The sequence below is a fragment of the Leptidea sinapis genome, chromosome 3 (genome assembly GCF_905404315.1).
Source record: "Leptidea sinapis chromosome 3, ilLepSina1.1, whole genome shotgun sequence".
Lineage (NCBI taxonomy): Eukaryota > Metazoa > Arthropoda > Insecta > Lepidoptera > Pieridae > Leptidea > Leptidea sinapis.
In genome coordinates, this window is record NC_066267.1 from 5,893,774 (window position 1) to 6,406,221 (window position 512,448).

General features: G+C 36.2%; 11 protein-coding genes, 2 long non-coding RNA genes and 1 pseudogene across 18 annotated transcripts; 8 read left to right on the forward strand and 6 right to left on the reverse strand.

The window, feature by feature from the left end:
• Nucleotides 1-21,855: 21,855 nt before the first annotated feature.
• Nucleotides 21,856-131,222, forward strand: LOC126979377 (adenylyl cyclase 78C-like). The gene is made up of 27 exons (XM_050828631.1): nt 21,856-21,885; nt 86,014-86,121; nt 90,153-90,231; nt 92,369-92,445; nt 93,972-94,064; nt 94,935-94,977; nt 99,972-100,124; nt 101,726-101,922; nt 103,220-103,412; nt 103,995-104,138; nt 106,835-106,914; nt 110,013-110,162; nt 111,050-111,186; nt 112,080-112,247; nt 113,448-113,553; nt 114,874-114,975; nt 115,708-115,916; nt 117,011-117,199; nt 118,432-118,704; nt 119,371-119,605; nt 119,807-119,927; nt 121,466-121,576; nt 122,081-122,191; nt 123,592-123,737; nt 125,102-125,312; nt 126,053-126,176; nt 127,269-131,222. The coding sequence occupies exons 2-27, from the start codon at nt 86,029-86,031 to the stop codon at nt 127,645-127,647; spliced, it is 3,924 nt and encodes a 1,307-aa protein (XP_050684588.1). The 5' UTR covers nt 21,856-21,885; nt 86,014-86,028; the 3' UTR covers nt 127,648-131,222.
• On the reverse strand, nt 45,568-60,762 carry LOC126979320 (uncharacterized; annotated as a pseudogene).
• Nucleotides 131,223-133,084: 1,862 nt separating the features above from the next.
• Nucleotides 133,085-253,733, reverse strand: LOC126979378 (FERM, ARHGEF and pleckstrin domain-containing protein 1). Of its 2 annotated transcripts, XM_050828632.1 has the most exons (29): nt 253,447-253,733; nt 252,564-252,727; nt 250,763-250,914; nt 229,448-229,552; nt 228,539-228,761; nt 216,215-216,338; nt 215,645-215,709; nt 214,275-214,453; nt 212,123-212,283; nt 211,259-211,333; nt 208,527-208,666; nt 206,989-207,182; nt 200,825-200,851; nt 198,575-198,661; nt 198,250-198,325; nt 179,539-179,769; nt 177,259-177,346; nt 176,644-176,770; nt 173,835-173,997; nt 172,033-172,100; nt 170,768-170,948; nt 165,278-165,415; nt 152,659-152,756; nt 152,428-152,551; nt 151,180-151,317; nt 142,072-142,190; nt 140,370-140,512; nt 139,222-139,338; nt 133,085-138,896 (listed from the first exon to the last, which is right to left on the reverse strand). In XM_050828632.1, exons 2-29 carry the CDS (start codon nt 252,637-252,639, stop codon nt 138,848-138,850), a joined length of 3,468 nt encoding a protein of 1,155 aa, XP_050684589.1. In that variant the 5' UTR covers nt 252,640-252,727; nt 253,447-253,733; the 3' UTR covers nt 133,085-138,847. The 2 variants fall into 2 exon arrangements, with proteins under 2 accessions (XP_050684589.1, XP_050684590.1); XM_050828633.1 differs by lacking the exon at nt 200,825-200,851.
• LOC126979498 (uncharacterized) lies at nt 143,241-144,131 on the forward strand. Its single transcript, XR_007732825.1, has 2 exons — nt 143,241-143,588; nt 143,873-144,131. It is a non-coding gene; the product is annotated as an uncharacterized LOC126979498 (long non-coding RNA).
• Nucleotides 253,734-259,352: 5,619 nt separating the features above from the next.
• Nucleotides 259,353-295,615, forward strand: LOC126979379 (probable phospholipid-transporting ATPase IIB). 2 transcript variants are annotated; one of them, XM_050828634.1, is made up of 19 exons: nt 259,353-259,631; nt 259,710-259,812; nt 262,582-262,784; nt 263,260-263,502; nt 263,948-264,168; nt 267,090-267,297; nt 267,850-268,072; nt 270,924-271,113; nt 271,496-271,611; nt 274,890-275,027; nt 275,939-276,112; nt 277,603-277,773; nt 278,100-278,285; nt 282,294-282,480; nt 286,463-286,638; nt 290,150-290,254; nt 290,850-290,976; nt 292,328-292,531; nt 293,223-295,615. In XM_050828634.1, exons 1-19 carry the CDS (start codon nt 259,579-259,581, stop codon nt 293,357-293,359), a joined length of 3,165 nt encoding a protein of 1,054 aa, XP_050684591.1. In that variant the 5' UTR covers nt 259,353-259,578; the 3' UTR covers nt 293,360-295,615. The 2 variants fall into 2 exon arrangements, with proteins under 2 accessions (XP_050684591.1, XP_050684592.1); XM_050828635.1 differs by lacking the exons at nt 277,603-277,773; nt 278,100-278,285.
• Nucleotides 295,616-299,679: 4,064 nt separating this feature from the next.
• Nucleotides 299,680-301,761, reverse strand: LOC126979412 (uncharacterized). Its single transcript, XM_050828704.1, has one exon. It carries the CDS (start codon nt 301,677-301,679, stop codon nt 299,979-299,981), a length of 1,701 nt encoding a protein of 566 aa, XP_050684661.1. The 5' UTR covers nt 301,680-301,761; the 3' UTR covers nt 299,680-299,978.
• Nucleotides 301,762-303,390: 1,629 nt separating this feature from the next.
• LOC126979380 (replication factor C subunit 1) lies at nt 303,391-326,735 on the forward strand. The gene is made up of 18 exons (XM_050828636.1): nt 303,391-303,570; nt 303,795-303,896; nt 304,456-305,128; nt 305,992-306,101; nt 309,157-309,285; nt 310,376-310,805; nt 311,609-311,732; nt 313,307-313,434; nt 315,121-315,267; nt 315,976-316,059; nt 317,682-317,830; nt 318,552-318,746; nt 320,115-320,266; nt 321,255-321,363; nt 322,141-322,286; nt 322,557-322,770; nt 325,457-325,636; nt 326,569-326,735. The coding sequence occupies exons 1-18, from the start codon at nt 303,562-303,564 to the stop codon at nt 326,647-326,649; spliced, it is 3,162 nt and encodes a 1,053-aa protein (XP_050684593.1). The 5' UTR covers nt 303,391-303,561; the 3' UTR covers nt 326,650-326,735.
• Nucleotides 326,736-327,751: 1,016 nt separating this feature from the next.
• Nucleotides 327,752-328,149, reverse strand: LOC126979488 (uncharacterized). Its single transcript, XM_050828812.1, has one exon. It carries the CDS (start codon nt 328,045-328,047, stop codon nt 327,820-327,822), a length of 228 nt encoding a protein of 75 aa, XP_050684769.1. The 5' UTR covers nt 328,048-328,149; the 3' UTR covers nt 327,752-327,819.
• An 8,672-nt stretch (nt 328,150-336,821) lies between these two features.
• LOC126979439 (aspartate aminotransferase, cytoplasmic) lies at nt 336,822-358,163 on the forward strand. Its single transcript, XM_050828745.1, has 10 exons — nt 336,822-337,122; nt 337,700-337,807; nt 342,689-342,762; nt 349,058-349,166; nt 350,364-350,581; nt 351,999-352,149; nt 354,263-354,428; nt 354,880-354,951; nt 355,779-355,994; nt 357,904-358,163. The coding sequence occupies exons 1-10, from the start codon at nt 337,011-337,013 to the stop codon at nt 357,923-357,925; spliced, it is 1,248 nt and encodes a 415-aa protein (XP_050684702.1). The 5' UTR covers nt 336,822-337,010; the 3' UTR covers nt 357,926-358,163.
• A 336-nt stretch (nt 358,164-358,499) lies between these two features.
• Nucleotides 358,500-372,632, reverse strand: LOC126979429 (periodic tryptophan protein 1 homolog). Its single transcript, XM_050828733.1, has 13 exons — nt 372,419-372,632; nt 371,732-371,790; nt 370,731-370,843; nt 370,323-370,396; nt 369,947-370,052; nt 368,587-368,694; nt 367,737-367,911; nt 364,259-364,355; nt 363,195-363,368; nt 361,789-361,879; nt 360,085-360,163; nt 359,225-359,376; nt 358,500-358,618 (listed from the first exon to the last, which is right to left on the reverse strand). The coding sequence occupies exons 1-13, from the start codon at nt 372,500-372,502 to the stop codon at nt 358,548-358,550; spliced, it is 1,383 nt and encodes a 460-aa protein (XP_050684690.1). The 5' UTR covers nt 372,503-372,632; the 3' UTR covers nt 358,500-358,547.
• A 2,583-nt stretch (nt 372,633-375,215) lies between these two features.
• On the forward strand, nt 375,216-376,794 carry LOC126979495 (uncharacterized). Its single transcript, XR_007732821.1, has 3 exons — nt 375,216-375,422; nt 375,971-376,238; nt 376,322-376,794. It is a non-coding gene; the product is annotated as an uncharacterized LOC126979495 (long non-coding RNA).
• A 4,078-nt stretch (nt 376,795-380,872) lies between these two features.
• On the forward strand, nt 380,873-390,432 carry LOC126979423 (oocyte zinc finger protein XlCOF29-like). 2 transcript variants are annotated; one of them, XM_050828725.1, is made up of 9 exons: nt 380,873-381,048; nt 382,151-382,339; nt 383,358-383,550; nt 384,160-384,496; nt 385,276-385,379; nt 386,174-386,302; nt 387,170-387,278; nt 388,035-388,209; nt 389,460-390,432. In XM_050828725.1, the coding sequence occupies exons 1-9, from the start codon at nt 380,981-380,983 to the stop codon at nt 389,650-389,652; spliced, it is 1,497 nt and encodes a 498-aa protein (XP_050684682.1). In that variant the 5' UTR covers nt 380,873-380,980; the 3' UTR covers nt 389,653-390,432. The 2 variants fall into 2 exon arrangements, with proteins under 2 accessions (XP_050684682.1, XP_050684683.1); XM_050828726.1 differs by lacking the exons at nt 380,873-381,048; nt 382,151-382,339 and adding an exon at nt 382,878-382,896.
• Nucleotides 390,433-392,002: 1,570 nt separating this feature from the next.
• LOC126979471 (protein lifeguard 4-like) lies at nt 392,003-401,835 on the reverse strand. The gene is made up of 5 exons (XM_050828796.1): nt 401,647-401,835; nt 397,707-397,870; nt 396,410-396,515; nt 394,527-394,678; nt 392,003-392,517 (listed from the first exon to the last, which is right to left on the reverse strand). The coding sequence occupies exons 1-5, from the start codon at nt 401,710-401,712 to the stop codon at nt 392,265-392,267; spliced, it is 741 nt and encodes a 246-aa protein (XP_050684753.1). The 5' UTR covers nt 401,713-401,835; the 3' UTR covers nt 392,003-392,264.
• Nucleotides 401,836-431,260: 29,425 nt separating this feature from the next.
• Nucleotides 431,261-508,534, forward strand: LOC126979397 (acetylcholinesterase-like). Of its 3 annotated transcripts, XM_050828676.1 has the most exons (5): nt 431,261-431,343; nt 466,941-467,014; nt 497,782-499,590; nt 500,754-500,929; nt 502,374-508,534. In XM_050828676.1, exons 3-5 carry the CDS (start codon nt 497,819-497,821, stop codon nt 502,478-502,480), a joined length of 2,055 nt encoding a protein of 684 aa, XP_050684633.1. In that variant the 5' UTR covers nt 431,261-431,343; nt 466,941-467,014; nt 497,782-497,818; the 3' UTR covers nt 502,481-508,534. The 3 variants fall into 3 exon arrangements, with proteins under 3 accessions (XP_050684633.1, XP_050684634.1, XP_050684635.1); XM_050828677.1 differs by lacking the exon at nt 466,941-467,014 and having other exon boundaries at nt 431,274-431,343; XM_050828678.1 differs by lacking the exons at nt 431,261-431,343; nt 466,941-467,014 and adding an exon at nt 467,163-467,268.
• Nucleotides 508,535-512,448: the final 3,914 nt, after the last annotated feature.

Below are 512,448 nucleotides of genomic sequence, written 5' to 3' on the forward strand. Positions count from 1 at the left end.
TGTGCTAGAGTACGGAATTACTGTGATAATATTTTTTATGCATTTTTGAAGTAAATCTTTTTTATCGACGTATGAGAGAAATGTTATATTACGCGCAAAATTATGAGTTCAACATTATGGATATCGTATCCGAGATTCTCGAAGGTGCAGAGAACTAATTTGGGATCATTTTTGAAATCCAAGATGGCCGCCGCGCAAAATTATGATTTCAACAATATGGGTATCGTATCCAAGGTTCTCGAGGGTGCAGAGAACGATTCTGTGATCATTTTTGAATTCAAAGATGGCCGCCGCTCATAATTATGATTTCAGCAATTTCGATATCGTGTCCGAGGTTCTCGAGGGTGCAGAGAACGATTGTGGGATCATTTTTGGAATCCAAGATGGCCACCGCTCAAAATTCGTCCTCGACACCCTCGAGAACCTCGGATACGATATCCATATTGTTGTTATTATAATTTTGCGCGGCGGCCATCTTGAATTTCAAAAATGATCCCACAATCGTTCTCTGCACCCTCGAGAACCTCGGACACGATATCGAAATAGGGACGGAGGGACGAGCGGGTCGTCACTAGTAATTTATAAAATGACTAGCTGACCCAGCAAACGTTGTGTTGCCGATATAAAAAACGCGATACAAAAGTAACTGTTTATTGTGATGGGTGAAAATTATAAGTTGTATGTATTTTTTAATGCTGACTTATAATCAAACAAATTAAAAAAAAATAAAAAAAAAATTGCCGTGGACCACCCCTAACATTTAGGGGGATGAAAAATTGATGTTATCCGATTCTCAGACCTACCCAATATGCACTCAGAGGAGGTTTTCAATTTGATCAATATTTTTTTTATGTATGTACACCGATTGCTTTGAGATTTATGATCCGATTTACGTAATTTTATTAAGCCATATGTAATAGTAAGTACCTACACTCGCCACGCATGACTTTGAGCGGGATAGCTTTGTCTAGAACAAAACAACCCAAGCGGACAGACACGCGTGGCCAGACAACCTTAAGAATTACAGTAAGTAAGCTGTTTATAATAATAAGTTTTATTTTGTTTAGGGCTTGGCACCGACTTAAAACCTATCAATAGGTAGCACATATTATAAATAATAGCATTTTATTAATATTAAAGGCAATGGTGTATTAAATTAAATTTTCAGTTATTTGATCATTTTCAGTTTTTGAAGTCGGTTCTTTTAAACATGTTATGTCTCTTCAGTAATTATACTAGATGCCCTACAAATTGAAAAACAGCAAACTTGCACACCTGCCTTAGAATAGAAATGTTCTGCTATGGTGCCCACATGTACCTACGATATGTAATGTGGCCAAAAAATACTTTTGAAGAATTTTTTGTAAGGTTTTTCGGTTTTTCTGTTTTATTGTTTTTATATTATTATATTTTTCCCTTACCTTAATAAGTACTTAGTGGTTGTGACATATGTATTGGATGTATTATTTGTATGAAGTAGTAACTTGTACATGATTTTGTCGTAAAAACGTTTTTTGAGACAAAATAATCAATTTGTATTTATTTTTATCGTGTATGATTCCAATTAAATCAGATTAGATCCTCAGATTAGTAATATGTTAGCTAGAGTTAGGGGCTAGTTAGTTAATAGATCTTGGTATTAAATTTTACAATAAAATACTAGACAGTGTACCAGAACTAACTGAGCAGAAATTCAAGAAATATATATATTTTTTTAAGAAAATAAGGGACGAGGCGTGCAGGTCATTCAGATGAAGGTAATTTATACGCTCTGCCCATTACAATGCAGTGCCGCTCAGGATTCTTGAAAAACCCAAAAATTCTGAGCGGCACTACAATTGCGCTCGTCACCTTGAGACGTAAGATGTTAAGTCTCATTTGCCCAGTAATTGCACTAGCTACGCACCGAAATACAGTAATGTTTACACATTACTGCGTAACGGCATAATCTAGCACGCTATAATCTAGCCGGCATCCTGTGCAAAGGAGCCTCCCACTAGTAAAGCTTCTTTGACAAAGAAGGCTTAAAGTATAGTAGATTATATAGAGGATAATGTTGCATGATTTTTGTCTGGCTCTGTGCAGTCTGTTTAAAATTGTATAATGTTATATTAAATAGGCTAAGTTGTTTTATGATTTAAAAGATGGGCTGGGAGTTTCTTATCAGTTCTTCTCCCCATGTCAAAGCCCCATGGTGTTTTAATTAGTGGTGGGTTACCAGTGGTTTTAATAAGTGATGTTATTGTCATTCCCTATATGAAATAAATTTATTGCCTTTGTCAAAGTAAGCTTGTTGTACACAAAATTTACGATGATAAAGTCGAGAGCGAGAGTTTTAAACAATAACATGAGGTGAGAGAGTATATACGACTTTCGACAAGGTCTACAAATAACTCGATATTGATCCATTTTCAATCAATGCTTTCAAGGTAAGTCTGTTTTACTAACATCTTATTTCCATTCCGTTTAGTAAAAACAAAATTAGGTATAGAAAAGCGGTCAAGTGCTTGTGGGACGAAGGGTTCCATTCTATCACACATGATATTTCACTTTGATCTAATTTGATTTTATTTTACACAGACGCCATTTTGTTTGTCGCTATCGTTTTTCTAACTATCATTGATATAATAAGTCTAAAAATGAACCTTATAAATCTTTAAAAAAATTAATCTTTCTTTTGAAAACAAGCATTCATTACATTCACGCATTGTACTATGTTTACACAAGATGAGAAACATATGGAGAAACAGAAATATAACGAAAGTCACAAAGACCAGGAAACCTTATTACCTACGAATACGAAAATTCGGCTGATGGATCGTACATTTTCCTAGTTGGAAAGTATTTCGGATCCGAATATCGATACAAAGTTCGCGATTAAACATTTTGTCTTTCGCTTACCTTATTTCCAAATTGACTTGACATTATTATGATCGTAACTACAACTTCGCTTTATATGGTTATGGTTCCGATACGAAATCCGTACGCACTATTCGGATCCGAAGTACTTTAGTAATAGGATTTAATTCGAAGTTCGTCGTTCTTTCGTTTCGGACCAAACTTCGGCTTTCGATTTTGGTAATTGACCCCCAGGCTCTTGCAACCGCTAACTTTACCCATATTTTTGTATACCTCTGAAACGTGGACATTGCGAGAGGTTAAACAGAAGAAGATGTACGCGCTGGAAATGTGATGCTGGAGGGGGAGACTTCGGGTATTGTGGACCGAATTTCGTGCGTTTCGATACTTCAAAAACTAATTATTAAACAGCGTTTATCTGTCATAGTGCAAATTCGCTTTCGTTGCACACGTATCGAGACAAGACAGTCAGACCATAGAACGCCTTTTTATCTAGATTAAAGTGGAAGGCATTAGAACGTGCTGTGCATCACTTATGCGATGGAATGACCAGATCAAACTGCTATAATGGGCGTGCATGAGTGTAATTAATAATTAAAGAATAGACTAAAAATAAGATTCAATAACTTTTATTTGTTTACTTGAATTTGGAGAACCAACAGTTTTGCAATCATAATAAATCTTAAGTCTGAGTTAGTGTAGTGTTAGTGAATTAGTGTAACACAATATAAAAATAGTGATATTATAAAAGGCACATGAACAAAGGACTTCCCCTTAATAGAGACATTATGAAATGTTAGTGGACACATTCTTAGTTTAATCGATCTAGCAGTTTAAGTTAAAGTAGAATTACTTATTTGTCTAAGTTAAGGCTAGATTGTAATGCAAGTGGGGCAACATTATAATAACTATATTATTATGTTCCCTAATAGAAAGGAAAAAAAAAAAATCTTAAGTGTAGGTAACATCAAACCAAATATTATTCCTCGTGCTATTCTACGTTTGCAGAAAAAACAATATTGTAAAAATCTTGCAAAGATGGCTTTGACAATTAATAATTAAATAACGAATACGGCTGTACGGGCTTGAACCCTTTGCCTGTCCTAATAATGGACGAAGAAACCCAAAAAAAATACTTCTCGCTTATAAAAACAGTATCTTTATAAATATAATTCTTCTGTAAGTGTTGACACGGAACTCCTCATAAACGGCTGGACCGATTGGAATGAAATTTTCTGTGTGAGTTCAAGTGGATTCGAGGATGGTTTAGATTCACAGTTGAACTACCCCCTAAATGGCTGGACCGATTTTGAGGATTTTTTTAAAGTGTTCCAGTGAACTTGAGATTGGTTTAGATTCTAGATTCTAGAGTACTTAACAGTGAGTATACACTATACAGAACAGGAGGATTATTGTTTTAAAATAATGATCTTCTTAATGATACCACAGACTGGGAATGAAGCGAACACCCTCAGGCTCATTAATTATAATTGTTTATTGTACGATATAACATTGTAATCCATTTTTTTTAAGCCAGCTGAGTTCCTTGCGCCCGTTCTCAGGTCTGAGGCACAATATCTCGAATGGAAGGTAGTTTGTAACGTTCAAAAAGTGATTTTAAATCCTATATTGAATGAAAATAATTAAATTTGAATCACATTAATTTGCCAGACTAATTAATTACTTAAATGTCTGTGTTACTAATTGCTAAGGTATCAAACATTTTAAACTTGCAAAAATACAATTGTGCAAACGATAAAAAATTTAAAAAGCGGCCAAGTGCGAGTCGGTCTCGCCCATGAAGTGTTCCGTAGTGGCAAGTAACATAACATAAAAGTTATATAGAAAGGAAAATGATATTAAATTATTTAAATGGAAAAGACAAAAAAATCTTTGCTCAAAATCATGCAGCGCAAATGAGCTCTCATCATTTATACGTCTTAAAAAAAATAAGTACATCTACATCTCGTTCAAATAATTTGTGGTGGAAGTTTGCATCGTAATGTACATCATAATATATAGTATAGAGGTTACAGGGGGGGGGGGGGATGTCTCCACACATTTTACCACTTTGGAAGTGTATCTCGCGCAAACTATTCAGTTTAGAAAAAAAATATTACAAACCTCAAGATCATTGACACGTATGGGTTTGATGAAGAAAGGCTAAGCTAAACTAACTTAGCTAAGCACACACCTTACGTGAGTAACATTTGTGGAATAATATGGTAAGGCCAAATAAACTTGGTATAAAATTATACCTGAGAACAAACCCAGAATATAAAATATTAACAAACAGATGTATTGCTTATGATTGGTTTATTCGGACGTATAATGTTTCCCGCGCATATTTGCAAGGCTGCTTGACATTCGGAAAACTTCAGAATTATCATTGTATTGACAGTTTTATCAGCGATACAATTAACATTTTGAAATGAAATGAAATGAAATGAAATGAAATGAAATGAAATGAAATGAAATGATTTATTTGTATGAATCGTGGTAACATAGTTGTTAACAATTAATTGGTGTACAGGACAATTCGCCAATATATCGGCATACAAATATTTGATTGTCAATATTGGAATATCATATTTAATTTATACTTATACGTTCTTAATACACATTACATAGCTTTAATTCAATGATATAATATAAAATAAACATTAGTTTGTAGGTACCTCTCAAAAATTACATTTGAATACTATTATTTTTGGCTAAAGAATTCTTTTAAACTATAAAAGCATTTATCTATTAGCCATAATTTTAATTTTTTATGCATTAATGTTTTAGGCATCTCTCTAATATTCTTTGGAAGGTGGTTAAGTACCCTAATACACATAACATTTGCGTTATTTTGATGAAGCGCTGTTCTACAGTATGGCATCAGAAGGCGAGTTGGATCTCTTAATCCTAATATGGAATAGTCCTTTGCTGGTTTAAAAAGTTCACCATGTTTTTTAATGAACATACAAATTTCTAATATATATAGACCAGTAAGCGTTAACAGACGGTGCATTTTGAATAATGGTCTACACGATTCTAGAGGACTGACATTGAATAAAGCTCTTATACATTTTTTTTGTGCCAGAAAAACATTTGAAATATTAGTGGAGTTTCCCCATAGTATTAACCCGTACCGTAAAACTGACGCAATATAACCGTGGTATGCAGTAAGTGCAGCATTAAAGGATACAGTTTGTCTGAGCCTTCTTAAAGCGAAAACGAACTTATTTATTTTGCCTGCCACTGTATCACATTGAGCTTTCCAGTTACAATTGCAATCTAATATAATGCCTAAAAATTTTATTGTGTTTGTTTCTTTAATCGTTTGGTCACTGTGTGTTATATTTAGAGATTTATGTATTGTTCTATAATTAGAAAATTGTATATATTTAGTTTTCGTCATATTAGCGAATAAATGATTTGAATACTAGCTGACCCGGCAAACGTTGTTTTGCCATATAAATTGTATTGATCTTGTGCTTGCTAGTTGATAAGAGATGGCGCTAGTTGTATTTATTAGTAACAATAACACTTCTTTTATATTTTGTATAATTCACACTATAGTTTTATAAATTATAGCCTATTTGTTATTCGGGTGTGTAAGCTATATTATTGTAAAGTTTCATCAAAATCTATTCAGTAGATTTTGCGTTAAAGAAGATCAAACATACATCCAGACATACAAACTTTCACATTTATAATATTAGTAGGATTCTTGATTTATTCTCAGGTATTAATTTATACCGAGTTTATTTGTAACGCCGAAAGGAAGGGTTTTACTTTTAATAATAGATATTTAACTGGCAAGAATGCATAGTATTTACCTAATATTTTGTCAAACGTTGAAAAGAGATTTTCAAAAGAGTTTTGTTTGGTCTCTCAGTTCATTGGAGCGGAGTTAAAGATAATGTAATTCTTGGGTCAGTGGAGAGAGACAGGGGACACTTCTAAAGGGTATTTGGTATATTGTTTTTAACTAGTTGTTACCCTCGTCTTAATATTATTATATTCAATAAATAATGTGTTAACAAGCGCTACCAACGTCATGGAGACAAAAGATATCCCAATTAATAATTACATGTATTTAACTATTGTTATTCACTACTGTCTTAGTAATGTTATATTTTATATCATTACCACTATTTTTTTTTATGGAATAGGAGGACAAATGAGCGTACGGGTCACCTGGTGTTAAGTGATCACCGCCGCCCACATTCTCTTGCAACACCAGAGGAATCACAAGAGCGTTGCCGGCCTTTAAGGAAGGTGTACGCGCTTTTTTTGAAGGTACCCATGTCGTATTGTCCCGGAAACACCGCACAAGGAAGCTCATTCCATAGCTTTGTAGTACGAGGTATTACACTATGATTAGAAATAACTTTAATCTTATATATAAAATTCTCGTGTCACAATGTTAGTCACCTTACTCCTCCGAAACGGCTTTAGCTTTATTTTTACCAAATTTTATATGCATATTCAGTAGGTCTGAGAATTGGCTATTATCTTTATATTTTTATTATTATATTTTCATCCCCCTAAATGTTAAGGGTAGTCCACCCCAATTTAAATTTTTGACAATTTTTTGAATTTTTATTTTATTATGATTGCATTCAGCATTGAAAAATACATACAAATTTAAATTTTTCGCCCTTCTACGATCTACAACTATTTTTGTATCACGATTTTTATATTATTCTGTTCCATCCACTAAACCGATATAGGGTAGCAAGAAGGCAATCGAATACAATAATTGTAGTACGATATATTTGGTAGGTCTGAGAATCGGTTGCATCAAAGTTTTAATAATTGTTTTTTTTTTTAATATGTTATACGGCAATACGACGTTTGCTATATATATATATATAGAATGTCACGCCGACAGTGTAAAGAGCAGTTTGTATGTGTATTATTTGCAAAGTATCCTATCAAACAAAAAATGATGCACATAGTAACTATCCCACGTGGACGAAGTCGCGGATAAAAGCTAGTATTATATAATATTTGATGATACCAATGACTTCGTTCGCCAACACACATGACTGAGCATGTAATGTTGTTTCCTAAAATATTAATAACTCTAGATTAAATGAATATTATGCAAACAAAATTGCGATGATATTTTTTTTTACATAAGGGCCAAATGTCTATGAGATAAAACTAAGAACACATTTTTTTATGAAAATAAGGGACGAGACGAACAGGACGTTCAGCTGATGGTAATTGATACTACCCATTACAATGCAGTGCCGCTCAGGATTCTTGAAAAACCCAAAAATCTAAGCGGCACTACAATTGCGCTCGTCACCTTGAGACATAAGATATTAAGTCTCATTTGCCCAGTAATTTTACTAGCTACGCGCCCTTCAGACCGAAACACAGTAATGTTTACACATTACTGCTACACGACAGAAATAGGCACCGTTGTGGTTCCCGTAATCTAGCCGGCATCCTGTGCAAAGGAGCCTCCCACTGTTAAAAGCTACTTAAAGTATAGGTAGTATAGGGTACCTTCAAAAAAAGCGCGTACACCTTCCTTAAAGGCCGGCAACGCTCCTGTTATTCCTCTGGGGTAGCAACAGAATGTGGGCAGCGGTGATCGCTTAACACCAGGTGACTCTCACTGGTAAATTGTAAAAATTGAAATATATCCAGTACTTATTCTGTTATGCGCGCACAAAGGAAAACTCTATCGTTTTATTTATATAGATTATACCCGGATATTTTAGTTTAGTGATCCGATCAGTTGTTCAACTTTACCTTGCGAAGGTTATTACGGTGTAATTTGATATCGTACACACGACACATAAAGTGCTCGTCGTTGTATGTACCTACATACAAACAAATTTTACCTGAAAGCAAATTGCTAAATCAACATACGAATACGATTTGATAATCTGTGCATAATGTGGTATTGATCGGTGGGGACTGTTCAGTAATGATGTGTTTACCTTACCAACTTGTCACCACATTCAATCATATATTTTTAGATTAAGGATTCTTCTCCGCTGCCCTCCAACTAGATACAGCACTACCGTACTACTTTTATAACGGCAACTATTAGATGCTTGTGTGCGTGGCATCTTGACACTAAATGGCATCTGCCAAATTAATCTTCTATATACATAAAAATTAATTCCTGTTCGTTAGTCTCGCTAAAACTCGAGATTTGGATAATTTTGGTCTTGAATTATTTGTGGAAGTCCAGGGAAGGTTTAAAAGGTGAATAAATATGAAAGTGTTCGGAATTAAATAAAAACAACAATTTTGTTTTTCCCCTGTCGTCGAAATATTTGTTTTGTATGGACATATTTGTATATACATTTTCTATGAGAGAATTCATTGACGCACGGTTTGACAGTCCTGCTGTGAAACAATTTCATTACAACAACAGGATGCATATTTTACGAAATAATTCTTGATGTATATTACTAGTTGACCCGACAGACGTTGTTCTCTATATAATATAATAAAATAATGTTTTTTATTAATTTGTCAATAATACATAATATATCATAACATCAAGAATTATTTCGTAAAATATGCTCCCTGTTGTTGTAATGAAATTGTTTCACAGCAGAACTGTCAAACCGTGCGTCAATAAATTCTCTCATAGAATATATGTCCATACAAAACAAATATCGGACGACGGGGGACACATCAAAGGAAAAACAAAATTGTTGTTTTTATTTAATTCCGAACACATTTATATTTATTCACCTTTTAAACCTTCCCTGGACATCCACAAATAATTCAAGACCAAAATTAGCCAAATCGGTCCAGCCGTTCTCGAGTTTTAGCGAGGCTCACGAACAGCAATTAATTTTTATATATATAGATATACAGAACAACGTCTGTCGGGTCAACTAGTTAAATATAAAATACTTACTGATGTGTGATCCCAGTGTCTTTCTTATTTCTTGTAGTATTATTTTTACAAAGTTTTACTACGCAGCCCGGCATTTTGTAGCAGGCTAGACATTGTTCGACACTGGTTCGAGTACGACCTCGAGGCCTGGTTGAAGTATAGGTTGCCGCACTGTACGACTACGCCTGCGGTATCTAGTTGGAGCGCAGCGGAGACCAATCCTTAATCTATGCATATATTATTAGTCTAGTAGTAATCTTTACCTTTACATAAAATTTCGTGTTTGTTTGTCCGGGATGAATTCCTAAACTAATGAACCGATTTTAATTAAATATTTCACACTGTGATCAGTTTTTATTTCGGCTCGTCACATTTAATATTCTTTAATTTAAATTATTAATTCGTAACATTATTTCATTACTAGAACAGTAAAAACGAAATAATCGCTGTAATGATTGAAGTTCTACAATTTTCATAATTAACAAAAAAAAAAAAAATAAATTTTTGGTATGTTTTGTATACAAGCATTTATTTACAGTGGAGGAGTCCAAAAAACTGCAAAAATGTCTGGAGAAAAGGCCAAAAGGTTGTTCTATGTCATTTTAATAAAATAATGTCACACTAGAACTGTGAAACGGTACGTCAAAATTTATCCCATACATTCATCGTTCATATAAAATTGACGATATTTCTTCCCTATTCCATCTGATACCGATCAGATTGTAGTGAAGCGCTCAGTGCAGGAATTTCATAAGAATCGCTTCATTAATTGAAGGCATAAAAGGCATTTATCTTTCTCAAGATTCCATTAGAATTATTTTTGAAAGAAAGAAAGAAAACATTTATTTCACAAAACAATCACAGGATACACTTAATATAAATGGATAAAAGTACAAAACAAACCAAAAAAGAACGTATTTTAGTAATAGATTTAATATTGGAGAATTCCTGTTAAGGAAATGGGTCGACGACTCAGGATTAGCTGTGACACGGCCGTGGCAATGAAACAGCACCGATTTTCAGCGGTTTTTTGATGCCATTTTTAATATAGTACCACTAACGCTTCGGAAACAAATAACACACTGAAAGAGAAGAAGAAGAAACTGTGCCAGCATTCTTTTTTTGCGCTTATAAATTAAAAAAAATATCAATATTTATACCGAAAACGCAACTTGTTACGAGATTTTTATGTTAATAAGAATATAAAGGTATATTAACACAATTACAAACGAATTATTGGAACGAAGTTCCTTACGGCAGGCTTGGGAGGAGATAGGGATTTTGCTGCGGGACCGAACTGAAAAAAATGTGATAGTAACACCGTAAGAAAAGGTCCGTGGAATAAAACCGTTAAATGAGACGTGCGCAGGCGCGACAGTCGTTTCTATTTCTATGTAATTTTATGTTGTCAAACAAAAATAAAGAGACATATTTTGTTATTTTAATTGCTAATTTGGATTACGTGTTTTTTTTTATTTTACGTAATTTATTATTTTATAAAATACTGAATTTCCTAAATACTTTCGTGTAGTTAAATTAAATCTAATCTGCAAAATTTAAGAGGAAAATCAAGAAAACCTACATAAAATTGAACACGATTGTTTTTTTACAAATTGTGTCGATTCTACATTAGCCGAAGGAACTTCGTTCCTACCTGGTGTCCCACGACACCACATCTTTTTTTATAAATTAGTTGAAATACCAATTGAAGTTATAAAAGAACAATAAAACACCGCACACACTAAACGCGCCAGGGGTCACAAACCTTTTTAGGTTAATAAGCACAAGTTTAAGTACCGAATTGGCTTAACGTGTCATTACTTACCACGTCCTCGAACAGACTGTTTAATATTTTTCCTGAGTAAAGACTTTGTTTACTCGCATTCAGACTTGGTAACAAGACTCGTTTATTTAACTTAGACCCAACTTGGACTAAGCACATATTTGTACGGGCTAACTCTCGTAACGAATATGTTACAGCTGGAATTGTACGTTATTAAGAGAAGAATTGTTCTATCTTTGTCCATACGATTAATTTAATATTTTCTTTATACATTACATTAGATACAAATGTCTGTCTATATATATATAAACCAAGACCACCAGTTTTAGCATTTTTTTTATATTTTAAAGTGATATCTCTAACTTCAAGGATTAACTATACCAATAAAATTTGTAACCGAAGTTTATGAACGACGCGGGGCTCGAACCCGCGACCTCTCAGGTTCCGTCCGAGCGCTTTCTCTTTGACGCTGATTTATGAATTAAAAAAAGCAATAAATTAAAGACGTCTCAATAGTAAACTGAATTAATAAAAAACTTATTCTTAGGTAAGTTAGTAACCTTCTTTACGAGCCGCATTTCCCACCTCTTTAAAAAAAACAAGTTAAAATATATTTTTACTTTGTAACAACAATTGCCGGGTCAGCGCTTGTATAAAATCAAAAAAAAAAAAACATTAGGTAGGTAAAATAGGTCGAACTGCTCCTTGTGTTAATTACTCTCATAAAAATAAACCCAACAAAAAATAACAATATATCTCCACTCTGAAAATATTGATATAATATGACTTTAAATAACAAGAAACTGCATTTATGTTCGTGAGAATCGCTTCACAATTCAATTTATCGGAACACGCAAAAAGCGACTCATTAATTTTATACAGAGATAAAAGTTGATTATTTTCCAAAGTAAATAAATTAAATTATCATTGTTCTCGTTTCTGTTTGATTTTTTTTATTAACACTAGCCAGCCCGGCAAACGTTGTTTTGCCACATAAATTAGGTACCCCGCGTCCGCTTATTGTATGAATTGTCATATGTAATAGAATGCCACAAACGGGCGTACCTGGTGTTAAGTAATTACCGCAGCCCACATTCTCTTGCAACACTAAGGAAACACAGGAGCTTTGACGGCCTTTAAGGAGCGTATGCGCTTTTTTTGAAGATACCCATGTCGTATCGTCCCGGAAACACCCACAGCTTTGTAGTACGTAGGAGAAAGCATCTTCAAACACCACACATCCAGATGGTAGGATGATATCCTAAATTGTGGCGTGTCGTGCGAAGATGGGATTTGGCGGCAGGAATCAGGTGAAACAGCTCTTCAGAACACTCCCCGTGATAAATGCGATTGAAGACACACAATGAAGCGACGTCTTTACGTAACGCCAAGTGGTTCAAGCGTTCACAGAGGACTGGATCCGCGACATTTCAAGCTGCTCTGCGTTGCACGCGGTCAGACAGTTCGAGCTGATACTGAGGTGCGCCTGGCCAGAGATGATGATAGCAATGCTCTATATGTGGCCACACCTGCGCTTTGTAGAGCGCTAGAATGTGGGCCGGCTTAAAGTACTGTATTATTGGTTATATAGATTCCGGATAAGTATTCACCAACATATCATATACTAAAACCCTCTCCGAAACACGCTGCATCTAGTATAAGTATTATTCTGATCGGCTCAGTAGAGTACGCAGAGTAAAACCGAACAAAAAAAAGCAGGTCTATTAATATAGATACTGCGATATAGATATAGAAGTTGTTCTGAAACCCTGTTATTTTTAGGGTTTATATTAAGAAAAATAAATAAATTATACGTGTCGTGTTAGGTAGCTAGGGTTAAGAACTCCTTCATAGGTCCATGGTATTCAATTTTACTATAAAATATATAGTGTTCTAAGACTCATTGAGCACAAATTTAAGAAATATATGAAAGCTACATTATAGCAGATTAAAAGGTTTATTCCTTCTGAGTTTTATTCCATAGACACTTACCCCCTTATTCATAATGGTCCGCTGACTTTAAACAGCCGCTTAGGAGTGTTTTTTCTCATTCTGGCTTAGGTCAATAGAAGAAGACAGAGTGAGAATTAGCAATGCTTTAAGTTAGCAGACTATTATGAATAAGGGGGTAACCTTTTATCTAAAAATTTGCGATATCTTCATTCAATTTAAAGTTGTTAAAGTTTTAAGAAACACAGATTTTTAAAAACACTACGTGCTCAGTCATGCGTATACGCGGATAAGTAGCGGGTACCAACTTGTTTTTCATTGATTTTAATAGTTTTATAGATTATTTAAGTTATTTTTAGGTTCAAAGTTAACTTTTTATATTCAAAGCTATCACACGAATTATGCAAAAGATACATTTCTAGACGCTCATGTGTCATTTATAGGTAATTAAATTTTAATAAATATTGACATATTCTCACTAAGTATTAGTTTATATAAAAGAAAATTAATGAAGTGATGTTTGTTTAAATGTTCTTCCTTTTTTTTATTTTTATTGGATGTTTAATGTAGGTAACAATGTTAATGCTAGTTTGTAAGTGAAAATTAGTGAAATATATTTAACTACCGTCCTTTTGCTTTGGAACTTTAAGTTTGTTTACTATATTTTGTTAAAAACCGTTTGATTTCCTAAATAAAAAAGTAAAAATAATAATTGTTAATACAAATATGTATTACCATAAAAACATATAACTAATAAAAATAATTGCTAACAAACTAATAACGTATTTCCGCAGTGTTACTTGATATAATTTGAAACAGTAGGTAATGAGGAAAACAATTTGCTAAACAATAAATAAGCTATTGTTCGACTCTGATAGCTCTTGGGAAATAGTGCATAATTAATATTATGTTCATGTCGTTGCCTTAAATGTTTAACACATTTAAGGCAAACAGTTCCAATATAATACATGAATGGATTTTCATAATACTTGCTTATTCTATGAACGCTCTTCGCCATACATCGCTTCAAATTTTTTCGCCCATCTATCGCATCATCATCATCAGCCGGAAGACGTCCAGTGCTGGACAAAGGCCTCCCCCAAAGATTTCCACGACGACCGGTCCTGTGCTACCCTCATCCAACGTATTTCGGCGATCTTGACCAGATCGTGGGTCCATCTTGTGGCGGCCCTACTAACACTGCGTCTTCAGGTACGTGGTCGCCATTTGAGGACTTTACTGCCCCAACTGTCCGTCGAACTACGTGCCCTGCCCACTGCCACTTCAGTGTCGCAATCGTTCGGACTATGTCGGTTGCTCTGGTTCTCCTACGGATCTCCTTATTTTTCTGATTTGTTCTCGCAGGGAAACTCCGAGCATAGCCCTCTCCATTGCCCTCTGAGTGACCATGACCTTTCTCATAAGGCCCATAGTTAGCGACCATGTCTGCGTACCGTAGGTCATCACAGGCAACACACACTGGTTGAAAACCTTCGTCTTCAGACATTGTGGTATTTCTTTCTGTTACGCTTATTTGAACAGACACGAAAGTATTCTGCAAAAGCAATTTTATCTCCTCGAAGGTCATATGAAGGATAACAATATGTATAGCAAGTTAGTCAGTATTCATCACGTTCTACCTATGAAACGTGCAGTCATTGATAGATTGACAGACGACAGCCGAAATCCACTACGTTTTAAGCAACCGTTCGCTTTCAAACTTAGCCGGATAATACTTCGTCGCCATCATCAAAGAGTTTTAAACACTATGTTCATCCATCATATTGTAATTACTATTTCAAACTTATGTAAAATCACTGCACGTTTCATACTAACTAAATTTAAATTTTTACTTAGGCAGTCGCGCCTTTTATTACATAATATTTACATTCTCTTTGCTCAACTATTACTAAAATGTAATGTCAACTCACCGCGGCCCCTCAATTCGGCACAAAACTTAACTTTATAATATTCAGTGTTGTTGTTTATTTTTTTAAAGAAAAACTTCTTTAGGCGTGACTTGGGGGTAACTCAGAATATTTTTAGCAGAAAAAGTAATATGAAACAATTTTTAACCATTATAATGTAATGGTATAAAAATATTGTTTCAAATTGTTCAATAATATTTTCGGAATATCTCCAAGTGTTTTTGTTTATTTAAGACTACTTTTGTAATAAATAATAAATAAAAGTTCTCAGTCTGACGTTTGCGACATTAGTTAACTTCTCTTCGTCCATTGGACAGGCAAAAGGTACGTGATCATACAGCCATATTCGTTAATATTCAATAACAACATTATACTAATATGTGTTTTAGTAATAATTTAATCTTCAATTTATTATTATTTTTATTCAATTATTTATTAATAACACGGCTTTATTTAAAGTAAGTAAATTAAATCTTCTTGTTTTTCAACTTTTTAAGAATATTTGTTATATACTGGATGTCCTAGAATAGGTGGGACAAACAAGGGCAAACGAAAATAACAAATTTTGTCTATGAGCTTTCAGATACGCAAAAAAAGTATATATATGTATCTGTTAATTATTCCTTAAGTAAATTATAACTAAGTTACACTTACTTACAAGATTACACGGACACACTTTTTTTTATGAAAAGGAAGGCCAAAGGAGCGTACGGGTAACCTGATGTTAAGTGATCACCGTCGCCCACATTCTCTTGCATACCGCTGCAGGATTGCAACAGGAAAGCAGAAGTATGCGACGAATGCCAAAAAATTGTGAAACGTGCAACAGCAAACTATGACCAATGTCAAGAGTATAGATATAGAAATTTATTTATTTACCAAAGGGAGTCATCATTTCTTAATGGGGCTTTGACATGGGGAGAAGAACTGATAAGAAACTCCCAGCTCATTTTTTCATCTCATAACAACTAAGCCCACTTAATATAATTATACAATTTTAGGTGGCTTGCGCAAAATCAGACAAGAACCGTGCATCATTATCCTCTAGATAATCTACTATACTATTGTAAGCCTACATAAGTACAGAAAGCCGGCTGGATTATGTGTACCACAACGGCGCCTATTTCTGCCGTGAAGCAGTAATGTAAGTAAGCATTACTGTGTTTACAGGTGTTTATTTCTTCTTGTATTGAATAAATTCAAATCAGAATTTTTCTTGAATAGCAACTATAATGATGACTGCCTCCAATATGAGTGGTCGTGGACGGCCCGTAAGAACCATTGGATAAAACAGAAGCGCCAAACCCAACTTGCAGTATTATCTATTGATCGCTTCGTGTAACACTCCGCACGCAACCATACTGATAACATGAGCAATGCCTATAAATAATTATTCGTAGTATGTAATCAACGATTGCTGTAGTTGTGGGCATGAGGGCCTAACTCCACATTTTTTTTATGGAAAAGGAGGACAAACGAGTGCACGGGTCACATGGTGCTAAGTGATCACCAGAGGAATCACAGGAGCGTTGCCTTTAAGGAAGGTGTATGCGCTTTTTTTTACTGGTGCCTATGTAGTATCGTCCCGGAAACACCGCACAAGCTCATTCCACAGCTTTGTAGTACTTTGTAGCCTCACAGTCAGATGGTGGGGATGATATCCTGACTTGAGGCGTGTCGTGCGGAAGGTGGATTTCGGCGGCAGGAATCAGGTGAAACGGCAGCTCTTTGGAACACTCCACGTGATAGATACATTCCACATTTCGCGATTTAAGCTCAACTTTCTTTATAAGCGCTTTAACGACATGATAAAGATAAAAGTACATTTAAGAAACCAACGGAAAACTAAAACTTCGATTCGGGATTACTTATAGCAGAGAGATGTAGACAATTCTGAAAACATTTCAAAACTGTATGAAACAAAAATTGAATTATAAAATTGTACTCTCAATATTTACGTTAGATTTTTCACCAAAATAAAGATCAGACGGCGGCATTTTAATTTATAAAATAAATTATGCGATAAAATGTAAAACTCCATTAAAAGTATTATTAGTATTGATTACAAAAGTTTAATTATTTAGTTAATCGTCTAAGCCCTCCGTACACAAGAAGATTGTTACTTATTTGCGTGGCTTGCAAACAAACTTGAGATTTATTTAATGTTTGATGATTAATTTAGGTACCTTCTAAATATGTTTTTATCTTTTATGTTAATTCACAACAAAATAATAGTTATAACAACATATATTTAAAATACTCATATTAAGATTCTAGAAATTGTAATAATCATAATATTAAGATCAAAGATAAATTTGTCACACCTACTACTCGGTTAAATCGAGTTAGTAAGTCTTTTGTTGATGTTGCGATGCTCATGCTTTTACAAGATGATCCAAGCAAGTTTACATATCACATGTGTTAGTGAACTCATAAGAATTGTTAACAAACTTTTTTGTAGTAAAAACATAAATAACTGTCTTAATGATACGATACCTCAGAAGTACCGAAATTGTATTAAAAAAAAGATCCCGCTGAGTTTCCTGTGCCCCCTCAGGTATGACCAAGGGTGGTAATTTTTGACGTTCAAAAGATATTTAAAAATAACATACTATGAAATTGAATGAATTTGTATCGACACGAATGTCACCAAACCCTGGGGCAAGTTGCCTCTTATAACCGGGTAACTCTGCAATGGATCAAGGAACATAGCGGTTCGTTAGGAAATGATGCAGCGGATGAGCTTGCAAGGCGGGTATCGGTGAATATAGTGACTGGTCCATTGCCACTTCTGCCACTGCCCTTCAGCCAAATGCGCTCATGGATACGCTCTCTCACCAACGACCTACACAACACCCGATTGATGAATGTCTCAAGCTGTAGACAGGCGAAGGAGGCGATACCTGCACTGTCGCCCAAACTGACACGTAGACTTATCAGGCTCAACAGACATGAAATCTGTATAATGGTGGGCACCCTAACGGGTCACACATCACTAAACAAACACCTTTTCACAATCGGCGTAACGGACAGTCCTAAGTGCAGAGGCTGTCTGACCGAAGACGAAACGGTCGCTCACGTAATTCTGGAATGTGCGGGGGTGGCCAACCGACGGGCAAAAACCTTAACCAATACGAGGTCACTCCAGGAAGTCTGCGAACACCCCAGGAATGTTCTGAACTTCTGGAAGGAGCTGGGCTGGTTGGAGTAACTGGCCATTACTGCACACTGCAAAATGGACCCATAGGTCTAGTGGTTTAATTGCGGAAACAGGAGCCCCTACCATACCATACCATGAATTTGTATTCATATATTATAATGACAACTCTGTCGGCCACACAGTTACTTGACATAAGTTTGGTAAGTATCATTTATGTGAATAGCATTTCATTTAAAACATTTTAAACGGTATTCCAACGTCTGGGTATCGAATATGTAAATATTTATTAATTTTCTGGCATACAATGGTCACACAAAACTTTACCTGCAATACAAGTTTACATTATTACATTTGTAAAAAAAGTTAATAAGGCAAGTGATCACTTAGCACCAGGTGACCGTACGCTCGTTTGTCCTCCTTTTCCAAAAAGAAATAGTTTATTTTGTAATTGTTGCCGTAGATAGCTACTTATAATACAATTTTATCAATTTCTACAAGACGTTTTGTAAGTCAAATTAAAAAGAAAAGTACATTCGTGCTGTGACTAATTCTTGCAAATGAATGGTGGGGGGGGGGGGGGGGTCAATGTATAACTAACATAAAAATAACAAGTGAATTTATTATAATATTTTAAAGATATGATGATAGCTATTGTTAGGCATCGTAGTCGATTCCACTTAGAGCAATAGATACGAAGAACGAACTATAGCGAATGCTCGTCTTAAAGATCGTAGTTCTGTTCTGTTATAGTAGTCTCGTGTAAGAAAGGTTTTAGAGTCAACATGACTGTAAGGTGACAAGGCAAAGTTCTCTCTAAGCTTATGTAAATCCTTTCGTTTAGAGTTTGAACTCCAACGACCCTTATGACGAGATTTAGTATAATTAGCTGAAGTCTGATGTTCAACTAAACTAGTATTAATGTTCTTTACTCAAACGACCGATTATAATTGGTCACCCATTTGTCTCAGAGTGCGGTCGATTTTATACCAATTAAGATAGCGAGACGATATATAACATGGTTGGACAGCGTAATCTGAGAAAAATAGGTCGGAACAAATGTTTCCCTGTTTATTTATAATTAACATTTAACGGGCACCCGCTACTAAAGTTTTGAATCGGTTATTACCGTTTCAAATCCGTTAGAAGTGTAAACGTAATGGTAGTCAAATTTAAAATCTTATGTGCGAACTGTGGTCGCTGATGGGCTAAAAATTTAAAAGCGACCCCAAATACATCATTTAAAAAAAAGCTGTAACGCTCATACGAAATACGTACTTCATCGCCTTATTACATTTGTAAAACAATTCCCCATTGCGTTTATGTATCAAAAGTTTTAAGTATGCAAAAAATAATAAAATAACATTACAAAAAAGAGGCGCAGAGTTTGCCTATAAACAATCCTTTTTCCAGGCAGGTTTCTCTTGATACCCAAGAGAAGGCAAACGGCTTAGAGGATGGCCCTTAAAAAGACTGGAGGACGAAATACACCAGACGGCAGACACTAGACCTCTATTGGACCTTGGATGCTCTGGACTGAAAGTACTGTTGTATTTGTAGGAGGCCTTTACGCCTTTCGAAGACAGGGTCATCATATAAATTGTAGTTGTTCTTAGTATTTTCTTTGCTTAACGCGAGTGTTACACATTTAAATAAAATTTTCATCTGCAGTCCCCCTGAAAACGAGATCTGGAAAAGTCTTGAAACGTCGCGTCGGGTAAACTAAAATAAAAATGTAACTTTTACACAAAAATCTAATGTAAAATAAGTTACAATTACACGCGTTTTAATCCTTTAAAAGTGTTTTATTTAAATGTAGTTGTTTTATTATGTAGGCTTTTTTAAATGTACTAGACTTCGAGAAAACCTACAAACAATTTTTCGATTTATTCATTTATTTTAATTAATATATTAAAAAAAACTTACACGCTGCCTGCCTATCTACCTATACAAATTAATATAATTGAAATGTGTTTGTCACAACAAAATAGCAACTGTAACACACATGAATGTTTACACGACACATCCCAAAATACCAAGTTTGATGATTCAGTTGAAGTTAATTCGATACCCGGACGTTAGCTGGTCAACTAGACCATACTTCAGCTACAATAGGCTTCTTATGTGTACTGAGTAATATAAGTTGTTAAATAAAATTAAAACTTTTATGGGTTAAAAACGCTTCATCTCGATTTCCGGCGAAATTTGGTGAAAAGTTACCTTTTTATATCCATAATACTTTAAACGATCAAAAAGTAGAGATTTCAATGGACAAAAACCCCACCGACTCTTATGAAAAAGCTGATATTTTGACGCGAGAATTTTCGAGTGAATATAAGGGTTCTTTTTCGATATTAAGTCAAAATAAGGTGAAAAAATAAATATTTCAATTAAAAGTAAGTACTAAAGATATTAAAAGGTTACTTTTCATTATATTTCGTGGAATAAAAAACCATAAACTTGGTTTTTTTAATTTTTCACATAAATTTTGAAGTTATGTGAAAAGATTCCTGCCGCCGAATTCCACCATCGCACGACACGCCACAAAATAGGATATCGTCTCCACCATCTGGATGTGTGGCGGTCCTCCACAGTGCAGATTTCAAGGAGCTTTGCTCCTCGTACTACTAAGCTGTGGAATGAGCTTCCTTGTGCGGTGTTTCCGGGACGATACGACATGTGTACCTTCAAAAAAAGCGCGTACACCTTCCTTAAAGGCCCGAAACGCTCTTGTGATTCCTCTGGTGTTGCAAGAGAATGTGGGCGGCGGTGATCACTTAACACCAGGTGACCCGTACGCTCGTTTTTCCTCCTATTCCATAAAAAAAGAGTGTCAAAACAAAAGTTGTTCATCATAATATAATTTTATTTTTCCATAAAGGACTTATAATTTCGCTGGAAATCGAGATAAACCGTTTTTAACATTATGAGCGTCGTTCACTCTGTGATTAAACCCTCTATTTTTGCATAAAACCCTATGTGATAGTCACGTATGTGAAATATATGCTAGAAAAGCTGCGGTTGTTAATATAAATAGTCGGCTACATTTACAATGTCCAAACTGTTGGGCGAACAAACAAAACATTACAAATTTCCCGAACAAGTGAACATTTCTGATAAGAGCGACTTAGTTTCAAACAGGCAACTGAGATGGGCGCACGTATATACAGAACCTGTTTACTGCGGATCACTTAGAATTTACTGAATTGAATAAAAGTTAATTAATTCGGTTAAGTTACAGTGCTGTGGTAATTCTCTTAGTACTTATTGGACATCTGATTGAGGAAAATTTATTGACTGATTAGTGTTTTTCTTTTTTGTGTTTACAATGGATTAACAGGTAAAATGTTTGTAATATTGGCTGTCGCCTATATCTGTATTAATGGGGTTAAATAATTAGAAACAAATATTTGCCTATAATAATAGCCTTGAAATTATTTATTAGACATTCATTTTTTTACCAGAGGGAGGCTCTTTTGCACCGGATGCCGGCTAGATTATGGGAACCACTACGGCGCCTATTTCTGCCGTGAAGCAATAATTTGTAAGCATTACTGTGTTTCAGTAATGCAATTACTGTGCAACTGCGATTTGACATTTTATGTCTCAAGGTGACGAGCGCAGTTGTAGTGCCGCTTCAGAGTTTTTGGATTTTTCAATAATCCTAAGCGGCACTGCATTGTAATGGACAGGGCGTATCAATTACCAACAACTGAACGCCCTGCTCGTCTCGTCCCTTATTTTAATTTAAAAAAGGTCAGTTATTGTTTTGTTAATTGACTTATTAATCTATTTTAGAACATTATATTATTTATTTTTTTTTACGTCAAATTTTAGTCAAATGTGTCTTGGTCTGTTAGTTGTTTGTTTTATTTTTTAGAGCCATGGTAACAACACCATAAGCTCAAACCAAAATAAAATAAAATAAGAATAGTAAAATCATTCTTCAATAAACTCGATTACAAGAAAAACCCCCACCGTTGTTTTCTGTTTGTCACTCAATTGTTTACATTTTAAATTGGTTTATCAGAAAGTTATTGTATCATGTCTTTATGAATTAAAAGGCATAAAAGGCATTTATTTTCTTAAAATTGATTCCTTTAGAATTCTTTTTATATCATTTCTAATATACTAGACACTACTACCGCTTCGGAAACAAATGGCGCTCTGAGAGAGAAGAAGCGGCGCAAGAAAATTTAAAGAAATTACTTAAAATAAATTAATTTTAAAGTTTTAGTAAGTATTCTTTTAATATTATTATTAGTATCAGGTACATCAGTCTTAGTTCAATTCAATTAATAAAAATTGAATTACAGCAAAGGTTCCTTTTAAGCAAATATAATTTTGATCGAAAGATTCAGTTTCAATATTGAAAGTATTCAAATATGATTCATCTGATCATATCTATACAAAATATATTATAATGAGGAATTGTTTGTTTGTTTGCATATTAAATAGGCTCCAAAACTACTGAACCGATTTGAAAAAATCTTGAAGCTACACTATCTCGGACTGATAAATAAAATTTGTAAAAAAAAATGAATGATTTGGGACTCGAACCCATGACCTCTCGCGAGCGATTTTCCAACTGAGCCATCCGTTTAAGTACCTGAGAGATGAGCAAACATACAAGATTTAACAATTATAATTAGTAATCTAGTGTAATTAATCCCAGAAGTTAGGATTATCACTTTAAAAAAAATAACAATACTCTATATAAAATTTTCAAAAAATTAGGGAACCTTACTAAAAGTCCAATAATGTTACCGAAGGTGTGAAAAATGTACGCGGACGACGCCACGGGGCATCAACTAGTACATAATAAAATCGTAAGAAGAATACTGTGCTTTCTACAAACAATACTGAAGCCATAACTGTGGTTGATAAAAAAATTGTCTGTTTGTCTGTATAAGTGTCCGAATAAAACGTAGTAAGTAATTACGGTAGTTTTTATATGTACTTAATTATTCATCTTTTGCATTAATATCACGCTAGAGTTATGTATACTATACAGAGTGTCAAACGGAACCCTATTACTAAGACTCCGCTGTCCGTCTGTCTGTCTGTCACCAGACTGTATCTCATAAACCGTGATAGTTGAGTGGAAATTTTTATATGTATGCATAACATAAAAAATACTGACTAATAGAATAAAATAAAGGAGCTCCTATGCAACAAACTTTATTTTTATAGATGTTTTAATGGTAGTGAATACTTCGTGCGTGTGTCAAAGTCAAAGTCAAATAAACTTTATGTAGTTAGGTTTAATTAAAGCGCTTTTGAATCGTGACTATACATATTTTTTTTAAATTACTGAATCTACGTTAAGTTCGGAAAAAGTATAGCTCGCGAGAAGAACATACAAGAAACTCAACGGCCACTCTTTTTTCAATCGCATAGAGAGTATTTTACAATGGCTGTAATATACAAAACAAATTAGTTTAGTAATGTTCTGCAATATATGCATCGTGTTAAAAGTTAAAAGTGTTTAAATTTAAACTTTAAACTAGTGTTATAAATATATTATAATAATATATTTATAACACTAGTTTAAAGTTAATGTAATACACACACACATACTCACGCCTTGTTCCCGTCGGTGTAGGCAGAGACAATAGAATGCCATTTGCTTCTATCCTTACAAACCTCACGCGCTTCCTCTGCATTCATTACTATTTTCATACATGCTCGCCGGTTGCGGGTGCTTCGGACCTCTCCTTTTCTCAAAACGTCCCCAATTTTATCGACGAATGTTCTACGAGGTCTCCCGCGACCGGCTTGCCCACACGCACTTGCATTATATATTTGATGCGTCATTCTTTCTTCACTCATTCGCTCCACGTGTCCAAACCACTTAAGTTAATGTAATATATATTATATATATTATCGTATATTGCATGTATCAACCTTTAATTTAATTCATTGTCTGTGGCAGGACAACTGTTATAATCAGTGACTGCAAAAAATGTGGTTCTCTCAATTGGACATCTGTTTTAAATAAAAAAAAAAAACTTATTTTTGGAGAACATCATGATCTATCGATCAAATATAATGTATTTGTATAAATATTTCAATAGCTTACATTTTTCGCCGTCAGAACACAGTTTTTTGGAGTTATACTTCTTTAGGTGCGTTATGAAAAAATTATGAGAGTGAAATTTTAAGATACTCGCGCATCACTGTAACACAAAAGTAACAGGGTGAAGTTGGTTCCTTAAATTTTCTGACGTTTGCGACATACCTTTTTTTTTAGTTTCTTCGTCCATTATTAGGATAAGCAAAGGGTTCAAGCACGTATGCCGTATTCGTTATTTAATAATTAATTGTCAAAGCCACTGTTGCAAGATTTTTACAATATTGTTCTCTCTACAAACGTAGAATAGCACGAGGAATAAATAATTTTAAGGATTTTTGCTTTGTTTGGCCAAAATTTCCGAAGCCGTAGTAGTATCTAGTATATTAGAAATGACATCAAAAAGAATTCTAAAGGAATCAATTGTGAGAAAATAAATGCTTCTTAAAGAAGTATAACATCTTGCTTGCATACATAAGTACACACACACTTTTGTATGGAAAAGGAGGACAAACCAGCAAACGGATTACCTGGTGTTAAGTGATCACCACCGCCCACATTGCGTAACCCTAAACATATCAGACTGTAAGTAAACCCAAAAAAAAGGCACAGCGCAGCGGAGACCAATCCTTATTCCGCATTTTATGCGTTGATTTGAAGGGCACCAGCCTATACCATTTTTCAGAACAAGTTAGCGCAAAAAATCTTAGGCTTGTTCAAGTAAATAATTTAAGCGCTTAATAGGGTTGATTTTCATTTTATCCCGACATTCTCAAATATTTTCCAGCGAGTGTCGAGCGTAATAAATGAACGAAACGAATAATGGGATAGATAGAGAAGTTTAAAACTTCTTAAATCAAGTTAACAAAGTTTTCCGATGAAGTTATTCCCGAGTCTAAATTTGATTTAAATTATGTATTCCGAATTATCCATTCAACTTTGGCTCTTGGATTTATTTTAGTTATATGTTTTTCTCCTCACTAAATACAAATACAGTTTTAGGCGTGAAGTGGCCTTTATCAGAATTAGGCGGAGTCGGTGTTGGTTGAACTGCATGCTTTAAGTATCAAAGTCAAAGATCTTTATTCACTTTAAAACTTTATAAGTTATGTCAGTTAAGTCAGGATGAAGTACAAAAGTTACAATAGCATTCAAATGAGTATAACAATATTCATTAACAAAATTTAGAACATTAATTCCAACTATCTTTATTATTCAAATAATCTTTCACATTATAATAGGCCTTAGATGTTAATTTATTTTTTACGATACATTTAATTTTTTTAATAGGTAATATTTTAATTTCATTTGGGAGCTTAAAATATAACACAATTCACTTTAAAAGATTTAGCAATTTTACGGAGCCTATTAGATGGAATTGCGAGTTTATTAGTATTGACACTGTGTACATCACTGTTCTTTTTAAATTGGCTAATATTTTTATGGGCGAATAGGAGGTTCTCGTATATGTACTGGCAGTGTACTGTCATAATATTTATTTCACTAAACTTTTCTCTCAATGAATCCCTTGAACGCATTTTATAGACTCCTGAATTGAATTGCTATCTGTGCTTAACACCACAAGAAATAATTTTATTAAAAAGCATGAGGTTAATCTAAACTTAATATTATAAAGAGTTAACATTTGTACATATTTTCGTATGTATATTTGTAATATTTTCACACAAGAACTACTGGAGCGATTTCAAAAATTATTTCACCATTAGAAAGCTGCATCTTCACTGAGTGACACAGTTTATATTACATTTTCAATAAAATAGGGTTCCCTAATAAAAATGCAATAATGTAACCTAAGGGATGAAAAAATTAGACATAAAAATAAAAATAAATCAAAAATAAACTCTATTAAATACGTTCCCGGTATTCTTTGATTTTGCGTTAAAGAAGTTCAAACATACATCCAGACATACAAACTTTCACGTTTATAATAGTAGTAGGATATTTATTGATATACAAAGACTGTTGTCAGCTCAATAAATTTGTAAAGTAATTGTAAATAAACAGTTGTTATTGGATGGAACAGTTAGAGCCATCTAACGGCACCCCTAGTGCGTTAATCATGAAGTGTCCCTCTGGAAGGCCGTCCGCGAGCCCCCGTGGCGGTTAACTCCTAATTGTTTGTTTCTTAGGGTTGTCACTACTTACTTTTTTCATTATAATTTTAATTTTTAAACCACTACGCAAATTCAATTGTAGAAAAACTGAATAATGAAAGATGTAGAGTTAGGTATCTATCTATATTCAAATAAAATACTTCTTAAATAATTAAAACGCGTGTAATTGTAACTGTATTGGATTTTTAAAGATTAAGCTCCGGGGGATATTTTTAACGTGCCCTGCAAAGGTCACAAAACATTACATGAAATAATAATAAATATGTAATTTTAACGTAAAAACCTAATGTTAAAATACAGTTACCATTGCATTTAAATAAAATACTTTTAAAAGTATTTAAAATATTTAAATATATCATAGAAGATACTATATCTATCTATACTTTGTGGTTCAATTAACTAGGGGAGATGGTTTGACGGTTTGAAAAGCTTCTTTGAGAACTACTACTACAATCGATTTATCAACTTATCTTTTAGCTTTAAGGTTAAAAAAAATTGTTATCTCAATCGAATTAAAAAAAACTAACTTTATCACAGCTACGTTTAATAATTACATTCTATTATTTTTACTTTTAGTGTTTTTTTTTTATTTCAAGCATAATAGATATTTCTTTTACATACTGCTGCTGTGAATTCGTGTTTTTCTTTGGTTATATTTAAATTGACGACTAAGGACTACTATTTGGATGCCGATTTCTGCTTTATATGACGACTCGGTTACATCTATTGAATTTTGGTTTCTGCTGTACGACTCATTGCTTCCTACTTAGATAAGTACTAGAATTGTGTAGATAACTAGAATCTAGGTAGACAAACAAAATAAGCAAAGAAGAAATCGGAATGAATTTATGAAACAACAGAGCACGAGGTAGAATATTACTATAAACATATCACATAATAAAACGATCCTTGGAACAATAAAGGAGCAAAAAAATAACATTATTCATAATTCTAGATGAAAATATCTGACATTTGACTACTTGTTTTTGCATGTTTCGTCCATTCGGAAGAAATTAGTGAACAATACAAACATTAATGCAACACAGAGGCATGTGCCAGCCCTAACTACAGTAATAACGATTACTTTGTTTGAGTTAGCCATTATAAGTAATTTCATTCGATCTAATGTTGACTGTACGCAAAATCAATAAAGATTAATGATCACTCATTTTATGCCATTATAGAGCAGGACATTGATGCAAAATATATCAAGTAATTCTATCTTAGACCAGCTTAACCGATCAGTTAAACTTGGGTGTTCGTAATATTGTACAAAATGTACTTTTGAAGTAAGTAATACTTCTTTTGGTGCGTTACAGAAAAAATATCAGTGTGAATTTTTACAATTATCATACACCTAAACCCAAATTCGTCATTTTAAACTGTACCACAGTAACTTTATGAAAATAAGAGACGAGCGGGAAGTTCAGCTGATGGTAATTGATACGCCCTGCCCATTACAATGCAGTGCCGCTCAGATTGTTGAAAAACCCAAAAATTCTGAACGGCACTACAACTGCGCTCCTGACCTTGAGACATAAGATGTCAAGTCTCAATTGCCCAGTAATTTCACTAGCAACGGCGCTGTTCAGACCGAAACACAGTAATGCTTACACATTACTGATTCACGGCGGAAGTAGGCACCGTTAATGTAACCCCCAACTAAACGACATATGCCTTAGCGAGCGCTACACACCTTATAGATATGTCTCATTTGTTTTCATTTATCTCAAGTCGATCCAGAGTTTAAGGTTTAAGTAAATAATTCTTCTAGAGTAAAGAAGAAATTAACTTGAGTTTAATTTAATAAAATAATATTATATTTATACAAAATATAAAGTAATTGTACCCTTCTAATGAACTTACCATCACTTGTGTAAATCCTTTCGCACTCCATGACACCCACGCCTGAAATAATAAAGTGAGCTACTAATTAATTGGGTGTGTTAGTTATTTAATTAGCTCTACTCTTGTTCTGTTCAAATATACTTTATGTTTTTATTATTTAAATTATTCGAGAGATTGGTATTTTTGGAAGGTTTTTGATATTATAATATAATGGATAATTTTATATTTGTATTCAAGTATTATAATTATCGGAGCCGGTCGTTACCGCGAGCACACGTGCCATAAGAAGAAGACAAAGGCCTCCCCCAAAGATCTCCACGACGATTAGCCCTGCGATACCCTCATGCAATGTACTCCGGCAATCCTGACCAGATCGTCGGTACGTCTTTCGATACGTGGTCGCCATTTGAAGACTTTACTGCCCCACCGTTGTTTACTGTCCGAACTATGTACCCTGCCCACTGCCACTTCAGTTTCGCAATCATTTTTGGTTCTGCTGCGGATCTCCTCATTTCTGACTCGATCTTAAGTATAAGTAGGTTCAAAAGATGTTATATCTGGAAAAAAAGAGGAATTGGTATTAAAACTAAGATGAGACTGATACGCGCACTTCTTTTCCCCATGTTCCTGTATGGAGTAGAAACGTACACAGTCTTGGGCCAAGAAAGGCAATGGATTGATGCATTCGAAATGTAGTGTTTGGAGGGGAATGTTAAGAATACCTTGGTTGGCGAAACGCTCCAATGAAATGCATCGATCATAAACTAGCTCCGAATAAAAACTCGATTTCTTTATGCAGACAATATATTCTTTCATATTTTGGCCACACAATGCCTTGAGGCGATGAAAGTTTGTAAAAACTAATTGTGTTCGAAATACTGAAGGCAAAAGATCACGCGGTCGTTCGTCAACAAGATGGACCAATGAAATTGAAGACTCTTCATCCGAACTATTCACGGGTGTAAGAGACGCGCTGGACAGAAACCGGTGGAGGCAGATCTTCCACTCCAGGTGAAATCCTTATGCTCAACACAATCCTGAGAAATGAGGACCCAAGAGAGAGATAAGTATGTTCATGCAAATAAACCTATTACACAAATTTCGAAAGTATATGCCTCAGACCTAAGAAGAAGGTGTGCACGAAACTCAGTGAGCTTCTTTTTGATTAAAATTTCGATGCAATAAAATTTATTATTAAAAAAGCCTGAGCGCGGTCGCTCCATTCCTAATCTGTGATATTAATGAGAAAGTCATGAATATACAACAAAAATAATGTGTATCTCGTGTTATCAGACCTTCCGCTGATGATATTTTTACTTCTGTAAAGTTCTTCTTTTGTCCTGTGATTTTTAGGAAACACATTTTTTTAAAGTTACTTATGGTGTGTCAGACCAATCCATGGCTTGGTTTAAGAACTAATGTAGCCATACCTAACATGAAGCCAACGATCGGCATAAGTGCGGACAATACCGATGTTCAGCGTGACAGATAGTCTTCTTCTCAATCGTTCACTCAGTGGTCGTGGTTGCCAAGATGACGCAACATTAGTCGCCGTTGGTCTCCACAGCTATGGGTCGCACTGCCTCCCTCGCGATGCTCCTCCACTTTTGACGGTTTGCAGCATTACGGGAGCACTCCACAATACTACCACCACTAGATAGTATAGTCATCGAAAATTCGAAAATACAAGTTTACTTTATTAATTAATAAGTATACTAAATTTTGTTATAATTATGTGTCAGCATTTTTATCCGATTGAAAAAGGCTCTTCCCCAACACATGCTCTGCGAATTTAAATGGGAAGTCCTTAGAAATAAATGAAAATTAAGCAACTCTCCATGTTTCACAACTAAAAATGAGAGAGAGAGGTATATAAACTGAGGATTGTTTTTCCTTGCACATTGTTACCAGATCGATAGGTACCAAGATGCTCTCTCGTTTAGTCCTATTTGTAAATTAAAAGTACTTTTAAAATCTTTTTTTAAAGCTAAATTTGAGTCAAATTAATGATATTAAAATAAAAGGACCAGAACATTCTGCGGCAAATGGAGGAAGGACAACATTTAATTCCCTTAGAGCACTTTAGGAGTATTCCCTCATCAAACGTATTAATCCCTAGGGTTATGTTAACTATATCGTGCCACATGTTTTTTTTACGTCAATAAGTGTACAAAATGGGAACAAATATTTATATAATAGGAAGGATGACGTGAATAAATAAAAACAAATTAAAAACTATTGGTCTACACTGTATACACTAGTACGTAAGTGTTTCTACGAAAGGCATTACTATAGGACGAGGTTCTGCACTGTAGCCTAACACGCTTATACTGTTTAGCAACCTTATTTACCTACGCTAAGGTGTCACGGAGCATAGAATAAGCTCTACAATCTAATACCGCGTAGCAATAAAAATTACATACAATATTTACCTTTGATTAGGTACCATCGAGCGTAAAAATACGCTTTACAATCTAATACCGCATAGTAACAAGCTAACAATATTTATTTACCTATTTTAAGGTGCCGCGGAGCGTAATTATAAGTCCTACAATCATATACCGCGTAGTATTAAAGCATTCATACAATATTTCTCTATGCTTAGGTGTCGTGCTTTATGCCGTTAGAAATATTAGAGAGTACACGAATGTTGCGACCGCTAGATTAGTGTACTTCAGTTATTTTCACACAGCATCATGACCTACGGTATTTTACGTTGGGGTCATGCTGCTGACGTTGATATAGTGTTTGCATTGCAAAAGAGAGCTGTTCGTGCTATATATCAGGTTGGTAATTGACAGTCTCTCAAAGAAAATATTTAAAGAAATAAATATTATGACTGATCATTGTCAGTACATTTATGAAAAATAATACTAATTCTAGTAGGCTTCATAAGATACATAATAGCTTTAAATGTAAACACTTTTATAATAAAGTCCCAGCCACTGTTCAGGCATTATCTATAAATAAATTTAAATGTTTTATAAAAAAAAATGGCTCTGTCGTAATAGTTATTTATGCAACTGTTGTTTAATAAGGGGTATTAAAACACGAATGTGGATTTATCTCACGAGGCGAAGCCGAGTGTAATAATAGTATCACATGAGTGTTTTAATACCTAATTATCAACAGTTGCATACAATACTTTATCTACACCCAAAACATTCCTAGTAGTAACCTAATATCATCCATTACTGATTCTATACAAATAATCTAAGTATTAATGAAAGTATTATTTATTTTATTAGTAGGTAATTTACATTTTGTATAGTGCAATAATTAAAATACACTTGAATATTATGTATGTTCTTTTGGAAATTAATCGCTCATTTTTTGTACAAACAGTAAAAATTTCGAAGAAAAATGGTGGGGATTCGAATAACCTACTTTTTTTACGGCGCGCGACGTTCTGGTGCTGTGGAACGCGATAAACCAAAATGTTCTTTTTTTGAAATTCATACAGATGCCACGCATCGAGCAATAAGAATGTGGCTGTCTGTTAAAACTCTTTGAGCATGAAGGGAATGAAAAAAAAAATAGGAGTGTTGTTATGAAATTCAGTACAACATTACAACACTCTTTTGGATGATGTAATGGTTATTAGAACATTGGGTGTTTTAATGTTGGCAATAAGCTAACTGTTTCAGAATCTTTAATAGAGGATTTAAAGCATGGGTGTAGATAAATCCTATTACTCCACAGCTGAATATCTAAATGATCAGACAGCCTGGGGCAAGATTATGATTATTGTATAGTGATAGAAATGACTAAACAATAATGTATATTTTTATTGAAAAGAGCGCAAAAACAGAATGCTGGGAGAGTTTCTTGCGCCGCTTCTTCTCTCTCAGAGCACCATTTGTTTCATGCCATGACATCACAAAGAATTCTACAGGAATCAATTTTGAGAAACTAAATGCCTTTTATGCCTTTTTATGCCTTCATGTCTACAATACAATCTTACACAGCGTAGCAACGAATCTCACATACAATACTTACCTACGTTTAGGTATCACGGAGCGTAGACATAAGCCCTACAATTTTGTACCGCGTAGCACCTTCGCTTACATACAATACTTACGTAAGTAAATTAAAAACCTGACAAGTGACTGACTTCAGCGTCACAAACTTTCCTAGACGTAGTATTTGCACTATGTTAAGAAAATTAGTTTTTGTGGAAAATAATATAATAATGTAACAATATTAACGGTAATATTTCAATAATAATGTAGGCTGTATTTACCTCTAATATCACGGAGCGTAGACATAAGCCCTACAACCTTCGCTTACATACAATACTTACCTACGCGTAGGTGCCTCGGATTGTAGAAGTAGTGCTCGTGATTATATATTTATTAATGAAGAAGATATAAATAGAAAATAGAAGTGATTATAGTACAATATTGCATCTTAATTCATTCTAACCATATCTGTATAACATCCGCAGTTCTTCGCACTCATTGAATTTCCGAATATAGTTATCATCAAACTGTTTACATTGGTGAAGGTACACTTGGTGAAAACATAATAAAAATATTTTTAATTGTAGAATACACTTCTAGGATTGCTAACGTTTCGAAACTACCTAACGTTGATAAGCACCGGCAAGGAAATCATACTGAATTATATCCGAATATATATATATATCAATTATCCGCTGATAAGTTCGAGGTTCCTAGAATCAATAACTACTACGGAGATATAACTCTGAAAAAACCCCTACCTTATCTATTAAACAGCTTGCCTGAGGGCATCCGACTAGAAACCAGGCAAAGAAAATTTAAAACTAAACTTAAGAAATATTTATTCACAACACTGCCTTAAAATTCAAATTCGATTTTTTATTATATTTTTATCAATATTTGTTAATTACATATGTATAAAATCAATGTTCTAATATGCATTAATGATTACAAGAGACTTGATCCTGCAGACAAACTGTCCAAACAGTTTTGCGGGACTATGTTAGCTTTTAAGATTCTTTCTGTAAATGATTAATAGAATAAATAAATAATAATAAAAATAAAAATATGTATTTGAAGAAAAATAAAAGACAAAATATAATATAAATAATAATTTATACAAAACATTCAAAACCGGTCAACAGATCTGGGCTTGGTTTTTAAGATTATGACTATATTTTTTATTTTTATGCAATGACTCTGTTACATAAAAATATAAATATAGATTATTATGGATAGGCTAGATTATGGATACCACAACGGCGCCTATTTCTGCTGTGAAGCAGTAATGTGTAAGCATTATTGTGTTTCGGTCTGAAGGACGCCATGGCTAGTGAAATTACTGGGCAAACGAGACTTAACATTTTATGTATCAAGGTGACGCAATTGTAGCGCCGCTCAGAGTTTTTAGGTTATTCAAGAATCCTGGGTGGCACTCCGTTATAATGGGCAGGGCGTATCAATTACAATCAGCTGAACATCCTGCTCGTCTCGTCCCTTATTGACATAAAAAAACAATAATTACACAAGAGATAAGATTAAACCTGCCTTAATACGAAGAAATCAAGTTAATTAAGTAAGCTGTTGCCACAAACAGGGTATGTTTCGGCGTAAATTATAGAGCAACTTACAATTACTATAAACCTTTCAAAGCCTGTAATTAAATCCCTTTGAGTATTACCAATTACCATTATATGTGAGATTCTATGACTAACGATGTCTCACAACAAGTTCGTAAAATTGGCCAGTGATAAATACTACCGATAGTAATCTATCTACATAACTATTTAAATTTTTGAATAGATAAATCCAGAATATTTGTACAAATTAAAATGAAAGTATATAAAAAAAGGATTGTGTGGTTTAATGAAACCACGGTAAAAGTGAAATTTTTTTTCGCATTATAAACATTTAACTAAAATTTTTTGGAATAATATTCTATTAAGGGTATATAAATGGCTTTATCAATCTTAATTTTGTACTTGGAAAATTGGAATGATAATGGGAAATAATAAAAGTAGAGTAAGTCTCCAACTAATATTTTTATTGAACTCTGTGTCTTAGGTTAAAAATATTGAATAAAAGTTTCACTTTAATAAATAACATCATTTACATTAAACACTGACAAAAACAAACAAAATAGCGTGGAGCACTGGCACAAATGAGTAATAGTCTATAAATTACACGGTCAGCTGCTTCGAAATATAGGCGCCGCCCGACCGTCACGCGACATGCAACACACAGACGAAAAAGTTAGAGACGATGTAATAAAAATTTACATAAAATGCTTGTAAATACTTTAAACTAATTCTGTCTGTCTGTTTGTGGACCATGGACTTTTTGAAGTCGGTTAAAAATATTGTGACGAAACACGGGATCTTGATTTTTAGGCGGGAGTAGAGTCCACACTTAAGGCATGCAATAATCCGCAACACATACAATAGTGCCAATAAATTCAGAATCAAGGTCCAACTTTAGGATGTAGTTGTTTTGCATCCTGTATAATAATTGCGAATGATATTTAAGTAAGAAAATGAAAAACCTGACAAGTGACTGACTTCAGCGTCACAAACTTTCCTAGATATAGTATCTGTACTATGTTTAGGAAAGTTTGTTTTTGTGGAAAAAAATATAATAATGTAACAATATTAACGGTAACATTTCAATAATAATGTAGGCTGTATTTACCTCTAATATTATTGACAAACACGCTTGGTTACAATTCAAATAGAAATTGGAAGTGACGATATAAAATATAATCTATGCGGCAACTGGAGAAAACCTCTCGAATCAACGGTTTCGAATCCTCTTCGAAATCTTAAGAGGGTTGGGACTCTTTTGCTTCTTTGATGGGACCCTCTCTAATCCCTGTCCCAAATACTTGGCACGCTAAACTGAGGATAATGTATTTTGTTTGCTCATTCGAGTGATACTTAATATGGAGTATATACAGAGTATACATATCGGCAGAGATTATAAATATGTCTGCTTAAAAGTTTAGTTATTTGTTACTGCTTAGCCAATCAACCATAGATTTATTAGATAGAGCCTCTTTCTGATAGACATCCGATGAAAACAGGCCAGGTTTATTACTTTCTATTCTATGTAAAAACGCCACTTATTTAACAAGAGCCTCGCAATATGGACAGTAAAAGTTAAACTCCTCCGAAACGGCTTGACCGATTCTCATGAAATTTTGTGTGCATATTGGGTAGGTCTGAGAATCGAACAACATCTATTTTTCATCCCCCTATATGTTAAGGGTAGTCCACCCCCAATTATTTTATTTTTATTTTTAGATATTTTTTTATGATACAACATAAAAAAATACATACAACCCTAAATTTTCAACCCTCTACGATCAACAGCTATTATTCTATTCCATCCACAGATAGATCCACAATAGAGTCGCAAGAGGGCAATCTAATATTATAATTACTGTAGTACGATAAATTTTATGTATCTACTATGTATTCAATAGGTCTGAGATTCGGTCGTCATAAATTTTTTATACCCCAAGTATTTTTTTAATTACTTTATATGGCAATACAACGTTTGCTGGGTCAGCTAGTTTTAATATATTTACACAAAATATCTACAAAAGGAGTGAAAACTAGCAAGAGGAGACATTTAAAGGAAGTTGGGCGGAAAAGGAGGTATAAAATTGTACAAAGAAGGTTGCATTAAAGGGAAATTGAAGAATAAATAATCCACATTTCCCTCATCTATAGTGTGCGTGACAATCTACGTCTTACACTCGCGATTTGTATGACACTATGTTAGTGTGCGAGCATTTGTCAAATAGAGATTAAATGTCAACCACAGATAGTCAATGTCAAGATAGATAGTACCAACTGTAAACACGTCGAAAATAATAACGGCAAACTTTTTGCCTGTATTTTCAGTAGGGCACGCACACTAAACAGACGTGAACTATACAGTTTTACCAGTGGGAGGTTTCTTTGCACAGAATAATAGCTAGGTTCTAGGTTTTATGGAAAAGGAAGACAAACGGGCGTACGGTTCACCTGGTTTTAAGTGATCACCGCTGCCCACATTCTCTTGCAACATCAGAGGAATCAAAGGAGCGTTGCCGGTTTAAAGATCGAAAACCGGAAGGTGCATGTGCTTTTTTTGAAGGTAACCATGTCGTATCATCCCGGAAACACCACATGGAAGTTCATTCCACAGCTTTGTAGTACGTGGATCAAATCTCCTTAAAACCGCTCTGTAGAGGACCGCCACACATACAGATGGTGGGGTTGATATCCTAACTTGTGGCGTGTCGTGTGAAGCTGGGATACGGTGGCGGGAATCAGGTGAAACAGTTCTTCGGAACACTGCCCATGATAAATGCGGTAGAACACACACAATGAAGTGACATCTCTGCGCAACGCTAAGTGAGCCAGACGTTTATGACAATAAGGGACAAGAAGAGCAGGACTTTCAGCAGATTGAATTTATATGTCCTGCCCATTACAATGCAGTGCCGCTAGGATTCTTGAAAAGCTTAATAATTGTGAGTGGCACTAAAATTGCGCTCATCACCTAGAGACATAACATTTAAGTTTCATTTGCCTAGTAATTTTTTTATGACAGTAAGGACGAGAGCAGGTCGTTCAGCTGATGGTAATTGATACGCTCTGCCTATTACAATGCAGTGCCGCTCAGGTTACTTGAAAAACCTAAAAATTCTGAGCGGCACTATAATTGCGCTCGCCACCTTGAGACATAAGATGTTAAGTCTCATTTGCCCAGTAATTTCACTAGCTACGGCCGCAGCGCCCTTCAGACTGAAACACAATAATGTTTACACATTACTGCTTCACGGTAGAAAAAGGCACTGTTGTGTTGGAGTAGTCGGCATCAAGTGTAAAGACGCCTTCCATTAGTAAAAGTATTTTAAGTCCATATTTTGAAAATGAAAATTTTTTCTCACTTTATACGTTATGTATATATGTATAATTTTTTTTTAAATTTGTTTCAGAGCAAACTGAACGAACAAAATGCCTCTGAATAGACAAGGTAAGTTATGATTAAATAATAATAATTATTGTAAAACAACACGAATGATTTTAACTTAAAACTATAAATCGATCATATTCATATGCTCCGGCTAATCTCCAATACGGCTTCAATTATTTCGGGGGACATTGATCCTATAGCAATAAACACAATATGAAATTTCTAAAACAATCGAATTCATTAGTCAATTCTTCGTAGAAGGTCGCTAGTTGGAAATAAATAATATTAAATTATTAAAACTTTAGTGAGACTTTATTAACTTTATTTAACAATGCTTTACCCACTGTTTATCAGTGTAGGTACCGACTAGTTTCGGACCATTTGGAGTTCCTTCATTAGGGTGAGTGTAGTGGGTTCCCGAAACTAGTCCGTACCTACATTACGAAGACCCTCACTCAAAAAACTTTTTAAAGCAGGGTATTCACTGTCTGACTACTCCAACGACTACTTGGACGCTACTCGTGTAGTGTAAAAACGATATCCGCGCGCACTCTGACGACGTGATTCGACCAAAGTGGATTCGGCCGCGAAATCAAAATGGCGTCATCTAAGAAAAAGTGGGATAAACTTTAATCTGCTTTCAGTATTTATGAGGTACTTTCAAGATCGCACGCTTGAGTTAGAAACAATTAAAACTTTTGCACATTTACTTTTATTCGGCGTAAACATCCGTATCCGCTAGACTAGTCTAGTCTTCTTAAATATTTGTAGCTGTATATTGCCAACGATCCGTTAAGCGTGATTCTTGTTTACGTTTTGTTTGTTTTTTATTAGTAACATCCAAGTGAATATACTTATAAAATGTTAATGCGAGTCCGAAATGTTTCTATTGCTTTCTTTGTTTGCCTTTACAAATAAATGTTAGGACTTAGTTGTTGGATTCAGATGTTAGTCTGATCCAGAGTCCTATTGTACTCCTATAATGATGTCTAGATGGTACAAGTGCACCTTTTTTATGACAATAAGGGACGAAAAGAACAGGAAGTTTAGCTGATAGTACACGCCCTGCCCATAACAATGCAGTGCCGCTCAGGATTCTTGGGAAACCCAATAATTCTGAGCGGTACTACAACTGCGCTCGTCACCTTGAGACATAAGATGTTGTCTTATTTGCCCTGTAATTTTACTAGCTACGGCGCCCTTCAGACCGGAACACAAAAATGCTTACACATTATTGCCTCACGGCAGAAAAAGGCGCCGTTGCGGTATGCATAATCCAGCCGGTATCCTGTGCAAACGAACCTCCCACTGGTAGATTCCGTTAGTCGCCTCTTATGATACCGTTGGGCCTGAAATTTCCCCATTCTTTTTATACCCTGGGGAAGTACCTAGCCCGAATGTACTCTAGTGAAAGTTAACACTCGGCTTAAATAAAACAACACGTTGGTATAAATCTGTCACTAGTTTAACACACTAAATTTGAAACAAAATTGATTTCATATTCACAAACGATGCTGATTTGAAAGGAAACATTTAGAACGAGGAAAATGAAATAATTAATTTACTCGAATTGAGAGATTTTTGAAGTTATACTTTAGGCGCGTATTGAAAAAATTATGAGAGTGAAATTTTAAGATACGCGCGCATCACTGTAATATAAAAGTAGCAAGGTGAAGTTGGTTCCTAAAATTTTCTGTCATTTGCGACATTCGTTATTTTTTTTTTGTTTTCTTCGTCCATTATTAGGATAGGCAAATGCCCGTACGTGTTCAAACCCGTACAGCTGTATTCGTTATTTAATAATTAATTGTCAAAACCATCGTTGCAAGATTTTTACAATATTGTTCTTTCTGCAAACGTTGAATAGCACGAGGAATAAATAATTTTTAAGGATTTTTGCTTTGTTAGGCCAAAAAAGTTGTGCTGACTCAAGATAAATAGTTTGAAGACCGTAAATCAAATACAAATTTAATAGATTTGAGTTTATAACACATAATTAACTTAAAATTGTTGTAATAAAAGCCTTCAAAATAAGTTACAGATAGTTAATTAGTAAGTATGTAAGAGCACATAAAAACCTTACCTTTTTTTATGGAATAGGAGGACAAACGAGCGTACGGGTCACCTAGTGTTAAGTGATCACCGCCGCCCACATTCTCTTGCTACACCAGAGGAATCACAGGAGCGTTGCCGGCCTTTAAGGTAGGTGTACGCGCTTTTTTTGAAGGTACCCTATACTTAGTAGCTTTTATCAGTGGGAGGCTCCTTTGCACAGGATGCCAGTTAGATTATGGGTACCACAACGGTGCCTATTTCTGCCGAGAAGCAGTAATGTGTAAACATTACTGTGTTTTATGTCTGGCTGCCGTAGCTAGTTAAATTACTGGGCAATTGAGATTTAACATCTGACTTAACGTCTGAAGGTGACTAGCGCAATTGTAGTGCCACTCAGAGTTTTTGGGTTTTTTAAGAATCCTGAGCGGCACTACATTGTAATGAGCAGGGCGTATCAATTACCATCAGCTGAACGTCCTGCTCATCTCGTCCCTTATTTTCATAAAAAAAAAAAAAACAATTTCTTGGCTTTTTTCTCTTTCATGTTTTAAGAAGAGTTCAATTTGGCTTGGAACATTACTCGTATATAAGCATAGCATAAATAAATTGTATGAGCATATTTTTCATTACTAGCATCCTTTTCTTGTCATGCACAGCCACTTTGTAGGGTACTCTATTTACGAACCAATACTAGTAAGGGATATTCAGCTTAGAGCGTACTCTCTCTTCAAAAGGCAGCAAGGTATTTCTAAGATTGCCTTACAACGTCGATTTCTACACTTCATCAAGTAAGCGAATGGCGAATTTACCTCCTCTAATATAAAATGATGGCTAGTCCCTACGCCAACTCGTGAACGAGTAATGTTTGTGGTGCCTGGTCGACATGTTGTAGTTAATAAATCATTGTGTTTATTTACTGCGATTACTAATTATGACAGTACTCACCACAAGCATCCGCTAACAATGAATTCAAGTTGGTACTAAATTTTCATGCATCCAATATGCGATAATTTATATGTCGTAGTCAAGAACGTAGAGCATAAGAAGCTAGTGCGAAGATGATTCGGTATTCATCGTACGTACTGATTACACCCATCCGCGTGCGGTGCGAGTGCGGTCAAGAGCGAGTACCGGGCGAGCGCCGAGCGTTAGTCAGAGAAGCACTACCGAGCGAGGCGGTTGTGTCGCACGCGCATGCCGCTAACACCACATTCTTATTATGTAATCTATTATAGCTGTTATCTGAAGTGAAATGTTTATTGTTGATTATTGTACCGTGTATGGGTAAGACTGTGTTTTACTTGCTGTCGTGTTCAACACCCACAATAACGGACAACCACGAAGATCCTGACCATGTGACCGGCATTGTATAAACACATATACATACTCACGCCTTGTTCCCGTCGGGGTAGGCAGAGACAATAGAATGCCACTCGCTTCTATCCTTACAAACCTCACGCGCTTCCTCTACATTAATTACTCTTTTCATATATGTCCTGTTGCGGGTGCTTCGGACCTTTCCTTTACTCAAAACGTCCCCAATTTGGTCGACGAATGTTCTCTGAGGTCTCCCGCGACCAACTTGCCCACACACACTTGACTTATATACTTGAGGCGTCATTCTTTCTTCACTCATTCGATCCATTAAGGCCGTGGGGTATTCGGGCCAGTAGAATAGACCTCCCTCACTCTTCCTGAGGCGTCGTAAAAGGCGACCAAGGTATTTCGATGTCCGTAATATCATCAAGCATTTGACGTCTCCAATCTTAGAGAAGGAAAAACTTGAAATAAACCCGGTATTCTGTCCCACCGTTTAGGATCTGGCTGTCAAACCCCAAAGACATCATACAGCCTAACAAACAATTAGGAAAAAATACTGTAACTGTACCGGCCTTGTCCCGTCATATATTTACTTATATAACAGCTTATTTTTATTACTTTTAATGAAATATTTAATATTTAAAAACGCTTTTTAGCTTTGAACATGATTTATATATTGAATGCAGCACCTTACAAAATAATTTGTAAGTATAATACGGCTAGCTGTTGCTTAGCTGCAGCATGGCCGTTGAGTTTCTTGTATGTTCTTCTTACGAGTATTTCTACGTTTTCCAAATATAAATGGTATATTCAGTAATTTAAATGAAATTATAATGATGATGATTCAAAAGGACTTAGTTTAAGCCTATTTGAGTAAAGCTTATTTGAGTTTGACTTAAAGAAAGCTTCTAAGAATGTTTCACCAGTGAGAGGCTTTGTTGCACAGATGCCGGCTAGATTTTTTTTTTATATGAGAGGGGGCAAACGGGCAAGAGGCTCACGGGATGGGGAGAGGTGAGGAAATGCGTTGCCGGCCTTTAAGGTGGGAGTATGCTTTTTTCTTGAAGGTCCCTAAGTCGTATCTGTTCAGGAAGACCGCTGCCGGTAGTTGATTCTACAAAGAGGCTGTGCGAGGCAAGAAATTTCGAACAAAACGTGCGGTTGTGGAATGCCAGACGTCTACGTGATGCGGATGGTACTTTGCACGTAATGTCCGATGGTGAAATTCAGCCGCTGGAATCAACCCGAACAGCTCCTCTGAGTACTTCCCGTGATAAATTATTATTATTACCACAACGGTGTCTATTTCTGCCGTGAAGCAGTAATGTGTAAAGCATTATTAGGTTTCGGTCTGAAGGGCGCCGTAGCTAGTGAAATTACTGGGCAAATGAGACTTAACTTATGTCTCAAGGTGACGAGGGCGTAGTGCCGCTCAGAATTTTTGGGGATTCTCAATAATCCTGAGCGGCACTGCATAGTAATGGGCAGAGCGTATGAGTTACCATCAGCTGATATATTATCGAAGTCATCTATACGTAAATCATAGAAAATAAATCCGTTATAAGTGAGCATAGGCTTAGAAGTTATCATCATATCATAAATATGCTAACGAGGGAGTCGGCGTGGTGATAAGTGGGACGAGATTGCGATATTTGGAACCAGCTGGGAATTATGATCTACTTGAAATTCCATTCAACTTATTTATCAAACTTGTTCTATTCAGCAGGACGTTCAAAGGCTATATATAATTTTTATCGGATATTTGAATTTGATTCCTTATGGTTGGGTTTGCAATGTATATTTGGAAAATTTTAGATTAATAAATTATTCTACCGCCTGGTAGATATGAAACAATTATTTTTTATGAACAGTACAATGTTTTACCTACATATGTTTGAGCCCTTTTAGCTGGGTGCGGCGGTCAGACTGCTGATGGCTGAAATTTGAAGGATTTTTTTTAAAGTTCTAGTTCTAGTAGAGCCAAACACTATCTCAGTCCAGCAATCCTATTCTCGTAACAAAATGAGAGAGATCGAAACGACCTGTTATGTCACGAAGTTGAGTTTCGTAATCTTGTAATACAATTTGATGGTTCAGTTCCGATTGTAATGAAGATACTTGCCGACTTAGGGAAATCGTATGATGCGTATTCTCGTTACAAGATTGAATTTTAATTATTTTGAGATGCGTATTTTGCAAAATTTTGACGTTTGGTTTAGTTGATAACTCAAAAAAATTTTATTATAGAGCAAAGATAACCCTTTTTTATAGCAGTAGATATATTTTAGGTTTATTAACAATACGGTTACTTCGTGCGAGGTTTTCGTTCCAATGTCGTTGATGTTCGGCTCTGATTCAATTAACGTTTTAGAGAAATGATAGGAGAATACGAATCTAGAGCAAAACATGAATATTATCAAAACTTAACTTCAACGATTGTGTGGTATTTTATGTGTACCACAAATGTATGCGCATGTTTAGAGGTGTGGCAATTACCACAATGATGGCAGAGGGGTTTTCTGCTAAGAAGGGAATTGAAGGACAGCCAAATTTAAGGTACGGTAACTACCTGGTATTCCTCTTTATTTATGAAAATTAGGGACGAGACGAGCAGGACGTTCAGCCGATGGTAATTGATACGCCTTACAATGGGTAAGGCGTATCATTAGTGTATTGCATTGGCTCCCACAATCATCCGCTAGACTTGTAGTCTTCTTAAATATTTGTAGCTGTATATTGCCAACGATCCGTTAAGCGTGATTCTTGTTTACGTTTTGTTTGTTTTTTATTAGTAACATCCAAGTGAATATACTTATAAAATGTTAATGCGAGTCCGAAATGTTTCTATTGCTTTCTTTGTTTGCCTTTACAAATAAATGTTAGGACTTAGTTGTTGGATTCAGATGTTAGTCTGATCCAGAGTCCTATTGTACTCCTATAATGATGTCTAGATGGTACAAGTGCACCTTTTTTATGACAATAAGGGACGAAAGGAACAGGAAGTTTAGCTGATAGTACACGCCCTGCCCATAAGAATGCAGTGCCACACAGGATTCTTGGAAAATCCAAAAATTCAGAGTGGCACTACAATTGCGCTCGTCACCTTGAGACATAAGACGTTAAGTCTCATTTGCCCAGTAATTGCACTAGCTACGGCGCCCTTCAGACCGAACCACAGTTACGCTTACACATTACTGTTTCACGGAAGAAATAGGCGCCGTTATGGTACCCATAATCTAGCTGGCTTCCTGTGCAAAGGAGCCCCCCACTGGTATTCTCCAAAATATCCTCTGTTCTCCTCTTGCAAACGGTGTTGATGTGGACTGTATTTTGGACGGTAGACACTGTATTGTTAGTAGGTATGTTCACTCGCGTGGCGAACAACAAATTTTTCGGTGTCTTCTCCGTGTGTCAACGCAGACAGACTGGCGGTGTGTTCACTCGCATGGTACCACGCACGAACTGTTCGTCCACTCGAGGCTATTTTCTGGCCACCTTCCACTAGATGAACTACGTCGTGTAGGGTAAGGATGGTGAGAGAAGGATAGATATATTAGGAATAAGGTATTATGCCGTAGACAACGATTTTGAAATAACTTGACTAGCAGCTGTGATGTTACAACTCCCCTATCATGGTAAAAATAAGGCTTGGCGTTGCGTGACAGGGCATCACTTTTGGATTTTACGTGCCTTTACACAGAATGTGCATATCATTCTATAATCTATCACATATGGCAACTTATTTTCTTTTGTTATAATATCTCTAAAATCTATATTATAATACACTTGTGCTCACCTGGCAAACCTTCTTCTACCATTATTAATTAAGTACCCTGCGTCCGCTTATTACATGAATTGTCATAGTATGTAATGAAATGTCTTTATATTGACACACAATATGTGCCCAACATTGTTCATTTACATTGCCATTAATTGTCTTTGACTGAATACTTTGTCTTGCGAACCAATATTTATTTCTAAGTCTGTTTTTAAGTTATATATTCAAGGTGGTTTTTCAGTACTTTCCTTAAATTAACCACGTGGTATCGTCCCGGAAACACATCGACAGGAATTTCATTGCATAGTTTAGTTCTACGTCAAAGAAATTTTCTTGAAAAGTGCACTTTACAAGAACATCGTACCTTCAGGTGATGATGATGATAAAATTATATGTTTAAATATTAAGATTTTTGTGTTATCTAGTTGTTATTTTAATTAAAACACCAATTAATTGTTTGTTTTACGAAATGTATTAAATAAAGACTTTTTCAGTTGATAAGGTTTTGCAGACTTTTAAACTACTTTTGTATTATTTTTTGTTTTTCTCTGGTTTCGGTTGATATCTGTTTTAAACTCAATTTTATATCTACAAAGTAATGATAAGCGAAGTGAGCATGTAATATAAATTGTAAATAGTATAAGAAATATTAATTATAGAGAAATGCTGGTAGACCCTATAAATATAAAATAACCTATAATAAATAAATTTATGGCAAGTAGTGTGAAGGTGAAATTAGTAGCAAGAGTACTCCCGGTGATAAATGCAGTAGAAGGCACACAATGAAGTGACTCACTACACAGTGCCGATCAAAAGCGGTCGATTTGTTAATAAACTACTTCTAATAAATAAATAATCGTCTAAGGGCTATGTTACATGCGGTTAACTATACGGGGATAATATTAGTTCTTGAATTTATCCTGGACCTGGAGTGAAGTAGTTGCAGCTCAAGACCGTCCAGTATACCGGAGCACTGCAGATGCTCTGTCCCACCTGGGAAATACAGTGCCATAAATGTCAAGTTAAAGAATTAATTGAAAATGGCATCAAAATACCCAACTTTTAAGAGTTAGGATGAATAGAAAGAAGAAAAATGTTTAGCTTACCTGTCTGGGGGACGGGGATGCCTGATGGCATAATAAAAACGAAGTTTTCTGAGATCCTATTGGGCCAGTTACACAGGTTATAACAAAAGAGAAATAGTTTGCGTGCAGTGCCAAGGAAAATATAAAAGATATTTTAATAAAAGATATTTTCATTCCGTTTTTTCCAACGTACTTGCGGAGCATGCTATCTCGGTAATGTTATCCTATATTTTAAAAGTGAATGATGAACGAAGAGTGAACGAATGTATAAATCAACAAAAATCCATGTTCTATTGTATCTTCTAAAGTGATATGAAATGCCATAACAATAATTCATTTTTGTACGGTATTAGGTTGAAATGTCAAATGTTGACAGCTTGTTTATTTTTATTCGTCTTCTAGATGACAAGTGACATCTCTGCTCTGACAAGTGTTATTCTCAGTTTAACATTTTATACCGCCAAAATCGTACGTGTAAATACTTACGCGCATTATTATTCTTAGGTTGGTAACATGCAAAAATAGCTTTAATGTAGAATAGCAGTACTACTGGAATAATCTTTTAAGTCTTAGATTATCAGCTTTTGTAATCGAAATTAAACATCCAAATAGAATTTATACACCATATTCTGCCATGAACATTGTTGGCTACATAGATGCAGTTAGCCTGAGAGATACGGTGTATTAGTTGGAGTCTCCGGAAGGACTTGTGTCCTCTTTTGATTTCCTCATGGTTACCCTTTATGTGCGAAACCCTAAAAAGTATGTACAACTCCCTCATAGGCGGATAAAGTTCTTGAAATTCTGGTGAGCGGATGTAGTTATCTACAGGTGACCCGATACTTAGTTTATCCATCGTTTTAATATTAAGAATACGATGTTGTTGTTCTAAAAATTAAACTACATCTACCAACGAATTCAATTGCGGTATTAAACATAAAATTAAATAAAAAAATTCAACATAAAAGTCCTCGAATGGCGACCACGTACCGGAAGACGCAGTGTTGATAGGCTCTCCATAAGATGGTCGGAAGATCTGTTCAAGGTCGCTGGAATACGTTGAATGAAGGCAGCGCAGGACCGATCGTCATCGAGATCTTTGGAGTAGGCCTATGTCTAGCAGTGGATGTCTTCCAGCTGATGATAATAATAATAACAAAAAATCTTCACGTGGAGTAGAAAAAATTATCACTTGGTAACATTAAGTGAAACCAAACAAAAGGCCTCGAGCGGAGGTCTTCATAATACGCTGGCTTGGATCCAATAGAGATTAGACTGTAAGCATATTTTACGATAATAATGCTCATTTGGTGGCTTATTTGTTTATGAATATTTATTAACTGATACTTTGATCGGTTTTCTATAATCGTTATAATTTTATCACAAAAAGTCTACTAGAATATTATATAGGCCAAAATTAGGTCGTTATTACATTAAATTATTTTCTGTGACAATGCCATAAACAGTATTAGAATGTCCGTGGTTGTACTTCATTAGCATCTATGATCTCCATTCCACGCGAGCCCGCTTCTGCTCCGCTGTCAGTTCATGAGGGCTCCAACGACAACAAAGTTTCCGAACTTTCATTTCTTCGTGTAAAATTTTCTGAATTTGGCGCATACCAATCCCCAAATATTCCTCAAATTGACTCATAGCTAATCCGGCGTGGCGTACGTAGAATTTGATGTATAATAATGAACAATTGACAAATGATTTGCCGCCAATTTTTTTTATTACTAAGAAGGTTGCAACGTTTCAAAAAAAAAATAACATTCCAAATTCAAATAGTTTCGATTAGCGAGAAGTGCAAAACTTTTAGTGTGCCCCATGTATAAAGTCAAAAACAACCCAACATAGATAATATCACCACACCAAATACTAAATCTTCATTCTTACCTCCTTCATACAAATTTATGGTTTGAAAATAGAACACGACGATGAAACAATATCGAAATGGACAGTAAAGTTGTCGTCATGTTTGCATTCAATTTCATCGCTACGACCGAGTGGTTCGCATTATATCATGTAAAAATAGCTATGTGACGTAAAATAAGGTAAGGTTTTATTATACTGTTCTACCCGGTTACATTATCTGTGGACCTTTGACGCTTTGCAACAAGATCCCAGAAAATGTTTAAAACAAAAGAATTACTTTACTCAAAAGAATTGTTAAAAAACGTTTCAAGCGTTTCAAACGTGTTAAAAAAGGTCCCTAAGTCGTATCTGTTCGGGAAAATCGCAGCCGGTAATTGATTCCACAAAGCGGCTGTCCGAGGCGAGAAATTTATATCAAAACGCGAGGTTGTGGAATGCCAGACGTGGTGCGGGTGGTACTTTGCACGTAATCTCCGGTGGTGGAATTTGGCCGCTGGAATCAACCCGAACAGCTCCTCTGAGTACTCCCCGTGATAAATGCGGTAGAAGATGCAGATAGAACCCACGTTTCTACGCAATGCCAAATCGATCGATTGATCGACTTGATCGTCGATGATTTGAATTCGTCGATATGAACGAAATGGTTGTTGGTAAGAGACCGTTCATGAGCGCATTTGGCTGAAGGGCAGTGGCAGAAGTGGCAATGGATGGCCGCTTGGTTTGCCGATGCCCGCCTTGCAAGTTCATCTGCTGCATCAGCTTTATAGTATAAATCGATTCGTTTTTTACAATTTCGTTTTTCGTATGCTACCGAGGAAGGTATTGAACGATTATTATTTTAACGGAACCCACCTAATAACGACATTATGATAAGTATATCAACAAATCGAAGATATTCAAAATACTCGATGGCACGAGTTCCCAATCGGCCTTCAAGACATGAACAGCCCTTTACCATTCTATTGTGTTATAACGTGTCCTTCCACGACCCTATTTATAGAATTTGTCGTCAATAGTGAAGTACCTGACATCCACAGTTCATCTGTTTGTAAATGGATATCTAGTTTGTATAAATTCCTTAATTAGATTAATTATTAAAAAAATCTCTCTTTCGTCTTTTGCTTTTATAATATTACATTTTTATGGAATAGGAAGACAAACGAGCGTACGGGTCCTAGCTGAGTGTACCTGTTGTTGAGTGACCACCACCACCCACAATCTCTTTCAACACCAGAGGAATCACAGGAGCGTTGCCAGCCTTTAAGGAAGGTGTACGCGCTTTTTTTGATCGCGGTCAAATGGATCGAGCTGATACTGGGGTGCGCCAGACCAGAGATGACAGTAATACTCCATGTGTGGCCGGACCTACGCTTTACATTACCTGAAGCTAGTTTTAAAAACGCTATTAGCATTGTATTTTAATAGTTATTCATTTCTGCTTAATATGCTGTGTACACACCCACGTGGAGTTGCAGCCTATCTTGTATTTAGCTGATATTTTTTTTTTGTTTATCATATATTGGTTGTAATTATATTATTTGTAGATACGAAATTAGAAAATTTAATTAACTCTTACACCATAGTGCTATATATGTCTGATTTTTATGTTATTCTGGTATTGTGTAATCTTAGGGTGACAGGCGCAGTGTGATGTTATCTGGCCATATCATGATGTATGTACCTTAGGCCGTTTTGTATTCTTACCACACTGTCATGGGTAGGCTTTGACGTTTGACATTATTGGATCATCTACTCGTACCTACTCATTCATTTAAAATATTTATAAAAAACTACTAACTAACCGACAGACGTTGTTCTGTACATAATAAATAAAAAACTGTTTTTTTTTATGAATTTGTCAATAATATTTCATAATATCAAGAATTATTTCGTAAAACATGCAGCCTGTAGTTATAATAAAATTGTTTCACAGCAGAACTGTCAAACCGCGCGTTAATAAATTCTCTCACAGAAAATATGTCCATACAAAACAAATATTGGAAATAAAAATAATTATGGGTCCCAAATCGAAATAAAAATATCCTATCCTATCTCTCAAGTTGGACTAAACTGCACTCCATGAAGTAATCCCCATTTAAATCCGTTCATTAGTTTAGGAGTCCATCGCGGACAAACAACGTGTCACGTAATTTATATATATTAAGATTAACTTACCAATATTTCAGGTGATACAAAAGTTAAACTAATAAATTCCGTCGCGGCAACGAACCACCGTTCGCATACAATATGTCTCGGTAGGAATGTTTAAATAGTTAATATTGTCGCGGCAACAAAATATAATTTTCATGAGTACCAATTTTGAACTTAATAATAATGATTAATAATTTTCACAGCTAACGCTATAACACAAAAATTCGTGGTAAAGAACTGTTACGTAACGAAATAAGAAAGATAAATACTCTGAAAACTATCTAAGTTTTGGTAATTGTGCGGCAGCTGCCACTCTGTATACCTAAATACGTCGTGTAACGGTCCTAAATCTGACGCTATAGTGTAACGCTTAAAATCTGACGCTAAAAACGAATAGAGCCCGCGCCTGAATGTCCGTATCAAAGCTTCGCTTCAAAAGACGTATAGACGTATAAATTATCTATGGACATAGTAATAAAAATATTGACATATTATTCAGTCCTGGTTACATTTTACCAGTGCCTCCTTTGCACAGGATGCCGGCTAGATTATGGGTACCACAACGGCGCCTATTTCTGCCATGAAGCAGTAATGTGTAATAAGCATTACTGTGTTTTGGTCTGAAGAACGCCGTAGCTAGTGAAATTACTGGGCAAATGAGACTTAACATCTTATGTCTCAAGGTGACGGGCGCAGTTGTAATGCCGCTAAGAATTTTTGGGTCTTTTAAGAATCCTGATCGGCACTGCATTGTAATGAGCACGGCGTATCAATTACCATCAGCTGAACTACCTGCTCGTCTGATCCCTTATTTTCATTAAAAAAAACATACAATTATCTACATATTTTTGAGCATAGGTTCATTGAAGCTTATCTAAAGCGTGTAATTTACAAAGGTATTCATTCTCATTGAAATTAATATCTATATTTAGAAGAGCGAAGTGGAAATGACAGTTCATTTTCATTTCCTCACCGCACGTCAATATTGCGTTCAGTTTTCAGTGTCACCTTGTAACCGGCGGTTACGATTCTCCAAGCCTATGCCAGATGATTTTAATTAAACTGTTGGGTTTGTTCTGTTGAGGTTTGAACTTAATTAATTTCAATACATAAATTGCTGAAACTCTAAATTGTAGTGTAAATCTTCAACAACTTCTACCTATTTGAACATTACATTAATTTTGTAGTACGAAATAAAATATTTGTAATAACGAATAGAAAACTTAAAAATTCAAATACTTTTACTCAAAATAGGATATATTACACTTATTGAAATTTAGAAAACTATCACCAATCCGAAAATGTATGCCTCAGACCTGAGAAGAACGGGCGCAAGAAACTCAGCGAGCTCCTTTGTTTTTTTTTCATAAAAATATAGTTACAATGTAATATCGTACAATCCAATTTATTGTTTAATAGCCTGAAGGCGGTTGCTCCATTCCCAATCTGTGGTATCATTAAGAAAGTCGTTAAAGTATGTTGTAGTAATCTTTACAACACAAACGTTTTTTAACAATTCTTTTGAATTTCGTAATACATTTTTTTTGCACATTTTGTGGAATCTAGTTGTAAAAACATATACATGGCACCACAGAAGACTTGCTCACTCGACATAGCCGAGTAGTAGGCATAATAAGTTTATGTTTGTTCCTGGTGTTAATATTATGGTTATGACACTTTCTAGAAAATTCACTTATGTGCCTCGTGGGACTCGAACCCGCGACCGTGTGGCCTAAACTAGTGACTTTCAAATTATAAGGGTACTTTCAAAGTATTAAAAGTTAAAAATCGACATAAAATCATCCTGTGCACAAGAAAATAGTTCGTTGTTTGATGTTCCAAAATAAAAAAGACAAGTCAAAAACAAGATCATCAGTTCAAAGTATAATCTGACCGTGCATCATATCTCATGTGTGTTGTTGAAATAAATTAAGAACAAAAGGGGTCCCAAGATAGAGCCTTGAGCCTTAAAGGCTTATTTTGATGGTTGTTTATCTTGTAAATTTTATGTCGTTGACTCAAACAAGATACAAAAATTAACAGATCTATTCTCGTGTTCACATCCAGGCAGATTTATTATAGAAACTAGCAAATCTACTAGTTGCTGTCAATGTAAAATGCATTTTTTAAATCGATAAAATACCTAGAGCTATATTTTTAGTCAATGGTTGTTTTTATTTTTGTTACTATGTAAATGTATTGAAGCAGAAATTGTACTAATTTGTGATATAATCCCATATTGATAAATTGAGTATAAATAGTTTTGTAATCGTTTATCTATTCTTCCTAATATTTTAGAAATATATAATACGTGCAAAACAGAGAGCGATGGATAATTTCATGGTTCCGATTTTGAGCCAAATTAGATTTATTAAAACAGTACATAGGACATACGGAATTCTTAAACTATTCGGGAAGATGTCAACAAGCACAATTAAAACATTTGACTTATGGCTGTACTGGGAGTGATTTAATGCAGTTAAGCATTTTTGTAGTAAGTCCATCCACAGCAGTACTACTGATTATACTTTATGCAGATGATACTTGTCTTTTTTATTTTGGAACATCAAGCAACGAACTATTTTCTAGTACTACTTTTTGGATCAAGTTGATCAATTATTTAGTTGAGTCCATACATAGTACATGGCTCTAAGGAGAAAAGTAATGGGTTTGTCGTGTTCGCACTTCAGCAAGATGTTTAGTTAAATGTAATGACAGTGAGAAGGAATTGATTTGCCGGAATGGTGCCAATAGTTTAGAAAGGAATTTGTTAAATTCTTCAATAATTTCCATGAATCCATTATTAATCTAAAGTTACTGATAACCTTTGCGGGAGTATTCACATTTAAATTCCACATTTTTTTGTGGCAATAACTGAACTTTTTATTCCTTATTTCAATGGCTGTTATAATTTTTTATTTCTTATATTGAGTCAGTAACACTTCATTTTAGGATCAACTTGTTATCAGTTCAAAGTTGACTTCTCACGTGAATTAACATTTCACACATAGCATTTTGTGATTGCTAACTTACCAGAGGTCGGTCCTTTATCAAGTTAAGAGATCTAATTTTATATACCCTACTAACTGCACTCATAAGTTTATTTCATTCAATACATCTCTAAATTATTGGTATTTATTCAAATTAGCTTCTTCCACCACCTGGCCGATATGTGTCCACACTCGGACACTCTAGAATGATGTGTGCGGCTGTCTCTTCTGCCTCAATGCAGGCCTTGCACAGTAGGCTGTAGGTGGCATTTATATTAAACAGATGCTTGTTAGGGCCATGACCTGTTAAAACATGAGTTATTTTACGTAATCTTGGGCTTGGGAGTTTTACTAGCTTGCGAGAGAGGCTCTCTCGAAGTCTTTTTTAAGAAGGGCTCTTTTGCTTGTCTGTAATTAGTAGTATCATTTGAATGTTCGTGTGTTTTTGCTTGCAGGTCGTAATTGTTTGGAGACAATGGTCGAGCTGCCGTCAGTAGTTGGTGAGGAATCAGCGGCTCCAGATATTGTAAGTATTACCCCCGCGCGTTAGAAGGAGATGAAATATCATGGACATAATGTTAATGGAAATAGACATACATTAATTTACAATAGGGAGTGACAATAACATGACATATTGCAACAACTCTTGGTAAGCGTTATGAAGCTACATCAGTTCGATGACATTGGAGAGAAGAACTGATAAGAAAGTCCTAAAATAATGTCTGCGTTAAGTCAATTAGAATATAATAGCGTATAGACGACCTGGCAGCTCGATAAGGCTTGATAAATTTTTATTTGTCAATTTGTGCGTTAGCTTGTGGTTTTATATTCAAAATACTAAGGAGCTTATGCCAAGCATGGCTGACTGCTTACGACATTTGAATCGAAATCAGTTACAGAAACAATAGATTCGCTTTTCTCTCCTATCTACGTTATAAATGTTAGATGACGTCACTAAGATGGCCGTCATTTTCTTTGCCAACTCGCGGTCAGTACCACAATACTAGCTTAATAGACGAACCCTGCGTAGGTGTAAGAAAGAGACGGAATAGATGAACGGTGACACAAATTTGAAACAATTTAGTGTCCAATAGTCTCCTGTCACATTGTATCGCATTTTAATTTTATTGTGTCTTTATAAAAATTTTACTGTGTTTTAAAGGATATTAATAAAAAAATAAAACGGTGTCGTCTTCTGTGTTAGATTGTGTTGTTATCTACAGCAACAATCCAGTTAAAAAAACATTTCACAGAAAACACTGATTCTTCTTTACTGCTTTCGTGGTGCTTATTTTCGTAGAACTCACAAAAATATTTTTATCACGTTTTATATACGTAATAAACATACTGTAGAAAATAAAATATTGTGTACGTGAATATTATGTTTATCATTATTTGTCATAGGGATTGATCAAAAGCAAAATACTACACACTTCACTAACACATCTGTAAAACTATTACACATGAACATTTTAAATTTAGTCTCGCTGCCAGTTTGTCTATTACGCTAGTGTACTATGATTATGTCGCGGTCACTATTAAAATATAAATAAAGTTAGATTATTAAATGCGTTATTAATTAAATAATTAAGACGCTAAAATAGCTAGGGTTTATTTGAACTACAAATGATTTACCCCTGTATCACGAAAAAACGTGTGCGCGTGTGTGTGCGCGTGTGTGCGTGTTTGTGCGCGTGTGTGTGCGTGTGTGCGCGTGTGTGCGCGTGTGTGGTGTAAAGGCATAAAAGGTATTTATTTTCTCAAAATTGATTCGTTTAGAATTCTTTTTGATGTCGTTTCTAATATACTAGATGCTACTACCGCTTTGTAAACAAATGGCGCTCTGAGAGAGAAGAAGCGGCGCAAGAAACTCTCCCAGCATGATTTTATACAATATTGTACTTTCATTACTATTGCTATAAAATAATCTTCATCTAGTCCCAGCTGTCCGATCACTTAGATATTCATTTATGAAAGAGCCATTTATTTAAAAAACATTTAAATTTATTTATAGATAATGCCTGAATAGTGGCTGAGACTTTATTATAAAATTGTATAGATTTACCCTTAAAGTTATTATGTATCTTATGAAGCCTACTAGAATAAGTTACAAGCAATCCCTTATTTCTAGTATTATAATAATGAAAATCACTATTAAGAGCAAAAAGGTTGCTATGAGGTTGCTGATAAGCCCCTAACAATAATAATAATAAGCCTTTAATTAATTACAACAACGTTCAAATACATAATAATATAATCTTAACACTACGCGTATAATATAAAATATAAAAGTTATGTTATTGGAACCCCACTGCGGGTATAGGCCTCCTCCAGCTAACTCCATGTATCCCTCCTCTGTGCTTTTCCTCTCCATTCTTTTCCTGCTATTTTTATTATGTCACCTACCCATCTGTTTCTTTGGCGGCCTCATTTTCTTTTGCCAGATGGTCCTTCCCAAATTGTCATTTCAACTGTCCAATTTTTGTCCATGCATCTCGCCACATGACCTGCCCAGCGCCACTTTTGTGTTGCAGCGTACTCAAGAGCATCTATCTTTGTCCTTTTCCTAATGCTGTCACTTCTTGTGCATGTGTGTTTGCGTGTGTGTGCGTGTGTTTGCGTGTGTGTGCGTGTGCATGCGTGTGTGTGCGTGATAGCGCGTATATGCGCGTGTGTGTGCGTGTGTGTGTCTGTGTTTGCGTGTGTGCGCGTGTGTGTGCGTGTGTATGCTTGTGTGCGCGTGTGTGTGCGTGTGTGCGCGACTGTGCTCGTGTGTTTGCGTGTATTTGTGTGAGTGCATGTGAGTGCGTGTGTGCGCGTATAATTTTGCTGTACAAAAAAGGATATCCACAAGATATATTTATTTATTTATTTATTTATTTACAAGGAAACATAACAAACACATCACAAGAATTTAACAATATAGGAAGAGATACGAGATATAAAATATAGATGCTTCCTAACACATGTTTCACAGATACAATTATAACAAAGAGAAAAATCAAAGTATACAGTTACAAACGCAAACATTCACAGAAATAATTAATTTGATTATGCGCATAAATACAAAACTAAATAGATTAAAGTTGGGGCAACGATAACAAAGATTTCAATTTTAATTCTAAAACGTGTCTGAACATAGCAGGGGAGCACGAAAATATGTCGATGTCAAGAAAACAATTATTATAAGATTTACACATTCTGTGTAATGGCGCGCGAAACCCAATGTTTGTTCTTTGGGGACGGTAGCTCAAAAGTAATGCATGAGCGGAGAGACCTGGCTGGGACGTGAAAGCATAAGAAACTGAGGAGCACCTCAGACTGACTTCTTCTGAGCTCAGAAGAAGTCAGCTCTCCAGTACATATCTTCTTTAAAGTTACACAGTCTATTATAGTGCGGCGCTGGCATAGCTGAAGAAAGTTATATTCAAGCAACAAATCATTATAGTGGGCTCGGTTTCCTTTTACACGATAATTTAATGTGCGTAAGAACTTCTTTTGAACAGTCCCGACTCTTTTTTCGTGGACCAAGTAAAAAGGATTCCATATTGGGCTTGCATATTCTAGTTGGTGTCGCACGAGGGACTTATATAGATATGTGTAAGTACTCTCGTCCTTAAATTGCTTGGATACTCGTGTTATGAAGCCTAGCATGCGAAGAGAGTTATTTAAAATTTGATCAATATGGGTGCCGAGAGTTAGTGTGCGGTCTAAATGAACACCCAGATCTTTGATGGTAGAAACTGACGTCAGCTGTTGATTGCCGAGCTTAAAATGAGTCGTGATAATATTTTCATTTCTGGTGAACACTATATGTTTACACTTTCTATAAGCTAGATATAATTTATTACATGTGCAGTATGCATCAAGTCTGTAAAGGTCCTCCTGAATACGGACAGCGTCTGATGGACAAGTAACTTTTTTGTACAGCTTTAAATCGTCGGCGTAAAGTAAATAATGACTATGTGTAAAGCACTGAGATATGTCATTGATAAAAATGGTGAAGAGCAAGGGCCCAAGAATAGAGCCCTGCGGTACACCGGATGTCACAAGAACTGGAGAGGAACGATATCCATTGACAATTACCGTCTGAATGCGGTCCCGTAGATAGGCCGCAAACCACCTCAGGAGGTTACCTTTAATTCCGTTGAAAGATAACTTCTGTAAGAGTAATACATGGTAAACCTTGTCGAAAGCCTTCTGGAAGTCTGTGTATATAGTGTCTATTTGTGTTTTACAATCTAAACCGGTTAAAATGTAGTTGGTAAATACAAGAAGATTGGTGAGAGTTGATTTGCCGGCAACAAAACCGTGTTGTTGATCAATAATAACATTTTTTAAGCTGGACGGTGCAATAGTCTTTCCAGTACTTCGGGAATTGTAGAGAGGATAGACATAGGACGATAGTTTTATGTCATTTCTTGCTCCAGATTTAAAGATGGGTGTAATGTAGGCCGATTCCCAGAGTCTAGGGAAACAGCCTGTTGACAGGCACTTGTTAAAAATAATTTCTAGTGGCACACAAATTGATTCGTGAGTGTTTTTAAGAAATATTGGGCTACTATTATCTGGTCCAGGGCCTTTATTGCGGTCGAGTGTACGCAGTTCTCTGCTTATTTCCGCCTGGGAAATGCATACGTGACTAATTAGAACATGCGAGTCATTGACGATACTTTCACCAACTGCACTGGAATCAGAGAGAACCTCGTTTGCTGAAGGCTTGAAAACTGATTGAAAATACTGAGAAAACATTTAAACAATGGCGTTTGGGTTGCTAGACAAAGTATTTCCGTGCTTCATGATATGTGGATATCCTGAGTTAGATTGCTTTAGCGATGAAGTATATTTCCAAAAGTGTTTAATGTTGCTTTTTAGGGAATCTTCAACACAATCAATATACAATTTTAATATTATATGAATTCAACTTAGATAATCAAAACAAATCTTATAACTATATTTACAATACTACGACTACATAAAATTAAAACTATCATTACGTGGAAGCGTACCAAGAATACTGGCAGCATTACCGCGTTGGATAGCAAGGCTGATCCGTTGACCGAAATAGCTGCCAGCGCTTGGGTTTCCAGTAGCCTTATTGAGGCGCGAAGATAGTATTTTGAACATTCTCCGCGCCTCTGGGCCCCACGGGCCAAGTGTCTCGACACCAAACGGCACAAAGATGTATGACTCACTGAGACCAACATATTTGCGACGCTTGCTGTCTTCGGCAGTCGAAGCAGCAGCCCCAGCACCAACTGACGTAACTTGGACATGAGAAGGAGCCAGAGTGTCGACGCAAGTAGCGTCCCACACCAGCGCCCTTCCCCGTGCCCAAGCCACCAGCGTCATTCCATCAGGACGCTTGCCATCGCGGCGGGTAATACCATTTGGCTCTAAAACAGCTGGTATATTAAGAGCGGCAAATGCCCTGCGGATGACTTCATTAATGCTGGCGTGACGACTGATACGGCCTGCCGATTTTAGGCAGGATAACCCGTGGCGTCCAAGAGCATCTACCTGAACGCCACATCTACATTGATGTGGTTCATTCAATATACCAATTATGACATATCTTAAGAAGCATTTTCACTCGTGCTCTTAACCGAGAAAACTCTTGATAATCACGAGGATTTTTAGGTAACCATAGGCCTATAAGCCTTCTACCGTGTATATAAATATTCACATCAATTCTACAAAGCAGAATGACTCCATAAGCAGGATTCCGTTCTGATTCTTCCACAACAGATAATATACATGTTTTGCAACAAGTCATAGAAATACAAGGAGTTCAACAGACCACTATACTACACAGGCCCCCGGCCCGACCGACCGCTCCGCCTGGCTCTCTGTTTGCGAAGCTGCTGGTTCCACAGTTACTAATACTGGTTCCACTAAAGTAGGAATTGGCTCTTTAGAAACCGATGGATATACAAGGGAACTTCTTGACCTACTTCTTAGCTGATCTACATGCCTATGTACTTTAGTGAGCGAAATGTACTTCGGTTGACGGACGCTATTATTAATTTATTAAATTATTATTATTAAAAAGAAGAGATTATTCTTCCGTTTTGTGTTGAAGTACTGTATCGATTTTCATGAAGAGTAATTTATTTGTTTAACTTGTGGTCCGAGGGAAACTTGGATTAACATTACTTACTGATACTTGATACGCATTCCCTTATACTAAATAGTTTTTCTATAATAAGATTTTTCTGTACAGACATAACTATGAAAATCTATCAAGTAATTTAGGAAATAGATAAGTCGAAAACCACAGATTAAACCATATCATAGCAAACTGACTTATCGTAGAACCCCCGCATATTTATTTTCTATACATATTATGAAACAATGTCCTCCGCCGCGTCTGTCTGTCTGATTGTTCACGATAAACTCTAAAACTACTGCACCCATTTTCATGTTGTTTGTCACCAATGGATACTGTGGTTTTGGAGGAAGAGTTTAGTATATAATTTGCTAAGGTTTTGTATATGAAGAATATCGGGTAGTAGTAAATAAGACACGTCCTTCCGTAACGAGGCTTTAATTGTGACTGGCCAAGAGAATACAATCACTACGTTCTGTGAGTAGCGTCAAGTGTGATCTACAATTCTATGCATTATGATATACTACCTTTAAGTACATACATCACACCTCTCTTCTAAATCAACACTAGGCTAAGTGATCCATCTAAGATTACAGTTAACAGATTGCTTACTTAACTATGCCACCACCAAATCTTTATTACTACGATTAACAATTTAAATAGGTTACTATTAAGACACTGTAGCCGTATAATGGCTATCTACTTATAATTTATATTATATACTAACTTATTCCTAGTTGTCGTACCCCAGTCGCTGTACTGGTTTCCTATCCCTTAACGGCCGGCGGCGAATAATTTACTAGGTTTCATTTCTAAATCGCTTAACTGATTTTTATATAGTTCATAACTTATACACGACACGGCACTGCCTGTGTCGCATTCCATTTCAACGTCTTTTCCGTGCACATTAATTGTTATTAAAATAGGTTTACACTGCGTTGCTGATAAGGTATAAATATCTACACACGTTACCTCCTCGCTGCCGTCGCTGTCTGACCGTATTGACGAAGGACTGCCGCCGTAGTTCGCGTCCTGTGGCCCCGCCCATCGTGGTGTGATGTACCGCTGCCATGGTACACATCTTCTTCAAGTGCCCCTGTTGGTTACACACCCTACATACGTATCTAGCGAATTTACACGTGGTCCTGCTGTGAAGACGTCCACACGCTTTGCACTGCTCCTGTCGATGCTGATGGTTTTGGGGCGGTTTGCCCCAGGCCTGCGTGCCCTTACTGGCCCCTCGCGATGCCCCTGCTCCGCCGGCGCCCGTGTATGCGGCCGCCTGCCGACCCGCACTCCACTTGCCACGCCACTCCTTGCCCACTGCTATGGCATGACACTGCGCCGATGCCGTCACTTCCCCGTGTATATCTTGTACCTCTACTACCGCTGCATTTCTTTCCGCTGCTTCCAAGCTAATGGATAAGGTGTATGCTTTTGCGAAGCCCAACTTTTCCTCAGCGAACAAACGCTGTCGAATAGCTTCACTCCTGACCCCACACACTAACTGGTCCCTCAAACTTTCTTCTAAACCCTGTCCAAACTCGCATCCGATCGACATTTTTTTACCGCTACGTAGTCTGCGATGCTATCACCGTCCTTTTGTTTCCGGTTACGTAACTTGTATCGTTCCGTTAATGGGCTTCGTTGGGGTTGTAAATGTTTTTGCATTATTTCCGCTATTTGAGCAAACGCTTTTGATTTTGGTTTATCTGGGGTACATAAATTAACTAGTAATTCTTACCCTTCTGCCCCTGTACTTGCATATCCGCCGGAATCTTATTCACCACAAAGTACTGTTCTAATCTTTCTACATATTAGTTCCAATCATCACTATGCACTTTGAACTCGTTCATTTTACCAATTGACATCATGAAGACTGTTTTATGTGTAAATTGCACACGTAAATTTAGTTTATCTAGTCGCCTTTTAATATATATGTTGGAGGTGTCGGAAAAAAAGCCGTCTGGGAGCTTTCAAAAAAACCCTTTGAGATATAACAAATTAATGTATTTTGGTATTGTGTATCTTATATAGATCTACAGAAAACTCCGCGGGTATATGACTATCTATTAAGGATTACACACTATACCCATTTTTGTACTTTAAGAAAATTGGTAATTATTTAGCGGTAATGTAATAGTTATTCATGCAACTGTTATGTAATAAGGGGTATTAAAACACGAATGTGGATTTATCACACGAGGCAAAGCCGAGTGTGATAATAGTATCACATGAGTGTTTTAATAACTAATTATCAACAGTTGCATACAAGACTTTATCTACACCCAGAATATGAATCCTCTAAAAGATTCTGGAACAGTTAGCTTACTTACCTAATATCATTCATTACTGATTATATACAAATAAACTAAGTATTAATGAAACAATTATTTATTTTAGTAGTAATTTACATTTTGTATAGTGCAATAATTAAAATTCACTCGAATATAATGTTCTTTTGCAGCGTTTAAAATGAATCGCTCATTTTTTGTAAACAAAACAATAAAAATATCGAAGAAAAATGGCGGGGATTCGAATAACCTACTTTTTTTTACGGCGTGCGACGTTCTGGGAGTGTGGAGCGCGCGTAAACGAAAATGTTCTTTTTTTGAAATTCATACAGATACCACGCATCGAGCAATAAGAATTTGGCTGTATGTTGAAACTCTTTGCGCATGAAGGGATAAAAAAAACATAGGAGTGTTGTTATGAAATTCAGTACAACATTACAACACTCTTTTGGATGATGTAATGGTTATTCGAACATTGGGTGTTTTAATGTTGGCAATAAGCTAATAACTGTTTCAGAATCTTTAATAGATGATTAAAGCATGGGTGTAGATAAAAGTTATTTACATAAATACGATATTAATCCTTATCATTTTAAATAAGTACGATATATTTTTACTCTTTTACACCATATAATTTAAATGAGCATTATAATATCTTAGGAGTAATCGCTTTGCTTAATTCAACATGACCCTCTCCCCGCACCGTCTTGCCTACTACAAACAGGGTAGTTGATGGAAATGATAAATCAAAAAATACATTTTAGCCTTTAGACTACATTATTCCCGAATACTTAAATCATATTTTCTACACGCTTTATATTAGCTTCACCTGTTTGTATGTTTGTTTGTAACCTGAGTGGGTTTGGGCGCGATTCCGACCCACTTTAAGCAGCCAGATTTCGTTCAAACTTCGTAGATTTATCGAGGACCGATGACAATACATTTATTCGATAAAATTATTCCATTTTTCAATTTGCAAAATAATATTTTTGTTAATTGATGGCAGGAATTGATGTTAATTTTAAATTTCAAAATAAATTTTCTATTTTTAGTTCGGTTTTTTATAAAAGCGTGTTTTTTTAGTTTTTTTTAACTACAATTTTTTCCATTGACAGAACAGCGTCTGTCAGGCCAACTAGTAAATTATAAAAGACCTTTGCCTCTGTTTAATTTACAAATCAGAAGAGCACACATTTCAGGGTAAATATAACTCATCCCAGGGGAACTTACTTGTAAAATACGACTATATTTACTTGTTTATTCAAAAACGTATTTTGTTTACAAATTGAACGTTTATATTGTGAGGTACACATTCATAATAACAGAATAAATGGGGAAAAATGTAAAATTTATTGCCAATTTAGATATAACGGAGCCTGTGTCAATTTTAGTTTGCCCACGTAGACAACTAACTTAACTTTTTAGTTGTGAACTCTCCTAGCTTTTTTTCCGAGATTACCGGGCACGAACTAGAGACAAACAGTATAAAACTATTTTCATACTTTGGTTACATGTGTACAACGTAAATAAATTGTTCTTTCAAAATACTAAAATATGTATACACACGCTTAAACTTTTATGGTATATTACATACAAATACACTGGAACAAACAAACTAAAATATTTCTATTTAGTAGGTATTGCATTACACTTGAAATATGTAATTTTTTTGTAATATTCTGTTATTATTGTAATAATGAATAATTTAAAATACATACAGCCTGGAGCTATAATTCATTTAGTGGCAAAATTAAAAAATGCGCGGATTAGATAACTGTAATTATAAAGAAATAAATTTCCATAAAAAATTCTTGCACAAAAATCAATTTTATACAATACTAGCTGACCCGACAGACGTTGTTCTGTATATAATAAATAAAATAATGTTTTTATATGAATTTGTCAATAATATATCATAACATCAAAAATTACTTCGTAAAATATGCACCCTGCTGTCGTAATGAAATTGTTTCACAGCAGAACTGTCAAACCGTGCGTCAATAAATTTTCCAATAGAAATTATGTATGGACACATCAAAGGAAAAACAAATTTGTTGTTTTTATTTAATTTAGCAGCATTTTCCTATTTATTCACCTTTTAAACCTTCTCTGGACTTCCACAAATAACTCAAGACCAAAATTAGCCAAATCGGTCCAGCCGTTCTCGAGTTTTAGCGAGACTAACGAACAGCAATTAATTTTTATATATATAGATGATTTCGCAACATACTGTAAGTAATCTAGTACCCGCTCGCTAGCGTACCCACTGACACCTACTTGTCCCACGTCCCGCCGTACCCGTTCAGAACTCATAGGTGAGTAGTAAATCTTAGAATTTCAATTTAATTTTTAGATTTGTGTCCCACCAAAAACCCCGGTGGAATGACGACCCGTGTGTATGTCTTTTTTTAAGGTGTGTAAACGTATAAACGTGTTCTCATACAAAATGGCGACCAGTCAATGATCAGGTCTTGCATGTTTTAAAAATGGGCCACAAAACAAGAGTTAAAGAACATGTATGTTAGGATCATGGCAAAACGTGAATATTGCCAATTCTGAAATTTAGTTCAGTAAATATATTGTATGAATTTCTAAAAATTGCTTATAGTATAGCTGGCAGTGTATTCTAATTATACGCGTTTTGAAGCGTATCGGGCGGTCAGCACTTAAAGATACACAGCAAAATAAACCCTTTTTGTAGTTCAGTGTGTAGTGTGCATTCAAAGATTTAATGTAGACTACCGTATGTAAAGACGGCACAATGAATACTATTCTAATACTTTTTATATTGTAATTTTGGCATTTATGAATTCCTAGTAATGTTGTTCGTATAATTATGCACAGTTATTAGGAAAATTTGGGAAGTAAAGTGGTCGAAATCAATATTATTACTAAGGTAATCGAAGCGCAGACAGCGATTTTCGGTTCTCTATTTTGAGTCTTACGGTCAAATTGGTGTTGGTAGTAGCACATTTATATTTTGTGTAAGTTAAGTACTTAATAGACCAACGTAATATTGTAAAATATATATTGTTGCTTTTTTAAATTAGTGTCAGGATTTTTTTAGTGTGACGTGCATAACAATGCACACTCCCAAGAATAGGGTAAAAAAGGGGTTACAAATTAGGAGTAAAGGAACATGTATGTTAGGATCATGGCAAATGCGGGTAATTTCAGCCTCCTCCCTGGGTAGGGGCGTGATTGTATGTATATAAAAATACATTTCTGAAAAGAGCGTTTTGACAGATGTGCCGAAAAAAAAAACAGACTATCCAAATGATTCTCCTAAAGTTTTCTTTACGACATTTCGCATGCGAAAGAATAACAAACTTTAATAGTATTTTAACAATTACCAGAACTCAGGTTGGCTTAAAAGCTTTTGGTAATCTCCTAGCCGCAGGCGAACCGCAGCTTTTATCTGTACAACAATACTAATATAAATAATTTATAGTTGTACTAAAACAAGCAGTAAACGCGTGTCTAAAGAAACTTTATGTTCCTCTGGCTTGCAATAAAGTGGATTTATGTAATTCGTAATCGTTGCCCGAGGCGAGAACTCTACATGACCTGATTCGTTCTATTTCATGCGAATTCGTCACCTTTTTACGGCGAAAGATCCTTGATAACATCAAAGACTTGACAGCTCTGCGCAATTTACACTGTCTGTCTTCTACCGCATTTATCGCGCGGAGTGATCCGAAGAGCTATCTGATTCCTGCCGCCGAATTCCACCTTCGAACGACACGCCACGCATTAGGATGTCATCCCCACCAGTTTTTAAGCTATTGCATAGCTTCTATCGCGGGCCTTGAGCGTGGAGACCGAATCCAGAAATTCCGTAACGAAAATAACCTAACACTTACTTACTAGATCTATATAGATATTTCGCCACGGTCAATACAGTTGCCGTGGAACGGCGGTTATCACGTATGCTTTTTGTGCAGAAGGTTAGAGCCTGGGGTACGTCTTGTTTTTTTATAAATTTCATTATTTTTTTTTATCCGTTTTATTAATTTTTTATTATAATGACAAGCATTTTTATTTAGTTTCACCTGTCCCGTTGTCTGTCTGTAATCAAATCTTGCAAGTAAAATATTACTCACTACCCGTTTGCCTTTTTTTAAATTAATTTTATCAAAAAAAAAATACTGCATAAATAAAATAAATAAATAATTATAATTGCATAAGTTGATAAAAAATGCTATGCAATAGCTTTACCGCGGCAGTCCCCGAGTGCCACAAGTCTTTTTTTTTAATGAACATAAGGGACGAGACTATCCGGACGTTCAGCTGATGTTAATAATACGCCATGCCCATTTTAATGCAGTGCCGCTCAGGATTCTTGAAAGGCCCAAAAATTCTGAGCGGCACTACAACTTGAGACATAAGATATTAAGCCTCATTTGCCAAGTAATTTCACAAGCTATGGCGCCCGTCAGACCGAGACACAGTAGTGCTTACATATTACTGAATCACGGAAGAAATAGGCGCCGTTGTGGTACTCATAATCAAGCCGGCATCCGGTGCAAAGAAGCCTCTCACTGGTGCATCTGATGTGTGGCGTTCCTCGATAGTTTTGTTTTTAAACAGCCAAACTGTAGAATGAGTTTTATTGTGTTTCCAGGGCGAAACCTTCTAAAAATGGCGTATACCTTACTAAAGGGCCGGCCGCTTCAGTGATTACTTAACATCCGGTTACCCAAACACTCGTTTGTCTTGCTATTTCATAAAAAAAGAAACGAAACATATATATAAAGGTAGTGATTAATTATTTTAAATCTTTTTTTATTGTTTTACAATTTGTATATTGATAGTTGTAGAATTTTTCGTTCATCTTCGCTTAAGTTATGCCATGCTTTAGTCCCGAAAATTCCCTTATATTATCCTCAATCTAAACAGTTTATTATTTTTAATCTATATCTCTCACTTCTGGATTTAAATATAAAGATAATTATTTACGAATATTCATGGACGGTTGGCCCAGTCGGTAAGAGCGCTCGGATGGAACCCGAGAGTCCCGTATTTGTACATTTACTAGCTTGTTAATATCATAATTCATATAAATTATACTCACAACGTCAATGCTACAAATATATCGTAAACGTTGGCGTTGGGTAGTGACATCACTTCATTGTGTGTCCTCTACCGCATTTATCTGAAGAGCTGTTTAACCTGATTCCTGCCGCTGAATTCTACCATGTTAGGATATCATCCCCACCATCTGGATGTGTCGCGGTCCTCCACAGTGCGGTTTTCAAGGGGATTTCGCCCAAGTACTACAAAGCTGTGGTATGAGCTTCCTGGTGCAGTATTTCTGCGGACGATATGACATGGGTAAAAAAAAAGAGCGCGTACACCTTCCTTCAAGGTTGAAAGCGCTGCTATGATTCCTCTGGTGTTGCAAGAGACTGTGGGCGACGGTGATCACTTAACACCAGGTGATCCGCTCGTTTGTCCCCCTTTTCCATAAAAACAAAAGTCACATTGCAATTATACTTTGCATTGATATGTTAACAATATGCAGAAAACAAATTCAATTGAGTTCACTTTATTTTGAAGTTGACTTAATTACTTTCCCAGCTGCCTGCATACTGTGTAGCGGGCAATCAACTTTTAATAACGTGCTTTGTAATCAAACTGTCGTAACAATGATTGTGAAATAAAACAATATTGAGCTTTGTACACGTTTAATTAAAACACTTATTTACTTAATTGGTTTTGGTTGAAAACATTTTTGGCATAAAAGGCATTCATTTTCTCAAAATTGATTCCTTTAGAATTCTTTTTGATGTCATTTCTAATATACTAGACACTACTACCGGTTCAGAAACAAATGGTGCTCAGAGCGCCGCAAGAAACTCTTCCAGCATTATTTTTTGCGCTCTTTTAAATAAAATATAAAACGTTGTACAGGCATTGCTATTGCTATAAAATTATCTTAATCTAGTCCCAGGCTGTCGCATCACTTAGATATCCAGCTGTGGAGTAGTAGGATTTATGACTGAGCTATATTTTGATAAAACACTTAAATTTATTTGTAGATAATGCCTGAACAGTTGCTGGGACTTTATTAAAAAAGTGTATACATTTACCCTTAAAGCTATTATGTATTTTATGAAGCCTACTAGAATTAGTTACAAGCAATCCCTTATTTCTAGTGTTATAATAATAAAAATCACTATTAAGAGCAAAATTTGGTTAAAGTTTCCTGCTTTTACTTCATTGAACCTTTAAATTTATGTGGGAACTTAAAAGAACGGAGTTGACTTGTATTTTATAACTATAATCCCTTTCAATATTATAAATATGATACTAAGTTTGTCTGTTACGATTTCACGCCTAAACCTGCGGACCGATTTTGATAAAAAAGTTCAGAGATCCTTAAAAAGGCTATAGGCTACCTTTTATTGCAAAAAACTAATTGGAGCGGTTGAAATAGGGAATGGCAGTTTGTATGGAAATTCGTCATTATCGAATATAAAACCATGTAACTTTCTATTTAGGCCCTTGTAAAGAGATGATTTATAAGCATTTGTTAGAGCATTTTTGACACTTTGACCTTCATGGGGATGAAATAGGAGATTAAAGTTCACAGGGAAATACTATTAAAAAGACTGTCCACAATGACAAGGGATATGCCCTGTATCATAGAAGAGGGCTGCCAGCAGAGGAAAGAGCAGTTTGTGTGTGTATTATTTGAAAAGTATCCTAACAAAAAATTGCCCGAAGTAACTATTTAACGCGGACGAAGTCGCCGGTAAAAGCTAGTAGTCTTATTAAAGACTAACTGACCCCACAAACATCGTTCTGTACAAAATATAAAAAAAAAACCGGGTTGCACTCCGGGAGTGCTGACAGAAGTGAAAACTTAATTTGGTGCTGTTATATTTAAATATTGTCGAAATTGTTAAGGATGATTCACAAAAGAATATTAAAAGTATTTTAAAGTTTCTAATAATTAATAAAATATAATTCATCACACAATAACCCTAGTTCCCATTTAAAAAAAAATATAAATTAAAATTATTTATTTATCTAGCGTTCTCGGTCTGCTATATTATGTACATGCATATATGCACGCTATAGCTGCGTCTCGTAACGGTGTCGCGAGTCCAGAGATTTTATCTCATCTAAAAATATGCGTACCGTGCTAAAAGAAGATTTCACTTCAAAAAATGAATGAATATACTATCTAAACCTGTGCGGTCTGTATCTTACTTCCAAACAACTGAAATATATTTCTATTGAAGCTGGGGCTAAGGTTACTAAAAGTTTATAATAAAGGGAGAAATTTTGTTAGGGAAAAATATAATGGGTTCGCATCACTGACATGCTCATGACTGGCGCACGCGATAAATAAATAATTAAAAAAATAAGTATAGATATATTTAGTAAGACTCGTTTTGGATCGGCGAAATCTCGTGAGTTCGCCTCACCGAAATGCTTGTAGGTAATGTTGTAGCAGGTAGTATATCTGTTATACAGCTGACAGCAGTATACAGCTGACGTAATGTGCAACATTAGTGCTGTGTGTATATTATAAAAGAATTGTTAAAAAAGTGTTTATGTTTGATTAATATAATATTGAAAATTAATTGCAATTAAAAAATTAATTGTTTTTATATTTTAAATTTTAATTCAAATTTTAATACTTCTATCGGCAGTCTCTACAACTGGCAATTTCTTTTAGGGTTCTGCCCCATTTACTTATTTTTTTTAAATCTAAGTACTTCAGAATCTTCTACGAAGTATAAGAAAACATTAAAGCTGTTCTCAAGATTCAGCGTGACCAGGAGAAATAGGGGTAGCAAAATAGAGACATCGGAAATAAATTTCTAATTCAGACTAAACTCTAGTAAACAACTTTTCCCTTAACATTTTTTACTACCTGAGAAAGTTCGCAACGTTCCGTGCGTTAACGAAATTTAAATTCAGATAATTCTAGTTTCAGATTATATTTATATTTTTGGTAAATAATAAAAGAATGGATACTTGGTATTACAATAAATAATTTATTGAAAAACTAGACTGAAAAAAATGTCAATTTTATTTGAAAAATTATTTGGGGCCAGGGTGCCTCCACTCCTTTTTTGCCTCTACGCCACTTAATTCAGCATTGATACAACGGCGCCTTTTGTACTGTAAAGAAGTAATAATATTATACAAATATTATAGTGTTTCGATTTGAAGGTTACCGTAGCGAGTGGAAATTACTGGGATAGTAACATTTAACATTGAATAGGCGCGTGCGTTGGAAAACATTTATATTAGAAATGCAAATCAGTTTTAGCGAAATATAGACAGATATATCTGAGATTCCGTGGAGAGATGGTCTGCAGCTGGGGGCCCCCGCTAATCCTCTAGGAACTCCTGGTGGTAAAGTGGGTGTTAATGTCTTCTCGGCGTTTGTAGAAATGATTTATGAGTTACCTTACACAGAGAACTTGATGCGATGCGATTGATGCGAATGCGAACGTTGACCATTGATGAAGTATTGTTGCGATAGTTTTGGTTACGGGGCGAGAGCCAATTAGCCTTACATTAGCCACTTAGATACCAATGCGTCTGTTGTCTGTGGGTATCTCTCTATGTTCTTCTACAAGAAACGTCTGCACTATGGTCTGCCATAACAAAATTGCAACGAAGAGCATAAACATTAGCGGGGCAACCAAATATCTTGTCTCATAATGACGAGCATAATTGCAATGCCAATTGGACATCAAGTGGCAATGAATTAACTTAATCTTATTTATTAACTCACTCATAATAAAAATTCTGGTTAATACCGGTTTTAGAGAACAATGGACACACCCTAAACGGAATCTTTCAAGAGTTGTTGTCGAGAGTGGATACCAGTGGGAGGCTCCACTTCGAGGTACCACAACGTCGCCTATTTCTGCCGTGAAGCAGTTATGTGTAAGCATTACTGTGTTTCGGTCTGAAGGGCGTCGTCTCTAGTAAAATTACTGGGCAAATGACACTACAATGACACACATCTTATGTCTCAAGGTGACGAACGCAGTTGTAGTGCCACTCAAAATTCAATAATCCTGAGAGGCACTGCATTGTAATGGGCAGGGCGTATCAATAACCATCAGCTGAACGTCCTGCTCGTCTCGTCACTTATTTTCATAAAACTTTATATTATCTCTGTTTTGAACTCCCAGCTTGTCTTCCCCGCCGCCGAAATAATTACTTGTGTGTAACGACTGTAAACAACTTACTGGATCCCATACGAGTTTCCGGTCACTTACTCCCAACGATGCTAACATTAAATAAAACATGCACGCCAAATCAGATCTTGTTACTGTGGCGTATGTTACAGTTTCGTATAGCGTAGGATGGTTTCAGGTTGGCTAGACGGCGCAATATAACCTTTGGAAGTGACACGTTAATAGACAACCCAATATTAATTTACATTCTGTGTATTTTATACACTTTTTATTTTACAATTTAATAGATTCTATCTATATATTACATAGAGCTATGGTTAAAGCTTATATCTTATTATATATACATACTGTCCCTCTCTATAGTTTTTTTTTGAGAAATATGACAACAACCTGACGCCGAATTCCACCTTCGCACAACACGCCACAAATTAGGATATCATTCCCACCGTCTGGATGTGTGGCGGTCCTCCACAATGCGGCTTTTAAGGAAGAATCTTCCATGTACTACAAAGCTCTGAAATGAGGTTTCTTGTGCGGTGTTTCCGAGTTGGTACGACATGGGTAACTTCAAAGTGCGTACACCTTCCTTAAAGGCTCGCAACGCTCCTGTGATTCCTCTGGTGTTGTAAGAGAACTTAACACCAGGTGATCCGACCCCTACGCTCAGAAAACATATATAATATAATTTTCCTTATAAACTAATGAAACTTATGACGTAAGTAAGGGACGACCAAACTTACTAACCACCTACGGCAATACAATATTTTTATAATTTTGTCTTATATTCTTATTGGGATCATCGGGATAGTAAGAAATATAGACATATATACCATACAAGAAGAAGTTGAATCATTTAATTACTTTTTCTCAAACATGCATGGAAATATTCTCATTATTTTCGAAAAAATAACACGCGAAGTATCGAATTTTCGGACATGGAAAATCAAATCCATTGCAGGAGCGTTTTTTGAATTTGGAACATTACAACGCTCCTGCAATATTGTATGAATGTTATTAAATACTCTTTGATCGGATCTCTTTTGTCATTCTTGGCATGCCATACTTTGGCCTTGATACCGTTGGTTGGTAAACATTATATCGAGGAATCTATCTACGGACTAAATACTTCGTCAAGTCATAATTAATGTTTTCTTTGTTTTATTTATTTAGAGGATTTGCCTCTCAATATATTCTTGATAATGTTTATGTATGAAAATAGGCACGCAAGTGAATTTGCTAGTAACTGTTTTAACCATAATGTTAACACCAGGAACAAACATAAGCTTATAATGCCTACTATTCGGCCTAATTGAGTTAGTAAGGCTTTTGTGGGGCGATGTATATGATTTTACAAAAATTGTTAAAAAAATGTACTACGATATTCAAAAGAATTGTTAAAAAAACGTTTCAGTGGTAAAAGTTACTATAACATAAAATACATTATTAATGATACCACCGATTGGGAATGGAGCAACCGCCCTCAGGCTATTAAATAGTTAATATTATTTTGGATACATTGTATTACATTACATGTTATAGTGTGACGATATTTTAAATGACAAAAAAAGTCCGCCCATTTTCTTGCACCCGTTCTTCTCAGTTCTGAGGCATACTTATTCGAAGGGGTGGTTTTGACTTTCAATAAGTGAATTCATATCCTAATTTGAACAAAAATATTTGAAATTGAATTGAAGAAGGTAAGCTCAAACAAAGACGCAATAAATACTATTTTCTAAATATAATATTAATTAAAAAATATGTGTTTTGAGGAGAGTGTTTGTCTATTACGGTAGTGTACTAAGTTTATGATACAAAATTAGATTAAGGATTGATCTCCGCTTCGCTCCAACTCGATACCGCACCTAAGAAAAATAGCTTGTTTGGCTAATTGGTAAGATGTTAGTGTGCGTGGCATCTTGACACTTCATGTTATATTCCCAGTGTTTTTCTTAAGTTTACAAAGTTACATTGTCAATTTGTTACACATTGTTCGAGACTGGCTTGAGTACTCCCACTTGGCCGTAGTATTTGTTGCCGCATTTTGCGACTACGCCTGCGGTATCTAGTTGAAGCACAGCGGAGACCAATCCTTAATCTAACCAATGACAGACTTATCACGTCGTAGAAAAGCAAAGCCGATATATGGAACATGCCACAAATAACACCATAATAAGGTTTGACTGCTTTATCTATACATTGACGCATTTACTCCAGTTGTTTAAAATATTCTTGGTCAATGAGCAGCAATCTAAAACATTTATTTAGTTCAGATTTGATTCAGACAGTGACGGTTGACACACGACTAATGAGAAAAGTGTGTTTACATGGTCTTTAAGCACATTTTTGCCGTTCCGCTATCAGACTGCGAATGATATGTCCTTATCTATACTAATAATAATATAATATTATAAAGCTGCAGTGTTTGTTTGTTTGTTTGTTTGTTTGTTTGTTTGAACGCGCTAAACTCTGGTACTACTGGTCCGAATTGAATGATTCTTTCAGTGTTGGGTAGTCCATTTATCGAGGAAGGCTATAGGCTATGCTTTTTATTTCTTTTTCAAAACTTCAATTTTTTTTTTCAAAATTAGGGATCCGTAATAAAATTGCTATTTTGTAACACAAGGTGTAAAATCGAAAACCTATTTCGCTGCAAAAACTAGTGACAATAGAACAAAATGATGTACAGGTAATATTTTATTACTTATAAAACTATCGCGTGAATTATACTTTATATGGCAAAACAACGTTTGCCGGGTCAGCTAGTATGTGTATATAACGTCACAGGGTACATAGAACGTCATTGGGTACAACGAAAGATTCTCTGTTTGTGACAGAAATAAATTCTGCGTCTGCGAAAAAGGCGATCAAAATAATGCTACATTTGATATTTTTTCAATAGATATTTAACAAAAACAATGAAATTTATGAATATATTACTTAATTTACGCGCCAGATCGCAATGTTCTGACCGACTAGACCGACTCGGTATCTCCAAGCTGACACTATTTACACGTACAGTGCGACGTTGCCAACTTTACCAGTGGGAGGCTCCTTTGCACAGGATGCCGGCTAGATTATGGGAACAACAACGGCGCCTATTTCTGCCGTGAAGCAGTAATATTTCGGTCTGAAGGGCGCCGTAGCTAGTGAAATTATTGGGCAAATGAGACTTAACATCTTATGTCTCAAGGTGACGAACGCAGTTGTAGTGCCGTTCAGAATTTATGCGGTTCTTCAAGAAGCCTGAGCGGCACTGCATTGTACTGGGCAGGGCGTATCAATTACCATCAGCTGAACGTCCTGCTCGTCTCGTCCCTTATTTTCATAAAAATAAATTTCATAAGAAAATAATGATATAAAGCTAAGTCGAACAAATACTCGTAAGGATTTTATTTTATAAAATATAGCACCTTGAATTATTTCGCGTAATTCTTTAAACATGATGTACAACGTAGAGCTTATTAATAATAATAATATTGACACACTTTTATACAATTTATCGTGCTCCAAAGTAGGCATAGCTTGTACCTTCTATGGGTACGATACAACAATATATTTAATACAATATACTTACTGAAATACTTATAAACATCATATAAATGTTTGCATCTATCGAGATGCGAACCCGGAACCTCTAGCTCAGTACGCAGGGTATTTCACTATCTACTGGGCTATAAGGGTCGTCGTATTAAGTGATGCACTGGTCCTTATTTAACCCATATTTTTAATAAGATAGGGATGGTACAGTACAATACAGTCGTGTGCCGGGTCGTGTCCATGCATAGTTAATAAATATTTTATGCAATTAAAACAAAAATATATTGGCAAGACTGGGTACTTAATGTGTGTCGTTTAGAGTACGCCACATCCTCTTAAACTGAGCGTAATTTGTAACCCACGGTCAGGCTAGCGAAACGAAAAAGGTATTCACTCGATTGTATGAAACGTTCAGTCATTGACAGAATGACAGATGACGGCTATAATCTTGTAAAAAAAAGGAGATGTTCGCTTTCAAACTTAGCTGGATCATACTTCGTGGCCAATCGCGATACTGTAATTACTACTATTTCAAACTTATGTCGAATGACTGCACGTTTCATACTAAACTAAATTAAAAATTTTACTTTGGAAGTCTCGCCTCTTATTACGTAGTATTTACTCTTTGCCCACGGTATTAGTAAAACAGTTATGCTTTTAAAACTGAAACCTTACGAGGAAAAGTTTAATCGTATTAACTTCAATTTATCAACAGATACAAAATTAAATACAGCACATTATTTACACCTCGTGCCAGGAGCAATAAGTTATGTCGGGAAGACGGTCACACTTTTATTTACGGCAACCTTTAAACTTTTCTATCTCTTTAGAACTTGGCTTGATTTAAAAATCACTCGATTAAAATGTTTATAATACCCGTAGCCATTTGAAAATAATTACTTTAATTAAACTTTGGTACCTACTTGTTTTCGCTTCGACCTTTAATGTTTTTTATGTCAATCATTAACAAAATTAATGAACGGTGACTGAATCTGAATGTGAAATTAAAAAGACATTTATTCATTTGGGTCATAAAATGACGCTTATGATTGTCGAAGTTTTACATTTTCCTGTTTTGACATTCCAATTAGTACCAACATTCAGTTATGAAAATATTAATAGAATAATTGTTAATATTATATTGTTTTAGTTATTATATTTAGTATATTTTTAGTAATTGTAATATTATATAATCACATGCAAAATCTTAGAGATGTCATTTTATTATTAAGTTGATCGTTTCGTATAATTAAGTTGGTAGTAGGGTTTCTCTGGTTTCTCTCAGCTATCTTGTTGGGGCGGTCGAAAGCATCGGACTTCTGCTGGTCGCCCGACTGCCCTAATGTTATAAATCATTTAGTGTTACTTGTATATAGCTATAATTATAGTGAAATTATTCAATATATTCTCCTATTCAAGTGGTTCGTAAAAGTGTTTTATTATATTCCGATCGGCTTGATTATTTGGCGTTGGATGTGTGTGTGTGGGACTCCTCAAGGGAGTTGTTCGTGTTGATACCAGCAGCCGAATCCCACCTTCGGACATTACTTCAAAATACGGTATTCCATCCTCGTCATGCTAACAGCAAGCATTCTAATAGTAGATACCCATGTCGTGTCATCCTAGAAACATCGTACGAGGAAGGTCATTCCACAGCTTTGTTCTTCGTAAAAGCAAGTACCTTGAACCACACTGTGGAGGACCGCCACACATCCAGATGGTGGGGATGTAATCCTAATGTGTGGCGTGTCGTGCGAAGGTGGCATTCGGCGGCAGGAATCAGGTGAAACAGCTCTTCGGAATATTCCCCGTGATAAATGCGGTAGAAGACACACAATGAAGCGATGTTTCTACGCAACGCCAAGTGTTCTAACCGTTCACGGAGCACTTTCCGATTTGTCTTAATTGTTACTGCAGTACTGTGTGTTTTTAGAACATGAAAGATTTCGTACCATTTGACTTTTTGTCAGAAAAAGTGAACCTTTAGGCGCGCCCAATACTTTATTTTGTGCTATCTAAAAATCGATTGGGCTTAGTCGGCTCAAATTGACAGGAGACACGAGAGGCCCTCTGGCCCATTATTTCGTTTATTATCAGTAAATAAGCCGCGTTACCGATACCGGGTTATGTCATAAACATGCTAACATTAATCTATAGCTAAGAACATCAAACATTCCCGAGACTACCAATGACAGAACATTATTGAAGTTTATGTTTTACCACTACACATAATTTAAATATTAAAATAGCAGGTTGGACGTCTTAGTATCCAGTAGCACGCCGTTCAGTCTGGCCCAGACTATTTTTTACGTTTTATTTTACTGTTTATCATTTACAATTGACAGTTACTAGCAAGATTTTAGCCTCCCGGCGCCAGCGTCCGTACGGTAGCGCGGCGTGTGAAATAGCCTATGCGTATGTTTAAATATATACAGGATTTACCCTTTTTAGGTTCGAATTATTTTCGTTATTTTCTTGAAAACGGTGCATTACGTTGTAATAAAAATGGTATCATTTAAATCGTGGACTAAAACTCTATCAACAACAATATTATTTACCACAAGATTCGTGCTACAGGATACTAAGTTTTAACCAAATAAGCCCTTGTTATTTTATAGATTTCAGTTTTCTAGGAGTGATTTATTTCTTCACAAACACATTCAGATTTACTAACAGATTTACATCATAAATACAATAATTGAAAATGAAAATATTTTAAATTATCATAATTGTTAGAATGTAGGTCCAATTATAAGCAAACACAACTTTAAGGTTCAATCGAAATACAAAGGCTTATAAACAAAAAAGAAAATGAATAAACGATATTTGTGATATTTTAATGTTAGTGCTAAGCGATATCAATGTGCGTTTTGTGTTGTAAGATAGTTTTTTATAGTTACTCCCATTTCAGCTGGAAGACGTCCACTTCTGGACGAAGGTCTTCCCCAAAGATCGCCATGACAATCGGTCCTACGCTGCCCTCATCCAACCTATTCCGGCGATCTTTACCAGATCATCGGTCCATCTTGTGGGGGGCCTACCAACACTGCGTCTTCCGGTACGTGGTCGCCGTTCTAGTACTTTACTGCCCCAACGACCATCTGTCCGTCGAACTATATGCCCTGCCCACTGCTACTTCAGTTTCGCAACCATCTAGGCTATGTCGGTACATTTGGTTCTCGTACGGATTTCTGATTCGATCCCGTAGGGAAACTCAGAGGCGGTTTTCTTGCAAGGTAGGCACTGTGGGTCTAACTGGTAGTAGCTGAGCTTTGGAATGTGCAGAGTGCTTACCGTAGGTAACTAATAGCGTGAGGAAAAGTTTTATGAGTGCGTGCTTAATAGAAATTTGGTTTTCAAATAACGAAATCAAATTAAACTAAATCAACTTTAGCACTAGTGCTATATTTATTTAGGTTAATAACGAGATAGGAACTGCATACATGCGAATGGCGTGCATATCATATGCACGCCTGCCCACTTCATTGCCCACTGAGCGACAATGAGCTTCCTCATATAGTTACTTATACTGCTATAAAATATGTTTGTTTTAGTTTTTTGGTAAAAAATATTATTATCCAAATAGCTATTGAAGCCTTAATTGGTTCTGTACCCTTTTACCAAAGTTTACAATTCTAACATTACATCTTGGATCAACAAAGCCAATACAAGCCAGCAGAAGTGATAACCCTCACTTCTGAGATTAATTACACAAATTAAATTTGAGAATTTATACTGAGCCAAATCGAACGGTTGCTAAAATTTAAGGTATCCAACTATTACGGATTATCTCTATAAACTTGAAATATTAGAGAAAAATTTAAACAATAAAACATATTATGAACTGTTGGATCCCAATATATACTTGATAATGTTATGTATGTATATAGGCAAATAAGTGAATTTTCTAGAAACTTTTACTGCAATAATGTTAACTCCAGGAGCAAAAATAAACTTATAATGCCTACGACTTGGCTAAGACGAGTTAGTAATTATTTCTTGGGGCGATGTATATGCTTTTACAACAATATCCCAGAAAATGTTAAAAAAAATTAGTGCGAAATTAAAAAAAAATGTTTATAAACGTTAGTGAGTTAAGTTAGTATTACAACAAAGTAGGGATGGATACTTAAGTATAAACTATAACATAAATTACTTTCTTAATGATACCACTGATTGGAAATAGGAGACCGCCCTCAGACTATTTAAATTATATATTTAATTGTATCGAACTTATATTTAAAAATAAAATAAAAAGCCCGCAGGTTTCCTGCGCCCGTTCTTCTCAGGAGCCTATAGGTAATTTCATATCCTATTTTGAATAAAAATATTTGAATCAGCCCCATGACAGACAGACAGACCTGCGGACAACAGAGTCAAAGTTCCATCTCTTAATCTATGATTATGATTTCGACGTGGCAATATTACGATGAATGAAAATTTATATATTCGTTGATGAAGAATTTAATTAGCGACTCTGATGTTGGCTGAATACATCAATAGTCGTGGGCTTAGTTTAATTAGCTTTGATTTAATGACGAAATGTAATAATTGCCTGTGGCTAGTCACACACACTTATAACCTTACATAATTTATATGTAGACTGTGATAGCTGTGAATACGACGAAAAATTGGTGCCTACTGTTAACCTCTAAAGATACATATGTACCGCAAGTCAGGAAGACGTAGCTTGTCACTAAAGTAATAAACCTGGTCTGTTGTCATGCTTTGCCTCGCAGCAAGAGGCTCTATCTAGATGTATAAATTATACAAATAAAATTTGAAAACAAAATTTATGAACGATGCGGGACTAGAACCCGCGACCTCTCGCGTTCCGTGCGAGGGCACTTCCAACTGTGCCAACCGTTCGAATGACGAGTCGATGATAAAATCTTGTATGCTTTGTTCAACTCAGGTTGTGGCTTCATCTACATTCTACAGGATCTACTTTATAGTTCATACCCTGCTCAACCCCGATAATTGCATACTAAGTAATGGGCAGGGCGTATCAGTTACCATCAGCTGAACGTCCTGCTCATCTCGTGCCTTATTTTCATAAAAAAAAACATAACATGAATTAATATCCTGTCCATTTATGAGACATACTTAACTATTCAATTAATTTTCATGTTAACGACTAAAATATAAATAGTTTAGAGCCACCGTTCAATGATCCATTAATCAAATAAAGGGTGATGACACGGCTAGAGATTTATCCAACATGCGAGGTGATTGATGGCCGCTTTTTGGTAGCGCTGCCCGAAATGGAATCTTTGCTCAACATTCCACCCTCATTTTATACGAGAATGAGTAGAAATTATGAATCAAGGTTACATTTTTTGTACATTGTATGTCACATATTTTAGGCCATTATTGCCCATTAGAGTTTTGGTTAGGTGCTGCTATTTTACGAAACGTGTAGAAGCATTTCAAATGTGGGCATAATATAAACGCGTGGGCAGACCATCAAACGAAAAAAGGCTGTCTATGTTGGTCAAGTACTTAGGCACTCCAGAAAGCAGCTTCTTCAGTTGATAATGATAGTTAAATTATTAAAACTTTCGTGAGACATTATAACTTTGTTTATTAACATAGCTTTCCTCACATTTTATCGGTGTGGGTATCGGACGTATCAGACGGCATTATGAGACTGGCCGTTATCGCGAACCCACTCCAATCACACTGATGTAGGACCTTCGAATGGTTATTCAAAAAAAAAACAAATGTTATATAACTATATTTACAATAATATATGATTAAATTTAATTAAGACTTTCGTTACGGGTTACGTTGCTGAAACAAGAATACTGACAGCATTTCCACGTTGGATAGCTAGGCTGATCCGTTGACCGAAAGAGCTTGGGTTTCCAGTGGCCCTATTGAGATGCGTAGGTAGTAGGTATTTTATACAACCTCCGCGCCTCTGAGCCCCACGGGCCAAGTGTCTCGACTCCAAACGGCACAAAGATGTAAGACTCACTGAGACCAACATATTTGCGACACTAAAAATTATTTTATAGATTTATTTAAAAAAAAATCAAATATAAAAACTGGTTTCTATAAACCTAAATCTTAAAAATGTGAGGGTACTAAACAGCGTCATACATGTAAGTTATGATTTTTGTTTTATTTCATTTATTTATTGGAAAACAGCTTAACTTATGTACACATTGTAACACATAATTTATATTACACAAGCATATAAAGTTTCTACTTAAATATAAACAAAGTGGAAGTGAATATAATACAAAACATAAGGAAAAAAGTACACAAAAATACAAATGAAACATAATTTATCAAGTTTATCTGTTGAACATATTTTAAGGATGTTTAAGATATTTTTTAAATTTTTTTTTTTTGCAAATGTTTGATATTACAAATTTTATTCATTTTAACATAATAACATGAAAATGAATTACCACTTTACTTATTTTGAAATCTATAACTTTTATTTTTTGTCGCCATATTTACTTTTAACTTATAATTTTTTATTTGATACTAGCTGACCCGACAGACGTTGTTCTATATATAATAAATAAAATAATGTTATTATGAATTTGTCAATAATATATCATAACATCAAAAATTACTTCGTAAAATATGCACCCTGCTGTCGTAATGAAATTGTTTTACAGCAGAACTGTCAAACCGTGCGTCAATAAATTCTCTCATAGAAATTATGTATGGACACATCAAAGGAAAAACAAATATGTTGTTTTTATTTAATTTAGCAGCATATTCCTATTTATTCACCTTTTAAACCTTCTCTGGACTTCCACAAATAATTCAAGAACAAAATAAGATTTCTCGAGTTTTAGCGAGACTAACGAACAGCAATTCATTTTTATATATATAGATACAGAAGCCCAAGATACAGAAGAGTAGAAAAATTAATGTTGAAGCTAATTAAATCGTAAATCACCATCGCATTATGTAATATCATTTATTTTGTGCTCCATCCGCGTAAAATCGGGAACATGAAACTTTGAATACCACGTTATCTGTGTATTGATAAATGATAAAGGCACAGGGTGTTAATGTGTTTGTACACAGATAACGCCCGCCCAAACACAATGGGGAAATTTTGATAAAATCACTTGGTACGGCGTTTAGCTTTTTGTAAACTTTTATGTAAATGATAACGTTCAATGTCGGCACAGATCAGAAATAAACCGATTGGTATTCCAACTTCATTCGTGCGTTAAGGTTGGTAAGAGTGACGAAATTTTTTTTTTTACGAGAATAAGGGACGAGACGTGCAGGACGTACAGCTGATGGTAATTGATACGCCCTGCTATTACAATGCGATGCCGCTCAGGATTCTTGAAAAACCCCAAAAATTCTGAGCGGCACTACAATTGCGCTCGTCACCTTGAGACATAAGATGTTAAGTCTCATTTGCCCAGTAATTTCACTAGCTACGGCGCCCTTCAGACCGAAACACAGTAATGCTTACACATTACTGCTTCACGGTAGAAATAGGCGCCGTTGTGGTACCCATAATCTAGCCGGCATCTTGTGCAAAGGAGCCTCCCACTGGTAAATTATATTAAACTGAAGGTCATCCGGTTTATAACGATTTAAAAATCTCAATGGATATTTGTACATATTTAAAAAACCGTGTGTTTAGTTATTTATCTACGCACGCAAGAAGTTACACTTCTTTAATGTAACAAAAGAAAAAACCTGAAAAAAGTATTCCCCGTGCTATTTTGTTAATGTCGAAAGAACAATATAGTTATCCAAATGATTTGAGTTTTCTTTAGTGTTAATTCCGCTTTCGTCCGAGACTTTGGCGAGACAACATGTCCTGAGGATGCCTCGTGTAGAGGCGAAACACGTGTCGAATTGTTAAGAGACAAATATTGGCGGAATTAACACTAAAGAAAACTCAAATTATTTGGATAATTATGGATTTCCGCAAAGTAACGCCTACTTCAATAAATATAACAATATAGTGATTAAAATATAACCAATACAGATATTATTAGACATCATTTTATATAGTTAGAGAAACTGTTTTTTTTTTTCTATTTTACAATTTATACGCATTGAAATTTATTTAATTCTCGTCCATTAATTGTGGTTTAGTAGACACATGAGTTAAAAAAAGGCTTATGGTGGCTGTATATATTATACAAATGGTCTAGTTGACCAGCTACGTCAGGGAGTCGAATTTGCGTGACGGTGTGCGCGCGCATCCTAAATTCACTCAGATAATTTTTCCCTAACGCGCCAAAAGACGTGTAACTTCAAATATATTTTCTACATTTCTAAATCGAAAATTTTATATTTTCCAGTTCGGGACTAGATTACGGTTGTCTTCATCACCGTAATCATAAAAAAAAAATCAAAAATTAAAAATATAAAATTCACCTAAATAAATAAATTTTCCACTAAATCATTTTGGAAGAGCCAGTAAGTCTAGTAGCCGCGCGTTGTAGCCGTTCTGAAGTGAAGTGAGTAACATCCACATAAGGGTTATTAAAATTTTCGTTTTCAAATGTACAATTTAATGCGTTGAAACTTTCAATTATTTACTGTAAGTTTAAGATTTATTGTTTATGATCACGGTAAAGTAGTTCTATTATATTAACATAATATATAATGTTATTACTGTATTCTACACCGAAATTTGTTGCACCGTTTCTTCTCTCTCAGAGCGCCATTTGTTTCTGAAATGGTGGTAGTGATTTGATTAAAATGAAAAGGAATCTTGGAAGGAAAAAAAGTTTGGTGGAAATAAATGACTTTTAATGTTTCTTTCGTTCGCTTAAATTTTTTATCTTTGGTATTCGATCATTGTATTACTGAAGGTTTTCATTTTATGCTGAAATTCTATTCATTTTCCACAATAAAATTATTCATATTATTCTTGTGACTATCTATAATAATATTATTTGTGAGGTTGTAGGGGGTAATGTCTGGATCTACTGAACCGATTTTGAAAATTCTGTTATTAATAGAAAGCCAAATAGGATATAATAAATAGTAGTTAAAAAAAATTAAAAATACGCTATTTACAGAATTTTTAGTTTGGTTTATTTATAAAAGCATGTTTTTTTTTTAATTTTTCTTTTTAATTGCACTTAATTGTATTTGTTGAATTTCCTAATATTAGATAAACCTATTAAAGATAATGGTTAAAATTTAAAATTAACATCAATTCAACACGATAGACGAAAATTATATAAATTAAAAATCTTAGGAAAATGGTATAATTTGTATTGTCATCGGTCCTCGATAAATCTACGAATTTTGAACAAAATCTGGCCATTTAAGTGGGTCAAAATCGCGCCCAAATGAGTCGGTTACAAATAAACAGTCAGCTCCGACGCACGACTGGAGTTTACTCCTCAAGAACGATAAAAAGGCATAAAAAGGCATTTATTTTCTCAAAATTTATTCCTTTAGAATTATTTTTGATGTCATTTCTAATAACTACTAGATACTACTACCGCTTCGGACACAAATTGCGTTCAAGAAACTCTCCCAGCATTCTTTTTTTGCGCTCTTTTCAATAAAATATACAATATTGTACAATCATTTCTATCGCTATAAAATAATCACAATCTAGTCCCAGTCCGATCATTTAAATATTCAGCAGTGGAGTAATAGGATTTACGACAGAGCCATTTTTTTTTATAAATCATTTAAATTTATTTATAGATAATGCCTGAACAGTATCTGGGACTTAATTATAGCAGTGTATACATTTACCCTTAAAGCTATTATGTATCTTATGAAGCCTACTAGAATTAGTTACAAGCAATCCCTTCTTTCTAGTGTTATAATAATGATAATCACTCTTAAGAGCAAAAAGGTGACGATTTTTGTGAACGTATATAAATGTTCATAAATGTACTGACAATGAACAGTCATAATATCTATTTCTTTAAATTTTTCTTTGAGGGACTGTCTATAACCAAGCTGATATATAGCACGAACAGCTCTCTTTTGCAGAGCAAACACTATATCAATGTCAGCAGCATGACCCCATAGTAAAATACCGATTGTCGTTGAACAGGTACTAAACAAAATCAAGTCCAATGGAGTCGGTTACAAACAGACATTCAGCAGAAGCTAGAACAGAAAGATTGACATATTAAAGAATATATATATATTTATTTTACACACAAGTATATAATATATACACACACACACACACACACACACACACAACTGAAAATTGAAAGGTGAAATGATGCGCACCAAAAACGTTTGATGAGTAGGTTTTACTCTTCATATTTTTCTCATACCGGACGCCTTAATGAAAATCGTTTCTTAAGGGGTAAATTCCAAAAAGCGTGTAAAAGTGAAGACTTTTTCGTAGTAGTTAAAGTAGGTAGGAGTAAGTGGGAGTAAAACGGTCGAACGAAAGCATTACTTACGAACGCTCACGTAAAAATGAAAGATATATATGATTGTTTAGTATATATACCAACTAAATGCTTACAAAATCGACGGTATGATTTAGTTATTAATAAGTACATAGCCGTTTCATTGTAATAAAAGCGTTGCGAATATAAACAGCTTATAAATACTTTTTATTTTGATGTTATGTTTTGGTTTGTTTATTTTTCTACTTAATAGAACATGCAGATAATTTTATGGCTTAATATGTGGCATCTACGTATTAGCGATTTCCTAAAATGTTTGTGATGCAAATGTTGCCACAGCATAAACAACTTTTATAAATAATAACACGCCTTATAAATGAATCGATTTTAAAACGAACCCGAGTTGTTGCACCCGTTGTTCTCATCTCAATAAGTGATTTAAATATCCTATTTTCAGAATTTATTTGAATTCTGATTTACAGAATAAGACACCTGAATGGTGGACTTCACTTTTTTTTATTTTTATGGAATAGGAGGACAAACGAGCGTACGGGTCACCTGTTGTTAAGTGATCACCGCCGCCCACAATCTCTTGCAACACCAGAGGAATCACAGGAGCGTTGCCGGCCTTTAAGGAAGGTGTACGCGCTTTTTTTGAAGGTACCCATGTCGTATCGTCCCGGAATCACCGCACAAGGAAGCTCATTCCACAGCTTTGTAGTACGTGGAAGAAAGCTCCTTGAAAACCGCACTGTGGAGGACCGCCACACATCCAGATGGTGAGGATGATATCCTAACTTGTGGCGTGTCGTGCGAAGGTGGAATTCGGCGGCAGGAATCAGGTTAAACAGCTCTTCGGAACACTCCCCGTGATAAATGCGGTAGAAGACACACAATGAAGTGACGTCTCTACGCAACGCCAAGTGATCCAGCCGTTCACAGAGCACTGGCTCCCCGACAATTCGAACTGCTCTGCGTTGCACGCGGTCAAATGGATCGAGCTGAAACTGGGGTGCGCTAGACCAGTGATGACAGCAATACTCCATGTGTGGCCGGACCTGCGCTTTGTAGAGCGCTAGTATGTGGGCCGGCTTGAAGTATTGCCGTGCTCTATTAATGACGCTATGAATTGTGAACTGTATTACAATGTATATATATTCTTTGATTAACGTGTTACATTTAAATAAAACACTTTTTAATGGATTATAATGGGTGTAATTGTAACTGTGTATTTACATTAGTTTTGCGTAAAAGTTACATTTTTATTATCAGTGCCCCTGAACGCGACCTTGAAAGGTCATGAAACCTGGGGTTGTTTTATTTAAACTGTATTACATCGCTATTTGATTTTTAATTTTCATACTTTCATACAGCAATCCGTTGTAAATTGACGACTTGTTAATGGTAATTAAATAAATAAATAAGCCTTTTATTCAGACTATTAATAAGCTAATATCATACAAACTAAAAAATAAAATTTGACCACCAGCTTTCTACTGGTATATATTTTTTTAGTCTGTGTGCCCTTAAGAATAGGCCTCCTTTGACTTCTTCAATAGTTCTCTGTCTTTTGCTGTCCTAGTCCATAGCTTTCCACCTGTCTTTTCAATGTCATCTCACCATCTTTTATTGTGCCATTCTCTAATTATTTTTCCGATTCTTGGATTGGTTGTTACCTTTTTGTTCCACTTATCAATTCATCTTAATATGGTATGTCCAGCCCATCTCCACTTCAATAGTAATCTCACAAAAAATGTACATAATTACTTACTTTTTAGGAAAATATTCGTGAAATGAAAACAACAACATCGGGGAGGGTAGGACAGAATGCGATGGATGAGAGGCAGCCGGGTGATGGAGCCAGCTCTCATGTGCCGGAAGACCAGGTAGAGATATATGTAGAGCATGTTAATAACATGATTAAAACCTACTTTATTTAATAGAAAGATTGTATTGCACCCAATCCTAATCATTCAAATAAGCTTTTAAAAAATAATTGTAAAATTTATACAATTCAGTCAATTCGAGCCGACTTTCCCGAACGAGCGTTATACAACCGTACGTACACTCCCATAATTAAATAAACCATGATAGTTAAATAATATCAACTAAGTATTAATATTTATATAAAAAAAATTAACAATTTCTTATTGAACCAACGGCCTTTCGCGTTTCGTGAGAGTGCTCTTCCAACTGAACCAACCGTTCAAGTGACGTATCATCATAAAATATTTATTCCTTTTATTTGTGTATTAATCCCAGAAGTGAGGGTTATCACTTAAAAACATAACAAATTGTTTAGATTTGCAAGAGCGACATTTCAAGTAAATTTACTAATATGCAAATATTGGGGTTGAGCAGGTTATCAACTGTAAAGTAGATCCTGTAGATGAATCCACAACCTGTATACGTAATACGTCACTCGAACGGTTAGCTTAGTTGGAAGAGCACTGGGACGGAACGAGAGGTCGTGGGTTCAAGTCCCGCAACGTTCATAAAATTTTGTGTTCATATTTTATTTGTGTGAAATAAAATTGTAAAATATCGGTAAGCCTAATATTATTATTGACAATCTTGTAATTTTTACATAGAATAGCGAGGTTTTACATAATCGATGTCGCCGTCAAAAACTATGTAATATATGTTCAATATACAACAGAATAATTCAACCGGTAACATAATATTAGTGAATAGATTTAGCAAATTGAATCAGAGCTCTGCGCTTGAATACAAACTTTAATCAAATCCCTTAAACTCGATTACCGCATTACTAACTCACACGAACTATTTGATAACCCTGAATTAGTGCGAGTAGCTGCCACTTGTGAAGTTGACGGAGCGTAAGGGTTTCCGCATACCATATTATTAAATTCAGCACTGGGTGTACATACCCTTTATATTTGAATTGAACCCTATGTCATGTACATTGATCTGTGTATAAATTCATTTCATGCGTAACCCAACACAGGATATCACATTCAAAATGTCCCAAATTATATTATACTTTGCAGTCTGACCATAAGTACATACTTACTACATACGAATACATTTATACATTTTTTATGACTCAATGTAATCTTGATAAAACTTATATTATCTATTAAATATCTCGTCAACTGAGCCTTTCTCTGATTTTTAAGAATGTACAAAACTTGAACAAAAAACATCTTATAGGACATCTTCGAACCGGGGTCTTCTGCTTTCCGGATCACCCAATGTCCCATCTGAGCTATTATAGTCTTGTATATAGTAGCGAAATTTACCTTTGTATTCTAATGTTATTGTAGCTGTTACTCATTAAAGCACGGATAAAATTATTAATTTTTAAAATTGAAACCTAGTTAGATCGATTTCTCACCTCCGAAACTACCTGTATACTAAATTTTAATAAAAATCGTTGGAGCGGTTTCCGAGATTCAGATAATATATATACAAGAAATGCTCGCTTAAAGATATAAGACTGATTAAAGTCACATCAATAAATAATAGCAATTCTATTCGAAATTACTACGTTGTAACAATATTTTTGGCCAGACTTATAATTTAAAGCCTGAGATAATTTATATGTATACACTACGACAGCTGTAAAAACATTTAAAAAAATTGACTGTTAGGTTTAAAGATATTTATTTCTCATTAAGAACATAATATTGTCACTTACATGAGAAAATATAAATATAAATTTATCCGCCGTTCTTTACATGTTCAGTACATACATTATAGTACCTATTCTTCTTTAATTTTTTTTGACTGTTGTATCTATTTATACCAATGCTCGCACAGTTACACTAAAGTGACATACAAATCGCGAGTGTAAGACGTAGCTTGTCATACATACTAAACTCGTGTTCCTGGCATGTTTTCATCGGTCATCTAGCAGCAAAAGGCTCTATCTAGACATTTAAATTATCTAAGTTCGACGCATAAACTAATTCCTCAAGATCTATGTAGGATGTTACAGAATCTATATTTTCTATTATTAAAAAAGCGGAAAACTGTAAGTCAGGCTTGAACACAGTGTTTCACACACCAGTGAGAAAAAAAAAACAAACTATAAATTAAAGGCAAGTAAATGAAGGTTATTATAACGTATATTACTTTCTTAATGATACCACAGAGTGGACCACCCTCAAGCTATTTAATAATAATTTTTATTGTACGATATTATATTGTGTCAAAATTGTACTAAAAAAATGGAGCCCGCTGAGTTTCTTGCGCCAGTTCTTCTCAGGTCTGAGGCATACTTTTCGAAGGGGTGGGTACAAAAGGTTTTACGGTCAAGAATTGATTTTAAATCCTATTTCGAATTTGTATTTCAATCATTTTTTGGGTAAAGAGCGACAAACGGGATCACCTGATATTCAAAATCACCGCCACCTATACTCTGTTACAATACTTGAGGAATAATGGGAGCGTTTCAGGCCTTTTAGGCAGTTGTAATTACGTGCTCTTTAAAGTTTTGTACCCGAAGGGTTAACAACAGAAAACTTTTAACTTGGAGCATCAGTTTGCATGTTTTTCTTTAGATTTTTTGGTAACTGAACTTAGGAGGATCAGTTCACATCCAGGTAGTGGGGATACTATATCTTCGAACAAGTAGTTTAATGAAAATTTATAACTATTATATTAATATACAGGGTGTCTCAAAGTTATGGGACATGAAGGGAAAGTACCTTAAATATCGTAGATAGCTATCTATGGAATGATTATATCTCTATTTTTCGGACGTCATCGTCGGCAATAAACAACTTTCTTGAAATTTGACTCAAACATTTTACGTTGTTCCCTTCTTCTAAAATACTATGTTACTTAAGAAGAGTTATTAGTTTTTGGCCATTCTTTCGATTGGCATCATAAAAGTAGGGATTTTTTTTTTTTTACTATTAAGTCGGTTCGAGTCCCAGACGAGGCAAGTAATTTTTAAGAAAATCTTTGAATGCAGAATTACTAACTTTTAAAAATAGCATAAAGTCTTCTTTTAGTAAAATACCGTATCAACGATATTTAAGGTACTTTCCCTTCATGTCCCATAACTTTGGGACAGCCTGTATAAACTTAGTTTTAATATGTTTAAAGTTCTTAAGTCATATTTTTATCCTCTTTTGTACGTATATCGAATAGTTGAAATGTATAAAGATATAAAATGCATTTATTTTCTCAAAATTGATTCCTTAAGAATTATTTTTGATATCAGTTCTCACCTACCACCGCTTCGGAAACAAATGGCGCTCTGAGAGAGTAGAAGCGGCGCAAGAAACTCCCCCAGCATTCTTTTGCACTATTTCAAATAAAATATTGTACTGTCATTGTTATTGCTATAAAATAATCATAATCTAGTCCCAGGCTGTCCGATCACTTATATATTCAACTGTGGAGAATTAATGATTATATATTATTCTATATATTATATTACTTATTTATAGATAATGTCTGAACAATCGACAAAAATTGAGTTAAGAACTAAGCTCTATTTTGAGCAATTCACGCACACTAACACAAAGTGTCATACAAATCGCGAGTGTAAGACGTAGCTTGTCACGCACACTAAACTAATATTCTCGGCCTGCTTTTATCGGTTGTCTATCAGCGAGAGACTCTATTTAGACGTCATTTACCCTTAAAGCAATTATCTATCGAAATCGACTACACCTTTAAGTTATTTGGATGGGATCGCTGTGGTTAACAGTATGTTGCCAAATTGTGTAGTAGCCCCTATATTATGTAAAAATTTAAACTTATTTTATGTGCAATTAACAATTTTCATTCATTCAAATCATTTGCTTGTGGAGAAAATTTGAACATAAGATAAAATATATAACGGTTCTCCTAAGGTTTTTTTAACTCGACCATTGGATTGTTAGTTATCGAACTAAAGTTTTTTTTTTCATAATATACTAACTATGACATATATCCACAGCTACGAGTTAGCGATGATGATGGCTCAACCAACAGCACGAGGAACAGCGTCGATCCATTCCGAGCAGAAAATGATCCAGGTATGAAGTCTGAACGTCTATATGTCTATTTTGAAGAACTTTCTAGAACTAGTCATCTCTGGTCGGCTTGATTCTTTGCCGTTTTATTGATTGTAGTGCCGCTCAGAGCTTTTGGATTCAAGAATATATTGTTACTAACTGTGTTTAATCGTTCTTATAAATCAGAAGTTAAAATGATATTTAAACTGATCCTTTTTTTTTAAAGCTCACATTTTCGAATGGTTCACATTTTCATTATGCATTTATAATGGGGGTTAAAATTATCGCAATTACCTATCACCTCTTAAAGAGAATACTTTAGATAACCAAAAACCCTGTCTTTATAATAAAAGTAGAAATTAATGGAATTTTAGATCTATATATATTATTATTGAAAAGTCCCAAGAACACACGACATGTGAAAACTTAAAAATGCCAATAATACGAAATACAACAATTATTTTTTGTATTCCTGAAGCTATAAGATCTACAATATAATAATTATAATTTTGTATAAATTACTCCAATAAATTTTGCACAAATAAATCATGGAATTTGCGGACTTGAAGTCTACGAAGAGCACGTTTTTTATTCCAGGTTTTCTATTTTGCAGGTAGACGTAAATTCTATTTAGCTTCTAGCGTTGCCGACTTGGCTAATCCTGAAGAAGCTCCGAGTAGTCTGCGAACTTCCCAGGAGTGTTCTGAACTTCTAGAAGGAGCTGGGTTGGTTGGAGTACTTAACTGGCCAAAATTTCACGCAAAATGGAGCCAACTAAGTTGTTTACTTGCGGAAACAAAAGCGCCTATACAATACCATACCGTTGCCGAGTTTTGATTTTAAGCTTAACTTTAATAGAGGTTCTACAGGGCTCTTTTCGTTTTAGTAATTCGTATAAACTCTATTCTATTCGTATCTACTCAGCGAGCAATAGCAAAACGTGACACGAACATATGAAAGCCCTCAAATCTTTCTTTTGTTCATCAAGAACATGCGTCATAGCACAGGCGGTGCACGTGAGGTGTGGATTGATGCATCTACTCAATAACTCTTATGTTTATTATTTTTTTTTTTATATTTTTTTTACTTACTCGTGTAAGGCATTAATTATCTCACGTGAGTATTTTTGTTGCATCACTTTACATATTTTTATTTATAATTAATTATAATTAAATACATTGTTGTTCATTTTTTTTTTTTCATTTTCATTCCTCTGGATGGCTCACTAAGAAACCCTGTGCGGAGCCAACCAGTGATTACCGTCTGCTATGTAATTTTATTTAATGTTAATAATTAATTAAATAGAACTAAGACTGACACTTAAACAATATTTATCTAACATTAAAGCATACCTATCTTATAACTAGCTGAACCGGCAAACGTTGTTTTGCCATATAAAGTATAATTCACGCGATAGTTTTATAAGTAATAAAATATTGCCTATATTATAGCCTGTACATCACTTTGTTCTATTGTCAATAGTTTTTGCAGCGCACGCAAAAATAGGTTTTCGATTTTACACCTTGTGTTACAAAATAGCAATTTTATTATGGATCCCTATTGAAAAAAAAAAACATAGCCTATAGCCTTCCTCGATAAATGGACTACCCAACACTGAAAGAATCTTTCAAGCTGCAGTGTTTGTTTATTTGTTTGTTTGAACGCGCTAATCTCTGGTACTACTGGTCCGATTTGAATGATTCTTTCAGTGTTGGGTAGTCCATTTATCGAGGAAGGCTATGTTTTTTGTTTTCAAAATTAGGGATCCGTAATAAAATTGCTATTTTGTAACACAAGGTGTAAAATCCAAAAACCTATTTTTGCGTGCGCTGCAAAAACTATTGACAATAGAACAAAATGATGTACAGGCTATAATATAGGCAATATTTTATCACTTTTAAAACTATCGCGTGAATTATACTTTATATGGCAAAACAACGTTTGCCGGGTCAGCTAGTATCAAATAACTGCACGTTTCATACTAAACTAAATTTCAAGCCTCTTAATACGTGGTATTTACATCCTCTTTGTAGTTGACTTATTGTCGCATTTAAGCTGTCGTGAGCGCGATTTTTTACAATCTCTAGAGCCTAAGGATTAACCTACAACCAATGCGACCATGTTCAAATAATTATAGGTGATAATTATTATGTTACAGTGACTACAGAGAGTATGCTCAGAACCGGGCGGTATTACAAGGGGATATACTGGCCTTCTATCACAAATAGTTTTAAGGTATGAGTTTGTACTGTACTAAATAGGTTTATTTATTTATAAGTACAAGAAAACATAACAAACACATCACAAGAACTGAACAATATAGGAAAGAGATACAAAATATAAATGTAGATGCGTCCTAACACATGTTTCACAAATACAATAATAACAAAAAGAAAAATCAAAGGTATACAGTCACAAAACGCAAACATTCACAGAAGTAACTAATTTGATTAAGCGTATTGATATAAAAAATCAAATAAATTAAATTCAATTCAACTTGGGGCATCGACAACAACGATTTTACTTTTAATTCTAAACCGTGTCTGAACGCAGCAGGGGAGCACGAAAATATGACGATGTCAAGAAAACAATTGTTATAAGATTTACACATCCTGTGTAATGGCGCGCGAACCCCAATGTTTGTTCTTGGGGACGATAGTTCTAAAGCTGAGAGACCTAGGAGACCTAGACCTACCTACCTACCTAGCCTACGAGACTCAGGAGCTCAGAAGAAGTCAGCTCACCAGTACCAGGTTACCTGTTCACCATATCTACGAATGTGAAGTTATATATTATTACTGAACAGCTATATAAATATTACTATAATACACACTGCAGCGACCAGCAAATGAGGGTTTGATGGACAAACGTGTAATGTCCATCAATGCCTATAGTCCGGTCAATTTAGACATGCAAAGTGCAATTTCCAACAAGCTGAAAATCAGGAAAATTGTTCAAAACATTATTATAAATAATATTTTTAAGTTTTGCATCTTTCCCGTGTATAGAAAAAATTTTACTCAAGGTCAAAAAAATGGGGTTTTCGCGATTTTCAGTAAAACGGTAAATTTTGTCATAAAAGTACCCCAGACAAAGTTTGTAGATCATAAAATTATCTATATAAAATTTATCAATACTTTTTTGCTACAAGCCACCGTTTCTGAGATATAACTATTCAAAAAGTTGCAAAAACGTATTTCGTACTTTTCTTAAATAATGCGTGGAAATTAAAACTAAACGGCTTTTGTCGCCTTTTGAATTTGGTGACGCTAAAGTTAGTTCATCACACTCTTTGTCATCACTTGAATTCGTTTTGTCAAACACAATATTTACTTTTTAAAATCAATGACGAACAACGAACAATAATTTACCTTCCAATTTCTCGCGTAAAATGTAATATTTTTTTCAATAAGCTCTCTATTTGCAAGCCAGTTCCAAATTTAAATAAAACATTGGATCCTAGCTTGCCATGGCTTGGAGTAATAGTTCGTTCCATTTTTAAATTACTCGACACATAATCTAGAGTCTTCTTCTTCTTCTTTTTGGTTTATTGGCTCCGCGCGTTCAGCGATTGAGCCATTGTCAAGTTTGTAATCTGGAGTCTGTGTGTTAAAAAAATATTATGTAGTATTTACATCCTCTTTGATCATAATACTCGTAGATATTCTATATAGCTACGCACCTAAACATAATTTTATGATCTCACAAAATTATAATTTAGGTATTTAATTGAATATAGTTGAATTTGTTTTTTTTTTCAGGATGAAACTGTAGAGCTCTCATATCAAAGATATTCAAGACGACAACGACAGAAATCTCTCATCATGGTTAATGTCGTTGACTTAGCACTTAAGGTACGCTAGAACCTTAAATTTATGAACCTTAACATTTTGTTTTTAATGTTGCTTATTGCATGGAATCCATAATGCGATAAGATATTTTTCTGTGAGATGATTACAAATTCAGATGCAGGAATCACTTCGAACAGCATTTTTGCAAAGTTTCGATCATCTTAATATATATTTTAAAAACATTCATTATTTTTAGTATTTGCTTTGATTAAATAAAACTTTTTTAAGGATTAAAACGCCTGAAATTGTATCTGTGTTTTTACTTTGCTTAAAAGTCCCCCTGAAAATGTGATCTGGGAAGGTCACCAAACGTCCGGTTAACCAGTGGGAGGCTCCTTTGCATAGGATACCAGCTAGGTTATGGGTACCTCAACGACCTATTTCTGCCTTGAAGCAGAAATGTGTAAGCATTACTATGATTCGGTCTAAGGAGCGCCATAGGTAGTGAAATTACCGGGCAAATGAGACATCTTATATCTCAAAGTGACGAGCACATTTGTAGTACCGCTCAGAATTTTTGGGCTTATCGAGAACGGCATTGCACTGTAAAGGGCAGGGCGTATCTATTATCATCAGCTGAACGTCCAGTTCGTCTAGTCCTTTATGGTCATTAAAAAATAACTAAAATCATAATAAAAATGTAATGTTTTGCGCAAACTTAATGTAAAAACACGTTTACAATTACACGCGTTTTAATTAATTGATTTAAACATTAAATTATAATTATTCATGAATATTTATCTCATCTCCTCAACTATTTATATATCAACTATTATTATTTTCATTTTGATTATTATATACATATATCTAATATATTTGAGATTAATCATGTAACTAACTTACAAAACATAAATATTTTTTGTTTATTTTCAGATATGTTTAGCAATAGTTTACACCTTATCAAATCGGAGTAATAGTAAGTAGTTTATATTATAAATATAATATTATACATAACAAATCTATTATTAAAAAAAACTGTAGTAAATGGGGGTAGGTATTTAGGAGAAATCAATGGCATTAAGAGTAGACCTCTTAACAATATTTTGCACTGATTAATATATTTGTACTAAACTTGTGGTTAACATATTTCAAAGTTTGTTTCATAGATAATTTATGCGTCAAGATAGACAGTGACAGCTGTGAACACACTGTTAAAAATAGCGGCAAACTGTTAGCCTCTATTATATTCGAAACGCACGCACCTTAAAACGAATTAGGAGTACCTGGAGTCCTAAGATAAAGGCCCTAGCTAAGTTTAGGCTCCAGCCTCTCGTATTTACCGGTGTAGTGTGTACGTCATTATACATTCACGGCCTTACAAATCAACTTGGTATAGAATTATATCTGAGAATAAACCAAGAATATAAATAATAATAATAATATAAGCCTTTATTCAGATAGTATTATTTACATATGTACTTACAAACTATCCTTAACTAAGTATCTATCACTATCTGGTTGTCTATTGACAAAGGCCTCTTCCAACTTCTTCCACTCTTTTCTATCTTTAGCTAACCTATACCAAGTCTTGCCTGCTATCGTGCTAAGTTCATCTGACCATCTCCTGTATTGTCCCCCGGTTTCCTTTTTAAATTTCTGGGATACCAGTCTGTGATACATTTGCTCCATTTGTCTATACCCCGAAGGGTGTGTTCCGTCCAGCGCCATTTAAATTTTCTTATAGCATTAGTGACATTAGTGATTTTTGTTTTCTGTCTTAAGTCTGTGTTAACTTAACTTTGTGTTTTATTAATATTCAGCATACTCCTCTCCATGGCTCTTTGGCAAGTCTCTAGTTTTTTAATCTGTCTTTGCGTAGGCGACCAAGTCTGACAACCGTATGTACCAATACAGGAAGTACACAAGTATTATAGAGTTTTCTTTTTATGTTTATTTTGATATCTTTGCTTTTCATTACTTCTTTGAGTCCCCAGTATTTTTTCCAAGCATGTCCTATTCTTGTATCAATTTCGTATCTTTTTGTGATATAACTTGTCCTAGGTAAGTGTATTGATGTACATATTCGATATTGTTATTGCTTACTACAATTGGTTGTTCTGACCTGTTTATCATTGCTTTTGTTTTGGCAATATTCATAGTCAGACCCACTAGGCGACTTTGTCTTTCGAGGTCATCTATCATTTCCACTAGTTCCAAATGAGAGGAGGCAAAAACTATTAAGTCATCCGCGAATCTTAGATTGCCTTATTTTATACCTTTAATATTAAGGCCCTTTTCCATCCAATTAAGATTTCAGACGATATCTTCTAGAACTGCGGCAAAAAGTTTTGGTGATAAGGGGTCACCTTGGCGTAAACCACGCTCTATATTTATTTCTTTTCCTTCTCTATCTAGCTTAACTTTAGCTTTACTGTTTTTGTAAATATTTCTTATAACTTTGATATATTTGTTGTGAACTACCTGGTTTTTGAGCGCCTGCCATATACTGTCATGTTCAATTGTATCAAAGGCCTTTCTGTAATCTATAAAACAACAGTAGAACGGGATATCATATTCTTTGTTTTTTTCCATTATTTGTCTCACCACATGTATGTGATCTACTGTTGAATAACCACTTCTAAATCCAGCTTGTTCGCGGGGTTGGTTTTCATTGAGTACTCTCGTTATTCTACTGAGGATTATTTTTGCGAAAATTTTATATATATTCGACGTTTGGCTTATGGGTCTATAGTTGCTGATATCACTTTTATTGCCTTTTTTATGGACCAGTGTTATTGTAGACGTTTTCCATTGATGTGGAATGTTTTCTGTGAATATAATTTTATTAAATAGCTTTTGTAAAATAGGAGCGACTAATTCTTTACAAGATAGGAGCATTTCATTAGTTATGCTATCGGGTCCAGGGACTTTGTCTCTTTTTTGAGTCTCAATGGCAACTTCGACCTCTCTCAGTAGTATTTCTGGTACTCCGTAACTTTCTGTCGAGTCCACTAATTCTGTCTGTTTTCTACTACTTGCATACAGGTTGTGATAAAAGTCTCTAGCTATGGCTATTAGATCTCGTCGTTTCGTTTTAATATATCCTTTCTTATCAGTTAATTTTGGTATCCATTCTTTTTTATCTGCCAACTTCCGCACAGCTTTTTTAATGCCTCCTGTTTGAACTATGTATTTTTCGAATGATCTTAATCTTTGCACTTGTTTGTCTTTTCTAATATTTTGTCTTATTTGTTTGCTAAGACAAGCAATTTCTGTTCGGTCCGATTTTGTCTTGTTTTCTTTTCTAATTAACACGGCTCTCTTATCCAAAAGATTCATCGATAGAGTTGATATATCTCGTGTGTTTGTTTTCCTCTCTTTTATAATAGATGATTCGATGGCATTGCAAAGTGTGTCATAAGCATTCTGTTTACTTATTTATCTTTTCAAGGTGTACTTTCAATATTTCGCAATCAATGTTGTTATGTTTGGTATTGTTTTTCACTTTAAATGGTCTTCTATTATTTTGTGAATTTACTAGGTTTGCTCGAATCATTCTATGGTTACTGTTAAAATTAATGTTGTTCACGACTCTACAATCTTTGAATAAACTACTCATATTAGTTAGAATGTAGTCGATTTCATTGTGATAATTGCCTCCTGGAGAGACCCATGTCCATCTATTTGTTTTCCCGTTTTATACATTGTGTAAAATACTTTTAAGTTATTCTCGTAAGCTAATTCAATTAGTTTTTCACCATTTCTTGTGCGCATTCCATAGCAGTAGGGTCCTAGAATAATTTCCTCACCGAGCCTGCTCTCTCCTATTCCTTTAGGGTTTTATTTAGTATTGCATAAAAGGAACCAATTTCCTCTCTACTTGATTGCTCTGTCGGTGAATAAATTTGAACTATTGACCACATTTATCTATTTATTGATATATTTAGTACTGCAATCCGTTCCGATATGCCAATTATTTGTTCAATATTTTTTTTTCAACTTTTTGTGTATCAAAAATCCAACGCCATATAGGCCTGGTGTTTCACCTTTATAATAAAATATGAAATCGCCATATTCCTCGATAGATTCCCCATATCGTCGAACCTCGCTAAGCCCAATGATTGTCCAGTTGATACGCGTCAGGGCCTGACTTAGTTCTTTAAGGCTTTCGTCAGCTTTCAAAGTTAATGCGTTATAAGTAGCAATATAATGAAGGTTTTTATCAGTTGGAAGGTAGTGGTCATCTTTACCCACGGGGACTAGCCGGCTTGGGTTGCTTACATTTTTATAAATTACGTCCTTTATTTTTTCATTTGTTTGTGTCCGGTTACTGTTATTTCTTAGTTTTTTGACTCGGAGAGAAATCCTTCTATTCCTTGACACATAATTAAACATGCTTTTTTATTAGTTTTGAGACAGGGTTACTTGGGAGTTTTGGCTTGATTTTCAGTGAATCACTTATGTCTCTTGTCCTCTTCACTTTAAAATCTGCCTTTGATTCCTTACAATGAGTTTGTCTAGCTTAATATATGCTGTTTTCCCCATTTCTCTTTCTTTTAGTAGTTGTGGTATTAGTTTTTGTCTTCTATTGAGTATTTCTTTTGAAAAATCCTCTTTTATGCATATCTTTGAACCTAATTCCCGTTTGCTTCTTAGTATTAAATTTATTTTCCACTCCATTGTAAAGCATACCAATAATGGGCGAGTATGGTTCCCTCTTTTCTTTCTCACAGATTAGTCTGTAGACGTTATTTATGTCATATTTGTGAATGTCTATTTTGTTGTCTATAGTTTTGTTTTCTATAATAGTTTTTATATTTTCAGTTTCCGACATATCTGGTCCAATCTCACTCACTCCAAAGAATATTAAATTATTTTTCCTTTTGAGGTTTTCCAAATACTCAATTTTCTTTTCCATATTTTCCATTTTATCTTTAAGGTTTTGTTTTCTTCCAAAATTACTGTAAACTTTTCTTCTGGGCTTTTTAAAACAAGTTCTGTTACTGACATTGTAATATCCTCAGTCTGTTGATCCATTTGCTCTTTCATTTTACAAAGTAGCAATGCCATTTGGGTTTCCATGATTAAGGGGAGATTTGTTGTAAATTAACGTGGTAATATTGGTAGCTACTTATGGCAACACTGATCGTATCAGTTATCAATGTTCGGTTAATACGTATTGACACTGACAGCTAACTGCCGCTGACAAATGTGAAACGTCTATTGATAAGTTAAGTTGACAGTGGGCGCATATTTTTCTTCATAATACCCTCTAAATTGTTATTTTAAAAATTGTTATTTTATAAAGAACTTACTTTTTTCCTAATAATTCTTGATTATTATATATTGAATGCTTGCGTAAGTATTTGAACTTGATGTAACAGTAACTTCACAGTGTATTTCTTAAGTAAAACAGTTTTTGAAAATTATTTATGACAGAGTGATAACACGCAATGTTTACGATGTTACACCGGACACTATATTATTATTAAACCAAGAATATGCAAGGTGTTAACTATATCGCTGACAACACTGTCAATACAGTGATAATTTTAAAGTTTTCCGTATGTCAAGCAGCCTTGCAAACAAACGCGGGAAACATATAAACCAATCATAGAGAAAATTTCTATTTGTAAACATTTTGCATATTCTTAGTTTATTATCATGTATAGCTTTATACCAAGATTATTTGTAAGGCCTTAATACTTGCATTGTAAACAACTATATCGATTGGCGATCACGTACTGGAAGACGAAATGTTGGTAGGCGCCCCACAAGATGGACCGACGATCTGGTCAAGATCGCCGGAATACGTTGGATTAGGGTAGCACAGGACCGATCATCGTGGAAATCTTTGGGGGAGGCCTTTGTCCAGCAGTGGACGTCTTTCGGCTGATGATGACGAATTAACTATTATGTAATAGTTAAGAAAATAAAGTCTTATTGTTATTATTATTATTACTTTAACAGTAGCAGAAGCTACTGACGTATACAAGATAGCGTGGACGGCCGCTTTCTCCCTCCTCAACTGTATGATCTGTCTGCTGGGGGCGTGGCGGTGCTTTGCCAACAACTACTTGCACTGGGCTGCAGCAGCCACTTGGATACTTCTCATTGCTCAAGGTAACCATTACACCGTCTATAGTTTTTTTCTTACTCCACTTACCCCGATACTCCTGGTGCGGGTCCACAGAATAAATAAATCTTTCTGTGTACTGTGGTGCGGGTCGTTGAATTTGATAGTCATTCTTCTTTCTAGCATTCATCTCAAAATATAACTACAATTTTCGTTATTTATGGATTTAAAATATGGTTTAGCTTATGTTTTACTAATAGCTATTAGTTACGGTGGGTTGGTTGTTCTTACATTTGCAGTATTCACTTACCGATGAGTAATTTATTTTCAATTGACTAGCTGGGTGTGCCACCGTCTATAGTAAATTATGACAAGGCCGAAGGTAAGATACCACGCTGATAGAAGCTACGACCCTCATTGGTCTTTAACAGTTGCCCTGGGTAAAACAGAACACCCAAAGAGATGAAAACAATAACCACAGTGATTCAAATCGAACACGACAACTACGCTCCACCGACGACGATCATCTGACGTCGGTCAAGAGTAGCTATAACAATGAAAACATAATATGATCGCGTTCAGCCTAGCGGTGATGAATTGCGGGTGAAATTGAAATGGGGATAAATTAGTGCGTTCAGTTATCAGTACTTCAGTGGCAGTGCGACGCTGACCGAGCGACTGAAAATACGCGCGTAACAATAATATGTATTCTAGCCTGTTCGAATATAATGTAGAAATTTATCCTTCAACTTGATGCTCTATAATAATTGAATCAACATGATATCTTCTCCGTCTTTTATTCCGTAATCGTGTGCTTAAGTAGTACGCACATCTTAAAGAGGTTAAAAATGGATTCATTTTCTTCGCAATTGTACACGCGTACAATATAGCATAGGTAGTTTGCTGTCAGCTGAGCACTAAACGCAACACGGTCAGAACGTACGGATATCTGCAGCGTTATATGAACTTACCGTAAAACGCACGTTTATAACAGCATATCCAAACTAAGAAAGGATGAAGTGTCGTATTTCAGATGGTTGAATTGAGTAACTAATTTGACCTTTTTTAATAATTTTGGTAAATAATAACATTTCAATTGCTACAAATAATATTCTTCCTTCGTGTTCCTATCCTATCTTTAAGCGTTCTGTGTTCGCATCCGTGTAGCGTGTGGATTAATGTTACTACTTCTAATGACTAAGTCGCATGTAACGCAATTTAATTAAATAAATAAATAAATAAATGAATGTAAGCGTATTTGAACATTATTGCCACAGAATAAGTTGTTAATTTGAATGAATTTTTTAATGTTACATGTATAAGTTAATGTACATAACTACATACGTTTATACAACGCCGCCTGGATATTGTTTGACGACCGTTTAATAGGCGATTGGGAGGCTAGTTGTTTACAGCACGTCAATGTTATGTATGTACGTCAATTTTTACTTTGTAAAAATATTTTTGATGGAAAAAAAGCCCGCTTTGTTTGTTGCGCCCATTCTTCTCAGGCCTAAGGCATTCTTTTTGGAATGGGTCGTAGTTTTTGACTTTCAATAAGCGATATTCTATTTTGAATTAAAATATTTGAATATGAATTTAAAAATGGCTGTAAGATCTTAATGACATGTTGTCTATTCCTTTTCAGGTTTAAGCGGTCAAGGAATAGGTTTCCACGCGCCAGAGAACCAAGTGTGGTACATGCTGTTCATCATTTTCGTTCCGTACGCGATGCTCCCTCTCTCACTCGGCTGGTGCATCGTAATTGGACTATTGTCGTCTCTATCGCACGTGCTGGCCACAGCTGTTGACATCAAAGACATCATGAACGCTAATCCTAAGGCAGTATGTAAAATTTATTTCATTTATTTAATAAAGAGATTACAATTAATAGTAAAACTCGTAACCTTGAATACCTATGTGTATTTACTAGCAAGATTTGCTCGCGATTATCACAGATTTTGGAAAGACCGCCTAAAAAGTACTGTTAGAGAATCTCTTTGGATTTATTTTAGGCAATTTTGCCTATATCGTAAGATTTTTGTGGCCACTACTGGAGAAAATATACAAATCAGAAAGGATCGACGGCAAAAATTTATGCCAATTACTAAATTTGGTCCTGAACTCTTCTGTGGTATCTCAAGGAGTCTTTTTAAAAAGATCTTTAAAACCTTTGCTTGCAAATAGTTGCAAGCAGGTTCAGAGTCTTATTAATAGTAATAACATTCTGAACCAGCATTCCTGGATGAACCCGCTTCGAAAAAATAACCTTCAATGAAAGGCTGAGCGGCAAACCTTACTCATTCTAACCAGAACACTAATGGGTCCCTGCAGACTAAATGAACACCTCTCAATCCTGGGCCTTTGGGGTTCGAGAGTTTGTAGATTCTGTAAACTGTTACAATATGAACTATTGCATTGGTGTAGTCTATTAATGCGTACCAAACGAAACATTTGGAAGGCCAATTTTTCAACTGCTTAAGGTACCTACGTCAGTCGACTGACAAAGATAATATATAACAATATACAAGAACAAAATTAATATAAGCAGCGAGGTATAGTCAATACCTATAGCTATATTGAATGAGACATACCAGACCATAAAACTAAGTCATACATAATCTTGATAATATGTATTTACAAGCTAGATTTTCTCACAATCTTCTGAGTTTTTGGAATGCCAAAATCTTCTTAGAAAAACTTCTAGGGTGAGAGGAGATTTAAATCTGCCCATATCCAATGCTGTATTGCCTATACTATAAGATTTAGTGGCAACTGCTAGAAAAAAGATTTTTTTTTTATGGAATAGGAGGACAAATGAGCGTACGGGTCACCTGGTGTTAAGTGATCACCGCCGCCCACATTCTCTTGCAACACCAGAGGAATCACAAGAGCGTTGCCGGCCTTTAAGGAAGGTGTACGCGCTTTTTTTGAAGGTCGTATCGTCCCGGAAACACCGCACAAGGAAGCTCATTCCACAGCTTAGTAGTATGAGGAAGAAAGCTTCTTGAAAACCGCACTGTGGAGGACCGCCACACATCCAGATGGTGGGGATGATATCCTATTTTGTGGCGTGTCGTGCAAAGGTGGAATGCTATTTAGATTTGACTGATATTAACAAAGATTTCCTTTCAAATACCAGGCAAAGTCATGTGGACTACGTCTCCTCTTGGCAAATGCATTGCTGTACAGCGCTGTTAACTTTTCGGGGATGTACGCAAAATACCTTGCCGACTGGGGACAGAGGAAGGCATTCCTGGAAACGCACCGATCTATGGTGACCAGACAGAGGACGAAGCGGGAAAGTGATCGACAGTGGAAGCTGTTTCAGAGTGGTATGTTTGAAAGTTTAGATATTGAAGAGTATTAATTACTGTATTGTTTATTCTAGTAGCCTTTTACATTAACTTAACTGTTGGTAAGTTATCAGTCCATGCTGTGTTGGAATACCAGAATTAAATGTCATTCATTTATACATTTTCAGCTCAATTTTGGACCATGGTTGACAAACGGGCAAAAGCTGCTTCCAGAGTTTAGTAGAGTTCACAGACAGTTTAATTATTTTTACTTATCATCGATACTTAGGATTTCTACCAGCGTGAGGCAAATTCTCACAGATGCCCTTCAAGCAGTTGTACAAACACTATTCGTGTATCGATGCTGTAGAATAAGCTTCCTTAATGAGCTCTTGCGATTCCTCTAGTGTTGCAAAAGAATGTGGGCAGCAGTGATCACTTAACATCACGTTCTCCTTGTTCATAAAAAAAGAAAAAACGGAATAATCATTAATAATCCTGTAGTTTTTATTTTGAATAATGTTATATCATTTTGAATAAAAATGGCGAAATCTTGATTTCGCCATTTTTAAAAAAACGCTAATAAATGGCTAAAACGTAAATACTATTTTATTTTTGCAGTTATACCAGATTTTCTCGCAAAGGAAATATCAAGCCACGTGTCTAAGGTAAAGGGAGAATTTCAAGAGCAACAGTTTAACAACCTCTACATTCAGAGACATGAAAATGTTTCCATACTCTATGCTGACATAAAAGGATTTACGGGTAAGTTATGATATTAACAGTCACCATTCCTCTATGGACGATCAACTCATGCAACATAATGAGATATTTTCTAAAATAGGATATAGAATTGTTTATTTCAATATTTCGCGTACCTGCTTAATAGCTATTAGCTATTTTAAGACATTTATTGTTCCCTAAAGCAATTCCACTTAAATGGAGCTTACAGGCTCCTGCCTGTAACATTCCTATGTTATAAGAAGTGGGCTACAAAATTGTCATCTTAAAGCGTACAAAATCAAAAATCAAAATCAAAACGTTTATTGAACTCATAACATTGATTTACAATGGCTTAAGTTCAGTCATACACTAAATTTCATAATAATAAATAAATAATATCAAACAGATAAAATTAAAATTAAACAAATCAAATAAGTAATATAAATAACATCAAACAATTAAAATCACATAAAACAAATCACACTTAAGTAGATCAATTCAATTCAATCTTGGATATTGTAATAGCCTTTGCTGCTTAATTTACTTTTTGTGAAGGCTTTGAATTTATTTATAGACATATTTGTTATATGTTTGGGGAGTTTATTATAGAAGCGAACACACTGACACCTAAAAGAATTACTGACTTTATGGAGTCTTGTGGCAGGCATATCAAGTCTACCCCTATTTCTAGTATTAATACTATGTAAGTCACTTAGTTTTGTGAACTTATTTTTATTCGTTTGTACAAACATCAAATTCTCGTAAATGTATTGTGAGGCCACTGTCATAATACCTATTTCTTTAAACTTATTCTTTAACGAAATTCTAGATCCCATGTTATAAATGACTCTAACGGCTCTCTTCTGCAGCACAAATATCGTATTGATCTCAGCAGCATTACCCCATAAAAGGATACCATAGCTCATAATGCTGTGGAAGTAACTAAAATATACTATTCTGGCCGTATCTATGTCAGTCAGTTCTCTAATCTTCTTAACCGCATATGCTGCAGAGCTCAATCTGTTTGCTAAGGCAGATTATATGGCCACCCCACTGAAGCTTCTCATCTAGAGTTATACCCAAGAACACTGTCTTATTTACAAGATCCAACATTTCTCCATTTAATTTAATATGTGTGTTAATCTTTTTTACATTTGGTAATATGCATTTTAAGCATTTCGTTTTCTTACCATTCATAAGAAGATTGTTTACTTTGAACCATTGTTCTACCTTAGAAATAGCATTATTTACATGTTCAATAGTAGTTGCATGTCGATTAACTTTAAATAATAGTGATGTATCAGCCGCAAACAATACTATATCATGTGTGTTCTTTATAAGATAGGGTAGGTCATTGATATAAACTAAAAACAAAAATGGTCCGAGAATTGAACCCTGCAGGACACATATTCCTAACACGGAGCCTGAAGACCTTACACTATTAACTTCAACATACTGTATCCTGTTATCCAAATATGAGATTAATAAATTTAATGCACTTCCTCTTATGTACAGTAAATACATAGTAATTAAAATAGGTTAAGTAGGTAAGAAAAGCTTATATAAATTTCTAATTTCTACTTCAAATTATAATATATTTTATAAAAATTATAATACGAGTGGATTGTTTTAAAGGACCATCGCCACCAACAGTTTTAAAGCTGACAACTAGGAAGTGGCACTAAGGGCTAAATTTCACTGGAAGTTTAATTTTTGGTAATTTTGTAACAGTGAGTCATGCAGTTGTTATGTGTTTAGAAACTATTATTAGTAATCGCCACCTCGCTCGCCACAGTGGTGTCTGAAACTAGACACCATACAGACACCAGAGTCATGACACGTCCGGGCTGGTCGCGCCACCATATTGGTTGCACCACCGTGGTGTCCGATGACATATAGCCCTAGGCGATATATAGGCGAGAGATCTATAGAGTACTTAGACTTGGCTCAGACTTTACTCACGTAAAACTTAGCTGAGTGTGATGTAACGAAAACTTCACTTTTCAATTGGGCTATCTTATAAGCTCAGCATAGTTTCAGCTGAGTAAATAACTATAAAAACGAAATCAAAGATCTATAGATCTCAGCCTCCTTTTTTTTATGAAAATAAGGAACGAGACGAGGCGGATGTTCAGCTGCTGGTAACTGATACGTCCTACCCATTACAATGCAGTGCCGCTCAGGATTCTTGAAAAACCCAAAAATTCTGAGCGGCACTACAAATTGTGCCTTGAGACATAAGATTTTAAATCTCATTTGCCCAGTAATTTCACTAGCAACGGCGCCCTTCAGACCGAAACATAGTAATGTTTACAGCTTCACGGCAGAAATAGGCACCGTTGTGGTACCCATAATCTAGCCGGCTTCCTGTGCAAAGGAGCCTCCTACAGGTATATCCTGACTGAAGTTTCTCTTTAAGTTGTTTTTTAAGATATCAAATATAACAAGTACCTAACTGACTGTAAAAAATCACCAAAAAAAAGCTTTTGCGCTTCGGCTGCAAGAAATCGATGTATAAGACATGTTATTATGCCATATATTAATTTCTATTTTAATGCGTCAATTATAAAAATGATAATTATTAATATGTCTGACTGAGAGTTTTTAGAAACATTCAAATTTTTTTCATAAACCCATTCTGATATGTCATGTGACATGCGGATTTTGATGATGCGTTCTATTTATTATCGGTAAATTATTATTTTAAGCAAATAGTTAATCATAATTCATCTTTATAGAGCTATCAAGTAAGTGCAGTGCCCAAGAGCTGGTGAAGTTGCTGAACGAACTTTTTGCTCGTTTCGACCGACTAGCTTCCGTGAGTATAATGTCAACATAGATAAAAGCTATGAAGATGCATAGAAAAATTCAGTTACTTCAGTTGGTACCGGGGCTGCTGTTTTGACTGTCGAAGACAGCAAACGTCGCAAAATGTCGGTTTCAGTGAGTTTTACATTCTTGTGCCGTTTGGTGTCGAGACACTTGGCCCGTGGGGCCCATAGGCGCGGATAATGTACAAAGTACTATCTACGCGCCTGAATAGGGCTACTGAAGACCCAAGCGCTGGCAGCTATTTCGGTCAACGGATCAGCCAGTTATCCCCGGTGGAAATGCTGCCAGTATTCTTGGTATACTTCCCCGTAATGATAGTTTTAATTAAATATAATCATAGGATTATAAATATATAAACATTGATTTGATTAAGTAATTACAGTAATTATGGCTTAAACTCTCCTCTACAGCTAATGTTAAAATTATATAATTGTATTTTTAATATAGATGAAAACACTGATATCTTCTTTTCAAACTTTCTTAATTTTAAAAAACAAATTTATATTGCTCTCCAAAATTTATAGATTTTAGATTTTAAAATATCACATGTATTTCTTATAGTAATGTTGTGCCTACCTATAATTTAAGTACATTTAAACTATTTTATTATATTTGTTTAATTCTTAGTGCATAAGTTAGTAAATTGTATTTAGTTGGTAAGCCTTTATAAATAAATAAATAAATAAATAAATAAATTAAATAAACAGAAAAATTGAAACTGAAATACATTATTTATCAATCTTGGTCCGACAGCACACGGTTAATGTGATTCAATTCCTATTATTTATTCAAAAAAAATGCTTATTTATACACATATATTTACATATATTTAACAAGAAAAATAAATATTCACTCTTTCGTAATGAGTTTGTAAATTGTAAACGTTTCACAAGAGGACTTTTTATGTAAACCAACAGTGCCTTCAAAATATAGCTGTTGCGTATCTGATGATTACATGATTTTATTGTTATACAAGACGTTCAAAAAGTGATCGAAAGTTTTGATTTACTTCTTTTCGTTTGTATGAAAGACAGATTTGCCCTGTACTTTCCCCGGGGCGTAAAAAGAATAGGGGAGTCCCAGGCCCATGGGTCGATAGAGGCGACTAAGGGCTTTTTAGAAGTGGGAGTCACGCTGCCGTCTTTTGACGTCTGCACAATCGGGCCAGACTCGTCCGGGTTAATTACCACACTCGCACAGAATACCGGCGTGAAATAGCGGCCTAGTGCCGCTGTGTTTCGCATAGGTTAGTGTCGAGGACCGGTGGCCATTCCCCCCCCTCCTCTCCACCCGAATATGACAGCGGATCTTCAAAAGATTTTACCCCAGGAGGGTACCGGCTCTACCAGAGTCGGAGAATCCCTCCCCAAGCACTCTAGCTCGGGCTGCCCTTAGTATTCTGGGGAGGGCACAGAACCGCGCATGACCAAGGACAAACGAGGCAGTAGCACCACGGCACCCCGCTCCACACTCAACGTGGACTTTTGCAATATCAGGGGAATTCACTCCAATTTAAACGCCGTCCACCACCACCTTGAGACGGCGCAGCCGGCCTTGTGTTTCCTTACGGAGACGCAGATATCTCGACCTAGCGATACGTCATATTTAACGTACCCCGGGTACAAAATTGAGCACAATTTTTTGCCTCATGCCGGGGTATGTGTATACGTAAGGGAGGATATCTGCTGTCGCCGTCTCGGCAATTTTGAGGGTAGGGACCTGTCCACTCTTTGGCTCCGCGTAGATTTAGAGAACCGCGGCCGCATCTATGCGTGTGTCTACAGGTACCATAGTGGTAACGCAGAAACCGATCATCTCATGGGCTGCGTTCAAGCGGCAGTTGAAGACGTGCTTGCAAAGATCACCTCCGCTGAAATCGTAGTCTTGGGTGATTTCAACGGGCACAATGCCGAATGGCTTGGATCACGTACCACAGACTACGCCTGCGCATCTGTGCATAATTTTGAATTGGCGTATGGTCTGTCCCAATTGGTTGAGTTGCCAACGCGGCTCCCGGATGTGGATTCTGCTGACTACACATCCCGATGGTTACCAGGTCTTTGTCGACGACCCTCTCGGAACGTCCGACCATTGCCTGGTCAGGAGTGTAGTGCCTATCCGACGCCAACATCGCAGACCACCAGCGACCCGCCGCGTTGCAATACAAGTCAGCAGATTGGGATAGGATGCGTTCCTTTTTTGCATTCTACCCTTGGGGCAGGATCTTCATGTCTTCTACCGCATTTATCACGGTGAGTGTTCCGAAGAGCTGTTTAACCTGATTAGGTTTAGGCTCTTCGGAACACTCAATAATCAACCTGCCGCCGAATTCCACCTTCGCACGAAACGCCACAAGTTAGTTTATCATCCTCACCATCTGGATGTGTGGCGGTCCTACACAGTGCAGTATTCAAGGAGCTTTCTTCCACGTACTACAAAGCTTCCGGGACGATACGACGTGGTTGCCTTCAAAAAAAGCGCGTACACCTTCCTTAAAGGCCGGCAACGCTCCTGTGATTCCTCTGGTGTTGCAAGACATTGTTGGTGGCGGTGATCACTTAACAACAGGTGACCCGCACGCTCGTTTGTCCTCCAATTCCATAAAAAAAGAAAAAAAAAAGATTTCCTTTTTTTGTGGAAGAGAGGACAAACGAACGTACAGGTCACCTAATGTTAAGTAATCAACACCAGAGGAATCACAGGAACGTTACCGGCGCTTAGGAAAAGTGTACGCCCTATCGTATCGTCCTGGAAACACCACACAAGGAAACTCATTCTACTGATTAGTTGTACGTGGAAGAAAGTTCTTTGAAACCGCACTGTGGAGGAACGACACACATCCAGATGGTGGGGATGATATTCTAATTGGTGGCGTGTCGTGCAATGGTTGCATTCGTCGGCAGTAATAAGGACAACAGCTCTTCGGAACACTCCCCGTGATAAATGCGGAAGAAGACACACAATGCAGCAACGTCTCTAAGCAACGCTAAGTGATCTAGCTGTCTAACTAACCTAGATCTGGATCATACAAACTTATCGATAGATACGTGTATAGAGAAATCTGAAATAATGTCTTCTGGTCAGGAGAACCACTGCTTGCGTATCAAGTTGCTGGGGGACTGCTACTTTTGCGTGAGCGGTCTACCAGACCAGCGCAGCAACCACGCCTTCTGCTGCGTCAACATGGGCCTGCATATGATCCGGGCCATACGAGATGTACGCTATAACGCTCAGGTAAAAAAAATATATATTAATTATATATTTAAGTACGACATTATAAGACGTTTGAATATTTTTGTTGCATCACTTTACATAATATTATAGTGTAATTGAAATTATTTGTAAGACGATGAAGCTGTTAATATTGATTTAATAGATTGGCAATGACTTTCTTGCTACTTCTCCTCATTAAAGCTCAACCTTTTCCGAAATGGTGTTAAGTGTAAAAAGAAACGAAAACTTTCGACGTTAATAAGTATAATATCCTTGACTTACATGAATAAAGTGATTTTGTTTTGATCTTTTACAAACAGTGTCAAGAAGTTGGCTGCCTATGAACTTTTTTTAAAGGTACCCTAACGGTCTTCTTTCAAATATTGTCCTACAGTGTATGTGTATAAAATGTCTTTCTTCTTTATATAATATTTCTGTCGTATTTTTTTTGCGGCAGCGTCGTGTACAGGGTCGTCTCCTTCCCTCAAATATTGTGCGAAGGGAACGATGGCGGATCCATGCTCAACTCGTGAACGGGTACTGCTTGTGGTGCCAGTTCGATCTGTTATAGTTTATAAATCATTGTATTTTTGGATGCGATTACTAATTATGACAGTAATAACGACCATCATGTTAGAGAAGCATCGTTACACAAACGATAAATTTATGCTCTTTGAAAAATACTATTTTGATTGAAAATAGTGGCCGTTGAGTTTCTTGTATGTTCTTCTCAGGAGCTCTACTTTTTCCGAACACATGGTAGATTCGGTAATTTAAAAGACATATTGAAAGAGACGATTTAAAAGCGGTAAACTTAAGCCTCATTGAATATAGTTTATATGACTTTATACCAAAAATTCCTCAAAAATCATTCGTTGTCCAACACTTATAACAAACAATATTTGTAGGTTGACTTGGACATGCGAATTGGCATACATAGCGGGACAGTACTCTGTGGCGTTCTCGGTCTACTGAAGTGGCAGTTTGATCTGTGGTCGCATGACGTCACGCTAGCTAACCACATGGAGAGTGGTGGATTACCTGGGTATTATGAGATATTTTAATCTAAAACATTTTCATCTAAGTTGAACTCAATAGAATAGCTGTATTAAACGTTGCCCGATTCCTAATATACACTTATATTTTATACAGTATTACTGTTCTATCGAAATTACTAAAAAGACCTAGAAATTGCTTTATTCCCTGTTCGTCGAGTATCACGTAAAAAGTGAAGTAAAAAAAATTGCGTGTGTACAAAGTACACATGTCGGAAGTGAAACCTGCATTGTGCATGAACCTCTAAACTGCATATGAAGTCCTGGTACATGTTGCTAGGATGACACATTATTTCAACCGCTATGAAAGACATTACTAACACCGCTACCATATTTATGTTCTCCTGGTGTCTATGCAGTTGTAAGTCGTGCGTATGACATAAGAATATATTAAGGTATACCTACTCGCATCATACAGAAAAATAAAATAGTATACATATTTCTGTCTCATTCTTTGCCGGCTTCATCCTACACATTTTTGTATTTGTGTCTCTTACCTGTCGTTTTGCATTTTGAAATCACAACGATTCTAAAGAAGTTTCACTTCAAAAAATGGTTATTGTGGATTAAGACATAGACATATACCATCCCGGACTTTTTTGTAGACAATTTTAAGGTGCACAATATGTATTATGAAGTATATTATTTTGATGTATGTCGTAAGGTTTAGCCTGCGCTTGCAATGTGAGCGCAAATGAATGTGTTTATTAACGACATCACATTAGAAACCTCTAAAAATTATTAGTGTTTGTCTACTATATTTTGCATGCATTATACATATAAACCTACCTCTTGAATCACTGTATCAAATCAGGGGACAGACAGCGGAAAGCGACTTTGTTTTGAACTATGAAGATGATGATATATTTAAATAATTTCGCAGTCGAGTACATATATCGGCGTCTACGTTAGAATGTTTAAATGGCGCTTTCGAAGTAGAAGCTGGTGAGGGACAGAGCAGGGATCCATACCTCAAGGAGCTGAACATTAACACGTACCTCATCAAGAGTACGGAACAGCCGAGACGAACTAGGAATAGGTCTAAAATAATGTAAGTCCTACCAACAATAAGCATTACCTGATTTTGAACTGCTTTACAACAAAATTAAAAGTACTTTTGTGGCGATCGATATGTTAATAACAGAGTTATGTTCAATTATTTTCTCTTTTAGTTCTAATTAAACTATAGTGATAAGCATGTACTGTAGTATTAATCATGTTTATGTCGCAGGTATATACTCAAAATGACATTACAATTTCACTAGTGATGTTACAATATAACGGTAGATTGTCAATCGACTTTATTTCTTACAATTTTACGGCCGTTTATTTATCAGTTCGTAAAAGGGCTTTGACATGGCAAGACGAACTGATAAGAAACTCCTACCACATTTTTAAAATCATAAAATAACAAAATTGCTTAGCCTACTTAATATCATATTATGCAATTTTAAGAGGACTGCACTGAACCAGACAAGAACTATGCATTATGATGTTCTAAGCCATGGCCGAATATACTTTACTTAGCCGTATTTGACACTGTTATTATATTGAATATCGTTTTACCCTCAATATTATAATTATATCAAAACTGGGTCCTCTTTATAATCCGTTCATCATATGTTTCCTTTTATTTTTTCTTAAAACCATTCTTCTATTTTTAATTACTGTAATCATGCGAATTACTATAGTGTTAATAGGTTAAGAAAATATTACCGTGTGTTAGTTGAAACTTTTTTGTTTTCGTCAAAACAGAAAGACATCGAGTGCTGCATCGTCTTATCAGAAGCTTTAGATAACAAAGTAGTTTACGTAATTCGTAAGTCGTAACCAGTTTGGGTTTCATATTGAAACGACATGTATCGAACACGACATATTTATAGACGAAATTATGCTCGAAATATAGCACTATGCCGTATTCCACAAACAAGACTAGTAACTCACTAAGATCTATTTCATTTATCGAAATATAAACTAAAACCTGCACTAAAACAAAATAAATAAAAAAAATAATAAAAATGCACAGAACAAAATAAACACACACACAGATGACACGCACACACACATACACAATACAGGAACAGGTATTGTAATTTTAAATGTGTAATCCACTTTTGACCGCATTATTAACTAGCTATGCCTTTATATTTAATTCAACTGTATCGCTGTAAGATTGGTAATCTTACAATAATGAATGAATAAAATTAATGAATAAATAAAAAAATAAATATTCAAATTGTTCTCGTCACAGAGGTCCGGCCGCAGCTCAACAGAACGAATGTCCACCGCGAAGCACCAATGGAAGCGTAGACGAAGAGACCACGACTGACTGGACACCAGAGATGCCCTTTCAAAGTGTATGTTGCTGATAGGATTTATTTACCTGATATTGTGTGTGTATTGTACATAAATAATACAATATTATTACGATCTAAAATAAATTTCACTATTATCTAACTCTACAATAAAAATTAAACTGCGAAATATACTTAATAAACCGCATTAAGGTCGCAATCTGCAGGTAAGGTGCCCAAGAAGGTGGCAACGTTGCCTCTTTGAATTGCCAAACTTAATCTTTGGCAAAAGTGCGTGACAGATCTCGGGTCACCTGTCAAATTTACAATTCGCTTGGACAACTCTTTAATAAGTGTTCGGGCTAAGGGACCCAACGATCCCAAAGTCTCCATCGCAAACGGAAAAAATTAAAACACAATTTGTGTGTTTACTGGAAAGGGGACTAAAAAGAAAGTGTTGGTGGCGAAAACCTGGAACTCGTGGTATGCTGGTTTGTTTTCCCCTTCCATAAAAAATAGCCTGTCCTAAGTGATTACAGAGATGGTTGCAGTAGTAATAGCTTAGGTTTTTACGCACTTTTTAGGGTTCCGTAGCCAAATGGCTAAAAACGGAACTCTTATAGATTCGTCATGTCTGTCTGTTTATCTGTCCGTCCGTATGTCACAGCCACTTTTTTCCAAAACTATAAGAACTATACTGTTGAAACTCGGTAAGTAGATGTATTATGTTGTATGCAGTTTGCATTATGATTTTGCTTGATTACAAAAACAGAAAAAAACAAATATATTTGGGGGTCCAAATATACTTAGAACTGAAACTCAAAATTTTTTTTCATCAAACCCATACATCTATGGATAGGTCGTCAAAATAAATATAATGAAGGTCGTAAAAGATATCGAGGTTTCTATCTTTTATTTCTTAATTAAATAGTTTGCGCGAGACACACTTCCAATGCGGTAAAATGTGCCCCCCCCCCCCCCTGTAACTTCTAAAATACGAGAATGATCAAATAAAACAAATATAAGATACTATGCAAACTTCCACCGAAAATTGATTTGAACGAGATCTAGTAAGTAGATTTTTAATACGTCATAAATCGTTACCGACGGAACCCTTCATGGGTGAGTCCGACTCGCACTTGGCCGCTTTTTCTTAGATGTTGTTTCCGCCATTAAATGCTGCGGTAGATCACCGCTCTACAATAATTATTGCAAATATGTAATATTGTCACATTCTCTCTCTACATACAATTCACTATGACGTATTCTAGAATGTACCTACTTTTATAGCTGAGAAAGTCATATTAATACATTTCATACGTACCTCACAACCAAGGAACTTTTTCCTCAAACTTTTTAAAATGTGGCTCATTTTTTTTACAGTATTTTAATAGCGGTACCGGGGTCATCAGATATCGGCAGCAGAACCGGCGCGAAGACGTCGAGCAATATCACGAGGATGTTGAAATTTCTTCCTTATCAGAGGTGATTTGATTTAATTTTTTATTTAGCAAGTCGACACAACCGCTGTGAATCTTGATTGTGTCCTTTGAGTGCATAAATAGTCTAACAACTATTTCTCTGATATTTTTCTTTCGGACATACGCTCTTCAACAGTTTTTTATGTGTTATAGATTATTTTCATTACTCTTTGATATTAACAAATGAACTAATCGCCTATCCCAAATCAATCAGCTTAAATTGAATTTTAAAGAAAAAAAAGTTTAAGTTTTAGGTTCTTGTGAGACTACTCGTCAATTACATCACTTCAGACATAGTCTCAAAGAAAAATTTAAAGAAATTAATATTATGACTGTTCATTGTCAGTACATTTATGAAAATTTAATATACGTTCACAAAAATCGTCACCTTTTTGCTCTTAATAGTGATTTTCATTATTATAACACTAAAAATAAGTTGCTTGTAACTAATTCTAGTAGGCTTCATAAGATATAATATAATAACTTTAAGGTTAAATGTATACACTTTTATAATAAAGTCCCAGCCACTGTTCAGGCATTATTTATAAATAATCTTCTCTTCTCTCAGAGCGCCATTTGTTTCCCAAGTGGTACTAGAATATTAGAAATAACATCAAAAAGAATTCTAAAGGAATCAAGTTTGAGAAAATAAATGCCTTTTATGACTTTTCCAATTTTCTTGTAGTGAAATTGCTATGCACTTAATTATTTTATGATCATCACTTATAACTTACAGGAAGATGACATCATAAACCACTCAATTGAAGTGAGCAGTAACCGCAAGATGCGCGTGGAGCAGATGCAGCCCTGGTCCCTCCATTTCAGGCGCGGATCCCTCGACGCTCGCTTCCGACAACTAGATGAGAAGACCTTCAAGTCTAACGTGATGTGCTGCCTCGTGCTGTGGCTGTTCATCGTGGCTGTGCAGTACACCATACATTACAAGTAAGATCTCAATTAACGCGTCATATTCGTATGTCAATATAGTTACTGTTAATTAACAACTATTTAATCAAATTACTGTTAATTAAAAAGTGTTTTATTTAAATGTGATAATGGCATTGCCCACAAGTTTTTTTAAGACTTTAAGCATTAATTGGTCAATTAGAAATTATGTAAAACGATTTTTTCTTTCTTTAATAAAAGATGGGGCAAAGGGGCAAAATGATCACGTGATTAACGTGGCGAGGCAACCGTCTACACCCTGGTGTAGGCGGGTGCCTAACCCCTGGCTCAAGAGATAAGTTGCCGGCCTTAAGTTAAGTTGGGAATATGCTCTATGCTTGAATGTCCCTTACCCGTACTGATTCAGGTACAAACCACAGCCGGTAATTTATTCCCCAAAGTGACTGAGTGGGACTAGAAATTTCGCGCAAGACGTGCGGTTTAATGCCAGACAACATGATGCGGGTGGAATTTCTAAACGAAAACCCGTATCAACCCGAACATCGTCTCTAAGTATTCCCGTGATTATGACATAATTTAATGCTTTAGCAGGGGCTTGGAAGTGGAGGACAAACGAGCATATGGTTCATTTTGTGGTAAATGATTACTGCTGCTCATTCTCTCTTGCAATACAGAGGAATCACAGAAGCGTTGGCAACATTTCTAGTACGACGTACGCGTTTTTCTTGACAGTTTTACTTACCTGCAACGTGTGGGTAAATAAAACAGTAAAGGTAGAAAAACTAAAAGAATATCTATCCACTTAGAATTAGTTTGACTTATTATATTTTATTCGAGGACTTTACTGCCCCAATGTGCATCTCTTCGTTGAACTATATGCCCTGCCCACTGCCATTTCACTTTCGCAATCATTTGGGCTATGTCAGTGACTTTGATTCTCTTACAGATCTCTTAATTTCTGAATCGATTTCGCAGAAAAAGTCCGAGCATAGCCCTATCCATTGCCCTCTGAGCGATCATGAGCTTTCTCTTCAGGTCGCTTTCTCTCTCATCGTGGAGATCTCTCTGGGAGGCCTTTGTCTAGCAGTGGACGTCTTCCGACTGATGATGTTGATGATTATATTTTATCATAGCTGCTGTTTCCTGCTGATAATTATGCTGGTGATGACGATACCACTCGCGCTCTCTTTCGTGCTGGTGATGGCAGAGGAGTTTCCTGAAAAGATACCGCGTCTAGCCAACATGTCCGCAGCGCTGAGCGGCTCTCGAGTGAGGAGGAACGTGCATATCTGCTGCTTTGTCACCATCATGTCTATATCAAGGTGAGGATTAATAATAGAACGGAGATAACTGATTTTTAATAACTTATATGATATATTAGACACGGCAGATGTAACATTCAAAGGTCCTCATTATATTTAGATACATTTATTTCATTAAAATATAGATCCTAAATTGTTAAATGTCTGAGTAATTTAAAGTTAGAACCAGAGCCTTACAATACAAGCGTAAAGAAAAAGTTTGCGAGACAGAGAAGAACATATATAACGGAGATACAGCAATATAGGAAAGGTAAGCGAATCTATTGTTACTGTAACCGATTTTGATGGACAGGTCGTAAACAGTCAGCCGCGCTTGACATTAGTTTCTTTAGTAATTTGAATATTAAACCACGAGCTAACGCACACATTGAAAAATCAAAATTGGTCACGCTTTATCCAGCTATCAGGTCATCTATAAGCAAGTATATTCTAACAGCCGTTCTCAATATTCAGTCTATCTCAGGTTGTGGCGTACTTGAGATAAAAATCGTAAATATCGTTGACTTTTCTGTCCTAATAAACTTATCGACAGTAACTCACCTTATCCGTACACGCTGTACTGTCTGTCAATGGGATAGAAGTTTGTATGGAAATTTCAATTCACGCATCCCAATATAAGGCGATAAGAATGACTTATCGGATATATTGGAACAGCTTCAGATTATTGATAGCTAATTACTGACAGTAGATGGTAGTAATTTATCTCTATCTGTAGAAAGTATATTGGTTTAGTCTATGATTTGCACGTTTAAGCACATGCTATTTGCATGTGTCATAATTATAAAAAGTATTCAAAATTTATGTTGTATACGAAAGTTTAATATTTATTCGAGAGTAAAATGTTTGCGTATAGAAACAAGAGGTAGCAAAAGTTGCTAAGAAAGTAATTATACGCTACTTACATTTTTACATTTTTAAGTACATATCGACTATCGATACCTCGCTTCCAAAGTGTAACAGGTCTGAAATTAAGTTTGAGAAAAGTATGAGAAAAATGTTCAATAAACGATAACCCATCATCACCACAGAGAAACATGTCGATAAGTGAATGCAGTTTAATTGTTACTTCCAAATTTCTTCATAAGTCTAGAATACATCCATTTCAAACAGGAACAGCTCGTTTTATTCTTTTGTAACCTTTTTCTGAATTGCTACTCTTTGGAACTGAGGTATTGATATATTTTTTCATTTCATAATGGAACTTCCGAAATGGATAACTCAACTTGTTCTAGCACAACTAAATTATATATCTGCCCTCCATCATTTCCTCACCTGGGAGACGAGTCAGAGAGTGAATCACCAGACAGTGAGGAGCGGCAGGGCGAGTGCTATCGTCCCGAGTACGTGGTGTTTACTTGGATCCTGTGCCTCGTCGCGCTCACGTCCATCCTTAAGCTGTACTACCTCATCAAAACGTGTCTGGCCATCGCTAGCGTTGCCTTCTACTCCGTGCTTTTGTACTTCTACTACAATGTGTACTACTTTGATTCTACTAACAGTAACACGTGAGTACCTTATTTTTTTAATTCAAATTATAATTTTTTTATTCAAAATCGAATCCAAAATCACTAATTAATCGTCAAAAACTATCACCAATTCGAAATAGTATGCCTCAGACCTGAGATCAATAAATTTCGTTACAATATATGTTATATCTTACAATAATGATACATAATTAAATAGTTTGAGAGTGTTTGCTCCGTTCTCACTCTATGGTATCATTAAGAAAATCATTTATTGCTTTTTATTTTAGCTTCACCTATTTTATTGTTTGAAACCGACTCATTTGGACGCGATTTTGACCCACTAGGGCCAGATATCGTTCAAACTTCTTAGATTTTTTGAGGACCGATGACAATACATAATTGATAAAATTAATCCATTTTTCATTTTGCAAATGTAACAGTAACCTATTCCACACAAACGTATTTTAAGATGGTTTTTAAATTTCAAATCACTTGTTTTGTACATTTTCTGTAAGATTTTTTTTTCTGAAACTAACTTTTTACATTAACTAACTAACAATACATTTTTTTCTTCATAAAACCCAATATTCTTCAAGCTGATTAGATTGCTGAGGTGCTCAGTTCCTCAACTGATCATGTCATAATCGTTAATAATGGTTTTGAATAAGCACAACAAATAGAAATGACCGCTAACATATTTTACAGACAGCTACCATTCTACGTTCAAATGATGATCCTGATGTTGATGTTCCTGATCATCGTGGTGTACCACGCCCGCCTGGTGGAAGTGACGTCACGCCTGGACTTTCTCTGGAACCTGCAGGCGGAGACAGACCTGCGGGAGATGAAAGAAACGCAACGAATGAATCGATACCTCCTTAAGCATATCTTGCCCGATCACGCTGTCAATCACTTTCTATGCAAAGATCGATGTCCCGATGTATGTTTGTTACCTTTTTCTTACCATTTTTTAAGCCTGACATTGTAATATCATGACTCCAGCAATTGTAAAAACAACTACTGTGATTTTTGGACTTGTAATAATTATTGTTTTTAATCATTTATCTTTAATTTAATACAATTTCTCTTCTATCTTCTCTGTACTTCTAATATATATATGAATAAATATCGTTTATTTCAGGAGTTGTACTCGCAATGGCGTGACGAAGTTGGCGTGATGTTTGCAGGGATCCCGAACTTCCACGAGTTCTATTCCGAGCAGAAGGCGGTCGACTGCATGCGGCTGCTCAACGAAATCATTTGTAATGTCCATAATTCAAACTGTGACTATACATGCACTTATTTACTAATTTTCCCAAAACTGGGAGAACCATTAGCTTTATAGCATGATAATACCTAGTGTTGCCGTAAATACTGAAACAAAGAAAAACAGAATTTTTCTATTGCAAATAACATTTATTACTTTTACAGCTTTTTTATTGTCAGTTTAATACATAAATATAAAACAATTTCAAATATAAAAAGCTTATTCGAAGTGTTGCATTGGCTGCAATACAGTCCTTAACAACGTTTAAAACATTGAGGCCAGTTATCAATAGAAGCACGACTCTTTCCATCGGAAAATTCTTCACTGCCAATCGTACGGATTGAGCCGTAATCCAGCGAATTGAGATCGGGACTAGACGTCGGCCAGTCTTCAGCTCTGATGAAGTACGAAACGTTGGTTTCCAACCGACCGAGACCGAGTACGTAGACCGAGATTTATGACCCGGAGCTGAGTCTTGCTGGAAGGACCATTCTTTGTTAATGAACATGGTGTTGTTAAGGGGCTTCACTACCTTCTCAAGGATACCATCCTTGATACACTTGTACCGATGTTTGCTAACTTTTTCACAAAAGTATCACTCCTTCATATTTATTACTACCAAACCATCACTAAAGTCAGATAGGGCCCAAGTTGCACTCTGTCGACTAATTGGGAGGCTTCCTTAGAGCTTTTAGCATAAAAACGGTCATTTTGTTTGTTAAAATGTTGCTAAATTGTAAAAAAAATCTCATCCGTAAACAAAAATTTTCTGTGACCTCCCTTTGCGTAACGCTTCAGTATTTGTTTCGATTTTACCACCCTATTCTTTTTTAAATAATCAGTTAAGAAATGACCAGTGCTTCTCTTAAAAGCTGCGAATCCTAAGTCATCTTTTAAATAAGTGACATGGTTCTAAGTGTTATCTTCATCTCCCGAGATAATTTGCTTTTCTAAAAAGATCTTTTGCTTTCGGACAGGATTTCTTCGAATTCTTACCCTTATTGCTTTGATCACCTTTTTTGTACGAACACTACGTGAACGGCCAGATCTTTATCTGTCACAAACAGAGGAGGTCTCATTGTAATTATCAATAGCCCGGTACACAAACATTTTACTAATACCAAGCGTATGGAGAGTTTCAAAACATGCATTTTGCTCCATACCTACTTTTTTCGGTTCTTTGTTAAATCTTGCAGCAGTTAATAGTCATTCTTCAAATAATTGATTGCCAGGTTGTGTTTCCTTCCATTCTATAAATGAAAAAAAAAAATAGCAATTTATGACATAATTGGAATATGTAACTAAAATTATATACTTAGGTAATAAATTTTTTTAGTAATGCTCAATCATCAAAATAGTAAGGAGTTTAAAAGATACCAAAATAAATATACCTATAAAGCCCGTATATACCGCACCAAGGGAGGCAAAAGTAGGAAGACGAGAATAAAACAATAATATATGTATGAACCATATTGTGATACAATTCGAATAACAGGGTACTTGTACAAATAATATTCTCCTCATGTCTTTCAGTTGACTTCGACAAGCTCCTCATGCAGCCACGGTTTAAGAGTATTGAGAAAATAAAGACCATTGGTGCAACCTACATGGCAGCTTCTGGACTAAATCCTGATCACAAGGCAAGTACGAGTATTAATAACAGTCTGTCGATATCATCAAAAGTCAGTTGAATTTTCATTCAGATGTCTCTTTTTCGCTTAAGATCATTGTGTTAAAGACAGTGATTAACTGTAGATTCTTTGACAATGAATTTTTTGGGATTGGCCAGAGTATAATGCCGATAATTAAGCAGTCCTAGCACTAAATACCGCCCATATCAAAAGAGTTGCAGTTCTTTAATATATTATGGCTAGATTATGGGTGCGACACAGCGGCGCCTTTTTCTGCCGTGAAGTAGTAATGTGTAAGTAGTATTGGGTTTCGGGCTAAAGTGCACCGTAGCTAGTGAAATTTCTGGGCAAAAGAGACTTAACAACTCAAAGTCTCATGGTGGCCAGCGCAAGAGTAGTGCCGTTCAGAATTTTTGGGTTTTTAATAATCTTGAGTGACAGCTGAACGTCCTGCTCGTCTCGTCCTTAATTGTCCTAAAAAAATGCTGATATAGAAATGATAATTTTTTCCAGAAAGGCGACGACGACTGCGAACATTTGTGCGCGCTGGTCGACTATGCGTTCGCGCTGAGGGAGTCTTTAGACGAGATCAACAAGCACAGCTTCAACAAGTTTCGCCTAAGAGTTGGTGAGGTTACGTTGAAATTTAAAGTATAAGAGTACCAACGCACTCAGCGACCGATCGCGGCCTTGTCGGCGGCCACTGTTCGCTCTCTACGTACGATAGCAAGCGGTTGCTTTAAAATCTCAGAAATCACTAGCCCTCGCGACTTATCGACCGCAGACAGACATGATAGCTAGTGAATACGAAACCTTAAATAGTTAATTTCACGATAATACCTACTTTTTGTCACTTTTTTCTTTTATTCACATGCTGCAGGTGAAATGATCTCATTGTATAGAAATAAGAACTATAAGAATTTTTTGACAGTCCTTTCTTGAATGCCCTAATGACAGCGAGACTGAAACATGTGAAAATCTAAGAGGTTATAAGGATCAGTGGGAATTTCTGGATATATTAGGTCCCAACCAAACCATCTCAATATTTGCTGAGTGGCTCGATATATCTAAATTCGGCATTTTCTTCTCGAGTCCCAACAACAATTTGCAATGATGCAAAGAGTCCGAATGATTTATTTGCCTGGTGGTAAAAGTTCATAATGAACGGTGATGTTCCAGTATAACCTCGACCTTATAAGGATAATAAGAACGAAGCACACTCAATATAGTATAAGATCATATGAAACGATTAACTAACACTTCTGAATTCTTCATGTCGCTAGAGCTTGGCCAGTGAAAGTTTGCACTTAAAAAAAGAGGTAAATTTAAAAAATGAAAAAAAAAAAAAAAAAATCTTCTGCATATCAATGATAAGTTGGTCACCTATAACATACATTGCCAGAAGGCCATGGCCAGGCCATTCTATCGAGTCCTCTCTTCAGAAAGTCGCGGAAAGGGGCTAAATTGGACAAGGTTCAAAAAAACGTAAGTAGGAAAAATGGAAAGGTTAGATTAGAGACCCTGCTTTATCTTCGTTTAAATCATCAATGTACGCAAATAAACGTGGTAAACGTAAAGCAAGAGGTAATAACTCATCAGTCATCGGCTAGATCACTTGGTATTGCGTAGGGATGTCGCTTCATTGTGTGTCTTCGCATTTATCACGGAAAGAGTTCCGAAGAGCTGTTTCACCTGATTCCTGCCCCCGAATTCCATCTTCGCACGACACGCCACAATCGGATATCATCCCCACCATCTGCATGTGTAGCGTTCCTCCACAGTGCGGTTTTCATTCAACTTTCTTCCACGTGAATGCTGCGGAATGAGGTTGCTGTTTGTGCGGTCTTTCTGTTGTTTGTGTTCAAAAAAAGCGCGTAGTTTTCTCAAAGACCGGCAACGCACCTGTTATTCGTCTTGTGTTGCAAGAGAATGTGGGTGGCGGTGATCTTTTGTCCTCCTCCTCATCCCTTCCATAAAAAAGACAGCAACCCATTAACGGCAAGATTATCAACTTATGCATATTTTCAGGCATTAGTTGCGGTCCACTGGTGGGTGGTGTGATCGGCGCTCGCAAGCCTGTTTACGACATCTGGGGCAACACCGTCAACGAGGCTTCTCGTATGGAGTCCACCGGCGCTATGGACAGGATCCAGGTCACCAAATACACTAAACAGGTAACCCAAACGTCAAAACATGCGTGCTCTTGAACAGAGAGAGGCTGATTGAATTTTTGGAACGTGTACCTAAACATCAGAAGACATGCTGCGCTAATTTATATGCAAGCACAAAAAAAGACTAGTAAAAGAACTAGAGAAATACAGTATTTTAAGTGAAAGGCTGAGTGAAAGGTTTTGTGATAGAAATATAAAGCCGAGCAGTTTAAACGCTTTATTAATAATATTATTAATGTGTATATTAAAATGCATCTTAGAATCTAGAATAATTCCTCGAGATCTCTGCTTTCCCCTTAAAGACTTACACTACCTAGATTAATTAATAAACCTTAATTGAAGATTATCTTATTCTATGTCCTTGTGAATGAGATGACATGAAATTCTTGAAGGTACATGTTGTGAATATTTGTCGTGTAATAATCATTTAATTAATTTAGATCATATTTTAAATGCAGACAGTTAACTAAGTTTGTAATAATTTTAAAATACTGTGTCATCAGCGTAGAGCAAATGACAAGATTCATAAAAACGTGATCAATATCGTTTATATATAGAGAAAAGTAAAGGACCCAAATGAGAACCCTGAGAAACTCCGGAGGTAACATTAAGAAAATTTGAAATTTAACCTCTTAATGCAACTGCTTGACTTCGATTACTAATGTATGATTTAATCCACCTTAGAAGGTCGCCGTGTGAACCGAAACCGAATGAAGATAATTTCATTATGAAGATGTTATGATTTATTTTGTCATATGCTTTGGAAAAGTCTGTATATACAACGTCAACTTGACATCCAGCATCTAGTGTGTTTAGAATAAGATCTGTAAAACAAACTAAATTGGTATCTACACTCCTACCTCGAAAGAAGCTGTGTTGTTGTGGAGAAATGTGATGTTTAACTGCTTCAGCTAATTGGTCAGTAACAATTTTTTCCAGTGTTTTGGCTAGTGAGGATAATTTAGAAATACCTCGATAATTTGTAACTAGTTAAGTATCGCCATTTTTAGGGGTAATTTATGCCTGTTTCCAAATTTTAGGAAACACACCTCAAGTAATAGTTTTTTGTAAAATAATAAATATGGGAATGGATAATGCTTATGCACATTTCTTTAATAATAAAGGATGAATCTCATCATACTCTGCACCTTTATAGCCATTTATGTTTTGTAAGTATTTGTAAACTAAATTAGGAGTAAGGTTTATTAATAGATGTTGATGAAGTTGTTTATTAAAATTATTAAATACTCATCGCATATTTTTTTCATCTTTATTAACCTCATTGCTCAACCCACGAGTAAAGTATCCGTTTATAAGTTTAGTTCTTTTTTATTGGTAGAAAAATAACATCACTTGTTTTGGAACAGATACTAGAGCGCTGTGGGTACGGTGTTGAGGCCCGCGGTGCAGTGGCAGTGAAGGGCAAAGGTCGCATGGAGACGTGGTGGGTGACGCGAGCACGCATCGCGCGAGTGTCTGCGAACAACGCCGCGCCCGCCGCGCGCTCGCTTGTGTCGCTAGTGTACAGCATGCTGCAGGCTCGGCGCCGCATCTACACGCACCCGCTCGACACCCAGCGTGAGTACAGTGACGCGAGTGTCCACTCGCTTGTGTCGCTAGTGTACAGCATGCTGCAGGCTCGGCGCCGCATCTACACGCACCCGCTCGACACCCAGCGTGAGTACAGTGACGCGAGTGTCCACTCGCTTGTGTCGCTAGTGTACAGCATGCTGCAGGCTCGGCGCCGCATCTACACGCACCCGCTCGACACCCAGCGTGAGTACAGTGACGCGAGTGTCCACTCGCTTGTGTCGCTAGTGTACAGCATGCTGCAGGCTCGGCGCCGCATCTACACGCACCCGCTCGACACCCAGCGTGAGTACAGTGACGCGAGTGTCCACTCGCTTGTGTCGCTAGTGTACAGCATGCTGCAGGCTCGGCGCCGCATCTACACGCACCCGCTCGACACCCAGCGTGAGTACAGTGACGCGAGTGTCCACTCGCTTGTGTCGCTAGTGTACAGCATGCTGCAGGCTCGGCGCCGCATCTACACGCACCCGCTCGACACCCAGCGTGAGTACAGTGACGCGAGTGTCCACTCGCTTGTGTCGCTAGTGTACAGCATGCTGCAGGCTCGGCGCCGCATCTACACGCACCCGCTCGACACCGAATACCAAATTTCATGAGTTGCGATAAAACTTATTTTTTTTTTCTGAGTATTGCAATTAACTACAACCAAATACGATAGATTATGCTAAATAAATTTGCATGATGATATATCAATGCACAGCATAAAAAGACGCTTATTGTGAATACAGCGGGCAGTGACGTGGAGGGAGCGGGCACAAACGCGGACGTCGTGCGGCGACGAGCAACCAGAGCGTTCAGCGGACGACTACCGAACCTCAGGCGGGCGCACACCAGGCACGAACACACCACGTCGTAAGTGACGCTCATTTTGCTCCTATCATTAATATTAATAATATCCTCTAATAGACAATCATATATATTTTAAATTTTTATGGCAAGGATTGAGAAAGGAATGCTGAAATGGTTTCGACACTTGAGCGAATGAGTGAAGAAAGAATGACTTATCAAATGAGGCAAGTGTGAGTGTGCAAGTTAGTCGCGGGAGACCTCTAGAAAAAAGGAAAGGTCCGAAGCACCCAGAAGCGGCGTGCATGTATGAAAAGAGTAATGAATGTAGAAAAAGCGCGTGAGGTTTGTAAGGATAAAATCAATTGGCATTGTGTTGTCTTTGTCTACCCCGACGGGTAACAGGCTTGAGTGTGTGTGTGTGCGTGTGTGTATTTCCGATTGGTTGATCGGTCAATGAATGAAGTGATATATTTTTGAAATGTACAGTACTTTGCATCGTGGTCTCGTAGAGCTATGTTTAATCAAGCCATCATTATCGTTAAAGTCCGTTCTAATTGAACATCTGCTTATACCTTTATTCATTAAAACTCAGATTGATTACTATGAGCATTCCCAATCACGTGGTTTTACACTAAAATAAAGTATCCCGCCATTGACGAACAAAAAGCACCTTACAGTCTTACAGTCACGCAAAAAAAAATCTGAATGAGAGTGTTCAGCGAAAAACTGTCCAAATAACAGCATATCCAAACTTAAAAAGGATGGAGTATCGTTTTTGAGGTACGTGTCACTTAAAATTAACAAAATTACGTTGCTAACTTGGCATTTTTAATCATTTGCTAAATAACGAAATGTGCGAAAGAGACATTCGTCTCTTTAAATGAAAAGACGTCCGTCTCTTTCGCTTCTTATGAGCGTATACAACAGACTTTGAACAATACTGCCACGAAATAAGGTGTTAACATGAATGAATATTTTAATGTTATATGTATAATTTAATGTATACGTATGTTCAACATCGCTTGGACGTTTATGATTACCTTTTAATAGGCGATTGTGAGTCTTGTTGTTTAAAGTACGTCAATACAACCCGCACTTAATTTCATTACCAGTAATAATTCAAAATAAATCCTAATAAAATGCATATGAAAACAGGAATGGCAATGACGTAGAGCTGGCAATCCGGCCGCACTCCGGCAGCATGGTCGCGCGCAGACCGGACATGGCACCATCTATGCTAGGCAGCATCTCGGCTCCTCACACCCCCACAATTCCTCACGTGTTCCCCGACAAAATGTTCACCACCGCCAAACTCGGCATAGGCGCGCGGCTTAAAGCCGCCAGCTTCTCCTACCGAACCCGGCCTACCAGACTGCCAAAACCAGATGATAAAGGATTATCGAATGGCGCACCCGGTTCTTTCCGGTTTCGGTCAGTCACAACCGGCTCGTTCTTCAGAGCTAGGAATAAGGAGAGGAGAAAAGAATTAAATGAAAGGGAAAATGGAGACGCGCCAATTACAACTCGTATGTAGTATTATATTGATTAATTGTAATTTCACTCAGATAACTGCTTTACCATAAGGTAGGTACAACAAGATAAGGTATGAACAATTTCTTGATAAGGAAATCATTGTACTACAATAAACCCTTGTATGTCAATCAAGGAAACGGTTACGTTCAGTAGGTGTAAGATAGTACTTAAATAGTTTGTCTATTATGTATTGCTAGTAGTGACCTATCTATACTAAAAAAAAGTACTTATACATTATTTATTAGTTAAGTCAACCTTAGCATTTACGTAAATCAGCTTTATTTATTAACCAAAAGTTTTTATATTTAATGTTTTATTTTGTTCGTACCATTGATGTTTGTATTAATCATTTTATTAATAGTTTTATCATACTTAGGTACTAGTTTTTTTGTAAACAATTTTTAAGAAGAGTTATTAATTCATTTAAGTCAAAGACAATTAGATATAGTACTTAATTAGTTAACTCGCACAATTCATAATTATTATAATGCGAAGCACAATTGTTATTCATCAATATTTGTAAGTTCTAGGTGTGTTAAGATATTTGTTCCTTTTTAGTATGTAGTTTGTTGCCAAAGTTTTTATAGTCTTTTTTAGTTAAGTTTATAAGGGGATGTCTTAATGCGCTAAAATAGTCTTCCACTTAAGGGATTGTATATAATAATGTAGATATATCAGTAAATTATGCTTTAGTTTTTTTTTGCACTACAATAATACACTCTTTTGCAAAAAGAACGGGCACCAGGTAAATAACCAGTTCACTTTTTCACTGTCATCTTCAGATTATTTTATAATTCTAAGAAGCTTGTACTACCATAATACTCTAAATAAATAAGCAAAAAGTAGTTTTTGTCAATTTCTTCACTACATTTCGATAGAATTAATGAAAAATTATCCTAGAATCTAAAACAGTTAGTTACGTATATAGATACGTCATCATTAAATAAAAAAGCAGGCTAAAAATTTAAGTTTTTTAACCGACTTCAAAAAAGGAGGAGGTTCTCAATTCGTCGGATTTTATTTGTTACTTCAAAACATTCGACTGGATGAACCGATTTTGATAATTCTTTTTTTATTTGAAAGCTGGTGCTTCCCGTTGTGTGATACAATTTGGTCCAGATCTGACAATGGCATCCATGAGAAAACGATAAAAGTCTTAACTTTGCTATACATACGTATAGCAAATTGAAAGATAAATTAACGAATAACTAAATATCGCGCCAACCGATTTCGATGATTCTTTTTATATTGGAAAGGATATATACTTCAAGATATTTTGGTTAGGTTCTGATTACGGAATCCATGACAAAGAAACGGAACTCTTCAATTTTTTATCAACTCCCAATCTGCAAATATTTAGATAAATTGTTAGTTAGTGTACTTCAAATTCACTAAAACTCAAAAAATAAAAAATATTTTAACAAAAAAACAACCGACTACAAAAACACTGTTCCCAAACAATAGATATAATATGCACTAAAAAGTATAAAAATAATTGCGTATTTTTATACAATTTAATTAATTAATCTTATTCTAGTTACGATTATTGTAATTTTTGGAGTCGGTGTCATCCAAGATAGGTTTGTTACTACATACATAGTTATAGGTGAGATGTGCTTGAGTCGTGAGGAGGCGAGAGGCGAGAGAGGGTCGCGGCGGAAGGACTCCGATTCCAAAAATAACAATAATCGTAAGTAGAATTAGATTAATTAATAAGATTGTAACTATAAAACTACGCAATTATTTTTATACTTTTTAATGCATATTATATCTATTGTTTTGGAATTTTTGAAGTCGGTTGTTTTTTGTTAAAATATTTTTTTTAACATAAAAAAAGGAAAAGTTTAATACTGAGTGTGGCCCCCACATGCTAAAATAACAGCTTATGTTCGTCCGAGTATGCTATCGGTGCTATTCTTACTTGTTTCTTATTTTTTTTATTTTTATTTATGTATTCTTGTGGAATATACTCCGGCCGTTAGAGTTAATGCTAACTATCAACGATTCCCGCCACGATACGCAATTAACTGCAATTTTTGTGTTAAAGTCAGACTGTCTTAAATTTGAATTTGGAATAAACTTTTTTATGCACCACAACACTTCATAAATGTGCCAGTAATATTCTCAAATGATTAAAACCTCTTTTGATATTTTCTAAAGGGACGCAAAAAATTTAAACAACCCGTTTTTTTGGCAAATGAGTTTATAATTTATGATAATTCTAAAGCTCTTTATTGATGTTTCATTTGTATATAAATTAGGTATTTTAGTCATAAAATACAATCCGCTGATAGAACCCAGTACTTATACTGGTCTCTGTCTCGAAATTTGAAATTTACTGAAATTATTATGATAGATCTGCCAGTGAGATTACGGGTATATCACTAACCAGTATGACTCACAAATTTATTATTACATACAAAGTCACTGGTAGAAACTTATACAAAACAGATAAAGTGTAAAATGTGAATAACGAGAAACTAATAAACAAAATGAAACAAACTCGTCAAGAAAGTATTGTTTGTTATATTAACGTAACGTTTACGTAAGTAAAAAAAAGTAGTAGGTACCTTTATACCCAAGTATTAATATCCTTCAAATTAAAACAGATTTCTGAGAACTGTTATCTCTAACAGGCTAGACAACTTCACTCAAGATCTTTATAGAGACTGCTATATCACCTTCTTGTACCGACAACCACTATCTTGTAACTTGGACCACCGCCTTAAATCCGGAATGCAGCCATGGCTCGCTTATCATAATGATTCAAGTGACGATTGTCTTATGAGGATTCTATAGGACATTAAACGAAAATAATTATATTTTTTAAAACTAAAGTTTTTAAACTAACTAAACTAACGAACGAAGTATTACTATAATATAAAAAAGTATATAAAAGTTTTGAATGTTTTGTATTTCAATTTTTGTGTAGAGCTACCTAACTCCTAGCTGGATAATTATTTTGGAATAAAATTTACTCAATTGTACCTATAGGGAATTTAATTTTCTAGACACTGAAGCAACATTATTTGAAAAAAAATTCTAGTTATTGATAAATGAACAAAAACTACAGAAGTCACCATACAACAGCGCTCGTTTCCTCAATGGCGCGCGCTAATCTATATGAAACGAAATTGTATTTTTGTTTTGCCATAAAAATCCTCATTATGAGAAATTAAGTTTTATAAGAACAAAATTAAGTAGAATACCGTGCCATCTGTATATATATATTTTGAAATGTTAAGGATGGTCTCTGTTAATTAAGTAATTGAAACCAGGGCTACCATCCGTCCGGATATTTCCGGACTTTTAGAATCAAAATTTAAACAAGATCAACAGTCCGGACATTTATTAAAGAATATGTCATTTTTATCAAAAATGTCGGGATTATTCAAATTACTTAATGGCAACCCTAAGCAAAACTGATCTCAATGTAGCATTATGAAAAGATTCATAGACGTAGCAATTGATAGTCAATTTGGATCTTATTGTATTTTATATTGATGTTCTGTGTCATACTATTTGTATAACAATATTTTATTAAATCGTAGTTAGATGTGCAATATAATGCATTAATGATGAGATGACGTTGTTTTATTTATTCACTAGATTCCGCCTGAAATGTTGCCGCTATAGAACCTACAATATTACCTATTTAGGTAATATTCTAGGTTATTGCTCGAACCCAAGTCCAACCCCACATGGAGTATTGTTGACATCTCTGGTATGACATAACCCGGGTTATTACTGAGTGATGCTCGAACCTAACCTCTATGAACAGCTAGATTACTTGGCGTTCCTTAGAGACGTCGCTTCATTGCGTGTCTTATCATGTTGTGTATTATCATGGGAAGTGTTCCAAAGAACTGTTTGACCTGATTCCTGCCGCCAAATTACACCTTCGCACGACACGCCACAAATTTAGATATCATCCCCACCATCTGGTTGTGTGGCGGTCCTCCACAGTGCGGTTTTCAAGGAGCTTACTTCCACATACTACAAAGCTATGGAATGAGCTTCTTTGTGCAGTGTTTCCGGGGCGATACGACATGGGTATCAAAAAAGCGCGTACACCTTCCTTAAAGGCCGGCTTCTGCGATTCCTCTGGTGTTGCAAGAGAACGTGGGGGTGCTGATCAATTAACATCAGGTGACCAGCTGTACCTCTTCATCCATGAAAAAAAGAAAAAACAGCCTATTTAGTACCCACTAAAGGGGACCCAATATCTAACAGCTTAACACTTACCTATAAAGTATTTACTACACGTATATTAACACACACGCAGAACAAACAACTGTTTGCCAAGCGAATGTTTCACCTGGATGGGCATTAGAACTTTAACAACCACAAAGAAGAGCTTTAACAGAAATGGCATTACATCTTATGCCTGCTAGCAATAATTATAAAGAAATTAATGAAATGAATGTTGATAACAAATCCCCATAGTGAATATAAAGTATGGTATAATATATGTCACAGATTGAGAGAAAACAAATTCTTCTTATCAGAACTCCGATGCGCTAAAGGCAAACATGGTGGCACCTAGGTTACAAGGATGTTTTAAAAAGACACAAAAAGGTACAATATAGACCCCTCTCAGTGGGAGATGAAAGCGACAGAGCGACCTGAACGGCCACGTCTCATACACCAGCAGGTTAACATCTTTGAAGAAAACGTGACGAAATTAAGGCCCGTCTACCTGCGGCCATAACATTCAATTATGAATGTTGGTGGGGTACTCACGTTCCACAAATGCACTCGGTCCTTTTAAAGAAAGTCGGATACGCTAACCAGAGATCACACCAAAGGTAAGATATAATCATTACCTAACTGATATAAATTATATAATGTTTTTGAAAGTCCGAGTAACAGTCGCCGAGGCAGAAATCGGCCTGGAAGACCCAGTACCCATCCTCATAATTGTTCAGTATTTATCATAAGATTATAATTAGTAAGAAATTTTTTATGACAATAAGGGACGAGATGAGCAGGACGTCCAGCTAATGGCAATTGATACACCCTGCCCATTACAATGCAGTGCCGCTTAGGATTCTTTAAAAACCCCAAAAATTCAGCGGCACTACAACCGCGATCGTCTACTTGAGACATAAGATGTTGTCACATTTGCCCAGTAATATCACTAGCTACAGCGTTCTTCAGACCTAAACACAATAATGCTTACACATTACTGCTTCACGGCAGCGCCGTTGTGGTATCCATAATCTAGCCAGCATCATGTGCTAAGGAGCCTCCCATTGGTAAATGAATATTGCACACGAAGTTTAAGTTAGATTGTTCATCTTTGGATTATTGTAAAATACTCCGTGATGACAGCCCTAGAAAAAATCTGTTTTTGTTTGTTTACATTTTCAAAGTTGTCCAAGTATACATTATACTCTAACCTCTAATATGGTGACAGGAAACAAGTAAAACAAGTATTTACTGAAAAATGTATTGCTTGAAACCCTACTGTTATAAACCGCCCTTTGTGATAGCCAGAGCTTAATAATAAATACTACAATTGTCCAGTAACAATTCTCATATACAGAATGGCGCTATAATGGCGACAATAAATGAACACACTGGTAGAGCTATACAACCTTAATCGTAAAAAAAAATCGTAAGTAATAGAAATTCAAATAAAAAATAAATAAATAGTTGAGTTTATTTTGTCTCAAACCATGTACTACATATTTATAATACCTACTACAAAACATATTTCACAACCACTAGGTACAAATATTAAGAGCGTACATTTCATGCCCGTTTCGTCATAACGACGTATTAATATAAACCCACAGGATTTTTCAAAAAACGTAGTGACTGATAGTCTATCAACGTTTGATTCTAACATAATAGTTTCTGAAATATAAAAAATAAGTATTTAATGGGATGGAAACAAAATGCGTTACTTATAAATTATAACTAATAAATTTATCTCTAAATAACACGCATAGTTAAATGAAGAGATGGTCATGAAAACCAACAATTCGTTTTTTCCATCCTACAGCCATACATGGCGACGCCTGTAATCGGCGTGATATGTACGCTCCCTGGTTATTACTTTGGTATGTGTATATAAAAAGTTGGTAAGTTGATAATGCTAGGACTTATTTAATAAACTAGGCACATACAGACAGTAGGTTTATGTGAAACAGACATATCTGGTGCCTTATTCCACAAAATAGCTATTCTGATGGAAAGTAGATATGTAGTCTACACTATGACAACAATCTAAGAGTACATGGCTGAGCTCTAACTGCTAAGTTTGTTTGTACAAATTATATATTTAGGAAACAAAATTTTAATCATCCTTACATGGTCGCATAGCGGCCGTTCCCAATATCTATCTACAGATAGAGAAAAATTACTACCTTTTATTGTCAGTAAGTAGCTCTCAATCTGAAGCTGTCCCAATATACCCGATAAGTCAATCTTATCGGCGTATATTGGGACGCATGAATTGCAATTTCCATTCAAACTTCTATCCATGGTAAGCTATACGTCCTCCCATTGACAGACAGCGTGTACGGACAAGGTGAGTTACCGTCGATAAGTTGGAATAGAAAAGTCCGATAGTTACGATTTTTATCTCAAGTAGGCCACAACCGGAGATAGACTGAATATTGGGACCGGCCGTAAGACCGCAAGAAGCAGGTGTCATTGGCAACGCTAGCGCGCGGCTACTAGATATCTTACAGGTTGTTCCAAAATGATATTATAGAAAATTGATTTGTTAAGGTGAATTATGTATTTTATTTTTGAACATTTTTTTATCATTACGGTTAAGTATTTCTACCCGTGTCTTTAATTAATGTCGCTATTGTAACGCTACGGTGTACAACTATGATTCAATACACAGTCGAATAAATCGCTATATGATCTACTATTGTCTATGGACGTCTAGCTAACTATAGTGGTCTACTCATAAAACCGAACATCGAAACAAAAAAGATCTTTGTTGAGTCAAAATACTAGTCTATCAAAATGGTATTTTGAATTAAGGATTAACATAATGTATTATTTATAAAATTGCTTAGGCTTACAATAAAAAGTTATATTTTGATCTTGACACACTTTTACACAAATTGTCTAGCTCCAAACTGTACTATGTGCAAGACAATAATATATTTGATACGATATAATTACACAAATACAAATACATCATATAAATGTTTGCACCTATCGGGATTCGAACCCGGAACATCAACTTCAGGGTCACTTACCACCTGTATATAAAGTAGTATTTATTATGTGTTAAACAGTTACAAACATAAAATGAAAAATATATTTCTAATATTCTTAAACATATTGTTATGTTTTTAAAAGTGATAACCCTCACTTCTAGGATTAATACACAAACATAAATTGAAAAACAAAATTTTATGAACAATGCGGGATTCGAACCCACAATCTGTTGTTTACTTAGCTTAGTTGTTTACTTCCTCTGATATGCCAATACATACCGCGCGCTCGCAGAAGCCACTTGCCGAGCTTTTTTGGCGCCAAACCCGGCGCCGGCCACTTGAAACGTGATACCCACTAGTGTTTATAATACTCGAGGTATGACTATGCGGTTTATGTCACGGGTTTCTGGATAAACAAGCTTCGTTATTGTAAACAAAAAACGTGATTTATGATAGATTCGTGCTGTGAATGTCGCCGTTCTTTCAGAATTGTACGAGAAATTGCTAAACGACACGTTATAAATATTATCTTACGATTTCTTTGAAAAAAAAATCACAAAATAATGTTCCCGTTGTATGCTAAACCAAAATGGCCGCCGCCAGCTAAAGCCAAATAATTACTAATATACTTCATCCGAGCCTGAGCCATTACCCAAAAACAATAGCATTACGATGTTAATTTCACGAGTAGACCGATCTTCACAATAAATAACAATCCATTAAATAAAACAAGATTCAGTTATAAATTTACAATAATTCATTTTTTTTTTTCACTTGCTTTACAAACACGTTACTGTGCGTTCGTGGAGCCAATTATTTAATAATCTGATTCTATTCATATTAATAAATTTATATAAAAATATATGAACTTGAAAATTATCGAAAAGAATACATGCAAGTTCCGTGCAGATATTTTTGCATTTTACAATGGATTACTAATAACATGATCGCAAAAAGATAAATAATACATTTTAGGTACGTTACACTTTCATTCCAAACTTAAACTGCCAAATTCCTTAACGTCTTTTCCATTGCATTTTTTTTTTCACTTTAGATCATTCATACGTCCATATAGATTGTGACAGCTGTGAACAAGTCGCGAAAAATAGCGGCGAATTGTTAGCTTCTATTTTCAGCAAATACATGCACTATAAAACAAAGTTCCTGATGTATCGCGAGTGTAACGAGGTAGCCGTCATCACGTAAAAGTATAAAACTGGCCTGTTGTCATGCCTAACACAACGAGGCGCTATCTAGATGTATAAATTATCTAATCATAAAACGTATGCAAACAGGTTCGTGTACACTACAATTAAGCATACATAGTTCATTAAAGTTAAATAATACTTTAATTATTTTAATTTGCACATAAAATATTTTCTATACATATAAATATTAACTACAGCTACATATTGAGACGACATCGCTGGTCGCTTCTGAGATTTGTGTTCAGGGAAAATAATTAGGTTTCTTAAACCGATTTACAACATTACATCAGAACGCAGTGCCGCAAAGGATTCCTTATTGAACTAGGGTTGCCACACGTACTCTAAAATAGAGTATTGTACTCTATCTGATGTAGGCATACTCTTAATTCTTTATCACTAATGGGGTTTCATAAAATACTATTTTTTACACGTTTTTTTTAAAACCATGAAAATTGTTATGTACTGCAAAAAGTACAAATAAAACTTTTTAAATATATAAAACAAATAATACTCTTTTTTGGAATTTCCTTCTTTTTATTTTACCTCCTTTGAAATCAGATATACTCTATTTCTTATAATAATAGTTGGCAACCCTAGAATAAACCCAAGATTCTGAGCGGCACCCAAGATGTTATAATAGCCCGTTAAATACACTAGCTACGGCGCCCTTGAAACGGAAACAAATTAATGCTTGCGCATTACTTTTTCGCGGCAGAAACTCAAGCTTACTTCTAAATATAACGTGAGTGTAACGGCACTAAATCTGACGCACTCGTGTAACGTTAGTTCTGACGCTGTGGCTTCGCGGCGAGCGGGCAGAAGGTCCGTAAAAGTTTCGCTTCAAAAAACAAAATCGATTATTTTTTTAAACAAAACACAAGTGTTCGTATACTTTTCATTTACTGTGTGTATGTAAGTTATAGCCGTAGAAACCTAAATTAAAAAGTACTAGAAGTGATATAACCGCGTTAAACAGACCACCAACGAGTGTAGTGATAATATGGTATACTTCAATATGCCTAACGGATATATGAACTCTTCCATAAACTTCACCTACTTTATTCATGGACAAGAAGGTAGGACAAGGAAATAACACTTATAAATTTCAAAAGTTTTCTATTCATTTTACATCTACCACCACTTCGGAAAAGATATAAGAAGAAGTGGCAAGTAACTCATTACCACCATTTTAAATCAATATGAACAGCTTCATTGTTTTATAAACCATTTCAACTACAATAAATGTAAAGTGTGTTGCGATTTCACCAACACAATGATTATATTGGTAATTAATATTTGTATATGGTATCACTTATGCGTTGTAAATTGTAATGCCAACGGTCAACGCTCTCACTTCATCTCGAGCGCTAAACTATGTTAACTAGTCACCAACAATAGTTTGTACCAGTGCCCAAATATACAAATGAAAACAGTTCAGTGAGTTTCTTTTCACGCCAACAAACGTACACCATAAATGGTCCTTTGAGCCGGAGGCAAAAAAAAATATATAAATATGTTGGACTGTCATCCCAGAATTACTACATGTTTATTACCTTATTATTTAGATTTATACAGCTAAAGCCATTTACGAAGAATATTTAGTTATTCGGTGAGTAATCATAATAATTTTACTGTCTCAGTAAATTATCAATATTTAGCTTAAAATAAATTTGAATCATACTTGTATGGAATGACCTTAATAATCATTTGTACTACTTTCAACAGCCATAATATTATCTTTTATCGTTCAGTCAAATTGTTATTATGACGATTTTATTATGTAGTTAATTTACTATACAGGCAAGTCAAATGAAAACATAAAATATACATAACGTATTCTTAGATCATCTATACGTCTAGAAACTTTGAGATTGACAGCTAACCTCTATTTTGAGCAGTGCACGCACACTAACACAAAGTCATATACAAATTGCGAGTGTAAAACGTAGCTTCTCACACACACTAAAGTAATAAACCTGGCTTGATTTCATCCGTTGTCTAGCATAAGGAGAGCCTTAGATAGAGATCTAGACGTATAAATTATGTAAGTATATATTATAAAATACAAAAATAAATTTGAAAAAATTTTTTATGAACGATGCGGGACCCGAACCCACGACCTCCGGCGTTCCGTGCCGGTGCTCTAACCAACTGAGCTAACCCTTCGAGTGACGTATCGTTATAAAATCTTGTATTATAAAAAATATAAAACTACTTAAAACGTGATTATAGAAAGAAAAAAATTATAAATAGGAAATATTGGTTGATTTTAGGAATAGAAATATATCGCTTTCTAATTTAACGGAAATGGAATATTCTGAACAAGTGCAACTACATATCAAGTAATAGTTCGACTTCGAACGTCAATAATATTTTTCCAAATTGAAAAACTAGGAACAGAAGTAAGTTAGAAGCATGATTACAGAAAACGATTTTGGAAAATCAAAAGAAAGAAGAAAATTTGTTCGTGACCGACCTGTTAAGGCGGGTCTGCGGGCAGAAGGAAACGTGGCCGCCAGATTAACCCTTATATAAAGGAATATATGATTGCATTCATCTTTGTTTGTTGTTGCACTAGTTCGCTCAAATTACAATAATTTTATACAATGATCGAATTGTGAGTCTCTTCTCACAAAGACACAATAATCCTGTATGCATTCAATACCAATCAAAATAATACGTTATGGCACCTTGTTAGTCATTTATATATACATTTGGTCAAGATATGATAATTTGATTGATTTATTACTAATTATAGTTTTAATATAAATAATGAATAACTGTTAGTTAAATAGTACCGACTAAATCAATTGTGATGAGATTTCAGCATTGGTGTTTGCAGAAAGTCGACCCATCTGAAAAGCAAAGTTCAAATAAGTTTTTACAAAAAAATATATATTTATTATTAAGGTTTTAATTATTTTTAGAATACATAGGTATTCTTACATATAACAATGTTATAAGGTAAATTGAATTTAAGAATTAATACAATATATATGACAGCTCGTTCCCAATGTGTTTTTTGATGTGAAAACTTCTTTTATTATCGTTGGGATTTGTGGTTGTAGTTTCGCTAGGCTGGTGGAGCAGTTCCGATCGTTCATTGGTTCGGAGCGGACGTCCCCGGGCACAGTTCTACTTGCTAAACAATAGTGAACAGTACAGATACATGAGACGCACCTGTTGTACGTGAAGTGGCTGTCGGCGCGAAAGAAGTACACGTGGGTCTTGTACTGCAGCTTGAACACGTACTCCTTCTCTATACCATCGCCGGGACTCGGCGCGCTCACGCTGTACCTGCACAGAGCAAATAGTAACACACCAATATTGAATCTATTTGTATATGCAGAGGCAACTTCAGAATCAGAAATAAGGAGATCCATAGGAGAACCAAATTCAGTTGGTTGCGAAAATGAAGTGGCAGTGGGCATGGCACATAGCTCGAAAGACAAATGGCCATTGGGCCAGTAAGGTCCTCGAATGGCGACCACGTACCGAAAGACGTAGTGTTCGTGCCCACTCACGAGTCGGACGATTTGGTCAAGATCGCCGGGACACGTTGGATGAGAGCAGGACCGATCATCATGGCGATCTTTGGAGGAGGCCTTTATTTAGCAGTAGAAGTTTTCTGGCTGAAATGATGATGATGAGAGGCAACTTTCTTCCATTTTTTATATGACCATTTTTTTTTTTCAATTTCTTTGAAATAAGTTAATAGTTGTCATGCATTATTATAAGAGAGCTAAGAAAACGTCCATGTTTTTGAAATAATCAAACAAGGTAAGTTTGATAACGTTTCTTTTGTTTTACAGACATTAAGTGAAAAAATCTGGAATGTTTTTTTAAAGTAATATTATCGTTTATTTTTTTCCATTTTTCAATTTGGTTAGTCGGTGTTTTAATGTTGACTAATAAGTAGTGTTTAATTATTGAAATAAATGATAAATTGATTATTTTTAAATAAATCTTTGATGTTGCAAATTTAACTTATTTTAAAAAAGCTAAAAAGCCTGTTTCTCTCTCAAAAATGGTACACTTTTGCATATGAGGGTTAAAATTATCGCGAATAGTTACCTCTTTCATGTCACCCCCATCACCTAACCCTGTATGTCATAAATTATTATACTAGTAGTTGCCCGTTACAATCGCAACAAAAGATTTTATCTCAATAAAATGTTTAAGTAGGGATAATAGAGAGAGTTGTCATAGTGAAACATGCAGGGCCAGCCATTAAGTTGGCATAGCGACATCCCATTCTGCACGAACTCACGACAAGAAAGGGTAGATAGTAGTAAGAAGATGAATACAACATGAAAGTGTTTAGTTACCCGAGCAGCGGCAAGGAGGCGAGCGGCGCGGGGTCCTGCCAGCTCTTGTAGAAGAACAATGTGTACATCGCGAACACCACCCACAGCTTCTGCCAGCCGTGAGAGTTCTTGAACTTGCGCAGCAGGTACCCCGACAGCTGCGTCTGTACAATGCTTATGTTTTACAACTACCCTCAAACAACTAGAGTCCGATCTGTGAATACATATTCGATTAGAACGTCTTATAGTACCCACGGAATAGGTAAAAAAGGCTAGAAGGGTAATTAATGATGACGTAATAGCCGCGCCGTTCCTATGATTAAACAATCATACTTAAACCCGTCATCCGTTCACTGTTTGTAGCTCGTGTTTAGAGTGCATTGGGAACGGAGCTACGATAAAAAGTGTCATCATGCCGTGTCGTACTATTATTGTTTGTAATACAAAAAGTAAGACGCGTGAATCGATCGTGGAGGTACTATAATGACGAATATCTCTTAAGTTTTAAAAATGTAGCAACAACTACAAAACCTAAAATAAATATCCACTGCGAAACCCACAATTCTGTCATGCTTGCATCGCGGTGATTCAATTGAATTTTGTATGATTTATTTGAGTGCATAATGCGCGACTTAAAGGGTGGGAGCGATGAGCGACAAGCGGCGACACGCCTAGTAATAGAAATTAGGAATTTTTTTTTTTTCAATCTGTTTTACCTGTTCTACAATAGTACTTATAAAGTGAAAAATACAATAAGCTTTAACATGAAAAGATGGGCGTAATTTAGACATGTGCGTAACGTTATTTATGTTTGCGTAAAGTACGCAATTTTTATGCTGTTTGTATGGCAATGGTAAATACCACTTCATTATTTTATTGCAATTTTATTAATTATGATAGACTGGTCTTTATAGGTCCATTATATCTACATACTTTAAAACCATTGTTCTGAATATATAATAGGCCGGTTGTCATGTCTTCCCAGATTTATTAGATCGAAATTGATGGAGAAAGAAACTGCGTGAAAAGTGATAGTCGCACAAGTAGATACCATTAAACACTCAATCGTACTCGTTTTTGTGAGGTATATTCATTAAAATTTAAGTGAATACATAGACCAGCCATCACTTCCATTCGCTATTATGATTTTTAATGGAAGAGGAAGACAAACGAGCGTACGGGTCACCTGATGTTAAGTGATCACCGCCACCCACATTCTATTGCAACACCAGGAGCGATGCCGGCCTTTTAGAAAGAGTACGCACTTTTTTTAAAGATACCCATGTCGTATCGTCCTGGTAACACCGCACAAGGAAGCTCGTTCCACAGCTTGGTTGTACGTGGATAAAAGTTCCTTGAAAACCACACTGTGGAGGAACACCACACATCCGGATGTAGGGGATGATATCCTAATTTGTGGCGTGTTGTGCGAAGGTGGAATTCGACGTCAGGAATCAGTAAATGTACTTATATAGGTAAAGAATAGAGCCTCTCTACGACACCGGTACAGTTTCAAAATAATAAGTAAAAGCTTAGATTATTTATAAGTCTAGACAAAATAAAACAGCTGTGAAAACAGAGGGAAAAAATTGAACTTAGAAACTACTTACTAACCTCTACTTTGAGCAATACACGCACACTAAACTTATATTCTGCTGCTGTCTAACAGCAAGAGACTATCCAGACGTATAAATTATAGTATATAGAGTAAAAGGCAAGTCACCCTCATAGCCAGATGCAGGTGCTGCCTCGTGAGCGAGGTGGCGCGGTGCCAGCACACGTACGTGAGCGTCGCGTCTGAGCTGCCACCGCTCGTACTGCCCTCCGACGCTCCGTACATCTCTACAACACAAATACATCGTCCTTAACGAATAGATTATCACACACACTTAAATAGCCGTGCCCTCGCATATTTAGCGCTTAGCATTTTACCAATGGGAGGCTCCTTTGCACAGGATGCCGGCTAGATTATGGGTACCACAACGGCGCCTTTTTCTGCCGTGAAGCAGTCATGTGTAAACATTAATGTGTTTTGGTCTGAAGGTCGCCGTAGCTAGTGAAATTACTGGGCAAATGAGACTTAACATCTTATATCTCAAGATGACCAGCGCATTTGTAGTGCCGCTCAGAATTTTATGGGTTTTTCAAGAATCCTGAGCGGCATTGCTTTGTTATGGGCGTATCAATTGCAATCACCTGAACGTTCTGCTCGTCATGTCCCTTACTGTCATAAAAAAAATGCGCCGGGGCACCTATATAACATTCTGTGCATGCAACCAGTTTCACCGATCTCTTTTCTTCTGAAACTGTTTTGAAATAACGGAAAATTTAAATACAAATCTCATTGGTAAAAATCATTAGCCACCTATATGAAGTTATTTCCTTTTTAAGTTTCTCTTTTTTTTTTCCTAACTTTAGACGTCTACGGAAGCTTCTACAGGGGAAGGAAATATAAATGAGAGTTTGTTTTAGAAATTTACACTCAGGAATTTAAATTTCTGATGACTTCACACCCGGCCAACCAAACACTGCAAGTAACTCATGGAAACGTCATCAGTGTAGCAGGGTTATCGCAGATAACGAAACTTCTGGAATGGCATAACGTGAAAGCAGCATACAGATAATTTAAGCGTTGCATGTTGTATTGAAAAATATAGTTGTCACCTACTAAATTAAATTAAAGGATGTGAAAAATAATGCATTTTACTCATTTTTGATATCAAGTTTCATAGTAGCATTTCAGACTCACGAAATTCATATACCTACTCAATGCATCTGATGTTCGTTTAATTTATTCAAAATTTCCGGGTTGAATATCTGAACAGAGTACCAGATTTTTATAACTCTAAGAATTTAGTTTTCTTGTCACTTAAAGCGAACTCATGTTGTAACGTTGTATTTACCATTACATACGTTATTTTACATAAAATAATGAAATAAAAATAAACTAATAACATAAAATAATAAAACTAATAAATAATAAAACGTAAACACTTTTGTGCGCGAGCGTAGGCGAGTTTTTTGCTGTTCATAAAAATTGCATGGCTCGCTCGCGTCACCCGTCGCCCGGCTATCGCCATACCACGGCTGCGCTCGGTAATAGCAACACGTCAATATATTATGTGCAGTGACTTATCACGTTTGCCGTAAAATACCTAGTTATATAATTTTTTTAATCACCGGTTGACAACTTAACATAATATAAAAATAAGTTTCAAGGATTATCGTCACCCCGATAGGGTAAGTGTTGGACACGTGTTAATATTATTTGAGTACTTGTAAAACTTTGAAGTAGTTATTTAAAATGTAGTATTTTAGCAAACATTTAATTTTCTTTTCAAAATTAATTATTCTTTCTTTGCTTTCGCTTCCTTTTCTTTTTTTTATTATTGTAACTCCGTTCTGATTGTGAACAACTACACCTCCTGCTTACGGCTTCACCCTTAATGATAGACACGGACGCACGTGGTTCACAATCAGCGGAGACATAAGAATGTGGTCTTAACTGTGGACATCATTCACAGGGTTCCAGGATAAGATTTTGGAACGTTAAAAGATATAATTCCACCAAGTTCCGGTGATTAGTTACCCGGACACCGAGTATCGGGAATCACCTGCGACACGTCGAGTCATAACCTCCAGCTGAGGGGCCTGCACCGGCGTCTTCAACGTCAGGGGAGTACCGAGCTACAAGGACAAACTAGATCAACCAACAATACACCCTACGACCCTTGCTCAAATTGTATTTTAATTATTTTTAAATATACATCATTTAAAGGCCGGTACGGGTAGTTTCATTTAAGCCCCCCGTAACCGTCGCATTGGCGCCCATATCGTGGTTTGGTTGGTCTAGTTTTTCTGAGTAGAAGTAGTTGTGTGTATGTGTTTTTTTTAATTTTTGTAAAACGTTTTTTTTGGTTGCCAGTAACTAAAGTGTACTCCAAATTCTTTATTTATTTGTGCCAAATTATTCTAAAACATCAATGTGTTAGAATTTATTATTTTAGGTATCATTTAATTACCTACTTGTAATAATAAATGTTACAGCAATAACTACACTTTAAGTGACTCATTTCTTTGTTCAAACTTTGTATAGAAACCGGTCGCTTCGTTATCGCATAAGTACAAAAAATGTTTGTGCTAAGCCGTGTATAGTCGAGCACAAAAGTGCTCGGTTTTAATATTTATTTTTTGTGTTCTGATTTATTTTTTGTTTTAATTAGGTAGTACACATTAATTACAAATTACTTTTAACGCTTTTTCTGCTTGTTTTAGTAAAGTATATTTTTTTCTCAGCTTAATTTTTTTTTTCTTTATTTGCCAACCATAACGTTGCTTAGTTAATTTTTATTTTGTAACGGAACGGAGTAGGGCATTCGTAACCTTGTCCAACATTTATTTTATTGCGGTGTTTAATATTTTTTTTAGTTGATTTTTTGTATATATTTTTTTTTAATATTGATTTTTTTTTTATTATTGAATTTTTTTTTATCTTAAAATATAATGGCGTATCCAGTTAAATTCCTGTCACTGCAAAAATCAGAATTAGAATACGAGGTTCTCATTAGAGGTACTTCTCCTGCTTCCACAGTACAAGAGCTCCGAAAGCAGATTTGTAAGCTGGGACCATTATTTCCTTCTGAAGACATTTTAGAAAGCTCATTACCTATTTCTGACGACCTTAAAGGAGCTACTGACGTACTGGCTAAAATCAAATCACTTTTAGAATCACCATTAGATAGGAACTTGTTATTGCGAATCGACAATCTTTTAAATCACCTTTATCATCGGCTTAACCGTATTACTTATGACAGTAAGACGCAGCAATTATACGACACTTGCGTAAATGAATTTAAAACATTGTTCAATTTTTATAATTCGGTGAAAGACAATGGAGAGGACAAATTGATAGCGTCATCATCTAAAGCCGACTCTCAACAGTGTGCTTCACCGCTCAATGTAAGCGTCTCGTGTAGTCGAGATCTCACAAATGACGTATTAAAGGTAAAATTTAACGGCAAATCATGTGTTCGGTCTTTTATTGAACGCATCACAGAGCTAAGCAAAGCTAGAGATATTCCCAGTGCCAAACTTTTATCTTTGGCAACGGAAATATTTACTGGCGATGCTCTTCATTGGTTCCGTAGTATTCGACATAACATAGCAAGTTGGGAAGAACTTATTTTGCACCTTAAAGCAGACTTCGATAGGGTAGATTATGATTATCGGCTGCTTGCTGAAATACGAGCTAGGACACAGGGTGAAACAGAAAACATCATAGTTTACCTTTCAATTATGTCTGGGCTTTTTTCAAGGTTAACAAAAAATTTGTCTGATGAGGACAAGCTAGAAATTATTCTACATAATATCAGACCTTGTTACGCAGCCACCCTCTCTTCGCATCCTCATATTAAGGACTTGGACACCCTAAAATCTCTGTGTCGCAATTATGAGAATGTCCAAGCTCGTCTTTTAAATTTTCGTGAGCCGCCTACACAGACGTCAGATACCATCGCGCCTGACTTTGCTTACGTTAGACCATCCCAAAATTTTAAAACTAATTTTCAACAATATAAATTTAATAATAATCAAAATACAAATAACAACAGTTCTTTTAAAAATCAAACTAATCATATTATAAAAACTAATGAAAGTAAAATTAATAAAAGTTATATTGCTAATAATAATAATGTACATGCTATACAAACTTCTTCCAGTAAAACCTTTTACTGTCCTAGGTGTCGTAACAATACGCACAATTTACGGCAATGCAAGGCAGATAAAAATAAAATCCTTTGTTTTATTTGTGGACATGATGGTTTTAAGACTCCTGATTGCCCTAATTGCAACAAAGAAAAGCTTAATAGTTCAAAAAACTAATAAGACTGCAGAATCGTATAACCAATCAACGTACTTCTAATTTTGATAAAAATGATTGGCAGAAATGGCTAGAAACCATAAAGTTTTATTACAAAACATATAAAATTAATACAATTCTGCAGCGAGAACCAGTTAATGATTCTAGGCCTTATGCTTCTATAAAAATTAATAAATTAAAATTATTCGGCCTCTTAGATTCTGGATCCGCTGTTACTGTCCTTGGTAACAATAGTTATAAGATGTTGGAAAAAGAGGGTCTTAAATTACATACAGTTCGCTTCATTTCGATTAAAGCTGCTGGTGGTCAAAAAATGCCTAGCATTGGATATATGGACCTACCTATTTCCTTCGAAAATGAAATCAACATGATTACCGCTTTTGTTGTTCCAGACGTTAAAATTATTGTCATACTAGGGGTTGACTTCTGGCGCAAATTTAATATTTTCCCGAAACATTTTAAAAGCATAACTTTTTCCAATACCCTTATTTCAAACGCAAGTCTTGATTCTGACCTTCCATCCTTCATACAAGCATACGATCATCTGTCGCAGACTGAAAAATCTATAGCAGACAATATTATTGCAAAATTTAATGACATCTCTACCGAGTCTAAAGGTTTGGGCGAGACAAAGTTGATCACTCACCACATTGACACCGGTGATGCACAGCCCATTCGACAACGCTATTATCGGCTCTCTCCCGAAAAACAGCGCATTCTTGTCGAACAGGTCGATCAAATGCTAGGTCTTGACGTTATCGAGCCCTGCGAAAGCGCTTGGTCATCTCCTGTTCTTATAGTAACCAAAAAGAACGGCCAACCTCGTTTTTGTCTCGATAGCCGTAAACTAAACTCTGTGACCAAACGCGACGCGTATAATTTACCTTACGTATCAGAGATTTTAGATAATCTTCAGGATGCTCGTTATTTATCAAGTCTTGACTTATCTAAGGCATTCTGGCAAATCCCAATAGCTACCGAAGATCGGGACAAAACGGCGTTTTACGTGCCAGGCCGTGGTACTTTCCGTTTCAAACGTACTGCATTCGGACTGACAAATGCACCTGCCACTCAGCAGAGATTAGTTGATTTGCTGTTCAGGGAGTTTGACCTCAAAGTCTTTGCTTATTTAGATGACATTATTATCGTCTCAAATGACTTCAAATCCCACGTTTCTCTTTTACTGCGTGTGGTAGAAAAGTTAAAGCAGGCAAACCTCACCATTAACTTGGAAAAATGCCAGTTCTTTCGGAGTCAACTTAGGTATCTTGGATACGTTGTTGATAGTTGTGGATTACGTACTGATCCAGAGAAAGTGCAAGCTATCCTCACTTACCCGACACCTTCTTGTCGGAAAGATATTAAGCGCTTTCTCGGAACAGCCACATGGTATCGGCGTTTTGTTCCCAACTTTAGCACAATAGCAGGTCCTCTTAATAAGTTGACTTCAAGCAAGAAGGGTTCACCACCATTCATCTGGTCGGCGGAGGCTGATGCAGCTTTTAAGAAGCTGAAGGAATGTTTGGTTTCCGCTCCTGTTCTATCTTGTCCTGACTACAACAAGCCATTTGAGGTGCATACCGATGCCAGTAACTATGGTGTGGGAGCTATGCTAACACAAACCATAGACGGTAAGGAGCACCCCATAGCTTATATGAGCAAGTCGTTGTCAGCGGCAGAGAAAAATTACAGCATTACAGAGCGGGAAACTTTAGCTGTATTAGTTGCTCTTGAACACTGGAGATGTTATTTAGAGAACGGTAGACCATTCACTGTCTATACAGACCACAGCGCCTTAAAATGGTTCCTGTCTCTAAATAACCCTACGGGTAGGCTAGCTCGCTGGGGTGTTCGACTGTCCGCGTTTAACTTTGAACTTAAGCATCGTCGCGGCGTCGACAATGTCATCCCAGATGCCCTTTCAAGAGCTCTTCCTGTCAATGCAATAAATATTTCAGGATCCTATTCCACAACCACAGATTCTTGGTACAAAAATATTTTTAATAATTGCATTAATAAACCTCAAAATTTACCTAATTTTTTCATTAAAAATAATAGTTTATTTCGGCTTTCTAAAGATAAATATCATAATTTAAATTCAGAATTTTCATGGAAAGAGGTAGTTCCAAGTGAGTTAAGAGATCAAGTAATCAACGAAAACCACTCTGACCCTAAAGCTGGACATCTTGGTGTCTTCAAAACGTACCGTCGACTTGCGTTACGCTATTTCTGGCCAGGCATGCATCAGGATGTAGTGAAATTCGTTGGTTCCTGTACTAAGTGCCTCTCGTACAAAGCTCAGAACCATTTAACATTAGGAGAAATGGGTCGCCCTAAGCAATGTAGCCGACCATTTCAAATGATTTCTATTGACCTAATGGGTCCTCTACCTGTCAGTAGAAAACAACATAGTTATATTTTAGTAGTCACGTGTTGTTTTTCAAAATTTTGTCTGATCTTCCCTTTAAGGGCTGCAACATCTACAGCTGTCACTAAGATTCTAGAAGACTCAGTTATTTTAGTTCACGGAGTCCCTCAAACCATCTTCTTGGACAATGGCAGTCAGTTTATTAGTAAAATCACCGAATCACTTTTTAAACAATATAACATTCCCAATATATTTTATACCCCTAAATACAAACCTCAAGTGAACAGTGTCGAACGTTACAACCGGACAATTATAACTTGTATTTCTACATTTGTGGAGGATGACCATCGCACTTGGGACACTTTTATTCCCAAGGTACAGTTCGCTATTAACAATTCAGTGAATGAAGCAACTGGTTTTACCCCTTCATTTTTAGTATTCGGAAGAGAGTTAGTCACCTGTGGTACACACTACGTTGATAACGACCTGGGAGACGAAGTTTTATTTTTACCCAGAGATTTGTATGCTGACAATTTGGGTTGCCTTTCCAACTTATTTGGAGTCGTTCAGGCAAAACTCTGGCATGCACACCTCAAAAACTCGTCACATTATAATCTTCGTAGAAAAGCCTCTGAATTTAACGTAGGGGATATAGTTATGAAACGAGCTTACGTTTTAAGTGACAAGGACAAATATTTTAGTAAAAAGTTAGCACCAAAATTTATTAAATGTCGTGTTTTGGAAAAATAATCTCCCTTAGTATATGTTTTAGCAGATATGTCAGGAAAGAATCTAGGTACCTGGCATATCAAAGATTTAAAATTAATAGGATTAAATAAATAATTTAGTTTTTTTTTTTTACTCAAGAGGATTTTATTTTAATAATAAAATCCTTTCGTAGCGAGGGGGGTATTGTAACGTTGTATTTACCATTACATACGTTATTTTACATAAAATAATGAAATAAAAATAAACTAATAACATAAAATAATAAAACTAATAAATAATAAAACGTAAACACTTTTGTGCGCGAGCGTAGGCGAGTTTTTTGCTGTTCATAAAAATTGCATGGCTCGCTCGCGTCACCCGTCGCCCGGCTATCGCCATACCACGGCTGCGCTCGGTAATAGCAACACGTCAATATATTATGTGCAGTGACTTATCACGTTTGCCGTAAAATACCTAGTTATATAATTTTTTTAATCACCGGTTGACAACTTAACATAATATAAAAATAAGTTTCAAGGATTATCGTCACCCCGATAGGGTAAGTGTTGGACACGTGTTAATATTATTTGAGTACTTGTAAAACTTTGAAGTAGTTATTTAAAATGTAGTATTTTAGCAAACATTTAATTTTCTTTTCAAAATTAATTATTCTTTCTTTGCTTTCGCTTCCTTTTCTTTTTTTTATTATTGTAACTCCGTTCTGATTGTGAACAACTACACCTCCTGCTTACGGCTTCACCCTTAATGATAGACACGGACGCACGTGGTTCACAATCAGCGGAGACATAAGAATGTGGTCTTAACTGTGGACATCATTCACAGGGTTCCAGGATAAGATTTTGGAACGTTAAAAGATATAATTCCACCAAGTTCCGGTGATTAGTTACCCGGACACCGAGTATCGAGAATCACCTGCGACACGTCGAGTCATAACCTCCAGCTGAGGGGCCTGCACCGGCGTCTTCAACGTCAGGGGAGTACCGAGCTACAAGGACAAACTAGATCAACCAACAATACACCCTACGACCCTTGCTCAAATTGTATTTTAATTATTTTTAAATATACATCATTTAAAGGCCGGTACGGGTAGTTTCATTTAAGCCCCCCGTAACCGTCGCAATGTTTTCAGATTTGCCTATATAGATCTATACGGGCCATCCTGTATATTAACAGTCGCACAACGTAATTAACGTATATACGTTCAAACGTATGACGACGAAGTGAATCATGCTCTCTTCGAGTTTTTTTTATTTTTTCCATTTAACTTATAATAGCGATTACGAGCAAAAATTCGAAATATATTAGAATCATCGACGTACAATAAACTTCTAGACTCCCTATTTATAGGTTGACAAAAATATACAAGCGGCGTTGTATATTTTTTTCAAGACAGATAACATGAAAACAATCCTTATAATTAACACATTATTAATTGAATTGTAATTTTTTAGCAAAATGATTAAAAACGTCAAGTTCTTTACACAATTTTGTTAATTTAAAGGGGCACTTGCCTGAAATATGACATTCCATCTATTCTAAGTTTGGATAAGCTTTTATTTAGACAGTTTTTCACTGAACACTCTGTCATTGCGTGGCGTTATATTCAAAGCGCGGTCGATACACAACTGAACGAAAACTCTGCCTAATAGAAGCGTAGGCAGTGTTTTGCTTGAAACAATTTTCAAGCGTTGTGTCAAAGATTAAAAATGATAAAATGGGTAACATTATACAATATTCAAATGGGTGATTTGGACTTATAATGAGTAATAAAGGAAATCAATAAGAATTAAAACAATTGAACTTGAAAAACACAGAGATCTCTAGTTCAATGTTATTTTATCGCTTGGATCGCTCACCTATCTCGTAGTCGTTGAGCTGCGTGTCGAGGTCAGTACGCACGTCGCCGGCGCCCGCGATGCTGCTCGACAGACACTCCCACCAGCCGGAGAACTCTCTCTCGTTACTCGCACTGATCACGATACTCACCTCGCCGTCTATAATACGTACATCTCATTATTAAATGATTAATTATGTTTTAGGATTTGAAAACTTATGTAAAGAACTAAAATTTGGCTGGGCAGATCATATTATATGCAGATTAGATGATTCAAGATGGACGAAAAGAGTTACGAAACGGATGGCTCTAGAGTCTAGACAAAGAGGGAGACAAAAGAGAAGATGGAGTGATATTTTAACTCAAAGAGTTGGACCGGACTGGATGAGAAGAGCTAGATAGAGCGTATTGGAAAGGTTTAGGGGAGGCCTAAGCCGTAGAGTTAACTACTACCTAATTTATTTATTATAGTTAATTTAGTTCTTATCAATATTTAATTTAATATATAAATTAATTTTTTGTAAAAAAAATTGGAATTAAGTCGAAATAAAGGCTTTTATATTTTTATTACTTTATGTATTAGAATTACCAAAAAACACCGGAACACTGAAATGAGAAAAATAACTACGTCTGAAATTATCCCAAGTGATTAAGTAATATTTTAGTTGTCAGGTCATATTAGGTTTAAGCAGGAATATTGAAAAGCTTTAAATTAGTAATAAGTAATAAAATAATAATAAAATACTGTGATTCGGTCTGAAGGACGCCGTAGCTTGTGAAATTACTGGGCAAACGAGACTTAACATCTTATGTTACGCTCAGAATTTTTGGGTTTTTCAAGAATCCTGAGCGGCACTGCATTGTAATGGGTCTCGTCTCTTATTTCATAAAAAAACGTTGTTGTTTTCCAGCACAAAAATAACTGCATAATATTATGGTCCATATCAGAACAATTATACTATAATTAAGGCATCAAAATGCAAAATACTATCCGCATCACTTTGACGGCTGGTATTCCAATTACTTGCCTCACACAGCCACTTTCAAGAATCAATTACGTTAAGATGTGGTTGGTATACAGAATTTATTTGATATCCGAAAAATGTGAATCTTTACAATTTTTCGTACCAAGACAATCCAAGACAGTCGGTAACCGACAATTGCAATATAGATCAAGGGGTCTTTGAAAGAATTTGCTACGGGGACCGCAATATGATTGAACAACCCTTCTGGTTTGTTCTGTTTACTGAGGGTGAAGCGTACAACTCACCAACTATAATAAAGGAGTGCGGCAGTTCGCAGGGCTCGAGCCTCAGTCTGGACAGCGGCAGTACGGTGTGCGCGCGGAACTGACCGCTCGAAGTCTTCGACGTTATCAGCAACAAGTCATTGAACTGGAAACAGTACAAATAACATAATTATTTATACAAAAGGTTTTTTTATCCTTTATTTACTACAATCATTGGTCTTTAAAATAAAACAACAGTACAATATGACTCACAAGAAACAGCATCTTCTGCTGCAGTCCCTTGGACGTGTGCTTGTATACGCAGCCGAGACGAACAAACTCACGCTCAGCAACCAACAACTTGTCGTAACCTATAAAAAAAGGGTATGGTTTAATCAATTACCTAATAAATGCATTATCAGTGACCAAATAAATAATACTTGTTCCTAAAATAGTAGATCAGTCACCTAAATTGAATCACCAAATGAGAAATACATGGAAATATTATCAATAATCAAATAATTATATTGGGGTTCAAAATAATAAAAGTGTCACTAAAATTGAATCATCAAACAATATAAAAATGTTAACCGAACCTCAAATTATGACATTTTTGAGGGGAGGAAAGAAAGGGAAACGCCTAGAATTTATTTCTGGCACTCTACGCTCGGCTAGTGTGTTATTTTAACTGTTCTAACATAACCTGACCTAACCAATTTTTATAAATTATAGTTTTATATTATCGTCACTTACTTTTTAGAGGACTGATCTTATATTGAGGCTATAGAAAAAAGTGATCAAATTATAATTTAAAATACATGTTTACATTAATTGGAAGATTCATATTTAGAGAAATTTTTTATTAATATGAAGACTGATATATTTCATAGGGATAACTGTTATAAACTAGTAATTTGCTATCCGGGAGGACCTTTAATTGGTTTCGTTTTATACAGTTTCGATCTTCGTGCGCGTACGGTAGCAACTACCAACTAAATATTTCACCACGAGTATTTTTACAGTAACTATCTAATTACGAGATTAATATAAAGAAGTCGAAGACAAGAAAGTCTAATCAACTCTTATATTAACTTGTACTCGGACGGTTATCTCAGTTAGTTAGAGCACCAGGGTTCGAATCTCGCATCGTTCATAAAATTTTGTTTTGCAAATTTTATTTGTGTATTAATCCTAGAAGTGAGGGTTATCACTTTAAAAACATAACATATTGTTTAAATTATTTAAAAATTATTATCTACATGAGGTAGCATAAATACGAGTTCAAGTGCGTGCGTGCGTGCGTTTTCAAGTGCGTGCGTGCGTGTTCAAGTGCATTTGTGCGTGTTCAAGTGCGAGCGTGCGTGTTCAAGTGCGTTCGTGTTCCAGTGCGTGCTTGCGTGTTCAATGGCGTGCGTGCGTGTTCAAGTGCGTGCGTGCGTGTTCAAGTGAGTGCGTGTAAGCCTGAGTGCACATGTGTGCGTGCCAGTCCGTACCGGGTATGTGTCGCTGCAGGTGGCACAGCGCGGCGTGGTTCTCCGCGTGCGGCAGCTGCGTGCGGGCCAGGCTCGCCGCCTTGTGCGCCAGCTCGTGTTCAAGTGAGTGCGTGTAAGCCTGAGTGCACATGTGTGCGTGCCAGTCCGTACCGGGTATGTGTCGCTGCAGGTGGCACAGCGCGGCGTGGTTCTCCGCGTGCGGCAGCTGCGTGCGGGCCAGGCTCGCCGCCTTGTGCGCCAGCTCGTGTTCAAGTGAGTGCGTGTAAGCTAAAGTGCACATGTGTGCGTGCCAGTCCGTACCGGGTATGTGTCGCTGCAGGTGGCACAGCGCGGCGTGGTTCTCCGCGTGCGGCAGCTGCGTGCGGGCCAGGCTCGCCGCCTTGTGCGCCAGCTCGTGTTCAAGTGAGTGCGTGTAAGCCTGAGTGCACATGTGTGCGTGCCAGTCCGTACCGGGTATGTGTCGCTGCAGGTGGCACAGCGCGGCGTGGTTCTCCGCGTGCGGCAGCTGCGTGCGGGCCAGGCTCGCCGCCTTGTGCGCCAGCTCGTGTTCAAGTGAGTGCGTGTAAGCTAAAGTGCACATGTGTGCGTGCCAGTCCGTACCGGGTATGTGTCGCTGCAGGTGGCACAGCGCGGCGTGGTTCTCCGCGTGCGGCAGCTGCGTGCGGGCCAGGCTCGCCGCCTTGTGCGCCAGCTCGTGTTCAAGTGAGTGCGTGTAAGCCTGAGTGCACATGTGTGCGTGCCAGTCCGTACCGGGTATGTGTCGCTGCAGGTGGCACAGCGCGGCGTGGTTCTCCGCGTGCGGCAGCTGCGTGCGGGCCAGGCTCGCCGCCTTGTGCGCCAGCTCGTGTTCAAGTGAGTGCGTGTAAGCCTGAGTGCACATGTGTGCGTGCCAGTCCGTAGCGGGTATGTGTCGCTGCAGGTGGCACAGCGCGGCGTGGTTCTCCGCGTGCGGCAGCTGCGTGCGGGCCAGGCTCGCCGCCTTGTGCGCCAGCTCGTGTTCAAGTGAGTGCGTGTAAGCCTGAGTGCACATGTGTGCGTGCCAGTCCGTACCGGGTATGTGTCGCTGCAGGTGGCACAGCGCGGCGTGGTTCTCCGCGTGCGGCAGCTGCGTGCGGGCCAGGCTCGCCGCCTTGTGCGCCAGCTCGTGTTCAAGTGAGTGCGTGTAAGCTAAAGTGCACATGTGTGCGTGCCAGTCCGTACCGGGTATGTGTCGCTGCAGGTGGCACAGCGCGGCGTGGTTCTCCGCGTGCGGCAGCTGCGTGCGGGCCAGGCTCGCCGCCTTGTGCGCCAGCTCGTGTTCAAGTGAGTGCGTGTAAGCCTGAGTGCACATGTGTGCGTGCCAGTCCGTACCGGGTATGTGTCGCTGCAAGTGGCATAGCGCGGCGTGGTTCTCCGCGTGCGGCAGCTGCGTGCGGGCCAGGCTCGCCGCCTTGTGCGCCAGCTCGTGTTCAAGTGAGTGCGTGTAAGCCTGAGTGCACATGTGTGCGTGCCAGTCCGTACCGGGTATGTGTCGCTGCAGGTGGCACAGCGCGGCGTGGTTCTCCGCGTGCGGCAGCTGCGTGCGGGCCAGGCTCGCCGCCTTGTGCGCCAGCTCGTGTTCATGTGAGTGCGTGTAAGCCTGAGTGCACATGTGTGCGTGCCAGTCCGTACCGGGTATGTGTCGCTGCAGGTGGCACAGCGCGGCGTGGTTCTCCGCGTGCGGCAGCTGCGTGCGGGCCAGGCTCGCCGCCTTGTGCGCCAGCTCGTGTTCAAGTGAGTGCGTGTAAGCCTGAGTGCACATGTGTGCGTGCCAGTCCGTACCGGGTATGTGTCGCTGCAGGTGGCACAGCGCGGCGTGGTTCTCCGCGTGCGGCAGCTGCGTGCGGGCCAGGCTCGCCGCCTTGTGCGCCAGCTCGTGTTCAAGTGAGTGCGTGTAAGCCTGAGTGCACATGTGTGCGTGCCAGTCCGTACCGGGTATGTGTCGCTGCAGGTGGCACAGCGCGGCGTGGTTCTCCGCGTGCGGCAGCTGCGTGCGGGCCAGGCTCGCCGCCTTGTGCGCCAGCTCGTGTTCAAGTGAGTGCGTGTAAGCCTGAGTGCACATGTGTGCGTGCCAGTCCGTACCGGGCATGTGTCGCTGCAGGTGGCACAGCGCGGCGTGGTTCTCCGCGTGCGGCAGCTGCGTGCGGGCCAGGCTCGCCGCCTTGTGCGCCAGCTCGTGTTCAAGTGAGTGCGTGTAAGCCTGAGTGCACATGTGTGCGTGCCAGTCCGTACCGGGTATGTGTCGCTGCAGGTGGCACAGCGCGGCGTGGTTCTCCGCGTGCGGCAGCTGCGTGCGGGCCAGGCTCGCCGCCTTGTGCGCCAGCTCGTGTTCAAGTGAGTGCGTGTAAGCCTGAGTGCACATGTGTGCGTGCCAGTCCGTACCGGGTATGTGTCGCTGCAGTTGGCACAGCGCGGCGTGGTTCTCCGCGTGCGGCAGCTGCGTGCGGGCCAGGCTCGCCGCCTTGTGCGCCAGCTCGTGTTCAAGTGAGTGCGTGTAAGCCTGAGTGCACATGTGTGCGTGCCAGTCCGTACCGGGTATGTGTCGCTGCAGGTGGCACAGCGCGGCGTGGTTCTCAGCGTGCGGCAGCTGCGTGCGGGCCAGGCTCGCCGCCTTGTGCGCCAGCTCGTGTTCAAGTGAGTGCGTGTAAGCCTGAGTGCACATGTGTGCGTGCCAGTCCGTACCGGGTATGTGTCGCTGCAGGTGGCACAGCGCGGCGTGGTTCTCCGCGTGCGGCAGCTGCGTGCGGGCCAGGCTCGCCGCCTTGTGCGCCAGCTCGTGTTCAAGTGAGTGCGTGTAAGCCTGAGTGCACATGTGTGCGTGCCAGTCCGTAGCGGGTATGTGTCGCTGCAGGTGGCACAGCGCGGCGTGGTTCTCCGCGTGCGGCAGCTGCGTGCGGGCCAGGCTCGCCGCCTTGTGCGCCAGCTCGTGTTCAAGTGAGTGCGTGTAAGCCTGAGTGCACATGTGTGCGTGCCAGTCCGTACCGGGTATGTGTCGCTGCAGGTGGCACAGCGCGGCGTGGTTCTCCGCGTGCGGCAGCTGCGTGCGGGCCAGGCTCGCCGCCTTGTGCGCCAGATCGTGTTCAAGTGAGTGCGTGTAAGCCTGAGTGCACATGTGTGCGTGCCAGTCCGTACCGGGTATGTGTCGCTGCAGGTGGCACAGCGCGGCGTGGTTCTCCGCGTGCGGCAGCTGCGTGCGGGCCAGGCTCGCCGCCTTGTGCGCCAGCTCGTGTTCAAGTGAGTGCGTGTAAGCCTGAGTGCACATGTGTGCGTGCCAGTCCGTACCGGGTATGTGTCGCTGCAGGTGGCACAGCGCGGCGTGGTTCTCCGCGTGCGGCAGCTGCGTGCGGGCCAGGCTCGCCGCCTTGTGCGCCAGCTCGTGTTCAAGTGAGTGCGTGTAAGCCTGAGTGCACATGTGTGCGTGCCAGTCCGTACCGGGTATGTGTCGCTGCAGGTGGCACAGCGCGGCGTGGTTCTCCGCGTGCGGCAGCTGCGTGCGGGCCAGGCTCGCCGCCTTGTGCGCCAGCTCGTGTTCAAGTGAGTGCGTGTAAGCCTGAGTGCACATGTGTGCGTGCCAGTCCGTAGCGGGTATGTGTCGCTGCAGGTGGCACAGCGCGGCGTGGTTCTCCGCGTGCGGCAGCTGCGTGCGGGCCAGGCTCGCCGCCTTGTGCGCCAGCTCGTGTTCAAGTGAGTGCGTGTAAGCCTGAGTGCACATGTGTGCGTGCCAGTCCGTACCGGGTATGTGTCGCTGCAGGTGGCACAGCGCGGCGTGGTTCTCCGCGTGCGGCAGCTGCGTGCGGGCCAGGCTCGCCGCCTTGTGCGCCAGCTCGTGTTCAAGTGAGTGCGTGTAAGCCTGAGTGCACATGTGTGCGTGCCAGTCCGTACCGGGTATGTGTCGCTGCAGGTGGCACAGCGCGGCGTGGTTCTCCGCGTGCGGCAGCTGCGTGCGGGCCAGGCTCGCCGCCTTGTGCGCCAGCTCGTGTTCAAGTGAGTGCGTGTAAGCCTGAGTGCACATGTGTGCGTGCCAGTCCGTACCGGGTATGTGTCGCTGCAGGTGGCACAGCGCGGCGTGGTTCTCCGCGTGCGGCAGCTGCGTGCGGGCCAGGCTCGCCGCCTTGTGCGCCAGCTCGTGTTCAAGTGAGTGCGTGTAAGCCTGAGTGCACATGTGTGCGTGCCAGTCCGTACCGGGCATGTGTCGCTGCAGGTGGCACAGCGCGGCGTGGTTCTCCGCGTGCGGCAGCTGCGTGCGGGCCAGGCTCGCCGCCTTGTGCGCCAGCTCGTGTTCAAGTGAGTGCGTGTAAGCCTGAGTGCACATGTGTGCGTGCCAGTCCGTACCGGGTATGTGTCGCTGCAGTTGGCACAGTGCGGCGTGGTTCTCCGCGTGCGGCAGCTGCGTGCGGGCCAGGCTCGCCGCCTTGTGCGCCAGCTCGTGTTCAAGTGAGTGCGTGTGAGCCTGAGTGCACATGTGTGCGTGCCAGTCCGTACCGGGTATGTGTCGCTGCAGGTGGCACAGCGCGGCGTGGTTCTCCGCGTGCGGCAGCTGCGTGCGGGCCAGGCTCGCCGCCTTGTGCGCCAGCTCGTGTTCAAGTGAGTGCGTGTAAGCCTGAGGGCACATGTGTGCGTGCCAGTCCGTAGCGGGTATGTGTCGCTGCAGGTGGCACAGCGCGGCGTGGTTCTCCGCGTGCGGCAGCTGCGTGCGGGCCAGGCTCGCCGCCTTGTGCGCCAGCTCGTGTTCAAGTGAGTGCGTGTAAGCCTGAGTGCACATGTGTGCGTGCCAGTCCGTACCGGGTATGTGTCGCTGCAGGTGGCACAGCGCGGCGTGGTTCTCCGCGTGCGGCAGCTGCGTGCGGGCCAGGCTCGCCGCCTTGTGCGCCAGCTCGTGTTCAAGTGAGTGCGTGTAAGCCTGAGTGCACATGTGTGCGTGCCAGTCGGTACCGGGTATGTGTCGCTGCAGGTGGCACAACGCGGCGTGGTTCTCCGCGTGCGGCAGCTGCGTGCGGGCCAGGCTCGCCGCCTTGTGCGCCAGCTCGTGTTCAAGTGAGTGCGTGTAAGCCTGAGTGCACATGTGTGCGTGCCAGTCCGTACCGGGTATGTGTCGCTGCAAGTGGCATAGCGCGGCGTGGTTCTCCGCGTGCGGCAGCTGCGTGCGGGCCAGGCTCGCCGCCTTGTGCGCCAGCTCGTGTTCAAGTGAGTGCGTGTAAGCCTGAGTGCACATGTGTGCGTGCCAGTCCGTAGCGGGTATGTGTCGCTGCAGGTGGCACAGCGCGGCGTGGTTCTCCGCGTGCGGCAGCTGCGTGCGGGCCAGGCTCGCCGCCTTGTGCGCCAGCTCGTGTTCAAGTGAGTGCGTGTAAGCCTGAGTGCACATGTGTGCGTGCCAGTCCGTACCGGGTATGTGTCGCTGCAGGTGGCACAGCGCGGCGTGGTTCTCCGCGTGCGGCAGCTGCGTGCGGGCCAGGCTCGCCGCCTTGTGCGCCAGCTCGTGTTCAAGTGAGTGCGTGTAAGCTAAAGTGCACATGTGTGCGTGCCAGTCCGTACCGGGTATGTGTCGCTGCAGGTGGCACAGCGCGGCGTGGTTCTCCGCGTGCGGCAGCTGCGTGCGGGCCAGGCTCGCCGCCTTGTGCGCCAGCTCGTGTTCAAGTGAGTGCGTGTAAGCCTGAGTGCACATGTGTGCGTGCCAGTCCGTACCGGGTATGTGTCGCTGCAGGTGGCACAGCGCGGCGTGGTTCTCCGCGTGCGGCAGCTGCGTGCGGGCCAGGCTCGCCGCCTTGTGCGCCAGCTCGTGTTCAAGTGAGTGCGTGTAAGCCTGAGTGCACATGTGTGCGTGCCAGTCCGTACCGGGTATGTGTCGCTGCAGGTGGCACAGCGCGGCGTGGTTCTCCGCGTGCGGCAGTTGCGTGCGGGCCAGGCTCGCCGCCTTGTGCGCCAGCTCGTGTTCAAGTGAGTGCGTGTAAGCCTGAGTGCACATGTGTGCGTGCCAGTCCGTACCGGGTATGTGTCGCTGCAGGTGGCACAGCGCGGCGTGGTTCTCCGCGTGCGGCAGCTGCGTGCGGGCCAGGCTCGCCGCCTTGTGCGCCAGCTCGTGTTCAAGTGAGTGCGTGTAAGCCTGAGTGCACATGTGTGCGTGCCAGTCCGTACCGGGTATGTGTCGCTGCAGGTGGCACAGCGCGGCGTGGTTCTCCGCGTGCGGCAGCTGCGTGCGGGCCAGGCTCGCCGCCTTGTGCGCCAGCTCGTGTTCAAGTGAGTGCGTGTAAGCCTGAGTGCACATGTGTGCGTGCCAGTCCGTACCGGGTATGTGTCGCTGCAGGTGGCACAGCGCGGCGTGGTTCTCCGCGTGCGGCAGCTGCGTGCGGGCCAGGCTCGCCGCCTTGTGCGCCAGCTCGTGTTCAAGTGAGTGCGTGTAAGCCTGAGTGCACATGTGTGCGTGCCAGTCCGTACCGGGTATGTGTCGCTGCAGGTGGCACAGCGCGGCGTGGTTCTCCGCGTGCGGCAGCTGCGTGCGGGCCAGGCTCGCCGCCTTGTGCGCCAGCTCGTGTTCAAGTGAGTGCGTGTGAGCCTGAGTGCACATGTGTGCGTGCCAGTCCGTACCGGGTATGTGTCGCTGCAGGTGGCACAGCGCGGCGTGGTTCTCCGCGTGCGGCAGCTGCGTGCGGGCCAGGCTCGCCGCCTTGTGCGCCAGCTCGTGTTCAAGTGAGTGCGTGTAAGCCTGAGGGCACATGTGTGCGTGCCAGTCCGTAGCGGGTATGTGTCGCTGCAGGTGGCACAGCGCGGCGTGGTTCTCCGCGTGCGGCAGCTGCGTGCGGGCCAGGCTCGCCGCCTTGTGCGCCAGCTCGTGTTCAAGTGAGTGCGTGTAAGCCTGAGTGCACATGTGTGCGTGCCAGTCCGTACCGGGTATGTGTCGCTGCAGGTGGCACAGCGCGGCGTGGTTCTCCGCGTGCGGCAGCTGCGTGCGGGCCAGGCTCGCCGCCTTGTGCGCCAGATCGTGTTCAAGTGAGTGCGTGTAAGCCTGAGTGCACATGTGTGCGTGCCAGTCCGTGCCGGGTATGTGTCGCTGCAGGTGGCACAGCGCGGCGTGGTTCTCCGCGTGCGGCAGCTGCGTGCGGGCCAGGCTCGCCGCCTTGTGCGCCAGCTCGTGTTCAAGTGAGTGCGTGTAAGCCTGAGTGCACATGTGTGCGTGCCAGTCCGTACCGGGTATGTGTCGCTGCAGGTGGCACAGCGCGGCGTGGTTCTCCGCGTGCGGCAGCTGCGTGCGGGCCAGGCTCGCCGCCTTGTGCGCCAGCTCGTGTTCAAGTGAGTGCGTGTAAGCCTGAGTGCACATGTGTGCGTGCCAGTCCGTACCGGGTATGTGTCGCTGCAGGTGGCACAGCGCGGCGTGGTTCTCCGCGTGCGGCAGCTGCGTGCGGGCCAGGCTCGCCGCCTTGTGCGCCAGCTCGTGTTCAAGTGAGTGCGTGTAAGCCTGAGTGCACATGTGTGCGTGCCAGTCCGTAGCGGGTATGTGTCGCTGCAGGTGGCACAGCGCGGCGTGGTTCTCCGCGTGCGGCAGCTGCGTGCGGGCCAGGCTCGCCGCCTTGTGCGCCAGCTCGTGTTCAAGTGAGTGCGTGTAAGCCTGAGTGCACATGTGTGCGTGCCAGTCCGTACCGGGTATGTGTCGCTGCAGGTGGCACAGCGCGGCGTGGTTCTCCGCGTGCGGCAGCTGCGTGCGGGCCAGGCTCGCCGCCTTGTGCGCCAGCTCGTGTTCAAGTGAGTGCGTGTAAGCCTGAGTGCACATGTGTGCGTGCCAGTCCGTACCGGGTATGTGTCGCTGCAGGTGGCACAGCGCGGCGTGGTTCTCCGCGTGCGGCAGCTGCGTGCGGGCCAGGCTCGCCGCCTTGTGCGCCAGCTCGTGTTCAAGTGAGTGCGTGTAAGCCTGAGTGCACATGTGTGCGTGCCAGTCCGTACCGGGTATGTGTCGCTGCAGGTGGCACAGCGCGGCGTGGTTCTCCGCGTGCGGCAGCTGCGTGCGGGCCAGGCTCGCCGCCTTGTGCGCCAGCTCGTGTTCAAGTGAGTGCGTGTAAGCCTGAGTGCACATGTGTGCGTCCCAGTCCGTAGCGGGTATGTGTCGCTGCAGGTGGCATTGCGCGGCGTGGTTCTCCGCGTGCGGCAGCTGCGTGCGGGCCAGGCTCGCCGCCTTGTGCGCCAGCTCGTGTTCAAGTGAGTGCGTGTAAGCCTGAGTGCACATGTGTGCGTGCCAGTCCGTACCGGGTATGTGTCGCTGCAGTTGGCACAGTGCGGCGTGGTTCTCCGCGTGCGGCAGCTGCGTGCGGGCCAGGCTCGCCGCCTTGTGCGCCAGCTCGTGTTCAAGTGAGTGCGTGTAAGCCTGAGTGCACATGTGTGCGTGCCAGTCCGTACCGGGTATGTGTCGCTGCAGGTGGCACAGCGCGGCGTGGTTCTCCGCGTGCGGCAGCTGCGTGCGGGCCAGGCTCGCCGCCTTGTGCGCCAGCTCGTGTTCAAGTGAGTGCGTGTAAGCCTGAGGGCACATGTGTGCGTGCCAGTCCGTAGCGGGTATGTGTCGCTGCAGGTGGCACAGCGCGGCGTGGTTCTCCGCGTGCGGCAGCTGCGTGCGGGCCAGGCTCGCCGCCTTGTGCGCCAGCTCGTGTTCAAGTGAGTGCGTGTAAGCCTGAGTGCACATGTGTGCGTGCCAGTCCGTACCGGGTATGTGTCGCTGCAGGTGGCACAGCGCGGCGTGGTTCTCCGCGTGCGGCAGCTGCGTGCGGGCCAGGCTCGCCGCCTTGTGCGCCAGCTCGTGTTCAAGTGAGTGCGTGTAAGCCTGAGTGCACATGTGTGCGTGCCAGTCGGTACCGGGTATGTGTCGCTGCAGGTGGCACAACGCGGCGTGGTTCTCCGCGTGCGGCAGCTGCGTGCGGGCCAGGCTCGCCGCCTTGTGCGCCAGCTCGTGTTCAAGTGAGTGCGTGTAAGCCTGAGTGCACATGTGTGCGTGCCAGTCCGTACCGGGTATGTGTCGCTGCAAGTGGCATAGCGCGGCGTGGTTCTCCGCGTGCGGCAGCTGCGTGCGGGCCAGGCTCGCCGCCTTGTGCGCCAGCTCGTGTTCAAGTGAGTGCGTGTAAGCCTGAGTGCACATGTGTGCGTGCCAGTCCGTAGCGGGTATGTGTCGCTGCAGGTGGCACAGCGCGGCGTGGTTCTCCGCGTGCGGCAGCTGCGTGCGGGCCAGGCTCGCCGCCTTGTGCGCCAGCTCGTGTTCAAGTGAGTGCGTGTAAGCCTGAGTGCACATGTGTGCGTGCCAGTCCGTACCGGGTATGTGTCGCTGCAGGTGGCACAGCGCGGCGTGGTTCTCCGCGTGCGGCAGCTGCGTGCGGGCCAGGCTCGCCGCCTTGTGCGCCAGCTCGTGTTCAAGTGAGTGCGTGTAAGCCTGAGTGCACATGTGTGCGTGCCAGTCCGTACCGGGTATGTGTCGCTGCAGGTGGCACAGCGCGGCGTGGTTCTCCGCGTGCGGCAGCTGCGTGCGGGCCAGGCTCGCCGCCTTGTGCGCCAGCTCGTGTTCAAGTGAGTGCGTGTAAGCCTGAGTGCACATGTGTGCGTGCCAGTCCGTACCGGGTATGTGTCGCTGCAGGTGGCACAGCGCGGCGTGGTTCTCCGCGTGCGGCAGCTGCGTGCGGGCCAGGCTCGCCGCCTTGTGCGCCAGCTCGTGATCAAGTGAGTGCGTGTAAGCCTGAGTGCACATGTGTGCGTGCCAGTCCGTACCGGGTATGTGTCGCTGCAGGTGGCACAGCGCGGCGTGGTTCTCCGCGTGCGGCAGTTGCGTGCGGGCCAGGCTCGCCGCCTTGTGCGCCAGCTCGTGTTCAAGTGAGTGCGTGTAAGCCTGAGTGCACATGTGTGCGTGCCAGTCCGTACCGGGTATGTGTCGCTGCAGGTGGCACAGCGCGGCGTGGTTCTCCGCGTGAGCAGCTGCGTGCGGGCCAGGCTCGCCGCCTTGTGCGCCAGCTCGTGTTCAAGTGAGTGCGTGTAAGCCTGAGTGCACATGTGTGCGTGCCAGTCCGTACCGGGTATGTGTCGCTGCAGGTGGCACAGCGCGGCGTGGTTCTCCGCGTGCGGCAGCTGCGTGCGGGCCAGGCTCGCCGCCTTGTGCGCCAGCTCGTGTTCAAGTGAGTGCGTGTAAGCCTGAGTGCACATGTGTGCGTGCCAGTCCGTACCGGGTATGTGTCGCTGCAGGTGGCACAGCGCGGCGTGGTTCTCCGCGTGCGGCAGCTGCGTGCGGGCCAGGCTCGCCGCCTTGTGCGCCAGCTCGTGTTCAAGTGAGTGCGTGTAAGCCTGAGTGCACATGTGTGCGTGCCAGTCCGTACCGGGTATGTGTCGCTGCAGGTGGCACAGCGCGGCGTGGTTCTCCGCGTGCGGCAGCTGCGTGCGGGCCAGGCTCGCCGCCTTGTGCGCCAGCTCGTGTTCAAGTGAGTGCGTGTGAGCCTGAGTGCACATGTGTGCGTGCCAGTCCGTACCGGGTATGTGTCGCTGCAGGTGGCACAGCGCGGCGTGGTTCTCCGCGTGCGGCAGCTGCGTGCGGGCCAGGCTCGCCGCCTTGTGCGCCAGCTCGTGTTCAAGTGAGTGCGTGTAAGCCTGAGTGCACATGTGTGCGTGCCAGTCCGTACCGGGTATGTGTCGCTGCAGGTGGCACAGCGCGGCGTGGTTCTCCGCGTGCGGCAGCTGCGTGCGGGCCAGGCTCGCCGCCTTGTGCGCCAGCTCGTGTTCAAGTGAGTGCGTGTAAGCCTGAGTGCACATGTGTGCGTGCCAGTCCGTACCGGGTATGTGTCGCTGCAGGTGGCACAGCGCGGCGTGGTTCTCCGCGTGCGGCAGCTGCGTGCGGGCCAGGCTCGCCGCCTTGTGCGCCAGCTCGTGTTCAAGTGAGTGCGTGTAAGCCTGAGTGCACATGTGTGCGTGCCAGTCCGTACCGGGTATGTGTCGCTGCAGGTGGCACAGCGCGGCGTGGTTCTCCGCGTGCGGAAGCTGCGTGCGGGCCAGGCTCGCCGCCTTGTGCGCCAGCTCGTGTTCAAGTGAGTGCGTGTAAGCCTGAGTGCACATGTGTGCGTGCCAGTCCGTACCGGGTATGTGTCGCTGCAGGTGGCACAGCGCGGCGTGGTTCTCCGCGTGCGGCAGCTGCGTGCGGGCCAGGCTCGCCGCCTTGTGCGCCAGCTCGTGTTCAAGTGAGTGCGTGTAAGCCTGAGTGCACATGTGTGCGTGCCAGTCCGTACCGGGTATGTGTCGCTGCAGGTGGCACAGCGCGGCGTGGTTCTCCGCGTGCGGCAGCTGCGTGCGGGCCAGGCTCGCCGCCTTGTGCGCCAGCTCGTGTTCAAGTGAGTGCGTGTAAGCCTGAGTGCACATGTGTGCGTGCCAGTCCGTACCGGGTATGTGTCGCTGCAGGTGGCACAGCGCGGCGTGGTTCTCCGCGTGCGGCAGCTGCGTGCGGGCCAGGCTCGCCGCCTTGTGCGCCAGCTCGTGCGCCGACAGCGCGCGGGACTCACTCCGCGCCGACCACAACTCTGTGGAGACGAATTATTCTATTTCACAAATAACAACAATTATTCGCGTTGCAAATAACACGTATTCACATTTTATTTGTACGGTGTCCTAAGAAGTGTACTTAAACTGAACCTTATTTATACAATAATAGTGTCGCAATTCCTCTGTTAATCACTTTGTTTATGCAATCATTAACTCATCTTCAATACCATTTCGTTTATAATTTATACTCTTATTACAAACATTTTTAAGTTTTTGTCGAAGTGATGAAGTGTGATCTTTGTAAAAAAGATTTAAATGACGGAGTACAGTGTGCGGGATGCAAGCGTAATTTCGATTATAGCTGTGCGGGTATATCGGAGACCGGGTACCGCAAACTTGGACCAGAGCGTCGAGCTGCATGGAGGTGCACATATTGCAAAGGTGGAAGCTCGCCTAAGCCCACTCAACTGGACAGTATGCAAGAACAACTTAACAATATTATGGTTAAACTGGCACCGTTGTCCTCTTTAGCGGTGGATATTAAGTCCATCAGAGATGACGTTAGTAACTTAAAGGACTCATTAGAACTGGCACACCAATTGATCGGTGACTTCTCTGGAACTATCAAGGGCTTGGAGTCCAGAATAGTGAACGTTGAGAGTGTGGTTCGTGAGATTCCAACATTAAAGGAGGAGGTGGTTAGACTTACAAAGGAGCTACATGATCGTGATCAGTTTGCAAGGGCGAATAACGTGGAGATACGGGGCATACCACTTAAGAGAAACGAAAATTTATACGATATAGCGGAAAAGATTGGCCTGTTGTGCAACATACCTTTGGAAAGAAGTGAAATCAACTATATCGCACGTTTACCGACCCGGTCACCCAACACTGAGAAACCGATCTTAATTGCGTTTAATAACCGGTATAAGAAAGAAGAGCTTATCGCCTCAGCTCGTAAACTAAAAGCAAACAAGCTGTCGGATCTTGGTTACAAAGACAATCCAGGTAACTTCTACCTTAACGACCACTTGACTCCATTTTATAAAAATCTGCTCAGTAAAGCAAAATTGTTAGCAAAGGAGAAGAACTTTCTTTTTCTTTACGATATTTAGTACACACTTATATTTCTCTGCAAGAAGCTTGAAAAATGCATACAGATCCGATGACCTTTGTTCTTGTTATCGCAAGACCGGTCGAAGTGATGTGTGCAGACGGATCCGGCACGTAAGTCAATCAAGTAACGCGCATTTATCACACCGTTTCGCTGTACACAGCGTTGCTTTATGGCACATTTTTGCGAGCGCTTTGCATAGTTCGGGACTATTATCGCTTGCATCTTACTTAGATAGTGCTGTTCTTTATATTATAATAATTAAATTTGTGCGTACTTTTGAATTACCAATTAACTATCTTTGTATAATAGTAATTAACTTCTACATCTTTGCATTATTCAAATACATTTTTGTTATTTTATATTTTCTCAGATATATTATATGCTTAAATATTTGCATTAATCAATATTTTATCCCATTTTCAAGACGTAGAATATTGACTGTGAATTGTCGTTTGTAAATTTCTTAAAGGACGTGTATTGCTCAATAATACCTTTACTTACCCCTATTGCTTATTTTATTATCATAATTTTTTTATTGGAAACTGTAGTCACTAATGTTATAAAATGTTCTTTAAAGGGTGTAGGTTTCTTAAGCTTAGATGTAATAATTGTGCTTCAGATTATTAATTTCAAATGGCCATTAATAATTTAAAAATTTATTATCAGAACTCAAGGGAGCTTCGAACTAAAACAAGTGCTTTTAAACGGAACCTTCTTTTAAGTAATTATGATGTCGTACTTATTACGGAAACTTGTTTGTTAGAGAGTATTAGCGATAGCTAATTATTTGATGATCGCTATACAGTATGGAGACGAGACAGAAATTACTCAGCTACTAAGGAATTATACGGAGGAGGTGTTTTAATTGCAGTTCGCTGTGAATTAACAGCTGTCGTTCAGCCTGAATGGAACTCATCTGCCGAAGACTTGTGGGTCACGGTGATGATAAAATCTAAGAGTGGTATGACCAAAATACATTTCTGTGTACTTTATTTATGTGATGAACATCTTGGCTACAAATTTAATTCTCAGCTATCAAATTTTACAGATAAACTATCCTTAGTAGTTGATATCTGTCCTGATGACATTTTTATTATTGCGGGGGACTTCAATATGAAAGATATCCAATGGACTACGTACCATAATGATGATCACCCCGATCCCACAGGTATTAAGAGAGACGCGCAAATATATTTTTTTGATATTTTACTAGAAGCAAGCTTGCGGCAGTTCAATTGTTCTTATAATATCAACAACTCAGTACTAGATTGGATTCTAAGTAATAATACCTTATCCGTTAAAACCTGTCTAGACCCCTTAGTACTGGAAGATGCTCATCACAAGTCTCTCTATATATCATTAACTCCTAGTGAAACTGATTTACTTAAGGTTAGCCCTAGGTTTAAATATCTGTACCGCCGATCAGGTGATTATGTAAATATCAATTCGTCACTTAGAGTGATCGATTGGGATGTATGTCTAAATTGTGGGACCTTGGATGAAGCTGTGGACTGTTTCTATAATCACTTATATAACTTAATTAATAACTATATAGCGAAAAAATATATTAATGTGAAATCTTTTCCACCGTGGTACACTAGACCTCTGAAAAAAATACTTAAAGAAAAATTTAAATATATAAATAAATATTACACATATGGCAATACCGATGATTATGTTTCCTTTTCTATCCTACGGAAAAGAGCTAAGGAATTGGAGGATGAATGTCATAGGAATTACATTAAAACTATGGAAACTTCTATTGCTGCAAATCCTAAACTATTTTGGTCCTACGTAAAATCAAATAAAAAAGGCTCCAATTCCCTACCATCCACATTAACATTAGAGAGTCATGTAGCTGATACAGGTGTTAAAATATGTAATCTCTTTTCTCAATACTTTCAGTCTAATTTCCTCATTCTCACAGCCTCATCAAAGCTCACATGGTATGGTATGGTATAGGGGCTCCTGTTTCCACAACATACACAAGTTCTCACATACAGTTAATCATTGTGCTTCTGTTTATAGCAGCACTATCAGCACCGTATATATTGATGATTCTACAGTTAGGAAATACCTTAAGTCAGTTGATCTTACAAAAGGATCGGGACCAGATCATATCGACCCATTATTTATATCCTCTTGTTCCAATAGCCTTGTTAAACCATTGACAATACTCTTTATCAGATCAATTAATGAAGGCATAGTACCTAAAATTTGGAAATCCGCTTTCGTTACTCCTGTATACAAAAATGGAAATAAAAATGACATTAAAAATTACAGGCCTATCTCCAAGCTATGTATATTTGCCAAAATCTTTGAACGTATTATTCACACTCAGGTTTACAGCTCTCCAAAATCTACGTTCATACCTGAACAACATGGTTTCATGCAGAATCGGTCGACCACCACTAATCTGTTATCATTTATTGATTACACGACTGCAGGTATGGACGGAGGTGGACAAGTAGATGCTGTTTTCACCGATTTTAGTAAAGCATTTGACCGAATTGATCACCGCGATCACTATTACAGAAACTTCAATTTGCTGGAATACATGGAAATCTATTCAGATGGTTCACCTCTTACATTGAAAATAGGTCTCAACAAGTTGTTGTAAAAGGCTATGCCTCTTCTTGGATTTCTGTATGTTCTGGAGTGCCACAAGGCTCATTACTAGGCCCTATATTATTTAATATATATATTAATGATGTAGGCGGTTGCTTTGAAACATCAAATTTTTTACTCTATGCTGATGATATGAAAATATTCTCAAATATCACCAGAGATTCAGATTGTCAGCTTCTTCAAGCGGATCTAGAAAGATTTGAGGCATACTGTCTTCTTAATAAACTAGACCTAAACGCGTTAAAATGTCATTCCATTACTTTTTCTCGTAAGTATAATATAATAGAATACAAATATAAAATAAAGGGCGTTGTTCTTAATTCTGTTAATGAAATTAGAGACCTCGGTGTTACACATGACAGTAAACTTACATATGAAAAACACATCGATACTATAGTTAAAGAGGCCAAGAAATCTTCTGGTTTCATCAAACGGATATGTTCTCAATTTTCTAGCATAAAACTCATTAAAATACTATACTGTTCATATGTTCGAAGCACCCTTGAATATTGTTCTCAGGTTTGGAACCCTCAATATGAAGTTCACATTAATAGACTTGAAAAAATTCAAACAAGTTTTTTAAGATATTTACAATATAAGTGTAATACATATGATGCAGATTATATAATACGATGTAAAAGGCATCACATACTTCCATTACAAATAAGACGTCAAATAGCTGATACTGTTTTTTACTCTAAGTTACTTCACTCTAAGATAGACTCTTCTAAATTAACATCACAAATTGGTATCAAAGCGCCCAATAACTACACCAGGACAAAATGTACTATATACGTTCCTCATTGCAGTACTAATTACAGGCAACATTCATATTTTATAAGGTGTCCACAAGGAATAAATCAGATATCAGTAGACTTGCCAGATTTCGATATATTCAATACGTCACCAAACGCGTTAAGAGGTACATTGACGAGGCGTGGGATGAGTGTGTGTTCTCTTGATTGCTAAATACCTGAATACTATAATATCCATTCAATTTGTCTTCGTGTATTTATATCAATATACTTTTATTGTATTACTTTTTGATCTTTTTTTTGTATTTTTGTTAATTATTTGTAACACGCTTATAGTCTCTTATATGCGAAAACTGTAAATGGTTAATAGATGTATATTTTTTGTAACCTATTTATGTCATGTAATACTGTTTGCTTTCCTAATAAAATAAAATAAAATAGCTTTCACAGAGTATATATAAGATGACTACTGAGAAAGGCGTAATTTATAATATTTTATAAATACCTAAATTTATTCTTTATGGCCATACAGAACATTACAAAAATAAAATACGTAATGACGCTAGGCGAAACAGGCAAAAGGAGAAGGCTCAGCTTCTCCAGACATGGGATTCACTTCTTCTTCACTGACTATGTAATACAAGTATTGAACACGCAAAATAAAGGAACTCTTACACCATTTCATTAAAATCAATGTTTCATAACTCCTTATATCACGTTAAACATCTATTTTAAAGAACAGAATTCAATTTGATTTTTTCTATTTCTTCGACGTTCAAATATAAATTATGAGTACCACAACCATTAGTCATTAGTAGTCATTCTTTTTTTAGGTACCATTTTAAATATATCGATTGCTATATGAATACACCCTGCTATAATAATTATACCATGCGTCAAGTCGCAATAATGCAACAACCGATGAAGAGGCCTCAGTAAGAGGCAGGAGAGCGGCAACGGCGAGGTGGCCTCAAAAGCTGTGGCCTCCCGCGAGGCCGCACCTCCTCGCCTTCGAGCGCTCTCCACCAAGGCAACCAATGCGCCTGCCTGCTCGGTGTATTCTGCGTAGGCCTGTAATTTATAGCATTGATAATGCAACGATCAAATTTTATATAATTGTAGCTTAATATAAGTTCACTATAATATAATGAATAGGATATCAAAATACTAGACTTATACAGGGTGGACCAAAAGTCCGTTTACATTTGAATCGGTTGCCACGTCTAGCAACGGCGGCGAAGGGGGGTGGAGGGGTTACGCATTGCAAGAGCGGCCAATGGGAATTTAGTACCATGGCGTCGTTTAGCGGTAGTCAACGTGCATTTTGTGTACGCGAGTACTATCGAAACAACGATTCTGCGACCTTAGCTCAACGAAAGTTTTGCAATCATTAAAAGATACGACACAAAAATCAAGCTCCATCAGGTGTGTTAATTAAATAATGGGTGCTCAAGTTTGAGAAGACGGGTTCAACAATGGATTTACCTCGATCTGGCCGGCCTAGAACGTCGAGGGACCCCGAAAACGTGGAGCGAGTAAAATCGTCTGTCCGTGACCAACCTGGACTATCAACTCGAAAGCGGTGTGCTGTCCTTAACGTGCCAAGATAATGATGTATTAAACCACATTCTCAAGAAAGATTTAAGTCTACATTAATTAAGGCCCCAGGACCATTCCACTAGGTTGCAGTTTGCGAACGAAATGGTAGAGCGATTCACCAGTTTTACAAACATTTTTTTCTCAACTAGGCACACTTCCACCTAAATGGGCATGTTAATAGACAAAATTGTCGTTATTGGAGCACACTATGTCATGATGATCAAAAACCCCTTCCATCAAACGCATTCCAGCCAACCAACCCTCTTGACGAATTAAAGGATCGTATTCGCACAGAAATCCAAAACATCTCAACAGAAACATGTAAAGCTGTCATCGAAAATTTCCGCTCTAGATTGCAGCAATGCCAGAATAATGAAGGATTGCATATGGATGATGTGATTTTTAAGAAATAAATTCCCCTTTTGTTTACTATCGAAAACAATAAGCAGTTTTGATCTACTGTAATTAGTTTTTTTTTAATCATCATTCCAATTATAAACGGATTTATTTGGTCCACCCTGTATATATATATATATATATATATATTTAAACTTACATCATATGTGTTGGATAAGTAGTCAAAAAGCAGATCAGCTATTTTTCTGTATTCAGGTTCCTCGTTGTCTGGAAAAAGAGACAATATTTTTATAATTATTTTTTTTTTTTGTTTTATAACAAGTACGAAGTTTTATTAAATTTAAATTAATTACTTAAATATTTTCCATACAAATTAAATATTTATATTTCCAATAAATGTAAAATACGTCGAAATGATACGACCAAAAAAGATTCTGCAACACTGACTTGAATGTAGGTGTCATAGGAGTCCACTCGAATTTTTGGTAAATATTTGACGGAATAAGCAATTATTGTATCTGCTGTGTTACTTATAAACGGGAAGTAAAGTTATTCTAAGTTTAAAACTTTTTGTCCTTATCTTACCTCTGCCACTACAGAATTGTAGGACAGGGAGAAGTAATTTTAAACTTGGAGAAACTTTACACGGCGCTTATAATTAGTGAGGTTGTTAATGTTTATTATCGTTTATAATCGGCATCATCCAATCAGTTATGGCTGTATATGTATAACTGTTGAGTTGTATCGATAGGGCCCCGATTTCGTCGCAGTATTACATCAACACGGGCAGTATCAGGCAGAATGGCTGTACGAGCAGTTTTAACATATAAAGTGTGTTGCACGCACATTTGGCGGCTACAAATTCTAAGCAGCGGCGGAACGTGCCAAAATGCACAGCAGCTACAGCCCGCTGCAGCGAAGTATTAATTTAAATAAGTAGTTTTGAATCTGTATACTAAAACCAAACTTAGTTATTTATTTTATGATACTTTGCTGTTTTTGTTTAACGTATGGTTAGAACTGTCGCCTTGTCATGATTTTTAAAAATTTTAATAAATGTATGTGTTTTAGTGAGTAACCGTTACAATAATATTAGAATACAAAGGTAAACTTCGCCACTATATACAAGACTATAATAGCTCAGATGGGACATCGGTAGATCCGGAAAGCAAAAGACCCCGGTTGGAATCCAGATGTCCTATAAGTGATAAAGTTTTGTACCGTCTTAAAAATTCGAGCAAGGCTCGGTCGTGCAGGTACTAAGAAATAAACGTATATTTCACATTCCTGCACTGCACTAGTGTCTGTGTTTTACTTAAAAAGTATCGCTGTTTTGTGGTGGATATACTTCTACTACATAGTTTCTCAACCTTATTTTGCTCACCGCTCACTTTGAGAATTTGTTTTCTTCTAGAGCTCCCCATCATAATTTTACTTACCATCTGTCGCGGTTTTAAAAATAGCTATTGCCACGATTATATTTAAACATAAGATATTATATTACAGTATATAGTATTATATTAGAGTCCCCCCGAAAGTCTCAAACGCCCATAAGGGGGCGTTATCGGCCACGTTGAGAACCTATGTTTATTTATTTATTTATAATAGACACACCAACAAGCTATTCAAACTAAACAAAAATAAGAAAAATATAAAACGAACATTATGAACAGAATAGCTTTCTTACAGGTATGTACAGCTATGTTGTATTATTAAAGATAATGTTAGTACAAAAAACGCAAAGTAATTTAAAGATTAATAAATGTTAAAAATACAAATTATTTCTTATGTTGAATATGAGTAAAGCGAGCAGACCATATATGTAATTAAAAACTATTAAAAATAACACTGTTGCAAAGTCTTTTAAATTGTAGCACCGACATCCCAAACATATCCATGGAGTCAAAATTATTATTAAGGAGCTCATTAAATGATCTCATAGAGCGCTGCAGTGGAGAATGAAGACCAATATGTTCTAGTGCTATAAAGGTGGTCGCTCACCTAGCGCGGTGCCGGCAGCCGCCAGCGCGCGGTCTAGTCTCGCCAGGAGCGCTCCCGCGGGTAACGCCAGCGGCTCGAGCGCCAGACACGCGCGGGCCAGGGCACTCGCCTCGCCGCTCCCGGACGACGTCCGTCCGATGGAGCCCACGCGGGACGACCACGTCTGACATCACAATCACGACACTATTACACTTATAATAATCGGAATACTTCCTGAAAAACGCTCCAAGCCACAAACATTAGTGTATTCCGTACATGAGGGTTGGGTTACTAAGTCACGATTTCATTTGAAGAGTGACAGTAAAGCTGCCATTTTTTGTCAGTCCGTTAATATGAACCACGTGGCCAGTTTTGTGTTCTTAACTAACTTTTGACGTGATTGTGGTTTGGAACGTTTTCCTGGAATTAAGGTACGGACAGACGTGCTCAAAAAAAGCGTGCTTTTAAGTATGCTTAAAGTGAGCATGCTCATGCAACTGTTCACATTTGCCAGCAATAAGCATGCTCGCTTAAGCATACACATAAATTTAAGGGTTCAATTTTCGTTTTTATTTTAATTTGACGCAAAAACAGTCACCCGCCGCGGATCGAGCTCAAATCGATAATAGCATGCTAATAAGCAAACCTGTTCAGACGCGCTCGGTGCATACCCCCTTCTACCCGCGCCCCAGGTAGCGTGCTCGAAAATCAAACGTCGGTTGATTTTTGAGCACGCTCTAAATAAGTATACTCATTATAGTACACACGTGCTACTAATGAGCACATCCTCAATAAAACCATGCTTTCGTGCTACTAATGAACACGTTTGTCCGTACCTCTAGGTCCATTATTACTGCAAGATCGAATCAGAAATGAGGAGATCCATAGAAGAACCAAACTTACCGACATAGCCCAAATGATTGCGAAACCGAAGTGGCAGTGGCCAGGGCACATATTTCGCCGGACAGATGACCGTAGGGGCAGTAAAATCCTCGAATGGCGACCACGTACCGGAAGACGCAATGCCGATAGACCCTCCACAAGATGGACCGACGATCTAGTCAAAATCGCCGGAATACGTTGGATGAAGGCAGCGCAGGACCGATCGTCGTGGAAATCTTTAAGAAAGGCCTTTCTCCAACAGTGGACGTCTTCCAGCTGATGATGACGACACTTATTATCTTACCCCAAACTAATAACTTAGCAAGACAGCGACACTTATGCCGCATCTACACACACCGCTCTTGGAATATCGTCAACCAATGCCGAATGAAACTTGTGTCATCTATCGAGTCCTCTCTTATGAAGGTCGCAACATAGGGTAAAATGAACCTTGTCAAATTTAACCCCCAGAAGACTCAAGTTTGCGCGTTTACCACAAAAAAAAACCATTTATCGTATATTTTCTTCGATGAAACTTCCCTTAAAGACTCACCTAGTATTGGAATACTGACATGATATACGAGGGGAGGTCAAAAAGTTCGCGGAATGACTGGGAAAAAAGATGAAATGATACATTATGTTATTTTTCCTTTTCAATATATTCCCCCTTAACACGAATACATTTTTGGGATCTGGCATATAACTTATTAATACCGTCGAAAAAATAGGTTTTGTCTTGGGCGTCAAAATACGCCGAAATCGCCGACTTGACTTCATCATCGTCTCTAAATTTTTTTCCACGCAGCTCTTTCTTCATCTTTGGGAATAAATAAAAATCGCTAGGGGCCAGGTCTGGACTGTAGGGTGGATGGCGTAGTTGTTCAAAACCGCATCGATGAATGGCAGCCGTCGCAACATGACTCGTGTGAACGGGCGCGTTGTCGTGCAAAAGGAGTACACCTTTTGTCAGTTTTCCTCTTCTTTTTTCTTTAATAGCTTCTTTTAATCGGTCCAATAGGGAAGCGTAGTACTCTCCCGTTATAGAAACACCACGTTCTTTATAATCGATCAAAAGAATACCTTCAGTATCCCAAAAAATAGTCGCCATGATCTTTCCGGCCGATTGCGACACTTTAAATTTTTTTGGGGGTGGTGTGCCTTTTTTGTGCCACTGCATCGACTCCTGCTTTGACTCAGGCTCATAGTGGTGAACCCAAGTTTCATCACCGGTTACAATTCGGGCCATAATTTCTTCCCTAACTTCTCCACAGCGGTCCAAATACTCGCGGGAACAGTTGACGCGCTCACGTTTTTGCAGCGGCGTGAGCATTCTCGGGACCCACCTTGAACACACTTTACTCATGCCAAGATGTTGATGAAGAATATTTAAAATTGTGGTTTCTGATACTCCAACTGATGCTGCAAGTTGTTTCTTCTTCAACCTTCCGTCTTCCAATACAAGTTTTTCAACTTTTTCAATGATTTCCGGCGTAGTGGCCTCAATGGGCCGTCCAGGTCGAGGATCATCTTCAATTGACTCCCTTCCTTGCTTGAAAAGGCCGTGCCATTTGTAAATCATGGTTTTACCAGGAGCAGAGTCTCCGTAAACAGCTAACATCTCTTGCAAAATAGTTTGAGGCGTTTTTCCTTGTTTGGTGAGGAACTTTACGACGGCGCGATGTTCAATTTTCTCCATAGTGGCTAGTTTGTTCCCGATTTACTTGTTCACTCGTTTGTAACTCGAAAGCTAATGACCCAATTAGGCTAGAAATTGGCATATATAGTAATTATGAGTTACTCAAGTAGCGGCTACCTGGAGGAGCGACCTCACCCCCGCCAACCCCGCCATTCCGCGAACTTTTTGACCGCCCCTCGTACATAGTTAAACATAGATAAATACATATATACCATATCCATGACATAATACAAATACTGGAGATTCACTTACGACTGTGAGCAATTCTAGATCACGTTTGTATGTGCGTTCGGTCATCAGAAGCTCCTTGGCTATGAAATACGTCACGTCGCCTGCCTTTCGCTTCGGAGCCTCGGCCAGTGTAATGCGTGAAGACAAACTGAAAAAAAAACTGCATTACAGACTTTTTTGTAACTAAATTTTGTGAAACAATGTCGGCTGAAGTAAATTTTTTGAGAAAAAACAATACAGCTGTGGCCCGCAGTTTCGGCTGCTTATTATAATGTTTATTTTATAATACAATTATTCAGTTCAAGCCTACCACCGCTTCGGAAACAAATGGCGAATAAAAAGCTCTGAGAGAAGAAAGATATTCAGCTGTGGAGTAGTAGGATTTACGATAGAGCCATTGTTTTTAATTTATTTATACCATTATAAAAGTGTATACATTTACCCTTAAAACTCATGTACCTTATGAAGACCACAATCACACAAATACTCCTTAGTCGACTTGAGCAGACTTCACCTACGGTAACGCTCGTACGGTTTGCCATACGGGCGTTACATATCCGAGCGTAACGGCTCAGTCAGATTGAATAATAAAAGTGCTCACTTTAAATAATAAATTTAAATAAATATAGATGTTACCTGTTATTATTATTCCGTCTAGTGAGCGTGTCTCCGGCGTCACTCTCCCCTCCACTCAGGATGTCCATGCTATTAGCAGACTGCATGACTGTATCAATAACGCTTCCTTAGCTCAAATTTTATAATAAATACTAGCTGACCCAGCAAAAGTGATATTGCCATATAAAATTATTTAAAAAAATCAATAATTAAAATTCTACGGGTATAAAAAATAGATGAAACCGATTCTCAGACCTACCAAACATTACCCTACAATTATTATATTCGATTGCCATCTTGCAACACTATAGCGCATTTGTGGATGGAATAGAATAATAAAAGAATCGCGATGCAAAAACAGTTGTAGATCGTGGGAGGACGAAAATTTTAATTCATAATAAAATAAATGTCAAAAAAATATACTTAGGCGTGGGTCACCCTTATCACTTAGGGGTATGATAAATAGATGTTGGCCCATTCTCAGACCTACTCGATATGCACACAAAATTTCATACAAATTGGTTCAACCGTTTCGGAAATGTTTGGTAACAAACACCGGGACACGAGAATTTTATATATTGGATTTATTATGAATATTCTGTTCTCCCATGATCGCGTGCAAGGGCCCGTTCTTACTTGGTTAATTCAAATTATCAAAATGTAATTAAAAACCACTGATTAAAACAGGTTTCCGATATGGTCATAGACCCTGCAAATGATATGTAAGTACATGGATATGAAATAATAACATTTTTATACATTGCAGAGCATATTTACGTCAAAATACTTAAAAGACTTCATTAAATTGAATATTACAGAGAGTGGTTAGTGACCCTGAGCGTCCCGGTTTCGAATCCCGTTTGAAAGATCAATATTAATTACCGTATTTTAAGCTTATCCTATATCTATTTATGAACGTTTTCAAATTCAAATATTTCTATTCAAAATTGGATATGACATCACTTATTTAAAGTCAAAAACTACCACACATACGAAAAAGTATGCCTCAGACCTGAGAAGAAACTCAGCAGGATTCTATTTTTATAAAAATACGATTGCAATGTACAATGGTTATATTAAAATTTATTATTTAAAATAATAAAATTAGCCTAGCGGTCGCTCCATTCCCAATCAGTGGTATCGTTAAGAAAGTCATTTATGTTATAGTAAACTTATGTGGCATTTGTAGTACAGGCTATGCTTAGTTTGTGGCAGATAATTTCTGTGTGAGTATCAATGAAATATTTTTATAAAACTAGCTTTTACCCACGACTTCGTACGCGTGCAATAACTTTGAGTAGCATTTTTTATTTTTTAATATACACACATTGCAAATAATACAAAACTTCGCCAACAACCTTTTTTCGCTTTCGCAAATTATAGTGCAGACCGTTTCCTGTATAAATATCATAGACAACAGACTCATTATCATCTGAGAGGTTAATCTAATGACAGAAGTCTCGTGCGCCGCATAATATAACCAAAATTGGCACCAAGCAACAAAGTTCGCACGCAAATCGCAATATACGCATAATATATATATATATATATATATAATTGAGATTGAGATCGCCTCGCATTAAGTTCTCGGTGTAACGCAACGCATAAATCCTTCCTCGCTTCTTCCGCGCTCCTCATCGCTAGCTTGGTGCGTGCCACTTCCTCTCAGCTCTAGCGCACGCGCTAATACAATCGCCCTTTTTCACCCCACACAGGTCTAAATTTTACAATCGCTAGAACAAATATTTAAAAATTTCATGGTGTTATCTTCGATAATGATGAACTTTCATATAAATTTCCACCCCCTTTTTCAACCCCGCTAGAACTTTTATTCGCGATAAAAGGTATCTCTGTAATAAATTTCATCACAGTCGCTTAGGCGGTTTAGGCATAAAAGGCATTTATTTCCTCCAAATCGATTCCTTTAGAATTCTTTTTGATGTCAATTCTAATATACTAGATACAACTATCGCTTCGGAAATAAAATGGCGCTCTGTGAGAGAAGAAGCGGCGCAACAAACTCTCCCAGCATTCTTTTTTTGCGTTCTTTTGCTATAAAATAATCATAATCTAGTCCAAGGCTGTCCTGTACTTAAGATATTCAGCTGTGGAGTAGTAGGATTTACGACAGAGCCATTTTTTGCCATGCCTGAACAGTGGCTGGGACGTTATTATAAAAGTGTATACATTTACCCTTAAAGCTATTATGTATCTTATGAAGCCTACCAGAATGAGTAACAAACAAACTTACATTCACAATTATAAAATTAGTAGGCATTAGTACTTGGTCATAATATCCACCTTGCACGTTCCCGTTGGCTGCGTCACACACGTCACTGTTCCTGTTGGTGACGTCATCGTTATTGTTCCTCCGTTTGAACCGTCTGTTGTATCCGTTGACGGCACCGTTCGCCCGCGCGCGCTCAATGGGCGTCGACGAGTCGAGCGGGATCCCTTGCGTGACGTCACCGCTCGGGGACATACACAGGCTCGCCGACGATATCGTGTGATCCTCGTCAGGTGACGAATCATCTGTACAGAATATCATCAAGTAAACAAACAATGCTATATATAGTTAGTATTAGTTAATAAACATAACTTATAAGCAGTTCCGGATTAACCCAAAAGTGTTTTTTTAAGGAGGACAAACGAGCGTACGGGTCACGTGGTGTTAAGTGATCACCGCCGCCCACATTCTCTTGCAACACCAGAGGAATCACAGGAGCGTTGCCAGCCTTCAAGGAAGGTGTACGCGATTTTTTTTTGAAAATTCAAATAAACTTAGATACTAGTTCTGGGGTCCCACGGGGCTTATGGTTTTCTTAGGGCATCAAGTAGCTTTAATCCGGCACTGCTTACAATTCATTCTAAATACATTACGACAAGGGTCACTAAGTATACGGCTAAAATGGGAACTAACGGCGACAATACAAAGAAAGTCAATGGTCCAGTCTTCCATTATTTATACGGCTAGATAGAGCCTCTTGCTGCTAGATAACCCATGAAAACAGGCCAGGTTTGTTACTCTAGTGTGCGTGACAAGTTACGTCTTACACTGGCGATTTGTATGTCACTTTGTGTTAGTGTGCGTGCTTTGCTTAAAATAGAGGTTAACAGTCGACCTCAATTTTTTTTTGGACGTTTTCACAGCAGTCACAGTCTATCTAGACGTATAAATGTTCTAAGGCTTTTCAGTGTAATATTAATTGTTGGTATTTAGATCAGGGAAGATCCGATCGACTTTTCAAGAGATACACTCACGCCGATAATAAATAGTGCAAATAGAGAGTACAAACATCCGAACAGAAAATAAACATTAAAATGTCATGAGTACTATTAAAAAATTACATAAGAAATATTGTAATTAAAGGTGTAGGCAAAGAAACAAATAAAATGTAAAAATTCAAAACAAGAAAGTAAATAATTAAATAAACCTGAAAAAGAACATAATATTAACAAACTAAATTATAACTATAAACCTGAAAAGTAAATTAAAATCAAATTATATAAAATCTTAAATTTAAAAATGGATAATTAACGTCAATGCATGCTTAAATTTTGTATAAACTTACACATGATATCCAAGCTGCTTATTATAAGATTGTATATCGGCGTCACCGAACAAAAGGTAAAAGGGTTGCCAACACTTCTATATTAATATAATATCCTACAATTTAAGGTGTCTACTATTAATTTAAAAATATAATGTAGTACTATATTTTATCAGTATACAAAGCGCATATTTTCTGTGATGAAGGAAAGATGAGCGCAATGAACCCAGTATCGGTCAGATGAAACAGTTAATGATGTTCTGTGACTTGAAATTAGATTTACGAAGGATTCCTTAAAAATAAAAACCTATTAATGCAAGCATAAAGCAGTAATAAATATTCATTAAACAATTGTATATACTATTTTTTTTTTTTTGGATACTGAAACCAAAAATACTAAATTGGCAACCCTAACAGGGAATCGGGATCGGGTATGAAAGGGCGCTTGCAAATCGAGTGGGACACAAATCAAATGGTCAGTATTGATACCGTTAAAGTTTTTATTAATCGTTTAACTATCCTCGAGCCCGAGGGTAACTTGATGCGGGGCTCACGAACAATTACATACAAATTCAAGAATAAACCAACACCCCGGCGTCGCCCGGCTTACGTCACACCGAAACGAATTCAATATACCAATTACAGTCTATCTGGATTGTACAATCCCAATCGAAAAGTCAAAATACTTAATACGCTACAATCGTTTCATATTTAATTAATTAATGTATTGCACTAGCTACGATGAAGAATGCAACTCTAGAGATCGATTATGTTGGCAATGCCTTTTAATACCGACAAAGACTTCTGGCGATTTGGGATAACATTTTGTTATGTTTTTAAAGTGATAACCCTCACATCTATGGTAAACACATAAACAAAATTTTATGAACGATGCAGGTCTCGAACCCACTACCTCTGGCGTTCCGTGCCAGTGCTCTGCCAACTGAGCTAGCCGTTCGAGTGACGTATCGTCATAAAATCTTGTATGCTTTGTTCAACTCACAGGTCGTGGCTTCATCTACAGGATCCACTTTACAGTTGAACTCCAATATTTGCATATTAGGAAATTAACTTGAGATGTCGCTCTTGTAAATCTAAACAATTTGTTATGCTTTCAAAGTGATATCCCTCACTTCTAGGATTAATACAAAGGCAAACATACCGACTTAATCGATCTAAAGAGCTGCTAATAAATAATTTCACATAAAATTTAAACACATCATAGACTGTAATGATCGTAGCTGCTAATTCTTATATTTTTCAAAATCTCTACGACCATCACGGCACTATTATAATTCAACACAATTATTTGTGCAAATAATTTAACATATTATAAATAAATAATACATAGTATAAACAATAAAATTGTAAATATTTGATGAGTATTATTCACAAAACACTTTCTAGTTACTTATGTATCTCTAGCTTCTGTTAATTATTTTTCGTTAGAATAAATTTTATTTTGTTGTAAATATTACCCATCTCATATGTCGGGTACCTAGATGGGGCGGTTTGATTATTCCAATGAGTAATATTCTTTAGTTAATAATATTAACACTATTCTCGTAACAAAACGAGAATAGCATCGAAGCGATCTTCTGTCAAAGAGATGAATTACGTATACTTGTTATACACGTATACTTGTTATACACGTATACTTGTTACACACGTATACTTGTTATACACGTATACTTGTTATACAAATTGACACTTCAGTTCAGATTGTTATGAAGTTACTTTTCGATTTAAGGAAATCGTATGTAGGTGTTCAGATCTTTAGTTAACTTGATTCTTGTAAGTTAGTTGTCACTACAGCAGTGCAAATAACAGTTGGCAACATCATCACGGTTGAGGGTGGTGCCCTATATAAGCTAGAGTGTTAAGTTCGAGTATTCATTACTTATTGTGAGTTCTACGTGGAAACTCTCAGATACAGCGATTGTAACAATTATGAGTGTTTAAATTACCAACCCCTTCTACATATATTTGAATAGTCGAGCTTACAACAAACTGCAGTAGCATGACAATTAAAAATAATAGAAGCAAATAGTTATTTAAACTAATTTATGATCAAAAATTAGTTCTAGGTTTTGTGATGGATCGATTTCACTCTTTAAATCTCTTGCATTCAAAAACACTTGTGCTGTTTTATTTGTTGGCAAAATCCACCCCATCTAGATACTCAAAACAAACAATTCTTAAGATAAATGAAACGAATAAAATTCCTAACTCTTAATATTAGACCAAAAAGATGTAATTCCACGACTTAGTACTAATCAAACTAAATTTACACCTAGAGGACGCGCATATAGACATTCACACTACAATATTACATTTGCATAATGCACACTATGCCAGCCCAAATTAAATAAATAAAAATACTATTAACAGATAATTCAGCTAATATTTAATATTTATTAAATCTGTTATTCTCCCGTGAACGCATTTGTATGATAATAATCGACATCGAGTAGCAACTGTAATTTATACACAAAAGGGGCTAACAATTCGTTTACTGTTAAATATAAAATAACGAGATATTCTTGTTCTGCTTCTTCTCTTCTAGAAGAGCGCCATTACTTTCCGAAGAATGAAAGTTACGGCCAGGCCCCAGGGGCGTGCGTTGATTTTCGAGCTAGGTAGGCACTGTGGATCTAACTAGTCATAGTTGAGCTTTGGATTAAGCAAAGATTACTTACCGTAGGTATTTAGTATCTAGCTTAAGGAAAATATTATGAGTGTTCAATAGTAGTTTGGTAATATAATAACGGAACCAAATTAAACAAAATTAACTGTAATATTACTGCTATATTTATTTTGGTTTCAACGAGGTAGGCACTGCCTAATTCCCTATATGATATGCACGCCCCTAGTTACGTCATATAATATATAAAATAATTCCGAGGGAATCAACTTTGAGAAAACAAATGACATGGCAAATATTATAATATTATAAATATTATTCACGATAGGATTCCTCAATTGATACTCGCATATTTAGAACAGAATAATTGACATCGCTTTTGGTGCAACACTTTAATAAGAGAGACAGAAGCCATCATAACATCTGGAAATACTTTACAGTTTCATACAGATTTATAAATATGTTATTCCATTTCCTGCTTTTATCGCTTCGATAACGGATCTATGGATCGATAACGTTATAATGAACTTTTATATTGGTATTTGCGGAAATTAGGAGATTAATGACACGAAATCTGGATTCTAATAGTAGTTTTTGTGACTGTACCTTAGAATAGGGATTGGTCTCCGCAGTAGGTACTTCAACTACATAATGTAAAGTATCGCGAAGCGAAAAAATAGTCTAATAAATCATTTAGTATTTATTTAGCAACATTTTTACGGATAAGAAATTTGTTTTAACAAAACAGTCAAACGGTTTTATGGTGGTCATGTGCGGTACTTGAAAGCATCATCATCGGAGGGATGATATTTGAGTATATTAATACTAATTAAATATCGAATATTGAAGGCGGCCACTCATAGTTGTGACAGTACGGCCTTACTTCTCAGTCTCCCATAGTGTCACAACTATCTGTCTCAGTCGTTATGCATTACAAAACGATTCAAAACCTCGATCTATTCTAAATAACGTAATTTAGAATAATGTCATATTATATATTAAGAGGTCTGGCATAGTGTGCGGGTTGGAAAAAAGTGTAATTTACCCAAACGCATACGTAAACATCATACACGATTCTAAAAAATCCAATATCATCATTCTTGATTATAAAGCGTTTGTTATCAGTTCCATACATTATTATAGGATAAGTGGTGGTTCTAACACAGACACACTAATATATTATAATTAATCGTTTGGTCAGAGATAATTTACTATTTTTGATATACGCTAAAAGAAAGTAATGATCCGCTCAACAGAGTTGTGCCATTGTGGTTGTGCATTTCCGGACGAGTTGTGTATCAAGATCAGAGATGGGACCCAAATCTATTGGCACTGGCCAATTTTATATCATTGCAAGTTTTAAAAGTATGCGAACTAACAAATACTTCGTCTACTAGAAATAAGAATGGTTTAAGGGGGCACCGTATTAGGCAAAATTCAAAAAGATGCATGTTGAGGTTAGAACAAATACGGTGTTATACATAATTTCAAATCTTTTGTGCCCAACAACAATCAGTGCATTCATTGTTCCCAAAAATATTTTGTAGTTCTATAGGGAAGGGGAAATAACGCGAACGCTAATCTTAAGAATCCGCTCTCAGTCTGACCGAGCCCTTTCAGCGTCCAGCGAGCTGTAGGTGACACATAAAACGCAACAGCCGGACTAAAATTTTGCAAGTATGTATTGGGTACTATTGCCGTTATAACAACAAAAAATAATCATCAACATGTCTAATTCCAAATAACCGCAATGCATATTTAAAAAAAAAATATTTTTACAAAAGTAAGTAAGTTTAAAAATGTACGACGAATCCTTCACGCGTGAGTTAAAAATGCTTTGACCGCTTGTCTATAAGAGGTACAAAAATTAATAATTATAAAGAATAAGAAAACAGAACTGTTTAAATATTATCTATGACCATACTTAACAGTAAATCTACTTGGGTATTTATGAGGGTTACGACTTACATACGACAATTCGTTTCTAATTACTCGATAATTATTATTATTATTCTAGGACCTTCCGACAGGCGAGTCATAATAGTTTTATTCTTGCATCCACTTATTGGCGGCTGGGGAAACAAAAACCTCAATTACCGCAGTATTATTCCCGCGCGTTAGAACAGCAACAGTTCTTTTTATTGGTGATTTTTAAAGTCAACTTACGTCACTATGACGTCACAAAATGGCGCCCAGATTTTTATTTGGGATAATCGCGCGGGGGTTCTAAAACAATTTTATTAAGAGGTTGAATAGTCGCTTTTATAGCTCACCCGTATAAAGCCCGTTCTATTCTATTGCATGACACCAAATCAAGCGCAAACTTATTTGTCAGAACTCACATAAATTTGTTGAATATTGTTTGTTGTGTACATACAACAGAATCGTGTAGAATATTAAATGCTAATTATAATAAATTTTAGACAGAGCTCTAATTTTTAATAATACAGGAGCAAGAAATTAACAGTCTATTTTAATTGTGTATTATTGCTTATATAATATCTATTATGTATTTTAAAATATACACAAGTAATCTCAAGCAATCATTTTTTGAGCATTTAATTTGTCAAGAATAATAAAATGTCCATACAATGATATTATATTTTGCCTATCCGATACATTAATGTATGATTGAGCATTATTTAATACCAGTATACGGATAAAATATAAATGGCCGAATCAAACATCTTTATAGAGATAAGTTATTAAATGAACAATACAGCTAAGTCAAGGGACAGTCAAAATAGTTAAACGTGACCTTTAGCCTGAACACACTGAAAACAGTTTAGTTACAAATTAAATAAATTAATTTACGTTTCTGTATTTTTCCTTCATTGTTATATTATTGTAATTGTTAATGGTAAAATAATACTACAAAAAGCATATAAATTAAAATTATTGATAATGTAAATAAGATGTCTATCGAGAATCGGTTAGACAATCTACTCAATTTCAAAAAGAAGTTATACTAAGGCTACATTTGTTTATAAATTTGAGCAGAATTTGGCACAATTTATTTGTTCATATCACAACATGATGAATATTTGCCTTGTTATTGCTTTAAATAAGAGTCATACACAGACAGTTAGTAAAAGTCTTAGATTAGGAATTGGTCTCCGCTGCGCTCCAATTAGATACCGCAGACAAAGTGCGGCGCCTAATACTAAGCCCAAGTGGGCGTGCTCGAGCCAATCACGAACAATGTGTGATGTTGACGTGCCATATGTTCTGTTTAACTTTTCTAATAATTGAAACTAAAATGCCGGGTTGCGTAGTAAAAACTTTATTAATTTCAATGTAAAATAACACGAAGCGTTTGTTAAAAAAATTTGCAAGATGCCACGCACACAAGCATCTAACAGTTGCCGTAGTAAAAAAGCTATTGTTCTCAGCTAGTGCGGTATCTAGTTGCAGCGCAACGGAGACCAATCCTTAATCTACGGTTAAAGTATTGTGCACGAAAGTAGATATACAACATAACAAAATTTCTAGGACCTATATCATCAAAGTAAATCACAGCCAAGTAAGTAGTTGTTTTAAATTAACATCGATAACAAATAAAGGCGGAATATTTTCTAAATTTGGCACACCTAAAGGCAGTGTTTAGGAAATAGGAATTTAATCTACATAAAAGTTCTATCGAACTAACAATAAATTCAACAAAATTACCGCTACTATATTAATATTAATTTTTCGAGTCGTAAGAGCTTCTCGCAATTACAACTTATATATAGTGCAATTTAATATAATCATAAAGATATTCCTATATATCGATAACAATTGTAATAGAATTCAAATAAAGTTATGCAAGGCATAAAGTTAAGGGTTTCTAATGCTAACACTGCTAATTTTCATCGTCAGAGCATAGCGGTGGTGGTAGAGATGCGATGTCAAATTTCTGATCTGCGCTATCGCTAGATGCCTGAGAATCCACGTAGTGACTAGAATAGAAGCGCTCAACATTGTTAAGGCTAAAACGTTGATCAAGATCCCTATCAAAACATTCGCGACTCCCTTCCCCAGTTTCTATAACGTCCTGATTGAATTGAGGATAACATTCTTGAGTTTGAAACATATCACTATCATCATAGCCTTCCGGATATGGACTTCCCCTATACGCCTCGTATTCACCTTTGTCTTGACACAATTCCGGGTCGGAATAAGCCATAGACTGTCCACGCTCAAGTAGATAACTGTTTGATTTAGCCATTTTCGGTGCACGTTTAATCGTGTCAATTGGATAAGCGTAATCATCTGAATCATCTATATCACTTTGTTCTTCATAATATTTTTGTCTCGACTGATGCTGGCCTGAAGTTTCACCTGACAAATGGTCGTCTGACGGCGTACGATACACGGAGGTCGATTTTATTCTTTTCAAGGATGATTGGCGGCTAGACTTATTGGAATAAGATGTTCTAGGAGGACTATTATCTGGTATAAAAGTTGGCTCTTGCGAATCGAGATATGGATGCCGCAATCTACCTAATCTGTCAAAACGTGGAAATCCCATTTCGTCTTCATCTGCAGAAGACCCGAAACCTTGGAATTGCACGGGTGCAATAGTGATCGAGAAGTTTTGTTGCTCGCATGCTTGACTTCGGTATTGTGGGTAGTCGTCTTGTTCGTCTTCAGAATAACTAACTTCTTGAGCTTCATCATTTTTGGAATCAGTTTTCGATACTTCAGACGATCCAGATTCGACTTCAGGGATATAACTATCTGAGCATTCGGAGCTTTCCATTCGACGCAATGTATCATCAACTGTCAAATAGGTATGTTTTAATTTGTCGCTACTAGAAGAGCATGGACTTTTTGTAGAATCTTCCTCTAATACGTCGTGTATTTTTTCTTGCCTTTTTCGAGCACTTGTGACCTGTTTTTTCCGTCTAAATGTTTTCATTCTCTCACGCGGATCCCTGATAACATCTAGCGAACTATCAGTGTCATTACCGCTTGGTGGACTTTTTAATGAAATATTTCTGACAAGCAAAGATTTTTTCACGGGTACTTTAAGTGGTTGTATAGGAGGCGATTCTGAGCTCAAGCTGCTAGAATAGTATGGCGAACATCTGGATAGCGGTGTTTTTCCAGATCTTTCCAAAGATTTCTTCTCTTGTAATTCACGATGAATCGTTGGTATTTCTGGAACGGCAATAACTGGTAAATCCGTGGAGCCTAAATAATGTTCATGGAAAGACCAACTTTTTGGTTTGCTGCGATATTGTTGGGAGGTTTTATACTCTTTAATTTGATTCTTTGAAAGAGTTTTATCATCATAACTTGCATGTTTAGCTAAGGGCTTATAATCGGACCGGTGACATTGACCTCCAGAATCTTCACGGATTAACTTAGAGAACTCTTGACTTTGATATCGTTTACTATGTTTTTCCTCTTGACTGTACAATTGCGATGGCATATCAATATCAATCTCAGTTTGAACATCGTCAAAATATACATTAAAACCACTATCTTCACTCTGACATCGTACGGTTGGTTTTACAAATTTATGAGGCTGTTCTTCACAGCTTAGGCTTTTCGGTGGTGCTTTTAAGTTACGATCAGTTGTCAAATCATACGATGATGGGTACCCCTTCAATCTTTGTTCAAATCTAAACACTCCATTCGTATGTTTTTGTAAGCTACTCAATGAACTTGAACTTGATTTATCAGATTTATCACTGTAACTAACAGATGAAGATTGTTCAGCTTTTGCAAAAGATGCTTTTAATTTATTACAACTAGAACTAGTTTCTAATACAACATCTTCAGTGGATGATCTCTTATCCTCAACAACCTGTGGCTCTTCGTCAATATTGGGCTCTTCGATAACAACATTCTTTGGCGACGGATTATTATCATCTAAAATTTCAGAGATAATTGGATCTTCACGAGCAGTTGCAACGAGTGTATGACTTGTACTAGCTGACCATTCTGAGATGGACTGCGCCAATGTTAAAGTACTATCGCTTTTAGTACCAGAACTACTATCCAAATATCTTTTGGATATTGTGGTTTCAGAACTACACAATTTATCATACTTTATATTATCGGAACTCTTCTCTAAACTACTGCTTTTAGAACTAACCTCAGTTTGTGAACCAATTTTTGATTGATTTTCTAGTTTTTTGCTAGCCTGTGAAGACGAAAATAACTTTGAATTGGTTGTATCAGATTTTTCACTCTTGTGAATCGAGACGGCGGAGATACTTTCAGATGCTGACAAATTAGCATACTGCCGCACTGTATTTGTACCTGTAGACCACTCAGATATACTTAAACACATCGATGTATCTTCTGAATGGGAGCTGTGAGTACATTTCTTTTGGGGCAGTCCAATTTTGACAGTTCCATCTAAATCAGTACCAAATGAGCTAGTTTCTTCTTCAGAATGACTACTGTGACTACAACGCTTGCAAGGGCCTGCACTGCCTACACTAAGTTTGCTAACTGCCCGAACTGTTTCATCCGCATTCGTCTGCGATAAAAGATCATCTATTGATGTATCAGAGTTGTTGGAGCCGCACGAAAATTTATGCTGGCCCAAACGTGAGAACCCTCGCTCAAAATCAGGGGATAAGCTTTTGCTATCACTGCCAAAAACATCGTCAGTATATGCGTGCTCATCTTCGTAGATAGGGCTATGATTAGTAGGCGATTTTTGTGGTTGATTTATGATAACTTTTTCTTCTATTATATTTTTATTGTTAAAAGACTTATGATCAGAACTTGTACAGCAAGTTCCTGAATCACTCATGAAACAAGTTGCTCTACTTAATGTCCCACTTAAACACGATTTCTCATAATTGGGCACGGTTCCTTTGTTGAGACACCTAACTTCCTGTACTTGTAAAGGCTCAACCATGTAACTGGATTCCTCATAAGGTATAATATGTGATGTGTTTTGACCTTCTTCATTTGGTTCTGGAGATTTGTCCGACTTTGATTCTTGTACATCTCTTTCCAATTCTTCGTCATTATTTAAAGTATCACTATCATCATCGGATCCTAGATGGACCTTAGAACTCTCCGATTGTATTGTTACTTTTGATGCTTGCTCAGGTTCATTGCTCATATAATAAACTTGAACGTTCTCAACAATTGGTGTTTTTAAAACCCCTTCACTGGATGGCAGAGATGGTATTTCGTCCATATCACTAGACTTTTGCCTAGTAAACTCCAAAAATTCGTGTTTTTTTGCCTCTACTTGAGTTGGTAACTCTGGTAACGGCCAATCTTCTGATTCCTGACTTTCACTTGCAGAGGATGCTTTTGACAGTGGAACAGCCAGTTTAATATCTTTCCCTGATTTGCGAGAAGTTTTGTCGTGGTCTACTTTCCTCTTTTCTTTTTTTGAGTCATACATTTCACTTATTTTTGTTTGATCAATGGGTATATCGGGCATTTCTGCTGAAGTTCTTCTGTCTGTATCAGATATGTAAGCTACATTAGCATTACTGGGAGGATCAGAGCTTAAACTAGCTTGATGATCACTAGAATTTAAGGACTCTTCATTTATGCTCTCGGACCGAGAACAAGCTTTGGTAGAATCTTCATCGCCACTCGTTTTTTCAGATGCTGTGCTTCGTTCAGATATACGGGATAACGTACGACCAAAGTTTTGACCATAAGCAATAACAACATCTGATGTTGTGGAAGACGTCGCAGGATATAGGAAATTTACCGGGAAATCATTGAGGTCGTCAGTGAAGTCAGCTTCAGTTGAGTCTTTTGAATTATTTGCAGAAAGCGGAGGGTTTTTAGAAAATGATTGAAAATCATCTATATTTCTCTGATTACTGTAATCGAACGCATCTTTGTTTATATTTAAACTTTCATAGCCTTCATGGTCTTGGGGTATCCAAGCCTCTTCAATACTCGTACTATTTTCACTGCCCGAAGCTCCGAAAAACGGGCGCCATGTTGGTTTTAATTCTTCACCCCGACGGTAGGCTTCACCTAATGAACCTGATGTTGATTCAGTTGTTTCGAATGAGCCCCTTGATTCAACACTTAGCGATCCTCTCGAATCCATACTGGATTTGGATGAACTCTTTTGCTCATCAAGTCGGCACTTACGTCGAGATGATGAATCATCAACACTTAGAGATCCCTTTGATGGAGTCGTTGTCGTAGTTGTATCTATACTTGACTTTGATGAACTTTTTTGATCAGTATCCTTGAGTGCTCTTTTTTTCATGACTTCGCGTTCAAACGAAGATGTAATTACATTACCATCATCATCAAAGTCAATTGTGGTATTTTGGTCTTCCTGTGAAATAGTTATAGCAATTTTTGTTTTTTTAACAGTACCTTCAAGCTTTTTCTTAATCTCGCAATCTTTAGAAGCAGCTGATTGACTGGACTCCGACTCTTCAACAACATATTTGCCTATTTTATCTAATGCACTCTTTTTAATATTCGGTTTTGAATTTTGTTCAACAGTTTTATCAATACTTTCCGAACTGGATTCTGAATCCGATGGGATTTTTAAAGAGTCAACGGGGCCTTGCTTTTCAAGTGTAGGTGTGGGTGACTTTCTAGCACCAAACTTGGAAGGGCTGCGTGGACTTTCAATGCGTCCCAGTTCCGGGACTGGTGATGGTGATTTAGAATGTTCACTGGACAGAGTATGTTGAGATAACAAATGTTCTTCACCATATTCCATTGCTTGCTTTAATTCCTCTAAGCACTCACGATCTTTTTTATTTAGCTTTTCAATATCCTGCGATATGCCAAGTGGTCTAGCAATTGAACAACTGACACTTGATTCATCATCGATTGAACTGCCCTTAATATTAGCGCTAGATGGGCTAATATCCTTCTCTATGCTAGTCCAGGATGTCGATTCTGAACTTCTGGAGCGTTCTGCACTTAATTTGAGTAATTCACTTCGTTTCGATTTAGCTGTTAATAAGCTTCTATGGTCAGTTCTTTGTTCAGTGGGTGATATATCACTTGTACTACCAGAGCTACCGGTTTGCTCACCAGATTCTGATTTTTGTGTTGATTTTAAAGTACTTGAATCAATAAACTGAATATTTTCAACCGTTGGACTGTCTTCTTGGGGCGGAGTAACTATAATTTTATTCTTACTTTTTAATTTAAGAGACAGATCTTTAGATATAGTACGATCTTTGTCTGTAAATTCAGACATTGTTTCATGCTTTAAGAACTCGATTAAACTAGCTGACGATTCTTCAAAGGTACTTTGAGGTTCTAGACCTCCTCTTGTCTTGCTATTATGTGATAAAAGTATTTCGGTTTCTGTATTATACCCTTCAGTGTCAACTGTATCGTCACTTTTTTCACTATTCAATTTCGGTTTCATTTCCTTTTTCGAAGTTAGATCCTGATCCGACGAACTATCGGCATCTATGTAAGGCAGCGATAAGCCTAACATAGAACTCTCATCAGACATTTTCAGTTCGCTTACTTCCGTTAAAGATTCCTCTTCACTAGTTAAACGGGTGACCACTGGTTTATGCTCTTGAAGTTCATTTTGCCTCTGCTTATTATAAATTTCTATTTTTCTGCGCTCCATGATGACTGTCTGTGTATCATTTTCAATAACAGTATTTTGCGAATTAGTTAACCATTCTATTGATGAATCGTCCTCTGTTTTTTCCCTATAGCTGTTTAATGGTGAGTTATCTTTTGTTTCAATTTCTTTTTCAGCATCATCTTTAGCAACCGGATGAACATCGACCGTAACCACCTCCTGTTTAAAGTGTTTATTTGGGTTTACTTCTTTCTCTGTATCGGTTGTTGCGGGTGTTATGTAATTTCTATCCAAACTTTTAGATTTCAATTTGGCTTCAAGATGTGGATCTGCCTTTCGATCAAGACTTTTTGACTTAATTGTTGTATTAGCTTTTTGATAAACTACCTTACCTTCGATTTGTTGTTTGATTTCTTGTTTTTTAGATAAGGTTTTTGGAGATTTAGTCAGAGCCGCAATTTCGTCAAATTTATCCTCTAGAGATTGACTTGATTTGTCATCCATACTTTTATTTATTTTACCATTAGATTTAGATGTTTTCTGATCCTCAAAACTTCTACTAACCATACCACCAATTTTATTGTCTAACTTTTTTGGTGATTTTGCTATAAAGACATGATCCTCTGCTTTGCTATTAATCTTAGTTTCTATAATAATCTTATCGCCCTCCGTTTTTACCAATATTTTATCTTCAGGTGGTGGGAATGGCGGAATTACATCTTTTACTGGGCTAATGAGCGTTTTTGTTTGCTTCAGAGCCGCTTCAAACAACATTTGTTGTTTCTCTTTTCGTTTAGCAATTTCTGTATCACTGTCTTCTTGTGATTTTGTTCGCTCTTTACTGCTACCTCTTTTAGTATCCATTCTTTCTAAAGATTTCGACTTTTCTTTAGATGATTTTTTTAATGTTTGTTCTAACTCCTGACTCTTTGCACGAACTACCTCTAAGGGTGGAACTGTTAAAAAGTCGGGACGTTCTTTTAAAGACGACGGCAATGATTTTTGAGTCTGCAATGCTTTCACTTTAGTCGCATTCGTATCCAGAGATCCACCTTTATTAAGTTTGTTACTGATCTTTTGTTTGTCTTCAGGTTTAGGTTTAAGGGTTAGCTTCTTTTTATCTTTTCGCTTTATTCTTTCAATATCTGGCACAATTTGATCCTCACTAAGGTCTGATAGTTTACGGATGCTTCCTCTAGGTGAGTTTAATGATGACGTTGGCGATCTAGATGGAGATTTCGATAAAGGAGAACGAGATATTGGTGATGGATTAATTGGAGAACGGGAAGGTGACTTTGACAGTGATTTTATTTTATTTAGATCGTTTTGTCGCTTAAATGATCTAGGCCGCCTTTGTTCTACTAAGCCTTCTAACAGTTTCTTTTCTTCATTATCAATTATTATGGTTTTAAACTGACTTGCGGGTTCTTCACAATGATCGTCCTCCTCTTCTTCTTCAATTTTGTCAATAACTTCCTCCTTAACAGGAAATATTTTGGACTTTTCCTCAATCAATGGTTTTTCTTCTAATATATCGCCTTCTTCGTTAACATCACCCACAGTATCATCCTTTGATGAAAATGCATTCATCGGTGGTAATCGATGAAGCTGAATAACTGGTGTATCAAGACTTTTAGCCCTTCGGCCTGCCGTTGGAGAATCTTGGGTGGCCTTTTGTCTTTGTAAAGAAAAAACTGATCCTTCTGAAAGATTTAACCTTGCATGAGCGAAGAGGATAGGGGTACCACCGCTTTTTCTAAGCATAGGCGAAATTAATTCATCGCGTAAGCTTTTCTTGATATCAAGGCTATTTATATTCTTTTTGGAAAGGGACATTTCATTTCGCTCCTCACACAGCATGCCTGTGACTTTTTGAATTTCAAGGTCTGCTAAATGTTCAGTATCAGATTTAAGGAACTCTGTACTTTCTAAAATAGGGGATGGAATATTTTCATTATATTCCCAAGTTGAACTCTCTTTACTTATTTGTTTTATTTCAGATGCCTTTATAGCAACATCATCTTCAGAGCTTGGAATCGATATAGAACGCTCTGAAATACGTCGCAATTCAGTTGCATTGCCAGCATTACTCTCTAAAGCCTGTGGATGATATTTAGCTTCTAGTTCAGCTAATTTTCTACACTGAGGAGGTGATCCTTCAATTTCCGTCGAGCTCATCGTTTGACCTCTGTGCCAAGCTCCTGATGTAATTTTATCATATTCTAACTGAAGAATAGGCTCTAAGTCCTTTCGCGACTGAGGTGGTGAAAATTCTAACTTAGGAGCTGCTTCAGTTGTTCCAAACACATCGTCTGAATCTACACTTTCATCGTCTGAAGAGAAAGAAGTTATTCTTATTTTGCTATTACTTTTGCCTTTTATTTTCCCACCTACGCTTTTTTTGCCAGCTACTCTCTGTTTAATAATTCTTTTCGCTGGTGGTTTTTCAGATTTAGATTTAATGTCAGCTCGGAGTTTTTCGGAAGCAGTTAGCTGTTTTGGTTCTTTACAAATAGGTGGTTGTGTCAGATTACGGCCATTAATAGCAAATTTTATATCATGAGAGTATATCATTTCTTGTGCCATACTATCTGTTTTGGAGCTCGTAGCAGAATCGCTTTCAATTTGACTTAATTTGGAATTTAGCGTTTCTAACAATGCAGAGTCCAAACATTTTGAAATGTCTCTTTTTGGACTTGGTAGGTGTTGCATTTGTCCACTTTTATCAACCTCAAGTGTAATGGGGTCAACTTTTGACAAATCAATATTCTGCGTAAATAAAAAGTCTTTATTTTCAACATCCAAGAATTTCATCACGTGATCTGTCTGAATGCTGTTTCTTGGAGATTTTGGAGATTTGGGTGATTTAGGGGACTTGGGCGATTTAGGTGATTTCGGGGATTTAGGCGATTTTGGTGACTTGGGTGACCGAGGCGACTTTGGATGATCATGATATCGACACCTAGGATGTGCGTTAACAACGTGACGACCATTTTGTGGTGGCAATGTTATAATATCCGGGGGTTGCATTTTTGTCTGTGATGGAGATGGTGCCGTTCCGTTCATGATATGTCTTTTATGCAATACATAGGGGATATCATAACTATCATCACTACTCTTTTTACTGTCACTAAATACAGCTTGAAATGCATCAAACTCTTTAAAATAGTTCTTTGGTAAATCAAAATGTGGTCGTTGATCGGGATAACGAGATGGTAGTTCAAAATGTGAACGTTTTGATGCGATTGGGGGTGCACTTGGAATTTGGCGAAAAATATAATCTTCATCACTTGATTCCGCCGGAGTCAAGTCAATAGATTTCTGGTGCATTAAAACATGTCTTCTAGAATTAACACTACTAAAGCGTGGCCTATTCGCTAAGCTGTTGGGGTCACTTTTAGTTCTTTCAACCGTTGGATGTGTATATGGAGCAGCATTATCTGTAAGTCGACTACTAGAACTTGTATCTAGTATAAGTTTTGGGTTATATTCATCGAAGTGAGTCTTGGCCATGAGTTCCTCTTTAAGATTTTCCTTTCTCACAATATGAGTATGGACTTTACCCCTCATAGATTTATCAAACTCTGATTGAAGTATTGGTGCCGTATTTGATTGCACAGCCGCTTTTGCCCTGGTTTTTGCATATTCAATACTATCCATTGCTGGCAGGATTCTTACATTTACGTCGGATTCATTCGAAGACTCTTTGACCAATTGCGATGGAGGATTTTCCTTACTGGTGGAACGTGTTAAGGACTCAATTTTTTCTTTATCAAAACTGAAAATTGTTTCCGATGACCGACGACGTTGATAGTTTTGTATTTTTACAGCTCTCTTATTGTTTATTTCGGTTTCCAATCCTGCAATTTTTTCGGGCCAAATATGAGTCGTGTGCCTGTGGATATCTTCTTCTTCGGTGGAAAATTCATCGGATTTCTTTGGCGCGCTCGAATCAGAATAGTTGTCATATTGTTCCAGTTCTACGTGTTGTAAGCTAGCAGAATGCAATGGCGACGGTTCCTTGTGCTTAATATTACTAGGAAAAGTCGAATATGGTGTAGGAATATGATAGTAACTAGGGGATGTTGCTAAGTTAGCTATAAGATCCTCGTGCGATTTATCGAAAAGAATACTATCCCTATACTCTGGTGGTTCCATGGTTATAAAAGCTGACCGAGCATCATAAAATTCTTTACCTGAATCGGGACTAGATGTTGGAGAAAGCGGTTCGAAAGGATCTACATAGGCGCTTGGAACACTTCGTCGTCTGACGCTCAAATCGTCGGTTTCATACAAATTTCTTTTACAATCATAATAATCAGACTTAGAATCTTGACTTGAAGTACGAGAACCTGACCGATCCGAACTTTTACTCTTGAGCGTTTCACGAGATTTCTTACTGTCCGTGTGATAAACGCTATCCCGTGACTTTTTACTCGATTCTGCACTGCTTTTAGATAATTTTGAATCATAAAAATCGCTTTTTGACTCCTGGCTGGACGTCCGCGAGCCAAGAACGCGTTTAATCTCTTTATAAAAGTTACCATCCGATCGAACCGACAGCTTTTCGCGTGGGAGAACTCGAGGGTCGTCTACAAGGAAAGGATCGACGGGCAAATCGTTGTCACTTTTGTACTTAAGAACGGAGGCCATTATTTCGGGATCTTGATCTTCAGCTAGCGAAAGAGATCGATCGTCGTCGGAAGGCAACTCGTTCCCGGAATCGAGAGAGCAGGATCTCGTTCGCGCACCGACCGAGCGCAAACCGACCCGCGCGTATCGTCCGGAACACTCGTCGTCCGAGCGCTCGATGACTTCATAGCTGTCGTGCGAAATGTCGTCCTGAGAGCCCGCACGGAAAGTCGGCGCGTCGAGTCGGGGGTCGCTTATTGCACCGGGGAAGCTCGAAGAATATGCGCGGCACAACGCTCCAGGGGAGTCAGGCGGGTTGAAGGCGAGCGCGAATGCGCGCGCGTCATATCGCGTTACAGGCGAATCCACACAACGCGAGTACGCGTCTAGATCTGCGAGGAGACTGTGCGCGTCGCGACGAGCGCGCGAATCTTCAAAGCTGAAGTCGCGCAAGTCACGGCAACTGGCACTGCGGCGCCACACCACGCGCGGCACGTCCGGCGAGTCGGGCGCCGCGGCCAGCGAGCCGCCGGAGCGGGACGAGCGCACAGACGGACACGCGGAGTACATGTTGGTGTGCGACAGCTCGAGCTCCAGGCGCTCACAAGACTCGCTAAAGCTGGAGCGATGCTTGGCGCGCACGAAGTCTGGGTACAGGCTAGAGGGCGGGGAGTGTGTCTGACCTGTGGCGCGAGGCGGCGGAGTGGGAGCGCCCGCACGACGCTCCGAGCTCGTAACCCACGTACTCTCCGCCACACTCTGGAATTAATGAAAGACACGTTCAACGGCTCGCGTGGCTGGTGGGTGTTTATTTTACTGACACATAATATGTTATACGTTATACGTAAATAATATAATATGTATTATATTGGAATTAAAAGATTTACATATATTGAAAATTAGTTTCAATCGACCCCTCGCCTATTTTCAATAAAGTTATATCTATTTTCTAGCCCCCTGTTTCAGCCGACATAATTAACGTGTGCAAATATCTAGATGTAAACTTACCGACGGTGTCGTCATCCGAAGAGGCAGAGGTGAATCCTCCATAGGATGATGATTGACCTCGGCATGGGTCACTACTTCGGGACCCTCCTACAAAGACATAAATATTGTTAAACACAAAAAAAAGTTTTCGTTGACTATATATAACATGATAGATATAATCTTAGATCATTTATGCGTCTAAAAATATAGAGTTTACATCTAACCTCTATTTTGAGCAATTCGCGCATACTTACACAATGTTTTATACAAATCGCGAGTGTAAGACTTAGCTTGTCACGCACACTTAAGTATTAAACCTGGCCTGTTTTTATCGGTTATCTAACAGCAAGGGATTCTATCTAGACGTATAAAGTATCTAAGGTTTTAGTAACAAAAGTTGGCAGAGTTAATATACACAATGAAAAACGGATAACTTCTATATGTATCGGATAGTTCTATTCATCATTTTGAATTTTAAATCACAATGAGTTTTATTAGGCAACAACACTTTTGACTCTTAACAAAGGGGATAATTTAACATTTCTTATGTATACCAATAAACAATTCCCATTTGTTGTTCCAATTATATATGTATACAGATAGAAGTCTTTGATCAAACACTGAGATTTTGAATGGAAAATAACAATGTTAAGCTTGGTTAGGTTAATATCATCCTCAAAAAATTTTATGAAGAAAAGACAGGTTTTTAAAACGAGGAAACACTTGGACTAATATCTATAAGGTGTACTTAGACTTTGCTCAGATTTACTTACGCACAACTAAGGTGAGTGTAACCTTCACTGACCTCAACTATATACCACTGGACTAGCGGCTGTCAAAGTGCTTTTGTGACTGTTTGATATTCGCCATTTTGGCGCTATTGGCCATGTAGCGAGAGTCTGCGATACTAAAACTAGTGATGACAACCACAGCAAACATCGATAGATGGTGGGAAGTATTTACACAAAAAAGTGTACTTTATTTCGTTGATTCTTGAAGTATAAATAACACGGAAAACGAACGAAATTGAAATAATGCCAAAAATTCTTCCAGAGTATTGTACGTTCCTCCGCAGCCATTTGTATTATACGTCAAAATTAGTTCTTTGGACGCTCGCTAGTGGCGCTTCAAATAGGCACAAAAAATTTGCTTTCAAACATATGGGACAGCCTGTCCAGTGGTATTTATACAGATCAGTGGTAAGCTTAGCATCATCTCTGTCATTTGACAGCTGAATTTATGTAGAGCGAAGGCTAACGGCCGTTTTCAATAACTTATCTATCCTCAGTTTAAGTTACTAGAGGTAGACAAATCTATCCTTTTACGCTTACTTACATTTCAATAACCTATTGACAGATAGTATTGGACTATAACTATAAATATATGGATAGACAAGATCTTGTCATTAAACTGTGACAGCAATGTATCCGTAAGTTAAACTAAGGATACATAGGTTATTGAAAACGGCCGTAAGACAGCCCAATACAAAATTCACGTGCGCATTTTATCAAAATCAGCTCAATTTTACGTAAGTAAAGAAACTTCAATAGTTATGGATGATTGTTTATGATGAAGGCGAAGGAAGACAGTGTTAGTCACTTAGACTTACAATACACTAGTGTATAGACAAACAGAGCACGCGAGAGAGAAAAGCATTTGTTACGGAGATACAGCAAGATAGAAAAGGATAGCGATCTATTTTTACTGCAACCAATTTTGATTAAAAAGCCGTAAGCAGCCGGTGTGTGTGTGGTAAGTCATATTGATGAAACATGAATTTCTTCATACAGAAGATGACAGCATCTATTATTTTTATGTTTCTACAATATTTTCAATTAGCAGCAAAACTGTTCAAAGCTTCAAATATTATCAAGTTAAATACTAAATTAACCAGGTTTTAACGTGTCCATTTCAAATAAATTATCTATCTGAACATTATTTTAACAATTTATCGCTACAAGTGTAAAATGTTGCGATTTTGATAAGAGATATTTGTGGATAAGACCAATGTGTATTGTACATTTCTGGATCTGAATAATGTTTCAGCAAATGTCACTTACATTAGACATTATGTAGACTTATGTAACTACCATCTGACTAACTTAAGTTTTCACTCTGTAAGTTAAAACTTACTTGGTACCTTCATAAAAGCAGAATATAAGCGGCTTTATACAATGTCCTGTTAGTAATAAAATGAAAGTGAATACAGTACATTAGCAATGTATCAAAGGGTGAAGGTTACGCAGGAAGCAATATTTAAGTTTCCCTTACGATTTGTTTGCAGTACAGTTTCGTCAGCTGAAATAGAAACAAGCAAAATTTTCTATATGCTCTAAATAATATCTATTCTATATTCTAAAGCAATACCATATAACATAATATCTATATTTATACAGATTATCTATAATAACTGTTAGTCTAAATTATTACAAGTATTATATAAATGTTAACAGATCTACGAAATCAGCGTGAAGGATTTCCTGCTATTTTATTATGCTTCTACACAGTTTTTTATTTATATGAGAGGGGGCAAACGGGCAAGAGGCTCACGGGATGAGGAGAGGTGAGGCAACCGCCCATGGACATCCGCAACAATAGGTGTGTCAAGAAATGCGTTGCCGGCCTTTAAGGTGGGAGTATGCTTTTTTCTTGAAGGTCCCTAAGTCGTATCTGTGCGGGAAGACCGCTGCCGGTAGTTGATTCTACAAAGCGGCTGTGCGAGGCAAGAAATTTCGAACAAAACGCGCGGTTGTGGAATGCCAGATGTCTAGGTGATGCGGATGGTACTTTGCACGTAATGTCCGGTGGTGGAATTTGGCCGCTGGAATCAACCCGAACAGCTCCTCTGAGCACTCCCCTTGATAAATGCGGTAGAAGATGCAGAGAGAACCCACATCTCTACGCAATGCTAGAGAATCAAGCCGATCGGAGATGACTTGATCGTCGATGATTCGAGCCGCTCTTCGTTGTATGCGGTCAAATGGAAGAAGCTGGTACTGGGGAGCACCCGCCCAGAGGTGAGAACAGTACTCCATGTGAGGCCGAATTTGCGGCCTTATAAAGTTGCAGGCGGTGGCTTTTAGTGAAGTACTGTCTCGCCTTACTGAGTACACCAAGCTTTTTAGGGGCCAGTTTGGCCTTCTCTTCCAAGTGACCACGGAACTGAACGTCGCTCGATATATCGACGCCAAGTATGCCAATACAGGCTGTGGCAGTTAGAGGAGTGATCTCGAATCGAGTGGATACGACAAGGGGATACTTTTTAGTGGTAAACGCACAAACTTGTGTCTTCTTGGGGTTGAATTGGACTAAATTTTGTCGGCCCCATTCCGAGACTTTCCAAAGCATAGTCTAATGTAATTAAAATGTATACATGTGGATACTACGACTACACAAATATACAGGGTTTAATCGTTAAGTGTTACCAGGCGAAAATTCCGTAACTATTACTGATATCAAAAACTTGTGGTTTAAGATATTTATTATTCCATAAAGGATTTCCACTTAAATGGAACTTACAGACTGTGTTATAAAAAGTGGGTTACAAAATTGCATCTTAAAGCGTACAGTAAATACTTAGTAAAGTACAGCTTACATAAATTTCTTCTACATCAATATGTAGTTAATAGTTCAATAACTATATATATATAAAAATGAATTGCTGTTCGTAAGTCTCGCTAAAACTCGAGAACGGCTGGACCGATTTGGCTAATTTTGGTCTTGAATTATTTGTGGAAGTCCAGAGAAGGTTTAAAAGGTAAATAAATAGGAAAATGCTGCTAGATTAAATAAAAACAACAAATTTGTTTTTCCTTTGATGTGTCCATACATAATTTCTATGAGAGAATTTATTGACGGTTTGACAGTTCTGCTGCGAAACAATTTCATTACGACAGCAGGGTGCAAATTTTACGAAGTAATTTTTGATGTTATGATATTTATTTATTTATTGGAAAACAAACAGCTTAAGTTATATACACATTGTAACACATAATTTATATTACACAAGCCAATAAAGTTTCCACTTAAATATAAACAAAGTAGGAGTGAATATAATACAAAATATAACGATTTTATATACAATTAAACATAAGGCGAAAAAAGTACACAAAAATACAAATGAAAAAAAATTTATCAAATTTATCGGTTGGACATATTTTAAGAATGTTTAAGATATTCTTTAATTTTTTTAGTAAAAGTTGGATAGCTGCTATGAAAAATGTCTAAGTGACTATAATTATTATTATAAGTGTTGCATGCTCTTATAATAAAACAATTGCTAGTATAATTAGTTCTACGAACAGGGATAAAGAATGTGTCTATAGAACGTGTATAATGTTTTGGACAGTTAAGTTTAATGTTACTTAAAATACGATTGGAATCAATTAAGTCATGTAATATTTTGAAAAGGAAAACTTGATCTCTGTATTCTCTACGCTGTTGTAAAGATAGGTAATTAAATTTAGGAGTATTACAATTTTGAAACTTATAATTTAATCTTTTAATAAATTTATTTTGTACACTTTCTATAGCATCTATATATTTTGTATAACGTGGGTTCCAAGCAGTCGAGGCATATTCTAAATATGGTCTGACATAAGCATTATATAAAAGATTAAAAGTATGAATATTTTTGAAGTCATTTCCCTGTCTGGATATAAAACCAAGCATTTTATAAGCTTTTGCTGTCATATTGTCTATATGATTTTCAAATAAGAGAGCCGAATCTAGCGTTACCCCAAGGTCTTTTATTTCTGACACCCTTTTAAGGGGTTTATTGTTTATTTTATATTTGAAGAAAATTTGCATTTTTTTCCTCGAAAATGTTATCATACAGCATTTGTCAACATTGAGGTATAAGTCATTAGCGGAACAATAGTTTCCTAACTCAATTAAATCGCTTTGTAGGTCAACACAGTCCTGTTTTTCTTTTATTATTTTAAATATTTTGGTGTCATCCGCATAAAGTAAAATATTAGAATTTTGAAAAGATTGCAAAACATCATTAATAAATATGTTAAATAACAATGGGCCAAGGTGAGAGCCCTGAGGAACACCCGATGTAACAGGGACAAAACTAGAAATAAATCCTTTAACAGCTACCGCTTGAGTTCTGTTACGGAGATACGACTCCAGCCATCTTAGAAGATCTCCTTGAATACCGATACGCTCAAGTTTAAATAATAGTCGAGCATGCGAAATTTTATCGAACGCCTTTGAATAGTCGGTATAAATTGTGTCTACCTGGAATCCATTGTTTAAGGCATCCATTACTTCATCTAGAAATTCGCAAAGGTTAGTTTCCGTCGAGCGTTTATTTACAAATCCATGTTGCTGTGGAATAATTAGTGGTCGTAATAAAGGAAATAAAGTGTCATAGATAATTTTTTCAAATAATTTTGGGATGACCGATATCTTTGAAATCCCACGATAGTTTTTAATATTATGTCTGTCACCACTTTTAAAAATGGGAACAATTAAAGACATTTTCCATATTGATGGTAAACTACCTGAATGTAATGATTTCCTAAAGAGTCTATCTATAATCAATCTTCAATATCTAAAGGTATTGAAATTTGTCTACTACATGCCTTCAGTAAAATTGGGTGTAAATGATCGGGACCACTTCCTTTGGTTGGGTCAAGTTTTAACAAGTACTTTTCTACCTTTTCACGTGTAATGTCTATTGCTCTCGCAAAAGTTTGAGTATAGCTTAATGGTAAGTTATCATGGCTAAATCTAGTATTAGAATCGGCTGTAAAAACGGAGCTAAAGAATGTGTTAAACATATTAGCTATCATTTGACCGTCTGATTCAGTATCATCATCATAGTAAATACAGTCTGGAATGCAATTACTACTTCGCTTAGATTTTACAAATGCCCAGATTTTTTTAGAATTGTTATAAATATTATTTTCGGCCTTATTAATAAATAAATCATAGCATTCTGCTTCTAAACGTTTTGTTTCACGGCGTAATTCCGAGAACCTATCATAATCACTAGATCTTCCGTATATTTTCCATTTTTTATGAGCTTTCAGTTTTTTCTTAATTAACTTTATTAAAGATCTAGAGTACCACGACGGAAACTTATCATTTTCATGCACTAGTGTTGTAGGGACAATTCGATCTATAATATGGTTAAGTATAAAATAAAATTTTCCTACGGCACATGTTATATCTTCTGATGAGAGCTCTTCAACCCAGTCAATTTTTGATAATTCATCATTAACTGCATTGTAGTCGGCGTTGTGATAACAACGAACAACACGAGTCGGTGCTCGTAAGTACATGTTATTTTTTTCACTCTCAACCTTCACCACTAAGGATGGATGATGACCGTCTTCTGGCAATGCTAATGGTTTTGTTCTATTGACCACACAAACAGTATTAGATAAAACAAGATCTAATAGTCTATTATTATTGTTGTAAATATTATTATACTGCTTAAATCCTGTAAATGTCATAAATGCAAATAGCTGATTAACTAAATTATTATAGGAAGTGTTTACAATGGTAATATGTCCTCCGGGAACATGCAGCCATGTTGCATCCTTAACATTGAAGTCTCCTAATACTATGAATTTATCATTTGGGAATTTAATTACTAGATCAGATAAATATTCAAAAAATGTAGCTTGAGAGTTACTTTGTTGTGTGTTTTGTGGAAAATAACAGCAGAAAACCCTTAACTTTTTTCGGGTTGTATACTTTTCCAAAAATAGGTCCAGAGAAGTAATGTCCGCATCAGGCAAACATGGAGGCACGTAAGAGTGACGCATGTCTACAGTAACACAACTACGACGTACAGCAATCAGTGTACCCCCACCCATAGTCACTCCTAGACGCTTGTAATCACGATCATTTCGGTATACACTATATCGCGAGTCAAAAAATTCTTCATTGAAAAATCCTTCTGACAACCATGTTTCGCTCAAACAAACTATATCATAATTCATATTCAAAAGATTCAAATAAAATTGTTTTGTTTTGGTGCGTAATCCCCTAACGTTTTGGTAAAATATAGTTAGAGCCATACTAAGTTAGAAGAAGCATTAATAAATAGTAATCATAAGTAATAATTCGATCCAAAATTTGTTCAAACAGTTTTCTACAAAATAAGTTTAAAAACGTACACCACAAAATTGTATAGCAATAAATAAAAGCACTTATAATAAATAATAAAATAACTAGCATATATATTATATTATATATGATTGACAAATTCATATAAAAACATTATTTTATTTATTATATACAGAACAACGTCTGTCGGGTCAGCTAGTATTTTATAAAAATTATAATACTAGTGGGTAATTTTAAAGCACCATCGCATCAAAATCATAAGCGGGACGGTAGACGTCAACAGTCGACGAGAGCCACGGTTGAGTCACTACTCAAGATTACATAGATTCATAGATAACGAGTTAGATGATGTGACAACAGAATATATTAATTTAATTAATAATTAAATAATTTAAATTGTATTTAATGAGTTCAAATTTTCTATTTAAAGTGTTAAATCCGCCAATATTTGCCTTTAAACAATTCGACACGTGTTTCGCCTCTACACATGGCATCCTTAGGACCAGTTGTCTCGCCAAAATCTGGCACGAGACTCAAGACGAGTTATAACTTTAAAATGATATCGAATGTGCGTTACCTTTTATAATAAGTAAACTAAAACCTTTCAAGAAATCTTATGTTTAATATCAAGATTTAGGATATTTTGATTTTCAAAAAGTTATTGATGTCATTTCTCTGATTAGCAACGCTTCTTTCGATAACAGTTCAAAGTTTTTGATATCTGTAATAGTTACGGAACAATGGCCCGGTCACACACAACGATTACACCCTGTATTGTTGGTTCATTAAATGAAAGTATTGTCACAAGAAATTCAACACGCGTAATACCAATCTCAAATGTTTCCAACCCGTTTCTTTTTAAATAAATATTTACAATTACATAAAACAGCAACTAGTGTGTATTATCATGCATTTAATGACAGCGCAATCAAATTAACTAAATTTGAACCAAGTTAACCACGTGGGTATAACTATATTATGCGGACTACAATCGTGGTCACCAACAGCCTAGCGAAATTCTCTACGAAAAAAGCGAATCGCTCAAAATTAAAATGCAGTGGATTTAGGCTATAGTCTTGTAAAAAACGGAGATAGCCGAAATCCACTGCGTTTTAATCAACTGGACGCTTTCAAACTATGCCGGATTACACTTCATCGCCATACTGTAATTACTTATTATTTTATATTATTTCAAACCTGTGTCAAATCATTGTACGTTTCATAATAAACTAAATTCAAATTTTTACTTAATTAGTCCCACCACTTATTACGTAGTATTTACATCCCCTGTGGTGGCCATGAGTACTGCAGTAATTTGTTAGAAGATCATGCTACAAGTTAATACGGACCTTGTCTCTCGTGGAAGCATAGACGGTAGCTGGATGCGGCCGGCGAGCGAGCGGAGTGCGGGCGGGGGAGGGCGTGCGAGTGCGCGCGGGGGAGGGGGGGCGAGCGGCCGCCCGCGCCGCCGCCGGCGAGTACCCCTGCATCATCAGCGAGGCCTCCAGGTAGTGAGGTTGCTGGTCCCACTCCAGGGAAATCGCTGCAACATTCAAAATAATCTTCATCTCCGCCCTTTAAGTCCTCTATTAAAGATTCCAAAACAGTAAGCTTATTGCCAACATTAAAACACCCAACGTCCTAATAATCATTACATCATCCAAACGAGTGTTGTAATGAAATTCAGTACAACATTATACCATCCGTTTTCATTACAACAATCGTTAAGATAATGTAATGGTTGCTAGACCGAGCTTTTTTTAATGTTAGCAATAAGCTAGCTGTTTCAGAATCTTTTATAGAGGATTCATATTATGGGTGTAGATAAAATTTTGTATGCAACTGTTGATAATTAAGTATAGAAACACTCATGTGATGCTATTGTCATCCCCACATTCATCTTTTCATACCCCTTATTACACAACAGTTGCATAAATAAGTATTAACAAATTCGGAGCTTTTATCCCATTAGCATTGCGATGTGACTATTAAACATGAAAACTAAAATAACAAACTAGATTTAAGTACGTATTACAAACCAATGCGTACGACAATGGAGAACGTACAAGAATACTTGTACCAACAATTTCAATAGTACCAACAAACACTTGGTACTGGCAACTGTCAATGTCAACAGTAACACATACATACCATCCACGTCGAAAAAGAGATACTAACGTAAGTGGTGTTATTACAAAAAATAATTAAAACATCGTTTAGACACATGCTATGGTAGACAGTACTATGACAACGTCAGTGGCCTAACAATGACGTCTAAAATGGAGTTTATCTTTTTCTATTACAAAAAAAAGTATTTAGCTTGTGTTTAATTACAACGTCGTTAAATACAATATAGACTGAATTGTACAGGATCAATTAAAGGAACGAAACGCAAATTTTGTCAGCTGTCAACTATCTGACATAAAAATATAATCTAAATCTTACATTAAGAATATAGCTTCGACTCGTATTTAAATATAAACAATATCCGCATCTCGTGATAAAACTTTGTTTTCAAATTTTATCTGTGCATTAATCATAGAAGTGAGTCTTATCACTTTAAAAACATAACAAATTGTTTAAATTTACAAGAGCGACATCTCAAATCAATTTCCTAATATGCAAATACTGGGGTTGAGCAGGTTATCAACTGTAAAGCAGATGAAGCCACAACCTGAGAGTTGAACAGAGCATACAAGATTTCATAACGATACGCCACTCGAACGGTTAGCTCAGTTGGTGGGTTCGAGTCCCGCATCGTTCATAAAATTTTCAAAGCAATGTCTAAAGATTATTGAACGCTAAACAATATATAGACAATTCATGTTTTTTTTTTTTTTTGTAATAACACAGAAGTTATGTGCACGAGAGACACAAGAGTACGTACCGTCGCAGCCGGGCGGCAACGGCAGCAGCGGATGCGCGGACAGGCTCGCGTTCAGTGTGTGAGTGTGTGCGTGCGACACGTTGGCGCGAGAACCCCGCGCAGAGCACGCGGCCGAGCGAGACGCGCGGAACGAGCCCGACCTGCGGCAGTCGGACAGAGGATGGTCACTGGCACCGCTACTAGCTCGACGGATCAAACCTATCCCTAATGTACCGTGACGCGTTTCGTTAACAATCTCGTGTAACAAAAAATTTTCAAACTACCGTCACATAATTTTCTCTAACTGATTTTGGTGCTGTGTACATCATTTAAATGTGCCCATTGTAAGAGTTTAAAACACTGTTTAATGGTATTATTATTTAAATATATTGCACTATAGAATAATTTTAAAATGGAAAGGTGAAAGTGCATTAATTAAAAATTAACATCGACACTACCTAGTAAAAAGAAAAGAGGGAGCGGGGATTAGGGCTGAGGAGTGACTTCACGACACACAGTGCTCGGCAACCGATCTAACGTAAAGCGTCACGATACGTAGGCGAGCGTGGCGCTGTATTGAGAGACAATGTTCATTCCAATTTAAATAACAATGAATCTTACTGCCCGGCGTTAAAGTTACAATTCGTACCATCCTCCGACCGATTGTCGACTTGGCGCGGCCGACATAGTCGTATTCAAATGTTTATTTTTTAAGAAGCAAAAGTCTCAACGTATACAGCGCATGCTCGAAATGTCTGACCACTTAGACATTACCATAATAAGCCTCCCACTAGCCTATACTACCCAATGGTACCTAACTGAAAGGATCGTTTCGGTAACAGTAAAAGTAAAGTAAGGTAAGAAGGGCAATCATACGCATATAACACAAAAACCGTTGTCAGACAAATTCATACAATTTTTCGGTTTTCATGATTCAATTAAAGATTAATGTCTCCAATGGTTTTCATCAATTTACACGCCGCGTTGCCCTTCCAACCTTCACTAACTAATCTGTCCCCATCATGCAAGTTTTCCAATATCATTAGAACAAAAATTATAAAATTCATAACATGCTTATTATTAGTATGAAAAATATGCAAAAAATATATGATTTTTGTTAAAAAGATGGATTTAATTCTAAAACTATTAAGATTGTTTATATTATATTTGGTTACTTGATAATATAACAAATTATTATAAACTACTGAAATTTTCAAATACAAATTGCGACGATAATTTTATTCGTTGCACAAACGATATAATATATTGCTTCATACATGAGGGAGTTCAACGAGCATACGAGTCAGCAGATGTTAAGTGCAAGATTACATCACAAATGCCAATAAATGTTACATGACATGACAAACTATTATAAAAAATAGAAATTCTTTCCATGTTCAACATAATATTTTGGTTAAGACATGTTTTTTTTTTAAGTTACGCAAAACTTTAAGTGTGACCTACGTAGGCCATTTGCATTTATTGCATCAGCCATGTTTCACGTAAGTAAAGTCTGAGCAAAATCTAAGTACGTTCTATAGCTCACAGCCTAAGTGGTTATGACATATTGTAACTTTTTAGTGATTCTATATTTGCAATTTTGATGTATAACAAATATTAAAATTATAATACGTGAAACTCTTTAGAGAAGCTAAATTCCGCGTTCAGGTGAATTTTTAGATTTCATTGAAGCTTCTTGACCAATACGACCTGTGAGTAAAACCTCCATAAGTGTCTACTATTAATTCAAAGCAATGGTACTAAGCATGCCCAAACAAAATACTTATCTCAGACAATAAGACGTAACGCGTAATGTGCACCAGTGAAACCAATGATACCAAAGTGACCAAAAACAAGTAATCTATCATGTTTACGATGTATTCCCACTTTGAGTAATATTTATCCATGTATAATTTAAATTCGCTGAATTGTTGAAAATAATCACTAAGATTTCATATTGTATATTTCACTGGCTTCACTCGGTACTTTCGTGTACATCATTGTTTATTCTCTGAACCAATGTGATGATACTATTGTGACTGATAATACGAGTGTTTTCTTCTTCTTATTATATTCTTAGTATATTCTTCATATGACAATCGTAATACACCAAAAAATAATATCACAAAAATGAATTTTCCTCTGTACATATGTACAGATGACAAATTTTCCTCTGTACATATGTATAACTGTCACAGTATAAGCTAAAGCAGTAAGGACACTAAGTAAGTAACAAACGTTAGCAAATGCTCACGTACACAGACATAGGTCTCAACGCTGCAATGTCCGTTTAGTGCTCTTTTGCTGTTATGCGTGTTAGCATCCGCGTGCGGCCTATTTTATTATTTTATACATGTGTATAAAGTAATTCCTATCATGCGTTAGGTTAGAAAGCGGATTTGATGCAGGTGGGACATTGTCTTGCGTGTGGCCAGGAGCGTGCCTAGTAAACGCATGTCACGCCGCGTTGAGACTTGCTTCTGTGTGCGTGGGTAGTGGCTAACGTTTGTACGTAGTTTCCTTACTGCTTAGTGTTTAGGTTTAGAGCGCCGGGATCACAGTATATTATGCATATCCCGGCTATTTACATAGAAGTACATTACAAACATTACTTTTGAATTCAGTTCTTTAAAGTATATGCCTGGCATTGACGTTACTAAGATGGCGGCCTGTCCCTATATCAACGTGCGGGGATTGGGTGACTATTATTACAGACTCGTTGTACCAGTCACATGTAAGAATACAAAACCAACCTCTGGAACGTCTGGCGCTTCACGTAGTTGTCTCGCACAAACTCCACAATCTGTTTCTGAGTTTTGCCGCTGTATCTGTAAAACAAACAGAACATTCGTTACACAAAATTGATGAAAACCAGTTAAATTGTTTGTTTAACGCTAGTATTCTTCATGCACAAGTGATTCCTCCGGTGAAACAAGAGAGTGTGAACAGCAAGCCATTGATAGGGGCCATCCAAAAATTACGTACCACATTAAGAGGGTGGGAGGGGGTCGACGAAGTGTGCCATTGTGTGACGAAGTTCCACAAATTTTGTAACTTCAGAACACACTTTTAGAATGAAGCTAAAAAGTGATTTAGATATAATATTTACCGTAAATTATATGATGCAGTAGGTATGTTGATAAAAAAAAAACAAAATGAACAAGAAATTAACAACACATTATGGAAAGGTATGAAAAGTAGTGACGATGTTGCTGTTTCATAAATTTGTAAATGTAAAATTTAAAAAAAAATTAACAAAAAAACAACCGACTTCAAAAACACTACTCCAAAATAATAGATATAATATGCACTAAAAAGTATAAAAATAATTGCGTATTTTTATACAATCTAATTAATTAATCTAATAATTAGATTAGAATATAATAATATATAAATAATACTAGAATTATTCTAGTTACGATTATTGTAATTGTCGGTGTTAAAAAAAAATAAAAATATTTTTTTGTTTTTAGTTAGTCTCTTTCATAAGTATATATTAAATCTTTTGTATTTATATATACTTACTACGTTTCAAATTAAACAATTTTTCTTCTTTCAATGATCCGTTACCACCAGGTGAAACGAAGCTCGTTTGCGAAGAGACAGAGATGACTCACCTGAAAGAAGACCCTCGCGACAACACCTTCGTCTTGTGCCTGGGCAGACGAGAGACGGTCGAGCATCGGAAGAAGCCGTGGTTCTCCACGCACTTCTTCCAGAAGTTCTTGCACTCGTTCCGGCCCTCGAAGAAGAACTCTACCACGTCTCGATAGTGGCTCTGCAAATATTCATACACTTAAATAAGTATGTGAGGTAGTTAAAATATTCTTAACTGCCTAATACTATAGAGGTATATACATATATTTTATAGCGCCAATAAGGCATTTAAGAAATAAACAAATGATTCACCAGTATATTGCGCACAATCTTCTCAGGCAGTAAACAAAAAATTTCATAATCGCTACAGAATTTGGACTAACATTAATCTATACTAATATTATAAAGCTGCAGTGTTTGTTTGTTTGTTTGTTTGAACGCGCTAATCTCTGGTACTACTGGTCCGATTTGAATGATTCTTTCAGTGTTGGGTAGTCCATTTATCGAGGAAGGCTATAGGCTATGTTTTTTTCAAAATTAGGGATCCGTAATAAAATTGCTATTTTGTAACACAAGGTGTAAAATCGAAAACCTATATCGCTGCAAAAACTATTGACAATAGAACAAAATGATGTACAGGCTATAATATAGGCAATATTTTATTACTTATAAAACTATCGCGTGAATTATACTTTATATGGCAAAACAACGTTTGCCGGGTCAGCTAGTGATTAAATAAAAAGCAATTAACGAATGGTTTGCCTAGCAAATTTTTATGTACCAATTACAATTACACGGTGGAGCCAGAATCACCATATTAAATAAACACACGAATTAAGTAATTTAACCGTTAAAAAAATTCAAAAATATAAATACATAGTTCATCTAAACAAATAAGTGGGCACTGACGCCTACTTCGTGCCTACCTGTGCGTTCACGTAAGGGTGGTTAATTTTTTATATATATATAATTTCAATATTTCAATTACTTACTTTCATTGCTAAGGTTAAGATAATTAAAGGTTACTTGTCAAGGTGAAGTAGTATAAACACGAGTAGTGTTTATAGTCGACATTCTAGGTCCAGCTGTATATTACTATGACGTCTTAAGCAAATTAAAAAATTGTAGAATCAGCTTCTGGCACCTTAGATCATTTATCATCTAAAAAAAGTTGAGGTTTCTCTATTTTGATCAATGTACGCACACTAACTCAAAGTGGCATATAATCGAGATGGTATGTTTAATTAATAAGCACATTGAGGAATTTGCTAGAAACTGTGATATTCATAGTGTTAACACGAGGAACAAACATAAACTTGTTATACCTACTACTCGGTTAAGTCGAGTTAGTAAGTCTTATTGGGCGATGTATATGCTTATGCTTTTACAATATGATCCCAGAAGATGTACAAAAGAAAAGTATTACGAAATTTAAAAGAAAAGTTAATAAACGTTTGTGTGGAAAAGGCTACTATAGCATAAACGATTTTCTTAATGATACCACAGCATGAGAATGAAGCGAACACCCTCAGGCGCTTTAATTATAAATGTTTATTGTACGATATCACATTGTTATCCAAATTTTTATAAAAAAAAGCCCTCGAGTTTCTTGCGCCCGTTGTTCTCAGGTCTGAGTTTGTCTATTATGGGTGGTAGTTTTTGAGGGTTCAATAAGTGATTTTGAATCCTATTTTGAATAAAAATATTTGAATTTGAATTTACATCGGTTGTCTAGTAGTAGCAAGAGGCTATCTAGACGTATAAATTATCTATGTGTGGCGCTTATCGCATCTGACAATTAGACTGTTGTTCTTACATAATAAAACAATATCCGGACGACCGAGCCTTGCTCGGATTTTTAAGAATGTACAAGACTTGAACAAAAAAAAAACTAATAGGACTTCTGGATTCGAACCGGGGTCTTCTGCTTTCCAGATCACCCAATGTCCCATCTGAGCTATAATAGTCTTGTATATAGTGGCGAAATTTACCTTTGTATTCTAATGTTATTGTAGCTGTTTCTCATTCAAACATGGATAAAACCATTTTTTTAAATTGAAACCTAGCTAGATCGATTTATCACCCCCGAAATCCCCTGCATACTTAATTTTATGAAAATCGTTGGAGCCGTTTCCGAGATTCAGATTATATATATACATGTTGGACACTAACATATCCCTCCGGATGTAGCTTGATGAGGAACCGCTTCCGCTTGAACGATATCTTCCTGATCTTGGCCCAGCTGAAGGTGTTGATCTTGGTGAAGTGTTGGAACACCACGACGCCCATGTGAGCGACCGCCAGGTTCAGCGGGACGCCTTCGTGGTCTTTCGCCGGATGCATTTTGATGCCTACTCAAGAGAGAAAAACACAGATTTTTTATTATAATTATAAATTTTATTGTAAGATATTGACTAAATTAACAAAAAAAAACCCAGGTGAGTTTCTTGCGCTCGTTATCCTAAGAACAGAGGCATACTATTTCAACTGGATGGTAGTTTTTGGCGTTCAATAAGTGATTTTAAATCCTATTTTTAATAAAAATATTTGAATTTATGAACTATGTGCGTTGGATGCTTCGTATTCCGATTCATCGATCATAAATTTTGTTACAATTGATTTTGGTATGGTTTTTTATTCAATATCCGATTATTACAGTCCATTTAATAAACTTATAACTTATAATTAACTTACATGCTCCACTTACGTCCCACGCACATTCATCAAGTTTATTCCACACGCATTCAAATAATTCATCCAGTTATAATACAATTGATAATTTCAGAAGCTTAAGACCGTCATGTAAAAAATAACCTACGAGGCACAACATGCATTTTTGTTGAAGAGTTTATACAAGAAGTTTATATTCTTTTAAATAACCGTCAAGATTTTCTCCCCGCCCCAAAGCTCTGCCGTCACAATGATCCATGTGAATTGGTCGAAATACCAACTACAAGTACCTACACATTACATCTTATCACGATCATCATTATATAAACCAGAAGACGTCCACTGCCGGACAGAGGCTTCCCCCATTTGGGGGGTTTTGCCATAATCGTCCCGCTTGACAGGGGGTTGGCAGTAGATGTTGATGCACTCTTCAAAACCCGCAGGAGGAGATGGGGTGGTGCCATTCTGGTGCGACACCACACACACATCATTACATTACATGATCCGTGTATGCGGTTGTATTAAAAAAGTCTGGTAAAATTAATAGAATAATAATACTGACACACGCAAATTATCTTGCCCCAAACTAGGCATAGACTGTACTATGGGTGCAAGACAACGATATATTTAATACAATATACTTACCTAAACATACATAACTACATATAAACATCCACGACTGGGAAACAAACATTCATATTCATGGGATTCGAACCCGGGACCACTAGCTAAGTAGGCAGGGTATTTAACCACTGTAGGGGTCGTCAAAATGATACAGTTTGTGAACTATAAAATCACATAAGGATTTACACCAGTATTATAATGCCTGAAGATTTTTGAGAACACAATTAAATATGATATAAATGACTTACCATACAGTTCACATCTTCTCGCAGTCTCCAGCAAATTCAAATCGGCCTCCGCTGGACTCTGCCCTCTGTATATCCAGGATAGTGTTACAATCATTGATTAGCATAATGTCGTGTAGTAAGTTGTGTCGTAATGTCTATAAGTAATAATTTGACTGAACATGAAAAAACAGACTTGCAATTCGTCGTCAAATAAGAAGAAAAAAGAAGTTACAACATGCTGAAATGTTTTTGAGATGAGAGTTATATAATATAGTTGGTACTCTTAGTTGGAACATCCCTAACGGCCGTTCCCAATATTCAGTCTATCTCCAGCTGTGGCCTACTTGAAATAAAAATCGTAACTATAGTTGACTTTTGTATCCCAATAAACTTATCGACGGTAACTCACCTTATCCGTATTGTATACTTTGGGACCTTCAAGATTAGAGCATACTCTCACCTTAAAGACCAGCAATGCATCTCTTGACCCCTGGTGTTGTGGATATCCTTGGGCTATTGTTTGCCCCCTCTTATATAAAAGTACAGGCAATTAAGTAAATAAACTATTTTATGTAACAAAATTATACTCGCATATGCTTTTTATGGTTCTCCATTATCCGTTTCTCTGACTCCGGGTCCTGTCCTGTGAAGAACTTGTACCCGCTGAGGTACGAGTGGTCCGGGTAATCTTCTGGCACAAAGTCGCCGCATTCCGCTGAAAATTGTTACGTCAATTATTAGCATTTCAAACTAAATTTTTTTAGTCTATCGCATAGTTTCTCAATCTTTTTTTTTTTGCTCACCGCCCACTTTGAGTTTGTGTTTTTTTTCTAGAGAATTTTTGTGTATATTTTTGCCTTTTTAGACTATATATTTTAATCTACCCACGCCCCATCTGCGCCATCTCAATGCCCCCTAATTTTATCTGGGTCTTCTACTGCCCCCTCCCCGAAAGTCTCAAACGCCCACAAGGGGGCGTTATCACCCACGTTGAGAACCTATGGTCTATCGGATCCCACTGCTGGGCAAAGGCCTCCCTTGCTTTACTCCATTTATGTCGGTGCTGTGCCAGCTCCGACCAGGTCTTACTATTGGCATCCAGATCGTCACGCCATCGTTTTCGGGGTTTTCCTCGACGTCTTTGGCCGTCTTGAGGCACCCAAAGTCAAATACTTAATCAGGCCATAAATACTGTTTCAATTACAATTAAAAATAAACAAAATACTATAAAATATACAATATCTATTGATAGCTAGCCTCAACGTTTAAATGACTGTATTGCAGCCAATGGAGACTACTTCGAATAAGTTTTTTATATTTTAAATTGTTTTATATTTATGTATTAAACTAACACACTGTATAAGTAATAAATGTTATTTGCAATAGAAATTCTTCTTTCTTTGTTTCAATATTTATGGCAAGCCTAGGTATACTTTATTTAAATAAACTTAAACTAAGCTAATTTGAATCTTAGAAATATGACATTTAAACTACTGAATTAACCATAATATGGTGAGTACCAAGAGAGGTTCGAGTCCCGCATCGTCCATAAATTTTGGTATGTAAAATAAATTTGAGCCTTTAACTTCAAAATGGGAAAAGGAAAGAAATTATAACATTTATCTTTATATATATAATTCTTCTGTGAGTGTGTATGTCACTGAACTCCTCCTAGACCGATTTGGATGAAATTTTTTGTGTGAGTTCAAGGGGATTCGAGGATGGTTTAGATTCACAATTGAACTACCTCCTAAACGGCTGGACCGATTTTGATGATATTTTTGTGTGTTCCAGTGAATTTGAGATTGGTGTGTGTCTTCAGGTGGATTCGAGAATGGTTTAGATTCACAATTAAACTACCTCCTAAACGGCTGGACCGATTTTGATGATTTTTTTGTTTGTTTCAGTGAATTTGAGATTGGTTTAGATTCTCAAATACGTCCATATAATATAATTCTCTCCGTCCATATAAATAAGAACTCCTCTTAACGGCTGGACAGATTTTGCAAATTTAAGACGTGTGTACAGGACAACGTCTGTTGGGTCCACTAGTCTATATATATAAAAATGAAATGCTGTTCGTTAGTCTCGCTAAAACTCGAGAACGGCTGGACCGATTTGGCTAATTTTGGTCTTGAATTATTTGTGGAAGTCCAGAGAAGGTTTAAAAGGTGAATAAATAGGAAAATGCTGCTAAATTAAATAAAAACAAAAGATTTGTTTTTCCATTGATGTGTCCATACATAATTTCTATGAGAGAGTTTTGAAAAAAAAAAGTTAGACAGTTCTGCTGTGAAACAATTTCATTACGACAGCAGGGTGCATATTTTACGAAGTAATTTTTGATGTTATAATATATTATTGACAAATTCATATAAAAACATTATTTTATTTATTATATACAGAACAACGTCTGTCGGGTCAGGTAGTTAGAAATAAAAATAATGGACAGACACACGTTCACACGTCATATTACAGGGTGGCGCAATAGGACGTGCATACTGCATCATCTATTTTCGCGGGGTAGAAAGTGCGCGGGCGGGGGGAGTCTGCATCGTTGGGTAGGCGGGCTCATGGAGTTTTAGTCACTATGAGTCACTTCGACGGGAAGTGTCGCGCATTTTGCGTGCGCGCATTTTACGAGAACTCTCGTTCATACATCGTTACTAGGCGTTTATATTGTTCTGAATATGGACTACGGCAAATTAGTGAAGCTCCGAGTGCTAATTTAATTAAAATATGGGTACAGCGTTTTGAAGAGACTGGTTCAACGTTTAAACCACAAGCAAAAGGTCGTCCAAGAACATCTAGGACCGACGACAATATTGAGAGAGTTATGCAGTCTGTACGAGGAGATCCACAAATGTCTACTCGCAAGAGATCGTCTGTCTTACACTTATCGAGACGAAGTTTGCAACGAATTTTAAACTTGGATCTTAAACTGCATCCTTACAAGCTGCAGTTAACACAAGAATTGAAAGAGTCTGACTTCGGAGCAAGGCTCGCATTTGCTAATGAAATGCTTAATCGATTTTCCAATTTTGACAATATCCTTTTCTCAGATGAGGCCCACTTCCATATCAATGGGTTCGTAAACCGTCAAAATTGTCGTTACTGGAACAGTGAGAATCCCAAACTCAAGCACCAGAAACCACTGCATAGTCCTAAAGTGACAGTATGGGCAGCAATCTCTGGTAGAGGAATAATTGGACCGTGTTTCTTTGAAAATGCGCGGGGGCAATACGTCACTGTTAATACCGAACGCTATGTTGCGATGTTGGAAGGTTTTTTGGCTCCAGAGCTTGAAAATTCAAGAATAGTGAATTCTAGGACTTGGTTTCAACAAGACGTAATTACCTGTCGCACATCAAATGACTCCATGGCGGTTGTGAAACAGATGTTCCCTGGCAGACTGATTTCGAAAAGAGGTGATATCCCATGGCCCCCACGTAGTCCAGACGTGACGCCTCCTGACTTTTTTTTGTGGGGATACCTCAAGAACAAAGTCTACAGCAATTATCCGAAAAACATCGATCAGCTCAAGGAGAATATCCGTAGTGAAATGGCAGCGATTACACCAGCATTACTGAAGAAAGTTTTCAATAACTTCCTTTTGCGATTAGAGGAGTGTCGTTGTAGAGAGGGTCATCATTTAGACGATGTTATTTTAAAAATAAACTTCAGTTATTTCTTAATAATACATCAATTTTATTTTAACTATACCTTTTGTATTTATTTTTTAATCAATATTTTAAATATGCACGTTCTATTGCGCCACCCTGTACAATCCCCAAACTAGCCATAGAATGTATCAATTGTTTTCTGACGACGATATATTCTATACAATATTTATACTTAGCATATATGTACTTCTAAGTCTTAGCATATTCTTCTAAGGATAGTAATTAACTTGTAGAGACCCTGGTACCAACTTTCTTTAAAAATATGCTATGGAAGAGCGGAGTCTCCTAACACGGGAGACGGCTTAAAAGGACGCTCCAATCTTGAATATTTGTTTATTTACATACTGTCTTGGTAAAGTAGTTTCGGGCGCTCGCTCTAGTATGTCTTGTGGTCCTACATACCCTGCGCTATGTACTGCAAAGGGGTCGTTGGTAAATGTTTTAACTGCTCGTTAAAAAAATAAATGCTCTAGCGTAACAGCAATATGGATACAATTTCCACGATTCTCGGGGAAGCAGAACAATTGGGAATCAATAATTGTAAAAACTAAGATGGCCGCTGCGTGAAACTATCACTGCAACAATAATGCCCAAGTTTCTTGGGGTTGTAGAGAACGAATTTGGCACCATATTTGTCGACCACTTTCCCGACACAAATTTAACGCGGATAAAATCGCGAGTTAAAGCTAGCACACATATAAATACATCCATGACTATATAAGAATAAACCATTCACATATCAGACTTACTTTGTGCCTACCTAACGGTATTCGAACACGGAATGCCTTCGAAATCACTTACCAGTGAGGCAAAATATAGTTGTAGAGGATACAAAATATTACACAAAATAATTACTGAATGAAACTGGCAAGTTCCCTCGTCTGGGTCGTTTATAACACCAACTGTAGTTTTTTCATTTTAATTAAATTACCCGCGCGCGAACAGGGAGAGCTTTTAAACAGTTTCACCAAACAAATATCTGGCTGCCTTTTAAAAACATTAATGACAATGTTTACTAAGACACTCAATGATTTTTTCCTTATGCCTATCAATTACAAATTATTTAGTATATCGTATTAATGTATTTTAAAAATATATACTGTATGGGAATACGAAAAATCCTTATTTTTTTTTGTTTTGTGGAAGAATTATCTTAATTTACGCAAAACCTTTTAAGGACAAGTTAAGTATATCTAGATTAACGACTTTTGTTCACAACTATTGCCGAAGTGTAATAGTAAATTGCCTAAAAATATATTTTCTTTTTTGTGATACTAAGGTCGCACAAGTGCTTGTAATTTTATTTATAAAATTAAGGGACGAGACGAGCAGGACGTTCAGTTGATAGTATTTGATACGCCCTGTCCATTACAATGCAGTGCCGCTGAGGACTCTTGGAAAATACAAAAATTCTGAGCGGCAATATAATAGCGCTCGTCACCTCGAGACGTAAGATGTTTGGTCTCATTTGCCGAGTAATTTCACTAACTAGGGCGCCCGTGAAACCGAAGCACAATATTGCTTACACATGGCTGCTTCACGGTAGAAAAAGGCGCCGTTGTGGTACCCATAATCTAGCCGGCATCCTGTGCAAAGGACCCACCCACTGGTAAACTTACATTGGTATGGGTGTATAGCACGTGAGACTTTAGAATTTAAACTTTTGCGTTGTGAATACTAGTTTAAAGACAAATATTTCAAAACACCGCACTTGATAACCGTCACGTTATCACCATATATTAAGTTCGTGAAATGATATGACATTGGGAATAATGCAAGTAGTTAAAACAGGTGAACGAAACCTGATGATTCAAAGTGAATACATGATAATATTGAATAAAGAAATTCCGAAATTAGAACAGATTTTTTATTTTTGAATGAATAAATAATCATCTAAGTTGAAAAGTGTTAGAACAAAAACATTTAATCACAGTTTACGTAAGTTGCCCTTAAGATGTGTCGCGTTAGTTACCAGTAACAGTAAGGGTAACTGGTAACTAACTTACGCATGCTGGGCAGCGAAGAGGCTTTCAAGGCGGCTTCTTTTTTCTGCTAGCACGTTATGATGCAGAAAGAGGAAGTCGAGAACCCCTTAGAGAGAAGGCACAATTGCAGAGGGCAGCAAAGCGGGGCAGAAAGGGGAGAGGGGTCGAACATGACCTTTCAACCCCAGCCCCGTCTGGCAGCCGGTAGAGAGCCACTGGTCGCCTCTTCCCCAAGGCTATAAGTACATACTTTATTAAGTCTTTGAAAAACTATAGTCTATGGCCTAAAAAGCATTGTTTATACTGTAAACAATGTACAGTGGTGCCACTGACAAATAAATCTGACCTAGTTTTATGGTAGGTGCATAGAAATATTAGGCAACACGTAGTACATACCATATTACATAAATAATATTTTCATGTTTAAAATTATCATCATCATTAGACTATACATTTTAATGTGAAACTAAAAAAAACTTGTTAATATAATTTGCCAAGATGCTGCTAGGTATGTACACCCGCCTGTATCTGTATGCCGTGATATGCCCTGCTAAGATCCTCCTTATAAATTCCTTTATATCGAGGAGGTTTAGTGGGTATTACCAAGCTTGGCCAACTGCTACCTAAATAAAAGACACTCTAAGTGGTTTTGAGTACCACACTCCCTGTGCCATATGGTGCGCAGGGGTAGTACGGAAATATATTTCCTCCTCGATAAAAAAAAAATAAGTTCAAGTACTCCGGTATAAATAGAGCATTATCTTATTAGTGAGTAGCGTGGCCACAATTAGCGTCCTTCATAAAAGCTTCAGTTTAATATCCGAGAGGCCACAGAATCCGGCTAATAACTTTGGTTGTTAGCAACAGTTAACTACTGCGAGAGGGCCGAAAATTTTGCCAATTACGTAATATTACACAAGTTACATTTGATGCTCAGATAATTTATACGTCTAGATAGAGTCTTGCTGTCAGACAACCGATATAAACAGGGCAGGAATATTAGTTTAGTGTGCGTGACAAGCTTACGTCTTACACTCGCGTTTTGTATGACACTTTGTGTTAGTGTGCGTGAACTGCTTAAAATAGAGGTTAGTTCTAAAGTTTTCGACGTTTTCACAGCTGTAATTGTCTATCTAGACGTATAAATGCTCTTAGATTTGATTTAATTAGTTGAAGAGAAAAGTTTAAGACCAGTTAAAGAGCCACTCGAATGGTACAAAATGAACATTAAAATAAGCAAAGACTGTAACCATTCCATATTAATTCATAATTTCAGCTGTATTCCTTCGTACATAGTGGCGTATTTTAAAGAGGAATGTTAATTTTAAATGCAAGCGGGTTTTTGCCGTAGATTTCAGGGTGTTTATTTGAGACCCAATTGCAATGAAATTCGTTTCAAATCAAATCACTTTATTCATGTAGGTCAAGGAAATGAATGACACTTATGAATGTAAAAAGTTTTCTTTTCTATTTATATATTTACCGCCACTACGGAAAAGGTTGAGCTTTAATGAGACAAAGATGCAAGAAACTCATTGCTACTCTTTTAAACCGACATTTACGGCTTCATCTTTCTTTTAGAAATCATTTCAATTAAAATTTATGTACCTAAGTAGCGCCCCTTCACGAGTACGACATTCGGGCCAGCTTCGGAAGGGAACGACCCGTCCCACATCTCCACCACATGCAGTGACATTTAAGGCTGGGGACCGAGCGGATAGTCTTGAGGAATCGAGCGTTACCTCTCTCGCACAAGATTGCCATAGTTATAAATCAGAATTAGAAAAGCATATTTAATTTATTACAAACATAACATAATACAATTTCTTTTACAAAAATAACAAAACTATGTCATGTTAGATAGTATTGGTGTACAATTAAAAAAGTTTCGTACAATTTTTATTTCGATTGAATGATTAGCATGGCTCCAACTGTAAAAGTAAGGGGTATTTTGGTGATGTTTTTTTCACACTGTCTTTAAAAAATAGAAATGTAAAGAAAAACTTAATTTCCTTCTCATAATCTGTAGATACATAATTATTTTTTGTAAAAATTCAAGCTTTATATAAACCATCAAGAAATGGTAACAATTACGCGCTATTTTGGCGATTTCATGGCATATGTGAGCATGACTAAGCCTGTCACAGTTACTCAATCGTGTATTAATTGTATTTTTTAAATATTTAATACACAGATAATCATTATACTATGTATATAAAGATAAACAAAAGTGACAAAGGTTATTTTGCAGCGTAATATAATCTGGAGCATACAACGTTTAAAAGTCAGTTATCAAAGTTTTTTATAAAACTGATAAGTCACTATTGGAAATTTGTAATCCCAGGAATCACGGATTCCAGCTCGAACTTAATCGATTTTATTTCCAAATTAGTTTACATATCATTATTGTTTAGAACATCTTAACATCCGTAATATGTTCCTTCTAGGGGTGTTCGATATTATCGAATATATAACGTTTGTCTACTTGAGAACTTTTTTCATATTACAAGGTCACATATAAAATTAATCTGCGCTAAATTTGGAATGCCCTCCGAGCAATCGACCCAGAAAATACTTTAATATCTTATTACAAAGCTCTGAGCACAAAACTTAGGCCTTCAAAAGACCTACAAAATCTTAGAGCGAAATTTCAATAATAACCGTATTCAAGTTTCTCAACGACTTAGCGACAGTTCTGCTGTGACATTAATTTATTACAGGAACAGAGAACAACGAAATTAGTGTTGATGAATAGAATAGAAATATATAATTAAATAAGAAATATTGCACACGGTGCTTTTCTTTGCTCAACGCGCTAGGTTTATAACAAAAGTAATGAAAGAATGGAATTACCTGTTTATTCTAAAATTTATTTATTATTTTTGAAAGCGATATCTATCTGTAAAGGGTGTATAAAATCGTGTACTATATCTTGAGGTGTATATTGGTATTAAGTAGTGAGTACATATAAATATTTATTTTCGGGAAATAATCACATTTAAAAAGAAGTGAAAACAACGTGAAATAACGTACCCAATTATAAATGATTGGTAACCTCTGCCTGCAGCCATTTTCATTCATCCCCGCCCACACACTCATTTCATTGATGCTACCTGCAAAGGGCGCGTGGGTTGCGGGCGGGGAGCGACTAACAACGAACATTTTGTATTATTAAATACATAATTCATTATTATATACACTTGCTCAGCGTTTCTCAACCGCAGGTTCTGCTCGACGTGACCGCCACTGACTCCGATACATTTAGTGCAACGTTTCACGACATTGGTGTAACACCCGTGTCAGTCTTGCAAGTGCATAACTTTGTTCGTTATCGCTACAAGCTGCGGCGTAGTTCCAATTTTTGCGCCCTAGACACATGAGCATGTTAAAATGCTCTTCATTCGAGTTCATGACGCACAAAAACTAACAAACCATAACTAACTAACATTACTTAACATCAAAAATCGACGCTAGCACATCCGATGCGAGTTTTCGCGTAACTGAGTGAGTGTAAATGTTTTAAAATAATAATTCTAATTTATGCGACTGGCGGCATCGGCCAAAGGATACGGACAAGGTGCGAGGCGAGATGCCCCGCCTTTTTCGATTGAGTCGCCCGCGCCGGCCGCAGCTGACGCTATGACCTTATGACCTTAGTTTACTGATAGAATAAATAGGTCTGGGGTTCTCAAGATTTTTGAATCCATTTAATATGAAATGTTCTTTTTACTGTAGCGTTTAATCTAAGGGGTTTTCAATTTTTTTTGTGGTGTCTCCGCATTCTTCATCATATGCGAGTCAATTATCGTACACACTGTTTATATGTAGAATTAAATATAATTTTTAAAACCCGATGTTTGCTAATGACTCAATAAGTAAGCGTCAACCGGAACAAACGCTGTTATCATATAAACTCAACAGGCCATTCTTTCACATTGATAATATGAGTACAATATCCTTTGTTACACAAACTTATCGTGTATCGTATTTTCACGAACTATCGAACACACAAACGTTTATAAATCATTTAATATTTAATAACTTCTTATTGGACGGTAAACCGCTTCGTAACGTAACGCGTTACGGAGCCACAGTCGGTTTGCCTTCCCTTTCTCTCACGCATACGACAGCGGTAGGCTGGCCCCTCCTCTCGCACTTTAAAGTAATTGTTACTTTTATAGAATGAAATAAATTCACACAATTAAAAATTAATCGAAATAGATAATACAGACATCAAAAAGTCTAAGCAACATGAGTGCTAATTTAAGTGTTAAGATGGTTTTTCACACTATAACGTTGTATTTTATTTCTAAAATAATATTTTAAGGGTCCTATGATGTAAAAATAACAGCTGTTGTCTTTATAAGTTCTTTTATCAACAGAATTTAACTATATTAGAATCTACTGTAGAAACTAAGGTATACAATGTGAAACTAAATGGGTATACTATGCTTTGAACCAGACATTCATTAGGTCATCTCTAATGACTATGTGAAGTCAGAAATGAATTAGCATTATATTTTAATACAAAATTTAAAGTGCTAAGTTTTCGCAAAAACTATGATTCCCTCAGCCCTAATCACCTGTTTTTTTTAACTCTCTTTGACCTAAAACAGATGAAAAACGTAGATGTGACATAATATCAGATAATAGTAATATGCCTACTATTCATTGCAGCTGTGAAGCAATTTGTGTTCTCATTTTGCCATGAAGTCAAAGTTATTTTGTATGTGCATTTGCTTTAGCTGACATTGAAAATACTTCTACATTTTTATTTACTGTAGTTATGTATTACCCAATAAAGATAGTTAATTCTAATCTAATTATGACACTATGTTATGTTAGTATTTACTCTGATTTCCGCGAGTGTTACACATTTAAATAAAACACGTTTAAAAGATAAAAACTAGTGTAATTGTAACTGTGTTTTTACATTTTGTGTTTATTTAAATATGTTAGGTTGAAAAGATTGGCCTGTCTGCGTTAATACTCTTTGAATTGTGCTTTGAAACACGATATTTACTGCTCTGTGTGTGTATAAATGTCTACTCTAAAGGCCTACCCTACACACTGCACCATTTTTAATTCAAGATTTGTTTATTATGTTCGAAATTAAATGAGTTCACGTTTTTGATAAGTTATTACGTAAGCACTTCAATGTAGAATTATTTGAAGTGTTCTTCAAGTTACATTGAAAATAATTCCAAATTTGTAATTGTAGATTATGGGTACCACAACAGTACCTTTTTCTGCCATGAAGCAAAAATGTGTAAGCATTATTATGGTTTGGTCTGAATGGCACTGTAGCTGTTGTTATTACTGGGCAAATGAGACTTGACATTTTAATTCAAAAATGTTTTATCCAATAAAGATAATTCTAATAGACTCCTATTAATAAATTGTTCTTCACGGGTTTTTTTTTGTCAAATATGGATATCTTTGACCATCCTCGTATTAAGAATAGGTACTCCATTCCCGAACCGGGTTTTCTACCCGGCCTGGGTATGGAATGGGGCAGTTATTGAGTTTTTCTTAGGAAATTTCCCACTAGCAGCCCATATTTCAGAAATGTAGATGCTCGCCCCCTATTATGTGGGAATTAAGCATAGTGAAACGTGGGTGGAAAAAATACACCTTTAACCCTTCAGGAATACAGATGTGAAACGGTGTAATGTTATGTAATTTCTTATTTTGTTTATTTGTGTCGCGATAACAGGAAGTAAAAAATGAATGAATAAATACATAGAATACACAAGCCACATTTCATGTAGTGTGCATACTCCTTAATCATAGATTATTGTTTATGTTTAAGTCCATAGGTAGGTGACCTCTATCTGTTTATAAACAAAGGACCGCCTAAAACTGGCAGTCTCTTTAAAAGTTAGGATTGTCTAAGAAAAGAAATTGAAAAATAATATTTTTATTTCGTAGGGAAGTTTTTTTCTTTTTTTTTATTTATTTATGAAAACTTAAACATCACCATACTATTGCATATGACCCAAATAATGTACCATTGAAGAGATGTTATACCCTTTCTGGTTCACGTTGTATAAGCAACTAAACTTTTTTTTTTACAAAACGAAATTTCTGAAGAAAATGAATTTATTGTGAAAGAATAGGATAATTTAATACAAAGTATGGCCTCCTCTGCTATTCAGAACTTGTCGGAAACGATTATTCATTAAAATAATGAGACTGTTAATGTCATCTTGCGGTATTCGCTCTCAATGGAATTGTAGAAAATCCTTCAGCTGTTGGGTTGTTGTCACTCCGTCCAAGTCCCACGCGTGCTCGATGGGGTTGAGGTCTGGCGATTGTGAAGGCCAGGGCAATACCCGGACATTCTCCGTTGCCAAGTATTGACTGGTTCGCCCAGCTGTATGTGAACGCGCATTGTCATGCATTAACGTAAAATCGGAGCCAAAGGTTTGTGCAAATGGATGGACATAAGGTCTAAGAATATCCTCAACGCAATTTTCAGCGTTCATGTTTCCATTTACAAAAACGGGCTCAGTTGGCCTGTTCTTCATAATACCCGCCCATACCATAACTGTTGAGCCGCTGTATGGATGAACTTCCTGAATTCACCTGAGCCTTTCAGTATTTCCGGGCCGACGGTACACTCGCACCCTTCTTGTATAATTGGGGACTTACATCAACACCACATGAATTTTGTAGCCTCAAACTTATCTCTCGAGCGGTTAACATCGGCTGGCTTCTTGCAGTCAGCTGTATGTACCGGTCTTGCCGAGTGGTTCTACTCCTTTTACGGCCTGAATGCTGTTCATCGGGTTCCCTTGTATTATTGTAGCGCTGCCAAAGACGACAAATAACACTTCTATGAATCCCAAAATGCCGAGATACCTGAGATTGATTACTTCCCGCTTGCAACCTCCCTACAGCTCTTTGCATTTCATTTTCCGTCAAATGACGTCGCTACATAACGTAAAGAATATCTAACAATTCAATTTTGTCGCTTACTTTATTTAAATAGTTGGCAAAATTATAAAATCAAGACTAAACGTGGCAATAAAAACACACTTAAATTCAAACAAATTCCCTTTCATTTAATTTTATGAAAAAAATAAACAAAACATAATCGAATTTTTTTTTTACAACCAGCCAGTATGTCATTAATAACAAAATAGTTTACATACGTATGCACTTTGAGTGAATAAAGACTTAGAAATTGTAAAAATATTTGAATTTGAATACATCATCATCTAAAGGTGTCAAGGTATGCTCACCCTGTATGATGTAGCTGGCCATGAGCGCGGCGGTGTTCTCGTTGCACTGGATGCAGCCCTGCGCCAGGTCGCGCTTGATCTGCAGGCAGAAGAGGTAGCGCGTGAACTCCTCCTCGAGGCGCGCCGGGTCCGGCGTGTAGAACTTGACGCAGAACCGCAGCGTCGGCTCCAGCATCGACAGCCCCAGCTGCCGGACGATCGGCTTCTCCACGTCCAGCCAATACTGCCACAAACACCACATTTCTTTTGTTTATGATTTTAATGACAAAAAGGGACGGGACGTTCAGTTGATGGTAATTGATACACCCTGCCCATTACAATGCAGTGCGCTCAGGATTCTTGAAAAACACAAAATTCTGAGCGGCACTACAATTGTGCTCGTCAAATAAGATGTTAAGTCTCATTTGCCCAGTAATTTCACTAGCTACGGCGCCCTTCAGACCGAAACACAGTAATGCTTACACATTACTGATTGACGTTCTGACGGGGTACTCACCCCGTAGATGTGAGCGTAAATGTGTTAATAAACCGTTATTTAGCATTCCGCATAGCAGGACCGTTTATGTTAAAAATTGTTTTATCAGAATAGTGTGTAATTATATTTATACCGAACTTTGCCCCTTAGACCTTTTCATGTTTAAGTCATTAGCTTCATTTAAAAATGCTGTCACCATACATTTAAAAACTTGTAATCAAATTTAGAATAATATTGTTAGTTGTACCTTACTAATTATCATATCTGTATTGGCTGTTTTAAAATTAGGGAACTTTAATTAGTTTAATTTAATATCTTGTTTATGTAATAAATTTCTGAATGTGACCGTTTGCTTCTATTGAATAAATAAATAAATAAATTACTGCTTCACGGCAGAAATAGGCGCCGTTGTGGTACCCATAATCTACAATTACCTTAGTACTGTTGGCATCTTGGTACTCGAGTCCGAAGTAGTCCGCTTCTAGCAAGTGGAGTTGTCTACACACTTGGTCGAACAGAACACGCCCATATGCCTTCGACTGTAACAAAGAACATACATTAAAAGCGGCCGACCCGTCATATTTTTCATACAAGCCCTCGTACCTGATTATAGCGTTGAAAAGCTTTTCTTTAAAGAATAATTTCAAATAGTTATCTTGTAGATTGTATCTACGTTTCTATTGAAGCATAAACTCGCGCATGTATTGGAGATTTTTTACGACAAGCATTTATTTCAAAATATGCAAGGATTACCAGAAACACATATTTCCTGGAAGTATTTTTATGAAATTTCTGCACTCTATTATTCGTTCAATGTTATCGGTTTCTCTTGCTGCTCGTCTACAAGCGGTATGCGTTGGATGCTTTTTGCACATGTTTGCGTTGACAATAGAAAAAGCGGGAAGGGTCTCTTAAGTTATTCTATCACCAGACCGGTAAAAGACAACAAAAATATAAATTCCTTGGCTAATATCAGCTCTTTAAAAAACCTAATCTATCGCAATTAGCAAGGAATGTTTCGAAGAGTCCTGTACATTCATAATGTGTCCGTACACTTAAAAGAAATGAATTTTGTCCCTTAAACAAAATTTCTTCATGCACGAAGTAACACTAAATAGGACATCGTGTAACACAAAAAATTGGATAGTCTTTAAAAATAGTTTTTTTTTAAACTACAATATTAGACAGAAGAATCAAAATCACAAAGAAAAACCAACAATGGTGCGATGTATACACACCGCATAGATATAGGTAAAGTATCCCGGCAGAGGGGACGCGTGAGGACGACCCACAAGGGCAAACCAAACGCTGCATTGTCTAGTGTTTACAACGCTAACTTTACGACCAGAGGCACAGTCTACTAACATCAAGAGATTTATATGTTTATGGCACAACTGTCTTCGCCCGGGTAGAATGTATTAATCTTCATATATATAAATCCAGTGTCCTGGTGCTTGTTTCCAGTTAACTCCTAAACTAATGAACGGATTTCAATGGGGATTACTTCAAGGAGTGCAGTTTAGTCCAACATGAGAGATAGGATAGTTTTTATTTCGATTAGGGACCCATAATTATTTTTCAAATATTTGTTTTGTATGAACATATTTTCTATGAGAGAATTTATTGACGCACAGTTTAACAGTTCTGCTGTGAAATTTCATCGTAATAAAAGGGAGCAAATTTTACGAAATAAGTCTTATTGTTATAAATTACTAGTAGTTGCCCGTTGCATTAGTAACTAAAGGTTGTATCTCAATAAAATGTTTAAGTAGTGATAACAGAGAGAGTTAGGAAGCCTGTCAGCCATTAAGTTGCCATAGCGACATCCCATTCTGCACGGACGCACGATAAGAAAGAAAAGATATTAGTAGGATTATTGACAGATTCAATAAAAACATTATTTTTTTAATATAACAGAACAAGGTCTGTCAGGTCAGCTAGTTAAAAATAAAACCAACACAATCTGCCTCGTCATTTATGCCGCGTTTAGAACAAAAATTCGCATAACAAAATTGACTCTATGTGGGTTTGCTTCCTTATTAAATTAAGATGGTGCTATATAAGCACCGTGATTATACATATGTATAATCACTTATTGAAACTCATAATCTACCCAACCATTCGGAAAAGAAATGCCAAAGGCCCGAGAATAACTGTCGCAAGGAATTCGACGAGACATTCTATTTATATGAATTTTTCACGAAGCATTTCTTTTATTTGTATTTACTTCAAGAACGAGCCTGACATCTATCGTTCTATTTCGAAGGTCTTCAAAATAAAATGATTTAAATCAGATTCAGATCAGACTTTCCAATGAAACATCTAAATGTATAAGCACACAAATTATTTCTTTATAATACTGACTCCTTCCTACAATGATAAACCAACGTCTGAAGGAGACGAAAAATATATGGGCAAGTTCACATTCAAGCGTTAAGTGTTAAACTGGTCGGGCTATGATTAAGTCAATTTTAATGGACGCAACTTAGGCTGGCTTGCATCATAAAGGCATAAAGAGGCATTTATTTTCTTTTTGATGTCATTTCTAATAAACTAGATACTACTACCAGTTCGGAAACAAATGGTGCTCTGAGATAGAAGAAGTGGCCCAAGAAACTCAGCCAGCATTCTTCTTCTTTTACTCTCTGTTTAGTAAATTTTAGAATATTGTACTGTCGTTGTTATTGCTAAAAGTAATCATAATCTAGTCCCAGTTCGCCCGATCACTTAAATATTCAGCTGTGGAGTAATAGGATTTAAGACAGAGCCATTATTTAATAAAACATTTAAATTTATTTATAGATAATGCCCCAACAGCGACTGGGACTTTATTTTAAAAGTGAATACATTTACCCTTTAAGCAATTATGTATCTTATGAAGCCTATTATTATTAGAATTAAGTTTCAAGCAATCCCTTATTTCTAGTGTTATAATAATAAAAACACTACTAAGAGCAAAAAGATGACGATTTTAAAGCTAAGTGGTTAAGGTTTAAGTCAAATTTAATGTTAACAGTAACAATGTCTTTAACATAGACTGCGGAATGTATTGCTCCATAAGTTAAGGTCAGAGTTAAAAAGTGGAATATCGAATATTTATTTGAAACTATTAAAAGTCGTTATAAAGCTATTTAACATTAACAATAGCTTTAACTAGCTAAGATTGGGAGGTTACAGTTAACAGTTAAAGTTATGACGTTACCTATCAATTATCAAATGGTGTGCAACACATTTTTTGATTAACCGGTACTTTTTTTTGTTATTGCTAAAGTTAGTAGGCGCAAAACAGCCTTAGTGTAGGTACGAAATAATTTTTATCAAATTTCTCAAATTACTTATTATTAATTCGCGTCATTTACAATATACAACGTAGGTCGATTTTCACAAGCAAATCTCTGTTAAGTTGATAGGCACTCGACGCCCACCTAACCTCGGAAAATCTTTCAGGAATTTATCCATGAACCCTTTGAGTCTTTGAACCCTGTCTCTGGCGAACCAGATTCAAGTAGAAATTCGCTTTTAGTTAAGAGATTTTTCGTTAGATGTTCGCAAAACATTACTTGAACCACAACTTCTCAACATGCATAACAAAACATATCAAAAAAGTGACGATTATCTTAAGAGTATTTTATAAATGTGGCGCAGATATTGCAAACTGAAAAAAAAAGCAACGAAACCTTATCCAACATTTTTATGCACACAAGACAGACTCTAATCAGATCAAACAGTTTATTTATATCCACTGCGAGCTCCCCTCGCTCACCGTACGCTCGATTACATACATGGCTACTGCGCTTGGCCGTGTTATACCAGGACACGTTGATTAGGATCTTTGAGTTAAAGGATCCTTGCACAATACCTTATAGGTAATATAATATAAGCAAATAATTGAACTGAGTTACATTATTTATAGCACCAAATTCAGGCGGAGCGAAGTCTTCCTACATTAAGCAAGTTTGTAAAATTCATCCTAAAATGCGGGCCAGGACTGTATCTTTGCCACTATTTTAATTTGAAAATAAGTATAATAATTATAATATTAACACAGTTTTACACAAATTAAAGGCATAGGCTGTACTATGGGTACAAGACAACGAAATATTTAACCTTGGCACTAGATTTCCCAGATACACCAAAACCGAGTGTACCCTACGGTGCCCTACTCTCTCACCAAGTTCAGACCCCTATTTTATTTATAAGATGGTTCATTTTGCATAATCTTATAGCTTAATTCAATAGCTTTCAGATACATTAATACTCAAATCATCCTAATTATGAGCAATCTATTAATAAACGTAAAATAATACGCATTGACAGAACGCTGCGGGAGTGCCAAAATCATGCCGATTATACCGAGCGATCACAGATTCCCGGAACGGAAAATTGAATACAATATACTTACTTAAATTTACATAAATACTCATAGACATCCGTGACTTGGAAACAAACATCCATATTCATCACTTAAAAGTTTGCACTTATCGGAATTCGAATCCGGGATCTCTAGCTCAGTAGGCAGGGTCACTAACCCAGGGCTATTTAGGACTGTACGTATGTAAGTAGGTCTGGAATCTGGAGACACGAATGAAAATTTTTGTTTTGGATGGGTTTTCAAATTGTTTAGCACTTTGAAATACATATAAAATTTTCATCATCAGAATAAATTGTTATTAAATAGTAAAATTTCTCATGATGTTAACAAACTGTACAGTTATTATTAACAGTATCGTCTTATAGTTATTATCTCTTTCCAAACATGACTTGTGTTACAGATAGATAGACAGAACACTCTGTTTACCTAATCTCATTTCTCTGCGGCTAATATTTGCCATCTGTTCAAAGATAAAACGTGACAGACGAACGGAAGCGTTTGAATCAATTAAAACAGCCGTCTAGACTCTCGACTGCAGGGATCGACCTATCTAATTTAACAGATATTTCCCCTGCGCCTTCCATTTGTAAGGGAAATAATTACAAATATGTGTAATAATTAATGTATGAATTAGAATATTAATTATTTGGTAAATATTAACGTTTGCTTGACTTTACAGTGCCACTTATTCAGTTCGGGTAGGCAGTTCTGATGTTGGCTAGAGTAGATAAAGTAATTTTTTTGACGGGTTGTGGTAAAATTTAATAGCTAAAGTTTTATTTTAATTTTCCTGTTATTGGAACCTAGGTATTAGAATTGAGGCCGATGTCTTTGCAATCTGAGTTTACAAATGTTGATGTTCGAAAAATCTCTTTTTCCAGAATTTTTAATTGGTTGCCGCGGAGTAGTGATTGGAACTGCAATAATAAATGTGTGATACTTGTGTTAATCAAGACAAATACAAGCACAAATAAAATTGCAAGTTGACACGGAACATTCATCCCTATCTCGGCAAATTCATGTGATTTTTTTTTTATAAATAATACTGAGCAAGTTATTTTCCAAATACATTGAATAGAGTGCAAAAAAGCGGTTCTCACCCCAACTCTCCCCGTTGATGTACACTGCTCTATTGTTTGACTCAGTATACAGTTTTTGCATGAATTTTTGAAATTTTCCACCGGTATAAATTTCAATACTATAATAATGGAATGCATGACTCAATTGGCATTAAGTGTCAAAAGAAGACCGTGTGATTCGAACAAAATAAAGGTAGTACATAACATACATGTATTATTGACGATAAAAAAATTTTTTGATCCTCGATAAGATCATCGAAACACATCTGTCAACAAATGAAGAAACATCATTTTAAATGGGAACAATGCGCATGAATATAAAATATTATACAATATTTTTATTAATACCACAAAATTATTAGAAGCCGGATTAAACAAAGATTCTAGCATGGCACTTCACTTCAAATATTATCCCCGTCAACAGTGTGAAAGTGTTGATGAGAAATTCTTTGCAGAAATGCAATCAAATGAACAGACGCCAATGAAACTTGAGAAATGCTCGGTATGAGTCCAAGCGGAAGCAAACAAAGACAATGTTGCAAATGAATGAAGTCTTAAATCTGGCCATAAAATTTTGTAGATATTTGTCGACTATGCAATAATTTATGGCATTAATAATAACATGAATGTACATATTTTCTGTGTATAGGTTTGTAAAAGGTAGAAAGGAGATGTTTCCGAAAAAATAATAGTTTAGTTTTCGTAGTTACATGAAAAAAGTGCTTTAAACAAACAAACGCCTAGTAGACAAATCCGACAATACTAAGAGAAAAATCATAACAGTTGCGACATAGAATATTTCCTTGTTTATCGAATATTTCACACACACACACACATACCCACGCCTTGTTCCCGTCGGGGTAGGCAGAGACAATCGAATGCCATTTGCTTCTATCCTTACAAACCTGACGCGCTTCCTCCACATTCATTACTGGGTCTACTGGGTTACAAGCACCCGGTTGCGGGTGCTTCGGACCTCTCCTTTTCTTAAAACATCCCCAATTTGATCGACGAATGTTCTACGAGGTCTCCCGCGACCGACTTGCCGACACACACTTGCCTTATATATTTGATGCGTCATTCTTTCTTCACTCATTCGCTCCACGTGTCCAAACCATTTAAGCATTCCTTTTTCAGTCCTTGTCACAACATCCTCTTTCAAACCACAGCGCGCTCGTATTACCGCATTCGGAATTCTATCAGTCAGTCTTACCCCACACATACTACGCAGTGATCGCATCTCAACTGCGTAAATTCTGCTTTTATGCTTCTTCTGCCATACCCAACTCTCACTTCTATACATTAACGTGGCGACAAGCACTTCATTATGTACAGCCATTCCCGCTTCTATTGACACAGTCTGACCGTTTATTAAGGCATGCAGCGCTCCATTCACACAATTTCCCGCAGTCACTCTCCTTTCAATATCACCTTCATATCTTCCGTCTCTTGTAAACATGCTACCCAAATATACGAATTCTGTAACTTGTTCTACCCTTTCATCTTCAATCGTGATAGTACACTCAGTCAACCTTTCATCCTTCTCAAATACCATCACTTTCGTCTTTCTTGCATTTACTTTCAAACCTCTCTCTTTAAAGCTCCCGTTCAAGCAGTCAATCATTTTGAATCATGATTAATTTTTGGAGGAGGATTTTATCGAGGATGACATTTTGTTTTTTTTTTTCAAAATTTTTAGTCAAAAGCTGTTTGACTTTATCGCACTTACGATGGTCTCGCATGCCCACCTACCTTACTTTACATACCTTAAGACCTTAGCTACGAGTATGTTTCCACTTAAGTATTTTTTGTACTCATAGAACAATACAGTCTTGGTATAATTTTACGTGGATAAGAACCATCTAGTGCCTTCAACCTTGCATTTGTTATAATGAGTGTTGCGCATTTTTCTTGCAACACTAAAGGGATTAAAGTGGCTACAATGCCAGCCAATACATATATAACTATACAGTAAAATCGTTACAAAGTAAAAAACTATACATTGAATATTTTTTAAAGAATACTTGTGCGTTTTACAAACATATTGAAGATATGAAGGACTTTATAGAATTTTTGTCTGTTTGTGTCCATGTATTTCCAAAGTGAAAACATACTGAATACATTTAATTAGGTAGTAGCACACATAGCATTTTTACTGCTTTATAGAGTCCACGCAGAGGATGTCGCGGGCAGTAGCTAGTAGATATAACGTATTATAATTTATGACGACCTGTATTGCCGAGTGGTTAGCGATCCTACCTACTAAGCTAGAGGTCCCGTGTTCGAATCCCGGTAGTTGCAAGCATTTATATGATGAATGTTTGTTTCCGAGTCATGGATGTTTAAATGTATTTATGTATGTTTATATGAATTTATGTATGTTTAAGTAAGTATATTGTATTAAATATATCATTATCTTGTAACCCATAACACAGGCTATATATGCTTAACTTGGGGCAAGATAATTTGTGTAAAAAGTTTGTCAATATTACATTATATTATGACAAAGGCCTGTTTTTACATTATAAGTAGATTGTGTTATGCTTATAAACGATAAACTAAGTAAATATATTAAAAAGCATTCACTACAAAAAAATAATAATTTTACGCATATTTCGGAATTAATTAGTAAATTTTAGTCGATGAAGAATAAAAATTTCCTAACCACTTCACCTAAATTATTAAAAGCGCCCAACTCAATACGGATATATTTTTATAACTAGGGCAGGCTTTTAAATGTGCTCACCTTATAAAACCTTCACCTACATTACGTGCTATAAATATTACGTGGAAGTGAAAATTCGCTGTAACTTTGGTTAAGATAATGAGTTTGCAATCGATTCAGCGTCCCTTTTGTACAGTTTAAAGAGAAATTATCTGCAAAGCAGCCGCATTGGCTTTTACCATATTATGTTCTATCGCAAAACCAATAATAAGATAAATTAAATAGGTTATCTAATAACCATACGGTTTGCTAATAAATCGGTTTAGCACACTGGAAAAAGGTTTGGTCGATAGGCTCGTTAAAAGAAAGTTTCCGAAGATTCACACTGTCACAAATAAAATTTATTAACGACGCGGGACTCGAGTGAGACTTTAAAACATAACAAATTATTTACATTTGGACATCTCAAGTCAATTTTCTAATATGCAAATATTGGGGTTGAGCAGCTTATCAACTGTAAAGTAGATCCTGTGGATGAAGCCACAACCTGAGAGTTGAACAAAGCATACAGAATTTATCAACGATACGTCACTCGAACATTCATAAGTATTGTTTTCAAATTTTGTGTAATAAATCCTAGAAGGGTTATCACTTTATAACATAAAAAAATATTCACACTTTCGTGGAACGCTACACATCTAGATTGTATTTCAAAATGTGGCGTGGCACGATAATAGAATTCAGCTCTTCGAAACACTTTCTGTGATTTTATTTATTTTATTAGGAAAACAAACATGACATAAATAGGTTAAAAAAAGTATATATCTATTAACCATTTGCTACCTCCATGTGATACCTCCTATAAATAGAAGTCAGTAATAGTACACTGTTCACCAGAGGGAGTTTTTTGTTTAAAAAAATATTTTTAAATTTAAATATTAAACGAATTTGAACCACAAACACGTGAAAATTCAATTAAGTATACACTAAACCTAATATATTATTGTATACGAGTTTACAGGATCATTATTCAGGCAGTATTTTGTAGTTGAGCTCGGACACTTGACATACTGCAACTCTCCAAACATCCGCGGTTGACGTCACACTAATAAATACCCTAATGAATATACAAATTCATTTGCAGCCTGCACTGCGCGGTACAGACAAATAATCATAACAAGAGTGGTAAAATACTACAAGTACCAGAAAAACTAATATTAGTAGATACTTATGGATAAATTCTATTTTAGCCAGATGACGTCCACTTCTGGACAAAGGCCGCTCCAAAGACCGCTATGACGATCCTACTCCAGCGATTTTGACCAGATCGTCGGTCCATCTTGTGGGTGGGCATAACAACACTACGTCTTCCGGTACGTGGTCGCCATTCGAGGACTTTACTGTCCCAACGGCCATCTGTCCGTCGAGCTATGTGCCCTGCCCACTTCGATAGTAGATAAATTAATAAATGTGAATTAAGCCTAAGTCCTTTAATGCTAATGAAGTTCTCACAATTCATTAAGCTGGCTTGAAGCTTTCTGTTTATAACTAACTAGTTATGGTAAAATATTATTCTGTCATTGTTTGGTGGTCTTAATAATGTAAAGAAATACTAACAATGAGTTTTTAACACTTTCTATCTCCAGCGTTGGTCATCCAGTGCGATCACAATCTTCGTATATGTAAAGAGTTTCAACTCGACGTCTATTGTTTGCTCCTATTTAAGTTGATTAGCCATGAATTCAATCCCTTTTGAGTTTGTAGTTTACAGTTGACCACGCGCCGGCAGCCGTCAGTGCGTTAGTCAACTTTACAAAAAACCAATGAATTTCTTCGCAGGGGTATCTTTACTATGAACATCCAATATCGAACGAACCGATGTCTCCCGGATAAAAGGCCTCAGCTTTGTTTTACAAGGAAAGATTAATAAATAAATAATAATAAAATAAATAAATAATAATAATAAAATTAATTAGTTGTAGAGAGAGAGGAGAAGCAGTTTTTGTCCTATAAGAACTTTTGCTCCTGACACCATAACAGATAAGTTGTTTGGAAATCATTACCTACAAGATGTTAAAAATATTTATCACTTTATTTGAATGATTTGTTGTTTATATCTATGAAAAATACATTGTTATTAAGTAGTTATTTCACGCTTCTATCTAAATTTGTTATATATCGCAATTGAATACGATTGATGTACTGAGTTCAGATGATTACTCTTCTGCTGAGAGCGGACAAGTAAATTCTAATCCAGACAAAATATAACTGGACGTGTCATTAATTTATAAGAACATAGGACATCCCATTTATATCGATAGAAGTAAGAGGAGAGTTAATTTTAGGAAGAAGCGAGAGATGTACGATTATGTCAGGATCGCGGCGAATGTCTGCCTACTCCTCTATCAAGGTGTGATTTAAATATTTGAACAAAACTTTCAATTTAGAACCAAAAAAGGCACAGATATTGCAAGGCGTCGGTTAGTGTGCGAAAACTACATAAAAGGCATAAAAGGCATTTATTTTCTCAAAATTTATTCCTTTAGAATTCTTTTTGATGTCATTTCTTATACTATTAGATACTACTACCGCTTCGGAAACAAATGGCGCTCTGAGAGAGAAGAAGCGGCGGCGCAAGAAACTCTCCCAGCATTCTTTTTTTGCGCTCTTTTCAATAAAAATATACAATATTGTACAGTCATTTCTATCGCTAACAAATAATCACAATCTAGTCCCAGGCTGTCCGATCATTTAGATATTCAGCAGTGGAGTAATAGGATATACGACAGAGACATTTTTTTAATAAAACATTTAAATTTATTTATAGACTAGCTGACCCGGCAAACGTTGTTTTGCCATATATAGTATAATTCACGCGATAGTTTTATAAGTAATAAAATATTGCCTATATTATAGCCTGTGCATCATTTTGTTCTATTGTCAATAGTTTTTGCAACGCACGCAAAAATAGGTTTTCGATTTTACACCTTGTGTTATAAAATAGCAATTTTATTACGGATCCCTAATTTTGAAAAAAAACATAGCCTATAGCCTTCCTCGATAAATGGACTACCCAACACTGAAAGAATCATTCAAATCGGACCAGTAGTACCAGAGATTAGCGCGTTCAAACAAACAAACAAACAAACAAACAAACAAACAAACACTGCAGCTTTATAATATTAGTATAGATATAGAACATTTTACCCACGTCCCAATTCGGCTCTTACAATAACAATATATGTACAACGAACGCCTAATGATTCAACATAACCATTCAAAATGATATACGACAGATATCCAAACGCAAAGTACACAGTAGGTATAAGGAAAAATTGTCCATTAAAGCCTCCGTTGTCCGTAGTGATATTTTCTTGGACGTAAGCCAAAGCAGATAAGCCAGTACAGATGGATCTATTACTCTCCTGTCCTCTTTCGTTATCGAGCTTTTATTTTGTTCTTTTGGAACACTTAAAGCTATTATACGGATCTTAACATGTATGTTTTACATTGAAGTTTTACAAGAACAATCAATGATAGTTCGGATTTGTTGGGCTATTTGTACACTTAGGCCTCTCGATTTGACCATTGTGGCAGTAAATTGACACGTCCGCGATATCCTATCGTTCACCAGTAGCGGCCGTTCCCAATATTCAGTCTATCTCTTACTTGAGATAAAAATCGTAACTATCGTTGACTTTTCTGTCCCAATAAACTTATCGACGGTAACTCACTTTATCCGTGCACGCTGTCTGTTAATGGGACGAAGTATAGCTTACCAGCGATATAAAGTTTGTATGGAAATTGCAATTCACGCGTCCCAATATAAGGCGATAAGAAATACTTATCGGTTATATTGGGACAGCTTCAGATTATTGACAGCTAATTATTGACAGTAGAAGGTAGTAATTTATCTCTATCTGTAGATAGTATATTGGGAACGGCCGTAGAGGAGTGAAGTCCGTTACACAAACGACCAATATCGACGCTTCTTTTTCTCAATGTTAACTTTTATGTTATTTGGAAGTCTTACGATCAAAATTATAAAAATAATATAAATAACTTTGCATGCTTTCCATACCAAAGTTTTATGTCTCTCATGAAATAAATATAAGTTTTCCAAAAAATACTGGAGCCTGTAGCTAGGCTTTCAATTATTATTCATAATTAAGAATTTCTTGATAACGTGCGTGTCTTTTATAGTAGGTTTTCATTATAGAGAAAGAAGGAAGACAAATGTGAAAGTTAAGAGTAATTTTCAAATCTCATCCACTCATACCCATCAATAAGCGATGATTTTTGCAATAGTACCGAAATATCGGGAGCACATCAAGACAACATTTATTTATTTATTCAAGGTCCACCAATACACACATGTCAATTCATAAGATTGTAACGTAAAGTTCAAAAATCGTGTTCCTACAATTACAGGTGAACACATCATGCACATATATGTTTAAACAATTTAGTTCTTCTATTATATAAAATTCTCACGTCGCGGTGTATGTAGTTAAACTCCTTCGAAACGACTTGACCGATTCTCATGAAATTTTGAGTGCATATTGGGTAGGTTGAGAATCGGACAACATCTTTTTTTCATCCCCCTAAATGTTAAGGGTGGTCCACGCCAATTTTTTTTTTAAATTTGTTTGATTATGAGTCAGCATTTAAAAATACATACAACTTCAAACTTTCACCCATCTCCGATCAACAGTTACTTTTGTATCGCGATTTTAATATCGGCAATACAACGTTTGCTGGGTCAGCTAGTTATTATATAAAAGTAAATTGAAGTCCTATAACGCTAACATGTCAAAACAATCAAGTCACAAATCATCACAAGCTACAATACAGTCACTTCAATATAATCACTAGAATACAATATCCATTATATTTTGTCAATATACAATAATTATAGAGGTTACCGTTATTAAAGATGTGGACGTGAAAGCTAGACATAGAAATAGTGTATAAAGAGACACAGGAATTTTTCCGCTTTTCGTTTACATCGGTAGAACAAAGACTTCTTGTTCTGATGACTTTTTGTTTTTGACAGAAAGTCATCACGATTTATCCCAACTATGCCTTATAGTAAGTGATCATTTTTTGATTATCCAAACGATCTGACTGCCTCAGGCTATAGGTTATGATTATTTTATAACAATATATGTTGTAAAATTATTTTTAAATAGCGCAAAAAAATACTGGGAATATTCTTTCGCTGTTTATGCCTTCTCATATTCTCCATTTACTTGCGAAGCGGTAAATTGAAGAAAAAATAATTTTGAAGGAATCAATTTTGTAAAAATAGATAGCTCTTATTATTTATCTGCCACCAAGGTTCTGGCCTCTACCAACAGAAAAATACTCTACCGATTATCGGATATTTTAAAAAACTCTATAATCCTTAAGATCCTGGTAAAGAATTATCCTCTACCATTAGATTATTCAAATTACTGCACTGCCATCGGTCCTTGACAAGTGTGGAAAGTTTCATATTAATCCGACCAAGCGAATAAAAACGTGATTAAAAGTATTACTTATATTCATATCAAATGACAAATATTGATTCAAGTCACAAATTAATCTTACCCACTTATTGCTGGGGTCAGCGTGGTATATTATTCTACTGCGACACATGGCTTTGAGAATACATAAAGCTAGATAAATTCTAGTATGCGACGTGCCATCACTACGAATTGCTTTCAAGAAGCAATAACTACGCAGGCTGTTGCCTAAGATGCCTTAATAAGATTACCGCTCGCCAGTTAAGTCGACGAGATTTTTTTATAAAGTACCGCTATTCTGCGGCAAGAATAGGTGTGGTGACAATAAAGCCCCGGGGTCGGACCAAAAGTGCACACACAGTTAGTCGTATGGCTAGCTAGGTGTATAGATGAATATTAAAATTTTTCGACCAGAACCTGACACCACCTACAAGGCAAAGCAGGCCCGGACTGCATTTAAAGTCTCGTCATGGGAGACTGTTACATATAATCACCATATCGTGACAGTACCTCATGTATGCAAGATTAGTAGTAAACCATAGGTTTAAATCCATTCCACCCATCCAACCGGTTACGGCACAACAAAAACGCTGCAAATGGTGCTACAGTTAGGTTAGGGTTAAGCAGGGAAAACTTACGCATCCTAACCAGTACCCTAATAGACCACTGAATACTAAATGAACAACTATCGCTCCTAGGCTTCAGAGATTTCACAGCGTGTAGATTCTGTAATTGTGCAGATGAAACTCCTGTTTCACATTCTTTCTGAATATGGTCTTTTAATGCGTAAACGAAGCGTCTCTTTGGGAAGACAAAATATTCAACCATTTGGAATATTTCTTAGCAGTGACTTGTAATGAATAGTAGCTATCATAGTATTTTCTTTGATTAACGCGAGTGTTACACGTTTCAATGAAACACTTTTAAAGGATTAAAACAATCTGCAGTCCCCGTAAATACGAGATCGGGAATGGTCTTTTCAAGACCTTACCTAACCGTCGGGTTACCTTACATAAAAACAAAAATGTTTCTTATACGCAAAAATCTAATTTAAGACATTTACAATTATACGCATTTTAATGCTTTAAAAGTGTTTTATTTAAGTGGCTATCACATAGATCACATTGGTCACAGTGAAGTAGGGCTGCCCTGAACTGTATTAAAGTCGCTTCAATACAGTGAAGTAGGGCTGCCCTGAACTGTATTAAAGTCGCTTCAATACAGTGAAGTAGGGCTGCCCTGAACTGTATTTAAACCGCTTCAATACAGTGAAGTAGGGCTGTCCTGAACTGTATTAAAGTCGCTTCAATACAGTGAAGTAGGGCTGCCCTGAACTGTATTAAAGTCGCTTCAATACAGTGAAGTAGGGCTGCCCTGAACTGTATTCAAGTCGCTTCAATACAGTGAAGTAGGGCTGCCCTGAACTGTATTCAAGTCGCTTCAATACAGTGAAGTAGGGCTGCCCTGAACTGTATTAAAGTCGCTTCAATATAGTGAAGTAGGGCTGCCCTGAACTTCTCATATTCAAATTACTATAGAGATTGTCAAGCGGAACCAAAAAAATATATACGGATTAGAAAGTAAAACAAGCGTAAGCGTACTTCAGGAATCAGCTGATGTTAAGTGATAACCGCCATCCAAATTCTCTTGGCATACTATACGAATCATCTTAACGGCCTTATATTGCTGTCTTTGCTAAGTTAATATTATATTTTTGTATGACAATAAGGTGAACGAAACGAGCAGGACGTTCAGCTGATGGTAATTAACAATGCAGTTCCGCTCAGTATTCTTGAAACAACACAAAAATCCTGAGCGGCACTACAATTGCGCTAGTCACCTTGAGACTTATGAATATGTTCAGTCTCATTTGCCCAGTAATTACACTACTACGGCGCTCTTGAGACGAAACAAAATAATGCTTACACATTATTGCTTCACGGCAGAAAAATATGCCGTTGTGGACCCATAATCTAGCCGGCATCCTGTGCAAAGATGCCTAGTAAACAACAACACTCTGGTAAATGTCCTTTTAACGATAACAGCCCTAAATAACGATAATACTCAACTAGAAATATGTTATCGTAAAGTATAATCGATCCATGTTAAACCCTTCATTCAAGTAGGATCGCACAGAGCCCACACATCACCTGAGTGTTGTCTCAAATTGGTGTATCGACCTCGAAACACACAAGTCCGGAGACACGACAATTTCAGTAATGTACGACGCTGCAATGCGGGGAACCTCACTTTGTGGAATGCCTGAAGGTACTTTAGGTGGACGAACGACGGCAATATAGTGGCCCTGATCAATCTATGTGGAATGTAGATGAATCTATGTATTTCGATACAAATTTATTTATTAAATTATCACACCTTTTTGACACCACATTAACATAACTTAAATACTAATACACATAATCTTAATACATATAAATTACGTGACACGTTGTTTGTCAGTGATGGACTCCTAAACTAATGAACGGATTTTAATGGGGATTACTTCATGGAGTGCAGTTTAGTCCAACTTGAGAGATAGGATAGTTTTAATTTCGATTTGGGACCCATAATTATTTTTATTTTCAATATTTGTTTTGTATGGACATATTTTCTATGAGAAAATTTATTGACGCACGGCTTGAAAGTTCTGCCGTGAAACAATTTCATTATAACAACATATTTTACGAAATAATTCTTGATGTTATGAAATATTTTTGAGAATTCATAAAAACAATATTTTGTTTATTATGTACAGAACAACGTCTGTCGAGTCAGCTAGTAATAATAAATATATGGTGCAAATGACGGCCTTATCATTATATAGTGATCTGTTCCAGGCAACCATTTGTAATACAATCATAGAGAAAAATAATAAATTAAAAGGGTAAGAAAAGTGTCAAAAATATACACACACATAATAATATATACTATACTTAAATATAGATAAATATATAAGAAATCAAAAGAATACGTAAATAAAAAATAGAAACATATATATATATATACAATTTTTATAACAAACTTCTACATTAGGTGACGGCACAAAAATATTAAAAATCAAATAAATGTATTTTAAGTCTTCCTTTTTTTATAATTCATCACCGGTCTGTGCATTGGGTTCACTTTATTGTGAGTGATCAGTTTCGCATTAATGGTATAACCCCTACCACATGGTAAATTTAAAAGGCATTTATTTTCTCAAAATCTGATTCCTTTAGAATTCTTTTTGCTGTCATTTCTAATACTACTATCTCTGTCGTTTATCTTTCTCCTAACACAAACTTTTGATTTTATTTAAATACATATATAAATAGGTTATTAATTGCCATTAGTATTTATGATTCGAACAAGATATTTAAATATTCAACTGCGTCACAAGTAATTAAATTTAAGAAGAACAAATGTTTGCCAATCTTGATATAGTATGTTTTAGCGCAATCGCCATATTATTCTTAAGTAATTGTAAATTTCAAGAGATAATACAAAAAATCAGTTTTTAAACCAACATTACTTAGTTCATTTCGAAGAATATCGATCAATTTGCATGACTCGATAATTTGCGAACGTTACATAAATAATTCATTAGTTACTACCGCATAGGAGCTAAATTAAAATATGAATTGTTAAATAGAACCAGTACAAAAGCGAAAAATAAATCATCCGTTGACAGCCGACCTTTATAATTAATAGCGATCTCGTTCACTGAGAAAGTTACGTTTACCAAGATTGTTTTACAAAAAGCTTTTTATAGTCCGTAATTTTTGTGCGTGCTAATGCCCACAACTTTGGTTACATAAACATTACATTAGGGTTTAGTAGCTCTAAAGTAATCCTTATGGAGGTAATCATAAAGATAAAATTAAAATAACGGGTTGGACTCCGGGAGTGCCAGCAGAAGTAAAAACTTAAACATTAGCGTTGTGCATTTTTTTAATGTTTTGGAATGGTAAGGGAATAATTTCGCACGATTTGCTTTATTTATCATCATAAAAGTGCGGTTTTCAAGGAGGCTTTCTTCCACGTACTACAAAGCTGTGGAATGAGCTTCTTTGTGCGGTGTTTCCGGGACGTTACGACATGGGTACCTTCAAAAAAAGCGCGTACACCTTCCTTAAAGGCCGGCAACGCTCCTGTGATTCCTCTGGTGTTGCAAGAGATTGTGGGCGGCGGTGATCACTTAACAACAGGTACGCTCGTTTGTCCTCCTATTCCATAAAAAAAAAGTACATAGTACAAAAATTCATCCATAATTTCAACGACTGTCTTACGAATTTTCGATCAGGTCACGTGTCCTGACGCGAGTTTAAAATTTTTTACCCATCCCAAGAAAAGTGCTCAACGCCGCTAAAGAAGTTTTCAATTCAAAAACAAAAACCGAACAAATGCGAATCGGAGTCACCCACCGAAGATTCCGTACTTTTTTTTTCTTTATTGATTTAGGGGCTTTTATACGTATGTACATGTCAGCCCCACTATAATCTAAGTACATTAAAAAGACAAAAGAAAAACAATATTCTTAACTTAACAAACTAAAAAAAAAAAGTTAATAAAACCAAAATCAAATTATATCTATAGTGTTGAAACAATAAGACTTAATTCAAATTAAAATTCAAAAACACTTTATTCATGTAGGTCACAAAAATGACACTTATGAATGTCAAAAAAAATATATAAATATTGTTTCTTATTGAATTTACCGCTACTTCGTAAAGGGTTGAGCTAATGAGAAGAAGTAGCAAGAAACTCATTGCCACTCTTTTAAGTCAAGATTTACATTTTAGTTGGTTTACAAATCATTTCAATTACAATATATGCAAAGTAACAATTTCACCATCGCACGACACGCCACAAGTTAGGATATTATCCCCACCATCTGGATGTGTGGCGGTCCTCCACAGTGCGGTTTTCAAGAAGCTTTCTCCCTTGTACTACAAAGCTGTGGAATGAGCTTCCTTGTGCGGTGTTTCGGGGACGATACGACATGGGTACCTTCAAAAAAAGCGCGTACACCTTCCTTAAAGGCCGGCAACGCTCTTGTGATTCCTCTGGTGTTGCAAGAGAATGTGGGCGGCGGTGATCACTTAACACCAGGTGACCCGTACGCTCGTTTGTCCTCCTATTCCATAAAAAAAAAAAAGTAACGCAACAAAAATACTCAAAAGTCAAAAACTGAAAGGCTTACATGAGTAAGTCAAAAAAAAGTAAATTAATACTTATAAACACAAGAGTTATTGAGTATAGTAGATGCATCAATCCACACATACCGTAAATAAATAGAGGCATTATGTGAGCATTTCATAAAATAAAATATATAATAACTTTAAAGGAAATAATAATAATAATAATAATAATAATAAAAATAGATTCAAACAGACTTATGGCATCCTTAGATGCAGGGCGGGCAAGTATACGAGGGGAGGTCAAAAAGTTCGCGGAATGACTGGGAAAAAAGATGAAATGATACATTATGTTATTTTTCCTTTTCAATATATTCCCCCTTAACACGAATACATTTTTGGGATCTGGCATATAACTTATTAATACCGTCGAAAAAATAGGTTTTGTCTTGGGCGTCAAAATACGCCGAAATCGCCGACTTGACTTCATCATCGTCTCTAAATTTTTTTCCACGCAGCTCTTTCTTCATCTTTGGGAATAAATAAAAATCGCTAGGGGCCAGGTCTGGACTGTAGGGTGGATGGCGTAGTTGTTCAAAACCGCATCGATGAATGGCAGCCGTCGCAACATGACTCGTGTGAACGGGCGCGTTGTCGTGCAAAAGGAGTACACCTTTTGTCAGTTTTCCTCTTCTTTTTTCTTTAATAGCTTCTTTTAATCGGTCCAATAGGGAAGCGTAGTACTCTCCCGTTATAGAAACACCACGTTCTTTATAATCGATCAAAAGAATACCTTCAGTATCCCAAAAAATAGTCGCCATGATCTTTCCGGCCGATTGCGACACTTTAAATTTTTTTGGGGGTGGTGTGCCTTTTTTGTGCCACTGCATCGACTCCTGCTTTGACTCAGGCTCATAGTGGTGAACCCAAGTTTCATCACCGGTTACAATTCGGGCCATAATTTCTTCCCTAACTTCTCCACAGCGGTCCAAATACTCGCGGGAACAGTTGACGCGCTCACGTTTTTGCAGCGGCGTGAGCATTCTCGGGACCCACCTTGAACACACTTTACTCATGCCAAGATGTTGATGAAGAATATTTAAAATTGTGGTTTCTGATACTCCAACTGATGCTGCAAGTTGTTTCTTCTTCAACCTTCCGTCTTCCAATACAAGTTTTTCAACTTTTTCAATGATTTCCGGCGTAGTGGCCTCAATGGGCCGTCCAGGTCGAGGATCATCTTCAATTGACTCCCTTCCTTGCTTGAAAAGGCCGTGCCATTTGTAAATCATGGTTTTACCAGGAGCAGAGTCTCCGTAAACAGCTAACATCTCTTGCAAAATAGTTTGAGGCGTTTTTCCTTGTTTGGTGAGGAACTTTACGACGGCGCGATGTTCAATTTTCTCCATAGTGGCTAGTTTGTTCCCGATTTACTTGTTCACTCGTTTGTAACTCGAAAGCTAATGACCCAATTAGGCTAGAAATTGGCATATATAGTAATTATGAGTTACTCAAGTAGCGGCTACCTGGAGGAGCGACCTCACCCCCGCCAACCCCGCCATTCCGCGAACTTTTTGACCGCCCCTCGTATGTACAAACATGCCGTATCAAATCTGTTCAAACCCATAAGTCCTACAATTTTGTCTCTACTAGACTGAAATCGGACACATTCCTTTAAAAAGTGCTCAACATCCTCAATTGTTCCACATAACTCACATAGAGGTGACTCCGCAATTTTCATCAAAAATTTAAACTTATTCAAAGGCATGTGTCCGGATCTCAGTCTGTGAGCAATAACAATCAACCTCCTTTTAATCTTTACATTAAAAACCACGGTATATGAGAAGGCTGAGACTGCAAAGTTCTATACCAAATTCCTTTTTCTAAAGATCTACGATCAAAGTACTCTCCCCATAAATCCTGACATTTCCTTTTATATTTTGGTAAGAATTCAGTAAAATCCGGTTTAATATACATCTTTTTACCCTTCCGTGTTGCTTGCTTAGCCAGTCTGTCCGCCTCCTCATTGCCCCTTAAACCAATATGCGATGGAACCCATTGCAATCTAAGATTCCGTACATATTATTAGGTACACCCTTCGTTATAAATCGGAAACGAAACATCATAAAACAATTAAAAGTCTGTTTAAAATTTTGCCAATGGAGCCCTTACATATGACACGGTGGACTCAATTTATTTTGAAGTTGGCGTTATTCAAATGTAGTAAGCCTTCTTGCGTGTAAATTCCGTTAAGATTTGTTTTCAATCAATTCGACACGTGTTTCGCCACGAGGCATCCTCAGGAGATGTTGTCTCGCCAAATTCTGGCACGAGACGGTTAACTCAATTCAAAATTTCGACCGCCGCCGTTCCATTTCCGTTCCGTTCCATAACGACCCCGTTTTTACGATTTCATTAAGAATGTATAGTTTTCCGACTTTTCCCTAAACTTGTAGTATAAGATACTTGCCAAATTGTTTAGTTTTAGGTCAACCGAAAGTAACTTAATTTTAATTCCCTTGAGAGTGTTGAATTATACGTTCTTTGCGCCATAAACGGCCATATCTTTTTCTTAGGTTAACAATCCACCTGATATCTTTACGCGTTCCCGAGGTACAGGATCTCTACACAGACGGACGGACGGAAGGACAAAGTGATCCTATAAGGGTTCTGTTTTTTCCTTTTGAGGTACGGAACCATACGCTACTACGCGCAACCAGTCGCGCCAGCGTGGTGTCCGTAAGCTACCAAACTAGACACCATACAGAGTATAAACAACAGAATCAGGCCCGTGAAATATAGAGACGAGCAGGACCTTCAGCTGATGGTAATTGATACGCCCTGCCCATTACAATGCAACGCCGCTCAAGATTATTGAAAAACCCAAAAATTCAGAGCGCTCGTCACGCCTTGCCTTGTAATTCCACTAGCCACGGCGCCCGCTAGCACAGTATTGTGGTACCCAAACAAGCCTCCCACTGGTGTTGCTGGTACGGTGTCACAGCTCACCTGTATCTGGAACATGGAGATGGAGTCGTCCAGCATGTGGACCCGAACGGCCAGCATCTTGCCGCCCTTCTTGGGCGTGGCGGGCGGAGTGCGAGCTCCGCCACCGGCCCCGTCCACCCCCGCTGGCGTGCTCGCCGAGTGGTGCATGCGACCTGGACAGTGGATTTGATTATAACAATGATACCAACACAACCTCTACCAAAGACGATAATGTCCAGTATAACTAAATGAAAAGTTTACTTAATATGCTGTAAAATCTAGAAATCGCCAAAGTGAAGATTCCCGCTAGGACTGTTGTACTTCTGACCTGTACAACCCGGTGGTCGTAAAATTAATTGGGGATTCTCAGGTAACGCTGCCGTCCAATGACGATAGCACGAACGGGCCAAGCTCGTCTGGATTAAGTACCATAATCGCACAGAAAAATTGCGTAAAATAGCGGCCTAGCACCACCAGCCTTATTGGTATATTTATCCCAGATGGCTCTGTAAGAGTCAGAGAGTAATTCTCGGACGCCCGAGTAGCGTATTCAGGATCAAGCAGGTCCGACGACCCCAAAGGACCCTCCTGACATATCCCCTCGCATGATCAGTAGAGTGTCAGCTAAATTGCCAAGAATCGCAATCTCTGTAACTGAACTGTAGCCATTTGGACGTAGTCAAGGGGTCGGTCAGTCTCTGGGTTACCATTGTTGGACATTTGACGGCGGTAAGGCATCCAGTTGGCCACACTGGATAAAACACAGTTGCTGCAGCGGCTATTTTGCGTAGTGTTTATTTTGGTTAATATGTCAGTTTAGGACACTATTTGGCACTACCACTTACAATGAAAGTTCCTCATAGGTTCAAGTAAGTTACAACTTGCTAATCTGGAGTTATATGAAAAAATGGATCTATATTACCAACTTCAAGCATCATGCCTAGTTTCATGGAATTTCATTCATGTCAATGGTACATATAACACTAAACAAACATATCACATTTAAATATTAAAGTGCACCAGGTTTAAGGCCAGATATTGTTTCTTTTGTGTCACACCACACACAATTAGCTCAACACATTGTTAGACTCGGGGAATAAAAGCGAGGGGCAGAAAATGACTTTTCATGCCATACATATTATGTTGCCAACAAACAAGTCTTCCCTCCTCAGGCTGAATGTTACTTGGACTATCTTTTGGGCACTGACATTATTTCTCCACATAGGCAGCCACTTTGGAATAGGATAGGAGGAAATAAAGTATACATTTAATTTAACACTCCTAAGGGATGATGTCATACAGACACAACATCATATATATATATATATATATATATATATAAATTATAGACTAGCTGACCCAACAGATGTTGTTCTGTATATAATAAATAAAAAAAAATGTTTTTATATGAATTTGTCAATAATATATCATAACAGCAAAAATTACGTCGTAAAATATGCACCCTGTTGTCACAATGAAATTGTTTCACAGCAGAACTGTCAAACGGTGCGTCAATAAATTCTCTCATAGAAATTATGTATGGACACATCAAAGGAAAAACAAATTTGTTGTTTTTATTTAATTTAACAGCATTTTCCTATTTATTCACCTTTTTAACCTTCTCTGGACTTCCACAAATAATTCAAGACCAAAATTAGCCAAATCGGTCCAGTTGTTCTCGAGTTTTAGCGAGACTAACGAACAGCAATTCATTTATATATATATATAGATTATTATTGAGAACCTGGAAGAAATCAATCTAAAGCCAATAGATATATTTCATTATTTTTTCAGTTTGTTGGAATATTTAAATTCAAATTACCTTGAACATTCCATCCAATGGTAGATAGATGTCCGGTAGAGTTACAACTGCCAGGGGGGAGCTCTGACTCCATCATATCATGTGCTGGTCCCACTTCCACTCAAAAACTATTGCCGTTTCCATTATCACTAAACTACACTATCACATTCACTTATCCAATATACCTATAACAAAAATATATCTCTAATTATAATATTGTCAAATAAAAGGGAGTTGGAACTTGTATTTCACTCAATTGTTATATTTAATGTTACACTCCTAGAGATTAAAATGTGATCATGCTAATTCTAATACTGCAGTTACATACTAAGTATGCAGCAAAGGTCAGAGACCTAAGAATTTTGAAAGAAGTTTCAAAGCAATTCTTGGGGGCTTCCAGATAATCCTGTAAGTTTCTAATTAAATATAATTATACTCTTAATAAATGGATTTAAATCATAATAAAACATCTAAAAGGTATATCTACCCATCATTAATAAATTATTGTCTACAATTAGTTTTAAATACAATCAATTTAAAATCACTATTCATAATATTCAAATCTAATCATTTTAGCATTGAATGTGCACACAAATGCTGATTATTACATTTGCTGTAGTAAACGAAGTGTAAATACGACGGCCTATATCGCACCCTGACACACAAATAGCAGTTGCATTATTAGAACTGGAAATAGGTCAAATGGAGGTGTGCCCGTCTACTTAGTGAGAGAGACGACACCATACCTACAAGTTACAACCTTCAACAATACACTCTGCAAATTCAATTAGGGTAACCCTACCGCAAAGAAACGCGACTATAAGTACTTTAAGTACACATTCGAAACCTTTTTAGCGAACCACACAACACTAAGTTAATTAATAAAATAACACTTTAAGCTTACTTTTATCACTCGTCCTGCGACTTGCGAGGCGGCTTGATAAGTGATAACGGAATCCTAAGTTCCAACTTAAATCCTGAATTGTCCCGAATTCATGATTGTCAAGTATCGCTGAAGAGCCATTGATCTTATGTCATGTAATGATGCATAGTAAATGTCTATGATATTCTATTTCGGAATAAGTATGCACAAAAAAATTTACTTTTTAACTTATCACTGTAACTTATTTAGCGAAAAATCTATAAATTTCATTTCAGATTTCACAATGACACAAAATATATACCGCCATATTTATTTACACAACTGTCATAATTTATTTTTGGTGACTATGGCCTGGTATCTAGATCTTTAAGCCAAGATGTCATAAGAAAGTAATGATTATTCAATCTAATAGATTTGGTGTTACTCAGATTTTTTTGAATTAGTAACAAAATATGGCTGCCGGGCTTAGGGATGCGATGTAGGAGCCGTAAAATTGCTATCGACAGTTGAAATATGTGGCGAAATCAATATTTTATTCATAGATTGTGCGGTTAAAAAAATATAGTGGAATATATTTTCGCATTTGTAAAAAATAGATTTTTATGAATGATGTGGGACTCAAACCTACGACCTCTCGCGCTCCATGCGAGTGCTCTTACCTACTTAGCCAACCGTTCGAGGAGAGTAGTAGTTCGAGGTATCTTGATAAAAACTTGTATGCTTTGTTCAACTCTCAATTTGTGGCTTCATCTACAGGATCTACTTTGATTTAGTTGATAACCTCAATGACGTTCTATACATATGGACATATCATTAGCAGTCTGACATCTGTCTGACCATCTGAGCACACCTTTTTCCTTAGTCGTGTGTCAACTGTGTCTCAATCAACAAGCCTAAGTGTGCTATAAAAAGTGCTTAAATAATACATTAACGACTGAAAAAATAGATGCTGTGACTTATCATCGATAAGATTATTTTATTTACATAAGATTGATATGCAAAAGACGTAAGAAATTTTATAAAACGTATATATTTTCATTAAATATGGTACAATTATTGACAAGTCCCCAGACAAGACCCGCTTGTCAGAAAGGGACATATGAAAGGGCATAGACAGAAATGGAAACAATAGAGTCGCTCTTTTTAACCGACTTCAAAAAAAGGAGGAGGTTCTCAATTCATCGGTATGTTTTTTTTATGTTTGTTACCTCAGAAGTTTCGACTGGGTGAACCGATTTTGATAATTCTTTTTTTATATGAATACTGGTGTTTGGTCCAGATCTGACAATGGCAACCACGAGAAAACCATAAAAGTCAAAAATTTACGAATAACTCAATATCGCCCGATTTCTATAATTCCGTTTTTTATTTACTTAAGGTACTTTGATGATAGTTTGGTTAGCTTCTGAGATCCATGATAAAGTAACGGAACTCTTCAATTCTTTGGATCAACGATACTAGGCTGAATCATTTTTATGCTATCCGGATAACTGAGTCACCTACGGTAACGTCATTATGGTCAAGTAATTGTCGTAGTAAAATATGATGATAAATGGAACTCCTTAACGACTTCCAATAAGGGTGCGATCTGTGGCAGAATTTCAAACAGTCTGTTATAATATTGCAATGCGCTTACGTTAATTGCTGCATAGCAAAATTTAGTAAATCTACACAAATTTAGACAAATTATTAGGTAGTATAATTCAAATTCACAAAAAATCTAAAAATAGAAATAAAATAACAAAACAACAACCTACTTCAAAAATACTTTTCCAAAACAATAGATATACACTAAAAAGTATAAAAATAATTGCGTATTTTTATATAATCTGATTCTAGTAACGATTATTGTTATTTTTTGAGTCGGTGTCAGCCAAGGTAGGTTTGTAACTACATACATAGTAACGACGTTAGGAGGCGAGAAGCGAGAGCGGGGCCGCGGCGGGAGGACACCGATCAAAAAATAACAATAATAGTTGCTATAATTAGATTTATTAATTAAATCATATATATAAAAATACGCAATTATTACTTATGCTTTATAGCGCATATTATATCTATTGTTTTGGAATAGTGTTATTGAAGTCGGTTGTTTATTTGTTAATTTTTTTTAAAGGGCTTGTAAACAATGGTTATCAATATTGTATTTTGTGTAATGTGAACGGCTTACAAGAACGTAATAAATTCATCCTATTGCTATTTACACGTTTATCACGGAAGTATCGTTACGTAGTGATAAGCAATACATGTTTAGACCGCAAACATGTTAAAGCTAATATTTTTCAGCTTTCCCGTACACGAGATAAATAAAGCGAATTGGCGCCAGTTGGTTGCAAGACAGAGATGTAAAGAAATTTACAAACCAAATAAGCATATTTATATTTCACCACTAAAGTATTTAAGTTTTTAGACACATAATATACCAAAAATATACCCTGGAAAAGAAATCTAAGTCTAAAAGACAAATTCTATATAATAATTAAAGGAACCTAACATTTATATAACTAGTTTAACTTATTATTTTATGTAAATAAAAATATTATATTTGAGTATTAGATTCTCTCATTAAAGGTTCCCTTAACTTATTAAATCCAATTCCCTTTAGAACGTAAAGAAGTATCAAATATAAACACAAGCCAATTAATAAACATACAAACTTTCCCCTTTAGAATTTGAAAGAGATTTTTGATTAAAAACGTAAAAACCCTCCGACTGAACAAATCTTGATCGGAAAATAGAGACAGACTAACAAACGTTATTCTTATAGGAAAATAGAAAAAGAGGGTTGCTCTTTTTCGTCTGAGTTTAAAAACATACCTAACTGCTACTCCACTGATGTCACTGTCCAAATCGGGTTCTAAATTCAAAATACGCAACTGAAATTGAAATAGTGTTTACATTGCTGCATATTGACCAGTAATATTAAAAAAAAAATGGAGTAAACGCAGAAATGTATAGACATAGCAGTCAAAGCTTATTATGGTGTCATTTGTGGCATGTGCCATATTTCGGCATTGATTTTGCCTGTTCAACCTCAATATTTGCATATTAGGAAATTGACCTGAGAAGTCGCGTTTGCAAATCTGAGATTAGATTTTAGAATGGTTGGCTCAGTTGGTAAGAGCGCTCGCACGGAACGCAAGAGATCGCAGGTTTGAGTCCCGCATCGTTCATAAAATTTTGTTTTCAAATTTTATTTGTGTAATAAAATTAATCCCAGAAGTGAGGGTTATCACTTTGAAACATAACAAATTGATTAGATTTGTAATAAAGGCATAATAATAGAGTGTTTTTGGTTTGCTCTCGTCAAGCTTGGTAGAATTGCGAACCGCAGCTAGAGTGGAGAGGAAAACAAAAGACAAACAATGTTTGGAAAAACAATGTCTTGATTTGCATCTTATACAGCTTGTAGTGCTTTTCAGTATGGCAGAGACTGTGATATCTCTGTAGGCATGAGGATTCACATACACTTTTAATCATTATTTTTTTTGCATAAGTACTGCAACTCAAAACATATATATATGCATGCAGTTAAACTTACTCTCGCATCTATTCTTCTTAGCTTATTTGCGCCTTGCGTAATTACTTCTTCTATCTGGCTTACGTAACGGTAATAATATTAAAGTCGTTTTTTTTTTCAAGAACAGGAAAATACATAAACGTATTAAGGCTGTGCTCTTATTTGGGCCGAAAGGAACGGGATCAAGGCTACCAAATTTCTAGTTTTGAAGGACTTCAAAATAATCAACTAAAATTGAGTAAATAAATTTAATTTTAATAAAAAGTATACATATTTGAGTGCTGTATATTTGTTCGAAAAATATCTTGCAAATTCAGTAATTATGAAAACACTTCGTTTTTCCCATCCAGGGACCCCACCAAACTACAAGTACCTTGCTGTAGAACTACATTATTTCAGAGAAACTGTTTTTGTATGTGCATAAAAATCTATAATCACATCCCAAAGATAAAAAGAGCGGTATCGTCAAATAGGAATTTCTCGTCAAAATTTTAAATATACCTTACTAAAAACTGCTTATGTTTATTAGACGAATATTTTCAATAAAAAAATTTACTTGAATTTTTTAAATTTAATACTGCTATTAATAGCAATACAAATAAAGCATAACAAAAGATTAATCTTTTGTTATATTGATATTATTGTAAATAATGATTTAGAAATGTATTTTGTAAAATTTGCACGTCACAAATGTGGCAAACATGTACCTTATAATATTTATGTACCTAACATCAATCTAACATGTTTATGCAAATAGAAACTTTGACTAAAGAATAAGCTTTAAAATAAATACGTTTGATTGTTACTGGAACATGAGATATTTGCGCAATATTAAACTCGATAACCACTAGTTAAAGCACACATTGACAAATCAAAAATGTTATAAGTTCCAATGGTAATGTGGCCTACCAAATTTCGAAATTTCCAATATTTCGCAATTGTTAAGAATTAATCTTCTCTGCAACGTACCCAGAGGGATTTAAAATTTTCAAGCATCAACAAACTAATCGCAATATATACTGAAATATTAACAAACAAATATGTAGTAAATATTCTAGGGCTTGTTGCTACTGTGGAAGGTATACCACAAGTTAGCCAATGTCACGTTAAAATAGACCACCAAGCTAAATTTTTTTTTATATCTAATGCTAATGATCGGTAATAAAGATTAAAACAAGTTTTATTTTCATATTTTATACCAGAACAAAATATATACATGTTGTTGTCTATAAATGACATACACAAATATTATCACTAAAATTATTAAATATTCTTATTCACAACATAATCTTTACTTGAAAACTAGAGAGAGGAAACATTTAAAGTAAGTTGGCTGGGGAACTTCTGAAGGTATAAAATTGTATAAAGAAGGCAGCAAGTGCAATTGAAGAACACATTATGATCCACATTTCCCTCACCTAGACCACATCCACAAAGAGAATTGTTTCTGATTCTTAGTTTTGCTACAAAAAACTGGAATACAAGCATGCTTAAAACGTAAACGACAATTAGTTGATATCACTGTTTTATTGGGAATTTCAAACTCGGTGAACCAAGGTTTATGAGCAATTTCAGGTTGGAGTTCTCCATAAAATTTGCCTTTAGAATTTTCGGAAAATTGCCATAATATGTTGGACCAACTCTCATGCATCTTGGGTTTCAGGATAGTGCGCAAGTTATGAGAGACAATTCTTTATCATATTCTAGAGAAGGGTTGACCCAAAAACAAGTACATTTGAGCGAGCATGACAAAACCTGCTAATGAAAAATGAGAAGTAAACCAAGTCACATCAAAAATAATATAATAAAAAATAAAATCTAAAATTCTCAGTCAATTATTAGGTTTTACTTCAATCGAGCGTAAAAATTACTTGCACACACTTTTTTTAAGCAAAATACATATGTACCATACATACATACCAAAAAAGGAACAAACCATACATTTTTTTATTAGATTTGAGAATGATTGAGTGCTTTTATTGTTCATCTGATGTTAAAAAATTACCGCTTCCAACACTATTTTGCAACAATACCACCACTTGGAGTTTTGTAGAACTTTTTTTCTTAGAACTTGATTTCGCCAAAGCAATATGTAACAAATTCAAAAATATAGTTAAACAATTGAAATTTGACAGAATAACGCCCATTTGATCAATTGTATCCTTCATAAAAAATGCCGTGCAAATCTTATAAATTCGATGTGAAGTAACGCCAAGAGAAATTGCTGACTGGCTTACAATACTCGCTTCCAAGCCACAAATAAAAAAACTTATGTAACTTTACTTTTCTTACTAGTACCTACTCCGAGATTTTACTTTTGAGAGATGACGCAAGACTATATAAACTTGAACTTCATCTCGTTTTTGACGGATTCTTACATTAAGATTTGACAGTTTTAACTTTTGATCGGGACTGGAAGGGGATGTCCGATGTTGTTGTTGTAGAGAAAGAGATGTTGTGATTTTTTATCCATATTCTTATTGGATAAGATGCGATACATTATAATAGCTTACATTTTGTAATTTAATAAATGTCTAACTATTAATGATATTTACATTTCCCAGTTTAACCGAGGCGTTGTATAAACTGTTTTCTTATTATTGTAATATAATGTTATGTGTTTTGTTTGAATAATGGAAACTACACCACTATTGACACGACCTAATAAGAAATCGTTTTGGTCAAGGTAATCTGTTCGCCTTTGTTTTTTATTCGTTTGCTGTACTTAAACATTGTTTGCTGTAATTTAATAACATTGTTCTAGGATAAACCTTGGCTGGTTTCGCAGGAGAGAACTGACTTCAAGAGTTATTTATTTGGGTCAATTACCAGATGAAGAGTTTCCTGAAAATTATGTTTGTAATCAGGTACTGATGTGTATTCATTTGATTTTAATACAATTTACATAATCTTAATCACCTTACTTCAACCTGCAGTACAATATACAATATTGTCAAAAAATTAATCATTTAGGTCAGTTAATCCACACTGACTTCAAATAAAGGAAGTCATTTAGTGAGCATTATATCATAATGCCATGAATCTGGTTGTTTTTGCTTTTAACTCAACTCTTATTAACAGTGGAAAGACATAGACAGCTCTCTGCCGGATTTTCTCCAATTGTGCTTAGAACATGTACCTTGTGTTGTACATGTAACTTGTGTTGATGCCAGTGCTCATTTATCCTGGCTATCATACTTGAAAGGAGCAGTTCTGGACTTAGAATAGTACTTGACCATCCTATCCAAAATAGGTGACAGCTCAGATCTTACTGCAGAACTGTTCCTGTAACTGCTCTCTAAATCCATCAAACCACAGCTGGTATAATTAACATAATGGGTTTATCTGTGCCAATGGTATTCCCCATGGATCAGCTGGCGATCTTCTGGTATAAAGAATACATATATGGGCACTTGTTATCTAAAGCAAGGAAATAGGTGTGCTTCTCACCAAACATCCATCATTTGGGCTTCCTCAATACCGCAGTATACAGGTTGTCGGTAGATATTTTATTAATTTATTAGCCCAGACTAATATAAATCACAAATACATGGTGGATGGGCAGCCAATTTTGACTGTTTATTTACCCTCTATTTTTTGGTTGCCCAGTATGTATTTTGGAGAATTGCCTAACGGGCTGGTCTAATTGTCTACTAAGAGGCGAACATGTGCAGTGAGCAGTCCTGAAAGTGCTAGCAAGGATACCAATCGGACATCCAATCTATATACCCTCTGCCAGGTCCTCTCAGTCAGTGCTATAATACTTACCTTTGATCCTAATATGCTGTACCACATACAGAATGGGGTTTGTGACACAGATTCACATTGAACCAAAGCTAAAAATCACCATTACAACTAAGCTCAAAAATTTATAATTTAGCTACAAGTTATAAGTTTAAACATCTACCCACTGACCAAGAGGAAAGGTAAAGTGAAACTTTTGGTCTGTTTAAATCACTAGAAAATACAGACTGTGAAAATACAAATAAACTTGTGGAAGAGTAAAATATTCATCACACACTTAACAAAACCACACAAGACACATGCAAGAAACTTCACATCATTGTCACTAACCCACACATCCATTCACCCAACACTTAACACATTAAACATATTCCTCAATAATCACATGTCCTGTGCTACTTTTTGATTACTTAGTTTACCTATTTAGATTTTTGTGCATGGAACATCAATTATTTCTGTATCCGGAGAAGTGCATTGTTAGCTGCACTACAGTTTATAATTTTCTAGATATCATCGTTTTTACTTGTTCTTTGTATTAGTTTTGTAAAATAGTCCCAAATAATTGATTTATTTATTGTATATACATATAATGGGAATGAATGCAACAATAAACTTTACTGTGGATATTCACACAAAGGTATGTTAAATTAATATAACAGGTATGGTGTGAATTTTCTTTGGATCCTTTCGATGTTGTCTGAGTAGATATTATAATAGGGATTCCAAAGTTGAGACCTGTACATTGTGCCCCTCTCAAGAAACCGTGCTGTTGAGCGATAAAAATTAATTTAATATTGATAAATGTATATTTAGTTGTAGACAATACATTCCAGAATTTTTGCTAGCAAAAATCTGTAGTTTTCTATTTAATTTTAACAACCCTTCATGTTAATCGGTGTTACCAAAGTCCTCCTTACACCGTTAGTTAAGGAACGACGAAAGAGTGTTATCACTGGTTTAAACAATTGTTTGGTGCAATTAATATTCCACGAACCCGAAACCCGCGAACGTGGAGTTCCCAAAGGCTAGTAACTGGTATCGTATATATAATATGCATTGTTATGTAGATGACAGTAATGGGGATGCTAATACAGCGGCCATGCAGAATTCTCTCGCGAAATCGTCAATCAGTTTCTTTTTAATGAAAATAAGGGACGAGACGAGCGGGATGTTCAGCTGATGATAATTGATACGCCCTGCCCATTACAATGCAGGATTCTATGGCGCCCTTCAGACCGAAACACTATAATGTTTACACTTTACTGGTTCACGGCAGAAATAGCCGCCGTTGTGGTACCTTTAATCTAGCCGGCATACTGTGCAAAGGACCCTCGCACTTGTGCTGTAATAAACTTGTATCTTCTATTGATTCCTCTCTTGAGAAGGTCACGAGAAGAGTTTAATGAACCTTGTTCAATTTAACTCCCAGAAGACTTAAATATCCGCGTTTATCACAATAAAACACATTTGTCGAGCCCATCAAATCTCTCTTTAATACCTCTCTTAACATCGGAATCGGTCTCGAAATCCTCAGTGATTGCCCATTCCGTAATCATCTGGAAGACAATGCAAACAGAGATTGATCCTCACGATCTGGATGTGTGGCTTTCCTCTACAACCTCTGCCGGTTTTCAAAGAACTTTATGCAATAACCCATAATATGTGCTACCTAGCGCGGTGTTTCTAGGACGATACGACCTTCAAAAAATCGTGTACACCATCATGATAGGTGTGATTTTTCTGGTGTTGCAGGAGATTGTAGGCGGCGGTGATCACTTAACATCAGATGACTCGTACACTCCTTTGTCTTCCTCTTCTATAAGAAAGGGATCTAACAACAAAAACACATGCATGTATACTAGATAGGCTTTATAGTATGTTTTACTTTTCAGAAATACAATATCATCACATTCCTGCCACTTGTTCTTTATGAACAGTTCAAATTCTTCCTGAACTTGTACTTCCTTGTCATGGCACTCAGTCAGTTCATACCAAGTATACGGATAGGCTACCTGTATACATACTGGGGTCCATTGGGATTTGTGCTGGCTGTTACATTGTTCAGAGAAGCTATTGATGACTTCAGAAGATACAGGTGATGTGTTGCTTCAATTTAGCCAGTTTATTTGCTCTTTAACATGATTATATTTACACAGAATTTTAATAAAATTCGCCAGTAAGATTAGGCTCGCTTCGCCAGTAAGGCTTTCTGTTTTGAAATTGTTAATTCATGATAAATATCCAGCCAATGAAAGTACCTCAGGCACTTCATCTGCAGAATGTTGTGTTATGAAAACCGCGAGAAACTTTTCAACTCGCGTTTTGCGAAGACATCACTATATTAAATAATATAGTATAATAACTAATTAATAATTAATTAATTAAAAAAAGCTATTAACTAATGTTATTTACTAACACGGCTTTACTCACGATTTATCGGAGTGGGTGCGGACTAGTTTGGGACCATTCGGAGGTCCTACATCAGGGTGAGTGTGGTGGGTTCGCGATAACGTCCCACCTCTTACTGTGGACTTTTGCTATTAGTGCGCTAATGGTTAATAAAATTACAGGAGAGACAAAGAAGTGAACCGTCAGTATTACGAGAGGATTATTCTCGACACGCCCTCTGATGGTTACCGCCCCTTCCACAAGGAGAGTGTGTCTGCCTCCAAGCTCAGAGTGGGGGACATCGTTATGCTGCACAAGGGCCAGCGTGTCCCTGCTGACATGATACTGTTGAGGACTAATGAGACCATGGGTACTGTGTTTATAAGGACTGATCAGTTGGATGGGGAAATCGACTGGAAACTAAGGTAAAAATAAGTTTGTGTTATTTTGCGCCGTTGTTAACGACTCAGCCTACCGTGTATTTGGTTACGGATTCGATAGTGGTAGTGGAAATAATATATTTTTGGGGAGGCCTTTGTCCAGCTGTGGATGTCTTCCGGCAGATATGATGATAAATTGACATACTTTTACGCAAATTATCTTGCCCCAATCTAGGCATAGCCTGTACTATGGGCACAAGACAATGGTATATTTAATACGATATACTTACTAAAACATGCATAAATACTTATAAACATCCAATGAAACAAACATTCATATTAATCATATAAATGTTTGCACTTACCGGGATTTTAACTCGGGGACCTCAAGCGCAATAGGTAGGCTCACTAACCACTGAGCTATAAGGGTTGTCAATGATGATGAGTGGAAATAAACACAATCATAAATATGTTTAATCATACTTTTCAGGATACCTCTATCGCTAACTCAGAAACTGCCAACAGATGCACACCTATTAGACATGAATGCAAAGATATTTGTTGAAAAGCCCGAGAAAGATATCCACTCATTTATTGGGACTTGTATCAGAATGGATGAAGAAGAGAGTGATTCATTAGACATTGAGAACACACTGTGGAGTGGTTGTGTGGTTGCCTCCGGGCAAGCGACTGGACTTGTAATATATACAGGTAAATATATTATATTAAATGATCTTCTTTAGAATACTGTACAATAATCAGCCAATGATTAAATAATAAATATACCCCAGTACTGCTAAGGTTTTAATTACTTCTTATCACAACAAACTGTGTCACAACAAATAATCAATAAATTTTATAGATAAGTATTAAATAGAAGAAAAAAATATGTTTGCTGGGGACACCTGATTATAAGTTATTATACCAGATCAATCTCCCTTGCAGCATCAGAGTAATATAAGCAGTATTATGACGATAAAGTATGAGATGAGCAGGACGTTGAGCTGATGGAATTGATATGCTCTACCCATTATAATTCAGTGCTGCTCAGGATTATTGAAAAACACAAAAATTCTGGGCGGCACTACAACTGCGCTCGTCACCTTGGTACATAAGATGTTACGTCACATTTTTTTTTTATAGAATAGGAGGACAAACGAGCGTACGGGTCATCTGTTGTTAAGTGATCACCGCCGCCCTCAATCTCTTGCAACACCAGAGGAATCATAGGAGCGTTGCCGGCCTTTAAGGAAGGTGTACGCGCTTTTTTTGAAGGTACCCATGTCGTATTGTCCCGGAAACACCGCACAAGAAAGCTCATTCCACAGCTTTGTAGTACGTGGAAGAAAGCTCCTTGAAATCCGCACTGTGGAGGACCGCCACACATCCAGATGGTGAGGATGATATCCTAACTTGTGGCGTGTCGTGCGAAGGTGGAATTCGGCGGCAGGAATCAGGTTAAACAGCTCTTCGGAACACTCCCCGTGATAAATGCGGTAGAAGACACACAATGAAGCGACGTCTCTTCGCAACGCCAAGTGATCCAGCCGTTCACAGAGTACTGGGTCCCCGACAATTCGAGCTGCATTTGCCCTTTAGACCGAAACTCAATACAGCTTACACATACTTATTACACTTGACTGAATTTAGAAAAGTATAATCGCATTCACCAAACTAGTCTCATCCTAAATTCAGAAGAAAGTGTAGTTTCTGACTGACTAAATCATTTAGAAGCCTAATTAGAAACGCATTTAGGAAGGTGTACCTAATCGCACTTAGTTAGTACTGATTTCAGTCGTAATTTATTAAAAAAAGTAATTAAAAAAATATCGACTTCAAAAAGAAATTAACTGAAAATTATGAAATAACTTTTATTTCGGAAGTCGGTCGGTTTTAAATTTTGCCACTGGCTTACGAAATTGAAGTTATTTTGTAATTTTGAGTTAATTTCTTTTTGTAGTAAATTTTCATTTAATAAAGGGACGAGACAAACAGGATGTTCAGCTGATGGTAATTCATACGCCCTGCCCATTAGATTGCAGTGCCGCTCAGGATTGTTGAAACCAAACCCACAAACAATTGCGCTCGTCAACTTGAGACATAACATGTTAAGTTTTATTTGCCCAGTATTTTCACTAGCTACGGCGCCCTTCAGACCGAAACACAATAATGCTTACACTTACACAGTCGATTAAATAGTGATTTCAATTTGATTATATATTTATTTTAAATAAATATTTTATAATTAAAAGTGTTTTTACTTCACTCACTTTTATATAATGTACCAGACTTTTATAAATAGCTCAACAAGTTTCAGGGATAATTTTTGTCAGCAGGGGTTGGGATATGAAATATCTGATTTTTAAATCTGGATATTAATTTCCTGTTGCAATAAATCTTATGTGTTACGACCAATATTTCTTTTGCACTAATACTGTCTCGTAAGATAGTATATTGCTTTTTAATAAACGGTGTCACAAGATTTAATAATATGTCAAACGATCTCGAATATATTCGTAAATAATTCGTAAAGTCTACTGGTTTTAAAACACCCATAATATTCATGTTGCTAACTACTTGCGCAGTTATAAATATTCTTTCACCCATGTTCTTCCTTTTTCTTTTTCAATTTTAATTGAGCCAGCGACCGGGGCTAGGCAAAGGCCAATTTTTTGTTGCCTGAACAACTGGTCCCCGTACTTATACGACACATCCGAATTCATCGCGTTTTAGTGGTGACTGATTCAGTAACCAAATTTAGGAAAGTGTTAAAATGATTTGAGTTTTCTTTAGTGTTAATTCCGCCAATATTTGTCTTTAAACAATTCGACACGTGTTTCAACTCGAACTTAGTCTCGTGCCAGATTTTGGCGAGACAACACGTCCTGAGGATGCCTCGTGTAGAGACGAAACACGTGTCGAATTGTTTAAAGACAAATATTGGCGGAATTAAGACTGAAGAAAACTCTCATCATTTTAATAATTATGGATTTCCGCAAAGTAACGCCTATTTCAATATTTTTTTTTAGGAAAGTGTGATCAGAAGTTCTAATGTGTTTCTTAATTTACATCTGAATTTAGATGATTAAATTCAGTCGATTGTAATAACCGCATTCGACCTAATTATTATTGATGCCCACAATCATGAGTGTGTCTATAAATTTAAACAATGCTTTAAGTTTACAATTTTAAACTAATAATTAAATCTCAAATTTCTGTCCTTTCTTCAACAAGCGTGTCTATAACATTTTTCGCCATTTCTTGCGCTTAGCGATGAATAAAAACTGGTTTCTTTTAAACGGAACTTGAAAAGGGGTCGGATCAGTCATTATTAAAATCAAAATAATACACAGGAGCGCAAATTCAGTATTAACGCGATACCACAGTAAGTAAGGACAGCACTACAGCACAGCGCGAGGCGAGGCGTGCGGACACCCGCTCTTTAGCTCAGGCCAATGCATTCAACTCGCGCGATATCTGTACTTTGAAATCCAAAATGGCCGCCGCGCAGAATTATAACCAGTGCAACAATATTATTTCCAAAGTTCCTAAATTTCGGATAACTCTAAATCCAAGATGTAACAAAAGACAGTAATTGTCAAAATATTACAGATGTGTTTTAATTGTTTCAGGCAGTGAGACTCGGAGTGTGATGAACAATGCCGTCCCTAGATCCAAAGTGGGTAGATTAGATCTCCAAGTGAATGGGTTTACTAAAGTATTATTTGTTGCGACAATGTTCACATCGTTCCTCATGATAGTGCTGAAAGGTTTTGATGGACCGTGGTACGGTTTCATGTTTAGATTTGTACTGCTATTCTCTTACATAATTCCTATCAGGTAAGCTTAGAATAATCTATCTAATATCATAGATTTACGAACTATGCGTCACTCGAACGGTTCGCTCAGTTGGTAAGAGCGGACAGAATCAGAGACTTGGCATCTTTCATAAATTTTGATTACAATTTGTATTATTTATCCCAAAAGTGAGGGATATCAGTTTAAAAAAACAATTTGCTTAGATTTGAAAAAGCGATATCTCAAGTCAATTTCCTAATATACAATTATTAGGGTTGAGCAGGTTATGAACTGTAAAATAGATCCTGTAGATGGAGCCACAACCTGTGAGTTAAATAAGAAATACCAAGATTTACGAACTATGCGTAATTCGAATTGTTGGCTCAGTTGGAAAGAGCGCTCAGACGGAATCAGAGAGGCGCGGGTTCGAGTCCCGCATCGTTCATAAATTTTGGTTACAAATTTAATTTGTATAACAATCTATATTCTGTCAATATTGCCCTGGGTTTGGCAACTGGTTGCATTGGGTGAGGGGTGGGATTGTAAAATAACTAATTGAAGTGGATATTTTTCGCAACAAATTTTTATTTACAGCTTAAGGGTGAATTTAGAAATGGGGAAAATTTTCTATGCATGGACGATACAACGTGATAAGAAGATAGAAGGGACGGTGATGCGGACAACTACGATACCAGAAGAGATGGGCAGGATACAGTATTTGCTGGCTGATAAGACCGGCACACTCACTAAGAACGAAATGGTCTTTCAGAAACTGCATATGGGAAATGGGCAGTTTGACAAAAATAACTTTTATGAAGTAAGTTTTAGGTTACAGTAGAAGATATGCTATGAATAGACAGGTTTTGGTCGAAGAGTTGTTGGTCCATTTTAGATAAACTACAACTTGTGAGGCTGCTTAGATAATAAATTCCGTTGGAGCCACAGACTACTGCTCAATACGATACAATCTACTCGTCAAGAATACTTGTTACGCGAATTACGCGTAAGAGGACTCATTAAATGTGTGTCGATGATGTTAAAATATTATTAAAACAAACTTTATTACGAATACTTATTTGTGTTTTGTTTGTGAAAAGGAATATTAAAAAAATATCTTGATTATAGATGTAAAACCACACTAAACTTAATGATGTTAATTTAGTATAGGTATTTAAGGCATAGTAGATATAAGGCATTGACTATTTGACGTTTTGAGTATTTGTGTTGCATCATTTTACATATTATATTGTAATTGAAATGATTTGTAAATCGATGGAAATGTAAATATTGATATAAAAGAGTGGCAATGAGTTTCTTGCTACTTCATCTCATTAGCTCAACCCTTTACGAAGTAGCGCTAGATTCAATAAAGTGTCATTTCCGTGACCTACATGAATAAAGTTATTTTGATTTGATTTGATTTAGTGTCGTTTTGAAGTGTCAATCGTAAAACAACACTCTGTTCAAATAGCTGATATCTATTCTTAGGCTGGGTTTCATCATATTAGCTGTTATAGTTAAGGTTTAAGACAAAACGAGAATGACCAAAACAGTATGGAGCTTGGGCCACATACTATAGCGCGTAGCAATATACCCTCTCCCCTTGTAATCCTGCACCAGGCGGTGCCGCGTTCCGACTCGAAGTCCCAACGGCTCGGCGGGCCATAGAGTAACTTGGTCTCCCCATTATAGTTACTCTATGGCCCGCGTATATAGTCATTAGCTTTATCGCCGATCAGTCGCCATCTCGTGAAACCGGAAGAAGTTACATTTTTCTATACCTATACGTGCCTGTATATACGTATTTTATGATTTAATTTTTATTGTAATATTTTAAACTGAATGAGGATATAATATAAATAAAATAACACATCTAACTTCTTTAATATGTATTTACATTAAAATTTATATTAAAACTATACTGTATCGATCATACTGTTATAACTTGTTGGTTTTACTGCCGTAAGAGGAATTGCCTATGTAATTTGTAGATAAATTCGGAAACTAGATATCATGAGGATTAATTTCATATATAAAACAAATATAGTAAGTAATTATCAACTCTGATGCACAAAACAATCACAACAAACCTGACACACAATTGACAATTCCGCCCGCAAAGCAATTTTCAATAAATTTTTTCTCTAAATTTTGGCTCGGATACCTGATATTTAAAGATAAGCCTATTACAATTAAAGTATCGTTTCTGCATATTTAAATGAATTTACGATGTATTAAAGGAAACAAAAGAATTTAAAGTAACAAAAATTAATTAAATATGCGATACAATGTATTCTGTAAATTCAGTAAGTTTTGAAAATAATACTGAAATAAGGAATTAAGTGTCAAACGTCTCGCAAATTTGTTTATAACGCCATCTAGCGATATAGGAAACTACCAAAGAGGGCTAATCGGCCTCCATAGAAAACGTCAATGTATCGAAGTGAAAAGACCCTGGCGCGGGCAGTGTGTGTCAGGAATTGCGCTACGTTATAGTGTTCCTCCGACGTACGCCACTCACCCTCTCGACCGTAATATTGCCAGTAATTTGTAATTATTTAATTAGTGTGTACACGTTGGTTGACAATATAGTCAGTATTGTCTCATGTTTTGTTTTAATGATTGCCTATAATACAAATATTTTTGTGTCTCGATAAATCTTAGCTTAAAATAAAGCTTGATAACTCTATTTTCACACTGAAACCACGGGCGCAGAGCACGGACAAATCATATGACGAGAGGTTCCGATTCGATTTTAACTTGATATCGAGATATTTAAAAAAATCGATATGTTCTTGAATGTAGGTACTATGAATATGACAGCTCATAAGCGATTATGATTCGATTAACATCGATCCATTTGATTTAAAACATTACTCCTAAACAGGAGTCCTATTTTATTATTTCAATGATATAAAGTACTTTTAAAATGAAAATAACCTTGCCATAGGAAGCACTTTATTTTTAGTCGCAAACTGAATGTAAAAATGAAACTTAAGTTATAAAAGCACCACAAAAGATTTACTAACTCGACTTGTATATTAGTCTGACACAACCTGGGCCCATATATTATGGTCAATGCCCTTTAACGTCAACAAGTAATACTGACCGGACGGAATTTTAAAATACATTTAAATTTAAAATTAAAGCGGTAAAGCCGTAAAACGCGCGGTCAGAATTATTTTTTAATTAATTGGCTGTTGAAAAGTAGACTTATAGGGAATAGGTTCAAACCGGTTTCATAACCTTTTATAGATTTATAACAAAAAGATGAAATATTATAAGTCGAGTTAGTAAATCTTTGTGCGATGTATATGCTTTTACAACAAAATCCCAGAAAATGTTCAAAACAAAAGAATTACGATATCCAAAAGAATTGTTTAAAGTTGTGTGGTAAAGGTTACTATAACATAAATGACTTTCTGAATGATTCCACATACTGGGAATGGAGCGTCCGCCCTTAAGATATTAAATAATAAGTTTAATTGTACAATATTACTTTGTAAACATATTTTTTGATGAAAAAAAGGCCGCTGAGTTTGTTGCGCCCATTCTTCTAGGTCTGAGGCATTCTCTTTGGAATGGGTGGTAGTTTTTGACTTTCAATAAGTGATTTTACATCCTATTTTGAATATAAATATTTGAATTTAAATTGTACGAATGAACAGGTAGAAGCGTTGCTGACTCAGTATGTGACAAATGAAAGCCAATCACTGCCCACCTCGCCCCTGGTGGAAGGCAGTCCCCGCTCCCCCACGCCGCGCCAGGTGTGGGAAACAGTGCTCGCGTTGGCCCTCTGTCACAACGTGACCCCAGTTTACGACATGGTCGATGATCAGCGTGATGAAGCGAACTCCGGTGAGCATTATAAACACATTCATTTACCAGTGGGAGGCACCTTTGCACAGGATGCCCTCTAGATTGTGGGTACCACAACTGTGCCTATTTCTGCCGTGAAGTAGTAATGAATAAGAATTACTATGTTTCGGGCTCAAGAGCGCCGTACCTAGTGAAATTAGTGGGAAAACAAGACTTAATATCTTATGTCTCAAAGTGATGAGCGCAATTGTAGTGCCGCTCAGAATTTTTGGGTTTTTCAATAATCAGCTGAACGTCCTGCTCGTGCGATCTAGCCGAAATCCTGTGCAAAGGAGCCTCCCACTGGTAATCATTTTTCTAGCAGCAAGATGCTCTATCTTGACTAGTATTAATGAACTAAACTTATGCTATTTATGTTCAGATATGGGCAGCTCTGTGATGTCGGAGAGTTGTGGAGGCGCGGTCCCTCAGCAACAGCTATGTGACTACCAGGCCGCCAGCCCTGATGAGGTGGCGCTGGTCAAGTGGACTGATATGGTAATACTGATAGAGGGAGGGGTTGTTATTTACCTTATCTACACCCATGCTTTAAATCCTCTATTAAAGATTCTAAAACAGTTAGCTTATTGCTAACATTAAAACACCCAGTATCCTAATAACTATTACATCATCCAAACGAGTGTTGTAATGAAATTCAGCACAAAATTACAACACTCGTTTGGATGTTGTATTCTCTCCATCCAGCCGAGTGAGCAGGCGGTCCGAGGTTCGAGCCTCCTTCCGAGACACCCCGCGCTTGTGAGCTACATTTACGGCCTTCACGGCCCAGCTTCGCTGTAAAATCCTTTAGGGCTCATCATCAGCACAGAGGAGGTTTTTAGTCGGAAGGGGGTGTTTACACTTGAGCCCGACATATGGGCCCCGTTTCGGGGTCTCCATTACGTTAATGTATTTTATCTACACCGATGCTTTAAATCCTCTATTAAATATTCTGAAACAGTTAGCTTATTGCCAACATTAAAACACCCAATGTTCTAATAACCATTACATCATCCAAAGGAGTGTTGTAATGTTGTACTCAATTTCATAACAACACTCCTATTTTTTTTTCAATCCATTCATACTCAAAGAGTTTGAACAGACAGCCACATTCTTATTGCACGATGCGTGGTATCTGTATGAATTTCAAAAAAATAACATTTTCGTTTACGCGCGTTCCACACTACCAGAACGTCGCGCGCCGTAAAAAAAGTAGGTTATTCGAAACCCCGCCATTTTTCTTTGATATTTTTATTGTTTTGTTTACAAAAAATGAGCGATTCATTTTAAAGGCTGCAAAATAACATAATATTCAAGTGAATTTTAATTATTGCATTTTGTAAATTACTACTAAAATAAATATTTTATTTTATTAATACTTAGTTTATTTGTATGCAATCAGTAATGGATGATATTAGGTTACTGCTAGGACTAACTGTTTCAGAATCTTTTAGAGGATTCATATTTTGGGTGTAGATAAAGTCTTGTATGCAACTGTTCATAATTAGTTATTAAAACACTCATGTGATACTATTATCACACTCGGCTTCGCCTCGTGAGTCGTGAGATTCGTGGTTTAATACCCCTTATTACACAACAGTTCCATAAATAACTATTCCACATATCAAAAAAAGAAATTATATAATGGTTACTAGGACTGTCTTTTTTAATGTTAGCAGTAATCTGTTTCTTTTATAGAGGATTCATATTATGGGTGTAGATAAAGTCTTGTATGCAACTGTTGATAATTAGGTATTAAAACACTCATGTGATACTATTATCTTAGATAAACCTACATTCCGGTTTTTAATACCCCTTATTACACAACAATTGCAGAAATAACTATTACTCTACTCTACTCTCTCTCTCTCTCTCTACTTTGTATTTTGGCATTTTTACAAAAATATTTGACTAATTTTCTCGAAAAGTGACTCTCTAAAAAAAGAAAACCTAAAACATATTCTGTGTTATTAAATTTAATTAAAAAAGTTTTATTACAAATCTGTGTCTTTCTGTTGTTTAATGTTCAAGTTAGACATTGCTTATATTTAAACACGAGTCGAAGCTTGTCTAACATGTGTCCAAGGGATAGATCATATCCTTTTTTTTATTTTATTATATGGCTCCGTCGACTATAATTCAGCCAACGTTTATTTATTTATTTATCTGATTGAAGTACAGAAAGAACTAATTAAAAGGAAATGATCCGTCGATATAGCTGTGGTTTCCTTTTGTGAACTGAAGAATAGGCAACAAGAGCTAGTACGGTTAGTAATAAACAAACATAGGTAATATTAGTGAATATAAGTGGGAATATGTGTGTACGGGCCAACGCACGTACATTTGTTATTTCAGCACTTTTACGCCACATGCATTAACTTAGGTCATTTAGACTGCAGTTCGTCATCGGCAAATAATTGCGCCGCGCGTCACTCATAAACATATCATTTTAGAATCTATCAGTTTATTTTATCTTTTTATCAATATATCATTTTTAACAACTATCAAAGACTTTTACTTTTCTCGGACTTATCATTAAAGGTGTAACTCATACATCTTTTTGGTCCTTCGAAAGTGACCTCGCGAGTGACTTAAGTGACGTTTATTCGATGTACGTTAATCTTGTTTTGCAAGTGAGGATTTACACCGAAGGTATCGGAGCAAAAAATAAGATAATCAGATTACTTCACATCAGCCTACAGTCAGGGTTTGTACGATAACCATCCTAGTAAGGCGTATACTTAATAGAAGCGTAGAAAGTATGGAGGAAATGCTCATATAGAATTCCGTTCAGCTCCTTTAATTGTTCCTGTAAACTTCAGTTTATGTAGTATGTGGACGACGTTCTAGTTAAACACAAGCTAAACATTATAATTTAGAATATAATATTAAAAATTACAATATTTCCTTTTGGAATAATTTGACCCATTGCCGTTACTTTTCGATTTGCTTTCGTGTTTTGTAATTGTTTGCGTCGTGTACCGAGTCGTCTCCTACCCTCAAATGTGTCGACGGTAACGATGACTGGTCCATGCGTTAACTCGTGAACGGGTGCTGCTGGTGGTCCCACGTCGACCTGTTAATAAATAATTGTATTTGTTGGATGCGATTACTAATTATTATAGTTATCACGACCATCATGTTCACGAAGCATCCTTACAAAACACTGAATTCAAGCTCTAAAGGTTGATGCATCCAATATGCGATAATTTAAATTTATACCGTTTACTTTCGATTAATTTTTATGAAATATTTAATTTTTAAAAAGCTTTTTACCTTTGAGCTTGTATTTAAAAGAGTGACAGTTGAGTTTCTTGTATATTCTTCTCACGAGCTCTAGACAAACTCTGGTCACCTGGTGTTAAGTGATCACCGCCGTCCACAATACCAGAGGAATCACAGGAGTGTGCCGGCCATTACGGAAGGTATACGCGCTTTTTTTGAAGGTACCCTTGTCGTATCGTCCGGGAACCGCACGAGGAAGCTCATTCCACAGCTTGGATGCACGTGAAAGAAAGTCCCTTGAAAACCGCACTGTGGACGAACACCACACATCCATCCACATCATCCCCACTTAATTTTTTGTGTTGTGCGAAGGATGTATTCGGCGGCAAGAATCAGGTGAAACAGCTCGTCGGTACACTCCCCGTGATAAATGAGGTAGAAGACACATTGAAGACTTTAATTGACATTGTAGTTATAGGGAATGTGATTTTGCTACTTATTGTTATGTTATGAGTTAAAAAATTATGTAGCAATGTATTTGGTTTGCACAGATGGGCCTGTCGCTGTACAGACGAGATTTGCACAACATATCGTTGAAGCTACGCGCAGCCAACGAGATAATGTCGTTCACCATTCTGCAGCTGTTTCCCTTCACCAGCGAGAGCAAGATGATGGGGATTATCGTTCAGGTATTGGTTACCGGGGTGTCTTCTTCTTTGCCTGGTCCTTTCCCATTGTATTTGGGGTCGGCCCTCCGTATCATGTGTCTCCAGGTGGCCTGCTCGGTCCTGGGTCGTCTCTTTGTTTATTTGGGCTTCTTTGAGGTTATTATTTACTATAGACATCCATGTGATTCGGGGTCTTACTCGTCGTCGGGGTTTGGTTTTTATATCTAGCACTTTTCTGATCATGTGGTTGTATGGTCGCTTCATATTGTGTCCGTACCACGGCAGACGGCTCTCCTGTTACCGGGGTGTGGCTGCCGGTTTATAAGTCATGAGATTCAATTATTCAAATCTCTGGACTACAGGCACAATGATATGTGAATAGTTTTGGCCAGTCATATATACTAATAAAAACTGAAGGTATTTTTTATTTGAATCACGGATTATCAAATAAAGGAGTAGATAAGTGTAAGTGCCTCGCAGTTATCGCGCGTGTGTCACTATTATTACAATTTACCCATGGGAGGCTCCTTTGCACAGGATCCCGGCTAGATCATGGGTACCTACCACAACGGCGCCTATTTCTGCCGTGAAGCAGTAATGTGTAAGCATTGCTGTGTTTCGGTCTGAAGGGTGTCTTAGCTAGTGAAATTACTGGGAAAATGACAATTACCATCTTATGTCTCAAGGTGACGAGCGCAATTGTAGTGCCGCTTAGAATTTTTTGGTTTTTCAAGAATCCTAAGCGGCACTACATTGTAATGGGCAAGGCGTATCAGTTACTATCAGTTGAATGTCTTGATCGTCTCGTCCCTTTTTTCATTTAAAAAAAAGTAATAAACCTGGCCTGTTTTCATCGGTTGTGTAGCAGCAAGAGGCTGTATCTAGACGTATTTATTACCTAAGGTTTTAATATATATTATGTACGTGGACAGGAGGAGATAACCGGAGACATAACGTACTACGTGAAGGGTGCAGACGTAGCTCTATCAAAGTTGCTAGATTCCACGTGGCTGGCTCGTGAATGCAGTTCCCTGGCAGCTGAGGGACTCAGGACTTTAGTAGTTGCCAAGAGGAGCCTCACGAAGAATGAGTATCTGGAGTTTGAGGTGAGATCTACTATCTACAGTTTGTTAAAGTCTATTCGCGCTGTCGTAGGACGCAGTCGTTCAGTTGATTACTGAGCAGGAGTTGTGTTTACGGGGTTTGGTTTTACCAATAAATTTTCTTGTCATATATATCTTTACCTAGTTTTATTGTTTATTAACTAGTCTGATTTGAATAATTATATTAATTAATCGGCTAGCCTTAAATATTTATTTTGATGAAGTAAGTGTGCTCGATTCACGAGAGATGGCGAAATATATAAATTTATTCGATTAGGGGTTATTATTAAGTCCATAATTATTATCTTAAAGTCATACGATATCTTTAATTCTACTAAGCTTTATTAGTCTATAAGCAGATAGCAACTCCTGCCTATCTGAATGGTGTAGAGTTAGGGGTTATGAGCGTCCTCCACTCAAAATCGCCCGCGTTGAACCCCTTCGACCGTTACGTAATTGACTAGAAATAAAAAACTAACTTCGGAAATAATAAAATATATGCATGATCTTGGTCACTAAATCGCAGCCTAAGAGTTGAAATCTTCTGTTTTTTTTTTCGTTCTGCTTTTGACATCTTTACTGTTTACATGTTTCATCTCATTTCTTTGGCTTAACTTTATTTATATATTACAACTTAAATTTAGTAACAAGTAGTATCTTGTCTTGCAACTTCCATTAGCTATAAACCGATTGATGTCTATATAGGTTGTGTTATTCGTTTATTCTTCATATTTTCTTTGATTGAAACGCTTGTAATTGTAACTTTGTTTTTACATAAAAATTTTGCGTTACATTTTTATTGCTTGCAAATATTAAACAAAGAGAAAGCTGCAAACCTCATTTTCAAAAACTAAATATTCTTACATTACCGTGCACATATATTTTCGATATATGTAAGTTTGTAAGAAAACACCCAAATCTATACACTAAAATCATAGACGTGCCCCGGCACAACACACCTCGCTATAAAAATAATCTTGTGCAAACTAACTAAATTAACATTACATAGTTCCGGTCCCTACCCAATGTCAGTTAAAATTTATAATAAGTTACCAGTTAATTATTATAAGTTACCAAAGTTACTCTTTGTAAAAGTTACATTTGGAAAAATGTTACTATTCTATTAATGAATACCTAGAGGAGAAATATATTTGAATGTCTGCCCCTCTGTCGTTCATTACTATGCCTTATTACGAGGTGCATGTGATAATTATTTAGTACTACAATTTTGTTTAGTAACTAAGTCGCATGTAACGTAATTTAATTAAATATATAAATAAAACATATTATTTTAGTTAACTCCACGTTTCAAGACCTTTCCAGATCTCGTTTTCAGGGAGACTGAGACTGAAAAAGCATTTTATTTAATCGTTAATTTATGTTAATTATCTTCCTCATGCATATATTTTCTGTGGATGTAGAATAGATGTATCTATTGAAAAATCTTTTCGCAATGACATTAGATACATTTTAGTGATTGTAATATTGTTCAGAGTAAATACAAGGAAGCACGTTTGAGCGTAAACAACCGAAGCGAGCGCACGGCGGCTGCGATATCCATGCTGCACTGTGGTCTTACATTATTGGGGCTGACCGGCGTCGAGGACAGACTGGCTGATGACGTGCCCCAGACGCTGGCCATGCTCAGAACTGCCGGCATCAAGGTACAATTACATTTATATTATCAAACTTAAAATGAGTTCCTTGGCGTTTCGACTCGAAGGACCAAAACTTAACAGTTTTATTTTATTTTTTATACATAGAATATTTGCGGAGTTGGAAAAACGGAAAGGTTTTGTGGGTACAACTGGTTCGACTGGGTAGTCGAAATTAAATTAAACGGTTTTAAAAGGAATTGTTGGGTATTAAGCCGATTCTTCTCAATATAACCAACACTCGAACCGTTGCTAGTGATTAGAAATGTAATTAAAATTTTAAGCCCATGTGAATAAAAAACATACTTTGCAATATTTATTTATTTTTTAATTAGATATGGATGCTGACTGGCGATAAATTGGAGACAGCGTTGTGCATAGCGCGCTCGTTGAACCTGGGTGGGGGCACGCGCTGGGTGGCGGCGCCCGAGTGTCGTCTCCGGACGGACTCCTACCGCCTACTCACCATGCTGCAGGGCGCGCCACACACCGACCTCATACTGGAAGGGGAGACGCTCGAGGTCAGGCATTTTCCATGTGCAGAAAGCAATCTAGGACAGTGTTGCCACCAAAAACTATTTCTTCTACAATAGGACAGTCCACTTGTACTGCTACCGTCCGGTTTGAAGTTGTCGTTTCATTTTATGACAATAAGGGACGAGACGAGCAGAACGCTCAGCTGATGGTAATTGATACGCCCTGCCCATTACAATGCAGGATTCTACGGCGCCCTTCAGACCGTAAAACTATAATGTGTACACATTACTGCTTCACTGCAGAAATAGCCGCCGTTGTGGTACCTTTAATCTAGCTGGCATCCTGTGCAAAGAACCCTCGCACTGGTGCCGTAACAAACTTCTACTTCTATTGATTCTGAGGATTTTTGAAACATCCAAAAATTCTGAGCGGCACTTCAATTTCGCTCGTCACCTTGACACATAAGATGTTTAGTCTCGTTTGTCCAGTAATTTCATAAGTAACGGCGCCCGCTTAAGTAATGCTTACACATTACTGCTTCACTGCAGAAATAGGCGCTGTTGTGGTACCCATAACCTAGCCGGCATCCTGTGCAATGGATGTTTAAATTAGTTGGCACATACTATTATCTATTGCTTCATTTCACTATTAGGAGATCACTAACGGGGGCCATCGTACCTAATGTCTGGAAATCAGGATACGTTACACCTATCCCTAAGAAAGGTCCTAAGCAGCTTATAAACAATTATCGGCAGATCTACAAACTCTGCATACTGTCAAAAATACTAGAACGAGTAGAATATGAACAGCAATATTCGATTTTAATGCTTGATTTTAGTCCCTCTCAACATGGCTTCGTCAAAGGAAGATCCACGATATCTAATCTGGCTCTCTTCACAGATATTGTATCTGATAAAATGGACAATCGAAACCAAGTTGACGCAGTTACACTGACTACAGCAAGGCCTTTGATCGAATTGACCATAACATACTACTCCTCAAATTAGCTAAGGCAGGCATTAGAGGTGATGTGTTTCGCTGGTTTTCTTCCTATGTAAAAAATAGATCGCAGGCTGTAGTGCTCAACGGCTTTACCTCTTCACGGCGCAGTATTCCCTCGGGTGTGCCACAGGGTTCCTTACTAGCGCCTCTACTCTCTATTATTTTCATTCAGGATATTGACACTTGTTTTCATAATTCCAATATTTTGCTCTTTGCTGATGATATGAAAATCTTTGGACTAGTAAATAACTACAGGGACCAGAGTCTTCTTCAAGATGATCTATTTAGACTCGATCAATATTGCCAAGTCAATAGATTAGATCTGAACGTTTCTAAATGTTTTGCCATATCCTTCACGCATATATACGTTGTGCTCCACCACAAGTTAATGAATCATGTATCTACTATACGAGATTTAGGTGTAACAGTCGATAGTAAGGTACTGTATGATAAACATGTTGACAAAATTGTGAGTTCGGCATCAAACATGTTGGGATTCCTATTCCGATCATCTAAAGATTTCACAAATCTTAAAACAATTAAAGTTCTTTATTGTGCCCTGGTTAGAAGCAACCTTGAATATACATCTCAAATTTGTAACCCCAAAGAACAATGGCGAAATTTTACCTGACTATAGGAATAACCGTCTAAGGTTAGGATAGTTACAAAAAAAACTTCGTAGATAAATTGACTTGTTAGATAAAATTGTATCGCAAAAGGAATCGGGGTAATAAATAAAATATTTATTTCATTTTCACATTATATGCTGTCACGACTACGAAATCACATCCATTTTAGGTTAGATCAAGGAAAGCTATCTGTCAATATGACTGACAGCGATGATCGAGTGATCAATGAGTTCCTAATTTCTATACCTGTCACCTATGATCTACCTAATGCTAATAATACCTATCAATTATAGTTACCGCTGTTGTGTTGTTTTGTGCTTTCTTTATTTTTATAAGTACTTTCTATTTTACATGGCTTGGTTTTGGACTTGAATAATAGCTTTCTCTGCTCACTTCTGCTCTCCATTATCGGACTATGATATGCCCCACGATTTGGTCTAACGTACGCTGTTTGTATAACAATAAACAAAATAAAATATTTTGCTTGTTTAATTTACTGCTACCTACTTCTACAAAATAAGATCTTGGATTGAGAAAAAGACATTAGAAAACTAGGTACTTATTTTACCAGTTTTTTAAGATTATAAAAATGGAAGTACTTAGTTTAAAAGTCGACCCGAGCCTTAAATTCGAGCGTAGGTTAGGCACACTTTAGAAGTTCCTACGACTATGGATTGCGCATTTGACTTCCCTCTTATAAAATTACTTATAAAGCTATGGACAACCAACTCTGGTTTGTTGCAAATAAACTGTTATTACCATTGCATCAAGTAACAAGTTTCCATTTTATCATAATATAATACTCAGAGTTGTTGACCGTAGACAGTAGTACCGTAGACGTTAGTAATTAGGTAGGTATTTATTAACTATTTGCCTATGGTTACTAGTTCCTATCCTTAAAGATTTTTGTTATTCAGTGCTATTGTTGTTGAAACATGTTAGTTGGAATATAATAGATAAGTATAATATAGTTAGTTAGAACGGTAAAGTAATATAAATAAAAACCTAACCTAAAAACTCAAACAAAATAATCATTTATTTCTCCATTATCCCGGTTCCAAATTAAAAATGAATAATGTCAGTAGATGCAGAAAATTATAGAGAATTAAGTAGTACACGTCAGTTCTTGAGACGCTTCCATTCAATTTCAAATATTTTGTAGTACGAAACTTCGCCAATGTTCTTTGAAGTGTATATTCAACTGATAGAAAGAATCCAGAAAAAATTTACTCGTTTCCTTAATTTCAAATTTAAACTCAATTCTGATAAGAAATATGAAGGTTTCTGTGCCTTATATAAGTGATATTTCCTACCTCATCAATATTATAAATAATACGGTTGATTGTGCGCAGCTTCTTGAGAAGTTACTCTTTAAAATCCCCATTAATACACATCCTCGTAGCTTTTCTATTCAACGCACACCACATTCACATACCAAATTTCGTAAAAACTCGTATATGCTCAGATCTGCCTTATCTTTGAATAAAATTTGTATGATTAATAAAAATTTGGCCCTTTTTCGCATCACTGCCACTACCATTTTGTAAAACACTGGCATACTAATTCTTTAACACTTATAAATAATTCCTTAACCTTGTTAAGAAACTCGTTTGCCACTATTTGTATTAGCTATTTTTTTTTATATTACCGCTCATTGTACAGCTTTTGTATTTATTTATTTTTAGCAATTTCCCCTGTATTCCTTATTACTTTTCTTTCTTAGTTGAGTGTTTTTTTTATTTTTGATATGTAAATTCTATCTGTGGAAACTTGTAATTAGCTTATATTCTTCTTCTGTATTTAATTACTATTTTTTTTTAAATTAAGCTGTAAGTTTTCCTCTAAATTAAAAAATTGTGTAGCTATACTTTACCACTTTTGTCTTGACAGATGCAGTCAATATAAATATCTATTAGATTGAGGATCGTATTAGTAGTTTAAAACTTTTTCTGGTTCGTTGATTAAAGGAATCAGACAATAGTCGGCCTCAGACTGTCGCCACAGTGATTTAGTACATTTACTTTCAAACAAAATGAGTATTATAGGTGAAAACGGTCTATTTTCCACAACTCGACCTGTGAGTCTATTTACGTAATGGGTGGGCAGCTAATCTTGCCATCCCAACTTATCACTTTCTGATGATACCCGCGCCCGGGATTTGGCAACATCCCTGCATTTCAGATGTAATTCATGTGTGCGTCCGTCTTGCTCGACCAAGCTCTGTATGTAGGCAGAAGAGACACAGGACTGTAAGCTATTTTACGTAGCCAATTTTATCATATAAATCCTTGGTATGTGGAGTCATGCATGTTACCTATCTACAGGGAAGGGCGACAATTGGTTCAAGTCAAAAATTAGCAGCATCTCGGCTCATCTGCTCGTAGTTGCGCGCGTTTTAGTTATAATAGTAATTTATTGTAGGTGTGTCTCCGTTCGTACGAAGAGGAGTTTGTAGATGTGCTTCGCGAATGCTCGGGCGTCGTGGTCGCTCGGTGTTCGCCGACGCAAAAGGCACGAGTGGCGGCTTTGCTGCGTGCGCGCGGGCTCGTTGTTGCCGCTGTGGGTGACGGCGGAAATGACGTCGCTATGATACAAGAAGCTGATATTGGTAACATTTTACTAAAATTAAATATAAATATAACTGTAACGGAAATTGTACTTTCAAACCCAGGTTTTAGGATTTTATTAACTTCGAGGTGAATCTCCACTATGTAAGAGATGGCATTAATTAAATAATAGACACAAAGCAAAACTGGGTCTTCTACTTATCATGGTTACAATTACTATATAACCAACTATTAATGCAAATTGTATTTTACTGCCTTATCTCGTGATAGCCATCAAGACATTCAGTAATATACAGGAAGGCCGTGTGCTCTGCATGACCGTCTCAAAAACTATGCGTGGATAGGGTTACCTACAAAGTTTTTGCCAAACTTTCATAGAGACACTTCTAAAAACTTTTTAGAAAGAACGAGATATCATTAATACTGGGTCTCGAAATCTCGAGCGATTGCCAATTACGTGGCCATCTGGAGGGCAAAGCCAAATTGGCTTCGAAGAAGCTGGGCGTCATCAATAGAGCACGGCAATACTTCAAGCCGGCCCACATTCTAGCGCTCTACAAAGCGCAGGTCCGGCCACACATGGAGTATTGCTGTCATCTCTGGTCTGGCGCACCCCAGTATCTGCTCGATCCATTTGACCGCGTGCAACGTAGAGCAGCTCGAATTGTCGGGGACTCAGTGCTCTGTGAACGGCTGGATCACTTGGCGTTGCGTAGAGACGTCGCTTCATTGTGTGTCTTCTACCGCATTTATCACGGGGAGTGTTCCGAAGAGCTGTTTAACCTGATTCCTGCCGCCGAATTTCACCATCGCACGACACGCCACAAGTTAGGATATCATCCCACCATCTGGATGTGTCCGCCACAGTGCGGTTTTCAAGAAGCTTTCTCCCTCGTACTACAAAGCTGTGGAATGAGCTTCCTTGTGCGGTGTTTCCGGGACGATACGACATGGATACCTTCAAAAAAAGCGCGTACACCTTCCTTAAAGGCCGGCAACGCTCTTGTGATTCCTCTGGTGTTGCAAGAGAATGTGGGCGGCGGTGATCACTTAACACCAGGTGACCCGTACGCTCGTTTGTCCTCCTATTCCAAGAAAAAAAGGAAAAAAAACAATTGGCCTTGGCAACATACAATGTCAAGACAATGCGGACCGACGAGAAGTTGGAGGAACTGGAGAAAGCTGTGAGCAGATTACGATGGGATGTCGTGGGGTTTTCTGAGGTCCGAAGACAGGGTGAGGACTCGATAATCCTAAATTCCGGACACATGCTCTACTTCCGGGAAGGCAACCAACTGTCCCAGGGTGGTGTCGGGTTCCTCGTTCACAAGTCTCGTCAACAACGTAACTGAGTTGGGGAGTGTGTCGACTAGGGTAGCGTACCTTATACTCTGAATTACTGAACGGTATTTGTTGAAGGTCATTCAGGTTTACGCTCGGGCTTCGACACACTCAGACGACGAGCCGGAGGCCATGTAGTAGGACATCTCAACAGCCATTCACACTCCGAAGACCCACTTCAACGTTGTCATGGGAGACTTCAATGCAAAACTGTGCAAACGTAGCTGCGATGATTTGAGAGTGGGGCAATTTGGTTATGGATATCGGTACGCCCGAGGCCAGATGCTGGCCGACTTCATGAAGAAGGAGGATCTCTATATGATAAACTCCTTTGTCATGAAGCTAGAACAACGCAAATGGACTTGAATCAGCCGCGATGGTGCCACCAATAATGAGATCGACTTCATTATGTCGCCTAAAAGACATATATTCAATGATGTCTCCTTGATCAACTCAGTGAAAACTGGGAGCGATCACCGCATAGTAAGAGGCACATTGAATATCAATCCAAAACTGGAGCGGTCTCGACTGGTGAAGTTGACCCGCACCCATCCAGATCTAAAACCCCGACAACGTTCAACTCGAATTTCAAAACCGCTTCGAATGCCTCGGTGACTGCGTAGACGTGGACGAGTACAATAACAGATTCGTGGCAGCTGTTCAAACGGCTGGATCTTAAGTTTTTCAAGGCCAGCTGTTCAAAAAGAACCGGAAAAAGACAGACTATACCCTCAAATTGATGGATGTAAGACGATAAATGACCCTTCAGTCCCCGGACGATGCATCCCAGTATAGGCAGCTAAATAGACTAAATAGGCAAGTCATTGACTCGCGATATACGCCGCCACAATACAGATTGCGTGAAGGCGGCCATAGAGTTGTAACAAAGGCTCAAAAGTATTCGCACGAGATTTGTCTATCGGGCAGAGCCAACTGACAAAGCTGAAGACCGGTGACGTCAGGGTCGTTTCGTCTAAACCCCATCTTTTGAGGGAAGTCGAGAAGTTCTACGGACAGCGACCGGGTGATGATGGAATTGAATGTACTTAAGACCCTCCAGAAACTATTCAATTACGTCATCCTCGAGGGCAAAACGCCGCAAGCATGGCACAGAAGTATAGTGGTGCTGTTCTTCAGAAAGGACGATAAAATGCTTTTTAAGAATTATAGGCCCATATCACTTCTGAGCCATAATCATGTATGTAAGCTGTTTTCTAGGGTTATCACGGATCGTCTCGTGCGCAGGCTCGACGACTTCCGAATCCCGAACAAGCCAGATTCCGAAAAGGCTTTAGCACCATAGACCACATACATACGCTGCGACAGGTTATAGAGAAGACAAAGGAGTATAACCAGCCACTATGCTTGGCGTTCGTGAACCTGGACGGTGATTCAGTCTCTCCAGAGGTGCCACATTGATTACCGATATATCGAAGCGTTTAAGGGTTTGTATAGAAACGCCACCATGTCAGTCCGTCTCCAGGATCAGAGCTCGAAGCCTATCTGACTACAGCGGGGAGTCAAACGAGGCGAAGTCATATCGCCCAAGCTGTTCACCGCTGCGTTGGAATATGTCTTCAAGCTTGTGGACTGGAACGGACTGGGTATCAACATCAACGGCGAATACATCACTCACCTTCGATTCGCAGACGATATCGTAATCATGGCAGAGACCATGGAAGACTTAAGCCATATGTTCGATGGCTTCAATACAGCTTCCCAAGGAGTAGGTCTCAAAATGAACATGGACAAGACGAAGATCATGTCAAATGTCCATGTCGCACCTACTCCCCCATAACAATTGGGAATTGTACTTTTGAAATTGTCGACGAGTACGTCTACCTCGGACAAACAATCCAGTTAAGTACGTCCAATTTCGAGAAAGAGGTCACTCGTCGAATCTTACTCGGATTGGCAGCGTTCGGGAAGCTCTGTAAAATCTTCTCGTACCAAATACCGCAGTGTCTTAAATTACCGAGTTGGCAGTGATGATTTATGGTACGCAGACGTGGTCGCTAACTATGGGCCTTATGAGAAAGCTCATGGTCGCTCAGAGGGGAATGGAGAGGGCTATGCTCGGAGTTTCCCTGCGAGATCGAATCAGAAATGAGGAGATCTGTAGGAGAACTAAAGTGACCGACATTGTCCAAACGATTGCGAAACTGAAGTGGCAGTGGGCAGGGCACATAGTTCGATGGTTAGATGCCCGTTGGGGCAGTAAAGTCCTCGAATCGCGACCACGTACCGGAAGACGCAGTGTTGGTAGGCCCCCCACAAGATACGATCAGTGGTTTAGGCGTGATTGTGCCTCAAACAAAGGCCATTTTCATTATAAACATATACTAGCTGACCCGACAGACGTTGTTCTGTAGATAAAAAAAAATACTGTTTTATAGGAATTTGCAAATAATATTTCAAACTTCAAGATTTATTTCGTAAAAAATGCTCCTTGTTCTTTAAATTTTCTAATATAAATTATGTCCATTCAAAGTAAATATTGAAAATAAAAATAATTGGTCCCAAATGAAAATAAAAACTATCCTATCTCTCAAGTTGGACTAAACTGCACTCGATGAAGTAATCCCAATTAAAATCCGTTCATTAGCTTAGGAGTGCATCCCGGACAAATAACGTGACACGTAATTTATATATTATATTAAGATAGATAATGTGATTGTGTAGGTGTGGGTATCGAGGGGGCGGAGGGTCGCGCGGCGTCGCTGGCGGGCGACGTGAGCGTGCGCAGCCTGGCGATGATGGCCCGCCTGCTGCTGGTGCACGGCCGCCGCTCGCTGATGCGCTCCGCCGCACTCTGTCTCTTCATAGTGCACCGGGGGCTGATCGTGTCCACCATGCAGGTGAGCACTAGTAGTAATATTCTGTTCGCTGGCGGGCGACATGAGTATGCCGTATACACGGCATGCAGGTCTTTAGGGAAATCGTCAACCAATGCCAGGAGAAACTTCAAATCCTCTCTCGAAAAGGTCGCGCAATGGGGTAAGTTGGACCTTGCCCAAGTTACCCTCAAGTTTGCGCGTTTACCACTAATATGATGATTAAGATGAAATGACTTACTTAGATCAAAGCGTTCAAGGTGGCCAGCAGATTGCCAATCTGGTGCAATCAGCATGACCCAAACCCAAGAACTAAACACAACGAAATCGTCGAATGCCACACGCCACTTAGTTTATGTCGTTTCACAGACTCAGATGTCATATCAGCGCTCAAAAGCCTACATGCAAATAAAGGTCCTGGCCCAGATTCTATACCTTCTAGTTTCTTAAAGGCCTGTGGCACAAAATTGGCTGAGCCGCTACGAATCATTTTCAATAAGTCTTTACTATGTGGAACTTTTCCCTCAAGATGGAGGGTTGCGCACATTAGTCCAATTCACAAGAAGGGAGATCCTGGAGATATTACTAACTACCTGCCTATCTGACAATTTTGTCTGCTATCGGTAAGCTGTTTGAATTACTAGTTCAGAAAAATATTTTTTTCCACCTTAAACCCTTGCTCATACCCCAACAGCATGGATTTCTACCTGGTAGATCAACTACATCGGATCTTGTGGATTTTGTTAGTGACATTACTCAAACTTTCACAGATGGTCATGAATTGCATGCTATTTACACAGATTTATCAAAAGCCTTCGATGTGGTTGACTACGAACTGCTCATTGAAAAACTTGGTCACGCACGAATATGTTTCTCTCTACTGCGGTGGTGCGAATCCTATTTGCAGAACCGCTCCCAGATTGTAAAGATCCGTGGCTTTAAGTCAATTACAAGAACCGTGCCATCAGGGGTTCCACAGGGCCCCCATTTAGGGCCCCTTTTTTCTTGGTGTTTGTGAACGATCAAGCGACTAAATTGAAATCCAAATTTCAAATGTTTGCAGACGACTTAAAAATTTATCGTGAAATTAAATCTACAGAAGATAAGATCATATTACAAAGTGATCTTGATACGATCTGCGATTGGTGTGTTAGTAATAGGATGGTTTTAAATTCCTCAAAATGTTTTTACTTAAACTTTTCTCGAAAACTAAATTCTTAACTACTTACTTACTTCATAAATGCGTGTCCACTAACAAGTTTGTACAATGCGAGATTTAAGCGTCATGGTTGACACAAAATTAGATTTTAGAGAGCACATTGACTACATTTCCAAAAAGGCATCTCGTCTTTCAGGTTTTGTGATTAGACAAACTAAATTTTTCAAAGACCCTGATGTGTCGAAGATACTTTTTAACAGCTACGTGCGTAGTCTTTTAGAGTATTGCAGTTCGGTGTGGAACCCTTCTTACAAAGTTCATATTAAGAGGTTAGAACAGGTGCAGTCGAAATTTTTATATCATCTCTCATATTCAAGTAATCTTTGTCGTCGATTAGACTGCTACGAATCTAGACTTGTGCATTTTGGCATGACATCTCTTGTACAGCGTAGAAAAGTGTCAGACGTTGTCTTTTTACATAAACTGATTCATGGCCATCCTCTATTATTAACTAAAATTAACTTGGCTGTCCCACGGCATTGCAGCCGTATTATTAATAGGAAAACGTTCAGTCTACCCTCAACATGCACAAATTATAGTCAACATTCTAGTTTATATCGCATTTGTTCTCTGTATAATGAAGTCTGTCAGAAGGTAGACATAATCAGTCCCTAGGTTCAGAAGACTTCTGCTAGAAAATGCAGATTATTGGCTTGGGGACTGTGGGGTTGAATTGTGTTCATCTAGCTTAACTTAATGTTTTTAGTTTTATATAAAATCTAGAACACATTTAAAAGCATGCTGTGTTCACTTCCAGAAGGAGGCACTCGCTCCAACATGTTAATGTATTTTTCTGTTTTATACAATATTAAGAGTGTATCCCGTTTAGTGAACCTATTAAAAAAAATATAACCCCATTTGTCGTATCACGGCTCTTCGACAACACTTCCCTTACAGCCTCGCCTAGTATCGGAATTCTAGGTCTCGAGATCTCGGACGATTGCCAATTCCGCAACCATCTGGAGAGCAAAGCCAAATGGGCTCGAAGAAATTGGGCGTCATAAATAGAGCACGGCAAAACTACAAGCCGGCCCACATTCTAGCGCTGTACAAAGCGCAGACCCAGCCACATATTGAGTATTGCTGTTATCTCTGGTCTGGCGCACCCCAGTATCAGCTCGATCTATTTGACCGCGTGCAACGCAGAGCAGCTCGAATTGTCGGGAACCCAATGCTCTGTGATCGGCTGGATCACTTGGCGTTGCGTAGAGACATCGCTTCATTGTGTGTCCTCTACCGCATTTACCATGGGGAGTTTTCCGAAGAGCTGTTTCACCTGATTCCTGCCGCCGAATTCCACCTTCACACGACACTCCCACCATCTGGATGTGTGGCGGTCCTCCACAGTGCGGTTTTCAAGGAGCTTTCTTCCACGTACTACGAAGCTGTGGAATGAACTTCCTTGTGCGGTGTTTCCTGGCCAATACGACATGGGTACTTTTAAAAAAGCGCGTACACCTTCCTTAAAGGCCGGCAACGCTCCTGTGATACCTCTGATGTTGTAAAAGAAAGAGGGCGGTGGTGATCAATTAACACCAGATGACCCGTACACTCGTTTCTTCTCCTTTTCCATAAAAAAATACCAGCTGATCAACGATTGGCAGTACAGCTTCCATCAAGTTTCAGTGATCTGCTTGTAAATCTTACCTATATGGATGGAACAAGTTGAGTAGAAGGGAGAGGAGGTAGCTGTGAGTCTGGGCATAGCGACAGCTTGCAATCGAGCCTCGCACAAAGCGCTTATAGAAAGCTGCTATCAAATATGTTTCCCGAGAAGGTATGCATTTTTCGGATTTTCCAAGTCGGAGCTTCACGCTTGTTATCACGGTGCATAGTCCAACTTAAAACCCATAAACGTGGACATTAGCTTGGCTGATTTGCAATGTCAGCACGGTTTTAAAATAGACTACTCCAGGAAGGTACCACAGTTAGGACTTGTTCTTAGTGGATGCTTGGGCCGCCCCGCATACTTTGGAAAGGCAAAACTGTGCTAGCTCGGGACAACATCTATTTTAAAGGGCGTCAGCGCATCAATCAACCAATCTTATTGAACTTCCACCGATTCGAAAAGATGTGCCTCAGAACTGATAAGAATGGCTGCATTAATTTCAGCCTGTCCCTTTGCTATGATAAAATTGCATTATGATAAAATGAAATCTGGGGGAAATCGCTCCACTCCCAAAGTGTCGTATCATTTTACTCGACATCAACTTGACAAAATCTTGTCGACTATAATATATTTTCTGTATCCTCTAAGTTTTACTTTGTTTCAAATTTTAAATATTTGATGTTTTTTTTTTCTTTTCTCATTGACAGGCCGTGTTCTCCGTCGTATTCTATTTTTCATCCGTGTCGCTGTATCCAGGGTTCTTGATGGTTGGCTACGGAACGCTCTTCACAATGCTTCCTGTATTTTCGTTGGTAAGTAACGTCGTAAATTTTTTATTTTATAACGGCTACGATCGATTTCAATATCAAATCTAAATAAGCGATTCAAGATTAATATTATAATTTTTTTCCTAGTTTTGACATTTTAAAAACAGATCTATGAAATTTTTTTGAATTAGGCGTTTTTGGGACACTACATAATTATCCAAATGTTGTGATTTTTTGTGTTAATTCCGCTGAGTTTTGTCTTTAATCAATTCGACACGTGTTTTGCCTATACACGAGGTATCCTCAGGAGATGTTGACTCGCCAAATTCTGGCACGAGACTCGTGCTCGACTTCACACTCAATAAAAATCAAAACGTTTGGATAACAGGTGGTTTTGTTAATTCTTTTATAATTTATCTATCTATAGGATGACGTATTTATTATTTTAGATGTGTATGAATGTGGCGGATAAGGGTTTAATAAGATTTTTTAAATAAGATCGATTGAGTGATATAATCTAAAATCATTTATACGTCTTGATAGATCGCTGTGAAAACGTAGAAAAAAATTAACTATCTAGAGTCTAGATTAACGTATAAGTAATTCTTAGATATATCAATATAAATGTTATGTATATCAGGTACTAGATAAGGACATATCGAGCGGAACAGCGTTGCGGTATCCACAACTCTACAAGCAGATGACCAAAGGAAGACAGCTCTCGTACAAGACTTTCTATATATGGATCGGCATATCTATTTACCAAGGTATGATGTAATTACGAACTAATTTGTTTTGTATATTGCAGGTCAATACCTGCAATATACAAAATTAAAGTATTTTACAATTAAAATACTCTATTGATTGAAAATACTGGCCGTTGAGTTTCTTGTATGTTCTTCTCACAAGCCCAAGTTTTTAAGAAAATATTATGGTAGATTCAGCACCTTATTTAAAAGAAATACTTATAGTGACGTTTCAAAAGCGCTTAGTTTAAACCTAATTTATTAAAGTTTATTTGACTTTGACTAATTAAGTAAAAAGTAAAGTAAGTTTAGAATATAGAGATTTCGTTTTATAGCCATATAGTTATTTAAGTAAGCACAATTTATTTTCGGTAAAACTGAGCAGCGTGATAGATGAATGAGCTAATTACCACGCATCGTGTTGAAGTCTGGTATTCCATAACCGCGTTTTGTAAGAAATTTCTGGCCGCGTATATTCTGGAATCAATTACCGGCTGCTGTTATCCCGAACCGATACGACTCACAGACCTTCAAGAAACAAGCGCCGTAGCCATAGAAAAAATGAGCTTACAAAACAAATATTGGAAATAAAAATAATTATGGGTCCCTAATAGAAATAAAACTCTCCTATCTCTCAAGTTAAGACTAAACTCCATGAAGTAATCCCCATTAAAAACTGTTCATTACTTTAGGAGTTTTTTATTTAAATAAAAATAAGGGACGAGACGAGCAGACTGTTTCATGGCAGAAATAGGCGCCGTTGTGATGCCCATAATCTAGCCGGCTTCGTGTGCAAAGGAGCCTCCCACTGCTGAAGTTCACTGGAAACAAACATCAGGACATTGGATTAATATACTACGGACTACTTTGTTTACTAAAAATTGTCATGCCATGTATATTCAAATATTTAATAAACTTCCCGATGCTATTAAAATGTTGAATATCGGTCCTTTTAAAACTCAATTATATCAATGGCTAATTAGTTACAATTTTTATGCTGTGTCCGACTTTTTAAATTTGTGATTTTCTTTTTTTTTTCATAATCTTGTGTTTAACTTTGACTACATAATATGTATATGACATGTATATTTTGTGTAGATGCTAATGTAATGTAACAATGAAATATTATGTGCTGTAATCTTAGAATTTTATTATTATATAATGACATGGAGGTAATGTAATTTGCATGCCCGTTTTGGCTAATGTGTTGATTCGTATAGAATTATTTTGTTAATGTGTATACACACATTATGCAAATAAAGAATTATTATTATTATTATATATCTAAAAATGTCACCGGAACAGTCGTGGGAATACAGTTGGGAGTATTATGAACGTATATATGCGAATGATATGCGAGTGTGTATCGCAGGCGGCGTTATTATGTACGGAGCGCTGGTGCTGTTCGAAGATCAGCTGATCCACATCGTGGAGATCAGCTACACGGCGCTCATCCTCACCGAGCTGATTATGGTGGCGCTCACCGTCACCACGTGGCACAAGCTGATGGTAGTCGCGGAGCTGGTCAGCCTGCTCATGTACACAGCCACTCTGCTCATCTTCACCACCTACTTCGGTAAGTACCAAGAGATGCCCCTACTTGTTTTGAGTGTTGCTTGTCAATTAAGTTAGTTTAGTAATGGAAATACTGATGTGATTCTTTCCTCTCTCTGGCCGAGGAAGTAGTTTGGGGGGGGGGGGGGGGTTGTGTTATCATCAAGGGACATTTTTTACCTTTACATAAATCTATAATACTGAAAAAATAAATCGTAGTTTATTAATATCCTAGTGTTGCTTGTTTTGCTCACCGTAACAAAGCATCGATGTGACGTCATCGACATCAGTTCCCAGATAGCCAGTCTAGCGAAGCTCTCTAAGAAAAAAGCGATTTGCTCGATTGTATGGAACGTATTGATAGATGGAGTGATGACGGCTATAATCTTGTAAAAAACGGAGATAGCCGAAATCCACTACGTTTTAAGCAAATGTTCACTTTCAAACTTAATCGGATTATACCTCGTCGCCAATCGCCATACTGTAATTACTACTATTTTAAACATAAGTCAAATCACTGCATGTTTCATACTAAATTAAAGTTAACTTTTTAGTTAGGCAGTCGCGCCTCTTATTGCGTAGTAGGTATTTACTTCCTCTTTGGGGATAGCATAGAGCTGACAAAGATGACGTCATACAAGATGGCCGCTATAGCTCCTATTTCCTCAACGCACTTAATACATATTTTAATGCTTTCTAAAATCAATTCTTAGATGGAGATTTCATCAGGCACTGGAACTTCTGGTGGAAAGTGACAACTATCACGCTAGTCTCGTGTCTGCCGCTCTACATCGTCAAGTATATGCATAGAAAATGGAGAATGCGCCAGTACCGGAACATACGAAAGTGAACCTTATATCTTTTGTAATTTACGACTGTGTTACCGTTAAAAAATTATGAAAAGTATTTTATTATTATATATATTTACATATTAGTGCACTTTAAGATAAACAATTAAACCTAAAGTGGCGGTTGAGATTATTTAGATTGTTGGATAATTTATACGTCTAGATAGACTATGACAGCTGAGAACTTTTCATTTTATTGATTTCTATTCAAATTCAAATATTTTCATTCAAAATAGGATGTGAAATCACTTATTGAAAGTCAAAAAACTACCACCCATTCCAAAATGAATGCCTCAGGCCTGAGAAGAATAGGCGCAACAAACTCAGTGGGCTTTTTTTTTCATCAAAAATATGTTTTACAATTAAAGTAGCATTGTACAATTATTAAACTTATTATTTAATAGCCTGAGGGCGGTCGCTCCATTCCCAAGTTGTGGTATCATTAAGAAAGTCATTTATGTTATAGTAACCTTTACCACACAAACGTTTTTAACAATTCTTTTGAATGATGTAATACTTTTGTTTTGAACATTTTCTGGGATCCTGTTGTAAAAGGATATACATCGCCCCACAAAAGACTTGTTAACTCGACTTAGTCGAGTAGTAGGCGTTATAAGCTTATGTCTGTTCCTGGTGTTAACATTATGGTTATGACAATTTCTGGCAAATTCACTTATGTGCCTATGAACATACATTACATTATCAAGAATATATTGAGAAGCAACAGTCAAGATGTTAATTTCTTTGAATTTGGTCTCAATGATTCTTTAGGGACTAGGTTATAAATAGCGCGAATAGCCCTCTTCTGCAGCACAAATATTATATTAATATCAGCAGCGCTGTCCCACAGCAATATACCATAGGACATAATACTATGGAAGTAACTAAAGTATACAAGTCGCGCCGTATCTATGTCAGTTAATTGTCTAATCTTTTTAACCGCGTATGCTGCAGAACTAAGTCTGTTCGCCAATTCTTCAATATGGGGGCTCCATTGATATTTACTACTTCTTTGTTTAAAATAAGATCTATGTTGTTATAACTGTAATTGAAAATAATTGTTCGTTTCTTTTTAAATATTATGTAATTTAATTTTAAGCGGCTTCACACACAGATAAGCTTCTTAAAGTTAAAGTGTGTGTTATTATTGTTGTAAGCTGTAAACTACATTGTATTTTAAATAAATATTATTAAAAAAAACTTGTCAGCAACGCACGCACACTTAAACAAAAATTTACTGACATATCGCAGTAAGCAAGTCGCAAGTGTAAGACGTAACTGTACACTAAAGTAATAAAACTGGGAAGTTGTCATGCGATGCCTAACGAGAAGAGGCTCCATCTAGACGTATAAATTATCTGAGTTTAGATTGTGTCCAATGTAAATTGACAGAAAGAAAAACATAAAGTATGGATTACAGTTTAGTACAAAGTTATGTTATGTGTGGATTGCTTTATAATTTATATTATATTCCTATCATAAAGATAATAGAGATAGTAGAGATAGATAGAGTAGTTGGTGTTATATTTGGTTCGTTAACTGTTGATTTTAAGTTTATTATATATGTTTAACTGATAATTATTATAATGAGAATCATTCATATAATTTACAATCTAATGGTATCACATGTTTTATTAGAAGTGATGAACAGGTTAAATAATATTTGTCTCTACATCTCTAGCGGTTTTCTTTAGCATCACTTTTACAAATTAGTGAGTAATCAATCCCCACAAAATGCTTTTATTATATATAAAAACATTCTGCCACTTGTCAATTATTTCATAGTTTAAGTAAAAGTTTCTTACTTTTTATCGTTTATTTTTGTATAATGTGTACCGTGTATATTTTCTTATGTCGCTGTGGATAAATATTCTTACTGACGCGCTGATTAAATTTTTATTTGTTCATTATTAATAAATCACTTTATAAGGACCTTAGAGATGACTTCATAATTCATTATTATCATTGGCAATTGACTGCAAATGCTTTACGGTAAAGTATTCCAATAAAAATAGAATTAGTGATTTAAACGTCGTGTCGGGATTTTAGTTATTGGCATCAATTAATTCAGCTAATTACCACCGTGCTTTTTATTTGTAACAAGTGCTGACCGGGCAAACGTTGTTTTGTCATATAAATTAAGTCCGATCATTGTATTAATTGTCATATGAAATGATATGTCATTTACTGAATTATTTGTTTTTTGAATATATAGGTATTTCTAATTAAATTTGTAACCAAAATTTTATGAACGTTGACGCATGGATCGGAAGTCTTAGTATGTCTTCTTCAATATAATATAATAGCTCTCAGATTGTGGGTCCATCTACAGGATCTACTTTACAGTTGATAACCTACTCATTCCCAATAATATTATATTAGGAAATGGCTTGAGATGTCGCTCTTTTTTGGTTACAAATTTAATTTATATAATAAACCCAGAAATAAGGAATATCACTTTAAAAATAACAAATTGGTTAGGTATTTCTAAGTGAAAATTTTCCGGATAAGTAATCACCAACATATCATATACTAAACCCTACTTAGAAACACGCTGCATCTTATGGTATAAGTATTATTCTGATCGGCTCAGTAGTTTTTGCAGTATAACCGAAAGAAAAAACCGCTCTCAAATGATGTCAACATATTGAATAAGTCCCGACTATGACCGCTTTAAAGTTTTCATGTAAATTACTGTGATTTATATTAGTATTAAGGTGTTCCATAGCTATTTTAATAATGTTAACATTGTTTTCGTTGTATTTTAAAATATGTATTCAGTACAAAACTGTGTTAATAAGTTAGTTTATAAAACAAGGTCGTTATCGCCTTTTTTGTCTCAAGTATGTAAGGAGAACCGTCTTGAGAAGGGCCATACTGTGAGAGTGCATTAAGGTAATTATCATTTGGAAAGTTTAACTAAAAGACATATTTAGTAAAACTGATGTGAGATATGTGGAACGACCTTTTTTGTTTCACATATTTTTCACCGCGTTGGGCACTTTTGGTGTGGGAAATTTTTATCGGTTCGCGTCGCCGACAATTACTGGCGTACGCAATAAATAAATATTTACAAAAAAAATTAAATATAGTATATAGTTTGAAACATATTGGGATGGGTGAAATCTCGTGAGTTTGCGTCGCCGAAATGCACTTGTCATTTAAAGCAGTATATCTGTAGCTATACAGGTGCGTTTTCTGCAACATTATATATTCGTTGGATAAATTAGCTTTGTTTGATATTTTTGCTACAACCACAGAGATGGTTCTCCTTACTCCAAATGCCATAGTTCCACAAACCGAGGAGCCATTGTCAAATCATCAAATATTTACTGTCAATGGTTGACAGTGTAACTGCACTTGCAAAATTTGAGGTTATAAAGTGTTCTGTCGTGTAGACTGTAAACTCGCGCGGCCGGGAACAACTGCGCCTAATGCAGTTTAATTCTTTCCACTCTCTACTTTTTCTGTCATTTATTATGTATTTACAGCATTATATCTCAACGCTCTACCACAATACAGTAATAGAATAGTACTTTAACTTAATACTAGAGCGCCGGAATCGACGCACGCACACATACACACGATTTATACGGCCGCTAAGCAATCTTCGGAAGACAACACTATTGAGTGCTACGCCGTACTTCTGGTCGCTGTCCTTGTTAAATTAGCTGCACCCGCCGTCTGCGTCGTCAATATTTTTGTATGTAGAAGCCGTACCGCTCTGCCCAGACGTAGGTATAAATTTGAAGGAGATCTCTGAGTGACGCTACTGTTCTATTACTTGTAATGCTGTAACCAAATAATGGGTTACAAGTTACTGGCCTTGTCAATTAAACTAACTACATGTATTGTGATATTTATTATAAGTTTTTTTAAAGTATTTATGTAAAATCAAGTATGATTATCTAGGCAAATAAAGTTTGAGAGTATTGTGTATGATCTTTTTTTTATATTCATCTCTTTTACCGCTGGATTGAGTAGGTATGTTTTTTTTTATGAAAATAAGGACGATACGTGCAGGACCTTCAGCTGATGGTAATTAATACGCCCTGCCCATAACGATGCAGTGCCGTTCAAGATATATTGTAAAACCCAAAGATTCTGAGCGGCACTACAACTGCGCTACCTTGACACATAAGATGTCAAGTCTCATTTGCCCAGTAATTTCACTAGCTACAGCGCCCTTCAAACCGAAACACATTACTGCTTCACGGCAGAAATAGGCGCCCTTGTAGTACCCATAATTTAGCCGGCATCTGGTGCAAACGAGCCTCCCACAGGAGAATATGAGGATATGGTTTTCTAACATTAACTTTAGTGCTATTAATATTTATAGATAATAATTTTTATAAAAAAAAGGATACACGGGTAAGGGGCTCCCGAGATATAAAGTGGTGAGGCATCTGCCCATAGACATCCGTAACACCTGGAGCAAAAGATGCATTGCCGGCCGTTAAGTTGGGAGTATGTTCTAAGTTTTGAGGTCACTAAAACTTATCGGTTCAGGAATATAATACAGTACAATTTGAATTTTGGCGTAAAAAAAAGTGATGAATATGGGCTGCCGATGTTAAAATAAACAAATCATCGATAGAGGATGCATAAAGGCCCCACATCTCTATGCAACGCCAATAAATAAGGCCGAGCAGAGATAACTTGATCGTCGATGATTCCAGGCTCTTTTTGTTGCGTGTAGTTAAATGGAAGAAGCTGGTACTAGGAGCGCTCACCCAAATGGATGGGTAAAGTCGTATCCTATATCGACTGCCGACGCCAAGTACGCTGATAAGTATGGGTTGTGGCAGTCAAAGAAGTGATCTAATGTAGAGAGAATACGATAAGGGAGACTTTTAGTGGTGAACGCAGAAACTTGTGTTTTATTAGGGTTGAACTGGACTAAACTTTTACCGGCTACATACCACGAGTGTATAACATGTACAGGGCCGGTATAAGGGGCATACCCTGAACTGCCGTATGCATATGCATTATATCAAGAAACAGTATAAGGGATAGCACGCAACCAGCGATAATAGGTATTCTTGTTGTTTCGATAAGCCAAAAACTTGCAAGTAATTTTTTGGGAAGATACAGGAAGGCAGCATCGCTTTAAGTGCTAGTACTAAGTTTATTCATCCTACTCTTTTGTCGATCGTTTCGCATGTGTAGGTATATTCTGCTCTGGATTTTCCCATCTTTGCCAATTACAAAATCATGAAAATTTTATTAGTTTGGTAAAAATTTTATAGGTATATTAGATAAAACAAAATTACCTGTGTAATTAATTACCTTAAAATATAGTGTATCTATTCTATGATTGGCGATGACGACGATATTAATTGTGTGTTGTATAGGTATGCTTTTACAACATGATCCCAGAAAATGTACCTACAAAGAAATGTGTTACCAAATTTAAAATAATTGTGAGAAAACATTTGTGTGGTAACGGTTATTATAACGTCAATGATTTCCTTAATGATACCACAGACTGGGAATAGAGCGAACATGCTATTTAATTAGAAATGTTTATAGTACGATCTTAGGTACGTTGTAGGTAGGTAATCCATATTTTTACAAAAAAAAAGCCGAGTTTCTTGCGCCCTTTTTTTCTCAGGTCTGAGGCGCATTTCGAATGGGTGGTGTTTTTAACCGACTTCAAAAAAGGAAGAGGTTCTCAATTCGTCGGTATGTTTTTTTTTTATGTTTGTTACCTCAAATCTTTCGACTGTGGGAACCGATTTTGATAATTCTTTTTTATTTGAAAGCTGGTGCTTCCCGTGAGGTCTCATTGTGATTTGGTCCAGATCTGAAAATGGCATCCATGAGAAAACCATAAGTCTTAAATTTGCTGTATATACATATAGCAAAGTGGATGATAAATTTACGAATAACTCACTATCGCGCCAACCGATTTCGATGATTCTTTTTTATTGGAAAGGATATACTTCAAAGATAGTTTCTGGTGAGCGTTTGGTTAGGTTCTGATTACGGAATCCAAGACAAAGTAAGGGAACTCTTTAATTCTTAGGAGCAAATTAATGATACTCGGCTGAATATCAAGAATATCCAGCAACCGAGGAAAAAAATTACTACACATAAAAAATATCTGTGTAATGCGCTTTATCTTCGTCTACGAGGAACAAAATTATTAAAGTTGATACATTGTATAATAATAATTAATGAGTTTTGTATTATGTAAACAATAGATCACCATTAATGTATAAAATCACCATAATGTATATGTGAAAGAGAATGCTGTGAACAAAGCGCATTCGCATTGAATAATAAATTGATATTAGTTTAATACGAATTTATTGCAACGTTATGATGCAGTACTGTAATACATTACTTAGAAAACATAAATTCTTAAACGAACCTAACATACCTTACAAAATAAATCTATACCCCAAATCAAATACATTATATAATTAATTAAACATATCTACAAATATTCTCTGTTTTCCATTATAATGCATGTTGGAAATGGATTGTGATCCCAGGGATTGAATTGTTTGAGTTTGATTGAGAATAGTGTAAGGGATTGTTTGGTTGAGTTTGTTTGAAAATAAATAAATTATTATTCACCACACGTTGTAGGTACTCTGCTAGGAAAAAAATATTTTAATGAGATTCTGTAGCAGTTGATGATCTCGTTCGATCTCTTTTCGTAATCACCTGTTTAGCCCACGCTAATTCTCTGGAGCTACTCCTAGGACACCTGGACTTAGAACTTCCCGAAGATACCGACTCGCCCGACGAACTCTCAGAGCCAGACCATACAGTGTCAGTCCCACGTTCTTCATGGAAAGTTACCGTGCTCGCAGAACACATCTGACGGTGATAATTTGGCCCACGCTTAATAACAACCTCTTCAATGGACGTGTCTATTTTAGGTGGGCTTCGGCCTCGGTCAACCAGTCCCACATCGATCACATTATCATCGACATCTCTGGTTTTTGATGTCGATGACTCGTCAGTGAAATCATCGTTCTCGCTCTCAACGCCATCCATCATTTGGTCCCTACTTACGCGTATATCGTAGTTATCCGTGCAATATGGTGGGTTTCCCGTTTTGCACGATGTGTTAAACACTTTCGTTGCGGATTGTTCACTGCACACGTTCTCCGTTTGTGCAGGGAGCATTGCAGGAATGCTGGATTCCACATTAGCATAATTGACGTCCTTATATAACGATGATGACTTAGGCCTGTCCTTACAGTGGCAACCACTACCATTACCGAATATTAAGCTGTAGATAATTTGCAAAAGACATATTGTTACTCCAGCGAATAATACTGCACCTATATAAAAGCAGCGTGGTGAATCCGTATCAATATTAGAATACGTTTCGCTCAGTGCTCTCCAAGGATGCCATTTTGATATTACAGATTCTTCGTTTGAAAATAGATTTCGTCGGGAAAGACTCTTTCCGTAACTCTGGACTGTAGCTGCGAGCCTTAGAATTCCACCATATGCAGTGTACAGTTTTTCTTCAGCTAAATATGGCGCTACATCACGTTTCATCCAATGCCAAAGCTCATTGTTAAAACTAACAAAATCATCATGTCGACAAGAATTCGTCGACCGTTTCAGTATACACCTCGATACGGTCGTATAGTATTTTATTAATGCGTTTTCTGATTTTTCTGATGTTAAACTTACAAGTGCGTTCGATTTTAAAGGAAGCATAATAGCAGATGGTTCTTCATTGTTATCGATGCTTGGCTTAGGAAAGTGAATGCACGATTTCTTATCTCTTTTGATTGTTAAGAGCGTGCAAGGGTCGTATAATTTTCCAGCGCCTACATGAATTTTTTCAACAGTTAGATTTGTCCATATTGGAACACTTTCCGGTCTCTTCCAACCTAAGCCTTGAGTGTTCAAAAATAGTTTGATGCTATCGTAGAAATTGTGCAAATCCCTAACACCTCGGTATGGTGCAAATCCAGCATAGTAAGCAAATCTAACTGCTGGTAAAATCTCACTTCTCATGTGTGAACCGATAGTATCAGCCAGTGCCTCTTTTAGTATGAGACCCGTTTCTTTATCAGTATTTCTATTAACCAGATTCAATGCTTGCCTAAAATACTTTAAAGTATTTTTAATATAGGCACTATCAACGTTTTCAGGGGCAACTTTGGGCGGTATGCATTGCTCAAAAATTTTTCTTGCCCTTAGTTTTGCAATATCAGCTTCACTCCAGCAATCGCTTGTCGGGTGTCGATTTAAAAAAAGACAACTGCCAATATGAGAGCACAAACTTGATTCCACTAGTATAAATAAAAATACGATGTTAATGAATGTCTTATAATTGAAATTCATATGTTTGTATACCTCTTTAATTAAATTTAATTCATATATCTTGAAGAATCACTAGTAATAATGGAATTATCAAGTTTGCTTTACATTTCTACAAAATTGAAAATATGTCGAATATGACAGAATAAGACAATCAAAGAGAATTTAAACACTGAACTACTGAAGACAATGTGAAATCTTGTGGTAAGCATTTTATAGTTATCCTCACTTCTATGGCTCCGTAGCCAGGATGGAGCTAAAAATATACTATAAAAACGTAATTGTGTCTGTAAAAGTATTTACGTATTATATACATATATGTAATGTTATTATAGATACTTATCTATATGTAAAGTTATTACAGATATAATATGTAAAGCTTATTAACCACTTAATTGAAGTGATGAAGATGGCATTCTGATATCTGAATATTAATTTAAGGTAAGTAGGTATGTCATAGTTGATGAACCGATGATATATAGGTATAGGTTAAAAGAGAAATAGAGTTCCTTTGACGCACCATCACCTAAAAATACTGAACATATAGGGATGGGACAGCAACATTCAATTGCAATATTCGATAATATGAGAATTGTGTTCATTTGTTTTCTCGTTCTTACAGAATTTGAAAAACAATAGACAATAATAAATTATCATTCATTAAGTATTTCCTTTTTTTGCCCAGTGAAGCGAGAAGAAAAGCTGTATTATAAAATAGATATGCTATGCTACTCACAAATCAATACATAAGATAATTCCGCTTTACTGACACAATAGCATATAAAAGGATGGCGTTATTAAATGATTGCTGTCAAATATTTTGTAAATAAGCGTTATTAAATGAACAAGACTTGTCCCACTTAGTACGCTTTTGAGACACGTTTTTAATTGCATCTTAAATAAAAAATATCATTGTGTTTAATCATTTATATAACTATGGAGAATACAGGTATTCATTGTTTCCGAGTCATGGATTTATTTTTGTACGGTTAAGTATGAAGGAAAGTGCGTCATATTAAAATATATCGTTCGGGGCACGATATTTTGTGTGATAGTGTAGTATTATTATGATTAAATTTACACCTTGATAATAGCCAAGTATCGGATTCGCCAGAATATGCGTTAGAATGTTGTTATAAAAGAGCCTAAAATAAACTGAGGTCCGACTTTCAGCCGTCACTACTTGGAAATCCCAATCGTTAAGAAGGGATCGACTCGTCCACAGTAGAAAAAAGAGTGACACTAACACAATGAATATAATATTAATAGTCGATAACAATAGATCCGCCGCAGGCATATCACTATATAAGGCAACCATATTTTATTACCACAATTCTATTAGCAATTGTATTCTCGAGGCTGAACCCAGCGGGCAAAGAACGGAGTTTCTTGCGCTGCTTGTTCTCTCTCAGAGTGCCATTTGTTTCCGAAGTGGTAGTAGTATCCGGTATATTAGAAATGACATTAAAAAGAATTCTAAAGGAATCAATTTTGAGAAAATAAATGCCTTTTATGCCTTTTAGCCCAGAAGAACGGGGCAGCCCGTTCATTCATCTTGATAGCCGAAAACATATACTCATACAAAAATTGTGATTGATATAACACGTATATCCATGTGATTTATTCCACTTTTATTTGAATAGTTCAGATCCAATAGTTTATATTTATCATTGATCCACATTTGATAATTGACATTGACACAAAAACTGACAGTGACACAAGATATTATAAGAAATCTGGCGCAAAAACTATAAATTTTCTAATACTTTATTAAAATTAATATTTATTTAGTAACCGAAGTTAAGGATATCCTCAATCGAATTAATAACTCGATTGGTTGATGAAATCTTATAAATCGTATGACTATATTTATTTCACGCCTTGAAACTATGAAAAGAAGCCAATAATGTCTAGGGTAAGGAGAAAAAGAAATATTTATTGTACCTCTAAGTCTCTAACATTAGCCAATTACAACCCACAAAACATTTCAAAATTTATATCTTATTAGATTCTATGTATGTAAATTATTACCTTTATTTCGATTATATTTAACGACGATTTATATGGAATTTTTTTGTTGCAAATTTTATGTTAGTAATCTCATGACAACATCATCAATGCTTATTTTAATTGTTGTAGAATATCCGTTCATATTTCACTGTTCAAAAACGTGAGACAAAAGTGAAGGAAGAAGACAGTGATGAAATACCAGAATCACCAGATGTTCAAATTGTTAATAAGGTTACTTAGATGTATTTATTTATTCTTACTTATTGCTTACATAATTATGTATCTCATGAAACTATCTTTCATGTATCAATATTTAACCTTGGACCTTTTGGATAAAAACACGGGGAGTGTTCCGAAGAGCTGTTTAACCTGATTCCTGCCTCCAAATTCCACCTTCGCATGACAAGCCACAAGTTAGGATATCATCACCACCATCTGGATGTGTGGCAATCCTCCACAGTGCGGTTTTCAAGGAGCTTTCTTCCACGTACTACAAAGCTGTGGAATGAGCTTCCTTGTGTGATGTTTCCGGCACTATATGACATGGGTACCTTCAAAAAAAGCGCGTACACCTTTCTTAACGGCTGGCAACACTCATGTGATTCCTCTGGTGTTGCAAGAGAATGTGGGCGGTGGTGATCACTTAACACCGGGTGACCTGTACGCTCCTTTGTCCTGCTATTCCATAAAAAAAAAAATATCTTTAAATGGAAGGAGTTCACACATTTATTTTCTATTATATAACTAAATATATAATATATTATTAAACTAATCTGTTTACATCTTTTAGAAAAAGCAGTCTCGAAAGAAACGACAAATTGAAGATTCTGATGAAGAGATATTAACACCTAAAAAGAAAAAAACTGATACCACACCACAATCAAAACACCAAAAAAGTCCCAAAGCTTTAAAGGAAGTGACAATTACAGATTTATTTGGTGCTGGAAAAATCAAAAAAACCGAAGCTTTAGTTATAAAAGACAAGAAAGGGAAGAAAACTGAAACTGGAATACACTCAGATGATGAATTTGAAAAGAGTTTATTAGAATTAGATGAAAATAAGGTACAAGATTTAAATAAATCACAAATAGAAAGTTTATCAGGAAAAGAAAAAATAAATGATAAATCACATGAAATAGAAAATAAGTCGAAGAAATCTCATAGAAATGAAACTGACAAAGAAGTAGTAGAAGAGAAAAAACTAGATACTATTAAAAGTAACAATAAAAGTAATTGTGGCTTAGATGTATTGAATAATCAGGAGAAATCTAGAGATTTAAAAAATAAAATTCACAGTGATCCTAGAACAGAAAAAAAATTAGACAAGCTTAAACTGGAAAGTAAGAAAACTGAATCAAGTAAAAATGAATCTAAATGCAATTACAGCGAGTTCCTTAGCAATGATGACAGCAAAGATAGTGATGACAGAAAAAGAAAACATAATACAAGTCTAAATGAATCTGGTAATGTCTGGTATTACATTTAATTTCTTTAGATATTTACATTACCTATTTTTAGGTAACATTTATTATTTTGGAAATGTTACAGATATAATTTAGATACCAAGTTGGAGGCTCCTTTGCACAGGATGACGGCTAGATTATGGGTACCACAATGGCACCTATTTCTGCCATGAAGCAGTAATGTGTTAGCATTACTGTGTTTTGGTCTGAAGGGTGCCATAGCTAGTGAAATTACTGGGCAAATGAGGCTTAACATCTTATGTCTCAAGGTGACGAGCACAGTTGTAGTGCCATTCAGAATTTTTGGGGTTTTTCAATAATCCTGAGTGACACTGCATTGTAATGTGCAGGGTGTATCAATTACCATCAGCTGAATGTCCTACTTGTCTTGTCCCTTATTTTCATAAAGAAAAATTAGATAACCTTCAAGTATATCCTGTAAAAACATTGTTTTGCATTTATTTTGGTTTCTCCTAAGAAAAATTCAGTCGTTCAACCTATTCAGCTATATTTTCAACATGATATATATTGTATTGTTAAAAAGTTCTATCAAAGTGTTTGTAAATAATATTTAAAATGTGGTCATAAAAAAGGTCTTCATCTGTTTTATCTAATAAATACTACTATTGGTTGCTTATGTTTGAACATGTAGATGTGATGGATGTAAGTAGATTTGCTGTACAAATTTGTAAAATGAATGTGGATGCAAGTGTTCCAAAGCTTATAATTAATACTTATAAGCAATACTTCTGTTATTCCTCTGGAGTTGCAAGAATATGTGGGTGATCCTTGTGGAAGAGGATAGATAGAGATAGTCTGCCAAACTAATTTATATATTTCCATTAAAACTATTTTTCTTTCAGTACTAAGTGATGAGGAAAGATATGAAAGAAAAAGACATTCAGCAGCCTTATATCAGAAATATTTGAACAGATCAGGACCTAAACATTTGGGTGCAAAAGAAATACCAGATGTAAGTTTTTCTATGATTCAAATTCAAATATTTTTATTCAAAATAGGATTGAAATCACTTATTGAACTTCAAAATCTACCACCCATTCAAAAGAGACTGCCTCAGACCTGAGAAGAATGGGCGCAAGAAACTCAACAGGCTTTTTTTTTTAATATAAAATATGGATTACAATGTCATATGGTACAATAAACATTTTTAATTAAAGAGCCTGGAGGTGTTCGCTTTATTCCCAGTCCGTGGTGTCATTAAGAAAATCGTTTATGCTATAATAACCTAACCCACACAAACGTTTTTTAACAATTCTTTTAAATTTCGTAACACATTTGTTTTGTACATTTTCTGGGATCATATTGTAGAAGCATATACATCGACCAACAAAAGACTTACTAACTCGACCCAACCACTCGGTTTGCGGTTGCCTACTACTCAGTAGGCATAACAAGTTTATGTTTGTTCCTCGTGTTAACATTATGAATGTCACAGTTTCTAGAAAATTCCTCAATGTGCTTATGAACATACAAAACATTATCGAAAATGTATTGAGAAGCAACAGTCAAAATGTTTATTTCTTTAAATTTTTCTCTTAATGATTCTTTAGGAGCTAGGTTATAAATCGCGCGAATAGCCCTCTTCTGCAGCACAAAGATAGTATTAATATCGGCCGTACTGCCCCATAACAATATACCATAGGACATAATACTATGAAAATAACTAAAGTATACTAATCTCGCCGTATCTATGTCAGTTAACCGTCTAATTTTCTTAACCGCATATGCTGCAGAACTAAGCCTATTCGCCAATCCTTCAATATGGGGGCCCCACTGCAATTTGGAATCAAGAGTAATGCCAAGAAATATAGCAGATTCCACTGGTTTTACCACCTCCATTTAAGTAACATTTTAGTAACCTTTACCACACAAACGTTTTTTAACAATACTTTTGAATAATGTAATACTTTTGTTTTGAACATTTTCTGGGATCTTGTTGTAACAGCATATACATCGCCCCACAAAAGACTTACTAACTCGACATAGCCGAGTAGTAGGCATCATCAGTTGATGTCTGTTCCTGGTGTTAACATTATGGTTATGACAAATTTCTGGCAAATTCACTTATGTGCCTATGTAATGTATGTTACATTACATTATCAAGAATATATTGAGAAGCAACAGTCAAGATGTTAATTTCTTTGAATTTTGCTCACAATTAAGCTGATAATTTATCCTTAGCTGAAGGTAACTAATTATTACTGCCTGTTCTCTTATTCTGTAAATAATATTCTTTATTATATCTCTTTAAACTTTGCCAATATCTGAAATTTTCTATTGATTTTATATTATTATATCTAGCTTTGTAGTACAAGCTTTAAAATTGTAGTAGTTATAGAAGAGAAACTATTCAACATTAATTAACAAGTAATTATAAATTCTTACAGCCGATAAAATTTAATTTAAAAATGATGTGGTGTCATGGGACACCAGGTAGGAACGAAGTTCCTTCGGCTAATGTAGAATCGACACAATTTGTAAAAAAAAATCGTGTTCAATTTTAAGTAGGTATTCTCTTAAATTTTGTAGATTAGTTTTTATTTAACTACACGATAGTATTTAGGAAATTCAGTATTTTAGGAAATAATAAATTACGTAAAATAAAAAAAAAATCGTAATCCAAATTATCAATTAAAATAACAAAATATGTCTCTTTATTTTTGTTTGACAACATTTTACATACAGGGGAATCAATCGCCATTCTTGAAGCTATTCTATTTGTTAAGTCTCACAACATGAACAATTCTATTATCCTTTCAGACTCTAAAAGTTGCCTCCAATCAATTCTCTCAAATCCGTTTAAGACAAAAAGTCAGTTTCCCATCATTCTCAAAATAAGAGAAACTTTGAAGGAGTGCTATGAACTCAAAATTAACATAGTTTTAGCTTGGATTCCAGGTCACATGGGCATCTCTGGTAATGAAAATGCAGATGCCTGTGCTAGATCAGCTGCTCATTCAGGTTCCTTTCAGTATTCAGAAATATTCACTCATGACTTGTGCTCTACCCTGAAACCCAAGATGTATGAGAGTTGGTCAAACATTTGGCAAGTTTCCAAAACTTTAAAAGGCAAATTTTATGGAGAACTCCAACCAGAAATTCCTCAAAAACCTTGGTTCTCAAAATGTAGGATTCATAATAAAACAATAATCTCAACTATATGCCGCTTACGTTTAAACCATGCCTGCACTCTAGTCTTTCTAGCAAAACTTAGAATTAGGGATCATTCTCTATGTGATTGTGGCCTTGATGAGGGAAACATGGATCATTTATTCTTTAGTTGTCCCTTAATGCAATCTTCTCTGCACAATTATATACCCGCTGAAGTCCCCCGTCCAACCTCCGTTAAATGTCTCCTCTCCCTAGTTTACACTCCTTTTGTAAATATTTTGTGTAAATATATTAAAATAAATAAGATTAAGTTGTAAATATTATTTAGTACTTATATTAATTAATTATTTAAGTATTTCTATTTGTGCATGTCATTTATAGTCTTACAAGCATGTATATTATTTGTTTCAGATATTATTAGAAAATTAAACTTTATGTAATCTGAACACCGATTATTACCGTTAAATTTAGAAGACACATACTCAAAGCTTGGTAGTCTAATCTAACGTGATTCTGGCAAATCTGTGGTATATCTTCCACAGAAGCCACAGTAGGAAGAATAGAATAGAACATTTTACATAGAAATAGAAAAGACTGTCGCGCCTGCGCACGTCTCATTTAACGGTTTTATTCCACGGACTTTTTCTTACGGTTTTACTATCACAATTTTTTCAGTTCGGTCCCGCAGCAAAATCCCTATCTCCTCCAAGCCTGCCGTAAGGAACTTCGTTCCGAAAATTGGGGTTTAAAAAATTGATATTGGCCGATTCTCAGACCTAAAACTATGCATAAAAAATTTCATACAAATTGGTTCAGCTGTTTCGGTGGAGTTTGGTAACAAACACTGCAACATGAGAATTTTATATGTTAGATTGATATTTTTACCTATATTTTAGGGTGCACCTGATTGCCTTAAAGATTGTGCATTCCTTCTCACTGGTGTTTTGGATTCCTTTGAAAGAGAAGAGGTGGTGGCAGCTATTACAAAGTATGGTGGCACCATCAAAAATTCTGTCAGTAAAAAGGTTTGAATGAACATTGTACTGATATACTTTTATAAGAATTTGTAATGTCTCACTTTGGTTTGACTTTTATGAACTAAATTTAGTAAATTTTATCCATCCATTTGCATTTTTTTTGTGTTAAGTGTTTTTTCATCAATGGGCAAGTATAAGTATGTAGGCCTTGATACTTGGTTAAGCCATCTATTACAAATTATGACTAATTGGGAGATTACAAACCATCAGGAGATCCAACGAAATATCTGACACATGACAACCTCATAAGATCAAAGTAAACTCGATTCAACTTTCATAATTAGTACTTTTGGAGGAAATACTGTAGGTTTTAATAGATATCAAAATTGGCTCTAGTTTTTTATATGAAAATATTAATTTGGTAAATACTTGGAATTTAATAAAATAATTAGATTCATTGAGGATTGTGTCAAGACTATTTTCAAAATATTTTTCCATTAAAACTAAAAAGGTAAGGTAACCTGGTGACTATAATGTTATTAAAGCCGATAGTCATTTGTATAGGACTAACTTCTAGGCATATTTGATATACAATTAGAACAAAATACACTAGTGTTTTAGAAAGGATCTGCCGGGAGCACAATAATCTTTTCAAAACTACTCGTGTTGACATCCACTCCTCCGCCCCTCAGGATTACAAAAAAATATTGCATCAATTTATCAGTGCAGAAACCACATAACTTATGCCTTGTTTTGATTTATATCCAATTTTTAGTTTTTTCACTTGTTTATTTCTACATTATATTAGTACAACAAGTAGTAATTAAAAATAATGTATTTTTCATTGTAAACTTGCATCCCCACACTTGTGCAACTCAAAAATGCATGCTGGTTTGCCTGTAATTGGATTTACAACATAATTAAAACTTATTTTGTTATTTTTATAAGCTAGTAATAGTGTATTATCTGTTGGTGAACCTAATAAATAAATAAAATCTTGAAGGTTTACTAAGACCATGCCAATCGATTAAACAATTGTGTAGGAGTTTTCATTAATAATTTGTGTTCCTCAGATTTTTTTTATACCAACAGTACTCAAAATTATTATAGATTTGTTTGTAATTTTGTTATTATTCAGGTAACACATGTTCTTGTGGGTGATGATGCTGGACCAGCCAAAACTGCGAAAGCTCAAGAACTTGGTATAAAAATTATAAGTGAAGATGACTTTTTAAAAATGATCAGTGAATCTCTCATCAAAAAAATCAAAGTTGAACCAAAACCAAATAAAGACAAAACTATAAAAGAAGTTAAGAAAGACGCTAATCATGTTAAATCAAAACTAAAAGAAGAGAAAGAAGAAGCGAAACAAAATAATCATGATAAATTAAAAAGTAGAAAAGATACAAGTATTGAGAAATCAAAGTATTTTGACAAAGAAAAACAAAGTATTAGTAATGTTAAAGAAGAAAAAGTTAAAATTGAAAAGAATGATGTCGTTGATAAAGATGAAATTCACAATGATAAAATCATGAATCAAAGTGAAGATAATCAAAGCAAAATGTCATGTAAGTATAATTTCATTTTTTAATAATTATTTGGGTTAGTTGGTGAGCTTGTTTCAATAATAACCATCTTGCTTAATGAATCAATCATACTTATTGCCTGATATTTTTTTCTGACAAATTTTGTTACTAACAACCATAGTGGAGATAGTTTACAATTAATTTAATAAAATACTAGCATTATACTTTGCCTGTGTGGAATTTGATAATATCACTGTATTGAGCTGAAACAGCCTGGTACTTAGGCTGGGATGCATCATATTAGCTGTTATAGTTAAGGTTTAAGTGAAATTTAACATTAACAGTAACTCTGACTTTAACATAGACTGTGGAATGTGTTGCACCTTCATATTCCTTGGCATAGTTAATGTTAAAAAGTGAAGTATCAAGTCAATGTCGAATATTTATTTGAAATTTTTGACAGATAGCTTTGACCTGCGAATATGGGATGGTAACAGTTAAAGTGACATCGTCAAAAAATTTTCAAATGGTGCAACACATTCTTTGCTTAATGTCAACTTTAACATGTTTGTTATTGTTAAGTATTTGCAACCCAGCCTTGCACTTTTTTTTTATGGTAAAGGAGGACAAACGAGCGTACGGGTCACCTGGTGTTAAGTGATCACCACCACCCACATTCTTTTGCAACACCAGAGGAATCACAGGCGCGTTGCCGGCCTTTAAGGAAGGTGTACGCGCTTGGATTTTTATTGGTTTATTTTTCATTTAGTTGAAAAGGTAACAATAGATAATATAAAAATAAAAGTATTAAATTAAGATATGTTATATTTTCTAAAAAATTTCAGGTGGACAGGACATGACAAACCAGAAAAATACATCAGCACCATCACTGATGTGGGTTGATAAATATAAACCACAGAGCATAAAGAGTATAATAGGACAGCAGGGTGAAGGTAGCAATGTCAAGAAGTTAGTTTATTTTTTATTTTTATTAATTGCTTTGGTTGCGACCAACTATTTTGACTGATATGTGCGTGTGATCATGTTGACGAGTAAAAGTTTCCGATTTTGGTAATATGTATTTGTTTACTGTGAACCCTGTTTTTACAATTGGCCGAGCTACAAAATATTTTAATAGCATTAAACTTACCAATGTCTACCTCAAATATGATTATTGTGTTAAACAAAAACAGATAAAATAAATAATGAGGAGTTTCTTCTTCTTTTTCACCCTTGATCTACCCAATGTTGAGTAAAGGTCTCTTCCATTTTAGACCATTTTGTGCGCTCCTGACTTGTCTGCATCCAGTCCTTCCCAGCCGCTCGCATCAAATCGTCCGTTCATTTTGCTGGCTGTCTCCCAACATTCCTGAACCCCTTTCTTGGTCTCCACTCGAACAACTTTTTACTCAATCTTCCATCGGACCTACGACAAATATAACCCGCCTACTTCGACTTCCTAGAGGCTATGGTTGTTGCTACGTCAGTTAGTCCCGTTCTCTTGCGGATTTCGGTGTCCCGTGATCGCGTAGAGAAACCAACATAGATCTTTCCTATACCTATGTGGAGTTTATAAATTGTTAAATTAAGTTTATATTGCATGTGTATGTGTCACCTTATGAGGGTATCTTTTACTACTACATCCATTTTGTTTTTATGTCACTCTCTCTTGACAATAGAATGCTGATACAAGCTGAGGCAGTTAAGACGAGTGATCTCGATTCGAGTGGATACGACGAGGGGAGCCTTTTTAGGGTTAAACTGGAATAAATTTTGTCGGCCGTATTTGAAAACTGAATGTCATAGTCTTGATTTTAGTTTGTTCCAGTTCTCGTTGATGTTATCCCGAGAGATTTTGGTACAGCCGGTATAAGAAACAGCAATGAATGCCGTTGAATTGCAGCATATTATTGATATGCAGAAGAAATAGTGTAGGGAATAGCACGCAGCCTTGGGGGACACCAGCGTTTATGGATTTTAAGTCGAAGCATACACCATTGATAACAGTCTTGATGCTCCCATCAGCCAAAAAGCTAGAGAACCATTTGCATAACCTCTCGGAAAGCCCATTGGTAGGCAGCTTCGCTATAAGCGCCTTGTGCCACACTCGGTCAAAGGCTTGTGCCCATTTATTTGTTAGATATAAAAGGTCGGAGACTATTGGCAATCGCTGATCAGCTGATGCTCCTCAAGCTATCCCAAGAACTGACGGTTGACAGTTGACTCCTTAATTTTGGAGAAAATGTAGATAATGACAAGAAGGCAATAGTTGAACGGATCTGAGCGTACACCTTTCTTAAGGATCGGGTGCACTAACGCCGCCTTCCATAATTTATATGCACCTAACTATCCCCAATCGCAATTACAAACTATTCGTAGTTTCTTCGTCTCGCACTATTACACGAAGTAAGTCGCACATACCAAGCGATAGAGTGATTTATACTCTGTTTGGTTTTCTGTGACTTATGAACGTTGGATTAATTAATTATTTTTTATTCAGTGACACTAGTCTGTAAAATAATACTGTGTAACCATTTCTACAGATTAATTAATTGGCTCACAAAATGGTACACAAACAGAAAGGCAAAATTGACGAAACCAAACCCTTGGGCGAAGAATGATGATGGTGGATATTATAAAGCAGCTCTCTTGTCTGGACCTCCGGGAGTTGGTGAGTGATTGGCCAGTTCGTTTCGTACCATATGATTTATAGGAACCATTATTAATACAAGTACATACTAATAGAATACTTCCATGTACGCGCCATTTCACGTGCAATAGGATTTTACGACAGCCTAAATTGATAATATGTGAAAATGAGTTCAAGTGAAGACGAGTGTGATGAACATACTTCAACGCCACTGGTATTGCAAGAGGCTTTTTTTAATTTGCGTGCATTATTTGAATAAAGTACTAATAAAGTACTACTTTAAAGTTAAAGTTATTATATATTTTATTTTATGAAATGCTCACATAATGCCTCTATTTATTTACGGTATGTGTGGATTGATGCATCTACAGTATACTCAATAACTCTTGTGTTTATTAATTTACTTTTTTTGACTTACTCATGTAAGCCTTTAAGTTTTTGACATTTGAGTATTTTTGTTGCGTCACTTTGCATATATTGTAATTGAAATGATTTGTAAAACAACTAAAATGTAAATCTTGACTTAAAAGAGTGGCAATGAGTTTCTTGCTACTTCATCTCATTAGCTCAACCCTTTACGAAGTAGCGGTAAATTCAATAAGAAACAATATTTTTATATATTTTTTTTTGACATTCATAAGTGTCATTTCTGTGACCTACATGAATAAAGTGTTTTTGAATTTGAATTTATGGGTACATGGCTTGATATAACTTAGGCATTAGTGGACTTATGTGTGTGCCTCGATGGGACGACTTTGTTTATAAATATTATATATCTTTTGATGGCCGCTACATGATGTAACATATCACTAGACAATGTACGCTACTATTGCTGCTAGATCGTGACGAAACGTGTCTTAAACAAAGCCTGCCAACAGGGGTGGATTTACACAAGGGGCAGTTGGGGCTAGTGCTCAGGGCGGTAAAATTGTGAAAGTGGAAAATTTTTTTTTAGTCTTATCAAGATTGTTCAATATAATTAATTCTGTTACATATTAATAATTTTTGGTTTAATTAATAATTCAAGAAATTCAATTTATCCATTATTTGTAAATTATAATTTTCGCACGTTTAGTAAAAATTAATAATACAAATGATTTAATCAATTTATTTCCTTGGAGATTTTAAATAATAATCGATTTTTTTAATTTCTGGAATTAAAGAAATTTAATTAGTTTTTTTTTTATTTGAAAAAAATCGGATATTTATTCATGTTTTTAGAATATTTAACATATTATAATAAAGTTTTTGCAATAAATTAGTTATTTTAGTTTTGAAAAATAAAATATATAAACTATAAGTTTAAGTAAAATTCCAGTATTGGGGCGGATTTTTTTCCGGTGCCCAGTGGCGGCATTAAGTTTAAATCCGGCCCTGCCTGCCAATCTCACTAAATCGAATACGATTTGTCTTAACTTCTATTACATATTTAGATTTCCTTCAAACTTTATTGTAATGTAATCAGCGCTTAAAGTCTTTGTATATACATCTAAACATGTATTGACAGTGCCACTTACTAAATAAATATTTTGAGTATAGTTATCACTTCACACTACACTAGAGTAAAATTTATCGACTAAAGTCACGGTTCCGGAAAATCATGTCACAGTGCGCGCGAATCGTATACAGTTAACTTTAACATGTGATCTAATTTTATAATAACGCGTCACCAACACTTAGTATTTTTACAGTTGTATTCTGTCACAGGTAAAACAACGACTGTGTCCCTGGTATGTAAGGAGCTCGGATTCGACATGGTAGAGTTCAATGCATCGGACACTCGCAGCAAGACATTGATTAAGGACCAAATATCAGAATTGCTCACCACTACATCTCTATCAGGTTTCGCGAGAGGTACATAATATATTATATTAAATAAAACTTTACACTGCACTGAAAAACAGACTTATCAAAATACGCATACAAAAAATAAAATTAAAATACAGTAAGAAAGGACACAAGTTAGGATTTCATCCCCACCATCTGGATGTGTGGCGGTCCTCCACAGTGCGGTTTTCAAGGAGCTTTCTCCCTCGTACTACAAAGCTATGGAATGAGCTTCCTTGTGCGGTGTTTCCGGGACGATACGACATGGGTACCTTCAAAAAAAGCGCGTACACCTTCCTTAAAGGCCGGCAACGCTCTTGTGATTCCTCTGGTGTTGCAAGAGAATGTGGGCAGCGGTGATCACTTAACACCAGGTGACCCGTACGCTCGATTGTCCTCCTATTCCATAAAAAAAAAAAGAAATGAAACCAATATAGATAATTATTGGGAAATGTAGATGAAACTTTTAACCCTTTATAATAACGGGGTGTACTCCGAGGATGAAATGACGCATAATAAAGTTTTATGAAGAAGTTCAAACAAATAAAAATTTTATACAATTGTTACGTACTTATAAAAATTTATTTTCAAATTATTTTAAGAAAATGCATAAATGATATTTTAATTCATATGTTAGTAAGTGGTCACAACTCACTAATGCAGTTAATATTAAATTTGTAAATCATACAGTCGAAGTCAAAAATGAAATTAAGCAGATGGCTATATTGTTAACAGGTGCAACAGGCAAACAAGCTGTGACCAGGAAACATGTGCTTGTAATGGACGAGGTTGATGGCATGGCCGGCAATGAGGACAGAGGTAATTTGTTATTATATTAGCATGATCAAATCAAATCAAAATCACTTATATATAAGGCACAACACTTATAGGCAAGAGTGTCGCATAAGCGTACATGAATATCTTTGCAGGTGTGTGTAGGTTTCCTCGCGTTGTATTCATTTACCATAGGAGCGTGGAATAAACGATAATGAATATCTTTGCAGGTATGTGTAGGTTACCTCGCGTTGTAGTCCTTTACCATAGGAGCGTGGAATAAACGATCATGAATATCTTTGCAGGTGTGTGTAGGTTACCTCGCGTTGTATTCCTTTACCATAGGAGCGTGGAATAAACGATCATGAATATCTTTGCAGGTGTGTGTAGGTTACCTCGCGTTGTATTCCTTTACCATAGGAGCGTGGAATAAACGATCATGAATATCTTTGCAGGTGTGTGTAGGTTACCTCGCGTTGTATTCCTTTACCATAGGAGCGTGGAATAAACGATCATGAATATCTTTGCAGGTGTGTGTAGGTTACCTCGCGTTGTATTCCTTTACCATAGGAGCGTGGAATAAACGATCATGAATATCTTTGCAGGTGTGTGTAGGTTACCTCGCGTTGTATTCCTTTACCATAGGAGCGTGGAATAAACGATCATGAATATCTTTGCAGGTGTGTGTAGGTTTCTTCGCGTTGTATTCCTTTACCATAGGAGCGTCGAATAAACGATCATGAATATCTTTGCAGGTGTGTGTAGGTTTCTTCGCGTTGTATTCCTTTACCATAGGAGCGTCGAATAAACGTACATGAATATCTTTGCAGGTGTGTGTAGGTTACCTCGCGTTGTATTCCTTTACCATAGGAGCGTGGAATAAACGATTATGAATATCTTTGCAGGTGTGTGTAGGTTACCTCGCGTTGTATTCCTTTACCATAGGAGCGTCGAATAAACGATCATGAATATCTTTGCAGGTGTGTGTAGGTTTCTTCGCGTTGTATTCCTTTACCATAGGAGCGTCGAATAAACGTACATGAATATCTTTGCACGTGTGTGTAGGTTTCCTCGCGTTGTATTCATTTACCATAAGGGCATCGAATAAACGTACATGAATATCTTTGCACGTGTGTGGAGGTTTCCTCGCGTTGTATTCATTTCCCATAACAGCATCGAATAAACGTACGTGAATATTATTCCACGTAAAACTCATGAGGAGACATGTGTAGGTTTTTCCTTTACTGTACTGTAGTTTACTTTCCTTTAGCTTAAAGAAAAATATTAGTACCAAGAACACATTGGTACTTAGGAACCGAAACGGCACTTCCCGGATGAAATTCAGCTACATCAACCACGCTTTTTTATAAAATTGAAAAAAGCCAAATATTAACTGTATTATTATAATAAACACGAAGTAATTTAAAAAAAAATTGTCTTTGTATTACCATTGTCACTACAGAATTACATGACAGGGAGAAGTAATTTTATTAAGACAGTAGGTATATGTTCTTTACGATCTGGTCAAGATCGCCGGAATATTTTGGATGAGGGCAGCGCAGGACCGATCGTCGTGGAGACCTTTGTCCAGCAGTGGACGTCTTCCGGCTGATGATGATGATATGTTCTTTAAGAGGAGTATGGACATTAACTACTATTGTTTTCAGGTGGTCTTCAAGAGTTGATATCATTGATCAAGGTGTCATCGGTGCCGATCATATGTATGTGCAATGACAGGAACAGTGAGAAAATGAGGAGTCTTGTCAACTATTGCTATGATTTGAGATTCTCCAGGCCGAGGGTCGATCAGATCAAGGTAATATTATTGAAATTGTATAGTTTTGGTGTTAAAGTGTGACACTAGATTTAGGGTGCCATACCCAACGGGCAAAAATCTGAACCCTTTTACTAAGACTGCTATCCGTCCGTTGATAGTTAGACAGTTGAAATTTTCACAGATAATGTCATCAAATACTAAAAAACGGCCAAGTGCAAGTAGGACTCGCCCATGAAGGGTTCCGTAGCAGCGAGTAACATTATATAAAAGTTCTTATAACGTATTAAAAAAAACTCGTTCAAACCAATTTTTGGTGGAAGTTTGCATTGTAATATGTACATCATATATTTGTTTTAGTTTTATCTCTCTCTTATTTTAGAAGTTACAGGGATGGGGGGGGGGGGCATTTTACCACTTTGGAAGTGTAAAGTAAGAAAATCATATAAGAAACCTCATTCTCATTTCTGAAGACCTATCCATAGATACGCGGATGGGTTTTCCCCCAAAATTTGTTTTTTTTTTTATATTTTTGTGTGAAAATCTTAATGCGGTTCACAGAATACATCTACTTACCAAGTTTCAACAGTATAGTTCTTATAGTTTCAGAAAAAAAGTGTCTGTGACTTGCGGACGGACAGACAGACATGACGAATCTATGTGGGTTCCGTGTTATACCATTTGGCTATGGAAGCCTTAAAACAGAATATAATATTTAAGGGGCTAGTAAAAGTATACTAATATTGTTAATTTGTTTTTTCAGGCAGCAATGTTGTCTATATGTTTCAAAGAGGGTGTCAAGATATCTCCCGATGTGATGAGCCAGATCGTGGTGTCAGCCAATCAGGATGTGCGGCAGACCTTGCATCTACTGAGCATGTGGAGTGCTGATCCTAATCTCATGCAGTCAGACAACCTTCGAAGAGAGGCCGATAAACTGAACAAAGATATCCGGATGGTAAAATATTGGCTTTGATTTGTTGACGATCAATATGATTCGATGATTTGCTGTGAATATGGTGTGCAAGATATTTAATACGACACCAGCACGGTTTCCGTCCAGGGCTGAATTTGATTGTATAATAACAAATATACAATTATTGCATATAGACGTCGCTTCGTAGTGTGTCTTCTACAGCATTTATTACGGGGATATCATCATCACTCCTCAGTTTTCAAGGAACTTTCGTTCCAATAAAGCTTTTTTTTAAATGAAAATAAGGGACGAGACGAGCTCGACGTTCAGCTGATTGTAATTGATACGCCCTGTCCATTACAACTCAGTGCCGCTCAGGATTCTTGAAAAACCCAAAAATTCTGAGTGGCACTACAATTGCGCTCGTCACGTTAAGACATAAAATGTTAAGTCTCATTTGCCCAGTTATTTCAATAATGCTTACACATTACTGCTTCACGGCAGAAATAGGCGTCGTTGACAACAACCATGGTATAGTATGGATACCAACCCTTCCTAATCTAGCCGGCATCCTGTGCAAAGGAGCCTGCCACTGGCTGCGGAATGAGCTTCCTTGTGCGGTGTTTCCGGGGCGATACGACATGGGGATTTTCAAAAAAAGCACGTACTCCTTCCTTAAAGGTCATGTGATTCCTCTGGTGTTGCAAGAGAATCTGGGTGGCGGTGATCACTTAACACATGGTGAACCGAGCGCTCGTTTGCGCTCTTCTTCCTTAAAAAAATAACTGGTCAGTGCGATAATGTGAAGTTAAAAGCTCATGCGTTTAATATCTTGTATTATGTACTTTAACGCGATGTAGCAAGATCCATGGTACGGGCAATTGTGCTCAAATAGTATATTTCGATGCAATAAAGACCAGTGGAAATAACAATTTTGCACGTGCTCTTAACGACATTTTTAATACATTTGCGAAAAATATGCACGTGATTGTGATGAATATATCTTTGAAGTACATAATATTAGAAATCATTTTTTCAAAACTTCTCAAATAAAAAACAAACCAACAAACTTCCACAGTATGCTGCAGATCTGCCAACAATCTCATCTTCCGCTGTCATCCTAATAATACTTCATTTATATAGTATTTAGAAGTATTATTTTGTATTACATATTTGAATATATAATACTTGTTTTATTTCTTAAATTAAATAAAATAATACTTAACAGATGTTAAAATCAAGGTACCTGTTTTAATAATTTAATGTATCCTGTATCTCTTTGGATTGCCTGGAGGAGATCGCTTCAAGCGATAAAACAGCCCATTGCGTAATTTTTAAGTCTGTATGCTATGCAATAAAGTGTCTATCTATCTATGCTGTACCGAGTTCATTGTGTAACGATGTGTCCAGGGCCCGTGGGAGGCGATCCGTAAGGTGTTCTCCGAGGAGTCTCACCGCAGCATGAGCATCAACGACAAGAGCGACCTGTTCTTCAGCGACTACAGCCTGGTGCCGCTGTTCGTACACGAGAACTACCTCAACGTGGCGCCGCACTGCCCCAAGTGAGTCACAGCCGATTCATCGTTGAACAACTGTAACATGTACACGATATATCTCATTAAAGCAAAGTAAATTTACTCCAAGTTTAAAATTGCTTCACCCTATCATTCAAATGTTGGGAGCCTCCTTGAGTGTAAATTCCGCTATGATTGTGTTTTGCCTCTATACGAGGCATCTAGGAGATGTTGACTCGCCAAATTCTGGCACGAGACTCTTGTCTTCTTCCTGTCATGTAATTTTGTAGTGACAAAGGTAAGATATAGACAAAAGGTTTTCAATTTGGAGTAATTTAACAACGCGTTTATTAATAAGAGGATATGTGAAAGCTGTGTAAACGTCGAAAAAAATGGAGGTTGACAGTTAGGTAAGCTTTATTTTGAGCAATGCACGCAAACTAACACAAAGTGACATAAAAATCCCGAGTGTAAGACGTAGCTTGTCACGCACACTGAAGTTATAAACCTGGCATTCATCGGTTGTCTAGCAGCAAGAGACTCTATATAGACGTATTCTATCTAAGGTTAAATGTAATAAAACTCAAAAACTGCAGTGATATCAAAAGGGCTAAACCTCTGATCACGAAACTACATAGTTAAAACTGTATCTTCGGGGTCCGTGATTCCTCGACAAATACAAATGAAACATACATTGTAATAAATAAAAATTCAACGTGTGTATGTTTGTATAGGATGTTGTTACAGTTTATTTTGATATTATAATATTGGTCAGAATGTTCTTAGGGCTGTATTACACTGGGACACCATGGTGGCTTAACCAGTCGCCGCAACCAACAAACTGTATACGGCTCTATAGAGAGTTACTTACCTAGTGTCAGTATGGTTGTGCAACAAATTTGGTGGCGCGACCAGAGCGGACGCGTCATGACTCTCGTCTCTGTATGGTGTATAATTTGGTAGCTTACGGACCGTGGTTGCGCCACCGTGGTGTCTCGGTGAAATATAGCCCTTAATACAAACAATATGTTCATAGAAATGAAGTGTTGGACCGGATGAGTCGAGCAGCGGACAGTATAAGTCAGGGAGACTTGGTTGACAAGCGGATACGATCCCAACAAGCCTGGAGCTTGTTGCCATTGCAGGTTAGTGGCTGCCCGCTAAATATTTATATTCACAGAGTTATCAACGGGCCGGAGAATTTAAATCCAAATATTATTATTCAAAATAGGATGGGATATGCCTTATTGAAAGTCAAAAACTACCACCCATTCGAAAAAGTATGTCTCACACCTGAGAAGAGCGGGTGCGAGAAACTCAGCGGACTTCAGTTTTTTTCATAATATATGGTTACAATGTCGTAAAATGAAACTTATTATTAAATAGCCTAACGGCGGTCGCTCCATTCCCAATCTGTTGTATCACTAAGAAAGTAATTATGTTATAGCAACCTTTCCCACACAAACGTTTATTAAGAATTCTTTTGAATGTTATAACATGATTGATACTAACTAAATAAATAAATGCACTGTCATGTAACACTAGCGAACAAGACATATTTATTTGTATAGTATCGTTTGATTCTAGTCATATAGAATAGCGAAAGCAAACCGAAGGCGTGTCACCTCACGGCAAACCAAATAAGTGCGCGCGAAGCGAGCCGTGAGAGTGATAGTTGTGTGACGACGTCAAACACAGAGCGAATACGAATTGTTGTGTTTATTTACAAAACTTTGACACGAATGGTGTTCCGGAACGCTTTGCTTTCGGTTTGGTGTGCCTACTTTAGAGTTTGCCCTCTCTGCTTCGGTTCGCAGTCTCCTCCCTTTCAGTTGGGTTCAATTCACATTTACGTTTGACAATACCATTAAAGCAGGCGTTTTCTTTTTGTAATGTATGTTGTTTGCTTGTGTTACTATCAGGCGATGTACAGTTCGGTGATCCCTGGCAGCGTACTATCAGGTCACGTGGCGGCTCAGATTCAGTTCCCGGGCTGGCTCGGTCGCAACTCGCGCGCCTCCAAGATGGCGCGACTGGCGCAGCAGATACACGCGCACACCAGGCTTACGTAAGTTGCCTAACGCGCCTTTAAATGACATCATTGTTTTTTACTATTATTGTTGTGCATAAATAATTTTGGTAAATTAAGCTCTAACTGATGTGCAGGAGTCAATTAAGGAATAATTAACTCCTGCAGTCTCTACCCAAATAAGTGTTACTAAAGCATGACAATTATGTTTGGTCCTTAGTCGATACCCACAGAATAAAGTGGTCTGCGCACCTTAAGGACTGTCCACTTCAATAACCTTCGTTTAATAATTGTTTTACTATTATTCAGCACATCTGGTTCAAAGTCTTCAATCCACCTGGACTATGCGCACCACCTCAGAGATGCAATCCTCAACCCGCTGATTGCGGACAAGATGGAAGGCATCGAGAAGTCGTTGGCTGTGCTCGAGGCTTATCATCTGCTGAGAGAAGACCTGGACTCACTCACCGAGTTGTCCCTGTGGCCGGGACAGAGAAACCCTAATGTGCTCATTGATTCCAAGGTAAATTCTATCATCAAAGTTTGCACACATTTTGTCTAGTGTTGTATGAGTTGATTTGTTACGCTTTTACGCCTAAACTACTCAACTAACCATCATGAAATATTCCACCCACATTGATAGGGATGCAGGAAAGGATATTGGGTACACCTCATCCCGAAATATTTGCTCCCGAGGGATTGATAAGACTTAGATTAAATAACGAAATAAAACTATGGATTGCATGAGAAAGAGTATGTGTAGCTAGGCGAGGGATAGAGAAAGACTATTACGAGGCGAATGAATGAAAGCAGCTATATTTATCTAAGTTTCGTTCTGCCCTGCCCTGTATTGTGTAACATCTCTTGTAAGTAAAGGTATACAACAGTAATAAGACTAATTATAACCTACGAAGCAATAGCTTGATGGACCAGGCTGTGACCATACAAACCAACCTGCAGCGATTCCATCGGCTGGCTTGCCTAGCCCTAGCATGATGCACGTGTACTACGGCAACGTCCGTCCTAGAACCCACACACACACATTCAACATGACGTTACGATATCGATGTTCGGTATTGGTAATAAAGTAGACTGTGTTACAGCAAATCTCAGGAACAGAGAAAAAAAGGACCATACACTCTGTGAGGCACCCTGCAAAAGGATATCTAAAATAATCCTTGAATTAGAATTGACACAGACAGTTCCAAAATGGCAGATGCAAGCGAATGGTGCAGAGGATCACAGAGCAGAAAAACTAGTTGAAGTGGCATCATGTCATTTTACTATGGAAACCGATGTCGCCAAACTTACACATTTATCTATTAAATATGTAATACACACAATTCCGGCTTTATGATAGGCCTAAATTCACAATCACGAAAAGACATAACTACAAATTAATTAACAATAATTTCGAACTTAATAAATTACGCAAATCTCATATTCTTAAAGTGATTAGGACAACCTCAGAATTTTTTCTTAAATTGTGAAAAATAACATATAAAAACTTGAAGTAATAGGAACTCTTTAAACCATAGACTTCTGTCAAAATACCTAGTGTTGTACGAAAATAAATAAACATATCGATAAGTTAGTGAAAACTAGAAATGATGTTATCAGGGTTGATAAAATTACTGATAACGTACTTCGTAAGCTAAAATAATAGTAGGCCAATATTTTTTCTCAGGTATAGTTTTATTTAAAAGGATGGAAAACATTTAACTCAATTCAAATAAAATCAAGACAGCGTACACGAATAGTCTTGGAAAGTTACAGTACCAATATTATATTTACCTGGAATTAACACACATAAAACAAAGTTTTTTTTTAAATATTCATAGTTATTCTGTATAAACCCAGGGGCCAGTAAGACATGAGATTTTATAAACCGTACTGCTTCCATACGTAATGCGCCTGCGGAAAGAAAATTTCCAAAACAAGCAATAGCGATGATATATGATATTTTATATTATGATGTACATATGCTACAATGATGGCAAACACTCCCAAAATTCATGGTTTTCGATGTATTTCTTACAATGCTATGATGTATTTCCTCTACTCCATGTCTTTGATGATGATGTGAGGAGGTCTTCTACTCCAACTCGACTCAACCTTATCGGTGGACCTCAATATATGCCAAATATAAAAATTTAAGTAGGAAAATGTTTTTAAATATAGTCTATATTTAAAAATTAACGCTTATTTAGTTTGACTGGAATCTTACACATATTTGTTAAATAATTATTAGCTGTACCTAAGAGACAATTAAAACTATTAATTTGAATTCATCGTAATCTCTCTTGTGCACAATTACCACAACCATATAATTACATTTTGCTTACTTATACCTTTATCGTATGATGCATGGAAAAGAGCAATACTAGAATACAATATATAAAGATAAGATTTATTTCGATAAAAATATATCGATATGTACATGCATGCACTTGTTGAGTTGCAAGATATTTTTATTGTTTACATTAATTATTCTAACATAAGTTACATCGATTAAACGTAAAGGTAAATGAACCATAAGTCGTAATATTATGGTTCATTTTTAGTTGTATATTTCGCACAACACATAAAAAATATTAATTGTATTTAAATCGGAAAATTATGATTGCCGATGATAGGAAATCCCTTCATTGGACATATTTTTAATGCGGCTATGATTTCTACAGTCAAAAATGGCACAATAAGGAACATTTGTATTTTTTAAAAGAACATTTTGCTTCATTTGACATCAAATGACTGGTCTCACTTGAGCCTCGAGTAGGTACATATAAACAATAGTGGCGACAGGGTAACGCCCACATGCAACTTCCACTAGATTTTTCTGTTCCGTGCAGAGGATGAACTTGCAAGGCTGGGCTTAGCGACTTTTCAGCCTAAACTGACACGATATCCGAATCATCTCTAAGTAAGCACTTTTTCACAATCGGCGTAATAGACAACCATAAGTGCAGAGAATATCTGGCCGAAGACGAAACGGCAAAAACCTTAGTAAATACGAGGTCGCTCCGAGAAGTCTACAAACACTGCTGGAGTGTTCTGAATATCTGAAAGGAGCTCGGTTGGTTGGAGTAACTGGGCTTGTCACACACACTAAAGTTATAAACCTGGCCTGTTTTCATTGTTTGTCTAGCAGTAAGAGGCTGTATCTAGAAATAAATTATCTAAGCATATCTCATTACATTTTTGTACAGGTAAAAGCGGCAATGACCCGCACATACAACAAGCAAGCTAGTGCATTGCCGTATGCTCCTGGTGCTGTAAAGAAAACCAAGCACACCCAACATGAGGGTGATGAAGAAGCTCAGACCTATGATGACGATGACGAAGAGATGGAGCATGACAGCGACCCAGAAAATGATGCTCTCATCAAGGTAAATCTCAAGTGTAATTTAAAATGTTTATAATAAAAATCATGAACTGCTGTAGAACCACTTAGTAAAACTATTATCAAACATTTATGAGCCAATTGAATGATTTTTGTACTTATGACTACAATAATTTTAAGTTTATAAATTACATGTTATAGATTTTCCGGCACCTCTCTAAGGAGAGGCATCAGCTCTCAAGAAGACTAAAGTTTGCGCGTTCACCACGAAAAAAAACCATTTTTCGTATCACCACTCTTCAGCAACAGCTCCCTTAAAGCCTCCCAATACTGGGTCTCTAAATGCTGACCGTAGCATTGTGTCTTCTACAGCATTTTCACCTGATTCCTGTCGCCGACTTCAGTCTACGCACGACACGCCACAAATTAGGATATCATCCCCACCATGGCGTTCCTCCACAGTGCGCTACAAGGAACTTTCTTCCGCATATAACAAAGCTGTGGAATGAGCTTCCTTGCACGGTGTTTCCCCCACAATGGGTGCCTTGAAATAAAGCGCGTACACCTTCTTTAAAGGCTGGTAACACCCCGGTGATTCTTCTATTGTTGCAAGATAGTGTGGGCAGTGGTGATCACTATATACCAGGTGATCCGTACACTTGTTTGTCGTCCTTTTCCATAAAAAAAAGCTCTAGCCTTTGAGCAACTGTCGACACTCTTTCACCTATATAACCTAACCACAATGTGAGTGTTCTGGCTACAGAGGTTCTGCCTTCATGCAGTAGTGTGTAATCTAGTTGTACTACTGAGGTATGGAGGCACATCTCAAATATGAGTGAATTCAATGTGCTGTTTGAATTTTTAAAAATCCTGAGCATTGTAGTGACTAAGTTTATTATTTACTATAAGTCATAAAAAGCAATCACATTAAATATATTATTACACAAGATATTAACATACCTCAATACTTTGTTGCAGAAAAAGAAATTAAAACACATTGAAAAGACATCAAGTAAAGAAAAGCCAAAACAGCCAATTAAAGGAAAGAAAAAGAAATAAGTATTTGACCTGTGATTGTTACTTACTGTTTATTTTGATCATGTTAATTAAGAGACAAAATTAAAGTGTTTAATGTATGAAAAGTATTGTATTTATGTTATTTCTTACTATTCAATGTATTTACAATGGTTGTTGTCTAACGGATGACTAATATAAAAAAGTAAGTTTCTTCCACTAATAATATGAATACACTAACTAGCTGACCGGGCAAACATTGTTTTGCCATATAAAGTATAATTCACGCGATAGTTTTATAAGTAATAAAATATTGCCTATATAATAGCCTGTACATCATTTTGTTCTATTGTCAATAGTTTTTGCAGCGCACGCAAAAATAGGTTTTCGATTTTACACCTTGTGTTACAAAATAGCAATTTTATTACGGATCCCTAATTTTGAAAAAAAAAACATAGCCTATAGCCTTCCTCGATAAATGGACTACCCAACACTGAAAGAATCATTCAAATTGGACCAGTAGTACCAGAGATTAGCGCGTTCAAACAAACAAACAAACACTGCAGCTTTATAATATTAGTATAGATTAGTATAAAAATTCGGTAAGTGGTCCTATCAGATTTTGGAAATTAAGTATGACATACCAGCCCTACAGAATTGTACTGCATGAACATTACAAAAACAAATGATGAAGCATCAAGGGGAAAGATGAGGCTTAGGATTAGAATTATGTGACAAGCAAAATATCCAGGAATAGAATTTTAAAAAAATGCTCCTGACTGAAAAGAGTATTGATATCTAACATTCCTCAAACACACAATTAGCAGAAATTAACTTTGCCTCACAGACCCTTTTGAGATTACCAGTGCCTGCAGCATTCCAGAACCTATAAAGTTTTATAGCCCCTAGTTAGGGGCATACTCTCATTTCAAAGGGTAGCAACACATTCTTTGTTATTGCAGATATCCATGAGCAGCATTAATATAACATTAGAAGAGACATTCAACTCCTCTTAATTGAATAAAATTGATTGCAGGATCAAGTCCAATTGCAATTCTTAACCATCTTTAAGCCATAACAAGGTAGTGACAAAGAGATACAGACTAATTATGTAAATAACACTCTTGTAGAAAATATAAACAGTACAGATAATTTAACTGTTTTTATTGTACATTACATAATTATTTCAACTACAGTTGCATAGTATTAACAAATTCAATCTTTCCGTAATTTCTGCACTCTAGGGTCATCTGGTCTCATTACAATGAAAACTTGCTTGTATCTTCGATTGTCTCCGTCATTTTTTACGTAACGATAACAGGAATAAGCACCCAGTCCAATTCCAACCAAGCCGAGAGCAGTTGAGGCAAAGATCTCTGGGATTTCTTGATATCCTTGCTTTATCAGTTGGCTTAATGTACGTCTAGTACCGATTGCCGCCATTGCAAATCCAAATAATGCCAAAATTTAATTAAATGTATGTAATGTACGCACTATGTACCCCTATTTATCAAAATAATAATTTTTGAAAGTTGAGGCAAAAGTCAACATTGCGAAGTGGGTCGATGACAATTATTTTGACTGTGACAGGTGACATTGGCAGAGGTGATATATGAGTGATGACTACTAATGATGTACCCAATATTATTATACTCTTTGGATGTACCTATCATGATACTAGGATCGTGAGAGAGAATAATATCTTTAACGGCGATATAGGAAAATAGAAAAGGTAAGCTAATCTATAGAAGGTACCTAAGTCCCTAAGATATTCTGCAGCTTCTACAGGTGATGAAGTCCGGGTCTTAAAATCTCACTAAATTGGATACGATATGTTCTTACTTCAAATAGGTATATCTTTCGATTTCCTGTTGATGAGTAATGTAATTTGCACTAGTTTATTCCAAGTACCTATCTTTTCAATTTGCCTAAAATGGGAACCTTAATGTATAATAATGAAATTTATAATAAAACAATATCATAAGAAGAATAAATACAATGAATATAAAATAGTATAACGAAAATAAGTCGAATTGAGAACATTTTCAGTGAAGCATGCACTCATGAAAAAATCATTTTATATAGGTTCAATATATTCATGGTAACATAATATGCAGTGAAGTTAATAAATAAGAAGATATTCTCTAAATATCGGGGAATATTTTAAGTTTTCTGACGTTATTATTTACTCACTGTGTTTCGCACACCAAATCGAATTTAACCACTACGTTCAAGAGATGGGAGTACCATAGAAAATTATGAGAAAAGTCCCGTGTTTCATACATGTACTATATCTTGAAACCGAGATAACCACCTAATGACATAATAGCAGAGCTGCCAATATAGTAAACCAATGTAAGAGTTGAAATCAATCCAAATTTTTATCTATAATTAAGTATACAAAACAAATATTATGTATATTCTTATATCGACATGAATATAAAGATCTAATGTTAAGGTGTAGGGTTCCCGTTAATTTTAAGATTTAACTAAGCCAAGTTTAACTAGTTTAGGGATACGTTTAACTAAACGTATCCTAAGGGTTAGTTATATCTCAAAGAAAAAAACAATTTACTTTACTAATATTTGTTTAAAAAAATGAAATACGTATTATCTAGAGAAAGTCTTTGAAGTGTGTGTGGCGAGGTTAGCAAAATGAAGGTAGATATCTCGCTAGCTTTCATTTGCTGTTTGTGGATAAAGCCGCACTCCACAGCCTAGGGAAACTCTCTAAGAAAAAAGCAATTCAATCGATTGTATGAACCGTGCAGTCATTAATAGAAATTACAGATGACGGCTATAATATCTTATCTTCTCTAATTACTACTATCTTCTGTAATTACTACTTTTTCAAACTTATGTCAAGTCATTGCACGTTTCATACTAAACTAAATTTCAATTATTACTTAGGCAGTCCCGCCTGTTATTATGTACTATTAAAGCGCTTATTATTGAATTTAGTCTGAATTCAGTCACTACTGAATTTAGACAAGTACAATTGCATTCAGCAATCTAGGATTCTAAATTCAGAAATAAGGATGGTTTCTGTCTGACTGAATCATTTAGAAGCCTAATTCGAAACGCATTTAGGAAGGTGTAATCGCATTAAGTTACTGATTTCTGTCGCTCGTGGCTTTTCGTTCTTGGAGGACACATCTAATTTTGTTTTGCTTTTCCGAATAATAGTAATAGTGCAATAAGTTTCACTGATATTTTTCCTCAGTAGGCGTTGGGATATTAAAGAACTGAATTTTAAATCTTGATATGAATTTTCTGTTGCAATAAATCTTAGTGTTACTACCAATCTTTCTCTTGCACTAAAACTGTGTCGTAGGACATCTTTCTTTAAAATAAACGGTGTTATAGGATTTAGTAATATGTCAAACGATCTTGAATCTATTCGTAGATAATTTCTGAAGTCCGCTGATTCTAAAGCCCCCATATAATGTTTATGTTTGCTTACTTTCCCCCCAGTAATAATTATTCCTTCGCCTATGTTCTTTTTCTTCTATTTGAATTGAGCCAACGGCCAGAGCTAGACAAATGCCAACTTTTTGACGTCTGGAGCCCTCTTCGAATACACGTCTGACTTCGTCGTGCTTTAAATCGTCACTGATTCAGTAACTAAATTTAGGACAGAGTGATCAGAAGCTTCTAATTGTAAATTGCTTCTGAATTTAGATGATTTTTTTATGGAATAGGAGGACAAACGTGCGTACGTGTCACCTGGTGTTAAGTGAGCACCGCCGCCCACATTCTCTTGCAACACCAGACAAATCACAAGAGCGTTGCCGGCCTTTGAAAATAACTAAGACTAAATTCAGTGAAATGTAATAAGCGCTTTACATCCTTTATGGCACTCCGTTTGTAGGTTGTGGACGTGCGTCTAATTATATAAATTACTAGCTGACCCAGCGAACGTATTGCCAAATAAAGTATTAAAAGAATTCAATAATTAAATTTGTTGGGGTATGAAAAATACATAACGACCGATTCTCAGACCTACCAAATATATCGTACGTAAAATTTATCGTACTACAATAATTATTATATTCGATTGCCATCTTGCAACCGTATTGCGGATCTGTAGATGGAATAGAATAATATTAAAATCGCGATACATTAATAAGTGTTGATCGTAAGACGGGTGTAAAGTTGAATTTGTATGTATTTTTTAATGCTGAATCATAATAAAATAAAAATAAAAAAAATGACAAAATAATAAAAATTTAGGGGACTACCCTTAACATTTAGGGGGATGAAAAATAGATGTTGTTCAATTTTCAGACCAGACAGATAAGTACACAAAATTTCATGAGAATCGGTCAAGCCGTTTCGGAGGAGTTTAACTACAAACACGAATATTTATATATTAGATTATTCAAATCTATCCCTACTCTATGTCTAAATATTTTTAGTGAAATAAAATACCTATACAGTTTCAATTCTCTTTGAGGTTGACTGACATGAAATTCGACAAATATATGTTGACGTTGCGATAAAAATAATTACCTATTACTTTTTAACATTTTTCATTACAGTTAATAAAAATGCCGATGCCTAAGGTACACACTCATGAAATTGATTTTGGCAAATCAATAATCGGCCGTATAAAACAAGGTTTTTGGGAAATACCGGCAGTTATGTGTTCCTCTGTCATGGGTCTCATTGGAATAGGACTAGGTATTTATGGTCTTCAACGTTATTTAGCGAATGATGGAGAGAGAAGAGAATTCAGAAGCGTTTATGTTATAATGAGAGACGATGACGTCAGAATTAGCAACCTGCGAAACCCAGTTTATACTCATTACTGATATACTTATAGACACAATAAAGAAGTTAAGATATTGAAGACTTGTTCATTTATAAAACTATTTTTCTTCCTCTGGCTAACATAAGTGATACATATGTGCTTATAATTTTGAATTTGGACTTAAAAAATATGATACTGATTTTACGGTACGATCTTTCGACATCGTGAATTCACACAACACATTTAAACAGGAAAAACAATGATGCCTCCACATTCTTTAAGCGGCAAATCGCATCTGCTAAGTCTAAGCACGTGGTAAGAAATCGTCGAGCAGCTTTCAAGTCACTTTTCTGAAAAGAAAGTTCTGGGTGTTGTCGAACACTACCATTGGCAACTTCAGCCAGGCGTTCCTGCTACAACTGCAATTGGAGAAATATGCCCTAGCCCATACGGCAAGAAAGAAAGCCGATCTTCTGAGTACTCGTGTAACCAAGTCGACTATTAACGTCGATGAAAAGACACCCCCGCTCATCCCTCGGTGTCAGAGCTCTATGCCGGAAGTACATACATTTCAGACAAAACAAGATTTACGGCAACTTCTCTTATATAATGTTCCTGTTATTTGCCAGACCTCTTGCTTGTTATTTTTGTTACGATTGCAAAATTGTAGATGTTTTTTGAAAAATATGTATAGTGCAACGATACTGTAGCTGTACCTACAACAAATAACATCAATTAATATAAATGTCTAACATCAAATCAAATCAAAATCAGTTTATTCACGTAGGTCACGGAAATGACACTTATGAATGTCAAAAAAATAAAATATTTTTCTTATTGAATCTACCGCTACTTCGTAAAGTGTTGAGCTAATCAGAAGAAGTAGCAAGAAACTCAGTGCCACTCTTTTATATCAAGATTTACAGATCATTTCAATTACAATATAATATGTAAAATGTAAAATGATGCAACAAACATGTAACCTCTAACGTAATACATTCGTAGAATTAATATTAATAATAATATGTTCTTAAAAGAACATTTATTATTATTATTATTTTATATACTGTAATATTAACTCTGATAAGAACCATTTCATAATGCTGTACATGTCATAGAATCATGCAGATCACCAGTAGTCAGCTCATTGAAGTACAAGCATCGTCACGTTCTTTTGAAGATCGCAGATATACTTACGTGACCAGTCATATTCTCCGCGTTACACAATCTCACAGCAAGGCCGAGCGTACTCTACTAAAGCGTGTAGATTTCTATTCATTCAATCTTAATCAATGAGCAACAGGAGTTAGTCTGACTCGGTTGACATGGCTCACAGTGCTATCTCTCATGTGATGTCACATATACAGAATAGGATCAAGGCCTGCTCCAGGCAGGTCCTGACGATGCAACCGCATCGCCTAAATCTGCCACCAGAGGTCAGGAACTTACTCACACAGAAACACAGAGCCACTAGAGTTTACGATAGGTATCCGTCGGTCGAGAATAGGCGCCACCTCCGCTACCTACAGCGGGTGGTAAGGGAACGTATCGTGGAACTCCACGGCGAACGATGGGACCGCTTGCTCGGCAACCTTAAGCCATCACATGTGGCTATCTGGAAGCTGCCTCGCGCGTTCAAACAGGAGCCACTCAGTGTCTCCTTTGGATAGACTGGAACTGCAGCCGGCGCTCGATGACGATGAGAAGGCTGAATGCCTCGCCAATAGTTTCGAGAGTCAGTGCTCTCCAAATGCAGCAGCCGACCCGACACACGTTGACGAAGTTGATCGTGAAGTTGAACGTCGCTCTGCTCTGAGTCCTTCAGGCGATGGAATAAAACCCACCTCTTACGAAGAGGTGAAACTAATTATTAAGGAGCTTCACTCCAAGAAGGCCCCGGGGCCCGAGGTTCTTAAAATCCTACCCTCGACTCTTATTACTTTATTGGTTACCATTTTTAATATTCTTTTCTTTTCTAATAACGCGTTCCCCGAACAATGGAAGGATTCTATTGTTATCGGTATCCCAAAACCCAATAAACCTAAAGCTAATCCGAGTAGCTATAGGCCTATTAGCTTAATTAACTCGATCGAGAAACTTTACGAAAGATTAATTCTCGCGCGTCTTAATCATTACATCGCGGAGCTTAACCTGATACCCGACATAAAGTTCGGATTCAGAACCGCTCACTCGTGTCCCCAGCAGGCTCCCAGACTAACCGAGTACATTCTCATACGGCGTCAATTTCACGCTACCACGGCAGCCGTGTTTTTCGATGTTGCGAAGGCCTTCGACAAGGTATGGCACAACGGCTTAGTATTCAAGCTGTATCAACTGGGAGTGCCAGACAGGCTCGTGCACATCATACGAGCCTACCTTACTGATCGCTCCTTCCGATATTCAGTAGAGGGCACCCTATCCTCACCCAGACCAATCAGGTCTGGCGTGCCACAGGGTTCAGTCCTCTCTCCCACTCTTTTCTCACTCTTCACGAGCGACATTCCCAAGTTTCCGAGTGTCCAGTTCGCTCAGTACGCTGACGATACGGCACTCTACTTTGGCTCCGCTCTTTTGAACCGCTCAACCTTGAGCAAGAACAATAAAGTGCTTCAAGCCACCGTCGATGAACTAGGCAACTGGTTCAAAAAATGGCGGATTGAAGTGAACCCCACCAAGAGTGCAGCGGTACTCTTGGGTAACGCGAATAGCATCCGCGCTAAAAAACGACCGACCGACGTTATTAAATTGTATGAAACACCCATTCTAGAATTACAAATACTTAGGAGTCACGTTCAACAGCAATATGAACTTCAAGAAACATATTGATACGGTATGCAATAGAGCCCGATTTGTTCTCAGTCGCCTTTATCCACTTGTGTGTGGGCGAAGCAAACTTCCGCTCAAACACAAAGTGTACAAAACCATCGTAAGGCCCATACTGTCATACGCAAGCGTCGTGTTCGCGCACACCCGACCAAGCTACCTACGTTGTTTGCAAGTAGTTCTAAATAAATTCACGCGCATGGCAACCGGAGCCCCGTGGTTCATTGGAAACGTAGATCTTCACCGCGATCTAGAGCTTCCGACGATAACTCAACACTTTAAAGAGATCTCGCGACGCTTCTTTGACAAGGCGCCTAACCATCCCAACATCTTGGTTAGGAAGGCATGTGTGTACACCCCCTTAACCATAGTTTCAACCCAATAAGACGTCCCAGGCACGTCACGATAGACCCTGATGACGACATCACCGTCACCGGCACCCACACAAACACCGACACAGACACGCACACACCGCCTTCGCAAGCGTAGGCGCGGTCAACCGCCGCAAACCACTGGCACTCGTCACTCTGACGATGGCCAGCGGCCCGCAACCTAGATACACCACACATTCTTTTGATACACGACGAGACGTTAGTCCTCGTCCTGTAAGCGTTTCACTCCACTCACGCTCACTCACGGACTGACATACACCACTTACACAATCACAAACAGACGCAAACACAAACATACATGCACACAAACATTTACACTACTTACATACATACAAACATACATACATACACTCATAAACACATACATACACACTTACATACATTACACAAAACATCACCACACTCGCCGGCGAGTGTGTTCTTCTCATCTTTTCATCTCGTCGATTCTCCTTAGGAGACGCCCCGCGACTGTTGTTGCGTAGTCTTTGCGGCCTCCACGGCCCATGTCCTATGTCGCTGTAAAAGCATGGCTAACAGCATAGAGGAGGTTTTAGTCGGTATGGGGTGTCCACTTACGCGGACACTCGAGTCCGACATATTAGGCCCCGTTGCGGGTCGTAAATACGTAACTGTATTTCCTCCTCTCAAAAAAAAAAACAGGAGTTACTGCTCATTGACACCCGCCGATCGAGCATCAACGCGAGTTTACACAAGCGCTCGCTGGTTGGCTTGCTGCGATAGCATTTTAGAGCGAGATAGAACACATTGTATTATTCTCAATTATTCTAATTGAATTAAACGTTTAACTATTGGTCAAAATGTAAGCTTTAGTATTGGTGTGTAATTTCTAAACTTGTAAATATTTTTTAAGTAACAATTGTAATTACGTAACTAGTTTTAAGGATTTTGTATAATTATATATCGTGTAACTGAAATAAATTATATATTCCTCATACTACTCAAGCAGTTGTCTTATTTAATCTCCAAACGCTCAGACACCAAAATACTAATTGTGTCCCGGTTCTCAGCTATCTAATTAAAAAGTGCCCCCGTGGCCTGCCAAACAGTGCGATGATTGAGATTGAGACAGCTTGTGGCGAATAATAGTGTGTAGCAGTAGAATAATAAAAGTTAACATGAAAAATACTGCGAGAATTTGATACACAGAAAGACAACACAACAAGAGCTGCATGCATAGCAACTGGCTACGGAGCGTAAGTCAAGGTCACGTAAACCAAAAAAGATTGAAAATTTTTTCATGGATTTGACAGTAATTATTAGTAAGTCCATAAACACTATTGATCAAGTTAGGTGAACTTGCACAACAACAACATACATTTGCCGTTGCGCTTTCAGACTGCGAATCAAAGAGAATTTAAACACTGCTGCGAATGATATGTCCAAATAACATCACATGTCTAACACTTCAAAATTTAAAAAAGTTCTAAAGAATCGCTATATTCAAAAAGCCTACGATCAAAGAATATATAGAGGATAAAGAAGTATGGAAAATATATGCTCCTGGTCTACCTAATAATTATTAACATTAAGATTGTATAATCGAATGTAACATGAATATAATATTTTATGTTGGTTTATTGTAATTGCATTATATAGAATCATTTGTGGGCATGCTTTGTAGTTTAAATTTAAATTAATTTTGTAAATTTTAGTTATCATGCATAGGTATGCTATAACATGGGTCATCATGCTCACTGAATGGCATTGCTTGCGGTGGCGTCCTTATCCTTCGTAAATATGTGCGAGGCGATCGATGTCTGGTCAATGCGTCAACTCGTGAAAGGTTGCTGGTTATGGTGCCAGGTCGACCTGTTATAGTTAATCAATCATTGTATTTGTTGGATGCAATTACTAATTGAGACAGTAAACACGACCATCGTGTACAAGTACGCTTAGTTTAAGACTAATTGGATAAAGTTTATTTGACTTTGACTTTGATTACATCAACTGCCCAAAGCGCAGTTGTACCGAGACGGTGGTGTTGGCGCGGGCATTGTCGTTCTTGAATTGGAACTCCGGATCCATTTGCAGTCTGTGCGGGATAGTTATAGGTGGGACCTGTAATTACTACTACCGTGTACGTAACATTTACATTACGTACATTTGTAACGTGTTACAAATGTACACGTCTTATTTTTATCGTTATACCATATCCACGATTTTTCTATCATAAATTTATTGTTTAATGACAACTGATCTGTGACAACTATTTTGACTTTGACCTAAACGACATTGTTATCATTGAAGGTCAAAATATAAATCTAAAATTATTATTTTATTTTGTATCGGCTCTCTACCGATTATAAAATATCATAATCTAGATAAGTAGTAGGTAATTGTTTGCTAAAATAGTTAATGATCTAAGTTCACTTACAATTTGTGCTTTGCTTAGTGTGGTTGGATTTAACAAAAAAAAAATGAGTTCAAGATTTGATGTAGTACAACAGGGCCCACCAATTGAGGTATTCAATTTGATGAAACTTTTTCAAGAAGATACAAACAAAAACAAAGTAAATTTAGGAGTCGGTGGTAAGTTTTCAGTTGTTTAAGTGATTATAGAGGTTACGTAATAATTGTGTACTTGGAGAAAACTAGAATACCGACATCAACTATTTTTTTTTTAATTTACGCTAAATATATTTTATGAAATGATATTATCTTGTAGTACAAGCTATAATGTAGTCATAAACTTCATCCTCATTCATAGAAAAATTGTCATAATAATTATAGAAATGGTGATATAATATATACTTAGTCCTATTATATCTATTACTATAAATTTCCAGTCAATTTACTTTGTTAAAGCACATTGTCATAATATAGACTTGATAAATTTTATTTAAATATGTATAAATTAATTATACATCTGAACGGAAATGTAGTAACTGAGAAATGTTAATTTTAGTATACTTTAAATGATGTACATAATATAATGTAAGTTTACATAGTAATAATGTCAAAATATTGCTTAAAGTTTTCTTTTCGTTATTTAAATATAGAATAAAATATGAGGTGTCAATTTAAAATACATTCATGACTTTTATTTTATTACTAGTATCAATATTACTAGTAAAATGATACTAATTGAAATTAATTCATGAGATAGCTTACAGAGATGAAAATGGCAAGCCATGGGTCCTCCCTGTTGTTCGGCAGATGGAGAAGCAAATGGCAGCTGATGAGACACTTCTCCATGAATATCTTCCCGTGCTTGGTAAGTGTATATTTGCAACAACTTATGGTCCTTAGTTAATAAATACTCAGCACCTTTAAATAAACTCTTGTGTTACACCATGATGTCAAGCAAACAACAAATTATCATAAGTAATCTCTCATTATTCTTAAGCTGATATATTTAAAGTAACATGCCTAAATAGTTTGTAGTAGTATCTATACTGTAGTGGTTTTTCATAGAAGATGATGAGGAGAAGATAAATTAATTAACAAAAAAATATTAGCCTCTAGTAAGATTTTACAAAATTTAACCCCACAAATTGTAATCTCTTTTGTTAGACATTTTGTAATAAAAACAAGAAGGAATATAATAGTCACTAGAGACAACACAATACACAGATATTACTTCGTACTAACAGGCACTAAGAAAAGTACATATTCAATTATTTACATACATAATTGTGTAATTTTTATGTGACAATAGTAGAAAAAAACATTGAAAACAAAATGCTTCTACATTACTATGTAACAACGAAATACATATGTAGTGCAAAATGTCTGTAATTTTTGTTTTTTATTTCCATCATAAGAAGTATGGACTGCATTATGCAAACTAGATAATAGGTACTTTTATAGCTTTTAATCTATTCTATATTGTGTAATTAATTGTGCGCGGGGCGGAGATAGCTAAGTAGCTATCTCCGCCCCGCGCAGGAGTAGGTAAGTACCTATGATTTATTTGTTAACATTTCAATCCTTGTTGTCACTGTAACTGGACAATTTTGCATGAAATTCCGTCTTAAAAAGCGGTGGGTCGTTATAATTGGAGTCGTAATAAACGGATGAATTTTCATTGATGCTCTTAGTAAAACCAAACATAATAAGCTATATACACTTGCGATACATATATACTTACGTCGCTAAAAACGGGTGGTTGTTATATGCGAAGGTCGTACTAAATGGATACTAATGTATTGGGTATATACCATATTAATTTAAAGTTCATATGTTCAAAATTTCAAACCTCATACTCTTTATCTATCAATTAAGAAACCGAGTTACCTTAACCGTTACTTTTACTGACACATTGAACGAGGGCTACTACTAGCCCACAGTATGCCCCTTAGTATCACATCGGCCGCTGCACATAGCCCTGGGAAAATCCGAAGGGAAATAAACCATGCCCCAAAGAGGAATGCATCCTATCCCTATCTGCTGACTTGTAGTACCAAACGCGGCCTGACGCCGATGTTCTGCGACGTAGCCGTTGTATAGGCACTACACTCCTGACCAGGCAGTGGTCGTATGATACCGACCTGGTATGTACCCTGGATGTGAAGTCAATATAGAGACTACTCGTTGAAGGTACCCAATACTACGATATCAGTAGAGGGGATCTGTGCAAGCACGTCGTCAATTATTGCCCTTTTAACGCGCATGAGATTGATTTCTGCGTTACGACTCTGTAGACACACGCAGTGATGAGGTCGCAGTCTTCAGAATCTACACGGATCCAAGACGGCGACAGCAGATATCCTCCCTAACGTACATACACCTCGACATGAGACAAAAATTATGCTCAATTTTGTATCCGGGGTACGTTATCAGTAGCGATAACCGCCGCTACTTCACGCCGGTATACTGTACATGTCATATGAAACAACAAGCAATTTCACGTATTCGGGCTCTGCCTGCGTTTACAAAATTTATACATTCTTATTATGGGGACCAATAGATAGGTTATCAATGGCAATGACGGACATAATATACAACCATAAAAACAATGATAACAGAGTTGGCTTAAGTTATATAATATTTCTGATTCAAATATATGAATTTCTATATATTATATACCTACTAATAAACTTTCCGTCTGTTATACCATGAAAAGGATCGGAATAATATTTTAAACATAAGATACAGCGTGTTTCGGAGTGATTATTTATCCGGGACATTTTTTTTGACTCAGAAATACCTGTATATTCATTAGTCAATGATCTTTCATTACATAGCATGACAATTCATAGAATGAGCGGGCGCGAGGTGAATTTATATGGCGAAACAAGGTATGCCGAGTCAGCACTTGTGTATGTATATAAAAGACATCAAAGTATGATATGAATATTAAGGTGAATACTATAACTGAAAATATTACTAATGTGATGGCATGTAGTCGATAATTTTGAGGAAATTTCATGGGTTTAATAAATAATAGTACCTGGACGACTTAGCCTTGCTCGGATTTTTAAGAAGGTAATGAAATAAACTGAAATTTATTCATTGCGTCGAATACATTATTCATTATAGATATTAAGTTTATTGTAGTGTCTTCTATTCAGCTAATTTAAATTAGCATGCAAAATGTTTACTTAAAATTTAAAGAATCCTTAACATTATAATTTTTTTTTACAAAACTTGTAAAAAATAAAACTAACAGGACATCTGGATTCGAACCAGGGTTTTCTGCTTTCCGAATCACCCAATGTCCCATCTGAACTATTATAGTCTTGTATATAGTGGCGAAATTTACCTTTGTATTCTAATGTTATTGTAGCAGTTTCTCATTGAAACACGGTTAAAACTACATTTTTTAATTATTATATTTATAAGAAATAAACTCAATTTACAATTCCTGGCTGTGGCAAGAATATGGTTTTGTTAACAATTTATTTATTTATAAGTGATCTCCCTCACTTCTGTTAAATATACAATTAATTTTATTTATACGGAAATGTACGGACACAACGGCATTCGGACTGTTGGCTTAGTTGCTAAAAGTGCTGGGGCGTATCCTTAGAGGTGAGAGTTCGAATCGACAATAAATTTTGGCAGAAATTGAATTTTGTATAATAAGTTGTAGATTTGTATTTTTAAAAAACTAAGACTACAGACTCAACACACACAAAATGAAGCAACCTTAAAATATACAAATATAAAAACGTGTGGTGTTTATAAAAGGAGCCACTCAGCATGTGTTTCAACACAAGTGTGTTGCAACGCTGATCTTCTGTGACCTCCACTATGATTATCTATCTAAAGTGTATTTCAACCCTTTATAATTACTTCATTAATAATTATAGAAACGTATATTAATAATGTACAGAGCCAATTTTTCAGTTTTGTGGTAAATACACTGTACTTAAATAGGTTACACTTTCAAATTAGGATGTGACCGATTAATGAAACATTGTTAACAAAACAGAGCATGTAACATTAATAGTAATAGCGTACATGATTCGAGTATTATTGAGCACCTCAATATTTCAATGTAATTTTATATCTTATCATGGGTCATAAAAGGCATTTATTTTCTCAAAATTGATAACTTTAGAATTATTTTTGAAGTCATTTCTACTATACTAGACACTACTACCGCTTCGGAAACAAATGGCGAAGACGAAGCGGCGCAAGAAACTCTCCCAGCATTTTTTTGCGCTCTTTTTAATCAAATATACAATACTGTATTGTCATAGCTATTGCCATAAAATAATAATTATCTAGTCCCCAGACTGTTGGATTGCTTAAGTATTCAGCTGTGCAGTAGTAAATTTTCGACAGAGCAATTTTTTAATAAAACATTTAAATGTGTTTATAGATAATGCCTGAACAGTGGCTGGGACTTTAAAAGTGTATACATTTCAGTAAATAAATTTGTATATACTATCTTATGATACATAATAGCTTTAAGGGTAAATATATATATAAGCTGCTGAAGTTGGAAGTGAATCAGCATTTACCGAGCTGGTAGTTTTTGACTGATATATTGAATTTCTCTCCTGATTTAACAATTATACTCCTTAATTGGGTCCATTCACGTTCAAGGTTGTGCAGTTAATCCAACTAGCCCAGATCCTTCTTGAAGCTACTCTGAACATTTAAACATAGCCGACATCTCGGAGCGACCTCGTATTTTCGAGAAATTTCTTCCCGTTGGTTGGCCAATTCTGAACTCTCTAGGATTACATGAGTGACCGTCTTGCAAGTTCATTCACTGCATTGTAACCTATTGAACCACAAATTACTGTGCAGTCACCCCGTTAGAAGCAGCACGTTCCAGGCACTACACTCGTAGGTTAGCACTGAGGTGAAGGCTTTTTGACCCAGTTAGCTCCAAGCCAGTATATGTTGTATATCGGAGAGAATAGTGACATCGTAACAATCTACTGTCTTCCTCAGGATAGCTACGGCTTCCTTCGTGGCTGCTCACTCGCATTGGAAAATAGAGCTGTACATACTCCCGATATGATTTCAGGTTCTATATAGTTGATAACCATCTTATCAGTAATAAATTCTACCTAGGATCAAATTCAAATTCAAATATTTTTATTCAAAATAGGATTTATAATCACTTATTGAACGTCAAAATCTACCACCCATTCAAAAGAGACTGCCTCAGACCTGAGAAGAATGGGCGCAAGAAACTCAGCGGGCTTTTTTTTATATAAAATATGGATTACAATGTAATATCGTACAATAAACATTAATAATTAAAGATCCTGAGGGTATTCGCTTTATTCCCAGTCCGTGGTGTCATTAAGAAAATCGTTTATGCTATAATAACCTTACCCACACAAACGTTTTTTAACAATTCTTTTAAATTTCGTAACACATTTGTTTTGTACATTTTCTGGGATCATATTGTAGAAGCATATACATCGCCCAACAAAAGACTTACTAACTCGACCCAACCGAGTAGTAGACATAACAAGTTTATGTTTGTTCCTCGTGTTAACATTATGAATGTCACAGTTTCTAGAAAATTCCTCAATGTGCTTATGAACATACAAAACATTATCAAAATACCTCGAACCTAGGCTGATCCGTTGACCGAAATAGCTGCCAGCGTTTGGGTTTCGACTAGCCCTATTGAGGCGTGTAGAAATATTTAATGTTAAATTAACAATTAATTCTCACATTTTAGGTTTTGAACAGTTCAGCAACTTGTCGGTGTCAATGCTCTTGGGGAAGGACAGCCCTGCTATAGCTGAAGGAAGAGTAAGTCATTTTTTTTTAAATATAGCTTAAAGGGTTTAAACGATTTGGTCACTTGGATGAATTGTAGAATAGGCAAGTATGTGTAGCAAAGTAAACGGAGGTTCAAAATCTAATAGCCTGTAATGAGTATAAACTGTCTTAAGTTATGTATGTATTTTTAAAGTGAAACTTTTACTACATCGCCTCATCGACCATCTATCGCATGTCGCATTACAATCGGCCAATTGTCGTATTCAAATTCAAAAACACTTTATTCATGTAGGTCACAGAAATGACACTTATGAATGTCAAAAAAAAAATATATAAAAATATTGTTTCTTATTGAATTTACCGCTACTTCGTAAAGGGTTGAGCTAATGAGATGAAGTAGCAAGAAACTAATTGCCTCTCTTTTAAGTCAAGATTTACATTTAAGTTGTTTTACAAATCATTTCAATTACAATATATGCAAAGTGACGCAACAAAAATACTCAAATGTCAAAATTGTATGTATGATGATGATAATTAAATGTCTACTAATGGACCCAACAGACGTTGTCCTGTACACATGTTTTAAATTTGAAAAATCGGTCCAGCCGTTAGGAGCAGTTCACTAACATACACATGAGCAGGAGAATTATATTATATGGGCGGAATTGAGAATCTAAACCAATCTCAAATTCACTGAAACAAACAAAAAAGTCATCAAAATCAGTCCAGCCGTTTAGGAGGTAGTTTAATTGTGAATCTAAACCATTTTCGAATCCACCTGAAGACACACACCAATTTCAGATTCACTGGAACACACAAAAATATCATCAAAATCGGTCCAGCCGTTTAGGAGGTAGTTCAATTGTGAATCTAAACCATCCTCGAATCCCCTTGAACTCACACAAAAGTTTCATCAAAATCGGTCCAGCCGTCTAGGAGGAGTTCAGTGACATACACACGCACGCAAGAAATATATGTATAAAGATTGTAGTAGTATTTTATAATAATGAATAAAAACCACTTTATTTAAAAGTGGACAGTGGGAGCCCTCTTTTGCACAGGAAGCCGACTATATTATGGGTACCACAACGGCGCCTATTTCTGTCGTGAAGCAGTAATGTGTAAACATGATTGTGTTTCGGTCTGAAGTGAAATTACTGGGCAAATGAGGCTTAACATCCTATGTCTCAAGGTGACGAGTGCAATTGTAGTGCTGCTTAAAATTTTTGGGTTTTTCAAGAAGCCTGAGCGGCACTGCATTGAAATCGTCCTGCTCGTCTCGTGCCTTATTTTCATAAAAATAAGTATTTCCTGCTCAATATGATATTTCGTTACGATTAAAAAATACGAACGTATTTTTTCAAGAATTTCTTCTGTCGGCACTCAAAATAATTTTAATAAATTAAAATTAATAATATCACGTGACAAGTGCTAAGGAATAAGTTTGGTTTAACAATAAATGTGTTATGTTGCGTAAAGTTTTTTTCAAGAAAGGTCAAGTTCCAAGGATGTTCATACAAGTTAATCATCATATGTCACTTTAACAATAGTTAGCCTGGCTAAGTTTTTCTATAAGTTTAGCCAACTTTGATCATTATTCATATCTCGCCAAGGTTGTATATGCTATATAATAATATATAAAAATGTGTGTGTTACTTATTTATCTGCGCACGCAAGAAATTCTTCTTATTCTTCTTTTGCGTAATGAGACAAAGATCTTTAAAAAATATTTATCTTGCTATATATTTGTAGAAAAAATAATATTGTCATAGTCATATGAAGGTATAAAATACAACTAGATAATGAAAATATTATAATACCGCATAATTAAATTAAACAACGTGTAATTAAATATCATTAAATTATTTTTAGAATAATTAACAGAGAAATTAATGTTTTTATTTTAAAAGTTGTATAAATTGAAATTTACAAGTTACAAGGGGTTTGGGAGCTGAAGTATATGAAGTATACAAATGGTCTAGTTGACCAGCTAACGCCAGGGTGTTGAATTTGCGTGACGGTGTGCGCGCGCATCGTAAAAATTCACTCTGTTAATTTTTCCCTCGCGCGCCAAAAGACGTATAACTTAAGTAATCAATAATTTTAGTAAAAATGCTAAGTGATTGTTTATCAAGCATCAAACATCACGTTCACGAAGCATCTATACAGCCATTGTGAAATAATTTATTTCATTGAAAAGTATTGCACCCCAGTATCTGCTCGATCCATTTGACCGCGTGCAACGTAGAGCAGCTCGAATTGTCGGGGACTCAGTGCTCTGTGAACGGCTGAATCACTTGGCGTTGCGTAGAGACGTCGCTTCATTGTGTGTCTTCTACCGCATTTATCACGGGGAGTGTTCCGAAGAGCTGTTTAACCTGATTCCTGCCGCCGAATTTCACCATCGCACGACACGCCACAAGTTAGGATATCATCCCCACCATCTGGATGTGTGGCGGTCCTCCACAGTGCGGTTTTCAAGAAGCTTTCTCCCTCGTACTACAAAGCTGTGGAATGAGCTTCCTTGTGCGGTGTTTCCGGGACGATACGACATGGGTACCTTCAAAAAAAGCGCGTACACCTTCCTTAAAGGCCGGCAACGCTCTTGTGATTCCTCTGGTGTTGCAAGAGAATGTGGGCGGCGGTGATCACTTAACACCAGGTGACCCGTACGCTCGTTTGTCGTCCTATTCCATAAAAAAAAAAGATTGGCCGTTGAGTTTCTATGTAAGTATGTTCTTCTCACGAGCTCAACGTTTTTACGAATATATTGTGAATTCAGTAATTTAAAAGATAGATATTTATAGTGACGAAAAGTTTATTTGTCTTCGACTTTGATTGTGCGCACAGTGGTATATTTTATTTGCCCTAGTGAAAAATACGGAGAAGAAGTGCGTGCATTAAGCAAACGATTAACATTGTAACATGTACTTAAAATAAATAATAAATAAAATAAAACAATAATTGTTTAACATTACATATTATATAAGAAAAGTCCGAATGCGAGATAAATAGTAGATTATAAATCTCAGTATTATTGATAAGAAAAGGTCAGTTGGTCATTCTTGTTTGCGATGGAATATAAAGAATACCTCATAAAATTCGATCTGGTATATTATTTTTTATGGTCTATTTACGAGCTATTATATACATAAATGAAATCGACTTCTTTTTACTGCTTTAATGATTATTACAAATATTTATATAGAAACTAGCTGACCCAGCTAACGTTGTATTGCCGATATTAAAATCGCGATACAAAAGTAACTATTGATCGTAGATGGGTGAAAATTTGAAGTTGTGTGTATTTATTGTATAATTCTGACTCATAATCAGACAAAATATAAAAAAAAAGTAAAAATTATTAAATTTCGTGTGGACCACCATTAACATTTAGGGAGATGAAAAATAGATGTTGTCCGATTCTCAGACCTACCCAATATACACTCAAAATTTCATGAGAATCGGTCAAGCCGTTTCGGAGGAGTTCAATGTTTAACACCATGACACGAGAATTTTATATATTAGATAATTTATTATTTAAATTGAAAATACTCCTTTCTTAAGTACTCACGACAAGTGGTATTCAGAAAACATAAAAAATCATTACTATGCGTTCTTACGAGGGCTGCACTAAAAGTATCGGGAATGGAATATTTCACTGTTCCTGTCATATTAAAATCTTTTTAATTGAAAATTCCTTGGTTTTAAAAATCGAATACCATTTATTTATTTAAAAAAAGATTCTCGGTCTTGTCAAACTTGTTTAGTCGTTGAGAAAATGGAATTGAATCAAGAAAATTCTAGAGCGATGATTTATTATGACTTTCGAAGTGGTTTAACACAAAAACAGTGTGTTGACCGGATGATTTCTGCATTTGGTGATGAAGCCCCATCCAAAACCACAATTTATCGCTGGTTTGCTGAATTTCAACGTGGACGTGCCAAGCTCAGTGATGATCCCCGTCAAGGTCGTCCAAAAACTGCAGTCACCAAAGAAAACGTTGATGCTGTGCGTAAGCTGATTGAGGATGATCGACTTGTGACATACCGCGAAATTCAGGCAACTTTAGACATTCGGATGAGTGAAATACAATTAATCTTGCATGAACAATTAGGTGTAAAAAAGTTGTTTTCCCAATGGATACCGTATTTGCTCTGTGAAGAGCAAAAAGCGGCTCGCGTTACTTGGTGCGTCAGAACTCTCGAAAGATTCCACGCAGGATCCTCAAATGCTGTATACAACATCGTATCAGGTGACGAATCCTGGATATACGCGTACGAACCTGAAACAACCTGTCACGAGTTTGGGTGTTCGAAAATGAGTTAAAGCCAACAAAAATTGTTCGTTCACGGAGTGTTGCAAAAAAAATGGTGGCCACGTTTGTCTCCAAAACCGGCCGTGTTGCGACTATTCCTCTTGAGGGACAAAGAACGGTAAATGCAGAATGGTATGCTAGCATTTGTTTGTCACAGGTCGTTTATGAACTCCGTAAAGAGAACTGCAACCGCCGCATCATCCTCCATCACGACAATGCGAATTCTCACACCACGCACAGAACAAAAGAGTTGTTAGAGCAAGAAAACATAGAATTATTAGTCCATCCGTCGAACAGCCCCGACCTAAGCCCTAATGATTTCTATAATTTCCCTAAAATAAAGAATAAATTGCGTGGTCAGAGATTTTCATCACCTGAAAAAGCTGTGGACGCCTACAAAACGGCCATTTTGGAGACCCCAACTTCCGAATGGAATGGTTGCTTCAATGATTGGTTCCATCGTATGGAAAAATGTGTCAAATTTCGCGGTGAATACTTCGAAAAGCAATAAATATATTTTTAAATAGTAATGTTGTGTCATTTCCTTGATTACCGAAGTTTTCAGTGCCGCCCTCGTAAGGAGCTCTACATTTTATTTGCAAGTATTAATCAAATCAAATGTTAACTTTGGTAACCACGCCATATCACAAAAATTTAATTGACTTTGATAGACAAAAATAAAAGTCGCCCATACACGACTTTTAGTTTCAAACAAAATCAAGCCAGTTTTTTTTAAATTATGATATTTCGAAGCGAAATGCTCGCGTTACGCTTACGTCATAACATCGCGCAATGGTTGAACGTAGTGTAGTGATGTCACAACAGTCAACGACCTACATACATAAAGGACTTAATATTGGGGAAACTGTAGTAGAATCATATGTGGGCTTGCTTTGTGAGTTAATTTTAAGTTTTGAGTTTAATTTTGTAGTTATCATGAATAGGTATGCTATAACATGGTTCGTCATGCTCACTGAATGGCATTCCTTGCGGCGACGTCATGTGCCGGGTCGTCTCATTCCCTCATGCGTCAACTCGTGAACGGGTGATCCTTGTCGAGCCAGGTCGACCTGTTATCTATATATATAAAAATGAATTGCTGTTCGTTAGTCTCACTAAAACTCGAGAACGGCTGGACCGATTTGGCTATTTTTGATCTTAAATTAATTGAGGAAGTCCAGAGAAGGTTTAAAAGGTGAATAAATATGAAGATGCTCGGAATTAAATAAAAATTACGATTTTGTTTTTCCTTTGATGTGTCCCCCGTCGTTCTAAAATCAAATTAAAATAATGGCTTAAGATGAATAACTAATAAGAATTTTTATTACTTTCTAACTTTCTCAGGAGGTAAAAAATAAACTTAATTTTAGGTAACTATTGTAGATTAACTACAGTTGTTAACTATCTATAAGATTTTTTTATGTACCTAGATTGATAACTCTTAAGTTTTGTAAAAAAAAAGAATTCCTTTTGTTTTTTTAAGTATTTTTTTATACAAGAGTTTAGGTCTTTTATTTGTCAGCTAGTAGTTAATAAATCATTGTATTTCTTTGATGCAATTACTAATTATGACGAAGCATCCTTACACATAAAATGAATTCAAGCTGTAAGGATTGTTGCATCCAATATACGATAATTTATAATTATACAGTTTATTTTTTATTACTTTATTTTATTAAATATTTGATATTATTAAAACACGATTCTTATGTTGGATTTGTTTTGTATATAACACCCATAAAATACTCTATTTTATTGAACAGAGTGGCCGTTGAGTTTCTTGTATATTTTTCTCACGAGCTCAACTTTTCCCGAACATATGGTAAATTAATTAATTTAAAAGAAATATTTATAGTGACGATTCAAAATCTTTATTTGGCATTGTATGTCGTATCCATAATGTTTTATGTTTTGGCCTATTAATTATGTTTTTATAGAGCATGCTCTCTCTCTGTAAGCCGCAAATCAAAATTTGTTGACATTCGTATGTGTCGTGATGTTCACAGGCTTTTGGCGTCCAGGTGTTGTCTGGGACAGGAGGTCTGAGAGTCGGTGCTGAATTCCTACAGGAGCATTTAAAATACAACACATTCTACTATTCCAATCCCACTTGGGGTAAGTTATTTGTATTAGACGCATTGTTAGTTAATCCTCATATGAATTACATTGTTTTCTCTCCTTTACCATGGCCAAAAGTATCAGCAAAGAAAGAAAAGTCGTAAAAAGGCATTTATTTTCCCAAAATTTAACGAATCCTTTAGAATTCGATTTGATGTCACATCAAACACTACTGTCACTTCAGAATCAAATGCGCTGTGAGAGGAAAAGAAACTGCGCAAGAAACTCTGACTATAAAAACTAATAATAAATAAACTAATAATAATCTAGTCCCTAGGAGTAGTAAGATTTACGACAGAGCCATGTTTTAAAAAAAACATTTCAAATTTATAGATGATGCCTGAACAGTGGCTGTGACTTTATTATAAAAGTGTATACATTTACCCTTAAAGCTATTATGTACGAACTTATGCTAGTACGCTTCATGAGATATGAAGCGTACTAGAATAAGTTACTAGCTATCCCTTATTTCTAGTGTTATAATGAAAATCACTATTTAGAGCAAAGAATTCATAAGAACGAGAAGTCTATATACAAACAAAACTTGTTTAAAAAGACATTGAATTGTCTCAAGTTAGCTAATCTATACAATATTCTATTATAATAAAATCGTTACAAAGTAAAAACTATTGAATATTTTTTTAAAGAATACTTGCTGTGCACGGTTGCACCAGCAACACCGAAGCCCAAGAGTAATTTTGCATGTATATAATGTACTAATATATAAGCTACTTCATAGCGTCGGCAGCTAGTTATTTGATAACATTGTTATTCGACAAATGTTGATTGAAAATGTGACCGATAGTGAAAATAACATTAATTACCTACTTGAAGACATCACGATTATGTGAATCTCAATTATTTTTCAGTTGAGACTAGCTATTCCGATTATTTACAACAATTAACACAAATGGCGCTGTGTTGTGGTATCCTACAACAGCGCCCCTTTTCTGCCGTGAAGCAGTAATGTGTAAGCATTACTGTGTTTCGGTCAGAAGAGCGCTGTAGCTATAGTGAAGTTACTGCACAAATGAGAATTAACAACTTATGTGTCAAGGGACGAGCGCAACTGCAGTGCCGCTCAATTACTATCAACTGAATGTCCTGCTCGTCTCTTCCCTGTCATTAAAAAAGTATGTTGTTACTCTATGCACTATAACTGTACTAGTGTGTGACGTAGTGCCTGACTTCCAGAGAACCACCATCTGGTGTTCGTGAAGTCCGGGTTCAGTCAGCCGCGCGTCTACCGCTACTGGGACCCCAAGAGGCGCGCCTTCGACTTCGAGGGCATGGTAGAGGACCTGAGCGGAGCGCCCGAGAACTCCGTGATACTGTTGCACGCGTGCGCTCACAACCCCACCGGCATCGACCCCACAAGGGAGCAGTGGGAGAAGATCGCCGACGTCATGGAGGTGATTATATTAAAATACATCAAATCGAATTTGATAAATTTATCATTTGTGTACAGGGGGTCTAAGTAATACATTTACCATCAAGTGGTACACCTGCTCTCTTCACTGCAGCACAATACAATTAATAGAACAGTAGTGTAACTCAGGTCTCCTTTAAATTTATACCTAAGTCTGGGCGGAGCGTTAGGGTTGGTATATACAAAAATATTGACGATGCGGACGTCCCAGCGCAGCTAATTCAACTTGTACAGCGACCAGTCTCGGCGGCGTACGGCGTGATACTAATTTGTCTTACCAAGATTGCTTAACGGCTGTGTAAATCGTGTGTATGTTTGCGTGCGTCGATTCCGACGCTTGAGTATTAAGTTAAAGTACTGTTCTGCCGCTAAGGATTTAAACCTCAGATGCACTGCGATTGCAGCCGTCACCTTAAACATGTAATAGTAAGTCCCATTACCCAAGAGCCCAGGAGATCTGCTTTCTCTTTCGCGTCGAGGGCCAGCGAGTCATAGTCCCTGAGTAGCGAAATGGCTGACTAGGAGAAGTTTCTTTGGACAGCTTTAGGAAGTGAGCAAATAGCACGTGTTCCCGAGGGAACACGTTCCAACACGGAATCTGTAGCCATTTGGATGTGCTCGAGGATTGAGCTTCCAGCTCTGTTTGACCCGAGTTAGCACACGTTTGCCCCCTCCAGAATACGCGGGCATCCACTATTAGGTACAAGGTCATAATTGTGGACGCGCAGGGATTCTCCGGGCGTTCCGCCATAATTCGGTTGTGTCCGTTAGGACCCAACATGGCACTACCAATCATAAATGGGTATGCCACAAACAAAAAAAGGTAAACTTACATCTAATGACATTATCCATGGCCGTTCATGGCAAAACTTAATGTCTACTGGGAAAAAGAACTGCAAATAAAAATGTGAAACTATGCAAACTATGTCTAATCTCATCAGGAAAAACTATACTCAATATACCTACTCAATGTATTAATACTCTAACGGCCATTCCCAATATTCAGTCTATCTCCGGTTGTGGCCTACTTGAAAATCGTAATCATATCGTTGACTTTTCTGTCCCAATAAACTTATCGACGGTAACTCATCCGTACACGCTGTCTATCAATGGAATGATGTATAGCTTATCATGGATAGAAGTTTGTATGGAAATTGCAACAGTGAACTGGTGACAAGTATGACTTATTGGGTATATTGGGACAGCTTCAGATTATTGACGGCTAATTACTGACAGTAGAAGGTAGTAATTTATCTCTATCTGTAGATAGTATATTGGGAACGGCCGTAAATGAACTACCACCAAAATGTGGTGTGGACCTCAAGGGGTGTTTCAAGGTCGATATGTTACAGTTGTGACAAAAATGCGTATCGTACTGAAAATTGTGTTGTCTGTTGCAGCAACGCAAGCTGTTCCCATTCTTCGACAGCGCCTACCAAGGGTTCGCGTCGGGCGACCTGGACCGCGACGCGTGGGCGGTGCGCTATTTCGTGCAGCGCGGCTTCGAGCTGGTGTGCTCGCAGTCCTACGCTAAGAACTTCGGCCTTTACAGTGAGTATATTGAACTATGACAACAACGCAAGCTGTTCCCATTATTAAATTAGAATACTTCTCATATTTTACCTATATGTATTTTTTAAATATGTAAAACAAACATGTTTTATTTTCATAGCAGTCATTTTGGAATTCGCATCTTAATCTTTATTCTTGTATCTATTTACGTACGTATTTTCTAATGTAAAAATGTAAAATAAATATTTTTTTTATTTCACATGATCACTTAAAGAAGGTGTATTTCCTGAAGAATGGAAAAGGTCTCGTGTTGTACTTGTATATAAAAAGAGAGATGTTACCGGCGTAAAAATTACCGTCCTATATGCATTTTGTCTTGTTTTTCTAAGCTTTTTGAATCGGTCCTCCATCCCGTTATCTCCAAAAATATTGACAGTTTGATCTCCGATGAGCAACATGGTTTCAGAAAGGGCCATTCAATTCAAACGAACCTCATCTGTTTTGTCACAGAAGCATGTCAAGAATTGGACAATGGGCGCCAGATTGATGCGATATATACAGACTTTAGGAATGGCTTCGATAAAGTCAGTCACCCTTTATTGATTCATAAGCTAAGTAATTATGGAATTGGAGGAAACTTACTGAAATGGTTCGAGTCATATCTTCATAATAGACTTCAGTCAGTAGTTGTTGGAGGCACTGAATCTACTTCATACATTGCGCGATCTGGTGTTTCCCAGGGATTCCACCTAGGACCATTGATCTTTTTGATATTTGTGAATGACGTTAGGAATCATATGAAATATTGGAAAAAGCATCTCTCTTCGCCGATGATTTAAAAATTTATAAAGTGATCAACTCTGCCTCTGAGGCTGCTTTTGTTCAAAGTAATCTCAATGGTATGATCCTAAATGCAAGCAAATGTTTTCATATTAAGTACACCAGAAAAGAAACTGCTTGTTACAGTGTATGAGCTCGATGACGCACTATTAAAAGGAGTGCAGGAGATTCGTGACTTTGGGGTAACTATTGATAGCAAAAGTTAATAAAGTAGTTACCACATCCACACGAATGTTAGGATTTCTAAACTCGAATTGTTTCGGCTCCAAAATGAAAACAATTCTATATAACGCTCTAGTGCGCAGTCATATCGAATATGGTAGAATTGTATGGAATCCGCTATATACGATCCATTCGCAACGCATCGAGAGTATCCAAAGAGCATTCTCACGACACCTTGCATACATTAGTACTGCCACCCGATTCACATAATTTATAACGAGCGATATCGCAGCGACATCTGTCGTTCACCTACGATTCGTATTCATGTGATTTAAATCGCACGTTCGAAAAACGATCCTATCCAAATTCGCTAAAGCGTATTCACGTCAGCTAGACAGACTTCAATCGTTGTGTCAGTGGTATTCTGCTATCTTTTGACAATCGCTTACCAAAGCTTTTGTCAAATCGAACGTCTAAGAAGTCGTTGAACTGAAGTTAGTAATTTGCAGTTGTTGGTTGTTGAAAGTTTTTTCATAAACATGAATATCAGGTTGTCTTGGCTACTTTTCGATCTTTCCGAAAGGAAAGACTCTTGTTGAAGAAGATTGTTGAAACTCTTAAACGGTCAACTACTTACTATTGAGTAACTCTGTCAAATATTCGTGGACATAGCTAATAAGATTCCCATTGGTTATCCTTCTCATTTTCACGTAACCGTAGTGACTCATAGTGCAGCGTGGCTTGGTTAACCTAGTAACTAGAATGCCGCAGTCGCTCGTTGTACCGCTTCACTGCGGCGTATATTAGGTAGGTAAACTAAGTGTGTACAAAAACAAAACAAAATTAATCAAACAAGATTTGAACAATCGGCTCAATTTTCAAATAAACATAAATAGCGCGTGCTAATTTAGAGTAATTTGTAAATCATGTTTATTTTTAATTAAAATAATTGAATAAAGTCGAATTCAAAATTCTGTCCCCACAATAACAGACTTGAAAATTTCGAAAGCTTTCCATGAGTTCAAAAATTTTTAAAATCGGTCCAGAAGTAGCCGATAAATAATTTAACACAGAAATCAATTGGAGTCACCCGGTGGGAGCTCCGCTCAGCTTCGCTTCGCTCATTTAATATCAATTTAAATCCGTACAGATGAACGTGTGGGCAACCTGGCGGTGGTGGTGTCGGACCAGCGGCTGGTGGCGCCCATCAGGTCGCAGCTCACGTGGGTTGTGCGCGGGATGTACTCCAACCCTCCCGCCCACGGAGCGCGGGTTGTGGCCAACGTGCTCGCTGACGAGAAACTCTTCAACCAATGGTGAGACTTCCAGTACCACTTTATAATATCCATTCCTATGTTGTCATCTCTGGGCGGGGGCTCCCCAGTACCAGCTATGATTCATTGAATGCATCGACCGCGAAATTCCATCGTGTTACGTTGATAATATGTTTAAAAAATGTTTCACACGATACTCATGTTTTTACTTCGAGTAAGTCGATACGTTCTAAGTATTTTTATTGTATCACATTCTTATAGACTGTATTAATTGCAAAATACTGAAGCTGTAAATGTAAATGTTGATTATAGCCCAGTGGTTAGTGACCCTGTCTACTGAGGTAGTTCCGGGTTCGAATATCTTGTTAGTATGGGTGTTTCTGACAGAGTGACAAGTATTTGACAAAATAATGTTAATTTATACTATTATTTATAAAATTGATATATTTATTTTGTTTTCTGTTTTATGTAATATTTTGTAATAATGTTACAGGAGAGAGCACATAAAGCTGATGTCGTCCCGAGTTATTGAAATGAGAGAAGCACTCAGAGCCGAGCTTATTAAGTGAGTACTATTATATAATACAAGTTAGATTGAATAAATAAATCTTATAGTATAAGAAGAAAAATGTTTATTTACCAAATATATCGAGAGGAGCAAAGCGTCAATGAAATATGGCATATAATACGTTTGGTAGTAGGTTAAAATAGTTCTCATGTTATATTGATAGATTTATAAAAATATATTTTATTTGATTAATCAATAACTTATTAATAGTTAAGTTTACAATAGTTAATTTGCCTGATTATTTTTATGAAATGGAAGGTCAAATGAGCACCTAATACTTGGTAGAAAGTAATCACTGCCCATACTCTCTCCCGCCCAGAGGAATCACAGAAGCGATACCGGCCTTGATGAGTAGGCGCTTCTTTGAAGGTACCCACATCGTATCGTCCTGTAATCGCCCGACTTGAATGCAGAGATCAGTTATGTGATAGTGCTGTGACCTAATTATAATTAATGACCATATTAATAAGTGTGTCGATACCATTTTAACCTAATAGTTAAATCTCAAATTTTTGTTCTGCCATTCTTCAACACATCTAAAACATTTCTCGTGCTTGGCGCTGAATAAAAATAAAAAAACGTTTTATTAAACGGAACGGATCAGTCACTATTAAAATCAAAAACATAACAAGTCATCCCAACTTTCATATTAACGCGATAACACTGTAAGCGACGACTACGGCACAGCACTACACTGTAGGCGAGGCGTGCAGAAAGCGGGGGGAGATGTTTCCGCCTTTTAATACTCAATCAATACGCCCCGGCTGCATTCAACTCGCGCACTAACTGTATAAGTATGTCTTACAAATAATGATTGTATTCAGATTGCAAACACCCGGCAATTGGGACCACATAGTGAAGCAAATCGGGCTGTTCTCGTACACGGGCCTCAACGAGATCCAGTCCGAGTACCTGGTGCGCGAGCATCACATCTACCTGCTGCGCTCCGGACGCATCAACATCTGCGGCCTCAACCCGTCCAACGTGCAGTACGTCGCACGAGCCATGCACGACGCCGTCACCAAGTTCCCGAACAACGAGTAATTAATTACATTTGCGTACCCACACTTATGACGCCGACTGTACAAGGTTACGACATATTTGGCATTTACACTGTTATATCTTTTTTATAGAACTATTTTTGTTATCTACATATTTCTTTCTACATATAAACAAATTGTTATTTTTACGATTAATATTCTGATATTTACAGAACTAACTAACTGAATTGTCAATATGTAAGATAAATTTTTCAATTATTTACTTTTTATCCTTGAAAGAAGCCAAAGCCCATGTTGGATTACAAATTATACTACTTGCACCGTATTTACATTAATTACTATATCTTATAAAAGAAATGAGTACACACTGGCAGTAGAGTCGTAGGAGAATTCGGAAGTATGTGTTTGACAAAATAAAATTTGAAAAACAAAATTTTATTTTGTGTATTTATCCTAGAAGTGAGGGTTATCACTTTAAAAACACAAAACATATGTGTTTGACATTCGCATAAACCAATGGCAGCTTTCAAAGATTTAGTAACAATGTACAGTCGTCTACACAAGTAATGTCTCTAAGTGATATAGGAGTACCGACATTAACGACTTAGTAGAAACTGACACTTGCCTTAACATTTGCATAAAAAACATTTAAAAGCATAATTTAATAAATAAATAATAACTGGCACCTAGTGAATACTGAAAAAATGGACTTTCTTGACCAAATTACATACGATTATATTTCATTTATTATATTAATATCAGCTATTTAATACTTAATATTGTTTTATAACATTGTCTAGTTTTTGTTATAATAATTATAGTATATCACTGCCGCAGGGATAGTCGTGTTCAATTTTGTAATGATATTTTCGATGATAATATTTTTGTAAATGGAAATTGAGATTATATTATTATAGCTCAGTATTAACTGCTTTTAGTTTGTTGCATGTTTTTAAGTAGAAGTATGAGGGTTCCGTGGCTAATCTCGTTTGAGGGTAGTCAGATTATTTTTCAAACCAACCTGGATATATCTATTGCATAAAATGATAAGTTTTCGCCCCCAGTAATTTAAATTGTTTCTTTTCAATAATCTCTATAATTTAAATGTAACTTTATATTTAGATAAATTATAGATATAAAATATATTCCGTGTTTTTCTTTTTTTAAAAATAAGTGTAATTACTATTTTGTTGAGATTATTTATTATAATTATATTTGATCTATGTAATATATTATGTGAATGAAATATGTTTATCCAGTAATTTACTGCGGAATCCTGTAGGCTGTCGCACAATATATATAATATGTTGTTTAGAACTTAGTTCTTGTATGAATTGTTACAAAATATACTATCAGATTTTAAATTTGTTTTATTTATTAGCTCTAACATAACACTAATATTCGCGCGATAATGTAGGCCTACAGTAATAGTCGCATTTTATTACAATCTAACTTTTGTGTACAATCGTGTTCAATTATTATGACATAAAGAATATGCTATTTATTACTAGACTTGCGTGTGTCTTATACCTAATATGAATTACCTACATATAATCTAAATCAATAAATGTTTGCCCTTCTTGTAAATTCATGGATGGATAAGTAGATGTTATAGTCATAATTGACAGCCTATTTAGTTTTTTTTATTCATCCATTAGTAAAAAGGCAAAGGCTTCAAGCCCATGCAGCCAAGTTTTTGGTTAAGGTAAATATTTTCATCAGACTACAACGAACACTGAGTAAGTTAGTTTGTTTTTTATACTACACACGATTAAATTTTTATACAAAACTAGAAATTTAATATGCGTGTAAATATAAATGTAATTTAAAATTAATTATTTATTTACCCTTCGTTCCGCATCATCGGCAGTCAATTAATTATATAAAAATTAACAATATTTACACATGTGACTAAAATTCAATTTGTCATTTTTTTATTTTGTTGCAGCGATGGTGTCTCGAAGTTATAAGTTGTACGCAGTTAGCATAGCGTGTAGCCATGCTTCCGAGTCCTCTGAAATGTACATATAATAACTGGACTTCATTCTGGCGGTATACAAATGAATTCCTATGAATAAATTGAAAATCCTATTATTATTGTAGACGATTTTATAAGAATTTATAGATAGTTAGAATTATATTATAGTTATGGTATTATAAAATATACATTCCTATTTTGGTGATTAATAAAATATATTTTTTTTTGTATTTTTAATTTATTTCAGTATCCTATCAAAAATGCCAGTAATAAGAAGTTAGAACTCCTGCTTTAAAACTATGAATTTATTAAAGACAATATAAAAACTATCTTTTACTGAAGCGGTATCTACATCTGTAACGTTACTTGAGCAGGGTGATAGTTGATAGTTATTTTCTAACAGGCAATATCCGGGACAAGTGCCTTATATTTGGCCACCTATAATTTTATCAAGGCCAGTTTACATTTCAATATACATTTTAACATTTTTTAAATGACATAATTATTGCGAAAACTCATTTGCGAAAGAAAGAACACAAGAAACAATTATATATAAAAACAAATCAGTATTTATATTAAATATATTTATTCCTTATAAAATGAAATGATAAATACTATGTTTCCATGGATTCTGTATTTTCAGTTGATATTGACACCAGAGGTCTTGATCCGAAGCGATGCATAACTGAAAATAAAATATTTAATTATTCTATGTTGATGATAAATTATAAAGATTACGATACCTACTTGACTCGGAAAGAATTGGTAAGAAGTTATAAAAAAATATTGCTCGTTTAAAAACACAAGTCTTTGAACATATTTTTTGTTGGACCGTACCAATAATTTTATTCAAAGAGCATAATACTCGTTTCTTTGTATATTGTATATATTATAATGAATTAACTCTTTTATTATTTCAAACTGATTCATTTGATTTTATGTTATATTTATAAATCCTAACAACCACACCACCTAAATATAAGTATTTTCTCCTTGCCTCTTTACATATAAAAAATAAAAAACGTAAATTTCAATGTCGATTCAAAATATAGCTTTTTTTATAGTAAGGTAAGAGGGGGCAAATGGGAAATAGGTTCACTGTCACAGGGTAATGGGAAGTGAACAACCGCAATACCAGGGGTAAAGAGATGCATTGCCGCACTAAAGAACAGAATGAAACCGGTCTATTAACAATTAATATCCGGCTCGAAGGACCAGAATGAAACGGACAGGCCACTGGTGGAATATGCTCTAATCTTGAAGGAAATTGCAAAGTTAAAGGTAAAACTACCTTGTTCGCTGATTGTTAGGTCCGTAGTTTCTATGTAGCACTGCTTGTTGTCGCCGGCGTAGGCAACTGAGAACGGATCGTCGGGACACAATGCCATACACAATGTTTGACCCACGCGTGTCGTCTTCTCGCTTACTTGCGTCGCGCCATTGCTGTAAGAAATAGGATTAATTGCCAACCCAGCAAATTTGATCGTGACATACCCATATACCGCTACTACTGTGGACACAGTATACATTTACTGTACCTTACCAGTATACCTTTACGTACTGAATGATTAGTCCATAAGTAAGTAATGGTTAGGGCATCAAATCTCATCGCCATAAACAAGAGCTCGTAAAATATTTCTAGCGAAAAATTAGCCAAGAGTCACTTTTCAAAAGTTTTAGTAGTTGTGACTGTTAACTAAGAGCACAAGTCGTTTTCTGACGAACACATCAGCGCAGCACGAGTTATATTGTGAGACTTGTAAACAATAAGTCTACTAGCGGGAGGTCCCTTAGCACGGAATGCTTTTTTGGCCCGTCAGCAGTAGTTTGGTCACGTCAGTAAGGTCTAGGGTACCAAAGACATTAATGGACTACTGAGACAACAATCTCAAAATGACGAGCTCATTCGCCGTGTTGCTAAGAATTGTACCAATAGTCTTGCCCAATATTTCTTACCACGAAGAAAATGCATATAATTAAGCCAGTTTCCCTTTTCCTTACAGTATGCTCTATCAAAACAAGGGAAATAGGTAAAAATGTATTTTAGATACGATGTCTAGTATCCAAAATATGGTGTTTATATCAAGGTGTCGCGGAACGAGAATGTCGACCACTATGACGTTGCTACACAACACATATAAACATACATACCTAATATCCCAGGTCTTCAGTTTCCCATCGGTGCCAGCCGTGATCATCATACCCGGGACATTGTCGTTTATTATAAGCCCTGGAATAATATTCAATTATCATATTTGGTCGGGGAAAAGGGTAAACTTGTGATAAAATCTCTTTGTCTGTTACTATGATATAATTCGATGAAATAAAATAACAACGCTGCTTTGAATTTTTATTTTATGCGTAATACTAAAAATTAATTTTGGTAATTTGCATTTAAATTTATAATAAACTAGTGGACCCAACAGACGTTGTCCTGTACACACGTCTTAAATTTGAAAAATCGGTCCAGCCGTTAGGAGGAGTTCACTAACATACACATGAGCAGGAGAATTATATTATATGGACGGAATTGAGAATCTAAACCAATCTCAAATTCACTGAAACAAACAAAAAAATCATCAAAATCGGTTCAGCCGTGAAGGAGGTAGTTAAAGTGTGAATCTAAACCATTCTCGAATCCACCTGAAGATACACACCAATCTCAAATTCACTGCAACACACAAAAATTTCATCAAAATCGGTCCAGCCGTTTAGGAGGTAGTTCAATTGTGAATCTAAACCTTCCTCGAATCCCCTTGAACTCTCACAAAAAAAATTCATCAAAATCGGTCCAGCCGTCTAGGAGTTCAGTGACATGGTGCTAATCGATATTGAGATTTCCACGTATATAGTCACTCATCACGACATCTCTGGAACCATTAGAGCTAAAGACTTGAAATTTGGTAGGAATATTATTTTCACCGAGTAGAGGTCAGCTAAGAACGGATTTTCCAAAATTCCATCCGCAAGAGTTTTTTTTTATTATGAACAGAACGTGTGTCGGGTCAGCTAGTGATTTTTATAAATTTGTGGTTGTAGTACATAAAAATATGAATTATATGCTCATTTTATGACGCTGATGGTAATCCATACGCCCTGCCCATTACAATGCAGTGCCGCTCAGGATTCTTGATAAGCCCAAATATTATAAGCGGCACTACAACTGCGCTCGTCACCTTGATACATAAGATGTTAAGTCTCATTTGCTTGGGCAAGAAATTACTGGTAATTTCACTAGCTACGGCGCCCTTCAGACCGAAACAATAATGCTTACACATTACTGTTTCACGGCAGAAATAGGCCGTTGTGGTACCCATAATCTAGCCGACATCGGAAAGTGGTGATGCAATCATCCACGGACACCCGCAACGCCAGGAGTCAACAAATGCCTTTATGTTGCGAGGATGCTCTAATTTTGAAGGTGTCTAAGTCGTCTGATTTCCTTCCCTTTTTTCCTCTTTTTTAACTATAAAGAATTGAAGGCATATATTTTTTTATGGAAGTGAGGACGAACGAGCTTACGGGTCACCTGATGTTAGGTGATCACCGCCGCTCACATTCTCTTGCAACACTTAAGGAATCACAGGAGCGTTGCAGGCCCTTTAGAAAATTGTACAGGCATTTTTGAAGGTATAAGGTAACCCATATATGGTATCGTCCTGGAAACACCGCACAAGGAAGCTTATTGCACAGCTTAGTCGTAACATCGAAGAAAGTTCCTAGAAAACCGCACTGTGGAGGAACGCCACACATCCAGATCGTGGGGATGGTATCCTGTTTATTGGCGTGTCGTGCGAAGGAGGTTAAGATTACCACTAGTTAGGGTCACAGTGTCCTCACTACTATTCATTATACCTGTCACTTCCTTCTCGTGGGCTTGGACTCTCCATACAGGCTCATCATGTCTGCAGTCCACATATGCCACCTCGCCAAGATTATTGCTCATCTATAGAAAAAGAATCAAAAGAATGCGATATTAAATAAAATACTTTACAAAAGGGCGTGTCATTTAATTTTTTTTTTGTCTAAGCTTCTTTGACAAAGAAGGATGACTATAGTGTTGATGTTAAATAGGCTTACTTTTTATGTTATTCAAAAGATGGGCTGGGAGATTCATATCAGTTCTTCTCCCATGTCATAGCTTTTTTACAAACTTATTTTTATTCAAATAAATATTCATTCGTCTTGCCAGATTTCATATCTCTCCACTCCATATTCATCGTAAACGACAAGATATTTGTTTTCAATAAATTTTTATTCTATTCTATATTATGTTGACCCTTCACAAAATACTACGTTCAAAATTAAACACCCCCACTTTCTATGTCAGGTAACACATAAACATTAGACAAATAGCCTGAACATTTGTTCAAATAAAACCTCGTATCATAAGAATGTATTACTCATATTATGAAGTAGCAAAATTAGACATAGATGTTTTTAATTAGATATTTTCGTTATGTTTTAATAAGCTAAGTAAAATAATTAATTGTCTTTGTGTCAATCTTATTCAAGCTGTGCGACTAAATTATTAATTTAAATGTTATTTAATTAACGCTAGGTTAGAAGTTATTGCAATCTGTTTGGATTGCTTAAATAAAAAAAAAATATCTAGACGACGACAATTTTTAAGAATGTTCAAAACTTGAACAAAAAAAACTAATAGGACATCTGGATTCGAACCGAAGTCTTCTGCTTTCCGGATCACCCATTGTCCCACCTGAGCTATTTTCGTCTAGTATATAGTGGCGAAATCTACCTTTGAATTCTAATGTTATAGTAGCTGTTACTCATTAAAACACGGATTAAACTACATTCTTTTAAATTAAAACCTAGCTAGATCGATTTCTCGCCTCCGAAACTACCTGTACACTAAATTTCATTTAAATCGTTGGAGCCCGTTTCCGAGATTCAGATTATATGTATATACAAGAATTGCTCGTTTAAAGATCCTACTAATATTATAAATATGAAAGTTTGTATGTCTCGATGTATGTTTGTACTTCTTTAACGCAAAAACTACTGAATAGATTTGGATGAAAAATTACAATAATATAGTTTACACACCAGAATAACACATAGGCTATAATTTATAAAAATATTGTTGCTATATTATATTAACCCGAAAAATGAAAAGACTTTTTCGTGGTCGCGGTTGTCGGCTTTAAAAAAGTAAGTCTGAGAAAAAACGGTCGAACACTAAATATAATTGATATGGCAAAAGAGCGTTTGCCGGGTCAGCTAGTATAAGATAAACGTACTGCGAAACAGAAGGGGTTGTGTATGTCCCACGTGACTCGTTCTATCTCCCCCGGCAGACGCCACTCGCGCGGAGTCAGCCCGGGCTCGCGACAGTCGGCCACTCGAGCCGCTCCGTCACACGCGCCACTCAGAAGAGTCTGTGCCTCCAGCGGATGGAAGCAGAGCGACTGAACCTGTTTACAAAATTATTAACATTTCAATGCCAAAAAGCTTTTACATACGGAACGCAGACGTGGTCGCTAACTATGGGCCTTATGAGCTCTTTGTCGCTCAGAGGGCATAGCACAGTGGTTGCGAAACTTGACAGTGGGCAAGGGCACATAGTTCGACGGACAGATGGCTGTTGGAACAGTAAGGTTCTTGAATTGCGACCACGTACCGCAGACGCAGTGTTGGTAGGCCCCCCACAAGATGGACCGAAGATCTGGTCAAGATCAGCGGAAGAGTTAATGAGGGCAGCGCAGGACCGATCGTCATTGCGATCTTTGGGGGAAGCCTTTGTCCAACAGTGGACGTCTTCCGGCTGAAAGGATGATGAAAGAAGGCCAAAGCTTTTATATAAGAGGGGGCCAATGTGGCTCTGCTGATAAAAAGTGAAAACTGCTGCCCATTGACTAATCAATAAAAAAGTTTTTTGACCACAGCCCTGTGTGTGTAACTAAATACTTATTTAAATATCAATTGTTTGTTTATGTAACAAATAATCTCTTTAGATATTGAGCCTGTCAGGCAACGCATGAAAACAGGCCAGGTTTATTACTTTAGTGTCCATGACAAGCCATAGCTTGTCCATGACAAGACATATCTTACAGTCGCGATACGTATGTCACTTAGTTTTAGTGTGCGTGAGTTGCTGAAAATAGATGTTAATAGTTCGCCGCTATTTTTTCGACGTATTTACAGCTGTCACAGTCTAACTAGACGAATAAATTACCTAAGGTCGAAACATTCAAATGGCATTTGGTAAAACGTATCTAATATTCGTATTTAAGCTAAGTTTTTCTATACTTTCTTTTATTGTGATAAAAACATACAAAAATACTGTGAAACTCTCATCTCTCACCTTATCTTGGTAATAATCGAACTTAGTGTGTGGCGCGCCTTTGTCGAGATCCCACAGTAACACAGTGTTGTCGGCAGATCCACTCGCTAGCACGTGTCTGAAAAAAATTTTAACTTATTAGGGCAGAGTTTCCACTTACAAAAAGTAATGAATACTCGAACTTAGCACTCTCGCTTAAATAGGACACAACAGCCAACCGTGATAACTACTGGCTACCAACTGTTAGTTGGCACTGCTGTAGTGCCAACTAACTTACACGAATCAAATTAAAGTCAATTTAGTAAAGTTATTTATAATTATCTTAAAACATTTATATTACATGTCAAATCGTCGATATCTTTGGTTTATTAAGCCACTACTGATAAAATTTCAAAACAAAATTTATAATACTGCAAATTTGCAAGAGCGACATCTCAAGTCAATTTCCTAATATGCAAACATTGGGGTTGAGCAGGTTATCAAATGTAAAGTAGATGCTGTAGATGAAGCCACAACCTGAGAGTTGAACAAAGCATACAAAATTTATCGACGATACGTAAATCGTGCGGTTGGCTCAGTTGGAAGAGCACTAGCACGGAACGCGAGATGTCACGGGTTCGAATGCCGCATCATTCATAAATTTTGATTTAAAATTATATTTGTTTAATTAATCTCAGAAGTGACGGTTATCACTTTAAAACAAATTGTTAGGCCACTACTCATTAAAGTGTTTAAACTAAAGTGATAGGTAATATAAAATAACTAGCAGACCCGACAAACGTTTTTTGCCATATAAAGTATAATTCACGCGATAGTTTTATAAGTAATAAAATATTGCCTATATTTATAGCCTGTACATCATTTTTTTTATTGTCAAAAGTTTTTGCAGCGCACGCAAAAATAGGTTTTCGATTTTACACCTTGTGTTACAAAATAGCAATTTTATTACGGATCCCTAATTTTGAAAAAAAAAAACATAGCCTATAGCCTGCCTTGATAAAAGGACTACCCAACACTGAAAGAATCATTCAAATCGGACCAGTAGCACCAGAGATTAGCGCGTTCAAACAAACACTGCAGCTTTATAATATTAGTATAGAGAACAGTTACATAAATGTAATTATTAATTTGGATATCTTATGGCGCTCCATGTGATTGTTAACACTTGTTAACATATTTAAAGTAATCGCTACAATGATATTGCTAACACTTATGATAACAGCATATGATGCCTCATAGAGCAAGAGCCTGTGGACCACAGACCTACGTTATTTTATAAAAGCTGAAAGTTTGTCAGCGCATGGCCCCAACACAGGTAAGAACGATGGTCAATTATGGAGTTTGGCTTGCAGTGGCTTTGGCAGTTAAACGGTACTAAAGGTGTGTAAAATACCGATCTAAATACATCAAATAATAAAGTACGATTTCTCGGTATTACCTTCAGCATGTTATTTAAAATCACGTTATTCGTTGTCAGACACTTACCATCGTGGCAACCCCTTGCCAGACACCCTTAATGGTCACGAAATTATTATTTTCTTACGCATAGTATAAAAGCTGATTTTTATATATAATACTTGGGTAATATGTAGATGTTTTGCTCTTTTGATAGTTCCAACCCCTTGCCAGACAAGCATGTAGGGTAGCTGTTGGACAGCGCGAGGCATTATGCAAACTTTCAGCTTTTATAAAATGACGTAGGTCTGGGGTCCACGGGCTCTTAGACCACCAAGTTCCACCAAGAGGATGTAGACCTGAACGGTCCACATGTATAGTTCATTTCATTTTTTTAATGGTAGTTAGTGAGGAGAAAATGAATCACTATGTTTTACTATCAGAATCAGTAATAAGGTACTTAGGCGTATTTATAAGTAAAGGAATATACCATTTAAAATATAACAAAAGATGATATTTAGTGTCATTACAATAATTTATACATGTTTAATTGTGTGAGTCAAAAGCTCCTGACAATGCCTAGTGTAGGGGTGAAAAACGTGTGTGGAAATTATAACGCATAATTTTTAGAATGGTCGACTTCAAAGTCAACGTCATAGTCAAAGTTAAGTTCAGATATACAACATCAAGTAAAAATATTTGAATTTTATGAACAAGCCCAAGACATATTACTCGATTGCCCTCTGGGGTTAAAGTTGAGTATTGTTTACTAATTAATTGTTTGATAATGTCTAAACAGACAGTCTCATAAAAACCCAATATGAAGTAGTAGCAGGACATGTGAGTCATTATTGCAAACCCATATGAAGTGACATCAAAAAAAATGATAAAATAATCCGTTTCGAGAAAATAAATGCCTTTTATGGAATAATGTTAATTCAATAATATAAGTTATATATTGCTAAACATATCTCCCCTTATATCTGCCCTCAGTTACGCTCAAACGATGAAGTGGGCGGGGCTGTGGCAAGACTGTCAGATGAGTGACTGTAAAGGTGTACTTACACTTTCCTTATGTAAAACTTACCTGAGTGTAAGCTTAGCATAATGTTTAAATTCATTATAATGGTCAGTTAACAGCTGAAATTATGATGAGCTAAAGCTAAGACAGCCCACTGGAAAAGTCATGTTTGCGTTTTATCACACTCAGCTAAATTTTACGTAAGTAAAGTCTGAGCAAAGTCTAAGTACTCTATAGATCTCAGCGTAAGTACTGTTATTGTCTATTGTTGTCACTTCATTATTTTTATTTTATATTCATTAGTTAATCTTAAATTCTAGATAGACACATTATTTTTTGACGACTCCTCTAGCCCTGTGGCTAGTAGCCTTGCCTACTGAGCTGGAGGTCCCGCGTTCGAATCCCGGTAGGTGCAATCATTTATATGATGAATATGAATGTTTGTTTCCGTAGTCAAGTAAGTATATTGTATTAAATATATTGTTGTCTTGCACCCATAGTACAGCCTATGCCTAGTTTGGAGCAACATAATTTGTGTAAGAGTGTGTCAATATTATTATTATTATTATATTATTAAACATGCCAGACAAACCTCCAAGGTTTTTGTCTATATATTTCATGATAAAGAAATAAAAAAGATTGTAAATATAACTAGCTGTATTAAATACTAGCTGAACCGGCAAACGTTGTTTTGCCATATAAAGTATAATTCACGCGATAGTTTTATAAGTAATAAAATATTGCCTATATTATAGCCTGTACATCATTTTATTCTATTGTCAATAGTTTTTGCAGCGCACGCTTAAAATAGGTTTTCGATTTTACACCTTGTGTTACAAAATAGCAATTTTATTACGGATCCCTTATTTTGAAAACATAGCCTATAGCCTTCCTCGATAAATGGACTACCCAACACTGAAAGAATCATTCAAATCGGACCAGTAGTACCAGAGATTAGCGCGTTCAAACAAACAAACAAACACTGCAGCTTTAAAATATTAGTATAGATAAATAAATAAAAAAGATTGTAAATATAACTAGCTGTATTAAATATGATTGATGATGATTACATTTGTTACTTACGTAAAGTTCTTATTCCATGACAGATCAAGGACAGCATCGCTATGTCCAACTCGTGCAATATTCTTCTTTCTGCTTGGCTTCTTCCCCAACTTAAATGCGGGTTCCAAACAGTTCTCTATATCCAAGTCCCAGACTAGAATTATTGGGTCCATGCCTCCCACAGCACAAAGGTTACCTGCAATTATTATTAAATAATTCTAGTAGGTTTAGTAGAGGTATGTGGTTGACAGTCGAGAACTTTACTGCCTCACCGGCCATCTGTCCATCGAAATATGTGCCCTGCCCACTGCCACTTCACTTTCGCAATCATTTGGGCTATGTCAGTGAATTTGATTATCCTACGGATCTCGTCAGCTAGTCTATATCTGTCTGCAAAGTAACATAGCATTTTTTTTTTTATGGAATAGGAAGACAAACGAGCGTACGGATCACCTGGTGTTAAGTGATCACCGCCACCCACATTCTCTTGCAACACCAGAGGAATCACAAGAGCGTTGCCGGCCTTTAAGGAAGCTGTACGCGCTTTTTTTGATGGTACCCATGTCGTATCGTCCATGAAACACTGCACAAGGAAGTTCAATCCACAGCTTTGTAGTACGTGGAAGAAAGCTCCTTGAAAACCGCACTGTGGAGGACCGCCACACATCCAAATGGTGGGGATGATATCCTAACTTGTGGCGTGTCGTGAGAAGATGGAATTCTTCGGCAGGAATCAGGTTAAACAGCTCTTCGAAACACTCCCCGTGATAAATATGGTAGAAGACACATAATGAAGCGACATCTCTACGCAACGCCAAGGGATCCAGCCGTTCACCGAGCACTGGGTCCCCCCGTTGTGCTAAACACTGACCTGGGTTCGGATCTGTGGGATCATGACTCAACCATTCGATACACAGCGGGAACCACGGCAGCAACATGTCGTGATGAACATAGAATGAATCCTCTTCTTTATTAAATACTGAAATTAGACCATATAATTAAATAATTGTATGGTACCTATAGCAGTTGTTTAAAAATATGACCTTTTCTTGCTGTAATTCAAGCCTACCACATCTGAACATACAGTTGAAAAATGAGTAAAGAAGTTATTGTTGACAATACATTGGAGTATTGACTTGATCTTTTATTTTCTAGATATATTATAACACTAGAAATAAGGGATTGCTTGTAACTAATTCTAGTAGGCTTCATAAGATACATAATAGCTTTAAGGGTAAATGTATACACTTCTACAATAAAGTCCCAGCCACTGTTCAGGCATTATCTATAAATAAATTTAAATGTTTTATAAAAAAATGGCTCTGTCGTAAATCCTATATACTCCACTGCTGAATATCTAAATGATCGGACAGCCTGGGACTAGATTGTGATTATTTTATAGCGACTGTAGAATATTGTATATTTTTATTGAAAAGAGCGCAAAAAAAAGAATGCTGGGGGAGTTTCTTGCGCCGCTTCTTCTCTCTCAGAGCGCCATTTGTTTCCGAAGCGGTAGTAGTATCTAGTAGTATAAGAAATGACATCAAAAAGAATTCTAAAGGAATCAATTTTGAGAAAATAAATGCCTTTTATGCCTTTTATATAGAGAACTATGACGTCACAGTTCAAGCTCAAGTCATTATTTTTATTTATTAATTTATCATATTACATATTACTGATATAAAAACTAGGTCAACTTAGCATCTAAAAAACCATAAAGGTTAACAACTAATGGTAATAACTACTTAATAATACATCACAACTTAAGCTATAAATTAAATTAACAACAGTGAAAATATTTTTAAACACATAAAAACGAATAAATATATGGGACATTCATATGTGTCATATTGATGTAATTGAATAACATATCATGTTTCTTCTTTTGTATATCCTTTTCACCAAACGCACGGTTTTCTTTTTTTTTTAAATACTATAAATTGCATTATTTTCCCGCATTTAATATTGTTCCATAATTAATAGCATTGAACAAACTCTCATCACACACGGTTTTCAATTTAGCTTTGATTACTTTGCCTGAACTTTCATTAGTTCTTTAAAGTATTTCAATTATTTTTGATAATATAATGATTTGAATATATTTTATAAGCATAGATTAAAATAATTTGGATTTGGTAATAATAACACACCTATGAATTAATAATATTAGAATAGTTTAGTTTAGTTACTTTTTGATTTTTAACCTAAATATTATAAGTCTGTGCACTCACTATAAACTTCCAGAATGCTTGCATCACTTTCCACATGTCCAACCAACAGGAGGTTATCATTCGGTTTTATTATGTCATCTTCTTCGTCACTGTCAGGGCCATCAGTCTGTAAGATAAGCCAAGGATTGTTAATATTAAGAGTTATAGTATAAATTTGTTATTTTATGTAATCCTATTTATATTTATTGAATTTTTATTTCCTCATTATCTATATATTTTCGGTAGAATTTGTTGAATGTTGGACATTGGTTCAAAAAATGCTTGTAGATTACTACTTTATCATCATCCTGTGCAAAGAAGCCTCCAACTTGTAAAAGAGAGTCACAAATTATTTATAAACACAATTGTTTTATATGACTTATTATAATATGCTTACCTTTATTTGAACATCTTCACTGAGATCACCAAGATTTGGTACTGTTGCTATTGTGCCTAACCCAATTGGATTGCCTACAAATGAAATATCTTATATTATAAATTCAGTAAACATTTATACAGAAAAACAACTACTCATACAAAAACTCTGTATCTTAAATCAAATTCCAGCTCTGTACTGCTTTGCAAATTTGCTGTGACCACTTTTATGTATTTAGGGTTGTTTAGACCCTGTGATTTTGATGAAAAATGTCATATTTTGATTATAATCTAATCTTAAATATTCTTATATATTTCAGTCCACAAATCAATGGTGTGTTTTTGTATGTGTGTGTGTATGTTTGTATTCAACATCTAGATATATAGTAGATTATGCTACATCAAAAGTCACTCAATATTTATACTAAACTGTTTTCCTCTTCATCATATTTCTCAAAGTTGAATTCATCGTTAGGATCAGTGGGTGGGGGTGCACTCCCCTCCCCTCCATCCTCATCATCATCATCACTATTCTCTGTTAACCTGAAAATATTAAATAGTAAATTAGCTATATTTTTACTATGTCTCTCCAACTCCATAACATTCAATGGTCTATGTGCCATTGCAGATTGATTGAAGATGTCCGGTAGAATTCACTAACCTGTTTGTCTTACCAAATAATAAATAAAGTCTAATAAATTCCAATATTGACTTGCCCTATCTCGTTGAATCACTTAATTTTAACACTTTACATAATTCCAGATCACAAAGGATTTTTTCTCTGTGTGTGTACAAAAATAATACCTCATATTATAATCCCCTTGTGCGTATGTGTAGATATTATAATGAATTATCTCATAAAAATAAAAACCTAGACATATTTAGTCAAAGTTTGGCAGAATACAAGAATATTGTCAAAAAATAATATATTTGAAATTATATTTATAAGACATAATATTGTAATCATTTTAAATGGTTTATGTGTAGTTTAATATTTTTCGTTTTTATGTTTATGCTATATTCAGATACTAAAATTTTGTTACCTTTTGTTGTAAATACATATATATATATATATTGTATACTATATTATTTAATTCAAAATTTATTGTCCACTGCTGGACAAAGATCTCCATGACAACCGGTTGTGGGTGTCACAAGAGGTGACATAAGTGTGTCATGTCACACCAGAAAAGCACCATCCCATCTCATTCCGTGGGTGTTGCAAGAGGCGACTAAAGGATACAAATAACGGAAGATGGAAGAGCAACAGGACGAAGAAGACAACATAATAAAACCTAATGATAACATTAGAAAGTCCAAGAGAGCACCATCATCACTGTAATCTGCCAAGTGGCGATTATGGCAAAACCCCCCAGGAAAACTTAAAAATAATAACAAGTAATATACTTTTAAAGGAAGGTAGGTACATACTTTAAATCATCTGCAGTTTGTTTTATTATCTTCTCCAGATCTTCTTCTGTTAATTCGATCTGAAATAACAATTCCTTAATGATTTCTTCTATTTCATTAGCATAATATATTTAAGTTGAAAAAAATTGTTTATTGAAACCTTATACAATATATAAGACCTGGTATTTGTAGGAATATTTTTATGATTTAAATTTTTATTTAATCAGTTTTAAAACAAAGAATGAGAGGATTTCCTATAACTACTTATATGATGTATTTAACAGATTCTAATTTTTCCAAGTCAAACAAGAAATTATAAGAAGCTTCCAAAAAATTTTCAAAACAAAAGTATTACGTTATTCAAAAGAATTGTTAAAAAACGTTTGTGGTAAAGGTTACTATAACATAAATGACTTTCTTAATGATATCACAGATTGGGAATGGAGCGACCACCCTCAGGCTATTAAATAATAAGTTTAATTGTACAATGTTACTTTTTAAATGTTACTTTAATTGCAAAACATATTTTTGATGAAAAAAAAGCCCGCTGAGTTTGTTGCGCCCATTCTTCTCAACCTGAGGCATTCACTTTGGAATGGGTGGTAGTTTTTTTGACTTTCAATAAGCGATTTCACATCCTATTTTGAAAAAAATATTTGAATTTGAATATAAATCATAGGTAATTTTATTTTATTTATGTGTTCTAACCTTTTCTGGTACCGCCTTAGCTACACCTCGACGCACAAAATGCATACATGAAACCAGACTTATTGATGGCGTGTTTTCGTCCATTTTTGGAAATATAATTTCTTAAAAATTTATAAATTTAATCACACAGTGACAATAATATTATTGCAATTGCACGCTTTCATGCTCCCATTTAGTATTTATTATAATTTATAACCTTAAAATTAACATTGACATATTACGACAATTGACAATTTTTTTTTTTTTTATATTAATTCGTTCTTTCGAACAGGCTATAGCCAGGGGCCTTACTGCCTTGTCGTTAGTATTTTCATTTCTTTGGTATTTATTATTTTCACTATTTTGTTTTACAAAAAGTCCAATCCAGTTTTCTCATTTCATCTTACATTATTTCCATTTTCCTTTTCCAATTATGTATATTCGATAGCGAATATTTATAGTAGTTTCTTTCATCAAATCCAATCCAGTCTTAAAGTCATCAGTTATTTTACCATTTCCGTTAATGTATAATTCTCTAAAGAATATTTTCCATATTTTCCTTTTAGTAAGTCCAAATCCAGTAATATAGTCTCTAATAATTTTCCCCTTTTCTTAAAGTCAAATCCAGTGTAATTTGCATAACTTTTTAGAATAATACCTACCTATTTACATTATCTGTTCAGTTCGCGAATTGCGCTATGCTATTACTAGTTGTATATGTACAAGTTATAACGTATTTACATAATTATAAACAAATTTACAACGTATGTATCTACAAATTACAATGTATTTACAGTACTACATACAAATTTATACAAGGACATATAAGTTGATGTGTCCTTTAATAGATCTATTACTGAGAGCGGGATTATATTGGGTGCACCATATATTTCCAGTAGCTCATCCATCAGCACAAGGCGCTGTATGCCAAAGGACGAACAATCAAAAAAGATGTGATCCAGAGACTGATCTTGTTGCTTATTACAATGGTCACAAAAAGGAGAGGAGACAATTTTTTTGCGATGAAGATGAAAATTCAATCGATAGTGACCAATACGCATTCGTGTTATTGTAGTATAGAACTTTCTGTGAGCGTTATTTTTAAACTTACAAAACCAGGGTGTGCTATTAACGGGATTATCTAACAAAGTATACGAATGAGCCTTATTTTCAACTTCTGTACAATTGTACCAATATCTTCCCCAAAGAAGAGTCATACGCTGTTTTAGATTACTTATTATATCTGTATATGGTATGTTAATGTCTAGATCTTTGCAATCAGGATATAGGGATAGATCGGATATATTAATGATAGTTCTAGCTAGAAAATCAGCGCTTTCGTTTCCTGCTACTCCTATATGGGACGGGACCCAAACGAAATCCACTTTAATATCGATTAAACATAGTTCGAACCACAATTCCTTTATAGCAAAAATGATGTAATTGATGTTAGCACTCATTTTGTTATTTGAAAAACTTTTTAACACACTCATACTATCACTAACTATTACCCACTTCTTATTAAGTTGATTTTGTTTCTTAATATGCTTTAAAGCAAAAAGAATAGCGACGGCTTCAGCAGTAAAAATACTGGCATATCTATTAATCTTAAAGCCAATACCCTTCCTAATTTCAGGAAGGTAGATTGCAAAAGAAACATTATTATTGTTTTTTGCGCCATCCGTATAAACAAATTTACAATTAGACCATTCTGACAATAATACATGAACCTCCTCTTTTGAAGTTAAGTTTGGATCTATTACAACATTAATTGCAGAATATTTACATCGAAAAGAACCTGCAAGGCAGGGAAGTATATCATTATTCCGATGAATATTTAAATCTTGTAGAAATTTAAAAAATGAAGAAAAATCTTGCAAGATAAACAACTGTCTCGGAAATGAAGACGATTGATAAGCAATAAGATTCTTAAGAAGATTGTTCGTCGGCAAGCTATAGAGCTTTAAAATAAATCTTTCTTTAAGATAACTAAATCTAATACACAAAGGAGGAAGGTTGGCCTCGATTTGCATAGCAGCTATTGGGCTAGTTTTAAGTGCACCCAATATTGTACGCATACATTTATTTTGTATTTTATCCAGACTATTAACAATTTTGCTGTCTGCGGCGAAACAATGAAAGCCATATTCAAAATGACTACGAATAAGCGATTTATACAAAATTAACAATATTTTAGGGTCCGCTCCCCACGACGTTGCACACAAAGATTTTAATACATTATAAGCTTTATTCGCTTTAATTATAACACTATCTGTATATTTTTTCCAAGAAAGTTTTGGAGTAAATGTTACACCTAGAAATTTTATGTCACATGAAATAGGCAGTGGAATGCCATTGTATAAAATGGGAGGCAATATGATGCGTTTACGACCAATCACAAAGACTTTTGATTTGGTTGGATTTACATTTAAATTAAGATAAGAAAAGTATTGATATAAATTTACAAGTGCTTTATTAATAGTAGCGGCTAAATTAATCAGATCAACTCCCGATACATAGACAACTAAGTCATCTGCATACTGTAGGTTTACTATATTTGGCCCCAAAATAAGGTTCAATCGTCTTATGTACATAATAAAAATTAAAGGAGACAATATTCCCCCCTGACAAACACCTAGAGAAGAAAGTCGTGGTCCATACAAATGTTTATTAAATTTTACATATACTTTTCTGTCAGTCAAAAAGGATTGCATCCAATTTATTATTTTACCTGGTATCCCTAACATTGATAACTCGTCACAAAGCACGGCAATATTTACACTATTGAAGGCACCTGAGATGTCAAAAAATACAGACAAAAGATATTGATTACTTGCTAAACATTGATGCGCATCAAGCTGTAACTGCGCTATACTCTCCCTAGAAGACCGACCTTTGCGAAAACCAAACTGATTATTAGGCAAAAGACAATTTTGTTCTATAAAGAACTCGAGACGTTGTTTTAGAAGCTGCTCAAATATCTTCCCAACACAAGACGTGAGAGCTATAGGTCTATAAGAGTCAGGTAACATTTTATTTTTGTCTGGCTTTAAAACTGGGATTAAACAGTCTGTTTTCCATTCTGCAGGAATAGTATTCTCCTTCCATAGGCGATTAAGATTATTTAAAAAGATGTTGAGACTGTGGCAATTAAGTTTTTTGAGTAAAATATATGGAATGGTATCAAGACCGAAGATGTATCTCTTCTAGTAAATAAAGCGGATTTTAGTTCTTGTAAAGAAAAAGGCTCTATCAAATATTTATTACTATCATTAACAACATTTACATAGTTAGTTAACTCATTTGATACAAAGTCAGAAGTATACTTTTGTAGAAAATCTGGAATCCAACTATCATTCAACACACTGTCAGGAATGTAAGTTTTGTTAAATTTGCGCATGTATTTCCAAATTGAAGACAAAGGAGTACAACGATTAAATGAATTGCACAAGCCTATCCAGCTATTTCTTCTTTCACTTTTTAAGATAAGTTTTTTTAAAGCCCGCAATCTCTTAAACTCCACATAATTTTCATCAGTGGAGTTGTTTTTAAAATTAATGTAACCATTTTTAGCATTTAAAACTGCTTCTGTACACCTCTGATTCCACCAAGGCAACCAAGGATATTTAAAAGATTTTTGTGAACAAGAACTAGTAACATTATTACTATTAGAACTTTTGGAAAACAGACAGCTAGGGATTGACTGCTTGGCAGCAGAAAGTAAAATATTACAAAAGGAATTAAAAGCATCTATTGAAGATAAAGTGTCAAATTTAACATCATCCAAATAAGAAACAACTAAGTTACTATACATATTCCAATTCACCTGCTTATAATTAGGGTGAGTGGGCAAATGTAGATTATTACATAATGTGTTTTGCAAACTAATACTATCACTACTTACTGCCATTTTTATTATTACAGGGAGATGATAACTACTGCCCAGAGGACTGTCAATAACTGACCAGTCACATAAAAGAGCCAAAGATGGAGTTACCAAAGTCAAGTCAAGAGCATTAGGACGCCAAGATGGAGATCCTATTGTGGTAGCTTGACCATTATTCAGAATAACAAGACCATTCTCATCTATAACCTCTAAAACATCTTTACCTCGAGGCAATGTATCAACACATCCCCACAACATGTGATGAGCATTGAAATCACCTGCAAATATCATTGGCTCTGGAATGGACTAAATTAAACTGTTTAAATTGTTTTTATTAAATGGAGGATTTGAATTGGAAGGACTGTAAAAACTCACAATACTCAGTTCTTTGTTATTAATTTTAATTTTAATGCAAACATTTTGTAGAGCACTATCAAAATATGTATTTATGTTAGAAAATGTGATATTATTATGAATAAAAATTGCTACACCATTGTGTTTATTACCACAATCATTCCTTATTGTGTTATAGCCTTTTATTAAAAAATACTGATGTGGTTTTAACCAAGTTTCCGAAATTATAGCAATATGGATATGATTTTCATATAAAAACCTTGTAAAAATAAGCCTATTACTAATAATACTTTGAGCGTTCCACTGCACTATATTCAATGTATCCATAATAACAATTAACTAGATGTCTTTTTTCTAAAAGTGTTATTCAGAATTTCCTTAATACTATTTGAATTTATAGTTAACTTATCTTTATTCGTACAAATTTGTAAAACTGCTTCAACCAAGAGGTTCATAAATTTGTCAGATTTTATAAGATTGCTCAGGTGTGTGTCAATATACTTTGAGTTTAATTGAGGGAAAGCAGATTCATTGAAGAGATCTGAGTATCTAACACTACGGGACTTCACTTTGTTTTCTTCAATTTTTTGTTTTTTCAGAGGACAGGTAGATGAGATAGCTATGTGATCTCCACCACAGTTGGCACATTTTGTTAAAGTTTTTGGACACATTTTAAAATTGTGATTGTCAGAACATATGGAACAAACTTCATTGTTTCTACAAAATTTAGCAATATGGCCAAATTTCATACAGCGTAGACACTGTTTAATAGGGGGTACATATACATTAACCTCATGCCTCCAGTGATCAAGTGTTACATACTCAGGTAACAACGTTGATGCAAATGTGACTGCAACAGTTTGCGTTGGAACAAAGGAGACAACACCCTGTGGGTCCTTTACTCGCCGCATGAACCTTCTCACAGCAATAACTTTTTTACTCGATGCAATTAATTGATGAATTTTTTTTGTTGGAGTAATCAGTGGGAACAGAAGTAAGAACTCCAGTGACCTCCGTTTCAGAAGCCGGAATTGAGGCAACCATCTCCAACTCGCTAAGTAACTTTTCATTTTTTAAAAATACATTCGCATTGTTAGGCAGGTCAAAGGTAACACCAACTTTAAAAGCATTAACGGACCTCAGGTGCAACACACCCGATACGCAATGCCTCCTGATTCCATTTGACAGACCCAACCTGTCCTTGTCTGATATTTTGACTTCACCCTGCTTGCGATTGAGAAATACAATAAATTCCTTCTTATTTGAATTTTCGTCGTACAACCTATAATAATTTGTCGCTCTATAAGGGGTATACTTCTCTTTATCCTTTCTTCTTACAATGAGACGTTCAGTCACCTCCGCGTCAGATACCGAGGATTCGGATAGGGGAAGTTCGTCTGCTGGTTCTGCGTCGCTCTGGCCGTTCTTCGGCCTTTTACCTGTACGCTTCCCCATGGCGATGGGGAAGCGCACTTAACAATTTATATATACAAAAATCGAATATTTATAAACCAGGATAAACAATTTACAAGTATGAAAAATATATGCACTATGAACAATAATTTAAACAATTTTTTTTTGTATAAGCGCGCCTTCCTTCGTTCACTCGTTCCCGCCCGCTAGCAGTAGAAACTGTAAATATGTCAAATAAAAATGACGATCTATGGTTAGGTTTTGACATTTTTAAAGTTGGGATGTGGAGGACAAAATCGATTTTCGAGCGATTTTGAAATAAATGCGACGAATGGTCTATCTTATAAATATATCATTCTAAATATCGATTTCCTTGAGACTGTATTTTCGAGTTATTGGTTGTTATTATACTAAAATTAAATAAGAAATATGTGACTCAACGGTTTCTCTTACACGTAATGATTGATATTTTTTTGAACTAAAACTTCTTTAGGCGTGACTTGGGGGAAACTCAGAATATTTTTCTGACGGAAGTAACGTTAATACTTTACGTTAATTTTTCTTCGTCCATCGGACAGGCAAAATGTCCGTGCCCGTAGAGATATATTCGTTAATATTCAATAACAACGTTATATCGATATGTGTGATATTAATAATTTCATTATTTTTATTCAATTATTTATTAATAACACGGCTTTAATTAATGTAAGTATATATGTAATGGTATAAATTAAAACCTTTTAAGAATATAAATTGTTATAAACTGGATGTCCTAGAATAGAACAAACAAGGGCAAACGAAAATAACATATTTTGTCTATGAGCTTTCAGATAAGCATAAAATGTATATTTTATATGTATCTATTAATTATTCAAAAAGTTAATTATAATTAGGTTTTACTTCAATCGCGCGTAAAGATTACACGCACACACTTCTTTATTTTAATTGAGACTTAATATTTGTCCATAATGGTTACTACATTAATAATTATCTTAAAAACTATGTTACTAATGAATCCATATAAATAACAGTACAAAAATTTAAAAGTAATCAAAATAAAATTTAAGAATGAATTGGTGCACAACCCATGTCACGTTAAGATCAAAGAAATTGTCAAAATGAATATAGCTCTCCTAATCTTCGTAAATGTTTTTTTTTGCACTTGTCAACACTTTTTTCCAAACTATAGCGTGGCATTTTCGCAGGCATTGTGCAGAATAACATATTATTTTTTCTCCATTCGTGATTGTTGACGGGGACCCATATCAGTTCAATAATGTTATATTGGCAGTGATGTGTTGGCAAATCGATGACTATATCGCCTTTTTCCTTTGCAATATCATCCAAAATGTAAGCTGGCTTTTGGCATTTGTAGATACTAACTTCAGTAATTCGTTTTTTAGCATCGTCTCGTTGGCTTCTATGCCTTTGCTTTTCAGATATATGGATAATTTCATGTTTCGGTTTGTTTTGTTGTTTTTCACTGTCATGATTATAACATGCAGCCATTTTAAAAATATTTAGAATCAAACACCACTCCTTAAAATTATCGAAATTTATTTCTTCATAGACTTCTATGGATGAATGCAAGAAGGCAAATAGGCATAAAACCTGAAGACGTCCCAGCATAAGCAATTATAATTCTCTGTCTTTTGTCTTCAAGTACTTTTTTACGTTTTTATCAATTATTAATACATATTTTGAAGTAAAACTAAATTATTATCATCTAACACCCCGTGATTTCTTTAGTGTGACATAATCTAATATCCCTTTTTAATATATTTTTAGGTAATAAGCGCAATCTCCTTCCTCTAAAAACTTATTAACAAGTTATACTAACAAGACAATTCCATGTTAAAAAATAAAATTGTTAAAAATATAAAAAACCAAAAAGAAACCAAAACGGTATGTAATCGATGAAATAGCAGCAGAATATGGTCATATTGTCCTTAGGATTCTTCTATATACCAGTGGGAGGCTCCTTTGCACAGGATGCCGGCTAGATTATGGGTACCACAATGGCACCTATTTCTGCCGTGAAGCAGTAATGTGTAAGCATTACTGTGTTTCGCTTCGGGCGCCGTAGCTAGTGAAATTACTGGGCAAATAATACTTAACATCTTATGTCTCAAGATGACGAGCGCAGTTGTAGTGCCGCTCAGAATTTTCGGGTTTTTCAAGAAACCTGAGCGGTATTGCATTGAAATAGGCAGGGCGCATCAATTACCATCAGCTGAACGTCCTGCTCATCTCGTCTTTTTCCCTTCCATATAATTCCTTCCCTCCATAATAAAAGGCAATGCTGCAAGAAACAATACAAGCCACACAAAACAATTCACAGCGAAGCATCTAAACTATTTTATTTGTATGCAAATAAAACTTAATACCATACCATACCAAGAAAGTAAAACAATGTTAATATTTTGTTATCTTCCTGTTTAAATAATATATTACACCTTTTTTTACATATGAGAATATTTTTACCCATTATTTCAAATCTGTGGCACAATCGTAGTAATCGTTGTTATGTGTGGCACATCACTATACTCATGTCTAAACCCGTCTATGAAGTACATACAAAGAGGATAAGTGAGTAAGATTAGTGTTATATGGCAGTCAGTAGTGCGTTTGTAATTTGTGTGTAAGCGTCACGACGAAATCCATGACACCATTGCTTATGTAACCTACCCATAGACCAAATGAATCTATCTCGTATGTAGGTAGGTATATACGTATGGCGGCCTGACAGCTGTCTCTGAAATTAACACAGAGTACGTAATTTTTTTTTGTTGAGCTAGTTGTGACAAAGATTATATGATGGCGCGTGTCTCCTCGATTTTCTCTTCAAAATAAATAAATTTGGAAAAATATTTATTAATTTTCTTGTATTGTGAATATCGTGTGGACTATAAAATTGTAGTATTATTTTAATGGCGCGTTGTGCAGTTAAAAGTTGTCAAAATAGACTGTTAAAAAGCAGGAGTGTTAAATTGCACAGGTCTGTAATGAATTAATTTCTAATTTACTTTTTTGGCCCTTTGGGTATGTGAGGTACGAAATACGACTTGTTGGGTATTTAGTATGCATATTTAATGTATCGACAGAGTTATATATTTCTGGAATGTTAACAGCAAACAATTGACATTAACGAGGACAAGATAAATAAATTAATAAGCTTCCATAATCTACATAAATGACATCACAACCATAGATACTATAATATGAGGTTATCGTAACCATTGTTGTTTTTACTCTTTAAGATTTTAGATCTAAACTATTATCGTAAAGGTTGGCCTGAATTGATGGAAAATAATATTACCCCTAAAATAGTATATTTAATAGTCAACAATCATCAATCAGTAAAATCTCTCAGGAATATTAAACATCACTATTGAAGTTTGCCAGTAACTCAGGTTACTATTAACCTGAGTTACATATTGGCAAAATATTTTCATCTATTCCTTATTTATATATTATAATTAGAATAACAGAAATACAAAATACATTGGCAACATAATTCTAATAGAAATATTAATTTATATTTATATAGCATTACATTTAAATTGTTTATTTATCACATATTCAGTTAACTCAAATACATTTTAAAACTAGAACACAAATGCTCTGCTGAACATATAATAAAATATTTTGGTTTATACACAAATTTAGTGGTTCTTCTAATGAATTTCAAATTTACTGATTGTAAGCTAGAATATTACATACATAATATTATGGTATCAGCAGTCAAGGACAAGATGACAAAAGTTGATGTAAAAAAGCAAGTCAAAGGGAAAAAGTAAAGGGAGACCTTACTTGCCGTCTATGGTCTATATCTTTTGTTCCACATAATCTGTTCGCTTTCATTACTAATATGTGGATAACATGCATGTTGCCTTCATTTTAATTAATTACAAGAAGGCTTTGCGTTCCATAAATTTGGTTTGCAAAATGTTTTCAAAATAAAGATGAAAGGAATGTTTGTATGATTGTATTGAATGATGGGGTGACATGTCAGCATTTCCTCTGTAGCGTGCAACCTTTGATCTCTAATCTACCATAGTAGTAAATCACTAATAATTTTCCATTTAAATTAATTACAGGTTTCCAACAAATCCACAAAGATATAAAATATGGATAGAGGCTGTAGGTAGAAGTAATTTAATAAATGGATCAAAAGACTTAAGGTTGTGTACCTACCACTTCTTGCCAAGTTGTTATCATAAAGGAAAAAGGGGCAAATCACTTCTTTCGAATGCAGTTCCAACTATTTTCCCTCTTGTATCTCAAAGGTCTGTAAATTATCTATTTCAAGCTGCCTAATATTATGTCAAAGTCTTTAAAACTTTATTTAAATTATTGTCTAAGTGTCATATACCTCAGTCATTAAGATTATAAGCCTATTTATGGGAGGGGCCCAAGCACAAGGAATGATGGCCTTTGGTCTTGGAAGAGCCTTAGGATTTCATTTGTATGAAAGAGTTTTGAGATAATCTCTATCATCAGTATTCAGTATATCAATCAGATGATAAAAGATCTGAGGTGTGAGGTAAAACAAAATATTTACTCTTAATATTTTAATTTTATCAATGTTGTCAATATTTATCATGTAATAATTTTTACAATCATTATTGTGTAAAAATAAATATCAACCATTGGTTTAAATATTTTTTTTAAATATATTTATGGCTTTAAATCATTTAGTTCCATAGATAACATTATCTATGGGCTATAGATAGCTTTATTCATCTGTGGTTATAGCCAGGTCTCAGGTCTAACTAAACAGTCTGTCTGCACCCTCTTATTATTATATTAAAGTATAAACCATAATAAATTTGTAAATAGATGGGTGTGTATTTAAATTCTTAACATTAATCATTAAAAAACGTTCAGATACACGTGTATGTAATATGATGTTTTGTGTAATGTTTTAATATAGAGTAGTTTTTTATAATTTTGTATAAATATTTTGTTTTATTATTATTAGTACTTAGTACAATAACTCTTTTTAACTTGTTTTTCTTATCTTTGTATCGTTTTGACTTTGAGTTTGAGCAGAGTGTTGTCAAATGAAATGTCAAATAAACAAACTTGATGTCATAAATTGAATTGTAAAAATGTATATTATGAAAAGATCTATAAAATCGTAACTGTTATTAGAATAAAGAAATTGTTGGTTAAATAATATACTGAATTCATTAATATAAGTCCTATAACTGGGCCTGTAAATTAACACAAAAATGAAACTTGTGTCCTTGTCCATAATGTATTCGTTTTGCTTTTATTACCTACCTACATTTAAAAATCCAGATTGATGTCAGTGAATATGCCGGAAAATGAGGAACACCACACTCCTATACAAGTCGAAGAATGTCGCGCATGTCTGTGTATATTAAGCCCGGAGCAGACGAGGCATAACCTATTTCGATATTTAGATGAACAACAAAGTGAGCTAGCACTGACTGCAGTAGCAGAAGACCTTATTGCTCTCACAAATATACAGGTGAGCTAATAAGACATTGATTCATTAAACTACTAAGTTACCACGGAGTAGTGAAGTACCCTACCTCATTTAAAGTTGGTATAGGTAATAAATTCTTAAAAAAAAAAAAAAAATTTTGGATTACAATTCTTTGCTATTTTACATATAAAATGGCAAATTATTCTGATCTACAATTTCTAGAATTGATAAGCAAACATTACAAGTGAGTAAATTTACTATATTCTAAATTTTCACCGTGTAAATTCTAGATTCTAATTATGCCTGGTGTTTTATTTAGAAGAAACATCTGAATTTCTCATTGACACTCCATTTATTCCTTCCATGTACATCTCAAAATATTCAAAGTGCCTCAAACTATTTTGGTTGGTAGGTCGGATGAAGAAATGTTTCAAAATAAGATTGGTTGTGTGTATAATATGTTATATATATTTGTATACAAATAATATGTTTTTGAAATGAGCCACACATGTTACAATAAAATATTTATTTTACAAATCTTTCAGATGATGCTAAAGAATTTTAAAATATCAGACAACATTGATTAATATGCAACCCTTATAATATTCTACCCTCATAATATTAGCCATTAAAAATAATATTTTTTTATAGATAAACTGCACAGATCAATTTGCCACTGTTGTGTGTGTTGACTGCCATGATTTTGTATGCAAGATGAAATATTTTGTCTCAGTAGTAAGACAGTCTAATCAGACACTCCGTGAAAGATATAGAATAAAATCAGAACCAAATGAGGAATTTGAGTGGCCCAAACCAATCAAAGTGGATAAAAGTTCTGATGTGCTTGATAATGTCGATATAAAAGAAGAAGTAATGTCGGAGGATGAGTTACAACATGATGATAATGACCAAAGTGTAATGCTGGAAAATTCTGATATTAAAATTGAACCGGAAGAATGGAGTCAAACAAACGTAATGGAAATGAATGGTATGTTCTTATAAATAATTAAAAATATTGAATACAAGATAAAAAAGCTTGCTGTACATCCCTACTAATATTATGAATGTGAATGTAAGTTTGTTTGTTATGCTTTTACTCCAGAGTGACTGAATTGATTTTGATGAAATTTGGTTCAGTGGTAGACTAGAGCTTGGGAAAAAACATTACATTTTATTATTAATGAGGTATAACTATACCAATAGTAGGTTTAGTTTGCCATAGCACTCTTCCTCGAAATACGATTCATATAATGTTTGGAACTGGAGCAAAAATGGGAACCGGAATAGGAAATGAGATAATCTTCAATTTCAAACTTGCTTATTATTTTTAAAACCCTTTATCTACATGGACGAAGTCGCGGGCTTCAGCTAGACTTAATTAAATTAATATTTGATCTCTTCTTCTCAAGAGTGTATCATCAGTTAACATATTTATTGTTAAATCAAATAATTATGTGAAATAAAGAGTCAAAAGACTTAAGTTAGAGTAGTGAGCCTGTCACCAAATTGTAAATAACCAACCATTTAATTCTTAGCAACACTATAACTTTAAGTCAGTAACTGATAACATACAATATATTATGTGTTTTTACACACAATACAACTGTGCTAAATAACAACACGCATTTTAAAATGTGTTTATATAGTGTGTTGCTCTTTTAAGATTAAGGTCTTAGATCTCATATAAGATTATTTTTGCTGTGAAAGTGTTAAGTTCATATGAGTTTATTTAAATTTTAGTACTATTAATGCAACATTAAATTCTAGGTCTTACTCAATCACATAATACAAGCAATGAGCGGGCAACACCAGAAAAGCAAATCACTACGCCTAGCAATGACACATCTAAAATGAATGGCTACAGTGAAACAGTAAGTAAAGTTATATTTAATTATTTGCCAAAGATATAATTAATTTGGTTTAAGTATCAAATTGCCACATTTGGTGCGAGATTTTGTATTGAAACTTCTTCGAAAAATTCATCTTTAACTTTTTCAAAAAAACTTGAAATATCAATGCTTTGTTTAGAGAGGATACAGTTATTGAACACAATGTTCATTCCACCTTCGCACGACACGCCACAAGTTAGGATATTATCCTCACCATTTGGATGTGTGGCGATCCTCCACAGTGCGGTTTTCAAGGAGCTTTCTTCCACGTACTACAAAGCTGTGGAATGAGCTTCCTTGTGTGGTGTTTCCGGGACGATACGACATGGGTACCTTCAAAAAATGCGCGTACACCTTCCTTAAAGGCCGGCAACGCTCCTGTGATTCCTCTGGTGTTGCAAGAGATTGTGGGCGGCGGTGATCACTTAACAACAGGTGACCCGTACGCTCGTTTGTCCTCCTATTCCATAAAAAAAAATTCTTCATGTACAAGCCACTAAGGATAGCGTTGATTGAATGCAAGTTCGGTAAAATAAATTGGTGCTTGAAAAATGAGTGCCCCATAATTATGCTTGCATCACATGTTGAACCGGCCTAGCGATGAAAAGTGGACTCAATACAATAATTATTGCAAGTGAACATTGCAATGGCTCCAGGTCAATTGCTTCACCTATGCAAAGCTTACCCATAGTAAAGTGATGGTAACTGTTTGGTGGTTAAGGGTTAAATTCTAAAATCCAGTGAAAGTCAATTAAATAAAATATTTTGTTTTCCAGGGTCTATTAACCAAGGTTAAGGATGAACCGGTTAGTGATCACGAAGAGATTTTAGAAAGTTTACCAAGTGAAATGTCATTGGAGTGTATACTGTGTTCAAAGGAGTTCATTAGTGTCAATGGCCTAAAGGTATGATTTGAAATAACTACTACCTACACTGGTAGTTTTCCAATTACAGCACCAAAGCTCATGTGGCTTATAGCTCAATATTGAATGTTTCAACTACAGCAACACTAAGCATAATCAAGCACTCTCAAAAGTATGGCTTTCGAGTGATGCATGCAATTTTATTTATATGTTTCTATCATTAGTAATATTGTTTATTGTTAAGAAAAATTAAATGTTTTCTTTTCGTCATAGTTTTTTGGGAATATTAAAAGTTAATTAAAACAAATATAAGTATGGATGAAGCTACAAACATTCCATTTACCTAATTTTATTTCAACACTGAACTTAGCGCCCTCTGCTGGTGTATTTTAAAACTAATTCATGTTCCAATTAAGCATCAGCACAATTTGGCATTGTGCGGCACTGAGTCGAATTATGCTCTTTAATTTGAAAATTACCAATATCAAGTAATGTGTTTATTTTGTTTCAATCACTTCCCTATCTTTTGCTAGTAACAGTTTTTAAATTGATAAACTGACTAAATTAAATTTGCCAAATCATTACCATATTTTTGTAGTTGTTAAATCCTATATTTTTTCCTCCTCTTCTGTGTGTATTTCTAACAGTATAATATTGTCATAAATCAATTTTGTCAATGGTTGTAGCTTTCATTTATATCAAAGAAATCATTGAAAGGTACCCAAGATTATGATAATGTAGTATTTCACAAAGCAAATCTTCAAGACTGGAACAGAATATTAAATTATATATTTTTTTAAATAAATTAAGCAATTTTGTTCATTCTGCGGCTAGATTTTCTTTATGAATCTCAGTAAATCACACAATTTGGCCACAAAATGCCATATCAATTGTTATATCAATTTTCAGGCCCATGTAATTGCTCAACATTCATACAAGTCGGTGAGAAGAAAACGAGAGGATTCCATTACACCAGAGAAGAGAACACTCAGCCACACTTGTGCATCATGTAGAAGAAGTAGGTGATATTATTATATTCAATGATATTATAAATGATCTGGTTACATAATATAATAGGCATTCACAAACTTCATATATTCAACAACTCCTTTTGAGCCCGTAATTTAAAAACAACCATACCAGCCCAATATAATGAAGACTGGCATTCTACAATCGCATTTTTTGCAAGAAATTTTTTGGCTCCCACAGCCACTTTTGGAATCAATCTGCTGTTTTCTCAAACCAATATAACTTTTGGCCATCCAAGAATTGACCCAAGCGAACCAGGAATCAAACCCGAAACGAAAAAAAAAATATCTGTAGCTTTATCATACCAATGGAAAGGCTTCATCATAAGGCTTTTTTTTAAGATTAAAGCATCACTAATTAAAGGTAGACAATGAATTTTAACATTTTTAATACCAATTTATTTTATCAAGTTCGTAAAATAAGTTCCATTCTGTTGAATGCAAAGTCGCGCTTTTTCACTTCCTGTTGCTTTTTTGATCATGCTGTGGTGAATATTTTGAATAATACACCTACAGTTCTGTTTGTAGCTCGTGGATACTTTCATACATGTTCTAAATCTCAAATTTTTATGGAACCCCTTAAAAAAATTTAACTGGGTTATCTGGGGAGCTTGGTGGATAAAATATACAATATTTAAGTTACTTCTCCTCCATATGGCATAGCCGTGGGACACCCTGTGTATAATTAAATACATAATACCTTTGAAATGTTACATTTCATCAGTTTTTTTTTTTAATTTTTTCAGAGTTTGAAACTGCAACAGATCTGATGGTGCATGAGACATGCCATAACAAATCAGTCTGCTATGGGTGTAGTGAGAGCTTTGACACATTCCAGCAACTCACCAAACACCGGAGCACTTGTAAAGCTATCAGTAGCAAGGAGATCGCCAAGGTTGTCAAACTTCAAGATGTGCAGAGGTGAGTGTTGTTTTTCAGAGTGAAGTGTGGACGGTAACAGAACTGTAGGAACTTATTTCTCCTAGTTTAATTTGTAGTATAACACTCAAATCTGTAAATCATTTCACAACTAAAAATTTAAATAAAAATGTAGATTATTGGAAATAAGTATTTAGTAAATATGGATGAAGCAAAGATAAAGAAATACAACCTATGATTTATGTTGATATTTTAGTGTTATGATAATCTTATGCATTCAAGTAATAATTTTTTTTTTATATTAAATGGCTCTGTCAACTGAATGTCGACGATTCGGCCAACGTCAAGGTGGAGAGATTTTGTATTTTAATTTAGCTGATTGAGGTCTATAAAGAGCTGATTAAAAGGAAATGATTGGTTGATATAGCTGTGGTTTTTTTTTTGTGAACTGAAGAATAGGCAACAAGAGTTAGTACGGTTAGTAATAAACACTCATAATATTAACTACCTTGTTAGTATCTAATCTAAATTTAAGGGAGAAATGTGTGAATGTAAGTGGGATATGTGCCTAATAGAAGCGTAGAAAGTATGGAGGATGGAAATTACAATTGCGGGAAATAAATTTGTAAAGAATCTTTATGAAAGAGGAATGGCATAAAGTAAGAAGAAGTATGTTTAACTATCAGGGCTTAGGTCTCCTCCAGCTTACTCCATGTATGAGGGATATTCTGTTCCTTACCTCTCCATTCCTTTTCTGCCGTTTTTATAATTTCATCAACCCATCTGTTTCTTGGGCGGCTTCTTTTTCTTCTTCCTAGATGGTCCTTCCCAAATTGTCGTTTCAGCTGTCCATCTTTTGTACATGAATCTCGCCACATGACAGTAAACTCTCTAGGTGGCACTTTGGTAGACTAGTCAACAAAATGACTAGTCAGTTAAACTCATGATTAGTGTTAGTTGATCATCATGAAATATGCTCATGAAGCTGAATGGTGACTAACCATTGATACTTTATCGGCCTTACAAATAAACTTGGTATGAAGTTATACCCAAGAATATGCAAAATATTGAAAATATCAACAACTCTGCCAATACAATGATAATTCTGAAATTTTCTCATTTCTCAATGACAGGCAGCCTTACAAATAAACGCGGCAAAAATATAAATGGTAACATTTTGCATATTCTTGGTTTGTTCTCAGGTATAAGAAAAGTTATAAATACCAAGTTTATATGAAAGGCTGATGGTTATTTACTTGTTTGTTTCAACAATTTAATCATTTAACTTTCAGAGTTCAACCAATAAGTAGAGAACAAGTTTTCAAGTGTTCGCTCTGCAGCGAGTCATTCAGTGACAAGTACTATTTGGACATACACCATGATATCACACATGCTATGAATTCAGAGCAAAGACAGTGTTATGCAAATGAATATAAAGATCTGATGGAAACTGACACACTCGAATCATTACTGGAAGAGACTTAATGTGGGGCTGCTAGTGATGTGATAGGACTTAATTTGTCATTATTTGGTATAAGACTTAGTGTGTGATTAGTGAACTGCCGAGACTTAGGAGTGATGTACAATAATTCGAACGGATTGTTTTTGTTTTTTTAAAACTGAAATTCAACCTTTTTAGAGTTTAACACCTATACCTACGATATTTGATTACATTTACAAACTATTGAATGAACTTTGCGTTATTAATAAGATACTTTATCTTGATAGTACATAATTGAATGACAGTTAACTTTTTTTTGCCAAAATTGTTTTTGTAATTAAACCTGAATATTGATAGTTTTATAAGTAGTAGATTTCCAGGCTATGTAGCAATATAAATTTACGTTAATTGTTAAATACATAACAAATTAAAATAACTTTGCTTTGTTTCATAATAAATAACTTTTTTAAATAAAATAAATGCAATTTGATTGTGTTACACCCAATATTACCTGCAAGGCCGGCAACGCTCCTGTGATTCCTCTGGTGTTGCAAGAGAGTGTGGGCGGCGGTGATCACTTAACACCACGTGACCCGTACGTTCGTTTGTCCTCCTATTCCATAAAAAAGAAGTTTTTGCGCTGTTTTTAGGATACTTGCAGCAAGTACATTTAATATGTTGTGTTTTTGAATTATGATTTACTTTTAACTTTTGTATATAATAGTTATTATATGTACATTACCTAAATATGATATATGCCTAGTAGTCATATACATTTAATTACTAAAATTCTTTTATAAAATAAATGTTTTCATGTGCAGGTGTATTTTTTTTACTTCATTACCAGTTAATGTGCAACCACTGCAATATTTATCTTGATATTATTAATCTTTGCGAATAAGGGAATGGCTCGTGTATTCAAAAAATGTAGTAAAGCTTTTAAATAAAGTTAGAAGTCGGCGCTTTCTTTGTGCGAATTATCTAAACCTTGCCAGATAGGGGACTACTTGCATTTATATGGTATCTTTTATTTAAAGCTAGTGATTCAATGCATTTGGTATAGTCCTAGGTAGTTCCTAGTCCATCTCTTGTTGGTACATGCAAATACTCTATTGAGTTTGCTATCTCATCTTGGCTAAATTATGGTGGCCCTTCCACAAAAGCCACAAAAAAAAAGAACAGATAGTTCACTCATAAATCAATGGAGTTTCTCAAGTTTGTAGTTTTAGAAATGAGGAGCTCGTAGGAGAATAGAATGGAGATAAGATTAATGTGAATAATTAAATTAATAGGAGCTCATACTAGAATTAATTGAAGGGAGCCATCATAAATCTTAGCTGAAGTTGTTGTAATGTGGTACCAAATGTAATTAGATATCTTTTTAATGTATGCGTTTTTACGCATGTCTATGACAAAGTTGTAATTTGAACTTTAAGGGTTAAAATAAAAAAAAAATGTCTATACAAAACTTTTGAATGTTTGGATCTGTAATAAATTGTAATTTTTCAATGCATTAATTATTTTTAACTGTTTATTACTTACAATAAAACCTCCTTATTTGTGCTTCCTTCATTCTCGTTTTCACTTTTCGTGGATTTAAAAATACGACCCTATTCTTATATTCGTGGCTAAAGACTTATTAGCGGTGTCTAGTCGGTACATACATATCTATAAAAAGGCTTCCAAAAGGTAAAAACCCCAACAACCTTTGTAAACGCGTCGTCAAATGGTCTAATAAAAAAAAAGACGTGTGGCACTCGGGGACTGCTGCGGTAAAGCTATTGCACAGCATTTTTTATTATCTTATGCAATTATAATTATTTATTTTATTTATTCAGTATTTTTTTTGATAAAATTAATTTAAAAAAAAGCAAACGGGAAGTGAATAAAATTAAACTTGCAAGATTTGATTACAGACAGACAACGGGACAGGTGAAACTAAATAAAAATGCTTGTCATAATAATAAAAAATAAAAAAAATCAAGATGTACCCCAGGCTCGAACCTGGGACCTTCTGCACAAAAAGCATACGTGATAACCGCTGTTCCACGGCAACTGTAATGATCGTGCCGAAATGTCTATATAGATCTAGTAAGTAAGTGTTAGGTTATTTTCGTTACGGAATTTCTGGATTCCGTCTCCACGCTCAAGGCCCGCGATAGAAGCTATGCAATAGCTTAAAACCTTATTACAACCAATTGAAGGAGCATTTAAAAACTGCTAAGCGATAAAAAATTACAATTTTATTATCTAGGAACGGATCCATATAAGTTACCATTCTATATTCAGGGTTTATGTATTAGCGGCATATTTTCGGAACATATTATCCGCGAATAAGAGATACGAAAAATATACACATAACTTCACAGGTTCTAAAGAAAAAGATGAAAGAAGTTTCTTTTTGATAATAATATGTGGTATTTATTCATATAAATAAACATTTTCAGATATATAAATTGTGCAACAATTGCAAGAAAAAACATTTACTAAAATAGTACGTTTACACTCCAAACAATTTTTCACAGCCATCTTTAAAATATATTTTCATCCATGTGAATGGGCAAAGGTAAACTCGTACAGCCATTAAATAAATACAGTGACAGTTTAATAAATCACATTTAAAAAGAAACAAATGAATAGGTTAAATACTGATGGATTAGCCGCGATTCATTTCGTTCAGAATTCGCAGAATGTAAAGGAACATGTTGAGTATGTCCATGTAGAGGTTGATTGTGGCCAGAATGTACTCTTCTGGGGAGAGATGAGTCATCATCTGCTGTGTGTCAAAGATGAGGAACAGGCCGAAGAAGACCGCTCCAGTGAAGGAAAGTGCGATCTCGAATGCAGAGCTTTGTACGAACAGCTGTATGAAGCCGCCGATTATCAGAACGCTCAAACCAGCAACCAGTCTGAAAATGAAAGATGGTCACCTATATTATTTTATGCAGTCTAAGCAATGACGTTCTATACATATCACGTCGTATAAAAACAGGCCATGAATGCCAATGCCAAAAATTACACAGTAAAAAACATGATGTGCATTGTGCATGAACCTCTAAACTGCATATGAAGTCTTGGTACATGTTGCTTGGATGACACATGATTTCAACCGCTAATAAAAGACATTACTATCACTGCTACTATATTTATGTTCTCCTGCTGTTTATGTAGTAATAGGTCGTGCATGACGTCACAATCAATGTATTAAGGTATACTCGCGTCATACATAAGAGAACCTCTTCAACTATGATCGCCTGGTACCAAAACACTGTATAATGCTTCTTTTCTCATTTTTTCCCACGTTAATCTTATAAATTTATGTGTCTCGCTTTTTCGTTTCACCGACTTTTAAACAACAACGATGCTAAAGAAGTTTTCACTATCTTACCAAAAACTATCTTACAATACAAAACGCATACTAAAATTCGTTTATTTAATTTTATTTCTTGCTTATACACCTTTTTATTCCTATGAATAAGACCAAGTTGTGTTTGGCTATAGTTGGATCTACATTACGAGAGTGATAATTTAAATTATTTCTATGCTTAATTTTTGTATTTCTGATGTAAATCTGTTGGCGAACCATTACATAAATAAATAAATTAAATATTTTCGCTGTGATTGACAATGCAATCTTACAGCACAGGTAGCGTTTAACGTTTAACGCAACCTTCTTGGAAGTCTCATTAGAAGTTTCACTTCAATGACCTTTGACTGCTACATGTATACATTGCCGCATTTACTCCAGTTGTTTAAAATATTCTTGTTCAATAAGCAAGCAATGTAAAACATTCCGTTCAGATTTGATTCGGACAGTGACGACTAAGGACATACCTTAAGAGCCTATATAACTTTGCACCATTTTTTATTCCAATTTTTAAATTCCTAATTGACATATTGTTATGTAATTTTCTAATTTTAATAGTTATTTATGCAACTGTTGTGTAATAAGGGGTATTAAAACACGAATGTGGATTATGATAATAGTATCACATGAGTGTTTTAATACCTAATTATCAACAGTTGCATACAAGACTTTATCTACACCCAGAATATGAATCCTCTAAAAGATTCTGAAACAGCTTACTGCTAACACTAAACACCAGTCCTAGTAGTAACCTAATATCATTCATAACTGATTATATAGATACATATAAACTAAGTATTGAAAGAATTATTTACTTTAGTAGTAATTTACATGTTGTGTAGTGAAATAATTAAAATTCACTCGAATATAATGTTCTTTTGCAGCGTTTAAAATGAATCGCTCATTTGTTGTAAACAAAACAATAAAAATATCGAAGAAACATAATGGCGGGGATTCGAATAACCTACTTTTTTTTTACGGCGCGCGACGTTCTGGTAGTGTGGAACGCGCGTAAACGAAAATGTTCTTTTTTTTGAAATTCATACAGATACGAGCAATAAGAATGTGGCTGTCTGTTGAAACTCTGCGCATGAAGGGATCGAAAAATAAAAACATAGGAGTGTTGTTATGAAATTCAGTACAACATTACAACACTCGTTTGGATGATGTAATGGTTTTTAGAACATTGGGTGTTTTAATGTTGGCAATAAGCTAACTGTTTCAGAATCTTTAATAGAGGATTTAAAGCATGGGTGTAGATAAATAATAAACTGAGACTCTAATTTTTTTGAGGTTAGTTAAAGTACTACTAATTGCTATTGCAATAATAGATGGTGTTTGACAGAGAAGAAACGGCGCACAAAAAATACAGCTATACTGTATCCAATTTTTATGACAATGCTATTCTATATTTTTAAATTTTAATTATACCTAGAAAACGTTTGAACAAAAGCTGGAACTTTCTAATAAGCATTATGTACCTATTTACTGTTGTTCATCATTAACATATTTTATTTATAACCATTTGATTAAGATGTAAATATAACATACCCATATCCGACAAAGGAGAAGTCGTGCTTGGTGTTGAACGTGAAGAGTGTCAGAGCCAACACCACGGCCAGGGTGAGACCGAGGGCTTGTAGCACTATGAAGGTGTCGAAATATGACACGACTACGCCTATGGTGTATGCTTGTACCACCGTCTGTCATATTTTAAATAAAAATAAAACTTTTAAATGCCGTACAAAGTGTTGATGATAATAATTTGAATATAGATTCAACTTAGATTATGGTTTGGTCTCTGCTGCGCTGTTACTAGATACCGCAGGCGTAATCGCAGTTTCGGTAATATATCCAACCTCTATTGTATAAATTCTAGTAGCGAATACCTGTAATTGGTCTTTTGAATTCCAATCTATTATTAAGTTTTAATTTAACACTGTTGTCCCTCCAATATTATACCAAATAAAACAAGAATTCATATATAAAGGACGTTCTGAAAATTTTAAATTAACATACGCCACTAGTTAGGATATCATCCGCACCATCTAGATGTATGTTGTTCCTCCACAGTGCGGTTTTCAAGGAACTTTCTTCCAAGTACTACCAAGCTGTTGAATGAGCTTCCTTGTGCGGTGTTTCCAGGACGATACGACATGGGTACCTTAAAAAAAAAGCACGTACACCTTCCTTAAAGGCCGGCAACGCTTGTGTGATATCTCTGGTGTTGCAAGAGAATATGGGCGGCGGTGATCACTATAAATATTACTTTTAAATTACTGAATTTACAATATGTTCTTAAAAAGTTGAGCTTCTGAGAAGAACAGATAAGAAACTCAACGGCCACTCTTTTCAATCAAATAGAGTATTTTACAATGGCTGTACATAAGAAATTACTTTGCAAGGTGCTGCCTCCAATATATGAATCGTGTATAAATAATATCAAATACTTCATAAATGTTTATAAAGAATAAAATGTGTAAATATAAATTATATTATTATGAAAGTATTATTCGATGCATTAACCTTTACAGGTTGAATTCATTATTGGTGTAAGGATGCATCGTGAATATGATGGTCGTGATTACTGTCGCAATTAGTAATCACATCCAACAAATACAATGCTTTATTAACTATACTGCCTATATTAATACTAATATATAATAACTATGCTGCCGATATTAATACAATATTTGTGCTGCAGAAGAGGGCTATTCGCGCCATTTATAACCTAGGTCCTAAAGAATCTTTGAGAGCAAAATTCAAAGAAATTAACATCTTGACTGTTGCTTCTCAATATATTCTTGATAATGTAATGTATGTTCATAAGTGAATTTGCCAGAAACTGTCATAACCATAATGTTAACACCAGGAACAGACATAAACTTATGATGCCTACTACTCGGCTAAGTCGAGTTAGTAAGTCTTTTGTGGGGCGATGATTTACAACAAGATCCCAGAAAATGTTCAAAACAAAAGTATAACGTTATTCAAAAGAATTGTTAAAAAACGTTTGTGTGGTAAAGGTTACTATAACATAAATGACTTTCTTAATGATACCACAGATTGGGAATGGAGTGACCGCCCTCAGGCTATTAAATAATAAGTTTAATTGTACAATATTACTTTGTAAACATATTTATTCGATGGAAAAAAAAGCCCGCTGAGTTTGTTGCGCCCATTCTTCTCAGGTCTGAGGTATTCATTTTGGAATGGGTGGTCGTTTTTGACTTTCAATAAGTGATGTCACATCCTATTTTGAATAAAAATATTTGAATTTGAATATAACAGCTCGACCTGGCACCACAAGCAGCACTCGTTCACGAGTTGACGCATGGACCAGCCATTGTACCCTTCGCATTTTGAGGGAAGGAGACGCCCCGGCATACATTCCATACTCTTCCATAAAAAAAAACATAAAATATTTAACTTACGAAGCCGGCCAACAAGTACAGATTGGCTGGGTAGTCCCGTCGCTTGACGATCAGTGTTAAGAGGGTTCCCATGCTGAGGACGAATGCTATGAGCACCATCCATTCACTATAATATAAATCAATTATTATGGATGGTTTCCATGCAATCAAGGCATTATTGATTCATAATTGATACAATTAGAATTATTTTTTAAGTCATTTCTAACACTACCACCGCTTTGGAAAGAAATGGCGCCTTGAGGGAGCAGAAGCGGCGCAAGTAACTCTCCCAGCGTTCTTTTTTTGAGCTCTTTTTAATAAAATACCGGGTGGTTTTTTGAGAAGGGCGGCGATGGCCTAGTCGGAAACTACGGGACTTAGATTAATGTCGTGAAAGGAGTCATGCCCTCGATTTATAAGAATCCAATAACTACATATTTAGTTTTTTCAAATATTCTTGAACTTTTGACAGAAATCGACCCGAATGATTTTTCAAAAAAATTACATCCTGTATTATCAGACCAATGGACTCTGTTGCTGATAAGGATCCAACTTTGCAAAGTTATGTAATACTGTGTTAGAAATTACATAAACCTCTTTCATCAGTCTATCAATAGACGCGTAATTCCCACACGAATCCAAGTAGGTACTTACCTTAAAAAACAAACGTCTCTATTATAAGCTTGATATATAAACCCACTTTTATTCTAAGATAATATCTTTATGATTTTCAGGTTATTTTGACGTTCACATTCTTGTCGTATTTCTCAGTATTCCGGTTAGACCATTTCTAACTAAATATACCGTTGTAATTTAGAGATTATAAGGAATAAATCTATATATATTTCAATACTATACGTATACACCACATTTGCAGGTGGGCCTATTCTTCGAACAGAAAAATTGTCTCCTTTGGTCCATGAAAAGCGTAAAATAAAAAAACCCATGACAGTCGCTGGATGTTTTGTGTTTTGTCAAAACTGTACAAAGACCTTACTTTGTCACCTTCGCACGACACGCCACAAGTTACGATATCATCCCCACCATCTGGATGTGTGGCGGTCCACCACAGTGCGGTTTTCAAGGAGCTTTCTTCCACGTACTACGAAGCTGTGGAATGAGCTTCCTTGTGCGGTGTTTCCGGGACGATACGACATGGTTACCTTCAAGAAAAGCGCGTACACCTTCCTTAAAGGCCGGCAACGCTCTTGTGATTCCTCTGGTGTTGCAAGAGAGTGTGGGCGGCGGTGATCACTTAACACTTGACCCGTACGCTCGTTTGTCCTCCTATTCCATAAAAAAAAAGAATGCAACTGACTTTTGATGTATGAAACCCTGAACAGGCTTGACCAGCAGAAACACGGCGGCTATGGCTACAGTGACTAGCAGCTGGGCTGTGAGCAGGCTGTACACCTTGCGTACGAACCCCAGCCGGATGGCTTTGTCCGCTCCCATCACGTTATTGCGGTATGCGAAATCATCCTGAAACAAAATACAAAAATAATAGTTCTAAAAAAAACTAAAAAACACGCTTTATATAAAATTCAACTGAAAAATAGAAAATAAATTTAAATTGAAAATAGTGTAAGAAAATATATTTCATTATAAACAAAAGCGTGGGGTGTAGAAGAATTATTATTTTAATAATATCTTAAAAAGCACCCCACGTTTTTTTTACATAGAAATATTTTTTTTTTATAATAATTCTTCTATACCCTTCGCTTTTGTTTATAATGAAATATATTTTTTTACACTATTTTCAATTTAAATTTATTAAAATTTATTTTCTAGTTTTTTAGTTTTAGTTTTTTTTAGATTGAATGTAGGGATTTTAATATCTGCGAATAAAAATATTTTAGTTAATTGGAAGATTACTTAATTCAGCGCCATCTATTCGCTTCCAAACGAATTAGATACTATAATTTTGTGGAACTGTCTTGACATGTCGCGCGGTTCCTTTGTAGTTTACAATAAATTACTAGATGGTGCTTATTAGTGATTTATTTATTCTAAAATTATATAAATTGCCAAAAAATAATTTTGCATATTGAATAATGGAATAATCTTGTCAAATTAGTGTAATGTCATCGGTCCTCGATAAATCTACAAAGTTTGAACGAAATCTAGCCGTTTAAAGTGGGTCAAAATCGCGTCCAAAGAAGTCGGTTACAAACATACAGGTGAAGCTAATAAAAAGCGTGTAAAAATACAATCGGATTGCTGTCTCGAAGTGTCGAGCGATTGCCAAATTCGCGAAACTCCACCATCACACCACATGCTATACTTAAATATCTTCCTCATCACTTGGTTGTGTGGCGTTCTTCCAAAGAGCGGTTTTCAACAAAGTGTCTTCCAGTTACGTTAATCAAACGACTGAACCATCGACTTTGAATATACTATACACTATATATAGACGATCTGACAGCTCGATAATGAGCTAGTGATTTAATATTCAGAAAACTAAGGAGGCAATGCCTCGCGTGGCTGACTGTTTACGACTTGTCCATAAAAAATCGGTTACAGTAACAATAGATTCGCTTACTTTTTCTATATGACTATCTTTGTCTGTACGCTAATATATTGTAAGGCCATGGTAACGATCCTATTCTGATCGCTTACGAAATGAAACACGAGGATTTCGTACGTGTTACGTGAAACGATTGTGATGGTGTTACAAATACAATTATTATTGCTGTATGTCTATATTATACACAAGGGTTTCCCAACCTGTTACATTATGTTTCGCACCCAACGTTATGCAAAAATACTACGCCACCGGGATACTACCACGGAAATGGGGAGTCGAAATAAGAAAATATAACAAACAATGGTATACTAATAAATTAGTCAGTATATTATAATTAATACTTTTAGTAAAAGTTACGGAGAATTTAAATAGTTCTTACATTTATTTGTATGTATAAAGCCGAAATTTTGAAATCATTGTTTTGATTTGAAAATTAATTACTATCCAAATGTTGAGCTTGTGATTTTTATCAGGAGATGTTGACGGCGAGTAGAACTCTCGAGACAGAATTTGGCGAGTCAACATCTACTGAGGATGCCTCGTGTAGAGGCAATACACATGTTGACTCACCCAATGTCTTGAAGACAAAACTTAGCGGAATTTACACTCAATAAGAATCACAAGAGGGCTATAGTCGTAGTTTCCCTGCGATATCGAATCGGAAATGTGGATATCCGTAGGAGAAACAAAGTTATACAACATAGCCCACGTGGTTGCGAAACTGAAGTGGCAGTGGGCAGAGCACATACGGACGCAGATAGCAGTAAAGTTCCTACACTGGAGCAACAATCTGGCCAAGATCACCAGAAAAGGTTGGATGAGGACAGCGCAGGACCGATCGCCATGGCGGTCTCTGGGGGAGGCCTTTGTCCAGCAGTGGACGTCTTCCGACTGAAATGGTGAAAAACAACAACATTTGGATAGTTATGAATCTCCGCAAAATAAGCCTAATTCAATAAAAAGTAAATTATTCATTAACACTTTATTATCATGTAAGTACTACCTACTTGTTTATACAAAGAAAATTGACATAGAACTTAGTGTGAGTACACAATCTGTAGTGATATCAATCTGATAATGTTTTGAGAGATAATAAACACATAAAACTACGATTTTCAAGAACTTTTAGTATATTATTTTGCAATTTATATTATTATTCAATAATATTCCATAAATATGACAAAATATTATATTTTCATAACCATAAATAAGTTATTGACAATACAATGGTGTGTAATTGGAATCCGAACTTGCACCTTGTGCACAAATTCAAAGTTACACTGGTTAAGTGAGCGATTATTTTATACAACGAATGAATTTCTGAATGTGATGACATGAAATGTGAAACTTTTTATTGACAATTAATTAAGCAATATTTATTATTATTAGCCTGTAATTTTTATCTTTATATATATAATTCTTGTGTGCGTGTGTATGTCACTGAACTCCTCCTAGACAGCTGGACCGATTCTAATGAAACTTTCTGTGTGTATTCAGGTGGATTCGAGAATGGTTTAGATTCACAATTGAACTACCTCCTAAACGGCTGGACCGATTTTGATGATTTTTTTGTGTGTTGCAGTGAATTTGAGATTGGTGTGTGTCTTCAGGTGGATTTGAGAATGATTTTGATTCACAATTGAACTACCTCCTAAACGGCTGGACTGATTTTGATGATTTGTTTGTGTGTTCCAGTGAATTTGAGATTGGTTTAGATTCTCAATTCCGTCCATATAGTGTATTTTAGAGGACTCCGGACCGGAGGACCCATTTTTCAAATTAAAGATGTGTGTCCGAAATTTCCGACAGAACAACATCTGTTGGGTCCATTAGTTTTTTTATAATTATGTTAATTAAAATTTTATTGCTCCTGATGCAGATATAATTCATCATCTAATTTTGTTATGTGTTTAATAACTTTTTTTATGTGTTTAATTTACTGTGTTAAATTAATTTTCATGCCTAGTTAAACTGCAAATATGCAATAATATGCATGTGTACCACCATATCTATCATAGTGGTGTTTGTCTCTGAAGTCTGAACATTGATGATTGTGACAGACAGATGATGACAGAGTACAATGTGTAACATACAGTAACGATAATAATTAAGAGTGGAATAATTAACTTTCTAGTGAGATCTACTGTAGATAAGGATTGTGAAAGTGTTGGAAATAATAAATATTTTGCTTTAAACCTAAATAATAGAAATTACACTACATATCTTTATTCTGAAAAATTTTAATCCCGAGTCTCATACATTTCAAGATACAAATGATGTGACATTGCAATCTTTCATCTGAGTGTCTGTTTCCTTAATTATTATCAAACCAACATTATAACAATCAAGATTAATAATAAATTACTTATGTAAATAATTAATATTACTCAAACTTATTATTAAAATATTAAGATCCATAATTTGTCCATGTGAAATGGTTGTAAATACGTGTATAGTTAATATATAAAAATAAATTATGAGACAAGAGTAAAATGCTTATCAACACATAATGCACGAAACGTGTAAAACGTTAGCTTTAGCAATACTAATATATTTGACTTCACTTCATTCGTAAGTTTATGATCTTAAATATTTCAAGATAGATTCTCAAAATCGACGAAAGCTGTTCATCTTGTTACATTCTACATTTTGTTGAATTGTGATCAAACATACACGAAACAGGTGTAAAAGTATTCAAAACATTGAAGGCCATCTGGACATGTTTATTTACCTCGATATTTCCTTTTTCACCTAGCTCACAATCCTCTTGAGCGTACATTAATGGTATGCTAGCCATAATTTTCACAATATAATCAATCACTCTCAATGAATCACAATACGTATCTTTTAAATTTTTTTATTAATTTAATTGTAACATTTGCTATGGAGAATGCAATTCAGCTAAGCAGCAATAAGATAATCGCATCACATTCGCTGTCATGTGATTATCTGTCATCAGTCATCCTTGTTATCTTGACAAGAGTCTAATTATAAAAGTCAAGACTATTAATTTCAGAACTGACGTTGACATTGATAGCTATCACTCACTACGAAATTGTAATTATTGACAGTCGACAAATAAAGCAATGGCTACATTGGCCAGCGTTCCTAATGATTCAAAGTTACCTACCCACACCAAAATCTAATAAAGAGGGTTTTTTTTAACAATAATAGTATATCATAATAATAAAAGCTAAGCATGATATTATCATTCTAATATTTCATTAGTAGAAAATCTGCGACAGACAGGAGAGAGTAAGTAATAAAAAAACGGTTTTTGCTAGATTTCGCGACGTATACAGTAATTAGTAGTAATTCATTTATTTAAAAGAATGATCGCGCTCCCTTTCTCTTTGACTCGAGCCAAATTTGCCTGAACGAACCATACATAGCCGAGCCTGGCAGATTAGGTTCATAATATAAAACCCTTTCCGGATCGGCGCGCTCCGCCGATCGATGTACACCTTAGATCGGCAAGTGTTCGGCGCTCGCGCAGCGGAAAACCCCATGCGTATTATTTTACGTGTGGTTATAAAATGCTTATAACTAGGGTGATTTGAGTGACTGTCGCTGAAAGCTATTGAAACAAGCTATAAGACCATGTATAAATTATTCATATTGTCTTTTTTTTATTTTACACAGTTTTTTCATTCGACAATAAGTGTAAAAATAGGTATATTTTTAAATAAATATTGTTATTATTGTTAATTACTTGTTTTATTTATTTTCTTTTATGTTTTTGTAATGAACATTATATGTTCATTATAAAATAAAGCCAAAATCTCCATAAAGAACAATCTTCGTGCAAAGTCTTGATAACGACTGCTCGCTGCGCCGCCCGGGAACAAGTGAACACATAAGTGCTTTGTCCGTAAAGCTATGACGTCGAATATTGGTGGCCTTGAATCGTATCGGATCGAAATGTGTATGGGTCTTCACTCGTTCATAACTCTGCGTAGGCAAATAAACCATCTTGTACACCTAATAAGGGTGAAAACTGGGTGAGGTAAAAGAGTGCCATGGATCACAGCCGCTCTCATTGTTTTTTGAATTACCAGTGCCCGCGGGCACGTCCGATGCGGAAAGGATACCCACAAGATAAAGCGCTCAGCCCGCAGAATTTTTTACTTTTTCGTAAAAGTATAGCACAGCCATAGCAAAGTTTTATAAGCGCGTCTGTGGTCGCTTGCTATAATATAAAGCGCTATATACATATTATAGCTGACTCTGTGACGGACTTACGATCTTAGAATACTACATACTTTCTTTATAATTCAAAAGTCGCTTACCGTTTTAATACTACGTCATAATACACTGTCAAAGCAAGTAATAGTGCTTCAGCAGAACGCATTGTTCATAATGGTTAGATTACCTACTTTTGCGGCTGAATGAAAATATAAATTTATACAATTATATACTTATTTCCACTTTTATCTCTCTAATTTAATGACTTATAGATTGAAAATGTTCATGAAATAAAGAGTTGTTCTTTGAGCCATTTGTCGCGTTCGTGTTTCGCATTGCAGCCCAATAAAAAATGCAGAAGATAAATGAGTTTGTGATAAATTCAGTTTGTGAATTTGCGCCGTCAGGTTGACAGGAGGCGAGGGAATTTTCTCTGGCTGAAATAGGGTCACTTCTATAACTAGTAATTAAGCCAAACATGTTTACATAAATTATCTTATCTATTTATTAGGTAGTTACCTAGTTGTTGAGCAAATTTTTTCTATCTTCAATTATTATCAAAGCAAAATAAAATTATTAAAGCCAACTAGCACAATCTGTATTAACCAATAATAATTGACAGATTGTTATAATACAATCAATGAAAACGGTGCTAAAAATTGCTGCATATGCATAAGCATAAATCTGTTTTTGACGATTTCCCAAAAGTATTTACAACTTTATTTGGAACGTGTTCATTCTTTCATGTACAAGAATATTTCAAATAATATTTGGAGTTATGTATGAAAAGTGTCAAGCGTTCGAGTTAATTTTCTTAATTCAAATGGCCATAAGAGGGCATAACAGGCAGTTTATTTTTTTATATGGAGGAGGAGGAAAAACGAGTGGTTAGAAGGGTGTGCGTCTTACTTCTCTGTTCTAAGTTCTGCCTATAGGAACCTACATTTTTGAGTTTAATTCTCTACTTCTTCTTACATACGTGGTGGTAAAGTCCTTGAATCACCATTCAAGGACTTTATCATCTGTCCTCCGAGCTATGTGCCCTGCCAACTGCTACTTCTGTTTCGCAACCGTCTGTGCTATGGCGGAGACTTTGGTTTTCCTACGAATCTCCTCATTTCTGATTCGATTTCGCAGGGAAACCTTTTTTTGGAAACGGAGGAAAAACAAGCGTACGGGTCACCTGGTGTTAAGTAATCACCGCTTCCCACATTCTCTTGCAATACCAGAGGAGTCACAGGAGCGTTTAAGGAAGGTTTTTTTGGGGCTTTTTTTGAAGGTATCCATGTCGTATCGTCCCAGAAACACCACACATGGAAGTTCATTCCAAACCTTTGTAGTACGTGGAAGAAAGCTCCTTGAAAACCGCACTGTGAAGGACCGCCACACATCCAGATGGTGGGGATTATATCCTAACTTGTGGAGTGGCGTGCGAAGGTGGAATTCGGCGGCAGGAATTATGTGAAACAGATCTTCGAAACACTCCCCGTGATATATGCGGTAGAAGACACACAATGAAGCGACGTCTCTACACAACGCCAAGTAATGCAGCCGTTCACAGAGCATTGGGTCCTCGACAATTCGAGCTGCTCTGCGTTGCACGCGGTCAAATGGATCGAGCTGATACTGGGGTGCGCCAGACAAGAGATATATAATACTCCATGTGTGGCTGGACCTGCACATTGTAGAGCGCTAGAATGTGGGCCGCGTATTGCCGTGCTCTAATTATGACGCACAGCTTATTCAAAGCCAATTTGGCAACAAATGGGGCTTTTTTAGTGGTAAATGCGCAGTGCATACCCCTCGAGTTTCCTCATAAGGGCCTCATAAAGGACATCTTAACTTTATTTCAAATATACGTATATTAATATGTGTTCCTCTTCATAGCTGTGCTTTTACTGTCGGAGAAGCCTCGGAGCGAGTGCACGCCGAGTTTAATCGGATGTGGTTCTTTTCATACAAGTTCAAACAGATCATTGTATAGAAACAAAATGGCGTTACCTAAAAAAAGTGAAATGGCCTATTATAAGTTTAGCTGGTTTAGCTATATACTTATTTCTTCCTTAGATTAATATGTGCTTTCTATATTTTGGAGGTCCTTTGACGATTGCACTTAAGAGAATTAATTGTATCTAGCACTCTATAAGAAACCTGCTCAAAACTGGCAGACCCAAGGAATATATATCTACTCTTCATAAACTCTGGTGTTGCTAAACGCGGAGAACAAAAATGCATATTATTGCACACTCATGAATAAATTAGATTAAGAACGTGGACTTTATAAGTAAACCCTTTAACAGATGTATCGGGTATAAATGTTGTAAGTATGATAAATAAATAAGCTAGGCTAGATAATAATTACCTCCACGATATTACAATATTAATATGAATCCGACGTATACGTACGCCACAGGCAACGGAGTTACGATAATTAATTACATCGCATCGAGTGACGTCATCGCCGCGTATAAAGCGCACTGTAAGTAAATAATGCATTAATTACAGTGATGGAACGTTGGTTGATCACTTCGGTAAACTGATAGGGGTGTTATAACTCCATTTTGTCAGATATGGACTAAACGACGTTCAGGCTTTATTTATTTATTTTTGAACAGGAGAAACGAAAAATGAAAAAAAAAAAACATATGCGTAATTCTCACGTAGTCGAAGTGAAACCGTCAAAAATTTTAGCTTCATGTTAATGAGACGAATTTAAAATTTTGGAAGAGGATAATTGTAGGGTTCGGAAATAATCATAGTGATACAAAGTTTGAAAATTATTTTACTTTTTATTCGTATATATTAAGTAGATTTATTCAGACTCAGAGCTTACATTTTCGATAAATGATTCAAGATTAAGGTAATCTTAATATGGCCTTATATCTTTGGAATACTGCGTCAATTATTGTTTTTGATCTTGTTGTTAATACAGTGCGACTGCTGCACATTTTCAAATTAAATTGGCGTCCAAAAACTCAATCACCGGAATCGCTGTATCCGATACAAAATTTACACTAAATCTCTAAACTGCATATGAAGTCCTGATACATGTTGGTAGTTTAGAGACTGAGCGTTTGGCGATTAAATAAAACAACTGCTTGACTGTGAGGAATATGTGGAAGATCGATATATTTTACTTCAGTTACATGATATATATACAAAATCCTTAAAACTAGTTAACCAATTACAATTGTTACTTAAAAAATATTTTATTAAGTTTAGAAAATACACACCAATACTAAAGCTTACATTTTGACCAATAGTAAAACGTTTTATTCAATAAGAATTGAGAATAATATGTGTTCTATCTCGCTCTAAAACGAATGCTATCGTAGTAAACCGGCCAGCGAGCGCGTGCTTGTGTAAACTCGCGTCGAACATCGACCATCCGATGTCAATGAGCATTTAGCACCTACTCTGTCGCTCATTGATTAAAATTGAATGAATACTGATCGACACCCCGACGCTTCAGTCGAGTACGCTCGGCCTTGCTGTGAGGTTGTGTAATGCGGAGCATTTCGATTCGTGACTTCGTCACTGCTGTCTTCGAGAGAACGTGACGATGCTTGTACTTCGATGAGTTGACTACTGGTGATCTGCATGATTCTATGACTTGATGTACAGCATTATGAAATGGTTCTTATCAGAGCTAATATTACGGTATATAAAATAAAATGTTCTTTTCAGAACGAATCTTTCGGCATACGCTTATTACAGTTAATATGCACGATTTATATTTCTACGATCTATAATGCTACGAAGGTATTACGTTACAAGTTAGATATTAGACATTTGTATTAATTGATATTATTGGTTGTAGGTACAGCTACACTAGGATGACGCATGATTTCAACCGCTATGAAAGACTATACTATCACCGCTACCATATTTATGTTCTTCTGGTGTCTATGTCGTAATACGTCGAGCTCATAACGTCCTTTCCGTAACTATGATCGCCTGGAACCAATACACTGTATTATCCTATCTAATTCTCTCGCCGGCTGAATCCTATATATTTACCTTTTTGTATCTCTATCGTCGCGGTTTTTCGTTTCATAGATTTTCAAATCACAACGATTCTAAAGAAGTTTCACTTCCAAATTGTGTTTTATGTTTGAACTCACGTGTTTAAGATTTAGTACAATTATTGTTAGGTACCCAAAAAATATCAGCGCTCTACATTCTGTCTATACTAAGTTAAAAACACATTACAAAAACCTAACCTTCGATGTTTGTTTGAAACCCAATTTGGATTATTTGTCTAAATATTTCGCCACTAATTAGACGCCTTGACACTTTAATGCAATACCAGATTATTTTGCCCTAATTAATTGCATTTATACTGGCTGCATGAGGTGCTAAGTAGAAACTTATACGAATGAAGAAGGTTTCGACCTAGGTTCTTTATTTGTGCATTTGTGGAACTGTGTTAGGCATGGAACATGAGGCATACCTTCTTCTATCATCATCATCATTATCATCATATAGGCCGGAAGACGTGCAATGTTTGAGAAAGGTTTTCACGGCGATCGGTCCTGCGCTGCCCTCATCCAACCTATTCTTGACTTGATCTTGACCAGTTCTTCTATACGTCTTGAAATTATGTGGTGTGCTTCCTGGTCAGATATAATATAATATATAATTTTAATTGAATTTTAATTGTTATAAGCGTTTTACTCAATGACGTTCTATACACATTTAAGGACATATCATTCGCAGTTTGATGACGGAACGGCAAAAGTGTGCTTAAAGACAATGTAAGCACACTTTTCTCCTCACTCGTGTGTCAACTGTCACTATCCAAATCAAATCTGAACTGAGTAAATGTTTTACATTGCTACTCATTGACCAAGAATATTTTAAACAATGCATTGGGAGTAAATGCGGCAATGTATAGATATAGCAGTAAAAGCTTATTATGGTGTTTTTGGTATGTTTCATATTTCGAGATTTTTGACGTGACAACGTCTTATAATTCGATAGAGCCGGCTGCACGCACGAAAAACCATGACTCATGCGGCGTTACCTCGCTCTGAGGCGTTCCATGTAAGGCTTGAAGTGCAAGCGAGAGCGCGGAACGAGCGACAAAGAAGCACAATCGGCCTTTGCGTTCGGCAGCGTTCGACATCCGTCTCTCTCCTACTTGAGTGAGCGATGCATCTGTATACTATAGTAGATTTACATGTTTTGATCGAGTATCAAGTGCAGTGAAAAGTGAATGTGGTGTCAATTGTTTATAGCAACGATAATTACAGCGATAAAGGTAATGATTCTTTCGATATTAATTATATATTCAGTGATATATTGTCTTATATTCGTGCTTTCATCATTAAATAAAAACTATTAAATTGTAAAAAAAAATTGACATAATTGTATTTATGCGTACAAATAAATCTAACTTGATCAATTTCATTGTGATTTCCAATTACCTCCTTCTCTATATACATACAAATCTATTAAAACAAATGAAATTAAAATTTTCTTTTGAAAAATGCTACCATTCCATCAGTATTTTTTAAGACATTGTCACGTTCAACTACCGTCAGTAAACCGACTTTACAGACAACCAATTTTTTTATGCGACGTGATATGTCTATATACAGATCGTCCTTGGTTTTACTAGTAAACAACTTATAATTAATTTGGTAGGCTTGTTCTGTATTGTACTAAAATTTTATATGAAACCTCTGGTTGCTCATTGGTCATGTAAAGAACACATCATATCGTAATTCGTCATAATATCGTAAGCAATCGCTACTCGGATTTATATAAGAACTGGAAATCCTTTGATCTGTGTTGAGATTCGTCAATACTTCACTATACATGCTCAGTATATATTGCAACACGAAGATAAGAACGTCCTAGATCATAATATTTGTCGGCGTCCAAACAAATCTCAGTGTCCATTACGAACAACATTGGTGGGGCGGCCATCTTACAAAAACGGACAGTCTTATGAAAACTGATATTTGCGCCTCTCTATCCCCAAGAGGGGTCGCGTCGGATGGATTCTTAGTGTGCACATGCACAAAGACAACGTCAGATGATGTTTAGTGGGTAGGCACGTAGGCACGTTTGAGTCGCACATAACCAACGTAGTCGCATCGATTTCCCTGAGTTTAGCCCTTTCTCCTTTATCTGGGAGTCAAAATAACAAAAAAAAGCTGACAGTTACTTTTGGATCGTCTCGGAGTACGCAAGTATCCACGTGCTCGTAATATTAGTGACTAGCTGACGCGACAGACGTTGATCTATTCATAATAAATAGAAACTGTTGCGGGTGGAATCTAGTAAAATCCGTTCGGTGAAAGGAATATTCCTACCAAATTTCTAGGCCTTATGGTTCTAGAGATATCGTGATGAGTCAATACATAGGTGGAAATCTCTTATGTATAATATATAGATTATTCTGCAAAGTAATTGATTGACGATATCGACAATTATAAGTGAAGTTATTAGTGCAATAATAATTTATTGGAATATACCTCCTAACCCGATAATTCACTTACGTCACGTCTAAAAACTTTGATGATAGTCGAGAGACTTCATATTTATTAATTTATAAGAACTACATCATGCGGGTAGAAGAATCCCTCCCTGTATGAATTCCCGGGCCGTTCGATGCATTATGGGTGGAGCCACAAAGTACAAACATAAAAGCTAACGATTATTACGCTTCCAGAGTACAATCAAGGCTCAATTTTCAAATATAGTTACAGATAAATCAATTTTATTTAGCCTCTAATAGTGGCTTTAATCAATAATTAAAATACACTTATGAAATGCCGAAAACTCTTCTATACCTATTCAAAACCTCTATTTTTTATATAAGAGGGGGCAAACGGGCAAGAGGCTCACGGGATCGGGAGAGGTGAGGTAACCGCCCATGGACATCCGCAACAACAGGTGTCATGAGATACCTTTAAGGTGCGAGTATGCTCTTGAAGGTCCCTAAGTGGTATCGGTTCCGGAAAACCGCAGCCGGTAATTGATTCCACAAAGTGGCTATGCGAGGCAAGAATTTACTTAAAAAACGCGCGGTGGTGGAATGCCAGAGGTCAACGTGATGCGGGTGGTACTTTACACGTAATGTCCGGTAATGGAATTCGACCGCTGGCATCAACCCGAACAGCTCCTCTGAGCACTCACCGTAATAAATGCGGTAGAAGATCTCACATCTCAACGCCAAAAAATCAAGCCGATCGGTGATGACTTGATCGTCGATGATTCGAGCCGCTCTTCGTTGTATGTGGTCAAATGGAAGAAGCTGATACTGGGGAGCACGTGCCCAGAGGTGACAACAGTACCCCATTTCGCCATAGCTTAGGGATTGCTTTAATGTACCAGAGTGCATCATACATATAATTTCGTAGGGCAAACTTTCCGTAGAAGTGCCTACGTATTATTCTGAAAATTTGGGGGCCGAAACTGTGTCATTAATTTCGGTCAGCGTTAATAATAGTACCTACTTAATTATGTTTTCGATTTTTTTTTGTCTTGTCTTCTCAATTAAAATGGGTAACAGTAAGAATAGGTTCGCTGACATTTTCTATCTTGCACTTTATGTAACGTTACATATTATGTTCTTCTCTCTCGACCGCTTTGTTCTATGGTCACCTTAAACAGTATGGAACTTGCTGACATATCATTTTTTTTATCAGTTTCTATCTACTATTGTATTTTATCAATATAAGCTTCTGAAACAATAGTCGTGTGGCAACCTTTAGCCACATTCAAAAATAGGCACAGATCATTGCCCATGTTTGAATCCACTGAACTAGGAAAACACAGAGATAAGATCTGTCTGTAAAGTCTGCAACTTTCTTGTTGACTGAGCCACAATGGCAGTCTTAAAAACTCATATTCATCGCATTGCCGACAAAAAAAAATCAATACGATGCTACAATGTCGAAACAAAAAATATTTATTCTAATGTGCCTTCTTGAGTGTAAAATCCGCTAAGATTCGTCTTCAATCAGTTTGACACGTGTTCGCCTCTACACGAGGTATACTCAGGGGACTCGCCAAATTCTTTATAAAGAATTTGTGATAATTTTATTGTAATATTTTTTTCAAGAAGGCTCATAATATTTAATAAATGGTTAATTATGGATTTACGCAAAATACAGCCTAAATCAAGAAAAAAAAATATTTACACAGACTGGCCAGAAAGATTCTCCACATAGAAAGTGGAATGTCGAAACAGAACTTTTTCTAAATGGAATATAAATATTTTGCAGCATTTGCATGCAACACTCGGAGCCGATGTAATATATTACAGGCACCAATACAATACAGTTTATTCCTGGCTTACAATGTTTCATTGTGTTGGAATATATCCAGATCAGTCGCTGCAGATATTGTTCTACGATTACAATAAACGCTTCACTCAATAATACAATGTTTATCTGCATTCAGTATTTTTAATGGCTTCCGTCTCGTAAGGGATGTGCCGAGATCGAACACACTACGAGTGTGTAAAATACCTTTATCTACACCCATGCTTTAAATTCCCTATTAAAGATTCTAAAACAGTTAGCTTATTGCCAATATTAAAACACCCAATGTCCTAATAACCATTACATTATCCAAACGAGTGTTGTAATGTTGTACTTAATTTCATAACAACACTCCTTTTTTTTTTTCGATCCCTTCATGCGCAAAGAGTTTCAACAGACAGCCACATTCTTATAGCTCCATGCGTGGTATGCGTATGAACTTCAAAAAAAGAACATTTTCGTTTACGCGCGTTTCCACACTACCAGAACGTCGCGCGCCTTAAAAACAGTAGGTTATTCGAATCTCCGCCATTTTTCTTCGATATTTGGAGCGCTGCAAAAGAGCATAATATTCAAGTGAATTTTAATATATGTATGTTTGAATGGCTGTTTCTTTTGACTACATTGATTAAGAAGATTATAATTAAGTTTCGAAGAATTGCTGTGTACTAGCATATTGTACGCCAATGCTAGCAATTTCTGTGAGGGTTGAAAGGTTAATATGATTGATTATATGAGGAAAAGCCAAGGGATCTTTTACTCCCGCGTGGTAGAGTAACACTTTCTCCTGCGTGAGTCAGGTAATATAGTGCTTTAGTGGAAACCAAGTAGGAAATTCAAAAATAAATTGAATTGATTACTATTATTAACACTAATATATTATTATTAATACTGGCAGCTATTTCGGTCAACGGATTAGCCCAGCTATCCAATACGGTAATGCTGCCAGTATTCTTGGTACGCTTCCACGTATAGTATTGTAAACAGTTAAGCTAAATTAAGTTAGCTAAATTAAGTTAGCTAAGTTAGCTAAATCATAAATGTTCATGTAACCTAATTGATTGAAGTGGTGTTAATATAGGCTAGATTGCCATAACAAGACTGGCGAGCCGTATCTACTTCAGTGAATTATTTAATCTTTTTAACCGCGTAAACTGCAAAACTGAATTTATTTGCCAATACTTCTACTTCTACTTAATAAATTGTAATCAAGAATAATGCGAAGGAATATGGCGGATTCCTCCGGTTTTACCTCTTCCTTGTTTAACGCAAGACTACAAATCATTTCAAACGCATCTACATTTTTAACGTATGGTGCGGTGAATCTTATACATATATTCGGTTTTTTTGCTATATACCTATATATTATTGGCACTATAAAAGTACAACATTGTTTTATTATTATTTAGAAAACTTACACTAATTACCAAACATCTTAATTGTGAAAACACCATTTATGATGTCAGATAGAGTCAGTCATTGTTTACTTCGTCATAAGTAACTTTATTTCATGAGTGAAGAATCATTTGCAAACAATACTTATTCTATAACCAAAACAATTAGAGAACACATTAGAAACGGATTTTTGAAGTGAAAGCTTCTTTAGCGGCGCTGAGCACTTTTCTTGGGATGGGTATAAAATGTTAAACCCGCGTTAGGACACGTGATCTGATCGAAAATTCGTAAGACAGTCGTTGAGATTAGGGATGAAAGTTGGTTTTTCTGAGAGATAAAATTTTTAATGTACAATAACTGTAATAGTTCTACACTCTACACCGAACTCCCGGAGTGCAACGTGTATTTCGTTAACACGAGGAACAAACCTAAACTTGTTATGCCTACTGCTCGGTTGGGTCGAGTTAGTAAGTCTTTTGTTGGGCGATGTATATGCTTCTACAATATGATCCCAGAAAATGTACAAAACAAATGTGTTACGAAATTTAAAAAACGTTTGTGTGGGAAAGGTTATTATAGCATAAACGATTTTCTTAATGACACCACGGACTGGGCATAAAGCGAACACCCTCAGGCTCTTTAATTATAAATGTTTATTGTACGATATTACATTGTAATCCATATTTTATATTAAAAAAAAAAGCCCGCTGAGTTTCTTGCGCCCATTCTTCTCAAGTCTGAGGCAGTCTCTTTTAAATGGGTGGTAGATTTTGACGTGCAATAAGTGATTTTAAATCCTATTTTGAATAAAAATATTTGAATTTGAATTTTTCAGCATTTTTGTAGGAAATACATGACACGCTTTGGCCCCATTTACCACATCAATAAATACGAAAGCCCTTTCCAAGAAGATATATTTATCGATAAAATGTGTCGCAACTCTAACGGAGTGCATTCTTCAAATGGATCAAGTAACTTAATACCGTTGAACATTTCCACTGAATTTGAAATTTTAATAATACTGTACCAGTCGTATGCTTTGAAAATATTTTATACCGTGGGATTTAAGTTACCTATCATAAATTTCTTTGGACGCTTCGTACGTAAACCCAATTAGATTATTCAAATGTTGTGAGTCTTATTGAATGTGAATTCCGGTAAGATTCGTCAGGGACAGACATAAGCTTATAATGCCTACTACTCGACTAAGTCGAGTTAGCAAGTCTTTTGTGGGGCGATGTATATGCTTTTACAACAGGATCCCAGAAAATGTCCAAAGCAAAAGTATTATTATAATTATGTAAATATTAAATAATTATAAAATGTTTGTGTGGTAAAGGTTACTATAACATAAATGACTTTCTTAATGATACCACAGATTGGGAATGGAGCGATCGCCCTCAGGCTATTAAATAATAAGTTTAATTGTACAATGTTACTTTGTTGCTTTGTAAATGTTACTTTAATTGTAAAACATATTTTTGATGAAAAAAAAGCCCGCCTAGTTTGTTGCGCCCATTCTTCTCAGGCCTGAGGCATTCATTTTGGAATGGGTGGTAGTTTTTTGACTTTCAATAAGTGATTTCACATCCTATATTGAATAAAAATATTTGAATTTGAATTTGGTCAGTTCGACACGTGTTTCGCCTCTACACGAGGCATCCTCTGGAGATGTTGACTCGCCAAATACTAGCATGAGACACAAGGTTCACAAAAACATTTGAATAATAATTATGGGTTTCTGCAAAGCAACGCCTAATTCAATAAATTTCCAATTAGATTATGTAAACCGATAGATATAGTCTGCCTCCCAGAAACCACCCGCAGAAAGCCACGACGGAGCATTGTAATTCCATTTTATTTCTATGAGTAAATACTTCTGATAACAGTTCTTTGCTTTGATAGGAAGTAGATCTAGATATTCCTGTTGCAAAACCTTGTAAGCGCCCACTTTACCCCCAAGTTACGTCCGTAATCGCTGTACCATCGACAAAGTTCATTAATGATCCACATTGATGTTAATTCTTTTAAAAGCATAATAACAGTTACGTTTATATTTGCATCAAAAATATTGTATAACAATTGGTGGACTGTAAAATGATAACAGTTACTGGGAAATGTATGTTCAAGCGAATTTCGACCTACTTACTTATTATGACTGTAGGAAAATGACTCTAAGGTGGGTCACGATTCAATTTTGTCGATAGTACATTTGACTGGGCGTTCTTCTGTGAGCCGCCATTCTCTTAAATGCTGCGCGGAAGTCCAGTTCTTAAGTCACTGATTTCGATGCACTACCTTTGTGACCATAAGCACAAAGATAGCAACATATCCGTTTGTAGTTCTTATACCTCGTCCTCTAATAGCTTTGACAGCGATATGGCCAGTAAAATCTAAGTATGTATGCGTAAATGGACCCGACGGGTTTATTCTTGCTTCGGGAAGATTCCCCATTTTGGGATTCTGTTTATTGCAGACCACACTTAACTACTTTTTTGTAGCTTTATTAACGCCTGTGATCCAGTACTTATGCCGAATGATATTCAAAATTCAAATATATTTACTGAAAATAGAATATGATATCACTAATTCAAAGTCAAATACTACCTATTCGAAAAAGTATGCCTCAGACCTGAGAAGAACTGGCGCAAGACTCAGCGGGCTTCCTTTTTTTTATATAAGTATGGTGACAATGTAATATCGTAGAATAAAATTTATTATTTAATAGCCTGAGGGCGGCCGCTCTATTCCCAATCTGTGGTATTAGTAAGAAAGTCATATATGTTATGCCACACAAACGTGTTTTAACAATTCTTTTGAATTTCGAAAACTAACTAATAATACCACGCCGTTAGACGAGCTCCAGCGTGAAGCATTATAAGTTGCGCATTTTCTTTATTTAATTCTGACAAGCGACCATGGTGTGGGTAGAATGATGAGATGCTGAATGTTAATTCTTATGTTTGCTTTTATTAATTTCCCTCCAACTCTCAAGACTTCTTTTTCATCTAGAAATTGATTTAAGCTTAAGCTTGATTAATAACTTGATGACATGATAGAGGGGAAACATTTTCAGATGCTTTATAAAGAACATGGATCTTATAAAGGTAAAGTAGCCAATAGCTATTGGTTTTGATATGTCCTCATTATCTGACCAATGAGCGTTCAGGACTCCTCGCCCGTTCACCTCAGTTGGTTGACAGAATTGTTTGCATTGCGAATATTGTTTTGAGTGTCTACTAATATTTAAGTATTGGGTGTCTTCCAAGATATAAGGTCAATCATCCCGACGTATAACTCCAGCTCGTTGGAACCATAAACAAAATAAAACTTAAATTTATAAACAGCTTACTTTGGTTTGACACCGTCTTCAAACCTATCAATAGGTGGCACATACAATTAATAGTATTTTATTAATATTAAAGGTATATTAAATAAAAAATAAAAAATACAAGAGATTTGTATTAAATTAAATCTTTACTAAGTTATTTTAAGTTTTTTAGTTTTAGAAGTCGGTTTTTTTAATCGTATTTTTTAATTTTTACTGTTAAGTGTCTGTTGTTCTGTAAACTAAGGTTTTTTCTCGATAACATCAGGTAACCTATATCTAATATATATATGATTTATATTGTCATAATATAATATAACATAGTATTATTATTAAAAAAACATACTACTCATTAAAAGATTTTCTTGACGATAAAATAGTAAATAATAAAAATTAGCTTCGACTGAACTCAATATCATTGTGTAGCTAATGACATTATATTATAAATTACAATGAATAAACCTATGAAATAATAACTATTGTATGATTGATGTTAATCTAAGTTTGCTTGGGATGTATATCTTTTTTTAGTATAGTACAGTAAATTATAATTGTTACAGAAATTAAAACGTAAACTATGTATTCCTCTATAAGTTTGCATGCCTTGTGGGTTAGGATAAGAGCACTTGTTAATTATAAGCCAACAACACATTATTACCTTATCTTGCAAATAAAGATGATTTGATTTGATTTTATTTTATTTTTTTAAGAAGCTAGGCCTACGAAAGGTGCCGCGCGCCTTAAACAATATAGATTCCAAAACCCGGAAACAGAAAAATGAAACAACTCCGAGCAAATGCTGTTTGAAACTCTATTTCACGTTCTTGTGTGATAATGAAATATCGTGAAGAACGTTTGTTAGCTATGAATGAGAGGTAGCCTAAGACCCAATTATCGGGACACGGCCTAAAATATTATCAACCTAAATGGAAACTCCTAAAAAGCCTCACACAAAATAAAATTACATTGTCCACGTTAACAATAACATCATCCACGTAACCATGAATGTTCATAAAAAGTATTCATAAAATGAAAACTACAGGACCAAAATATAATATGAAATTTTATATTGGACCAAATGGCAGTTATTCCTCATCAAACTAAAGAAGAATTATGTAAATCGGATCATAAATCTCAGCGTAATACGGTAGCTTCTAATTTTTGGAAGTCGGTTAAAAGTATACATACTCTAGTAGATACGTATAGACATCGCATCAGTATCATAGTTAAACGTTATAGCAAACCGCATACTGTTAGATCACAACATTATCGAGAGCTCGGCTATTTCATTAGCTTTGAGGATTGTCTTTGAGAGTGCGTCAGGAATTTCACAAAGGGTGGGTCATGGTATACTGGACATGTGTATATTGAACTGGCTCGATTGTTCTATTGGATTCGTAGACCATCTTCCCATTATTCAACTCATGTTCCTCGTTATCCTTTGTGTCACTCAAAGGGAGGTTTATTAAATATTATGTTATTTAGACTTCGTTTAGTGCGATCGCATTAATTCGGATGTAATGCGTAACCCTAATATTTTTTTTAATTATTGTAAATAGTGCTGCAAACATAAGATAACTGTCAATGAAATTCTTCTCTCACTCGACTCGCCCACTGAGGGTTCCGAACATATTATAAGATATCTCCCTGCACTTATAAAAAAAGGGACAAGTTTTTTTTTCATTCTTCGTCATGCATCGAAAACTACATTTTAAAAATAATTATATTTGTCGCAGATATATTGTCAAAGCCGTGATATTATAATTTCACTAGTGATATTTTAATTAACCGGATATTCTGGAGGTAGCTGTCCTCGTAAAAGACAACCCCCACCTTTACAAAACGAGATCCGAAGGCCAAACGAGAAATTTATTTTTGTAATTTTCACTTATTTCTGAAGAAATCAAAAACCACTTTAAAACACTCAAGTATAATCTGCATGGCACAATAAATTTATAATAAATTACCAGAGCATGTGAGAAATTGGCCTAAAAGGGAATTTAAACATAAACTTAAAATATATTTAGCTAATAAGATCAGTGAATTTTTAATAGAAAATGACTTTGAAGTAACATTGACAAATATGTATTTAGTAACTACGTTATTAAAATAATTTTGAATTTAAATATGACATTTATAATAATTTTTCTTAATAATGATATGGTCGCTCTTATTTTTAACTTCATGACCGATTAATTTAATTTAACTTAATTTAATGGTGTTATCAATTTTGTTTCATGATAATTTTTACGATCAAATTATAATATCTGTATCTCAAATATTTGTATGCTCAATAACGGGCACGACTTGGAGAGCTAAAATGTATTTAAATCATCTATAATGTATTACCGTCGTCAACAAATAAAGATCTTACTTACTTACTTACTTACCGGTAGATTGTCAATTGACTTCATTTCTTACAACTTAACAGCCTGGATTTAGTGACATTGTAATGTCCTTCATTTAAGTCCGTAGGTATATATAACTTGAAGCACTACTCTCAATATATTCTGATAATAGTTAGTAGGTAATTCTCCCCCAACTGGCGAAAGATTTGGTTTTCATTACGTTATCATTGGCTTTGAGAACAGTGGTTAATTCATCCAAGGTCCTTAGCCCACGTAATCAAGTTAAGTTTTCTCGGTGATTTGCTTATTGTTAATTTTTATTCCGAGGAAAAATATCTTAACAATGTTTTATGTTTAAAGTGATATCACATGAAATTTGTAACTAAAATTTTTAAACGATGCGGGACTCGAACCCGTGTCGCTCGGATTCCGTCTCTTACCAACTGAGCCCAACATTCGAGTGACGCATGGATAGTAAATCTTGGTATGTCTTTTTCAACTCTCAGGTTGTGGCTCCATCTACTATCTATAGGATCTAATTTACAGTTAATAACCTGCTCAACCCCAATAATTGCCGTGAGATGTCGCACTTTTAAATCTAAAAAATTGTTATTTTTAAAGTGATAGACCCTCGCTTCTGGGATAAATTATACAAATTGCATTTGTCATCAAAATTTATGAACGATGCGTGAAAAATATTAAATTGATGTTTAAATACCAAATATATTCGTTGCGTGGTTTAGAACGAGTTAGCGGCCATACAGGCCCCAAAGCGCTGAAAGCAATCGTATTATTTTTATTTTTTTTAATTAAGGTGTGCAAGATATTTGCAGATTGCCTTTGATCTTTAAGCCTTAACCACGCTTATTAACCTCTTTTACCAATACTTACGTGTTTAAAGAGCTTTTACGAGGGTCAAAGTGGGGGATCATATACAACAAGTTTTTTAGACGTTTCACCGCGGGCTGAGAAGAGTTTCAATTGAAAGCGGCAAAAAACCTCCATAAAATAAAACCATCCCACCCCCAAATTCGGGATGTGAAATTTCTAATGCCAACCCGAACTAATTTGATATACGCACTTAGAGTGTAGAGTGACCCAGTGCAGCGGTAAATAAAAATTAGAAACGATAACATCTCCTGATCAATATCACTTCCACACTAATGAAGCCTGGAACATTCCACCGCATAAAGTTCATGTAAATATTTTTTAATTTACACCAGTTACCTGTGTGATAGCGTTGCAGTTTGCTGCATTGTGTTGGTACCGCATTGCGACCGGCGAAGGCCCGTACTCGATGCACGAATTGATATTCGTCATGTCCATTAGATATCTGCATTCTCTCACGGCTTTTGCTTTAATTAAAAGGTTATTCATGAATGAATTTTAGACGTTCTTAAAACATTCGGTCTGAAGGGCGTCGTATCTAGAGACCTTACTGGGCAAATGAGACTAGTGCCGCTCAGAATTATTGGGTTTTTCAAGAATCCTGATCGGCACTGCATTGTAATGTGCAGGCCGTACCATCAGCTGAACGTCCTGCTCGTCTCGTCCCTTATTTTCATAAGTATACTTTATGTAAGATTACGGTTAGCTGTTTTAACATGGCATCTTAAGGTGACTAGAGCATACAATCTGATAGTTTGCAGTCATTTTAATCGTGTTTTATATAATAAGAACCTGATTTTTATCATTAAAATCTATGCCGGTAAAAATTACCACGATATATTTTACCTTTTGTCGGGACCCAAAACATGATTCATGATAATTTTTTGTGATAAAAAGCAATGTCCAAGTTCAATAAAATTTAACAAAATTTCGTGCATCCGATGGCATTCAATCTTGTTTTTTTTGGAGAATCAAAACTTTGTAGTTATAATAATAAGTTTTACTCTGCTAATTGAAACTTTTGAGCAAAGTATGGAAATTTTTAATTTTATAAGTGTAAAGAAATGTTAAAAAAAGACTAGAAATGTTTGCGTGCGGGCCAGTAATTCTGCTGTATACGTACTGACCACTGCTATATACCACTGGACTGGCGGCTGTCAAAGTGCTTTTGTGCCTGTTTGATTTTCGCCGTTTCGTTTGTTGGCCATGTAGCGAGTGTCTGCGGTACTAAAACAAGCGACAACCTCAGCAAACTTCGATAGATGGTGGAAAGCTATTTACAAAAAAAGTTGTGTAATTTTATAACGTTGATTCTTGAAGTATAAATAACACGGAAAACTAACGATATTAATTCAAAATGCAAAAATACTTCAGAGTATTATACGTTCCTTCGCAGCCATTTATATTATACCTTAAAATTAGTTGTCTGGACGCTCGCGGGTGGCGCTTCATAATATATATATATACGCGCAAAAAAATTGCTGTCAAACATTGCTGACAAGAATTTAATATCGCCATTGTATCGCCATACTGTATATTGTACATGTTATTGAAAGTTAATTCATTAAGTTAGATAATGGATAAAAAATATAATAGAAAAACTAAGCGAAATGTGATCTTTTATACTTGCGGTGAAATAATGAATGCCTTTGAGATATTCTCGACGTAAAAAACAATATGCTGAGTTGAAAACTTAATCAACGTACAGACGCAGTTTTAATTTATTTTTAATTTCAAGAACAACTCGAATAAAGCATTGCATTTCATTGTATTCTTCAGATAATGCACAGAGAACGCAATTTGTTTCTCATGTATAGGTATGAGCTTGTGAATTTAATGAATAATTAAACTATAAATATGAAGTTTCGTAGAGTGTTAGATATAGTAACTAAACCTCGAGGACAAGGATTACCCTGAATCACATGGATATCTATAGTAAATAAGAACCTCAAAGAAGCCCACATAAACAAAGAGACGACCCAGGACCGAGCCACCTGGAGACACATGATACGGAGGGCCGACCCCAAATAAAATGGGAAAAGGCCAGACCAAGAAGAAGTAGACAATTTAGCGTCTTAAATTACTTTTAATATATTAAATTACAATTAATAACACATAAAATTACTGTTGAACACAGTATAATAGCGAATACCAATTTTCCTTTGTAAAAAGCTTAAGTAGCTGTCGGCCTTCAAATGAGAATTATGGATTACCGTAGCATTTGAATATGGCGCCTCTATAAGCTGGAAATATTTGCCAGTATTTATTAGAAAAGAAAATGATTATTTTCTTAAAAAAAATTGTATTGCATTTTATTCAATTCGTTAGTTAATACACAGAGAATACCATTTGTTTTCTCAAGTATAGCTACATGCTTGTGAATTTAATGAATTATTCAAAAGAATTGTTAAAAGACGTTTAAGTGGTAAATGTTTCTATAACATTAATTACTTTCTTAATGCTATCACAAATTGGGAATTGAGCGACTGAACGCAGGCTATTTAAGAAATGAATTTTACTGTAACGAGGTTTTATTAATGGTTGTCAGTAAAGAAGGTTTACGTGATCACGTCATGAGAAAATATTTTTTTATACGATTGTTTATTTGAGTCATAATAATTTCAAGTCAAATTTGTAACCTTAAGCATTGTTGAGATTTTTTAATAATCAAAGGACAAATATATGAGATTATATCGCTAACTAGGATACCGCAGTCGCTCGTCGTACCACTTCGCTGAGGCGTAATCGGCATAAAAGGCTAAACAAACAAAATTTGCTCAATCGGCTCATTTTTTAAATAAATATAAATAGCGCGTGCTTATTTTAATAATTTATAAATCATGTTTGTTTTTAATTATAATAATTGAATCAAGTCGAAATTCTAAATTCTGTCTATGAGTTCAAATTTTTTTTAAATCGGTCCAGAAATGGCCGAGAAACCAGCTTCGCTCAATTAAATGCTTAAAATGTACGAATTGCTTACCTTTTCTGCTGCAATTTTTTTTTTTTAATAAACGATGCAAACCTTCGGCCGATGCGTCCAAGTAGAAGAGTGTACAGCTCGCGTACACCAAATCCGTCATCGACCAAAGTTTGCTCGAGTGACGACTGATGTGGCTGTTTGTGTCTAAAACAATGTTTCCCAACCTTTTTTAGGCCATGCCCTTTATTTTATCTTTACATTTCCAAAATTTTTATGCCCCCCATACATAATTTATAACCTTTAAAAGTTGTTTTGTTCCCTTAAGAAATATAAATGATAAGTTTTAGTAAGAAATCACTATAAAATTGTTATCAAAACATCGTAAGTAAAATTTCAAAAGATTTAATGAAAAACTGAAATTCAAAATGATTTAAATATTGATTTTTCTAATTTCATTTAGTGCGATCCATGTGCTTGATGCTTGCTGCAAAGATATGTAATTAAATGTCATTGACTGAATTATTTACAAAGTGCTCTACATTTAGTATTATAGACTAGGAAACAAACATCCATTAATATTTTACTCATCATATAAATGATTGCACTCACCGGGATTCGAACCCAGGACCTCTAGCTTAGTAGTCACTAATCATTCGGCTATTTGTGACAAACTTAAGATTTATAAATCTACATAAAAATAATCTGATGGATAGTTAATGTACCAACTATAGTTAGCTAATATTAAGTTTAAGTATATTTGTTTCCTTCAGAGACAGTTGAAAGAAATGTAAAAATTCTAATTAGTTATTAATTTGAAACTATTCTTTCAATTTGATTTCATCAAAGGAAAAACAAATTTGTTGTTTTTATTTTTTTTTTGTAACTATTTATCATTTTCCTATTTATTCACCTTTTAAACCTTCTCTGGACTTCCACAAATAATTCAAGACCAAAATTAGCCAAATCGGTCCAGCCGTTCTCGAGTTTTAGCGAGACTAACGAACAGCAATTCATTTTTATATATATACTAGCTGACCCGATAGACGTTGTTCTGTATATAATAAATAAAATAATGTTTTTATATGAATTTGTAAATATAATATATTATAACATCAAAAATTACTTCGTAAAATATGCACCCTGCTTTCGTAATGAAATTGTTTCACAGCAGAACTGTCAAACCGTGTGTCAATAAATTCTCTCATAGAAATTATGTATGGAACATCAAAGGAAAAAGAAATTTGTTGTTTTTATGTAATTTAGCAGCATTTTCCTATTTATTCACCTTTTAAACCTTCTCTGGACTTCCACAAATAATTCAAGACCAAAATTAGCCAAATCGGTCCAGCCGTTCTCGAGTTTTAGCGAGACTAACGAACAGTAATTCATTTTTATATATATAGATAGATAGATTATTGTGTTATATTTACAGTCCATTTCACGTTTGATTTTACGATGAAGCCATTTGAAGAATGGCCGTTTTATTTTATACTGGCCATAAAATTTAGCTATCACTCAAGACTCTGCAGCTGGTAATTACTTTCTTTTATGGCCATTAGATCTGTTCAAATACGGAAATGCCTTCCTGTATTTATTTTATTCTGCATTGTAAATATTATTTTATTAACATTGGTTCGAATCCCGGTAGGTGAAAACATTTATATGATGAATATTGATGTTTGTTTCCATTTACTTTATAGCAATAGCAATGAAAGTACAATATTGTATATTTTTATTAAAACGAGCGCAAAAAAGAATGCCGGGAGAGTTTCTTGCGCCGCTTCTTCTCTCTCAGAGCGCCATTTGTTTCCCAAGCGGTAGTAGTATCTAGTATATTAGAAATGACATCAAAAAGAATTCTAAAGGAATCAATTTTTAAAAATAAATGCCTTTATGCCTTTTTATGCCTTTCATTATGTTAACATCTCTTAAGATGATGTTTCGTTGAAATGAAATGTAATGAAATTTTATTTGCAGGAAGCGTTGTACTTTCGAACATACGATCCGTCAACCAAAACTTCGTATTTCGATTTTGGTAATAGGGCTCCTGGGGTAGGGCTCCTGTGTCATACTGTATTGGCAAAGGCTAATGACACATTTAGACAAAATAATTTTTAAAGGATCAAAACGCGTGTTATTATTATGAAAGTAAAGAAAAGTAAAAATTTTGTTCCCAATGCGAGACTATCATCATGAATCCGGCTATGTTTTTCAAAACGAATTATTCAAATCGAACTGTTAATTTCAGGGATAGGCACGTCTAAAAAAACACTCCAGCAAACAAATTCCGTTCCGAAAAGTCAGCAATTCCATCTACTAAGCTCCGTAAAATTGCTAACTCTTTTAAAGTGGATTGTGTTATATTTTATAATGAACTCCCAAATGATATTAAAATATTACCTATTACAAATAATTAATGTATCGTAAAAAATAAATTAACATCTAAGGCCTATTAAAATGTGAAAGATTATTTGAATGATAAAGATAGTTGGAATTAATGTTCTATATTTTGTTAATGAATATTGTTATAGTCATTTGAATGCTATGAATGTAACTTTTGTACTTCATCCTGACTTGCACTAAATAACTTATAAAGTTTTACAGTGAATAAAGATTTTTTTACTTTGATTTTTACAAAACCGAGCAAGACGTTGAGCTGATAGTCAGTAATAAGTCCTCCCCATTACAATGCAGTTCTTGGAGGAGCTAAACTCTAAGCGGTACTGCAATTATTGGACTCGTCACTTGCCAAATAAAACTTATAACTTTATTTACAATGCTAAGATTACATTAAATTAAAAGTATCATTATGGGGAAGTGTACTAAGAATACTGGCAGATTTCCACGTTAGATAGCTAGGCTGATCCGTTGACGGAAATAGCTGCCAGTGCTTGTGTTTCCAGTAGCCCTATTGAGAAAAAGTTTCTCGACATCAAAGGGCACAAAGATTTACTCAGCTCACTTAGCACGATATATTTGTAGCAGCCCCAGCACCAACTGAAGTAACTTGGACATGAGGAGATAGAGTGTCGACGCAATCTGCATCCCACACCAGCGCCCTTCCCCGTGCCCGAGACACTAGGGCCATTCCAACAGGAATGCAAAAAAATATAAAAATTTACTAAAAACCTGTCCAATGGAACTTTTCTTGCAGTCTCTATTTGGAATACACTTTGTTATTGTAATCTGATTTTTTCATAAACCAACACGTAAATATAAAAGAACTTCCAAAATTAGAACAAATTGGAATAACTGAAGCATGAAAATACATAACATTAAAACTGCACTGTACATATAAGCGTACCGTATTATGTATATCAAATAGCTATATTTCCAGTGTTTGCGATGTAGATAAATAAAAGGTTATGAGAAAACGCGGCCAGTGTATGCATAGCAGGCGGTTGCAAAGAACCTGCAAATTCCGTGTTCAACTATTTTAATGTAATTTATTTATACTAATAAATGGAGAGCTGGTTTAATTCTTCACTGTACTGCGAAAATTTCTGGAAGAATCGAAATAATACTTATACCATAAGATCCAACGTGTTTCGCAGAAGGGTTTACTATAAGCTTAATAATTTATGGTGATTATCCAGAATTTATATTTTTTGACTAAGAAATACCTATATATTCGCAATGCAAATAATTCAGTTAATGACATTTCATTACATATGACAATTAATACAATGAGCGGGCGCAGGGTGGTTATTTTATATGGCAAAACATAAAACTTATTTAGATAGTTGAGCATAAAGGCCATCCGGTTCATTACCTTCAAAAAAAAAAACTATGTTTAAAAACCGACTCCAAAAACTGAAAAGTATAAAATACCATTATACAAATTTAATTTAATACATCTCTTATGCAAAACTTTAATATTAATAAAATACTATTATCACTTTGTGCTACCACCTATTGATAGGTTTGAATTCGGTGTCGAGCCCCAAACGAAATTAAACTTAATATTGTAAACAGCTGAATAGCTAGAATCACGTAAATCGGATCATAAATCTCAGAATAATCGGTGTACACACATAAAAAAAATTACCAATCGAATTGAGAACCTCCTCCTTTTTGAAGTCGGTTAGTTAGTCGGATAGAGAACTGTATGAGAAAATTGATCAACTTTCTATATGGCAGTCATACAAATACATACGCATACTAGTTCGGAAAATACTCTTAGATTCCGTACATACACAGACCACTTTTAAGACAAAATCACATGATCTTGGTACCCGAAACAAACATAAACTACAATTAACTAAAGCTAGGACAAATTATGGTACGAAAACTATATAGTTTGAGGGAGTGCTACTATATAATAACTTGCCGAAGGATATATTTGAGGAAAAATCTTATCCAAAATTTAAAGCTAAATTGAAAAAACCACTGTCAAACACAATAGTTTGTTATCTTAGAACATAAGGAGTTTTGAATTTATTATTGTTTAAAGTCACAATAACTTTAAAAATTATGTTTTCTTTTATATTATTTACTTACAATTATTGTTCTCATGTAATTGAACTTTTGTTCTTTTTGAGAAATAAACTCTTTAAAACTTAAACCATAGTTAGTCGCCTATACAAGTTTTCACTTCAGTAATTGTACTTTATAAAGTCGAACACATAACATACCTCTGCACGAGCCATTCAAAGCAAGAGCGTCGAGAGTGTACGATGCTCGTTCTTGGTCCAATAGAATTGTACGAAAAATGTTGAAATATCGGGCGAGTATTAAAATTATAGAGAACATCAAGCGTTATATTTTAATGGGTCTTTTAAAGATTTCCTTTTCAGTTCATTATTTCGTAGATACATAATTTTTCGGCTTAACGAGAATGTAGAATGTATTTTGAGGTTATTTCTAAGCGACTCTTTTGCACAGGCTAGTTCTTGTTGGTCTCGTCTTTTACATAGGTTATTTTTTTGTTGGTCTCACCTTTTATATAAAATGTTAGATTTTTGTTTTTATTTTTATTTTTTTTTTATTTTTTTATTTCTTACAGCTTTAACATTACAATGACTAAATAAAATAATGGTCCCACAAAACCATCTTGATGGTTTGTCTGTGGAATCTAAGCTATCTTAATTATAACATTTAGTAACTTAAATAGATGTATTCTCGTAGTTATGGAGATTTATTTATAAACGTGGAGAAGAAATTTTTTATACAATATTATTTAACATTACTAAGGACTCTTATTATTTAAATGTTGATATATAATGTGTCCAGATTGTCAATATAATATTTTTTTAACATATTTTTATACTTTATTTAATTATGTTCGTGTCTTATATCTGCTGGTAAACTATTTAATATATATGATATTCTCTTTTTTAATGTTCTATCTCCGTAATAATTACTAAGTCTAGGTACTTCATATTTACAGATTATCAGATGTAGACCTTGTCTGGTGAGCATGACATACCAGGGTTGGACTACGCTCTTGTTGGTAGCGTCTTTTTCATATGTAAGTATTTGTTGGTTGGGTCTTTTACATATCTTAGTTATTTGATGTTCACGTTTTTTACGTAAGTTATTATTTTTTGGTCGCGTCCTTTAAATGGGTTAGTATTTTGTTGGTCTCATCTTTTAAATATTTTTCGCGTCTTTTCTAACTTTAGATTTTTCTTGTTGGCATCTTTTATATAGTTTAACTTTCTGTTAGTCTCATCTTTTAAGTATATATTGGTTTTTTGTTGGTCGTGCCTTTCCTAACTTTAGATTTTTCTTGTTGGCATCTTTTATATAGTTTAATTTTCTGTTAGTCTCGTCTTTTACGTATGTTAGATTTTTGTTGGTCGTGCCTTTACATAAGTTAGTTTTCTGTTGATCTCATCTTTTACGTATGTTTGATTTTTGTTGGTCGCGTCTTTTACATAAGTTAGCTTTCTGTTGGTCTCATCTTTTACGTATGTTTGATTTTTGTTGGTTGCATCTTTTACATAAGTTAGTTTTCTGTTGGTCTCATCTTTTACTTATGTTTGATTTTTGTTGGTTGCGCCTTATACATAAGTTAGTTTTCTGTTGGTCTCATCTTTTGAGTATGTTTGATTTTTGTTGGTCGTGCCTTATAAATAAGTTAGTTTTCTGTTGGTCTCATCTTTTACCTATGTTTGATTTTTGTTGGTCGCGTCTTTTATATAAGTTAGTTTTCTGTTGGTCTCATCTTTTACGTATGTTGTATTTTTTTTGGTCGCGTCTCTTACATAAGTTAGTTTTCTGATGATCTAATCTTTTACGTGTTTGATACTTATTAAAAGAAAGGTAATTTAATTAGAATACAGGGAAAAAAATTGCAAAGAATAAATAAATAAAAAAGCTGTACAATGAGCGTCAAAAAAAGCAAAATCGAACAATGGTCAACGAGTTTCTTAACGATGTTCGGGAATTCTTTTTAAGCCTTATAGAATTCGTTTGCCAGTGTTTTACGAATGGGGGCAGTGATGAAGAAAAGGTCAAAATTTTTATTATTTTTAACAAATTTTACTAAAAGATAAGCAAGATCTGGAGCATATACGAGTTTTTAAGAAATTTGGTATGTGAATGTGGTGCGTGTAGAATAGAAGAGGTACGAGGGCGTGTATTGATAGGGATTTTAAAGATTAACTTCTCAAGAAGGTGAGCTCAATCAACCGTATTATTTATAATCTTTATGATGTAGGATATAACACTTATTTTACTTCAAATTGTAAGTGGCAGGACATGCAACTGAGCACATTAACCTTCATATTTCATAAGAGAATTGAGTTTATATTTGAAATTTTCTCTTTCATTTTTGAAGGTTTCTTTCAACACGTTGAATATGCACCTCATACTTGGGGTTCCGAATTTGAGATAGATATTCAAGGTTGCGTCTAACCAGGGCACAATAAAGAACTTTAATTGTTTTAAGTTTATTGTAAGTACAATCGTACCAGTAGCATAGTTATTAACCCCCTACACGTGTAAAGGGATTATTTTTTAATTAGTCTGAATGGTGGCTAATTTTTAATTTCAGCATTTTATTTTTTATTAAATAAATTAGCTGACCCAGCAAACGTAGTATTGCCATATAAAGTAATAAAAAAAAAATCAATTGTTAATATTTTTGGGGGATCAAAAATAGATGCAACCGATTCTCAGACCTACCAAGTCTATCGTACTACAGTGAGTGTATTCGATTGCCATCTTGCAACTCTATAGCAGATTTGTGGATGGAACAGAATAATGTAAAAATCGCGATACAAAAATAATTATAGATCGTAGAAGGAAAGAAAATTGAACGTTGTACGTATTGTTAATATTGTTATAAGCAATGTTTTGTTTAGAATAACAATTTACTAATAATAATTTACCAGTGGGAGGCTCCCTTGCACAGGATGCCGGCTAGATAATGGGTACCACAATGGCGCCTATTTCTGCCGTGAAGTTGTAATGTGTAAGCATTACTGTGTCTCGGTCTGAAGGGCGCCATAGCTAGTTAAATTATTGGGCAAATGAGACTTAACATCTTATGTCTCAAGGTGACGAGTGCAGTTGTAGTGCCACTCAGAATATTTGGGACTTTCAAGAATCCTGAGCGGTACTGCATTGTCATGGGCAAGGCATATCAATTACCATCAGCTGAAAGTCCTGCTTGTCTCGTCCCTTATTTTCATAAAAAAAAGGATAAACTAGCTGACCTGACAGACTCTGTTCTATCTGTATATGGATATAGTATGTTATTGTTAAGAGAGAACGCGGACTTTTCTGTAGACCTACATAAGATAACCCAATTCCGCCATATATTATTTAGATATATCTCAAAGGTTTTAGAGAGCAATATCACTAAAACGCTTTACGAAATAATTAAAAATAATAAAAACAATTATAATAATTTAGCTACAATGGAAACACACAAAATTTCGACTCTTTCTCAAAGCAGAGTAGCAATACGGTTCGCGTGAGCGACGTACGCAGTTACTTAATAATTGTTACTGTAACCGATTTTGATTGAGAAGTTGTAAACACTCAGCCAAGCTCCATCATCATCATAATTACAGTCGGAAAAAGTCTACTACTGAACAAAGGCTTCCCCAAAAGATCGTCATAACGATCGGTCCTGCGCTGCGCTCATCCAACCTACTCCGGCGATCATGACAAGTTCCATAATATTTTGAATATTTAACCGCTAGCTAACGCACACATCACCTCTCTGAACATCTGAACCGTTACGACTTAGGAACTTCAAGAATAGAGCATGCTCCCACCCTAAAAGCCGGCAACACTTATCTTGACCCCTGGTTTCCGGGTGTCTCATGCCTCACCACTCCCCATTACGTAAGCCTCTTGTTTGCACCCTCTTATATAAAAAAATAATAAACCAAAATAAGATTCATCTAATGAAACTCACTAACTATACTGTCACCGATCGTTAAATGCAACCATTTATATTTTCACTTTAACATCCCTAATCTCTCCATATAGTTTTCCTTTCACTTTTCTCGACAATTAAAAAGCCTTTGTACACACAATTTCTCAACGCGTTTTCGTTTGCAACAGAGCTTTCGTAAATATTGTAAAAAGTAGAGCAATGGTGTACTTTAGTGCTTTCCGAGTATGTGAACAAAGGGTGAAACGGTTTCTACGAAATGAAAGAGCAATTTTACGGCTTCGTACATTCCGGGAAAATTTAACGTCAATGTTACTTTCATCTGGAAAAAATCCGGTAGCAGAAAGACCTGAGTCCAAAATCTATAACGTTAGGATATTCGGGCGTATTCAATAGTTTTATATCAGTTTGTAATACATTTCAGGTTTTGAATTGGAGCATGCAAAATCGTTGGTTGAGAATCTTTAGTGTATTGTAAGTCAACGGAATTCATCGACGGGGGTGTGTTCGTGTGTGTGGGGGTGTGTAGAGATCGAGCCTACAATGCACGTTGTTTATCCGATAGGGCGCCGGGGCGGTGCGGGACAGGGGGGGAGAGGGCTCGCTCCGGCCGGGCCTAGAGACCCGGAGTATTCAGTCAGTGTGAAGTCGACCTCCGACCTACTCACACGCGACCGCGAGTGTCCCAGTGTACGATATACCCGACCTTCATAGAAGACATCTGTATCGGTAAGCTTTGGATGTTTAGTTAGAGTTGGGTGGGGAAAGGTGATTGTGGGGGTCAAGACAAGGTCTTGAAGTAGGTGACAAGCTAACGACTTGCGGTACCAAATGTTTAGCGGGCGATACGCTCCCACGCCCGGTGGCTGTTTACGGTAATTGTCCTTAAAGCCCCGACCTTGTCCCTGCCTTGATTTCTTTTGTTATGTCTTACACATTGTGTTAGCGGTTATATGGGTTCGATATCTGATATGGTTTGAGCTTTCTTATATGGCTTAGGGATGTGATACTCACAGTTATCTCATCTCAATTTATTTAATAACTCGTAGCAACAAATATATAGTATATTTTTGAATTATACATTTACGAGACGATATTTACCCACATTTAATTATAATCAACTATAATAATAAGTTATATATTATATTTTGTATAATATTACGATATAATTATTTCGGATGTCGTTTGCATTTTTTTTTTAATTTTTATATTTCAGTTACATACGTGATGAAATTTTTAATAGTATAAGTCGACGGCAGAGCTTATTCCATCTTTTTAAATCGTTTTAAATAATTTTGTGGACATTTGAATCCTGAAATAAACACCACATCAGAATACACCGTTTACAGAGATTCCTAAAGATTGTAAATTAAGTGTTCAGTAACAACGGATTTTGTGGATGTATTTTTTTTTATGAAAATAAGGGATGAAACAAGCAGGACGTTCATCTGATGGTAATTGATACGCCCTGCCCATTACAATGCAGTGCCGCTAAAGATTCTTGAAAAACCCATAAATTCTGAGCGGCACTACAACTGCGCTCGTCACCTTGAGACGCACGCTACGAAGTAAGATATTAAGTCTCATTTGTCTAGTAATTTCATGAGCTACGGCGCCCTTCAGACCGAAACACAGTAATGCTTACACATTACTGCTTCACGGCAAAAATAGCCCCCGTTGTGGTGCCCTTAATCTAGCCGGCATTCTGTGCAAAGGAGCCTCCCACTGGTGGGTTCATGCTATCAGGTGACATTAAATGTCAGAAACGTTATAGAAAGAAACCAGGGGCGACGGTAATTTAAATTTATTTTTCAGTCGTATAAAGTCGTTATGTGCCTCACAATAAATTTGCTAACTCACTATATTTCTTTTATTTGGCATTCGTAGAATGGTACTAAAGTCTACTTATCGATTGACAGTTTCGGGGTTCGATTCCTGGACATTAGCTATATTTTCCATAACTGTGGTCTGTTGTCTTTTCTACAAGTCCCCTTACTAATCAATTGTATTAAAAATAAAAACGAACATTTTTGCTAGAAAAGCATATTTTGAAGCAATTAAGATTTGTCTGTAGTCTTTTTGCTACGACGCTACGCTGCTACGTCTTACTCCGCGGAAATAACATTTGATTTCGTAGTATTTACTGAGTCGCTATAGGCTGGAAAATTGTGGAGAAGATTAAATTTGTATCGTGATGTAGCATGGAGATATGTACTGTTATAGAATATATATAATATGATATGAAAACTATTATATAAAAAAAAAATTCGAGAGTAGCAAATGATTCTATTAAATTAAAATTTAAAAGATACGTACTGTGATTAATTGAGAGTGATTGATTACATTGCGGAAATTATAGCTAGCATACCACGCTATTTTACATATTAATATATGACGCACAGGGTATGTTTCCTAAACTGGCGGTGTCAAAATGTGTCGGGATAGCATCGACAAGAACTGGAACAAACTTGTGTTTGAAACCAAGGCTATGCTATGTCTTGGAATGGGGCTGACAAAATTTAGTCCAATTCAAACCTAAGAAGACATAATTTTGCGCGTTTACCACTAAAATGTCTCCCTATGTCGTATCCCCTCGATTCGAGATCACTCCTCTAACTACCACAGCCTGTATAAGCATACTTGTTGTCGATATATCGAGTGACGTTCAGTTTCATGGTCATTTGGAAGAGAACGGCCTCTAAAAATCAAATCAAAGGCAAAAATTTGGCGTCACATGGAGTAGTTTTCTCACCTCTGGGCGGGTGCTCCCTAGTACCTGCTTCTTCCATTTGACCGCATACAATGAAGAGCAGCTCGATCATCGACGATCAAGTCATCTCCGATCGGCTTGATTCTTTGGAGTTGCGTAGAGGTGTGGGATTTCTCTGCCTCCTCTACCGCATTTATCACGGAGAATGCTCGGAGGAGTTGATACCAGCGGCCGAATTCCACCAATGGGCATTACGTTAATATGCTAAGCACCATCCGCATCACGTTGAGGTCTGGCATTCCACAACCGAGTGTTTTTCAAGAAATTTCCGACTAGACAAGAAAGATACGACTTAGGGACCTTCAAGAATAGAGCAGCATTAACAACATAAATTGTTATATTAAAAATAAATTTATACAAAAAAACAACCGACTCCAAAAAAAAACTATTTCAATACAATAGATATATTATGCACTTTTAAGTGAAAATTAATTGTGATTTCTATACAATAAAATTAATCTAATTCTATTTACAATTATTGTTATATTTGGAACCGGTGTCGTCCTGCCGCGGTCCCACCCTCGCCTCTCTCCTCGTCACGTTGCGCGTGTGACACAAGCGCATATCACCTACAGCTTACGTATATAGATTCAAACTTACCGTGGCTGACACTGACTTCAAAAGCCTTCAAAAACAAGAATCTCCTCTTTTTTTGAAGTTGGTTAAAAAAGCAAGTCTCGCAACTCAACAAGTTCTTCTACCGTAAAAATCTGTGTTTTTTCAGTCCCTATTTATCCTTCTTTAAAGGTCCTTCTGTCTTTTAATTAGCTAACAAAGCAACATTTTATAGCGACCATGTCATCTTTCAACTACTGCTTTTAAATCCGGCTGAGTGATTAGTCTAAGTCGCTCTCGGGAATCGGTGTCCTTCCGCGCGCCACGACTCGCTCTCGCGTCTAGCCTCCTCACGACTCAAGCACATCTCACCTATAACTTTTTATACAGCTAGAAACCTATCTTGGATGACACCGACACCAAAAATTACAATAATCGTAGCTAGAATGAGATTAATTAATTAGATTGAATAAAAATACGCAATTATTTTTATACTTTTTAGTGCACATTATTATCTATTGTTTTGAAATAGTATTTTTGAAGTCGGTTGTTTTTTTGTTATTATTTTTTTATTTTGTGATTTTTAGTGATTCTGAAGTACACTTACTAACAATTTGGCTAAATATGTGTAGATATACTAAATTTGTCAATGCAGCAATGAACGCAAGCGTTTCGCAATTTGAATGTTACTTTGTCGTAATAAGAGATAAGATTCGGCCGAGTATCGTTAATTTGCTCCTAAGAATTGAAGAGTTCCGTTACTTTATCATGGATTCTGTAATCAGAACCTAACCAAACTCTCACCAAACTATTTTTGAAGTACATCCTTCCAATAAAAAAAAAGAATAATCGAAATCGGTTGGCAAGATATTGAGTTATTCGTAAATTTATCATCCACTTTGCTATACGTAAAAATATATGTATAACAAATTTAAGACTTTTATGGTTTTCTCATGGATGCCATTGTCAGATCTGGACCAAATTAAAATGGGACCACACGGGAAGCACCAGCTTTCAAATAAAAGAAGAATTATCAAATTCGGTTCTCCCAGTCGAAAGTTTTGAAGTAACAAACATAAAAAAACACATAGCGATGAATTGAGAACCTCCTTATTTTTGAAGTCAGTTAATAAAATAAAATAGTGGTTAATCATTTGTACACACATCCCGTTTTCACAATTTTAGTTGAAAGTGTAGCATTAAAGTCTTATGGAGAAATATTTAACCAAATGTTATGAGTTTTTTCTTGAGTGTTAATCCGCTAAGCTTTCACCAATTCAACACGTGTTTCGCCTCTACACAAGGCATTTTCGGGAGATGTTGACTCGTTGAACTCAGGCACGGGACTCATTTCTGACGACAGTCTAACTAGTCTAATGTAATGCCTAATTCAATAGACGTTCATAAATATTAAAGGTTATAATTGCGTATTTTTAATTTTAGTTTTTATTCTCAGTATTTTATATAAAAAGTAACTGCAAAAATTAAATTTAAAAATAAAATTTATGAACAATGCGGGACTCAAACCCGTGACCTGTGCGAGCGCTTTTCCACTGAGCCAACCGTTCGAGTGACGTAAAGGTGAAAAATCGTAATATGTCTTTGTTCAAGTCTCAGGTTGAGGCTTTATCGACAGGATCTAGTTAACAGTTGCTAACCTGCTCTACCCCAATATTTGCATATTAGGAAATTGACTTGAGATGTCGCTCTTGTGAAATCTAAACAATTTGTTATTTTTTGAAGTGATAACCCTCACTACTGGGATTAATGTAATGTAACTGGTTTTTCTCCGAATAAATACATAGATACTATTTATTATAACTTTTTTTTACGTTAGCTTATTTGTTAACTTTTTATTATAACAAGGGCCTTATTAAATTTGCAAAACCAGGTCGTTGACATCAGAACGTCCTTAGACGTAAACAAGAGTGACAGCCCACGCAGACTGTCGACGCTCGTGAGTGGTGTCTCCCACGCGAACAGCTGTTCTACACGTGTTGCCTCGTGGTTAACGTGACTTTATTGTGTATAAGTATTTTGCGGGTTTATTTGAAAAAATACTATGTTAATAAAGCTCAGTATTGCTTGAAGAGTGTGGGTACGATGTAGCTACAGTAATTAGTTAATTTGACCTCACAATAAAATTTGTTCTGTGCCTCTCGCGCTCTCACCAACAGTGCCAACCATTCGAGTGACGCATTGATTGTAAATCTTTGTATCTCTTGATCAACTGTCAGGTTGTGGCTCAAATATACAGGAATTACTTTACAGTTGATAACCTGAGAGTTGAACAAAGCATACAAGATTTTTAAGTTATCAAGTTAGCTCAGTTGGCAGAGCACTGGCACGGAACGCCATAGGAGGTGGGTTCGAGTCCCGCATCGTTCATAAAATTTTGTTTTCAAATTTTATTTGTGTATCAATTCTAGAAATGAGGGTTATCACTTTAATAAAATAACAAATTGTTTAGATTTGCAAGAACGACATCTCAAGTCAATTTCCTAATATGAAAATATTGGGGTTGAGCAGCTTATCAACTGTAAAGTAGATCCTGTAGATGAAGCCACAACCTGAGAGTTGAACAAAGCATACAAGATTTTATGATGATACGTCACTCGAACGGTTAACTCAGTTGGCAGAGCACTGGCACGGAACGCCAGAGGTCGTGTGTTCGAGTCCCGCTTCGTTCATAAAATTTTGTTTGTGTATCAATCTTAGAAGTGAGGGTTATCACTTTAAAACATAACAAATCAGATGATAACTTGCTTCCACGGGTGCGAGTTCCGCATCTTCCATAAAATTTTGGCTACAAATTGAAATTGTATATTTAATCCCAGAAGTTAGGGATATTATTATTGGTCCATATATCGAAATGATATTAGTTTATTTTTATGTTTATATTAGATTAGTTTTTTTTTCAATTAATTTAATTATAAAACTATGCACAATTGGTTCTTAATTTTTACATCTTGCCAAACTGCTTGCAACAGTTTGTTGGCGAAAGATCATAGGCTAATAAAGCCAAACATTTACAGTTTTTTTTTATGAATATAAGGGATGAGACGAGCAGGACGTTCAGTTGATAGTTATTGGTACTCCAGACCAAAACACAGTAATGTTTACACATTACTGCTTCACGGCAGAAATAGCCGACGTTGTGGTACCCATAATATAGCCGGCATCCTGTGCAAAAGAGCCTCCCACTGGATCAAAAATATGGGAATCCTAACATAACCGAAGCCTCTTACTAATTTGCAGTTTGAACTTTGAAGTGACTATAAAACAAAAATCACAGTGTGCGTTCATTATTCGTATCTTCTCCAAATACGGCATTGATTATTCCGAGTTTCTTTGAGGTGTTCGTTCAACGCCCTAACTCGTATGTAAAAATATTCTTCTATTATTATAATTTGCTATATTTTCCCGCCACCCTGTCTGTGTAGACTTAAAACTACTTACAGTGAAATTAAGTAGGGAAAAACACAGAAACAAACAGACAAAAATCCTTAAAACGTAATACATCCGTACAAAGTTTTTGTATGAACGTGTTTACTTCATAACAAACATAGCTCGAATTGTTGGTTTTCAAGGTACTTTCTTAAGTACAACAAAGCTGTAGAATTCCCGTCCTTGTGTTTCCGTGAAGATACGACATGGATACCTTCAAAAAAATCGCGTACACTTTCTTTCAAGGCCGGCAACGCTCCTGTGATTCTTCCGGTGTTGCAAGAGAATGTGGGCGGCGGTGATCACTCAACATCAAGTGACACGTACTCTCCTTTGTTCTCCTCTGTATGATTGTTTTAACGATTATATGGAGCATTATATTAGATCATTTATACACCTAGATGTCTGTCACAGCGTTGTGACAGCTATGAAAACTTCGAAAAAAGTTGAGTTTAGAACTAACCTTTATTTTGAGCAATTCACGCAAACTAACACAATGTGTCATACAAATCGCGAGTGTAACACGTAGCTTGTCACGCACACTAAACTAATATTCCTGGCCTGTTTTTATCGGTTGTCTAACAGGAAGAGACTCTATCTAGACGTAATAATAATCTAAGATCTGCATGTGCATTATCTCACATTCTAATACAAATCTTATGGATTTGCATCTTATCATTTGCAGTAAAAGTAACCGGAATAATTCGGTCCACGTAATACATTTAACATATCACATTGCGACAATTTTATCATGTTACAATTGGATAGAGCGATTCTAATTGAATGAATCTACACATCCGCTTGAGGCCGGGGACCGCGATGTATTTTGACAGCCTAATTCGCCAAAATATGTTATCTATGGTTATTGCTTGAGTTATTTTATAATCTGTGAACACAGACAATAGATTGAGTGACGTCTTTCAGACACCCCAAAATATTATTCGTGTCACGTGATCATACGCACAAAAAATGGAGGTCCAACTTTTATCAAGAATCTTTCTCCCATTAACATAACGGGGGTTTTTCATTTCCTTATTTTATTGAATTTTGGTTTGACCTGATTGTCTTGTTACCAATGCTCTAAATAAATAAAAGAAAGAACAAAAAAACGCGTGATAAACGATAATTTATTTACTCGTATATATGATTATAATATGAATTTACTTAAATTATATATATATAACGTACATAAAAACGAATAATATATATATGAAGTAACGTAAGATATATATTAATTATGTCCAAAAAATGGTAAATGTAAGCAGGTTGCTTAGATTAAGGATTGATCTCCGCTACGCTCCAAGTAGATATCGCAGGCGTAGTTTCAAAGTGCGGTAACTAAAACTACGCCCAAGTAGGCGTACTCAAGCCAGACTCGAACAATGTGTGACATTGACGTGCACATGTTCTGTTTATCTTTACTAATAAGTGAAACTAAAGTGCCGGGTTGCGAAGTAAAACATTGTAAAAATAATAATATAAGAACGACACTGGGATCACATATCATCAGTAAGTATTTTGTATTTTATTAATTTAAATATAACATAACACGAAGCATATGTTACAAAATTTGAAAGATGCCATTAAGTGTCAAGATGCGACGCACACAAGCATCTAATAGTTGCCGTTATATAAAAGCTATTGATCTTAGGTAGTGCGGTATCTAGTTGGAGCGCAGCAGAGAACTTTGGCAACGAGTCTCTGATTATAAGGTCGTGTATAATCGGTTTATAAGAATTTATAATCGCTTATAATTTTACCAAATTGCGATGGGACTACAAGGGAAGCACTAGCTGTCAAATAAAAAAAGAATTAACAAAAGTTCTGAGGCAACTAACACAAGAAAAAATCACCGACGAATTCAGAACCTCCTCCTTTTTTGTTTAAAAAAAGTAGACATATTGGATATATGTCCGCTCTTCTAGTTTGCATATTAAAATTTTTAACAAAAAATACATTAATTAACAATTTCTCTAAATATGTGTAGATAATTTTTAACTCAATTTTTCAATGCAGCAATGAACGTAAGCGCTTTGCAATTTGATTACAGACAGTTAGAAATTCTGCCACAGATCGCACCCTTACTATAAGTCGTTCAGGAGTCCCATTGATCAACATATTCGATTACGACAATTACTTGACCATAAGTATGTTATGGTCAAGTAATTGTCGATTAGATGACTTAAATATCCGGATAGTATAAAAAATATTCGGCCGAGTATCGTTAATTTGCTCCTAAGAATTGAAGAGTTCCGTTACTTTGTCATGGATTCCGTAATCAGAACCTAACCAAACTCTCACCAAACTATCTTTGAAGTATATCCTTTTCAATAAAAAAAGAATCATCGAAATCGGTTGGCGCGATATTGAGTTATTCGTAAATTTATCATCCACTTTGCTATACGTACGTATTGAAAATTTAAGACTTTCATGGTTTTCTCATGGATGCCATTGTCAGATCTGGACCAAAATACAATGGGGCCACACGGAAAGCACCAGCTTTCAAATAAAAAAGAATTATCAAAATCGGTTCACCCAGTCGAAAGTTTTGAAGTGACAAACATAAATAAAAACATATCGACGAATTGAGAACCTCCTCCTTTTTGAAGTCGGTTAAAAATATGTAAGTCTTTAGGTAATTGATAATGTCTCAAAGTTTTAATAATTTATCTTTAAACTCGAAGGAATTGCCCTCGAAGAACAATGTACTATTCAAATACTAAAATATATCAAAGTAGACACCTTAATATTCCACACGAACCTGCTACGTAAGTTTTACCTCTTGACCTTTGGTTTTCGTGAGAAGTTTCATTATATCACGTGGATCGTGTGTCCTAGATAACAGACGGTATAACTTCTATGCGGCCCGTTCTGAGGCGATTAAACTTGGACGAGCTTATTAATATGTAATATTGTAATTTTTTATATATAGTTTTTCATTTTTTATTATGTAGATGGTTTAAATAAAACACTTTTTAAAGCGACTGTAATTGTAACTGTATTTTTACATTAGTTTTTGCGTACGTGTTACTATATTTATTATCATATATAACTTATAATTTGTGTGTAACAAAACATATCATCGTTGTAGGAAGATACATATTTATACTGTGTGAAGCGAAAGGAACAATAGCGTAGTATAATACACTTCTTCAACATAGCAAAATACCAGCAGTGTAGTAATAGTTATTTATACAACTGTTGTGTAATAAGGGGTATTAAAACACGAATGTGGGTTTATCAAACGAGGCGAAACCGAGTGTGATAATAGTATCACATGAGTGCTTTAATACCTAATTATCAACAGTTGCATACAAGACTTTATCTACACCCAGAAAATGAATCCTCTAAAAGATTCCGAAACAATTCGCTTACTGCTAATATTAAAACAGCCAGTCCTAGTAGTAACCTAATATCATCCATTACTACAAATAAACTAAGTACTTATTAATGAAAGAATTATTTATTTTAGTTGTAATTTACATTTTGTATAGTGCAATAATTAAAATTCACTTGAATATTATGTTCTTTTGTAGCGTTTAAAAGGAATCGATCATTTTTTCTTAAACAAAACAATAAAAATATCGAAGAAAAATGGCGGGGATTCGAATAACCTATTTTTTTTACGGCGCGCGACGTTCTGGTAGTGTGGAACGCGCGTAAACGAAAATATTCTTTTTTGAAATTCATACAGATACCAGGCATCGAGCAACAATAATGTGGCTGTCTGTTGAAACTCTTTGCGCGTGAAGGGATCGAAAAAAAAAACATAGGAGTGTTTCATTCAGTACAACATTACAACACTCGTTTGGATGATGTAATGGTGTTGGGTGTTTTAATGTTGGCAATAAGCTAACTGTTTCAGAATCTTTATAGGATTCAGAATCTTTATACGATATAGAGGATTTAAAGCATGGGTGTAGATAAAATACATTGCTTATACTATGTGCAGCAATTGTAATAACTGCGTAGCATATAACAGTAGCTAAAATTTATGTAGCAAAGGAATAACCAACGTAGCAAAAGGAACACATGCGTAGCAAAAATCAATACTTGTAATACGTGTCAAATCAAAATAACTTGAGAAGAGAGAGGTTGAGAAAGGTTTGGACTCCATAATATAGGGGTTTCGTGTTATTAATCTAGATGCAGACATAGTACTTTTGCTGCTTATAGCATCCACGCGGATGACATCGCAAGCAACTGCTTGTATATAATATATAGTTCTACTTACTATAACATATATAGGATAGGATCCAGTGAAAACGAAGGGCTTTCCGTTATTCTTAATAGCAAAAAAACAACAGACTTCAAAAACACTATTCCAAAACAATAGATATAATATGCACTAAAAAGTATAAAAATAATTGCGTATTTTTATACAATCTAATTCTAGTTACGATCGTTGTAATTTTTGGAATCGGTGTCCTTCCGCCGCAACCCGCTCTCGCCTCTCACCTACTCACGACTCAAGCACATCTCACCTATAACTATGTATGTAGTTACAAGCCTATCTTGGATGACACTGACTCCAAAAATTACAATATCACACGGGAAGCACCAGCTTTCACATTAAAAAATTTCAAAATCGGTTCACCCAGGCGAAAGTTTTGAGGTAACAAACATAAAAAAAACATACCGACGAATTGAGAACCTCCTCCTTTTTTGAAGTCGGTTAAAAAAATAGAATATGATTGTGAATTATTATGTGGTGGGAGATCGACATGGTATGTGGTAACCAGGTGCGTGGATACCATATAGGCAATTAGGCAGTGCCTACCTCATTTAGAACCAAAATAAATATAGCAATCGTGTTAAAGTTTAATTTGGTTCTGTTATTCTTTAACCAAAATCCTGTGTTTTATATTATTTACTACACGTTGCAAGTGTCATTACAGGAGACCTAATGTGACAGTTACAAACAAACAAGAATAATATATGCACACAACAAACAAATCAATCTAAAACTAATCATACAATTGCATTAAATAATAAACCAAATGTTACATTGGAAATAATCTATCACGTCAGAAAAAACAAAAAACTTGAACATCCAACTGTTTACCATAACATGGCTACATATATATGTATTAATATTAATACCCTTGCGAGTACACTCAACGTACACCCAAAAATGTCTACTTTGTTGTGGAGTTCATTTATATGGCGAAGGGCTCCAGTTAAAGGCCCATTTGTTCTCGCCTTCGGAACGGATAGTAGTGGCAGATGGAGGCGACTCCACACATACCAGTCCGGCACACAGAGACTCAAGCAGCACAGAACTCCCGGGTTGTGCTCCTTCCTGCGCAACAACTTCACCACATATGCTGATAGAAAGAAGTCCCTTTGGACTCATCATACCCAGCTCGAACAGTGTCGGGTACATAAGTGGGTTAAATGGCTATATAAATTTGTTTGTCGTCGAGTTGTCTTCTATTGATTCAATACAAATAGTAGGCATTATAAGTATATGTATAAATTGTAATTATTACTTTATGAATATAAAACAAAAATAATTGTTGTATTTCGTATTATTAACATTCACGAAGATTTTGTTGTTGAAGAATAAAACTCAACAGTTCTACTAACGTCAGAAACGATAAAAACTACCACCCATGCGAAACTGTCTAAGAAAAAAGCGATTCACGCAATTGTATGAAACGTGCAGTCATTGATAGATTGACAGATGACGGCTGTAAATCCTCTGCGTTTTATGCAACTGTTCGCTTTCAAACTTAGCCGGATTATACTTCATCGCCCAAGTGGAATTACTATTTCAAACTTATGTCAAATCACTGCACGTTTCATACTAAACTATATTTCAGGCAGTCCCGTCTCTTTTTACGTAGTATTTAAAACCTTTTTGATACCTGAGAAGAACGGTCGGAAGAAACTACGTTTCTTCTTCCTTTACCACATTAACATCTCTTAATGTGTCTCCTGAATTTTGTAATACATTTGACGACCGATTTAGCCGAATGGTTACTGACCCTGACTACTGAGCTAGAGCTCCCGAGTTCGAATCCCGGTAGGTGCAATCATTTATATATTGTTTATTTACGAGTCATGAATGTTTATATGTATTTATGTATATTATACCGGGAAAATTGAGGGGAAGAGACCAAGAGGCCGGAGCCCACGACGCTGGTCTGACCAAATATCTGAGCAGACTAAACAACCCATCAGCATCGCACTCCACCATGCGACAGACCGAAACAGATGGAGGAAAGCTGTAGACGAACTTAAGTGGAGTCACGATCCTCAGTAATGACGGAACGACTGTGAAGAAAGAAGAAATGTATTTTTAAGTAAGTATACTGTCCCTCTTACTGCGGACTTGGGCTCGAAGTGCTGGCCAGGCAAGAGGCCGCGGGGTGCGCCGGTGATGACGAGCACGGTATCACTGACACTGTGAAACTATTAGTGTCCACGGGCGCACAAAATGTACTCACAATGTCCACTACGTGATCATCGGCACTATGGGTCTTATTGCGAGACGCGTTTTGTAACACAGGTTTCCAGGTTGGTGGCAGAGCCCAACCCTTGTCTCTATTAAAATTAGGTTGACAATCAGATTTCTATGGCTTCTAGCAGCTTGCAAGACACAAAGTTTTTCGAAGATCGCGAACCCATCACGGTCACCCTGTTGAAGGACCTCCGAATGGTCCGAAACTAGTTGGTACCGACACCGATAAAAACGCGAGTAAAGCCGTATTAATAAGTAATTTAATAATCACTCACGAAAGTTTTAATAATTTAAGTATACTGTATTAAATATATAGTTGTCTTATACCCATAGTACAGGCTCTGCCATGTTTGGGGCAACATAATCTTGTATCTATCAACGAGCAATTTTTGTATACATATAATCTGAATCTCGGAAACGGCTCCAACGATATTAATGAAATTTAGTATACAGGTAGTTTCGGGGGCGAGAAATCGATCTAGCCTAGGTTTCAATTTTAAAAAATATCGTTTTATCCGTGTTTTAATGAGAAACTGCTACAATAACATTAGAATACAAAGGTAAATATCGCCACTATGTACAAGACTATAACAGCTCAGATGGGACATTGGGTGATCCCGAAAGCAGAAGAACCCGGTTCGAATCCAGATGTCCTATTAGTTTTTTTGTTCAAGTTTTGTACATTCTTAAAAATCCGGGCAAGGCTCGGTCGTTCAGATATTTTGTGTAAAAGTGTGTCAATATTATTATTATTATTTTATTATTTGTTTTGTGTATTTTCGAGAACAATTAGAGAAAGTCAGGTGATTACGTTTATGGCTGTCTAGACAAGGTCTTGAACGAACATCGCGGTGTGTTCCGCAGTGCGGCTAGCTGCGTCATCGCGGGCTGCGGCCCGAATACGATTTACTACTAACCTACATGCTCCTGGGTCAAACTGACCCCTTCACAGCCGCGAGAACTCACAAACATTCAACTGTTAAGACAAATATTTTTAACACCAATCAAGAAGTTCTTATTCATTTCAAAATTCTTTATTATAATACAACAGCTTTTTTTTTAATGAAAATAAGGTACGAGATAAGCCGGACGTTCAGCTGATGGTAATTGATTCGCCCTGCCCATTACAATGCAGTGCCACTCCGGATTTTTGAAAAACCCAAAAATTCTGAGCGGTACTACAGTTGAGTTGCGCTCGTCACCTTGAGACGATAGATGTTAAGTCTCATTTGCCCAGTAATTTCACTAGCTACCGCGCCTTTCAGACCGAAACACAGTAATATTTACACATTACTGCCTCACGACAGAAATATGCACCGTTCTGGTACCCATAATCTACCCGGCATACTGTGCAAAGGAGCCTCCTACTGGTGAATGGGTAGGCAAAATGTACAGCGAATTTCGTTTGAACGTTACATTAAACTTGAGAATGGCTACACAACTTGGAGGCAATGTAAAGCTGCTACAATTACTTAAAATGCGTATTATTTGAAAATAATTACGCTTCTTACAATATATATTGACAAATCTAAAGTTAAAGAAGTTTTTATAAAAATTAAGTGAATTTGTTATAATTTTTATGTTAGTCAACAATATTCGTCAACCCATACAGCACAGTGGAGTGACCCTGCCAGTGAGCTTGAGGTCCCGGCTTCGAATCCCGGTAGGTGCAAGCATTTATAATTTAAATGATGAATATGGATATTTGTTTCCGAGTCATGGATGTTGTTAATATACTCGTATGTTTTTAACTGACTTCAAAAAAGGGAGGAAGTTCTCAATTCGTCGGTATGTTTTTTTATGTTTATGTTTATTACATCAGTGATTTTGATAATTCTTTTTTATTTGAAAGTTGGTGCTTCCCGTGTCAATACAGACCAAATTCTAGTTAGGATTATTTTTATTTTTTGTTGCAATAAAAATGCAATGCAGTCCGTTTATGAATCGTCGCTATCTATTCGATCTCTATTAATAGTCTCTAGAATTATAAAAAACAAAAAAGCAGGAATGTATTTCGCTGCAACATCCGACAGCATTAGAAACATTGTAACATTAACCCTTATTACGTAGGAACTAAACAATTTGTTATGTTTTTTAAGTCATAACTCTCACTTCTAGGATTACACAAATAAAATTTGAAAACATAATTTTATGAACGATGCAGGGCTCGAATTCACAACCTCTGGCGTTCCGTGCCAGTGCTCTCCCAACTGAGCTAACCGTTCGAGTGACGCATCATCATAAAATCTTGTTTGCTTTGTTCAACTCTCAGGTTGTGGCTTCATCTACAGGATCTACTTTACAGTTGATAACCTGCTCAACCCCAATATTTGCATATAAGGCAATTGACTTGAGATGTCGCTCTTGTAAATAAATTAAAAATTTAACAATTAATTAATTTTTAACAATTTGTTATTTTTTTAAAGTGATAACCCTCACTTCTTGGATTAATACACAAGTAAAATTTGACGGATAGCTCAGTTGACAGAGAAATGGCACGGAACGCCAGAGTAGGAACTGTACAATGATGGTTAAAAAATCTCATGATAAACTTTGAATTTTTTTTTCTGCAACTACAGAATTTTCTCACTAAAATGCTTATAGCTATTATGTAGTCAAAGGGAGATTTACGAACCTTTACTTTTTCGGAGGTGATCTGGTTAGACCCAGTATAGTTATATGATTTTTTATTGTGTTAAATACATCGTTGTCTTGCCCCCTACAAAAAATTATTTACGGTGTATGTGAATTACGGATATTTATTATATAAGAGACAAATTATAAATTAAAATATATTTTACCAGTGGGAGGCTCCTTTGCATAGCATACCGGCTAGATTATGGGTACCACAACGGCGCCTATTTCTGCCATGAAGAGTACTGTGTAAACATTATTGCGTTTCGGTTTCGGACAAAAAATAACGAATACGGCTGATTGGGCTTGAACCGTTTGCCTGTCCTAATAAAGGACGAAGAAACCAAAAAAAAAAAAAAATTACGAATGCAACGCAAACATCAGAAAATTTTAGAAACCAACTTCACCATGATACTTTTGTGTTACAGTGATGCGAGCACATTATAAAACTTCACTCTCATCATTTTTTCATAACGCATCTGACGAAGTATAACTTCAAAAACATGGAAACCTTCAAAATAAGTGTTTCTTCTCTGATGTTGTAGGAGAATGCGTGCAGAGGTTATCACTTAACATCAGGTGACACGTTCCGTCGTGTGTCTTCCATTTAAAAAAATAATAACGTCGCCAGACCTTTACGATAACTCGTTTCTCATCATATCGAACTGGATCCACAGCCTAAAAGACATCAGTATTCTTCTCAAGCCAATATGCGCAATATATATCCATATATATCTTCGAAATATGCAAATTTGTTAAAAATAATCTACACAATTACACAAAGAAAGAAAATATGCCCCGTCGATATCCCGAAAGATATATAAATAAATTAAACCTCCCACAATCAAATTTAGTACTACATACATCGAGTCCTTATGTAATGTCTATAAAATATATAATAATCTGCCAAACAAAATTCGAAGCACTGAAAGAATTTTTATTAGAAAAGTACTACTATGCCGTAAATGAATTTTTAAACGAGCCAAACTAAAATAAATAAAAATATGGGTCTCCCTACTACGGTCTTTTTTTTTTTAGGGAATAGGAGGACAAACGAGCGTACATACCTGGTGTTAAGTGATCACCGCCGCCCACATTCTCTTGCAACACCATAGGAATCACAAGAGCGTTGCCGGCCTTTAAGGAAGTCGTGTCGTATCGTCCCGGAAACACCGCACAAGGAAGCTCATTCCACAGCTTTGTAGGTCTGCTGTTCAGACCAAATTGCGACACCCAAACTGGGTATCCATAATATACTGCCTTGTATAATAATTATTGTATTAACTCCAAATGTTATATTTAAGGACTATATTTATGGAATTGCAATAAATTGAAATTGAAGTAAAAATATTAGGCAAAGAGTCCACTGTCCACTGGCTGTAAGACACTCAACCCATAGACATCGCTACTTTGAAATATATAGGTACTATTAAATCTGTCGAGAGTGCTTCTGTTTGAGAACACTTGAGATACTCTTCTATCAAGAATGCTTCATTGTAAGTATTTTAATAGTTCTATTATCGGTTCGTTCAAGTCTTATAATAAGTTCTTCATTATCAATCGATATAGTTAAATAGGACATTGAATTGAACGCGCTTGAGCATCTTTCACAATGGTTTCTTGTTGCCATCTGGAAACCCTTACACATATAAATCCACACACGACGTGTAACATCAAGTGTGATAGTAAATTATTCAGAGAAAACTTTACTAATGCTCTATTAAAGATTCTAAAACAGTTAGCTTACTACCAACATTAAAAATACCCAATGTCCTAATAACTATTACATCATCCAAACGAGTGTTGTAATGAAATTTAGTACAAGATTATATCATCCGTTTTCATAATAACACTTTGGATGATATTATGGTTACTAGGACTAGCTTTTTTTTAGCAGTAAGCTGTTTCAGAATATTTTATACAGGATTCATATTATAGACCAGTGCCTTTAAAAATAATAAAAACTTTTTATTACCTACAACTTGGCCATTTGACTTAATTCCGTAGGACTTGCAGTTTTGCCGTAAATCGAGATAAATCGTTTTTTACCCTTAATCACCCCCCTTTTCCACATCCCAACCTAAGATCGCACGTAATTTATTTTTCCTTTCATATTTGTTATATTCTCTTCCATTTCCAATGGGTTTCATCCCACTATTATTTTTTTTGGTTTCAAAAATTATCACCCACATTCTTGTTTTAATACCCCTAATAACACAAAAGTTGCATAAATAACTATAACTGATGCCTCCCAATATATTCTTGATAATATTCTGTGTGTTTTATTCACAAAATTGATTCAAAACTTATTTTGCTGATGATTCTCTTAAAATCATAAAACAGGTTTATATTTGCACGAAAATGATAATAGTTAGGAAATGTATTTTCAAGCGAATTTCGACCTACTTGCTTATTATGACTGTAGGAAAATGACATTAAGGTGAGAAAAGGTTGTTGGTAATTTTTTGAAGATCGAATTTGAAGTTAAGACACCATACTGTTTGGCTTACTACATCAAACATTATCAATATACTAGCTGGCCCAGCAAACGTTGCATTGCCATATAAAGTAATAAGAAAAAATGCAAGAACTAATTATTTTGGGGTATAAAAAATAGATTGCGACAGATTCTCAGACCTACCCAATATTAAATCGTTCATAAAATCTACCAACTATAGGTAGCTAAAATTAAGTTTTTTTTATCTTCTGAGAAAGTTAGACAGATATAAAGATACTAAATGTTATTCATTTTAAACTATTCTTTCAATTTGATTTCTGAACGACGCCATTACGGACACATTAAATTAAAAACAAAATTGTTGTTTTTATTTAACTCCGAGCATTTTAAAATTTATTCAACTTTTACACCTTCACTGGGCATCCACAAATAATTCAAGACCAAAATTAGCCAAATCGGTCCAGCCGTTCTCGCGTTATAGCGAGGCTAACGAACAGCAATTCATTTTTATATATATAGATTATAAATGTGATAGCCCCTATATCTGTATTTTTGCATTTATAAATAATTGTATTAGTAACTCCATCACAATCGTTTTTGGTAGTTGTTTCACTATGATAGCTTGAGTGACAAATGAGCCATATTAGTGAAGAGCACGTACAAAATGCCCGTATTACTTTACGTAAACGATAAGAATATGATTGTTACAATAGACTTATAATATACTGGTGAACAACATCTCTAAAGGAGATACAGCAATATAGAATAAGTAGGCCAATCTATTGTTACTGTAACCGAATCTTGACTGACAACTCGTAAACAGTCAGACACGCTAGGCATTAGCTCCTTAGTCTTTTGAATATTGAACCACGACCTAACGCACATATACGCTACCAGGCCATCAAATCAAATCAAATCAAATCAAAATCAATTTATTCACGTAGGTCACGGAAATGAAACTTATGAATGTCAAAAACATAAAATATTTATCTTATTGAATCTACCACTACTTCGTAAAGGGTTGAGCTAATGAGAAGAAGTAGCAAGAAACTCATTGCCACTCTTTTATATCAAGATTTACATTTAAGTACATCGATTTACAAATCATTTCAAATTACAATATAAAATGTAAAATGATGCAACAGACACACGCAAACGTCAAATAGTCAGTGTCTTACACGAGTGACACAAAAAGTAAATGTAAATTAATACAAAAATTATTGAGTACAGTAGCTGCATCATCCACATACACCATAAATAAATAAAGATATTCTGCGAGCATTTTATAAGCGATTAGACGACAGGCTCAGCTGCTCCTAGACAACTATCAAAGTAAGCGTGCCAAACAATGCATATGCTTGGACAGGAGAGAACTGAGAGCCCTCACGGGGTTCCTCTCAGGCCACTGCAAGCTGAACGGGCACCTAACCAGAATGGGTCTCAGAGAATCAAAACTGTGCAGATTCTGCTGCGAAGCCGCTGAAGACCCCATACACAATTCCTTCTGGAATGCGAGGGCATTACCAGAATCAGGCTGGGATGTCTTAAAACACCCTCACTCAAAGCAGAGGACGTGCCCGGCTTGGACCCTCTCAGGATCCTACGCTTCTTAAATAGAATAGGTCTAGAGAATACAATTTAAATCCCGGCACACGTTTCCTAGTCAGTAGCCTCGATTTTTACACAGCTCTTTGTTTTTAGACATGAGAAGTCGAGGGTAGGCGCGCTAGCGCAAACAGGGGGCGAAATAGATCCTAGGACTTAAGTGCATTCAAATCCCCTACTCATAATAATAATAATAACGTACATATTGACAAATATAATTGTTCACGTATTTTCGTGCTGTCAGAACGTCGATTGGCTAGCATATTCTAAGTCTGTTCGTTATCGTTACTAAAAAAGAAAATAATAATGCATCTACATCTTGTCGACGCGACGCGGGTTGAAAAGAAAGAAAGATACATACGTCAAATGATAAATGACAGGCGACAAAGTTTGAGCTCGAGTGACAAATGAGCCATACTGGTGAAGAACATGTAGAATAATCCCGACTTATTTTGTTATATATAATAGCTGATATTTTCAAATTCAAATTGAAATATTTTATAATAGGATTTAAAATAACTTATTGAATGCCCAAGATAGTTCTTCCCATGCGAATTTTTTTTTTATGAAAATAAGGCACGAGACGAGCAGGATATTCAGCTGATGGTAATTGATACGCCCTGACCATTACCTAGCAGTGCCGCTCAGGATTCTTGAAAAACACAAAAATTCTGAGCGTCACTACAACTGCGCTCGTCACCTTATTAAGTCTCACTTGTCCAGTAATTTCACTAGCTACTGCGGCCTTCAGACCGAAACATAATAATGTTTACACATTACTAGTAATTTGTGTTACTGGAACCATTGCCGCATCAACATTTTTTAACAATTCTTTCGAATTTTGCAACATATTTGTTTTTTACATTTTCCGGGATCATGTTGTAAAAGCATATACATCGCCGAACAAAAGACTTACTAACTCGACTTAACCGAATAGTAGGCATAACGTGTATTCCAATTGTTAAAATTGTGATTATCACAAGTATTAATTAGAAGAACGATTTGTCTTTTTCTACGCTGTGTTTTAGTCCTTCCACTTAGTTTAAATAAGGCTAAGTTCACTTTTTTTTAAACAGCGAGCATCAAAATCCTCGAGAACGTCTGTATCTATGGTTGTAAATCAAATGTGATTCAAAATTGAAGCCAAATGATAAGGCCTTTGTTATTGGCCTAACCTTATTAACATAACCCTTATCACCCTATTTTATGTAATACTACAAATATTAAAATTTTAAAAAGACATTAATCGCCTGAATAACATTGGCTGCGAACACGGACGAGTAAAAATAGTAAGGACTCCGTGTCACCTTACATAACAAGGAGGCACCAAAACAAGCCGATAAACGTGTAAATACATAGCCCCACGCATACACTTACACTTACCTAACTAATACAAGCCGATCGGGCGCCATTATGAGATTTGCCATCGTCAGGGACAGATCAGTTTGCGTCACAATAAAATATTTTAAAAATGCCGTCGTGCGTTGTGAAAAAGAGTAAAAACAATACCTACTATAAAAGTATTTGTGGATATATGAGGATATATTTAAGGGAGAAAAAATTGTGTAACATGTCTACCCCGTAACCGCACACACACTAGCATAAAGGTGCTTCACTTGCTAATATTACGGCGCCGAGTCCTTCTTTTTTTTACTAGTCCGTGGCTGCGAAGTGTATAATATATTAAATTGCTTAATAATAGTATTTTATGCAACATTTGTATAAAAAGGTAAAAACAGACGCTCGTGGCGTTCATTCGCCACTCGCGTTTTTGCCCTAGTTATACAACGTGTCTCATACAATATTTTATCTACGACTTGGTAACTTAATTTATTAATAAACAAATACGAGTTTTCAAGCTGCCACTTAAATGGGTGGGATTACATACTTATCTCTGGTGAGTGGTTTAATTTTTCTTCAAGAAAGGGCATAGGTGCACCCATACAGCCAACGCGGGAAAAACAAATTGTATTAACAAGTTGTTTTCTAAAGTTGACATTAAAATGTTTAGTCTAATGACTTACTTAAACATGAAAATATTATGTATGTAATATTGTGTGTACTACCTAATATTTCTATGAACCTTACTTAGATGTCGTTGTCTGTGGCACCAACATAAAGTTGTGCTTTTTTGGCGACATTAAAGTACTGTAAACAATGCTTTCTTAGGCCGTGGAGTATAAACTTTTTCAAAGACTTAATAATGAATGTACTCATCTTACTAATCGTGGCTCTATATGTATGACAGATAAAAATAGAAGAGTAGAAAAATATTCTATGATGTATATCTTCATGCTTCAAGTTTGTTAGTTATTACTTCATCAGTACATTGGTGTCAGACTACCAATTACTCGCTATTTTCTTGAAGAGTTACATTGCGGTGCTTGCTTTATCCCATAATTTCTCAACCTTATTTTGCTCACCGCCCACTTTGAGAATATGTTTTTTTCTAGATAATTTTCGTGTACTTTTTTGCATTTTTAGACTATATGTTTTAATCTACCCACGCTCCATCTGCCCATCTCAATGTTCTCCTAATTTTCTCTGGGTCTTCTACTGCCCCCCCGAAAGTTTCAAACGCCCACAAGGGGGCTTTGAGAACCTTTGCTTTATCCGGTACTGGTTTTACATAAATAATGTTGGTGTAGTAACTAGCTGACCCGGCAAACGTTGTTTTGCCATATAAAGTATAATTCACGCCATAGTTTTATAAATAATAGCCTATGTGTTATTCTGGTGTGTAAGCTATATTATTGTAAAGTTTCATCAAAATCCATTCAGTAGCTTTTGCGTTAAATAAGTTCAAACATACATCCAGACATACAAACTTTCACATTTATAATATTAATAGGATTTATCTAAAACCAGTGCCGGATTCAGCAAGCGCCGGGCCCGTAGCGAATTCTTTCAGAAAATCTTTGACTTGATTCGAAATACTTAAATATTTGTTCTAGCGTTCTTAAAATTAAGTCCTGTGTGGGGATGAAAAGGTGGATGAAAGTTCTATAGTTGGTAGCTTTTAAAAATGTATTAACCACAGCGGTTTGTAGTGTATTGTTTGCAAAGTGAGTATATTAAAAATGCTTACCAAAGTAACTATTGCACGCGCATGAAGTCGCGGCTAAAAGCTAGTAGGTATCATAAAAAGTAAAGTTTGTGAGTGTGTGTGGTTGGAGGGTTCTCTCTGGATCTACTAAACCGATTTTGTAATTCTGTTACCAATAGAAAGCCACGTTATTTGTGAGTATCGTAGGCTATATATTAACACGATAAATGTAAAGACATTTTCGTGGTAGTCGAATTTGCAAATAAAGTCAGAGAAAAAAAAGTCGAACGAAAACGTTTATGAGAGATATGTAATTGTTTGCTATGTATATGGCAGTGTTAGAACACCATCTATGGTAACACTGGTAAATTCAGACGAAGTCGCAGGTAACAGCTAGTTTCAGAATAATCTGAATTTGAAATCAAGTAAATTGAGTAAATTAACATCTTAGTGAATTAACTATCGTCGGAAAAGTAAAACTTATTACTGAACTGGTCATTAGCAGTAATTAGAATGTTTAACTATCTGAAGAAAACAAGCTTCATTATAATTGAAACACGGGGCTGTAGCCGCAGGCCATAGCCTTGTGAAAATTTAAAAGTATTCATCTTATTTAAATTCAAATTTCGAATAGCTTAAACTCGGCCAGCACACATTACAAACGTATGAATTTTCAGTAAAAGCACACAAGCTGTGAGTCGTTGCCAAGTTAAGGTTGGATAAAAAGTAATGTAGGACTCGACTCTTGGCTGAACGAGGTCTATTGAATTTTAATTTGGAACACATGTAGCCCGTTTACTTTTTTCATTCTCTTTGGCGCTTTAGATGAGAAGAAGTTGTCTTCCATTTTAGTGAGCGTGACGAACTGCGTTATATCATACACATGATAACTATAAAATGACAAAAGCAATGCTCACTAAGCGATTCTATATAATGCAATTACAGTAGATCTTATATGAACCAAAATAATACAATTAGATTCATGCACGGAGTAATAAAAATAAGATTTCGCGCCGTGATAATAGCAAGTGAAGCACCTTTATGCTAATGTGTGTGCGCTTACGGGGTATAAGAGTTACATAATTTTTTCTCCCTTAAATAATCATATATGGCCACAAATACTTATATAGTATCGTTTTTACACTTTTTCACAACGCAAGACGGCATTTTTAAAATATTTTACTGCAGCGTAAACTGATCTGTCACAGACGATGGCAAATCTTATAATGGCGGCCGATCGGCTTGTATTAGTGTAAATGTATGCGTGGGGCCTATGTATTTACACGTTTAGCGGCTTGTTTTGGTGCTACACTGTTATGTAAGGTGACATGGAGTCCTTATATTTTTCTCGTGCGTGGATTCATGAAACTTTTATAAGATAATACAATCTATATAATAATATATATAAAACAAAGTTGTGTTAGTTACACCATTTATGGCTCAAGAACGGCTAGACCAATTTTTCTGTTGTTTGTTTTCTTGGATTTCTTTTAGTCCTTAGGAATAGGATAATAAGTAATAAAATATCGAAAAAATCACGAAAAAATATTATTATATAAAAGAATTATTTTCTGATACATTTTGTATGGATTGACATTTTCATGACATCTCGAGAATAGAAAGAATTCAATGAATTTTTTTGTTAGTTTCACGATACATGAGCAATAAAGTACAACTGACAGTGCTCGTCATGTTATTCAAGTTTACTGGTTGGTGTTTTTGTTTCGAGTGTGCGAGTGACTATTAGCTTATTGTGCCGATATTATCATTAACAATGTCACGACTAAGATCAAATTATTCCTGACAAAGACGTAATGCAACTAGGATTCGAAACATTGCGAATGAAAGGACTGAAGCAAAGGCCCGCGTTATAATGGATTGACGTGGTGCTATGAATCACAAGAGCAAAGCGTAGCAGCCCGTAAAACAGATCGGCTGGCAACCTCAGAGATCAACAACTTATAGATAATTTTCGACGCACAAGAAGAAATTTATGAAGTAATGATTTGAATCGAGCAGCTTTTCGATACGTTTGCAGTACTAACACTGTACTGTAGTACTGCTTGCATACTCGCATTGGGCCGATGGACGTTGTTTGCGAGTATTCTGCGGAGAAACGCAGGAATTGTGCTGCCATGTTCTAGAAAACACTCAAAAATACAATGTTTGTTTCCAAATGACCTCATTTGGGGCAGACATCTAAGAACGAAGATTTAATCCGACATTCAAGGTATTTATTTATTTACATACTTCCACACAATACAGTAGAAGAATAACATACGTACTATACTTATTCCTATGTATTGTGTATGCTAATTCTAAAAAAAGTGTTTATAAATCAGTAATACGGGTTTTGCTTTTGGTATTGTAGGTATAAGGACAAATTCACCATCGTATTGGATCACTGCAACCTCTCGAAGATGCACAAGCTGCACAAGCTTAAATTTTTACAATTATACTTCATGGGCAACATGGACAAATAACTTGATCGATGTCAAGAGATCAATGCAGCAACGATAATAGAAATTCTTCAGATCTGCAGCAACTACATAATGAACATTTTGCATGTCGCGTTAGCCCGCAAATCTTTAATTTCCGATCCGTTAGTTAAAGTTAACAATCCATTTCCGAAGTTCAATATATATATATATATATATTCGTGGTATATTCGTGATTCGTATATATATATATATAAGTGACTTCCACGTATATAGCCACTCATCACGATATACACGATATCTCTTGAACCACTAGAGCTAAAGACTTGAAATTTGGTACGAATATTCTTTTCACCGAGTAGGGGTCAGCTAATTTTCCAAAATTCCATCGGCAAGAGTTTTTTTTATTATGAACAGAACAACGTCTGTCGGGTTAGCTAGTCAATAATAAAATAAGAATAATTATTATTAGGTGAACCAGGAGCATCTATTTTCCATACTTCTTTAACCTGTATATTTTATTTTTTATTAGTAATAGGCTTTTTGGATAATGTGATTCTTTATAATTATTTTGAATTTAGCAGGAGTTTGACATGTACATTAAATTTATTAAAGAATTGTACACAGACAGACACAGAAATGAGTTTTGTATTTCCCCGAGTCTAGTTTTTGGAATAGCTATTTTGTTCTTATTTCTTGTGTGGATAGCTTGCATATCTTTATTTTTTATGTATTCATTCCTTACATTATTAGTGATAGGAAAATAGAAAAAAATGTATATATTTAAATAGAAGCTTCACAGCTTTTATTACAATTCAAATTCAATTTGCAATTAGCTCATATCTTACTATATCTATTCTCATTTCGTATTCGCTTTTTTTTGATATCCTCATATGCTATCTTGCAGAAAATAGGAAAATAAATGACATGATGTTATTCAACGTACTACCTGGTCTTGAATCAATAATTTCCGAATATAAAGGAAACTTTATTTTGGCAAAGGTTGGCAAAAATGAACAAACAGATCTTGCCCATGATTATCAAGTGAGTTCTGTTCCTGTTCTTGTTCTTGTGGCTATATAAAATGGGAAAGTACAACGTCTTGTACTTCTACAAGATACTGACCAACTATGTGAATGGATTGAGCAGTTTGCATCAGAGGATAATGAACTGAAAGTAAACGCATTTATTGTTTGTATGAAATATAATGAAAAATAGTTATTGTTATTATTGAATTGATAAGTTTATTTTTTTTTAATTTAGAAATGTAGGAGGTTTTCAATTCGATTAATATTCTTTTAATGTATGTACGATTACGCTAAGAATTATGGTCCGATTTTCGTGATTCTTCTTTAGTTAGATGCAGAATGTTTGCCATTTGGTCCCATAAAAATTCAACATAGTTTGTCCCAGTTGTTTTCATTTAATGAAATTTTTGTTTACCTGGATGATTTTTTATTTAGTTTGATTATTATTAGTCTACCTGTCATTTATAGCTAACAAACGTTCTTCACGATATTTCAGTTTACCTGATTAATGACACTAAAAAGTAATAAATAAAGAAACTACGTTTAAAAAACCGACTCAAACACTCGTAGTATAAAATAATTTAATAGAGATTTAATTGAATACATCTCTTATATTATGTGCTACCTATTGAAAGGTTTGCAGTCGGTGCAAAGCCAAATGTAATGCAGGTACCTACACTCGCCACAAGTGACTTTGAGCGGGATAGCTCCCTCTAGAGCAAACCAAGAGGGTAAGCACCGCAGACTTAAAATTGTTGATTCTCAATACTGCGCTCCAGGTTCGATTTTCATCCCGCACTTACTAATGTGTTTTCTGTTTTCCAATCTCCTTTGGCTAAATACTTTGGCGTCACAAGAGATCACATAACATCAGGTGACCCATCATCGTTCCGTCTCTTCAATAAAAAAAAGTAGAAGAAAATTGTTCATAATTTAGAACATCGAAAATTTTGTCTTATCAATGACATTTCGTTACCCGTTTTGAAATTTTATATGTCTGTATACGTATTTTGTTCGACTGTATTTTCATATTTTTGACGTATTTGAAAAATAGTACATTTGTTTACTATATTCATTTTTTAACATTTTAATACTGATATCCCTTATAAAGTCGGATACTAATATTATATTATGCAACAGCTGGCAGCCCTACCTTAGAGTTTACTTTGAATTCCTGAGCAAAGCGATGAAATTATGTTGAGTCCTGAGTGGATCAAGGGATTCAATCTACATAAAACTAAAGGAGGTTTTATTCCAGAGGTGCTTTAATTTTTACCCATTTTGCGAGAAAATTAAAAGCAAGAGCCACGTAAATAAGCATTTATTCAGATCTTATTATGTATTTGAATATTAATAGTAATATGGTTTTACACACTAGTCTAATGACCTTCCTTAAAAAATTGATTCTCTTAAAAAACCTCTAAACTGCATATGAAGTCCTGGTACATGTTGCTAGGATGACACATGATTTCAACCGCTATGAAAGACATTACTATCACCGCTACCCTATTTATGTTCTCCTTGTGTCTATGTAGTAATACATCGTGCGCATGACGTCAGAATATATACTCGCCATGACAATCTCTTCTTCACTAATGATCACCTGGTACTAAAACACTGTATAATGCTTCCTATCTCATTTTCTCAGAAGTTAAAAATCTTATGTATTTATGTGTTTATCTCTTTTTACTGTCTCGTTTTTTCGTTTCATTGACTTTCAAATCACAACGATGCTAAATAAGTTCTAACTTCAAAAAATTCACTCATCGGTGCACTCTTGATTCGGATATTGTATTTGATACCAATTGAAGATTTCATGCTACTTGGCTTAAGAGTTGATACAAGCGTTTGAAATAAAGTAAATGATAGACTCATAAAGGCCGCGACTTATTTTGTTGTTCTCCGTTGATCAAAATCGTTATACGCTTTTAGGTATTTAACTTTTGACTTTTTAAGTAGTAGAATTTTTTTCTAAAACAAATACCCTTTGACGAATATTCGTATCAACGCAAGTTTTTTTTGTGTTCTAGCAAGCTCAATATTAATAGCCAGGCCGATGAAAAGTTCTAATTATGAATAAAATTTATTTTCAAAGCCCGTACACAAAAAGTTATATTTTTTAAATAAAATATTCTGCTGCAAATAATTAGCGATAGTTCTTGACATTTATCATTGGAGCTCTACTTTCAACTCAAGCACTTTTTAAAGCATCTTCTAAAATATTAGCTTGTAAATATTTTATAAAATAATGGTTGGTGAATTTAAATGTAGAACGAAGTTTTCATGCACGTCATAAAATACGTCAAAGAATGGCCGGAAGTGCATAGGTCAGCATCCGGAAATTGGCCCGTACGATGCTTTTGTATGCTCCATGTCATAATATGGACGACCCAATTCTTCGCGAATAAAAATAGAATTCTTCTTGCAATTCAAACATTCTTTTACGTTTAATATTTTTAGTGCCGGTATAGAACTAGAGTTTTGAAAATAATGTTTCAAGATATAATCGGTTGTTTAGATCGGCAATCTATAACTAAAGACAAGTCCAATTTTGTTTCCGTAACGAGGTTTTGTACTGTTTGAAACAGGTGTAAAAGTCCAAAGAAAATTTAACAATAAGGGACGAGACAAGCAGGACGTTCAGCTGATAGTAATTGATACGCCATGCAAATTACAATGCAGTGCCACTCAAGATTCTTAAAAAACACAAAAATTTTATGCACTACAATTCGCTCGTCACCTAGATACATAAAATGTTAAGTCTCCCTTCTGACCGTAACACAATAATGCTTACACATTACTGCTTCACGGCAGAAGAAGGCGCCGTTGTGGTACCCAAAATGTAACCGGCATCCTGTGCAAAGAAGCCTCAACTAGTAAATACCTTAAGTGGCCTCTTACGACACTCTTAGGGCCTGGGGCCCTATTCTTTTAAGGCCCTGGGGAAGCACAATATATACGTACGAAGATACGTTTCTGTCAATATTATTGTAGGTGCTCGAAGTGCGTTTGTTTGATACTTCACACTTCTTATATCTATTGTTTTGGAATAGTTTTTTTAAGTCGGTTGTTTTTTTGTTATTTTTTTTATCAAATCTGAAGTGCACTAACTAATAGTTTGTCTAAATTTGTGCAGACCTACAAAATTTTGCAATGCAGCAATGAACGTAAGCGCATTGCAATTTGAATACAGGCAGTTAGAAATTCTGCCACAGATCGCACCCTTACTGTAAGTCCTTAAAGGGTTCCATTGATCATCATATTCGACCACAAAAATTACTTGACAATAACGACGTTACGGTAGGTGACTCAAATATCCGGATAGCATAAAAAAGGTTAAGCCGATTCAGGAGAATATTGGTTGCGGTGATCACTTAAGTAGGCGCCTTTGGTAGGACATCAATCGAACTTCAAATATCACGCAAGATAACACAAGCATCTCTTAAGTAAACAGTCAAGTCTTAAATTTCACATTCTCTAGTCAAATGACGACGCGATAGCTCAGTTGTTAGTGATCCTGAGTTAGAGGTCCCGGGTTCGAATCCAGACAGGTGCAAAAATTTATAGGATTAGTATGGATGTTTGTTTACTATTAAACAAGCATCCATGGATGTTTATGTGGATGTCTATTGTTGTGGGCATTTAACATGACAGTTTCACTTCACATAGCTTTTTCTTTACTTCACAGCTATAATAGGTTACGTGATATTACGCCGAAGTAATGCACGCAAAGAGCGTAAATCTTCGTTCGTTTTGACATTAAATGTATATAACATATAGCCTGTGGTCATATTAGTAACTTCTATATTTTGCATGAACTGTTGTGCATAAAGCCAAAATGGCCGAAATAATTTCTTACGTATTACTTTACTTTTACATGTATGCTGACAATAAGTTACGTTATTCATTTATGAAAATCTAAGAAGAAAATCATTTTATTACTCCACTCCATTTTTATAAAAGAAAGACAAAATATAAGCGATGTCGTGTAATAACTCAGCCACCCGCACGCGACTGTACACTGGACTGTAAATCTAGAATAATAGCTGAAATAAAGAATTATTCCAAGCCAACAGATATGTTTGAAGCGTTTAAGCCAAAAAGCAATCATATATCGCATAATGTCAAATAAAGTATAAACAATGCTAAACTATATACCATGTAATAGAACAGTACTTTAACTTCATACTAACGCGCTCGAATCGACGCACGCACACATACACACGATTTACACGACCGCTAAGCAATATTGGGGAGACTGGTCGATGTCCACGCATTCCGCATCGTCAATCTTTTTGTATGTACCAACCCTAGCGTTCCGCCCAGACGTAGGTATAAATTATAAGGAGACCGCTGAGATACGCTTCTGTTCTATTACTTGTCTTGTGCCATATCACGAAATTTCGTGACGATACACGCAGGTGAGCCCCCAGCGTCATAAAAAGAATAATAAAAAACATAAGGGAGATCCCAATATATGTATATACCATCACAAACTACTACACACAGCCCTAGAAAGTCCATTTCATATATTCGCAATAATGCCCAACTTATCCAAGTCGTAATGAATAATATAGTCCCTTACTCCGGATGAAATAATTTCCCAAAGTACCCTCAAGCCAGTTACTCGACAAAAAGAAAGTTCGTAGAAAAAGCTCGGCTTATTTCCGACCATAGTTCGGGTTAGTTCGGTTAAGGGTTCTTGAAAACTTTCCTCGGACAAATTGCACTCTAGCGGGGTGGAATATACGGGTGCATATTGCGTAATAAAACGTTGCGTTACAGCATTTCAACGCTCTATCCCATATTAAATACTCTGTAGAAATACAATTCCTTTTCGCAAATTCTCGGTGGGGCTCGTTAGATATTTCTAGGGAGATTAAGAGAAAAAAATTTCGACAGTTAATTAAATAAGAAATAATCTTGAATCTTTATTTATTAATATTTATGATTTAATTTCATTGCAGATACTTTAAAATACACTTTTGCGTGTATACACTGTTTTGATCTTGTAATTTGATCTTTCTAAAAAAAATGTCTTAGTCTATCTCTCATAAACTAAATACTTTTGTGTATTTTCCACGGAGATACGCTACTAATCTTGTCAACAAAAATGCTTTGGAATTATTCATTGTTATTTGATTAGTTTTACGGATAAATTATTCACGTTACTAATCTGAATGTCTATAAGCAGTGGTACTTTATATATAGATACTTTCGGCACAAATACACTATCGTGTATATCTACGAAACTTCGACTTTGAATAGCCCTTCGATGTAGGCACATGACTACAAGATGTATAATTATTTATTTATAAAATTTGAATTTGTCTTGGATACACTAGGAAGATAAAATATGTATTATATCTATACAATAGTAAAGTTAAAAAGAGTTAATAATAAAGAAAGAAAGAAAAGAAAGGAAGATTTATTTTTATTTGGTACATATAGCACACGTAAACACAAACGACTTAAAAATTTAAAGAACAACACAAAACAAAACTGTGCAACACTATTTACTTTACGCCACAAAATGGTTCCAACTCAGCATATTTGCTGGTTGGATAACCAATTTGCTTAATAAATAATTATAATTTATTTTATAATAAAAACTGCGAATATTCTTACGTATATTTAATATTATATTCCCGGTAATTAACATCAGCCACGATTCATTTGAACTGGAATATTTCACTACAACCGGATACTTTATTTGGCTATTTACTTTTTTGTACCTTTTTTATATCCAGCCTTCGTTAGACAAGTTGGACTTGAAGTTAAAAGCACATTTTATGCGTCGTTTTTGAGCTCAACAAGAAAAGTTCCAACATAAAAAAAATATGTAGCTATGTCGAACTGTATAAGCATTGCAATACATTTAAATGTGCTTAAATTTCGTAACCTAACCAAATAATATATAATAGTACAGAAGTCTCACTCTGCAAAATCAATTAAAGAAATAACGACTATTGCGGCCATACAATAAGGTGTAATTCAGATGGCACAGCGCTATTAACCTACATATTTGTTTACCTAGAAAATGCCTCTTTTTCTAACATGTGACTCTTACCTATTCTGACGACAATAGGGTTGTCTTCATTACTCAAAACTGTACCTAAATAGGTATGTAATCGTAATTTTAAAACAATATTCTTTCGTTGTCAAACCTACATCAGTTGCAGATAGTAATGTATGCTTTGGAAGACCACGACATAGCATAGGAAAATATACATACCTACTTAGCGTAGGAAATACATAGCTGCCTAGCTATCATGAATGGTAATTTCATTGTAATAATAATTACTGTAAATTAGATTGTTGCAGGGTCTTAAGGAAGCTTAATTTTTTTAATTATGTATCATAATGACCTTTTACATGCTTTGCTTCTCCATTTTCAAAAGATCGGTCGGACCGGTGAAGTTGGTGAACAAAACTCGCGCGTACATCACTGCTCGCTCTTGAGTCCTTACTGACTGGTCTACTGTGTAGAGGCCACCGCGCGTACTAACGGTTTCGATACCTATACCGGGAGTGAGACAGGCCTGACTTAACCCAAACCTCAAATATATTATAGTTTTTGGATATGATGTCTCTAAAACTATTCTATATATTATACCAGTGGGTGGCTCCCTTGCACAGGATGCCGGCTAGATTATGGGTACCACAACGGGTGCCGTGAAGCAGTAGTGTATAAGCATTACTGTGTTTCGGTCTGAAGGGTGCCGTAGCTAGTGAAATTACTGGGCAAATGAGACTTGACATCTTATGTCTCAAGGTGAAGAGCGCAGTTGTAGCGCCGCTAAGAATTTTTGAGGTTTTTCAAGAATCCTGAGTGGCACTGCGTTGTTGTGGGCAGGGCGTATCAATTACTATCAGCTGAACGTCCTGCCCGTCTCGTCCCTTATTTTCATAAAAAAAGAAAAAAATACTATACTGGTACCTAAATCAAATGATCTAGTTTTTGGTAACGGGACGAAAACGCAGTGTACATTACCGTAAGTAAATTATTAAATTAAATTGTTTTTCTAATCTGTGATCTTTCCACGAAACTCAGCTATTGCTAGAGTTGTACTTATGACACCATGGCTATGAAAAAGTACCAAATCGCAAGCGTTGTTTCTTAAGTTCCCTTTATTTGTGTTTCACGTATAATCTCTTAGTAAGGTAAAATCAAATCTCAACTAGTATTAAATAGAATATATCTATGTGTGATTGTTTCTTATTAATAAATCGATTAAAATATTTCACCAGGAATGAACCTAACCTAAACAAAAACTGCTTATATTCATTAGACAAATATTAACAATAAGAATTGGACATATATTTTCTATAATTTTGAACATTTTTTTTTGATATTAAATAGTTCAATTTTATTATGATTAGGTATCTGAATACTTTGCACGTCATTAACATATAGCAAACATGTATTAAGTATTATTAAATTCAAATTCAAATATTTTTATTCAAAATGGGATTTAATATCACTTATTGAACGTCAAAAACTACCACCTGTTCAAAAGAGACTGCCTCAGACCTGAGAAGAATGGGCGCAAGAAACTCAGCGGGCTTTTTTTTTATATAAAATATGGATTACAATGTGATATCGTACAATAAACATTTATAAATAGAGAGCCTGAGGAAGTTCGCTTTATTCCCGTAGAAGCATATACATCGCCCAACAAAAGACTTACTAACTCGACCCAACCGAGTAGTAGGCATAACAAGTTTATTTTTGTTCCTCGTGTTAACATTATGAATTTCACAGTTTCTAGAAAATTCCTCAATGTGCTTATGAACATACAGAACATTATCAAAAATGTATTGAGAAATATTATTATTGTAACATCCACTTCACATGTTTAAACTTATCAAACTTTGACTTTGACTTAAAGAAACCATCAAAAGTTTCAGCAAGCAGGAATTATTTACTTAACAACTGGAAGTGTTAATTGCATAATTTTCTCCCTTATCACCGATGTACGTACTGACTTTGTCGTTTGATGATACTTAAGGATCTGTAAGTTTTGACGTGAATGTATTTTATTATCTTTGAAAATTCCAACGGGAAATACTTACTACTACTAAGGTAAACTATCTCTAACACAGAGCAGTAGCTGAAAATTTTGTTGTTTTCTTTCCTCAGCCATTTCATGTCAAGATCAGCAATAAAATTTGAAGGATCTCTGTGTTCAAAATTTATCTTACACATACAAGAGATAGTGTCAAAGAAAATATGGTTATGTATCTACACGGTTTCATGCCAGACTGAGGCACCTTTGCACAGGATGCCGGCTAGATTATGGGTACCACAACGGCGCCTATTTCTGTCATGAAGCAGTAATGTGTAAACATTATTGTATTCCGATCTGAAGGGCGCCGTAGCTAGTGAAATTACTGGGCAAATCAGACTGAACATCTAATGTCACTCAAGGTGATGAGCGCAATTGCTGAGGCGTTCCGAATTTATGGGTTTTTCAAGAATCCTGAGCGGTACTGCATTGTAATGGGCAGGGCATATCAATTACCATTAGCTGCACGTCTTACTCGTCTTATCCCTTATTGTCATAAAAAAATAACATTAACGAACAGTTTTTCAAAATCAGCGATCCCGCTTATTCTTCAAACGTAAACCTTGCGAAAATCTTTATATTTATAAAAGCTGAGATTGATGAGCTTGGAAGCAATTTCAGCGAGTAATAGAGGTTAACAATACACCTATAACTATAATATAACTAGCTGCTTTAGACACGCCTGTGCTCTCCCCGGCGACCACGGCACTCAGCTGATTACTGCCAACTAATTACTGCAGCCAAGACTTTCTTAATGAGAACTTGGATAATCTGCATTTTCGATAAACATTTTCCAGCTATTTTTAATTAAAGCTGATTTCAACCAACTTCAGTAAAATGCTAGTTGGCCTGGAAGGGATTCTGGGACTGGGTGGACTGTATTGGTTGCGTAAACATAAAATACTCATACTAGTTAATTTATGGCGAAAGGAAGACAATGTGCTATAGACAAAATTGAACCGTCAGTCATAATTAACAAATAGGTCGAAATTAGCTTGAACATACATTTCCTATAAGTAACTGTTACAATATTTTTAGACATACAATCATTTTCGTGCAAATATACACCTAACTGATTTATGATTTTAAAAGAATTATCCCTTTTTTTATAAAACTATATAAGAATGAACTGATAAGTGCACTAGGGTAAATCCGGATGACTCAAACTTCTTAGCCTTTTTAGCAGGCAACATAACACTAAACATAATTTTTTGCTGCCCCTTGCTTTTGTTCTGAACGTGTATCGATGCATTGCGTTTGTTGTGTGTATAGTAGCGGTGAACGGATATAAAACTTGGAAGAATTTCCAACGCGTTTATAATACTCGCGTCAAGAAGGTACTGCGGTTCGTATATGCGGCAGGGTTTGACGACGAGCTATGAGGTTAATATGAGTGGCGAACACAATAGTTAAATTCTGGACGCGGTGTTACTAGGACCAAATCAGGACTGGCTAAAAAAATATAATATCTATATATCTAAAACAATATAATATAATATTCCTCTGCAAATAATAAAACCATCCAACGCTTTAAAATGGCGCAACTAAAACTATATCGTAGTGGGCAGGGCTTACAAACTGTCCCGGCACGCGGATCAGTTTGGTTAGGCAAGTGAGCGCGATTGAATCCCTGTCAGACGAGATTTTGAGAACAAAATAAAGAAGGAATTTTCAATTAAAAATGTCTTCATATGTTGGCTGCGTTTACTGATTGTGACACAAAAATCACTGAATTATCAGGACTTACCCTGTATATGAACATACCCTAATGCACTTTACATCTGTTAATTGAAAACGAATTTGATTTCAGTTGGGTGAAGCAGAGAATGTGATGTGGTGATCGCTGACATTGTAGCCTCAGCCATGGTCCGGAGATAGTGTCAGGTAATTACAAAAATAAAAAAATTATTAGAGATAACTCCAAATACATATCACACATCTCAATACTATCAACCAAAGTGCTGGCAGTTATTTTTGTCAACAGTTCTGTTTAGCTATCCAACGTGAAAATGCTGCCAGTATTCTTAGTACACTTTCACGCAGTGATAGTTTTACTACAATTTGAGTTTTGTGAAATAGTTATAAGTAGTGTGTTTTTATTCTAGAATATTTATGATTCTTCAGCGATTAAATTAAGCGTAAGTTACTTACTTACTATTTATTGTATATCTTATCACTTATAATTAGTAATTTATATGTTTCATTAAATCTACAGCACAATTATAAGATAAAATGAAACATAAGCGTAACTCAGCGTGATTCTTGAAATTTATACCTAAGTCTGGGTGCAGCGCTAGGGTTGGTACAATTAAAAATTCAAATTCAAATATTTTTATTCAAAATAGGATTCAGAATCACTCATTGAACCCATTCAAAAGAGACTGCCTCAGACCTGAGAAGAATGGGCGCAAGAAACTCAGCGCACTTTTTTTTATATAAAATATGGATTACAATGTGATATCCTACAATAAACATTTATAATTAAAGAGCCTGAGTGGGTGTTCGCTTTATTCCCAGTCCGTGGTGTCATTAAGAAAATCGTTTATGCTATAATAACCTTTCCCACACAAACGTTTCTTAACAATTCTTTTAAATTTCGTAACACATTTGTCTTGTACATTTTCTGGGATCATATTGTAGAAGCACATACATCGCCCAACAAAATACTTACTAAGTCGACCCAACCGAGTAGTAGGCATAACAAGTTTATATTTGTTCCTCGTGTTAACATTATGAATGTCACAGTTTCTCGCAAATTCACTTATGTGCCTATGAACATACATTACATTATCAAGAATATATTGAGAAGCAACAATCAAAATGTTTATTTCTTTAAATTTTTCTCTTAATGATTCTTTAGGACCTAGGTTACAAATCGCGTGAATAGCCCTCTTCTGCAGCACAAAGATGGTATTAATATCGGCCGCACTGCCCCATAACAATATACCATAGGACATAAAACTATGAAAATAACTAAAGTATACTAGTCGCGCCGTATCTATGTCAGTTAACCGTCTAATTTTCTTAACCGCATGTGCTGCAGAACTAAGCCTATTCGCCAATCCAATATGGGGCCCCATTGCAATTTGGAATCAAGAGTAATGCCAATGAGAATGTAAGAGCAATACAGCAGATTCCACTGGTTTTACCACCTCTCCGTTTAATAAAATATTCGCATCTACATTTTTGACATTTGGTGCGGTAAATTTAATATATTTGGTTTTATGACTATTTAACAATGAGAGAAACCAGTACACGATGTCAGATACAGCATTGTTTACTTCGTCATATAAAACTTGGCTTCGTTTTACTTTGAATATAAATGAAGTGTCATCCGCAAACAATACCTTGTGTTTTTTTTTCTACAAGGTTAGGTAGATCATTTATATAAATTAGGAAGAGGAAGGGTCCAAGAATAGACCCTTGTGGTACCCCCATACCGAGAGATGCCATTCACATCGACTCTCTGAATCCTATTATAGATCTCGCTCGATCTTCTGATCTCATATATATTTATATATGAGATCAGAAGAGAGATCGTAGTCGAGCGTCCCCTAGTAAAGCCAAATTGTTTTATATGAAGTAAGTTATAACTGTTAAGGTGCTTACTGCATTTGGCTTAAAATAATTTTTTCAAACATTTTAGTTTGGTTTATTTTCAACAATGTCAACAATGAAACAGGGCGATAGTTATTCGGGTCAGAAGTGAGTCCCGATTTAAATATTGGTGTAATTTTACTATATTTCAGAAGGTCAGGAAACACGCCATGTTCAATACTAGTGCTAGATATGACATCAGTAACTGAACTTATTATTTTTACAGATATGCCCCATATATCAGCAGTTTTTTTCATTTCTAAAGATCTGAAAGTTTTAATTATTTCTGATGGGCTAACAAGACTGAATTTGAAATTTTGTTTAGTTTACTTATTATATTATATTTTCCATAAGAAGTGACTCATCAACAATGGTGGAGGAGACAAGAGTGCTTGAGATAGAAACTGGAATGTCAGAAAAAAAATCTCAAATGCAGAAGCTACTTCCTGCTCAGAGTGGAGTTTAGTATTGTTTATTTTTTTATTATTAGTTTAGATTATATTCAAACTTGCAGTCTTTCGCTCTTCCAGATTCCCAGTTAATAACTTTCCAAGTCATTTTTATTTAATTTGAAGCATTTTTAATTATTTCTCTAATATGCATTGACCTAGCAATAGCACATACTTTCTTAAATAATTTTGAATATTTTTTCACATATACACATACAAAAATCCTGTATATCAATGAATATACAAGAAAAGATACATCATGATTATATGATGATCTCTCACTATGTAGTTCATATAAACGTAGTGTACTCCTAGGAATACCAGCTGTTGCCCAGTTGGTAAATTACAAGAGACCACCCGAGTTGACTGTCTTTGAAGTAAATATAGAAGTAAACTCTGTTTTAATTATTTTATATAACTTACCATACATCTCATTTGGAGTACTGTTATAATTCAAATACAAAATAGAGAGTTTTTCCGAAACATTGCCTCTATATTTCTCCATTCGCCTATTATTTACCGGAACAAACATAAACTTTTTAATTGAAGTACATTTGTTTACTTCAATATTAAAAGAACAAATTAAACAAATTAACCTAATTGACCAAAGTGGTCTGAGCTCAGTTTACTAATTATTGACTGAGAAATACGTTTATAATTAGTAAAAATATTAAATCAATATTAATTTAAGATAAATTATTTGATAAATTATATGATTTAAACAAAGATTGTGGTGGATTCTTTTAATAAGTTAATATTAAAGTCACCACAAAGCATAATATATTTCTTAGATTCTGATAATTTTTATAGAACCTCTTCTAATACACTCTCAAATAACTCATATAATGCATTGGCAATGTATATACTTACAACAATGGCACACAGTAAATAACAGTTTGTACAAACAGGCTACCAGTGGGAGGCTCCTTTGTACAGGATGCCGGCTAGATTATGGATACCACAACGGCGCCTTTTTCTGCCGTGAAGCAGTAATGTGTAAACATTACTGTGTTTCGGTCTGAAGGGCGCCGTAACTAGTGAAAGTAATGGGCAAATGAGACTTAATATCTTTTGTCTGAAGGTGACGAGCGCAATTGTACTGCCGCTTGTATTGTATTTGGCTTTTTCAAGAATCCTGAGCGTAATGTATTGTAATGGGTAGGGCGTATCAATTAACATCAGCTGAACGTCCTGCTCGTCTCATACCTTATTTTCATAAAAAAAAATTATATATACGACAAAACATTGCCTCAACGGAGATTTTATAGTATGTGCAAAAAAACCTTAAATAATTCTTAAATTCTGATAAAAAAAAAGTTACTAATATTATGAAGATTCATTATTACGAAGAAAAGAGAGCAAATAATACATCATAACTATAAGATGAATAAAACAGAAGCGTAACTCAGCGTGATTCTTGAAATTTATACCTAAGTCTGGGTGCAGCGCTAGAGGGCTGGTACAGTTTGTACAAACAAAAAGATTGACGACGCCGCGCCGATGGCCCGCGCGGCGCATATAAGATACCTCCGACATCGACCAGTCTCGCCGGGTAAAGCGTGGCACACAATAATTTTGTCTTCCCAAGATTGCTTAGTGGTCGTGTAAATCGTGTGTATGTGTGCGTGCGTCGATTTGAGCGCCCTAGCATGAAGTTAAAGTACTGTTGTAAAGTATTTGTTGTTCTATTACTATATTGTGGGGACGGCGTGGCCCATTTATTTAACTCTGACAGCGACCAGTCTCTGCGGCGTACGGCGTGGCACCATAGAGTACATTTTATTATACGGAAACGTTATGGTACTCAATAGTTTTGTTTTGCCAATATTGGTTTGTACTTAGCTATAGTGTAAGTCATATGCATGTGTGCGTGCGTCGAATCGGGCGCTCATTGAATAGTGTGAAGTTAAAGTACTGTTCTATACTATATTGTGACAGTACTGTGACAGCAACAGTCACGAGGTCAGTGGCGCATATGTTGAACCGTTGACTGTCACCGCGGAAGCCGCGGTTCGATTCTCGCCCGCCACTTACCAATGTATTTTCGTTTTATGAATATTATGCAAGTTTATTCAACATTTTATGAGGTGAGTAGCGCTCTTGTGATTCTATCAGATGTCCCGTATATGGTAGTTCATTATACTCTTCCACAAAAAGTCAGTGATATATTTATAATAACATATGAAAATATGCTCTTAGGGCTTAAATAGGTTAGCGGAGTAACGTAGTATATATTTATTAATGAAAATTTTTTCTTTCAAACTTCACAATTCTTCAATGCTTCGGCTTGTTTTAAGTCCACACTCGTTTTTAAAGCCGTATCATAAAATTATATATTTTTTTTTGCTTATGGAATAGGAGGACAAACGAGCATACGGGTCACCTGGTGTTAAGTGATCACCGCCGCCCACATTCTCTTGCAACACCAGAGAGATTATAATTGAATTTCAATCATAATAAACATATAATCATGAAAATTTTTATCAAGTTATTGCCAGTGATGTCAAAATTATCAATTACCAGCTGCTGTTTTCCCCAACCAATACGACTTACGGAGTTTCCAAGACTTTAATCCTTTAATTCCCCCCTAAAAGTTAGTTCCGGCAATTCATCTCTTGACTCTGCTACTGAAATCCATGAGAAGTTGACTGACCACATCATCTAAGAGCATATCACTTTAGACTCTTGCTCGTTTGTCTCTGAAAAAACGAACTGTTAGCTACGAAATTCATATTGAAATGAAGCATATTTAATATCGTTATAGAAGAAATGGCGATCATCGCTGTTAGTAACAGGGTAAATTGCGTGTATACTTAAATGTATACCATAATCATCGATAACTATTTAATCAGCACTAGTATGTAATCACTATGAGCATAGAAGGGTTAAATACTGAATTATTATATGAAAGTAATCGTGCTACGTTGCAGAATGTTGCGACTTGCGCCCGATCGTCACGGCGAGAGAAAAATATAATTACGTCGTTTGAATGTGACGGCACGTAGAAAGCCGTGAGCGGACTTTATCAAGCTTGGCTAGTGTTTGCTAGTATCGATAAAAGTCAATTTCTATTTAAATTATCTTTTTTTTTATTGATTTTGTAAATAACATGACAGATTTTTTATGCAATAAGTAATTTGCAATCGGTTATATAGCCGTAATCAGATGTGTTCTAAGATAGTCGCAACAGCTAAATATATAATATTTCTATCTAATATAATATCTTTTTACAAAAATACCTTATTATTTTTAAGAAAACATGACTTGTTCGTACTTCACAAGAACCTAAAACAAGGTCAAAAGCTTCGTGCTCGTCTGTCGATAACATTGTGTACTTAGAAGTTATTAAATAATTAAATTAAATTATTGCATATTCAACTATTTTTAAACAAAAAGTTTTCTCTTATATTAACACGTATATAATAAAAAAATAATTAGTGAAAATCATACGAATTAAAAAAAACCTCGTAACTTCTTTGAGTAACATTACTATTGCACATTTAAAGAAAATATTTTTAGGGGATCCCCTGAAAACGTGCTCTGCAAAAGGCAGGTCGTCGGGTTATATACAGTTACGCGTTTTAATCCTTTAAAAAGTATTTTATTTAAAAAAAACTACTGTTAATAACTGTTAAAATTACAATGTGCTTCAATTAAATGAAGTCTTCTTATTTTTTTGCCTAGGCTTATAATACTAGCTTTGATTAGATATGGAATGTGTAAACCATTTAATATACCAGAGGATTTTGGCATGCGTTGTCGACCTTTGAAATGTGAAGAGAAATTATCGAAGTATCTGATACTTAATTATTTATACATCGATAAAAGTGTCCAACACTAGTAGCAGTGAATAAAGTTTTCCTCTTCAAACAGTACGTGACCGCATAAAGAGCTTAAGTGGAGTCACAGCCGTCGCAGTCTGTATTAAAATTAACTCGTAATTATAAGGAAAAGTTAACGCAATTTGTATTTAAATGGATTCTGTAAGAATTTCAACAGTTTCCCTCGATTTACTACGTTTCCCTATGATTTTATGACTGAGTAAATTACATTTACATTAGAATTTTGAAGGGGTATGAAACAAATCCATCACCATCTCTAAAAAACAAATATGTACTTTTTACGTAAGGATTTATAAAGTATACTAGCTGACCCGACAGACGTTGTTCTGTAGATAATAAAAAAATACTGTTTTATTTGCCAATAATATTTCAAAACATCAAGAATTATTTCGTAAAAAATGCTCCCTGTTGTTATAATGAAATTGTTGCACAGCGGAACTGTCAAACCATGCGTCAGTAAATTCTCTCATAGAAAATAATATGTCCATACAAAACAAACAAATAATAAGAAAATAAAAATAACTACGGGTCCCAAATCAAAATAATAACTATCCTATTTCTCAAGTTGGACCAAACTGCACTCCATGAAGTAATCCCCATTAAAATCCGTTCATTAGTTTAGGAGTCCATCGCGGACTAACAACGTGTCACGTAATTTATATATATTATAAGATAAGATATATAAATATAGTGTCGTATTTTCAATTTAAGCCTTGACCAAGAGTTGGATTTCATTTGTACTCACCACACAAGAATAATCCACAGAGAGCACGGATGATTTTCTCTTTATTTCATTTTAATGAATGAACAATAAAGTTTACTGGTAACTTAAAAAAACATTTAAAATATTGTTAGGGAAAGTAAAGTCTTGCAGAGATTGTTCTTAATTTTATACTGATAATTTTTTATTACCAAAATTAAGATATATACAAAGTAATTTAAGCTAACACAATACACTTAAACTTAATTCTGAATATTTGAGTACCTTGTAGGATATAATATGTACTGAGTGGTGGCTCTACACTAAGCAAGGTGCTTGTGACACAGAAGCCGGGAAACTCAGTTACTAATAAAAGCTACTTGTATTTGACTCGCGGCATATAGCATGGAGATGGTAGAAAAATAATAGTAAAATAAATGAAAATAATAAAACTTCTTAACAAACAATAATGTGCGCCTGTGTGTATGTGTCAATGTGTGTGCGTGTTTGTGTGGGTGTACGTGCCAGTGATTATGTGTGAGAGTTTCAATCCTTTTTATAAAATTTTCTGAATGATGTTTTCACTTTTTTGATAATCCCTGGTGACCTTAATATAAGCATTTTATTAGTTACCACTATATTTTGGTTGTTGGTGAGAAAATAAAGTTTATTATTATAATCAAGTCTCATTAAGTATATTTCAATTTATCGTTTTGAAAGTTGGAAGAAAGTTCTTAGAAATACGCACTGTTTACTATCTTTGGTTAATATCCACAGAGATACCTCTACAAGTCTGTTACAAAGTCTTCTTCAACACGAGCCGTGTCGAAGAAGACTTTAAAATAGCAATGGATTTCTGCAAAATAACTCCTAATTGAAATTAAAATGCTTGCAATCCAAACGGTATGGGTGGATCAAAATTAAATTCAAATATTTTTATTGAAAATAGGATTTGAAAACACTTTTTGAACGTCCAAAAACATCCATTCGAAAATGTATGCATCAGGCCTGAGAAGACCGGGCGTTAGAAACTTAGCGGGATTTTTCTATTTTTCGTATAAAATTTCGTTGAAAAATAATTATTATTTAAATAGAATGAGTACGGTTGCTCCAATCGAAAACTGTGGTAATATTAAGGAAATCATTCTTGTTATAGTAACTTTTACCTACCCCTATTTCAGACGGAAGACGTCCACTGCTGGACAAAGGTCTCTCCCAAAGATCGCCATGACGATTGGTCCTGCGCTAAAGTAGCTTGGATTAGGTCATCCAACCTACTCCGGCGATCTTGACAAGATCGTCGGTCCATCTTGTGGGGGGCCTACCAACACTGCGTCTTCCGGTACGTGGTCGCCATTCGAGGACTTTACTGCCCCAGCGGCCATCTGTCCGTCGAGCTATGTGCCCTGCCCACTGCCACCTAAAAACTACCTACCACACAAATGTCTTTTATCAATCTTTTGAATTTCGTAATACATTTGTTTTGAACATTTTCTCGGATCATGTTGATCACAGATCCCTGTAAATATTAAATGAATTTCTGACGCAGAAATCGATTTGTTCTCGTTACACCAAATGACTTCACCGCGACGACAGCGGTACTTCGAAATGATATTTACGAGCCATTCCATTTTCTCGAGGGATTCGATTACATCGAGGACCGAGCGACTAATGTGCAGACTTATATTTATACTGCTCAATGCTTTCTTGATGAGATTCTAGTTCTAATGTAACTCGAATAGAAAATAGATGTGCTTTTAAATCGGTAAATTTAATTTCTTGATTTATTTTTAATAGAATAACTCTTTAGTAAGGCTTTTTCAAGTGTTTAACTAATCTTCCTACAAAACTATCTTTTATGGTAAAACGAGTAAGAGACTCACTTGATAAGAAGTCATTCGTTTTACGGAAGGCTTTTAAGGAGGCAGTATGCTCCAATCTTGACGGTACGTAAATTTTAAAATAAGGGACGATAAGAGCAGGACATTGATGGCAATTGATACGCCCTGCCCATTTCAATGCTGTGCCGCTCAGCATTCTTGAAAAATGCCAAAAATTCTGAGCGGCACTACAACTGCGCTCGTCACCTTATGACATAAGATGTTAAGTATCAGTTGCCCAGTAATTTCACTAGCTACGGAGCCAGACTGACTGCCAAAAACAGGCGTATTGAACTTGGGTTGCAGCACTGGGCCTAAAGGATCTGAACTGAAAAGTTCTGAAGAGGAAATATAACCGTGCCTCCAGATTTTTTAAGCAGCAAATCGCTCGTGCGAAATCGAAGCACATCGTCAAAATCGGCGAGGCAGTTCAGTTCAGACAGAAAACTGTTCGGCGAGCTCTGTTTTCGTTGACCGTCAGCAAGTCGAGCGGGCCGGATGGCATTTCTCCAATCGTGCTTAGAACGTGTGCCCCTGAGTTGACGCCGGTGCTAACGCGTTTATTCCGGCACTCTTATTCTAAAGGCGTAGTCCCTGACTCATGGAAGTCAGCCCTTGTCCATCCGATCCAAAAAAATGGAGACGGATCCAGCAAACTACAGGCCTATTCCTATTACCTTCCTATGCTCTCCAAAATCATGGAGAGCATAATTTACCGCCAGCTCTTGGTATACCTTGAAGGTCGCCAGTTGATCAACGACCGGCAGTACGGCTTTCGCCATGGTCGGTCGACTGGCGATCTTCTGGTATACCTAACACATAGATGAGCGGCGGCTATTGAAAGCAAGGGGGAAGGCCTGGCTGTTAGCCTGGATATAGCGAAGGCCTTTGATCGTGTATGGCACAAGGCGGTCCTCTCAGAACTTCCATCATTTGGGCTTCCCGAGAGCTTATGTAAGTGGACCTCCAGCTTCCTCACTGGGCGCAGCATACAGGTCGTTGTCGACGGTTACTGCTCGAATCCCAAGCCCGTGAATGCTGGAGTGCCCCAAGGCTGTGTGCTATCTCGTACGCTGTTTCTTCTGCATATCAATGATATGTTGGACATCTCCAACGTACATTGCTATGCAGACGACAGCACAGGTGATGCCGTATACACGGGCCATGCAGGTCTCTCTCGCGAGATCGTCGAGCAGTGCCGGGAGAAACTTGTGTCTTCTATCGAGTCCTCTCTTGAGAAGGTCGCGAAATGAGGTAAATTGAACCTTGTCCAATTTAACCCCCAGAAGACTCAAGTTTGCGCGTTTACCACTAAAAAACCCCATTTGTCATATCACATCGGAATACTGGGTCTCAAAATCTCGAGCGATTGCCAATTAGCCGGCCCACATTCTAACGCTCTACAAAGCGCAGGTCCGGCCACACATGGAGTATTGCTGTCATCTTACGTCTGGCGCACCCCAGTATCAGCTCGATCCATTTGATCGCGTGCAACGTAGAGCAGCTCGAATTATCGGGGACCCAGTGCTCTGTGAACGGCTGGATCAATTGGCGTTGCGTAGAGATGTCGCTTCATTGTGTGTCTTCTACCGCATTTATCACGGGGAGTGTTCCGAAGAGCTGTTTAACCTGATTCCTGCCCCCGAATTCCACCTTCGCACGACACCCCACAAGTTTGGATATCAACTCCAACATTTGGATGTGTGGCGGTCCTCCACAGTGCGGTTTTCAAGGAGCTTTCTTCCTCGTTCTACAAAGCTGTGGAATAAGCTGCCTTGTGCGGTGTTTCCGGGACGATACGACATGGGTACCTTCAAAAAGAGCGCGTACACCTTCCTTAAAGGCCGACAACGCTCTTGTGATTCCTCTAGTGTTGCAAGAGAATGTGTGCGGCGGTGATCACTTAACACCAGGTGACACGTCCACTCGTTTGTCCTCCTATTCCATAAAAAAAACGCCTTACCCCATACTTCCACACTCGCTCCGCATTTCGGAGTCAATCTATATGCAAATTTCAAGCAAATCTGACTTTTTTAAATTGGTGAAAATTACGTTTAAGTTCCGTTACATACACAGGCCAAGCTAAAATGAAGCGTATAGATACTAAATACGAAGCAAGAAGCTTAAACCAAGTAATAGCAAAACGAAGTCTCATAAAATGTCTAACGGGCCATAATCGCAGGTTTGCCCCGCTGTCGTCGAGGAGGTAAACGTAATCAATATATTGTCTTTCCGTGTCAAGGTTATGTTCATATTTTCTACGACGCAAAAACATCTTGAAGGAATATTCCTATATAGAGTGAGCAAACAATATGAATACATATTATCTTCATCGTATATCTTTATCCGGCATCGGTCCAAAATTTGTTTTGGGAAGGTTATTTTCGAGGACGCAGTTTATTTCAAGTTTAATAGCCATCTTCTGCTTGGTTTTAAGGGATACGTTGGCTTGTTATTATCCCCTTTTTATATTAGCGAATCTAGAAAATTCCGCGCTGACCTCTTAGGGCTAATAATTTTCTTTTGCCACACAGCATATTTAGTTGAGTTAGGATTAGGAATATAATAATTATTTAGTTTGTATTTTTATGTGTGTGGCATGGAATCAATTTTTCTTATAATTATATATAATATTTAGATAGATGTTCTTGTGTATAAAAAATATATGTATGTTGTTCATAGGCACACTAGCGAATTTTTTCGAATATATTGCTATGCCTCGGTTAAGTCGAGGAAGTAATATTTTGTTAGGTTATTTTATTTAAAAGAAGAAAAAGCGCACTAGGTTTGTTACGCTCGTTCTTCTCAGGTCTGAGGCATAAAATTTTGATTGGGTGGTAAATTGACGGTCAATAAGTGATTGTAAATTCTATTTTGAAACAAATATTTGAATTTTAATATACTTCTTTAAAAACACAATTCTATGGCGATCCCTGTCTGGTCTTTTTAACAAAAGTTAACTATCATTTTATAGAGAGTTTATTGTAGTGCACAGAGTCTACCACTCTGTGCATTAAAATAAACTTTCATCAAAAGCAGGTATTATACAATAACTCAGCAAGGTTTTAAGGCTTATTAGCTATAAATCTACCGCTACTAATTTGGTATCTTTGTCGAAAGCATTTCTAAAACCGTAGACTGACTGTGGAAGTCATATACGTCGATTTCAGCTAGGCAATCAAACGAGTTCACCACTCAATCTTAACAGAAAAAAATGCTGCATCGGGAATCAAAAATAGCCTCCTTAGATGGTTCAGTTCATACCTTGAAAAATAGATCTGGTATAGTACCAGTAAATAGATTTAATTCATCCACATATTCAATGACAACTAGTGTGCCACAAGGCTCACATCTGGGACCTATTTTTTTATTTTTTTTAATGACCTATCTTGAACTATCCTGCATTCAGAATTATATCTATTTGAGGTCGATTTAAAAATTGACAGAAATATGAGTAGTCAAAGCAACTTTGAAAAAGTTCAGGAACTGGCAGCAGCAGCTGCCTCCCCATCTTAGTGTGCGTGGCCTTCTATACCAGCTTCCACTCATGTCATTGTGTGTGACTGGCGTAGCTTTCTACCTGCTTTTCTATTCTACGCATCCACGCCAGTCACCTTTGAATATCCGTTGCGTTCAGCTCTTCTGTCCATTATAAATAAACCATGTAAATTGTAGTTTTATGAGACTAGAATTGTGAATATTTTTTCATTATTTTCTAATGCTTAGTAAATACGCTTTATTCCATAAGACTTCACTTGTTTTGGCGTCCCTAGACGGCACCATGCGTGTTTTTGTTATATACATTTGAGTTTATTCTTTTAAATATATAGTCATATCGTGTATCGGTAATGACTGAAATAAAAAATAAAATGTTGTAGTATCACATAATATAAAATACACCAAAATTCAAATATTATTATATCCACAACTAAATCATTAAAAACATCTGCAATACATAATACCTACTGCATAGTATCTGTAATTCATGAATCAAAAATTCACACAGTGACAGCGGAAAGTATTTTGAAATGCGAAATGCAATAGCTTTTTACGATATCGCGGTATCGCGTGATGGAAGGTCACGTTGTTGCAAAGATAGGAGGCGGCCATTTGCAATTCTAACAGAAGTCGAGTGGTGAGAGGCAAATGGTGGCACTGCGACACAGTCTTGCTTGCCCTTGGGATTTAATTGGTTACAAGGACGTATACGACGAGCTACGAAGACAAAACTTTATTTGATAATAATTCACTAATTGAATTATTATCAAAGTGCTTGCTAAATACAACTGCTTGTTTCTAGAAACACAGCATAGCGATAGGGGATTGTTTTTGAGTTTCGTGCGCTCGAAATCGAACATAAACGATTCGTTACTATTTTTGTTATTAACAATTCATTTTTAAAATTTAAGTAAGACTGTTGGTAAAATTTGGATTTAAAATGTTAAAGATTCATTTTCGATTATGTCTAAGGTGGTGATGTCTCTGCTGATGATTGGTTTTATACCGCAAACGTCAATTGTGTATTTATATTGGCTGCCTGCAATCCTATATTAAAAAAAATAAAGTAATTTTGTCATTTTAGCAATCTATCTCGATCAACTTCTGTACCTTGTTGAACTATAGTAACATATAATTATTATACTCACGCTTATATCTGGCAAGATAATCGTTTCAGCCGGAAGACGTCCACTGCTGGACAAATGCCTCTCCCAGATATCTCCACGACAATCGATCCTATGCTGCCCTCACCCAACCTATTCTGGCGATTTTGGTCAATCTTGTGGGAGGCTTACCAACACTGTGTACGTGCTTCCAGTACGTGGTCGCAATTCGAGGATAATAATAACTGCCCCAACGGCCATCTGTATGTCGAGCTATGTGCCCTGCTCACCGCCACTTAAGTTTCGCAATCTCTTGGGTTAGGTGACTTTGGTTCTCCTACGGATCTGCTTGAATCAGATGAGATCGCAGAAACGCCGAGCATAGCCCTCTCTATTGATTTCTGACCAACCATGAGCTTTCTCATATGGCCCATAGTTAGCTCTTTATGCCACACAGATAATTAATGATATCCTGATATAGTATTTTTTGGCAAACCTAATTAAGATTCCCAGTTCATACCGACAAGCGAAGAAACAATTCCCGTTAGAAAGCATCTGCCTGAGTACTTTTTCAGCTCTGAAATTGTCATCGAAAAGAGCTTTGATTGGTCTTCTTGTACGCTTACTAACTTTCACGCATTTCACTTTGACTAATAAGAAAGAATAAGAAAATGAAATTTCACATGATATATGGGTGGTATCGAATTATAACTAGCTTCCTTGTTTTAGGTATAACATGAAAACGTTTTATTTAAATCTTTAATTACTTGTGGAGAAGATTTCCACTATGTCAACCAATCGACATGATAATTGGCTCACAGCTATTCGTAATCAAATACTAAGAATTTTGTTGCAACTTGTCCCAAGATGAAATGTGGCTGGGTTTAATCTATACCTATATTATAAAGAGGTATGAGTTAATTAGTATGTTTGTTATTTATTATTTATTTAATTTCACTTTTTAATATTCAGTCATAAGCGACCACGCTTACTACATATTAACATTATATATATGGTAACTTTGAAGAGCTGTAATGTTTTCGGAAATCCACTTTGACATTATTTATTACAAAAATAAGATTTCGATAAAATATGTGAAACAGTTAACAGTGCACATGAAGACCAAAAATTTTTTATTTGATTTTATTTAGCCCTTCCACATCACTTTTTCTTTAGGTGCCGCAGACGCGCGTTTCACGCAACTGAACGCGCGGTTATCGTAACTAAGCTACCTACTCAAACGATCCTAAAATTGTAGCTGGTATGTAGATGACGACCGTTTCCCGCGCTATCGTGTTTGAGTACTTGAAAACATTTACGATAAGAAATATTGATTCCTTTAGATATTTGTAATCATTTATAGAGGAGTGTTCTTTGTTTTTATTTATGTAGAATAAACGTTTATTTTTTCCTAGAATAGTAAATCAGAGAATAAAAAACGAATCTGCGCTCTCAGGTTGGCATTGATGATGTGGGAGAAAAACCACCAGGGTAAAGTAGAACTGGGGTGTGTATGTATGTCGCATGCACACAGACTAATGGGCATAGGTTGTCACGTATTGGGTGCCTCAGGATGGGCAAAGATGTCGAGGCAGACCCCGATAACGATGGCGTGACGATCTGGATGCTTATTATAAGACCTGGTCGGTGCTGGCACAGGGCTGAGATAAATGGAGTAAAGCAGGGGTGGCAAGCACAGAAGTAATCCGATAGGTTAATTTAAAAAAAAAAGAATAGTACGTAGGTCACACTAAAAGTTTTGCGTAAATTATAACGAAACGAAACAACCTGTTATAACGAGAATATTATATTCATTGCTTTACAAAATACACTCCTTTTAATTTGAAACACTTTTTCATGCAATCGAACAGTGATAGCGTTCAATCAGCACGTAGAAAACATGCCTTCAGATCTGTCGTCCTTCTGTTCTATAGTCAAGTCAAAGTCAAAGTTTTTATTTGCATAAACATAATATTTTGGTTATCACATGTTGTTTTTGTAAGTTATGCAAAACTTTTAGTGTGACCTACGTAAAGTTTCTGAAACCATAAAACACTCAAGTACCTGCAGCACTCGGCGCAGAAACACATCACTCATTTGCTCGTGTGACACGCACACACACGCACAACGAGAGTTACCGCCAGGTGTCCGTTGCACGTTTATCGATATTATCGCTAGTCTGCATATTTCAAGTTAAGCAGCGCAAGAAAACGCGTGATTGCAAAACGCGTGACAAAGGCGCGTGACAAAGGCGCGTGATAAAAACGTGGTGCGTTAAGTATATAATAGGTACGTAGTTCAATATTAATCAATTTATCCTTTCAGTGGGTATAGTTTCTTTAACAATATAATCTCCGTCGAAAGATAGTTTATTAGTGTTTGGTGCTTTCCTACTAGATGTTACAGCAAAGTTTTCGTTTTATGTCCGTTGTTGAAACTTTAATTGAATCACAGAGTACTTTGTCATCAATCGCTTTTCTAGTCTCTGCGTTAGCTTTTTTATTCCCAATTATCCCTTGATAGCTTGATACTTCATATACCTTCAAATTTTTTGGAACTTTCTAGAAAGTTTATCGTTTATTGATATAATTCTCTTATAAGAGGATTAAAATTACTTATGTTGTTTATAAAGTAGTTATACTATTACTATAAGAAAGTTACTATATGTATAAGCGATTTCCAACTATGTATTGACTCATCACCATAAGGCATCATCATCGTCATTAGCCGAAAGACGTCCACTGCTGGACAAAGGCCTCCCCAAAAGATCACCTGACGCTCGGTCCTGCGCTGCCCTCATCCAACGTACTCCGGCGATCTTCACCATCTTGTGGGGGGCCTACTAACACAGCATCTTCCGGTACGTGCTCACCATTTGAGGACTTTACTGACCCAACGGCCATCTGTCCGTCGAACTATGTGCTCTGCCCACTGCCACTTCAGTTTCACAATCATTTGGACTATGTCGGCAACTTTGGTTCTCCTACGGATCTCCTTATTTCTGATACGACCTCACAGGGAAACTCCAAGCATAGCCCTCTCATGTATTTACATAGGCTCATAAGTGAATTTGCTAGAAAGTGTCATAACCATATTGCTAACACGAGGAACAAACACATACTTATAATGCCTACGACTCGGCCGATGCTTCTATAACAAGATCCCAGAGAATGTTCAAAACAAACGTATTTCGAAATTCATTCACTTACATAATTAACTTAATGATACCACAGATTGGGAATGGAGCGACCGCCCTCGGGGTATCAAATAATAAAATGTATTATAACCATATTTGAAGCAAAAGAAATCCGTTGAGTTTCTTGCGTCCGTCCTTAATATTTCATAATAGGCATAATTTTTCGAATGGGTGGATTGTTTCTACTGAATATAGAGCCCTGTTCTTCATGGCTGAAGCATCTGTAAGATATTTATTAACAAGCGGACCCGACAGACGTTGTTCTGTTAAAAAAAACTCTCGACGATGAAATTTCTTAAAATCCGTTCTTAGCTGACCTCTACTCGACGAAAGGAATATTCCTACCAAATTTCAAGTCTCTACGCCTTATGGTTCCAGGGATATAGTGATGAGTGACTATTTACGTGGAAATCTTTTATATATATATAGATTGACCATGGATAAATAAATTAATATCCTGAATGTCGGATTAAATCGTCGTTCTTAGATAATGTCTGCCCCAAATGGGGACATTTGGAAACAAACATTGTATTCTTGAGTGTTTGCTAGAAAATGTCGTGATTTGGTTGTTTCCCACTAAGACAGCACAATCCTGGCGTTTCTCCGGAGAATACTTGCAAACAACATCCATTGACCCTATGTGGACGCTAGTTATATGCAAGCGGTATTCAGTACTGGAATCGTATCGAAACGCTGCTCGATTCAAATCAGTACTTCATAAATTTCTTCTTGTGCGTCGAAAATTATTTTGTTGTTGATCTCTGAGGTTTACTGTCTGCCTAGCTTTGCTCTTATGATTCAGAAACACAACGTCGAGCCCATACTAACGCGGTGCTTTTAACCTGCAATTTCTTGTTCTTCGTCAGTCCAATTCGCAATGTTTCGAATCCTAGTTGCATTACGTCTATGTCGGGAAAAATAGCACAATACGCTAATAGAAACTCGAAACAAACACAACCACCCAATGACATTCTTTACATAAGAACGTCATTGCACCCACCAGTCGACTTGAATAACATGACGTGCAGTGTCAGTTGTATTTTATTACTCATGTAGCGTGAAACTAACAAAAAACTTCATTGAATTATTTCTATTCTCGAGATGTCATGAAAATGTCAATCCATACAAAATGTATGAGAAAATAAATGTTTTTATAATAATATTATTCTGTGATTTTTCGATATTTTATTTCTTATTTTCCTATTCCAGACTGAGAGAAACCCAAAAAATCAAACAAACAGAAAACATGGTCTAGCCGTTCTTGAGTTATAAGTGGTGTAACTAACACGACTTTGTTTTATATATGTTAGTCTTTGGCACAACGTAGAGTCGATGTCTTTCAACATTGCGTTTCCGGTTTTCCAAATTCATATGTACGTTAGTAAGCTACCCTTACACACGAGAAAGTCAAAAAGAGACTCAATTGTGTTTAAGTTGGTCTGTGGAATGATTTCATTTTGATATTTGACAGCTACCTACTTGACTAAAAATGATGAAGATTGTTGCGTTTGTTTAGACAACCAGTGGGAGGCTCCTTTGTACAGGATGCCGGCTAGACTATAGGTAGGTACCACAATGGCGCCTTTTTCTGCCGTGAAGCAGTAATGTGTAAGCATTACTGTGTTTCGGTCTGAAGGGTGCCGTAGCTAGTGAAATTACTGGGCAAATGAAACTTGACATCTTATGTCTCAAGGTGATGAGCGCAGTTGTAGTTCCTCTCAGAATTTTTGGGTTTTTCAATAATCTTGAGCGGCACTGCATTGTAATGGGCAGGGCGTATCAATTACCGTCAGTCAGTCTAATTTATAAAAAAAAGTCACTTATTTTGGGAAATGTCATTTCTGGAAAATGTTTATTATTTTTTATAATATTCTAAAATAGCGACATATAATAAATTAAAAAAAATCTACTCCATCATCAATTTCTCAATATATCATTTTGCTTGGATCATTTACACGTCTCGATAGACTGTGACAGCTGTCAACACGTCGCTCGCTAGGCTGTTAATTGCGATTTTTGTTAAAGTCCGACTATGTAAAATTTAAATTTAGAATAAACTTTTTATGTACCACAACACTTCTTAAATGTGCCAGTAATATTCTGAAATGATTAAAACCTCTTTGATATTGTATTTTCTAAAGGGACGGAAAAAATTAAAACCGCCCGCTTTTTTGCAAATGAGTTTATATCTTATCAATTGACGAGCACTTGGTATTAATTGATTGGCTTACAGAAGTTTGCGTCAATAAAATATCAGTAAATACGTAACATTACTAGTGTGTGACAATGATAAGATAGTAATTATTTTGATTACGTTTAGGTATTAACGCGATACTTGGAATTTTTGTTTCAATAATTGAATAGACTAGACTAGAACAGAGGCTTGGTGTGATGTACGAAACAACATTTACTTTTAACATTATAGAAATTTTAATATCTTAAACGATACTTTTGAGATATAATTTATTTGGTCCACCTATCGGGATATTAACTCCAGTTTCTTCCCTATAAACGGTGGGCACGACAATCAAATTATCAGAAGTACTTAACTATAATGTTAAAGATACATTTAAGAAAAAATATGAAGATATAATCAAACAAGTATAAAATTAGAATCATCATCATCAGCCGGAAGACGTCCACTGCTGGACAAAGGCCTCCTCCAAAGATTTTCACGTCGATCGGTCTTGCGCTGCCCTCTACCAACGTATTCCGGTGATCTTGACCAGATCGTTGCTCCATCTTGTGGGGGCAACACTGCGTCTTCCGGTACGTGGTCGCCATTCGAGGACTTTACTGCCACAACAGCCATCTGTCCGTCAAACTATGTGCCTTGCCCATTGCCACTTCAGTTACGCAATCATTTGGACTATGTCGGTAACTGGTTCCATTACGGATCTCCTCATTTCTGATTCCATCTCGCAGGGAAACTCCTCCTCCTATTCCTACATATATACCTCCATTGACCTCTGAGCGACCATGAGCTTTCTCATAAGGCCCATAGTTAGCGACCACTTCTGCGTACCGTATGTCATCACAATTAATTAAATTAGAATGAGTAACATTTATGTATATGAAGAAGTATTTAGATAGCCAACACACACATTGTCAAATCAAATTGGGCACACACTATCGTGCCGTCAGGTTGTCTTTAAGCTAGTATAAGTCTATGATATCCGCTATATGTTGTCACATTTGATGCACGCATAGTATTTTTACACGCTATTTATTAGCTTCACCTGTATTTTGTATGTTTGTAACCGACTTCTTTGGGCTCGCTTTTGACCCACTTTAATCGGCTAGATTTCGTTCAAACTTTGTAGATTTATCGAGGAACGATGACATTACACTAATTTGATAAAATTATTCAATTTTTCATATTGCAAAATATGATTTTTGTTAATTTATATAATTTTTAAATAAATAAATCACTAATAAACGCCATCTAGTAACTTATTGTAAACTACAAAGGAACCGCGCGACATGTCAAGACAGTTCTACAAAATTATAGTATCTAATTCGTTTAGAAGCGAATAGATGGCGGTGAATTTTAATTTCCATTATAAATTAATAATGCGTGATTTAACTGAGCTAATTATTATAAGAGCTAGTTCGGGGATCTCGGGCTAGCTGAATTAAGTGATCTTTCAATTTAACTAAAATATTTTTATTCGCAAATATTAAAATCCCTTCATTCAATCTAAAAAAAAATAACTAAAAAATTAAAAAACAAATAAGAGCTTAAAAAACTAAAGAACACGCTTTATATAAAATTCAACTAAAATATAGAAAATAAATTAAAATTGAAAATAGTGTAAAAAAATATTATATATTTCATTATAAAAAAAAGCGTGGGATGTAGAAGAATTATTATTTTAATAATACCTTAAAAGGCTTAAGCGTGTTCTTTAATTTTTTAAACTATTACTTATTGCTGCTTTATGTCATTGTAAACGACGGCATCTAGCGTTATAGTATGTGTATAGATTAGTTTATTAAGGTGTTACGTATTTACTAATTACCAATCGTAAAAGGCGATCACGTACCGGAATATGCAGTGTTTGTAGGCTTTCTCCCACGTATAACCAAGTTGTTAAGCTTCCTTGTGCAGTGTTTCCAGGACGATACGAAATGGATACCTTCAAAAAAACGTGTGTGTATGTATGTATGCACGCAAGAAGTTATACTTCTTTGGCCTAACGATGCAATAATCATTAAATGATTTATTCATCGTGCTATTCTACGTTTTTAGAAAGAACACCTTTGTAAAAATCATGCAAAGAGGGCTTTAACAATTAATTATTAAATAATGAATACGGCTGTATGGGCTTGAACCCATTGCCTGTCCTAATAATGGACGAAGAAACCAAAAAAATAAAGTAAAGAGTGACGCAAACGTCAGAAAATTTTAGGAACCAACTTCAACCTGTTACTTTTGTGTTACAGTGATGCGCGCGCATCTTTAAATTTCACTCTCATCATTTTTTCATAACGCGCCTAAAGAAGTATAACTTCAAAAATGCGCGTACGCTTTTTTAAAAGGCCGGCAACGCTCCTTGGTTTCCTCTGGTGTTGTAAGAAATTGGGTGGCGCTGGTCAAGATCCGGGATAGGTTGAATGAGCTGCCTTAATCAACCTAGGATCTTTAATGGCGGCCTTCGTCCAGCAGTGGGTGTCTTTCTGCTGAACTGATAATAATGATGATGATGAAGCTGCAATCTCGTTTGCCCTCGTTCCTCATAAAACTATGCGTAAACATTCGATGTACCGCAGTTTTGACTCGCAAATATATTTTCCACATTCTCTCCGGAGGCTACAATTTGTGTTGACAGGCGTTTTTCCTTCGGATTTGCATAATTTAATTTGGCTGACTCTCATTGCCTGTGGGAAGAGGAAGAATTTACCTTGTGTTATCTTGTGAGCCTAATTTTATAGTTATTTTTGTCATATTTACTAACTTTACAACGTACCAAAACACTCTACCTTGTAGTCATCGCAATTAAAAATAGGGCATAAAATTATGCCTCTTAGGGCTACATTTCACCGGGGCAACACTGTAGTGCAACCAGTCACCGCTACCATCAAAATGTATACAGCTCTATAGGGACTCATCACTCGTCCTGGAAACACCGCACGAGGAAAGTCATTCCACAATTGGAACGTGGAGGTAACTTCCTTTACAACCACAATGTAGAGAATGAAGATGATATCTTTATTTGTGGCGAGTCGTACGAAGGTGCAATTCGGGGGAAGGAATCAGGTGAAACATCTCTTCGGAACTCCCTGTGATAAATGGTAGAAACACGCAATGAAGACGTCTCTACGAAGCGGCAAAAGCCTTAATAGACTATTCGAGCAGCTTTGCGTTTCATACGGTCAAATAGTTTGAGCTGATTCTGGGGTGATCCACACATGAAGCAGTAATCCTTAAACATTACTGTGTTTCGGTCTGAAGGGCGCCGTAGCTAGTGAAATTATTGGGAAAATTAAACTTAACATTAAGATGTTAAGTTTAATTTTCCCAATAATTTCATAATAGACAGAGACATAAGTGTCTCAAGGTAACGAGCGCAATTTTAGGCTTTTCAAGAATCCTGGGCGGCACTGCATTGTAATGGGCAGGTCGTATCAATTACCATCAGCTGATTGTCCTGGTCGTCTCGCCCATTATTTTCTTAAAAAAAAGCTTGGTTGGAATGAAAACTATATTATAAAGAGACAGAAAAATTATTAGAAGTCATAAGTAAGAATATAAAAAGACGCCCGTCAGAAGTGATTACTAAAACTAATCTTAATTGTTATTGAAATTGTTTAACTTGAGAAAAGCTTAGGTAATAACTTAAATTTTATGTATGGTAATATGCAAGGAAAGATTATTTACCTTGATATTTTTTTTTACTGATTTTAATATATATTTTATTCTTAGTTACAATTCTTGAATATGATCATTAGAATTTTGTGTGTGTACATTATTAGTATCATTATTCAATCCTGTAAAATTAACAATTGGTTAGAGTGAGAGAGGAGGAGCCTGCTAACCGCTGCTGAATACGTGAGAGAAAGGGAAGCCAGACACACTGGCGCCGTAACGCGTTACGTAACGAATCGGTTAACCCATCCATAATAAGTAATCACTTCAAAAATTTTTGTTATAAAATATATTTTGAAGATTTGAATTTTTTTAATTAGACAATTTAATTACATAAAAATATTATTATTAAACTTAGATTTTTCGTCAAGATAACCGCAGAACCTGTATTAGCGCGTGCGTAGGAAAACATATTACATTATTAATTGCAAACAGTTTTGGCTAAATATTAGGCCGACGTATCTGAGATTCTGAGGCGAGATGGTCTGCAGCTGGGGGCCCCCGGTAATCCTCTAAGAACTATCCCGCTAATACTCTGGTGCTAAGGTGTGTGTTACTTCCTCTCGGCGTGTGTAGGAAAAAGGATTCGTGTGTTGCGTTACACCGAGAACTTAACGATGCGATTAGATCGTTGATCACTGATGAAGTTTCAATTTACTTATTATATGAGTATATTGCCATTTGCGTGCGAACTGTATTGCTCAGTGACAATTTGGGTATATTATTATGCGGCGCAATAGACAACTGTCATTATATTAACCTCTCAGATGACAACAATTCTGTTCTCTATGGTATCTCGCTATCTACAGAAGATTGTCTGCACTACAATTTGCCATAACCAAATTACAAGAAACGAGAAAAGATAATTGTGGCGCATCCAGAACCAATCGCTCGAGATTTTAAGACCGAGTATTACTAGGCAAGGCATACACGAACTCACGATCAGATAATCCGAGAGCTATTTTGTCTCCTACTCTAAAGAAAATAATAGATTTTTCATGATATTCCCAAGCCCAAAAAGAACCACTATTTATTATATACCGATATTATATTAACAAGGACGCAATGTCCGGTTGTTTGTTGTATATATAAATACTGAAAATGAACAAGCTAAGTGGATTGAACCCAAACAAATATTTGATCCGCTGAAAGCCCGAGGCTCAATATCCCCGCTATCAACTGTATATGTTATTCCATGCTGGTTTATTGAAAATCTTTTAGTTATTGAAAGTATGAGTTCGGCGGATTTTTTCCCAATTTAGTGTTATTGTTTGTGAAGTTATTATAAATTATCGATTTTAATTTGGGCATCGCTTTAATTAAGCAGTTGGGTCAATCGTGTAGTTGATAGTTATCGAAGATCTCAGTGCAAACAGTTTCGTTAAAATATAACAAGAATATAAATCACAACGTTTGTATGGCGTCTATATACACGAGAGTGGATCAGGAATTGGAAATAATAACTCCGTTTAAAGGAACGAGTCTTTATTTCCGTTCACTTTTAAGACTTACACTTCTCCGGTCTGCCGCTGTTTGTTTAGTAGATCACACCGCACCGAACACTAGTAAGTAGCCTTCTATCTTCTTCTTTCTTCTGAATCACTTTGCACTTTTTACTACTTCTTCTTCTCTTCCTTCTTTTCCCTTTTGAGTCTGAACTATAACTGACGTAGGCCACGTTTAGTACGGCTTATATACCCCCGGATCTGTTCTATTTTCAAAATGATTATATTGATATTCACCGAACACTAGTAAGTAGCCTTCTATCTTCTTCTTCTTTCTTCAGAATCACTTTGCACTTTTTACTACTTCTTCTTCTCTTCCTTCTTTTCCCTTTTGAGTCTGAACTATAACTGACGTAGGCCACGTTTAGTACGGCTTATATACCCCCGGATCTGTTCTATTTTCAAAATGATTCTCCCATTCCATCTTTAAATTTGAATTGTACTAGAAAATTCTTTTAACTATTTTTATCCAAGCTTAAACATTTTCCATCCCTTTTTTTTCTGTTCGATTTGATCCTGAACTTACTAGAAATTTCAATTAACTTTACAAAACCCAAAAAACCACCTGGTAGGTGTGTCGAACCCAGATCTACAGCGTCTAAAGTAAACACTTTTCCCCTGAGCTACGAGTATAGCTGACGGAGCTGTTGAAATTAACAATGTCTTGAAGTTTGACAACTCTCGCCTTATACGTCGAAGCGTTGCTACGCGACATTATAAATGTTTGAATGCTGCTAATTGAAAGGTATAGGTTGTTTTTATGACAATAATGGACGAGACGAGCAGGACGTTTAGCTGATGGTTATTGATACGCCCTGCCCATTACAATGCATTGCCGCTCAGGATTCTTGAAAAATCCAAAACTTCTGAGCGAGATAGACAGACGAGACCATTTCCATACACGCTATCGGTGTCACCTGATGTTTGGTTGGCGAAATAAATCTCGCTTTTCTGGAAAGTCTCAAATCAAATCAAATCATCTTTATTTGCAAGATATGGTATAATAAGATGTTGTTGGTTTATAATTAACAGGTGCTCTTATCCTAACCCATAAGGCATGCAAACTTATAGTAGACTACATAGTCAGTTTACGTTTTAATTTCTGTAACAAATATAATATACTATACTACGCTAAAAAAGATATATATCCCAAGCAAACTTAGATTAACATCAATCATACAATAGTTATTATTTCATAGGCTTATTCATTGTAATTTATAATATAATGTCATTAGCTACACAATGGTATTGAGTTCAGTCGAAGTTAATTTTTATTATTTACTATTTTATCGTCAAGAAAATCTCTCCGTAGTAGTAGATAGTATAAGAACTGGCCTGAAATGGTTACGTGTGCTGTACCTGGATGTAACTCATCCAAGAAAGAAAATCTTCACTAACGGTAGTGGGATAATAATATATCCATGGTTATTACGGTGATAGACATGCAAGGTGTAAGGTCAAAATTTTAGCTGTGCCATTGTGATTGGTTGGACAAACTAGTCTTATGTACCGTTTCCGTTTGTTTATATCCCGAATATAAATATACGGATTTTTTGAAGTGAAATCTTCTTTAGCCGAGTTGGGCTCTTTTCGATAGGGGAAAATTTTATGGGTACGCGTCACCGACATTCTCATGACTGGCGCATGTGATAAATAAATAATTTAAAAAATAAATATAGTTAGACACTTTTTGGATGGGTGAAATCTCGTAAGTCACTGATATAATAATAATATAATTATTTATTTACATATTGTGTGTATGAAAGTTAACAAAAATTATAATACGGATCAACAAATTAGGCCAAAAGAACATGCAAATAACATTACAAATTACTAAACAGCTGACGTATTGTGCAACACTAGTTCTGTGTATATCTTTTAAGTGAAATTGAATGGATTAAGTGTAAAGTTCAATGTGTATATATTGTTCATTATTGAAATAGGGTTTTTGTTTTAAATTAATAATTTAATTGTTTTTAAACATTATGTAATGTCAAATTGTTAATACGAAAATTTCTAAATTTTCACTTCTATCAGCAGTGTTTGAGCTTCCATTTTTATTAAATTTTGTTCATACATAATCCACAGCTCTTAAAAAGTTTAAAAAAATACTTAAAAATATCATCTGACAGCCAAAACATTTTAAAGTTCTGAATTTTTCAATTATTACACAGTATAACACCATAATTGTATTCGGACTAAGGTGGGAATGTGTGTAAGTGTGCAAGTGTATTCGTGCGCATCGCAAAGTGCGGCAACTAATACTACGCCCAAGTAGGCGGACTCAAACCATTCTCGAACAATGTGTGACGTTGACGTGATCGGTTAAACTTTGCTTATAATTGCAACTTAAATGCTGGATTGCGTTGTAAAACATGAGAAAAATAATTCTACAAGAAATAAGAAACACACTGGGATCACATATCATCAGTAAGTATTTTGTATTTTATTAATTTCAATGTAACACTAGCTGACCCGGCAGACTTCGTACTGCCTCAAACGATAAATAAAAGACCTAAACTTTTGTATAAAATAAACTTAAAACAAACAAAATCAATCCTTTTTTTAAGAGTAAGTACCCGTGTTTTAAGGAAGTTTATTTTTTACCTTTCCTTAGAAAGTTGGAAAGATATGAAAATTCTAATTAGTTATTCATTTTACACTTTTATATTTATTTGATTTCTTAACGACGGGGGACACATCAAAGGAAAATCAAAATTGTTGTTTTTATTTAATTCCGAGTATTTTCATATTTATTCATCCTTTTAAACCTTCTCTGGACTTCCACAAATAATTCAAGACCAAAATTAGAAAAATCGGTCCAGCCGTTCTCGAGTTTTAGCGAGACTAACGAACAGGAATTCATTTTTATATATATAGACTAGTGAACCCAACAGACGTTGTCCTGTACACATGTTTTAAATTTGAAAAATCGGTCCAGCCGTTAGGAGTAGTTCACTAGCATACACATGAGCAGGAGAATTATATTATATGGGCGGAATTGAGAATCTAAACCAATCTCAAATTCACTGGAACACACAAAAATATCATCAAAATCGGTCTGTTTAGGAGGTAGTTCAATTGTGAATCTAAACCATTCTCGAATCCACCTGAATACACACAGAAAGTTTCATTAGAATCGGTCCAGCCGTCTAGGAGGAGTTCAGTGACATACACACGCACACAAGAATTATATATATAAAGATAGCACGAAGCGTATGTTACAAAATTTGGAAAATGCTATTGAGTGTCAAGAAGGCACGCACACAAGCATCTTTACAAAATAGCCAACACACACTACAATATAAAGTTGCCGTAATAAAAAAGCTATTCGGTTCTTAGGTAGTACCAATCCTAAATCTAAGATTGAAACTAAGAAAAGACAGAAGAAAGGAACTATAAAATATAAAGACCATTAAACGAAACAGGAATGTAATTGAAAAGTAATCATTTATTGTTGAGAGTGTTTGAGTATCACAACAATACAAACGTTTCCCAACAAACAATTTCTCGAAGCCCATTCAGAGAATACAAAAGCCTATGTCTTTTATGAAATGGGTTCATATTGGTATTGTGTTTCAAGCGCTTTCAGCGGTGTCTCTTCGATACTTTGTGATTATATATATAAAATACTTGCAGATGACCGCGACGTTGTCCGCGCGGTCGCTGTGAACCTTTTTTTTTAATGAAAATAAGGGACGAGACGAGCAGGACATTCAGTCGACGGTAATTAGGACGCCCTGCAAATTACAATGCAGTGCCGCTTAGGATTCTTGAAAAACCCAAAAATTCCGAGCGGCACTATCACCTTGAGACATAAGATGCTAAGTCTCATTTGCCCAGTAAGGCTACGGCGCCCTTCAGATCGAAACACAGTAATGTTTACGCATTACTGCTTCAAGGCAGAAATAGGCGCCGTTGTCGTACCCATAATCTAGCCGGCATTGTGCAAAGGAGCCTCCCACTTTGAAAAGCTGCAAAATACTGTAAATGCAGTTAACATCATACGTTGTTACAAACTCTTGTATATTCATGCAACATATTCATGAATGTGAATTAAATCTATTCAGTAGTTAGTAGACATACATAAAAATTAACAGTAAGAAAATTCTATAACCTACTTTTTTGGCTTCGGCATTGTTTTTAAAAGCAGCAGTTAGTGTTCTTTTAAAATTCATACTATAATTTAATTTTTTTACCGTTTTTATTATATTATGTTTAGATTTCTTGTTTAAAAATTTAGATTTCGTTAAATATGCTCCATGCTGTTATAATGAAATTGTTACACAGCAGCAAACCGTGTGTCAATAAATTCTCTCATAGAAAATATGTCCATAGAAAAAAAACATTGGAAATAAACATAATTATGGATCAAAAATCGAAATAAAAACTATTTTATCTCTCAAGTTGGACTACACTGCACTGAACTGATATATATACTATATATATATATATTATGATAAAGATTTTCCGTTTATCTAGAACTATGAAATTTCAAGGTCTTGATGCAAGGAACGGCGGTCCAATATTTTGAATTAAGATAACCGTGTCATGTTAGGAATTGTATGATACGGCTTTATTGACCCAAGATAAAGCATATTGTTTGATTATATTTATGACTAAAATTTTCGACGAAGATTGATAAAAATCTTTTCCATTTTTAAAAGTAGCGTTTTCATTCGAAATAGATAGCTTATAATTAGGATTTTCTTATTTTTATTTGGGTGAATGTATTTGAAAGCTATCGAAACAAGCTAGAAGACCATGAAAAATAAACATTGAAAAATAGACCGTTATTGGTCAGAACTTTGTGAGTGAATAGTGTGCCGTACGGCACTCTCGGTTTTGGTGTATCTGAAAAATCTAGTGCCCTGGGGCGCTGCTGATTTCGGAAGTTTAACTATTTTCCGGCAGCCTTTTGTGAACTTCTAAATCAGTTCCTTAATTCTTTCTTTGTGCAAACGCTTGATTTGTTCAGAATCAGTTAATTAATAGCTTATCAATGGATTATAAAGATTTTGTACCACCTAGCTACACCCTATCACATTGAGTCAAGATAACATGGTCCTTAAATATAATCTTTTTTTTAATCATAAGATTACACACAAGTAAATTTTAAACAGATTAATTTTGCATAAGAACAGATGTTTTAATAAATCATGTCCAAGTTACGTAGTTGGTGCTGGGGCTGCTGCTTCGACTGCCGAAGACAGCAAGCGTCGCAAATATGTTGGTCTCAGTGAGTCTTACATCTTTCTGCCGCTTGATGTCGAGACACTTGGCCCGTGGGGCCCAGAGGCGCGGTGAATGTACAAAGTACTATCTACGCGCCTCAATTGGGCTACTAACTAACCCAAGCGCTGTCAGCTATTTCGGTCAACGGATTAGCCTAGCTCTCCAGCGCAAATGCTGCCAGTATTCTTGGTACACTTCCCCGTAACGATAGCTTAACTTTACTATAATCATAGCATTGTTTATTTAATTATAAGCATTGATTTGTTTCAATATTATTAAAAATAAAAAAAATACTGTATAGTTTTTAATCTGATTTGTATGTCTAGTATGTTTGTAACTGATACCTGTTATTTATCGTTTCAAAAACAGTGCCTATATGTATTAATATGAGACCGCAGTTCTATATCTGGCATATCTGGTATTCTGGGAGCAATATTTATGAAACATTATGAAAGTATACATTATTATGACTATAAAAATATTAAACAGAGTTTTTGATGACAGTATCATACAGCCTCCACAAGTAGCGACCGCTCACTAACATGACGCAATGACAGTCTAGCGAAACTCTTTAAGAAAAAAGCGATTCACTCGAATTTATGAAACGTGCAGTCATTGATAGATGGACAGATGACGGCTACAGTCTTGAAAAAAAAAACGGAGAAAGCCGAAATCCATTACGTTTTAAGCAACTGTTCGCTTTCAAACTTAGCCGGATTATACTTCGTCGCCATATTGTTATTAAAATTTCAAAGTTATATCAAATCTCACTGTATGTTTCATACTAAACTAAATTCAATTCTTACCCAGGCAGTCTCACCTATACACCATATTACGTAGTATTTACATCCTCTTTGGCTACAATAATAGAAATAATAAGTAATAGTGGATGTATCTCACGATTTCAGGAACTCCTTACTGATACCGATATCCACCAATAACGTAAAAAATTGTTGGACTTAGAACAATGACTTTCACTCTATACAGTGTTGATTCTTTTTTTTTATGGAAAAGACGATAAACGAGTATACGTGTCACCTGGTGGTAAGCGGTATAGGCAATCTGTACCAACCTCTTGTAAGAACCAGAGCGTTACTGACTTTTTTTAACTTTTTTATCAAATACTTTGTTAAATTTAAGTAACAGCTGTCTCTCGATCTTATTATCTCTGAACTGATATATTGTTAAAATATTTATTTTCTTTAATACCCTACTTATTCGGTGAATCAAATAATGGAAATTCAAAATAAAAATTACAAATATTTTAACTCCAACAAGCTAACTAAAGGACGAAATGACACCAGCAATATAGAAATATTTTCTTATTTATCAACTTATTATAGTATTTGTTGGTTTTTTTCAGCCTCTCATTACCTCACTGAAAAGCGTTTTAGTTAAAGTAATAATAATAAAAGTCTTTTATTCAGATCAGATAAAGAATATTATATTAAAATAATGTATAATTTGGATTTTTTTTAATCTAGATCTATTTGCCAGACGGCAAAGCCAACCTCTTCAATTCCAGTCTTTCGTTTGCGACTCTATTCCGCCTTACTTCTGCCACTTGTCTGATCCCATCTTTCTTGTGGTCTTCTTATTTTTGGTTTACCTTCTCTGGGGTATCATCTTGTAGCAATATTGTTCCATTTGTCTTGTTCCTGTTACCATATGCCCTGCCCGTCTCCATTTGACATTTGACATTCCGTTTTAACATTACATGTTACATTATGTTAGTAAATATAGAAATGAGTGCTAAGAAATGATTGTATGATTACAGGTGTTCACTCCAGACGTACAAAAAGCGGCGAGTCGGTATGCGCGTGTTAGTTGCAGCGCTGGCAGCATTGCTGGCTCGTGCTTCAGCCAACCCTCACGAGCACCGTGCCAGGCATCACGCGCCAGATCACGCCTCGCACTACCCAGCACCAGCTCCACCACAGCCCTACCATGGTCATGGAGAAGCAGTACGCTATAACCCTGAGCTAGATACAATCCTGCCCCGTACTGAAACACACGAAACCTCTTCAAAACGTGCCAGACTCGAAGAAACTGAGACATCGTCGAAACGCGCTCACGATGAAAGATTCTATTCTAATCATGAACGAATTGAAGAATTCATGTCAGATGAACCACATTTTGGTCCAGATGAAGACGATCCATTAATAGTTCGCACAAGAAAGGGACGAGTTAGAGGAATTACACTGACAGCAGCGACTGGTAAACAAGTTGATGCGTGGTTTGGAGTACCTTATGCTAAAAAACCTTTGGGTGATTTGAGGTTTAGGCACCCTAGACCTGTTGAAAGTTGGGGTGAGGAAATACTTAACACAACAACACTGCCACATTCATGCGTCCAAATAATTGATACAGTATTTGGTGATTTTCCGGGTGCTATGATGTGGAATCCCAATACAGATATGGATGAAGATTGCCTTTACATAAATATAGTTACACCGAGGCCACGCCCAAAAAATGCAGCAGTTATGTTGTGGGTGTTTGGTGGTGGATTTTATTCTGGAACCGCCACATTAGATGTCTATGACCCTAAAATATTGGTATCAGAGGAGAAGATAGTGTATGTATCAATGCAATATAGAGTAGCGTCTCTTGGATTCTTATTTTTTGATACCCCTGATGTTCCTGGCAACGCCGGGCTATTTGATCAACTAATGGCCCTAGAATGGGTAAAAGATAATATTGAATATTTTGGAGGAAATCCTCATAATATAACATTATTCGGTGAATCTGCGGGTGCTGTGTCAGTCTCGCTCCATCTTCTTTCACCATTATCTAGAAATCTATTTTCCCAAGCGATTATGCAATCCGGAGCTGCAACAGCACCGTGGGCAATAATATCAAGGGAAGAAAGTATACTAAGAGGACTGCGATTAGCTGAAGCCGTACATTGTCCCAGTTCTAAAACCGATATGGGACCTATGATTGACTGCTTAAGAAAAAAAAGCGCTGATGAACTAGTCAATAATGAATGGGGTACGCTGGGAATATGTGAATTTCCTTTCGTTCCTATTATAGATGGATCATTTTTAGATGAAATGCCAAGACGATCTCTGGCCCATCACAACTTTAAAAAAACAAGTATTTTAATGGGTTCCAATACAGAAGAGGGCTATTACTTTATTCTCTACTATTTAACAGAGTTATTTCCTAAGGAAGAAAATGTAGGTATATCAAGAGAACAGTATCTTCAAGCTGTAAGGGAATTAAACCCATATGTAAATGACATAGCTCGACAAGCAATAGTGTTTGAGTATACTGATTGGTTGAATCCTGACGATCCAGTAAAAAATCGAAATGCTCTTGATAAAATGGTCGGTGATTATCATTTCACCTGTGGAGTGAATGAATTTGCTCATCGGTATGCTGAGACAGGAAATAATGTGTTCACTTATTATTATAAACACCGGAGTAAGAATAATCCATGGCCTTCATGGACAGGTGTAATGCATGCGGACGAAATCAACTACGTGTTTGGTGAACCTTTAAATCCCGGAAAGAACTATTCTCCAGAAGAAGTTGAGTTTAGCAAGCGTCTGATGAAATATTGGGCAAACTTTGCTAGATCGGGGTAGGTAACTTTTTCATTATTGATAGACGAGCGTAGGGCTAGCTTATTATTGTACGACGAGGATCTTTTGGCAGTCAAAACTTTAAATTTTTAAATAAAGACAAAAAACTTTAAAATGAGCATAACTGTAGTTATAAGGATTGCCAGCTAATAAAATCTTCTTTCTTGTATATTAACGTTGATCAAGTAAGTTTTATGTTAGTTCCAAGGAACGGTTAAGGTCATAATAATATGGATTCCAACGCGATATCTGCAAATAAAAATATGATTCACAATGTAATTTAAATATTTCAGAAATGTAATGGGATGAACAGAGGCAGGGTTATTTTCATAAATAGAAATATTATACTAATATCGTTCTAAAGCTAATCGTCCATATAGTATTCCTAAGTATAACTGAACTTACCTGCAACTCAAAAACGAGTGTCAACACTTGACACTTCACAAAATGGCGACTTTAGTTCCGAATTTAGCCACGTGTCAAAAGGTCCTTGTTGCACTGTATATTAGATTATTATAGTTTGAGTATCCTGCTGTCCTTGTCATTTTATTCTGGAATCAGTGGGAAAACCAGATTGCCCACTGACCTGTTTAAATACCACTGGACAGGCTATTCCATATGTTTGACAGCAATTTCAGCGAGCGTCCAGAGAACTAATTCTGACGTATAATATAAATGGCTGCGAAGGAATGTACCATACTCTGAAGTATTTTTTGCATTTCGAATTAAATTCGTTCGTTTTCCGTACACAATTATTTTTTTGGTAAATAGTTTCCCACCATCACTAGTTTTAGAACCGCAGACTCTTGCTACATGGCCAACAGCGCCAAAATGGTGAATATCAAACAGGCACAAAAGCACTTTGACAGCCGCCAGTCCAGTGGTATATAGTAGAGGTCAGTGAGATTGCCTGATGTTAAACCACACCCACGTTTATAACGAGAACGAACGAACTATGGCTCCGATCATATCAATGTCTTCAATGACAAAAATCACAATGTATCCGTCCCTAAAAATAATTATAATATAACCTATTACATCCTTCATCATCAGTACACAAAATACAAGTGTACCACAAATTTTCAGTAAAATATGTTGTCTAATAGTTACGTTATAATGAAACTATTTCACTTATAAAAGACGTGTTCTTTTTGGTTTTCAGAAACCCATCTATTAATGCTGGAGGTGATAAAACAAAGGTCCATTGGCCCGTCCACACTACTACTGGCAGAGAATATTTGTCTCTATCTCTGAATTCAAGCAGTATTGGTCGCGGTCTACGTGTAAAGCAGTGTGCTTTCTGGCAAAAGTACATACCACAGTTAATTGCTGCTACCAGTAAGTTATGAACAATAAATTGATTTTATCTTAGGCTGAGATTTATAGAGCGTTCTTAGATTTTGCTCAGACTAATCTATAGAGTTAAGTTGAAGTCCGTACTTTTAAGCACTGCTTTGATTATGCTGAAGCTTAAGCTAAGTCCATTATAACGACGACTTAGGAAAAACTCACACTATAATCCGGACAAAATTGAGATCAACAATTTCTAGCGTCATCACAACAGGTGTTGGTCGACGTTTTAAAATTACCGTTTAATACATGAATCGGTGTAGTTAGGTGTTTGTTACGTGTCATTCTCATGTCCCCCAATAGCTGTCACGCATCTAAAAATGCGGTCGGTTTCTCATACAAAATAAGTTAACAAGACCGTTTAATGCATAAATCATTCACAGACTTCCACTTATTTCAATAAAAATAATAATCAAATGCATTTGTGATACTGTTATAATTTAATATACTTTATATTCTAAAAGTTTGTTTAATAACAATCGACAATGTACTATGTATAATGGAACGCGCGGTTACCTTTTTACACGCTTTTTATTAGCTTCACCTGTAGGTATGTATGTTTGTTTGTAACCGACTAATTTGTCCGCGATTTTGACTTCATTCAACCTTTGTAGATTTATCGAGGACCGATGATAATAAATTGATTTGATAAAATTATTCCATTTTTCAATTTGTAAAATAAATTTTTTGCTAACTTATATAATATCCATCTATCGTCTATAAAAAATAAGCTATTATTATAAATCCGACAAAAATAAGCTATTTTTCGGTAGATTTTGTGATGAAATGAAACTAAATCTAACAAAACTAAAAATTGCCACAAATATATTACTCCTTTATCTCTAAATAGCGGGAAAACAAACCCTCAAAGGGAAAGTCATGTATCAAACCTGAATCTAACTTTCAAAGACCTATCCAATGATACCTCACAAGCGAATTCTCCAATATTTTTTTCATCACCACTTTTAGGGTGGATGTCCTTAGGGGGGAAGCTATGTCCAAATCATCAGAAAACACACAAAATGCGTGGGTATTACAAAAACATGAAAGTAATCTGTGATAAAAATTCAAACTTGCTAAATTATCATAAAAATTAATTTTATTCCCGCAATTTACTAATTAAATTAAGCACGTGTATGTGTTTGAGCGGTGTCATGGTAGTTGTGCGATTCGATACCTCTCTGTTTTGAGAACGCCTCCTTAAGCTCAACATCTCTCAGCATAATCTCACCTGTGAAACGACTATATATATCAAATCAAAGATTGCACTAAGCTTGCAGTCAGCTGAGTTTTGCGTGAGTAAAGTCTGAGCAAAGTCTAAGTTCGCTCTATAGATCAGCCTCAGCCTTAACATTAACTATATTTCATCTACCAAATAGACCTTTAGAACTTCTAGTATCGTTTTAATGACCGTGATCTTTGAATGTTTCAGACAAACCAGAAAATCCTCAGAACTGTACCAACAATGCTCTGTCATTAGATACTTCGTTTGCGCCGATAAGCTTTGTACTGGTCTCTGTTATTAACTTTATAGTTTAAATATAAGTAGTGATGTATTGTAAAAACTTCTTCACTTATTATTCTTTCTAAGTTTCATCACTCCTTACGCTTGTATCAAGTATTTGAGTATTTAAATTTTGTTAACGCAAAACTTGAGTTTACAAAAGTTGATATTAACGTGTTGTACCTAATTCATTTAAGGGCCTATAATGTAAACTTATATTAATGTCATATTTTTTAAATTATTTTTGTATGTGATCTTATAAATTATATTATATTTACTTGTAAGCCTTTTCAAGTATTATATTGCTGTTTGTCCACTCAGTATTTCTCGCAATTTTTTGTTGAATTGCAAGTTTCTTTGTATGTTTGTATATTTTTTGATTATTAATGTTGTAATTAAGAAGGGAGTGATATCTCCACCAACATATCACTCGTTACTAACTAATTTTAGATTAATGTAGTAATAAATTTATCATAGTCGGTAATTTACTACATATCTTTGAATGTTATGATGAGGATGAAAGTTCTGAAGTATATTCTTCTAGAAATGAAATTAAAAAGATGAGTGTAGCTTTTGTTGAGGTGAATGAGTTATAGGGGCAAGTAGATTGAAATGCCGGCTTTAACACGCCTCTACTGCAATACATATCACGCAATGTGTAGAATAAACAATTCTAGCCTTACTGTAATTATAGTCTTAAGGTAGATAATTCTCGAGACTATTTAGCGGACCAATATTAGAAAGTTGTTCGTTTGAAAATAAAAGTTTCGAATCTATCGATACAAAATACTGTGAACTGGTGGATTGAATATAAACGCTTCACCTTGATATTATCTTAATCGATATTCTTATTAATGCTAGGGCTAAGGTCAGAACCAATTATTATTATCATACTGTAGCTGATAATGAATTTTTTTTCGGTTATACAGTGTTGAAATTGAAACATAACATACAAGTATATTATTTTATTCGTTAGTAATTTCACAAGAAATATTTGGAAAATTCTAAAACAATTCTTGACGTTGTTGTTTGAAGTCTTCGTCTATTTTGTCAACTAGTAGTTTAAGTCTCAAGTCCAATGCTAAACATCATAGTCAATATTGAAATTGAAACGATTCTTCAATAAATGTCAATGAAGCAAACTTCAATGTTGTATCACTTTAAACTTGAAAAAATATTGGATTTATGTGCTATAATATTAGGAGTTATATAAAGTACCGGTTTCAACTCACTTTTATACCGGTAAAAGAATCTGGAAAGTAAAAAATGCCTTATATATTATGCTCATTATCATATACAACTTTTTTCTCATTAAGTTTCATGTGGCTTTTTCTCAGCTGAGTCACAATAGTTCGCCATAGTAAATTTAGCATCTAAGCCTGACGATTCAGTTGTAAATTGAAATTGATATGAACTGAAAGTCTAGTAAGATTTAAGGTGGAAGAAAATGAGATATGAAGCATTCTACAGTGTTTTGGTACCAGGCGATCTTAGTTGAAGAAGAGATTGTCATATGTATGACGCGAGTATACCTTAATACATTTTGACGTCATGCACACGACGTATATTACACAGATACCAAGAGAACATAAATATGGTAGCGGTGATAGTACTGTCTTTCATAGCAGTGTCATGCAAGCCTAGCAAAATGTACCAGGACTGCATATGCAGTTTAGAGGTTCATGCACAATGCAGGTTTCACTTCAGATATGTGTACTTTGTACGCACATATTTTTTTTATTCTTTTGCTGCAATGGTGAGCCCTGAAGAGACGAAAAGTAAAGTTTATTTCGAAGAAAACTGAATTCTAAAGGAGCCAGTGGTTCTGAACTGTATATAAATCGATGTAATATGATCGCCTTAACTTTTAATATTATAGTGCATACTTTTATAATACGAATATGAAACAAGCAATTAACGAATATGGTACTAAGATATCTCGCGTTTCAGCTTTCAAATATTGGTATTTAATTAATAGAATTTCTTTAGATTACTTTAAATATTTCTAATATGTAATTCATACTGCGTTTGTGGCTTCGTCAGCTGAATTTATCATGAAATCGACCCCATTTACTGTATATATTTGTTAGTATTCAATGTAGATCTTATTGTTACTAACCCATGACTTTCCTGTTAATTTAAGTCAAGGCATGGGTGCCTTTTGTGTATCAAAATAGCTGTTGTGGAAGACGATACTAAGAGATAAATGTAAATTTAAGAATGTTTTTAATTTCGCTTGTTTAGTTCCCTCGATTAAGTAAATAGTATTGTATATAAGATTTTAAGATCTGTGTAGGCAAAGCTCTCCGGCTTTGACCAGTTCGTTTAGCTTGAAATGTCGCTATTAGTAATTGTATAGATTGTACTCAAGTAATTTCGAGTAAAAACGTTTTAAGAATTACGCTTACCAAAACCTGCGTATTTAAACCTATAGAGTGCCTCTTGTTCACTTTTATAATTATGTATTGATATAACACTTAATATAGGATGTGTAGTTGTAATCTCTTCTTGAATTTGCACCGTTTCTTTATTTAGAACTCACGGTTGATGTGTAGTGCCAAATATCAAAGTGATAATTATATTTTGATGAAGTATAAGATGTAATCTTTCGAAAACAAAAAGTGTTTACTTTGTATTTAATACAAACGTAATTTAAGAGATCATAAACAAGTTTTATGTATGTTATTAAATAAAACAGATATTACACGCAAACTTTGTGTCTTGATGCTATTGTAAAATTAATACGAATCATTGAGGTAATAATATTAGGTAATAAAGAAGGCCTCTCTAGATTGTTTGTAACACGAGCTGTGGCCAGCTGTAGTCATCTCACTGAGATCTACAGAGCATACTTAGACTTTACTCAGACTTTAGTTACGTAAAACTTAGCTGAGTTTCTATAGTCATTTAACAACGGAAATTTAACTGAGCTTAAAATAAAACATTCCACTGCAAAATCCTAGTTCGCGTTTTATCACAGTCAGCTAAGTTTGGATTTTGTCTTTAATATTTTATTACTTATTGTGATCTCTTAAATTAAACTGAAATACTGTTCTTAATAAACGATACACAGGGTGATCAAAGACGAAAATGCATTATACAAAACGATATTTATTTCCAAAAAATAGGCCTATTTAACAAAGTTATTTGCATAGCATAGCATATTATTTCTGTACTTTTTCAGTATGAAAGCAAATTCGTGATTGTATCTACAGCATAATTATTTACAAATAATTTTAATTTCATAGGCTATTTTCATGTATATATAATATGTGCTTCATATAAGTATTGCGAGGTCACCCTGTACATAGTTTTATTTTTATTATTTCGCCTTTATCCCCACTTACGGCCTATTGCAAACCTCCGAACACTGAGGCCTAGAAATAGCTTAGGATTATGTTATGGTATTTTTATTGATCATGGGTTTGAAAAATGAAGGAATCCAAGAAGCTTTTTTCAAATGTAAAACCACCTTAGAATTTAAAGGAAAATGAGATATTTAGATTAGTCTGGATGACTACACAGCGCTGATTTTAGTTCTATTCTACCTCTCTTTCTATCGTGTAACTCTTATCTCTTCTAACGACGTTAGGGTTGCCATCTCATAAAATAATACTTTATTACCAGTTAGTTAAGCGCCTATTATTACTATTATTTATTAAGAAAGAGATTTTGATCACGTTTACCATTTAAGGTAAAATACAATTCAATTATGAAGTGGGAGAGAGAAAAGTGCAAAAATGTAATTTGTTAATACATTTAAGTGGTAACGGCTTAGTAATAATGGAAGTATCAAAGAATCCTTCTTTTTTCAAATCCATTATATTGCCATATTTATTATAAACCTGAACGATTTATTAAGGAAGCTATAATGAAGCAATAGTGACAATACGAAATCGCTATTAATATTCATGCAACATTTGAATTGACATATATACAAAAAAAGAGACTAAATTTCTATAAAGTAATATTTGAAGAATAAAGCTCCTAGAATGCTATTCGATACATTTTAGCCCACGACCATGTCGGGATAAATATACACAGTTTAAGTAAAAAAACCTTTAAGGACATTGGCACAGAATATGTTACAGTTACAGTAGATTCACTCTCCAAATAAATTTAAAAAATTTACTGTTGCTACTAGATTTAGATTGAACAGCTCTAATTGCCTACAGTTATATTCAACATAGAAGTTCCCTCTCATAGTCTAACTCTCATCTCTTCTGACGATGTTAGGGTTGTCTTCTCATAACGGATTATTTAATCTCAATATTTTATGACTATGTAGTAACTATTGCTCTATTTTGTGAGCAAATGACTTTACAAATAAACCCAGGCTAGCTAGACCTTACTAGTATTATGTATTTAATGTTACCAACAGACAGTGATCAGTAAACTATTAAGCTATTGCATAGCTTCTATCGCGGGCCTTGAGCGTGGAGACCGAATCCAGAAATTCCGTAACGAAAATAACCTAACACTTACTTTCTAGATCTGTATAGATATTTCGCCACGGTCATTACAGTTGCCGTGGAACAGCGGTTATCACGTATGCTTTTTGTGCAGAAGGTCCCAGTTTCGAGACTGGGGTACATCTTTATTTTTTTTAATTTCTTTATTTTTTTTTATCACGTTTTTTAATTTTTATTATTATGACAAGCATTTTTTTTTAGTTTCACCTGTCCCGTTGTCTGTCTGTAATCAAATCTTGCAAGTAAAGTTTTACTCACTTCCCGTTTGCTTTTTTTTTAATTAATTTTATCAAAAAAAAATACTGCATAAATAAAATGAATAAATAATTATAATTGCATAAGTTGATAAAAAATGCTATGCAATAGCTTTACCGCGGCAGTCCCCGAGTGCCACACATCTCATTTTTTTATTTTTACAATGGCATAGGTTATACTTATCACGAAACAGATTGTTAATTTCAAATATCAAAAAAGCCTTTAATTCTAATGAATCCGTGAAAGAATAATAACCAATACAGTATATCATTAATGATATTTTCACCACTTTAGAGTAGCTCTTATCTCTCAGCATCTTAGGAGGCTTAAAAATAGTTAAAATTGGATCGCAACCCGCGTTCAATTAATAATAAAGTAAACACTACAAGCTATATTTTTACTCTTTTATATTCTTAATTTTAAACATTAGTCGGATCGATGATGAAAGTGACGAACAAAACTCGCGGGTGAGTCCTTGCTGGATAAGCCCCGCTGGCGTGGCTGCCGCGCTTGCATACGATACTTTCGATTCTTAAACGGGGAACCAGCTGTCACACTCGAGTCAATTATAAATAGAGCACTGCAATACTTCAAGCCGAGCCAAATTCTTACGCTCTAGTCTGGCACACCCCAGGCTGCTCGAATTGTCGGGGATCCAGTGCTTAATGATCGGCTAGTTTTAATTTTATCTTCTACTGCATCTATCACGGAGAGTCATTTATTTATGGGACGATTTAAGAGCTATGTGTCCTCCTTCGCACGACACGCCACAAAATTAGGATATCATCCCACCATCTGGATGTGTGACGTTCGTGTACGGGGCGGTTCTCAAGGAACTTACTTCATCATACAACCAAGCTGTGGAATGAGCTTCCTTGTACGGTGCTGCCAGGATATTACGACCGTCAGACCAAATTTACTAGATTTATTAACAATTATATATATACCCCAAACTAGGCACAGCCTGTACTATGTGTACAAGTCAACGACATATTTAATGCAATATACTTACTTAAATATACATAAATACTTATAAACATCCATGACTCAGAAACAAACATTAATATTCATCATATAAATGTTTGCACCTACAGGGATTCGAACCCGGGACCTCTAGCTCAGTAGGCAGGGTCACTGACAAAATTCCTTAAAATAGAAAAATTATAGCTGTATTTCGTATTAATAATCTTGCCTTATTCTTTATTTTGATATTTAATTATTGTTAAAATTTAGTTAGGTCTCCTTAAATCAGATAAAAACACGTTCAGGTTTATCATAAAAATGGCTTTTAAGAATAGATCGTGTAAGTTAATGTAAACGCTGAACGCATTAAAATTTGCATTTAAGTTTAATTATGAAAATAAATGCTTGTATATATAAATTTGTTTAATTAAAGGTATGTGATTGGAAATGTAAATCTTTGGGGGAGGCCTTTCTCCAGCTGTGGACGTCTTCCGGCTGATGATGATTATGTCATTGAAAGGAAAGAAGATAAGTTACACCAAAAAAAGATCTGTCAATATTGTCCGATTGCTGTCCGAATTTAGAAAACTATATCAATATCAGTCCCCATTTTCCATAGTTCTTTCATATATTCTAGGAAATAAGATCAAAAGTGTTTCAAATTTTAATATGACCTACGAAAAATCACAAACGAGCTAATACATAAACAATTAACTATTAAATTAAAAAGGTCCATTTTGATGGTAATTTAATACACACTGCCCATTACAATGCAGTGCCGCTCAGGATTCTTGAAAAACCCAAAAATTCTGAGCGCCACTACAGTTGCGCTCGTCACCTTGAGACGTAAGATGTTAAGTCCCATTTGCCCAGTAATTTCACTAGTTACGGCGCCTTTCAGACTTGTTAAGCTTCTAGGAATTAATTACGAATAATGACACAAACACACAATATTCGAACAGAAATCAGCTAGAGTAACGCTCTTACTCGTCAATGGTTGCAGTGGAAGTGTCGATGCCAGGGCGACATTTTATAGACATCTTCATCCTGTCCATCTGTCACTGTCAACAATATATATACTAGCAGAGGCTCTTTTGGCTCTTTTTAGAGGGGCAAATGGGCAAGAGTGACATTGACATTGGCAACACCAGCTGTCATGAAATGCGTTGCCGGCCTTTAAGTTGGAAGTATGCTCCCAGCTTGAGGGTGCTTAAGTCAAATTTTTTCTTTTGCTTGTAAAGGATTTTTGAAACCAATTAACTTATTTATCATCCATATTAAAGACGGACCATCACTTATAGATATACTCTAATGATTGAAAAGAGTGGCCGTTGATTTCTTGAATGTTCTTCTCACGAGACTATGCCTGCGATATCTAGTTCGAGCGCAGCGGACACCAATCCTTAATCTAAGGTATTATTATAGTACGCAATTTTGTTTTTCTATCATTTCAAAGTAAGGCTGAGAGTTTCATACCTGTTCTTCTCTGCATGTCAAAATCCCCCTTACGAACTGATGTAGTATCATAACGTTTACCAAGTGTTATAGATAAATAACTATATTTATATTCTACTCAAATCCTACCTTACTACTAATATCTGCGGTATAGATATTATTCAGTTTTCATATTTTGAATAATGGAATTGCCAACTCAAATTGAAACTTTTCAAATTCAAATATTTTTATTCAAAACAACATATAAAATCACTTATTGAATGTCCGAAAACTACCAGCAATTCCAAAAAGTACGCCTCAGATCTGAGAATAACGGGGGCAATTAACTCAGTTGGCTTCTTTTTCTCTCATAAAAAATATGGCTATAAAGTAACACTGTTCAATTAAACTTACTATTTAATAGTCCGAGGACTGTCGCTTCATTCCCAATCTGTGGTAGATAGAATTAAGAAAGTCATTTGTGATATAGAAACCTTTACCACACAAACGTTTTATTAACAATTCTTTTGAATTTCGTAATACATTTGTTTTGAACATTTTCTGGGATCTAATAATAAAAGCATATACACCGCCCCACAAAATACTTACTAACTCGACTTCTCTTCTTCTTCGAGGAAAGTTTATAGATAATATTATTTAGGTAAACTATAATATGTATTATCAGTTTGATATACTAATTATCAGCATTTTTGTATCAGTATAAAATAAAGGTTAAATGATCCTGATAATATAAGATATAGCAGATTATTATAATCAATCACAACGACTTATATCCCCTGTTAATAAAATCGCATAACAATAATAAATCTCTTCAGATATCGCTTAATCAAAACTATTTTACAACGCTAGTAGCTCAGTACTACGTCATAGTCATATGATTTTAATGAAGTGTTTCTGAGAAAGTCAAATTTGTGACGTTAAACTTTTGTAAAAATTTAACAAAAATGTTTACAAAATGCTATAAGAAAATCTATCCAAATTCGTTATATTAAATGCTCATTTCTGTTAAATTGTGGCTCAAACATATATATGACACATTGCATTTGCATCACGAACTTTTTCATGATGTCTCGGAGAAAGAATTTTACGCCATTTTACGCCCGTCCCTGCAATGTTTTCATACTTTTATTGAAGCTTAATACGATGTGTCATTTAATGCGTCAACAACAGAAGAACAAACACCCCCCATACTGCAGACTTTTCCTGGATATTCTTCCATTGCTAACAATGTGGCACCCTACGAAATTCAATCAATTAAAGATCTTATTGAGAATGTGAATAACACACAAATAAGAGCCCTAAGTGAGTATGATAAAGACGAAGAGGAGTCTACTCCAATATTGTCAATCGCCTAGGCATTATCAGCTGTTAGTGACTTAAAACGCCTTGCAGCTTCTTTAAATCAAATATGCAAAAGTTAAATTATGTTAAAAATCTTGTTATTGCTAATCCATAAAAATATTTCTGTCAAAGCAAAACAAGTGATTTATAAGCAACGCAATTAAAATTACACTATCTACTTAGAAAAGAAAGAAAGTCCACCTTTTAAATCATATAACAATTTAATCTATTTAATAAAATAATGTTATACAATTTTAGGGATTTATATGTATGTATAAGTAATTTCTTTGTCAAAGAACCTTTAATATATTTCCTGAAGTGTGCTCAGTCATTCATTCATTTAAATTCCTGTATCCCCTAGCTGGGACAGAGCGCACCCACAGTCCACTCCATCATATCCTGAGCATATCTCTTGATTTCACTCCAGGTCTTTCCGATGTTGCTTCGTCGATGACAGTCCGCCACCAGGTTTCATTTGGACGACCACGTTTGAGTTTTCCTTGAAGGTTCCAATCTAGAGCTTATTCGGTATATGGTTGGGATTCCTCTGAGCTGTGTGGCCTATCCAGCTCCATTTGCGGCATTTTATCTGATGGTCGATTGGGGCTTCATGACAGCGTTGCCAAAGATGATCGTTGGAATTTTTGTCGGCCAGTGAAAACCGAGGATATTTCGAAGGCATCGGTTAACAAAAACCTGAAGTTGATGAGAGATGGGCTTGGTGACCACATCAAATGTGCTCAGTAAGTACTAGTACATTGTCTGGTATTTTATTTTAAAATTGAATACCAAGATCTACCTACAAGGCACGTAGCTTTATTACAATCTATATATATAAAAATGAATTACTGTTCGTTAGTCTCGCTAAAAATCGAGAACGGCTGGAACGATTTGGTCAATTTAGGTCTTGAATTATTTGTGGAAGTGCAGGGAAGGTTTAAAAGGTGAATAAATAGGAAATGCTGCTACATTAAATAAAAACAACAAATTTGTTTTTCCTTTGATGTGTCCATACATAATTTCTATGAGAGAATTTATTCACGCATGGTTTGACAGTTCTGCTGTGAAACAATTTCATTACGACAGCAGGGTGCATATTTTACGAAGTAATTTTTGATATTATGATATATTATTGATAAATTCATATAAAAACATTATTTTATCTATTATATACAGAACAACGTCTGTCGGGTCAGCTAGTTCATTATAATTATTATAACTTCAGTTTATTATTTCTTCTTGAATTGATTGAATTATAAGAAATAGGACCACTGTCATTTCAGTAATATAAATTGGAAAATTTTGTTATCTTTTTAAAGTAGAGAAGATAAGTAAGATAGCCCTCACTTCTAGGATTAATACACAAATAAAATTTGAAAACATAATCTTATGAACAATGCGGGGCTCGAACCTACGACCTCTCGCGTTCCGTGCCATTGCTCTGCCAACTGAGCTAACCGTTCGAGTGACGTATCATCATAAAATCTTGTGTGCCTTGTACAACTCTCAGGTTGTGG

What these genes read in the sequence shown, in the direction of transcription:
- LOC126979378 (XM_050828632.1), bottom strand. Translation starts at nt 252,639, where the DNA reads ATGATGGAGTCAGAGCTCCCCCCTGGCAGTTGTAACTCTACCGGACAT. An exon ending in AGCCAACGGGAACGTGCAAG is followed by an intron (nt 177,347 to 179,538) that starts GTGGATATTATG and finishes TTATTGATACAG; the next exon opens with TCATGCAGTCTGCTAATAGC. An exon ending in GCTCAACGACTACGAGATAG is followed by an intron (nt 142,191 to 151,179) that starts GTGAGCGATCCA and finishes TTTGTGTTGTAG; the next exon opens with AGATGTACGGAGCGTCGGAG.
- LOC126979423 (XM_050828725.1), top strand. Translation starts at nt 380,981, where the DNA reads ATGGCGCGTTGTGCAGTTAAAAGTTGTCAAAATAGACTGTTAAAAAGC. An exon ending in AGGAGTGTTAAATTGCACAG is followed by an intron (nt 381,049 to 382,150) that starts GTCTGTAATGAA and finishes AATTAATTACAG; the next exon opens with GTTTCCAACAAATCCACAAA. An exon ending in TTCCCTCTTGTATCTCAAAG is followed by an intron (nt 382,340 to 383,357) that starts GTCTGTAAATTA and finishes TTAAAAATCCAG; the next exon opens with ATTGATGTCAGTGAATATGC.
- LOC126979471 (XM_050828796.1), bottom strand. Translation starts at nt 401,712, where the DNA reads ATGGCTAGCATACCATTAATGTACGCTCAAGAGGATTGTGAGCTAGGT. An exon ending in GTGAAAAAGGAAATATCGAG is followed by an intron (nt 397,871 to 401,646) that starts GTAAATAAACAT and finishes ATTTTGTTTCAG; the next exon opens with GATGATTTCGCATACCGCAA. An exon ending in TGTACTTGTTGGCCGGCTTC is followed by an intron (nt 394,679 to 396,409) that starts GTAAGTTAAATA and finishes AAAATATGACAG; the next exon opens with ACGGTGGTACAAGCATACAC.
- LOC126979380 (XM_050828636.1), top strand. An exon ending in ATGTTCAAATTGTTAATAAG is followed by an intron (nt 303,897 to 304,455) that starts GTTACTTAGATG and finishes TACATCTTTTAG; the next exon opens with AAAAAGCAGTCTCGAAAGAA. An exon ending in GGAGCTTGTTGCCATTGCAG is followed by an intron (nt 321,364 to 322,140) that starts GTTAGTGGCTGC and finishes TGTTACTATCAG; the next exon opens with GCGATGTACAGTTCGGTGAT.
- LOC126979412 (XM_050828704.1), bottom strand. Translation starts at nt 301,679, where the DNA reads ATGAATTTCAATTATAAGACATTCATTAACATCGTATTTTTATTTATA.
- LOC126979488 (XM_050828812.1), bottom strand. Translation starts at nt 328,047, where the DNA reads ATGGCGGCAATCGGTACTAGACGTACATTAAGCCAACTGATAAAGCAA.
- LOC126979377 (XM_050828631.1), top strand. Translation starts at nt 86,029, where the DNA reads ATGAAAACAACAACATCGGGGAGGGTAGGACAGAATGCGATGGATGAG. An exon ending in CTCATGTGCCGGAAGACCAG is followed by an intron (nt 86,122 to 90,152) that starts GTAGAGATATAT and finishes ATATATCCACAG; the next exon opens with CTACGAGTTAGCGATGATGA. An exon ending in AGGAATAGGTCTAAAATAAT is followed by an intron (nt 112,248 to 113,447) that starts GTAAGTCCTACC and finishes TTCTCGTCACAG; the next exon opens with AGGTCCGGCCGCAGCTCAAC.
- LOC126979397 (XM_050828676.1), top strand. Translation starts at nt 497,819, where the DNA reads ATGCGCGTGTTAGTTGCAGCGCTGGCAGCATTGCTGGCTCGTGCTTCA. An exon ending in GCAAACTTTGCTAGATCGGG is followed by an intron (nt 499,591 to 500,753) that starts GTAGGTAACTTT and finishes TTTGGTTTTCAG; the next exon opens with AAACCCATCTATTAATGCTG. An exon ending in ACAGTTAATTGCTGCTACCA is followed by an intron (nt 500,930 to 502,373) that starts GTAAGTTATGAA and finishes TGAATGTTTCAG; the next exon opens with ACAAACCAGAAAATCCTCAG.
- LOC126979379 (XM_050828634.1), top strand. Translation starts at nt 259,579, where the DNA reads ATGGAAACTACACCACTATTGACACGACCTAATAAGAAATCGTTTTGG. An exon ending in GATGACTTCAGAAGATACAG is followed by an intron (nt 262,785 to 263,259) that starts GTGATGTGTTGC and finishes ATAAAATTACAG; the next exon opens with GAGAGACAAAGAAGTGAACC. An exon ending in CATCTTCACCACCTACTTCG is followed by an intron (nt 292,532 to 293,222) that starts GTAAGTACCAAG and finishes ATCAATTCTTAG; the next exon opens with ATGGAGATTTCATCAGGCAC.
- LOC126979429 (XM_050828733.1), bottom strand. Translation starts at nt 372,502, where the DNA reads ATGGACGAAAACACGCCATCAATAAGTCTGGTTTCATGTATGCATTTT. An exon ending in CAAACTGCAGATGATTTAAA is followed by an intron (nt 370,844 to 371,731) that starts GTATGTACCTAC and finishes TAATATTTTCAG; the next exon opens with GTTAACAGAGAATAGTGATG. An exon ending in GTGAAGATGTTCAAATAAAG is followed by an intron (nt 370,053 to 370,322) that starts GTAAGCATATTA and finishes CTTATCTTACAG; the next exon opens with ACTGATGGCCCTGACAGTGA.
- LOC126979439 (XM_050828745.1), top strand. Translation starts at nt 337,011, where the DNA reads ATGAGTTCAAGATTTGATGTAGTACAACAGGGCCCACCAATTGAGGTA. An exon ending in AGTAAATTTAGGAGTCGGTG is followed by an intron (nt 337,123 to 337,699) that starts GTAAGTTTTCAG and finishes TTCATGAGATAG; the next exon opens with CTTACAGAGATGAAAATGGC. An exon ending in AGATCGCCGACGTCATGGAG is followed by an intron (nt 350,582 to 351,998) that starts GTGATTATATTA and finishes TGTCTGTTGCAG; the next exon opens with CAACGCAAGCTGTTCCCATT.